This window comes from Parasteatoda tepidariorum, chromosome 2 (genome assembly GCF_982258835.1).
Source record: "Parasteatoda tepidariorum strain Cologne lab strain chromosome 2, Ptep-v5.0, whole genome shotgun sequence".
In the NCBI taxonomy this organism is placed as follows: domain Eukaryota; kingdom Metazoa; phylum Arthropoda; class Arachnida; order Araneae; family Theridiidae; genus Parasteatoda; species Parasteatoda tepidariorum.
The window spans coordinates 17,309,291-17,865,661 of record NC_141756.1 but is presented as its reverse complement, the minus strand read 5'-3'; the positions used below and the strand labels follow the sequence as shown (position 1 = coordinate 17,865,661).

At 29.9% G+C, this 556,371-nt stretch overlaps 8 protein-coding genes across 11 annotated transcripts; 4 read left to right on the top strand and 4 right to left on the bottom strand.

Annotated features, from left to right (window-relative positions):
* The first annotated feature begins 46,484 nt into the window (after positions 1–46,484).
* Positions 46,485–75,549, top strand: LOC107441570 (uncharacterized). The gene is made up of 5 exons (XM_016054882.4): positions 46,485–46,622; positions 58,090–58,222; positions 68,255–68,397; positions 69,952–70,093; positions 75,082–75,549. The coding sequence occupies exons 1-5, from the start codon at positions 46,583–46,585 to the stop codon at positions 75,332–75,334; spliced, it is 711 nt and encodes a 236-aa protein (XP_015910368.3). The 5' UTR covers positions 46,485–46,582; the 3' UTR covers positions 75,335–75,549.
* A 20,080-nt stretch (positions 75,550–95,629) lies between these two features.
* Positions 95,630–127,733, top strand: nbs (nibrin). Of its 2 annotated transcripts, none has more exons than XM_016054889.3 (16): positions 95,630–95,804; positions 96,095–96,231; positions 96,311–96,456; positions 99,745–99,904; positions 100,938–101,041; positions 103,327–103,444; positions 107,479–107,657; positions 111,790–111,881; positions 113,249–113,339; positions 114,560–114,627; positions 114,812–115,077; positions 116,263–116,412; positions 116,497–116,634; positions 121,869–121,982; positions 125,404–125,435; positions 126,082–127,733. In XM_016054889.3, the coding sequence occupies exons 2-16, from the start codon at positions 96,160–96,162 to the stop codon at positions 126,101–126,103; spliced, it is 1,752 nt and encodes a 583-aa protein (XP_015910375.2). In that variant the 5' UTR covers positions 95,630–95,804; positions 96,095–96,159; the 3' UTR covers positions 126,104–127,733. The 2 variants fall into 2 exon arrangements, with proteins under 2 accessions (XP_015910375.2, XP_015910374.2); XM_016054888.4 differs by having other exon boundaries at positions 95,774–95,965.
* Positions 127,734–136,526: 8,793 nt separating this feature from the next.
* Positions 136,527–137,507, bottom strand: LOC147814560 (uncharacterized). Its single transcript, XM_087156482.1, has one exon. The coding sequence runs from the start codon at positions 137,505–137,507 to the stop codon at positions 136,527–136,529; it is 981 nt and encodes a 326-aa protein (XP_087012608.1).
* A 1,009-nt stretch (positions 137,508–138,516) lies between these two features.
* On the bottom strand, positions 138,517–139,950 carry LOC147814559 (uncharacterized). Its single transcript, XM_087156481.1, has one exon. It carries the CDS (start codon positions 139,948–139,950, stop codon positions 138,517–138,519), a length of 1,434 nt encoding a protein of 477 aa, XP_087012607.1.
* Positions 139,951–147,649: 7,699 nt separating this feature from the next.
* On the top strand, positions 147,650–493,973 carry LOC107441572 (uncharacterized). Of its 2 annotated transcripts, none has more exons than XM_071177198.2 (16): positions 147,650–147,791; positions 254,650–254,979; positions 257,528–257,881; positions 260,433–261,515; positions 288,997–289,484; positions 466,747–466,887; positions 468,056–470,082; positions 470,790–471,664; positions 472,644–472,952; positions 475,658–475,859; positions 476,621–476,769; positions 479,806–480,002; positions 483,771–484,012; positions 484,627–484,855; positions 488,168–488,287; positions 491,758–493,973. In XM_071177198.2, the coding sequence occupies exons 2-16, from the start codon at positions 254,711–254,713 to the stop codon at positions 491,916–491,918; spliced, it is 6,846 nt and encodes a 2,281-aa protein (XP_071033299.2). In that variant the 5' UTR covers positions 147,650–147,791; positions 254,650–254,710; the 3' UTR covers positions 491,919–493,973. The 2 variants fall into 2 exon arrangements, with proteins under 2 accessions (XP_071033299.2, XP_071033298.2); XM_071177197.2 differs by having other exon boundaries at positions 483,768–484,012.
* A 19,238-nt stretch (positions 493,974–513,211) lies between these two features.
* LOC107441574 (vesicular integral-membrane protein VIP36) lies at positions 513,212–518,054 on the bottom strand. Its single transcript, XM_016054890.5, has one exon. The coding sequence runs from the start codon at positions 517,919–517,921 to the stop codon at positions 516,932–516,934; it is 990 nt and encodes a 329-aa protein (XP_015910376.1). The 5' UTR covers positions 517,922–518,054; the 3' UTR covers positions 513,212–516,931.
* An 11-nt stretch (positions 518,055–518,065) lies between these two features.
* On the top strand, positions 518,066–534,016 carry LOC107441575 (thymidylate kinase). Of its 2 annotated transcripts, none has more exons than XM_016054891.3 (6): positions 518,066–518,212; positions 520,557–520,691; positions 522,188–522,296; positions 524,048–524,138; positions 525,821–526,009; positions 531,107–534,016. In XM_016054891.3, the coding sequence occupies exons 2-6, from the start codon at positions 520,565–520,567 to the stop codon at positions 531,236–531,238; spliced, it is 648 nt and encodes a 215-aa protein (XP_015910377.1). In that variant the 5' UTR covers positions 518,066–518,212; positions 520,557–520,564; the 3' UTR covers positions 531,239–534,016. The 2 variants fall into 2 exon arrangements, with proteins under 2 accessions (XP_015910377.1, XP_042897047.1); XM_043041113.3 differs by lacking the exon at positions 518,066–518,212 and adding an exon at positions 518,436–518,552.
* Positions 534,017–539,584: 5,568 nt separating this feature from the next.
* Polr1D (RNA polymerases I and III subunit AC2 l(2)37Cg) lies at positions 539,585–556,099 on the bottom strand. The gene is made up of 5 exons (XM_071177196.2): positions 555,848–556,099; positions 555,641–555,738; positions 547,221–547,297; positions 544,197–544,276; positions 539,585–539,742 (listed from the first exon to the last, which is right to left on the bottom strand). Exons 1-5 carry the CDS (start codon positions 556,049–556,051, stop codon positions 539,680–539,682), a joined length of 522 nt encoding a protein of 173 aa, XP_071033297.1. The 5' UTR covers positions 556,052–556,099; the 3' UTR covers positions 539,585–539,679.
* Positions 556,100–556,371: the final 272 nt, after the last annotated feature.

The window sequence follows — 556,371 nt, the reverse complement described above, 5'->3', positions numbered from 1 at the left end:
TGACTGGATGATATGTGTAGGGTGCATGAAATAACTTCATGAAACTTTGCACAAACTTTGAAAATCTTTGCCAAAAATGTAATAAAGTTTTCTAAAAAATAATTGATTAAATCTCTTCATTGAATTTCGCTCATTGGATTCTTTTTGCTAATTTTCCATGATAGAAATTGTCCTTTATATCTTATTGTACAGTTTTTCATGAATTGTGTGTTGGGAGTTGAGAAATGTGTTATTTTTCATATTTTAGTCTCAGCTGGACATTAAGGAGCGATGGCCATTTGTAAGTTTAATTTCAAGCAATTTTTTTTAATGTTTTGTTCCATTTTTTTATCCAAATATGTTGAAGGTTTGTATGAGAATTTACAATATGTGTAAACACATTTCTTGTATCTCTATTCTTCTGTATTTCGATTTGAAAAAACTATGGATATATCTATTCTGCCTTGCAATTGAAAAAACAACTTAAGCAACGAAAAATTCAAAATTCAAATTTAATATATTTGGCATCTTTGTATGGCAAGCTACATAGGCAAGAAAAGAATTTTCAAAAATAATTTTTTTTTCAGTTTCTTGACATTCTGTTTTAGCATTCATATCATTAGCAATAGAAGGAAAATAGTTGTCAAACCACTTTTTTCAGAATAAATTGGGAAGCATTTACGTTGTTTTTTCGATTGTACTTCAGTATTATAGACTTACTCTATATTAAAACACGTTTTGATTTAAAATGTCTATTACTTATTTCATTATTAGAATTACTGGAGTAATTATAATTAATGTATAATTCTATTATTATCCACACATGATTTATCAAAACAGTTTATAAACATTTTACTCAATATTATCAGTTTTCAATACACTTCATCATACTTCATACTTCATCTGGGGAATTCACTAGTATTCACCATTCTAAAGTTTTTACTTTTATTTAAGTTACTTTGCCAATAATTCCTATATTTAGTTGAAAATTAATGGAGGGCTGAAAATACTCTTTTCTCGTTTATAAAATAAAAAAGCGGAGTAAAATGTTTCTATCGATTAAATGAATGACATTCCCTCAAAATATTGAAAATTTCATTGTTTCATGTTTTTTTTAATAATTTTATAAACTACTTATTTTACATTTATACTTTAGAAATTTTTTAAAAATTTTATTTTTTTACAAAAATATTTAATTTAAAAACAATTTTTTTTTAAAAATGAAAAAATGGTTTTAAAATGTTTTTAGACATATTTTTTTCAATAAATTGAAAATAAATAAATGATTTACAGTTGAAAGTCCATTTTTGATTGTTTGTTTTATCAACCTTTGTTTTTTTTTCTTTTACAAAAATAAACTCATTGCTTTAAACCTCACAGGAAAGACTCACAATCCTATTTTTTGTTCTAATCCTATCTTTTAAACGAATATCTTTATCCTTAAACTTCTGAATATTTAATCACTTCTTTTAATTGTTCTTTTTTCTTTAAATAAAAAATATCATGCAAATTTTTAAAAAAAATAATTTTTTTTTATTCCTTTTTTTCGATTTCAACGATTATTCCCATTTTTTATAAATAAGCAAAAAATTATTAGCAAAAAAGGAAAAATAGATATCTACTGTATACTTATGAAATTAGCAAACTCCTAAAAAACTCCTTGTCGGGATTGTTGAAACTAAAAAGTTCCAAAATCAATCCCATCGAAGACATCTATCCTATTTATGTTGATTCGAAGCAACTTAAGTGAAGAGGGTTCATGTAAAACGAGTAATTTTTATAACTACACGTCCCAATGAATTTGTGTATCATGTGTTGTAATAATTTTATAAACTACTTATTTTACATTTATACTTTAGAAATTTTTTAAAAATTTTATTTTTTTACAAAAATATTTAATTTAAAAACAATTTTTTTTTAAAAATGAAAAAATGGTTTTAAAATGTTTTTAGACATATTTTTTTCAATAAATTGAAAATAAATAAATGATTTACAGTTGAAAGTCCATTTTTGATTGTTTGTTTTATCAACCTTTGTTTTTTTTTTCCTTTACAAAAATAAACTCATTGCTTTAAACCTCACAGGAAAGACTCACAATCCTATTTTTTGTTCTAATCCTATCTTTTAAACGAATATCTTTATCCTTAAACTTCTGAATATTTAATCACTTCTTTTAATTGTTCTTTTTTCTTTAAATAAAAAATATCATGCAAATTTTTAAAAAAAATTATTTTTTTTATTCCTTTTTTTCGATTTTAACGATTATTCCTATTTTTTATAAATAAGCAAAAAATTATCAGCAAAAAAGGAAAAATAGATATTTACTGTATACTTATGAAATTAGCAAACTCCTAAAAAACTCCTTGTCGGGATTGTTGAAACTAAAAAGTTCCAAAATCAATCCCATCGAAGACATCTATCCTATTTATGTTGATTCGAAGCAACTTAAGTGAAGAGGGTTCATGTAAAACGAGTAATTTTTATAACTACACGTCCCAATGAATTTGTGTATCCTTTAAAATGAAATAAAAAAAGATTTCAGAAATATTTGCGTAGCCTTATTCTGGGTTGCATTCAAATTTTTTCAAACTTTTACGTTTTAAAACTGTTAAAAGGAAAAAAAAAATATTTTAATATTTTCCAAACTTTGAATTAAGCTACTTTTTGAGATTTCAACTGGGTAATCATAAGTGTAGAATGATATCATTATTTCATATTAAAAAATTAGATGTGAATATTTTAGTTCAGCCCTTAGTAGAGGAATATTTCAGGCATTCATTTGCATAAACACATCATGTTACAAAATAAATAATGGTGTTACAGGTGTCCCCAACAGCTCCGATCCTAGCCTATTGATAGAAAAATAGTACTTCTGTTCAAAATGGTGGCATGTTAACTTGCTTCAATTCATACTAGTTTGCCCTCCGAAATAAACATTTTCACCGCACTTTTAAATTTTCGTGTATCTGAGCACCAAAATTGGTGGCAACCACTTTGCCCCAAAGCGGTGTTTCACTTAGTGTTCCATCACACCAAAACCAAGGATAGTTCCTGGTGGGATGAAACACCTAGAATGTTTTTTAACACGTTGAATGCCATGGGGTCACCGGTGACCGGCACTGAGTTTGTTCGTTGCGTTACGGGGGTCACCGGTGACCGGCAAAGCCAAGATTATTAGAAACACGTAACTCGAGTAAATTTTTAATGATTTTAATTTTTTTATATTATTATTATTGCTAAAATGGTTTGAAGAAATTAAATCAATATAGAACACACAAAAATCATTTTGGCCAGACGGGCAAGCCATGTAAAATTAGCATGGCATTCAACGTGTTAATAGAGAATATTATTATGAATTCTTGCAAATTCTCCAAAGTGAATAGAAGCTAAATATTATAAAAGTATTTTATGCAGTGGACAGATTTAAGTAAAATCTTATGAGAAAATAAATATCTTTATTATGCAACGAAAAACATACACGCATTTTATAGTAGTTTATATGAGTAGTTTGTCAAATCAAACCTGCAAGCAGATTGAAAGTACTTGGCAGATAATCGACTACAATTAATATTGTTTTTCATCAATCAGTAAATAGATTTGAGACTTATTTGGTATTAAGAAGTTTATTATCAGTTTTTCAATTCATTCTGACCAGAACAGCTCACATTTCACCAGAAATCAGTATATAAATAAACAGTCATTTTGGCTGCCATATTTATCTTTAAATTTTTAATAACGAAAATTTGACGGAAATAAGAAGAGGTAAGTTTATCGTACTATTAAAATTAGCTGCTAACTAATTACATATAAAATAAAGGAAAGCTATCCAATTCAAAATATTGCTAGTGTTACTCACTTTATCCTCATTTCAGATTTTTCTTGGTAAAGTAGATATTCTTAATTAAAATAATCAAGCAATTATTTTCAAAAAAAAAAACTCACCAAAAACGATATATTTATTTTTCATGGAACATCAACAAAGTTGTTGCCACTCTCTCAAAAGTAAAGCTTAATAAGAATATTACAATCACTCCAGATTATTCCGCATCCGGCTGGCACCGACCACAGTGCTGACGTGAAATATCCTCAGTGGTAGACTGATTATGGGTTAGAGTCCCCTTGCCGTCAGGCTAACCGTGGGAGGTTCTCGTGGTCTTCCTCTACCTGTAGCGCAAATGCGGGTTAGCTCCATCAAAAAGTCCACCATGAAGGCAAATTTCTCCCAATACTCGGTCCAGGAGTTCCCTTGTCTTCTGGATTGGGTTCAAAATTACGAGGCTACGGAGTTGAACGTTAGTAGTCGTAAACCCATATAATTGGGTCTACTGTTCAATGACTGTTATAAAATAAGAAAAATCCCTCCAGATCACTTCAATTAATAAATTAAAAATGTAACAGAAGCTCTTATTCGCTCTGTTAAGCGTGGAGGTAGCGGGTTCGAATCCCGCCGTAACCCTGGATGTATTCTTTGTGATGTCTTTCTCTGAATTGTTCTATCTGTATTTTCTACTTGACAATGACTTATAAGCCTATATATTGAGCACACAAGTCAGCAAATGTATGTAATTTCAATAAAAACAATAAAGCTCTTATTACTTTTTCTACTAATTTAAAACGATTAATTCATTTAAAATTAGTATTATATTCAACATAGAAATAAATAAATAAAAATAATTTTGAATTATATCATTGTTGTTTATTTTAGGAGCTAAAACAAAATTTACATTGTTTTTATTAAAACTCGACGTTCCGCAGTGGACTGATCGATTTCCAGTAGAACGCCAAAGTGAAGCATCACTAACTGCGGTCAGTAAGCGGGTGGGTTACCACTTTGCTCAGCTTGAATAGGGACCGAGGGTGCACGGTATCGGTCCGCATTAAACTGTTCTACCGTAAAGTGCTCGACTTTGCATGCAGTTCATCGGGCTATCAAAGCAAGGGAGCTACTCTGCAGAAAATCAAAATTACGATAGCATGTCTTCGGATCTTACTCAGGGAAGTTTCCCAGACCGTCGCCAATAGCCCAATGAACAGCTCTAGAGTGACGTTAATAAAGTACCTACCCACCATTAACATTCGACAGCCCAGAAAAAAAAGACTCGAACAGTTAAAATTGAAGCTAAACAGATAATCAGACAACAGGGAATTTCATAAACTCAAATTAAAACATAAAAAGACGATTAATTCATCGTTCAACAAGTAGTTTAATTTAGAACAGCAGAGAAATGTTGTATAGTATTTCAGAACAAAATATTGTAATTTTCCGGTATTAAAAAAAATCTTAGCTTTTTCCCATGCTCTGGCATTTTAATGAAACCTCATTGATACTTCTCTGTGGTTATGACATTAAAATTATTGCTGTGATGCATTACATATATTTCCTAGCCTTTAAAATTTCTTTAATTTATTAAATTTGTTTATTTTTAATCATTTTAATTGAATTTTAATTAAACTAAACCAATTGTTTAATTTTTATTACATTTTATATAAAGCTAATATAAATATTTTATTATTTTCTTAACAATCAATGTAACGGCTATATTTTTATTTGAATACAAATGTAAAACTCATTAATTCACTGTCGCGATCAATCGAAAATCAAAATCTATTTATAACTATTTACTTCTTACCAGAAAAATGCTTCAGTTATATGGTTATACTAATTCTCACAGTCTTTTTTGGCGATTAGCTTTCGCCACATTATTTTCAAATTTAATATTGATTACAAATTTTTAAATTTGTTGGTTAAATTTTAAATTTGTAAATTACTGTTGGTTTTATTTTTGGCTATGTTATCTTTCGAAAAATCGCCGTTAAGAAGACATCACTTATTTTTAATTCTAAGCGTAAGGACTGGGTGTCCTCAATCCGATCGCTAATTAACGGTTTTTCTTGATGAGAGAACAATTATGATTCTTTTGATCCCTTTGAAGAACTTTTTTCCCTTTTTTTTTATAATTTTAAAATGTGGCCATGTTCCTTATAACAGGATTCAAATAATGAATAAATTTTTCCTAAACGATTTTTTGTTATTTTTCAGGAATAAATATCTCTTCTTCATAACAAATTCAGATGTATCTCACACGGCCAAAAATTATGCTTAAATTCTACAATCAAACTAAATCCACAGAAAAGTAAAGAATTTGGACTAAACTGCCATGAAAATTGCTAAAGCAGCATCCAAATATATATGTTTCTAGCCCTAAACTAATCCTAAGGTGCAGAAATAAACGAAGTAAGAAAAGTACAAAAAGTGTAAAATTGTTGCTTCTGATTGATCCAAAAATTGCTTTCAGATATTCAATTGATATTTTTATTCCAAAATTAACATCTCACATTTATATTAGTAATACATTTCAATCGGCCAAATATTTGTTCATCTTCAAATTCGCCCCTTATTAGACATTCACAGTTAATTGAACAGTGGTCGAGGAAGTCGGAAACTTCCCTTCACCAAATGAAAAGGAAGAAACCCCTTTACCATTCGATCACATGACCACATCCAAAAAAAAAGCATGTAACATTTTCCAGTTTTATGTACGATGATAGAATCTACTTTGTTTACATCTTGCAAAAGCATAAGAATACCGAATATTAAAATGGCATTCAAAAGTCTGAAATGTTTTAATAGAAGACGCATATGATATCAAAATTTTAATAAGACTTGGAAAAAATGTCCTAAAATACGCCTATAAATAAATCGAAATTATCTTATTAATGAATATTATATATCCTAAAAGGTAAGAAAAATATACATATTATAAAATAACATTCTATGAAGATCGGTTGGGTTAGTGTGCTTGCTAAACAAATAAGTTTTCCGGGTTCAACTCCTAGCTATGACAGAGTTTTCATTTTCCCACACTCTTTTTGAACTATTTCTTAATCGATTGTGCTAATCAATTTGCAGCAATAAGTCTAAGCCTAATGTCTTTGAAAAAATTATTATTCTAATATAAGTGACTGTAGTCATTTCCTCAGTTTGATGAAAGGGTTTGCTCATAACGTTCCTCAAGCAACAATTTCATCAAAATCAGAAAAAATTTCACGAAATTTGAGCATTTTTTTACAGTGCTTGTACGTAACGTCCTAACGGAACCACCTCATGGATTTTACAAAAATCATCCGTAAATTTATCTGTAACTCTCTTCAGCTAATTAACTTATAATTTTACACTAATCATGAATAATAAGAAACGGCATCAGGAAGTAAATCAGCTGTCTAACTTGTTATTTGTATTTTCATTCCGAAGCAAGGTGAGATTCAACGAAAAATAACACAGAAAGGGATTTATCAGTGTAATATGTAGAGAAGGAACAAAACAAAGTTGTCTGGGGGAATGTGGAATAAACAGACCCTAGAGGGATTAAATGGGCTTTTCCAGAGAGTGCCTTTGCCGCTTCTGAAGCAAATAACAGCTCCATCAATGTCCAAAAGAGGGATAAAGTCTGAGGGAGTAGCAAAAATTCAAAGGATTCAGAGAATGCATTTTGATATCGATTACGAGCCATACCCCCCCCCCTTTTCTATTTTCGTTTGCATTTCGAAGGTATTTTATTTCATTTATAACTCAAAATCTGTTTGGAATCTTCTGTAAGGTGACGTTTGATACAAAGAAGGGATTACGATGGTACTGATTGTAAATATTCTTTTTTGATGAATGGCTTTTCCGAGTTATCTAATGGGCGATTAATAATGAGTAGAAATTTTATAGCGGAAATAAATAGCTCTCTTTTATATTGAAAAAGGAAAAGATAGCATAATAATAATCAATGCATGCAAAGTAATGTTTAATATTAATGATTAAGGAGATTATCCTTTATTGTCAAGCAATAATTTATACGAAAGAATCAATGCAATTGACTGGATTAGCTGTTTGTCTTGTATTTCTCTCTGTTATAACTTTGTTTGTTCTATTATCCTAAAATTTGGACAGTGGACTGATTTATACCCTACTGTAAAATTTGTCTGAATTTTTAATTAACTCATTCGGTAGAGCCGTACTAAAAATTTTATTTTTTTATTAGCTTAGAGCTTGCCACCGATAAAAATGAAGCTGCCGATGATTTTATGTCTTCCAGATGGTTTAAAGATTTTTTCCTTAAAGTTCTCATTAACAGAAAAAAGAATTTTTTTTGCATGTTCTTTAATATTCAGTTATTTTTTATTTGTTGTGTCAGATAAACTCAATGATCCGCATGAACATGATAGCATGGGTGAATTACCTCACCAAATTAGTATTTCTAATGTCATTTGAACTAATGAGTTGTTTTTCGTTTATAATTATGCTTTTATAACGTGAATCTATCAAACTAAATAATTTAAAATCAAAAGCAATTGAAGTAAGAGGTATACTGAAAAGCAAAATTAAGGAAGCAATAGTACTCATTGGTATGGGTGAAACAAACTATGATTGGCACCATTGATGGTTGATCAAATTTATTATTAGTTAATTATTTAATTAATGAATAGGCGTGTTCTAGAAATCAAAATTAATGTATAAAATGTACTTATTGTTTTAAGGGTATCGTGAGAAATCGCCATACTATTATTGATTTAAATGTGGTTTAATTAATTTTGGTAATATTTATAAATTGAAAAGAAAAATAAATGGCGTACTAAAAAATAAAAAAAAAAAAAGGAATGAAAAGATGGTACTCATTCGCTTAAAAGCGACCTAAGAAATCAAAATATTACAGACGCCAATGATGCTTAATTAATTTTGGTAATAAATACTAATATTTATTTTTTAAATTTTATAACTGTGGATGAACAGCCAACCCAATGTTTGGCTTACGACTACCAATGTTCAACTCCGTAGGCCAGTCATTTTGAACTCAATTCAGAAGACAAGGAAACTCCTGGATCAAGTATTGGGAGAAATTTGCCGTCGTGGAGGACTTTATGATGGAACTAGCCAGCATATGCGTTACATGGAGAGGAAAACTTCCCGCGGTTAGTCTGATGTCAAGGGGACTCTAGCCCATGATCGATCTACCACTAAATATAAGTCGGCACTGTGATTGGTGCAAGACGGATGCGGAATTCAAATTCCATAGCTGGTATTCGAACCCGGTTCATTTCATTCGCTTCGGAGAAATATAAAAATCGCCTTTTATTATTGACGCTAATGGCGCTTAATTAACTTTGGTGATATGGAAACATTTTGAGACTCATTTATATTCTTAAAAGCAGACATTGAAGACGAAACAATAAAATATTGTAATTCAGGAAATAGACTTAAGATTTCTCATTAAAAAGAAGAAAACATTTTCAAAGCTATCATTTCGAGAAAAGTAATCTTGTCTGAAACAGTTCTGCTGTTATTCTATGTAATTTCATGAGATATGATTGCATATGCAACACATTTCTTTCTTTTCATTTTTACTGTCAGAGGAAATTAAATTTATCTGAGTATTTAAAGAGGAACCCAATTTATTAGCTACACACTCAGAAAGGAAATGAATTTCCAGTATTAATTAGAATTGGATTCAGGAATTAAATTTGTATTCAGTGTCACAATTATTCTCCCTGTAAATCAGCACAAAAGAAAACTGAAAATTTATGTGTAGGTCTGAAATATTGTATAAGTTTTTTAAAAATACGCTTCTTATTTATTCTTTTAAATATTAACTAATACATTTCTAACCCTAAATTTATTAGGAATACTTTTAAAGAGGACAGTATGCAGATTTTAATTATTCGTATAAATTTTCAGTTGTTATAAATTTTCATATTAAACTGAGAAAATAAAAAATAAGCTAATTTTCTTATTAAAAAAATAAATTTAAACTGTAACCAGTAATTTAACTGTATAACAAAAAATTTGAATAAATGTATTCATTACATAAACGTGTACAAAAGTGTCATATAGTGAATAGTAAAAATTATCGCAAAATATTAGAAAATAAATTATTATAAAAAATTATTATAAAAAATCATAAAATATAATAATAAAATTAAATTAGTATAAGTAACAAACTACAGTGATAAAAAATTAAGTAAGAAAAATCACTAATTATTTTAATTTTGTATAAGTATTATTTTACAAAATTTATGAATATTTAAAGGCTTGCATTTTCAAAGCTACTTTGCTTCGTGATTACATAAAACACTTAATGTAGAGTAAATAACTTCATAATTATAATTTGTAAGTTAAATCAATAAAAACATTGAAGTGTTTCTGGTATGTCACGTGATCTCAATATTAGAAATGTTTGTATTCTATTGATTCATAATCAAAGCATGAAAATTTGTCAAAAAAAGTTTGAGAACTTCAAATTAAATTTGGAGCTCCGTAAATTTGACTTTAAAAACATTTCAGTGTTATATGAAAGCGAAATAAAGAAACATCTTTAAATTTTAAAATTATTTGGAAGAAAACAAAATTAATATTTTTTAGATAAAGAATTCATATCTACCCTAACCTTATTGACTCTTACCACGAATTAATTTTTTCCGCCTTTCATAACATAAAGGCTGAACATAAAGTAATAAACTTTTTTGCTGAAACTATATGTTACTCTAAAGAATATATTTCATTATATAACTTACAAATGCAGTATAATTCATTTTATTTTAAATGTTCTCTTTATTAAAATATCCTTCTATCCTTCTTATGCTTAGAAACTATTAACACTGAGCTTCTATTTACCCTTAATTTCGAATCCAATGTTATTCCAATTGCATTGAATAATTTCTCTTTGATAGTTGGGAATACGCAAGTAACTTGACACGTAATAAATATGTAAATGAGTATAAAACTTGTAATACGTAAATCTCAGATGTACGTACAGTGCGCAAGAGAAATGTATCACCCTGAATAACTTTTGATCTAATAATCTGATTTTCACTTTCTAGGACTCAATCTTAATGGCTCAAGAGGGCGACCTCAAACATGATAATTAAGTGCAGACGATATTTCAAGTTACAAAACCAGACATAAAAATGAACCTTTTCTGAATAAACTGACCTGTTTTTTTACGGATTTCTGACCCCTAAAATATAGGGAGTAGCCGCAATCTAGGGAATATGGTCCCCATAGTTTGGTGAGGAGAGTGATCCAAAGTTTGGATCTCTTAATGTTAATTTTACTTTTTGCGTATTTTGCCATATCTCGCGAAATTTTAAAGTGAACTGAAATTTTTTTACACACAATTCTAAAAATCATTTATCCAAAGATATTTCCATGCACGAAATAAATTTCAACAAATATTTATCATTTTATAAAATAAAATCAAGAAAAAAATTGAATTGTAAGGTATAAAATTTCTTACATAATTTTAAAGGATGTGATTTTACATGGCAAAATACAAATTTTGAGTGAAATCGGGAGAGTATTTTCAAAAAAATTGAATTTTTAAAATACGGCATCTTTGAAATTCGAATTCTCAGGAACTATTTGTCCGATTTCGTTCAAATTTTGTATTTCGCCATTTAAAACTACGTTCCTTATATTGATGTAAAAAAATGCATACCTTACTATTCGAAATTTTTCAACTATTTTTAAATAAAATAGTAGAAAGTAAATAAAGATTTACTAAAAGTCATATTTCGCATGGAATTTTCTTTGGATAAACTAATTTTATAGTTGTGTGCAAAAATGTTTCAATTCATTTAAAAAGTTCTCGCGATATGGTGAAATACGCAAAAAATAAAATTAATATTAACGATCCAAACTTTGGACCGCTCTCTTGACCAAAATATGAGGGCCGTTACTCCAAAACTGCGGCTACTCTTTGTATTTTGGGGGTTAGAAATCCAAATCCAGCAGAAAAAATTTATATTTATTCAGAATAAGTACGGTTTTGTGTCTCATTTCGTCATTTCGTAACTTGAAATATCGTAATTAATTAGGTCGCCTCCTTGAATCATTAAGATTGAGTCCTAGGACGCAAAGATCCGATTATAAGATCAAAAGTTAATCAGGGTGGTCCATTTTTTATTTTGGCACACTGTATATCTCAAAACAATTTAACACGATTGCAGGTTTAGACTCTAGCACAGCCAAATTAGCATTTTTATGCGTAGTGTAGTGATCAAACATGACTACACTTTGCAATCAATTTTACTTTAATTTGAGGCTAACGATGTTTTTGTCCTGTTTAACTCTTTACGGTGGAGAAACTTTTAAGGACAAAATTTGGTCGAAAAATGCCAAGAAAGTTGTGGTCATTGAATGCATAATCACAAAGAAGCGATTTTCTATAGCTTTGAAAGTGTTTGATTAAAAACTGCTTTGTTGAAAAGAGCTAATAAAGGGATTTTTAGAGGTTTATATTATTGTCAAAAATAAAAAAAAGTGGAACAGTTTTTATTCCACCACCCCTAAAAGGGTTAATGATCAAAATGTGGTTCAAGAATAAATGGAAACAGCTTTTCAAACAACAGCTAATTGAATATTTCATCAAACTGCTGTAGCGGCCGGGATAGCCTGCTTGGTAGGGAGCTGGCCTCTTGTTCGTGATAACGGGAGTTCGAATCCAGCCGATAGAAGACCATACCGTGTAGTAAATAGTGACAGGTGCACGTTGAATCTGTCGAGTCACAAAGTCCTCCATGTTCCCTTAATAAATTATACCTCTTGGGGTATTGGATTGGAGATTGATCGTTCTCTGGTTCAGGTCAAAATTATGATTTACGGATGAATAAATGGATGTATGAATGGGACCACCCTATAAAAGGGTCGTGACGAATGGGTGCGGCAGAAGTCAAATTCTTGGCCATAGATGGCGCCGCTGGAAAACAAGAACAAACTTACCCCAGTGTCTTAATGCCTTACGACAAGAACAACTTCAAACTACTGTATGCCTTTGACTAAACAGGGATGTGTATTGAAAATACTGAGGGGTAGGACTTTTATCTGAAAATTAAAATACATATTTAATATAGATTAAATCCTAACTACTAATTAGATCAAATTTAATATCCATGAAAAATTTCCCTTGAAAATTATTAAGTTTTGTTTCATTACAGAAAATTTCCTAAATTTTAATTCATTTATAGAATACATTCAAAATATATATATTTATCAAATCCTTATAATCGTCATTCTAGATTCGTAAAATTTATCACATCATGTAATCAATTAAGAAGTTAAAACTTTTACTTGATTTATTGTAAACTATCTAAGTTAATAAGCTAAACTGCAATTGTTCATTTGTTAGCAAATGAAAGCTGTAAAAGAAGTCTCCTTATCTTTAATTAAAGAGAACACTTTATGGCGTACTTAAAAGATTTGTCTCTGCGTTTATGCTCTCACTATAAATAGTGTATAGTGGATGCTTTTCCTGCAAAAACGGATATTTATACGATTAGTACAAATGGAGTACGTTGTAGTTCGATAAATCATTCTACTTAGTAAGGCTGATTTTCTTATGACATTTCAAGACACATATTATTTAGTAAAATTCATTATTTTGAATTATTCAATTGTCCATTTTCTAACTTTTCCTTCTATTTATTTATTTATTTAGTTGTCTTCCACCATATCACATTTAAATTATACTTAAAAATAAATTATGGACAAGGGAAAAACGAGATTTTTGTTAAGAAGGCTGGTAACTTTATACTTTCGTTAAAAATATGTCTTATTTAGCTTTTAAATTTTTCAAAAATTACAAATCATGGCTGTGAAACACTTTGCAATTGCGAAATATTTTAATATGTATGCTTTGCATAAATATATCGCTAAAATGATAAAAACGAATTTTAGTTTATTGCGCAAACGATTCTATAAAAGTAGTTTTTTATTTATTTTTTTCGCAACTGTTTTCTAACTTCCTATTTAAAATTTACATTTGAAAGCAAATAATCTAAACCTTTGCTCTCTACGCATCCCTTTTAAACAATTCTTTTGTTCTTTAGTTTTATTAATTTCGCATAAACTTTAAAAAGAAAAATTTTAAAAAAAATTTATTTAAAAAGAAATAGTATAACTGTGAGTAATTTTATATCTAATGATCGGATCGTAACGTTCTAGAGTTTTATATTAATGGTTTGAGGAGGTGACCTCAAACAAGCTAATTAATAAGTGCAGACGATATTTCAAGTTACGAAACCTACTTTCTCTGAATAAACATAAATTTTTTCCATCGGATTTGAATTTCTGATTCTCAAAATATTAAGTATAGCCAATCTATTTGAAATATGGCCAATCTATTTGAAATAAGTTTGGTCCCCTTAATGTTAATTTATATTTCGCCATATCTTAAGAACTTTTTACGCAGACTGAAAAGTTTTCGAACACAATTAATAAAGTTCGTTTATCCAAGGATGATTCCCTGCAAAAAATAATTTTTAATAATTATTTAATATCTCATATTATTTATTTAAAAACAGTCAAAAGAATTTTGAATTGAAAGTATAAATTTTTTTTGCATTATTTAAAACCATATAATTTTTTATGACAAAATGCAAAATTTGATTGAAATCGGTCGAAACTGAATTTCATACGACTTTTTTAAAACTCAGGAAAAAATTATATACCTTGCAATTCAAAATCTTATTGATTATTATTAATTAAAATAATATAAAGTACTAAATAATTATTGAAAATTATTTTTTCCATGGAAATGTCCTTCGATAAACAGATTTTATAATTGTGAGTAAAAAATTTTCAATCCGTTTGAAAAGTTCCCTCCCAAAATACGCCAAAAGTATAAAATTCAAAATGTTTTCGACCATTCTTAAATAAAATAATAAAAAAATATAAATATTTACTAAAAGTTATTTTTACATGGAATTATCTTTGGATAAACGAATTTTATAATTGTGTGCAAAAATATTTTAATTTGCTTAAAAATTTCTCGAGTTATAGCGAAATACGCAAAAAGTAAAATTAACATTAAGGGGACTAAACTTTAGACCGCTCTCTTGACTAACTATTGGGAACATTTTTTCAAAATTGTTGGCGACCTCCCCCCCCCAATATTTTGGGGGTCAGAAATCTGAATCGGACAAAAAGTATGTTTATTCAAAGAAAGTGTCTTTTTGCGTCTGATTTCATAACTTAAAATATGGTAACTGCACCAATTAATTAGCATATATCCCTCGAACCATTAAGATTAAGATTAAATCCTAGAACGTGATTTTTTATTTCGATTTTTTATATTGCCCTGTATAACTTTGAGCAAATATGTATCATTCAAAGTCGCAACTTTCAATCCTAAATTTATGTTATAAATTGGTACTTAAGATTATAATTTTTAAAATTTTTCTTACTACTTACTTTTCATTGATCTAATTTTTTATTACAAAAAGTATATAACCTTTATTGCTTAAAATACAATTAATATAAGAATGAAGATATATAATCATTATGATAATGCAATTTGCATGAAAGTGCATACATAGTTTAATATATGCTTTACGTTAAATAAAGCTTGTTTAATTAACTCAATTCCTCTGTGATTCATAGCGTAATTAAAGTAATGAGATTGCAAAATACCATTTATTATAACAGTGAATATTTATTCCAGATTTTATAGGTTAAACAGCAGTGCAGAATGTTAAATATAATCTAATACATTGCCGCCATTTTATTTTTCAAAATTGTAAACAATTGTAAGAACATCATAACTATGCATTTTTTTAAAGATTTAATTTTTGAAGTTCAAATAAATATAAAATATTACTGAAAGTTATAACTTTTTTTGAAATTTGTTTGGAAGGCATAATAAATTTTAAATTTTGCATTGTTCTGGAACAAAATAAAATCAAACTGTGCTCACGATCAACTTCTATAATTGTTTTGAAATATTCATATAAATTGCATTAGATCATTTAAATTGCTTTAAAATAATTAATTGGGCTGTTTGTTTTTATATTTCGCTTTCTTGTCTGTGAGGTGAAATTTTATGATTGAAACTTTGAATACTTTCTGATTAGATAGAGCATTTTAATCACTATTGGAGCAAATGCCTGAGGACAATACGAGATGGATAGTTTTTTGACCGTTTCAAGTAGAATTTATCTTCTTTTTATAGCAAATTCGAACATATCGCCAGGCAAAAAGAATTTATATTCATATTATTGCCAAAGCAAATTTATCGTCAATCAAATTTCAACTTCTTTCTGACTATCTAGTGCGCTCAAATTTTAGCTGGTATTTTGTGCTGCATGACTTTACAAATTACAGTTGCAACCTAAGTAATGCTAATAAATTTTAGAGCTACTTTTTCGATTGAGATTTTGAGCACTTACCAATGTAAATAAACTGACTGAAAATTTAAATAAAAAAGAAGAAAATAACGAAAAAAATAAATATTTAAAAAAAATACGCTTTCCGCCAAAAAGTATGGTTTAAACAACCAGAATATGATCAAATTTACCAGGTTTCTGGCTCTATAAAAACACCAAAATGCAAAGCAATTTTTACCGATACGCGCTGATGATGACTTTTTGGTAAAATTAACAATCAAATATGGTTTTTATTATCATATTGTTTGGTTGCAAATGCGGCAAAATTAGATAATTTTAAGCACAAGCCGGTAATTTTTACAACACAGTAAACACTTGTTAACTTTGTTTTTCGTCGGTCGGCTTTTTCTTCCATTGTAAGCTGTAAGTTAACGTTTACTAGCATTAAAAATTATTTAAAAGAAATATACATTTGTAAATGTACAAATGCCTGTACGAGACTGAACTAAATCAGTAGCTTAACTGATACTAAAATACTACATCAGGGTAAATAAAAGTACTACATCATGTCTGTACCAACGTCCTGAAATGGAAGAGTAGAGGTATCGGGTTCAAATCCCACCGTAACCTAGGATGCATCTACTTATTTATATTTATTTATTCATTGTTACGCACTCATACGCAGGCTTGTGAGCTCATTACAAAGCTCGACTAATATTCCCTTCTCAAGACGATATGCACAGAGCACAAGATAGAAAAATACATAATAAATTTCTCTCCCCTTTTCATACCTTTCCCTTCTCTCATGTCACGTGATTTCGTGGGATTTTCATGTGCGGCATCCCGAGACCAATTCCAATAGGTCCCGGACTATAGGATTTTACATATGTTGCAATAGATGTATCTTCGTAATGTTTTTCTCTTTCTTGAATATGGCTTATAAAGGGTGTTTTGTAATGAACACCGATTACAACCATGTTACTTTCAAATATTTTTTTAAAAAAAGTTTTAAATTTTACCAGGGAATAGAAAGTCAGCTGTATTCTTTTAGCCAAAGGTCCCGCAGTGGACTGATCGTTAAGACACGGTTCCCATCAGATCACCGAAGTCAAGCATCACTGGTTGTGGTCAGTGTGCGGGTGGGTGACCACTTGGATCTGTCTGCGCAGAGACCGAGGGTGTGCGGTATTGGTCCTCGTTAAACTGTTCTACCGTAAAGTGCTCGACTTCACGTGCAGGTCGCTGGGCTACCGAAGCGGGGATGCCATCCCCTCTGCAGACGATCAAAATTGTGTTGGCATGTCTTCGGATCATCCTCAGGGATGTATCTCAGACCGTTGCCAATAGCCCATGGTGCAGCTCTAGTGCGACGTAAATTAACAACAACAACAACATTTTAGCCAAAGAATTTCTGTGACTACTGATGTAATAAGCTATGCGATGTTTTACTTCATTTTTTCTAACTGGTTAATATGGACCTAATGATGACTTTTTATTTAACCCAAACAATAAGTCTTAGATATTTTCATATCAGTCAGCGCTGACTGATCTCATCGAAGTAGAATAAAATGAACATGCCCAGCAGTTATTCATAGAATTTTTCTAACCGAGTGGTCTCACTGTTCTACTAAAAGCCTCGCAACGTAGAGATAGGTCGTTCAAATCTCACAACAATGGATACATCATTTTTATGTTCATCTGTAACTTGTTTTATCGATTCTTTAACATAGCAAGAGCTTATAATAAATCATTCTTTTGTAATGAGCAAGCAAGCCTGTATATGTTTGTGCAACAATAAATAAGTAAAAAAAAAAAAAATCTTGGAAAAGTAATGATTTTTTTCAAAATTATTTTTTTACCAGTCTTGTCTTTCCGTCCAACGCCATATTAATGGAGGTAAAGGGTTTGAATCAAGGAGTAATAATAGATGCGTGACAGTATATAAATACGTTTTGTTTCGATACATATATAGGGTCATGTGATTAATGCAAATAATTGCTTTTCTTTTGTAAAATTTCAGAACAGATAGCATGAAAATGAGAAAAACAGTTCAAAGATACGCCTCTACGCTTCTGAGCGTTTTACATAGGAAAAACACCCCGGGGCAATGGAGACTTCAATAATTTATGGTTGTGCAATATTGCTATTCAGCTAACTGCTCTGAAGCGTATATGTCGGGAGTTCGAATCCCGCTATAACATGCGATGTTTTTTTCCTGTTGTGTTTCTTAAAATTGTGATACCTGTTTTTGAAACTCAAAATAGTTTTTACGACGTTCTTTGTATTTACAAAGAAACCCATATATGTACGTAAGTAAATAAATAAGTCCCAATACCTCCTAAAAAACGGAAGAAACACTCACCATAGTATATATCTGAATATAGCATCTTTAAAACACTTTAATTAAACATTTGAAGCCATTATTCTTCTCCACCAATATTATGATTCAATGTTGAGCTGTTCTTTCAAATATTTTAAGTATTGTTGCATTATATTGTAACAAATTTCTTTACGTTATGCAAATTTTATTGGTATTTTATGGTGTAAAATTATTGTGAATAAAATGATTTTGTGTAAAAATGCTACAGTTGTAAAGTATATTTAAAAGTATGTAATTGTTTTTAATTATTTAAATTTTTTCAAAAAATATCTGTTTTAATAGCTTATTTTTTCTTCAGACTAACTACCAAAAGAGGTATTTTATTCGAAACATTATATCTCCTTAAGGAGAGTGTTTTAATGTAACAATTATGCAGTAAGGAATGTTTCTTTTCGAAAAGAATAGAAAAAGATGGAAAATGATTTCAGTCACATTTTGGTTGAACAGCCCTCAAATGACTGTTTTTCTAAGAGTGCGTAGCATATTTGGCTGCGCCCACCAACACCAATATTAATTGAGGTTAATGAGGTATTATTTCTTTTTGTATTTTCAACCCATAACATAATTTTTCTCATTAGTTGATAATAACTTATCGCCAAACATACTCATCTCTCGTAAATAATAATTCCAAAAAAAATATGAAGAGAAAATAATGAACTTTTAAGAACTTCAAGCCTCAGATATTAAAAATTCAACCATACAGTATTCGATAGAAATACAAATGAGTTATCATTTAGACTCCAACCCAAAAACTGAAACTTTATATTAATCAGCATTTATTAAACGGCAGTAGTTTTGTATCACTGGAACTACCATGCTTTAGAAAATTTCAATTATGTATCTATTTCGGTTATAATTGGAAAATGTAAGCGAAAAGCTCATTCTTTTAAAACAAATGGTCTGATCCGTATTTCACAGCCGAACGCTCACCCAAAATGCAATGCAAGAAAGAGTGACGAGTTTAGTTGTTTCTTTCGACGTGCATTTACAATTTCGAGATCTTTTGCGGGCAGTCGTTTGAATTTTAATGGCATCACGTAGCCTAGATTCGAGTGCTGAAGTGATTGTGGAAATTGAAAATAGACAAATTATTCGCTGTGTTGAATATAGAGAATGCGTAATGTGTTTGAAATCGCTGTTCATTTATCAAGAGGAGATTTCTTTCCGAGAGCGTTGGCAACACAAAAATGAAAATCGTTATCCCATCTAGAAGAATGCATACAGTTGAATGGATACAAAAGTAACCACGATTCACAAACGCAAAATAAATGTAATTGTTGGATACGGGGAAAATGAACGCTTAACTCTTCGCTCTTTTTGATTAAATAAACAAAATAACAGCGCTCTTAATGTTATTTGCTGTCCAATGAAAAGAAGGAAGATAAAACAAATCGCTCTAAACTGTAATGATCTGAATTTCAATCACCTGGTTATAATTTTATTTCTAAGAATGAAGCTCAGACATGCTTATTAACTGATGTAGATATTAATTCCTCAAGTGTTAGACTAATGAATTAGCCTCTTTTAGCAACGAGTTTTTTGCTATCACGAATACATCGTTTTCTAGCTCCTCATTTCATTTTATTTAATTTTATTTTATAACATAACATAACAAATGTTGAATAGCGGACCCAAGTTGATGACTATCGCTGATCAACTCCATAGCTTTGTAATTTTTAACCCATCCCAGAAGACAAAGAAAGTCCTGGATTAGGGATTGGGACAAAGTTGATTCTGTAGAGGGCTTCTTGATCGAACTAACCCGCCTTTTCATTACATGGAGAGGAAAACTTTGGAAATCTCCCAAGTTTAGCCTGACTACAATTTGAATCTAACCCATGATCCGCTTACCACAGAGGATTTTTACACCTGAACTGTGGTTAGTGAGAGCCAGGAGCATCGACCTGCCACGATGGGAATCGAACCTGGGTTACCTCATTGGGATGTAGGAGCTCTATCCTCTGAGCCACGGTGGCTCATTATTGCATTTTATTACGTTTTAGAAATTTATGCATCTCTATTTATTAAAAATAAATAATTCTCGATACTGAAATTTAACTTTAACTTGTATTATTGAGCAAGATTCCAAAACTTGTGAAAAGGTAAGGAATTAAACTCTTTTTTCGAAGCACGAATGACACAAGCTAAATACAAACAAAACTAGAAGAAAAAAGGATCTTATAGGAATGATCTAGACTCTCCCTAAACTCTATATATCTAACAGAGGAAACATCCCCTCCTCAGAGAATCAAAATTGTGATGGCATGTCTTCGGATCATCCTCCGGGATGTTTCCCAGACCGTCGCCAATAGCCATATATGGCAACGTTACTTTTTAATAGTAACGAATAAAAGTACAAGTATTTTTAAAAAAAGTAACGAGTAAAAAGTAAAAAGTTCTTATTTTAAAAAGTAACGAGTAAAAAGTACAAGTAAAAGTACAAGTACTAAACAAAAAAAGTGACGATTTATTTTTCATTTCTAGGAAATCGAAAATTCAAAGTAACCTAAAATTTTATTCTTATATTCTTTAATGTTTTTGCAAAATTGTTGCTATTCATTTAATTATTTTTAATTTTGAAAGTTATGGATATTAATTTATTTTTAAATTCAGAAGTATATTATAATATAATTTTATAATATAATCGTATAATATAATTTTAAAATCAAATATAATTTTAATATCAAACTTTTTATGGATTTGCACGAAAAAGAAATGTTATCTTTTGATTTTAATTTTCAGTTTATTATTTTTATTTATTTAAATCACCATTTAAAATTGTTTTACTCTTTAGAGACGCGTTTTAAAAGCACAAACATAAACAAAGCAAACACGGGGTTTCAGATAGCTTTGTGATCTTTGAGCTAGTAAAAAATAATTGAATGTGCAGTATAAGTTGAAACAGAAGGTATTTAAACACGAAGTTAGCTGTGAATACATATATATTGCACATTAATTTTATAAATTAAAAAAACATAAGCATTTTTCTTAATTTAATTTAATTTTTTTTTTTTTTTTTTTTTTTTTTTTTTTTTTTTGGAAAGCTTACCGAGTTTCAGAAAAAAGTAACGATTTCATTCGATATTTCCGTTACAAATACTCGTACTTTTTCCCTAAAAAAGTAACGAAAGTGCAAGTAAAAGTGCTAAATTTAAAAGGTAACGAAGTACAAGTAAAAGTACGTACTTTTTACTTGTACCGGCGGTACAAGTAACGAAAGTAAAAGTACTGCCATCTATGCCAATAGCCCATTGTGCAGCTCTAGTGCGACGTAAATTAATAACAACAACAACAACAGAGGAAACATAATTAATTATTTTTTCAGAAAAAAATCTTGACGAAAACAATTTGTAGCATATTTTAATTGAGGGTCTAACCAAATTACAGAGAAAAATAAATTTCTTATAAACTTTTAATTTGAATTAAGCCTCGAAATTTTTACACAAGTCTACTTGATGTTTCGCAACTGAAATGTATTTAATGCTTCACAAATCTATTTAAATCAGTTTTCCTGGTTGAGGTACTTTTACTGCTTTAACGATCTGGTGTTGCCGCCATACTTTTGCTTTTATCTGTGGCAAAAATTGTTTTGCATAAAAATTTTGAGCTCATTACATGCAGAGAAAATAACACTCCGAAATCATTTTTGTAATTTAATTAGTTAAGTAACAAAAAATAAATGACTAAAAAACTTTATAAACAATTTGGTCCATGATTCTGGTTTTGAGAGTAATGAAAAGATTGTCTATTTGGAGTTCTATAGATTAATGTCAGCTTTTCTTTTCTTTCTTTTTTAATCTTGAGTTTTTTCCCTAAATAAAAATATTAGTCAATATTTCAGTTTCATTTATATATCAAAGTCATTATTTCATTTATATATTTCATTACATATATATATTAAAGTCCAAACACACGTGATTTTACGGAAGCAACTAAGAATTTAAACGACAAATCAATTTTTTCCCCCAGTGAACGCTATGAAAGTAAAGTGATTCTCTTCTTTGGAATTCGAAGGAAAAAGATTAGAAGCAATAGAATAAGAACAAAACGGGACCCCTAAAATTCTTTTTCGAACATCTACCAGTTTTCAAAACTAACAGAACGGTTCACGTGGCTTTTTAATAGCCCCTGATGAATTCCAAACGATTTTATAGTCACTCTTCCGTATCGTTCTAGAAAGCCAAAAGTGCTGTTTGGTTTTGATGAATATTTAAGAGAAGTGTTTAAAAGAAACCATTTAACTGCAACCGCACGTATGCCCATTCATGTTTCAGTAATTGGGAAACGAAACTATCATGTTTTTCTACCACAGCGTCGTTTAGCTGATGACAATTCTGTGTTTTTAGAGTTTTTTTCCTTTCTTTCTTATCGAACAAGAATTTGTTTTCACTAATTTATTTTCCATTATACAGCTAATGTGTTCGTTTGGATAAAGCTTGGCACAAAGGGATAAATAATATATTTTTTTTAAGTTGAATTTCATCACGGTGGCAAATGCGTGTTTCAACGAGGCTAGTTCGAAGTGTCTTTCTTTTTCTTTCTAAAATCTTTGGAAAAAAATTTTATATAAAAGATTTGTTTATTTTTCTACTTTCTGTCTTTGATCTCACATGGATGGAAACTAATTTTGACTTATAATGTGTATGTAATAATTTGATGTAATAGTCTAAAGAAAACTTTCCCCCTTATTGTCTGAACTGGGCACGAAAGATAGCCAAACTTTTTGCTGCTTGCTAAGTGGAGGATATTAAACAGTGGGACTTCTTCCGTTATTTCTCCAATCGCAGGTCATAATCTATTTCTACACAATAGCGCATGAGAAAAAAATGATACCACTTATAAAATTTTGAATCATAAAACTGCTGGACTTATTCAAAAACATTATAAAACAGAAGCTTTCTATAGAAAAACATAGTGGATGTCTTGGTCAAGTAGATAAGTCATTCAAGTGTAGCCAAATGCTAACAAATACTTTATATTCTCTGTGTTTTGTTTAAACCAAACATAATAACAACTGCAGTTAAGAGATTTAACTTGTTTTGATGAAATCTTGGTGTAATCCTATTTCAGGATTTCTACATTTGTTAGATTTGTTAATATTTTAATTTTTTTTAATAACTCGGTTGTGGCTTTGAGTTTTCAAATTTCGCTAATCTACAGATAATTTAATTTGGTCACATTAGATAAAATAATAATGAACATCATAATAGTTATGAACTTTTAATCTGAATTTCAAATAGAATGTTTTATATTAGGAACCTTCTCTCTAACCTGAATCATGTCCCTGGGACGAAATTCACTCTATATTTATATTTGTAGTTTGACACAGCTGTTTATTGACCGGGATAGTATTCTTGGCAGGGAGCTGGACTCACGTTCGAGAGAGAACGGGAGCTAATATTCAACCGGCAGAAGACTCCGCATGTAGTAAATGGTGACTGGTGCACGTTAAAGTATGTCGGATCGCAAAGTCCTCCATGTTCCCATAACAAATTATACTTCTGGAGGGTACTCTATCGGAGATGGATCTTTCTCTGAATCAGGTCAAAATTGCGATCTGTGGATATAGGAATGGGTCCTCCCTAGAAACGGGTGTGACGCATGGATGTGGCAAAAGTCGAATTCTAGGCCATAGATGGCGCCATTGGAAAGCAAGAGCAATTGCACTCCCTGTTCCAAAATGGCCTACAACAACAACAGCTGTATTAAGATGAAAATGATGTATGTAAGAGGAAAAAGTTATTTTCTTAAAATATCTTTCTATTTCCATGAATTTTTAGTTATATATATTTCTATTCTTTCTTGTGATTAAAAAAAAAAGAAAATATTAAAAGTTTGTTCTGTTAAAATATCATTTTATTTTTAAAATTTTTTTGTTTTCATATACTTATTCTTTTTCCGAATTAAAAAAAATATTTCATTTTCTTAAAATATTATTTTAATTTTAAGTTTTATGCATAGAAACATTTGCAGCTCTTTTAATTAATTAATTTGGTACTTTGAAAGATCTTTTAAATTAAATTCCTTATTCTGCCCTGCGCTCTCTTTCAAAATGAAAATAATACTTTTACACGCAAAAATTCTCGCAATTTTCTTAATTATTAGGCCCATTTTTATTTTATTTTTAAATATTTTTTATTAATTTATTCAATAAGAGTCGAAATTTTTTTGAATTGTGTGAAACACAAATTGTAACATCATTCCTAAATATGTAATTTCAAATGAAAAAAAATTGTGAAGTTGAACAAAATCTGTCGAATAACTTATAAAAAATTTCGAAACAGTCTTATATAAAAAAGTTGATTTCTCGAGAACTATTAGACCTATTTCGTTCAAATTTTGGATTTTTGTCACATAAAATTATATAATACAAAGCAATTTAAAAATGTAATATCTCTTGAAGTTGAAAGTTTTTTTCGACTAATATCAATTACAATAAAAAAACTAATAAATAATTATTAAAAACGATTTTTTACATGAAATTATTTTTGAATAAATGAATTTATAATAGTGTGCAAAAAATCTTTGATTCGCTTTAAAGGATTCCCGAGACAAGATGAAAATAGTAAAAAAAAAATATATATATAGGCAAAAAGTAAAATTAACATTAAGGGGTAAAACTTTCGGTCGCTCTCACAGCCAAACAATTGGGACCCTACTTTCCAGGTGGTGGCAACCCCCTACATTTTGAGGGTCAAAATCTGAAGAAAAAAAAGTTATGTTTATTCTGAGAAAGTACGTGTTTGTGACTAATTTCGTTGCTTAAACAGCCTTGTTTAATTAATTAGCATATCTACAATTCATCTGCTGTAATCAATTAGCCTACTTAAGATTAGGATTAAGATTTAGATTCAAAATTATTCAGGATGCTCCCGTTTTTCTGCGCACCGTACTACTAGTAGTAAGTGAAAGTTTGACCAAACCAAAACTTTCAAATAGAAAGCCAATTGTGATTTGTTTTAGGGGTGTCTGGGAATGCCGCGCATGGAAATCCCACGAAATTACGCTTCGAATTCCGGCAGGAGGGGAAAGCTTAAATGCTGACATTTAAAAAAAATGAGGTATTGTTTTCTACGTATTTTTAAAATCGTGTATTTGCTGAATCCAATGAATTCAAACTCGAAATATAGGATGAATAATTTAGAAGTTATAAGAATTTTATTTACAAAATGTACTTGTTTCATTTATATATTTACGCATTTGACATTGATATCCAGACCAGTAAAATAGTGTTTCTAATGTATTTTTCACGCTGAATTGTATTAGGTTATACAAAAGTCAATAGTACAAATCATTCAGAAGCTACACACGTTTATATATACATAAAGTATTTCTTTGTCACTGACTTACGAATACATTTTATATTGCTACCCAGAGCCTGTAAGGTATATATTTTATGTAACTTTCTACGCTGAATTGAAGGAGATAAATCACGATACAATTGAACTAATAGTTAAGAAGTTATAAGGATTTTATGTACAAAAATTGCGATTGATCTATACAGACACCCAGAACCTGTAAGGTAGATATTTTATGTAACTTTCTACGCTGAATTGAAGGAGATAAATCACGATACAATTGAACTAATAGTTAAGAAGTTATAAGGGTTTTGTGTACGAAAATTGCGATTGATCTATACAGACACTCAGAACCTGTAAGATATATGTTTTATGTAACTTTCTACGCTGAATTGAAGGAGATAAACCACGATACAATTGAACTAATAGTTAAGAAGTTATAAGGGTTTTATGTACGAAAATTGCGATTGATCTATACAGACACCCAGAACCTGTAAGGTATATGTTTTATGTAACTTTCTACGCTGAATTGAAGTAGATAAATCACGATACAATTGAACTAATAGTTAAGAAGTTATAAGGGTTTTATGTACAAAAATTGCGATTGATCTATCCAGACAAGTGAATTAATATAATATAGGAAAAAAACTTCTCCCTGTTAGTACAGTCAAAGTTGGCAAAAGTTTGACCAACCCATACATTCAGAAACAACAAGTCAATTTGGAATTTTTTTAGGAGGTCATGTATAATGTTTTCCGTTTTTTTCAAGGCAATATCAAGAGCAGTTTTAGTGCTACATAGTTATTTAGCAATGCAAAATAATAATAATAATAATAATAATACTTTCTACGAGTACGGAGGAATCTACTATATTTATTCTGATATATTTAATGCGACATCTGCATTTTCAACATCTTGTATATAACTGTATTCTGCGGTTTGAAGATATATTTTCAATTTATTAACCAATTTTTTAGCCTTTTGGTTTTACAGAAAACCATTTAAAGAAAAGTCCTTGTTGACATTATAATATCTTACTAAGATATCTAACTAGCGCAATGATTTTGGACAAAATTTTTGAAATTGAGTTTATTGTAAATTTAAAACTCCTGTAATCTTAGCTTTCTAAAAATACTTTACTTTTGTTTGTACTCTATTTATTTAGAAAGTTACGGCAGTTTTACAGCTATTTTTGCTTAAGCTGATAACACTAAATAGACAAGTGATTTAAATGCGTTATCTCAAAATCAGATTTTTTCGCATTTTACACCACCTTAATCACGATATCTTTCATGTTGTTTTTAAAATGTGTGTCTACAATTTTTCATGAGCGTTTATGATTATAACACATGTTTTGAACTACAGGCTAAGAGAAAAAAAAGTAGAATTTCATTTTTATGCTTGTTTTTTCACAAAGACAGGCACGGAATCCTTTAAGAATTTGCTTTTTTAACTTTATTGACTCCTAATTCAGTAGTATATGCACTTGCTTTAAAGATAATAGTTAAAAACATTGTTGATAGCCTTCTAAATAAAATCCTCAAAGGATTTTTTTTTTTGAGTTAAAAAACCTTTTTTTTAGAGTATTTAGCATATATGCAAAAAAAATATCCTTATTTTTACCTGAAAATGGCCATTTAAAAAACAAAAATAAAATAATAATAATTTTTGCTAGTTTTATAAGTTTTAAAGCATAATAAAACAAATAATCTAGTTTTTAAATTTTTTTTAACTAGTCTTTTAAAAAAAGTTGTCAAAACGGATATCTTTAGACGTAAATAAAGTGCGAGCAAAAAATTGTACTTTTTGTACATGAAACGATTATAACTTTTAAACTATAAGTTCGATTGTCTTGAGATTGATCGCAATCGATTCAGCGTGAAAAGTTACATAAAACATTTAGTTTTTATGGTTAGACACCATAAGAAGTATACCTAAGTGCGAGTTAAGAAAAAGTACATAAAAACGCCTTAAATGTTGTTCTGTAATATTCTATTCCATTCAACTTAAAATATATCTAAAAGAATACGTCATTTATTCAAAATAAGTTTTCCTCCCCTTTTCACACCTTTCTCTTCTCTACTGTCACGTGATTTCGTGGGATTTTCATGCGCGGCATCCCGAGACCAATTTCCAACAGGTCCCGGACTATAGGATTTTACACCATTTAGACTATAGGATTTTAGAGTCTTCGAAATTTTAATTCATTGAAATGTCACGTAACATTTTCCTTTCACTAAGCTCTTCATTTCATTTTCTCATGGAAAACATAGAATTGCGTTAGTTTATTTAGTTACTTTTTTTTGTCTGTTTAAAATTTTATTCTAATGACAAACATATGATGAAGAAAAAGTATATGATACAGTAAAATTTCAATTAAAGCTACTTCAATTTTTTTTATTACTACTTTTTGTCTTTACTGATGACTTTACGTTATTAGATTAAAAAACAACAACATTTTTTTCGTAGTTCATCCTATCAAAATGAAGATTAACTGTATCCAGTATCATTTGGTATGGCGTAATTACTCGAAGCAAATTTATAATAGTCAAAAATTACCATATCAAGTATTGGTACTCATACCTTTCAAGGACCAGTAAAAAACTCTCTCTCCATAGTATATAAATACTGTGGTGGCGTAATTATCCTAATAATATTAATTGCCATAATTAATATTAAAAGTGCCTATTACCAACAATGGTGTATATAATATTATGGCAATTTTTTAAAAGAATTAGTCAAATTTCACCATTTATTTTTCTTTTCACTAAATAACTCATTTTTAACTTAAATTAGTAACTATTACCAAAATTAAGCATTAGTGGCGTTAGTAATAGTACGGAGATTATTTATGGATCTCTTAAACGTATAAATTCCTTTTCTCTCTTAACATTGCTTTTTAGTACAAAAGTTATTATTTTCATTTTAATTAAAACCTACGATTAGAATTAATTAAGCATGAACTAAGCATCATCATAAGCATGGCAAAAATAGCATGGTGTTTTTTCATGGTTATTTTCTCCTGAATAACTTGGTATCGTTTCCCGATTAATAACGCTTCTCAGCACACAACTTATTATCCGTTATTTCAAATACCGTTGATTTTAAATTATTTAATTTAATTTAAAGACCTTTCCAGGTAGAACTATAAGCAAAGTAAATACACGGTTTCAGAGAACTTCAGGAATACTAATTTTGTGACGCAGTCCACCTATGCTATTAATTTCACATTGATGATTGAATTTATCTCTCCTAACAAATGAAAAATAATTAAATATCTAAGAAGAAACAATTAATTTCTTTTTCAATGAGTTTTTTTGAAATATTTTTATTTTATATCCGTCGTTGAACAGCCGACCCAATTTTGGGTTTACGACTACTAATAATGTTCAAATCCGTAGCCTTGTAATTTTGAACCAATCCAGAAGACAAGGAAACTCCTGGATCAGTACCCCCAGAGGTATTGATTCGTTATATGAACATAGAGGACTTTGCGACTCGACAGATTTAGCGTGCATCAGTCACCATTTACTGCACGCGGAATCTTCGACCGACTGGGATCGAACCCACGAACTCTTGAACATGTGCCCAGTGCCCTACCAATCAGGCTATCCCGGCTTAAGGTAATTTATTTAACGATTTTTAGTATAGAGCCATTTTTACCACTGTCCAGACGCTGGCATAAACAGTTATGAAGTTATAAGAGAGATACACACACGCGCCTAAAAACTCTTCATTTAATTATTGTAGATTTATTTATAACAATTATGAGAGGAGAATATGCATTGTTTGGTTTTTAGAAATCTTCAATGAATAGGGAATATGTCAATAGCTTTTATTGGAAGTATCTAATGCAACCCTTCATTGCATATTCATAGTTCAATATAAGAATATAAAAAGTTGGGCTTAGAATTCGAGTGGAAATAATTTCGGCGAAATGGATTTTGACATGCGAATAGGAAATAAAAACGAAGAGAGATTGATAGACACGCCATTCACTACGTGCTCAAGCAAAACTATACTACTATTTGGTTTAAATGCCTCTGCAGATTTAGAAAGTGAAAAACAATCTCACATTTATGGTGGAATTTGGAAAGTTATACGTTTAGAGCTAGAACTAAAAATGTCGCTGAATAGCTGAATTTCAATATTTGCTTTTTCCTTTTCAGTTTTGTTAGAAATGCTCCTTTTTTTTATAAAATTAGATTTAGCAATTTTATGAAATATATTGATGTCGGATGTGATATATCGTAAAAAAAAACTTAAACTGTATTTTTGTAACTGTAAACCGTATTTTTGTAACAGTAAACTGTATTTTGTAACTGTCTGTATTTCGTAAACTGTATTTTAAAGTTGTATTTTTTAAGCTTTTATATTGTTACAATATTTTTAAAAGGAGTTATTTTTGGAATGTAGAGAAGTAAAAAAAATTCTAAAAAAATATTCGACAATTTCCTGTATGGTGTAAAAAGAGGGTCAAAGAAATGTCAGAAGAGAATATTTTTATTTAGGGGTAGTGAAGCAACGATTACGCAAGTACTAGAACTCATGAAACCACAACAAATCAAAAGCAGAGTTTTTTCAAAACAATATTTTACTGAAATGAAAAAAAAAACAGTTTTATTAAAAAGGCGCTTGTAAATTTCAATATCTTAACGATAACTCCAAAACTAAAAGTTTGTAACGGATGTAAACGAATTTTTTTTAAAAAAATTATCTTTTACGCTATTTTTCGAAGCTCTATCGCTGCGGAAAATAAAAAAAATGTCATAGTTTAAGTGCCTTACATTGAAGAAATTCTATGGTTTTAAATTATACATGCATATATATATATATATATATATATATATATATATATATATATATATATATATATATATATATATATATATATATATATATATATATATATATATATATATATATATATATATATATATATATATATATATATATATATATATATGTGTGTGTGTGTGTGTGTGTGTGTGTGTGCTTTTGAAAAGACAAATAACTTAAACATTTTGAAAGTTATTAACTTTTTTTAAAAATTGCCAATTTAGCGACATTTTTCCCCCTAGATAAAAATTATTAAAAATCACTGCCTTATTTTTTTTATTTTTTTAAATTTTTATGAGCTCAGGTAATGCAGCATTGGAATAAGTATTTAAATATACGCTTTTCATTTTCAAAAAACTGCGTTTCTCCATATTGACGTTTTGCGCCATTTTCAAAATAAGCTTGAACAGCCTTGGCTATAGATAGGCTAAACTTGACCTAGTAACAGTCATGAGTAACAGTTGGAAACTCACAACAATTATAAAAATAGCGTATTATTCGCGAAAAAGCATCGTTTCATATGAGAACGGAGCCTTCGAAAAACAACCTTAAAACCTGATTTCTCTGTTTTTTTCTTATTGCTGGGTTTTCACAGAGTTTTTGCAAAAAGAAATACAACTTTTATTTCTCATTAAATTTAATGTTTGCAAGCAAAATATTTTTTTTTTAATGGTGGGCACTTGGGGGTTGTTCCATTGGCCACAGGAATGCCAGAACTGCTCCACTCTTCTCGTTATCCAGTGGGCACCTGTGGCGAAGCCACGGCGGTGTTGCAGCATCGCCCACGTCACACAACCACAAATCCGTTTATAGGGCGGGTCTCATTCTCACAACCACACACAAAGGAGAAAGGATATAGAACGCAGAGAGAGAGAGAAACATCCATGCCCTGAGCAGGATTCGAACCTGTGACCAGTGGCTCCGCAGTCAGGCATGCTAACCGCTCTGCCTCCAGGTCGGCTGTAAACAAAATATGAGAAGTGGCAATAGAAGTTGCGTAATATTACGCTACATTTACATACCTCCATAGTTTTTATGCTCCTTAAAAAACTTTACATGCTCGTTTAATTTTAGACACAATCTTCACAAACATTTATATCAGCATAATACGAATTTGAACTACTAATCATGGTACTGTTTTTGTCCAGATGTTAAGATGTTCTTAGGCGCATCCGTTAATCCAAAACCTCGGCTGAATTTTCTTGAAACTTTTAAAATGGGTCAATTATTATTATTATTTTTTTTTTTTTGCGAATTGGGAATAATAGAACTACATCTGTCTCGCCTTAAATTTTTGAAAATTTTAATTTTATTGATTATATTTAATTAAGATAACAGACTGTTCAACAAAGTTGTTTCAATGCCCTCATTTTTTGTAGAGGGATGTTTAAACTGATGTCTTAGTATTTTCAAAAATTATACCAGGAAGTAAATATACGAAGGTAACTTTATTCAATAAATATATTTGCCTTTTTTATTTTGCTAAAGTTTCTAGTATAATCCAGTGGGTTATAAAATATTTATTCTATTTATTTTTCAAACAGATTAAAATCATACATTGTAGACAATGAAGGTATATACAATATTTAAATTAAAAATTTAGTTACTTTTCTGGGTTGAAATTTTTCGATTTTAGTTTAAATCCCAAGTTTAAAACTGAGAATTAATTAACTAATAAATGAAAACTTTATAAACCCTAAAGAAAGTATGATTATTTTGAATTTAAGCAAGTTATGAAATATTCGCGATTTAAAATACCTGCATTACGTTCTTCCCTAAATGACCCTAAAATATTTATCCTGGCAAAACAATTATCAAATAACAGAATAGAAGATAAATAATACGAATGATTATTTTTAAAGCAAAGCTAGATTTTATTATAGTCCTTAATAATAGTTATTCATAATAAATGAAATAGAAAAATTTTTAGTCTATTTCAATGCCAAAAAGGGCGGCAACTACTTAACACCAAAGTGTTGTTGCGAAACGCCTTGCGTAACTTTTGGATCGTAGTGTTTCACTTTACCATCAGTGGGCAGAAAAACAACATTTTCTTTGTAGTTAATTACAACTATAACTACTTTATTACTATTGTAGTTAACTAAAACTACAATTAGTAACCATTTGTAGTTAACTAAAACTTTTTAAATGCAGCAACTACAAACTACTTTAGAAATGCAGTCATTACTTCGCGATTTTTAGAAGACAAACTTATAAAAAATTGGATTGGTTAAATATGAGGAGATATTAAGAAGAATATATGAACTTAATGAGTCAAATCAAAAATCTGCGCAGCATAAAAAGAATCTTAAGACGAATTCAAACAAGGCTTAGCGAAATGGAAACGAATACATTGGAAAATCGTTTCGTGCTGTCCGAGATAGCAAAATAAGGTTTATTTTCACTCAGCAAAAACCTTTTAATGTAAACTTAAAAAAGTTTACGTGTAAATCTTCTAATCTTAAATTGAGATCTGCTCTATTCTACGCACATCACCCTAATCCAAAACCTTGGAAAACAACCTTCTATAGCAAAACCTGAAAATCGAGGTTGTCTTAGGATTTTCAAGTGTGAAAAAATACTTGAATAAAGCTAGTCTTAAGATGAAAATAATCTTGGATCTAGATAATTATAAGGTTTCTTTTCGCAACGTCTTGCATGCTCAGCTAAAATCCACCTTGTCATGAAATCAAACAAGGCTTAGCGAAATGGAAACGTATACATTAGAAAATCATTTCGTGCTGTCCGAGATAGCAAAATAAGGTTTATTTTCACTCAGCAAAAACCTTTTAATGTAAACTTAAAAAAGTTTACGTGTAAATCTTCTAATCTTAAATTGAGACCTGCTCTATTCTACGCACATCACCCTAATCCAAAACCTTGGAAAACAACCTTCTATAGCAAAACCTGAAAATCGAGGTTGTCTTAGGATTTTCAAGTGTGAAAAAATACTTGAATAAAGCTAGTCTTAAGATGAAAATAATCTTGAATCTAGATAATTATAAGGTTTCTTTTCGCAACGTCTTGCATGCTCAGCTAAAATCCACCTTGTCATGAAATCAAACAAGGCTTAGCGAAATGGAAACGTATACATTAGAAAATCATTTCGTGCTGTCCGAGATAGCAAAATAAGGTTTATTTTCACTCAGCAAAAACCTTTTAATGTAAACTTAAAAAAGTTTACGTGTAAATCTTCTAATCTTAAATTGAGACCTGCTCTATTCTACGCACATCACCCTAATCCAAAACCTTGAAAAACCCTTCTATAGCAAAACCTGAAAATCGAGGTTGTCTTAGGATTTTCAAGTGTGAAAAAATACTTGAATAAAGCTAGTCTTAAGATGAAAATAATCTTGGATCTAGATAATTATAAGGTTTCTTTTCGCAACGTCTTGCATGCTCAGCTAAAATCCACCTTGTCATGAAATCAAACAAGGCTTAGCGAAATGGAAACGTATACATTGGAAACGTATCATGAAATTATAATGGACAATGCTATTTGATCCTATCGCTAGAGTGTGATGTCTAGAACGTCATAATAGACCTAAGTGACAATAGTTTTTAAAAAAAGTTCTAAAACTAATTTTTAATCCTTTTAGAATGAAAGGTTTGAAACTGCGATATTTTTCTTTATTGAAAAAAGGTTTTTAATACAAACATTTCCGTGACAATAAAAAGAAAATTCCGACACAAGGTTGCCGTAAGGTTATATGCTTTCTGGGGTTAGTTGTCAGATATTTAAAAATTAAAATATAATTATATCTTTATCACACAACTAAATACATATCTAACAGCAAGTTTTTGTTCCTGTTGATGAATTTCAGCTTTGAAAATAGCAACATATTCTTTGCCAGATCATTCCAGATTGTAGACGAACTACTCGTGATATTCAACGGAGCATTTATTAAATATTCAAAGTGAGCCAACATTCAGGTTTTTTAAGTGAAAATAATTCTGTTATGGTGTGAAAGCGCGAGGGTTTGGTGTAAGATTATTCGATTTTAAGTATTTAGATTTAAATGACACCGTTTGAAACGGATATAAATACTCGGTTTGGCGTCAACTTCCTATGAAGTGTTCCTTCAAGCATATTTTGTGTGGATCAACATTACATTCGAAGAGATATTTAAACCCGGTTTTTATAGTGAAGTGAAGGATTAATTGGCATATAAATAGTTCAAAGTTAGAAGTCTATATAGTGAGAGCTCAAGAATCCTGTATCCAGATCACAGGCCTGGTGCATAAAGCAAAATATAACAGTTATTCAAAAATTTTCAATTAAAAAACTAATATTAGAACTGCAACGTGCGAACGGTAATAGTATGATTTTTTAAACTTAAATTCTGAAATTTAGAACCCTAATATAGTTACCGATTTTTGCAAAATCACCGAATTATATCACCGAATTTACTATTTATTATGTGTATTTTTTTACATAATAAATATTATTTAGAGTATTATGCCTATTATTTATATCATATTTAACATTTTAAATAAATTATGGCTAAAAAAGAGAACATTAAACTCCTGTCACTTTTTTTTGTGTTAAAGGTAAAATCTCTCAAACACGGCTCACTTCCAAACAATAATTTTTCAATTATTTGCAATTATTTAGATCTGAAAGGAACAGCAATTTATCATTGAAATTTTTTTAATTTAAAAAAATTACTTATTGATAAATTTTTGAATCTGAATGAAAAAAAAATTCAAACTTTTTTTTTTAATTTTATATTTCAGTACAAATTTAATTTTGACAATCGAACGGATTTTCTTTAACTATTAGACTGTTTTTTTATAATGAAAAATACCAAAAGATATTTTTGCTTGTAATTAGAGAGTCAGTAAAAAAATATCTATAAGTACACCAGTGTCCAATCTGCGTCAAAAGGTTGATACTCGATATTAGATTTTTGGGCTTCCCTAAAATAAAAAAAGTTGAATTCCTTATTCAATTATACCGCTTGTAAATAATACATAAATCTCCTTGACAAGAACATTAATTGAAGACGTGAAGAAGACGTAAACCAAAATCAAACGATACAAAATATTTTAATTTATCAATTTCTTACTAACCATTCTTTGAAACTAAGCATTCCATTTCTAATAAATGAAATCTATTGACAATTTATAGTTTTATTTTATAACCGTCGTTAAGCAGGGTTTACGACCATTTGGGTTTACGACTACTAATGTTCAACACAGTAATGTTGTATGACGGAACCCAAACTGGAAAACAAAGGAACTCCTGTATCAAGTATTGGGAGAAATTCGCCTTCGTGGAGTACTTTTTGATGAAACTAACACGCATTTGCTTTACATGAGAAGAAAACCTCGAAAAACTCCCACGCTTAACCTGACGAGAAAAGAACTCTAACCCACGATCCGTCTACCACTGGGGATATTTTCTGTGGGCACTGTGGTTGGTGCTCCCTGGGGGCGGAATCCATATCGACCAGCCATCCCTGGGATTCGAACCCACGGCACCTCATTAGGAGACGAGCTCTCCATCTTATTAATTATAGTAAACGGTATTCTGACAATTATAGAAAACGGTATACTGAAAATGGTAGAAAATGGGAAAAAAAATGGAATAGAAATAAAATTTTTGGGTTTGAAATTAAATTCATTCACCAATTTTATATTTTAAATTAATATGCATATGAGGATAATGCTTCGAAAAATAATAATTATGTTGAATGATAATATTTAAGATGGAACCATGCTAACGAAATCCCAGCCTCTCTCCTTCCTCACTTCGCCCCTACGCTCTCTAGTACTTCTAAAAAGAAAAGATACTGTATATTTGAATATTTAAACCTCCACGTTTTAACTATCTGTCTCTGTTTTATGATTATATGCCATTAACGATGATTATATTTATAACACATAGCAATAAAATACTTTTCCTTGTGTGACTGTGTGTGTACTTGGCGTTTCTTCTTACTTCATTCCAATACATTATTGTGATGCCACAATTGGCATACACATATTTATTTTCTATCTTTTAAAATATCCTTCATTACTTAACCTTATTTTTATTAATGGAAGAATTACATTTAAAAATAAATCAAAAACTTAATCTTTTTAAACGAACATAAAATATTTATTTCTTCTTTTCTAGATCAATGCAACGGATACTTTTTATTTCATTATTATGCAGACATATTAATTCACTGTCGCCTCTAATCCAAAACAAAAATCTATTTATAACTTTTTATTCTAAATTTCCAACCGCAAAAATGTTTCAGTTGCATGGTTGTAATAACTCTCATAAATTTGTTGGCGACTCATGATCGCCAAGGTATTATTTTAACTCTATATTGATAATGCTGGTTGGCTTTCTTTGGGCTATGATATATTATGATAAATCGCCAATTTTGGATCTCCTACCCATGCTTCTGTGTCCGATCGGAACAAATTACAGGTACTTTTTAATTTGGCTTTTGATTGGGCAGGTTGTGGGGGATTTATCTCCCATAGCCTGTCCTTATTAATATTATTTATACAAAATTGATTCAACTGAAATTCTTATGGATAATATATTTTTATATTTTGTAACTCGAGCTCTGCAAATATACTACTAAATAAAAGCTTTTTTTATTAATTCTAATCCGGCTCAACTATTATTTTCATCACCCTTCTGTTTTCATGTATTCTTCAACTGGCCCACTATACCATACAAACTCCACCTCACCTGATATTCCACCATCACCAACATAATTGGCACTCTAACTCAAAATTCTTCACCATAATTATAAAAACTGTGATCTCTCTCAATTGATTTTAAACAACCCAAAATTTTGTGTGAAAAAGCACGTTATTTAAAATTATCCCCAAATCGAGCGTTTATATATACTTTAAAGAGTATAGTTAAATCTTAGTACCATTAATGTTAGATGCTTACAAGAAGAAGATCACATGCACCATTATAAACTATTTTCACTTACAAACACGTCAATATTGGCGAACTTTGGATATCGTCAGTAAATTGTTTACAACCGAACATGGAATAGCGCGAGTTTGTTGTTGTTTTGCCGCTTCTTTACAATCACTTAAGCAAAAATTCCCCGTTATAAAATGCAAGAATGTATTTAATTATGTAATAGAGATATTTTACTTTTTGTGGCAGTTGCATTAAATAGTTTCCATTTCTATCCGTTTCTGATCAGTTAAACCTAATTGGAATTCGTTCTCTCTGAAGCTAATTTTGATATACAAACTAATTACATTTTAAGACTTAGTGTTTATTTCTCCTAAACTAACTATTCTTACTTTATCTGACATCATAAAAATTACTGACTCACTTGTGTAACATATCTTTCTGTTATTTTAAATGTTAGTGTTACGGAATACCAAAATGGTGGTAGCTACTTTACACAAACTAGTGTAAAAAAACATTTCTGGTGTCTGACTACATCGAAACTATCCTTGGTGTAGTGAAACACGAATAATAATTTTATAACTGCACCACTTAAATGTAAAGTAGTTTCCACCATTTTTGGTGTTGAAATGCAGTAATAATTTTTATAGTGTGCGAATTAAGAGAAAAAAAGATGGAACTTTTTTCACATTGTGTATTTATGTAAAAATATAAAATTTTCTAATTATTTCAAAATTTTTCTTTTTAGATTTTCCTCGTAATTTGAATATACGAAAAAAGTTTTTGTCATATTTTTTATTCCTTCTATCTGCTATTTACTAATAAATTCTGCATTAAACAAAGGAATAAATGACAACTTTATTGACGCTTTTCCGTATTTATTCCTCCAATAGTTTAAAAGGATTAATGAAGCTTGTTATCCAAATAAATAGGAATTTAAGAAAAAGGAATACAACGTACTCAAAGAATTAACATCTAGGCATTTTGTAAACCCAATTATAAAAATAAAAAATAAAGTGTTTAAAAACCTAACTGGTAGTTAAAATTTTTACCGAAGCGTGGCGCTGAAACAGTTTTGAACGAGAGTGAAAAAAAAATGTCGCCTAGCATTAAAATGAAAACTTTTTATACATTTATTTATGGTAATTATTTACTTACTTTCTTAATATAAGTTAAACAAAATAAATTGTCCTTAAAGCTCACGAGACACATTTTTGTCGTAAATAAAATCAAATGTATTTCTTTAGATTAAAATATTTTTTTTCTTCCTTTTTTTAAAATTAAAATAATAGAATATAAAAAATATTTATTTAATATTTTTGCTTTTTTAAAAAAATTTAATTAGTTATGAATTCTAAGCTTCAAAACATTAACTTTTCTAAATTAATATTGAGCATTTTTTACTCTAATTTTTAAATTAAAATAAAATATAAGAAATATTTAATTTAATGTTTTTACTTTTAATAAAAATAAACTAATTATAAATTGTAAGTTGTTAAAATTATATAATACATAAAATATTTTTACTAAAACTATTGCATAAATTAATTATTAAAAATGTACATTTTCTTAATTAAACGAAAAAAAATTAACCTTTAAAACACTTAATTTCCTAAATCAACATTCAGCTTTTTTACATTCTATTTTATTTTCATTCTTATTTATTTTCTTTTTCTAAATTTAAATTATGAGTTTGAAATCAAATTATGAGTTTATGATTTGATATGTAATATAAGCAATATTTTTTATTAAAACTATCACATACATTGATTATTAATTTAATGTTAATTAATTAAAGATTTTTAACTACCTAAGTTTAGTCCACGCTGACATCCGTATCTGTTAAGGGAAAGTATGGCCAAGGTCGGCCAAGAGCTACAACGAAGATCAGTGTTTGTTAATTGCAGCGAGGGATGCTACAGCCAAAGAATACACATAGGGGGAGAAGGCTGTCATCCGTACGGAAAATGTAAACTAGTCGTATAAGGTTTGGTGTTGTCCCTGTGTATAAAGGAAAAAACAACATTTAGAGGAACGCAGCAGAAATTCTTCAGAGTAGTTTCCAACCACTACTGAGGTTGGGAAAAGGAAGAACAGTTTTGTCTTTTTATTTATTTTTGCTTTTCTGCATTTTACACTATTGATAAACGGTACCGTACTGTAAATAAAGATATTCCTGTGAGGACACATCAATATCATTCATGTTGATTAATTCTGCTCAGGTGACACACACATTCTCTCTCTATTCCTAGTGAACTGGTCTAAACGCCGCTATCTGGCGGGCATGAGTAGAAATAGTTAGTTAAGCTTTTGAACTCCTTATGGATAGAGTGTGTTTACCTTCCATCTCCCTTTTGTAATTATAGTATCTGTTTGTAATTTTGGGTGTAACTTAACCTTATAACATTAAAATACTGTTACACTAAAAGTGCTGATTCACTTTAACCCACTACCACCGAACACACTCACGTATTTTGACCAAGAAAGGAAGAATAAAATTGACGATGCGAGTAGTAGCGTAACCAGCCACAATTAACCAAACAATCGGTTCATAGTTGACGTACCTCCTAAAGGTCTGGTTTCTTAGAACAAGCGCGTCAGCGTCAGCGGGGCGTCAACGTCCCGCTTACGCCAACAAAATACTGGTTTGTTAGCTCAGAGCCTGGTTTCTTAGAACTAGCGCCTTATCTGGGCGTCAGCGGAAAGTTGACGTAGAGCTGACGCCAAAAAAATACTTTTTTTTTAGCTCAGCGTGAGCAGTCGGTCCAACGCAGACATTATCTCTCATTGCGCATGCGTTAATAACGTAAACAAATATTTATTTTCAATTTGTATTGATTTTGTTTTTGTCGACTAGTGTTTTAGAGAACAAATAATGACTTTGTCCAAGAAAAAACACATTATAGCTGAGCTAAATGAAGAGTGCTATGTTTAATGAAGAAGCTATGTTTAATGTCAAAATCAAAATCTTGGCTGATTTCAATGTGCTGTTGGATGTTGTCCGCCATTGCTTCTGTGGTTAACGTCACGTTGTAATCCAACTGCAGTTGAGTTGGACGGCAATTGTAGTTCAAGATGAGCGTTCGATGACGTATACTATCAAACTCATAAATGGACCAATCAGAGGTTAGCGCTGATTTCCAGCTGACGGCGTCCTGTCCTAAAGGTCTGGTTTCTTAGGACAAGCGCCTTATCTGGGCGTCAGCGGGACGTCAACGTCCCGCTGACGCCAATTAAATACTGGTTTGTTAGCTCAAGGCCTGGTTTCTTAGAACTAGCGCCTTATCTGGGCGTCAGCGGAAAGTTGACGTAGAGTTGACGCCAAAAAAATACTTTTTTGTTAGCTCAGCGTAAGCATTTGGTCCAACGCAGACATTATCTCTCATTGCGCATGCGTTAATAAAGTAAACAAATATTTATTTTGAATTTCTATTGATTTTGTTTTTGTCGACTAGTGTTTTAGAGAACAAATAATGACTTTGTTCAGGAAAAAACACATTATAGCTGAGCTAAATGAAGAGTGCTATGTTTAATGAAGAAGCTATGTTTAATGTCAAAATCAAAATCTTGGCTGATTTCAATGTACTGTTGGATGTTGTCCGCCATTGCTTCTGTGGTTAACGTCACGTTGTAATCCAACTGTAGTTGAGTTGGACGGCAATTGTAGTTCAAGATGAGCGTTCGATGACGTATGCTATCAAACTCATAAATGGACCAATCAGAGGTTAGCGCTGATTTCCAGCTGACGGCGTCCTGTCCTAAGAAACCAGGCCTTGACAGTCACTTTACTTCTTATGCGCATGCGCTGGATCTTAGTACACGGGATGCTCTGTTATTTGAGTATGTTGCTCACCCTGTATGTTGTTTTTCTGGTATAGCAAACCATACCGAGTTGTTCCACGCGTTAGTTACGTATTCTAAGAGCTTCTCCTTTCTATATTCTCTTGTGATAGGAAGCCGAGTTTCAAGGGTTACTGATTCCAAAAGGCTTCATGAGAAAAAACTGTTTACAGGCGTCCCTTGACTTCTACCAAAAGAAGAGTCGGTTAATGCAGAGATTGGATCAGAGTGGTTCTGTTCACTGTTAAGTCCCATTTCAGTCGGACCAGTGGTCGGAAAAACATTATTTTTGTAGTTTACCAGAACTACTTTGTTACAAATGTAGTTAACTACAACTACTTTTTTCTTAAATATAGTGACTGCAAACTACTTTAGAATTTAGTAACTATTTTAAGGAGACAAACTTTGCTGGAGAAATTAATTTTCACCTGTATAATTTACACTGCAGGAGAAATTAATTTACGCATCATGTTCAAAATGGTTTTGAATAAAAAAAATTGGATTATATTAAACATGAGGAATTATTTAGAAATATTTATTCTTGTTTACATGAGCCAGTTTCTTATTCCAAAAAAAATGTTTCGAATTTGTTCATTTGGTCTTCATTTTATGCCCCTTTCGACAGCGAATATTTAATTTAAGAAATGCTGGGAAATTATCATATGCTTGTAATTTCTTTCGCAATTTTTGTTAACTCACAGTCACAGAGGCATTTGAAATTGCGTCCTTTGTCAGACCCGCGAACATTTGTACCCATCAAATTCGAAAAATTAGTTAAGTTAAAACTCCGTTCATTTACTAAACTAACGTAAAAAGTAGTGGCCAGGAAACGTTACAAACTACTGTTTTTTTTTGTATCGCACTACTCCTTACACTACTTTCTCTTTAAAAAAAAAAAGTAGCACATTACACTACAAACTGCGAAAAAAAGTATCGACTACAGTAGTTTCACTACTTGTATAGCGCTACTTCTGACCACTGATCTTGACGTTCTTTCAAACGGAGGGAACTAGGGACTCTCTACCTGCCCTCGAATGTCCGAGAAATTGACCCTTATCTCGCGAGGTTTGTTGGCTTATGCAGGCCTAATGCTGAATTCCTACACATTCATGTCTTTGAAAGAGATACTGTGATTGATATGCTGTCTTGGAACCCCACTTTCGTCTTTTCAAGGATGCAGTGGGTCCTGATTTCATTTTAATAGATGACACTGTGACGCCACACAGAGCACTCCTAGTTTACTATTTTCTGAAGAAAAGAGATATTTGCTAGATGTATTGGCCGGTCCTATTTCCAGACCTCAACCTTAAAGAGCATGTCTGGAACGCTTTGGGAAGGAATGCAACGCATGTTACTCTCTCCCTAGAACCATTCAATGTCTGAAAACAGCGTCACCTTATGTCCAGCATGAAATCAAAGTGTGAGGACTGTATGTTTGTACGATGGGCCATACTCCTTATTAAGCCATTTTTGTAATTCAATTCTGTTACCGCTGGTTGGTACCATTAGATTTTAATCGCGCACGATCTTGCGTGTGTATTCTAACTGTTGAATAATTATTATCTTTGTATTATATCAACATGACTTGATATAATACAAAGATAATTGTGTATTCCAAAGGCTTAATAAGGAGCCATACTCCTTATTAAGCCATTTTTGCAATTCAATTCTGTTACCACTGGTTGGTACCATTAGATTTTAATCGCGCACGATCTTGCGTGTGCTTTCTAACTGTTGCATAATTATTATCTTTGTATTATATCAACATGATGTTCAAACAAATATTTTCTTTTAAATCTGTCCAGTACTTCTGGAGACAATTGACCTAATACAAAATTCTCGTCATTTTGAACACAGGTACATATCTTATTCCGTGCCTGACTGCAATACAATATGCACAATAGAATGGAATACACGTAGTTTTATTTGACCTAATACAATTAACCTAGACAATTGTTCTAATACAAAATTCTCGCCATTTTGAACACCCGTATATATATTATTCCATGCTTGACTGCAATACAATATGCACAATAGAATGGAATGCACGTATTTTTATTTGAAGTGCATAAAATTGCCCTCAGGGGAAAAAATTCAACTATTGTGTTTATTTGTACTTCTATTTAAGGAGTAGCATAAATTTATAAAAAATTTTATCAATTCACAGAAAATAAGCTACATTGATAAAAGAGTGCCTTTCTTTAAAAAAAATATATATATATATTGAGTGCTTTCAAAACATGCCCGATATTCAGTTAATTCGATTTTTCTCTTCTTTGAATGATGCGAATGGAAGCATAGGATGCGTGAGTTCCTCCTATCCATAAATTCGAAATATTGCTTTGATCTTCAGACCCATTTTGTTCATCCAGGAAACGAGTGACTTTAGCGTGACGAATCACTTGAGATAGATTTGGAATTAGGATAGATTTTTCTGAATTTCCGTTTCATTAGTTTTATGTTCAAAAATTGAGAAACGCTTATTTTTCCTCAAACGAGTTGTTGAGATTTTCTGAACTTTAAAAAAATATGTTTTTTATATGTTTATTTTTTTTTATATATATAACCGTCATTGAACAGTCGACCCAAATTTATGGGTTTACGATTACTAATGTTCAACTCCCTAGCCTGTAATTTTGAACCCAATCCGGAAAACAAGGAAACTCCTGGATCGAGCATTGTTAGAAATTTGCCTTCGTGGAGGACTTTTTGATGGAGCTAATCCGCAATTGCGGGACATGGAGAGGAAGACCACGAGAACCTCCCATAGTCAGCCAGACGGCAAGAGCACTTTAACCCATGATCCGCCTACCACTGAGGATATTTCACGTCAGTACTGTGGTCGACCCGATTCACCTCATTGGAAGGCGGACGCTCTATCCCCTGAGCCATTGTTCCAATTTGTTCGAAAATTATCACAGTTTTAAGTGCTCTTTAGTAATTTTTTTTCTTTAAATAATAATTTTTTATATCTCTCGCACAGTTTTCATTTTATAAGCTCACCCTTGACTTAATGTTAAAGGTAGCAAAAAAAAAGGAATAAGTAAAAAATAAGAGAGAGTTTAGATGTTTCCCGATACTAATCTAAATATTAACATCGAATTTTTTAAAAATATCATGCGAATTATTATACGATCTAAGGTCGTCCTTATATACACTGAAGAGCCATTACAAAATGACCACCTTCCATCTATAACAATGGGCTCGCCCAGGTTTTCATGGTTTCTAGCCCAAGAACAATGCTTTCATGGGGCACAATAGAACCCATAACCCTCGTAGAACAACCCCTGACGTCTGTAAGCTACTTGAACATAGTTGCAGACCAGGTTCACCCATTTCACCCAATTTTAAACTTTACCTTCGGGACATTTTACAATGAAAGAGGATGGGACATCAGCAATTTTTGCTGGAAAATAAAAATTGCATTTAGGTTTTTACTCTTTTAAGAGTCAGAACAGTTATACTACCACTTATAAGTGTGAAAGATGTGGCAATAAAAGTTATCTTAATTCTTAAAAAGTAAATAATTACCTGTATTCTTCAATGCTTTTTATCTAACTATAAAAGATGAGTTGCGTTTGGAATACGATTGGAAGGTTTTGGGATGCGATTGGAAGGTTGTGATTCGGCTGCATTTCTTCAAATATTCGATCCGTTTACAAGAATAAATGGCTTTATGAAGCAAAACCCACATTTTTTATATTCTTGAACTTTCTCGTCTAACTTTCAAGTAATCCAAGACTATTTAGTTTTCATAAAAAACGCCTTTTTTAAAGCAAAATAACCACTTGGTTTTGGATAACTTTACAGATACTGATTGGGTGACGCCTGTCGTGTTCATTGAGTTTAATCTAACATAGTGAATAAGGAGTATGTTTCCTTTTTAGAACAAAACAGAATCATTAGTTTTTTATCAATAGCTAGTTCTAAGCCAATGAGAAAATTAAATTTTTCAAACGTCTCTTCCGAGCAATATAATTGGAATGTTTTGAACAATTTTTGGAATCGGGTAATTAATTGCCTCGTGCTAACGCTGCCCAAGTTTCAAGAACAAACATTTCCGTTGTTTTAAGAGTAAGAAGCACAAACTCTTTATTTTTTTTATTATAGATTTAGCTTATGACTATTAATATTTTCTCCATTTTTCTTTTAAATTTCAGCACTGATATTGAGCAAATAAATAGGATGTTAGTCAAACACCACCTTAAATACATAAGTTTAAACTCAGCGTTAAAAATGAAGTAAAAACCTTTAATCAGCTAGTTAATAGTTCAACGAAGAAAACTAAACATGTTATCGAAACCAGATGATTCACTATTGAGAAGGGTGGGATTAAAAACATTAAAAAAACAGTTTTGGTACTTTATATCTCACCTTGACGTTGTTTCTAACAATCAAATTCACATCCTCTCAGGTTTGTCCAGCAATGGAAGTAGCTTTGATGTTTTTAATCTCGTCTTCAGTTTGGTTTCTTCAACACCCCTCTATACACATTATTCGACTCTTTGTCAAAAATGAAGTAAAAAAATATGCGCATTAAAGATTGCAAAATAATATCAAAGCCATTTGCTTTCAAGGTGATATGAATAATCGTCTTTTATCTCTTCTCAGTTTTTCAGGCAATGAAACCTGTTTTTATTCTACTCTTTCTCGTTAATGATTCGACAAGGGATTGATAAAGTTTTTGTTTTGCTTCACCATAAATATTAATTTTCGACTCTTCACGCGCATATTTTTCTTTGACTCTATTTCTGACAAAGATTCTAAAAAATATGGATTAAAGGGGGTGATTACTGAACACCCTGCATAATGATATAAATATACGTTGTTTGATCCCAACCCTACAACTTATTATTTTCAAAACATTGATTTAAATTCCGCTTTTCACTCTTTTTCATTTTATGAAGTTAAAAGTTTGTGGGTCTTTCTTTCCAAACAGACTGCACTCAATAAGTTTGTTAATTGAAGATTAAAAAATCATTCTAAATTTTTCAGAATAGCATTTTTAATACAATTCAGACGTAAAAATATTTGAACATGTGAAACAAGTGAAAGCATAACTAATTATAAAAATTGACCACCAGGGGGCCGTTTTAAGGGTCGTAAAAAGTTCGAAAGAGAGAGAAAAGGTATTTTTGAAAGGGAAGCGAACGAATGAGGATTGCGCTCTCAACTTCGGCTCTCTTTTCTCCTCATGGCACGTGAATTATTTCGAAAGGAATCTCTATGGTGAAAAAAGAATTTCTCTATCTGACCCTACCATTGGGTAAGGGACACATTTTCCACATTATTATCTTTCTTTTTTTCATTTTAGAAAGTTAAAAGTATTAAAAACACGAGATGAAATAGCCGACAAAAAGCACTTAAGTACTACGAGATCTGTAATAATTTCGTGAGTAATGATACTTCCACATGCGAATTGAATGTTGAATTTTAAATTGAATTGCGATCATCACTCTCTGTTAGAATTTATTGTAATATTGAGTAGGATAATTTCCGACTCCGCTTCAGTAATGGAGGAAGATTCCAGATTAATACTAGTGACTTTTTTTTAAAACAAATATGATAAGTATGAATATCCAGTATTTGAAATACTTGTAAGAAATATATAATTAAGAAATTTATAAAGAATAAAAATCAAATACGACATGGATATTCTTTTTTTTTCAAAAAAAACAACATATTTTTGCGTAATTTATAGAAATGCGAAAGAAATGTTGATATCATTATATTTTACTAGTGAAATTTATTTCCAGGGTCAATTTTTTTATTGAATAAGTAATAAGCTGTGAGAAATTTTACCCTAAGAAAAACGAAAATATAATTTATTTTTTAAATAAATCCTTGACTTTATTTTGTTATTATTATATTTTGTTGAAGTACAATATCATATATATATATATATATATATATATATATATATATATATATATATATATATATATATATATATATATATATATATATATATATATATATATATATATATATATATATATTTATATATATATATATATATCGAATAAAAAAAATTTTCTTAGATTTAAAGCTTAGTTTTTGGAACTCCAAAAATTTATTTAACGATAGGGAATAGGAATTTCAGATTAAATTTTTCTAAACAAAGAGGTATAAAAAATAATAACAAATTGTACCGACATTGCTGAAAATATTTGTTAATCGAGCGCAAACATGTAAATGTATTTTAAGTTCGAAAAAGTGTTGATGCAAGTTTTTTGGTAATGAAATTTTCCTCTCACTATTTTCTTAAAAATTTCAGGAGTTGTCTAACAGGTTCCACGACCCCGATGAGGCACTCTTTTTTTCCTTTTGTATAGTTTTATTTTAATTGGGCTACCCTTAACTTATCTACACCGTTTAATTTCGTTACATTAGGAACTTAATGACACTTATGTTTACTTAAGTGCTGCTGTTACAAGTTCTTGTATTTTTAATCTATGTATTTTTCCGACCTTTTATTTCCTAGAATAATGAAAGTGATTCAAATGTTTCGAAAAGTACATAGTTTAATGGATGTAAGTTTTAGAAATTTGGGCATAAAGTAAATAATTTTAATCTTCTTTCAATTTTTTTTTAAACTTCATTGAAAAATAAAAAAAAATAAAAAATGATCGTCACATTAAATGAGTGCCGTGTTAAGAAACATTTATTGGACAGTCATAGAAATGGATTTATTGCCTACTTTAGAAAAATTTCTTAAGAAAATAATCTACCATGAATTAAATCACTCTGTATATACTCAGCACAGGAATTGCTGTTTTTTTAAAATTTAATAATTTAAATTGTCTACGAAAAACTTCATTATTGGTGTTTCATGGTAGATAATACATGCTTTTAATTACCATGAAAAGTAGAACAAAATATTGGGTTTCTTAAATGCAAAAATAGCAAGCAAATAAACAATTGATTATGTAGGAGGTTTATTAGAGCTTAATACATGTATCATATAATATTAAAACTAGAACGGGACAAAGGAATTTTTATTGTAGGGAAACTAAGTAAATTACTAGAAAATTGTTAAGCTATATCCACACTTTCTTTGTTTTACTATGCATTGGCAATCGTGAATACTTAAAGTGAGATTAATATGAAAAACGTGCTTTTTTACCTTGACGGTAACTTTTACATTTATAATGAATTTATTTTAAATAGTAAACGATGGTTTATCGTATATCACTGTATATTGCATCAATATATCGTTTATGTGCAAAATTTAAAAGTACGAATTTAAAGTATTTCTTAAGGATACAGAATTTTAAAAATAAGGGAACACATAAATTAGATTATTGCAAGTAACTGAACAATTTTATGTATTTTAACAGTTTAGCTAAATGCAAAAGCTCATGATTCAATCATGATTACACTTAAATAAATGGATACTTAAGCTAAATACGTATTATAAATAATTTGACAGTTTTTTATTAGTGGATATTTTCTTCATTTACAAATGTTTTTAATTTCTACATTTATTTTAAGTGCTGCATGATAAAAGTAGTTTCACCTTTTTCCATTTTTTCATTAAGTTGCAAAAATAATGATTTTTTAATTGAAATGTATCTCCCTAATTACCTTAAAGAAAGGGAGTGAGCGTGTGGATCAAATTGAAAAAGTTTACTTATTTTTTCCAAAAATAGCAGAAATTGTACTTTTTTTTATATTCAGCTAATGAGTCTTCATTACTTCTCAGATTCTCTGATTAAACACATTTTGAGTTTTTCTTTTTAAGAATAAGGAAGCAACAAAAATATCTGTTGGAATTAATTAATTTTTTGCAGTTTCTGAACATTTGATTTCTTGTTTTACAATAATATAACTCTTCGTTGGTCGCGCATTTAAGATCAAAAAGCAAAAACAGTTTCAGTCCATTTTAATTTTTATGAAAATGGCGATTGGATTGTCACCTGTTGTATTTTGAAATTTACTCAGTTTTGACAAAACATTAACGTGAAAATCGAATTTCCCCGAGAGTTTATCACACAGTGAAGTGCTGTTGAAAAACGATTCTTGTCCGCGAGTACTTCTCGGTATCTGCTTTCATGAACATAAACCGTTCTTTTCCATTAAATCCTCAAATGAATTCTAATCCATACCTTCTCGTTGATTATTACTGCATTTACTAACACATACTGATTATTACTATATTAACTAACTCATATACTGATTAATACTGCGTTTACTGACACACGCTAATTATTTTATCACCGATATTGAACAGCCAGTCCATATGGGATTTGCGGCTTTGTATGTTTAACTCCCCAGCCGGTACAATTTGAAACCTGACTCAGATAACGAGAAAGCAATCATTCTGAAAGATGAAATTTTGATGGAACTAACCCGCAATTGCGATATATGAAGAGGAAAACTTCGAAACTTTTCCATGATTGGACCAACAGGAAGGAAATTCTTACCCTGATCCGTCTACCAGAGGATATTTTACAACGACATTGAGATCGGTGCTACACTGGGGGAAGCTGATGGTCGAAATTCGAATCTGGATCAAATTGGGAGGCAAGCACTCCATACCGAATTTACTAACACATACTGATTAATTCCACGTTTATTGGTATTTTTATTCGTGTACAGTCGGTATATTTTATCTGGGCTGATAAAACTCGCCTTTTATTAGATTTTTTTTTAAAAATTGTTTTGAAAGAAAGGGATATAAGGTTATTAATTATACAAAGTTTATAACTAGGTAGATGTAGTAAAATCGCACATCAGTTTTCCTTGATTATTGTTTTCATTTGGATCTATAATTGGAAGTAAACTTTTTTAAATGCAACTTAAATTTACGAACAATACAAAATTAACGAAATTTTCAATTTTTTTAATTTTTTTTATTTTTTTTCTATTTATTTATAGAGAAAATCTAATGCGAATTCGCAAAAAAAATGCTTGATTTGTTGGAGATAAAGCAGCATTTTTATTAAGGAGCACATTTAAACAGAGCGACACAGAATAAATTAATTTGAAGCAATTTTGGACAAAATGTGTCTTTTTTTTTTTTTTAAATAGAGCAGATTGGAGCAATAAACTTGTAATTGCTTTTAATACCATTGGAAAACGTTATCATTTGGGTTTTACAAGAGAATTCTGTGCCAAAGGCGGTAATTTAAAACAGAATTTAGCTTATTTTCTAATCTCCACTCTGAATGTGCATTCTTAAAATCCTTGTCAAAAATGAAGTAACAAAACACTTTAGGGATTGTATTTTAATAAAGTAAAAAAAAAAAGGAATATTTAAGCAAGAAATAAAATGCTCCCAAAATCTGGGATATCACTTCAAAAAGGCTGGTGTAAAAGAATAAAAACCAATTTGATTTTCAGTTGAAATTTGAAAGTGAAAACTTAACGTTTCCTCATGCAATGGTACAAATTTTAATGCCTTTAAATATATGTTCCTAAATAGATTATTCATCAGATTACAATAGTTCTTTTGTGTTTCCTTTACTTAAACTTGAATTTTAAACCTCTAATCTGCGTATTGTTTAGCTCATTTTAATAAGGATTACGAAAATGCACTTTAAGGGCGGTGATTAATGAACACCCTGTGTGATTGTGCGTGTGAAAAAGTTTCTAAAATATCAAAAATTTGCAAGGGTTCTCCAACTTTCTAGTATTTATCTCTCTCCATCTTCTTTTTAATTCTGTAAGTCCAGTAAATTTGTGAAACTTATTATCTTTTTTTAAGGTGAAATTTTTTCTAATTAAAATAAGAAGAAAAAAACGGTGAACTGCGAATTATTTTTAATCATTAGCTCTTTTTGTAGGGTAAACACATAATTTTACAGAAATGGTCCGATCTCGGAAAAAAAGTGTTTGGGCTCCAAATTTTTCGGAAAGTTTTGACACCTTTTTAAAAGATTCTTAATATTTTTCGAGTTTTTAAGGGGGTTCGGTACCTCCTATGTTGACAATGTTAAAATGGCATATTTCGATGTACCTTTTTAAAAAAAGTATCGTAGTTAGAGCTTTGAAATTTTTTTTGTGTATGTAATAGATATTCTAGATTATACTGAAGTGAACTTTTTTATTTCGTGAATTAAAAGAAATTAAAAAAAAAAAATTACACAGCATGTCAGAAAATTTTAAAAGCTTCACATTTTCATCCGAAAATTTTGAATTAAAAAAATATATTAAGTTTCTCTTAAAAAACTGCTCACTTCAGCACAAACTACAGTACTAAAGGAACTTTTTAAATCAAATATCAAAGTGTTGTGATCAATAGTTTTCAAGAAAAGGTACATCGAAGCAAAAAAAACATAGTTTTGAGTTATTTGCATTTAAAGCGTAAATATTAGACTACCAACAATATTTAAAATTTGAATTCAAAAATCAAACTGTTTCTAAGTTATAAATCTCGTACTGCTTACATTTCAAACAAATTACTCTTAAATGTTTCTTTTATTTGATTGAAAAATAGGTTTTTATACTATACTCTCCTCACTTTTCGAGCGAATAAAAAGCCCTTAAAATGATCAAACTGAATGCGATAATTATAAAATTGTATAATTCATAAATCACCCATAAATTTTATTCATGAAAATTGAATATTCAAGTCTTTACCAAGATGTTTTGTTTAAATTTAAATGAGTTAAAAGTATTTTTGTTAAAAAAAATAACTATATTACAAAAAAAATCTAAGAAAATGCATATTTCAAGATAAACATTCTAAACACAGAAATAATTAACAAAGAACTGTAAATAAGAATTTACTTCAAAATTAGAAATATTATGTAAAGAACATTTAAACAAAAAATCAAAATGATTTAACTAGAAATTAGGGAGAAAAAAAGATCCGGTTCAGGGTAAATTCGAATAATGTAAACGAAATTCCTAATCTATGCCGGTAATGACAGCTTCAAAACAATCCTGGTCCATAAGCAATGTTTTTTTTGTATTTCAGTACTTTATTTTCTTCTCTTTTACGTAAGTAAACAAAAACGTAATGAAGAATAAAAAAAACGTAAAAATAATGACCTAATAACAGTATAATAAAAGAACAAAACAAAAATAGACTTAACAAATCAAACTAATGTAAATCTCAGTTTTATATTCAAAATTCTCGAAAATCGCATGGAAATAAAGAACAAACAAATAATCCAGTTAAAGTTACAATCAACTAAAGATATTGTAAAGTTGAAATTATAAATTTTTTTTAATGACTTGGTAATAGCACATGCAAAAAATAATGGACATTATAATGTTTACGAAATCGTCTGTCAAAAGTGGGCGTGGCATTGGTGTTTTCGGTTTGTTTACATTTTTTAAATCAAGTTTAAGTGCACTTCTACGTGGATTTTAAACAAAAGCAATATATCATTAGAAAGCTAATAGTTTCTAGTTTAATTATTGATCAAAATCTCAAATTCTATTTTTTGAAGGTTTTTAGGTACTGAACCCCCTTAAGAAAATTTATTTCGGTTAAAAGATTATAAAGGAGCCATAGTGTATTGGAGTTGCCCTGCTTCGCAATTTCTTTACAGCACTGGACAATACAGGGATTTCGATTTTCTATCAATGTATTGAAGTAGTAAAACCATGCTTAAATATATGTTATTTTAATTTTTATTAATTTTACTGATTGTGATAATTTTACCAGTTTTTAGAAAAAAACAAGAACATAATACTTCATATTAATATTATATTTTAGCTTGAAAACAAATTCTTTGAACAATTTGATTTTCCAAAAACACCAAGCAAATAACTACGATACTGTGATTAATACTTTAGCTTTTCTTCGAAAGTCTTAAAAGGAAGGGAAACAAAAACCTTCCAAAGATTGACTTTCACTATTGAATCAAGACGTTGATCAACATTCTGTTGTATCGAAATTCCTCCCCAACCCAATAGAATTTTCATTAAATGCCAAAAGAACTCATTTTGCAAATGGTTAAGATTAATATCTAGATGGAATGCTAGTTTCAGGGAAATCACGGAGCGAAAGGAAAGATTTAATCTTTTTAAATGTTTTCATGAATTTTCCTAGAAATACGTAAGCTATTCCCCGCGAGGAATTTCATTCTAGGTAAACCATTCGATTCTATTAATCATCTGAAAGGGTATAAGTGTAAATAACTAAGATATTTCTTTGATGTCGGAGAAATATTTCGATGATTTTCTTTTTGAGCTAAATTAAATGCTTCTCGCAAGCATTCAAACTATTTCTTCCCATTTCCAACAAAGGATTCTGCTTTTTTAAAAAAAGTGATTTTTTTTCTTAAAAATAGGGCTTTTTAGCTAGAACTACCTGCATTGCGTAATACGCTATATAAAATTTAAAGCATAGCTATATTAAAAAAAATAATAATAAAATGAAATAAAATTTATGAAAATACATATTTTATGTAGACAAAATAAGGATAAAATAATTTTATTTCCGTCAGAACTAATAAGAAAAACGTGCCTATCTTTCCAAATATCCGTCGAAGTAACTAATAACGAAAATACCGTCCAAAAGTTATTTCGTTTTTAAATCTGACAAAAATAAAATTACTTTCTTTTATTTATTTTGTTAGTTCTTTTATGTCGAAAAGTGGCTGAAATTTTGATTCGATGTAAAAAAACGATACATTTTGATGGCGTCATTTTGGAAACAATTATAAGCTGTATTGGAAGCATGTACAGATTTCCAATTTAAATTTGAAGACTCTTGCTAAGCAGAAAGTTCAGTTTTGATCATCACTCAAGCTAAGTTGATCAGATGTCCTCAAACCTGTCCGCCTTCGAACTTCAATTGTTGTGATTAAAAACTTTCAAATCACCTCGCATTTCAGTGGAAACATCTCATATTTTTCTATGTAGTGAAGCATAAAAGAGAAACACACAATTTTTTTTTCAACGCAGAGAATACGAACGAAAAGCAAAAACGTGGGTGCGTTTTTATTTGTCTGAAACTAATTCCAAAATTCAGACTCATTCAAAAATAATGTTGCAACACAAGCAGAATATCATATGTCAAAACTGCTTTGTAATGAAATCAAGTTTAAAGATGGTTCTGCATCTAATATTAATTATCAATTAAAAAAAAGAAATCATTGCACATACAAAATAATATTTTTTAAATACAATATATACTTTGAAATCACCAAAATGCGTGTTCTCGAATCATAAAATTTTTCAGAGACGCTCCGTTGATTTGTCCTCAAATCATGGTTCAGAAATCTGGTCACCTGACGTCAAAGCGAAAAATGATCAAAATTTGTGGAAACGATGAATTTTTCGTCTATAATTCTGAAAAAATTCACACCAAGTTTATTTCTGTTGACAGAGATAGTATTTCTTACTATTTTACAACTTTAAAATGATATACGAAAGACCACCAAAGTAAGGTCTCCCGTTGTTTTAGAGTACAAAATTCATTTACTTTCCATAATATTCCCATTATTCTAAGCTTGACGTTTGTTAATTTTTTTACATAATAAAATTTCCATTTTTCCATTTGTCAAAGAGCACATAATCAAGGTCAATTCTTCCACTTGTCAAAAAGTTGTATAAACAGGCAAGAGTCACAGGATGCCAAGTTCGGACTAAAGAGGGAGTGAATGAAAACTTTTTATTCAGAATAAACAACAGCAAAAAATATTTGATTTTAAAGCATAATAGTTTCAGTTATATCAAATATTAGAAACATCGACCTATTTTTTTAAAAAAATGCAAAAGCACTTTAAAAAGAGCACTTTTTTTAGAGATTTTTGCCCATTTATTGACACAGCAAAATTTTCAGACACTACAGTCAAGTGACTCTCTGTGAAGTTATCAGTTTTAGTTCTGTCTGCCATATTAAAGTAAAATGTATGTTCTATTGGCTAATCTATTCTATCCTCCTACTGAAAAAAAAAGCTACAACATCCAATTTCAATTCCGGGGCGGTTGTGGACTATTCCCTGAATATAAATATATTTCACGTGCCTTCTAAAACCACCATTGCATGATTTCCCAATTTTTTTTTCTGATCCATGGTAATACGCATATAAAAACAATTACATTTGCTTACATTTGATTCAATAAATTAATGATAGTTGAATCACATTGATATTATTGAGCTGCCGATCCAATTTTGAGTTTACGACTACCAATAACTAGCTTAACCCTGACCTGCCCCTGCAAAGGGTCATCCGAGCACATACCGATAACTCGAAGTACTCGCTCGTTTACGACTACTAATGTGCAATTCCATAGCCTTGTAATTCTGTCACCAATCCAGGAGACGAGAGAATTCCTGGATCAAGTATTGGGTGAAATTTGCCTTCGTGGAAGACTATTTGATGGAACTAACCCGCATTCACGTTACTTGAAGAGGGAAACCACGAAAACGGTTCACAGTTTGTCTGACGGCAAAGAGACTCTAACCCATGATTCGTCTACCACTGAAACATTTAGCGCAACAATGCAGTGGGTTCGAAATTCGTATCACACGCCATTGTTGGGGTTCGAACCCGGGTCATCTCAATGGAAGACAAGCGCTCTATTCCTTCAGCCACCACGGCTCAATCACATTTATTCTGTTTTATATTTTATAATTGCCGTTGAACAGCTGGTTCAATTTTGAATTTAAGGCTACCAATGTTCAACTCCGTAGCCTCGCAACTTTGAACCCAATCCAGAATACAAGGAAACTCCTGGATCAACTCCTGGATAATCTGTAAAACTTAAAATTTTAATCTAATCAAATGGGTTATCATATTTTTAATGAAGATTTTTTAATTTAAAAAAAAAAGTATGTTCTTCGATTAAGAAAAAGGAGAAATTTTTAGTGAGAAAGAAATAAAACTTATAATTCTAATTGTTAGATTAGGTAAAGAAAAAAAAATCTTCGGTACCTAATCGTGAAAAAAATGCACGCAAAATATCGATTCTTTTATGAAACATCTTCCGTTACAACCTTATCAAAAATGAAATCTTTTCTCTGTTTCCAACTTCAGAAAAAGCAAAAGAAAACTTATTCTTGTAAACCGGATACGAGCAACAAAAATCAAAAATGGTCGAAAGAAGAAAAAATATATCTGGCAATGATGGCACGAATCGACAAATGTGTCGTTTAGCCAAGAATTTATGGTCTTCTAATTATGGCATGCTTCCGTACAATCGAAGCCCCTTATTGACCGACGGAATAGCAATTAAATGAAGTGGCGTGCATGCATGCCGTGACACGTTTTCGAACAGATAGTTACATTGTGAGGAAAAGCCTGATTTACAGGTTAGTCGTTGAAGAAGCACTACTTTTTGGGTAATTTTTCTATATTAAGCGACAAATGCAATTAGGAATAATTGGAAAAGTATATTAAGAATATATGTTTTTCTGTGCATTTGTTGCAGACGTTAATGGCATATCTTGGTGATTCAGGCAAAAAGAATTAAGTCATTTTTTTGTCGTGTGATTTTTATGCTTTTTGCTAATAAAAAAAAATTGAAAATAAACGCATATACCTCACTTTCTATAGTTAAAATCCGAAAAAAATTAACTTACAAGGGAAACTAGGGAAGTGTGACTCGCCAATTTTGAGATAAACTAGTGGGATGTATGCCTTATGAGGAATAATTTTAGGGGGCAACATTCGTTTCGGCCCATAGAAGGTTCTGTGAGAGATAAAAAATAATTCAATGTATAGAAAAATCGGTATTTTATTACTTCAAAGCAGACTATTAGTTATTGTAATTGTCTAATAATCCAATTGATTTGTAATTAATTGGATAATTAATTAATTTGCTGATTGATGAACTAATCAGAAAATTAATTATTAATAAATTGCTACTTAATTATTAATTATTTGTTAATTAATTAATTGATTTACAATTACATACTACAATTAATTTTGAAAGTTTTTTGGAAAAAAAATTAAACAAATTTGATGTCAATTTTTTTTTTTTAAATTAGCCTAACAAGTTTTTCTGAAAAACTACAGATATATAAAATTTTTGAAATCAATTTTGACAATAAATATGCATTATATAGTACGTGAAAGTACCACAAAATTAATTTAAGTATGAGACAATTACAATAACTAATAGTCTGCATTAAAGTAATAAAATACCGATTTTTCTATATATTTAATTATTTTTTATCTCTCACAGAACCTTCTATGGGCCGAAACGAATGTTTCCCCTAAAATTATTCCTCATAAGGCATACATCCCACTAGTTTATTTCAAAATTGGTGAGTCACACTTCCCTAGTTTCCCTTGTTAGTGTCGAGCCATAATTTTGGTACACCAGAATGGTAAAGTACCAAACGCTATGGCATACCATTTTTTCTTAACACTATGGCATACCATCTTACTAATTTACTAAAATGTGAAATCTTTAAAGATTGACCTTGTTCATGTTTTTAATACTTTTCAAACCCCTAAGGGTACACTTTTAAAAATTTATATATGCTCAACTAAAGAGAAATAGAAAAAAAAATCACATGCTACTGCTTAATCTCAATGTCTGTTTGTAAAAGCAAAATCACAATAAATAAGTGAATTTAGAGTATCTTCCTTATGTTAGTGCTTAAAAATTCCTACTAGCATCTCAAAAGTTATTCAGGAAAATCCTTAAATTTCTTAAATATCCATTTCTGTTGCAGCAATAATTAATAATTTTCAGAAATGTTTAGAATTTTCTTAATATAATTACAATAAATAATTAATAATTTTCAGAAATGTTTATAATTTTCATAATATAATTACAATAAATAATTAATAATTTTCAGAAATGTTTGTCTTTTTCAGTCTTCACAACAGTTGTTTGCGAGGAGTGCACTCTTCATCAGTTGCATGGATGTCTGACATCGCTGCAGTCGGTCACTCAAGGAAACGATCTGGCATTGGTCACAACACGATTGCAACTTCAAGCTGTTTGTCGGTAAACATCTTTCTTTCTTTTTCCTTCCTGATTCTTAATTTTTCTGCATAGCTCTAGAATCGAATGTCAGTGTTAAAACCATGAATTATAATATTTTTCGTCGCTTTTTGCAATTTTCCTGTAGGAGGATGGTCATTTTAAAGCACGGTCTTAAACATGCGTTTTCATACGCAAGTTCAGTGCTAAAAACAATTTTAAATTAATAAGTGGGATGATTCCTTGAAGTTCATGTTTAGTTTCAATTTAGATTTACACCATAAGAAATTTCCGTAAAATTCAGAGAGTTGAGCCTTAAATTATACGGCCAGCTCTCTTCATTCAGAAAGAAGGTCAGAGACCGTAATTGTAGCTTCAGTTAACCATTACTTAAAAAGTCTAGTTCCAGCTTTCATTTATTTACTTATTTTTTTTTTAAAAAAAGCTATTCTTAAATACATTTGTATTAATTGTTTTTACCTTTGCCTCAACTTTTACCCACAGTTCTAATGAAAAAAATTATTAAAAAAATTATAAATTTATAAAATGAATATATTTTTTATTCAAATTCATACTAAATTATAATTATTTCACAACCAAAACTAAACTTTACATTCTGTCTAATATAGAAATAAATTACTTTTACTATTAATTGGGTTTCATGCAACTTTCCATTGCGTCAGCCACTGTGTAAGTCTTCTTACTCAATTCGGGGAGTGAATTCTGTGTTCCATCGTGGCTACAGCATTTGTGTCAGCCACTGTATAAGTCTTCTTACTCAATTCGGGGAGTGAATTATATTTTCCATGGTGGTTACAGCATCTGTGTCAGCCACTGTGTAAGTCTCCTTACTCAATTCGGGGGTGTAGTCCATTCTCCATGGTGGTCACAGCATCAGCCTACGGATACAACAGTCTCACGCTCTCCTCCAGCTGGTGCCAAAGAACGCCTCGCTTGCAAACCTCGACATTGTTGGTCACGGACAACGAACACGCAACTCTCTCACACCTCGACAGATGGCAGCGCTACACTATTTCGTCTCTTACCATAATTCACCTTGATTTGATAAATAAATAGCCTGAGTCTCAAACAACATCAACGTCCAAATTGAGGATAACTTACACAAGCATGACTTTAATTTAAGGTCAATAGCCATATGTTTTACGTGAAAAATTTACGGGTAGACCTGTATTTTTATGGTCAGGATAAAGGGTAAAAGTTAAAAAATTTCTATTTACGGATATTGACTGGAAACTATTTTGCCAGTCACTGGCCGTAATCTCGTTGCAAAATTTTTAGAGTGTGCTCAAATATTTTAAGTTCTATCAAATAGTTTAGTGAATATACTTTGCATGCAAGAATCGAACATTTATTTCTACGCATTGCTTAACTCTTCAGTGAAGCAGTTTTTAAAAGAAATAGAATGTTTTGTATGTAGTATCGAAAGGTTTCTATACAATCTAAAGCTCCCTTTTTTCACTAAAATGTCGTTTAACATGTATATCGCTAATCTCTTTAAAATGAAAATAATACGAGAATAGTTAAGAAAAAAACCTTGATCATTTTTCATTCTCAGAAAAATTAAATACAAATTGGATAGTAGGTGGAAACGATGATGAAAAATAAGTACACAATTAATGTGATTAAATTTTATAGATTCGTATGTATAGAACTTTTGATGTATAGTGCCCAAAAAAATTTCAAAAAACGGGTCCGTATATCTTTTGATCCTAATGATCGTATTTTCACGTTCTAGGACTCAATCTTAGTGGTGTTTGAGGGGGTGACCTCAAATATGCTAATTATTAAGTGCAGGCGATATTTTAAGTTATGAAATCAGACACAAAAAACATAGTTTCTCTCAAAAAGTGTACTTTTTTTCAACGGATTCGGATTTCTGACCCCCAAACTATTGGGGGTAGCCTCAATCTGGAAAATAAGGTCCCAATAGTTTGGTCGGGAGAGCCCTCCAAAGTTTGGACCCCTTAATGATAATTTTACTTTTTCCATATTTCGCTACATCTCGAGAACTTTTTAAACAAAATGAAAAAATTTTGCACACAACTATAAAATTCGTGTATAAAAAGGTAATTCCATGTAAAACATTCATAATTTTTTAACTTTTAGTAAACATTCATAATTTTTTAACTTTTAGTAAACATTCATAATTTTTTATTATTTTATTTAAGAATGATCGAAAACATTTTGAATTATAAGGTACAAAATGTTTTTGCATCATTTTAAATTTACGTGGCAAAATACAAAATTTAAGCAAAATCGGTTGAATAGTTTTTGAAAAAGCTTAAATCTTTTAGAAGCAATGACCAACTTTTAATAAAACTAAAAACGAGCTTTATTTGAATAAACAATAATTATACATGCATGGAAATAGATTCATAGCTTCCTGAGTTCTATATCTTCTTTCCAAAATGAGGTAAAGAAAGATAAATCCGTAGTTTCACATACGCTATAGTTAGGTATTTATCGATACATTAAAAATCACAAGCTTATCAGTACATAATCTAGAGAAAAAAATCTTGACCCAGTTTTATTCGTTAAGATTACAAAGTAGTGGCTTTTAATGCTTTATTTTACAAAGGTTAAACATTAGAATTGTCACTACTTTTCTGGGGTTAATCGTATTTGGGGAATTCTAGCTCAATTATTTCACTTAAGTAAATAAGGGCTTTTGCAACCTGCTGTTTACAAAAGGCGTAATTACAAGAAAAGCCAAGTTTTCGAGTATTCTAGCTTCATTTAATTCCTTTCCTACTTCTTTAAAATGACCTGCAAAATAAATAAGTAAAAGCTGGGATATAATTTGAATTCATTTTTATCTGATTATAAATTTAATTTTTTATTATTTTTTAGGCTCCTTAGAATGCCTGTTTAGGTTTGTTATTAAAATAATGTTACCTTTAAAGGCTTTCCTTCGAAGGAATTGTCGTCAAAAGAAATAAAACCTTAGGATGGAGTAAGCTATTTTTATGAATCTAACCTATGCTCCATCTACCACTGTGGTAGGTGCAAGCTGGATGCGGAATTCGTATCGACCAGTCATCGCCGGGATCGAACCCCGGTTCACAGCATTGGAAGGCGAACGCTGTATCCCCTGAGTCATCGCTGCTCACTGTACATAGTTTTTATTTTATATTTTATAACCGTCGTTGAACGGCAGACCCAATTTTTGCGTTTATGACTACTAATGTTCAACTCCGTAGCCTTGTAATTTTGAACCCAATTCAAAAGACAAGGGAGCTCCTGGATCAAGCATTAGAAAAAATTTGCTTTCGTGGAGGACTTTTTGATGGAACTAACCGGCATTTACGTTACATGGAGAGGAAGACCATGAAAACTCCCACGGTTAGCCAGACGACAAGGGAACTCTAACCCATGATCCGTCTACCACTGAGGATATTTCACATCAGCACTGTGGTCGGTGCACGCCGGATGCGGAATTCGTATCGACCAGCCATCGCCGGGATCGAACCCCGGTTGCACTCACGGAAATACTCACGATTTCGGCACCGCTTGGCGCGGTCGAGAATAAGAACTCTGAAAACCGCAAAATTGAAAATATGGTAACCCGACCGATCTATTCGTCACATCTTGCTACAGCGTGCAACCCTATTTCGTTGATTGAGTAGGAAAATGATTGTTCTATTCTATTTATAAATTTCTTTCTTATTTACTTCTATCTTCACACCGCTCTTATATTTTTTATAAGCAGTTTTCGTTTTGAATGAAAAATTCATACTTAATTTAATGTTTATGTCTCAGAATTTTATTTAAAAATAGATTCTCGTAAAAATTTTATTTTTCAACTTCTTTTTTTTTTAATTATTGTTCTTAAAGGTGTAAAATCTATTCTGTTTCTTTTTTTAAAATTTAAAAAAAAAAATTTTTTTTTTTAATCTCGTGCTAAGACAGTTTACCATTCTTTACTATGTTATGTATATAAAGTCTTGTGTGCTAATTATATACTAAGGCATATTGCATTCAGTTTGTAATTCAAATGTAAGGAACTTTTATATAAGGTACTTTTTTTATTGCAATACATTGCAAAAATTGCTTATTGCTTATTGCTTCAGCATTTCAGATGCTTAATTAGGAAAAAAGATTAATTCTTTTGTTCTAAATGCATAATAAAAATTCTTCACAATGAAATACATATTGTTATGCTAATAATGAACTCTAAAAGATTTGAGAAATGAGTTAAGGATGCACATTTAAAAAAAATTGTCTCACTTGTTTGCTTTTTCAGATATAGGAGATTTTATTAAATCGTTTTTCATCAAATTAAACATTTAATCAGAAAAAGGTGAAAATTTTCAATGTGGAAATGTATATAAGAAATTATTCACAAAGTAATCGATACTTTTACGCAAATAATAAATTAAGATAGATCTGAAAAAATAGACCTGAGAAATCAATTAATACATTTAAAGTGCTTTACTTTAATCTTATCATTTTTTTCATTTGTTTGCAGTTTCAAAAGTATTTTTTTAAAAGTTTTAAAAAAATATTTATATATTTTTCATTATCATATGCAGCATTTTACTTTAACTTTATTACTTTATTCATTTTCAATAAGATGAAGATTTTAATGAATCTACTTCATTAGTTTGCAGTTTCAAAAGTTATAAAAATTCAGAAAAAAAGTTTTATTTAATTTTAATCCAATCAAATTTACTTTAACATTATTTTATTCAAATGTAATTTCAAAAGTGATAAAATACAAGAACCAAGTTTTATTTTATAATTATACCACTAAAAAAAGAGGGCCATTAACATTACTAAATAAGATATTATATAACAGTATAAGAAAAAAAAAAAAGGCATGATAGATTCAAAATAAATAATATGAAATACTTCACAGAAAAATTGATATTTTTACACAAATAATAATTAATTGGGGAATATCTTAGGAAATGGATCTACAAGAGCAAATTATACATTTAAAATAATTTATCCTTAGAAGGCAACAGTGAACTATTTTGTTAATATGAAATATATTTCAGATGTTTTTGTATATAGTTTTAAAAACTTGTATTCTAAAATTAGTTATTGTGCCTTGACATAAGAGTTTCTCTGTTATATGATTATACCAACAGTTGATACAGTTTGATTATACCAACCTACACTTTAGTATATATAAAAGTAAAATATATTTTAGGGCTCTAAGAGAACTTTTACTTTTATTTGTTCTTTAGCATTTATGCTATTTTTAGCCTAATTGATTTGTTTTATCCATCATGATTGCTTGCATCTTAGAAAATATCTAAAGTTGTTTTATCGAGAAAATTACATTGTCAACAATGTCAACTTTTATCATAATTAACAACACTTAAACTCGAAAAAAGGTTGTTCGCAAGTATAACACTAGTTTCCATTGCACATATTTCAATTATGAGTTTGGAGTTTAATTAAAAAAAAAACTATAACTTTATACACAATAAAAAGATTTTGTTAAAATTTAAATCAAATCAGTAAAAAAATATTTCATTTATCTATTTAATTATTTATTTATTTAAATTTTTTTTTACTGAGAAATTGATAATAAAAAACACTTCTGAGAAAACTCTAAACAAGTCAATACAATCAATGCATCAGAATACGACATCAGGTCAATGCTCTTCACAGTCATAAAATTTTAAAATTAAATTCCAGCTTCGAAATTCTGATTAAAGCTTAATTTGAAAGATTTAATTAAAATTAATACTAAATATTGCAAAGAGAATTTTGTGTTTTAATATTTGCGTTACATGATCTTATGAAAACACAAAACAATGAAAGCCATTGTAACAAAATAGTGAAAACAATTCTATCCCTTGTTTACAAACGCTACGCAAAAGCAATTCGACGACAGAGCAGGTTTGACTTAAAAAGTTTTCGCCAAGAATGCCAAGCGGTGCCGAAATCGTGAGCATTTCCGTGAGTGCACCCCGCACCACTTCATTGGAATAGTTCAAAATATCGCCTCGCCTCAAGTGTAAGGAACCTTAAACTGTATTTTTTTTTATTTGAGAAAAGTGCTTTGTTATTGTAAGACACTGTCAAAGATTTTTTTTTCAAGTGGGGAAAAAACCACCAGATTTCTGCAATCTTTTTAAAGAGGTTTAATATATATTTTAATTTTTATAGTTTAAAACTAAAACTTTGCTACAAATTTAAGACACTCAAACTGCGGCTTTTTCTTCTCGTAACTGTTAGTGAGATTTCGCCAATTTAAGATCACGCGATTCATTCAATTCACATTCCATGTTCATGCGTTTAGTTCGAAGGTAAGCTTAAGCAGAAAACAACATCTAACAGTTATAAACAGCGTGCTTGTAGCTTTGTCTTTGTAGCGTAAATTAAACCAACATAACGTTAAGATACGTCGCATCTAAAATAAACGCGAGCATGCGCAGTTACTTCAGTGTTACGTACGAGAGCGTACGGAAGCTAACATAAAAGTGCGAAATATCCCTATTATTGAAATTTAAGAAGGATACTTAATTTCGAAGCGTTATTAGAAAATATATTAAACTTTTTTTAATAAGTTTAGTGCTAACCTTCTTATTTGTTTTTCTTTTTTTTAAAAAAAAGCAAGGTAAATTTTTTAACAAAAATAGAATTTTATTAATAAAAATAATAAATACATAATTTATTAATTCATCGTGTAACTGTTGAAATCAGTTTCCTAATTTTTAATTTTCTTATAAGTAAACTGCTTCATATTGTTTATTTTATTTTATTGGATTGATTTTATTGGATATTGCTTATTTTATTGGATTTCTGATAGGGCCGTAAGAAGCAAAAGGTTTTTGATGTAATATTTCAACGAAGGTTTTTGATATAATATTTCTAAAACTTTGTTTATCAAGACATGTCTGAGAATCTGACTTATTTTTGATAATGTTTAGAAGAAGTAATATAGTATAATTAATATTTTATAGTTTAAGAGGCACATCTTGGATAGACAAATCATTTGTTACTGCTTTTAATTTCAAAAAATGAAACATAAATATTTCTTTCCTGAAAAAGTATATCTTTTTTCAACGTATTCTAATGCCTTTAAAATAAGAGGTAAGCGACTGTCATTTCATTAACTAATTCTCTAAATCCTGTTTAAAACTCAATCAGTATAGTCATAATTCAATTAGATTATTTTAATTTATCGAATTAATTGAATTTGCTTTAAAATATAATTCTTTATTGAATATTTTAAATTTTGTGATGAGAAAATATTCCAGATGTAACTTATACATTTTTTAATGCCGCAATTTAATTATTTAGTTTCATGTATTTTTAATTAAATTTGTTTTTAATTGATGGGATAGAGAGGGTACATTTAAGTTATCGGCAAATTTTTGAGGAAACGCTTTTTTAAAAGAAAATGCAGCTTTTTGAATCCACCACACTTTATATGCTCCGCTATCAGCCATTTTTCTTTCTCCTTCTCAGCAGAATCATTTCAACTAAATGAAAGGTATTTATTTTATCTTGACAGTTAATCACTAAAATTCTTCTTTTTCTGATTGATTATTTGTCTCTTACACGCTGAATAAATTATGAGCTGGAAAGGCAAATAATGAAATGAGGTACAAAACAAAGAGTAAATCCTCAAAAGAATGTTCTTCGAAAGCATCTCTTGTGCAAAACTAATCAATCACTGTATTTTGCTTTCTTCGATTATGAAGTAAAGACAGGGCATCATCGAAAGTATACCTGAAAGATCTGTCAGTTTTTTCAGTTCGTTCTGAATGTCTGTTTAATTATATTGCATTCCCTCATAGTTCTGTATCCAAATAAAAATGAAAACTCAGTTGGTTCATAACGATTATAAGCAAAGAATTGTTTAGAATAACTTTTAAACATCATTAGAATAGTTTAGTATTTCGACTTCGCAAAAGTATGTTTTATCGGTGTAAATTGAGGATTTAATATGTTTATATATATATGTATAGTAAAGCACCGATTAACCGAACTGCTCGGGTTCGAACGTGGTTCAGATAATGAAAAGCTCGGATAGTTGGAAAGTTGTTTAAAATCTAGTTTAAATGATTATTATTTATGCACTAACTTCTCTTCACACTTTTTTCAGGCTTAGGACTGGCAGTACTATCTAAAATAGCTCTGGCGTGTTTGAAAGTTTTTTTTTAAATTTTTAAATATTTTTCAGTTATTTATTTTCTTACTCTTTTTTAAATCATATTTTAGCTTTTTACAATGTTTTTGTCAATTACTGATTTTACCACATTTTTCTTTATTTTCCATTGCAAAAGAAATCCAGCAAAGACTTTTGTTTCAAAGAAGATGCTCTTTTTTAAGCAGCCATATCTCTTATTCTTTTTAAATAAATCAACTGAACTAGATCAACATCATTTTGACGTTCTAGACTGTCAAAATGAAGCTCGCATTCTTGGAAGATAATTTTCAGTTGAAGAGGGATAAAGGGATATGTAGGTTTAGCTGTATAACAATACATATATGTATGGCTACAATAGGAAAACTGCTAAAAAAAGTTGTAAATTAAATATGGTCATCAAATGTAGTGGATATTGTTTATTCTTCCAAATCTAGAAAAATTGTGGATAGGTTAAAAAGTATACTGAACTTTAAAAAAAAAAAAAAAAAAAAAAAAAAAAACGAATTTGAACATAGCTTGGAGGATAATCGATGCTCTACTGTATATATATATATATATATATATATATATATATATATATATATATATATATATATATATATATATATATATATATATATATATATATATATATATATATATATATATATATATATATATATATATATATATATATATATATATATATATATATATACCGAAATCGGTGGTTTTTTACTTCCATTCCACCGGTGTATGTAAACAATCACATAGTCGCTTTGGTAAATATACGAGATATATACTAGGTCCAGTTAAGAGCCTCTGTCCGGTATACATTTTCCCGGTATACCCTATATCAATGTTTTTTAAGGTCAAGTGCCACTGCCCAGTATGCATTTAACCGGTACCCCGAACATCGATGTTTCTCCTAATCTATCCTCAGCAGACATTAAACTGTGGAAAAATATAATAATATCAACGAATAAATTAATATCAAATCGGATATAACAAATATTTCGGACATTCACCAGAGTGACTATGGGATTGTTACCATTCACCGGCGAAAGTCGACATTCTCTTGATTTCGGTCATTCACTCGCGTTACGTGAATATTATAACACTTGACATTCTAATTCAAATGCGTCTTATTGAACGTCATGCTTGTTGGAAACATAATTGTGTAAATAAATAAGTCTGAAGCATCAAAAATATTCATTATTTTTTTAAAATACTAGCTTTGGGAATAATCTACAATGCCTGCATTGCACCTAATTCTGCTAAGTTTTAAGTTATATATGGCCCTAACTCATTTTTTTTCTCGTCTGTGAATTAAATAGTTGTGGTTATTCGCAAACGGTAGAGCTGCGATGGCTCAGGGGATAGAGCGTTAGCCTTCCAATGAGACGAACCGGGTTCGAATCCCAGTCGATACGAATTCTGCATCCGGCTTGCACCGACCACAGTGCTGACGTGAAATATCCTCAGTGGGAGACGGATCATGGGTTGGAGTCCCCTTGCCGTCTGGCTAACCGTGGGAGGTTTTCGTAGTCTTCCTCTCCATGTAGCGCAAATGCTGGTAAGTTCCATCCAAAAGTCCTCCATGAAGGCAAATTTCTCCCAATACTCGATCCAGGAGTTAACTTGCCTTCTGCATTGGGTTCAAAATTATAAGGCTACGGAGTTGAACATTATTAGTCGTAAACCCATAAAATTGGGTCGACTGTTCAACGACGGTTGTAAAATTATAAAACAATATGGTAAATAGTTAATTTTTCAAAAAAAAAATTTTTTTTCTTGATAAACCTTATCAAATATTGAAATTCTAATCCCCCATCTTATTTATTTATTTTAGTAAACAACAAACGTTTAGTTTAAATAGATACGTAAGTGTGAATAAAATGTAATGTAAAGTCATAAGCATCCAAATGATGTAATTTTTTCAGAACATTGAAGGATAGTGTGAGTTGCGTGGACGATCACATGAGGCATTGTTTTACACCAACTCAGAGGCAAGTCTTTAATCACGTTGTGGCTGGAGCTCGCCAGTTTCTGTTGGAACTCTGCGTCCCAGGATCCATACAAGACGGTGAGTGCTTTGATTCCCATTTATACAAAACATTCCACATAACACTCACTGGATGTGTTGGAATACAAGTTTTACTATATAATATCGGATAAATATTATATGGGGTTCAGTATGATATCGGTTCCAGTAGGGTACTAGGATGGGTGTTTCATAAAAAAAAAGTATTCCCGTAACAGCCCATTGTGGGCCAATGGGGGTGGAGCTAAGAGTTCTGAAATTTCGTGAGAACAGCGGCATTATGGAGGCAATAGGTTCAGCATTACCCATCGGCTGCTTTTATTTTCCAAACAAGCTGATACACAACGATTTGAAGCTGATCGAATTCCAGTTCTCCACAATGACAGCTGAATGCCTTAACCTCGAAGCCATAAGTCTGTATACATTTCTGGTTCGATATTGAATAGGGTATCTTATGGGTTCCAGTAGGATACCGGAGTTTCATAAGATGATACATTTTCAATTTGGCAAAGGGTGTGAGTTCTAGTGTAAAATCAAATCTTGTTGTTGTTGTCGTCGGACATTAAGCCAGAGAGGATGCGATTATTTTCGTTTTCCAGTAGCTCCATCCATGGCCAAGAGTTTGACTTATGGCACTCTCGTCTTATAGGGCGAACCCATTCACATATCCATTCAACCACAGATCGTTTTTGGCCTGAACCAGAGAACGATCCATCTCCAATTCAGTACCCCTAGAGGTTTGATATGTTATGGGAGCATGGAGGACTTTGGGACCAGACACATTTAACATTCAACAGTCACCATTTACTACATGGGCTGGATTTGAACTGGATTCCGGCTGGATTTGAACTCCCATTCTCACGAACGTGAGTCAAGTACCCCACCAAACCAGGCTATCTTAGCCACATCAAGTCTTATGTGCTTCTTATATTGAAACATGCGTTTTAGCTTTTGTAATCAACATATTTTTCCCGTGTTGTAATATGAATTAAGCTATGCTTCATAGTCTCTTTTGGCAACATTAAAACTTCTTTTGCAAGCAACATATTCTGTTTTAATGGCGTCCTTTCTATAATTGAAATAGACTGATAAAGGAAATGATACGTTTATGATAGTATCATATTTGGGACATCCCTGACATATTTAATGTAAAGAAGCTAATGAATATAAAAGCTCTAATATCTGTAATATAGATATTAGATTTATTGATTCTTACAATAAAGGAGAAGAAGAAGATACTCTTACGATAAAGGAGAACAAATAAAGGAGAAGAAATTAAAGCTCTTAAATCGGGCAGACATTAAGCTAACCTAATTTGTTTAGCACATATTTTGCGTTTGACAAAAAAAATTTATAATTAACTAATTTTAAGAACAAACTTATTTATTTACCTTAAAAAAAATTTTAAAGCATGAAAGCTACATTCAATTACAAACAATTTACAGCAGATCTTAACAATTAATTCGCCATTTACAGCTGACGGCAACAACATGTAGGAATATTCTCTCGAGTAAAAGCAAATGCGGATTAATCGTTCACGAAGTCCAATCCTTTTTAACTCTTATTGTTAACAAAATTAATTTTCTTTACTTGTAGCTTACTTGAAACACTCCCCTTGTTACAAGAATGTGTCACTGTCTGAAGAAAAGTGTGCGCCTTTATATCGGCACTTAGTTCAACTCTCTGCTCAAGTTGACAAGAACAGAGATGTGGACGATCGTCTGCGGGAATCTTGTTGGTGAGTGACCGTACTTAGTTTTGATACAACGGTTCCAGAAAAAATTACATTGCCCAATTTATAACACTTCTATAACTTTTTTTTTTTAATTTTTAAGCAATTTTCAATATATAAATAGAAAGAAAGCGATATACAATAAATGAAATAATTGCAAATGCAATTTTTGTTACACAATGACATTATCGAAAGTCTTGTGGCTATTGTTAGTAAACCAATAGGTTTGGTCTTCAACAATTCACAAAATCATTCAGCTTTCGAAATAATTATTTAGATCAATCCTATTATGTTCATATTCCTTTAATAAAGCCTAATATATTGTAGTTCATTCTGTAATTCTCCTTTAAAGCTTAGTCAGAGAGAATTCTGAAGCCGGTGGAAAACTCTGCATTTTCAACGTTATATATATATATATATATATATATATATATATATATATATATATATATATACATATATATATATATATATATATATATATATATATATATATATATATATATATATATATATATATATATATATATATATATATATATATATATATATATATATATATATATATATATATATATATATACATATATATATATATATATATATATATATATATATATATATATATATATGCATCCATTTCGGGCCCATCCTTGGTAACTAACAAATCAAAACTCAGAATAACAAATCACTTCAACAGTGCAGTAAGAACGACACTTTAAAACCCTCTTGTTACACTCAATTTGCGCTTTTGTTTTCATATTTTGTAATCTGGCAATCTTTCTGCGAAAACATTTTTAAATCATTCTTGAAAAATGTCCGTCCATGTAAGTTGAACTGATTTTGCTGCTCGCTTTATAGTCTCCCCTTTTTAATGTTTTTTCTTTTTATTTTATTTTATTATCTGTTTTTACATGTTATTTTTACTTATTTGTACTTTTTGTAATCTATTTCATTTGTTGTTATTTTTTAAAAAAATTTTTTGAGTGCTCCTCACACTATTGTATTAATTTATTTAGCTTTGGCTTTATTGATACAATATCAGAAAGCACTCTGTTTTGCGGATATAATCGTGTGGGCTGAAGAAAAGATTATATTCTTTTTTTCCGGTTTTTTAATTAACATTTCATGATTTTTTTTTTTTTTTTTTTTAATTTTTTTAATTTTTTTTTTATTTATTATTATTTTTAATAAACTGTTGTTTGTTATTTTTTACCTATTATTTCCCCCCCTTTTTCATATGTCTATTATTTTTCTTTGTTTTATTCTTCGTTATATATATATATATATATATATATATATATATATATATATATATATATATATATATATATATATATATATATATATATATATATATATATATATATATATATATATATATATATATATATATATATATATATATAGGGAGAATTTATTTTCAATTTTAGAAATGAAATATTTCTTTTCTAGTAACAAAATGCATTTTAACGATTTTGTTGAGTTATTCTGTCATTAATTTTGATAATATTTTCTAAATAGCTGGGAATAGTTTAATTGGCCGGAATCCATAAAATGTCAGCCTAAAGAATATCGAGCTACGGTCCCATATATAGAGCAGAGAATACTGGGCTAGTGTATTCCGAGTAATGATCCTTAACGCACGAAGTTAATTAGGTTTGTCAACTTCGTCCCATTATTTTAAAAGACTGAGCTAATAAGACAGTTATGGAAATCTCCAGAATCACCACCCTAAACGGGACAAGCCAGCAGCCCCGAAATGAGACAAATTCCCATTACCACTTCAAATAAAAACACCTCAAACGAAACCGTTTAAAAAATACATATTTCATAATGAAATCTAAAGTGATTTAATCTTTGCTCAAAAAGTATTTAAAATGCAAAAAATTCATTCATTTACGAAAACATATGTTTCTAACCATTTATATTTTGGTAAAATTTCTTAAAAAGTCATAATGAAAGAAAATTATCTAACCATATATTAAGCTCTAAATTATTTGAAAACACATCTATAATTAATAACCAAAATAACTGTTTATCGTTATATTAATGAGTTTTAATAAAATACAGTATGTATATATATATATATTTTTTAATTTGGTGTAAACTGTTTTAAATGCTTGAGTTCATTCACAATGACTGTTTTCTTTTTAATGACAAATCAACGATTTCGTTATTAAAAGAAAAAGTACCTCACATAAAACTCTAATACACCAAGACGTAAAAATGAATGCAATAGTTTAATTTCAATATTAAAAGTGTATCAAGAGCAAAAAATGTTTTTTTTTTAAATTTCCAAAACTTGAATAGCAATAGAATGAAATGAAACAGTTAACGAAAAGTACTTTCGATGTAATGACTCTTTAAAAATAAAAAAACATCAGTAAAATACCTTTGATCTTTCATCCACTAGAATAATCCTCAGGAAGAAAAGAGAAAAAAACTTCATTTTAATGCACTTATTTGATTTATCAAATATATCAAAAGAATATCTAAATCCATTAATTTAAGCGTTAATTCTTTTTACAAATTTCATCAAGATCGCTCTCTTATTGCCGCTCACGAAAGAAATGTTTTTATTCAGCAAAATAATTCCCATTCAATTCATTAAATAATCACCTCCTTACGAAAAATGATTTTTTTATGGTAACAATTTATTGAGTAGAAAGGGAAACCTTAATTGAATTACGATGTTTTGGAGAAACATGTGTTTCTATTTACCGGATCAGTGGTCGTTCGAATAGAAGTCTCTTTTATTTCTTTAACGGTGCTTAAAGATTCCGATACGAATTCTGGGGAACTGCCAGATAAATAAGAATTTCTTCTTTTTTAATTAAAAAATAGGCTTTAAAGAGGATCAGAGTTGGGACACACTTGGAAAAATAAAAATCCTCATGTTTGAAAATTAAAGTTTTGATTAAATAGTGTGAGCAGCAAAAGCTTCATTATAAGAAAATTAAAGCCTGTTATTAAAACTTATTTTCTTTTTTATAAAGTTGAATTTATGTAAGAAAAATTTTAACAAAATGCATTTTTTCAATATTAGTTTTTCAAAAAGGAATTAGTTTTTAAATATTTAAATAATTGATTTAAATTCTTAAGATTCTATGCTGGAGAACCTTTCAAATGGATTTAACTTAGAAGCGAGCATGATTTGCAAAGCAAACCATATAAGATAACCTACCAATTTTCGAGGGTAAGGGAGCTGCAGCGAATAGGCGACGGGGCCCTCAAGTATATTACAAGAAATGAATACTTTTTGTGGGCCATGTGATCGAGCGGTTAGCGTGCTAAACTGCGAAGCCAATGGCAGAGGGTTCGAATCCCGCTCAGGATATGGATTCCCTCTGGGAATGGATGGCTCTGGTTTCTCTCTGTGTGTTGTCTTCTGTGGTGGGTAATGTGCGAATGTGTCCCCCCCCCTATGAACGGGTATCTGTGGCAGTGTGGTCATGTTGCTCAGCTCCGTGACTCTGGTTGCAAGGTGCTCGCCAGGCAACGCAAAATGAGCGACACTTTCGGCACCTTCCATGGCGAAGAACTATTAGTTTAGCGCCTGCAGTTTAAAAAAAAACATTGCTTCGAATGCATTTCAATAATACGGTAGGTCAGAGATAGAATAAAATATTAAAAAGCAATCTTTAACTAGAAAAAATATATATATAGCTGTACTGATATTATGTGCAACAGATGAAGTAAACCGAAGACGAGAGTCCTGCTTAAATCGAATTTTAAGATGAGTATAAAATACCAAATTTTCAATTAAAAATGCGTCTCTTCACTTTGCTCTATTTGTATATTCAAAGAACTTTTCAGCTCTGAAGTTGGGCAAATAATTTCACTTAATGTTGGAACTCAAATTAAGCATCTACATTAGGTTAAATCGTCAAGCTCCTGAAAAACAGAACACGTCACATTGCAATCAGTGTAATCTTTCAGTTATACAGCATGAACATTATTTTCATAATAACTCACAAGCCATTTAACTGGCATTTAAATAACGAACGTATTCAAATTCGACGCTTCAAATTTCAAAAAAAAAAAAAAAAAAAAAACATCTTCGTTTGATATCAAGATTTTGTGTTACCAGCTGTAAGTTTCCTATCAGCTACATTTAGTCTATCATGTAGAGTTAAAAAAATTTTAAGCCTTATCCTTTTAATCCTAACTATTACTGTGCACTATTATCTGATAGACCAACATTATTCATTTTGCTCATTTTAGAGTATAATTTTTTGCGGATCTACCGTGACGGCACTGATATAACTTAGTGAAGGACTAGGGATAAATCTCCGGTGGTGGATTGCAGCTCAACCAGCTTCAGATAAAAGGGTACCTGCTTATCTGAGACGTGAAAGTGGGAGCTGCACAATGTTGATCACATTAGTTTTAATTTTATAACCCTCATTGAGCAGCAGATCCAATTTTAACTTTACGACTACCAATATTCAACTCCGTAGCCTCGAACTTTGAACCCAATTCAGAAGACAAGGGAGCTCCTGAATCGAATATTGGAAGAAATTTGCCATTGTAGAGGGCATTTCGAGGGAACTAACCCTCATTTGAGTTTCATAGAGAGTGATAAAAAAGAAAACCTCCCATAGAAAGGAGACTCTAACCCATGATCCGTCTACCACTGAGGATACTTTACGTAAGCAGTGTAGTCGGTGCGTCGGTGCATACCGGTGTGAAATTCGTATTGACCAGCCATAGCTGGGATTCAAACCCGGATCACCTCATTGGGAGGCGAACACTCAATCCCTTGAGCCATTGATCTCGAAATTGCGGGCCTGTGACAACCATGATCTTCTTAGCTGACAACCAACTTTTGGAAGAGGGATCTAGTATAATTTTTCCACCTTTAACAGCAGGCGTTTTATGATGTTGATGTTATATAATAACTTAACTTTCAAACAATGCAAACTATTGTATGTATATTATCTTATAATGTATGTTCAATGATTCTTACATATTTGTTTTATCACTTTCAGTACTTTTAATGATTTTGTAGTCTGCAAGTACACCTATGTAAGTCAAGATTGTGGTCAAGACGCTGCTCGATTTCTGCAACAGCACCTAGACCAAATCTCCAGTCCTCTTATCCAAGAACATTGTGCACACTACACATATGGTGCAGATTCTTGCACTTCAACATCATTCGCTCAAAGTCTATTTGAACAATCTTTTGCACTACTTTCTCTTCCAATGATAATTGCGTTGAACAGACTCAAACCAACTCGGTAGTCAAGAACGACATTTTTTATTTTATTTCAAGGACAAAACTTTCAGAAATACTTTCTCACTCAAACTTTAGGTTTCTTTTCCCTTTTTAAGCACAATATATTGATTTATTATTGAATTGAAAGAAAAGGAGATGCAAGTAACAATACAGCTTTTATAAGTTGTTGTTTGAAGAAATGGAAAGCAAAAATGTCTAATAATTAATTATTCAGAGAAAATGACTATATTCATTTAAATTTCGATATTATAACTTAAGACTATTTCTTATGATGTCATTTTTATTGTTGTTCACAATCTAAATTAGAAATAATTAAAATTTAGTTTCAATTTATTCGCGCAGCAAAAAAATCTAAACTAGATTTTCAAAACTGTTTTAATCTCAACAAAGCATTCACTCAGACGTATACAATAGTCGGAACCATTTTAATAGTATATGAGATATTTCATAAACTTTTTTGACGTCTTAGAAACGTCAATTAACGACCTTTTAGAAGAATTATTTATACAGAGAATTAACTGTTCTGTTTTTTTTTATTTTTTGGAAACAACATATCAGTTAATTATACAGTGAATTAGTTGTTCAATGTATACATGAATTAGTTGTACAATGAATTAGCTGCTATATTTACAACATAACAGCTAATAATTCAACGAATTACTTGATCTGTTATGAAATTTTGTTGCAACATCAAAAATTTACACAAAAAAAGTTTTATTTTATTTTTCCGAATTATGTTAACATCATACTCATTTACTAAAGTAATTTAAGTTTTTTTATATTATTTCATAATATCACAAGTAATTAGACTATTATTCTAATAAAATGCCGCGTAAAAATAATCAATTATTTTGACATTTTTGTGAAATATAAGTTATTTTTGACGTTAGATTCGAAGTTGCACAAAATTTAAAAGTTAAATTCTATACACGAGTGTTTTTATTGTAAATAAATAATAGCTCATTTTCCAGTAGTCATTAAGAAGTAAAACAAACCGAATGATAATTTGTTTAGATAAATAGTCATAAATATATATATATTTATCTATATTTAGCTGTGATAAAATTGATTTTGTGTTACGGAGAAATGAAGCTTATTGTATTGAGCTTTTCTATTTTATTTTTTAAGTTTAATGGTACTTTTCTTTTGGGAAATATGACCAAAAGTAAAAAAGTAATTTTTTTCAGTTTCAGTAATATGTAACCCATAACTGTTTAATTTTATTTTAAACCTTGCAACCTAAAGTATATCATATTAAAGAGATAAAATTGTCGGAATGTATATGTTACCGTGAATGCCGAAATCAAGAGAATGTCGACTTTCGCTGATGAATGTCAACAATCACGTAGTCGCTTTGGTGAATGTCAGAAATATTTGTTATATCCAATTTGATATTAATTTATTCGTTGATATTAATATATTTATTCGATATTTCAATATCTGCTGAGAATAGATTAGGAGAAACATCAGTGTTCGGAGTGCCGGTTAAATGCATACTGAGCTGTGGCACTTGAACATTGATGTAGGGCATATCGAGCAAATGTAACTAATCCTAATATATATTTCGGACATTTACCGAAGCAACTATGTGATTGTCAACATTCATCAGTGGAATTCAACAACCCCCAATTTCGGTCATTTACAATAACACACACATACGAGGATTGTAAATTAAATAGTGGCAACTTAACCTTGAAACTCACAGAAGGGCGGGCATGCGCAAATAGGGTATGGGTGCGGTGAGGTGGCCCTGTTGTCGATGTGTTGAGTGCAAAAAACAGTCGTTCTGCTTAGAAGGGTGGTTAATGCGTGGCGTTAAAGTGTGGAGTTTCGTTTCCATCGCTCTAAAGCATGTTGTCAAAAGGCTTAATGACGAAAAAAGACGAGATGCTTGAACCCATCGTGCTACTGTCCTATACGGTAAAGCATTTGCGCCACAGACTTCCACTAATCCTCGACAGCATTCTGTTGCATTTTTGCCACGGGCAACCTCGATTTTAAGCCACGACCACTGATCACTTTTTGAAAACATGCCTTTGAGCGATGGAAACGAAACTCCTCACCTTAACGCCACACAACAGCTACCCTTCTAAGCAAATCGACTGTTTTTTGCACTCTACACGTCGACAACAGCGCCACTTCACCACTCCCATATCCTATTTGCGCATGCTCGCCCTTCTGTGAGTTTCAAGGTTAAGTTGCCACTATTTAATTTACAGCCCTTGTATATATATATATATATATATATATATATATATATATTACATAGCTGTCAATGCTTCAGATGTTCTGGTTAATTTTTTATGCGTAGGCAATAAATCTACTGGCAAATGTAATAAAATGTTGTTTTTGAACGCCACAACTAATAAATAATTTAAACCTATGTATAAAAGGACAAATACTCAGATGATGCTGCTTTTTCAGATGTTGACAAAATTAATAAAACAATTTGCTCATAATTGCAATCCAATTAATTTTCTACTAAACATTTAATTTTACTTCGAAAAGTGAAAATATTGCACAATAATGGAACACTTAATAAACAATATAAATAAACGTTTAATCATCGATAAAAATTGAAGTAATTTTCATAAAAACTTCTTGATTTAAAAATATTATATTTGATTGAAATATTTTTGTATACATTATATAAAAATGAAATATTCACAGAAAAGGAAAATTTCTTTAATATAGCAAATGTATATAATTAAATAAAAGTCATTAAACTGCGATTTTTATCATTTTATTTTATTTATAACGTTAAAACTTCTATATGTTAGTACTATTATTATATGTCAAGGTTTCAGATGATATAAAACGAAATACTTCTTCTTTGAATTTAAGTTCTTAACTACTTAAGTTCTTAACAACTACTTAATTGTCACGTTAACTATTTCTGATCGGATTAAAGTCTAAGAATACACCTATGGAAGCCACGTAATTTTCATCAAGGTCAGATGAAATTGTCGTAGCTTGACATTTATGGTCAAATCACGTTCAATTTTTTAGATGTTTATTTCTTTATTTACAGTCTTTAAGTACAAGTTTTTTTTCCGGCCCGTGAGGTAAGGAATATTTTTGTTTCACTATTATTCGATGGAACACATAAAATGGTTGAAGAAAAGTTTTGGAATTTTATGTAGTTTTAAAAAAAATGAAAACAGCTGTTTTGTGCGCACTTGCAAGAAAAGGAGAATTTTAAACATGATTTTTATTGTCTTTTTTTAGACATGTTAATACATTGAACCAAACCACAGCTCAAATCTGCACCAAATTGACTTATAAACTTTCAAAACGTTTTTAATGTGTTTAAAGCTAGGTAATTATAAAATTAATTCTTGTTGTTGTTTCTAATGGCACTTGCCAATACTAGCAAACCTGCTTGGTAGAACCAAGCGAATTTAAGGCAGAGGGTGCATTTCTTGTTTTTCAATTGCGCCATCTATGATCAAAAATACGACTTCAGCCACACGCACGTTGCAGCCCGGTTCAGAGGGTGGACCCATTCATTCATAAACAGATCGTATTCTTGACCTGAACCAGAAAACGATCAATCTTCAATTTAGTACCCATAATGGGAACTAGGAGGACTTTGTGACTCCACATATTTAGCATGCACCAGTCACCATTTACTACATTTCGGCAGGCCGGGACCGAAGAAACTACCTCTTAGACATTAGCCCAACTCTCTACCTACCAAGCTATCCCTGCCCAGTGATTGTTTTTCGTTTTGGGTGATGACTGAGATTTCGAATTTGGACACACTCCTCTGCATAAGTTGACATTATTTAAAGTATTCCATTTCTTTAGTTAGCGTGCTTATAATGTTTCCCCGTATAAAAACAATTTGGTAAAAAAAACTAAAAAGGTATTTACTGAACACCTTATTTGGGAGCTAAGTAGTTAAACGGTATGAAAAAATATGTTTTCTGACATTCAACCATGAAAATGCACTTTTAGGAAAATATATTTTATCGTCCATAAATATACAAAATGAAAGGAAAATAGCTTTTTCATGCAAAAATAGAGTTTAAAATAAGAAAGTAGTCTCACAAAGTGTGACAGTTTCTAAATAAAATATGGTTGATAAATTGACACTGTGACATAAAATCTTATAATTTATAAAACAAGGTTATATAACCCATCTTATAATTGATCAACCCAGAAAATAACACCGAACGTAAAATAAAATCTTGATATTAAATTAAAAGCATGTTAGCGGTTGTAATTTAATATTTTAACAGCCACATCAAGCGTGACTGCTGCATGAAACTTGAAGGTGTTTCTAATATTCACCTTCTCACACTTTATTCCGGCAATCAAACAGGTTTTGGATATTTTTAAACTTTCTCTTTTCTTGTTAAGGATCCTTCAGATTTTCCCTTGTTTATCCGAAATGCAGTTGTTTCTTAATTCAACTTTATTAGGATTTTAAGAATATATGTATACTAGGGCGAGTTTATTACTGAACAATTAGAAAAAAAAGTTGTACAAGATTTGTTTTGATATTTTAATGTTTTAATAATGATACTTACAAATAAATAAAATTAAAACTAGATAGTAAAAGAATATTAAGTTTTTGAAACTTATACAACATAAAATGTCTGTTAAGATAATTGCACAAAAAATGTATAAAAGTGGTGAAAATAATCAATCAAACATAAAGGTTGTATCACTGCCATGGGATTCGGATTTTGTTTTATCATGCAATTAATGTTTAATATTTTAATAATAATGTTTACAAATAAATAAAAGTTTTAAAGTTCATGAGGCTCTGAATGTGCATAAGCTATTTATTTTGAGACAAATTAAATGCTTTCTTAGACCTCGTGAAAGAAAAACACATTTGCTATATTTTTGTGCGTACCGTAAGGACAAAGCTATACTTGCAAAACTGTTTTACTATAACATGATAAAATGCTTTCTTTCCTTTTTTTTTTTTTTTTTTTTTTTTTTTTTTTGAAGCAGAAAAACTTGGGTACCAATGTTGTGGCCTCAAACTAAATAACATATTCTAATATTAAGCTCCTCAAAATCTATAAAAAATTATTTTATTTTAAATAAAGATTACATGTCATTTTCTCATAAGCTATTGGTGGAACATAACGCGACTAGTTTTACTAAAAAGTACTTAGTAAATAAATTCTTAATTCAAACTTAATCATTTCTTAAATTGCTAAAACTAAAAACATTTCTTAAGACTTTCTTCTATTTTAATGGTTTAGAGGGTTTTTATGGCTCTAACTTTTGCATCTAAATCTTCAATCACAAATCAGTAGTACACAGAATCATCAGTACACTAAAGCAAATACAGTTTTCTAATAAAAGGTGTGTTTGTTGGATGCAATTCTAAGTTTGATGTTCTAAAACCGCCTCAACTGTCGAATTTTAATATCTCGATAAAACAGTATATTGTCAATATGAACAATATTTTCAATTTAACATTTATTGGTTATTAGACTATTAAAATGCCTGAAATCAAGAAGAAAATTTCCAATAATTTTTAGCACTGTTACTTCTAAAAAAATTCTAAATAAAAATGAAAATTTATAAAGGCTTTTTTTTCATCCAAAACAATGTGTCAGTTATATTTCAGAGAAAGTGAAGAATGTAATATGCATATGAAATTATTATTTTACTGTGCTTAATATACAGAGTGAATGAGAATTATATGACGAACTTTAACTCACGAAAAAAAACTCTTGTAAAAGCTGCTCTTTCATGTTTTTGGCGTAATTTTTTTTCATGTTGTATAATCATTTTATTGTGCATTTTTTTAAAAAATCATTTTCATTAGTTTTTCATCTGTTATTATTTTTCTTTTTTACAGAAATGTATTTTTATATCTTGACCTAACGTGCATGCGTAATGTGATAATTATTTTTATTAATTTTTTTAGAAATTATTGCGTATCAAAAATTATTAGGTATTTTTTTTATTTCGTCCTATGATCAATATAATCCTAAAAATTTTTTGTTTGAAACTTTAAATCAAAATTTGGATAAAGATTTCATAGACTTTTCCTTAGTTTTTTATTTCTAATTAAGAAGAGAAATACAGATAAATTAAAAAATTTCTTCCGACGTAAAATTTCTTAAGAGATTTCTTACTTAGAGAAAAACCCTAGAGCCCTGCTTAAACTAAAATCAATGTTACAAATAAATAAGAGAAAGCAAATAAATGCTTTTGTGGTTGACCGTAAAAGCGAAGTAGAATTGGAGTGAATTTAAACGATGGTAGCTATTAACATAAAATACCCATTAGCTTTCAGTTTAAAGAAAATAAAGGTAATCGTTCAACTTTGTTTCCGTTAATCACATACGGGTTTTTTTTTCTCCCTCCAATCGTAGAATCTTCTTTCGAAATTAAGAAACAAAACATTTTTCGGCCTAAAAATTCTATTATAAATAACAAGGTATGACAAAACTTCATTAGTGTTTAATGCTTATAATCTTTTCATTCAACCAATCCATAAGACACGAAAAATGAATAAGCTTTTTTATTTTCCAATAAAATTACTGAACGACCATCGCAAGTTTGAAACTTTGTTACAATTTTGTGTATTCTCATCGAAACCGATAATTTTTTCATGCTTTTGCAAATAAAATAATTTATGCAAGGTTTTCTTTTCATTCATACAATTTCTCATTGAAAAACACTTAAAGGAAGATTATTCCAAATAGGGAATCGATACTCGTTATCGATTGTTAACGGAGCAATTGAAATCGTTATCGGAAAAAAAATTAGAAATGCGTGCATGCTTTTTTTTCCCTACTCACATTTTGACCATCTGTCATGATAAGTTGCTTTTAAAATTCAATTTCGATTGTGAATCCTTTGTTTTTATCAAGATAGACGTAATGATTTAAGGAAAGTGATTATTGGTAATGATAAACAGTTAAGTGATGGATACTTCAACTTTTGATGGTTTAATGAAAACACATATGTTCTATCATCCTTGAAAGAAAAGAAAATTTTAAAAAAATAATGGATATTTTTTGGGCGACATTTTGACAGGAGGACATTCAATTCATTAAATAAGTACTCTATTTTCCTAATACTCAGTATTCCTGTTGTATAACAATTTGCTCACTTTTGCCAACTACGCTTTCATGAGATTATTGTCTTTTACTAGGTCATTATTAATTTCAAGATTTATTAATTTCATAAGGTAATTATTAATTTCAAGATTTATTAATTTCATGAGGTCATTATTAATTTCAAGATTTATTAATTTCATGAGGTCATTATTAATTTCAAGATTTATAAATTTCATGAGGTCATTATTAATTTCAAGAATTATTAATTTCATGAGGTCGTTATTAATTTTAAGATTTATTAATTTCATGAGGTCATTATAAATTTCAAAATTTATTAATTTCTTAAGGTCATTATTAATTTCAAGATTTACTAATTTTATGAGGTCATTATTAATTTCAAGATTCATTAATTTCATGAGGTCATTATTAATTTCAAGATTTATTAATTTCATGAGGTCATTATTAATTTCAAGAGTGATGAAATCGGTGAAGTATTTAATCTTTGTGAAATAAAGCAGTATTATGGGACAACATTTTAAACAAATTTATTGCTTAGAAAAAAAAAGTTGCAAAGTTATTTTTTATAAAGCAATTGCATAATGCAAACAAACTTATAGAACATGGTTTCCAACTTACATGAGGCCGGGGGCCGCAATTAAAAACACCAGTCAAATGGCGGGTCGCAACTTTATCAAAATTTTATATAGGACTCTTTTATGTTTGAAAGAACATTAAATATTACTGCCAGATTTTTATCAACTTGTACAAAACAAACTTATTAAATTACAAATTAAAATTAGAAGTAGATTAGTAAGCACCATACATGGTTATTTCTGTACTTGAATAAATATTTTCCTGGATGTAAAACCTGAGAAATAATTTTTTTGCACCGTTGGTATGTTAAATTTCACAGAAACGAAAAAATTAGGGTTTTTTTAGAGAAAGAGAAGTATTTTAAGCCCATATAAATTTTTTACGAAAATTGTCCGCAAAAAAGGACAGCTAATATATTTTAGTTCGCGGGCCACAAGAAAAGGCTTCGCGGGCTGGATGAGGCCTGAGCGCCGCCAGTTTGAAACCGCTGTTATAGAATAATTAGTTTCTAAAAATTTTTGATGATAGGAAAAATCATTACATTTTTCTTTCCCTTCCTTTTAAAAAACAAAATATAGTTGTAAATCCGTGAGATCATCAAAACTGATTTTGGAGTCAACCTATAACTATTTGATAGAAAATAGAGTTAAATAGCACAAGAGCCGAAAGCGACAATTCTGCACCCAATAAAAATAGCATAATGTACTCAGCGTGACGAAACCTTTTTATTAGCTAATTTTGACATAAAAATAAAAGGTAAAATGACACTAAGGGAATGAAAGTCATAAAACTCGTGCTTATTCGGAAAATCTTTCAGGTATTCATAACTGAACTCCAAAACAAGCTATTATGCGTGGACATTCTCCTACTTGCAGAGGCAAAACTTTAATGTACGTTATGTTGAAAGATCTCTTGGATTTAAAATGAAATTTTTGTCTTTCGTTTTTTGATATTTTTTAGGCCTAACAAACTTTTGATGATAAAGTAAAATTCAATAGCACAACGTCTTTGAAAAATGGTCGCTTTATTAGAATATAGATGAAAAAGCACTTTATAAGTTTTAAAACTACAATGAAATTTTCCTCAAAAGCAATAAAAAATATAAGATTTTGAGTCAGTCATTCAAACTAAGCATTTGTCACTTTTAGTTGCTAAAAAAAATTCTTATAAAGTAAATTGCACGAAAAGAAAGTCAAAAATCTAAAAACAGACAACCGTAAACCTTTCAAAAACTGCAGGTTGTAGAGCTCAATTGGTAAAATGTTATTAAAGAAAGAAATGAAAAGATGATTGCACGCTGTATTGCATTTTAAACTGGGATTAGAAGACGGCTACGCTGCATGTAACATGTATTGAAAGATACGACCCAATTGAGTCCACCAACACTGCTTGTAAAAATTTATTAAAGAGGATTAAAAGCATATTCAGAATTTTCCTCCTCCGAAACTTGATCTTGCAAAGCTTTCAAAATTTTTCGTAAGCGTCAAATAGGGTCAAGTTATGAATCAGACATAACAACAGTAAAATGACAGATTTTGTCATATCCATATGCCATAGATTTAAATTCAAATCAAGATATTTCTCCAATGCTGATAAATATATTTGCGTACATAAAGATCTCAGGACATAGCAGAAAATGATATGAAAGATATTAGTTATCAGACCTACTACTTTACTTCAATATGTATCTTATATTTTTAGGATCACAGGAAAAAAAAATTTGAGTTTACAATAGGATATTAAATTTCCACCAATCGGATGTGCACGCTAAAAAAATATTATCAACAAGGAAAAAAAAAGGTGCGTAACAGCCATATGTGGTAATACCTTTACTTTCGTTACTTGTAACGAAAGTTAAAGTACCAAGTACGTACTTTCACTTGTACTTCGCTACTTTTTAAATTTAGTACTTTTTACTTGCTTTTTTGTTACTTTTTTGGGAAAAGTACAAGCATTTGTAACGAGAATATCGAAAGAAATCGTTACTTTTTTCTGAAATTTTTTAAAAATTTTCCTTTTTAAGAAAGATTTTTTTTTCGAAATTTCTGAAATTTATTATTTTTGATTTATAAATTTAATATATTATCTATTCTTTAACAGCCAACTTCTCTTTCCAAACATCTTTAAGGATTGCAATTTCCCGAACGTAAGAGGGCGGCTGGTGGGAGGGAACGTAAAACGCTTACTTTAATGAATTTTAAATAAATTTTTCTTACATTTTTTATGAAATTTACGATTACTTTAAATTTTCTATTTCCTCGAAAGCTACTTTAAAATTGTTACTTTTTTTGCTTTGTACTTGTACTTTTTACTGATTACTTTATAAAATCAAAGCTTTTTATTTCTTACTCGTTACTCTTGCTTAAAGTACTTGTACTTTTACTTGTTACTTTTCATAAGTTACGCTCCCATGTATGGTAGCAGCTGACCATTTACGACTACATAAACGTTCTCAAAATAGTAGCGCGTTTTCGAAGTTGAGCAACATTTTTAGTACTTTTTTTTCAGTCAATTCCTGTTCGTGTAATTTCTCGTTTTGGTAATCAGAATTCGGATCATGTAGGTTGAAATTTTTTTTAATTCTTTAGATTATGATAATTAAATCAACCGACAGCTCACATCATTAAAGGAGAAAATTAAATGCTGTGTCAACGAAATTTGACCAAAATTGTACAAAACTGTCACTGAAAATTTCTAAGCAAGTATGCGTATATGGCAGCAAAGAGGTCATTTACCTGTCATATATAATCTTATACTGTGTATTTTACCAGTTATAAATTAGTAGCACATCAGCATTCTTGGGAACGTTACTTTTAAGACGTAAGGAGTAAAAGTACAAGTACTTAAAGCAAAATGATCGAATAAAAAGTAAAACATTTTGATCTGAAAGAGTAACGAGTAAAAAGTAAAAGTATAAGTACAAAATAAAAAAGTAACGATTTTAAAATAATCTTTTTAAAATTCAAAGTAACCTTAAATTTCATTTAAAAAAATGCAAGAAAAAATAACTTTTCCTAATTTGAAATGCAATAAGTTTTATTTTAAATGCATAAAATTTAAAATGCAGAAAAATGATACAAAATTCACGTTGAAAATATCCAGAACCAAAAAAAGACATCATAGTTCAATGTCTATATATAAAAAGCGGTTTTGAATTATATTGATTTTAAAGCTACCAAATCTCTACAAATTTTGTTTTTACTTTCAGAATTTGTAGTAATAAATTAATTTGTTGAACAAATTCGATAACATTATATTTTTTGTTTAAGAAAATATGTAAAAAGTAAAGAAAATTTGTTCATATGTAGGTAACCCCTTGAAATTCATTAAATTAAAAATTATCTTCCGCTTTTATGAAAGTTCAAAAAAAAATTGTTTTGAATTTTAAATAATTACGATTTTTCAATTTGTTGTTAATTTTTCACTAATGAAAGATTGAGCATAAAAGTTTTATTTTTGAATTCATTCATTTGATGAACTAAATGTTGATATTGTAAAATTCGAAAAAGGGGAAAAATAATTTTAAAACAAAATTTCAGAAATTTTTTATTTTGGTTATCAGAAAAAAATGATTTAATAAAGCTTCTTTTCGGGCAAAAGTTTTTTAAAAAAAAAGCAGAAAAAAGTAACGATTTCTTTTGACATTTTCGTTACAAACACTTGCACTTTTTCCCGAATAAAGTAACGAAGAAACAAGTAAAAGTACTTAATTAAAAAAGTAATGCAGTACAAGTAAAAGTACGTACTTTGTACTTACTTTTCAGATTTAAATATAACATTGCGACCTGCATTAAATTATGCCCATCGAGATTGTAACGTTTCTAGAGATGTATTCTGCAAATAGCGTTATAAAAATAAAAAATTAACTTAAAATAAACATCTGAAAAAAAATTTCAATTGCATCATTTAAACGTTTGCTAAATAATTTTGAATTTCTATACAATTCAAATACTTTTTACACAGTAAAAGTTTTGTCTTACATTAAATCCTTTATTTTCAGAAATTATTGAAAAATACCCATTTTAAACCGTCATTCATTAGAAACTATTTGAAAATTTGGATGTAAGGTTATATGCATTTTAGAGATAATTTTCTAAATTGATTTAAATAGGGTGCCCCTGACTTGTAACGCGAATATAAATTGTTGCATTATAACGATAAAACGATTATTGGCATTCTGCCCTATTTTTAAGCATAGAGTCTAGTATTTTGTGTAATAAATTAGACAAAGTATTCTCTGTGCATTAACCTCTACTGTTGGTCAATTGATATAATTAGCAAAATAATACTATTTCAACTATAGATAAGTAAGCATGATGAATGATTCCGTGGAACGCAGCAGTTTTCACAATTGTGTATAACACTATCTATGCCTGCCAAAAAAGGCACACAAAAAATATTTATAAATGGAACCATTTAGAAATAAAAATTGTTAAGAAAAATTTAATATGTTTTTATAGATTTTTCTAGCTATGAAAATTGTGGTGCATGAAAACTTTAAGTGAAAAATATATTTAACTGAAAAAATGGGATATTTGAAATTCTATATCTCATTGCATTGCATAATAAAACAACATCCGAATCTCATTACGGTGATGCAACCTTTATGTTTAACCGATTATTTTTAACATTTTTATACATTTTTTTTTTTACAATTTTGTTAATAGACATTTTATGTTATTTAAGTTTCCTAAACTTCATATTCTTTTACTATCTAGTTTTAATTTTATTTTTTTGTAAACATAGTTATTAAAACATTAAAATCTCAAAACAGATCTTCTACTACTCTTTTTTATGATTGTTCAGTACTAAATTCGCCCTAGTACATATTTTTAAGATCTTAATTAAAAAATTAATTAAGGAACATCTGGAAGTTGGAGAAACACAAAAAAATCTGAAGGATCCTCAGCAAGAAAAGAGAAGGTTTAAAAATATCTAAAACCTGTTTGATTGCCAGAAGAAATTGTGAGGAGGTGATTATTAGAAACACCTTCAAGTTTCATGCAGCAGTCACGCTTGATGTGAAAATATTAACTAACAACTACTGACATGGTTTCATTTTTGACAAGAGTTCTTCTTTTACGGCGCTACAACCCCCTGTGGACCTTGCCGTGATAAGTAATATTTTTTCCAACTGTTCTTAGCCTTGGGTAACAAAGATTCTAAAGCTATACATTAAGGGCCATGGTTTGTTTTAAGTTGTTGTTGTGGCTTATCCTCCAAATGTCTGACGAGGTCAGACAAGGTCCATCAGACAGTTGACCCTAAGGAAATCGAGGACCAGAAGGGGGGAATGCGTATATGACCTCTCTGGAAAGTCCCAAACAGTCCAGGATGTTGTTGTTGTTGTTGACTTATTCCTCTTGGTCAACCGCAGGCTAGACCAATTCAATGAGCTCGAAAGTCTTCAGGAAATCAAATACAAGTAAGGGACCGGAGTAGAGGTCTTTCTTTTCAAGACCAAGACAGTGTAAAATGTGATCGGGAGAAGCCTGTGCAGAGTTACACCTCGCGCACGTTGAATAGGTCTTTCGCCCAAGCTCAAAAGAAAGACACCTGATGTGTCTACTTATGAGCCTACTTATGGTGGACTGTATGGCTCTATCAGCCCCTATGGTAAGTGCCCCACCAGGAGTCTGTCCATTATACCAAGAGTGGGCCGGAGGGATATTCCATAGTTGTTGGTTAGTGGTTCTGATCTTGGAGCAAATCTCAGGGAAGGTCAAAGGTCGACTTAAAATTGTGCTATCAGAAGTTCCCTGCTTGGCCAAAAGATCAGCATTTTCATTACCAAAGAGGCCTATGTGAGAGGGAATCCACTGAATTAAGATTTTACGCCGGTGAGAGAGTTGTTTAATTTTATTAAGTATAGAGACAGATGTCTTGTCGCCAGCCGTATTCCAGTTACTTAAGTGCTGTATGGCACTACGACTATCGGATAAGATCCAGATATTATCGGATGATGTTATAGACCCAATAGCGTTGAGTGCCTCTTCGATGGCAATTAGCTCAGATTTAAAAACAGAGTAGGAGTCTGGATTCTTAATCGTAAGTTTTCTGGAAAAGTCAGGAGCCTTAATGAAAATTCCGCTACCACAAGAGCCGCGGTCGTCTTTGCTGCCATCAGTATAGATGAGAATATCTGTGGCTGGTATTTGGTTAATTATTTCAAGAGCAAGTTGGCGTAAGTAATCAGGCAAGTCTTGCTCTTTGTTAGTATGAGCTCCAAGATCAGGTTGGAAATGTACCCCAGGAAAGTCCTCCGTGGGATTAAAGATTTTTTTACGGAGTGACTCTCAACATTCATATTTAGTAAATCCATCAGGTGAAAACGAGAAAAAGGGCTGTCTCTTTTCAATCTTTATTTGTTTGTCCAATTACGGAAATAATTTGCAGTGCGGTTAAAAACACCAAAACTGTAAAGCTTGTAAAGTCCAGGATGTGTTTGGGAGAAGCCTGCTCAGTTTGACATTTAGAGCAGACCTCGAAGATTTTCCTGCCTTCGAAAAACAAGAGACTTTTTTTGTGACCGCTTGCTAATCTGGATATTCTTGTTTTAAGTAAATAACCCAACTTTTCGAAACGCTATGTGAAGTATCTATATTATCGAAATGAACCATAAGAATCTGCCTCCCTTATTGACTTGAAGAAACTAAAATGTCCTTAAGAAATGATATTTATGATTTTAGTTCTTTTTAAAAATTTCTGAATGCCTGACGTGCTTCACCATCGGACCAGCTGGTACGTATGTCCAAAATATCAATTTAATATATGATTTGGCTAATTAAAATATGGAGTGCTCATTAAAAATTATGATTGTTTATTTATTTAATTTGACTTTGGTATCTTAATTATTTTGAAGTTCAAATAAAATGTTTTATACACACTCATAAAAAAATAAGTGTCAAGAAATTTCGGTGAATTCGGAGAATTGATCGTTGGCCAACTCTCAACGTTGTGGCCAACTCTCTTTTTCGGAAAAAGAGTTGACATTTGAACTATGAACCTTAAACTCCCTTTTTCGAAAGCAAAGTATATCGAACGTAAAAATATGTTCAATGAGAAAACAGTCCATGGTGAGCAGCTGCTTTTTGTGAAAACAACAACCGAAGTAATTGATACAAGTTACACGCTTATTTCATGATTTTCTGTATGTCATAAAAGATTATACTCATTAAAAATATCATCTTAAAATAAATATGTATTCTAGAATACTTTTGAGGAGATATTTTCATAAATTAAACTAACTGCTTTATTTCTTAAACTTGAGTGCTTTAATTGTTATTTATCTTGGTCATATATCAACATATAGGATTGGAATAATTTTTTTAATTTTCTAATCGAAATATTGTAATTTAAAATATACGACACAATTTTCGGCAGCTTTATGATTACATCTGTAAGATAATCCAAGGAACTTCTATTTTTGTATTTAAACAAATAAAATTCCTTTTCCAAAATTGATTTAAAAGCGCCTTTATCGGCATCTACCAGGTTACGAAAATGTCTTCCGCCGACACTGTATACATATTATCTTCTAAATAAAAGGTTAGAAAAATTTAACATGCTAGTCACGTTAAAAGCTAGTTTTCCATACCATATTATCTGGAAATGTATTTTATGTAAGTGTAACTAGATGGCAGCAGCAGTAAAAAGATGGTATTTTCGCGCCATTTTTGTATACTAATTGATTGCAATCGAAGATTTCGATCTGCTAATGAATTATAATTCTGCTCGCGAATATGCTTTCATTCAATGTTAATTGAGAAATTCAAAAAAAAAAAAAAAAAAAGCACTGTCTAAGAAAGCTAGATTAAAAATTGTCAGAACCTATTTGAATGTCAAAAGAAGCTTAAATTATTTATTCCATTTATAACTAGTTACAAATGTTACAACGAAGTTTTTAAATAGTTTGATTTGAAGATTTAATTACAATTGTTACTAAATCTTGAAATCAAAAATCTCTTTAAAGAGTAACATCTTTTCTCTTCATCATCAGGGATATATTTAGATATGTAAAATTTGAGAAGGAAAGAAAAAAAAATTTATATTTTGTTTTCTTCCTTTTTGCGAAAAATAAAAACTATTTTAACGACGCGTGAGTTGCATAAAAAGTAAACTTTTTACGGCACCCTTTGGACGTGCACGTGATACGAAATGCATATCATCATAGCTTAAATATTTGCATTCAGTAATCAAAACAGTTGCATTTCTATGTCCTTATCAAGATTCTTGAGATTATGTTAATTTTTATTCTCTTCTGAAGAGATCATTTTCTTTGATGGAAAAATGGTGAACAAATGGAATAATTCCAAGTTTTACAAATTCCATTGCAGAAAAATTTAAATAAAATAAAACAATTAAATAAAGAAAGAAAATTCAAATTGGCGATCGTAACGCTCGAATACGCCATCTGGGGAGAGACCGGTTTCATGCCTTTGGCCCTTCTCCCTTCCCTCTCCTCCTCTTTTCGGTTGTATAGGAATGTGCTACGATATTTTCTCTTTTTATTTAATAAGAATATTTTTTGAAATTTCCATGATACCTTTCTTTAGAACTATGTTTAATGTAGTTTTCAGTTCCATATAGTTTTCCAACTTAAAAGATTTTAATCTATTTGAAAATCAAGAGGGAAGCTAGCGTACTTCCTTCCTCTATGACTCTCCACACGCTAATGGGGAAAGCATATGAAGTGTTGCCATAGGTAGAAAGTTCTGCTCTACGCCACCTGCAGCCCATTTCGATTGTATTTTTTTGCGAGTCATCCGTCAGAGATGGTAGTGCCGCCTATAGTTTATTTGGATTGTGAATAACACTCTATGGAGGATTTTTTTAGTAATTATTATGAAATTGTTTCGGTACTGATGGTTCTTTTATATACGTCGCACTACAGCTGCACAAAGAGCTTTTGCCGGCGGTCTGGGATAAATACATACATTAATACATATATATAAATACAAATGCTAATAAATACATATGTTTCCTTAAAATGATGATACGGAAAATGTATTTCTACGAAATCCATTTTAGCTTTCATAGGAGATGCGATTTAATGATTTTGTTCAAAAAACGCTAGAAGAAAGCATTAATTTAGCAAGTATAAAATTTTCAACTTATTTTGACAACTTTTTAAAATTAAATCGTTTCAATTTTAAAATTGTTGTGCTGGAATAAATATGCGTAACACATGTTTTTCAGATAAAAAAATTTATAGTTATCAAACAATAAGAAAAAAAAATGATGTCAACCATCATTTTTAGATAGTTTATTTCCAGAAATTGAAAGAAAATAACTCGACTGATTTTTTTTAACTGTCAAAAATTATGGAATTTTTGTCATTATCAACTGCGATGCCTACTGTTGTAAATAATTTTTTGCCTTTTATTTTACATAAATTTCGAAGCTCCGTCAGTAAAAAAAAAAATAATAATAAATTAATAAAAATAAATAGATAGATACTTAAAAATAAAAATTAAATGAATATCAACAATCTACGGTGAATGTCATAATTCCCATAATCACGTTGGGGTATGTTCAGAATATTTATTATATACCATTATTTTGCATATTTCTGGAAAGTGTAACAATTGCCTGGTGTTCACCACACTGTCGTTTTTTTTGTTTTGTTTTAATGTTAAATAACATTACATAATATATACTTGTCCGATATTCCTCAGAGTGATAATATTTCTGATAGAGTCATCGACCATTATTCCCAACGCTGATGTCTTATTAAATTTAAGAGACTGTTTTCCTCGCCATCTTATGATTAAGGTTAAATTTGTGATTTCGATTTTTTCTTAAAAAAGCTCTTGATAGTAGAAAAACATTCTAAAACACTTTCGAGAAGAAAGGGAAAAATGAGGATGTTGCTTTATTAGATTCGAAGAAATAGATCTGCTTAGTAACTTATAGAAATTCCATGAATTTTTTCACATTAAAAAATAAAGAGTCATTAGAATATGTGTTAATTTATTTTGGATACGTAGGTGATTTACACCGCATCGCTGTAGAGCTGCACAATGGGCTATTGGCGGCCATATGGGAAACATCCACGGGCATGAGGATCTGGGAAAGAAAATTTTCTCCAGATCCCTGTTCCCATGGTACTGATCAGTGATTGACGGCAGGATTCCACAGAGCCATTCCATTATTTTACGAGCACGTATATCGCATGTACTCAGTGGATCTTAAGGCCTGTTTAGACGATCCAATTTCTTGGACAGAGATTGATTGATATTGATGGAAACTTCGTTTTGCTTTGAGCTTGGATCGTGTAAACAATCATCCAAGAACTTGGTCCAACTTCTTGGACGAATGCAGAGCATGTTCTACTTTACATCCAAGTTTTTTCTCCCTTAACCAATCAGCTTCTTAGGTTTCGCGACGTCAACAAGCAGGTAGTAAATTATGTCATTTAGCTGTCTGTTTTCATATATTTTAGTCCAAATAAATTAATCTGTTGGGGTTTATTTGTGTTATTATGATTTTATTTGAATTTATTTAGCAATTTTAAACTTATGTAAGTATTATTTTATAATGTTGAATAGGAACAATGCGTATGCGCAAGTTTTTCTTTAACGAATCAGTGACATTCAAGAATTTGGATAGTGTCAACGAATCATCCAATTTCTTGGATAGAGAAATCCGTCCAATTTCTTGGATTCAAGAACTTGGACCGTGTAAACAGGCCTTTAGCGGAATCAAAAAATCGAACGCGAACCCCTCCGGATCTGTAACCACTGGATGCCCATTTGTACCTATCAAATTCGAAAAATTAGTTGCGTTAGATCCGCGTTTCTTTTTTAAACTAACGTTAAAAGTAGTTGCCAGGAATCTCTACAAACTACTGTCAAACCTTAAAAAGACATACCAGCGTAATGCATACTGCAAGGTGGCACTTATCCTTTAAAAAAAAAATGAAAATCTCTCTATTCATCCCATAATTAAGAATAATGAACAACGTTTATTAATCATAGTCGTATTCCACACGCTAATATTTTCCTAAATCTTTTCTAGAAACTTCTTCAGGTAGAACAAAGCAAAACTGTTAATAAAGAAAACAAAGCATATTTATAACTAAATAAAATTAAACAATTATTATAATTATAACTAGAAAAACAAAAACGTAATAAAATTTAATAAATAAGACGCATCGAAAAATTTTAATTGCGTTTCTGTTTTAGAACAATAAGCGCTTTATTTCCCATTTTTTAAACCCAAAATAAATTTTGTCTATGTTCGTTGTATGGGTGGTGTTCTCAATATAAATGTATACAACGATTACGAGCTCTTAACCTGCTCTATTTCCGGTTAGAAAGTATACAGCTGCGTACTACAGCTTATGCTGCTCTGCTAGGCGATATTTACAAACAAATAATTTTGTTTTTAATGAAATATATAAATTACATAATTTCTGAGCTCAAATCTGCTGTATTTCATAAGATATTAATGATATCAAGTAATTCTGTTGAGTTTAAAGTGAAAATCTGTTTCTAATAGATGGTGTTTTCTACACTAGGGAACGCTGCAAGCTCGGTACCGCCTAAATTTCCGGATTACTGTTTCCGTTGTAATTTAAGGTCATTTGGCATCATTGTGTTTTGAGATTCTTGCCACATGTATTTGATTACTTATTACTTGCGTTTACAATGCTAAAAGTGTTAACACTAACGTAAGATGGTGCACAGCTTGCAACAAGAACAAACAGTAATAAACTTATGGAAAGAGGCCAAATCAAGACTGACAAAAAAGCAAGTTATTCAAAATCTAGCAACCATGTCACCTTTTTTTTAACAGTATGTCTCTAAATAACTAAAGCAAATTTTCACTTCAAACTCACCAGAATTATATACTAGCATTAATATCTATCTTACGGCAGATTTGAGCTCAGAAGTTATCTAATTTATTTCTTTTATTGAAAACAAAATTATCCGTTTGAAAATATCGCCTCGTAGAATAACATGTAGTAAGCAGCAGCAAACGTTCTAACTGGTACTAGAGCAGGCATACAGCTCGAAATTGTTATTGCTTACATTTCTACTGAAAACACCATCCATTATCGATGAATTGTTTAAAAATATGACATGGTTGCTAGATTTAGGTAGAGCTCGCTTTTTTAGCAGACTTGATTTGGCCTCTTTTTGCGTGTCTATAGACACGCAAAAAGAGGCCAAATCAGGACAGTAACAAGAACAGTATTATAATACTGTTCTTGTTGCAATCCGTGCACCATCATACGCCGAGTAGGGAGATTTTCTTTACAAATTATCATTTAGGTTTAAATTTCGAATTTTGTATATTGTTGACAAGGTAAGAAGTGTTTTATAACGGTTCTTTTTTTTTTCAAATGACGATTCTCCCATCTTGAAATGACAGGTCTTCAAATGACGATTTTAATAAAGATTCTTTTTAACACAAATTATAAATTAGGTAATGAATACATGTATACAAGAAATACATCTCAAGAGTCTCAAAACAATTGATCACGTTGTGAGCCAATTGACTTCAAAATACGCCGGAAACATTACCCCGGAAGTATAGGCATTAAAAAGCTTGCAGCGCATCCTAGTGTATTACACATCATTAGGGGCGGAGATAAAGACGCTCTTAAGGTAGCAAAGGCAGCAACTTTGTAGAATTATTTATCGCTATTGGCGAAGAAATATTCTTCAGCAATTTAGCGCGGGTAAACTAACAAAAATCATCTACGTGGGCACGTTTAGAAAAATCGTATGCAGTGTGAATGATGCCTTTAACTGGGATTCTTTCTGAGATCGGTTAACAAACAAATTGCTGAACGAAATAGCTGAACAAAAATAGACACATGGAAGCGTAGCAAGTAATCAAATTTTGTAAATAAAAAAAGTGTTTGAAATGTAATGCGCGAATGAGATATTTTGAGTTTTATTCTCTTTATTTGTGAGGAATATACGAAAATATTTAAAATACGGCGTGAAATAACATATAATATCATGTGGAAATTAGTAAATGTCAAGAAAGGTTGAATTTAGAATAAATTTGCTTGTTTTCTAGATATCTTAAACTTTGTTCTAATCATTAGTTAGAATTTGGAAAAAATAATAATCGCATTTGTTTACCTCTTCTAATACTCTTATTTCTTTCTTATAGAACATCTGGAGCAGTACATTTTAGTTAATGAGGAAGTGGTTGTCGGACGGAAAGACGCAACTTTGATGATTACAAATGATCCCTCCGTTAGCCGCAAACATGCTGTTTTAAGTGTTAAACATCCAGAAGAAAATTTGGTACCTTTAATTTTAATTTGTTTTCTGAAAATTTGTTTTTTTTTATTGTACAGAATTATTTATAAATTCATATTTACAGGGAAATCCGTTAAAACCATCTTCCTTATTTTTGAGAGATGAAGGTTCCAAGTATGGTACTTTTAAAAATGGTGTCCGAATATCAATTGAAGTTGAACTGCAGGATAATGATGTTGTTAAATTTGGTCAATTTGAAAGTGAATACAGGTAAAAGGGTGTTGTTTAAAAACATTACTTAACTTATTTTTGCTCTCTGTTTTTCTATTTATTTTCTGTAATTTGGTATAAAAAAAGTATTTTTTGTGTCACGAAGCAATGTTACTCATTATATTTCTCAATTATGAGCTCTAACTAAAGTAAGTGTTACCAAAACTTCAGATTAAAATGTAGTGAATGGAAGCTCCAAAAATTGCTCATTTGATAATTTCATAGCTAAAAAGGAAAAGATTGGGATCATTCCGTATGATGATATATTCTGCCAGCTATATATAATCGCCAGGGTACCAAATGGGTTTTAAACATGCCAATTAAAAAAAAAAAGAATATGTAGTTTTCCGGGAGATGGTTACAAGTTATACCCTCCAAATTGATCCCCTTCTGTGAGTTTCTTGCAAACTGCTGCCTGTATTTGGATTTCTGACCTCCAAAATATAAGGGTTAGTCACAGTCTGGGAAATATGGTCCCAATAGTTTGGTCGGAAGAGTGGTCCAAAGTTTGGACCCCTTAATGTTAATTTCACTTTTTGCATATTTCGCTATGACTCAAAAACTTTTTAAGCGAATTGAAAAAGTGTTGCCCATAAATTTGTTTTTCCAAATGTAATTCAATGCAAAAAATAACTTTTAGTAAATATTTATTTTTTTATTTAATGATGGTCGGAAAAAAAATTAAATTGTAAGGTATACAATTTTTTGCATCATTTTAAGGAATATAATTTTACAATGCATAATTTGAGCAAAGGCAGGTGAGTAGTTTCTGAGAAATTGAATTTCAAAAAAGTCAGATATTTAAAATTCGATTTCTCAGGAACTATGCTATTGATTTTGCTCAAATTTTGTACTTTGCCATGTAAAATTGTATTCTTTAAAATGATACTAAAAATTGTATACCTTACAATTCAAAGTATTTCGACCATTATTAAATAATTAATAAAAAATAATAAATATTTTATAAAGGTTATTTTTTGCATGGAAGTATCTTAGGACAAACAAATATTATAATTCTATGCAAACAATTTTCAATTGGCTAACAAAGTTTTCGAGATATAACCAAATACCCAAGAATTAACATTAAGTTGTCAAAACTTCAGATCGCTCTCCTGACCGAATTATTGGGACCGTTTTTCCCATATCTCATATATTTCGGGGAACAGAAATTCGAATCTGTCAAAAAAGGTATGTTTATTCAGAGAAAGTACGTTTTTGTGTCTGATTTCATAACTTAAAATATCTGCACTTATTAATTAGCATATTTGAGGTCATGTGGATAAGAAACAAGCGATACCAATACGACCTTTGAATGACACCAAGCAGATGCTTTGTGACATTTTATTTAACAAAATTATTCAAAATCAATATGATAATTCTAGCAAGTAATAATGTAACATATGGCTCTAATCTTGGGATTGAAATTTGTTTAATTATTGCTATCTTTGCAATTTGCATTTATACAATTTACTAAGTTACATTTATTACATCCTGCTAAGTTTATATTTATACAATTTATATTATTTCTTGCTATACAGTATGGCTGCATATGCCAGCTCTGTCAAATCACTAAACAAATGTAACTCAATATCATCACTATAAATATGCAACCATTTAGGTATTTTAATTTGTGTGCAAATAAATTCTTTCTGCTATTTAACCTACTTTTGGTGCTATTTAGAGGGCAATTTATCATCTTAATTAGATTTGTGCTAAGAGATAATAATCCCAATGGATCAAATAAACATGATGAGTGGAAGGAATATTTTGTTTGGTAAAGGGAGGTTCAAATTTTAAATCAACTTTAACAAAGTTATCAGAATTTGAGTTTCATTTAAGATCTGATATTTTTGAAGAATTATCTGCACAGATGTCTGTGACAGATGGTTCATTTTCATTTGGCGAAATTTCTTTTATTAATTGTTTACAATTTGAATGCCGCTTTCTTAAGTGAAAACCCCTTGATACCAATACTTCATTGAGTTTAGAACAATAAATTATTACATTTTCTAAATAATCGAAATTTTGCAATACATCGTTAATATGAATATTATCTATATCAGAAACAATAGGATTTTCATTTCTATTATCAATAGCAATTTGATGCGAACATCTAGTTGCTGAAAAAGTATTATAAGTTTGATTCTCAATTTATGCACGTTTATTTTTGAATTAGGCCGACCAGTCTGTGTAGGGGGCAGGGAACTGTCCTTGCATCAGAAAGGTTCTGGGTTCGAATCCCGGGCAAGGCATGGATGTTTCTTTCCCTCTATCTGTGTTCTATGTCCTTTCTCCTTTGTGTGTGAATGTGACCCGCCCTATAAACGGGTTGTGGTAGTGTGACGTGGGCGACGCTGTTCCACCGCCGTGGCTTCGCCACAGGTGCCCACTGGGTAACGAAAAGAGAATTAGCAGTTCTGGCACTTTTTGTGGCCAATGGACAATAGCTCCAAGTGCCCGCCATTAAAAAAATTTTTTTTTTGAATTAGAATCATTTCTCCATACAATTCATTAATATCTTTGACACTGGTAAATTTGTTAATGTTTGTGTATACATTTTCCCAATATTAGAGACGAAACCGAAATTTCTTGGATTTTGAAGAAAAGAAGAATAGAAAATAAATCTCTCTGCACAACAAAACCATTACCCAATAAAGAATTTAATAAAATTTGAGTAGATAAATGGCAAGAAACATCAAACACTACTCTAAATTTTGAAGTTGTGTTGACAGACTTCATAATCCCATACTGAGGCAAATAAAAGGTTTTACAATTGCCTGGAGCCGTGATGAGCGTTTGCCTTCGAATGAGGTGCTCCGGGCTCAAATCCCAGTGATGGCTGGTCGATAAAAATTTTTACATTTTAAATCAACAATGCTGTGATGTGAATGAGTATTCAGATCTGGAATCAAATAAGCAAGTTATTAAATGTTTATTTTCTGCGGAATCTAAAACATAGACTTGGGCTGTTGAAAGTTATGCTAATTTTAAAATTTTGCACTAACAGGAATAATAACTTTTTCAAGTTTTAACATGGTATAAAAAAAACAAAGCAATTATGTGATTCTTTAGTATTTTGATTTATATTTGTCTATATAGTAATCTGTATATGTAATAATATCTGTAATGTAATCTGTTTACAGTATAATATCTGTATAAGAAAAAAAACTCAATAAGTTAATGAGCATCAAAAAATTATTATTTTATTTGTTTATTTACTTATGTATTTAATGTATCAAAAGATATTCTGTGAGATGATATTAAAATAAACTTATTAATTTTATCTAGAGTTTGTAAGCTTCCATTAGTGGTAACTACTTCATGTTTAGATGTATCAGGAAAGAGAACTCTTAAAAAGACTATTCATAGCCTTGGAGGACATTTTGTATCAGAATGGCAGCCATCCTGTTCACATTTAGTTATGTCTGAAGTCAAAGTGACCATAAAAGTAATTACTATTTTAGCCAATAACAATGAACATTTTTACCCAGTATTAGTTTGATAATATTGGCTGTTCGTTGCGTTTTCAGAACATGTCACTAATAACATCTCCAATCTCTTTTTATTTTCATCTTTCTTTTTTTACAACATTCAATGTTTGCAGTATAGTGACTTTATATGATGTGTTGCTACATATTTCTTAAAGACTGGTTATTACAATCTTGACTGTTTTGCTGTTTTTTAAATTTACGTGTGTCATTTAAAAAATATTTTGAATTTAGTTTTACACTTAAAAGTAAAGTAATGAAGCTTTATAGCTTAATTTGCAATTTATTACCAGTCTTAATAAATCACCAAACAGACTAATTTTTCAATCTATTTTATAAGCATCAGACACAAATTTTGCACTTTTAGTTATCACCTGGAATAATAGCCAATCTAAAATTCTCATCATTTTAAAATTTTCAAGCTATTATTTTAAACTGTATAAGATAATTTGATGAGTTTCATCAGTGAGATTAAATTTTTTGATATTTTTTTGATATTTTTGAAAGACTATTATTAATTCAAAATAAGATTTTAAAATTTCTTGGTTTGATAGATTTCTTACTTTAAGATACTATTCCAAGTTGATAAAACTCTGAAATTTTAGACAATAATGAAATTGAATGAATAAATAAATTAAGAGTTTTTTTTATGGAATTTTAATGTAATTTAAATATTTGATTTTAGTTTTCTTCTTGTTTATTGTTTTCATTTTAGCAACTTATCAGTAAATTAACTATATATATAATTGATGATAGAATATTACATTCTAAAAATTAATTGTGCTTTTAAGTTCTGAAATTTTTAAATTATGAAAGATTATAACTATATTTTCAATCTTAATAAAGTAAATTATAATTTTTTTTACCTCACTGCAAAAAAGAGGAAAATTAAAATTTACGAGAAAATATTAAATACTTGATGTTCACTGATGTTCATACTTTTAAGTTTTTTTTCTCTTATTTCATTCAAGCATTTAAATAATTGTTTTTCAGGCATTATGCTGTTTATGTTCAGCTAAACCTATAGTCAAGCCTGACTATTTTGTTGACTTATTAAATAGCCTAACTACTTCTTCTAAGATTATTTGTCCAAAACAGTAAGTATTTTTTGTTCTATGGTATTTTAGTATTGACTTTATTGCATATATATTATATATTCTAAATATTTCGATTTTTAATATTTCTATCAATTATGAAATTGTGCATCACTATCATCTTTATCTAAATAGTGCACATTTTCAAGGATGAGTTAAATTTTAAAATATACTTTCTTTTGTAGGTTAATTTGATTTATCTGCCAGGGGTTTGCCTTCTTTACGTAAACACATGTCCCTTGATTTTCAGATTCTTTTTTTTATATGCATCAGTCTTAGATTATTACACCATTTGATTAACTTACGTACATTACCTAATTTGTTTATGTGTTTAAACTGCCCACTCTTGTAGCATTGTGAGTACAACATTAAATTCAAATAATTAGTTTGTTTTTAAAAACCAACTAATTTTCTATAGCTATACAAATTGGGTCAATTTACTTTTTAAATTTTGTTCATGAATAAAAATTGCAATAAGAAATCAATATATCTATAGTAGAATATTTATTATTAAAGAATAAAAAATTTTACTTGAATAAAACAATTTAATTATGGAGTTATTTAAAATGAAGTTAATTCAAATGATTTATAATAGAAATACAATTTTTATATTACGAAAAGATTCACTGCTTGCTTTACTTACTATTCTATAAAATATATACAAATCTATTAATATAATCAGTAAAAGGTATAAAACTTTAAATTACAACTTGCAACATGGCAACTACTTAATATTATGCAAAAAGTGTGGAATTGTGATATTTTCAGCTTACTGTTCAACATATTTGTTCGAAGATGTTTGGAACAATAAAGATGATATTGTCACGTTAAAGTGTTTAGATTTAGTGAAGATCACAAGATGAGGTTTTGATAATTTATTAACATCAGGAATTTACAAACACCGGGAACCAGTCTGCGCCCAGAAGAACTCCTCTTTACAATCACGGGATCGCTTTTATACTATCACAGAATGTTCTAGAAGCTTCCTAGGAACAACGAAAGAGGAAATGACATAGACTGAACATTCCAGAAGCTTCTGGAATGCTCATAAACGAAATAGAAAAATTAGTGTCCGCTTCCCGGATCGAACCGAGGACCTTCGGCTTTATAGAAGCGAATTCTACCCCTGAGCTACTGACACTCGACAATATATAAATGAAAAATAATTAAGAAATATTGAAGAAAATAGAAAAGAAAACCTCAGAAATATATGAACGAATCACAAATGCAAACACAAGTTTTTACAGCCTCAAAGATCATGTTTTTTGAAGTTAAAAACTTAAATTTCTTTTATATAAAACACTTTTAGATCTCTTTATTATATACACCTGAGATATGAGCATTAAAATCGAGAGATGGGGAGGTGTTTTGAGAGAAAAGTTCCAAGAAGTATTTGTGGTAGAATTGAGGTGGGAGGCAAAGGAATTAAAAGCTTTATGGAGACTGATGTCATGAAATACTTGAAATTCCAAGAAACTAATAAGTGAGCATAAAGATCACAACTAATGAAAACTATTTTTAGCTAAACCTATAGGAACTAGGTGTAGGGGATTTATTTAGATGGATTGACTGTCTCAAGAAATATATAGAGATTCTGAAAACCAAAATTCGTGGACAGTGGTCAAACGGAGAGACGTCTAAAAATGAATCCTTTGAAGGCTTGAGCGATCCCAGGTCTGTCGTGCCATTTTAGAGAATGCTTAATTTCTCTAAAATTGATATTGAATTATGAAGCAATTCTGTTTTCTATAATATAAAGCAATAATTTCCATTTGCCAGAAAAAGTTCATTGCTTGCATGCTGTAATAAAATTTTTGTAAAACTTTTCTCACTCAGTTAAAAGGAAATTTGAGTGAAATATCTAACATAATAATTTATAACTAAATAAGGATTTACCTTCCTTCAGAAAACTTTCAAAATTCAAGTAAAAAAACTTTTTTTTTCCCTTTAGTTGGTTCTATATTCTCCCCCCCCCCCTTGTATGTTTATATAATTTATATATTGCATCACTTATACATGGTTTTGTACATGTTAAAGTGTTTCGTACTAAAAAAAATTGTTTAAGTTATTTTTTCTAGAAAAATCTCATGTTTTTAAAAATGAACTAAGAATATCAGATAAATTTTATTCCAGAAACTTTAAAAAAAAAATTAAATAGTTAAATTTTTTGAATTGAACATTTGGATGGCAAAATATTCGTTCTTCTAGCAAAATCTCATTTCAATTTTCATTTTCAAACAAAATTTTTGTTTTTTTAAATGTTTTAATTAATTTTATTTTTGCTATAGGTATATTCCACCCATTGGAGAAGCTCTCATAGATAAGGATGTGGTGTCGTTTGATATCAATAACCAAAGAAAGTCACTTTTTGAAAATAAGAATTTTTTCTTCCTGGATGAGAAACAAGTAAACTTCTATTTTAAGCCTCTGCTCCTTCCTTTATCTTAAAACTTAATCCATCATTTAACAAAAAATTTATCTATAAGAGCTTAATTTTACTGTTAAAATTAATTTATTGATGAAATTTTTTTTAAAGAAAATTTAGAGAAAATTAATATATATATTTCTAAATCTCAATTTCTTTTTAAAAAATTAGACAAATTCTAAGCAAATCATTTGTTTCATAGTATTGGTTAAAAAAATACATTTTTAATATCAATAAAATGATTTTGTAAAACCGGATATTTGACCAAATGTTTTCATTAGTTTTCAGTTCGTCTTATATTTTTGGTAACAAAATTTATCACTTTTTTTAGTCATTTAGTGGATTTATTTATCAACTATTTCATAATATTAAGAAAAGAATGTATTGATAATTTTGAATTAGAAATTAATTGATAAAGGTAAAATTGCATTAAATAGTCCCACCTATCTCCTCTTCGACATTAATGTATGCATATTGTACACTTTTAATTAAATCCTGTTCAGTTTTGATGTAAATGTTTTCAAGGTATTTATTAAAAAGTTTTATCTTTGGGACATTTGATCTGAACTGAAGCAGGTTTTGAAAAGGTGGACCCAGCACGAAAAACCTAGTTGGATTTTTCAGATTAGGCCCACTTGAAAAAACCCATCTTTATACCCACCAAGTGGATTTTTCCCCCACATTTTATCATTTTCAATCAATTTTCTTCGAATCATTAAACCAAATTGTTCTTTGAAATTATCAACTTATTGTTTTATAAATTTAACTTTGTAACTGTTTATACAAAATTATATGATGTAAAACATATTTCAGTAATCTGTTTTTGGCAAACAAAATTTAATATAAATGAAGAACAAATGTGAACAAAATGAAGTACAGTATTAGAAATCATATTGTTAAATTTAATGCATTACTTATCAATTAAACAAGTTATGTGCAATATCTAACTGGTTATTTTCTCAGTTTGTTAAATTTTGCTTCCATTATCAATATTTCTTATTAAAATATTTATTTTCATTATTTAATGATGTGTTTTGCTTAAAATATTCTAAATGATAAAAAAAATATGCATTAGATGCATTTTGTATTGTATTATATTTTTAAAAACGAAGTATAGGTAAAATGTCATTAGTATCTCTTGTTTCTAACACACTTTTAAACTTATGTAATTCACTGTGTTATATGTTATGAAAGTGCTACAGCGATAAATGCATACATATTCTGATATAGTATGACTGTCTAATTAATATAAGCAATTTTTCTTAGAATAATTTGTATATTTTCTCTCGCACGTATGTGTCCCCAATAATGTGTTATGTTTTGTGCAATTTCTGTAACCAGTATGAAAAGTGCCATTGAAACACTGTCAATGGCTCTAGTTGAATAAAATATAACTTCCAGGTTATGAAAAACACTCTCCTTAAAGTTTAATTGCAGTGTCATTTCTTTTAGGGTCAATTCGTGTTATTTTACCTTTAAAAATCTGTGAGTGACTTTATTGTATGTAAATACTGTCTCCTGATTTTCTTCAAAAAATTTGCTAGCAAGTACAATATTTTTGATTTGTACAGAATGTAATAACTTACTTTTAAAAAATATGAATATTTTAATAAAAGAAATGAAATAGATTTGAATTTTTTTGGCAAAAATGATCATTTTGTAATTATAGTCACTACGTGAACAGTCTTTAACAGATAATAGCATAATTATAGTCCGTCAATGAAAAAGTAAAAATTCTTAACATTTCTTCAAATTCAAGATATAATTCTTTTTTCTTAATAAATATTGAATTTTCTGTTAAATCTCATTTAAAATGTTTTCCAATATTTACTTATTAATTCTTAACTCATAGAAAAGGAATTGAATATTTTATTCATGTGCTTTTAATGCTTTTGAGTGATGGGACCGTAATTACATTTCTCCAGGTAATAACCATCTAAGCCACGCTGACAAGAATTTTGTGCCAGTGTGATCTGTCATATATTGGACAAACAAACGATTTAATACTAGTCGCTTCTTGAAAATTCCCAAAGCTGCTTTCAGTGTTAGTTTATAGGGAAGTTCATTAGTTGTTTTCTCAATAACTATAAGCTCAAAACCTTAGTATTTGCTATTTTTTGAATAGGTCTTTTTAAGTTGAATTTGCACTTGCAATAATTTTTTTTAAAATTTAGTGGATAATTTTTATAACTATTTTAAAAGCTTAAAACTAGTAAATTTCTGAACCTATTTTATCAATGCTGTTACATCTTCCTATTTTTTAAATTAAAATGATAAAAGTTTTTAAAAAAAAAAGTCTTGTTTGAAAATTTTAAAAAGTATTAAAAGAAGTTTTTTTTAAAAAAAAATATTGTTTACTAGACATTTTTCCATCAAATAAGTTTTTTGATTCTATCTTTTATCAATAGAATCAAAAGGCTAAGGCGAAAATTATTCATGCATTAGGAAAGGGGATGTCCTCTGAAACCAGATTTTTCCTGCATTGTTGCTGTAAATGAAAGATTCTCTTAGAAGCCTGTTTTTTTTTCCTTCTCTTCATTTGGATGTATAATTGATGATGTCTATTATATAGCAAATTTCCAAAATCGTTCGCAAAAGGCTTTCACTCGTGTCTTTTACTTTCTTAGTATTATTCTACTAAATTAGGTAATGCAGAAATCCTTAGAAAAGCAAAACGAAAACTAATTGATCTGGAAATTATAAAATATAAACTGAAATGAATTGGTCATGTTCTACGTAAACCTGAAAAATTTAAAGTGAAACAAGTTTTTGATGCAGTAGAAAAAGAGAAAGACCTAAAAATATTTAGTGCAGGATGATATTAAACAAATTGAAAGAAAAGAAAAATAGGAAAGACATGGAGAAAGGCAAAATATCTGTCCACAAATAGAGTGAGATGAAAAGCTGTGATAGAAGCCCTATCCTGTAATTTTGAGTGAAAAATAATGTGTGTATGTGTAAATTTTTTTCTTAAATAACGGCAGGCTCGAACTATTGTTTTTCTTCTTAGAAGATGCTGGAAGTGTTGCTCATTTATCGTTACCCGTTGGGCACCTGTAAACCCAAGTCACGGAGGCGAGCAACATTACCCTTGCACACTGCCACAGATACCTGTTCATAGGGTGGGCCACATTCACACAACAGAGGGCAACATAGAAACATCCATACCCTGTAGGGGATTCGAACCTGCAGCTATTGGCTTCGCAATTAGGCATGCTAACTATTCAGCCACCAGTATGTGTAATTGAGGTAATGAACCCACCTTTTTCCAATAAATGGAAATCTAGTCTAATTTAATCTTTTGTCCCTTGAGGTTTCTGCCAAACCCCTTCACCTGTTTCTTGGTATCACCCTTTTTATTACCCTGTTCAAACTTGTTCTTCTGTCTTGACTGGTTAAACCACTTTACACAAATTTGTCTCTTTACTTTTCTAATGTCATTTGGTGTTCAGTCACTGAGGAAGGTTCTTCTTTAGAAAACCAATCTCCATTTCTATACTTGATTTGTGTTTTATATTCACATTGTTTTTTGCATTAGTCTACATAGCACAAGGTAATTTTTGGTCATTGAAATTGTCTATAATACACTATAGTACTATATAACACTATAAATTTAACATCTTTAATGATTATTAACTCAATTTAATGATTATTAACTATTATTACTCAAATTTTCTTTAATTAAGTCTTTAAAAAGTCTTTAAGACTTTAATATCAACAACAAAAATACTGTTATCAAAAAATAGAATAACTTTTTTACGAGCTTTTAACAGAAGTTCATAAGGAAGTTAATAGTATAATAGTAATATATCTCATATAATGTATAATAGTAATATAATGATAAAGCAGAAGTAATTCATGATTTGTTATTTAAAAAATACCTTCTATTCTTCTCGTATTTCAGATTTCATCTTTTATTCCTTAAGTCTAAAATGTTTAAATTTATGCTCTAATAGAGAGATTAGAGTGATTTTAATAATATAAATAATAAATCTCTGTTTTATTTCCCATTCAGTTTAAGAAATTGCATCTTGGTATTGTGCTTGGTGGTGGTAATGCATCCATACTTTCGTCTGAAAAAGTGTCTTCTGATCTTCTGTCTGAAGAAGGTAGTTGTGTCATTGAACCTGCTAAAGAATTCAGTCAAGTTATAGGCAGAGAAACCCTTTCAGATGTTTTATCTATACTGCAGTCGTAAGTCCTTTAGATACATTTAAATATAAAATAAGCAGATAAACATCTGTATCTTGACATTTATTGATTTGGGGAAAATCTATGCCAAATAAATACGTAAATTTATTTGGCAAGAACATTTTGACTCTTAAACATGGTGCGTAGCATTTTTAAAAAGTGCTTAATTTCTATTTTCGTTTTTTAAAAGCCTTTAGAGAGCCCTTTTCCAAATTGAGATTTTTCCTTTACCATGTTGATTTTCGCTACGAATTTTGCAGAAAGACACTGTTCACATTGTTCTATTCAATGTTTTCACAATTAATTCAACCCCAATCTATTTCGGCGCATCGTCAGACAGTAGCTTATGAAAATGCCATTCGATTTACATGATTAAAAAATTTTGACAATTGCCGAAAACAATGCCAAATGAATTTTTTTTTTTGACATGACTGTTAAAACCGTCAATTATCAAAAACTTTCCAACCCAGCCTGATTATGATATTCTTTTAAAGTGCTTAAAAATATTATTAGAGTGCTTAAAAAGTGCTTAAAAGGTTTTTATTTTTTGTTGAATAATTTGGCTACGCACCCTGTTAAAAAAATATTTTATAAGAATCTTGTACAAATATATGAGAACTGAAGAAAATATCTGAACTTAATTTATTTTTGTAGCGGAATATTAAATATCATAGTTTTTTTTTAAATAATTGTTTTCTAAATTAGTTGATGATACAGATTAAAGATAAGTTTAAATGATTGGTAGATTTTCTTAAGTTTGTTCATTGATTTCATGAAATTATCAAGTGATAATTTTATGAAACTCTATTTAACTTTCAAAATTGGCTAATTATTTATGACTCCAATTTGTATAACTCATTTATTACATATAATATAGTTTTTAAAATCTAAGTTGAGATTTCTTACAATGTATGATGTAAAGAAATGTTTCAGTCAGTAATTCAAAATAATGTTGTTATATACTGTTAGAGTGTTACAAACTAGAAACTTAAGTTATTATTGTTTCATCGGAATAAGTTATTTTCGCTTATTACACGTATAATAAGTAAAAAAATAGCTTATTTATGTTAATATTTAAACAATTCTTTTATGATATTATTTAAATAACAATTTGATGTTACATTATTAGTTAATTTTTTTAATAAATTATTAATTTTCTTACAAGAAATTATTAATATGTACAATTAGTTTGTTTACTAAATAAATTATTAATATTTACAAATTATTTTAAAAACATTTGAAAAACATATCAGCATTTAAAGTTCAAAATAAGTAAATGCTTTTTTCTATGACTAAAATAGTAGGCTTCAGGCATTTGTGGCATTTATGTGTATTGACACATAAGTACAAATACTACTGCTCTTCAAATTGGAAGTAAGTTTCCCATTATGAATATACTCAAATTTCTAGTCTTTTTGAACTCCTTGTTAAGAAAGTGTTATAATCTGCAATTCCTGTGAAAATCATTACTGCTATAATTGAAGCAAAAATAAATAACAAAACAAAAGAAGCAAAAATTTTGTTTATTTATTTTTTTATTATTTTTTTTTGTAAATATTTGAAACCATGAGTGGAGAAAAATGTGTACTATTGCAGATAAATTTCTAATTTTGGGTTTTACACAAATTTAAAATCTGAATTCAAATTTTATATTTATGAAATGAATGTTAAAAAAAAAAAAAAAATCAATATGTTACAGAGAGTGTTGCAAGTATATGTTTGGTATAATATTTTTTTTATAAAATTATTTACAATATTCATTATTTTCTATAGTACTTACCATATTTTTATTTATTAAGTTAAGATCTTATCCATGGGTGAAGCATTTTCACACAGTTTTTGCACTTTTCATGAAGCAAAATAATAATAAAATTTTATATGGGAGATCATAAATAACAGAACTAAATGAATGCAACATTTGTAATTAAAAATATCTATAAATTGTGGGCAAGTCAATTTATGAATTAAAAGGCAAAAATAATGCTTTTTTTTCCTTCCAGTTTCTTGTTCAGGGTTCCCACGGTCCTTGAGAGTCCTTGAAAGTCCTTGAATTTTTTTTGGCTAAATTTAGGTCCTTGAAAGTGCTTGAAAAACGTCTTAGGTCCTTGAAAAACTTGATAGGTCCTTGAATTTGTCCAATACTGCCGGAGGCCCTTTTTATAAAACACCCGCGGATCTTTCTCGTTCTTTCTGTTTTGTTCCCGAGCTCTCTCACGTGGTTTTTAACGCCACCGTTTCTAACCAGGCCTAGCGTCTTGGTGTCTGCCAATCGCGCGGAGCACAGCAAACAATCAATGCGTTCGGGGCGAGACTCCGCTTCATCTTCTGTCGCATATGCTTAGATCTTCTTTTTTCTTATCGAAACTGGAATACTCTCGAATTTCGTAACAATATGTACCTTGTAGTTTTCAATAAATTTGCCGTTTTACCATCCGCACTTTTCCTTACGTTTGCGTCATTTCAAAACTTTATTGTAAAGCGTATTCGCAAAGGCACGGCTTCGTATTTGTGTTATGTAGTTTAGACTAGTTATGCCTGGGAAGTGCTATTTTAATCCCCAATGGATGGATAATCAAGCTTATTAAGAATGGATTTTATCGATGCCCGAAAAGAAGTTCAGAGCCAAGTGCCGATTATGCATGAAGGAGATCGATATCGTGAAAATGGAAGAATCTGCTCTGAAATCACACATCAAAGAAAGGTAAAACAAAAAAGCAGTCTCATGCCCTGAGTTCTCTTTTTCCAAAGACATCAACATCTAATTCATCTGGTGTAAATACTCCTTCAACATCGTATGCCCCATGGGAAACAGAAACTTTAGTGGCCGAGGTAACATTGTCTTCTTATCTGGTCAAAAGGAATGTGCTTGATGCTGAAATTCTCTGGAGTCTGAAGTGCATCACTAGTAATTATTCATGTAACTCCTGTGAAGGGATTAGTAAATTGTTCTCCAAAATGTTTGCAGATAGCTGTATAGCGAGACAATTATTTTGTAGTGCCACAAAGTGAGCCTATTTGGGCTCCTTTGGATTGGCACTATACTTCAAAGGGATTCTTATAAATGAGCTGAAGAATGTTGATTGCTACACTGTACTCTTTGATGAGACGTTAAATCAGTCTCTACAATCTAAGCAGATGGACATTATGGTAAGGAATTGATAATAAAGTTTGCACTAAGTATCTTACCTCCCAATTTATGGGTCATGGAACTGCAGAAAATATTTTGTCCTTTTTTTACAAATGCATGGATGATGGTTAAAAGCTCTCTAAAATACTTCAATTATCCATGGATGGACCCTATGTCAATTGGAAATTCTATTAGAAGCTTCAGTGTGAATTAAAAGAGAAATATTCCCACCAGGTCATATTCATTGGCAGTTGTGGATTACACATAACGAATAATGCTTTTAAACATGGTGGGATATGTTCCTTCTAATTTTTATTTTCAGAAAGAATTGTTGCTGCATAACATTTAGAGAAGGTTGTGTAAATTATGGATGAATAATTTCAGAAACGATGTTTAATCGAGGAGAGGAGGGGGTTATGGAATACCTAAGATTTAGCTCTGTCTTTCATGCAGCCTTCACATGGAAATACACAGGATTAAAGGATTTCACCATTAACACCTCATTACCATTAGTGATAGATTGTGCTGAAAATGATTTTGTGAATTAATCTGTAAAACCAGTAGGGTTGTTTTTAAAAAAATAAAAATTTTAGTCCATAATACATATACTCTCTTCTCTCTATATAGGCAAAGCATTTAGGTATTATATTTGAAATTAATTATTGCCACAACAAGCATTGTGGCTTCTAGTAAAATAGAAGAGAATAATTTTTAAAATTGGTCTTAGATTAAGGTCCTTGAAAATTTTTGTTGAGGTCCTTGAAAAGTCCTGGAAAGTCCTTGAATTTTAATCTCATCATAGAGTGGGAACCCTGTTGTTATATCAAAAAGTTTGGCTTCTATTATTACGCTATCTTTAACTGTATACAATCTTTTTATTGTACAATCATTTTTTAAAAATTATTGTTTATTTTTTTTTACAGTTATAAGTCATTTAATATTTAAAAAAAAATTTGTTTTGAGTATTAGCAATGAGTGTGTGCATTAATTAGGTCATCTTTTATTTAGGAACAAGTTGAGATTGATTCCAGAGTCTGATGTTGGTTTAGCAGTTGCTTACTGTTCTACTGAAAAGTTCTGCAATCCTAAATTTAGTATGGGTATGTTCTGTTTTCAATGTATATTTTTTATGAAACTTCTTAATTAGTATTTTTTATGTATTGAAATGATTGTTTTTATTTTTATGAACTTAGGAATTAAAATTAATTGTTCATATAAGTAAAAAACATTACCACTGCCTGAAGTAACAAATAGAATGGATTTGCAAAAGAAAACCCTTCTGTGGCTTATAACACAGTTTAATTAATTTGCAAAAATAAATGAATAAATTTATAAAAATAATAAAATTTCTGTTAGATCTATTTAAGTCTATGGCTCTGAAACAAGGACATTGACAGAATCTAATTTGACCCATTTGTAGGTAAAAGCAAAATATTTTAAGGTCTATTCTTGGAGGTATAAAAGAAAATAATTGTTGGAGAAGACTGTACACACTGAGAATTTTTCAATACTAATAGTTATAAACTGAAGGATCATCGTTATCAAGAGAAACTACATGGTGAGTTTTTCAAAGGAAAGCTTTGGTTCACCCTGGGCTGTCCTGAATTTAAGATATATACAGGGGTCTGTCTAGGTTTTTCTGAAAGGTACCTATTTTGTGAAAATTTAGACATAATTTGTGAAAAATTAAAAATTATATTAAAAATCAACACAAAAATATGGATTTATCGTTTCTTAAGGGATACAAAAATAAAATTTTAAGAAAAAGCATTTTGTGAAACTTCCGTTTTTCCTAAAATTGAATTTGTGAAACTACCGTTTTTCCTAAAGTTGAATTTGTGAAGGTACCGCTAAACGGTAGTAAATTCGGCCTCGACAGACCCCTGATATAAGATAACAAAAACAATGGAAAAACTTCTATAATTAATTAATAGAAAAACAGTATTTTTATATTTAGTTATTAATTAAACCAGTTTTCTTTAATTTTTAAAATAATCGATATCCTATAATAATTTTTTTTAGGATTATGCATACATTATAATTAGTAAAGTTTGATGATGATGGATCATCTTTAATTTTACTATAAATTTAATTTTGGGTTTACGTGCCAGCCAAGTGGCCAAGCGGTCGGCGTGCCTGACTGTTATGCCAATGATTGAGGGTTTGAATCCCCCTTAGGTCATGGATGTTTCTCTCTGTGTGTTGTTCTCTCTTGTGAGTGATGTATGAATGTGGCCCACTCTATGAACGGGTATCTGTGGTAGTGTGGCATGTATAATGTTGCTCATCTCCTAGATTTAGGTTTACAGGTACCCAATGGGTAACGTCAAATGAGCAATACTTCTGTCACCTTCCGAGGTAAAGACTGAAAGTTCAGTGCCTGCTGTTAACAAAAAAAAAAAAAAAAAAAATTGGGTTTGTATTTCACTTTCCTTGTTAAAAGCTTAAACACTATTTTCTTTCCTAGGTGACGCCATGTTCAATGGTCAAAACTTACAATCTCAGACTTTGTCTGTTCGTGAAGTGTATGTACCTGATACACAAGAGAGAATAGTCAGGTATAAAATACATTCTCGTCACTGTTTTTTAATTCTGCCATTTATTTGAGTTTTATTTAATTTGTGACAATTATTATTGAGCTGTAAATCCAAGGGGATATTGCATTTAGCTTTGATTTTGATGAATAATTTTATTTATTAGCATTTCTCTATTATATTAAAAAAAATCTAACAATATTATTATTTATGGTAAAAAGTTTTTTGAATTTTCATTACGCTCTAGCCTTAGACAAATGTTTTCTAACTTTATAGAATTTATAAATATGTTTGTAGGTTGGAAAGTGTATGTAGTGCATAGGATTATCAGAAAAGACCAATGCCAATAGCCCATTGAGCAGCTCTAATGCAATGTAACTAAAGTACTTCTACCACTGCTTATTAACTCGATTTTAGACCCGATATTACTGTATAAAAAATGCAAACTTTGGAAAGAATGTGCCTTACTTCATCAGATATAATGGGACAGATACACAGGGAAAAGGGTAGACTGAAAACCTGAACAAAAATAAAGATTCAACAGAAATATAAGAAAAAAAGATATTTATATATGGAGAGAAAGGGAGAAATAGAGGAAAAAGAAGAGAAAAATAAGCACAAGTTAAAAATAAAACACCATAAATAAGTTTCTCCATGCAATAGATAAACACTGAGAATCAGTTTATTCATTTGCAATGTTGTTTTTAAAAATAAAAATTGCTGAGTTTTCTAAAAAATCAAGTTTAGAGTTACAATTAACGTTCAAAATAATTTTTGCTTTCTGACAATTAAAATAAGTTTAAAAAATGTTTGGCTATGGAATATATGAAGACTTTTTGATTAGATATTTATATAGCCTGTTTGTTCTATGATACTCTAAGTCTGTCTGATGTAAGAAAAGTAATAGTCATTGCAAGAAATGCAATTTTAGCTACATTTCCGGAAAATATAGAAATGGGAATTTAGTGATTAGAATGTCAAAATTATTCTGTCTGTAAAAATCATTTGGAATTCAAATCTCATTGTGAATGAGATACAATATAATTTATTCTGCACATAAATTTTATATGCACTATTAAACAACTTTGAGATTTAAAATGACAATGTTAAAATGATTTTAGCATTGTTATCGAATACTTCAAATTCATGTTAAAATGTACATATGAAGAAAAAAAAATTTGAAAATAGTTCTTAAGATTTTACTGTATACTTGTTATATAATATATGATTCAAATATTTTACAGCTCTGAACAGGCAAAAGGTGTTGTACCTGATATTGATAATAGTTTAAACCTTACAAGTTTTCGAGCCGGTAAGGACTATTAATTAATGAATTAATAATAATTTGAATTTATTTTAAAAGTAGTAAAAAATTATATGTTGCTTATAAATAACATACTATATAAGTAACATACAATGTAAATTAATTAAGAAGTTATTTATCAATTAATTAACCAACATAACATTTTAATTTTAAAATTTCTCTCTAATTTCAGATGCTGTGGAGGAGATGGAATTATCTGAAATACCGTTATCTGCTCAAGTAAAACGTGAGTTAGATGACATATTTGATGAACCGATGGAAATTCCTAATAGTCCACCTAAATTAAAAGCTGATACTTCTGTGGCAAACTCTTTGGAGAAAACTCGCAAATTAAAGCCTGAGGCATCATTAGTTGCTGAAAATGAAAAATCGCCTGTTAGAATACTCAATACAGAACCTACATCGAATTTCAGAACACGAAGACAGCTATTAGAAAAGGTGTTTCTTTTTCTTCTTTTTTTAAGATTAAAGATGTTTCTTTTAGGGTTTCTTTTTTTTTAGATTAAATATTCGCAATCATATATTCAATATGAAGATAAAGCTTAAAAATGAATATTAATTTCTTGTTTTCTATTAATTTTGATAAAATTAGATGCAAATTTTAAGTCTAGTGATATTTTTATTTGCAGACTTATTTTTTTTCCTTAATTTGGCTTAAAAGTTAAGTAAGTTCCAGAACTTACTTTGCTTTAACCTTTAAAAAAAAGTAAGAATATGTTTCATTCTTTCTAAATGAAAACGTTAGTATACTTATTTTCGTTAACTTCTCTTCTCAAATCTCTTGTAAAATCTACAAAGTTTTCCATTTTTTGAATTTCCCAGTTTGTAATAATATCTTATAAAGAAATACTCAAATTTATAAACCATGTCAAAATAAAACTTATCCTTAACAGATTTTACCATAAAAATATATTGATTAATATAATTAAAGTACAATTTACCATTTTTTTTTAAATAAAACCATTATTTGTTTACAATCTGAAAATTAGTTTATTGAAAGTAATGCTTTTAATAATAGGGATCTCTTGTAAATGTAAAACATTTGGTTAAAAGGCTTAAATTAAAGTATTCTGACAATTTTATTTCTATTAATTATTTAGAATTGAATTGTCATTTAAATATACAATAAATTTTCTATCCTGATTAGGTATTTTTATTTTTCTAGTTTGATAAATTTAATCATTTTTATAGTATTTGTATTATTATAAACAATTTTAATTTTAAGAATGTTTAATTTTTTTGTTGCTTATACTAATTAATGTAATATTGGTTCATATATTAATTAAAAAAATTTCTTTTGGGCTGATTTGTTTTTCCTTATTCTTGTGTTCTCTCAAGAACATTAATTATAAAATAGGGAATCAAGAACATAAAATTTGTAAATTATACATTTTGTTATGAATAAAATTGTTTTAAATAATTTTGTTTTGTAGAATTTTCTGACTTAAGAAACTTTTAAAATATTAGAATATCATTTTTAACTTACTATCAATTTATAATTTGTTTCATTTGTTGGCTGCTTTATTTTTATGAATAAAGTTGTTCTATGTATAATCTTCTGTCTTTATAGATTTTCTTTGTTACTTTCATGTCTCGCAACTGATGGTTTGTTTTATTTTTTAGAGATGCTCTGAATCACCAAAGAAAAATCCTCCATCCAATAAACGAATTAAAAAAGAAGAAAATAATCTAAGTGATGAAAATCAAGAAATCATGGCTTCTAATGAAAGGATTTCAGTCAAACCAGAAGAGCCTGATCTTACTAAAATGAATGTAAGTTTCAAATTCTGTAAGTAATTTAATGTTAAAAAATTAATGTTATGAGATCTTTTGATAAATTTGTTTGATCTGTTATAGGAGCTGCTTCAGCCGGAATTACCTTCAAATCTTATGAAAGTAGAAATTGTATCCCTCGTATGTAAGAGAAATAAACCTCTACCGCAAGCTCAGAAGTATAAAAATTGCAACGTAAAGAACTTCAAGAAATTTAAAAAAGTAATTTTATTTATTTTAGTTAACTTTTTACTCGTAAGCAATAGTAGGCAATTTTTTATTTGTGTGTTAAGCTGCAGGCTACTTCAGCTTTTTCCATTTTGTTGATTAAAAGCCTCACATTGTTTGGTACGTGTTCACATCTAGATTAAAAACCTTTATCTAGAAAAAATAAAACCCTTTAAAACTTTTAAACCTGTTCTACCTTCCTTCATTCTAATTGGCACATGGCAGCGAATCGTTGAGGATCTTATATTTGGAGTGATTTATGCCATCTGTCTGTATGAAAGAATGTAGAAAGGTCAATAATTAATTTATTTGCGTTCAAAAATGGGTGCTAGGCAGTACATGGCTTATTAGACTCAAGTTGGAATGAGTCCAATGCTGTGATGTGTATTAATACTAAAATGTACATATTACAGTGTGTGAACTGCGGTGGATAGAATGTTCGTCTTTGAATGAGGTGAACTGGGTTCGAATCGCAGCCCTGACAGGTTGATTCGAATTCTGCACCTGGCTTGTACCGACCACAGTGCTGACATAATATATTCTCAGTGGTGTACGGATCATTGGTTAGAATCTCCTTGCCATCAGGTTAACCAAGAGAAATTTTCGTGGTTTTCCTCTCCATGTAATGCAAAAACGGTATAGTTCCATCTAAAAGTACTTCACGAAGGCAAAGTTTCTCTCAATATTTGATCCAGGAGTTCCCTTATCTTCTGGATTAGGTTAAAAATTACTAGGCTGTGGAGTTGAACATCAGTTGTGGTAAACCCAAAATTGGGTCTGCTGTTCAGCGATCACATTTTTAAAATAAAACACTAGCATTTGCAAGCAGTATTATTTTTTTTACGAAAGTATATTTGTCTATTGGATTGAGATTTTATCTAAGAACGACAGAGCATCTTCATATTCTTGCCCTTCTCTATTGAGCAAAGTTGAAATAATATTTTGTTTGTATAAAGGGATTTCTTCATGTGTTTCTTTCAAAAAGTAAATATGTAGAATCTAATTTGATGCTTTTCAATTCTAGTAAATGTTGTATTTATCCTTCAAAATTGGATGTGACTAATTTTTATTGAAATTTTAATATTTTTTAACGAATTGTTTAAATCTTTCTTTAGAAATTCACTGACTCAACATACAATGTATGCTTAAGGAAATTATATTAGGTACAATTATACAAAATGAAATGTACATTCTTCTACTAATTTGCAGACTTCCTCAAATTTTAAGATCATTGATTCGTGAACTTCCGCTAATAAATAATTTATATTTCGATAATATTTTCTCAGACTTCCGCTAATCTAAAATTTGTTACTTACTCAAAATTTCGTTAACGAGACATATATTCCACCCTTAACAGTGCTCGCTTTTTTTCGCCTAAGTTCTCATTCACACTTAATGATAACTTTTTTATGCAGATTTGTTAGAGAAGGATAAATTGCGAGAACGCGAGATTGAAAAAAATTCCATTACTATGGCTAAAATTGATTTATTAAGGCAAACAGAAAAATATAAAATTGATAATTTGAAAAGTCACTCCAAAAAAGCAAACATTAAAAACATCGTTTGCAATAAAAAATGGTTTGCTTTCTCCTTTTTTTTAAAAAAAAACTTTTATTTTAATGAGTGGAACTTTTGATGTAAATTTCCTTTTTTGACAGAAGAATTATTTAATCAATGTGATATACTTGTCCCCTTTTTCTATTTGACTTCAATTAGACCAAATCAATTTTAAAATGATATTACGACCTGGACATTTCAAGTCATGCATCTCAGTAATCACCTTTCCACACGCTCGATACCATCGTAAATCCATGTTTAAATTTTTTTTTGCAGTTAATAAAATTTTTCATGGTTTTTAAAAATTCCAATATTTTTACGACGCTCAAAATTTGAATCACGCATTTGATTAATCACTTTCTGGATGCATTCGATGCGTGTGGATACCATGTTAAATCCATGTGGTGTTTCGGTCGTTTTATAGGCTATTATTGCTATGAATTTTCTCTATGCTTTTTAAATAATTTGTGTATATATTATTATTAGCACACGCAAAATTCAGTTTATTAGTCACTCTATGATGCAACAACACGACAGTTTTTTCTGATTGACATTTTCACAGTTATTGCTGCTGATATCCTCCTAGTTTTTTAAATCCCGATATTTTCATACAATATTATTAAGAAATTAGAATCGCGCATTTAAGTAAATACTTTTTGATGTGCTCCATTTGCGCCAAATCTATGCCGCGTTTTGATTGTTTTTTTCTTTTTTGCCAGTTATTGCTGTTGATTTTCTTTTCACATAATTTTTTAAAATCTTGATCCGATATGAGTTGTGCGTGAGAATATTCTCTATTTGACGATATAATTTTATTGTTTTTATAATAAATTTTTTGATAGTTATCACTTCGAATTTTCACATTCTTTAAAATCTTGATATTTTTAATGCAATATTATTTATTGCAACATGTGAATCTTGAAATGTATTTTTAATTAACCCCTTTTGATGCGTATGATTTATGTAATTTCCTAAATACAGGGATGAGATTTTTCCGCTTTTTAGCGGATTTCCGCTTTTTTCACTTTTATCTCTTGAATTTCAGCTTTTTTATCAAAAAGTCAGATTTTCTAAAAATTTCACTTTTTTTTATAGGTATTCCGCTTTTTTAGAAAATTCACCGATTTTCAAAGAGAAACAGAAAATCCAAACTACATAGCTACCAATTCTTTCTCATTTTTACTTATTTTAGCTATTTTCTCCCCTTTTACACGCAGCAGATAAGATTTTCCGAATTTTTTACTCGCCGTCCAGATAAATCCGATTTTCGTAGTTCAAACGACGCTGCTTCTGACAAACCTTTTAGAAGTCCCAAGCCTGGAATCTGCTAATATCTCGATTCTTATTCATACGATTTTAATATCAAACATAGCTTTTCATATTTGCGTGTTGCGATTCTTATTCACACGATTTGAATATTGTATGTTGCGATTCTTATTTACGAGATTTAAAAATCCGATATTGTGATTCGTATTTACGCCTTTTTAAAAACCTATGCAGCGATTCGTATTCACTCAAGTTTAAAATTCAATGTCTTGATTTGCTCATGCGGTTTATAATATCAACCATTGATTTTCGTATTTATGCGTGATTTCAAAATAAGGCATTGGGATTCGCATTCACGCACTCTAAAAATTATGCATCATAATTCTTATTTATGCTATCTAAAAATTATGCATCATGATTCGTATTTACGCTATCTAAAAATTATGAATCGTGATTTGTATTTACACGTTTTAAAAATTCTATATCCCAGTTTGTATTTTCTCATTTTCAAAATCGTATATCTAGTTTCATAATCATGTGATTTCAAAATCCATAATTGTTATTCATATTCACGCAATTTTAAGATCAACTATTGCAATTCTTGTAAGAAGTAATTTTTTTAAAATTAGTTACTATAAAGGTGACTGTTTTTCTAACGACGATTATTAGTATATAAGTGTTACAACATCAGAGAAACTGGAAGGGAATATATTCAAAATGTACATTCTGTGCTTGCAAAGAAGAAAAAATAGAATTTGTCACAAGATGTTTGAAGATGGACTGACGACTAAATATAGCAAACAAAAGCAATCACTTAAAAAGGGATTTAATTAATATTTTTTTTTTTGGAAAAAGAGTAATTAACTCATCATCAAAATTTTATTTATAATTGCTGTTATTTATGGTATAAAATGCAAAATTCTTATCAAATGAAAAACAATTATCTAAACAGTTGCTGATTGTCATCTAATTTTTCAAACTAAAATAGCAATTTTTGTATGTTAAGGAGTTACTATATATTTCTACTTCACTGTTATTGATATGTTTCAGAGGGCTCTACTTAGATTAGACTATGATGTGAACATAATGATTCGATCCATTGTTAAAGTTTTTGTTTTCAATATAATTTAAAAAGTAATATTACTGATATATTTACTATAAATCACATAACAGTATTTATTAAAAGAAATGAAATATTAATGTATATTCTCAGTAGTTTTAATTTCCTAAATTAGGTAGTTTCTCAAGTAATAATTGTCTCTTACGTGAACTGAGGGAAAATATAATTTCCAGCTTTATTTTTTCAATTGATAATTTTTATTTTCACTAAATGTCAAGTATCAATGTAATCATTTATATAATAATAGATTAGTACACAATTGTATGTCAACACATTATTTATTATCTTAAACTGCCTGGAATTTATTATTAAAGGGTTGCGCTTGCGCAAAATTTACTATCGTGGAAATTCAGCTTTTTTGCCTTTTGGCTAATCTCATCCCTGTAAATACACCTGATTATTTTATTAATCTTTTTTCAGTTATTGATGTAAATGTCACAGTTTTTTAAAAATATTTTTTGATGCAATAACAGCTTGCAAAGTGCTAAAAAATAGGAGAAATCAGCAGTTTTTTCAATATTCTTTTACGTGTTGATAAGAAAAAAATGTATTAAATAAAAAAAAATTTCTTTTGTCTCTTTAAATTTTATAGATGTTACTTATATGCATAAAATTGATAGACTTTTATCTATCTGCTATGTACTGAAAGATAAAAATTTTTTATGTACTTAAAAAAAAAAAAAAAAAAAAAAAAAAAAACTAAGCATTGAGAAATTTTTTAGATAATTTCTTCTTCCATGCGTGTGAATGTGAGTTTTAGTACAAACATGTTTTTTGTTCCTATTTATTTCAAATATTTTTCCGATTTATGTCAAATGTTTTTCCAATTTATATCAAATATTTTTATTGATGAAAGAGTACAACTCATGCTATATTCACATTGTTATATTCATATTATTACATTCATATAATCACAATTCATAATTTGTAGACCATGTGAATATGAAATCCACTCATAATGTGGGATTTGAAATAGCAATGTAGTGTTTAATCTCAAAACTCATGGATCTGATTTGAAACAAAATTAATGGTGTGTCATTATTTTGGTGGTGAAAATTTAAAAGTTTTAAATGATTTTTGTAGGTGTAAGACCAAGCATGAGTAATAAATAAATAATCAATAAAAATTCATTAAAAATTGGTGTATTAACTAACTGACACAAGTTTTGATGAGACATTCTGATCAATATTTTTTATCAATGTATATTCAAGGTTGATGTTTCGTTTTTTAAAAACGTTATAAAAAGTGTGCTAAAATGTTAACCTTAATTTTCAATTCTTGCCAGGTTTACCCCAAAAAATCACAAGCCCTGCCTAAAATAATAGGTGCTCATGAATTAGTACCTTATGATAAAGTTACAGCTCAAATTCCTAATGAGGAATGGGATGATCATGCAGAGGTAACATCATTTTTACAAATATGGATTTAAAAAAAAAATAATAATAGTAATTTTACTGTATGAACTATAGTCAAAATTTAGTATTATTGTAGAACTTTTTAAATTGAATATGTTTAACTATATTTATTTGGCTTGTATTTATTTCTCATTGAAACAAAATTTTCAAGTCATAAGTAATTTCTCTGATATTACTTGTAATTAAGTACTCTCTAATTTTGTCTCCTTAGGTTTTAAGTAAAAATTTTTTCTATATTTTTCTCTTACTTTTTTTGTTTTGTTTTAGACAAAAGTTTTGACAGCTGAGTATCATTCATTTCTATGTAACTTATGACATTTTTTAAAAAATAGTTTATTCAAAGGACAAAAGAACATGCTATAAGTTAAAACTTTTTTAGATTTTTCTCAAATTTTTTAATCTATAAAGGGGATAGTTTTGGCTACGTAATTTAATTATGTCAATGTATGTATATATATATATATATCGGGTTGAGTAAAAAGTTTTCCGCCAAGGGGAGATACCTCCGTGCCAGCAGCAGCCATTCCCGTGGTAGTTAACCTTTTTTGAAACGGCACCCGGGGAATCAGCAGGTTCGGTTGCAAGACTAACGCTAACTAACAAGAAGGTCCTTATCTGTATCTGGTGGGATTGTCGTGGAATTATCTACAAGGAGTACCTAAAAAGCGGGCAGGCTATCAACAGTACAATATACAGGAATATGCTATTCAAAGTTAGGGATGCCATTTGCGAAAAACGAAAAAACGAGTTCAGAAGGAAGGTGGTTCTCTTTCATCAAGATAACGCCCGACCACATGTCAGTGCAATGACCGGATGGACCCTCTACACGCTGGAGTGGGATTTGATGCAACATCCACCATACAGGCCAGACACGGCACCATGGGATTTCTATCTGTTTTCACATCTGCAGCTGCATCTTGATGGCACAATCTTCCGTTCAAATGACGAGGTCATAAATGAGGTTGATCGCTTTCTGGACTCGCCCACCCCCCAGTTCTTCGTAGAAGGGATTGAAAAGTTGCCAAAACGTTGGCAGACTATCGTTGATTTGCTATCCTCATTAGCTTTGCTGATTTTCTATGTATTTATCATTTTACAGGATTGTTTTTTTTTTGGCGGAAAACTTTTTACTCAACCCGATATATATATATATATATATATATTTTTTTTTTTTTTTTTTTTTTTTTGGGCATTCAAGTATTACCTAAGCATGTTTCTCCCAATTTTGGACTCTCCTTTTGTCCTAAAAAAAAAAGAAAAAAAGAAAGAAAATTGAAAAGGTAAATCATTAACCTATTACCATGCTTACGTTAAAAAAAGTTTCAGTGCCTCCCCCTTCCCCTTTGTCTTTTGCTTTAACATTGATTTTTATTGTAATAATCTAGGATAGGATTACATTCAAATAAAAGATTTAACTTTTTGCTCAAAGCAAAATTTATGTTTTATTTAATTTTATAAAATTTTGAAAAGAATATTTAGTAAACTTTTATGTTTTGTGATCAACTCCCTTGACCCTCTGAAGCTGTTAGAAAAGATTTTGCAATTTCAAATTTGAAACTTTTCCAGTCGTAATTTTTTGTTACATTAAAAAAAAAAAAAATGAAAATAAAGGGATTTGAACCCACTTACATAAGCAATTCTCATAACCCTCATCTCTCCCTTGTCAGCAAAAATAAGTAAATCACTAATCCCCCCCCCCTCTGTACTGTGTGTTTAGGTACCCAGTGTTTACATACTGCTTGAATGGCCCCAAATAAGCTAAATTGAATTTGAATATTTAAAATTTTTGTATATACTATTTTTAAATATTTAAAAAGGAAACAGGTGTGTAATATTAATTTACTTTTCTTTAAAACAGTGATTGCATAATTTTATTGCCATACTTTTATGACCAATATCCAAAGAATTTCATCAACTTCGCTTTCTGATTGGGTGAAAACCTTTTATTTTGTTTTAAAAATGACTCCTAGGAAGATTAAATACTGATCATTTGTTTATTTGAGAAAATAATTTCTTAAAAATTGAGATGTTTATTACGATATAACAAACATTACTCCTTTAGGGAAGTTCTGTTACTAGGAAGAGAGATTAAGAGAAAATTTAAGCACTGAGCTGAATAGCCATTTCTTTATTAATTAAATGGCAAATTAATTACGCAATTATTTTCTAGTTCTCTTAAAGTTTAGGTTCAATTAACACATTTCTTTTTAATGCAATCTAGGGCTTTAAATCTCTATATTTTTATAAAATTTATTTATCGTTATGAAAAATAAGTATTTGCTTTTAACAAACATTACTCCTTTAGGGAAGTTCTGTTACTAGGAAGAGAGATTAAGAGAAAATTTAAGCACTGAGCTGAATAGCCATTTCTTTATTAATTAAATGGCAAATTAATTACGCAATTATTTTCTAGTTCTCTTAAAGTTTAGGTTCAATTAACACATTTCTTTTTAATGCAATCTAGGGCTTTAAATCTCTATATTTTTATAAAATTTATTTATCGTTATGAAAAATAAGTATTTGCTTTTAACAAACATTACTCCTTTAGGGAAGTTCTGTTACTAGGAAGAGAGATTAAGAGAAAATTTAAGCACTGAGCTGAATAGCCATTTCTTTATTAATTAAATGGCAAATTAATTACGCAATTATTTTCTAGTTCTCTTAAAGTTTAGGTTCAATTAACACATTTCTTTTTAATGCAATCTAGGGCTTTAAATCTCTATATTTTTATAAAATTTATTTATCGTTATGAAAAATAAGTATTTGCTTTTAACAAACATTACTCCTTTAGGGAAGTTCTGTTACTAGGAAGAGAGATTAAGAGAAAATTTAAGCACTGAGCTGAATAGCCATTTCTTTATTAATTAAATGGCAAATTAATTACGCAATTATTTTCTAGTTCTCTTAAAGTTTAGGTTCAATTAACACATTTCTTTTTAATGCAATCTAGGGCTTTAAATCTCTATATTTTTATAAAATTTATTTATCGTTATGAAAAATAAGTATTTGCTTTTTTTTTTAAACCTACGTAAGTTTGTTTGTTCTTGGTTATACTTTGTAATCTTTGAGAATTTTCTTGAACTTTATTGGTGTTAAAGAGACTATTGAAGCTTCAATATAAGTGGGTGCATTACATTTTATTGCAATTTATTTAATGTATTTATATAAAGGAACTAGATGAACTGAGAATTAGAACTGGAACTAGATGAATTAGAACTGGAACTAGATGAACTGGAACTAGATGAAGAAAAAAAAATTTTTTTTTTGTTTGTCCAAAAAAAAAAAAAAAAAAAATTGTTCCTTTTATGTTTCTGCATGGTTTGGTTTATAGTTTTCAGAACTTAATGTAATAGCTAAAAAAAATGTTTTTTATTTATTGTAAAATTTTTCCTTTCATTTTTTTAGGAAGTAATTCAGCCAATTAGAGGAGCATTTGAGTAAGTAGTGATCAAATGAACATATCAATTGAATATTTTCATAATAAATTTTCATTTAATTTTTAATTGTGTTTGGTGGAAGTTAATATCTTTTAAATGATTAAATTTGGATACATTTTTATTTTCAAGTATTTGAAATGTATCGTAAAGATAATCACTGCTAGTAAAATTTATGACAGAGACAAGTTATTGGTCAAAATTATCTTCGTTTGCTTATTCTATTATATAATATTTTAACCCATGTTTTCCATTTTGAAACTGAATAGTTAAAAAATATTTATAGAGGCTGAAGAATTAAGATTGGGATATTTGATTTTAAAAAAAAAACTTTTTTTTTCTATTCTTTACAAATTGTGAAGTGAATTTTCTATTTTCATCATTATATTTTCTTAATATATATCACATGAGGGCCTAAGTTTTATTTGTTTTGATAAAAAATTTTTATTCTGTTTGGCTATACTTTTATCATGTAAGAAAACTATATTTAATTATATTTGTGTTCATAAAATTCTTTTAAATAAATGAAGTATTATTGAAGTATTATTGTACATATTATGTATCTCATTTTTTTAATATTTCTTTGAACAAGAATATTACTTTTTCTCCGTGTTGTTATATAATTCTTTTATGGTTTGTTTTCTTTTAGCTGGGATACTCCTTCTGTATGATGACACTTTTACAACTGCTCACCATGTTCATTTATTGAAAAATGAATTTTTTAATTTGTATCACTTTTATGAGTACCTTTTAGATTTTGCTATTATATTTGTTATTATATATTTTTTTCAAACTTTTATAGTTTCTATTTGTTTATTTTTTTGTCTTTATTTACATAACCATCGCCACATTTTGTGATAATTTTAGAGACCGAATTTAATTGGTACAATCCTAATTTAGCCTAAAATACCTGACCTAAATAAAGAGTAATCACTAGCATCTTACTGTGCATATATTTATTTATTCCGAGCTTAATTAGTTAGATTAAAAATGTTTTTCTTTTAGAAATATTTAATTTTACTTCATGTACTGAAAATAAATTTTTTAAATATTTTCAATCTGAATTAACTATGTTAATTACTTTTATTGTAAAAAATATCTAGGTCTATCTTTTTATGAAAAGAAATCTAATACTAATTTTTTTTTGATGTCTCTAAATTTTTTTGTTGTTTAATAGTAAATATAACTAACCATTTTAAAAATCAATAACAAAGTTGATTTTAAAATTTAATTAAGAATTTGATTAAAATATTTCAGTTTGCTCAGTCAGCTTTGGAAGTTAATAGTTTTTTCTCCAGGTATAAATTAGTTACAAAATTCATCCACAGATGGTTTTGTTTTAGTTTATGAATTGGATTGTTTAATTGTGAAAAACATAGAAAACGGTTTTAAAATAGCCATCATTTGCAATAACAGCCTCAGTCTGATGACAAATTTATTAAAAACTTATATAAATAATAATGTTGGCTTTGGTCTAACGTGCTGCAAATAGCACTGTCTTATAGTTTTTTCAGTTTGTAGTGCCTTCTGTTGACAAATTTTGTAACTAATTGATAAATTTTTTGAGAATATATATACCTGGTTTTGTTAGCAGAACATAACAAATTGTTCATTCCTATCTCCTTTTGTTTGTCTGCAATTGGGTTTTCGAATTGTCATTCATTTTGGAACATCCTGTAAGAATAGTTTTATTAAGAAAAAAAATTAAAAATTCAGAATTAAAGAAAAATCAGTTTTAATATCTTGCGGTTATACTTTGATTAAAAGCATGCTTTACCTGTTCATTTTTTTTTATGAATCTTACTTGAAAAGTTAAAAATCCAGCATTATAAGAATGTAAAGACCTGCCAATAAAGAAAGAAAGAATTTTTTATTTTTACACATTGCCTAGTCATTCTTTAAAAGGCTAAAGACAAACTGGTAAAGTATAAAATACATCAATCATTTTATAACATGCCTTTGTTTTCTGTAAAATTCCAGCATTTCATGCATTGTCAGTCATAAATAAGTGACTTCCTTCTTTAAAGTCTTTTTTTTCTTATAAATTACATATTTATTTTTAAGGAATGAATGTCTTTTAAATATTAGATCTTTTTTTAATTATCTTTTTTTTACACTTATGATCTTTTTTTTATACTTTACATACTTTACCTGAAAAACAATTGCTATTCCAGAAGTATTATATACAATGCTTAAGTAAAGTTTTTAATTAGTATTGATCAAGTGAAAATTATGAATTTTAAATTTGTCGATATAATTGTACATAATGTTTGTATAATAAAAGTACTTTTAATATATTGATTTTGTACTTGATTCATTAATTTTTCGTCTTTATTTCTTCAAGCATTTAATGCAATCGAATCAATCTTGTAGTTGAAACTTTGCGGAACAGCAACAAGCATTGTAATTTATTACAGTATCTGTAGATCATTTTTCTTCTCACTTTTTTAATGGTTAAAAAATATCTGCGAAGAGAAACAGAAATATTATTTTTAATTCCTTAACTGTCTTATTTGCTAGATATACTTGCCAATCTGCAGTAAGCTATAGAAAATTGAGGATTTAAAAAAATATTTCAAATAATTTTTTTTAATTAACAGGAATTTTAGAAAATAGAGAAATTTTCAATTGTAGATTTTTTTTAGAAAGAAAGATTAATTACCAAAAAATTATTTATTTGGTAAAAAGCTTCACAACACAAATTTTTTAACAACATAACTTTTTGTGCACAATGTTTATTCATTTTAAATACTATGCAGATTTTGTAATTAAATGTTAACTCAGTGCTCTCTAAATTTCTTAATAAAGTTCATAGTTAGTTTGAAGAGTAGATCTCTTCCAAAATGTCGATAATTATCAATAAAAGAAATTTTATTCTATTTAATTAGCAGCACGATTGTCGATTTATTGCATGATTTTGGCTGCACGATTGACACAGAAAGATTTGCCGTAAAAGCGTTTTTTCAATAAACGAAAGTATGGCAATTTCAAACCTTTCATCATAAAATGATGAAAAAATGATTTGTAAAAGTTATTTAAAAAATATTGTTACTTGAGTTAAAGAATAAGCAAATGAAACCATGTTTTTTTGTTTGTTTATTGCCATTATAAGGTTCGCAGAAATACTAGACAAAGACCTTTTTCTAAAGAAACAGAATAGGGCAAGTATCAACTTTCCTACAAAACTGTTAGTAAATTGTAAAACAGTCTTAAAAAAACAAAATCTCATTCTAAGGAAAGTAAGTAAATGAACATAAAACCTTTTTTCTAAGATTCTGAAAAAGTACACGCAAAAAAACAAGATATTTTCATTTAAAATATAAAAAGAATAGCGATTTTTTAAAATTTTATTTTTGTGCAAAATCCGATTTTTTAATTTTTTTTTATATAAAAATTCATTCTATCAACTGTCGATGGCCAGGGGAGGGGATGGGAATTAAGACTCCACGATTTCGTGACAAACTGCATGGTGATGACATGGTCAGCATTTAGCACTTACCGCTGGTATTCATCGATTTAAAGAAAGGAGGGTTTCAAGCCATAACCTATACACTTTTTTTCATCATATCTCTGGAATTCAAAAACATTTGGTACAGAATTATAAAACTCGCTTTACGTAATTTCTTGGCATTAAATGCATTTTCGAAGTGAATTTTCTGCAATTAATTGCATTTCACGCATATGGTGGAAATCGCAGAAAATACGAAATATCTAACGTAACGTAGAGCGAACCAAACATTTGGGCCACATTTTCCAAATTTCGTCTACCTACCCCTAGGGTTTGAAATCCAAACCCATTAAAAAAAGGTTATGTCTACCCAGAGAAAGTACGTTTTTGTGTCTGGTTTCGTAAATTAAAACATCGTCTTCACTAATTAATTTGTATTTTTTAGGTGAGGCCTTCTAACACGTCTTAATACATGAAAATCCGATCATTAAAACAAAATTTATTCTCTGTTCCGTTTTCTTAGCACTGTACATACATAAGTACATATACATTGTAATTAGATGGCGAATGTCTACATCCATACATATGTATACCTACTGTGTTTATGTTTACATGCGTATACATGTATCAACGTACATATTTATTGTGTACTACATACAGTATATATATGTATGTACACATAATTTATTCATTGTATGTCCGAATGAATATACAATGTACGCACGTATGCAAGTACTATGTAATTATAATCTATGCACTTACGTATGTACGCATGTATATGCAGCTTAACAACCTATGCACATGTAAAGTAACCACGCATGTAAGTACAATGTTCCTTCATATGCATATATGTATTTACATACAGCGGATGTATGCGTGTATGTACATACGTGTGAATACATGTACCATACATGTGTATGTACATACCAATTATTTGGAGATTGTTTCGCTAATTATTCATGTTGCATCATTTGCTAATGGTTATTGTACTAATTTACATTATTTCATTTTATTTATGGACGAAATTTAATTATGGTATATCTGTACAACCAAATATGCTAATATAGATACAATTCGCATATTTTGAGCCTATTAAAATCTAAATACCGTGCAATTTTAATATCGGTACTACATAAAGAATTTTTTTTTTATGAGGCATCCAAAAGTATCAGAGAAAATCGCTAGGTTGATTATTATCCTAGGTTGCCAGCAACAGCATCGTGCTAAAAACAATTTTTTTAATATGAAGTACTAAAAGTGTGTTTTACTTAATCTAATATCGTAAAACAAGCGGCAAAGGATTCATTGATTGTTTTGGCTTAGGTCTTTCCGTTTTACGCATAATTAAATTGCATTATTCAGTACTGATTTATTGATCATTTTTTTTTCATCCCGGGTATTTAGATAGTATTGAATACAGTTAATCTTTATTCTGATGGGATGCACAGTGCGAAAAATAAAAAACAGATCACCCTGAATAACTTTTGATCTAAGAATAGGGTGGGGAAATTAGTTACAGACCATGTCAACCTTCATCTATGAAAAGGTACCCCGACATAGAGTCGAGTTAACATGTCTTATATACTAGTGAATTGTAGTTGTAATTTTGTAGTGGTAGATACGCTACAGTACTCCCCCACCAGAATTATATCTGTGATAGAATTCGATGAACGAATACCACTAGTTGATTCATTGCTTTTTTGTGAAAAGCCGGGAGAGCTGTATTAAGATCACCGTACTTTTTGAGTGCTGAATGTGAGAGGTGTATTAACTTCACGGCCATAGTCGCTCCTGTGTTGCCTTTTAGCAGTCGAGTGTATGCAGGCCGACGTTGTGTGCTCGAGACTGAGTAGTAACAGTGCGAGGAGGTGGATTTTGTCGCAGTCACAAGTAGCAAGTCAACTGTTCAATGTGGATCATTCATCGAAGTAGGCGTTACTGCCAAGGTAGGTGTGTTCACATCACGTCCGGGTCACCAATGTGGGGAGAGTTATCGACTATGTCAACCGTTATCTATGAAAAGGTACCCCGACATAGAGTCGAGTTAACATGTCTTATATACTAGTGAATTGTAGTTGTAATTTTGTAGTGGTAGATACGCTACAATAGGAACTTCATGTTTTATGGCTCAATCATTGTGGTTCAAAGGTAGTGGCGTAAAAAACAGCCCTGGCGGCGCGGGAGGAGAGCTCATGAGGTTTGAGGTCGCACGATTCAGTAATAATACACTACATGTAAGGGGTTCACAACTTGTGGCCAGCGGTAGCACCTGAACCTAAAACAAAAATAACAAAAAAAACATTTTTTATTCTTTTTTTGCAAAAGGAAAAAAAAATCAGAAATTTTGAATTTGCGCATTTAAGTTTTTGAACTTTCTAAATCTAAATCAAGGTAGTCTTTTGATCGCTTTTTTCGGTGGTTATCACTATAAATTTCCAAAGGTATTTGCGTGAAGTGGTAGTGAATTTCGACATCTAGACAAACCCGAATGTCTTTTTCATAGTGTTCTTGTCTCGTATTATAATTTTTAAAATATTGTGTTAAGTCTAAGATAGGGCGCATTTATAATTCTTGCAGTGGGGCATACCTAAGTCTACGTACAAGGGGGTAACCTCAAATATGTTAATTAATTAGTGCAGGCGATATTTTAAGTTACGAAATCAGACACAAAAACGTACTTTCTCAAAATAAACATGCTTTTCTATATCGACGGTTTCGGATTCCAGACCCCCAAAATATAGAGGGTAGTCGCAACCTGTGAATTCATGCAAAATATTACTTTTAGTAAATTTTTTTTTCATTTCACTTAATAATAGTTGAAAAAATTTTGAATTGTAAAGTATACAATTTTCACATCATTTTGAAGATTGCAATTTTAAATGGCAAAATACAAAATTTGAGCGGAAACGGTCGAATAGTTACTGAGAAATCAAATTTTGAAAAAGTCGTATTCTTAAAAAAATTGTTAAATGATGAAAATTAAAGTAATCCTATATAGTATATATCTGTTTCAGGTAACATATAATAAACAACGTTCTTGATTTTTATAGTACATTGAAACTCTATATTTCTTTATGAATCACCGTTTATATTTAACATACGAAGTCCTTAGACTTGTAAGCTTCATTCAAGGTTGTAAAAAGATTGCAGGATTAGCTGTAGATTCTAAAACAGTATGTACACAAATCGGTTATGTGGCATTTAATGATAAAGTATTTTAACTTTTGATTCTACTTAGAAGACCAAGTTACTCCTGCGCAAAGAAGAGGGACAAATTCTTCTATGCAAAACCACAATATAACAAATCTGCATTTGGGTTCCTAGAGATAGAAATTATTTTAGTGCAATAGGACTGTAGCCAAAGATTTATCTGCCATTGTGTGTCAGTACTGTAGCTGGAGCAGTATGTGAACCCAGCAACTCTCGTCCTCCTACGCTTTTAAAACAATTTATACAAGGACAAAATTTATCTAGAATTTTTTTAGTAAGTTGCATGAACAATTAAATTAAACAATTAAATTACAATTAAACAATTGAACAATTAAACAAGTGAACAATTAAATTAACAAATTTCTCTTAGATTCAACCTGATATTTACTAATTCCAGAAAGAACTTTCTGTAACGTTAAGCCAGACTTGTAACTTCCCATCATTAGTTTAATTTTTCTTTTAAAGACTAGGGGGATAAGCCCCCTGTTTGCTGACCCTCACTACCCCGATGATTGCTTCGCAATAATTGCTGTTTCTTGGCATAAAACAGTTGAAATTATTCAACTAAACATATTTGTATTAAAAATAACACTTGAGCCTCCACTTCCCACTTCCAAATATTTCCCTTGTTGTTGTTGTTGACGTATGCCTGCTTAGGCAGAGGGGATGCGATTGTTCTTGTTTTCCAGTGGCGCCATCTATGGCCAAGAATTCGATTTCTGCCACACCATACGTCGCACCCGCTTATAGGGCGGACCCATTCATTCATCCACAGATCGTAATTTTGACCTGAATCAGAGAACGATCGATCTCCAATCCTGTACCCCTAAAGGTTTTGATTTGTTATGGGAACGTGGAGGACTTTTGCGACTCGACAGATTTAACGTGCATCAGTCACTAATATTTTCCTTATGATACTATTAAGATCTATAAGTGAACTTAAATCATTTTTTTAAGTAATCATTTTTTGAATTAACATTTAAATTTGAAAGTATATTGTTATAACAAACTTGGTGAGCTCACAACTTTAATTTAATATTTTGCTTACCAAACGGACGGATATATTTTAAATACAATTTTTGCATCCATCACTTTGTGTACATGAAGCTGAAAACTAAGTTCTAAATCATTTAACGAATTTCTTTACCCGCAATTCATAATAGTACATTATTGTAATTTGCACCAAAAAATAATAATTGGAAAATAGTTAATAAGATCTAACACCGATTTAAATAACTTTATCTTAAAATGTAATATTGTTCTAATTATAATAAAAGCAATCCTCCTAAGCTCTTAATTTAAAAATCAAATAAAATCAAAAACGTAATAATAACTGTACAGGTAATTTTAACCTTTAAATTAGAAAAACAAAAATATTTATGAGAAAACAATAACTTTGTGACTTATATCAATTTTATGCTGACGACAACCAAACCAATATGAAAATTAATGTGGGAAAACTGGATCTTACCACGTGATTTTCCAGCCAATAAAAATGTATTGTCAACCATGTAAAACTGCGACACCATCATTAGATTTTTATATATAGTGAGAAATTACAAAAAATATTACAGAACAACCCTTCAACCACAAGCCAACGCCTTTCATGAAGTGTAGAAGCAATAACCACTTAATATTTGCAGGTCTGAAACTAGGTTCAACCGATTATTTCAAATTTGAAAAATAAGTTTTTCAACCCAGGCTCATCACTTCGTCTGTCACGAACCATAAACCTGGCGCATCTTCAGGCGCTAATTTGATTACAAAAACGAAGGAAGGAAATCTTTTTCTAAATGAGTTTTTCTTCTTCTTTAGCACAAGAAAACGTTTTCTTCACTCCCTCAGTCAGAAAATGGAGATGGATGTGATTATTTTTCCACTCTTCATCAAAATTGGTAGTTCAACATGATACGATACAAAACAACCTCAAGCTGATATCATTTCTTCGAAAGAAAAAAAAGAAAAAATCGGTGAACTTCTTATTAACCTTTTCCACTTTATAAAATTAAAAGGAAGGAATTTGCTGTCGAAATTGCTGCTCATTAAGTAATTTTTCAATGAAAAAGTGTTGCGATAATCCGGATAACTCATGAATAATGAACTGTATGAGTCATACGCAATTCTCAGCAAAAAAAAAACTTTGATTCGATAAGTTACATTGATTAATATGTTGAGATGGGCTAGTTAGAATTCGTCATTATTATTTTGTCAACAAGCGATCAAAACAAATTGAAAATACGGGTAATGGCAGAATCAATCATCAAAGACTGTTTAGCGTCGAATTATCGGAAAAATATTTCTTGTTCATATTGATGAATCGTCTTTTTTCGAGGTAGGTAGGTATTTCATTGATGTCGCACTAGAGTTGCACAATACGCTATTGGCGACGGTCTGGGAAACATCCCTGAGGATGATCCGAAGACATAATTTTGATCCTCTGCGAAGGGGATGGCTACCCTGCTTTGGTAGTCCGCTGACCTGTGCCCGAAGTCGAGCACTTTATGGTAGAACAGTTTAACGAGGACCTGTACCTCGCATCCTCGGTCCCTACGCAGGCTGATCAAAGTGGTCATCCATCCGTCTACTGACCGCAGCCAGTGATGCTCGACTTCGGTGTTCTACTGGGAGCCGTGTCTTTTTTCGAACTCCCCATCAAAGGACAATAAAATCTTAAAGATCAAAAGTCTTTTTTTCATTTTAGCCTTTAAAAAAAAATTATAATGATAAAAAAAAATTTCAAACATAATGATTATATAATTATACGATTATTTATCTCATCTAGAAACCAGTCAATAATCTGTTTTTACCCAATAGATTAGTTCTTGGATTTAAAAAAAAAGAAACGTTTCTCAATATGACGATAAGGTGCCACTTTGAATTTACTGAGAGACGGAAGCAGAAACATTAATAATTATATGTAGAAACAAATTTACTAATCATGAATTATGAAACTATTTTAAATAAATAAGTAGTTATGTTTTTTTACTTAAGTTTGCATTCAATTTTAGGTAAAAATGTACTTGAGGGTGCAACTTGCGACTTATATTTGGCACCATTCCTGTTTGCATGGAACACCGTGGTATCTGGAATCGTGGCCAAAACATAATGTAATTTCAATAAAACATGGAAAATTTTAACAAAACATCGGCCAAAATTTTATAAAATTGCAATGAATCCAATATAAGCAAAATTAATAAACCCAACAAAATGCGTTTTGAATCGAAACAAAAATTAAAAAAAGAGGAAGAAATATATTATATTGAATATAATATATTTCTTCCTCTTCATCTATTATATTGAATAGGAAGAAAAGGAAACACAGAAAGAAAAAAAACTCACTTCTTCATTAAGCTTGAATATCCTCAGGCTCAGAATTCTCTAATAGCAGTTAGATACTGTCTAAATTTTTCATAAATAGAATCTGTGTACCTCCATCGCCACAGAAATCCGGCGAAATATGAATCGAAAATGGCGTCTGCGGTACCGGTGTTTCGTTTCACGAACGAGGCCTAAATTATCAGCAATGAAGGCGAAATTAATAATTAAATCAACGCAAAGAAACGCTTAGTTCTCAATAAAAACAAAACAACCTTTCTTTATTACTTCTTACATCAGTCATAATACCCAGATTCAGGTTATTATTTTTATAAAACAAATACATAACGATTACGATTAAAACTACTAAATCGATTCTCAACACTCCCACCTTTTGTATTGATTTTAATCAAGACAAAACTTAATAAACATATAAAGTTAACCAAAAAGGGGGAAACGTTAGTGAGAAATATAAACAAACTACTGAGAGAAACAACTGTTACTGAAGTAAAGTGCTTTAACTGAAATCTATAAATTAGTTTAAAATTTACTTTATGACATAAACTCTCTAAAGAAAAGAAAGAAAAAGAAAAAGTTTCTTTTCAGTCAAAGATCTAGTCTCTTGGGCATCTTTACTTGACGACCACTTCGTGTACTTTTTATTTCAGGAGGCTCTTCAGAGATATCAAAGATACCTTCATTACTTATTTTCGTTTCATTATTTGGGGGAACTGATAAGTACTCGAAACGTATTTCCAAGGGATAAAGTCGTTGTATTGGCCGAATAATGGTAGTATGAGCCAGTTTTAACCGAGCGACTCTGTGTTTTCCATCTTTGCCTGAGATTAACTCCTCAACTCGTGCTAAGGGCCAGTCAATTCTTTTGGAATTACTAGAACCCACTAGTACAATATCACCCTCCTTTAGTTTGTAGCGTTGTTTTTCCTCAGGATTTTCCACTAAAGCGGCTAAGTATTCTTTTTGGAATCTCTTGCGAAAACCATCGCGTACCTTTTGCAGGTAGCGCAGCCTTTTTCGCAAATGGTTGCCATCAATCAGATCTAGATCGACTGTGTCGCAATGTAATGGTGTGGTAACTTCACGCAAGAAATGGGAAGGAGTCAAAACTTTGGCTCTTCAGGGTCCTCAGATGTATAGGTTAGAGGTCTTTGGTTGATGGTACTCTCGCACTCAGCTAACATAGTAAGCATCTCTTCATAGTTAAGACTTGCTTTGCCAAGGTTTCTCTTTAGAAGATCCTTGAGAACTCTAATAAGACGTTCCCACCATCCACCGTACCACGGTGCACTTGGGGGATTGAAATTCCACTTTATTTGAGATGCTGTAGAATCTGCTTGAATAACTTCCCAGTCCAAGTTTTGAAGTGCTCTTGCCGTTCCAATAAAATTTGTTCCTTGATCCGTATATATTACACTGCATCTCCCTCTACGAGCGATGAATCTTCTTAATGCTTGAATAAAGGTATCGGTTGACAAAGATGTTACTAACTCAAGGTGCACGGCACGGTACACCGCGCAAGTAAATAAAATAATCCAAGCCTTAATACGACCTCGCAGAAAGACAGGGCCAGCTAAATCTGCCCCAACGACTTGAAACGCAGCAATTCTTTGGATACGATCGACTGGTAATGGCACACTCTCCGTAGTCGAATGTTTCGAGGAATGTCTTTTACAGGGAATACACTTTGAAATAATTTCCCTGATAATCCTCCGTCCTCTGGGGATCCAAAACCTGCTTCTTAAATATCCTAAAAGGGTCTGAACTCCAGCATGTTTTAGGATCTTATGTGTATATTCAATCAAACGCCGAGTTATTTCATGATCAGGAAGAACAATAGGGCATTGAAAGTTCTCATCGTCTTCTCCAAGTATAAGACGTGTCTTGACCCTCAATATACCTTGTTCTTCATAAAATTTCATAGAAGTTTCATACTTCTTCCTATTCACATCCGTCCACTCGTTTTGAATCATCTTTGTCAGGCATAATTCAGCAATTTGAAATTCTTCACTGGTAATTGCTCCTTTAATATTTTCTCGAACTTTACTACAGTTGACACAAAAACGGAGCATCCATGCAACCATCCGCACTATCATAGAATATTTCGAAAAATATAGAAATCTGTCACTGACCACTTCCCTTTGAACGTTTGCTGCACTCGTTACTATCTTTCGACATTCTTTCAGCGCTTCCTCCGGACAAGACAAATTTGTAACCGGCCATGACTCTTCATCTTGTCGTAGCCATCTTGTCGTAGCCTCCCACCATTTCTGGTGTAAAAGATCATACCAATTACAAGAACGTGATGGTAAATCGGCAGGGTTTAACTCTCCTGGTATGTGTCTCCATGCGTTGATATCCGTCAGCTTTCTTATTTCTTTTACTCTATTTCCGATAAATGTATTCCAAGGTTCTTGCTTCCTTATCCACGCTAACACAACCATAGAGTCACTCCAAAAAATGTCTTAAGAGGCAACTTCAGGGATTCTGTAATAGATTTATGCAACCGAGCAGCGATGACAGCTCCCAATAATTCTGCTCTTGGAATCGTTGGACGGTTCATTGGCATCACTCTAGATTTTGCAGTTACCAAATTTACAAAAACTTCTCCTTGCTCTTTAAATCTCAAGAATGCACAACAAGCATAAGCTTTCTCTGATGCATCTGAAAAAATGTGTAAAGTTGCATCATCGATATTACCTCTAAGCATTCTTCTTGGAAGAGTGCATTGTTCAATCAGACCAAGATGTTTTGCCCACCTAAGAAACCTCACTTTAAGATCATCGGGAAGCTCTTCGTCCCAATGTAATTTCATTCTCCAGGCCTCTTGTAGTATCAATTTCGGTACGAGCATTGCAGGACATGAAAATCCTATTGGGTCGTATATGCTGTTTACTACTGAAAGTAACATTCTTTTACTCGGTAAAGGACTCGGGTCAGCAATTGTTTTAGGGAAAATACATGATATTTCATCTGTTTCACAATTCCACTTAAGTCCTAATACTGACTGAATCGGATTTACGGAAGAGCCTGTAGAAAACCAACATCGTAAATCAAAGCACCCAGCCGCCATTATCTCGATTGCTTGAGTTTTTAAAATTTGAAACTGATCTTCCTCATCCACACTGGTAACCAAGTATCCACGTAAAAGCCGTCTTCTAATTTACTTCTTGTAAAATCCATGTCTTTACCTTTAAATTTTTCCTGACCAAGGTGATGTAGTATCGTTGCATTCAGTAGGAAAGGAGAAGTAGTAATTCCAAAAACGACACGGCAGTGTCTGTATTCGACGATAGCTGAACAATCAGAATCCTTATACCACAAGAATCGCAATACATCTCTGTCTACTTGATTTACACTTATCTGCAAAAATGCCTGTTTAATATCGGCAGTAACTCCCTTTGCACCCCATCTGAACCTGTTTAGTAACGGAGGAATTTGCTGTGTCAAACTTGGTCCAGTACTAAGACAATCATTTAATGAAGCACCACCTTTAATTTTGCATGAACCGTCAAAGACAGGCCGTATTTTCGTTGTTGCGCTTGATAACTTAATTACTGGTCTGTGTGGTAGGTAGTAGACTGAATTCTTTACTTCCGATAACTTAGTTTCCTCAATAATTCCTTCTTTTTTCCTATTCAAAAAAACTTCGCTATATGATTTTAATGTGTTTTCTTTTACCATATTCTTCGTAACAGAACGGAGTCTAGATACGGCTACTTCACGATTGCTGTATAAGGGAGGATGTCCTACCAACCAAGGAAGTGTAACTTCATAACGATTTTCATTATTAACCTTCAGAGTTTCTTGAAAATGGATCAGTGTGTCTTCTTCTAGCATTCTTTTCTCGTGCACTTCTGTTGGATCTGTTATTCCTAAAACTTCCAAATCCCAAATGTTATGCAACTCAAAGTTATTCAATGCCAACGATACCATATTGAAAACTTCCTTTTTCTTTCCAAGACCCATGATGGTCCAACCAACTGTAGTTTCTATGGCTGTTATCCCTGTTTTGAAAACTTCTACTCTTCCTGTTAAAATACTGCCAAGGACATCTGCTCCCAGTAGGATTCTTATAGGCAACGCATTTCTACCTACATCAGATAGAATTATCCCACGGGAAGAAAATTCGGAAATAAGTTTTTCATCTTGAATTCTAGGTAATGCCGTACAAATTTTTGACTGATCAAGGAATGTAACTGGTATAGAACATTTTCCGTCTAAACCTTCTATAGTCAATTTATATTTTTTATGCTTAGCAGCAGGTGTTGTTCCTCCACCAAACAAACCTTGCGAAAGTATTTCGGTACCTGAAGATTGAAGATGTAATTCTTTAACTAAACTAGTTTCGATGTATGAACGGTGTGATCCATCATCTAATAAAGATCGAACACAAACCTCTTTACCATCATTACGAAGTCTTAACATAACAGTCTTAAGATAAATTTCTCTTGGCGACGATTGAGAAGAAAGCAGTGCTGTGGCACTTTCTTCTTCATGTCCTTGTTCCTTGTCAGGGGAATTCATGGATCCTTTGTTAAAATTAGGGCACAATATCACATAATGTCGTTGATTACACAATAAACACCTTACTTTACTTCTACAATCTCGGAAAAAATGTCCCTTTTTTAAACATAATAAGCAACATTTTGCTTGCTTAACTGCTTTTTTCCTTTCTTCCAAACTCAAATCAGAAGCTTTCGACAATCTTTGGTATTGTGAGGTTTATGACAAAATATGCAATCAGTTTTTCCAAACGATTTATCAGGAAGTGATGATATTAAAGCAGCGGCAGTTGGATCGTCCTGTTGAAATGGTTTATTTACTTCTCGTTTGTATTTTTGTCTCCCAAAACCATTTTCCGCTAAAACCCTATGTTCTTCACCTTCTACTTCATGAGAGAGAAAGGACATTAACGCTTCCAACAAATTTTCTTTAGTTAGATTTATCATCTCTTCTTCGCCAATTTTGGCATTTAATCTGTATCTATCCCACGCCTTTAAAACTTCAACGGGTAAACATGATTCTACAACCGGGTACAACATTGTTGCGTAATTTTTTGTGGTCACCCCCAATGTTTCCAGCTATCTCAAATTCGAACCTAATTTATCATAAAGTTCAGCAAGCCGTACATTTTGGCGATTTAGCACTAAAGCTAAAAGTCTCTAATGTAAACTTCTATCAATAAATCTGTCCTTCCAAAACGAAACTTTAAGTGTTCTATTACTTTCAAATAATTTTCTTTGGATGGTGGATAGCTGTCAACGATATCTCTTGCTTTCGTATTTGACTTAATAGACGCCAATAGATATTGGAATTTATCTTCTTCTTTTAAATTATTATCATTGTGAATGCGAGAAAACTGTCCCCAAAATGCTACCCAAGTTTTCGGACCAACTTCATATTCTTTCAAAACTATTTTTGGCAGCTTTAAATTTGCGCCAACTTTTGACTGTACATCGCATGACTTGGCATCAAAATTTTTCTGAACATAAGAATCGTAAAATACTTTCACTTCAATAAATTTCTCTCTATAAGATTCAGCTAAATCAAATTCTTCGTCAGAAATATTACTTAACAAACTTATTTGAGAATCCAAATCAAACAACCTAGTTGATTTATCGACTATCTTATTATAAATAGTAAATATTTCCTTACTTTCAATATTTTCGGATTCTTCTAACTTAGCAAATTGATTGCAAGCAGTAGTAAAAGCACGGCGTAACTGTGTTCTTGCTTTTTTCAAATCTTCTACGTTACTTGCAATGTCATTTTCTTTTTCTTCGGCCATTTTCAGTTTTAAATTCCAGAGTAGGCTTAACACAAATCGTTATATTAGCAATGCAATATTTCCAATCTTAATCGCAGAAATTCTTTTTAAATCACGGACGCCATGTTTCGTTTCACGAACGAGGCCTAAATTATCAGCAATGAAGGCGAAATTAATAATTAAATCAACGCAAAGAAACGCTTAGTTCTCAATAAAAACAAAACAACCTTTCTTTATTACTTCTTACATCAGTCATAATACCCAGATTCAGGTTATTATTTTTATAAAACAAATACATAACGATTACGATTAAAACTACTAAATCGATTCTCAACAACCGGACTGGTTGTGACATTTTTTTCTGAAGTCCTTTTTTATGACTGTCCACAAACCTTCGATCATATTGATCAGAAACAAACGTAACCTTACCAGCCGGTATCCAACGTAGAATTTACGGAACTCTGAAATTGCATATACCGTTTAACATTTAAAAATAACACTAAAATCTAAAACAACCAGAATCACAATTGGGTTTCAACATCGCCCAGCTTGGCGATCAACCGCGATCACAACTTGGCGAGAATCAAGGGGCACCCTCAAATATAGTTTACCCTTTTTCTAATTTAACTTTCATCTTTATAAGTAAATCATTAATAGCATCGTCTTTAGTGCATTCTGACTGCAACATGCGGTAGTATCGTCAAAAAAAGCTCTCTAAATAAGAGCCTCACATAAATACTTTGAATAATTTTAATCTTATTATTAGTTTTGTTAATTTTCTCGTTTTGATATTTTTTCGTGTTTCTTTATTTGACCTTTTCCTCATTTGATGCGGAGGTTTGCCCGGTCGCTGGGAGAGGTTTTAATGGTCTCTCCTACAGATTTTCTTCAACACAAAAATCTAAGGAAAAAAATTCCTTTCCTCCCAAAAGTGGTTGTAAATAGAGGTGGTCACTACATAGAAGTTGTCTTTCCTGTAAGTTTCACTGTATTTAGACAAGGTATTGTTTCCTATGCATTCCTTTAAGCTAAATTTAATGACGTCAAAGCAGAACATATAGTTTAAAATAAGTCTTTCGATAGAACTTTTAGTTCAAAAGTTATAATATGTGGGGGGGGGGCGGAGTTATCGACAATGCCAACCTTCATCTATCAAAAGGTACCTCATGATTGAATCAAGCTAGCAAGTCTTATATACTAGTGAATTGATGTTTAATAATAATAGTGGTAGTTATGCCACAATACTCCCCTACCAGAATTTTATCAGGGATAGAATTCGATGAACGGATACCACTAGTTGCTGTATTTGTGAAAGACCGGGAGAGCTGGATTAAGGTCACCGGGTTTTTGAGTGCTGAAAGTGAGAGGTGTGTTAACTTCACGATCGTAGTCGCTGCTGTGCTGCCTTTAGCAGTCGAGTGTATGCAGACTAACGTTGTGTATGATCGATATGAGACTGAGTAGCAACAGCGTGAGGAGGTGGATATTGCCGCAGTCACAAGTCAACTGTTCAATGTGGACCATCCAACGAAGACGATGTTACTGTCGATGTAGACATATTCATATCGAAGTGTCAAGATAGTCATACTGTCAAGATAGTAACCAATGTGGGGGGAAGAGTATTCGACTATGCCAACCTTCATCTATCAAAAGGTGCCTCGAGATTGAATCAAGTTAGCAAGTCTTATATATACTAGTAAATTGATGTTTAATAATCGTAGTGGTAGTTACGTCACAAATACATAAAAGTACAGTTTTGTATGTATTTATACTAATTTAAATTTTGACACTGTTATGTAGACAAGCAAAGAATGAGATCCCATGAATAATTTTACGTTGAGTTGACTGAGACCAAAAAAAAGTCAGTAGGACCAATAGTTTAATATTTTCTTTGTTTTTTGGCTATTCTAAATAATCCCTCTTTTTTGGGGGGAACCTTGACTTATTAAATATAGTTTATTTAGAAACTGTAAAAAGATAAACCATTTATTGTAATTGTGGGCTCCCAAACCAATTTTTACTTTTAAAATCGTGAACGCATAAACCAAAGAGAAGGTATTTAGAAAATATTTAATGTTGTAAATAATTTTTTTTATTTTATCGTTTTATCAATAACAGTCTTAAAATTAGGTTTTATGTCAGCAAGGCAACCTAAGATTAAGGTTAATAACAGAATAATATTAAGAAAGATTAGTAAAATATTACAGGTACCTTTCAATAAAAGAAAATTAAATAATTTATTCATAAATACCAGTTTGACAGTTCTTAATTCCGTGCTGACGATAGCCAAAGATGTATATTTTTTATTTTGTATATTAAAAATCATGTGATTTTTCTGTCCAATGAGAATGCATAAAGCTGTTAGACAATAGCCTATAGGTAAAGTATTATTTAAATTTTAATATTTAATAACTATCTTGTTATAGTTGTTAAATTACTTAATTTTATCTAAATTTTTATTAAAATAATAACTATCAGTTTCAAATAGAAAGTTTTTTTTTCCAATAAATATTCTATAATGCTTATTTGTTTTCTCTGCATTTTATGATCATAGAATGAAGAATTAAAAAAATATTTCTGTTTCAGGGATTGACATTTGTGGGTGTGCAATTTAAAACTAAAGCAGGGGGAACTTCGAATTCAAATTTAAAGTAAGAAATTTGCAACATCAGCTTCCAAACGTGGAATAATGTATAATGTACTTTTGGTGATTAATTTGTGATTCAAAAAATACCTTAGTATTAATCAAACATAATTCTTTAAAGTGATGGAGTTGTAAAAAACACAATTCTGTGTTTTCCAACTTCACTTTTACAAAGCGAAGTTTTTCAGATTTGTTTTCATTTTTAAAAAATTTTGTTGTTGGTTAAAATTAAAGCCCTGGATACGTAGATTAAGTTGCGACACTCCGCCATCTTGGTGACTGCAACTCTTAGTGTAGAAATCCGTAATTTCTATTCTTAAACGCCACTTTTTGTTGATCAATATTTTCCGATTCTTGAAGATAAGTTAAATAATTACAATGTGTTTTTAAATTTTTTTCTCTCTAAAATTATATCCTTTATTTTAATTCTATTCAGTTAAAATAATATCTCATCTATAAGTTAAAACTTTCTCATTTCGTTTTTCATAACCTGCTATACTTTTTTTTTCTTAACTCTTCGAAATTTTTTGAAGTCGGTGTTTTTATGAGGTTCAAAGAGTGGTGTGATTTGGTAATTCAAATTATTATGAACATTATCATAAGTGTTCAAAGAAAAAATCTTTATTCCCCAATAGTTCAAATCTTTTTCTTCTAAATCAACACCAATTATTATTTGGTTTTTTATACTAAAAAAAAAAAAAGTACAATTAGTTGAATTTAAAATGAAAACTCAATTAAAATTTTAGATGCAAATAACAAAATCGAAAAATATTTTAAAATTGCTGTTTAATTTTCAAAATACTAAATTAAATAAAAATGTGTTTATCAATTAAGTGTAAAACAGTACTTTTCCATTTCACCGGTGCAAGTAAATTCAGATATTTTATTATTTAGTATTTTTTTTCTTTTTTTTTAAATAGCTGTCTCCTAAAATATTTTAAAAAAATCAATTGCAATGGCAAAGTTAAATTATTTGCAGTTGGTGATTTAGCAATAGCTAATTTATCTCCAGCGCCGTCGAAATGGAAAAGTAGGAGAGAGTGGGGTCAATTGTAACATTTTTTACTTAACTATTTTTAACTAACAAAAAATCCAATATATTATTAGTATTAATTGACTGACGAGTAAAGTAGACTATCCTCTGCTAGAACAAAAAAAAACAACCTTATTTTAAATGTTATTATATTAGTAATTAACAATTTTTAACAGTCGTGCACTTGTTACAATTGTCCCCTCTTACGGGGTCAATTGTAACAGTTCATAAATTCAACTAAAACATAGTTAATTATACATATTATCATAGTTGTGATATATTTTTTTATTGATCAAAATAGTAGTGATATTTTTGGAGTAAAAATAATAATGAGCAGAAACCTAAAGGGTTAAACTTTTAACTTTAAGGGGTTAAAAATTTTAATTTATGCTGTGAAAGGTGACAAATAAAATAATGCACGTGCAACATAATAAAAATGATATAGGAAACTATTGGTGGTTCTTAAAGAGTTAAGTAATGGTTTGAAAACATAAGATTATTTATTTTCAGCTGTTACAATCGTCCCTTTACTTATTGTTACAATCGTCCCCAACACGCCATTTCAGCTTCATTTGTTAAAAACAACTAACAAAACTAATCTTTTTTTTTTTGAAATGTTAATTAAGGTGTCCACTTACATATTTGGTTAATAATTTTTATTTGTTTAAACAAAATTACTTTGTTACAATATAATATTCTAATACCAAAAAAAGTACTAACGTAGCGTGAAAATATCTTTTGAGGTGTAACTCTTTCAAAAGTACATAAAAATAATTACCAGCAGGGGTGTGCATGTAGATTTATTAAATACACCTTGTGCACCACCTAGAAACTAAATCTAGAACCCGACACTCGAAATTTTTGCTCTGTTACAATCGTACCCTGTTACAATTGACCCCACTCTCCCCGTCCTACAAAACATATTATAAATATTAAACCAATAAACTCACTTTAACAGCGTTAATATTTTGAGAAAAATTTCACATTTTTTTCAAAACACAATAATCTTGTCTTTAATTGTATTATCTTATCGATATTACAAAAATAAGGGTTAAAGCTAATTAATTTATATAGATTCACTATGATTGAAATAATTTAGCATTTATAATAGTGTATGGTAAATATTTTATTTTAATAAATAATTCTTGAGATTTTTTTAAAAAAAATGTTAATTTTATCAATTGTATAAAGCAATTTTATACAAACTGCGAGGTATATAAAATGATATTTTTCTGAATTAGAATAAGATATTCAAATCTTATTCAATTTGATTCATTAATTATTTCCTATTTTATTAATGAGTAATAATGTTAATAACAAATCTTTTCAAAGAGGAAAATACTTATTGTAATTGTTAGTTTATTGAAATAGTCACATTATTCTTTTACGAAATAAAACAAAGCAATGCAAATTTTTAATATAGACATTTCTTAAAAACTAAAAAAGCAAAATTCTGCATGAGTAAACAAAATAAGGAGCAATTTAAAATATAACGGGACAATTATCATTATCTTTTTTTAGCTTTTTTTGGTATAAAATTTTATCTTACTTTGTATCGTTTGGCGTTCATTTATCTCTGCCAATTCTATGCAGCCAGTCGTTCTTTATAGCGATCTCCAACTGGTAAGCGATATAATTTGAAGCCTAATTTTGACTTATTAGAACACCAAACTCGCGACAACCTGTCATTATTAATTTAAAAGTATGAAACAACTGAAGTAAAAATAAAATAAAAGATACAGTAAGTAAGATGCAGTAATAAAAAATACAGTAAGATATTTTTCGGGTGGCAAATAGTTTTAGAGCAATAGTTTACCAATTCTGGAAAATTTAAACGCACATTTTAGCATATTTCAATAAAGATATGTATTAAGATAAGTTATATTAAGATATTTTTTAAAGTATCATGTAATTTTATAAGAACAGATTTCAAGTTAAGCAAAACTTTAAATCCCATTTCAGCATAATTTAATAAAAATTCCTTTTAAAATAAAATGTATTAAGATATATTTGAGTAAAAAATAATTTTATAACGATAGATTGCAAGTTGAGCACTCCATTAAAAGATTAAAAATTATGATTTGAAAATTAAGTTACAAGATTAAAAATTCCAAACACCATTTTAGCATATTTCAATAAAGATTCGCTCTAAAATAAAAGAATTTAATTACCTTTAGACTTAATAAAATACTTTTTTGCTTTGTTTTTAGCAATTGATTGAAACTGTACACACTTTAAAAGTCCAATTTAATTTTTTTCAACATGGATGAATTTTAAAATAAATTTCATTAAGTTATTTTTTGAGTAACAACTAATTTTATACAAATTCATTGCAAGTTAGTTGTGACAAATTTAAATGCCCATTTAAGCCTTTTCTGCGTATTGCTGTTGCTTTTTTCATATTCTTTAATATTTTATCATACAAGCTCAAAAGCTTCAAACAAATTAGCAAGTAATTTAAAAGCAAAATTTAAAAAAAAATAATAATTAAATAGTAAGCAACACAAAGAATGCTCCCTTTTTTTTCTCACAATTTACAAACAATAACAGCACCTTCAATAGTTAGGTCAAAATAACAAAAAGGACGGCTTTAAACCACTTTTATTCCATCCATAAAACTCGCCCAGCATCAACAGGTATTCCAGATAACGATGATCAGTTACTTAACTGTATCTCTCTTATCATGTATTCCAGTGCGCGGCGACTATTTATCGCCTACTCATACATTTATGGCGACGTTTTTAGAAGCCAATCATTTTCATCCCTTCAACCGCGGTTTCTCTTGAACCATGTCAGATGATTACTGTGCTTGCTGACAGGTATTCGCATCCTCGCATTCAATGGATTACCTATTTCTTATTGGATAATTTGTGCATTTTATTTTTTTTTAAACTACACTTCAAAAAATTGTGAATTTATGGGTGAGTTTTTAAATTTTTTTCTTTTTTTCACAATTAATTTGTTGATTTTTTTTTCCTCAATGGAAAAACAAACAAACAATGATTGAAAAACAACTTAAAAATGCTTAATTAATTTAAAACTTTTTTTTCATAATTTTTAAACCAAATTATTACTGAATAATTAATTTTATGCAATTAAACTATAATTTAAGTTCAAGGATCGCAGTGCTCTAATAAAATTAAAAAATAAATAATTATATAGAAATAAATATATAAAAATAATAGTTTCGTTTTAAAGTCCATGCAAGAAGCATAGTTCATAAATATTAATTAATATTATTTATTAAATTAGATACATTCTGCCAACTTAAAATTGTAATTATTAATAGATGCTTTATTCACCAGTAAAATACATTTTCTTTGCTCATTTTTTATAACACAAGTAATAAATTAATTATTCTACTTGACTTAATTTAAATGAAATAAAATGCTATAGTTAAAAAAAAGAAAACTGAAGAAGAATTTTATCGATAGTTATCTAAATTTATTATTAATATCAAAGAGTTCAAAAAGAATACAACTTTAATTTGAGTAGATACCTTACGGAAATTTAAACTTCAATCAAAATATCTTATAACACCATAGTAACACCTTAATTAAAGTTTTAAAACTAATTAACAAAATAATTAACAAAAAGTCTGGAGAAAGATATTTTAGGGAGCAAATTACACTGTTCATGGAATTAAATTTATGAATTCTTGCATAAATTGCTGTTTATATTGTTATTTACCCGTAAGCTACATTTAATTTTTAAGACTTCAGTATATTTTTATCTGCATAATTTTATTATGAGTAAATGTTTTAACTAGACCGTGTTAAGGCGATATGTGTTATTGTTTTTTCAATATAATTAAAAAGAACTGTGAAGTTTTATTTTTTTCTTACATTTTAAAACGAATATTTATAAGGAAGTATCGTTTTAAATATAAATTCAAATTTACCAAATTTTTTTTATTATTATAGATATTTCGTGATTTTTAAAAAAAATTCTTTGGCAAAAATATGTAATAAAAACTGACTTGCCGCTATAAGTTTAATAATACTTCAGCTAAAAATAAACTTTATCGATTATTAGGTATAAATATTGATACATTTTGATAAGCTTTACACATTTGCACATTTTCAGCCTTAAATTAACCTTGAATATGTAAGAAGAACACATTGTATTAGAACATTTAGTTTCATTTGAGTTTTGCAATGTTAATTGTGTGCGTCAAAAAATGGACATACTTTCAGCTGTCGCTTGCACTATTTAGGAAACAGTTGTAACTTGTATCAAGCTCCAGGCAAAAAGTTCCAATTGAAATTTGAGCTCTCTAACTTGACAGAAAGCATTCAAATTTTTGATAGACGTTGAGTTTTATTGATTTTTATTGGAGATGTGCTTCCAGCGGACCGGAAATAATTAGAACTTGTGTGAAAATCAGTACAGTGCTTCAGTAAAGTCATTCCAGGCAGTCGAAAACTGGTCAAAATTCTGCTTTGAAAACGTGATGATAAATTCTGCTTTTATTGATCAGAAAAAGATTTGGGTGGTCACTCGAGTGACAGTTAAAATTTGAGTGCAAGAATCAGTCGGAAAGTGTTTGGAATGTTGAGTGACGTTAAATTCATTTTGGGGACGATATCGTGATAAATTCTACTTGAAGCAATCGGTCTACAATTGAAATGTGCATTGCCATTCGATACAAAGTACCAGTAGATATTTGGGAGCGTTAGCTAATCGAAAATGGATCGAAATTCTGATTGCAATCCTCCATTCTTATACACATTCTGAAGTAAATTATTTAAAAAAAAAAAAAACAAAAAAAAAAGAACGAGGAAATATTCTTTTTTTTTTTTTTAAAAAATATAAAGTTAGTCTGAGATATACAGAAAGATATCCTAAGGCAGAAATTTTTTGCGGACAGAATATTTGTTTTTGAAATGTATTATTAGTTTATGTAGCTTTATTAGCATGAGCTATCATTTACCTATATTTTTCAATGATTTTATTCATTTGTTATATAAAGGCATGCTTACGCAAAACAAATATTTTTTGCATCTGACTTCGCGTACTTATATTATAGACAACACCTACTAATTAGCATGCCAGTTGGGTCTTTCAAACTATAAAGATGCATTATAGCGCCTGAAAATCTAATCAATATTCCAAAAGTTACAAATTTTTTTTCACTCTCAAATTCCTTAAATCGTGTGAAATCAAAGTAGTTTTAAACATACTACAAAAACTAACGAAGAGATTAGATTGCTCTTTCTATCATAGAAAACCATCACTACATAACATAGCTGAGAGAGATGTAAATGAATTTCCAAAGTCATTATACCGGTTTCAAAAACACGCAGAATATTGAGATCGGAACGTAGTAAACCGGACTTTGTTTCTTGTTATTCTTTACTAATATATTTTTAGAAAATTATTTTCTTTTCTTTTTTTTCTCTTTTTTTCTTGTTATGTTACTAAATTAAATTTGACTTATTTTTAAAACTAGCTCCTTCAAATGGAAAACAGTAAACAGATGTAGGAAACAAAATTATCAGGAACAAAAATATTTTTTTCTTAAAAAAAACTTTGTTAATTTACTTTAGTTAATTGAAAATACATTTAGTAAAAATATTTTGCATAAAAATTCATTAAAAAATTGAGTTCAAACATTTGTTTCAAGAAAATAAATTGTTCTCAATATTCAAAAAAATATAAACTTATAATTATTTATAATAATTTATGATAGTTTTACTTATTTTTTTGTCCAAACTATTTCTAAAACTCTTTACAATTACATGGTAATCCCATTAAAGAATGTAAATTAATTAATTTGAAAAGTACTATGAAGTAAAATAATAAGTAAATCGAATCGTTTAAAAAATAAAATTTAAAATGTGTAAATGCAGAAGTCTCTAAAACTCTAACCTATCTGATCATTTTATTGAATAATTTGTCACGTATTTCCAAATAAAAATTTTATAAAAAAACAATGGTTTTTAAATTACTTCCATTCAAGTGTCTACAAAAATTCAAAATTCTATGAGTCACGACCGAGTTTTTGGAATCAGCAATCTAAAAATATTCAGATATTCATCTTGTTTCTAAATTACTTTACTTTATTTTATTAAATTTTACAGAAACATTAGCTTTTCTGCGATAAATTTTATTTAGCGTGACTCCCAGTGTATATGTGTGAATATTTATACAGTATTTTATTTGGGAACCATTTTAATTTTGTTTTTATTAGCTATGTAATGAAAATGATTCCTAATTCTTGTAATAATTTGTTATTTGAAAATAGCAGTCTATGAAAAGATAATTATGCTATTAGCAGCTTTTAATAATACCTAACTACCTAATAAGCTGTTTACCTATTACTTACCTAACTAACCTAATACTTACCTAGCTAAACCTGTCACCATTTTCTCTAACTACTTAAATAAAATTATTAGCAATATTATTAAAGATGATTTTTCATGGATAATCACTAATAATCAACCAGTTTCAGAATTTATTAAGCATAAATTATTTCTATTGCGACTTTTGATTTCCGGGATCTCTTCAATAGCATTATCCTTTCTAAACTAAAATATGTTCTTTTGAGTTATTACGATGATTCTTAAAAATATCCTTAATTGCGATTTTGATTATTGGGAAATTCTAATTAATTTTAGTTTTTTTTAATAATTATCTTTACAATGGAAAATATATTTTTATTCAAATTGATGGAATGCTACAAGGATCTAATTTTTCATCTCTCTCAGCTAACTTATTTTTACACTATAATGAAAAAAACAGTACTCTTAATATTAAATTTGTTTTTAGATTTATTGATGATTTAATTCCCTTTAATTTTCAAGATCATACAATTTTAATTAATAATAACCACCCCGAGGAATTAATATTGCATCTTAGGATCTTAAGCTTGGAAGGTATTAAAAAAGAAGAAAATATCTGCATTGTTGATTTATGCGATAAAAGAAATGATTTTAACTTTAATATAAATAAACTAATTACTTATAATTCTAATGTTTCTAAAAACATTTATTTAAATACAATTTTTAATCAAATGAATAGAATTAGAAGAATATGTAGTCATGTTTATTTATTCAAAAATAACAAATAGACGAACTCATTCAAAATTCAGTAAAAAACAATGGATATCCAACAAATGTTATTAAATACTACATTATATCATTGAGTTAATTACATGCTATTATTATTAACAAATTTACTGAAAACTTCTTAACTAAATTTACATTTTCACCATGTGCAAATCCAATTCGGGCAAATTCGCGGCTAAAAATCTGCTCCAAGCGGATAAATCATGTCTCTCTTATTTTAAATAAATGTTAATTTTCTAAAATCACTAAAATTGTATAATTAAATATCAACCTTTTTAATTATGAACTTTAAATTATCCAAACGTATTACAAAAATTAATTTATATCATTCATGAAAATTCCACAACTTGTAAGTTCATTTGAATTCGCTACTCACTTTATATATTACATTTTATATTTTATTCCGCTTTTTTCTTACATTTTATTTTCTATTTTTTGCAGAATAAGTTTTATTTCGTATATATTTTACTTAATATGTTCTATTTTTGTTTCAATCTTTTTGGGTGCTCATCACACTATTTCATTAATATATTTTGATTAATACAATATTAGAAAGCACTACTTTTTGTCGATATAAACGTGTGAGCTCATGACGAGATTATATATATATATATATATATATATATATATATATATATATATATATATATATATATATATATATATATATATATATATATTCATTCATTCATTCAGTCACTTGCAACCAAAGATAATCCATCATTTGAATACCTCTATTCTGTAATCATAAGAATACGAGATTGACACAAGATACTTTATAAGACAACGTGATCTGCATAAGTATAAATGTTCAAATTAACCGAAAGCAGTTCTATGTACTATCTGTTTTCGTTCGTCGATCAATTATAAGCGATCCAAACAATAAAAGAAATTAATCATTATTTGAAATGTATAGAATGTATTGAGATTTAGAAGACTATTTATCCTGAGAGGGAGCAATCTTTTTTTTTTTTTTACGACACATAAATTGAACATTAGATGAATCATAAATTATCTTTGGAAATCAAAAATTGCGTGTTTGCTTGTGCCTTGTTTCATTATTTTGCTTACAGCAGTTTTCTAATATAGGTGCTTGAAGATATTTAATAGCGTATAAAGGCATCCATTATAATTGGTAAATTGAATTTGCTTTATAATAGTCTTCTAAATCCATTGGTCCCAAATTTAACGATGTGTGTTACTGAAGACAAAAAAAAAAAAAAAAAATCCATTTTGCAAAGTAAATAATGATTTATTTTAAATATCTTAATGAACCATCTTTATTGTTCTTAAATTTCTTCCATGCACCACTACACCTTTTAAATTTAAGAAAAATTCCAAAAAGTAATTTAGATTTTCATGATATATATATATATATATATATATATATCATGAAATATCACTAAATTCTAACTGTAGAGTATTCACAATTCATATTTATTGTACAAACTAAGTGTTCTTTAAATTCTGCTAGTTTATATTTAAAACAAGTTTTTTTTCTTCCTTTTTTTTTCTTTTCCCAAACGATATGATTATCCGGTCGACATGTCGTTTTTATAATATTTATTTTTATTATTAACTCTTAACAATATTTCTTAAAAGAAATAGTTAAGTTAAATTTATCAACTTTCAAACGTACGTAAATATTCATGACATTTCCGTTATTCGTAATTTTAAATCAAATGAAACTCAGCAATAAAAATCAATGAAGGACAAAGAAATTTGCTAAGAATAAAAACACAAAGAAAAAATTTCCATCTCAAAATTCACTTATTACATTATGTAATAATAAAAACAATAAAATAGATTTAGGAATTATAATCTTTTTAAACCTGCAGGCAAAGCGAAAGAAGATTTGGAAAAAGTTTCATTTGGTATTTATCCCTAATCGCTTGCTAACTCGACAAGCGATTTTTTTTGCTTCATTTTTATTGTCTGCGGCTGCAAGTGCCGAGAATTTGTCTTTCGGCAATTCAAAATTAGTTGAGAAGTTTCGTCACTTTTTCCATGAGATTATGAGAAAAAGAAGAAAAAAAAAATAATCGCATCGATGAAGAAGGACTTCAGGTGAACGACTTCTTTTTATTCTTTTTTTACGCTATAAGAACTCAGGAAGAGTCTTCTTGTGTAAAAGAAATGGCTACTGGTTGAGAAAGTTGACGGAAAAGGATGAATATATTTTAGGTCGATTATCTCTTAACAAGACAAGTTTTTATTAATGGTAAGAGAGTAAAAAAAAAAGAAGAAAAGCAATAACTGGTCCCTACACATTTTAGGAAGTGATTAGGCAACTATTTTTGACCTCAAATGTTTCTTTTTAACAGGTTAGTTTAGATTTAATTTGAGCTGTTTTCATGCGTTTATCTTTAACTACCATTTGATAGACAGTAAAAGAAGAATGAAATATGATTTATTTAAAATTAATTCTAGATCGATTTTTTTAAACTAATATGAGAATAAATTTTTTTTTTATATTGTTGAAATTTTGTTTAAAATTGTAATGCATTACCGGCAGGTTTGTGAGATCGCTGGTTACTGGGATTTGCTTACTATCATCAAATTTCTAAGAATACAACAATTTTTTTAAAATTTTATAACCGGCGTTGACAGCTGACTCATATTTGGATTAGACTATGTAGTTTCTTTTATACAGTCAAACCCCGCTATAGTGAACACGACTTATAGTGAACTCCCGGATATAGTGAACGAAATGCTCGGTCCCGTGCCTTGCTATACTCGTATAATGTTATTTTTAGTGGATATAGTGCACCAAAAAAGTGAGGAAGTTGGATATAATGAACTTTATTCTTTCTTCGACTGATTCCCCCCCCCCCCCTCATTTTCTTTGCAATAATTTTGAAATTTGTACTTCAAAATAAATACATATACCGATTTTTAAAACCATCTATATACTTTTATGTGCTCGAATGGCAGGTTAGACAGGTTTAAAAAGCGGAATAACAGAAATTCAGGAAAAATTATCTGAGAGTCGGGAAGTGTTTCCATATCTAATGCTGAGGATTGCTCATCAGCTAAAGATTACTAATTTTTATTTGTACGTAAGACGAAGAGTGATGAAAAATAACACATTTTTTGCTACTACATAATATTTTTCAGTCATTTATATGAATATAATGTAATAAAAGGGAGGAGTTTGGGAACTATTAGTGAAATTGCCTGCGTAGCGGATATAGTGAACCGAAATTTCGGTCCGTTGAAGGTTCACTATAGCGGGGTTTGACTGTATTTTTTGTTATATTTTATAATTTTTTTATTTTATAACTGTCGTTGAACAGCCGACCTAATTCGGGCTTGCGACTACCAATGTTTAACGCCGTATCCTTGTAATTCTGATTCCAATCCAGAAGACAAGGGAGTTCCTGGTTCCGTACCCCCAGAGAATGTTTCTTATGACGACTTGGAGGACTTTGTGATCCCGTCAGATTTAACGTGCACCAGTCACCATTTACTACACAGGGAGTCTTCGACCGGCGGGGATCAAACACACGACCTTTTGGACATGGTCCCAGTGCCCTACCAACCAGGTTATCCTGGCCCAAACTATGTAGTTTTATTTTATTTCTAACCGCATAATGTGTGGTTGGATATTCTTTCCAACCACAATAACGAAGTGCCTAATTAGATTAGTTATCTGGCAATAGTGACGAGAATCGATTTTAATTTGTGTATTTCTAAAATTGTTCTAGAAATTTTAACTAAAACAGTTACACTTTAGGATTTTTAATTGAGACTTAAATTTGTTTTAAGGAAACAATTTACTATTTGTATTTTTATTCATGATATTTAAAATTTAGAGCAATGAAGCTACTTATTCCGGTACTTATATCTTCGAAGGGAGTGAAAAAAAAAAGACCTATCGTAAAATGCATAGTGTTGGTGCAGCTGTAATCGGAATCAAATTTACTCACAAATAAAATACTTCGTATGCACCCATTATCATGATGCCAGTTGTGCCCGTTACCAAAATTGAGCATTATCGTCGTGAATAATAGTATAGCGATTTTTTATGGTAAATTTTTGCCATTAATTTTGCTTTTTAGTTTGTAGCTTATTTTTTACTCCAATTAGTATCTATTACCAAAATTAACTAAGCCTCTTGGATGTCAATAATAGTTTGCCGTTTTTTTTATGAATTTGTAACATTTCTCCATTAATTTTGTCTTTTAGTCCATGGCTAATTATTTTGCTTCAGTTAGTAACTATTAACAACATTAATTATCATTAGTGTCGATAATAGTATTGGCGTTTTTTTTATAGTTTATCCTCAACAAATTAGTTTCATATCTTTATTATTTTCAGTACAAAGCTTATTTGTTCTAATTTCAATTATCACTGATTTTAAATTATTTAGTTTTATAGTAACACGTTGTAAAAGGCTTGTTATAAACAAAATAAGCACGTGGTTTTAAATAAGTTAACTAATTAAGTGACGTACTCCGCTTACGCTACCACGATCACGTTAATCTTTTAGATAACTTAGCATAAATTTTACAGAATAATTAAAGTTTACAAAATAGCAAAAATAATTAAATTTTACAGAACAATCAATAAACGTTTATGATTAGAGCTATTAGCTAGCAAACATCACTGATGTTATCTTTAAAATATTTGACCAAACAGAATCGTCTATACTTTATTTCAATAAAATGTTAAATGTTTCAATAATAAGTTAATAAGAAAATACCATTTTCTTAAATGCCTCTGAATTAAAAATATAATTAAAAAAACTAAAAATTCTGACTTCCATATTAGTTTACAATTTTACTCATTCAGCTTCATATTAAAAGTCATATTTTTAGAACTTACGGTTATCCGCTCTGCAAACATATATTTCATTATATGTATTGATGATTTATTCACATAATGCAGAATTTTTTTTATTTAGATTTTTTGATAAAAGTAGGGAACTTCTAATGAACATGGTTCTTTGTTTATTTTTACAAATAGAATCAAATTCATTTTGAAATGTTTGGTATGATATCAAAATCAGGGCATAGAATAATAGGCTGTAGGTTTTGTTATTTACTTCTCACTTCCTGCTTAACTTTTTAAATATTTAAATTTTCAAATAATTTAAATATAATAGCAAGTTTTAGAAAATTTCACCTCAATTAATAACCTCTAATTAGTTCCTTACTAATAGGAAGATTTTAACTCATTTTACTCATAGGCCAAAATTCGGTAGTTCGGGGGAAAATATCGTCTTAAAATGTAATGCAAGATATATTTTTAAGTTATCGATACAAAATTAATAAAACTTACGAAAGTATTTACTCGTAAATAATATGTTTACTCCTTCTTTTAGAAGTATTTACCAATTTTAAGTTGTTTTTTTAAACTTTGTTATTTGGATTTAAGTAACCGTTCATTTACGTAAGACAAACTTTTACAAATAATGAATTGATTAATTTTTTAAAAAGATTTTAACTAAGTAAGCACTATTTATTGATGTTGCATTCAATGCAATGTTTATTTGTAAATTATTTTATTTCAAAGCATTAAAATCTTTTTTTCATTTCGCATAATTAAATAAAACATGGATAGTTTCTCTTTATATTTTAGTATAATTTATGAAATCACTCTAAGACGCAATGTATTGTCAACTTCGGGTACAATTTAATGCTTAAAAACTAATATTTTAAGACTATTTCTGCTTGCAAGCTTTTACAAAGTGATGGTATATGTAAAAATAAACGTAATTTTCCCTTGTTGATATTTTTTAATTGCAACGAAAAGTTATTAGGAAAGTAAGAAATTCAAGTTACTTTTAATACAGTTTAATAACATATTAACATTTTAATATTTGAATCTAGTGGATTTTCTTTCATGACCAAATTACGAAGCAATACACAATAAAAATATCCTTCAATTTGCAAAATAAGCTAAAATTTTCCTTTTTCTTTATGAAACTAGAAGACTCATTCGCTTCGCTCACCAACCCCCGGGCTCCCATGCGTCATAGAAGATCAGAAGAGAAGGACGGCTTACGTTCATTTTTTTTGCAAAAACACTTATTGGATTGTCACCTGCTGCATTTTGAGTATAACGAAGTTTTGGAAAATCAATAAGAAATTTTCCGCCCGAGGTGGGAAAACAGTACGCAAATTCGATTTTTTCCCTCCGTTTTCATGAACATAAACAATTCTTCCGCATTAAATCTTCTTAACAATAGACAAAGAAGATCATTTTGTTTATAAAACATATAATTTTAAATACATAATTTTGTTTATAAAATATATAATTTGAAATATATAATTTTGTTTATAAAATATGTAATTTGAAATATATCATTTTGTTTATAAAATATATAATTATAATTTCATATGTTTATAAATTATAAAATAAAATTTTTAATCTTTATTTTAAGCATATTTTATTAATATGCTAATAGTAAAGAGATGAAAGGATACCTGAATTTGAAAAACTATTAACTTTCCTTGAAAAAACAGCTTAAGAATACGATTGTGTGATAACGAAACGATTTTTATCTCTCTTTCGCTTTTACAGTTTTAAAAATGACTATATAAATGTTAAGATTTGTTCTTGACAACATCTAAACACTCTCTTATTTTTTATTTACTCATTTTTGTTTGCTTACTTCTGACATCAAGTCCAACACGAGCTTATAAAAGGAAAATCACGAGAAAAGAAGATACATTTTTCTACAACAATGGAAAAATAATTACTAGTGCTAAAATTTGAAGAAGAGAAAAACAGCAACTTAATATTGCAGAAAAAAAATCTAAAAAAAAAAAAAAAAACTCTCGTTAAGTTAATTCAAGATGGTCTCGTTAATTCAAAAGGGTTCTTCAAATGGCACGTCAAATTTCATCTTTGTTGTTGCATTTCAACAGGCAGTAGATAGAGCAACATAGTTTTCGTATTCCAAGTTTAAAAGTTAATAATTCTTGAACTAACAGTCGGATCATATTTTTTTCTTCCATTGTTTTTCCTGTACTTTGTTTTGGAAAATTTCGTAATTTTTAAGTAGATTTTGAGTAGCAAAACAAAATATGACGTTAAGTTGAACATCTAAAACAGCAACGGCGATCCACTAGATTTTTTAATCTAGAAAGATAATTAAAGATAACTAAAAAAGCCAATTTATTTTGATAAATTGAATTTTTTAAACCATTCAATTGCATTTATGAGTTTATTTTCTTCATATTTCTTAATAAAATAACATTTTTTGTTATTATTAAGGCTTTATATTTGAGGAGGAAATTGTTTATTCGAAACAAATTTCTTTTATTAAAAAAAAAAAAAAAGTAATAGCAATATTGACCTCGTTTTTAAACTTGACTCTTTCAGTTAAACTTTCTGGATTGTTATAGGAGAAAACTGTGGAAAAACTAGTTTAATGATGGTAAAATTATTGAGATATTAAAGCAATTTTTTTCTTTAGCACCCTGTTGTCGCCATATTATCAAAAAGAATTTATATGTGAAGGAAATTTATAGGTGAAAGAAATTTATAATGAGATATAAAAGATTGTGAACTAAATTTCTATGTGAATAATGGTGTTTATTGTTAAATTAATGATGTTTATTATTTATTATTAGTTATTAAAAATGACTTCTGTAAAATTCACAATGTAAAATGAAGGATAGATTTAAAAAATAAAATAAAACTGTCAGTAGTATTGAAATTTTCAGCTGATTGTTTAGAACTACCAGTTGGAATAAAAATAGTCGTAATTTTAACTAAATAAAAATGTTCTTTTCCATCATTTTAAAATAGTTGATTGAGTGGTTTTTCCTTCGGTACTCTGTTTCATGATACTAAATATGAATTTAGACATATTTTTAAATTACAGGACTTTTGGATAATTCCGGAAAACACACTTAAATCCAGAAAAGGTTTCGAATTAATTTATAATGCATTGTATCACTATGAAGTTCAGCTGACTTAAATATTGAAACTTTTTCTTGAAAGAATCATGAAAAAAATATTTGCATCAGCTTTCAAAATACATAGAATGTATCGATTTATTGAAAATTGATAATCGATATAGCTTGTCTTCAATTTCCATGCAGTTGCATATTGGAAAATTAGAAATTTAAAAGACAATAATAATGATCTTGACCGTCAAATAAAGTGAAAAGTGTTTTGGATGATTGTTAATGGTATTATTTTAAATTTAAAGTTGATGCTTGGTATGCGGAACAAGTTCGAAGGAGTTGAAAAAATGGTTTTGATCGAGGTCGAGCATGAAGCAAAGTGTGATCATTATCGATGCAAAAACATATCAAAAAGATAATATCGATATTATCAAGTGTAACGTTAATTATTGAATTCTATATTGTTTTGAGTGGTGATAATTTTATTTGGATAACGAAAATGTGTGGAAACAATATAAATTTATTAAATTAAAAAATATCGGAATGTATAGCTAAACATAGATATTTTTATATATAAATCATACTATTAAACTTTGGAAGGAACAACCAAGGACTGTTGTGGTAATAAATAAGAATAAAATTCTGCTACGTACAGTTTATTAGGGACTTGGTAAATTACCCTAAATTGATTATTAAGCTACCTTTATGATGAATATCTACTTACTATTTGTTTGCGAATTAAAAAGAATATTATTTTCAAATAAGGTCATGACTATGTGTAAAAAATATTTTTAATGTTTAAAGAAAAAAAAAGTAATCAAGATAACGCTTTTCAAAGGTCGATATTCATATTTGAAAAAAATACTATCACAAAATCCATTAAAACTAGTGGGCTGCGCCCTCTTCTCGCTAACGCTCGCTAACCCCCCAAAATTGCTACGCATTCTTATATGGATTGCTTCGCAAACCAAGCTCGCTTCGCTCGCTACTAACTTAGGTACATTGCAAATGCACAAAATTCTAAGAATTCAAAACAATCATTCAAATCCATATAACAACTTTTTTTTAAGAAAAAAATTACATCTTTTTAGTAAATACTAAGTCATTAAAGTAAATTTGAATTCAAATAAATGACATGTAATTTGTTAAACCTATTAGAAATGTGCTATAGTATAAAATCTTAAGATAAAATTTTTAAAATTGATATCTCTTTAAAAAAGTAAAAATTTTGGCTATTATTAAGTCTATTAAAATTTGAAATAAGTGAATTGCAATGGATAAACCTGCATAAACAAATAAATTCTAGTAAAAAAAATAAATTCGTGATATAAATCAAAAATCATCAAATAAATTCGTAATATATAAATTCGTGAAAAAAAAGCGCTTTCGACAAAATACTAAAATAGAGATCTATCGACAAAGACTACTCACTTCTGCTTAGCTTATGCTCTCTAGTTATTTCAGTTTCCGTTTTTAAAAGCGCTATATGTTGAGCCGTCTCAGCTAGATTTGACATGTGACATTTTTAGCGGCAATCATTGGTCGGTTTTCTGGCGTTGCCATTCGGGGAGTTGTAATGAGGCTTTTTTTTGTCGCCGTGTAAGAGAAATATACATAGATTTTATACTGTATATGTAAGCACCAGTTGTAATTTATTTTCAAGCTAATTAGCATTTCAATATTTAAAATACAAATCATTTTCATCAAAAATTTTTAAACAATGGCTGATGTTATTCCTATAAAAAGTATGCTTTAAAAAATTTCAAATTTCTAAAAATTGAAGTCATTTTGTAACTAGGTTTGCATGAGAATATTCCGAATTTTTTAATACCAAATTGTTCAAGTTGAGAAAGCGATTAGGATTTTTAGGATTAACAAAAAAGATGGTGGTTTAAAAAGGAAACTTATTAACCAATAGTAAACCATGAAGTTTAGAATACTTAATTTTTTCTTCTTCTTCAAAATGCAAACAAAGTACTTTCTTATTACATAAACCTGAAATAGTTTGTTTTCATTTTGAAAAAAAGTTTTTTCAGCAGATTCCTCTAGATTTCCTCTAGATTTATCTCTAAATTTCTTTCTTTTTCCTCTAGATTTATCTGAACTTACTTTTTCTCTAAATTTAGTCGGACTTCTATTTAACGAACTTCAATTTTGGGAATTTTTTCGAGAAACTAAGAACATTTTGTAAATTTCTTTGTAAAATAACTTCCAAAAAACGAAGTGAATTTTCTATTTAACGAACTTTTCTTTGAGATACACTTGCACCTATTTCCCAAAATATTTCAGGGCATTTTAAACTCGTTAATGCATTTTATGGAGGAAATGCCCTTGAATTGATTTTCGAAGCCACTTAAGTTTTAGAGAAAGCAGTAAAATCCTTTTCCCTTTTTGTTGGCTTTTCAAACGAAAAACTCAAACAAAATTAACGTATTTAATCAGTAACAATTAAACTTATGGACGCATGTGGTAATGTATGCTTAAAATTACTTTTATAATGAATGCAGACATAATTTTATTCACAAATTTAGCCTTTTTAATTGTATGTAGCATGACTGTGTAACACTGGATAATGTTTTGCTCTATTCTTGCTTTCCATGCAGATTTCTTTTATGGTTAAGATTTATAAAATAAATAGTAAATACTACTTTGCAAGATATAGCTGTATTAATTGCTATTTTAATTATGTCTAGTGTTTATGAATTTGAAACCTGTTTTGTGTCGTTTAATTATTTCAAAAGGTGATTTTCTATTTAACGAATTTTCCATATAAGGAACTTATTATCGGAATTTAGCGACTTCGTTAAATGGAGGTCCGACTGTAATTCGCCATGACACCTATCTCCTGTTCTACGGTATGGCGTCCACATAAATTAAAAAAAAACAAACAAACAAACTTAACAGTCATGATAACTGTTACAAACTTACAACAGTTATGAAAATGGCATATTATTTTTAAAAAAGACTGTAATTCATACAGTAACTGCCGTCGTAGTGATTCTCAATTCTAGACAATGACAATACGGAAAATATTAACAAGAAAGTGTCGTTTTGAAAGGATTATAATCCACTAGCGTTTTCAACCCTTTAACGTGATTTACTTACCGTTCCATGACCATGACAACGATCTCTAAACGGCTTTTGAGCTCCGTTTTCTTAATATACCACTACAATATCTTCTGGAGACGATGCGCACGTGAAGTTGAATTGTGCAAAAGCAGCGAAGCATAAAAACGATACCGATCGGAACTCAGCAATCAAATTCCGTTTTTTTTTCTTCTTCTCGTAATTATATATTACGTTTGAAAACTTTCAGTCAATAATTTAAGCAAGGACTCTGAAGCTTTACTTCATTAGAATATTTGGGAAAGACGTGACGAATAATCTAGAGAAAGGCAGTGAGCTGTACACAGTAAATGAGCGGTGGTAATGCTTTGAAAAAAGTACAAAGCTGATGGGAACACTTAAAATAGCGCACATTTTTTGAAGCTTAAAGTGTCATTTTCCATGAAAAAACTTAGGAAGTTAAAACTTATCTGATCTTTTGTTTTAAAAACATTTTCAATAATAAAATATTTGTGTAATTGTATATTTCATACTATAGATGAGATGCCGATAAACTGCCAACTGTGCATTGTAAAAGATTTTAAAAATGCCTCTTAGTCCTAGTACTATATTTTTATGTAAATTTCTAATTGGTTTTACAAAATATTTTTTGAAAACTAGGTCTTGAGCATTAAAGAGTTAAATCATACACAAATATTAATACATTTGTGTTGAAAAACAAATAATAGCATTTATGATCGATTCAAAACTCAACTGATTCTCTGTTGCTGGTCTTGGTCTTATTTAATGTGAAATCGAATCACTTAATCTTCTCTTAAAAAGAGTATAATATATGTATGTAATTGTTTTTTTAAAAGTTTCCCTTGTTTACGAATTATTCAACTTTTTTAAACAAAACAAAATAAGGAGTTCGAGAATCGTACTTTAATGTAAATTTTCAGTTGATTTCAAAAAATTTTATAATAAAAATGCAATATATTATTAGAAAATTAAGACATGAGCATTGATTTGAGAATTCTATGACGTTTAATGTCATTTTAAAGTTCAATTCAATCTCTCTTGCCTGTCTCGAGATTATTCAAATTAAAGAAAATCAAATCCGATCAACTTTTAAAAAAAGTGAAAGAAATATGTATAATAGTTTTGTTATGATAGTCAATGGCATTATCCATTGTGTCCGTAAATTTTACGAATGTTTTCAATTTTTTAAAAAAAAGAAGCTCTGATGAAGTATATTTTAAAATAAATTTCCAATTGATTTCACAAAATATAAAATAAAATACAATATATAACTGGAAATTTGCAACCTGAGTATGGATGGGCTGAAAACTATCACACTTCAAATAGATTTGGGTGAAAAATAAATTATAATACGCATTTTCGTTTGAAATCTCAATTCCTTCTTTTACTGGCCTTTGTCCCATTTAAAAGTAAATCAAATTAGATAAACTATTTTTAAGAAGAATGCACCGAAAAAATAAATTATGGAGCGAGCATTGGAGTAAAATAGCCTTCGTGAAGAACTTTTTGATGGTTACACGTATTCGTAATGGACAACCACAAAAAACTCCCTCGGTTAGCCCGACGGTTAGGGTACTCTAACCCATGATCTGTCTCCTACGGAGTTCTACGTCAGTACTGTGGTCGGTACAGCCCGGGAGTGGAATTCGTATTGATTAACTCACGACGGGATTCGAACCCGGGTCACCGGGAGGCGAGCGCTCTGTTCTCTGAGCCACAGCAATTCCAGTGTTTGGTTAAGAAAAAAGAATCTTAGACTGTCTTTATCTTAAAAAGATTGTTTATTGAAATCACATTTAAGAGGGAAAAACGTGTAAAACTCTGTTGGCTCACCATTATGAAAATGTCCGGCGATTTAACTTACCGAAATACTATAAATCTAATGACAGAAAATAATCATGTAAAGTATAAATTGGAAGTTGAATTGCAATTTTATTTATAAGATGTTCGGAGCCGCGATGGCTCAGGGGATAGAGCGTTTGCCTTCCAATGAGGTGAACAGGGGTTCGATCCCGGCGATGGCTGGTCGATACGAATTCCGCATCCGGCTTTCACCGACCACAGTGCTGACGTGAAATATCCTCAGTGGGAGACGGATAGTGGGAGGTTCTCGTGGTCTTCCTCGCCATGTAGCGCAAATGCGGGTTAGTTCCATCAAAAAGTCCTCCACGAAGGCAAAATTCTCCCAATACTTGATCCAGGAGTATTCTTGTCTTTTGGATTGGGTTCAAAATTACAAGGGTACGGAATTGAACATTAGTAGTCGTAAAGCCAAAAATTGGGTCGGCTGTTCAACGACGACTATAAATATAAGATGTTCAAAACTATAAAATAATTGTTGAAATGTAAAGAAAATAATCGTAAGATGATTTGAAAAAAGATCTTGTAGTTACCAAAACTGCATGGAAAATACTGGAATGTGAATTTATTGTTTTAATCCGTTTATGATTAGAGTGAAAAACAGAGAAAAACCATCAAATGTGCAAAGAAAATTTGAAAAAAAAAAAAAATTTTTTGTAGCGTGCGGGTAGCGATTAAAAAGTGAAATCTACATTTATCTTTAAATAGTTTTTTTCTGTAACAATATGTTTTTTTTCCTCTTTGGAATTTACAGCTGTTTTTTACACTGTGAATTAGCAACAATTTTAATATAACAAATATTTAATAATAATGAATAGTTTTTTAGTTGTTGTAATAGTTTTGTTTCAGAAAGCTCCATTACATCTATAAATTTTAAAAATTTTTGTGAAAAGTTTTTCAAATAAAACAAAAAAAAAAGAAGCTTGGAAGAAGTATATTTGAAAATAAATTTTGAATTGATCCACACAATTTAGTAACCAAATACAATATGTAATTGGCAACCTGAGCATTGATGAGTTAGAAACAAACACACATTTTAAATCGATTTTGGTAAGAAACAAGTTATAATACTCATATTGGTTTGAAAGCCCAGCTCATTGTCTGTTGCTGGCCTTAGTTTTATTTAAAAACAGAAGTGTGTAAAAGAAGTGTGCATGTTTCTTCTTTTTAGTCCGTAAAATTTGCATATTTTTTTCTCTTTTTTCAAATGAAATAAATAAAGTTTTCATGCATTAAAACAAAATTTCAGTTGATTTCTCAAATTTTAATATAAAAATGCAATATAATATTGGAAGGTTACTATTACCATTGAGGAGTTAAAGAAAACTAGCGGACAACTTAGATTTTGGCGAAATTATAACATTCCTATTCGTTTGAAATCTCAACTCATTCTTTGTTACTGGCCTTGGTCTTATTTAAAACAAATCAAATCAGATCAACTTCTTTGAAGAGAAGAAATGAGTGTATTTTTTTTTATTTATATTCTCAATTTAGGGATCATCGTCCGTCCGCTTCTCTTTTAAGCTGTTTCACGCCTTTTGTGTTCTGACAAAATAAGCGTTACAGTCCGGTGCTTTCGAACAAACAAGCAGGACTTCAAAAAAGGTCATCTTCTTACAAATGCAAATTTATTACTTTCATTTCAATCTATTTAAGAATTACATTCATTTTTCTCTCAATTATTTTTATGGTACATCAGAGATTATTTTGCTACTTAGAGAGGGCAGATTGAAATGTTCACAAACTGTTTTTTGTTTGAAAATTTCTGGCATTGCATTCATTTTGGAAAGATCGAACTATTTTGCTGTTCATTATCAATACGGTTTATCCGCAATAGATTAGCATAAAATAAACGGTCGTTATTTATTTAAACGCATTGCGTTAATGGCCATTGAGTTATCACATTCATATCACTTTATCAATCTATTGATGACGCGTTTTTATTTGTATGAATTCATTTCATTAAAAATTGCGACAAAGATTGCTTAAGATCGAATTTTTCTCAAAATGCTTGCACTATCGTTAAATATTTTTAATTGCTGTATAAAGAAATTATACTGCTGAAATTTATATTTTTTTCTGAATGTATTAATGAAACAAATTATCAATAATTTTTTACTATATATTGAGTGACCACATTGTTATATGTACCAGTCTTATCAAAATGAGCTTTTGTGCTGAAACTGGCGGTCTTGTTTCAGTGCCTTTGAATGCCCTTTATTTCGAATGCATTTGAAATAGACCTTAAACAACGTTGCTGATCTTGTAGTGCTGATCCTAGTTTCAAGAGATACTTTCAATAGCGGCTTACCATACTTCTTAAGGATTGGCTTCCACACTCTCTAGATCTCAATCTTATTGATCATTTAGAGCAGGAGTTTCCAACTGGCGACCCCGGGGCCGCATCCTACCCGCGAAGCCTTTTTTTTGTGGCCCGCGAACTGAAATATATTAGTTGTCATTTTTTTGCGGACAATTTTCGTAAAAAATCTATATGGATTTAAAATACTTTTCTCATTAATAAAAATCTAATTTCTTTGTTTCTGTGAAATTTAACATACCAACGGTGCAAAGAAATTTATTTCTCAGGTTTTGCACCTAAGAAAATATTTATTCAATTACAAAAATAATCGCGTATGTTGCTCTAGTTAATTTCATTTGTTCGTATTTTATAAATATAATTTAGCATGTGCGTATCAAAAATTTTCTCGAAGAAATTCTCCGATTTAACTTTTTGAAACCACTCATTTTGGACGAAAATATTTACACACACATTTATAAATTTAAAATATAAATATGTATGTATTCTCTGGTGGTTGCAGCAAACAAACCTCAATTTACTCATTGAATATTTTGTGTGCTACTATGTAAGTTTTAATACCAACCTTTTTAAAGTTTTATATCTTAACAATTAGATATCTGTTGCACATTATTTATTTAATACATAGGTGCACATTAAAGTTATTGTAGCCCGAATTTTTATTATTTATTTAATATTTTTAAAAACATTATTAATGACAATTAAATATTTTTAAAAGTCTACTTCTTATTTTAATTTGTAATTCAATACTTTTGTTTTGTACAACTTGGTAAAAATCTGACAGTAATATTGAATGTTCCTTCAAACATAAAAGAGTCCTGCGTAAAATTTTGATAAAGTTGCGGCCCGCCATTTTATTTGTATTTTTAATTGTGTCCCCCGGCCTCATGTAAATTGGAAACCCCTGATTTAGAGGGATGCAGTTGAAATAGCGTTTCGATGTCTAGACCACCTATACTGTTCAGATGCCACCTCACACAAGATTCAAGCTTGTTTAAAAGGAAAATAGAAAATGAAGGGACATCGCAAAATAGCCTTTCCTTAATAATACATGGTTTCACAGTGGATCGTGAAGGTGGTTATCCATCTTCAGATCGATGGGTTCCGGCTTGTCTGAGAAGTAAAAGTAGTCAATTTGTTGACCACATTGTCACAGTCCATTGAAACGCCCTGACCACCCTGGTTCACAACGGTCTGTTGCTGGAATGCTTTACTTTACGAATATGCGCATAGGAAGGATGTTATAAATTATACAAAAGAAATTTTTAAAATTTTGATTTTTAAAACAGCTTTATGTTTGATGAGAGGAAATACGTAGTAGGAAAGATTAAAAAAAATCTCATGTATTAGTTTTAATATTGATATTCTTTGCTTTCCTTAGAGTGTAGTTTTTTTAAAACTTTGTTTCTTTAATGAATACAATAGTTGCTTACACAATAATTGCTTATCCATAAATAAATGAATAAAAATTAACACAAAAATTGAAATTTTTTTACGACGAGGCGAACAGTTTAAAACAGTCAACAGTCAACTAAATATTTAAATATTAGTTACTAATAAATAAAAAAAACAGAGCTGAGTGGGTCCCAAGATAGTTCATACGATTTTAAAGGAGACAAACCTAATTTATTTCTGAAATTCAGCCTAAAATCAGTTTAAATGTCGAATCTGTCTGGAACATAAAATAATCAATTGTTGTGATAACAAATGATTAACTGCTTAAAAAAATATTACCCTTAAAATTTTTAGATAAAATATTTTTATATCTAAAAAGTGACCCATCATTAAATGGTTTTTGAAATCATTCAAATGATAACATTTAGGCCCTCACATACTACCACCCCCCTCTTCACAAAATAGTTCCTAAAAAGAAAAGCCCATTTTCCTCATTCAATCTATATATTCTGTTCTCCCAAATGAAGCCTCTTTTAAAAACACCATCTTCAGCATCCTGCAAGGGTAATATCTACAAGAATTTAAACCGGTTTATCTTAAAGGTCATCCCTCAACCCTTTTGGGCCGTCCTCCACATCACTCTCCATCCTCTGAGAAGCGAAGGTCGTTTGCTGATGAAAGCTCATTCACAAACCTTTAGGTCGTGGCGGCTTTTCCCGTCTTCTTGGCGACAACAATATTTTGAGTCCTTTCTACTTTTATGTAACTCGGCTCAATACATCTTTTTTTTTCTTTTTTAAATGACCATTATGTTTAAGAAAAATAATTAAGAGATAAACTCATTGTGTTTGCTAAAATTATTATTATTATTTTTGTTTTTGTAAACTTATTGCTGGGCTGGATAAAAACAAGTTTATGTTTTTTTTAAAAAAATTAATTGTAATTTAACGTAATGTAACGTAATTTAAATTAATTAGAACGTAATTTAAAACTTGTACCATAATTAATCAGTTAAACATGGTTTCTAGTAGATAACCGAAGTTAAGAATTATTGGCAGTGGTTAGTGAGTGGAAGAGTGATCATTGTGCTCCTCCTGCGAAGGGATCGAGGGTGCTCGATATGGATCTTCGTTATACTCTTCTACCGTAAAGTATTTGACGTTACACAAGGGCTTCCAAAGCGAGGAAGTTATCTCCTCAGCAGAGGATCAACATGGCACGTCTTCGGATCATTGCCAAGGATGTTTCCTGGACCGTCGCCAATAGCCCCTTGTGTAGCTCTAATACGTCATAAACAACGTACTACTACTATTTTAAAACAGATATTAAAAAGTTTTTTAAAATTTAGGCGTGTTTGGTTCTTAAATTCTTGTGACATATTGTTTTGTTATATTTCCCATACAGTCGCGATGGCACTGCTGTTTAAGCACTGAGCTGTCATTTCGAAGTTCAGTTTTTTAAAATCCCTAATGGTGGCTTGATATCCCTACAACTGCCCTTCAATAGATACCACTTTGTTTGGGAAATAAGAACGGTCGGAACTCAATTTTTACCTCGTTTCCGCAGTTGGAAAAGTCTTAGCCTTCCTGATACCCTTGGTCGACACCTGGCTGTTGTGGGAGTACTTCACTATAATCTTATTAATATTGCAGATTATGTGTTATTAACTGAAATCCTGAAATGTTTTGCACTGACTTTGAATATTTGCAAACTAGGTTTGAAGCTAGGTTTAAGTATTTTCACGACTTGCAAGTATAAACTTGCATCGGAGCATTGCATGCATATAAATATAATGCACACTTTTTTTTCGTTAATGGCCAGCACTTGGGTGCATTTCCTATTGGCCTCATAAATGCTAGAATTGCTACTCTCTTATCGTTACCCAGTAAGCACCTATGGCTAAGCCAGGGCGGTGGAGTAGCGTCGCCCACGTCATACAACCACAAACCCGTTTATAGGGCGGTTTGCATTCACACAATCACACAGAAGAAAGGACATAGAACAGAGAGAGAGAGAGAGAGAGAGAGAAAGGAACCTGAGCGGGATTCGAACCCGCAACCATCGGCTCCGCAGTCAGGCACGCTAACCACTCGGTCACCTGGTTGGCGTAATGCACACCTAAATGCACGAAAAATGACTTGTTAAGTTAAAGAAAATTCCTTATCTTTAATCTAATTTTTTATTAATATCTAAAATTGTAAAAATATGTATCTCTGTAAATATCTGTGTGAAAATATGTATTTCACAATTTACAACTGTAAACTGTGAATAACTTTTCTTTTCGATAAGTTATTTTTACTTTCATTATAAGTTTTATGTGAAATTGTGTTTAGTCCAATAATGTAATTAAAATTGTAATTACAAGATAACTATTTAAAAACCCTATAACTTTTGGCTTTGGCACTATTGCAAAATAATTTCTTTCAGGCTAAGAATGTTTAACGGATTTAAGATATAGTCGCAGATAAGTAACCAAAGATTAATTGAGAATTAAAAAAGAAATATGTTTGTGCAGAAATTTCAAACTGTAAATGATTAAGTCTAAATTTTATCCCACAACAACCGGAAGCTAAGCGTGTTGGATATAATCTTTGTTTATACAATAAAAAAATTAAAAACCTTTTTGTTTAAAAAAAATGTTAAATTTTTCTTCAAAAATTTTAAAGAAGTAATCTTCAAAATAGACATAGTGGTAGAACATATAATGGGGGTAGGTGAGTGAGGCGAACTTACGGAAGAAAGAAGGCCTCAGCACGGATCAATTTAGTAGTCCGACGTAACAAACCTAAACTGTTCAGTGGAAGAGAAATAACAAATATGTCACTACGCTCGGGCTACTAAGCTAAGCAGTGGTGGTCAATCCGAAAGATGTCATTGGACTACTAAAGGATCAAATTTCTTGTTTATCCGTGCTGAGGCCTTCTCTTTTCAAGGAGGTATTGAGCGAACAAGGGAAGAAGTCCTTCTAATTTATTTATAATATTCATCAAAACATTGGCACAAAAAAAGAACTGAAAAATAATTAAAATTTCTTCTAAAAATTTAAACCCATGTTATGAAATAGAAAAGAGGATTACGGAAGAGATATTCGTGAAGGGGGAGGTGATGCGAAATGGCTTTTGGTTCTTACCTTTTTGATGGTTTTCTACCTCATCAAAATCTCATAAAGAGAGAAAAACTCCATCAGTAAGTTCGCTGAACTTTCTCTAACATTTTTTGCTTCCTCATTCGTATTTCTATTTTACAGAAAAACGCATCAACCCTTTTTAAAATTACGTTTAAATTACGAAAAATTAAAACCTTGAGAAATAAGGATTGAATTAATTTGGGTATCTAACTATATATAAAAAACTAATGACGGTGTCGATGTTTTCCATTGTTGACGGTGCATTTTTAGTGGCCGGAAAATCACATGGTAGGATCCAGTTTTCCTACATTAATTTCTATATTGGTTTGGTTGTCATCAGCATAAAATCGATATGTTACCGGCTAAGTATGAAACGTCGGCATTCTATTAAATGCTTAGGCATTGTATAAAATGCCGGTTGGCAAGGTATGAAATATGAGAAGTATTAGATACTTTCCCTAGGCATTGTATATAATGCCTAGGCATTGTATAAAATACCTAGGCATTCTATAGAATGACAAATGCTATAAAAAGAAGTCCTGATGAGGTTATCATGTAAATGATGCGCATTTCTCAAAAGTAAAAATGTTATTCTGAAAAAATGAGAGTGGAATTAAAAAAAAAATATTCAAAATGGTTAAAGAAAAACGAACGTTGTGCAAAACATAATTTATGCTTTTCTTATTAAGGGAAACAAAATTTTCGTTAAAAAATTCACATTTAAGTCACAATTATTTTCAGTTTAGAAACAAATATTGCAAAAAATATCTATCTCAACGCCTTTACTAGCATGGCCACAGAAGGTTTTATACTTTGCCGGTTTCTCATTTGGCATTCTATAGAATGCGTAGGAAATGTGTGAAATATAAATCATTTCATGCATTGCCGGCTAGTTTAGGCATTATATACAATGCCTAGGCATTCTATAGAATGCCGGATTTCAAACTTTGCCGGTAACAGATATAAGTCATGAAGTTATTGTTATGTGTATCCCTAATTTAAAGGTGTTTACCTATACTGTTATTATTACGTTTTCGATTTTGTTTGTTTTCTGAATTAAGAGTTTAAGAAGATTGTTTTTATTGTTATTATTGTTAGGAAAACATAATTCTACTTTATTATTTAAAGATAAAGTTATTTAAATCGGTGTCCGATCTTATTAACCATTATGCAATTATTATTTTTTGATGCAAATTACATTAAGATACTGATATGAATTACGTTTAAAGAGATTCGTTTAATGATTTAGAACTTAACATGTAGCTTCATGCATAGAATGATGAGTGCAAACATTGTATTTAAAATATACATCCATTAATTTGATAAGCAAAAAATATTAAATTGCAGTTTTGAACTCACCAAATCTCATAACAATAAACTTTCAATTTTAAATGCTATTTAAAAAAATGAGTTTTGTCCACAAATAGATCTTAATAGTATCATAAAGGAAATATTTGGAGGTGGGGCACACGCGTTCTTTTTAGTATATGCATGTTTAGTTGAATAATTTCAACTGTTTGAGACAAGAAACGACAATTATTGCGAAGCAATCATCGGGGTTCGTGAGCTTCAGCAAACAGGGGGCTCAGCCCCTTAGTAGAAAGATATTTTTATTAGCCAGTCCATTCATAATATCATGGAATAATTAATATGCCATAAATGGATATAAAGAAGTGAATAGCAAAATTCTGCAACAAATACAATAAAAAAAGACTGATTATACTTTAGTTCAATGGTTCTCATATGATGTTCAGCGGAACCATAGGGTTCCGTGCAAAAGTTAAAGTGGTTCCGCGATTTAGTACTATTTATAACCAGTGACGAGTTTTGCTACCGCTGACTATATTTAGATACAACTTATAATTCATTATTTATTTTATCTTTAGGTTGCCTTTATGAAATTATTTCAAATGAAATGTCAATGAAACAGAAAGGACATTTTCTAAAATAAAATATAATGCTTCTAGCAACAGTATCTTGAATAAATTATGAAAAGAGGAAGCATTTATAAAATATTGCATTAGTATTTCCTATCGCGCAGTTCAAATCAAAATAAAATAATTAAATTTTTTAATAAAGAAATATGTTTCCGCAATAATCGCTCTCAATGCTTATAGCAGTTCTTTTAAGTTCTTATTTTGAAGTAAACCATCATTCGGCTTGTTTGCAGCTTATGTATTTTCAACAAAAACTAGATGTAGCACAAAGACTGCAAATTTAATTGACTGACATAAGACATATTTAAAAATAATCAATAATAAAACGATAAAAAAATCTTAACTTCTCAAATTAAATATTTTAAATATAATCTTTTATAGGATATAACGTTCACTATTACCATAATAAGCTTTATTTATAAAGTTGGGGTTCCGCCGATAGAAAGTTGATTATTTAATATTCCGCAGCCGAAAAAAAAAATTGGAAATCACTGTTTTAGATGATCAGCATGCTTTTATAAAAAGCGGTTTTGAGTTCAGGGATTGTTAATTAGTTATTTGCTTTAATTTTGCCTTTCCTATTGCCCCACATGTCACTAGACTTAAGATCAGGAGAACAAGGTAAATTAGCACGTCAATGTAGTTTAACGAGCTCAATAATTTCTAGCAATGTTGTGAAACCACGAATAGTATTACTCATGTTTGAGCTAAAAAAAAAAAAAAAAAAAATAGAAAAATGGCTTTCATGAAGTCGACTCGCAAGTTCTTTCAAAATATATACATTTATTTACACGTGTAGTTTTTTTTCCTATGACAAAGTGAAACATATATTTCGTTGGCTCTCAAAAACAAATTCAAAAAGGGAAAGGAATCATTTGTGTCCCGCAACAACAGCGATGGAATACAATCTATTAAAATATTATCGTGATTGGAGACATTTCGAATACCTTTCTTGTTCGTATTTATTTCAGAGACAGTTAAAGTAGAATCCTGTTTGAGTATGTACTTTTTTCAAAATTAGCAATTTCTGAAATGAATTTTCGGAATTAATACCACAAAATAACTTCTTTTTCTCAACTAATTCTCATTAATTCCTTCAGAACTTTCTGTTTTTTCGAATATCAATAAAAATAATAATAAAAAAATGGTAGATCAATTTATCCATTGTTATCAATAGCTGGAAAGAGATGTATTCTTAACTCTTTTTTTCTTCACGTTCTCAATAACGATCCTTTGTAATCTCGTGAGAAATATGAAACTACATAATTTGCGTTTTGGCGTTTGTTGTAGAATAAGAACAAAGTATTTATGTGCATTGTTCGACGGATTCGGAAGTATTCCTTTGCTGTTCTTAACAAATTCATGTAGTAATATCAATCAAGGTATACCTACACCTCATTAAATGGGACACTGCAGTCAAAAGAATAGAGGACAAAATCCTGACTTTTCTTTTTAAAGGACGCAAGCGATTAAAGATAATGTTAGATTGAGCTACAATAAAAAATTTAGTGTATTTTAACATAAAAAATAGTAGCAATTATTTTACATCGAAATGGTGTAGAATCAAAAACAGTTCCTGGCGTAATGAATCATCAAAAATATTCTTTTACGCTATTTGGTGTAAAGTAGCTGCCAACATTTTTGTTATTTAGTGATATTAATATTAACAATTTAAATTAGATAAGATAGGTATAAGAATCAGCATTAAAAATTATTAATTTACGATGCATATATACACTGATTCTTAAAATAAAATTATTTTGCAAACCAAATATACACGTTTCCAAAAGGCGAGTTGGCTACAGCAGAAGTGGATAGAAACTATGCATTATAAAATTATTTAATACAGTTTACAGAAAATTAAGATTTAAAGTATAAACATCCTTATTACACAACTAAAAACATACATACATATTTTGAATCTTTGTCAAATTTTTGTGAATCAAAGTCACGCCCATTTGTAATCGATCTACAGACGCTATAAAAATTGCGCCAATATTGGAGTTTTCGAATCATAAAGATGGTGTAAAATCACAAGAGCTTGGCGTAAACTTCTTTCATTATAAGTGCCTTAGATTAAACTACACCCTTTAAACATGAAAGCTTGATTTGATGTTAACTTGAAAAAAAGTGTTCTTTTGTTACAGTATTTTGGGTTGTTCAACATAGTACATAGTTTTTACAGTGTATGGCTCCCGCTTATTGTCTTAAAATTAAAAACGATTTAGAATGTTTGCGCCACTGTCGTTACTATATCTTTGTTATTTTGGCAGCTTACTATTAATATGAGATTAAAAGTCTCCATGGTCAAGGAATTCTGTCAAATGCAGATCGAATCCTGCGGTAACCCTGAAAGTATCTTTGTACTCTCTTCATTTGTGCTATTTGTTTTGTCATGGGTTTATAAGCGTTCCTAGGCTCTTAGGGTCAGATTTGGGTGCTTTACTTTTATTGTCACTTGTTTAAAGGTGATTCCATGGTTATGCGCCATGAAACATGATACTGATTGATATATTTGTCAAAAAAAAAAAACTGTTTTGTGAGGATGTATCTATACTAGAAATATCTAAACATCAATGCATAAAAGAAATTTTATTCACATTCATAAAAAAAAACTTGCATAAAAATATAATTTCTGATTGTCTTTCTGTCGTAAAATAAACTCGAGCAAATTTTTTTTATGTAAATAAAATTTCAACATACTCCCCTATGTTATGTTTTTGTAATATAGAATTTTCTAAAGATACATCCTTTTATCATTCAAAGTTTATTCCTATATTCCTAAAAAGTTTGAAAAATTATTTTTCTGAAATAAATAAAATCAATGAAAAGGGACACTTTGCATGCGTTAGGCTTATACTTATTTCTTTTAAAAATTAACAACGTATTACTTTATTTCTGAAAAAAATTTCTATTTGATTATGATCTGTTCTTAATTACATAGTTAATAGGAGAAAAAAAAACATTTCAAAGCTAAAAATCTACTATTTGTTAAATATATTTTCGTAAAAAATATTTTTCTTTCGTCATAAATAAAGTAGTAACGCCTGAATTTCTAACAAAACATCAGCTACAGTTGATTGTAAATTTTTTTCAGAAAAAGATTTTATCAAAATCTTAATTCGCTCTTACAAACAACATAGAAAGCAATAAAAAGGAGATCTCTCTCTCTCTCTCAAAATCAAAATACTCGACTCTGAATAATAAGCACAGTTATTCCATACAAACAGTTTACATGTAATGGGAATAATATGTCCAAATATCATAGAATACTGAAAATGGGTGAAGTTTTCTTTGAGTAGAGGCATCCATAACGTATCAACATCATCTTTTAAAAGTCAACATGCAATGTAAAGAGAACAAAAATCATCAGAGCAATATCGCCATAGAACATGCTGAACATGCCTCAAAACAGCTGAAACATATTGCTACATACGGCAAATACATACAGGGAAACATATGGCTGAAGCATAGGAAACATCTAAGACTTTATAAAGTAAATGTCTTACAAAAAAAAAAAAAAATCATAATTTTTTGGCAGTAAAAATAAGATATGATAGAATATTAGTGAAGGCGAATTTCATTTGAATGGAATAAAAAAAGAATAAAAAACAACAAAAGGCATATGGAGGTGAGAAGAAATTAACAAAAGTTTTGATCTGTCGTGTAATAGAAAAATAAACATAAGTGACAAAAATAATATGTAAAATAAAATGAATAAACAAAAATAAAAAGAATGAAAGTTGAGATTTTTTATGCATTTGGCATTTTTGTATTACAAGCCACATTTTGCAAAAAAAATTTCTTTTTAATAATAATTTTTTTTTTAAATCAGTTTTTTGAAATTCTGCATTTAGTTTAGATAGTATTAACAAGGGAAAGAAAACAGTTGTCAAGCCTCGAAATTTACCGTAAAATACTTTCGTTTTTTTTTTTTTTTTTTTTTTTTTTTTTTTTTTTAATTACACAGCAGCTCTTTTGGGTTTCGAATGGCAGGAGAAAAACTTATTAGTTATAAAACTTATTTAGTTTTAACGGATTAGAGGACGCTAGGTCCCTAACCCATAAAGAAGTAGGCTGGATGTTTTATGGGCAAAACGGCGTGAAGAGCCTAAAAAATAAGTTAATAAAATATACTGTAAAAATAAAGCCAAATTAAAATATAAATTTTTCCTTCTTTTTTTTTTTAAATTATAGAAGAACATGATTCATACATTTAATTAACAGTAGATTTAAGCACCATAGAGGGTCAAATAAGATGGATGATTTTATCGATTGAACTTTTATTTATTTATTTTTGATAGTTGCGTTTAGTGTAAGTTAAAATATCAACCTGTTGAAATTACATTTATAGAAATATTAGTTAGCTGCTTTTTTTAAACCAAATTTCAAAGTGATTAAATTTCAACAGTGAAGAATTTCAAAAAATACGATTATTTTTTTAACTTCAGTTTTATTTATTTTTTAAGAAATGAAATAGGTTGGATTTGAATAACTTAAAGATGAACACTGTTTCATTTAAGTCAATTAATTTGTAAATTAAACAGTAATTTAAGTTCCATCATTTAATGTGACCTAAATGGGTCGAAAATATTTTTACGGTAGTTTTATTTATCTTTTAAATCACTAAATTGCTTGGACTTATTGTTTAAATAACTTCAAAATGATTACTAATGAATAGCAAATTACTACCGCATTAGCGTGACTACCTTGTCTATAAAAGGAGTAATCGGCCATTTCCGCTCTTTTATTTATTATGCTAGAATAAAAAAATCAATGAATAAAAGAAGTTTCCATGTTATTACGTATTAATGAAATTGACATTCTTTTCTTTTAACGCTTGCCGTAAACTTAAAGTATTCTTTTGTTCTTGGAAATTTACGGCATTCTTTTTCTGGAAAAAAAATTATTACCAAAGTGAAACGGAAAATTTATCATAAAATCAAAATGCCTACCTTTAATAGTTCCTAAGAATACGTAAAATGCAATAATAAATTGTAAAATGACTGTTAAATGCTGAGAAACAATATTTATTTAAATTTTATTTCTGATTCAATCTTTATTTCGATTTTTAATTCAAGCGTAGTTATAAGTTTTATTTCTGCTTTTTTCGATCGCGTATATTTTATTTACTTGTACCATCATGAGGATCGTGATATTTTAGAAACAATTTTTCGATTCGTGTGTTTCTTTAATAATGAAACTGTTTTTGTAATAATTTATGTAATAATACCTTTTATATAGACTCATTTTTTACACTAGTTTAAATGAGTTCCTTTAAAACTTGAAAATTTTGATGCAATTTTTCGTATTATCAGAATTACGTAAAGCTATTAGTAATTTATGGAAAATTTTCGAGATGCATTTTCGCATTCCTTTAACACAAAGACTGCTGAATGAAAAAATGATAATTTGCACAATTTTAAATGACATTTTGCAACATTTCTGTGAATGTTTGAGGAACATTCTGTTGTAAAAATGCTAGTTTTTCAGTTATCTCAAATTCGAAATATTTTTTCGTCAAACGCCTATTTCTTAGCTTGAATGAGAATGATTTCATTTTAGTGATTTTTTTCCCTCAGCGGAATGAGTTGAAATGTGTTCTTACTTTTTAAACCCTTTTTAGCATATTTCCTATATAATCGGTTATTTTTATGATCTAAAATGAAAACGATTACCATATAAATCTCACGTAAGCGTAATTTGTTGTAAAATTTTTATTCATCCAATCCCTTTCAATATCTTGATTTTCAGCCGTTTTATTAATACAGTAGGGAACCGATTATCCGGAACGATCGATATTCCGGATAACTGATTTTTTCTGTTTTCTGAATCGCTACAAAAAGTCGTTTTTTTTTATAGTTAAGCCCAACTAAAAAAAAAAAAATTGGAAATAATCTTAAAAAGAAGAAAAAACGATGGAGTACTACACTAATGATTATTTCCAAAATGATGGTAAGGTAAACATCTTTCAAAAAAGAACGAAAAATCCTAAAATCTTATGAGGAAAAAAATTTTTTTTTTTAAATGGCGGGAAAATTAATCGAATTTCGTTCCGGTTTTCTGGTTTTTCGATTTTCTGATTTCTGGATAACGGGTTCTGTACTGTAATTTGTTTCATTGTGAGTCGGAGAACTGAAATGAGCTCACAAAGTGATCTTGAGAGAACAGCGCAACAGTTTTGAGGGACGGTGAGCGATAGCAAACAGGGGGTAGAAACCCCTTGAAAATAACAATAATTAAAAAAATATATATTTGTTGAGTGACGTTATAGTTTTCAGATTTTTTGATAAGCTGATTCCTCTATTCACTAACTCGCCTTCTTACTTTTGTCGTAAATCGTTAATAAATTAAAACTCACTATATTAATGAATAATGACTCATTATTTGATTTCTTTATATTCTTAAAACAGCTAACTGTTACAAATTTTTTTTGTGGATATTTTTACATTAAAAATTATGTATAAAATAATTGTATTTACTGTTACATATTTATGCTTAGATTCAAAATTTTTATTCTTATCATTGAAACAAGCACCAAAAAGCCTATTAACCTTCCTTTCTATAAGAAAAAATAAAAAATTTAGTGTTCTTAAAAAATTTTACTTTTCCAATTTCTTTGACAACTTTAAATCACAGCTCAACTAGAATATTGTAGACCATTATACTCAATATACCTCCATATACGAAAAAGAAATATCTTTTTATTTATTATTGAAGCAGGGCAACTAAATGATCATTAGTATTGCCTTTTTTTTGCAATGATTCAAGAGAATTACGAACTGTTTTATATCCTTAGAAAGTTAACGTTTCTATTTTCTTTTTTAACTTTCTTCTGGAATGTGATTCTTTTGGAGCAGACTCCATCTATTCTATCACGCCTTATCGTTTACACGGAAATTTCATTCTTTTGTTGCACCTCTTCTTTGTGGCAATCACGCCCGAATAACCACATTTTTTTTTATATTGCCCTTCCATAAACTTTCTCTTTAACCTTTCCCTTTCACTAACTTCTCGACACCTCCCACGAGGTGATCACGCCAAATGGCGACCAAATGAGAACCATTCCCTTCCCACGCAAATGCAAAGACGATGGGAAAAAAAAACGTGGTATATTTTAAAGAATCTTTTTTCACAAAAAAGGGTTATTATTTCTCATGAATCATTTTTCAAAAAGTTCTCTTAAAGTTAGAAATAAAAAACAGAAAGCGTGGCATTTATTTTTTACTTTTTTAATGCTGTTGTTGTTGACTTATGCCTGTTTTAGGCAGAGGGGGAACAATTGTTCTTGTTTTCCAGTGGCGTCATCTATGGCAAAAATTCGACTTCTGCCACACCATACGTCGCACCCGTTTATAGGTCGGACCCATTCATACATCCATTCATTCATCCACAGATAGTAATTTTGACCTGAATCAGAGAACGATCGATCTCCAATCCAGTACCCCCAGAGGTATTGATTTGTTATGGGAACATGGTGGATTTTTGCGACTCGACAGATTTAACGTGCATCAGTCACTTTACTACGCGGGGAGTCTTCGGCCTGCGGGATTCGAACCCACGAACTCTCGGACATGGGCCCAGCGCCCTACCGACCAGGCTATCCCGGTCTTTTTCTTTTGTATACGATCGTATCGACCAACCATTGCTGGGATTCGAACCCCTTTCGCTTCATTTGAAGGTGAATGCTCTATACCCAGAGCCACCATGCCTGTCTTCAGATGGATAGATACGAGCTTGTTTGGCAGCTGAAAATAATTGTTTGTCTATGAAAAGAACTCCTCTCGCTATTTGACGAAACCAGTGACGATGACTATGTTCACTATTTAAAGTAGGGGTCACTATTTAAGACAGATTTTGGCTCAGGTCAGCTAGAGAAAGGAAGCTCCCCTATTTGAAATGCAATTGTTTCTCAGCAGATGATCTTTGTGGCGATCTTTCTATCGAGAAACTATGTCATGCCTTAAGTAAGCTCACTCAAATATAGAGTTTTAATCTCTACGACCCCCTTGGTCAACGAGGGGTGCGGGAGTACATTTTAGTATGAGCCATTCAAAGTAATGGGCTAATATAAGCTACTCATTATAATGGGACTAAAATGTGACACTCAAAGAAATGGGGCTAAAATGAAAGACTCAAAATAATAGGAAAAGTATGAAACAAAAATAGTTAATGTTTTTGTAGAAACGCTTTATAACTTTGTAAATATGCAGGCAGGCTTACTATATTAAAGGCACACAGCACAAAATAACTAATAAAACTCTTGAATAACCAATGAGCGCAAAATAATTAGCATATTTAAGATTAACCAATTTTTATCCAAAATGAAAGCTTATTTGTTCTTGAAAATTCAATTATTAGATTAAAAGTTATCTGATTGTTTCGTTTTCTGTTTTGCTGCACCCATAAAAAGCAAAGGTGCATTTAAAAAGTAAATACTGATTATATTTTTTATTGAATCATTGCGTTTAATTTATTTTCCTTTTTGGTCTAAATTCTTTATGGGTCTCCCCAATCACGGCTACATAAATTAAAACTATGATTAATAGCATAATTTAAAATTATCTGAAGTTAGAGAAAAAATTCTCACATCATTTAATTAGAAACGTCGAAATCCGAGTGGCGGGCTTAAAAATCAAAAACAGTCTCATATTTAGTAGTTATAAAGTATTGTACATCGAAATAAAACTAAGTTTTAAAAATGCACACAAATTAAAACATATTTCTTTACTGCTAACAATCTTAACAGTGCAAGCAGACATAATATGTTATGTCTAATAATAAAATGAAAGTTTGTGTGTCTGCTTAGGCCTAATTCTAGAACCGTTTACTCTAGCGGCATAGAATTTGGATGATGAGGACAAATTTAGCTCCAGATCCTAGAATTCGTTCAAAAATTCTAATTAGATAGTTCGGAAAAAACGTTTGAAGAATAGAAATTTATTTCGTTTTTTGCCATTGTTTCTATGACAACTAGCCATTCATAAGAATTAACGATTCTATTTATATTTTAATGATTACATCAGTAATGCTTTCTTGCTTATAGCTCTAATTAAAAAAGTTTATTGCACGTTCTTTAATATTTAATTATTTTTTATTCCTTATGTCAGATAAACTCAAAGATCAACACGGCAGAGGTAAGCTTAGACCGACTACACCAGAAAATTAGTATTTCCAAAGTTATCTGAAACTACACGTTTATTTTATTTATAGTTATGCTTTAAAAAGGTGTTTATATAAAACTAGAAATAAATTAAAGTCAACGGTAATTGAAATTAAAAAAAGTTATGTTCTGAAAAGCAAATTTAATGGAGATATTGTACTAATTTGTTTTGATAAAAAGCATCCCGCACGTATTCAGATGGTTTAAAATTAATATTTGAAATCGATTTAGTCATTTGCACAAAATGTGGCGTCCGCATTTTGTTTTTCTCTTATAAAAATATCTTTTGGTTTTTATATTCTCGGCCAATAAATTCTTTTTTAAAATTGTAATCTTTCAAAACTTAGTTGTAAATACATTTCTCGTAAAAAATGATAATGTAGAGATTTTCTATTCGGTAAAACGAAATAAACAATTTTTTTTTTACTTTCTTGAATTAATTTACTATTTGAAAGGTCAGTAAGACCGTCGGAATATTTGTTTAAAACTAATTTTTAAATGTTATAAATTCAACTTAATAAAGTATTTCCAATTATTTAGTTATTCATAAAGTTCCTTTGTTTATTTCGTTACTTCGTTTTTTATTTTTAAGCCTCAACTCCTATTTATCCCCCCCCCCAGTGAAATCATGAGCAGATAGATTTCCTCCAGTAAATTATATGACAGTTTCTTTTGAATGATTTAATTATAACTAAGTTAAAATTTCTCTTACCAGTTTAGTTCTTTATTTTTAAATCTCAATGGATGTATTTTTAACTATTGTTATGCATCGGACAGATTTTATTAATTGATATCCTAAGAATCCATTTATTTTTCCGGATAAAGCTAAAATAGTTCTCGTGACAGAGATTGGTTTTCGTTACTGACCATTATTATCAATTGTGTAATTACAGTCACAGCACGAAATCAGACGTTCCATTGAATTTGGTTTAAGATTAGAAAGTCAGGACAAATGTCTTAAGATTAAAATGTCAGATCAAACAAAACAAAATTTTAATTAAATTTACGACTTAAGATAATATTTTTGCAAAACGTGCTGCTATTTTAAAATACCGGAGAAAAATTTAACTTGTGCTTTACAAAAGCCGAAAGGTTTTCAAACCGCATTCTTTGAATTTGTTATTTCATAAACTATCAGTCATTTTATAACTATCTTTTGTAAGGTTTTATTTTACGAAGATTTGTTTGAATGCTAGGTTCGCGATGCAATTCTAAGAGTTGCAATAAGATCCATTATTGAAAAATCATATTTTTCTTATAATTTTTATAAGTATTTACTGTAAAAAAATGCTTCAAATCCAAATCATTAAATCTTTGGTTCGAAACTAAGTTCGCATTAGCCACTAGCATCAGCAGTAAGGTCCTTCGACAGGAGAAAAAATTAAAATTTGCCCAAATTTGAATTTTTTGCTCAAATGCTTGTTCTCAACTGAAATATTATTAAATATGAACTGCTTTTCTTGGACAGCGGAGTTTCAAAACGTAATGATAGCTTAATAAGTTAATTTCAAAATTTAATTTTTGCAATGCATAGTTATATTTTTCTATATTTTGAAATCAATATTTCAAAGATCCGAATTAAATTTTGCTTAAAATTTTTAAGTATGAAATAAATGTTGTGAAGCATACTATAGTGCACACAATTTGAAAGTTTTCGAAAAATTATTTTATACATATATGCATAAAGCAAAAAGAGAGCATTTTTATAAATTTCATGTCAGGAAAAAAATATTTTATAGATACGTTTTAAAGATGGTTAATTTTTGGGAAATGTAACTGTTTATAAATTTAATGCAATTTAACACAGTAGCTTTGACAATTATCTTTCAGAATACAACTGTTTTAAAGAAAAACCCTGCGAGTTACGTATCAACAATGTTACTTTCTGTAGAACTATTGCATTTAAAACTTATCAAATTAATACAGCATCTTAAAAAATTAAGTTTTGAATACGTTTATTTTAAAGCTATAATAACGTTACAATATGTACTAAAAAACTGCAAGTTACATTTTTAAAACCTTGAATTTTATGTATTCGAAAATTCTTCTCAAATTAACCCAATAAACATAAAATTAATTTTGGCTTTTTTTATTTTATTTTTATTTTGTTAAGGTGACGCAACAATATTTCAAATTAAGTTTTATATTACACCTATTTTAAGGCTAAGACATTGCTTTAGAGTGTATTAGGGATGCATATTTTCAACAAAATCAGCGATCCATATTTTAAAATTGTTTAACTTTTTTGGAATTTTTTTTTAAATGTTTAAAAATTTTGGATTGAAAATCAAAATCCGGAGCGTTAAGTTTAAATTTTTTTCAGTTACGGGATGATTTAATTGAATTAACTTTAACAAAACACGAGATTTTCTGTTCTTTTACACAATTCTAATTCAAGGCCAAAATTTGCGTCCTACAAAATGTATGAATAAAAATAATTACTCTTGTAATTGACACGTTGAATGCCACGCTAATTTTACACGACTTGCCCGTCTGGCCAAACGGTAAATAACTACAAACTAGATTTGCAAATATTAGACAGATTTTGCTAGTTTTTTACAAGGTTTAGCATGACATATCTGTTCGTTCGTTGTAGTGGAACTGGGCGTTTGAGTTCTTACGGCCCTTTGCATGTCATATCTGTTCTTTCTTTCGTTATTTATAAAAAATTGGGCACCTGGGCCGCCCGCGCAGAAGGCCCATATCCCATACAGCATGACATATCTGAAAAAAAAGTGGTGAATTATATAAGCCTATGAATTGTTTAGAAATAGTGGTGGATAAAAATCTACCAAATTAAATTTATTGAACCAAGAATCACAATTAATAAACTACCACTTGAAAATATTTATTTGCTGTCCGGAGCAAGTTGGCATCTCTGTGTATATAAATAAAACTATTTTTGTGTGTTCTATATCGCATTAATTTCTTCAAACCATTTTAGTAACGATAATAATAGAACAAAATTAAAAGCATTAAAAATTTATTCGAATTATGTGTTTCTAATAATCTTGGTTTCGCCGGTCACTGGTGATTCCCGTGGCGCTACGAACAAACTCAGTGACAGTCACCAGCATATATGGCAACGTTACTTTTAAAAAGTAACGAGTAAAAGTACAAGTATTTTTAAAAAAAGGAACGAGTAAAAAGTAAAAAGTTCTTATTTTAAAAAGTAACGAGTAAAAAGTACAAGTAAAAGTACAAGTACTAAATAAAAAAAGTAACGATTTAAAAGTACATTTCTAGGAAATCGAAAATTCAAAGTAACCTAAAAATGTATTGAATAATATTCTTATGTTCTTTAATGTTTTTGCAAAATTGTTGTTATTTATTAAATTATTTTTAATTTTGAAAGTTATGAACATTAATTTATTTTTACATTCGGAAGAATGTTATAATGTAATTTTATAATATAATCATATAATATAATTTTAAAATCAAATACAATTTTAATATCAAATTTTTTATGGATTTGCACGAAAAAGAAATTTTATCTATTGATTTTAAATTTTAGTTTAATATTTTTATTTATTTAAATTACCATTCATTTAAAATTGTTCTGCTCTATAGAAACGCGTTTTAAAAGCACAAACATAAACAAAGCAAACACGGGGTTTCAGATAGCTTTGTGATCTTTGAGCTAGTAAAAAATAATTGAATGTGCAGTATAAGCCGAAACAGAACAGTCTACAGTTTTATTTGTAACAATGGCTAATGCTGAAGTCATGCGAGAAAATCATTTTCCGAACATTTCTGCCTAACGAAATAATTAAAATTTGTAAACAAATTTTAGTATCAGCTGCTAAATTAATACCTTCGAGTTTTCAAGAGTTAAAATAGTAATTATAATAGTTTTCAATAGCACAAATAGTTCTGAAGTTCTTAGAGATTTTACTGGGCATTGTTTGACAAGGTTGGGCATAAACATAATTTTAGTAAAAAATGTACTAGGTAAAAAAGTATTTAGCAAAAAATTTATTAAGACAAAAGTGTATTATTAGTGAGTTCAAAAAGAAAATTGAAAAACGTAATAACAAAATCCAACATTTTTTATTTAAAATGTATTAAATAAATGCATAAAACTCGAAAATGAACGACAATAACTTGCTAATTAATATTTTTATTCACTTTGCAAAATAATTGCATTTCGAAAGTGGTGTCACTGAGTCTGCTGCGAGAATTTTTCAGAACGTGCTTAGCCACGCTGAATAAGCGCTCCACGGGAGGTCAAGGTATTTAAACACGAATTTAGCTGTGAATGCATATATATTGCACATTAATTTTATAAATTACAAAAAAATAAGCATTTTTTTTAATTAATTTTTTTTTATTTTTAAAAAAAGCTTGCCGAGTTTCAGAAAAAAGTAACGATTTCATTCGACATTTCCGTTACAAATACTTGTACTTTTTCCCTAAAAAAGTAACGAAAGTACAAGTAAAAGTACTAAATTTAAAAAGTAACGAAGTACAAGTAAAAGTACGTACTTTTTACTTGTTCCGGCGGTACAAGTAACGAAAGTAAAAGTACTGCCATATATGGTCACCAGTGACCCGCATAGCATTCAACGTGTTAATTCGTAGAAAATATAATGTGCACTGTGATACTTGAAATGAGTTTTAAGATTATAAAAATGTAGACTTTTCCAATAGGATTTCATAAAAAGTTTAAAATCAGCAATGCATAGCATTTATTTACTATTCGCTCAATTACGGCAATTTACATCCCAATGTCTCACATTTAATTGTCGTTGTTGCAAAAGCTAAGCCTAGCAAGTTAAAAAAAATAAATAAAGTCCTGGGAATTTGCAAGAAAACTTGCAGCATCTACAATAAAATAAAATTTACTGAACATCCTGCTTAGGTTAAAACTGAAGAGAAAATTTCCACTTTAAGACTAACGCAGCGAAGTTCCTTTAATTTTTCATTCATAAATTTCTCATTTGTTTCATCGCATCTTATTCATTATTATTCGTTTCGGTTCTTACTTTTCATTGTTCCTCAGTTTTTCATTTCTGAATCCAGAAAGCGTGCCGGCTCATAAGCTTAACGATGCAAAAAATGAAACCACTTTCATCCGGTTGGCTGATCTACTTTCCGATATTACGATTTGTTAGAACGCATTGTTTACCATTCTATTACCTATCATTCAAATAGCGTTACGACGAAATATATATGATTTTCTTACTAATTTTGTAAATATAAATATTACTGAGTGTTTCATATTCATACGACATATTTATAGATATTATGATACCTTTTAACTTGGGAACAGTTGCTAGTTTTTAATGTATGTATTGTATGCTAACAGTATGCTAATTTTTAATTTATTTGTTGTGCACAGCAACGGCTTTTAATTCACCGAATTACAGTAATACAATCCAACTAAATACTAAAAACAACTTATCACAAACATTTAAAGTGCGTGTAATTAAACTATAAGTTTCCTGAAAAAATATGAAAGCGAAAAGATATTAGCTCGAGTGAAACGATTTTCATTCCCTTTTAAAGTTATTTTTTCGGAAACTTTGGTGAATTCTTTAATAGGTTGTTACTTATTCCAGGTTACACCCCAAGGGCATAAAAACTTGCTAACGTCCTCCTAAAAAGCATACACTAAGGCACGCATTTTGAATACCTGAGTTTAAAAATAAAAGTTTTAATTTCTTTATTTCCCTTCTATGTTCCTTACGAAAATTATTGCTTGGTTTCATCATTTTTGCCAAGAGTATCAAAAACAAAAATAATCCTTTTAAAAGCTTTAACTGAAATAATGCATTCAAGTAACGAAATCGAACTATATTTACAACTGCAATGTTTTTACGAAATAATTTACTTCAAAATTATAAGACTTTTAATGGCGAATTATTCCCAGTAAGTGATCCAGTAGTCCCAGTAAGTGATGGGATGCCTGCAAGTGACGTAGCGTGGGTATCTTGATCCTGATTGGTTGTTGAAGGGTGGCATTAGTTTACATTAGTGATTGTTCCTTTCGAGTAAGCAAAACCCTTCAGGTATAAATTCTCTTAAATGACTCATTCTATATTCTTTCACAAAGATTTCAATTCTTTCACTATTTATTCACTCAACACAAAGACAAGCACGAAGCCATGTAGAACACATACAAACTAATCAAAGTTGCCAGATACACAAAGCAAAAATATATCATGGTTACCATAAAATACATAAACAAATAATAAATCTAAGTTTTCAAAGGCGTAGAGGAAAAAGAATCATATTTCAACAAATTTGAAGTGCTATACGGCTCTATATTTAATTAACTTCACGTTAATTAAGATTCTAACTTATGCGGAGAAACTTTAACACGCCATTTTACTTATAAGCTATCAGCTGGCGCTGACGTTATAGGCCCTTGTGTGGGTATTGTGATCTTCTTCTTGAAGTGCAAGTACCCAATTGTAGTTGTAAAATATAATTCAAGCAAAGTATCTTTCTTTCTTACAAAATTGAACTTGGTTCATTATGATTTAAATATTTCTTTACAAGAGCCTACGTAGCAACCTTATTTACACTAGCAAAATGTGAAATCTTCGATTCATAATAGCGGTGACATTTATATTATATTAAAATAAGTTATATTGAAATTTCAATCGGTGATAAAATACCGAAAAGTTTGCTTGCACCGTTTCATAAACAATTTAAACTGGTATAGGAATGAAGCATAAAATCCCAGTTAAAATGTGTGCTTGTGAAAAATGAACAAGCAATAAATTCCTATTGACGATAAATTCTGGTTGTAGCAGGTAGTAATATTTTTAATTTCTTCAAACATAGAGTTCTAGATGAGTATTCTGTATTCTAGTAAGTCAGAAAGGGGTAAAAAAATTGATTTGATTCTATTTGGCTCTGAACTGACATTAATTACTGCTTGTAGAGGAATTCATCGTCGTCTGGCATTGAGCTCAGAGATCTGAGCTAGTCAAAAAAATGATCGAAATTTACCATCCTCTCAGAAACATGATAGAGTTAACGAAAATGTGACCATAAAAGTAAGAAAAATAAGAGTTTAAAAAATGATCTTTTTTTTTAAATTAGCGCAACGATAAAAAAGGAATAATGGCGGTTTTAGATTTCAATTAATTAAAAAGATTCCATACAATAAAGTTCTTAGTATCTTTCTAAGCATTATTTTCTTTCTTTCATTCAGAGATTTAAGAACAACCTTAAGTTAAACAGGCTGATTGGCAAGTGAGGTTTTGGGTTCATTATCCATTACTCCAGAACCAAAAAAGAGAAAAAGATTAATGCATCATAATTATATGCTTGCAATTTTCAGCGGGGCTGACTACAAGCATGGATAATGATTGTTGCTACCTTTAATGGTTTTGACTTTTTGCCGTTGGAGGGCCTCCGATAGATGTTTCATACAAAGGACAGGCTTCAAAATAGATCTAATTCGAATAATCTTGTGGGGAGGTTTTGTAACGGAATAAAAACATTCTTCTCATAGAAACGCCTTCTTGTAAGCTGGATATTACGAACATTCAAAATATTCACCAAAAATAAATGGGAGCATTAAGAGCAGCAGAAGTTTATCGTTTTCTACGAGCTTTTCGAAAAATGGATCGAACAAAAAATCGAAATAATTATGGACTTGTTTAACGCGTTATTTTATGCTACACCATTAAGAAGTTAGGTTACTCTTGCGATTTAAAAAAATAAGCATGTTTTGGAAAGTTTTTCTGCAATACAATAGGTTAAATCGTAATTCTGAAAACAAAAGAAATCTGAAAAAGGTGATTGCACAGCCTTTTTTTTTCAATGAAGAGTTTTTTTTTAAAGAATGTATGGCTGAACAAGAAACCCCTGCATTTTTTAATTTAGATTGAAAGAAGAAATTTAACTTTTATTATATTTCATAAAACGTTAATATAAATATTTTATTCTTTTCTTAACAAATCAATGTAACAGCTAATTTTCATTTTAAATACAAAAGTAGAACTTATTTATTTACTGTCGAAAATAAATCGAACTTCAAAATCTATTTTTAATTCTTTATTCTTTATTTCCTTTACCACAAAAATGTTTCAGTTACAGGGTTATACTAATTTTCACGATCATTTTTGGTGATATTAACTATAGCTAAATTATTTGAAATTTAATATTCATTACGGATGGTTGGCTTAATTTTTGGCTATTTTATCATTCCATATATCGCCAACCACAGATCTCTTCCCTTGCTCCTAACTGTCAGCTAAGAACAATTCACTTTACTTTTTATTTTAAATTCTTGGCATTAGACGTTAGAACTGTAGGCTTTGGCCCTCCGCCCAACCGTTCAAACTTTAATTTCACTTTTTTCCGAATTCTTGATGGGAAGAATGAATTTGTACATCCCTTTCACGAAGCACCTTCTTTTTATTTCATGATTTTAAAAATATGGCCATATTCTTTATAATAATATTTATAAAGATAAGGAATCAACTTTGCTTAGATGACTTTATTTATTTTTCTGGGATCCCTTCCTCACAACAAATTAAAATGTATCTGATATGGACAAAAATGGGCTTAATACTTCACTCTACACTAACTAACTCTATGCTAACTTTTTTTTTCTTCAAAAATTCCCAAACATAGCAGTTTAGAGCGAATTAACTATGTAATAAAAGATCTTGTGTATTTCTATAACGACAGTAATTTGAGTTCACAGTTTCAATTTGAGGACATTCGGGGAAAAATAATTATTTTTTTAAAACCCTTGGTTTTCTTATCCCTTTAGTGGAAAAATTATATTTCTAATATAATTTTATGTCTGACTACGCGAAATCAACTTAATGTCAATGTCTCTAAAAAGTTTATGTTTTTCTTGGGTTTAATGTCGAAAAATATTAAATTATGCGAGATTAAAAAAATATTATTACAATTGCATCTCGTTCTGTGGTCAAAAGTTTTCACCTCTGAAATGATAATGCGACTCATAATAATACTTTTCTCTAAATTTTGTTGCTTCTTTTTGAATGAATAAAAATTAAAACAAGAGGATTTTAGTGCCTCAAATACTTCCTTAAGTGCTTACATAATATTTGAACTGCCCTATAGCGAAATTTGAACCTTATGTATAAAAGAGACCACTATTTACTGATACATGAAGCCATTAATAAAACATTAAAGAAATAATGATTTCTTACAAATCTGTGTTGAAAAAAAATAGATTTTGTGATGCATATTTTCTACTCTCCCTAGAAAGGAACTGTGGGCACTAATGAGATTATTTTTAGTGAATGTTTTTAGATCCAATAGAACACCATTATGATCATGAGATCCGAACCTCAAATTATAGATTTTGGGAGAACCATAAAAATGTCAAAATTAGGAAGTCAGTTGTACAAGTAAAGAGCACCAGAAAAGACAAATCAAATGTATGAACCAGAACTTGAGTCCTTTTTACCGAATCCAGTGACATTTTAGTTCCGTAAATTTTATTTTTCGAGTTGTTGGACCCTTTCTGTGATTTTTTTTTTATTTTTATTTTTATTTTGAAGTTTTAGTTTCACACGGACAGCTGCCCGGAAATTGCCAAGACTTGGCAATTATTCTGCCACAGATCACGATACGGATATCTCCCCATTAGAAATATTTTATGAACAATTTAAATATTACTTAAATATATTTTGGGTGTAGGCTAGCATCCAGAAGAGGGGGCGGGGAGAAGCAAAATTTATTCGTAGAATGGATTTGATTTTAACATTCTTGAACATTTTGTAATGTTCCATGACGCTTAAAATAAGAAAGAGGGCGCATGTGCATTTGCAACAATATTAGAGATTAAAAACTTTCGTAGCATCCAAATTTCTAAAGTAAAACCTAAAAGGAAAATGTTGCTAATGCCTTTTATGTTGCTAATGGTAAGCTAAACGTAAGTGCCCTGCAACCTTGACTGATGTTTTACATTCATTAACCTTGCTACCAGTGGTAACAAAATCACTCCATCGTTCAGATGAACAATTTATTTGTGTAAAAAAAAAACGTATCAAAGCTAGGCTTTTTAAAGCACTAGTTTAGAAAATCTTCTTCGTGTTTTTATTTTTATAGCACTGTACTAAGGAAAAAAGAACTTGTATAATGCAACTTTGAGTATCTGGTAATTTAGGAGTGTCTAAAAAATGAATAGCGATTTCTAAAAACAATCAACTGGAAAAGGAAAGGAGACTGAAATAGATGTAAGGTTTGTTGCGCAAAGGTCGTTCGCAGATGGCGCTGCTAACGACAAGAAAAACTATAAATGTTTCCGCCTGAATGTCAGACCTATCGACGTAGCTGGAGTGTCTGAAAATTTTGTGTTCAGACCGTGCTACATTGTTGCTGCGGATTTTGATAGCTGTCTTTTTTGCTCGACATCCTTTTTTGTTGCCATTTTTTAAAAACATATTTCTCTCCTTTTGCAGCTGACGATATTAAACTAGTTTTTAAACTCGGTAAGAATGAATAACTCGATCCTCAAGCAGAACGTGAAAAATCATTCTATCTTCTTCGATTTTAATATTTCTTTCCCTCCAAATCGTAGGTCATTTTCGGGACAGTTCGTATTAGTCAGTACAACTGTTTTAGGATGTGCAATTTTAGTTAGGAAGAATAAGTTTTATGATTCTACTCCTTTTAAAATAATCTTTTAAGGATACAACAGCTTATTAAACAGTTACTAATATTAGAGTATGCTTAAAAAAATATTTTTTTTTTTTAACTTTACATTAGAATATTTTTTGCTGAATAAGTTAAGGTAGCTTAATTTTTACAAAAATTGCAATAAACTAATGTAAAATAATTTATGTCAAAAAATAAATTTGGTTATAAGAATCCGTCTTATATTTTTCTCAAAAATTATATTTTTCTTAATGTTAAATGAAGTATATTTTTACTAAAATGAGAAACTTTTTTAGGTATAAATGACTTTACATCAATTGTTCTTTAAAAAGATATGTTAAAAACTTTCAAAATTTTTAACATATCTTTTTAAAGAAAAAGTGATTTTTAAGAACAAATTTCAGCGAATTACCCGCATTTGTTTGCAAAAGTGTTCTTGGAAGTATTTTTTAAAAAATTGAATCACTTTTTTGCAATAATTACTCTTAATTAATGAATATATTTATAATTGGAGATGAATTTGTAAAATTATCGCATTTAATGTCATTCATTTGTTGAATGATTTATGTAATTAAACATTTGAACTTTATTGGTGTTATGATAATTTTATTTTAGTGTAGTTATTTATGATGACGGTAATAATGTTTAATATCATTTAACAGCATGCTTTTTGATAAATGATTTCCTAAAGGTTCAATAAAATTATCGATTTAAAAAATAAATAAACAAATAAAGAGCACGGAATGAGAAAATGTATAATTTGCTGCGTATTGCTAAGAGACCGAGGAATTACTTGTACAGAAAAAAATTACAAAATAGTAACAAATTTCGTCGACAGGTGATGCTGCAAGAGGAAAATCTATAAACCATGTTGTATGTTATATGTAGAGGAGACATGAATGAAATCATCTACATTGTAGCCCTTATCAACTTAATTATTTGCACGAATGTTTTTCAACTTTGTCCTTGACTTCACAATCTTGATGTTGCAAATGTTAGTTACTTTGCCGTTTTTCTACGAATTTCTTATCAAATTTTAAAAGTAAAGTAAAATTCTGATAACCTAAGCAAAATACATCAAACCATATATTTGGATATACTTCTGTCTTTCCTTAATTAATTTTTCAAATCGTGAGTTTTTCTTTAGGGACACTCGATTATTAATAAAATCTATAATTGTTCTGGTTAATATTTTAAATCTATTTTTTTATATAATTGATTGAGCCAATGCAATTTGCTTTATGATGTGCAATTTTAGTTCAAAAGAATAAGTTTTATGATTCTTAAAAATTTTACTTCGTTTGAAATATTGAAATTAATTATGAATAGAATTGGATTAAAATAATTGAATAGGAATGTTGTTGAAAATAATTAAACAGCGTATCTTTGATGCAGGATTTATGTTTTTGACCTCTAGGAATGATATGGTAAATTTTTTAGTAGTTATTCTGTTTCATCTTCATAATTAGAGTTGAATATTGCCGTATATCATTTAGCAGCATTTCTTCTTTTACGATTTATATAACAAATAATTCGGCCTTTGTAGGTGTTGCGATAATTTTCCGAAAAAAAATGGAAATGTCTATTATGTACTAAATTTTATTATTATCAATTTTTATTTATTTATTTATCATTCATTCTGCAGTGCTTTAACATTTAAATGACATGTGATAAAAATAAACTTCAATTATACTTGCAGAGTTTTCTCGTTTTTATGAATAACGGAGAATAATTAAAACTATTTATGGTTCATAAATACGTGCAAACTAGATCCTAATCCTAACAAGAACATCTAGATCTATCTCTTCGTACAGTTGAATACTTCAATCTGAAACATTCGCACGTTTTTTCACTTAAGGAAGAAATGTAACTCGCAGCAGGTATCTTTTCCGCTTTTTAACTATCACGATTCTTTAAAAATACCTCATTAAAATGTGAAAAGTCACCCGGAAGTATACATTCTTTTGCTGCTCCGAAGTTCTTTATTATTCTTTAAATCAAAATAATTTTCCAAAGAAAATACAAATTGTCTAATTTAGAAATTTTAACCTCACGCATTAAAATGTGCATTAGGCAAATAATTTTTACTAATTTGCTTCTAATCATGAAATAATCTTTTTTTTCTGTCGTGGTCAGAGAAAAATAACATAAAGGGTTTAAAAAAATTCGTGAGTTTTTTGCAAAATGACTTTTATAATGAAAGATAAAATGGATTTGAAAGCGGCAATAATTTTTAAAACCAATACAACTGTCTAATATTGTAATAATTTACTTCCAGCCTGTATCTTTCATTTTAATAAAATATTTTTGGTCTTGCTTATAAACAATTATTGATTCAATTCACTCTCGAAAACATCGGTTGAACAATATTTCTGGATTTTTGAACCCTGTCAATTTGCTGCAAATATAATTTGGCGTTAAATTGAATCATGTATTCGTTCATGTTGAAATACAGTATCGTGTAATAAAAACCGACTCTATCTGGCAAATAGGGCTGACAAGATTTATCATATCTAGGCCTCTTTCTAGAAAAACTAAGTTCTTAATTGACAAAATTCTTGTCAGTCAGGCCTGTCTTGATATTATGCTTATAAAGCTTTGACTATGACGAAACCTGGAGGAAATTTGCACCTCAATATTCGAGAGAAAGATTTTGCGGAATATGCTTGATAGTGTAAATGAAAACAATAACTGAAGAAGAAGATTTAAATTTGAACTGTACAAGATTTATAAACAAACTGATATTATTAAATACATAAAACTAAATAGAAGGAATTGGATGGCTAACGTGTTTCGAATGAGTGAGAACAATACAGTAAGAAGGATATTGTGTTTTAGACCCACTGCAACCAGAAAGCGGAGAAAGCCGCTGTTGAGATGTTCTGATTCGGCGGAGTCTGATTTTCTTGCAATTAATGAAAAAAATTGGAGATCTCAAAGATGAATCGATAGTTGTTATGGAGAAATCTTCACAGGAAAGCACTGCCCCACATTGGGCTGTCTAGCCAACTATGATGATGATGTAATAAATATTAGAAAAAGGTTACTATTCAGGATAATACCGTTCAATTTAGCACTATATCAAGTTTGCAACGGAATTGCGCGATTTTGTGGTTCAAAATACTCCAAAATTTGAAATAGTTATTCACGTTCACTTAATGCGAAGGAATAAATGCCTCAATATCGAAATAAAGCAAGATTTGCGTTGTTTGAATGAAGCCCTAATAACGTTGAATGAAATGAGTTCCCTGACATTTTTGGGATCGCAGGAAAGATTTACCATCTACCTCTTTTTGTCATAAACATCCTGTGTTGTATTAAAATATTTTGAAAACAACTAGTATTAAGAATTTAATTTTAAATTGAGGATCTGATTGGTGCATTTTAAGCAGAATGGTCAAAACAGATTCAGTAAGAATGTTACCTAAGCTTCTTAAAATTTGTAATTTGCTTTTATTATTCTTTTAGATTTTCTTTTCTGTTGCAGTTTTTTGTCCTCACAGAGTAATTTAAAATACTGAAAAAAAAAGAGTTATTAATTTGTAGCAGACGTCAAAAGTTCTATGCCGTGAATCAGAGATATGCTACTGTCCTGTTCCTTTTTCTGTGTCGCAATCCTGAATATTCAGGGATTCAACATTGAAGAAAGTGCTTTGTTTTATTAAGTTTTTTTGTCTGTGTTTTGTGATCTTTTCGCGGTGAATTAGTTTATTTGTGACATATGACTGATTTATAAATGAGATAATAACTTTATAAACGTAGTTATAAATTACGTTTGAATTAAAGTGTTATTTTATTGAAAGTTATACGGTATTATCAACGTTATTTACTTAATCTTTTGTTTTAAAAATAAGTCTAATAATACATAAAGTCTTTTAGCGTAAAATGAAAAAAAGGGCACCCTGAATAACTTTTAATCTAATGATCGGATATTCACATACAAGGACTTAATCTTTATTTTTCGAGAGACTCAACTTAAATATGCTATTTAAATAACGCAGATGATAGTTCAAGTTACGATATAAAAACTAAAACAGTACTTTCTCTGTATAAACATTCATTTGTTTCTCCGAATTCGACCCCCAAAATATGGGTGGTGGGGTGACCTCCAATCGGAAAATATGATCTTAGACGGTATCTCAAAGAAGTCTTATTTTAAAATTTATATTTCTTAAGAACGAATCTCGCCTTCAAATTTTGGTATTTCAAATTTTGTAGATGAAAATAGTGTAAAAATTTATATACTTTTCTTCGAAACTACTTCTTTTAATATCATTATTAAAATAATAAAAGAATCTTTCCCTCGGATATATTTTTGGATAGTTGTGTGGAAAAGCTTCATTCGTTCCATAGCTATGATGAAATACGTTGTTCTTGTTTCTAACGGCACTTGCCACACGGGTAAGCCTGCTTGGTGGAGCCGAGCAAATTTAAGATAGAGTGTGCGTTTCTTGTTTTCTCAGTGGCGCCATCTATGGCCAAGAATTCGACTTCTGCCACACGATACGCTGCACCCGTTTATAGGGCGGACCCATTCATTCATCCACAGATCGTAATTATGGGAACATGGAGGACTTTTGCGACTCGACAGATTTAACGTCAATCAGTCACTTTACTATACGGGGAGTCTTCGGCCGGCGGGGTTCGAACCCACGAACTCTCGGACATGAGCCCAGCGCCCTACCGACCAGGCTATCCCGGTCGGATGAAATTGACATTAAGGAACTCAAAATTTTGACCTGTCGTATTATATAAAGTGTTCGCTTTCTTCTCCTGCACTGTATGCCATATTCGTACTGATAATTCAAGCTTTTCTTGATGCATACTTATATAATGTTTCACATACAAAAAGAACAAACAATCGCAGTTTTGTGACATTAAACACTTTAACTTTCTTACTATGCATATAAAAAAAAATCGGATAAAAATCATGCCTTTTCATTGGACAGATAAATCTCGTGTTATTATTCAGTTTTCATGTATCGAGAGTTTTTAGTTATCACCTGTATAAAATTAATACGAGTTATATTTGGTAAAATATTTCTGTTTCCCTTAGAATTAAAGAAATTTACCTGTGCTATCTATTAATCATCCTTTCTTACTACGTTTTTGAATTTGATTATTATTCCAGAAGACTTAAAATTGACGTTTCTTTGTTATCATGTGACATTACGTTACAACACAGCATTTTTAAGTAAACGTACTTAAATTGGTATATAATCATATCAACCATTTTACAATTATTAAACGTTAAATACTTTCATTGAAAGTTTTGTGTCAAACTAACCAGTAAATAAAAAAAGATGAAAAGTTTTTTTTTTGCATTCTTACAAAATGATGTTTTGGGTGAAAAAAAGAAAATAAAAGATTTTTAGAATGAACAAAAATAAAATAGAAATTTAAAAAATAAAATTGCAGATCGAGTCGCAATGATAAACTGAGTAAAAGGATTGAGCTTAAATTTCATTTAATGTGATTATAAATGATTATTTAATGTGATAATTATTTAATGTGGAACCAAATTTGTGTTGATATAATAATTTTTTTCTTCTTTTTTTGGTTTTTCATTTGAGTACTTAGGATATAACAATCTGTTAATAGTCGCGAATAAATCCTGTTAATCATCCCGAGCGAGTATTGGGGGGTTTGTGAGCGAAGCGAGCTTAGAGCAGACTCGATTGCAAGTTTTCTCATGAAATTTAAATAAGTTAATGTAAAATCCTTTTGTTTCTTTGTCACATTGATATCTCAAAGCAATTAGAAACCCTTTGACGAATCAACATAACTCTTCAATTATTCTCAAGCATGAAACGCCTGTAATTGTTTATATCTACTAATTATTACTGCTTTGCTCACACATTCTAAGGTGGAACAAACTCGTTTAACCCAAACAATATCTAATTTTCACAATTTACATTAATATCTTTGATATTATGTAATAACTTAAAACATTATCTTATGCTCTTTTTCTCTCCTCCTTTAACCATTAGTCAGTTGAAGATATGCTATTATTCAAAAGTAACCATTAATTTTGACTTTTTCTGAAATGCTTGAATTACAAGAACTGCTGTAGGTAGGGGCACCTTTCATTAATTTCTGAAAAGAATTTTCCAGCTTTTAAGTCAGAAATGTAATCACAATGTGGGCACACCCTTGTTCACAATAAACAAGACTCTTCAACGGCGTGAAATTCATCATGGCGGATGAGATAATAACTCTTCGATGCTTCAAGAGCACGATGGATCCTCGAGCAACGTTTTCTCTTCAAACTGGGCCCTTAAATCCAAATGGTGGGACCCTCGGGCACTTGCCAAAGTGCAGTTCCTCATTCTTTGGGCCACCCGCAGAACCGGTCCTGTTCGGACCTTTAGCCACCACCCATTACCGTGATTTCAACCCTTGTTGGTATAAGGTGGGCTGAAAAGCTGACAGATTGTGAAGATCCATGAATGAAATCCCGTAAATTCAGTTTTTTTTCATTATTCGTTCTTTTAATTTTTTCGGAACTGGATTTTTTTGTCTCTTTTCTTCTGAGTTTATTCACTTTTGGTTGTCCACGTTGAAAGAAGAGAAAGCATGTGATTTGTGAGTAAGGTCGTAGTGGCATGGTCATTTGTTGAGAATTTTCAGTTTTTTTTTCTTCCCCCTTCTCTCATTTGAAGTTCAAAGGTGGTAGCGTAACATTCTAAAATTGTTTTCGGAAAATTTTTTAAGTTTATGAAAGTAATTTTAGAATGCTTCTTTGTCAGAACATTTTTTTAAAACTGTGATTAGACTTTAATTGGAGCTATTAGATTTTTTCCCCCTAAAAGATTAACATTAGCTTAAATTGGTAACGTTGAAGAATTTATCGATTGTATATTTAATACCATGTATTTCAAACCGCAGCTTTAGAACCATAAGCGAATGAATTAATTTCAATAGAATTATTGGGTAGGAATCAGGAATTATAAAAACTTTTTAAGTGGTTTAAATCGAAGTTTTTTTTTTTACATGCTTATTTAGTATGACAATTATTTCTTTTTGCTTGTTATAGTCTTCATACTAAAGATTATAGACACCTTATTTGAAAATTATAACTTGTGTCAAAATATGTTAAGTAAACACTTTCTTAATTGATATTTAAACATTGCTATAAATCTAATCAAATTTGTTGTGAGTTTGTTAAGTTGTCAAATTAAATTACAACATCATTTAAATTTTTAGAAAGCTTAGCAAGATGACAAGTCAAACCATAATATCGTTACATTTTGCGACAAAATTACTAAGATGTCAAGTTAATTTATAGTATTGCTTAAATAGACTGCAAACTTGGAGGTAAATAGTCAAGTTGAGCGATAATATTATTCAAATTGGCTAAAAATATTGTAGTGTCACTGAACTTTTTTCCTCAAAAAGTTACAAAATCTTTGGATTATTTGTGAAAACATGAATACATTTATATAAAAGATATAGTAAATAGTGAATAATTATTAAAATACATTCATTTACTTTGATTACTTAACATAGTTGTTATAACAAATGAAATCGATTGAATAATTATAACTCAAGAGAAATTACCCAATATACAGATGGCGTTGATAATCGCACTTGGTATAACTAGTTTGCTTGAATAGAAATTTAACAACATTCTTCCTCTTTTAAAAATTGAAAATATTTTAGTAATATTTTAAAAACCTTCCTAATAAGTGTTGGAGGGCAGCTAATCTATGACATAACTTTAATAATTTTAAAATGCTTAATTGAAAGATTTTAAGAATTTAAAAACAAGAAAAATTTTTTAAAAGCAAAATGAATTGAATAAGGGCAATTGACTTAAATGTCACACTTTTTTTTTCCTTTTCTTTTTAGAGAAAGGATTTTAAGAAACTGAATCTTAAAAATCCTATATAATCATAAGCTTATCTAATGAACTGAAAAATCCTAATGAGCCTTACTGATTTTTTTAAAAAGTTTATTAACATGTAACATTAAATAAAATTGAAAAGAGTTCTCGAGTGTATGGAAATCGAAATAAACGCAGTGAGAAAATAACAGCGACTATTATAACTTAGTGATCATCTAACATTTTGAAACAATAAAAAATGTACCTTCAGAGTTTCATGACACACTTATTAAAATTAATAGCTTACATCTTCTGGATTACTACAATTCGAAAGAAGGTCCGATTTGAAGATGAAATATATGCATAAAAAAAGGTTATATATAAACCAGAAAATTCTTTTTAAAAAATGCCGCATTTCTTGTGTACAAAATTTTTAAATTGAAGTCCCAAAATACTCTGCAATAATTTTAAGCTATTCCATTATTAATAATTGGTAAATATTTGCTTTAATATGTTTTTCATAAAATTACTAGAGCTGAAATGATTTTATTGGTTTGATTGAATATTCGTTTTTGCTTTTCATTTTCGGTAGAATTTTTTTTATTGAATTAATATTAAAAGTAAGAAATAATGACGAATGCTAAGAGATTCACGAATTTTGAAAGATTGTAAAATTATACTCAGAAAAAGAATTGTTAAAAAAAAACTTACCTAAGTGTTTTTAAAGGCTATATAATGTATGTTTGAAGTTGCGGAACGAATTCGCTTTTACTTTTAGATTTTATTTTTTTGCCATTTTATAGATAATTCTCTCACTGTGGACCACTACAGCGAGTCAATTGAATAATGATGTCAACAATTACAGACATAGTGTTTCGCTTACCCTTCAGGTACAAAAAATATATATAAAAATATGAAGTTCATTATGGAATTCCGATAACGATAGTATGTTCAGCCTATATTTCAGCTACAAAAATATATCTTGAAATCTGAAGGTCACAATGGACAGGTGCAATATATATGTATATACATATGAAGTTCATTACAGAATTCCGATATCGATAGTATGTTATGCCTATCTTTCAGCTGCAAAAATATATCTTGAACTATGATGGTCATAATGGAATTCTGATAATGATAGTGTTTCGCTTACACTTCAGGTACAAGAAATATATATATAAATATGAAGTTCATTGCGGAATTCCGGTAGCGATAGTATGTTCTGCCTATCTTTCAGCTGCAAAAATATATCTTGAACTATAATGGTCATAATGGAATTCTGATAATGATAGTGTTTCGCTTACACTTCAGGTACAAAAAATATATATATAAATATGAAGTTCATTACGGAATTCCGATAACGATAGTATGTTCAGCCTATATTTTAGCTACAAAAATATATCTTGAAATATGAAGGTCACAATGGACAGGTGCAATATATATGTATATAAATATGAAGTTCATTACAGAATTCCGATATCGATAGTATGTTCTGCCTATCTTTCAGCTGCAAAAATATATCTTGAACTATGATGGTCATAATGGAATTCTGATAATGATAGTGTTTCGCTTACACTTCAGGTACAAAAAATATATATAAAAATATGAAGTTCATTGCGGAATTCCGATAACGATAGTATGTTCAGCCTATATTTCAGCTACAAAAATATATCTTGAAATATGGTCATAGTGGAATTCTGATAACTATAGTGCTTTGCTTACCTTACAGGTACAAATATATATATATATATATATATATATATATATATATATATATATATATATATATATATATATATATATATATATATATATATATATATATATATATATATATATATATATATATATATATATATATATATATATATATATATATATATATATATATATATATATATATATATATATACACTACCGGTCAAAAGTTTGCGAAAATTTTGAAATCTGCAAAGAAAAGGTCTAAATTCAAATGTTCATACAACTGCGAAAAATCATTCAAATGACATGAAAATTTGATATGTTCTAAAGTGAACCCTCTATTGTTAGTTACATATGATCAAATTGCAATACTTTGTTTTTTGCGAACTGAATCCAGCTTTTCATCACGAGTTGTTTCTATGGTGAAAAAAGTTGTTAAGTTTGAACACTTGCCAAACTTGCAAAAAATATTTTTTGTACTTTCTGTTAATAGAAAATAGTTATTTGAACAGTTCTATGTAAGCCCTCAAAATTTCAAATCGATTCGATTTTTTTTTGACGAAGTTATAGAATTTTGAAAAACATGTGTACTTCTCTCGATTTTTGAGCATTCCACATATGCAGTCTTCTGGTCTATACATCTTCTATCAAAGAACTTTTTAATTTTTATGTTTTCTATATTTTCAAATAATTAATATTTATTATAAAACAAATACTCTTATTCATTATTGTAATTATTATTGTTTATATTTATTGTTTATATTTATTGTTTATATTTATTGCTTACATGTATTAGTTTTGTTGTGATATTTTTACTTTATATTAAATTAAAATAAAAAGTTATAACAATAATTACATAAATAATTCTAAAAAAATAATAACAATAGTATAAAAAATTTTCATTTTTATTAAACTATTTTATTTACAACAGGTCAAATATTTAACATATTCTTACTCGTATTTTGTAATTAAATAAATTAACATTTAAATCTTAGATTCCTCGAACCATCCACCATTTGCTTTTATTATAGCCTTACATATGCATAGCATTCGTTCTAATAAACCAGTAATCACTTCAAGTGATATAGAGTTCCATTCCTGTTGTAAAATGTCCCATAACTGACTTCGATTCAAATATCAGAGCATCGTTTGCAAGAACAACAAATTTTCGATGAAATGTGACATCTATGAGATATTGTTTTAATTTTATTCATAATAAATTCTATGTAGTAACAATAATTACTATAATAAATAAGAATATTTGTTTTATAATCAATATTAATTATTTGAAAATATAGAAAACATTAAAATTAAAAAGTTCTTTGGTCGAAGATGTATAGACCAAAGGACCGCAAATGTGGAATGCTTAAAAATCGAGAAAAGTACACATGTTTTTCAAAATTCTATAACTTCGTCTAAAAATTTAAATCAATTTGAAATTTTGAGGGCTTACATAGAACTGTTCAAATAACTATTTTCTATTAACAGAAAGTACAAAAATTTTTTTTTGCAAGTTTGGCAAGTGTTCAAACTTAACAATTTTTTTCACCATAGAAACAACTCGTGATGAAAAGCTGGATTCAGTTCGCAAAAAACAAAGTATTGCAATTTGATCATATGTAGCTAACTGTAGAGGGTTCACCTTAGAACATATCAAATTTTCATGCAATTTGAATGATTTTTCGCAGTTCTATGAACATTTGAATTTAGAACTTTTTTTTTGTAGACTTCAAAATTTTCGCAAACTTTTGACCGGTAGTGTATATATACATAAATGAAATTCATTGTGGAATTCCAATAACGATAGTGTGTTTTGCTACAAAAATGTATCTGTTGTTTGTGTGTTTTGCTACTTTCAGCTACAAAAATGTATCTAGAAATATGAAGGTCATAACGGAATTCTGATAACGATAGTGTGAAAGCCACTAATAATAATAATAATAATATAAACTGAAAAGTCAAAAAAGAAGAGATCAATGAACTACGATCTTTTTATTTTTTCAGAAACTAAACAAGTATTATCGGATCACAGTGCGTAGAAAAGACTATTCCGTCGCTGCAGCTAATGATTCGCTTATTTCCGCAAACGGCCTGTATAAATGCAAAACTATATCCCAGAGGTATTGTGACAGTTAGAAAAATATGCCCGTATTTGTAGAGGTCATCGCATTAATTCCTTTCTATTTCCTCATACGTTTTTGGTGTCACATTGTAATTAGTAATTTTTCCGAAATATGAATTGTGAAAATAAAGTACTTATAAACATAAATGAGTTGACTAGAAAATAATTCATTATATTCTGCAGTTTATTATGCCAATTTTTTTCTTTCAAAAACGCAATATATTACAAATAATTTGTATTTAATATGCAAGACATAAGATTTAATTAAGATTTGCATAAAATTAGATATAAATAACAAGATTTAATGAAACAATAACATTTACCGTAACATTTTAAAGGTATAAGTAATAAAACTTAAATAATAAGATACAATTAACATTTCACTCTCGAATAAAAGATAAAAGTTTCCGAAAAACTTTGAAATACAGAATCGTAAGATTTTCCAATTGTGGAAAAAATATGATTTAAATAATGTATTTTGAAGTAAAAATCTTAAATTTTTGGTAAAATATTAGGTAACTGAATAATTTGATTTTTTTTAAATTTACAGTGAAGGAAAAAAAAAGACTTAAACGAATGTATTTTGGAGTGAAATAGGGGCAGCAAGAGTAGTAAACAAAAAGAAAATCATTATTGAATAATGAATAAATAATGAAATGAAAGCAATATCATTATCAAAAGTATTAAACAATTTCTTTTTGGGGAGGAAATAAAGCATTAATTAATATATTCTAGGATAAAATGAGAGAAAGTTTGGCGATAAAAGTATAAATTATGGTAAAAATATAATACTTATGATTTTCGATAAAGGTATAAACTTGGGGAGATAAGGCTTTTATGAATTTGTTCTAAACTAAAGTGAGTCATTTTTTTTGGCGGGGGAATAAATTAGCATATTTTTTCTCTTATTGCGAATAAAAGAAGTTTCTAATTAATATGTTCTAGTGTAACTTTAGTAGAAAATTACTCCCTTTAGTTTTGCTTTAATTTTAATTATTTTTCAGCTATTTCCGTTCATAGTTCCATATTAAAATAAAAGGATGGTTTTCCTAGTTAAGATGCTACAAAATTTCTTACAGTATTTAACAATGGATATTATAAATTTTAAAGCTTTCTCAGTATGTTAACGAAGATCTCTTGAGTTGTAAATTTGACTCATAAGCTAATAATGTATAAAAACAGATCAATCGAACAATTTATACGCTTTACTTGAGCTTCAATTCAGTGATAAGATGGAGATAGTGATTCCTTTGTTTTCATATCAGTGTATTATTGGTACGTAAGCGGAAATGAATTGGTTTGGTTTCCAATTACCCACTGAACGCATTGAACGTTTTGGTCATTCATAAAAAAAGACTCATTCAGATATAGAACACATTCATAAGTTGATAACGAAGCCGATGTAAAAGCTCACGACTGATGATGAACGAAACATTACTTTTAAACCGTGAGATGTGTCTAACCGGATGTAAAGATGAAACGAAATGATCAATTAACCGATTGATAAGACGTTGCTTATCCCGATTCGGGATTTCGAGGTTTATTAGTTATTATTGATTGGAGAGTAGGTTGATGACTTTATTAGAAGTAATTTATTATTTTTTGTTATAATTAGGACGCAAAAATCTGTCATGCTGTGAAGTATTTTTTTCTTATGATAGATATTTTTTTATTTCATAACCGTCGTTGAACAACTGACCCAAATTTTGGGTTTGCGACTACTAATGTTCAACTCCGAAGCCTTGTCATTTTGAACCCAATCCGGAAGACAAGAAAACTGCTGGTTCAGTACCCCCAGAGGTATTGATTTGTTATGGGAACATGGAGGACTTTGCGACTCGACAGTTTAACGTGCATCAGTCACCATTTATAAAAATCAGTCTTCGGCCGGCGGGTCTCGAACCCACGAACTCTTGGACATGGGCCCAGCGTCCTACCGACCAGGCTATCCCGGCATGCATAAAACAGTTGAAATTATTCAACTAAAAATGTATGTAATAAAAAGAACACTTTCTCTGCCACTTCCCACGTCCAATATATTATTTTTGGACGGTGGCCAAACAACACATTCAGCCCTTAATTTGTAACTTTTGAATAAGTAAATCACTGCAACCCCCACATGCAATATCAAAAAAATTCTGTGATAGGTAAAATACTTCAATCGGACCAACTTATTATATAGGATGAATGTGCTATGGTGGACAAAAAAGCATTAGAAGCGCTATATCGTACATTAAAAGATTTGAGAGAAAATGAACAACTTTTTGGCTCCGTACTAATTTTATTTTTTGGTGTTTTTATGCAAACTCTACCGAAATCTTATCTCTTTTGGTGTCTTTAGGCAATGCCAAGTTCAACTCTTGCTGATGAACTTCACGGGTGCTCCAAATTGTCAGCATTATGGAAACGCGTATAGAAATTGAATTTTGCGACTAACGTACAGGTATAGGACAAAATAATAGGAACACCTATGCATAGTGGTACTATGTACAGGTGTTCCTATTATTTTGTCCTATACCTATACGTGTTTTACTACAACATGATGCATCATTTGAACGTTTTGTTAAGTAATTGTTGAATACTGGTAATGAATCCACTGAATGATAAATTCTATCTTATCATAAAATGGAGTAATAAATTCTGATTGTAACGTACAAGGAAATCCAGCACAGAGCTCTAATTTAGTATAGAATGCTTCAACTAATCAGAATGTGGTCAAAAATTCGATATCTCTGTGGCAATAAATTCTGCGTCTATCGGTCAGATAGCGATTGAAACTTGCATTGTTATTAGATAAAATGCTCAGTGGACATTTAAATACTTTATCTAATCAGAACATATATGGCAACGTTACTTTTTAAAAGTAACGAGTAAAAGTACAAGTATTTTTAAAAAAAGTAACGAGTAAAAAGTAAAAAGTTCTTATTTTAAAAAGTAACGAGTAAAAAGTACAAGTAAAAGTACAAGTACTAAACAAAAAAAGTAACGATTTAAAAGTACATTTCTAGGAAATCGAAAATTCAAAGTAACCTAAAATTTTATTGAATAATATTCTTATGTTCTTTAATGTTTTTGCAAAATTGTTGCTATTCATTTAATTATTTTTAATTTTGAAAGTTACGGATATTAATTTATTTTTAAATTCAGAAGTATATTATAATATAATTTTATAATATAATCGTATAATATAATTTTAAAATCAAATATAATTTTAATATCAAACTTTTTATGGATTTGCACAAAAAAGAAATGTTATCTTTTGATTTTAATTTTTAGTTTATTATTTTTATTTATTTAAATCACCATTTAAAATTGTTTTACTCTTTAGAGACGCGTTTTAAAAGCACAAACATAAACAAAGCAAACACGGGGTTTCAGATAGCTTTGTGATCTTTGAGCTAATAAAAAATAATTGAATGTGCAGTATAAGTTGAAACAGAAGGTATTTAAACACGAAGTTAGCTGTGAATACATATATATTGCACATTAATTTTATAAATTAAAGAAACATAAGCATTTTTCTTAATTTAATTTAATTATTTTTTTTTTTTTTTTTTTTTTTTTTTTTTTTTTTAGAAAGCTTACCGAGTTTCAGAAAAAAGTAACGATTTCATTCGATATTTCCGTTACAAATACTTGTACTTTTTTCCTAAAAAAGTAACGAAAGTGCAAGTAAAAGTGCTAAATTTAAAAAGTAACGAAGTACAAGTAAAAGTACGTACTTTTTACTTGTACCGGCGGTACAAGTAACGAAAGTAAAAGTACTGCCATCTATGAATCAGAATGTGGTAGAAATTTTTGATTTCAAGATTCTCTTGCAAGAAGGCCAGTTTATATAACCGTTGCAAAATCCTTTCAATGCGTTCTGAAGACTAATAAAATCGTTGTAATAATTCGATTTTTTTGGACATAAATATTGGACATATAACACAGTGTAAAATACATCTAACTTGAATCAGTTAGGAAATATCTTCTGAAAACAAAGGTGAGGCATATAAGATTTTACGATTTCCCTTCCAAATGATTTTTTGTTTAAAGACCAATATATCATCTGTCACAGAAAAGGATGCTAAAAGATATATAAAGATACACTTTAGCTTGAAAGGTCAAGATTTAAATAGATGTTTTAACCCTTAACCCAGACCATATCTTTTGGTATTCTTACGTTTTTTTTATTCAAAGCCGTTGTTTACCTCATATTGAGCACACAAATTGGGTGTTTCTCACTGACATTGCACTTGAAGATTATGAATATACCTGCAGCTTAAGGTTAAATAAGGTATGTTTTGTGCAAGAAATGAGCTTTTCGTTGATCTTTTTAACAATTCAAGCACTAAATAAAATCTTTGTTTTTCAGGGTTGGGTTCGAATAGTGAGTAACGGGATAAATTTGATTAGTTTGAATGTGATATCTTTGAAATGTAGCTTTTTATTCATTTATTATTTTTTTTTTAAACTTTTGACCAATATTTTAATTTTTTCTTAAGCAAAAACAAATTTCCCTTATCACTAAGCGTAATTGCCACTTTAAATACTAAATAAAAATAAAATCTTTGTTTGTACTAAGTAAAATCTTTTGTTTCTCAGGGTTGGGTTCGAATAGTGAGCCACATGATAAATTTGATTAGTTGCCTGTGAAATATAGCTTTTTATTTATTTATTTTTTTGAACTTTTGACCAATATTCAAATTTTTTCTTAAAGAAAAATAAATTTCCCTTATCACTAAGCATAATTGTCACCTTAAGTGCTTTTGATACGAGCAATTGTTAGGATATCATATTTCTGATATCTCCTTGAAGGATAAAAAAACTTTAAATGAGATTTATTTGTGTTTTTATCGGCTTTTATTAAATATACAGAATGTTCCGTTATGACCTCCCGTAACTCATATTTTTAGAATCCCAGTAAAAAATGACGTACAAGAATCTACCCAATAATCTTCGTATTCTGTCAAATAAAAATAATTATGTTTTGATTCATGCGATTCGAGTATTTTCCGTCTATAAACGGAAAAACGTTTTGCCGTAATACATCTATATTCTGTAATAAAAATATTTTTAAAGAATTTGCATGAGTGTTATCAATTTATATAGTTTTAATTAGGCTGTTTAAAAATTGTAATGAATGTTATTAGCTTATTATATATGAGAGTTCGATTATCCGATGACTTTTGAAGAATATGTTCACAAATATCTGGTATATGTTTGCTGCTAATCATATTATAAAAAAGTAACTAGTTTTTACCACGTTTATATCAACTTGCCTTCGTGTATGTCTGTTCGGGTGGAATTTTGTAAGCGATTTTAAACTAACTTCCCGACTAGCTACAGACTTCAAATTTGGCACATAGTTCAGAATTGGATGACAATGCATGAAAATAAAGAGAAAAAAGACATACAAAGTAAAATAAAATTAAAATTAAAGAAAAATTAATATTTTGTCGACTGTCTTTTGTTGTCGATTCGATTATTTCAGATTAGTGTCACATGTCAGTTGAAAAGTTTTGAGTACAGTGAGTGAAAAAATTGAGATTTTGGATGCGAGTACAAAAAAAAAATAAAAATAAAAATAATATTTTTAAAAACCACGTTTTTGTAGTTGAGAATAATAATTAAAAAACAAAAATTTGAAAAACGAAAACCGTGGGGCGCATGAAATACATAACAGTACATATACACATACATATGCACATTTTCTTACTCATACACATGCATAACCACATACACACTCATACACATGCATAACCACATACACATACACATATACATCCACATACACATGCGTATACACAAACATATTCCACATACACATCCACATTCAGATGCAATTGCAGATAAACATACACATATTCTCATGAGCACACATACTGTTACTGTTACGTATATCATGCTCCCCACGTTTTTCGTTTTTCAAATTCTTGTTTCTTAATTATTATTCTCTACTACAAAAACGTGGTTCTTAAAAATATTATTCTTATTTTTTATCTACAAAGCATTTTCAGATGAGACATTATAGTAGTGAATGTATGTCAAAATGGTCAGACCAAAGATCTCAGTCTCGTGCAACTGATATTATCTTTAAGTTTAATTGTAAAATTTCTCTGAATAAGTTATATATATATCGCCGCCATTTTTTTTATCACTGCCATAGAAACAGTTAATTAGTATTCCTTTTTGCATAGATATCAAAAGTTTAAAATTTCTAAATAAATAGTAAAATGAATGACAGTTCTGAAGAACTAATTTTATCGGCATGGCATAGAAAATGCTCATTCGCTTTAAATTTACTTTTCTGTTTTGTATTTTTATTAAATGCGTGATAATACAAAAGGATTTATTCATTAATTAGATAAAAATAATAAGCTTATGCAGGTTTTCTTTTGAAATTATACTTATTCAATTCATATAATGCATTGACTACAGTAGGACTGCTGAAGCTATGTTAAGTCTGTTGCTTCTCCGACAATATTTCTTATTTGTTGGGATAAATAGAAAGATTAAGTCTAAACATGAAATGTATTCCAATGTCTAAACATTTGTTTTTACACACATTTTCTCTCTGAAGTTCCATCAAACATTTTTTTAACCAATGTCAATAATTTTTATGAGTAGATTATTATTTACGACTGCTAAACTAAGAAACCCGGTTATTTTTTAAAACTATCTTTAGTAGCAAAATCTGAAAAAGAAATGTGAAAAATCATGTTCCCATTCAAGCTAAGATGCAATAGTGCGTAATCTGGTTAAGATGATTTAATTTACATAAGATTCAACTTGTACAAAGGTTTCACGGTGCAACAATGCGTTTCAAAATTTCCGACAGTGAATTTTATTACTTAGGGCGAGTTTACCAGGTTTTATACAAGATGAAGTATCTATTGGAGTCTATAGGGCCTCATTAATTACTTAGACTAACATCGGTAGACATTCTTAAAGTCCAAATTTTGAATTTTTTCCAATTTTATTCGATCTAGGCATTTTTTTGTTGTTGAGAATTTAGGATTCTTATTTTCGTTTTTGGGGCTTTTTTGAAATATTTAGGAGCGCTGCATTTTTATCATTTCCACGCATTTTCCATTACCACAAAATACTGATGCCTACACATTGAAAACTAAGTTGGAATCACTTGCAAACTTACGCATTTTGTTTAAAGTTATATTTAATCAAAGTAGTGTTTTTAAATCTGTTTTTCTCAATTCATAAATTCACTTCGCAACTGCAACGGCGAAAAAATTTGGTTAATATATTGTTTAAAACTAATTAAGATGTTAGGTTTGGAAGAGGGGGGAAAGAATTAGAATATTAAATAGAGTTGAGTTGTGCATTTGGCTTGGTTACTATTAAGTTTAAATGTTGTACAAGATAATTTTGAAAGGTGACTAAGCTTGTCGTCTAGGGTGGCTGGTATATATTAAACTATTAATCAAATTTGTTAAACTATTATCATTTATTATTAATTTATTATTATTTATAATTAATTTATTATTACTTATAATTAATTTATTATTATTTATAATTAATGTATTATTATTTATAATTAATTATTATTGTTATTTATAACTAATTATTGCTATTATTATTTAATATTGTTATTAATTGTTTTTATTAATTATTATTTAACTATAATACGAATTTATAAAAATGCAAATTCAAATTGTTATAATATTTCAAGCTGTGATTTATTGTAAGGATTGAATTTTTATAAAATAAGTCTTTATGTGTGACATTGATTCATGAGAGAGGAAATGGTTCTATTTGCAATGGAATTCTTAACAAATGGAGAAAAAAAAAAGAAAAAAGAGAGAAATATCTTTACGGAAGATCTGTCTTCATTAGGTCCCGAGAGGAAAATTTCCCACGTGACCCTGTCTCTCTCTTTTTCGGTCAAGTACCTGTTGAGAATAACAAATTTGGTTCAAAAAGAATTCTGATCACATAAATTTTTTTAAAAATTTTTTTACACACGTCAAGAATCCACATTACAATCTTTGATTCTAATGCTATAAATGCAAATTAAAAAATATCGACGACAAATTTTCATTATTTTGCCAATATTTTTTCAAGAAAACATTTAATGAAATAAATTTTTTAATTAAAGTGTTCAGAATTCATAAAAATATGGAATAAAAATAAACAACCTGCTACTGTGACCGATAGTGCAAGCAGATCAATTTGCGGCTTTTATCTTCCAGCCAAAAGTAGAGTAAAAAATTTTCTTTTTATAAAAAATAATTTCAATAAACTTTGAAAAACCACATTAAAATTTTAAATTATTGAGATTGCAAAAGATTTTAAGTCCTCTAATATTTTGAATTGTTTTAAATAATATTTACTTCAACCAAAACAAATAAAGTTCAATGATTTGTTAAAAATTTTAAGATATATACAATTTACGTAAAGTGAAAAAATAAATTTATTTATCTATGGGGAAAAAATTAAAATCTGCCCATAATTTAATTTCATTAAATGAAAAACAATTTAGTTTAATTTGTGTTATAATTTTCAGAACGAATTAATGTTGTTTTCTTTATACTAATGAATGATTTAGTTATTATCAATTAACATATAGTTTGCATTCATGGCAGCTTTTAAATTAATTTTTCTTGAGACTCCTCTCGGAAAAAAGATTTGTACACCTCATACAGATTTTCGAAACTTTTCAGAAGTATTTATATAAATTATTCAAAATTTTATTTTAGAATAAATGATTTCTCAATAAATAATTTTTTTATGTCTTTCTTTTTGAAATTTTATCTTAGGTACAAATCAGCTAGAAAATCAATAAAAAAATAATTAGATACATTGAATGCAAAAATGACTAAAAGCTGCTTTGTTTAGTTGCCTATATTACGGTCATGTTATGGCAGTGTTTCCCAAAGTGTGGTACGCGTACCCCCAGGGCTACGGGAACAGTTTATCAGGGGTACGCTTTCTTCTGCAAAATATCTTGCAACAAACGAAAATTTCAAATTTTTTTTATTTAAAGACAAAATAAGCCATGAAAATTTACGATTACGCATTTTTTTTTTTGCTATTTTTTGCAGAGTTAAAGTTAATAATAAGTGGTGTCAACAGTCAGTTGTGATATTTAACTTTTGTGCAATTTTTTTATAGTAAAGGTTTGTAATAAATTATACTTATTTTGATTATTTTAATAAAATGTAATTTTTGTCCTTAACAAGGAATTTTTTTTACCAAAATTTAAGAATTTTTTACCGAAAACTTTGTACCAAAAAAGGAAAAGTGAACATATTTTTAAAAAAATACATACATTTTTTTATTAGTGGTACACAGCGTTACGAAAAATTTAGAAAGGGTACACAAAAGTCATAAGTTTGGGAAACACTGTGTTAAGGTGTGTAAAATATTCTAATTGTAATTTTTAAGCTATCTCAAGATTAATTTTTTAAAATTGTTTTTCAGAATTTCCTAATTTCTTTTTTGTTTTACGTAGAATATAATTTTAATCATTAAAAATAAATTTCAAAATTTACTCAAAAAATAAATTTTAAAACTCTACCAACAATTGGGGTACCAAAATTACGCGTACATGCTGTGCATATTTTCACAACCTGTCTTTCCATTTTATTCTTAAGTTTTAATAAAATTAAAAATAATTGTATTGTTGTCAAATTAAATGAATATATTAGAAACTGGAACTGTTTGTTTTATTAACTTGTGATAAGTTTTCCTATTTATATCAACGTATACAAATATATTTTACGCTCTTGCAACAGATTCACTTTAAAAAATGTTTCTTTTTTTTAAAAAAAAAATTACTGATAATGATATTCAGGCATATTTTTTTAAACTTAATTTTCAGTTTTATTCGATCTGGATTAGACATTTAAGCGTGACAGTTTGAGCGTGACAAAGTAAAGTTGAAAAAGAATTGGCGATTTCATTGGAATTTCACGAAATTTCAATCGTGTAACTATATCTTCATGTTTTGAAATCAAATTTCATGAACAACGCTAAAATTTCTCAAGCACGATGGGCATTTTAAATGTGTTCGACGCCGATAGTGTTCCTGTTCGAGAAGGTTAAGAGAAAAATCGTGCACTGGCAGTAAAAAAAAATATAAATATTTGAAAACTTTACAGCTTTCTTTTTGTTTCGCTAAACTAATACATTTTTTGTTCGTTGTTGACATTGCTCATATGTTATGGATGATATTAAAAGACGAAAAAAAAAAACTTTCATTATTTTTGTTTTAATACAATGAAAAATATGTTTGAAGTTCATGAACTGAGCTTCTTGCGTCTTTAATGAACATTACACTTCTTTTTTTACCATTTATATTACAACATTCTGTAAAATCTTAAATTCTTAACAAAATGTAAAATCGTTTTTATGTTTTGACATTTACTTGGCCCCAGTATTATGTATGAGCTTTTATTTTAAATTTTTAACACTTATAAGATTCAAATTAAATCATAAAAAGTGTGATCGAAACTGAGATTAAGGCCAATACTAATATATTTCTACAGTATTTATACTATAGAAATACTCATTACATTTCCTTAATATACATCCAATACCATATTCACAACATAAATACGATTCAATATTCTTTCATTAATACACATTAGAGTATTTTATTTTAGATTTCGTGTTTATAACCGTGTAAGAATACAATCATCTGCCTTGATAAAATTTTATAATAATTACTTGCACTAAACTTTCACACAAAGACAGTATTTTTTCCCCAACTATTAAATGTAACTATAAGAAGATGGAAAATTTTCTGCTATTTAGTACTCAGTTAAGTGGATAAAGACTGTTGCATGGATAATTCTCTTTCTCCAGGCGAACTTATATATTTCAAATCTAATGACTAAAAGGTTATCTTATTTTCTTCTTCAATGACTCGACATCTGGGGTGAACTTTCTTGATTCAATTTTGTTTGCCAATCTTTTGTCTAGCTTTTGATTTTTAAGACTGTCTTTCTTTGGACCCTCCATCCATCTTATCAACTGTTGCTGCACATTGTTGAAGTCTTTGGCATTCATTTTACTTTCCGTCTTGACGTCGACGTCGTTAGGTAATTCCTTATATTATAAGTAAAGTTCTAAATAAGATCTTCTTAGACACACATCGTTTGTTTTGGATTCCTTCCAACCATCTTAACACATAAAAACAAAACGTTTTCGTACAGCCCATCCCACAGCTTTTGTTCACGAAATTTTTATACAGAAGAGACAGCAGCAAATATTTAAGAAAGAATAATAAAAAGAGAAAACAAAATGGTTGATAAGAAATGAATAATAGACGGCGTCTCTAAGCTGCAGAAGAAGTCAATCATGCGCGAAGGATGAGAACGTGTTAAATACTCGACTGAGTTGAAACGAAACGTCAAATGGGAACACCCATCCAAGAATTTGTCCGAAGAAAAAAAAGAAAGAAACTGAAGGACCCACCATGAGGAATCGATCAGAAAGAAAACAGCGAAAAACAAAAGCGCCGTTAATAGTCCGTAGATAGTTGCTCAATCTCAAGAAGATCTGTAAGTGTGTACACGCAATATCACAACGACCTGTCTTTTCTTTTTTCTTCTAGTTTTCTTCCACCGGGGGTCTAATGGAATAAAATGAAGTTGTGGAATGCAGACTGAAATCCAATCAAGAAGGGTGTTGGGTTGGACAGAATAATTTGTTTTTACTGCTCATAAAATGCTCCTCATAAGTTGGAGCACCCTATTTGGTTATAAAATACTAATGTTTTTACTACCTTGATGGCTCTTAAAGCAATGCTGTGCATACCTCAAGTAGCGTGTTACAAGGTTAACGCATATTATTTAGCTGTAAACGGTAACAAATAGCAAAGAAAATAAATAGTTTTGAATACTGAACAGATTCAATTATTACTTTTTTTTAGATCGATTGCATTTATTTTAAAAGTAAACGTAAGCCCGGGTATACCCAAAATTATGTCTATTTCAATGTAAAAAGTTATTAATACTTAAGCATATTATTAAAATTAAGTGCTATTAACAATGCCATCACTATTGGTTGTTGCTATTAGCGGGCATCGTTTATAAATTCCCCTTTATGAAAACAAATTTTTTAATCATTGTGTTCTTGTCAGTATTACTATGGGATTTGTAATATAAAATGTTGAAACGGTACCATCGAAAGCCCTCAAAAACACAAGACCATTTAATTGTTATAATTAGTATATAAGTTACCGCGAATGACCGAAATCAAGAGAATGTCGACTTTCACCGGTGAATGTCAACAATCACATAGTCGTTTTGGTGAATGTCTGAAATATTTGTTGTATCCCATTTGGTATTAATTTATTCGTTGATATTATTATATTTATTCGATATTTTAATACTTGCTGAGGAAAGATTAGGAGATTAGGATTTAGGAGATTAGGAAAGATTAGGATTTAATATCTCCGATACTTCTTAATTTTTATAGTCAAACTGTTTCCTGGGAAACTGTAACAGTTTCCCAGGAAGCTGTTTGACTTGGTTATCAATTTGTACAAAGCGTTGCCTTTCGTGACAGCAAAAATTATGTAAAATTTTAATGTTTATTCAACTAGCTGGATATGTATAGTGTGGCTATGAGGAGAACTCCTCCAGACTAAATGCCTGGGGCTGTCTGCTGCTATGGTAACAAGCGAGAGCACATTTCTAATGAGGGTGCAAAGGAGGAATGAAGGTGACGATTGGTTTACTCATGCTGACCTATGACAAGATCAAGACAAAACTATTCACCTCACACCCCTATTCGAAGTGTCTTTTTCTTGTAACCATGGTACCCGCCACGACGCGAGACTGATGTCTGGAGGAGTTCTCCTGAAAGCCGTACTATATTCCAATCTTTATTCCTGAGTAAAAAATAACGGATGGAGTTTCGCTACAAATTCGGTTCAAATTTTGGAGAGGAAGCCACATAAAATAGAGGCGAGCCATCACTTTTCATTAATACGTATTGTAGGGCCTTTCTAATTCTTCCTTCACCTTTTTGCTTGCTCTAGTATTGAAACTCTTTATATACTTTCCTGGGGTTCTAACAAATGCTAACCTAAATTAAAATATTCTTAACATCTGAAAAAGACAAAAATTCGAAATGTAAGTAAACGTTAATCAGTGTAAAACGTGATGAAACATCTTAAAACCAGATAAAAATATTAATGAATACATATACAATCAAAATGCATGAATAGTTTTGCAATTTACGTAATAGAGCAGTGAAATTATGCCAATGTTAATTAAAAATAATTGTATAATAGTCTTTTATTTTTTATGATTATTGATTTATGATTATGAGTGTTATTTTATGTGAGTGTTATTATATGTGATTATTTTATGATTACGAATGTTATGATTGATTAGTTTTTTTACTTACAAAATGCATTAAAATTTTTATTTACAAAATAATTTCTCAAAATATTCATTATAATAACATTAAATAAAAAAAAGGGAATGAGGTTTAGAAATTATTGGCAATTTAATAATTATAAAATATTTGAATTTCTAATAATATTAGATTTTAGTTCCTCAAAATACGTAGACTTTTCCAAAACGATACATCATGTTCAGTTTAAATACATTCCTGCCTTCGAATTATGTTCGTAAATGATGTCTTAGAAGACATTATAAGATGAAGATGTATTTAATAAATGTGCTTTTTATGACTTTTTCACTTCAAATTTATAATCGATTGAACAATTCTATCCTTTTAATTTGACCCAGCTGCATTCCTTTAAAAGATCAATCACCTGTCAGAAGCAGACGATATTTGATAAATCAATCATCACGTAGAGCACAATTAATTGCATTGTCAACTGAAAATGAATGAAAGCAAACAATTTCCCAACATTGTTGAGTCATTCTTTACAAAAATCCTGATGTCTTCTTTGTCTATATCTGACTATTTTAACCGATTTAAATATTATTAAAAATGTGACTTTTCATTTTAATTATATTTTTCCTTTTTTTTTATAGGTAAGTTTACTTTGCTGCTTCAAGTATTCATTTGGTATGATTTTTAATTTGAGATTTGCAATTTTGTAAACAGAACTGTATTCTTTACTACAATTTTTTTTTAATTTATTCATTTTTATCTTTTATTAGTAATTCATATAAAATATACGTTACATTTATTATTTAAGGGCACGATTTGCAGGTTTGTAACTGTAGTCCAGTAAAATTAGAATATTCTGCAACGTTTGAACTATTCGTTCCATAGACTACACTAGAGTATAGTCCCATTCGATTAAGCTTATCAATGTCAATTGCGTAAATAGGTACAAATACAAATTTGTACTTGAAACCCTTATACTTAGAGCCACGATGGTTCAAAGAATAGATCACTCGCCTCTCTATGATGTAACCCTGGTTCAAATTCTAGCGATGGCTGGTCGATACGAATTCCGCACCCGGCTCGCACCGACGACAGTGCTGACGTAAAGTGTCCTCCGTGGTAGACGGATGATGGGTTAGAGTCCCTTAGCCGTCAAGGTAACCCTGGAAGGTTTTCGCGGTTTTTCTCTGGTTATAACGCAAATGCGGATTGGTTTCTTAAAAAAAGTCCTCCACGAAGGCAAATTTCTCCCGATACTTTATACAGGAGTATCCTTGACTTCTGGATTAGATTCAAAATTACAAGGCTACGGAGTTGAACATTGAACTGAACTGAAATTAGGTCGGTTATTCAACGGTGGTTAGAAAATGAAATAAAACCCTTATAACTTCTAAACTATTAGTTCAATCTTCTCGGGATTATTCTTATGAATTCAGAAAAAAATGCATAGGAAAGAATGCCTCACTTGTCTGTTTTAAAAAAATTCAACTAATCCCCCTCAAATCATCCTCATTCCCCCCCAAAAGGTTGAAACATGCAGAGGAGAATAAGGGAGTTTTCAGCTATAATAACATGGCAAGGCTTTTTTTTTTCAAAAAAATATCGAGGGTACTCATTTTTCCTAAGTAACACCTTCTTTATTTGCTAAATTTATTGGACTACTCATGAAGACTTTTCAAAATAATTAATACGACAAAAAGTTATAATGTTTTAATGTAGAGTTAAAATTGTGGAAATAAATTTGCAAAATATGTAATGTTTCTATTAGTTATTTGTATTAAAACTGCTATGAAATTAATTTTTTTTGTTTATGTTTTCCACTGCGATAACTGATAAATTTATATGTTTTTTGTATATTTTAGTGCAGAATGATTTTTTTTTAAATTCCACATTGGACTACTACTTACATTGACTATTTATTATAAACAATACTATATATACTTGCATATATATGGATCATATTTTCCATAAGAGATTTTTCTTAAATATTTAAGAAGTGGTAGAAACTTTTATACTTCTCAGTTTTATTTCAATTTTATTCATAATGATTTTCATCGCATCTAAATGTAAGCAATTAGAAAATAATTGAAAATCGTGTTGAAAATATTTTTTAGCATAATCTTAATTGTGTTGTGGGTTGCCATAACAATCGGCTCATAACAATCTATAGACTAAGAACAACGCTAGCGCATGACCCCGCACCCATGCCCCACAAAAGACATTTGGGAATATTGTCATGGCAAGAGAGACACTCACCTTTAGCTAGACATTGCTCTAAATAAACCTTGGGTGCACCTTGTACGAAAAACTATCTTATATATAAAAAAAACTATTACTTTAAACCTTATAAAAAGGCGAATACTTGGAACCCTCTAGGGAAAAATCAAAAAATATTGTTACTTAAAACCTTATACGAAATGCTAATACTTGGAATCTTATAATTGTCATTAAAATAATAGATGTCAGGTAATCACATAATTTTCTATAGACTAATATTGTCTCGTTTTTAAAAGTGTAATAAAATTGCATTAATACCACCAACAGACAACGGAAACGTAAATACTAATTAATCACCCCCCCTAAAAAAAACATACATAATAAAACTTTTTGCTATGGTCATTACAAATTTATCTGCTTTGCAAATCTATTGAAAAAAAAATGTTCTAGTTAATTCTCAGTGAGAGTATCACGAAGAAATTAAAATTAAATATGCATTAAAGAACAGGTGATATGCAACAAATACTTTGAAGATAGAGAAGCAAAACCCTGGTGATAAAAAATTCATTAGTATCAATCATTTTTATCTCGGATTAAATTATGATTGTCTGATAAAGTTCAGTCATTTTAGATGACATTTTACTCGTTGATTCATAAATGATTTCGAAATTATGATACATTTTTCTGCAATTTTCCTTTTTATATCTGCCATCTTCTTTTTTTTCTGACATGATATCACCTTTCAAACTTAAGTAATAACGTATGATATGCCGAGAAACCGGTTAAAGTTGTAGATAAAATCTGAAAATGGATAAAAGAAACGAAAAAAAAAGAGGGATATGAAATGGATCAAGACATGACTTTCTACATGTTCGCAATGACCCAGATCACGAGCGACATTTTTGGACGAAAAGCGAAGAAATTTCTCATTCTTGACCTCACCCAATCCCAAATTTTGGATATTTCTCTCACCAAGGACGACTCAAGGCAAAATGAGTCTGAGTCGTTAATGAATGGTGGAAGTCTGTTATTAGATCATATTATTAATAAGAAAATTGCTTCTTCGAAAGGATCCCTAACATCTATTGGACGTTTTCATTCCAGATTTTTTCTTTTACTATCAAAGCTTTTCGAGTTATTTATTTTACTTGATTAAATGATTGAAATTTTTACTACTGTTTAAGCCAGTGGTTCCTGAAATTTTCTGTTTCGTAGATCCCTTGCCATGCTTTTCGGTTTTGAGTAGACCTCCTGCTCACCTGATATCGGTTTTTTTGTAAATTCATCAACTTCAATTGTATTTTTGACTGCTGGTATACTGCTACTCACTGTGGAAGATTTAAATTTCTAACTGTAGTGAAGTGTAGTGTGAAAAAATTAAGAAAAAATACATGTTAATTTTATGCATTTATTAATTAAATTCAAGCTAATTTAATTAATATTTGAATGGAATAAAATAGTGCTCTATAAAACCCATACTCAGCTACTAATATTATAATTGCGGAAATAAGTTTGTACACAAAACCGTAGTAGTGTATTGCCGGTCTGTTTATTACGTTTTCACTTAAAAACTAAGCAACAAATCTCCGTGATCTTGCGAGTAGATAAAATTGGAGGTCTAGCTAGCTAAAGAGTTGACACAGACTAGGCTACAATTTAAAGCGGAAAAATACTTTTTTGTTACAAAATCAAACCATATTCGCAGAGAAAATAAAAACGTACGTGGGAGGAGCTGCCGACAACTGCTAGTTTATAATAATTCAGTTTCATATATCAAAAAATAATCCTAATAATTTAAATTTTTATAAAATTTCTACTTCATAGCTATGCAGAATGTAGATAGATATATGCGTTTATATTATAAGGTAGTATAAGGTAAGTAAATAGATACTATCAGTGTATGTTGATTAATTCATTCATGAAATGCCAAAATTAAAAGTCACGACCTGCTTATATGAGATCCACTATCATTGATCCCCATATTTATTTCATGGACCCCCAAATTTTTTTCACTTGACATGGATCCCTTGCAGGTTGTTGTGAACCCCTGGGGGTTGATATAGACCACTTTGAGACACTGGCTTCAATTTTTCTCATTTTAGTTCCAAGCACCTGTTCAAAATATATTAATAAATGAAAACTATGCACTTGTTAAAAATATTGCAGCAACCTTAAAGTGAACCTCATTCCTGTGTAAAATAGTTAACTTGATTGCATCGTAATATGGTTAAATTTGAAATGATTAAAGCAGCAACGATTGGTGAAAGTATATAAATTACTTTCAAAAGCAATTATAACCGGTTCCAAGACTATGGCTTTGCTGAGTGAGGTTGACAATGGGAATTAACGTAATTAATTAACATAATTAAATTGCAATTAACGTAGTGTGGGTATCACGATCCTGATGCGTTGTTGAAACGTGGTATTTGATTACATTAGCAACTGCTCTTTCGATCTATTTCGAGCAAATTAATCCCGTCACGTATCGATTCTCTTAAGTGACACATTCTATATTCTTTCAGGAATATTTCAATTCTTCAACTATTCGTTTCTTACTTAACACAAGGACAGGCAGGATGCCATGTAGAACTCAATCAAGCTAATTATGCATAGAAGTTGCCAACTACCCAAAGCAAAGATGTATTTCGGTTACAATAAAATATATAAACAAATAATAAATATAAGTCAAGTGAAAAACATAGAAGAGAAAAGATTATAATTCAGCAATTTGGATGCGCGATACGGTGATGTTTCTAAATAATTTTACATTAATTAACATTCTAACTTATGTGGAGAAATTTAGTTCAACTTCAACAAGCCATTTTGCTTATAAACGATCAGCTGGCGCTGACGTTTTAAGTCACATGTGTGGGTATTCCTGATTTTCTTCTTCTTAAATTGCAAGTACCCAGTTGCTAAATATAAAAGCAACATCTGCTGTGAATTGGTAAAGCAAATAAAAAATATTTTTGACTAAATTGGCAATGCCCTTTGGTATATCAGGAGGAACCTCAAACAATATTCAATAGACCCATTCAATTTCTACTGATAGGAACGCTATAAATTTAGAGATAATGCCCGAGGCAGTTTCCATGCCTTTTACACTATCGGGAAAGAAATCACGAAGTATTGCACAATTTTTAGAAAATTTAGGGTGTGTTTATTATGACTAATTACTAAATTAACTGGGATAATAATTTCGTAAAAATATATAGACACTTGCCCGGTATTCCCTACACTGCTGTATTTTTAAGGTAAAGGGCATTCCCTAAATTGGTATTTTTTTTAAATATTAGAACCAAGAACCTTTTTTTTAAATATTCGCAGTCACCAAGAGCTTTTATAAATTTATCTAGAACATTGAAAAAATGAATGAATATAATAATGTAAAAAAAATACCGAAAGTAAACTAATTCTTCTGGTGAGATATACGAAGCCAAAGTTCACAGACAGAAGATTAATACACAACTTAAATCATACAACTGGGCTAAGATGAATACCAAGAATACCAAAATATTATTGCTCCAACCTACTTGAAAATACTTATTTTAATTTCCTCTATTTGAGAGCTTAAACTTGTTCATTTTAATTAGTTCATTTTAATAACAAAATACCAACACAACGCTATACTACTAATACTATAATAATATAAAATCAATATTTTTTTTAAATCAAAATAAGTAAAAGTTCTTTTGGTTCTTCTTGGTTCATAAGTAATTTTGCAGCAATGTTTGCTAGCTAATTATACTTCTTACAGAAGACATAAATGAGATTATTTCAATTATGGGGGGGGGGGAAAGTCTGACTGAATAAAGAATATGCAATGATTTAATTGGTAATGTGGAAGAATCTTTTATTTCATATGCTGATTGAGAGTCTATATGCTCGATCTCAAGTGTGCGATGACATAATTTGAGTGCTAGTATTTCACAGCAAGTAACACTCTCTGCTCTGGAGTGATTTTAGTTATCATTCCATGAGGAGCAGTTTGGCATTTACCGTGCTTCTGTTTCGTGTTTACGAGCTTCTAATGGTTAAAATCTATCAGTTCATAGCACTCGTTAGCACCATTGGGGATCAAACAAAGATGGAAGCCGTGATGGCTCAAGGGATAGAGCGTTTGCCTTCCAATGAGGTGAACCGGGTTCGAATCCCTGCAATGGCAGGTCGATACGAATTTCGTTGACGTAAAATATCCTCAGTGGTAGACGGATCAAGGGTTAGAGTCCCCTTGCCGTCAGGCAAACCGTGAGAGGTTCTCTCCATGTAACGCAAATGCTGGTTAGTCCCCTCAAAAAGTCCTCCACGAAGGCGAATTTCTCCCAATAAATGGTGACTGATGCACGTTAAATCTGTCGAGTCTCAAAGTCCTCCTTGTTCCTATAACAAATCATAATTCTGGGGGTACTGATCCAGGAGTTTCCATGTCTTCTGGAATGGTTCAAAATTACGAGGCTACGGAGTTGCACATTAGTAGTCGTAAACCCAAAATTGGGTCGGCTTTTCAACGACTCTTATGATATAATTGTAATATTATAATTATAATACTTGATCCAGGAGTTCCCTTGTCTTCTGGATTGGGTTCAAAATGACAAGGCTACGGAGTTGAACATTAATAGTCTTAAAACTGAAAAATTGGGTCTGCTGATCCACGACGGTTATAAAATAAAAATGGATTGTCATGACATTGATCCTGAAATTGTGAAACCTTAAGTTTCGTGACCTTCCCGGTTCACAACAGACTGTGGATTTACTCTTAAATAAACTCTCTCTCTCTCTGAAAAGAAATGTTTTTTCAAAATTTTTTCCCACAACTCTTCAATCCCAAGCAAATAAAAATATTTCTTTTAATGTTTTTCTTCCGTTTCGGTCTCCTTAATATGTGATTTTTATTTTAATCAATTTTCAATCACTTTCCATTCGACGGAGAAAAATATATCTTTTACAATTTGATATTCTTTCTTTTTCTACTAAGGTAAAGGCTAAAAATGCTACTGGAACCATCGAAACATGAACCTTTTTACCATTACTTACATTACAAACAGCCTTTTTTTTTCTGAAAAATAAATAAATAAATAAAGTAATTAATAACTAAGCATTCACCTCTAGCGATCTTTTTATCGCCTATTTCCAGTATGAGTTTGTAAACTGAACCCATCTGTTAAATGAGACGAAAAATTGTTCTTCTCTCGGAGGAGAATTTCTGGGATGCGAGGAGGATGCTTGAGGAAAGGTTCATTGAACCGCTATCTTCTCTTTCATTTGGGCCCTCCAGGGCCCTTTTTTTGCTCATCCCAATTGAAGGATGGGCTAGAGCAACGACTATTGAGAAACGCACAATGTTAGATCCTCACAGATTGTTCCGTTCATCGGTTTGATCTCGTGATGACATCCAAATAAATTATTTTGCATACAACTAATTATTTAGGTTATTCGACTGAAATTAACGAAAGATATCGGTGGTAAAAGGGGGACTGCGAAATTTTTTTTTTTATAAAAAGTAAAATTAAAGAAATAATTAAATTAAATAAAAATTTTAAAAATTTCGTTTCTTAGGCATATTAAGTATATAAGATGCAAAAATAGTTTTATTTTTGTCAAACCTAAACACTAACACGTGGGAGGATATTTGTTTTACCAGAATATTATAACGATAGTGATATTATAGTGATAGGTCCTACGTTTTTCTTTTTAACTTGGAAAAAAAACAAAATTATTATTTTTTTTAGTCTAATTAAAAAACATAGTTTTTTTAAAAAATTTATTTTATTCATTTTTTTTCTAATTAATTTCGTGTCTAGTAGTGGTTCGTTTAATGGAAGGTGGCCAAAATTTTGATTAACGATAAAATTTATTTGCTAGCGCCACTAAATAAGACATTTATTATTTTCACTGAGTACCATTTGGAATGTGAGCACTATAGATAGTCGAACAATAATCAGAAATTTGATTGATGATTATTGTTGCTCATTATCAAACAACAACGAAAAGTCCATTAAAAATAGATTGATTAAACTCGAAATAACTTGGTTGTAGTTGTAGTTAATTTACGTCGCACTAGAGCTGCACGATGGGCTATTGGCGACGGTCTGGGAAACACCCCTGAGGATGATCCGAAGACATGCCATCACAATTTTGATCCTCTGCAGAGGGGATGGCACCCCCGCTTCGGTAGCCTGACTACCTGCACGCGAAGTCGATCACTTTACGGTAGAACAGTTTAACGAGGATCAATGCCGCACACCCTCGGTCCCTACGCAGACTGATCCAAGTGGTAACCCACCCGCACACTGACCGTAGCCAGTGATGCTTGACTTCGGTGATCTGCTGGGAACCGTGTCTTAACGATCAGTCCATTGCGGGACCGAAATAACTTGGAGGCACAAGTGTTTTATTCCACTGAAATTACATTTAGTACATAATTATTATATTTAGTAAATTTGGTAAAAAAAATTATGAATGATGGAAAACATTGATAAGCTATTGAAATACTATTTGTTAAACTATTGAAATTTTGGAGAAATACTGTTTTGGTCAATTTGAGAAAAGTCAGTCCACTATCTGGTGGGGACGGTATCTGTCTCCTGAAATCATATACCGTAAACCGGGGCGAGTCTACCCATTTTTTCAGTTTGTCAACTTTCAAGTGGTCAAACTTTTGTAAATATTAAAGAAAAAAGGCTTTTAATAGGTGTTTCGGAATCGATATTTATCCCTCTTTAAAGCTGTGAAATCGATTTTAGAAAATATTAACAGTTACGCTGTTACTGTATATTTTTATAGAACTGCTGACAAATCTCTCGCATGGGGCGAGTCTACCCATTCTACTAAAATGAATGTTAACATTGTAAATAATCAAATTTTACTATTAAATTGTTATTTTAGTTACTATATAGGATATTTATGAAGTAAAATTCATAACTTTATTATATATTCCATTTTTGTATTCATAAAATAACACAAATTGAGTATTTGATCGATTATCACATTTTGATCACAGTTTTGTTTTTATAATCATTGACATTATAAAATAACATTTTTTTCTGATTATTGTTGATGACAATAAATTAAAATTAATTTAAATTTACAATTAAATAATTAATAAATAATAATAATTAAAGATTATTAACAAAATCGAAATTCAAACATTGGGAATCTTGAAAAATCCTTTTCCCATTCTTTTGGGAGGTGTGATTTTTCATGCAATGTTTTCTCGTTGAATGAGCTCTCGTAATGTAAAAATTGAAATATAAAAATCTTGTAATATAAAAATTGAAAAAATAGGTAAAATAAACATATTTTATATTTACATTTATATTTAACCTATAAATTTTCTTATTAATGATAAATTTATCAATGCAGAATTAAAATAATATACTCAAATTCATTTAAAATGACTTAATTTTAATATAAACAAAGTTCTAAATTATATTATTATGCTTTATTAAAACTAAATACGAATGGGTAGACTCGCCCCGCGAATTCTGGCTTTTTGTTTACAACAGCAAAACTTACATTCTTTTTTTTTTTTTCATATAAAATTAATGTAATCTTAGTCTTAGATAAGTTTATCACTTAACCAAAGTAAAAATAGTAATAATAATAATAATAATAATATACTTACGGAGCACCAACTAAAAGTTTGCTGATTTTCAATACAAATCTCTCAAAAAACGTTTGAACAGGTCGGTTAAAAAGACACCAAATAAATAAAAACGGATCAAACTACTACAGCGCTATCTTCCTTAGAGTCTGAACTAAGTCCTCCGTCGGTAAAAATTTTTTTATTTGCAATTTAAAATAGTGAAAATTAAATAAAACTAAAATGGGTAGACTCGCCCCTGGATGGATAGACTCGCCCCGGTTTACGGTACTTATAAAATTTTTAGTTTAAATTTTGATGCTTTTCTTCTCAGTTTTTGTTAAATAATGAAAGGGAATTGAAAAAATACTTATTTTAGAAACTACAATAAGAAGTGAAGTATCTTCCGTCTTATTGCAACATATTTCTCAAATTTTAGTCTCTTAAATAGTAAATACGTGTTTCATTTGCTAGCCCAATTCGTTGAGGCTAGCGATTTTAATTCCTTTACATCATTGTTTTTAGAATTTTTTTTTCCTTCCATAAACAGATTAACTAAAATAGTTTGGATGTTCATCGTAGTTCGTAGTTAGGCTAAGATTTAACAGCTCCTATTAGCCCTAATTTACCTCACTTTAACTTTTATTTTCCAAAACTACATCGAAATTGCTATAGACGGAATGTAAATCTGATTTGACCTATGCGCGTAGTGCAATGCGAATATTAGGTGGTCTTGATTTTTTTAAAAGTAACGCTTGTGTGATCATTCATATTATCCTTTAAAAGCATGCACAGTTATACGTATTACAATTTTTTTTCAATGTAAATTTCCTGTATCGAAATGAGTGCATCTGTCATTAAATGTAAAAAAAAGTAGTAACATTCAATCTTTCACACTAGACTAGCTACATATACATAGGATATTTTGGAAACACAGGTGTTCTGTTTTATGAAAATTTGTGCGTATTTCGAGTGATACTTAACAGTGTTTTTATTTTATTTTATAACCGGTGGTGAACAGCCGATCCAAATCTGAGTTTACGACTATCAATGTTCAGCTCCGTAACCTGGTAATTTTGAACCCAATCTAAAAGAAGCTCTTGGATCATGCATTTAGGACAAATCAGCCTACGTGGAGGACTTTATGATGGAACTAACCCGCGTTTGAATTACATGGAGAGGAAAACTATGAAAACCCTTCCCCGGTTAGCCCGATGGCAAGAAGATTCTAATCCATGACCCCGTCTACAACTGAGAATATTTTATGGCAGCGCTGTGGGCGGTGCGAGTCGGAAGCAGAATTCGATTTCAGCCAACGCTGGGATCGAACCAAGGTCACCTAATTAGGAGAAAAGAGCTTTATCCCCTGAGCCACCACGGCTATTCTTAGCAGGGTTTGATTTTGTTCTGAAGAACTAAGTCAAATAATAGGTAGAGGCTTTTTTCCGTAAAGAAACTTTTATAAACCCCAAAAAACTAACGTAAGAGCTTAAATTAGCGATCGCCATGCTCGAACACTGGTTCCATGACTTGACCCTTCCCCTTTCTCTCTCCTCCTCTTCTCAGTTTTATAAGAATGTACTACGATATTTTCCCCTTTCTTAATATTTTTCGTACTTAATTGTGAAAAAGATCTCTTAAAATTTCCACGAACGATGCTTTCTTTAGAACTATCTTCAATATAGTTTTCAGTTCCAAATAGTTTCCCAACTTAAAATTTTTTTTTTATCTATTTGAAAATCAAGAAAGAAACTAACGTACTTCTTTCTCCTACGACTCTCCACACGCTAATGGTGAAAGCATGCGAAATATTACCATAGGTAGAGAGTTCTTCTCTACGCCACCTATAGCCTCTTTAGATAGCCAATAATTCTTGAGAAATCAACAATTTCATTACTAGAGTTATGAGGATAAAATACGGATGTCACGCTTCTTGAAGGTCAAACAAAGTGCATTGTCACGTGACATTGAAATGAATCCCGTTCTTGTTTACACTGTTTGGTAATGGAACACTTATCACAAATCTATCTTTTTTTTAAAAAAAAAAAAAAAAGAACATTAAAAATAAAATATGATAATGAATTTTTTTTTACGCTATGAAAAATATTCCATTGAACTAAGGTAGAAATCTTGAAAACCGATCCCATTTCTGTCCTGTTTTGATCAAATAATAAATAAAAAAAAGATGACAGAAGGGTCAGATTAATATGCATTAAGTAGCAAAGGGCGAAACCTTCATGGGCGACCGGTTTGCACTTCTCTGGATTGCCAACAAAAGAATGGGGTTTGTGGCACATAAACATTCTTTTGCCTGCATTATATGATATTAACGGAAATATCCTGCGTCAAATTTGATTCTCGGATTTCTTTTTTAGTATCCCTTTCGTTTGTTGTGTATATTTCGTACTTGCAATTTAATAACTATTTTTTTTAAGTTGAGTGAATTATTTTTTGTTTTTGTTTCCGATTGTTGATATCTAAAAGAGTTTCACCTCAATAGTTTCGCAAATACAAATTACATCCTACAAAAATAAGCATGTAAATGCATCATTTAAGAAGAAAAAAAAATTAATGTACTCGATGCATTCTTAATGCTTTATTTATAAATAGCTGAATACCCGTTTTTCGTACGGGGCGAGAAAAAAAAAGGCATTAATTAATCAGTACTGAACAGCACTACAAAATCATGCATAAAATTTTCAGACAAAACCAAAACAAATAATAAAGTTGATTCCAATGTTTCATTTATTTATTTATTATTTTCTACCCTTCTCAGTTGCTTTACATTATTAGATTAAGCAAAAGGAGTTTTCATCTCATCAAAATAAAGGCTAACTGTATTCAGCATCATCTAGCATAATGATGTTGCTCAAGGCGACTCATGATACACACAGTCAAGCTACTCTCTCCTGTACATATCTATCTATAATAATCTTCTCTCCTGTACATATCTATCTATAATAATCTTCTCTCCTGTACATATCTATCTATAATAATCTTCTCTCTTGTACATATCTATCTATAATAATCTTCTCTCCTGTACATATCCATCTATAATAAGCTTCTCTCCTGTACATATCTATCTATAATAATCTTCTCTCCTGTACATATCTATCTATAATAATCTTCTCTCTTGTACATATCTATCTATAATAATCTTCTCTCCTGTACATATCTATCTATAATAATCTTCTCTCCTGTACATATCTATCTATAATAATCTTCTCTCTTGTACATATCTATCTATAATAATCTTCTCTCCTGTACATATCCATCTATAATAAGCTTCTCTCCTGTACATATCCATCTATAATCTTCTCTCCTGTGCATATCTATCTATAATAATCTTCACTCCTGTACATATCTTTCTTTAATAATCTATCATAAATAAATGTATCATAAAATGTACAGTTTCGTTGCAGCTGTAATCGGCTTCAAATTTACTCTAAAATACGTACCTTTGTCAGAGTATATTTGGTATCTATCAAAACTTCACCTATTCCTATAACGTTAATAATGCCCATTACCAAAATTAAGCATCATTGGTGTCAACAATAGTTTGTTGTCGGTACCCCGGCTTTTTACGGTATCCCGTAACGACTAAGTACATTTTCTTCATTTATTTTTCTTTTTAGCTCATAGCATGTTTTCATGTCATTTAGTATTTATTATCAAAATTAATTAAGTATTATTGACAACAATAACAGTTGGCTGACTTTTTACGCTCTCTTAAACGAACTGAGTGACATTTCCCCATATTAATTTTGCCTTTTACTACATAGCTCATTATTGTACATTAATTAATAATTTGACAAAATTAATTGTCCTCAGAGTGAATAATAATATTGGTGTTTTTTCTTGCTTATTCCTCAGCGAATCAGTGCCATTTTTTCAATAATTTTGTCTTTCAGTACAAAACTTTTGTTTATCTTTCAACTATCGTCAATTTTAAATTGTTTAGTTTTGCAAAATCACGATTTAAAAATATAACTATAAACAAAATAACACTATTAAAAAACACGTGGTTTCTAATAAACGTAAGAATAATAATTTGGTGATGTAGTTTGCTTATGCTACCACGATAACGTTGATCATTCAAATAATCTGGCAAAACAACTAAATTATAAGTAAGTATAACAGGAAGCGCAATAAACAGCTGAATCGCCCGTAACTTATTTTAAAACACAGGGCTCCAACTAAGTCAATGACAAAATTTCATTTTATAAATGTCTCCGAATTTAAAATATAATTTTTAAAAAAAATCAAAAATCGGGCTTCGTTATTCGTTTATAATTTCACTCTTTTAGATTGATTTTTAATCTCGTATTTCTAGAGCCTACGGTGTATAGAAACACACACATTCGGTATATAGACAAAATTATGCACACACAGATTTCAAAATTTTAATTTATCTATAAGCTATCCTTCTTGGTTGCTTTAACATATTAGATTAAATAAAACAAATTTTTAGTGGCCCATCACTCCAAAATAATAACTAACTGCTTTCAGAGGAATAATGCTGCTGCTCAAGACAACTCATGACATTTCTTTTTATAACAGTCGTTGAACAGCCGACCCAATTTTATGGGTTTACGGCTACTAATGTTCAATTCCGTAGCCTTAGAATTTTGAACCCTATCCAGAAGACAGGGGAACGCCTGGATCAAGTATTTTTTTCGAGGACTTTTTGAAGGAACTTACCCGCATTTGCGTTACATAGAGAGGAAGACCACGAGGACCTACGTGCGCGTTTCTGCGCTTAAAACAAAAGAAGCTCAAATGGGTATCAAGTGAAAAATTAATTTGATTGTAATATGCTTAAGAGGCCTCTACCCCTGCCATCTTGGATTTTAGGTTGAATTTTTAATTTGGCATTTCTTGATATTTCTTTGTAATTAACAAACGTTTGATGATATAGTATTACTAGACAGCACAATACCTTTTCGAAAAAACAAAAACAAAAGTAGAAAATCAAGGGGTCACTTGATTATATTTAGAGAAATAGCGTGTGATAATTTTTAGAATTTCTACGAATTTTCCCTTAAAAATTCAAAGCAATAAAATGATTGATTTTAAACTACACGTTTCTCAATTTTCAGATTTCTTAAAATCTAATTTTATGACAGTTTAAACTGATGAAGACCGATTGGGTGATACTAAAAAATTCTTTCAGCATTGATTGTATAAAAAAAAGTCTTTTATCAAAAATTTAATAACAAGAAACCAATTTAACACTAGATTGCCTAAGGAAGTCATTGTGACTGCTTTTAATTTCAATTAGAAAAACAATGATGTCTATAATGACACAATTTATTAGAATTTTGTACAACATATAGTTTTTTTTATTCTTAATATTTCCTAATAATTTGTTATATAACTCTAAATGATATAAAAAATAATAAAAATTAATTTTAAACTAATTTCTTTACACATTATTTATTCTTTTACAATCCAGTCATTTTGACTGCTTTAGGGCAATATAGGTATGTATATACTTGGTTTCAGTCTTTCATGTGTTAAATAACCTTCAAAAGCTGTTATTGAAAAATTGTATTGGTGTAATTTTGTCACAAAAAATGAATAGAGGATTTAAAATATCTAATTATTTCTTAAATCGTTATTGTGTGGTGGCCTTGTATTTTACTTTCAAATAGAGATATTTTCAAATAGAGTAAATATACGATATTAGTTTATTTGTGAAAATTAAATAAAAAGAATTAAAAGCATATTTAGAATTTTCCCTCCATGTCGCCACCCCTTCGACAGTTCAGTTCAGTTCAGTCGGGCGAGGTAAAAAGTAAAATTAACATTAAGGGGTTCAAACTTTGGAGCACTCTCGTCCAATAGTTATTGGAGCCCTATTTCTCAGATTGCGGCTACCCTCTATATTTTGGGGGTCAGAAATCGGAATTCGTCGAAAATAAGGTATGTTTATTCAGAGAAAGTACGTTTTTGTGTCTCTGATTTCGTAACCTAAAATATCGCACTCATTAATTAACATATTTGTAGTCACCCTCTCGAACCATTAAGATTGAGTCCTAGAACTTGATGATTCAACCTTTAGATCAAAAGTTATTCAGGGTAGTCTGTTTTGTTTTTTTGCTCACTGTACAAATCTAAAAACTAAATTTATCCTCAATTTTCAATTGAGTATTTCTTAACACGTTGAATGCCAAGCTAATTTTACACGGCTTGCCCGTCTGGCCAAACAGTAAATAACTACGAACTAAATTTGCAAATAGTAGACAGATTTTGCTAGTTTTTGAAAATGTTTAGCCTGACATATCTGAAAAAAGTGGTGAATTATATAAGCCTACGAATTGTTAAGAAATAGTGGTGGATAAAAATCTATTAAATTGAATTTATTAAACCAGGAATCACAATTAATAAACTACCACTTGAAAATATTTATTCGCTGTCCGGAGCAAGTTGGCATCTCTGTGTATATAAATAAAACTATTTTTGTGCATACTTAATTGCATTAATTTCTTCAAACCATTTATGCAACAATAATAATATGAAGAAATTAAAAGCATTAAAAATTTACTCGAATTATGTGTTTCTAATAATCTTCACTTCGCCGGTCACCGGTGACCCCCGTGGAGCTACGAACAAACTCAGTGCCAGTCACTGGTGATCCCATGGTATTCATCGTGTTAACAATATCTTCTTAAAGTATTAAGTAGTTTTAAGAAGCTATTGTTCGAACTAAAAACAGAAAACTTTCCCTCGGATACCCATTTTGGCGAGCACAGATCAAAACGCATTTCTGATACACATTCCGATTCGCGAACAGAATTTGAAAGTGATCGCACGCAATGAAGAAGACTACAGAATTCCACGCGGTCTTCCATGCAAATCGGCCTTGCTCCTGAATTGCCATCTCTTTTGGCCTACAGCGCGCATCTCCCAATAACAAGAGTAAAATTATTTCACGAAGATGATGGTTAATTTCCGATTCTCAAGTAAGTCCTATTTTCCACACGGCCTTATCTATTTTATAAAGAGGATTACTTAATTGTTTTAAGTATGAGAAGAGACAAACTTTTCTCGGAATCTTGTCGTCATTTTCAGAATTAGTTGCGTAATCCGATTATGATTAGTACTTTTAATTATAGGAAGAAAATTTTTTTTTAGAGATAGTATCAACAACAACAAAAAAATCATACGGATAAATGATCTTACCTATACTATGGCAGTGCTGATATTTAAAAAAATTTGAAATAACGTTAATAGATTATTAACAGTTCTGGAACAACATTAACAATTTAGTAAATTAAAATCAACGTAACATAGAATTTATATAATTTCAGATAATTATCTTACCGGCTGTAAATGTTTTGTGAATTTGTGTAAATTGAAAAATTAATACAATTTGATGTAATACATTTATTGCCTATTTTATTTTATTTTATAACCGACGTTGAACAGCCGACCCAATTTTATGGGTTTACGACTACTAATGTTCAACTCCGTAGCCTTGTAATTTTGAACCCAATCCAGAAGACAAGGAAACTCCTGGATCGAGTATTGGAAGAAATTTGCCTAAGTGGAGGACTTCTTGATGGAGCTAACCCGCATTTGCGTTACACGAAAAGGAAGACCACGAGAGCCTCCTACGGTTAGCCTGACGGTAAAGGGACTCTAACCCATGATCCGTCTGTCACTGAGGATATTTAACGTCAGCACTGTGGTCGGTGCAAGCCGGATGCGGAATTTGTATCGACTGGGATTCGAACCTGTTTCGCCTCATTGGAAGGAGAACGCTCTATCCCCTGAGCCATCGCGACTCATTTATTGCCTATTAACATAGTTTTGGTGCGACGTTCATTTTTTTTAAAACTTGAATCAAGTCAAATCAAAATGACTTAAGATTTATACAATTTTATATTAAGCGCTTCTTTTTTTTAAAAATTATTTCTAAATTTTTCTTAAAAGTTCCAAATTCTTTCCTTTTTCTTACAAATTAGTTTCATTCAGATTAGTCTTAATAGAAAAAAACAAATAATTCAGATTATTAGTTGGTATCAGATTATACGTCATAATAAGTTCAGAATAAGAATAAGTTGTGTCAAATTAAGTATACATTGTTATTCAGATTTACCAAATGAAAAAAAAAAAAAATAAATAAATAAATAAAACTCATGCTTACAGTTGTTCTTAATTTTTTCCCTAGAAAAATGCATAAATGAGAGTCATCGCACGAATATCATCCCTTTAAAATTAATTGGAATTATAATTTGAATTTCGATAATAAAACAGACTTTAATAGATCATTATTATATAGTACCCATTATTGTTAGCGATTATATTTCTTTTATGGAATTGTAAACCACCTAATAATATTTTATCTTGCCTAAAGCAGAAATAAAACATAAGAAATATTGGTGGGTACAAACATTTGTGTGTTCTTTTCTATCAAAAATCTTTTAAGATAGGAGTTGCTTAAAAAGTTTCCATATGTTGCATCAAGAGATGGCAGTATGAACAACAATCCTTTTTAATATAGTTAATCAAATTTTGGAGTCATGCATAATTAAGTACGTTACGGGAAACTATATATTATTATTTTAAGAAAGCTTTTCTCCGATTCATTTGAAAATTGTGGACAGGTCACCTCCCTTGACTTAACAGACGCGTGGTACTTAGAATCCGGTGGTAGATGTAGCCATATTAACCGTGTTTAGATTCGAATTTCGATGCTATTTTTGAAACTATTTTTATATTTTGGAAATAGATTGCCATGTTGATTTATGAGCAATTATTATAATTTAAGAAAAACAACATACGAGTATAAATGAGGAGTTTTAATAATTGCTTTTGCCAAAGTTCATTAATTTTTTGTCTCCACAAAAAATATATTTTTTGTTACGATTTCTGAGTGAAAAGTAATAGTTATCAGCCATTAGTTAATTATCGAATTCAAAACCCGTAATGATTTGGGATCAGGCCTGTCCGTTTACGGAAATCCAATCCTGCAGGTGGGACAGAGGACATAACGATAGATGCGTCATCCATCAAACCATGTATTGTTGTGAATAGAATTTTGAAATGCAGACTCCTGAATTTTAACTTATGTCCAACATTCGGCGAATGAAATAGGTTTTAAATTACAGCTCTTTTTAGCAACCCTTAAATATTATACCACCACGCGTAGTTAATATTCTAATAAAATGGAGGAGATAACTTTCCATAATTCGGAGTTTACTAAAAAATTCTAGAACATAATAAACATCTCCTACAGTCTCCTTTCAAACTTAAGAAAAAAAATAAGACAGCTTGAATTTGCATCCGTAAAGAAAACGGTTGTGGAGCAAGAATTTACACCATGAATGAACCACCATCAAAGTAATGGCATCACAAGTTTATTAATAACTCTTTATAAAATATAAAATATATTCGTAAATTTAAATACATTTGTAGTATATTTTCCCCCCAAGTTCCTGCCAACGTTTTAATTGAAAAAAAAATTATACGTATCATATTATGTATTCTATATTGCAAGGTTTGTAGTTATCCTGATATGCCAGATTTTCTGCTACATTAGATAATTAGATAATTACTTTATAGATTTTTCTTGACTTGAGGCTTTTTGCTCTGATATTCCAGAATTTTGTGCACGTTCTGAAGATCACTATTTTCTAACCAAGTAAACAAGGATTTTAAAAGAATCGATTCGAATCGAACAGGGAAATATAGGATTTTCAATCCAACATCTTTTTATTTTAATTAATAATGAAAATTTGATAGCTCAATTAATAATTTTACACAATCTAATTTTTAGGGTAATAAATTGAAATTCTTGTACTTATTTATTATTTTCAGACAATCCAGCAACAAATCATGAAGGTTGAGTTTCACAACTATCGTTTCTTTCAATCTGATTTTAAAAAGGATTGATGGTTACTGTCAACATAGTAATCATATTATGGAATTTTTAAATGGTGAATTGGGGTATTATTTAGCGACTTACAATTATTATATTTTTTCTTTAAGATTATTGAAGCTCTACTTTAATATTATGCGACTAAGAAAGTCTTGAACTAGATTAAAAATCTTATTCAAATAGGATTGCTATTATGAAAGAATATTGATTTACTGTTTATTCTTTTTATGCGACACTACCATTCTATATAGTTGATATTAAGTTATTAGGAATTGTTCAGTGTTCTATTCATTAAATTGTGCTAAAAACTTTTTAGATTTTATGTTCTAAATAAGATAATTTTGAAATAAAAAATAAGTATGTTTTATTATTCTCAGAGACAAATGTTTTCTCTAATTTCCCTTAAGTAGAGCAGATTATATTTTTTTAAGCTGCCCTTCTTAAAAGTAGTATAGTGTAAGCATACTGTTTAAAAAAAATGTCCTGCTTTTTTTTTCTTTCACCGACTACGAGGCCTGATGTTGTTCCACTTGGAATAAACTCAGTTATTTTTTAAAAACAAAAGAAATTTCTATGAGCCAAATGAAACAAAAAAATAATTAAAAATAGTTTTGTATACAAAATATAAAAATTTTTATAAACAATAAGAATATTAGCAAATTTATTTTATCACCGTCGTTGAACAGCCAACTACCAATGTTCAACTCCGTAGCCTAGCAATTTTGATCCTAATCCAGAAAACAAGGGAACTCCTGGATTCAGTATTGAAAGAAATTTGCCTTCGTAAGGACTTTTTGATGGAACTAACTCGCATTTGCGTTATATGGTGAGGAAAATCACGAAAACACCCCATGGTTAGCCTGATGGAAAGGGAACTCTATCCCATGATCCATCTACCATTGAGGATATTTTTCGCCAGGAGTGGTCGGTGCGAGCCGGGTGCGGGACTCATAACTCGCATTGACCAGCCATCGCTGAAATTCTAACCAGGGTCACTTCATTCGGAGTTCCCTATCCCCTAAGACACAACAGCGTTAATAAATATAATATAATTTTTCGGGAAAAAGAACACAATCAATGTAAGAACTTTTACCTCTCTATATTAAAAAATTGCAAGCGCCGCTGTTCTGAGCGTTGGACTTCATGTTACATTTTGTTTTGAGGCGGAAAAACATTAAGATTGAAAGCTTGAAATTGCGATGGTCGTGTAAAAAGTGCAAAAAGGGAGCACAAACTTAAATAAAATTTTTTAAATGAGTTTTATTATTATTATTAATATTTTATTATATAATATTTATATAATATTTTACTATTATAATGAGCTTTATTATTATTATTAAATTAACATTTTTTAATGAGTTCGAAAATCAACATTGGTTAGTAAAAAAATGGCATACGGCCCTTTCTACAGGTCCCAGAAATCCGACTACAAAGCTGTAATTTCACTTGCTGTTTTCAAAATGTGTTCAAAAGTTATAACCATTATGCGCTTTTTTCGACATTTTCTGAACATAGTCTATTTATAAATTGTTTCTCGCTCTCGAGATCTTCGTTTTATAAGCTCGTAGTTGACTTGATGTCAAAAGTTACGAAAAATATATATGAACAAATTTGATAAGATGTGAGATTAGATGCTGCTAGATATAAATATTAACATTTTTATAGACAATTTTTTAAGATATAAAAGGTCTAACGAGATTAAAACTGTTTATAATTATATGATTGAAGGTTATCTATATTCATTTTCAACAGGTGAAATTTCTTCTTATCGTGTAACATGTTCTGCATTGCTAAGTTTAAATATTTTAATTTTAAATATTTGTATTAATTTGTTTATTTGAATTTCATTAAAAACTGTATTAGTTATGTTAATTTTTTTAAAATATACGACAAATTGAATCTAATTTATATATTTTAAAAATTTAACGAAGAAAACTAACTTATTTTTTTTCCTAAAAAAAAGTTATATCAAATGTGAGTATGGAAAAGTGCATTGTATCGAAAACTTTTTTTTTAGGGGGCGTTAAAAAAATTTTGTCTTGCAAAGTGAGCGGTGAGACAAAAAAGGCTTAGAAACTATGTCGCATCTTCTGATATAATTTTCAGATTAACGTCATTACAAATTTATTAATAACTCTTAATTTATTAATAACTCTTAATTTAATATGCACTTCTTACAGAATGGTCCTTTCAGCACTTCTTACAGAAGTGCTGAATGGACCATTCTTCTTAAATTTATTTTTAGTGCACTTTTTCCAAAAAAAAAAAAAAAAAAAAAAAATAAGATTTGAAAGATTTTAAAAAAGATTTGTCTATTTATGAACTTAACAATAATTTATTTTTTTCGCGAAATTCCAATTTGTTTGAAAGTTATTGCAATTTAAAGTGCTTTTTTTCGACAATTTTTCCACACTTTTTCAAGTTGCATTTTGTTTTGTTCGCAAAAACAAATTGACTTTGTAACGCTAAATTTCGAAAGTACGTAGAAAAATGTAAGGCATGCGATGGAATAAAAAAAATTAACTTCTACTAATTAGTTTGAGAATCATTAACTGTTAAACTCATATAAAAAAATCTTTCATGAACCATTCAGCATTTCGCGTAACTGAAATTACAGAAGTGCTGAAAGGGCCATTCACATTTAATAACTTATAAATAAAAAAAGTTCCTTTCCATTTTATGCTAAATATTCTTTTAAATATTTTTAATTCATTGCTGCACATGATGTCTAGAATAATAAATTAAAATAATTACGATAGTTTTCAAGTTCAGTATAAATATTTGGAATTAAAATGACACACAAAATGACACAACGACAAAATTCAAAATGACATTTAATTCACAACGGTTTTTTCATAATTTATTTCGATTTTCATATTCTCAGTTCTTTTTCATATTTATTATATAAAGTCAGGAGCAATTAAGATATTCATAAAAACGTTCAATTTACAATCTCACAGAAGTATAACTTCGACAACATTATTTATTATAATAAATTTTGTAAAACTGTAATTTTTAGGTGAAACTGATTGATGAAAATGATGTTTCATGATATTTTGGTCCCGTTTACCGATTTGTTTATTTTGATGTGCATATTTCATTCCATACCTATTTTTTTTTTCTTTTTCATTATAATGGTTATACTTAAATGACCCTAAATTTTTAATTATATTATAAATTATATTTTTAATTTATTAAAAAGTAATTATAATAAAAAATAAATCATAAAAATAATTATAATATTAATAAAATAATGTTATAATGAACGCGGACAATTTTACATGTTTCCCTGTCATCGAAAATCGGGAATTTTTAATCTTTCTTTGAAGATGACTTGTTTTGAAATGGTTTGAATATTATTAATACATTAAAAAAGAAAGCGCTTTTTATGGTGCTGCCATCTACTGTATCACAACATTAATCCAATCACATTTAAGTGAAATATTTCTACATTACAATATTAAGACTGTCTTTCAGCACCATTTATATATTTATTTTAAAATTTCTGCCTGAAGAATTTTATAACAAATTCTGCATTTTAATTACATAATTAACATCGTTAGGTTAATATAATTAACATCATTAGGTTGAATTTCGAATCTTTTTCATTATGATACAATACAGCAACAAGGAGACAAATTTATTTTGGATTTAATGTTTCATTATGAATTAGTTTATATTACTTTAAAGATACCTGAATAAGTACATACTAGTAAGTATATACTAGTAAATATATACTAGTAAATATATATACTAGAGTAAGCTATATTAAAAAATGGAAACTATTTTATTCTACACATGCGTATAAGAAATGAGCATTTTCATTATTATTTTTTTAATTATTGGAATTATTATTTCTTAAGTTTCTCATAAATGTACAGTTTATTTGGAAATAAGAAGTATATTTAATATTTAGCAGATTGATATTACTTTAAATTCGTGTAAATTTTTGTGCCATAGTTAATGACGTTCCATAACCTAAATTCATTTTTTTTTCCCTACTCAAATCACCAGTTTAAAGATTATTAATAATTATTTGTTTAGAAATGTACATAAAAATATTCAGTAATAATTCATAGTTTTACTAGAGGTAAAATAATTGCTTTTTGAAATTATTAAGGAGTAAAATTTATTTATTTATATGAAAAGTTTTTAAAAATCTTATTTATTTTTAGAATAAATCGTAAAACATTTTTTTATTACTCAGAATTCAAAACTTGTAAACTGAAAGTATATAAAACTTAAAATACAAGATTAATGAGAGTGTGGCTGTCCAGTATTTTTGTTAAAATGACCTAAAGTAAGAATTAAAAAAAAATCAGAGCAAAGTAAATTTATCGCTACATACCATCAACGGTCTTAGTTATAAAAATGGACTATTTAATAATATGCTTTATTAGTTTTTTGTACCAAATAATTTTACTAATATTTGAAACAGTGCAAAATATATTATAATGTTCCAAGTTTAAAAATGCGTAATATTTCTTTTATAATGGTATTTTCTATAATAATTATAATATAATTACTTCAACTAATGAAATTAAATAGTCAAAAATTAGAAAAATAATTTCCAATTTTCAAATAAATTTTGTGCTATCACTTTTATATAAAACTAATTATTATTAAATATTGAATTTTGGAATACCCATCTGTGTTTTTACACGATTGTATATTTTAATTAAAAAAAGAGAAAAGAACGAGTACTTATATAATATTAAAAAAATAGTAGTAGATGGCAGCACTGAAACGCGAACTGAAAGGAACTGTGCCAAAAAATTAATTCTACAATAGCTCATTCTAGAATCCAGCTATTGAGGTTTTACTCCATTTCTCACCAAATAAAATGAAAAGATAGACATCGATGAAAAAAATAAATAATATTGCACCTACATTATTGCAAAGAAAACTCGTTATTCAATTTTAAATTTAATTTTCTTAAGTATTAAATTTATTTAAAATATGTACAAATAAAAGATTAAAAATGAAGCAATGAATGAACAAAAGGAGAAAATAAAATATAGAAGTAATAAATAATGATTAAACTAAAACAAATTCAATTTAAGCGGCAAACTCCTCAATTTCAATTCTTTCCTTCAATTCAGAGGCCTGTGCTATGAAATGTTAACAACAAAAAAATCGAAATGACAGAGCTGATAGTTTAAAATTAGTAAAAATAGAGTACTACACGAAAATACAACGCTTTTTAATTGTTGAGTAGTATTTTGAGCTTTGATGTGCGTCATTTCCTAGTTGTGTCATTTATCGTTATTTTCTATGATATTTTTTTATTTATTTTTTATTATTTTTTTAATAGTCAAAGGCAGTGGTCGGAAGCAGCGCTACACGTAGCAAAACTACAGTAGTCGCTACTTTTTTTTCGCAGTTTTTAGTGTACTGTACTACTTTTTAAGAAAAGTAGTGTGAATAGTGTGATATAAAAAACAGTAGTTTTTAGCGATTCCTGATTACTACTTTTACCCTTGTTCAGTAAAGATCACTTAGGCCTCACCTGCGAATGTACTGTCATGAAACATTAATTCAATGGAAGAAAACTTATTCTATTTGTACTTTTTTTTCTTTGAGAAAATAAAATAAAATGAAGCATTTAACAAAATTTAATAATTCCTAGCATTTTGTAAATTGAATATTTGCTGTCGAGAATGGCATAAAAAGTTAATGGCATTAAAAGAACAATTTTGTAAAAAATGGTTTTACGAATTGGCTGATGTAAGCATGAATAAATATTTCTTGATGATTCATCACGTTTGAATGAACCAATTTTTTTTCTCCAAATTATTTTGAACATGGGTGTAAATTAAGTTCTCTAACCAAGAGTTCGTCTTCTAAAAGTAGTGACTACATCTTCAAAGTAGTTTGTAGTCCCTACATTAAAAAAAAGTAACTGTAGTTTACTACATTTGTAATAAAGTAATTGTAGTAAACTACAAAAGTAATGCGGTTTTTCCAACCACTGGTCTAAGGCTTATAGTTACATCACCAACACTTTAAAGGTTTAATTAACAAAAATCAGCCACATTTATTCAAAGTTGTGTAAAATCTATTCATTTTCGACAAAATTGTGTGTGCGTGATAGATATATATTATTACCTGATATGCCATTCCATCTATAACTCTTTATTATTAAGGAAAAAATAAAAAAATTCAGAAATTTTTATTTAAAAAGCAAATGTTTTCTGTCAAAAGTACTTCTTTCGTGAACTTTCAGATACATTTATAAACAGTAAAATTTTCTTTGTCAGTAATAAACATATTTACATACTTTGAACTCTATGTACACGTATATTTGTGCTAATATATCTTAATCAATTATTATGATAGATACAAAACTTGAATCTTCCTTATTCTTTATTTGTTTATTTTTTAATAAAAACTAACTCTGAACATATAGTTAGCTTACTAGTTAATTTTTTTTCTTTTTCTTTTTGTTAGCTTACAGTGACAGTTCATTAAAGAAGTCTTAAATCAATCATTTATGTTTGCTTGCAAATAGTAAATGACTGTAAAAAAATGTCAACTGTACGTCTTAAAATCTCGTTTCTTTTCTCAGAGACGTGATTAATGATGCTCAACTTACCTTGAAGCACCAAATATGTAAAATACTTTTTTTTTTAAATATGAAAACATTTAACAAGACGTTGAAAAATTAATTTGAATATTTTTATAAGTCTTAAATAATTTACTCCAGATTAGCCCGATTTATTTAAAGTGACAACACTATCTAGTGACTCGTTAACTACTCAGAAGACATGAAGTTTAATCATTCATCAAAATGCAAGATTGGTTATACTTTCAGTATTGTTTCTAGTTTAGAAGAGTATTTTGATGATATTTTTATGATTAATGAATTTTATTATTACTAAGGATGAATTTTATTATTACTTATTATTACTACTCCCTTTTCGCTGGGCTCGCCAACTGCTTACGCATTACATTACTCACTCATTGGATATTTATGTAAATTAACTTTGTGTATACTGGCCTTCTTTTAAAATGAAATTCGAAAAATGAGCCTTCGATTTGTAAACACTTCATTAAATTTATATTCATTATGATTTGATTTATATAACTGTCAGAGCTATGGCGGGGATAGCCTGGTTGGTAGGGCACTGGACCCATGTCCAAGAGTTCGTGGCTTCGATCCCCGCCGGCCGAAGACTCCTCGTGTAGTAAATGGTGACTGATGCACGCTAAATATGTCTAGTCGCATAACAAATCAATACCTCTGGGGGTACTGATCCAGGAGTTTCCTTGTCTTCTGGATTGGTTCAAAATTACAAGGCTACTGAGTTGAATATTAGTAGTCGTTAACCCGAAAATTGGGTCGGTTGTTCAACGACGGATATATATAAACTGTTAGAGCTACTTTGATATTACATTCGGAACACATTATTCATTAGAATTTCCCTCAATACACAATTAAAAATTTCACTGTTGAAAAAAGTTTTAAATTCTCTTTTTTAACTTAAATTCGCAAAATGTATAAAAACAAAAGAAAAGGGGTTGAAAATGGAAAAAATGCATAGTAAAGTTTTGATCCTTGAAAGCTTTTAATAATTAATACAATTAAAATGCAGTCATGAATTATGTTACCAGCTTAAATTAATAAGCCTAGTTAAAACAAAACAAAAAAAAAGAATTTGTTATTTATCATGAATTGCTCTCTTTTAACTTTTCAATTTGTCCAACTTTTATCTCAGTTTGTTTCAGATTTTCGTTACCATCGCGAGAAATATCTAAATGAAAATATTTAACGATTAAATATTTAAGTTATTTTAGATATCCTCTTTTTTTTCACGCTTATGACGGCACACTCACTTGAAAAATATTTAATCAGTTTGGTTTCAATGCTCGTATTAGTGACTTCGCTTCTAGTTAAGAAATTGCAATGCAATGAATAGAACAGTTGCAATAGTGATAATTTTTCAGCGTCTTTTTATTACATTTTTGACCATTCTTAACTATTACTATTGAGTAAATTTTGTATCTCGTGTTAACTGTCTGTAGAATTCATTTAATGGTACTTCACATTTTTAGGAAAGTCTAATCCTGACAATTAAATTGCTTCAAAATAAAAGTAATTTCAAATAGAAAATGTGTGAAAATAGGATCCTGAGTTTGTGAAAAATCCCATTAACTAAGATCCCATTCAGACTTTTAGTGAAAAAAATTTGTTAACTTTTTTGTAAATACATAAAAGTAAGATCCGGTTTTCGTGAGGGAAAAAAAACGTTTCTTTGAAGGAGTTTTAAAATTATGAATTAAAGCCTTTTTTAAACAACAAGCTTTGGAATTATTCGTTTTTACGATTAAATATTTTCTGAAGAGTCAAGATCTCATCGTTTGGTTAACCTAATAATCGAATCACTAAATCAGGGCCTTATTATCGAACGAGCCTATTACTTGTCCCCGTGTCTGAAGGAGCAATAAATTTCTGTTGTAATTATTTATCTCTAATTTGGATTTTTTTAATTCTTACTCTAATTATTAGTCAATATTTCAAATGCAAAAGAGCACAATTTATGAAACATTATTGATTTATTAATAGGTGCATAAATGAACAGAAATTTTTCAGTTTGCATGCTTATTATGCTATATTTGCATGAATAGTTTAATTGGAATTCAAAGTTTTTATTTATTTTCAGTAAATACCATTAACATTTTCTATTTTATTCATAATTAAGAAACTCGTCATTGCAAAAGGAGGTAATTTTAAACTTATTCTTTTAAAATTTCGGAAAAAAACTTAAAAAACAAGTGCATTTTTAATAAACTTTATTAAAAGTTTTTTTTTTTTTTTTTTTTTAAATTTAAAAGCTAAAAACTGCATATTTTTATTAAGAGTACTATTTCGAACTTTTCGCAGCAAATAATTTTTTCTATTCCCTCATTTTTTTTAAAAAATAACACTTTTCTAAAATTTCGAAGAGTTTCCACGTTTTATTTATTTATTTTTTTAGAACAAAAATCATTAAAAATTTGTAAAAATTGTATTAACTAGTCCCCTTATCCACTCTTGTGTCAAACGGGAATAAACTTTCTTCTCACGAGCTCGATTCAAAGTTTAAATTTATTTATTTTTTTCTATTATTTTACGAGTGTTTCTTACACGTGGTCCATAATTAAAAGAGTATGGATACAATTTAGTCAAAATGAGACACTTATTAAAAGCGGCCTATACAATAATGAGGACCCCTGAAGGGGTTATCTAAGTCGATGAATGTGGTCCGGTCAGTCGCCATTCATCTTTAATGACCTTTTAGAGGTCGAATGCAGGTCATCTTGCAGCTTTCAATCAATCTCATCCTCCACCTTGCATCTCTTTCCAACAAGGTTTATGCAGTAAAGCTAACCTGTGGGACATTCTTTTTTTCGTAAGGGCAAAGGGGAGCACATTAAACTTAAATTTAAAACATGTTAGAACAAATTTATAACTCTGTATTTTTTGGAATGAAAAGGGTCTATTTTGGATATTTATGATGTTAATTGAGGCAATGTAACCAAATAATAATAATAATAATGGTTAGATGCTTGCAAATGAAAATAAGAGTATAAAGTTTAAACTGGACAGCAACTTAATAATTTTCTTCGAAAAAGGCAGCAACAGATTAGTTATATTTTAATGTGGGAAAGATTTTTTTGAAAAAGCAATTGTCTCGATGTCTGTAACTAAACCCTGTGACTGAAACAATTTTGTGATAAGAAATGAAGAGTTATAAATAGATTTTGTTTTCGATTGAGTCTCGACAGTGAGTTTTACATTTGTATTCAAATAGCCGTTACATTGATTGTTAATAAAAGAATAAAATATTAATTTTATAAAGAATAATGAAAATTAAATATATTAATTTAATTGAAATTCGATTAAGAATGATTAAAAAAATTAATTAAAAATAAATAAATTTAAAAAATTGAACAAATTAAAAAAATTAAAGGAATTAAAAAAAATGAAAGAAATTTAAAAAATGAAAAATAATTTAAAAGCTAGTAATTATATAATGCCTATTGTGGCATCACAGTTATCATCCATCAACAATGCTTTCGATAAAATTCTAACTAAAAGAACTTTTTAAAAATCTCAAGGTTTCAGTATTTTTGCATCCAAATAGTACATTCTTTAAGTCTTCAAATGTTTAGGAACTTTATTTAACGAAAATTCACTACTCGTTCCAAAAGCGCGTTAGTTGCATATCATTAAATAACCACAAGTTACGAATGCGTGCAGCAGTGCATTTTAATAGAAATACATCTGTCCTCTCATTCATCATCCACCATCACTTGACATTCATTGAGTTTTGACCTTTTATTCCTTATTTCGTCATTAACTGATCAAAATTTCTCGGAAACACTAAAATGAATTATTAAGATGTGGGATTCGCAGTAGAGGAATCCATGTATTTAAAGTGGTTGCTAAATTCCTTTTTTTCTATGACATTCATCACCTGCTTGTCTAATTGACAAAACCTTTCTTTTTCAACAAAAACTTATCTTTAATTTTAAATTAACTAGAATCAAAGGTAAAAATGTATTGAGATATTTTTTGAAATAATGTCCTATTGTAAAAAATGGTTGTTCAAAAATCAAGAAATTTTCTTCGTTTTGACAAAACACTTTCTTGGGAAATTTTTTAGAGTGAACATTTTGTCAAATCAGGGAATTACTGTTTTTTTTCTTATTTGAGGATACGAATTCTGTTAAAAACTTTAGGGTTAAAGCTACATAATACAGTTGGATTAAGGTTAAAGCTACATAATACATAACGAATAATACAGTTGACTTAGAAATATATCATAAAGTACGATTCAAATAGGAATATTTTTTTGCAAAGTATGCCTTTATAAAAATTGCTACTCGAAAATAATTCGTGTATGACGAAACCTCGGGAATGCTCCCAGTGAACGTTTCGTAAAATTGAGGAAATGACTTTTAACGGCAGGCAGTGAACTTTCTTTCGTCACCTGGGAAGATGCTGGAAGTGTTGCTCATTTAACGCTACCCAGTGGGCACCTGTGAACCTAAGTCACGGAGGCCGGGAGAGCTATATTAAGACCACCAGGACTTTTTGCTGATCGTGAGATCTATATTAAGTTCACGGTCGTGGTCGCGCTTGTGTTGCATTTAGCAGTCGAGTGCATGCAGGCAGACGTTGTGTGTGATCGAGACTGAGTAGCAACAGCGCGAGGAGGTGGATAATGTCACAGTCACAAGCAGCAAGTCAGCTGTTCAATGCGGACCATCCATCGAAGTAGGCATCTTCAGATCGAAGTAAGCGTGTTCAGATCGAAGTGGGAGTTTTTGTCAAGGTAGGCATATTCACATCACGTCTAAAGGTCAATGTGGGGATGGTAGCTATAAACCATATCAGCCGTCATCTATGACAAGTTTCCCCATCATATACTCTAAAAACAAATTACAGTGTAGCAATGTTTTGAATATGATTTTAAAATAATAATTACTCTCTTTACAACGTTTTGATAAAAAATACTAAAATATATAAACGCTGTAATAGCGCAAAAAGTAATAATGCGTGTGACAAAAATTATACATACATTGGATGATGTTTAAAATAATTTAAGAATCGTTTCATTTGGAAGTCAGTCTATGTTTCTGAATTTATACTGGATAAACTTATCAAACGAAGAAGCTGGACGTAAAGAAATCAATTTTAATCTCAGAATATATTTTAATTAAGAGAAGAACCATTCACTTCAAAATAATAGTATACCATATAGTATATATATAGCCAAGATAATATATATCATCATTTTGATCTTCCCTTTTAATGTTTCCATCCATCATAAATCTGGAGAAATTTTTTTTCTTCGCATTTTGAGAATCAGGTAGTTCTAAACATCAGTCATTAAGTGATTCTGAATATAAACTAAATAAACTTCTTCTCTGATAAACTCGTCGAATGTTAAGAAAGGAATTTAATTCTCGGTATCTTTAACACTAGATTGCCTGAGGAAGTCATTTTGATTGCTTCTAATTTCAATTAGAGAAACGATGATGTATATAATGACGCAATTTCTTAGAATTTTGTACAACACATAATATTTTTATTGTTAATATTTACTAATAACTTGTTATATGACTGTAAATAATATAAAAAATACTAAAAATAAATTAAAAATTTTTTTTTTACACATTGTTCATTCTTTTACAATCCAGTAATTTTGACTGCTTTTGGTCGATATAGGTATATACTAAGTTTCAGTCTTTCTAGTGTTAATTAAAGTACCATTAATTTTAGAATATTTTAATAGCACTGAGAGAAAAATCGTGTCTTCAAATCAAAACTTACTAATACTTAATATTTTTGTATAGTTTGATTTCTTAAATAATAACAATGTCTATTGACTTTTTAGCAATACCGTATGATTTGATAAAAAAATTTAGTTTAATAAACCCGCTTGATGTTTCTATTATCAGTTGTTTGGAGAAAAAAAATGATCAAAGTATTTCAGAAGCAGTCAATTCTAAATATCATCTATTCAATGACTCTAAATTGATGCGAAATATTCGGAAAGCAAATGTGAAGGTAAAAAAAAAAAAAATGATTCAATTTAATTCCCAATAATTGAAAATTCGTGCGCCGAATGGAATACGAACATACAAATCATTTGTTTTGGTTTTCTAAACTGCTACAATATTTTAAAGTTGGGAGTAACCCTATTAAAATGTAATGTGCTCTACTTGAAAATAAATGAAGTTACCATAAAGACCCGGAATTAGATAATCAAAGAGCGTTTTTATTTTTCTACTTCTCGAACAGTAACGCCCGAAAAATGATACCCACCCGTTCGTATAACACCAAGTTCGATGATCTTGGACCAAACAAAAGAAACTAAATGAAATGAACCAAGTTACTTTGTCCGTGATGAGAATTTCATTGAATATATTTACTTTCAGAACCAAAACAGTTTCTTTAAAAAAAGTCTTGATGTATGATATAACAGTGAGACAGGAATATGAAATCGGATGGGTAGGTAGAAGAAATGAATGAAGGCTTAAATGAAATATGTGACTTGTAAAGAAATGTACCTTAATTTTTGGAAATATGGATGACATATTTTTGGTGTATTTTTTCCACAAGTGAATGAATGTCATATAAATTCGTTTAAGAACTGGCTTTACATTAAGTTTGTCATGTTTTCTTAATCATGGAAATGGTGCTTAAGATTGTAAAATTGATCGTAATTAAGAAATTCATTTCCCGGCGCAGTTGATGGACATGATTTTCTTTCTCTTCAGAATATTTTATCATCTTTATGTCTATAAATTATACTAATCTTCTATCATTTCTCTCTCTTAATATATATAGGAGAGAGTTTTGCACTTGGGGCCCATTTTGCTTTTTTATCTTTTTATGCAGATTGGACTCATTCAAATAACTGATAGTTTGGGAGGAATACGTAATATAGTGTATTAATATAATTATTTTTTGAACGAATACTAGCATACATTTTAGCAAGAAATTAATTTAAAGTGTTTAAAATTGGATAAAGGTACAACATGGTGTTATACTTCTGACCATTGTATCACAAATACGGAACTCTATTTAGACCAATGCCAAACAATATTTTATTTGATTATTCCTATAGATTTACTAATAACTTGTGAGTTGCTAAAATTCTCTTTGAAAAAGACTTTAAAAAAGTCAATATTTGCTTTTTGCCACGGGTGCTTTAAATTTATAATCATGGTAGCAAATTTACTTTGTATGGATTTAGAGTTTTAAAATTCACTTTATCGTTTCGAGTTCTGAATACGAAGACATCGCCTGAAAAGTTACATCTGAAATATAACTAGTCACCCCAATACGAAGTGCGGGAACTGCTGAAGATTGACATAGTAGCAGACGATTATTTTCAAAGAACAGAATTTAAATTGCTGTTGAAGAAAAAAACAAAAAAAACAACAAAAAAAAAAAAAGAGAAAACGTGAACCACCAATACATCATGTCCTTTTTCAATTTCATGCTTTTTGCCAACCTGGTTAAATATGACTCGTCAATTTTCAACTGCAATTTAAATTCTGTTCTTTGAAAATAATCGTCTGCTACTATGTCTTTGAAAATAATCGTCTGCTGCTATTTCTATCTTCAACAGGAACCATTATGTTTATGTGTTTAAGTGCTTAAATTAGTAAGGAAGAGTAAGCACATAATTCTTCGTTTAGTTATTAAATTTGGGTCTAAAATTGAAAAGACCTATTTTTGAGATCCATTTTCGTAATTGTGTATTTTGAGCTGTTTCCAGATTATATTGTTTCATTTAAAAAAATATGTCCCATACAGGTATAAAAAAAACTGTTAAAATTTGCACCCAGAAAACTAACTAACATTTTTTTTTTTAATTTTTCCTACTTCAGGCAAAATATCTCTTGGGAACATACTTTTTTTTGTCATAAGATTTATTTAAAATAAAGTCAAATAAGCAAAAAAAAAAAAAAAAAAATGGCAACACTAGATTGTGCAAACATTAAAAACACCAAAACGAAATATTAAAAGAGATTTGTGATGAATTTTACCTGCGAAGTATGAAAGAGGCAGAAATAGTTATTTTGTTATCCGATTCAAATTTCTAACAAAATAGCAAGGAGTAATAACAAAGCACTGTATTTTATTAATAAACTATATTTCCTTATCTACGTCAGATTTTGTGATTATCCAGCATTCTATAAAAAGGTTCAAACTTTTGTTTGACTATCAAAGAGTGGTCAAAAATGTTTTTTATTGTTAGGTATACAAGTTTTCATATTATTTTAACCGCTTCCCTGATTATCCCGAGTTAACTCGGGTACCTATATATTGCAAATATTTATCATACCGAGAAAACTCGGGCTTAGCAGAATTTGTCAGTACTTTTTGTTCTATCACGATTTTACTCGGTCGGAAGCAGAAAACATAATCTGTAGTGATTGGAAGTTTGTCAAGTTTCATTTGGGAGTTCTGATGTGGAACTACACGCGTGTTTTGTGAGATTGCACATACGATGGTTTGCTGAATTTACATAGCAATAAGAGCAACAAAAAAAAATGGCATAATCCTTCACTGACGTTTGAAAAGTATCACTTTGCATTGTCCCTTGTTTTAAGATGTATCATACAAAGACTAATATTTGACTTTTTTCATTTGCCCGAAATGACTCGGGATAGTGAGTTGATTTTAAATTAAAGGTTTCTTACGCATAAAAAAATTCAAATTTCGACTTAAAACTTGTGCATTATGTTTTGTTTTAATTCATTGTATTTATTAATAAAATTAATTTTTTGTTGTTGATTTTTTGCATTTTTCTTCTTCAAAATAATTAGTAAGGAAAGTGGTTAAACTAAGTGTCATTTCAAATGGCAAAATTTTGAACGCTATCAATGAAATAGTTTCTATGTTAACTAACTAGACTAAAGTTAACCAACTGAATTAAAATAAAGGGAGTTTAGACGATGGGGGGATATGTTTGTATTCCTTGCAGTCCTACGTTTTTTTATTATTAATAAAAAATAATAATAATTACTTAAATTTGCATTTTTACGTAGAATTCTGATTGGATGAATGAATTGCATGATGAAGTGCAAAATTTTCTTCACTTAAGATTATTAAGCCGAGCTATGGCGGCATATGCAAGAAGTAAAAATATCATTAATTGACTCAAAACTTTCGATTGCTCTCCGGACTAAATTATTGTGACCACATTTTTCAGGTTGCGACTACTCCGCCTTATTTTGATAATGAAAATCCGAATCCGTCAAAAAATAGATATAATTATTCAGTCTACGTACGTTCTTTCTTTTCTTTTTGTTAAATTCCGTAACTTAATAGTTAGCGCTCACTTATCAGCGTATTTGAGGTCAAGCTATTGAACCATTAAGATTGATTTTTTCTCTCTCTCTAACATAAAATCATAATGGTCTAACACGGTTTTCCATTGTCGTCGGTGCATTTTTATTGGTCGGAAAATCACTAGGTAGGATCCAGCTTTCCCTCATTCATTTCTAATTGTTTTGGTTGTCATCAGCATAAAATTAACAAAAGTCGTAAAGGTTTTTCTCAAAATATTTTTGTATCCCTAATTTAACGTTACTTTCCAGTACTAGAACTCATTAAATTTGTTTGAACAATATAATGCTATAACAATATAAATGTTATTTTATACTTCGAAGATTCACTTCAGTTCACCAAGAGATCAAAATGTTTATAATACCAATTGATAGTAATATTTGAACGTGGGAAGTAAAGGCGCTAGCGTAAGCAAAGAGAATCCCTTTTATTACGTATATGTTAAGTGAATAATCTTAACTTTAGTAGAAAAACTGGTTTCTGCCAAGAAAAAACAATTATTGCGAAGCAATCATCGGAGTTGGTGAGCGGTAGTGAACAGGGGGCTTAGCTCACTAGTATTACGTGGAAATCCGCAAAGCTGTTAATGGTGATATCCTTTTATGTCTCACTGCGCCTTTGACATAGCACTTTTGTGTCGCACTGTGCCTTTGACATAGCACTTTATGCCTCACTGTGCCATTGACATAGCACTTTTATGTTTCACTGTGCCATTGACATAGCACTTTTATGTCTCAGTGTGCCTTTGACATAGCACTTTTATGTCTCACCGTGCCATTGACATAGCACTTTTATGTCTGACTGTGCCATTGACATAGCCATTCGATAAATATCTTTTTTTCTTCTTCAGATGGGGTTTCCAAGATGCGTCCGACAGAAGGGTGTCCACAACTCCTTGATATTATCCATTCATGAGAGGTATGGAAAGAAAACGTAAAGGATACCTTCTACGAAAAAACAACTCCTTCGATAACATCAGATTTAAGAAACAGATCCCATCGAACGGCGAGCTCGTGTGCCTCTGCAACAAGAATGGTACATCCAGGACCTATGACCTGCAGACACAGACAGTGACCTTCGGGGAAGAAGAGACCTCATCCAAACCTAAGAAAAAGGTCTTCTCTCGCTCCTCACTTCTCAAGAAGTTTACGTCCGACGATATCCAGAAGACATCCAAGAAGTAAGTTCGTGAACACCAATGATGGATGATAGAAACTCTCAGTGGAAATTCGTGATAACCGTATCAAATCTTTTCTTTTTCTTCTTTTCCAGAATTGAAATATTTTATTTTTTGCGTTGCAGATAACCTTTAAGCATGCAACTGTGGATGGAATTTAGACTTTGGCCCATTTCTAATTCATCTTTTTTATTAAGTCCCTTCCTTTCAATTTGTTTTAAATAATGAAATTAATTTTATCCGTATTGTATTATTTTCGTGCCAAAGAAGGCCTTTGATTTCATTATTTTAGTTATCCATCTTGACGAAATCAGAAAACGGCTTATTTAAAAAAAAACTGTAACCTACTTTTCATAAATCACTGTTTTTCCCTGAAAATTAATTTAGAAATGGTGCTATTTTTTGAGTTCATCACCTGATAAGAAAATTAAGAAATTTATTTTTATGCAAGTTTATGAGAAAAGTAAATCTAGGCTTTCTTTTCTGGTGTGATTGATATGACGCATTTGGCAGTTATTTAAATTGTAATCAGTTTAATCCAAAATCAGCTGAGCATATTTTTCGCACAGAAGGAGTAAAAAAAAATTGAAATGCTATTATTTGAGTTTATCTCACAAATGACGAAATGTATTTTTATGTAAGGTTTTGGAAAATGAAATTAGGCGTTCATTTTGACGTGATGGATGTGGCTAATTTAATAGTTATTTTACTTATAGCATGTAAACCTCGCCTCCTTTTGACAATTTTTCTTGGCCTAATTTTAATTTCTTATTCAGTAAACGCACTTTTAATTTTTTTCTTTCCTATGTGCTTTATATATCCTAAAAAATAATTGTCTTTTAGCCGCTTCGCGCAAATCACATGCTATAATTATTAATATTATTCTGCTTTTATTGCATTTTTTTTAATTATCAGTCAAAATGAAAGGTTCAAACCAAAAAAGTGGCGTTCCTTTTAAAGATAAGAATATTGAGTTACCATTTTACTATTATTAAATAGTAAATAAGTTTTTTGAGATATATTTTATGTAAAACTGTGTCTAGTCAACATATGCAACAAAATAACTATTTGAAATTGAAAAGCAATATGGAGAATAAACACTTGCAATTTTGCTAAATACTCTGTTTGGCGAAAATTACTATAACTTCAAGTCAACTGTACAAAAGCGATAAACACAAGAAATAACACTTTTCATAAATACTCTGCAGGGCGAAATTTTTTAACGAGTTTTTATAGTAACATTAAATTAAATTTAAAATTAAATTTAAAGAACAAAATAAGTTGATCGATGAAATTACAATGTTTATTAGGTTTAAATTTTCGCTAAAGGGAAATTAAATCTTTAGTATTTGATTAGTACGATTAAAAGGTTTGAGATCTTTTTATTAAATATTTTTTGTAACAATTGTATTTTATAACAACTGATTTCTGAGGGGAGCGAATAAAGACCCTTTAATAGAGGCAATAAAAATACTCATAAGTTTTGTTTCAAAATAAAATAAATAATCTTAGTTGTGCATTTATTCTGAACCCGTTCTTAAATATGCTTCAATGGATTATTTACAATTCAGTTGAGAGTGTTACATTAAGTTGGTCTCCAAGTTATTATAAAGTTCTACTTAATGGTCTAACAAATGTTTCGATGCTACCAACGAGCATCATCGTCAGTGCCACAAGTTTTGCGTTTTGACACCGATGATAATACTTGCTTGTTGAAGCCATTGTGGCTTAGGGAATAGAGCGTACTCCTTCCGATGAGATGAATCGAGTTCGAATCCCAGCTGCGTCTGGTCACGCCGATCACAGTGTTGACGCAAAATATCCTTAGTAGTCGACAGTTAGATGGGTTAGAGGCCCCTCCCTGGCAGGCTAACCGTGGGAGGTTTTCGTGGTTTTTTCTCTCCGTGTAAGGCAATTGCGGGTTAGCTCCATCAAAAAGTTCTCCACGAAGGCAAATTTCTCCCAATACTCGATCCAGGAGTTCCCTTGTCTTCTGGATTGGGTTCAAAATTACAGGGTTACGCAGTTGAACATTAGTGGTCGTAAACCCGAAGCTTGGGTCAGTTGTTCAACGACAGTTATAAAAGACATGGTCTTCTTTTTCGTCTTGTTCCCATTGGTTTTGATAAAAATATTTTCTTGCAGTTTCGGTCTTCCTGCATTCAGATTAAATGTCCAGTTCATTTTAGTCTTTGTACTTTTATGTACTTGACAACATCAGTCTATTTTAAGATTTTATACAGTTCTGAGTTAGTTCTTCTCTATAAGCCGTTTACCTCCTTTCGTGGTACCTTTATTCCAAATATTGCTATCGCCTCCTCGTCTTTCGAAGTCAATGTCCAGGCCTCAGAAGCATAACTCAAGACGGGTCTTATAAGAGTTTTATATCAGAGTAATTTAGTTCTTAATTTTCTTATATTAATTTCCATCCTTATATAAATTCTGCATACAGTATAATTGAACAGTTTATTATTAATGACTGAAATAATAATTACATTAATTATTCTTTAAATTTTCTAATTAATGCTTCGAATTTTTATTTACCTTACAGAAATAAATCAGAGATGGATCAGGACTTGGAGTTTTATCCTGTTGATGATCACCCATCGCCTTCCACATTTACTGCATGGGATGCTTTTCTTGCCGGAAATCAGGCGTTTTTCAGGGAACCCGCGTGCTTAGTGCCCGATCCGGCCTTCTCATACATGGACGTCATCCCCGAGGAAGACGATGACGTCGAAGCTCTTCTTGAGTCGGACACTGACGACACTGGCAGTTCTGTGTCCACAGTCATAGACAGATTTTCTAGAACGAGCACAGCCAATTCCAGCTTTTCTGAAAGGTGCAAAGGATCGTCTGGAGATGTTACATTTGATTTAGAGAAAGTTCTCTCTCCCTTTGAGAGGTAAATAACATTACTGTCTCCTTTAGTGAGTTAAGCACTATTAAGGAAACATTTCAGGAAAAGTTAATTTTCTTTCTTAGGCTAAGTAATGTTAATGAAACAATACTGTCTCCTATGAGAAAATACTGTCTTCTTTTGATAGGTTAGGAAAAATAAAGAAACGATGCCGCCTTAAAATACGTTTTCTTTTGAATGGTTCATATCACTGCGTAGGGCCGGGATAGCCTGGTCGGTAAGGAGCTGGGACCATGTCCGAGAGTTCGTGGGTTCGAACCCCGCGGTTGAAGACTCCCCGAGTAGTAAAATGGTGACTGACGCACGTTAAATCTGCCAAGTTGCAATGTCCTCCATGTTCTCACAACAAATCAATACATAAGAATAAACAAGAATGGACTGAAATTCTTTTTATAGATAAGTGTGATAATAAAGAAATAATACTTATTTGTAGAAAGTACTGGCCTTTTTTATAGGCATATACTACTAAAAAAAGTAGTTGGTTTAAAAGAAGTACTTAAATTCTTTTCAGGTGTAAACAATATTAACGAAATAATATTTATTAAAAGGAAGCATTGTCTTCTTTTGAGAAGTAAATACTATTGGGGAAACAATGTCGCTAAACATTAAGCAATAATATAAGAGGTACATCAAACTACTATTAAAAAGCTTTTTCGATTTGTAGAATATACTATAGCTTTTTATAGACGCAATACAATTCTTTTCATTAAGAAAAGTATTAAAAAACAGTGCACGATGCAGCATTTTTTTAATACTGCATGGAATAAACTTGAATATTGTAGAGCAGAGGTGTCAAACTCAATTTTGCAGAGGGCCATATATTAAATTTAGAACATGTAGGCGGGCCAGATTAAAATTAAAAAAAATGTGCTGAACTATTATAACATTTTATTTATCTAATATTATGGTATATAATATACGGTTGTTAAAAATCATATCAAAGTTATAAAAGATGGTACTAATTATTTTGAGCTCGAGAATCCAGATACCTGACTTCTCTTGTTTTCAGAATGTGTGCTGCATGCTCTTTTAATTCCGGGTAGTTATCTAAACTCTTGAAATATTGTGTATAAAATGTAAGAACGTTAACCTCTTTAAAGTTTTCTTTCAAAATACTGTCCGATTGAAGATTTATCAACTCCATTTGCAAATGAACTGGTGCCAGTGAAGCTTCAAAATTGAATGGATTGTTGAAAATTGGGAATTCCGTTTCATTTATTTTGTGGAAGTCTTCAAAACGATTGTTGAATTCCGTGATCAGATTTTGCAGAAGTTGAGAATACTGATCCAATTTTTTTTTGGTTCACTGTGCCAAATGATTTTAAATGAGGGAAATGATCCAAAGTTTGATTTTTTACATGATTTTCCCACAGCCTCAACTTTGTTTCAAAGGCTTGAATACATTTGAGTGACAATCAGATTTTTACCCTGTAACTTTACATTCTGATCAGTCAAGTGTTAATTCATATCTACCAAAAAGACACAATCAATCCACCAGTCATTGTCATAATCAATTGGGTTGCCTTTTTCTTACATGAAAGCTTGAATAGGGTCACGTAACGTAAAAAATCTTTCTATAACTACTCCTCGATTGAGCCAACGAACTTCAGGGGAATAAGGGACATCAAAAAAATTTTCGTCCAAATCTTGTAAAAACTGCCTGAACTGTCGGTGATTTATTCCTCGTCTCCTTATAAAATTTACTATTTTAATTATACGTAGCATGACATGGTCCATTTTTAAATGCTTGGATGCCAATGATTCCTGATGAATTATACAGGGAAATCCCACAAAATTCCCTGATGTTTTCTATTTTAATTTAGTTGCAACGCCCGAATGATTGCCAGCCATGGCAGGAGCGCCATCCGTAGTTTTGCTGCTAAGTATATTCCAGTCGAAGATTTCCCCTGTTGCTAAGAAATGTCGTTACTGTCTATCTCCCTCGCTTGTCTAGGCACGCGCTGCCCTTGAAATTACTTATAAATGTATTATGCACATTTTAAAACTTCCGTAGAGGAATCGAGGGAAGTCTAAAAGCTCTAAAAAAACACGATTCTTCTTTCTGTGACATATCACGATCGTGGGCCGTATTGATACGAACCGGGGGCCGGATGCGGCCCGCGGGCCGTATCTTTACATGACTGTTGTAGAGAGATGTAGTATAGTGTTTGCACCCATTACTAACATGCATCTAAAAAGAGAAACGTGATTTAGCTTTCTCACCTATACTTTTGCATTGTTAGTCTTATTGATTGTTTTAAATAATGATAAAAATATGTAAATTGCATCATCATAATTTTTTATTTACTTATAATTAATTAACATATTTACATCTATAAACTAAAAAGAGATTAAAGCAGGCTCATTGTTATTTTTAAACATTTCAGAGTAACTCTCAAAGCGTTTACCTAACTAACAATTACCTCGATTATGAAAGACTCTTAAAAACATTTTTAATAACGATTTCGGCACGTTTATAAAAATAGGATATTTATCAAAAACAACTATATTTATCAAATTGTTATTTTTATTACAGGCTGGAAAAAGAATTAGATGCTCATCATATTAAGGATTTTGACCAGTCTTCATTGCCTAAGGATATTCAGAGAGGACCTATAGTGGTCATAACAAATAGCAGCAGTTGTGAAGATGTTCACAGCGCTGGCGAAGATGAGACTCCTTTGGAGACGATTCAGAATTCTTCAGAAAGTGTCAAATCTTCCAATCTCAACGGGAGTGCCGAAGCAGCAGACGATGAACAGAGCGAACCTCAAAATGAAGAAGCAACGATTCCGCAAGAAATAAAACCTACAACTCCGATGCGACAAAAAATGGTCAATGGTGTTAAAAATTCAGAAAAAATAACAACAAAACAAAAAATGCCATGCCTGTCCGCGCCAAGCTTAAAGGCAAAAAAGTCATATCCCACCCCTAGTGTCCCTCCAAGAATGAGCAAGCACCTGCCAGCGCGAAGAACACGTAGTGATCCTGGATCTACTGATCAGCCTTCTCGAATTCCAAGGCCTATATCATCCTCAAATCGGTCGTCATCGAACATTCCAAGTCCAAAAACAAACAATAGAAACAGTAGAAGTCAAAAATTGGGTTTTATGAAGAGACAAGTATCGCAGGAGAATCTAAAATCAACTAAAACCGAGCCATTAAGCAACACCTTCGAGATAACATCGGTTGATACGTCATTCTCAGAAACTTCAAAAGAATCAGAAAAGTCGCTACCCACTTCTCCAGATAATGTAGAAACAGCATCTGACAATAAAGTGGACGATGTTAAAGAAACGAATACTTCACCCATTTTAGAACTAGAACAAAAATGTTCAAGTGATGGTGACCCCGTGGATGAATGTTCGATAAGTTATGCTGCTTCGGAAAGTACATCTAATGATTTCAGTCAATCTATTGCGAAAAATGATTTGGAAGTAACGCCAAATCATTTAAAACAAAATGAAACCAATCCTTTCCGGAATACTGAAGAAACCAAAAATCCATTTGTACGGAAAAATAATCCTTTCGAAGATAATGAAGTAGATGAAAACTTGCCAGCTCTTCCATCAAAAGGGCAAATTTCTGCCGCTCTTTTTGCACCCCCAGTACCAGAACGGTAAGCTCAATGCATTTGTTTTTCGATATTTATATGAATTCAGCAAAAACCAAATTATTTCATTTTTAAACTTTGTTTCAAACAAATAATTTTTAATCATTTCTCAATGTTTCGTTCGACTGTTATTCTTCGAGGCATCAATTCAGATATTGATAGGTCCTATGAACACTTTACAAACGACCAAACTGACCCATAGTGTGTTGTTGCTCGTTTAGATCAACTTCATCTTGCAAATGCATAGTAGGCTTGAGATCTAGGGGAATCAGTAAAGTATAGTCCTCATCTATCTCTTTACAATACCTGAAGCATGACGGGAAGCATTGAAAGGTTTTTTTTATTATTGAGCTAAATTATTCACATTGAAGGATGTACAGTGTTTCCAAAAAAATGGTCCATACTGAATTACTTTTAATTTAATGAGCGGATCTTCAAGTTCTAGGACTCAATCTCAATGTTTTAAGGGGGTGACTTCAAATATGCAAATTAATAAGTGCAGATGATATTTTAAGTTACGAGTTAAGTTAAGTTACAATTTTAAGTTAAGTTATTATTTTTTTTTTGGGGGGGGGAGGGATTTTAGATACAAGTTGTAAAAAGGAATCATATACGTCGACAAAACTTTTCTTTGTTATAGGTTTTGTACAACTTTTGGTTTTTGTTATAGGTTTAATAGTTAAGGAAAAATGGTAAAACGTAGGTTAAGTCAAGGGAACGGAACGTTTTAATTTGTTTTAAACTGCTGGTGTACACTTAAAAATTATTTCAAAAACTGGATAACAACTTTTTTTTATATAAAACTGATAGAAATGATTAGCATAAACCTAATTTTAAGACATCACTTTGAAAAATCTTACATTCATTTTTTAAAAAACGTTTCCTTAAAAACCCCAAGTATCATTGTTACATGGGTGGTTGTTGACTTCCACCGGTGAATAGTCGCTTTGGTAAATGTCCGAAATATATACTAGATCTAGTTAAGCGCCTTTGCCCGGTATACCCTACACTGATGTTTTTTCTAAGCTCGAGTGCCACTGCCTAGTATGCCTTTAACCGGTACTACGAACACTGATGTTTCTCTCAATCTATCCTAAGCAGATATTAAAATATCGAATAACTATAATAATATCAAAATCGGATATACCAACTATTTCGGACATTCGCCAAAGTGACTATGTGATTGTTGACATTCACCGGTGAATGTCGACATTCTCTTTATTTCGGTCATTCACGGTAATATCAACACTGTAGTTCTCTACTGGTTTTTGAAGGTAAAAAAGTTTTGTAGGTGTTTTTTAAAAGAAATTATTTTATTACAAATTAAGATGAAGTAATTATTTTCATTTATAAATATAAAATTATTATTTCACGTATATTTTAGAACATTAAATATATGTAACAATAAATACAAGCATGTAAGAGACGATATTATTGTAAAAGTATACCATGCTCTTTCTTTACTTACGTTCAGTCCTTAGTTCGAATAAAGTATAAGCTGATTTAGTCAGGTTTTTATATAGTTTCTGCTCGTTTCAAGAGATGGCAGCACCATAAAAATAAAATCTTCTAAAATATTTTTCTTTTAACTCCAGACGTAGGAAAAGTTTTTATGTCTTTTCCTCTGGTCATAATATGATGTTAATGACTGGATAGGCGCTTCAAGATTGACATCGGAATTTGAAAATAGTCATTTAAACTACCAGTTACATTGTGTTGGAAGGGAAGATAGAGTTGCACCTGCTTTCGCTTTCGGTCACGAGATTAGACTTTAACCAATTGTTTAAAAGGAATTTTTCCTACCTTTAGCTCCACTTTAATTGTTCCCTTGATGGAATAAATAATTATGGAAATGAAATTGCCGGCAATATACATGCATTTATTTTCCCTCCAATTAATGAGACCGTGTTTGCTGCACTTTAGACAGATGAAGAAAGAAAAAAAAATTAATGTTTTGTTTGAAGAAGTATATTTATTACACATTTACTTATGAGATGAAGTGAACAAGAAATAAATTTATTCGCGAGTTCTATTCTTTTTGTTTGAATATTTCAGCGGTTCTGTTTGTGTAGGCAAGATTTTATTTCCCCCCTCTTCATTTGGTTAGCTTTGTTGCATTAGTTTTTAAATAAAATAATATACAGGGATTTTTTTTTTTGCTGTAAGCTTTTAGTAAAATAACCACTAGCTAATATTTTACGTAAGTTTCTCCAATAATTGCAGAATTTTGCTATTGGGCAAGCATGTAGCTTTTTAACAAAAAAAAAAAAAAAAAAAAAAAAAAAAACACATGTTTCACACTGTTAAATAAAAATGATGGATTCTTAAGGGAAGATGAATGATAGTGTTTTCTTTTATAATTTAATTTATGCTATTAAATTTGTAGTTATAGTTTTATTAATTAAATATTCACTTGTTTCCATTTTTTTTTCTTCTTTCAGTTAAAATTTTAACGCTGAGATTAAGTTCTAATAGGTGCCAAAAACTAAATGAGAATTTAAAGTTTGTGAATGAATTTGCAATTCTGAAGTGGGCAAACTGATTAGGTTTCAATTTTATCTCTTTAGAATTGGAAGCTAAATATGTGGAACCAAATCTGTGATATGAAATTAAAAAAAAATCTTGAGATTTTTTCAATACTTATTCATTTTCGATGTAACAATTTTCGAGAAACAAATCCTTAGTTGCATTCATTTATTAAAACACCCCATGAATTTTTTCTGTAAAAATTTTAAAATAAGACATGAATTTGAACTGCATTGAAGAGATGCTGCACCGAATTACAAAGAATAGAGGAATTTAACCCTCTTACTTAAAGTATTCTCTCCGTCGAGGAATGTCTGATGCAGTGGTCGGAAGTGGAGCACTACTAGTAGTTTAACTATTGTAGTCGCTACTCTTTTTCGTAATTTGTAGTGTGGTGAGCTACTTTTTTTTTAAAAGTAGTGTAGTGAGCAACTTTTTTTTTCGAAGTAGTGAAGTGAGCTACTTTTTTTTAAAGTAGTGTAGTGAGCTATTTTTTTAAAGTAGTGTAGTGAGCTACTTTTTTAAAATTAGTGTAGTGAGCTACTTTTTTTAAAATAGTGTAGTGAGCAACTTTTTTTTTTCGAAGTAGTGAAGTGAGCTACTTTTTTTTAAAGTAGTGTAGTGAGCTATTTTCTTAAAGTAGTGTAGTGAGCTACTTTTTTCTTAAAGTAGTGTAGTGAACTACATTTTTTTTAAATAGTGTAGTGAGCTACATTTTTTAAAAATAGTGTAGTGAGCTACTTTTTTCTTAAAGTAGTGCAGTGAACTACTTTTTTCTTAAAGTAGTGTAGTGAACTACTTTTTTTTAAAGTAGTGTAGTGAGCTACATTTTTTTAAAATAGTGTAGTGAGCTACTTTTTTCTTAAAGTAGTGTAGTGAGCTACTTTTCTCTTAAAGTAGTGTAGTGAGCTACTTTTTTCTTGAAGTAGTGTAGTGAGCTACTTTTTCTTAAAGTAGTGTAGTGAACTACTTTTTTCTTGAAGTAGTGTAGTGAGCTACTTTTCTTTAAAGTAGTGTAGTGCGCTACTTTTTTCTTAAAGTAGTGTAGTGAGCTACTTTTTTCTTAAAGTAGTGCAGTGAGCTACTTTTTTTTAAAGTAGTGTAGTGAGCTACTTTTTTTTAAAGTAGTGTAGTGAGCTACTTTTTTTTAAAGTAGTGTAGTGAGCTACATTTTTTTAAAAGTAGTGTAGTGAGCTACTTTTTTTCAAAAAAAAAATGTAGCGTAGTGAGCTACTTTTTTTTAAAGTAATGTTATGAGTAGTGCGAAACAAAAAAACAGTAGTAGCAATTTCTGAAAACCGCTTCAATGATAGTTTAGAATAGAAATGCAGTTCTAATACAGCTAATTTTTCGAATTGGATGGGTACAAATCTTTGCGGGTCCGTCAATGGATGCACTAAAAATGATCCTGTGGCTGCAACCTAGCTTTAACAGAGATTACGTATTTAGAATCACGTGTAACTATTATTTAAACTAGCCATTACGAAAAATAGATAATGTAACACTTTGGTCACACTTTCGCAAAAGACTCGTGAAACAGTGATGTTATTAGGAAAGGAACATATTTTCGATGTACTTCATTTTTTTAGAGTAAATAAAAGAGCATTAAAAAATTTCAAAGAAATTTGATAATTTCGCATTTCTTAAATTAAATATTCGCTGACAGAAAGGCGGAAAAAGTGGAAGATCAAATAAGCAAATAAATTCGAAAAAATGATTTGGAATAACAAACTGGGGTCATGTAAACATGAATAAATATTTCTACATGATTCGTTTACATTTAGTATGAGTTCGTCTCCTTAAAGTGGGGAAGTAGTTACTAAATTTCTAAGTAGTTTGTAGTCACTACATTTAAAAATAAAGCAATTGTAGTTAACTATATTTGTAACAAAGTAGTTGTAGTTTTTCCTTGTATTATGCTTTTAACGAAGAAATATTAAATGTTTGAAGAATGTCAGCACGTAATGGGCAATAGTCTAAATAGTGTTAAGCTGTTGGAAAAAATACTTCAAGTGAGATTGAAGAATGGCAAAATGATAGCAATCGGTTCGAGAAGAGTCGGATCTTTCACGTTAAATTTACATCTTAATTGCAAGAAGCTAATATTTTAAATAAAAATACATATTTCTGAAATGACGGTCCATTATAAACCTTTTGTTAAAAACTAATATTTTAATATTAGCTTTTCACAATATTAAAGCTATTATTTTAATATTTTTTGTAAAAGCTTAATTGTAAAAAGTTAATATTTTAAATAAAAATACATATTTCTAAAATGATGGTCCATTATAAACCTTTCATTATATAGTACAGTTATTTTGACACATCCTTTAAAAGAGTTTTGTTTCTAAGCTAAGCGTCCATTTTCATACGCCTGTTTAACTCTTATTTATTTAACATTTGATTTAATAACAACGAAAATATTTATCTCTGAAATGCTCTTAGTTTCTTAACTGTTTTTCTAAAACTGTAATTTGGAAACCACCATAAAATAACATCCAACACTATTTAAGAGAAAGTTTATCTTTCATAACCTGAGCTATTTCTTTAACCCTGTCCACTCGCCCAGCATATTTAACACATTGTCAAAGATTTAATTTAATTTTCCACTCTCTCAAGTTTCCGTACTCGACCTCGCAGGACAAAGGAAAAAAATAATAAATAAAAACGTTGTCTGTTGGTTTTTCCATTCTGCGCTTTTCAGAAACGGTTTAAAAGAGAATTCGTGAAATTGGAAAACATGCAAAAAAGAATATAAGAAAACGATAAAATGGTGATTATTTAGAGAAAAAAAAATAAAGAAAGAAAAATGAAGAGCAAGGAAATAAATGAATAGAGCTGGGAATCGTTTTGCCCCGTTGCCTGCTCAGGATCGGAAATAAAATAGCATAAAATAAATGTTGCCATCTTTTTATTCCGAATTCTTTGAAGTAGAGAAAAATAACTAAAAAGAACTTTCCACGCGTCGTAGTTGCCACGCAAAGAATACAAAAAAAAAGTAAATAAATTTCGAATTCTTGTGGAATGAGGCGATCATTGGGAGGTCAGAGAACTGTCCTTTTGTGGTCAAGAGCAAAATGTTAGTTGCAAAAAGTCGCAAAACAATGAAAGCGTGTTATCACATGATTTCATCGTAAAGGCATTGTTGTTTTATTATGGTTTAGGTAAAAGAAATGTCCACAAAATTTAAAGTCGTTAGAATTTCATTGTTAGAACATAAAATGAATCGTAAAAATCTTGTTTAAAATAGATTATATTATTTGGAAGTAGTTAGTCTTTCAAAGGACTTTACTTCTTTACAAAACTCGAGAAAAGTTTTTTCTTCGAATTGAATCGATTAAAAAAGCAGTACAAAGTGTTACATAATTAAAAATATTTTTAAAGAAACCTTTGCTTCATGAACATATTTATTTGTAGTTCGTCTCATAAAAAGAAAAGTAATAAGATTGAAACATATATACTTTATTTTCTTGAAATCTTTAGAAAAGAGTGTAACATTTTTAGTTTAAATAACTAACTTAAAAGTAATGTGATTAAACTAAATCTATTCACATGCAATAAAAAGCTATTTAATTTTTATTCTGGAAGAAAAAAAATCAATGATATTTGTAATGACGTAAATATAATAAGTTTGAAATGGTTTACTTTTCAAGGGTAAAGGGATTAAAATAAATAAATATATATATATTTGATTATTTTTTTGAACTGATATTTCTAAAATGAATCTTGTTTGCGTAACATTAGTTTCAATTAAACAAGTTTAATTTAGGCAGCGTGTTAAAACCAAATCAATTCAAGAACAAAAAGTCATTATAAGTTAAAGAAAATAAAATCAATAATATTTTTAAAGCCATCTTGCTTGTGGAACATGTTTAGTTACAATTAACATAAAAAAGACCTCTTTATCTTAATCAGACTGAATTGAAACTATATCAATGAAATGGAAACATATTTAAGGTTCTTTTTGGGGTATTCTTTTGAGTATTTAGTTGGTGTAGTATTTTTAATTTCCCTTTTAACTAGCTTAATGAAGTAATATGTTAGAGCCGAATAATTTGAAAAATAATAAAATATTTAGTTAAATTTGTAAAAAAATTATCGTAAAAAATTGTGGAAAAATAAATTTAAAAAAGTTTAAAAAAAAGAGAAAACATGAAAGAGATACAAGAGGACGAAAGAATTTACTCAAAAAGAGGAACAAAAAAAAAAAAATTTTTTTTTAAATTAATTGTAGTTTCTTAATGAATCTATGCCACAAAAATTGCAGTAAGAACTTAAGTTAATAAAAACTAGTTAATAATAACTAGTGAAAATTAAAAATAAGTTTTTGAGGAAAAGAAAGGACATAAAAGAATCAGACAAAAATTTTACATAAAGCGAAACACGAAGCGAAGAAAAGTTTTAAAATCAATATAGAGCAGTTATTCAATAGAACTGCATTCAAAAATGCTAAAAAAATGGAACTGAAATATAAATAAAAATCACCGACTGAAACTTATACGAAAAAAAATTGCGAAATGGACGGGACAAAAGAAGAAATCACATCCCGACGAAAGTAAAAAAAATTGAGAATCGATTTATCAGTAAAACTTCATTAAAAAGTGCTATAAAACAACATTAAAATTTAATTGAAAATCATCAACTGAAAATTAAAACAAGTTTTAAAATATGCGAAGATATAAAAAAGAACCAAAAAAAAAGAAAAAATCGGAAGGAACGAAATAAAATTTTTGAAAATCGATTTCGTAGTTTTCCCATGTATTTAGATTGAAATATGTCGTGCAAATAGCAATAAAATGTTAACAAAAATCAAGAACTAAAATATTCTTTTTTCTTTTTAAAAAAAAGACTATTTTAAGTGTAAATGAACACAAACTCTTGGTTAATTTTGGCCCATTAAAAAAAAATAATTTCTCAGAACATCATAATTTTTTTATTTGAATAAATACTTCATTTATAAGACTAGAAATAGCTCTTAATATAAGATATATTCACGCATATAATATACACACACCCGGTATCAGGAATCCTCCGACTCAAGCAGCGGGCTTTGCAGATAATCATCACATCTGCAAATTCGTTTTACAGACAGATTTAAGAAAAAAATCTCAGCATCTGCAGATAATTCTCATCAAAATTTTATCAAAAATTAATCGAAAATTACTAAGAGGAGAAAAAGCTCTTTGGGCAGTAATTATACTAATTTTGTATTTCAATTATTTCATAATAGATCCTATTCATAAATATCCAGTTCAGTGAGAGAGTTATAAAGAATATTAGCGAATTAAAAAAAAATGCTTAAATGGCAATAATTTTACAAATTTTATTTTCCATAATTCTGCAATAGCTCATATACAAAACTTTATTTGAAAAAAAAAAAAAAAGGAGATGGCGATTTAAAAGCAAACTTAAAAGTTAATGAAGTTAGTAACTGTTCTTAAAAGTAAATTTCCCAAATTTAATATTTTTTGGTTCTACAATAGTTCAGGTTGAGTCGCGATGGCTCAGGGGATAGAGCGTTCGCATTCCAATGGGGCGAACCGGGTTCGAATCCCAGTCGATGCGAATTGCGTATCCGGCTTGCACCGACCACAGCGCTGACGTGAAATATCCTCAGTGGTAGACGGATCATGGGTTAGAGTCCTCTTGCCGCCAGGCTAACCGTGGGAGGTTCTCGTGGTTTTCCTCTCCATGTAACTCAAATGAGGGTTAGCTCCATCAAAAAGTCCTCCACGAAGGCAAATTTCTCCCAATACTCGATTAAGGAGTTCTCTGGTCTATTGGATTGGGTTCAAAATTACAAGGCTACGGAGTTGAACATTAGTAGTCGTAAACCCATAAAATTGGGTCGGCTGTTCAACGACGGTTATAAAAAAAAGAAATTGTTCATGTTCATAAGTTTTCATTTAAAAAAGGATCATAAATGAATTTAAAAAAAAAAATTTTTTTCAGAGTGCAAAAAGGTTTAAAACTTAGTAATTATACTTTATGTTTCTGCAATCATTCTTGTTCATAAATTTTTGCCAAAAAATAGCGTGATTAAAAATATAAGTCAATTTAAAAACATGCCTCCTATTTTTGACTATTAAGTAATTGGTAATTTGTTTGTTTTTCCCTTGGACACGTTTTAAAAAAAAATAATAGTAATAAACAGCTTCAATAAAGTCCTTATTTATTTCTTCCTCCGCTTCAACTGAAGTTTTCCCATTTGCAGAGCCCAACATTTAAGATTTATGCTTGTCAAAAACACACTCATAAATAACATTTTCCCTGTTCATATCCTTAAATAGTAGAATATCCAAGTAAAAAAAAAAAAAAAAGACTTTATTGCTCTATAGATATCGAAAAAAATTTGCCACACATACCCCGTCTTCTACGTTCTCTTTTTTTTATTACCGAAAGAACTTAGCTGACAAACAATGAGAACAGAATAAAAAAAAAGGAAAAAAAAGACAATGAGTTTACTATCCGTCGCGTTACTTAAGAAAGCGAATATACGGACTTAAAAAAATAAGGGGAAGGGGGGGATCGAAATTCATGACGATAACAACGGATAGGCATGCTTGAAAATTTGAAAATCGCGTTCCTAAGTTCAAAGGTCTGAGTACGGAGTTGGTGCAACATGTCACTCTGAGCATGTCTTCTGGAAGAAAAAAAAAGGCATTGGTTGAAATGGCGACCTAGGGTCGACGGCTTTTAAGACGAAGTAAGGATATAGAAAATGACACTAGTCCTTTTAAAAAATAAAAATGGCTAAAAAGAGCTACGGATTTATAAGATCATTGAAGTGTAGGCGTGGTGAGATCTTCTTTTTTCACGAATCTTTTGGTATTTCGAATCGAACACTTTTTTTTCTTCTTCTTTTAGTTTGTACTGTCGTTACCTGTCTTTTTAGGGATGTCACTGAATATCTAGAAGGTCAGTCCACTTGTTCGAAAGTGATCGCTTTGCCTAGAGTGACAGTAAAGCTGCAGTGCTGACCTCCATGATTAAGTGAATGCCACAAACAAACACAAAAGACGATGTTTTATCAGACATTTTTGATCTCGGAACAATTCTGTATTTAAGATCCCCCCTTAAGGCAAGTTACAGAAAGGATTAGGAGATGCGAGGTGTGGAGTTTTTTTTTTTCTCGTAATTCTTTGAGCTGGTAAAGTCAGAACGTAAATCTTCACTTCGAATAGTTTAGTTATGAAGGTTGCAGATGGAATATGCAATAAATAAAAAAAGAGCAAAATGAGATCATAAAAAAAAGAAAGAAAAGTAAAACACGAGTTTAAAATGAAGGATATGCATAGTTACAGAGACAGCTGCAACGTGATCGCATTATTAAAAGAAACATAAAAAGTCACACGAATCGAAAGAGAAAGTGATTCAAATCTCCCGAATGAGTTCATTTGAATTAAGAACCATATCCATTTTTCGATGGCCATTCGATTGAAGGATACCACTTAGTATAAACCAAACATTTTGAATTAAAAATTAAATCAATAATTTAATAACGATTTGAGGATTTGAGTAATAATTACACTGAAATGAATAGGCAATTTTAATCAAACTGTTATGTATTAAATGAACGATGAGGTACAGATTTGAATTATTTTTAGTTAGGATAATTAGAATTGGAATTTTGGATCCTGGTTCGATCCTTTATTGCCTTATCCGATCGCAATTTGAAGATGCATTGAATCAAGATTTAAATCCTTAGCGTATTCGGATCAGTGTAAAAATTGCGTTTAGATCAGTTTATTTGAATCAGCGCTCATTCAAAATCATCATATTGCTAAGATGATTCTATTTTGCTTAAAGATACAGCAAATTTTCTCAATTTGAGGTTTGACACGACATCCCAACTTTTTTTTATAGCGTATGAAGAATTTTCATTATGGAAATGACTACTGCACTAAACTTTGTCAAATATACCTCGATTATTTGGAATTATCAAAATAAGACATGCTTTTGATAATCGAAAGATTCGGATTATAGAGGTAATGTAATTTCTTTCAACGTTTCGATGAATGATAAATTCCATTTGGCTATAAAAACAACGATAAGTTATGCCAACAACTTGAGAAAATTGTTAAAACTCGATTTGCCACATTGGCACAGAGCTCCAGTTGAGAATCGAGTACTTTTAAATCTAGCTAGTTAGAATACCGTTGGAAATTTTATTGACAATAAATTCAACCTGAAAACAACATGAAAATAATTTCCGTGGTCAGTAAACGATAGAAATTCACATTGTCATTTAGACTCAATTGCCCCAGTGGAGATCCTAGTGCTACTAGGCTTTTTTTCTGTCAAAATCTATTGACCAAGTGTATGTAGTTTTTTTCAGTTTAATTAAAAAAAAATTGTATTTGCATAAGTTTTAAATAACATTGAAATGGAATTATTAAAATAAATAGTGTTGGGTTAAACTGTTATTTAAAAGCTTAATGAGTGCTAAAAATTTCGAGTATCAGTCTATCAAATAAATATCTTTATTATCATATATAAATTATTATATATAAATATATGAAATAATCAGTCTATTGCAAGATTCCACTTTCACAGACACTAGTCCCGCAGTGGACTGATCGCAAAGACACGGTTCCCAGTAGAACACCGAAGTCAAGGATCAATGGCTGCTGTCAGTAAGCTGGTGGGTGACCACTTTGATCAACCTGCATAGGGACCGAGGCTGCGCTGTTTCGGTCCTCGTTAAACTGTTCTACCGTAAAGTGCTCGACTTCACGTGCAGGTCGTCTGGCTACCAGAGGAGGGGAGCCCTCTCCTCTGCAGATAATCAAAATTGCGATGTCAGATCTTCGGATCATCCTCAGGGATGTTCCCCAGACCGTCGCCAATAGCCCATTGTGCAGTTCTAGTGCTGCATAAATATTGTATAGTTTGTCTAAAATGAGAACTCCTCCAGACATTCGCTTGGACCTGTGGCGGTGACTATGGTAACGAGGTATGACTATTTCAAGTAGGAATGCAGGGTCACTGTTACGGAGTGGTTTCTGCTCGGGTCGACAAAAGAAAGGGAATCTCTTTCTTCGGTCTATTGTGTTAGTCCTAGAGTGAAGCTACCCTCCTTAAAATGCGCCATTCTTGTTTCCATAGCACCAGACTGACTCAGACTTTGTGGCGGGAGGAGTTCTTAGCTTAGACAGACTATATCTACCTACCAAACTTCACAGACACTAAAGGGAGGTAATAAAAGTCCAGTATAGCTAAAATACAAAACATTTACATACTAGTAAAATTAAAAGAATCCGACGTTAAGACCTGACAAAACATTTGTCATGATTATTTAGTTACGTCTGTTTTAAGTCAACATTTAAATTCTTCTAGCAAAATAAATTGCTTTTATGCACGAACCCACGCATATAAGCCAAGTATTTTTATTTTGTGATCACAAATGACTGATACGGAAAGGTTTAAAAGTTGAAATGCATTTTGCTAAAATAAATGGTTTCATTCATTCGTGTTGGAGTGTGTCACATTCATTTGAGAAGAAAGGAAGAAAAAAAAATAGACACTCAGGAAAACTATTTCTTAATCTTGTCAACTCTCAACCTGTGGGTGTTCATTCTCTTTACCTCCCCTTCAATTACAAAGCACTTCCTATAAGATTCACCTTATCAGCACGAAAAATAGAGCTTCATGTTGTTAATGTTGCAATAGTTCTTTTCATTTAATTTCTACTATCTTTGTCAGGTAGATCTATCCAAAAAGCTTCAGTTTTGAACAGCTATTATTATCCATTAGAATGTCATAACATTGCGCACTGAATTCTTAATTACCGTAAAATTACCGGCAAACTATTTGTCCTTCTATTTAGCCGTAAAATTTATGATTAAGAACATATCTTTACCTTTACGGGTTTGAAAATGTTTACAACTGGCGTGTATAAAAATAAAAAGAGCCGTGGATACAAAACTATATTGTTTTGTAACTATACACAACTATCCTAATTTCAAAACTGTTAAAAAGAAATTTAACTGGACATTGGAATTATGCTAGGCTTTTCGTTATGTAAGGGGCATTGGAACCAGGTTGTGGTTGAATAGTGATTTGTCAAGTTAGCTATAGAATGTGGCTTAATTACTTTATCTGGTGGTGCCTTCTAATGTGAGAGATGGCAAATACTAGACTTTTTGTGTAAAGTAGCTCTTTGGTTTGGCCATCTATACGCGAATGAAAGTTTCGTATTTCCGTAGTTCAGGGTCACCAATTTAGGAGGTGAAGGAATGAAGAGATATTATGGTGAAATTCAAACTCCATTAAGCTGTGATTGACAGATTAGTCCTCTCCGATGAAGTTTGTAGCAAGCTGCACCAAGCATTTATTACTATTAGATTATTGTATTAAGTGTCCGATGATGCAAAATGAAAGTATGAATTCTTAATACTTATGACAAGGCTTAACCTTCAGCTTTCGAACATTGTGCGCTCGATTCTCATTTGTTGTGAGCCTAGATGGCTCGAATAAAATTCTGATTTTTAAACTGTATTAATTGAAAACAGTCAATAAACGGTATTTCTCTTACTTGACAGTTAAAATACCATCCTTTTTAGGGTTATTCGACTGCTTCGTTTGAATACGGTAAAATAGCAATTAAATAAATTATTTTTTTAAATTAATTTTTTACAAGAAATTTCTAATAGTTTGTTAAAAAAGAAAAACAATTTGGCACGCTCAAAAAGATTGTTTTTCACCCCTTCCTGTGCTTCTACAGGGTTTTCCGCCATGACTGCCCTTATCATAGATTTTTAGAATCCTTGTTAAAAATGAAGACGGCAGCAACAGTATGGCTCTTTGAGAATCGAAAATTGATATTTAAGCGAGTGTAAAAACAAAAGTGTTATAAAAATCTTACGAATCGATACTGAAGACATCTTTTGTTTAATTGCTGGAAAAATGGTGTTGTAAAATGATTGCTAAAAACATCACCAAATTTCATTAAGCATTTAAACTAGTTTTGATGTTTGTTTTTTTCTTTGATAGCATTGTGCTCAGTTTCACTAATGTTTATATTTTTACTTCATTTAAACATTAATTTGCAAACCTCAATGTACAGTGATCCAAATAAATAAATAAATAAATAACACCCAGAATAACTTTTGATCTAATTCTCCGATCTTCACATTCTAGGACTCAATGTTAGTGGTTCAAGGGGGGGGATTTAAATTATTTAAGTCAAAAAATTAAGTTATTATGAAAAGTTCTTATTTCCTACAGTGAAACAATGATGTTTTCCAACCAAAAACTTTTCTCAAAAAATTAAAAATGTCGCTTATCATTATAATGCTCTTAAATTAGTGTGAAATAAACCCTTTAGGATTGATGATATATTATTCATTAGTTATTAGAAATTTGTTCTATCTCAATTTTAAATCGCGAAGGAATCTATACATCTATACATCTATACATAATAATAAAAGCGGCTGTGTGTGTGTGTGTGTGTGTCTGTAATCACAATATATCGCCCCAGAAGCCTCGCCCAGGCACGAAACTCGGCACATAATTGTGTTTTGACATAATGAAGAAGTATTTTTTTTCTTTTTCAAAAATTTGGATTAGTTTTTTAGTTATAAGTCATTTTGTAAGAAAATCTATGCTTTTTCGTTGCTTTCAAAAAATTGGCTGTTGCCAGCCAATTTTTTGAAAGTTAACTTAGAAATAACAAACCAAACGATGTTAAACAACAAACCAAACGATGTTGACAAAATGCGTAGAAAGCGCAACTAGATCGAAATTATACAAGCGCAACTAGATCAAAATTATAATACCTGAGCGCTTGACGTAACAATCGTCTTCAAAGAGCCATATTCAAAAAACTAGAACCCCTGAATTAGACAGGCCGACTCATCATCTATTTTTGCTTCAAAGAGCTAATGTATGCTAATGCGAACCTTACAATTGAAATATTAATTTTCGACAACTTAAACCAATAATATACGAAGGAATTAATAATTTAATTGTAAGGTTCGCATTAGTTTACATTTATCAAAGTGGAGAAAAGTTTAACTTTTGTATTAAAGATGTGGCAACATATTCGATACGTAAATAGAACGCTTCGCTTTGATATATTTGTCGCTGTTCATAATTGTTATAATAAGTTTTTCTTCTTCTTTACACGCTCTATTTTTTTTTTCTTAAGCGAAGACGATAATTTTTGTAGCGATATAGATATCGAAATTGATACAATAAAAAATTATATAGAAATAGAAATTGATACCATAAAAAATTAATTCGTTTTCGTGTTCTTTTCATGTATTTAGCATTTTAGTTTTTTTTTCTTAAGCATTGTAGCTATATAATATATAAAATAGGAATTTAAGACAAAATTGCAGGACAGGAACACTTTAATTGTCCACTAATCTTCAGATTTCCTGCTATGTTTTAAAAAACTTTATTTGTGAAAATCTTTAGCGTGGCGGACAGCTGGCCGCCTCAGGCGGCTAGTTTTAAATAAATTGAGCAATAAAAATCTGATAGTTAAAAAGAAAGTAATTGAAATTATAAACGTAATTAAGATATTTAAATTCAGTAGCAGAGTTTTATCCTTCAATGAATGAGCATAGGAATTAGGGTGACAGGATGAAAGCATGATTCTTTTTCTTTCTTTTTTATTTGCATTTTTAAATGATAAAAGGCGGGGAAGAATTTTTTAAAGGGAAAAAAAAAATTTCTACCGATCTATCATGATTGACGTCAAACTAAAACGCTTTTCTTATGGTATTGTTTAAAGATTTTTGATGTTGCCAACAACGAGTGGGTAATAAGAACGGTACGATATAATTATCTATTCCTTAGTTAAATAAACAAAGCTGTTTGAGGGTTCGTCTGCTCTTCTCTTCCATCAGTGATTGTTCTTTTTAACAAAAGAAAGTTGAAAGCTCTGCTATGTATTTTCGTAATTAAAAGACCCATACAAAGGCTCTTTCTTTCTTCGATATGATTAAAATATGGGGGAAAAAAACATGTTATTAACATGTCTTATTTCGTATAAAATTCTTAAATTTTTTTTTTAATTTTTTTTTTTTATTTTTTTTATTGTTATTGATTTGAAATGAAATAAAACAATTATTTGATCAAAATTATAGCATGTTTAACATTCGATTTTGAAATCGTTTGATGAAAATTGTTCAGCTTCTTTGTTTTAAAATAGGAAAATAGTAAAGGCGGATCTTTCTTTTCGTTTATTATAGTACTGGCTGAATACCCATTCTTTGTATGGGGTGAAAAGACCGAGTAAATTATCTTTAAATCAGTACTTAATAACAATACAAAATCAAGCACTAAACTAAAAGTCATATATTTCATAATTAATTTCAACTTTCTTATTTATTATTTTTTGTTCATTCCGTTGGCTTTACGTTACTTGATTAAACAAAACATGCGTTTAGTAATTCATTCTATCAAAATAAAGATAAACTGTAATCAATATCATTTGGCTCGATGCTTTCGCTCAGACCAACTTATTTAAATAAAAAATTACCGAAGTCAAGCGATTTTTTTTCTGATCCCTTTTCCGAAATGGGTGGTTGCTACTTCAACCAATGAATGCTGACATAGTCGCTTTGGTAAATGTCCGAAATCTATACTAGATTTAGTTAAGTGCCACATTTACATTTGCCCGGTATGCCTTACATCAAAGTTTTCTCAAGGTTCTGTACCACTGCCAGGTACGCATTTAACCGGTACTTCGAACACTGATGTTTCTCCTATTATATCCTCAGCAGACATTAAACTGTGGAAAAATATAATAATATCAATGAATAAATTAATATCAAATCGGATATAACAAATATTTCCGACATTCACCAGCAAGGTGAATATGTGATTGTTGACATTCACCGGTGAAAGTCGACATTCTCTTGATTTCGGTCATTCATGGTATCTTCTATGTTAAAACTGCGCAGTAAATAGGTACTAATTATAATAGTTGTAACTTCATTGGTATATTTGGCACTTATTAAAGTGTACTAATTAGCACAATACCAGTAGTATTTATTACCAAAATTAATGAGGCAAATGGTGATTTTTTACGTTACTATTAAACGGATTAGTACTATTTCTCTATTACTTTTGCTTCTCAGTATATAACTTCTTTTTTTAAATTTCAAATACAGTTGATTTTCAAGTATTTAGTTTTGTAGAAATACGTTTCAAAAGCATAATTATATAGACATATAAAAAAAAAACACGTAGCTTAAGATTACTTAAGAAATAATTTAGATACGTAGTCCGTCTATGCAACCACGCTTCAGTGCAGTGTTTCCCAAAGTGTGGTACGCGTACCCCCTGTGGTACGGGAACAGTTTAGCGGGGGTACGCGTTCTTATGTGAAATAACTTGCTACAAACGAAAATTTCAAAAAAATTTATTTAAAAACAAAGCTAGCCATGAAAATTTACGATTACCTATTTTTCTATTGGCTATTTTTTGCAGAGTTAACAGTTAATAATTAGTGGTGTCAACAGCCAGTTGTGATTTTTAACTTTCGTGCAATTTTTTATAGTAAAAAATACATTCATTTTTTATTAGTGGCACAGCGTTACGAAAAATTTAGGAAGGGTACGCAAGAGTCATAAGTTTGGGAAACACTAGAGGATTAATGAATAGCTAACATAGCGAATAAAAAATATTTAAATATCTAAAAACGCACCAGAATTTCATTTTTTGATTCATGAGAGCTATAAGCAAGAAAACATCGCTGACGTTATCTTTAAAATCGCTTGTAGTTTTATTTCAATTTATCAAGGGCTCAAAGCCATTGAAAATATTCCATTTCCTCTTTCGCTCATCAGTAACGTATTAATACACCTCATAAAAGCACATTTTTTGCCTATTTTATTGCCATTATTGATAAAACAAATGTTTATTTTAGTGTGCCCTTCTTCCCACACAGTAAACAAACACATTTTATAGTATGAACATAAAAATTATGTCCCAAAATAGCTGAGACCACACATGGCGACTCTTGCTTAAAATGTCGCCGAATCATTTTCAATTCTAGTGAATTGCTTACGAGATCATCGTCCTGGGCACAGTTTGACGTCGCCCATCCTCGCACTTAACGCCTCAGTTGTCATTAGGCTTGACCCCTTTCTCTACTCTTTATCTTGATATGATATAAATTTAACACTTTTTTTCTTGCAAACACAGTAACGTTTGTCTAATAAATTCAATAAACGATTAAAAAAAGAACGCGTCTAAATTTATTGGGACATTCTCTGCTGGTGGTCCTCTACTCCCCCCCACAGCAAGACACGCGCTGTTGTTGGACCACACGCAATGAGTTTCGTTTTATGCAAAGAGTTTTTTTTTTATATTCCCAGCATGGAGGAATTTTCACTCATTGGAAGTTGAATTTTTAATACTTGAATCACACTTTGAAAGGCAAATGAAAATATTTTTTTTAGGAATTACTATTTCACTCTTAAACTTTAAAAAAAAATAGATATGGTAGAATTCCAAGCGTAACAGAGGGGAAATCACACGGGTATTTCATCCTAAAAAATGTATTAAATATATGCGAAAACAAAAAATTGTGCAATAGTATGCTACTTTAAGGTGCAATCTTTAATTTATTTGCATAAAATAATAAAAGAGCTACATAATTTAATTGCCAGGTAATTAAAAGCGTCCGTAACAGAGGGGACAAAGAAAATCCCACATTTTTTCCATGCACTGTTATTCCCGCTATATTCATCCTAAACATTATTTGTAATTTTTTTGTAATGATCACATTTCAAGGTAAAATAAATTATTATAAGACTTCTTAAATTGCTTACACATTTTTATTAACTTCAAAAAATGCAAAGTAACAGAGGGGAGATTTTGCAAATTTGACAAATAGTTACAGGGAAATATCATGCCATTTAATTTAACATTGCACCTTAAAGTGGCATATTATTGCATAATTTTTTGCTTTCACATATATTTAAAGGTCAGGGTCACAGTACCCAAAAAAATGACAAAAATACCAAAATTTTTTTATTGCTTATAATAAAACTTCAAACTATTTCAAATGTACAGAAAAAAATTCATCTCTCTATCTACATTTTTAAAAAAGTTATGAATGATTTTAAATTGTTCTAATACAGAAACTTGCTCAGCAGTCTGACTTTAAAGTGCTTTTTCGCATAGATGATAATTTTGTGTCTTAATCTTAATTAAATCCTTAAGGAATTTTTTCTATTTAAGATAAAGCTTTGAAGTAAACTTTTTTATCTTGAGTATAATATACTTATTTAAACTGTGCATGGAATAAGCATTTTATGAGGTATTACAACTTTTACGGCATGTTATATATACCTAATAGGAATTTTTACCCTTTTTTTTCTACTTTTTTACAAAATAATCTATAAAAAATATTCTAATTGATATATCAACAAATGAATGCACAAAATTGTTAAGATAAATATTGCAAGTACTATGAAAAAAACTTTTTTTGAAAATATGTTAAAATAAAAAAGCCTTAGGGATTTAAAAATTTAGAACTTTTTCAACTTTTTTTAAAATTTAAAAAAAATTAAGCAGTTTAATCATTTTTTGAAGATAAATTATTGATTATAACTTAAATGACCATGTAAAGCATCCTCAAAATGAATGATTATAACTTTATTTTAAAAATTTTTTGCAAAGGTACTGTGACCCCTTAATACATTTTTTATGATAAAATACCTGTGTGATTTCCCCTCTGTTACGTTTGGAATTCTACTACTGGTTTCAGTTGGCATGGAATTCAACTATGTCATGTGTTTTAATGTACGAAAACAAATTATTAATAAAAATTAAATCTCAGTGTGATTCCCGCTCTGTAGGTATGGAATTAATGAATACATTTGTAGTATTTATTTAGGCATGAAATATCTTATTACCAAATGAGAATACATGAAAATAATTTTAATATTTTAAAAAAAAATTAAATTGCCTCTGAATCAACCTTAAAAACAACGTTGCATGCCATTAAATCAGAGGAAACAAATTGCACTGATAGTCTTAGCGTTTTATAAAGTACGGAGCAAAAATGTGAGACTGTTAAAAATGCAATGCTTCATTTAGGTGAATTAAAATAAAAATTCTAAATTAAAATGCCTCTTATCTTGTCTTAAAACGTTATATCCCTTAGACAATATTTCATTATCATCAAGCGATTTTGTGATTTGTTTTAAAGTGTGAGTATTACTTTGTTAGCATTACTTTGCTGTAACAAAAAGCCGTTTTTACAGTGAATTCTTGCTAGTTATTCAGAACTCTAATAACAGTTTTTTTTCCATGCTAAGCATGATATTCTGCACTTATCATTTGCTGAGAAGCGGAGAGGTTTTCCAGATCCTGGTCTTCTTGGAGTTCCTTCGTTTTTTTTTCATGCTAGAAATCCCTGTTCTTTTCAGTTGTGGGGAGAGTTATACTAACACTATCACCATCCATCTATGAAAAGATACTGGAACATAGAATCGGGTTAACATGTTTTAAATACTAGTGAATTGGAATTGTATTGGTAGACGCACTACAGAACTCCCCCACCGGAATTTTATCTGTGAAAGAATTCGATGAACGGATACCACTAGTTCTTTCATTGCTGTTTCGTGAGAAGTCGGGATGGTTGTTTTAAGATCACCGTACATTTGAGTGCTGATAGTTGAGAGAAGTTCACGTCCGTGGTCACTCATGTGTTGCCATTAGCAGTCGAGTGTTTAGAGGCCGACGTTGTCTGTGATCGAGACTGAGTAGCAACAGCGCGAGGAGGTGGATAATGCCGCAGTCACAAGTAGCAAGTCAACTGTTCAATGTGGACCATCCATGGTAAGAGGCGTGTTCAAATCGAAGTTTCTGTCAAGGAAGGCGTGTTCGCATCGCGTCTGGGTCACCAATGTGGGGGAAAGTCATATCGGCAATGTCAAAATCTATCTGAGAAAAGGTACCCCAACATAGAATCGAGTTTACATATCTTATATACTAGTGAATAGGAATTGCATTTTTATAGAGGTAGACACAATCATTTCCATCAGTTTTTGGTCACCATGAATACCCACGTTTATCAAAGTCTATCTCCTTTCTCGCCTGGGCATAATGCTTCACTCAAATCGAAATTTTAAACTAAAATATATTTTTAAGTTTAAAATTTTGATTTTTAAAGAAGAAATAAGCTTTGTAGATTAGTTTCCCCATAATATATTTTATTATTAAAAATAAGACAAGACAAGAATCACCAAAAATGCAAAATTTTATAAGTCTTTTTTTTGCTACGTACTGTAATAATAATGATAACAAGGCGTATAATATTAAGCCACGTATTTAATTCATCCAATTTCATTCTCAAGTTTATTTAAATTATCAAAATATTTTTCGAAGAATTTGTGCTTCTTGGTATGTAGAATATTTTACGCTAGAACCATATCTTGGTGAAAGAAAGTAATTTTCTTTTAAGAGTTATTATTTTACTCCTAAACTTGAAAAAAAAATTTTTGCCTCGATTTAAAAAGAAAAAACTAAATTAAAATCTCAAAAGTTAGCTTGTTTTTAAGTCAGAGGTAACCTTTGAGATTAGCACGATTCAATTAATGTTCGAGAAAGTTTCTGTTCTTAGAAATGAAATTTTTTACTCTTGAACTCTAATTTGAAAGGAAGAAGAAGAAGAAAAAAAAACATTTTTTGTTAAATTATCATTTTACTCTCAAACGTGAAAAAAAAACATATGTCATATGTTTTTTTACATGTGTCATTCCCTATTTTAAATAAATTCCGAAAACTTTATTAGCCATTTACTAAAAAGGAAAAATGCTGAACACTTTTATTGAAAGTTTTCGTGTAATGATGTGCCACATTTTTAAATTGTTGAACAGAACGTCTCTTAAGAGCTATTTTGGTAAAAAAAAAAGCATTATGATTTTGGTGAAGTCGATAAATTACTTATGTGTACTGCACTGTAATCTAATAAAAATTTCGTAAACCTATCTAGAAGCAATGCTAATCGACAGCATGGAAACTCGGCTGGAAGCAATACTAAGGGAAAGCAAATCTTATCATTATAATAACCAAAACCTTTCAGTTACGTGCACGTGCGAGATACAAGTTGTGTATCATTTTAATTTAAAAAATATTTTGTTGTTAGATTTATTGTAAAAACATGTTGTTAGATTTTAAATGTTTGAACAACACACTACTACATATTGAATGCATGAAATAATAAAACAGTCATTTTTATCTAATTAAATTTGCTTCCTTTAAGGAATTAAAGTCAAAACTCTTAATTTAAAGTTAGAAATTTAGTATCAATAATGTTTAAGGAAGTTTTCTTTCAGTTAGATATTTTATTTTATTTAATCATCAGGTTTTTCCTTCCTTTGATTACATTTACATTTCTATTTTTCATAACAATTCCGACTTAACTAAATACAAATAATGTTACAAGTCATCGCTTTTGCACGTGATAAACTGGATAATTTAGTTTTATTTCTTTTACTAACAAAGGAAATATTAAATATAAATTTACTTTCTTCATCAACATGAGTTTTATGATAGAAAAAATGGAAAAAATTTAGTTTCTCCGTCGAAACTAGTTCAACAAGTATAGTTGGATAAAAATTTCATACGTACCCCAAATTTTTTTTTTGCAGACCTGTGTTATTAAGCCTTTTTAAAATCATAACATCTAGTTTAAAATCTATAATTTCAAACCAAATTATATGCTGCAAATCTATGAACTTATAGATTCAGAGAAAAATGTAAGATACGAGATACAATTCAATCACACATGAATATTTAGATTGAATGAAATTTATTATGAGCATGCTTTCAGTATTACATTGTTCTCACTATGTTCCCAAATAAATCACAATTAATTAAAAAGTCAAGAATTTAGGATGTAAGACGGTATAATGTTTATCTAAAAGCTATTCAGGTTCCCTTAAACAAAAATAAAAGTAGTCAATGAAATCAGTATTATTTTGTAGACAAAAAATTATGTCATGAAATCTTTCAAAATCCCAAAAAATGTTGCTTTTAAGACAGAGTTTTATTTATATTTTGCCACCGAAAAAATTATTATACAATTGAGTGTTTTATTACATTCCTCGTGCAGAAAAATTGATTGCTTTCATCCTTTCGATGTGACATCTCTCAACTGCTCCATTAAAATGCACCCATGCATTCCTTCCGCATTTCACGGAAGATTCGACACATGTGACCATACAGTTGACCAATAAAATAAACACCTAGATAGTAAATATCACAAAAACAGCCCACATGTATCAAAACAGATTCAGAAGCACTCCAAAAAATTACTTAACAAAAAAGGTTGCTTTCAGAAATGTTATCTTGAGAACATTGCAATTTCGTTGCAAATGAAACTTTTACAATCGATTTTGGAAAGGTAATTGAAAGACCACATTAAAAAAAAGGAAGCACTTCGATAAATACAGAGAAAGAACGAAAATAAACGACCAGATATCGCAGGAACAAGCGCAAGAAATTGAATGTTACACAGAATCTTCCAAATCAGAGTGGACCTAAACATTACACAGCCTTAAACGAAACCTAGCAGGACTTAGCATGGGATGCGCTATAAAAATATTACATAAACATAAATGAAAGGTTCTGATAGATGCTGGAAAACATCGAACTATATTTGGATTCATAAGACCAGGAAAATAAACACCCAACAAATAGCAAACAAAACTGTGTCACACAAACTAAGCTATCCATTTAATATTGAATCAGAAGCATTTTAAATCTATCCCCAACAGAAATTAACTGAAACATCATTTCAAAAACATTTCTGCGACGTTATCTCGGAATTGTATCACTGAACTAGTAAATGAAGTGTTTTTAGGCTTACTGGATTTCGATGGTCTCAGCGTATATGAGTTAATAAAAACGCCTCGTTGACTTTTTTTGAAACGTTTCAAAGCGTAACAAAATATTATTTGCTATTATTGGTGTTATTTTTTTTAAACTGAAAAGTAAATTTTAAATTTTGAAATGATTCGTGAATTTTAGAAAGGTATATAGTGATCTACAATGTTATGATTACTAACTGTGATTATTCAAAATGAAAGTTAATTAAAAAATAGTTTTCTTAGGCTTTCAAAATTTCCGCTTTAAAATAATCCAGATTAAATTTGTAAAATGCGTTAAAACTTAAAGGCTAACAACATTTTCATAAGAATGATTTTATAAAACAGGTTCAAATGTTATTACCTTAGAGTACATCATCCCCCCCCCCCCAATAACTCGATACTTTTCCCAGAAATTCGCGCTCTAATCCCCTAAAAATTTATCTATTTTACTAATACGAATTTGAAGTCCATATTTGAGTTATAAGAAATAAAATTTAATTATATATATATACACTACCGGTCAAAAGTTTGCGAAAATTTTGAAATCTACAAAAAAAAGTTCTAAATTCAAATGTTCATAGAACTGCGAAAAATCATTCAAATGGCATGAAAATTTGATATGTTCTAAGGTAAACTCTTTACAGTTAGTTACATATGATCAAATTGCAATACTTTGCTTTTTGCGAACTGAATCCAGCTTTTCATCATGAGTTGTTTCTATGGTGAAAAAAGTTGTTAAGTTTGAACACTTGCCAAACTTGCAAAAAAAATTTTTTGTACTTTCTGTTAATAGAAAATAGTTATTTGAACAGTTCTATGTAAGTCCTCAAAATTTCAAATCGATTTGATTTTTTTTAACGAAGTTATAGAATTTTGAAAAACATGTGTACTTTTCTCGATTTTTAAGCATTCCACATTTGGTCTATACATCTTCGACCAAAGAACTTTTTAATTTTAATGTTTTCTATATTTTCAAATAATTAATATTGATTATAAAACAAATATTCTTATTTATTATTGTAATTATTGTTACTACAAGGAACTTATTATGAATATAATTAAAACAATATCTCATAGATGTCACATTTCATCTAAAATTTGTTTGTTCTTGCAAACGATGCTCTGATATTTGAATTGAAGTCAGTTATGGGACATTTTACAACAGGAATGGAACTCTATATCACTTGAAGTGATTAATGGTTTATTAGAACGAATGCTATGCATATGTAAGGCTATAATAAAAGCAAAAGGTGGATGGTTCGAGGAATCTAAGATTTAAATGTTAATTTATTTAATTACAAAATACGAATAAGAATATGTTAAATATTTGACCTGTTGTAAATAAAATAGTTTAATAAAAATGCAAATTTTTTATACTATTGTTATTATTTTTTTAGAATTATTTATGTAATTATTGTTATAACTTTTTAATTTAATGTAATATAAAGTAAAAATATCACAACAAAACTAATACAGGTAAGCAATAAATCTAAACAATAAATATAAACAATAATAATTACAATAATGAATAAGAGTATTAGTTTTATGATAAATATTAATTATTTGAAAATATAAAAACATAAAAATTAAAAAGTTCTTTGATAGAAGATGTATAGACCAGAAGACTGCATATGTGGAATGCTCAAAAATCGAGAGAAGTACACATGTTTTTCAAAATTCTATAACTTCGTCAAAAAAAATCGGATCGATTTGAAATTTTGAGGGCTTACATAGAACTGTTCAAATAACTATTTTCTATCAACAGAAAGTACAAAAAATATTTTTTGCAAGTTTGGCAAGTGTTCAAACTTAACAACTTTTTTCACCATAAAAACAATCCGTGATGAAAAGCTGGATTCAGTTCGCAAAAAACAAAGTATTGCAATTTGATCATATGTAACTAACAGTAGAGGGTTCACTTCAGAACATATCAAATTTTCATGCCATTTGAATGATTTTTCGCAGTTCTATGAACATTTGAATTTAGGCCTTTTCTTTGCAGATTTAAAAATTTTCGCAAACTTTTGACCGGTAGTGTATATATATTTTTTTTTACGTAGCTAGTTTGAAGCAAAAACTTTTTTGAGTTAAAATAGCTGAAAAATGTCAAAAAGATTAATGAAAAATGTTGGTAACCAATAACTAATATTTTAATCGCTTATAGCGATGTATATATAGTTAATATAGCAGATAACGTTTTTAAGAAAGAATATCAACGCATACGTAATATATAATAATACTTCAAAGTTTTAAACAAAACTTTTGAAAATTCATAGAACTTAGCACATCGTTTCCGATAACGATTGAAAGTTATTCGAATTAAAGTTATTTACGTTTTCGCTCAAGTTGTGATGATTCGAAAAACGTTAGGCGTAAATATTACGGTTTGCTGTCAAGATACTTTAGATTAATATTCAATTTTAATGAATGTAAGTTTTCTTCTGAGGTCAATACTCTTACAAATGAAATATATACATTCCATATCATTTATTTTTGTTTAAGTTGCATTAGATATGCTTGGAACATTTGATATACAACCATGCTGGAGATAAAAATTTTGCCTTTCACGTCGTTTTTTGAAGTTCTATAGTGAAAGAAAATAAAAAGCCACAGTTTAAAAGCCTTACACTCGAAGCAATGCGATGATTTTAAACTATATATATCACCTTGCCGTGAAGAATTGTCTGTGCTTTAGAACGGACAAATAACTTAAATATTTTAAAAGTTATTGAACTTTTTTAAAAGTCGCCAATTTGGCGATATTTTTCAACCTAATTGAAAAATTTTCAAAATCCCTGTCTTATTCTCAGTTTTTACAATTTTTTATGAGCCCAAATAATTCAGTATCGGGGTAAGTTTTTAAATATTGAAAAATTAAACCACAAACGCTTTTCATTTCACAAAACTTCGGCTTTTCTCCAATTGACGTTTTGCACCATTTTCAAAATAAGCGTTGACAGCGATCGATGGTTTTAGATAGGCTAAACTTAACCTATAGTTTGTCTAAGCTAAGAACTCCTCCTGCCACAAAGTCTAAAGCCGTCTGGTGCTATGGAAACAAAGAATGGAGCATTTTAGGGAGGGTAGCTTCACTCTAGGACTAACACAATAGACCGAAGAGATTCCATTTCTCTCACCGACTCGAGCCGAAACGATTAAAAAAAAGTGACCCTTCACCCCTACTTGAAATGGTCATACCTCGTTACCATGGTTACAGCCACAGTTCCAGACACGTTTAAAATTAAAATTAATTACAATTGAATTAACCTTGAAATAATTTTAGTCACAAAAAGCAATAACGATTTCTCAGCGTTATGACTCCCCTGCATAGAAGTGAACTCTTCTGAAGATCTTCTGACGATGGATAAAGTTATCTTTGATTTGCCTATGTAATCTTCGAATACTCCGCTTTACTTCAAAAAATTTGATCCGCAATTCTGTTTTCATGTTTTAGACTCCCCGTGTGAAGTTCCGTTTTCATAATTTATATTCTCACGAGTTAATGCTGAATGAACAAAGATAACTGCCAAGGGTAATCTTATGTCTGTCATAAAAAAGAAAAAATTACGTAGCACTAAGGGCTATTGGTAATGGTCAGAAAACATCTGTGAGGATATTCCAAAAACATGCCACCTCCTATTTTGGTAGCTCGAACACCAGCGTGTGAAATCCTGGTGGAACAATTTAACGAGGACTGATACTGCGCACCCTCGGTCCTTTATAGGCTGATGATCAAAGCCCGCTCACTGACCGCAGTCAGTGAAGCCTGACTTCTGCAGTTTACTGGGAAAAGATTGAAGAAAAAAAAACGCAAAAATTAGATTTTCTAAATGGACAAAGAGAGAGAATATAATTTCTATGAATAACAAGAATAATGACCTGACACTAATCTACCATTCCCTTTGTTTTGAGATATTATTTAGTGAGTGATTGATCCGTTCATCGAATTTTTGATCGGTAGGCATCACCCAGAAATTATATCTCTTCATCAACACACTAATAACCACTTATAATATTTTCTTATGACGCAAATGCGTGTTCTTTACATTCAGAGATGATAAATTAATTTTCTATTATTAAATTTCATTCTCATCTAATCAGACATTTTTTTCTTCCAGAACTATTCCTGTGAGTACAGAGAATGGAGAAAATAGCACTCAACGATGTCCAACTGTCATCCAACTGTCAACATCTATTGAAACAATAAAGGACGGAGAAATCGTATTGTCAGCTCAAAATGCCTGCGAAAGTATGTTGATTGAAATACCAGCTGAGCACAGTTCGCCGAGAGAATGTCCCCCCACACATAATTCCGGGGTTCAGGAAGAAGGTGAGGGGGGTGAAGACCTCCCCCACCAACGACCGATTGAGGACATTTTGCAAGCGCTTGATCAGCTCGTGTTGCCAGCGCCACCTCGAGAAGTAGAGATTAACATTGAGTGGGAGGCTCGAGGTCCGGTGAATATCAGGGAAAAAAGGGTCGATCCCTCGACTGCTTCTGGCGACGGAAGTACAGATTCTGAGACGGAAGGCCTCTCTCCAGACAGGAAACTTTCGATTGAAAATCTTCTGAAGGAAGTGGATGAATGTCTGAGAGAAGAAAATGGTAAATATTATTTAGCTCATATGTTTTTGAAAACATACTGTGGAGTGTCTTACCACTACAAATATTGAATACCAATTTCTTAGTATATAAGACATGTTAACTAAATTCTACATTGAGATGCCTTTTGATAGATGACGCTCTCAGATCCATGTGGATCATCCAACATCGATGGGTGATCCACATTGAACAGTTGATTTGTTCACAAAATAGCGCTCCAAAGATCCGGTAAAGAAAATTTAATTCTCACGACCCATAAAAAAAATCAGTAAAAGAAAGAAAGAAAACAGAATAGAATGAGAGAAAATAAATAAATAAACAACATTAATCAACGAGTGGCATTCGTTCTTTGAATTCTATCACAGACAAAATTCTGGGAGTAATGTGGCGTAACAACCTCTACAACTGTTAAACACCAATTCTCTCGTATATCAGACATGTTAACTTGATTCTCTCTAGAGGTACCTTTTGATAGCTTGGCAGGATCGATAATACGCTCCCCACAAAACAATTTTTAAATTTAATGATCTTAAACAATAATCTCACAATGCAGAAGTAATTTCGTGCTATCAATACCCTCATGAGTAAGGAAGGATTTGACTCCTCTTCCTATCCTTTTTACATTAAAATATTTTTTTAGATCATCAAACGGCGACATAATATCAATCAAATCTTGTGCGATGCCAAATACTCACAGGAAGTGTTCAAATCAAGTGTTGTTTATGTCTATCAGGCATTTTTAAGTAAAATCAACCAATCATTTTCACTCAGAAACAAATATATATATATATATATATATATATATATATATATATATATATATATATATATATATATATATATATATATATATATATATATATATATATATAAATAAATAAATACAAGAATATATATATATATAAATAAATAAATACAAGAATATATATATATATAAATATTTTCGTGGTGATTCAGATTTGTTTACCGAAATCTGCCTTATTTCAATAATAACTTTTTAAAAAAAAATTATTATAGCTTTCGAAGTTATGTATCTAGAGCAACTTACTGAAGATGAATTACGAACCCTTATGGAATCATTCCGACATTTTTTTTCCACAGTAGGGTATAATTTATAATTTTTTAGTGCGATATGTAACTAAATGCTAATGCATCAGTGAGCAAACTTAATTAAATGTCAGCATGCAATCAAATTTCAGTAAAACGAATCCAGTCTAAATATTTTTACCGAAGCAATCAAACTAAGTTGAATTTCGATCCGTATATTAGAGGCACTTCAACAATTAGCTGTATTTCTTTGGATAAATTTGACACTGAAAGTTCAACTGAAATATATCTCAACAAAAACTCTATTCAATGAGTTTATCATCATTAATTGTATCTGAAAATTAAAATCTCTTGGACACAGTCAGTGGTCGGAAAAACTACATTATTTTTGTAGTTTACTACAACTGAAACTACTTTATTACAAATGTAGTTAATAAAACTACCTTTTTTTTAAATGTAGAAACTACAAACTACTTTCAAATTGTAGTAACTACTTCACTACTTTAAGGAGATGAACTTACGTTAAATGTTAGGGAATAATAAAGAATTATTTATTCATGTTTACAAGAGCCAGTTTGTTGTTCCCAAACATTTTTTTGTCTCGAATTTATTCATTTAACCCTCATATTTTAATACCTTTCTCGACAGCGAATAATTAACTTGAGAAATGCGAAATTATAAAATACTTGAAATTTTTTAATTGTTTAACGCTCTTTTATTTCCTCTAAGATTTTTTTTTGTATCGTACTATTGTCTACACTACTTTTTTTTAAAAAAAAGACGCACGTGACACTACTAACTACGGAAAAAAGTAGCGACTATAGTAGTTTCACTATTTGTCCACAGTCATTAGTCGACCACTGGACAAAGTCATTAATTCAGTTCTTATAAGACATATGAGCAATTAACAATGCACTAAACAATGTCATAGGAAAAGATGAATAGCTTGCGTTGATACAGAAAAAAAAATAAAACTATACAATCGAAGTCTCAAGTAATCTAGCAGTGTTGAAATACGATTCCAATATTATCTTCAAAAATTGTCTGTAATTTACTATTTAAACTGGTGAACAGAGATAAGACTGTCAAAAGTTGACCCTCCATAAAACTCAATCCAATATCGATGAGGTCACTTATTGAGTTTTCCATTGTATCTTTACCGTTAAAACCCATTAACTAGAATCTGTTGGGCACACTCCCAGACACGCTCGACCTTTCAAGAAAGATACCGTCACCGATCACTTTATGGTCACCCCCCATCCACCAACGGCCGTGAAAATCGTGACTTTTTCAAAAGATTCTTCTTCTTTTAAAGCCTTTTCTCTAAACTTATTTCTTTTTTTAGAGATAAAAGGAAAATGGTAAAAAAATGACGATAGAATGGAGGGAAGAAAAAAAATAAAGAAAATCGAGAGGAATGTACTCTTTGTTTGGTCAACAAAAGAAGATGGAAGTGGTCTTCTTCTTTTGCAACAGGCGGAGATTCTTGATGAAATTTTAGAGTATTTGATGGTTGAGGTGTTATGACCGGCAGAGTGGGTAGAGAACGGAATGTGTAACTCCCATCCTTCGATTTTACCTTGGAAAGGTCGTCCGCTTGATAGGACGCCCACTGAAGCTTAAGGGATCATTCACATATTATGCTTTGGCATCCATTCTCAAAGCTTGTCTTCAGTGCTCTACAAGTAGTGAAACTACTGTAGTCGCTACTTTTTTTAGTAGTTTGTAGCGTAGTGCGCTACTTTTTTTTTTTTAAAAAAAAAGTAGTGCAGTGAGTAGTGCGATACAAGAAAGATACAGAAAACAGTAGTTTGTAGCGATTCCTGGCAGCTACTTTTTACGCTAGTTTAGTATATGAACAGGGTTCTAACACAACTAATTTTTGGAATGAGATGGGTACAAATCCTCTATATGAACAGGGTTCTAAAACAACTAATTCTTGGAATGAGATGGGTACAAATCCTCTATATGAACAGGGTTCTAACACAACTAATTCTTGGGATGAGATGGGTACAAATCCTCTATATGAACAGGGTTCTAGCACAACTAATTTTTGGAATGAGATGGGTACAAATCCTCTGTCAAAAAACGCAATTTTCACTGTGAGTTAACAAGAATTGTGTATTTAGAGTTACGTATAACTGATATGCAAGCTAGGCTGTATAACTGATTGTAGCCTAGGCCCAATAGGCATGGGCCTATGGCCCACAATTTCTGAGGGGCCTCAAAAATTAGTAAAAAGTCTAGTGAAAGGTGGGCTAGCTATGTGTTGGTTTAAGTACTGAATAAAAAATAATTACAGCTTACAGTAAAAAATAATTCAGCTAATCAGTGAATTTTAGCAAGAATCACTGATTTCAATTGTTTGTGGTCACCAAACTATTTTTATTTGGACATAACATTGTTTTATTGTTTTATATTTTGCTTTAGTTTACAGATACGTAAACTTTATCTTAGAAAAATAATCTTCAATCGTCTGCTTTCAAAATTTCTTAGAATGTTTCTCTTAAATCATGTAGTTCAGTAGATTCTTTTTCATTATTAGGACTACTTTTCTGTAATTTAATTTCAAAATATTTTGTAAGGGGCCCAGAAAATTTGATGGGTCTTGGGCCTGAATATGTCTTGATCGGTCCCTGAAGCTAGCCATTAAGAATAACAGGTAATTTATCTCTTTGGTCGCACTTTCACGTGCGAATCTAGGCTCGTAAAACATTGATGATATTTCAAAGGGAGGAAAAATAGTTTAGATGCATTTAATTTCTTGAGGAAATGAAAGAGCATTAAACACTTAAAGATATTGCAAGTATTTGATAATTTCCTAGCATCCCTTAAATTAAATATTCGCTGTCGAGAAGGGCAGGAAAAGTTGAAGGCTAAATGAACAAATTCGAAAGAAATGTTTTAGAATAACAAACTGGCTCCTGTTAATATGAATAAATATTTCTAAATAATTCTTCATGTTTAATGTAAGCCCCCCTTTTTTTCGAAACCATTTTGAGCATAGTGTGTAAATTAATTTCTCCAGCAGTGTAAATTATGCTGGCGTAAATTAATTTCTCTAGCTAAGTTCGTCTCCTTAAAGTGGTCAAGTAGTTACTAAATTCCAAAGTAGTTTGTAGTCAATTCATTCAACAAAAAAAAAGTAGTATTAGTTAACTACATTTGTAACAAAGTTGTTGCAGTTGTTGTAAAATACAAAAATAATGTAGTTTGCTCGTCTTCTAATTCTTGGCATTCATACGGGTTAATTAAGCGACTGACATCAATACTAAACGATAAGATGAACCGTGGAATAATATCTGTAGGCTGGCAATCTTCTAAACTCGTGACCCGCATGTAAAATTTCAGGGTTTATTATTTTTTTTAAATCTAGAATTATTGTTTTTAAATGCATTTTTTTGATTAAAAAAAAAAAACACAGCGAAAATGGTATTTTCGTTGTTACTTTTTCTTGCCGAGATCTTCACGATGGGATGTTCTAATTTTTCGTTCTAACAGCCGGTTGCTTTCTTTTTTTCGAAATGCATTTGTAAATTATATTACAAAATTAATTACCCTAATATTGTAATTTTAATGCTATCAAAGATGTTAAATATATTTCATATCTTGCAAGTTGTAAGTAATTTTAACTAGTTCTAAGAAATACGAATAAAACGTGAATTGAGTTTCAATATTAAGAAAATTGAAATAACGAGTAGTAAAATGCATAAAAATATATCAGCTTCCAGGTTTTTCATTTTTGACATGAATTATTTTTAAGAATTCTTTTCGTTTCAGCGTTATTAATGACAATAGTATTAATTATCTTTATTAAAAATATCATTGTGGAATTTTGTCTTCAGGTTGGTATAACCAGTATCCCGCCAATAAAATTCCATAGATTATTAATTTTTAAAAAACCTGACTTACTGTTCGAATGTAAATTTTACCTGACGAAAGTTAAACTAATTAAAAAGGTCTGCAGAATATGATCCTTCTAACTTTTCGCTTTAACGATAGGTTTTCTTTGAATTTTTGGAACGATTTAATAAAATTTTGTTACAAAATTAAAAACTAGAAAGATAATATTTTACTTTTAATATTCAATATATCAAATATGTTAAAAGCTTTATATTGAAGAAAATAAATACATCTGGCGAGTTATATGCAATTTCAAAAAGTTCTATGAAATACGAAAGAAAGCAACAGAAATTGAGTTTCAATATTTAGAATACTAAAATAACGTGCTTTAAACTGCAATATATGAGCTTTCAGGAACTTTTAAATATATCTCTCCTTTTCAATTTTATCAATGATAGCATATAACAATCTTTTGCTCCGAAATGTAACCATTTTTATTTTCAAGTTAACCATTCAAGTTGACCATTTAAGTTAACCATTTTCAAGTTAGTCATTTTTATTTTCAAGTTAACTTAAACGCTTTTTTTTGCAACGTTTAGAAAAAAAGTTTTAAGTTTATAAAATTATTAATAACTGATTGAACTGTATTCAGTAAATATTTGAACAGATTAAACTAGCATTATATATTTTTTCCTGCATTTCACATATTTTGAAATTTTCTTTTTGAATTTTTAATACGTATCAAATTTTTACGGAGTTTTTAAATGGCGCAGAAAGTATAATGGCGGCTAGAATCTTTCTTAGTCATTTTCTAGTAAATTTCAAGACATTTATTAGTATTTTTAAACAAAATGTTATTGATAAATTGTTTCAGTGGCATAAATGAAAAGGAGACTAAAAAATCGATATTATTCTGGAATGGTTTATTTGGTTTAAACTTTAGGGTGCTGGGTTTTCAAGTTTGAACATTACTCTAAAGTCTAAATAAAAGGTAATTAAAAAAAACTTTTTAAGATAATAAAGCTTTAAAATTTCTCGCTATATCACCTTCACGTGCAAGGTGTATTGGAACTATAAACACAAATGTAGTTTTATCTAGAACAAAAATTCTTTACCCTTTCAGATAACTTTAATTTTAAATTTTTTCTAGATTATATTAGAACAAAAACTATTTTTGCCTTCTAATGACTTTAATTTGTTGTCTTTTTCAAGATTATATTAGAATAAAAAACTGAATAAAATTTCTCTCGTCGTTTAGCAATATATACAAATAACATATTTGTATTGTCATTGTTATGTCTTTAACTTATCTGAGGTTAACTAGGTGGATTAATTTTAAAAAAAAGTATTATATACTATAGGCATAATTTTTTTTTAATTGCATAATATACAAAATTGAAGATGACTAAAAATAGCTTTACCGTAAAATAGTAACAGAAACGCAAAATGCTCAAAAAAAAAGAAAAAGAAAAAAAAAGAATAAATGAAAATAAACGGAGCACATTAATTACTTTTAATCAGAATGTCACCTACTTATAAAATTCGATCTCAATGGTTCGATGGGTTAACCTTAAACATGCTTTTTTTTCTGTTAAGACAGTATTTTAAGATATAAAATCTGACACAAAAACGTACTTTCTCTGAATAAACATACCTTCGTTTTTTTTCTTTCTTTGGATTACGATATTTCACCCAAAAAAGGGGGAAGAGATTAACCACAATCGGTAATATATGGTCTCAATAATTTGTGCAAGAGAATAGTCGGAAGTTAGTGCCCTTTAAAGTTTATAAATTTTTGTTTTACAACTGTACTTTTTAAAATATATAAAACTGGCAAATAATATAACCCATTTTTTTTGAAAAATTTCTTGGACCATGATTTATTACGGGATAAAGCCTTCGGCATACGGTTCAAATCCTATCCCAAACAACCAAATGCAGAGTTGACAAAATGACTGCAGTGGCAGACGAATTGCTAGAAAGAATCAAAAGAATTTTTCAGGCAACTTTAATACTCGTTTAAGGAAAAATAACTTTTTTGCAAAATACAATTTTTAAATATTATTCATTATTTTTTATCATTATACTTAATAATGATCAGAAAACATTCGAATTGATCAGTTTGAAAATTTTTTGCTTCCTTTTAAATTTCAAAATTTTAAATGACAAAATGCAAACTTTGAGCAAAATTGGAAGAGCAGTTTGTAAATAACGAAATTTTTTTTTTAAAAAAAAGAGTCATATTTTCAAACTCACATATCTCAAGAACTATACAACTTATTTTGCTAACATGTTTTTGGCAAAATTGTGACTGAAATAGTTTGTAACTTCCGTATGTAATTTTGGACTGCTCTCATGCTGAACTATTGGGATCATGTTTTCTGATTCTGTCTATTTTTTTCAAAAAGGTTTATTCGTTATAAGTTTAAAACTACTGCGAGAAACATTAGTAATCCGTTTTTTTCTTACATTTTATTTTACGCAACACAGCTATCGAAGTATTTAGACATTTAGCAATGAAATGAATACACCTTTATGGAGAGCTTAGTTTTCATACTGAGTTTTGAGTTAGTTCTCATAATATGTAGCCTGGTAACAATAGGGTTCTAACCAATTGTTGGTCTGTCATTATGGATAGATGGAGGCCCTAGGTGCAGATGGTAGTACAGGTGGCCCTCGGGGTTGAAATTTGTCGTAAGACTTGTGGGCTACTACTTTCGATTTATTTTTAAGCCTAAACTGGAAAAAACGTTTGCAGTGAGTTCTTTTAATTTGACTTTCAGCGGAACGAGCAACAAATGAAATCGGAAGATAATCGGAACCGGAATCAAGCATGCTTTGATGCTACCCAATAAATAACAAACGGTAATAGTTTACTCAAAAATATAGCCAAATAAGGAATAACACTCAAAAAATGCAAACCTTATTCTTTATTTATATTGTGATATTAAATTTCTACAATTTACTTACGTCTCAAGACCTTTCAGAATTCATAAATAGCAGAAAACTCTTGTAAATGGTTAAATTATGCGAAAATTGAAACAAAAATCACAATAATAAAACTTTCTAAAATATCAAGCTTCTTCACAACCCTCTTCGAAAATATAAGTGGAATGACACGCCGAAATTGTTCTATATTTTTTTCCGTTTTGAGAAAGTTTGTTATTGTTTGCATTCGATCAACCATCCATTGTCCTTTTGACAACAATGTGGTTGGCGATTGGATTTGAACCCGAATCACGCATACTAGAAGAAAAGCACTCTATCATCCATCCTAATCCTCAGCAAATTTTTCAGAAAATTTAAAATGAAAAAAATACGTTACATTCTTTGCTAGTTTTATAAGGCAATACTAGTGACTATTTACTTTTAAAAAAAGCAAAATTTTAAAGCATATCTCCATATAAACATCATGTTGCCTATGTTGATAGCTTTTTCTTGTTTCTGTCTCATTTGATCACCAAACAAAATGCTGTTTGTTCTTTAAATGTGTGTTGTAAATTGTTTGCGGTTAAAAGTTTTTTGATTTCATTAAAAAGCATTTAACAGCAAACAATTAATTTTAATGTGTTAGCAAAATGAAAAAAAAAAATACTGAAAGAGAAAAATTTTAGTAAAGTGAATTAAAAGCAATAACAATTGAGAAAGAAGACTTAATGACATGAGGAGAGGTGATCTAAAATTATCAAAAAGGGATGATGATATTAGGCATGGATAGTCCCTTAATGGTAATAATAATTAACATGTTGTCCAATTTCTCAGAATGTGTTTATTCTACTTAGTTTGGAAGCCAGAATTTCAATTAAGAACACCCATTAGATTGCTTAACAAAGAGTCATAAATTTACTCGGAAGCTACCGATAAACTGCCTGCAATATCATGTTACCCTATTAAAGCATCAAAACAATTATACATAAAGCAAGCAATATGCGTAAGCGCCCTGCGCGAGGGATTAAAGTTTCAAATGGACTATGAAGACCTTGAAAACCATCTTAATGGGGCCGAAGGGTTATCGACGCCAAATAGTTCTTTATGAAGCCAATTCAGAGTGGACTACGCCTCATGACGTCAGGAATGGGATTTTGTGGCGACGTTGGATGGTGTTTTGAAAAATCTTTGTTTATTTCCTTTAATGGAGGTCATAAACCGTAAAAACATGAAATTAAAGGATCTGAGGAACATTTGGGGATTCCTGGAAAGCATCTTTGAGTGGGAGAAGTGATGTTTTCTATTTTCAGCTATTAAAGTGGACTTTATCAACGTCTTTTATGTTGCATAATAATAGAGATTTCTTTACTTGCGTCAAGGGAGTCGATTGGCAGGGGTGAAAACGCCAAACCAATCATTTGGCGCCTTATGATACGATAAGGGTTATTCAGAAGATCATTGGATGAATTGAAAAAAATAATATTAATGAACGCGTGCATTGGAATGGAATGCCAACGAATTACGATACGCCACTTGTAAGTAGGTAATTAAATCTTGATGCTTTGAAGAGAGGAAATGTCAAGTTTAAAGTTGTTTTAGTGTCACTTTATGAAATGCGAGTTGAATAGAAATGTCCAGTAAAGATATTTTGTCCACTTAAAGAGTCACAGTAGGAAAAGGGATTCCTCCATGATTTCCTCCAATACAAAATAAGAGCGGGATTTCATTATTTAAGCAATTAACTAATATTTTTGAATAATTTTTGTTTCGTTTCATTTGTTGTATTGAACCCAGTTTTCAAATTTTAATTGAACAAGGTTGTGAGTAGTTTTAAAAATTTTTCAAAGTTGAATTTTAAAAAATTATTTTTATCTTTAAAATTTTGTATCTTGGTTCAATAGCCCACATTTCAATAAATAAAATGGAACAAAAATGATTCAAATGCCATTAATAAGCTAATGAATAAAGAAAAATGAGTTCGCTTCATTTTCTGTAGGTTTACTTAGAAGAAGTAGAATTCCATTTCTTGTCTGAAAACTACCCTTAACGCAATCACAAAATGAGTTAAATAAATTACACAATTAAGTGATGCCTATTTGTCACAATCTCAATATTACTCAGTTCCAATATTTATATATAACCTCTATGGTGTCCAATATTTGTTATATTTTACTAGGTTGATGTTAACCAAATGAAGAAAAGTATACTTTGTGTTAAGTGTGAATAATGCCATTTTTTCACGTTCTTATTTACGTATGTCTATTATTGCTTTTTGATACTCGTAAAGCAGGTATAAAGCCGAAATAATTGTTTATCTTCATTATTCTCCATGAACCTTATCATTTTATGAATGTTGGAATGTTATTGGACACGAAAATCTACATTGCATTGACATCCTTTCAAATGTGTCCATGTAATTGCGAAGCCCAAAAGAATGCTTTTATTTTATTACGTGTTAGAAAATTTGCTGAATTTCTATTCCTCTTAATAATAATCAATATTCAAGTTTATTTATACCACATTGTTGTTCTAAACTTTGTGCCATTATATTTCATTTAAACTCAAGAGAATTTTTTTTTCCTTCTCTTTTTCCCGAAATCATGCCATTTTTATTTTACAAGAATATTAAATAACATCCAAAACGGAACTCGAGAAGAAAAATCATCGATCGCTGCTTCATTCTTTCTGATTATTATTATTATAGGCTGATTATAACTGATCTGACCTACATTTTGAACCGCTATTGAATAAGTACACAATTAGATTAAATGAAAAATATTTTTCACCGATCCAAACTGAAAGACTGCAGTGCATTTTTACAAAGAGATCATTTGTTAGAACTCTGTTACTGTTACTGATCATTATGATACGACTTTTCTGTGACATGGAATGCAACAGGTTTGAAGAAAAGCTAGCAATTTATGCTGAGGTTGAGGTATCGTTTGCAAAAGTGGAAATGATACCCTCTTAGTTCAATAATATGTATAATCCAACCTTAGAGAAAGAAGTCGCGTTAAATTTACAGATTAATACTAACGCAACTGAAGTTTCTATTTGTTGAAAGATTGCGCAATGTACTATAGAAAAGAAACTGACTTGTATCAGTATAAGAACTGAAATTTGTTTTCTAAAGTCAGTGTGCTACAGTCAATCACTTATAGCAAACAGTATTTCAATAGTTATAGAAAACTCATTTAAAAATTTGATGTGGGTTGATTTCACTTGAATCGATTTGAAATCACAGTAAACGGATTCTTTTTTTACGCTGAAAAAGAGGATTTTTTATAACAGAAACATTTACGAGAAAAATGAAGACGATTCCATGTGTTGCATATTACGAAACAAATTAAGCCGGGTCTGTCCGAACTTTGCGTTGGGCAAATAATTTGGAATTATTATTTGACTGTCTCTTTTGTCTTTTAAAAACGTTAGTTCTTTCCATGCTTATATAGGATATTTTTTTTTCATAATTGTTCGTTACCGTTAACATAAGTCAATAAACCGAAATAAGTTTGAATGATTGATTTGTCGGATAAAAAAAATCTTCGAATTATACTCAAGTGAAATTACTTTTTAATGTTATCATAGTAATTTAACCTAAAATCTACGCGAAGTCTTACTCATTTAGTAAATAAACGCTAATGCTCTAGTACAGGGATGGGCAAACTACGGCCCGCTGGCCAACTGTGCCCCCCCGGAAGATTTTATCCGGCCCGCGGATTGAATTTTTATTTGCCGATCAGTGGCAAATATAAACAATATGCATCCACTTTCTTGTCGACTATGTTTAAAATTATTTTTGTTTTTCCTTTTTTAACAAAGTACTGATGACATTTTTACTTTCTCTATTTTTGTTCTACAAAGCATAAATTAAAGGAAATAGTTAGCACTGACAGCTTCAATTGGTAAAATGTTGAAGGCAGAAGTTCTTTATAGAATAGCCGTAGATTGGTTCCAACTAGCATTTGTCTTTCTCGAGAAGCTGACTTATAGAATCTAATAAAGGTAAAATGTACTTCTCATTTGGCAGACTGAGCAGTATACGCTCCAAAGAGCGGACAATCTAACAATCATCTGAAACAGTTGTTTCTAAATATGCCAAAGCTTTACAAATCATTACAAAAGCTAGCTTCCAAAATTTAATATTTCATGCCCAGAAAATCAGTACTATGTTTGCTTAATCTTATATATGTGAACAAGAGTTTTCAACTATGAACCTTAGAAAAAATCATTTCAGAAGTAGACTAACAGAAAAGCCTTGTTCCTTAAAATAAGCGCATCTCACTTCGAACCTTAATATAAGGAACTTTAAAAAATGCAATCGCAATTTCCGTCATCTCACTAAATATTTAAATTAAAACTTGTATATCGCTCTTTTTTTAAAATTTTGAAGTTTTTACTTGGCCAACCAAGCATTTTCCCTCTTGATTTTTGGCCCTCGACAAAAAAAGTTTGCCCATCCCTGCTCTAGTAAGAAAGTATTATTATTATTATTATTTTTTTGAAAAGAAGAATATTTTAAGAATTTTAATTTTCTTCCGGATGATTTTTTGGACAATGCTTATACACAGCTCCTCAACGTACCCTTGTCAGATCAAAAAAATTTCAAATCTATCCCACACTATAAGCTCTACTCATCCCAGCGTCTATGCAAATTCGTGGATCTCTTAAACCTCATTTTCAAAGGCAATAATATTACAATAGTTGTATAAATAGAATAAAACTGAAATATAAATACAATCCACGTAAAATATTTTTGACAAAATTAAACTCTTAGAAAAAATGTACGTTATAATATTTGCATTTAAGAGTAAGTGTATGGTTACCATTTGGGCAAAATAAATTTCCCCCGTATTTTTGGGTCAGTGTGCCCTCCAGTATGTTCATCGATGCGTCCCATTTTTGATACTCTTGATTCTTTTCGTATTCTCTCACCTTTCAAGAGAGAATGCTGAAGAAAGAATCTAGCGAAGCGAGCATGATGACCAGAGATTATTATACTTTGGTTGCGCACAATACCATGACTTGACTGGCAGCTTCTCCAACCTTTCGGATCCACTAAATGAATTTCGGCTCTTTTACTTAGAAAATAATAAATAAATAAACAAATAAATAAACAAATAATAAATAAACGAGAAAAGAAAGCAGAGGGGCAGCTTGAAAAAGGAAATCCTCTATTGAAAACTTCAAAGAAAAAAAAATATCTGCATTAGAGTTTTCTTTTTTTGCTGTCATGGCATGAAATAATACTTTACTTTACGAACAGGTCCGGCTAGTGGGCCCCGAAACGAAGAGAAAAAAATTATAATTTTGTGACGAAAAAACTTTTGAAAATCTTTCAATTTCCTTATAACTACTTGAAGGGGTTTGGATTGCCTAGTTGGTAGGGCAGGGGACTCCCGTTCTAACGAACGGGAGTTCGAATTCACCCGGCCGGTGACTCCCTATACAGCAAATAGTGACCGGTGCACGTTAAATCTATCAGGTCACAAAGTCCTCAATGTTCCAATAATACCTCTTGGGGTACGGGATTGGAGATGGATCGTTCAGCGGTTCAGGTCAAAATTACGATTTGTGAATGAATGGGTTGGCCCTATAAACGGATGTGACATTTGGGTGTGGCAGAAGTCGAATTCTTGGCAATAGATGGCGTCACTTGAAAACAAGAACAATCGCAACCCCCGTGCCTTAATGGTCTACTACAACAACAACATAACTATTTTAATCTCCTTCGTGTTACTTGGCGTTAAATGGAGAATACGGTGCTTTGAAGTGACGTTTCCCTGCTGACATAACTCAAACATTATTAAATGCTGAAATTTTGCATATTTCTAGAAGAAAGTTTTCTGATATCCAAATTTATGCGGTTATAAACTTTTTAGCTATTTTGTGTCAAAGTAGGCGATTTAACTTTGCACCATTTAATTCAGGAGAAAATTATGATATTTTTGCTACTGTTTGAAATAGAGTAAGATGTTTCAATTAGTAAAAAATTCGAATTATTTTTTAAACAATTTTTGCGATATTTCGATGCAAAGGAAAAACTAATCGCAATAAAAGTAAATTTTTTTTGCAGGAACTTTACGTTTATGACTGAATAAATAACGTTTGAGCTTATTTTTAAATGTATAATTAGTTTTTGAGATATTAAATTTTAAAATTTTGATGTTTTTTGTGTAATTCCGAAAGAGTAACAAAATATTTGTATCTTTTCTGATTTTTTTGACACATTCAAAATCAAATCTTCTGCATTCATTTTTTTACACAAAAAAATAGCTATTTTAATTGGCGTGGCGGATGTTATAATGTACAATGTATAATGTAATATCAGAATTTCTTCCCATGGGTTCTTCAATGATTCGTCTGCTATCTTCTTTCTACATATACCCCTCCAATCTCGCCTAAAACGGACGTCAGACGATTTTTTTTCTATATTTTTACGATACTACGATACTTTTACTCATTTCGAAGGAATTATTTTTCAATTTAAATTCAAGCGATTTGAATTTTTCACCTATGTATAAGTTAAAATTTTCTTTCTTGTTGAGTTCGATAATTTAAACGAATTTATTACCAGGCGAAAAGTAAATTTAACTTCCAAACTGTTTCAATTCGATTTGTTAATTTTTATTCTGAACATTTTAATTTTATTTTCAAACTTTTGCCGATGAACTCAAAATGAGAAATACACCTCCCTTATCTTAAATTGTGATATATTACTTTAGAACAAATTCTATGGTGACTTTTACTTATGATAATAAATATCTTAAAATATCTTGATGTTTAATGATTATTTAACATTCCGCTTTGATTGCGAATCAATCTGAAATGAACTGAGTGAACAGTTCCGAGGACTGACAAGCGATAGCGAACAGGGGCGTAATCTGAAATGTATGTAATATAAGCAACAAAGCCCGTGTAATCATAAAAGCTAGGGTACTAACAAAGTCTAAGGCGGCAAAAGAAAGCGAAACTATCTCAGATCGCAAGGCGATCGGGCTTTTTTTTTTTTTTTTTTTTTTTTTTAATTTTCTTCAACATCAATATGACGCTAAGTTGAACCACATTATCGAACTTCTTAAACTAGATTACACGATACTATGGTTCAAATTGGCTCCACTTAACATTAAGGTTTCAGCATAGGTTCAATTCAATTCAGGTTTCAGGTTCAATTTTGCCTCGATTTCTTTGAGAGTGAAGTATGCAGTAATAATTCAAAAAAAAATAAATAAATAAAAGAATGAATAAATAAAGAGAGAGGAAAACAAAATTTTTAAGTGGTTTAATGGGCCACACGAAATAGAAAGGAGAAAACCGTAAGGAGCTATAAAAACATAAAACCAGAAATTAAGTAAATGATATAAGTTATCGATATTAGAAGCACTAAACTTAAAAAGCTAAAGGTGCACTAACACCGTTACCATTGAGACTACCGTTTAAAAAAACGTCTTTTATAGAGTAAAATGGGTAAAGGATGTAAGTAAGTTATAGTTAATCTTGAATAATTTGCCCTTTTGGAGCAATTATTGAATAACTTCCTGTTGCATTTTTAGCCACTCATTATCTATGTTTTTAGTATTTATTCCAGTTATTTATTTTTAAATTCTACAGTTAGCCACTGTTAAATCACTTTTAGTATTTGGAATTCAATCTGCCGAAAACACTGCACATAAAAAAAAAATTTCAAAACCCAAACAATAAACTTTATAATGAATTTAATTGCAGCCTATTTTCCTTTATATTTAGAGAGTTCATTAATTTTTTTATTTAAAATTGCGAAGGCATCATTTTCTTAACAACATTATTGCTAGTTATTTCAAGAGATTTCTGATTAAAACATTAAAAACCAGAAAACTATTTTATAATTGGCGAGCAACTACGCTGGGGGCAAATTATTTATTTTGTGTAATAACAGATTGTCTTAAAATGACTCATAAAAGATAATTCGTGACTTAAGTGCGTCTGTGGCAACACTTTGTTTCCACAAAAAGCCTTAAAATGCATAATTAACTTAAAAAAAAGCAACAGTTTTACAAATTGAAGTGAAAGTGTTTTATACTCTAAATAAACACTATATTGTCTTTAATGTGTCATTGCAAAGAAGATAATTTTTGTTGATTCTTTTCATTAACCTATAAAATAATTTTGAGGTGTATGAAAAACTGTTAAAATAATGTAACTCTTGTTTAGATTTAAGCCACTCTAAAATAATTATTTCGACATTGTTTTGAGTTGCATCACGCAACGCTTGTGAAATGAAATAAAAATGTGTTCTAATATGTTAAGGGCGCAGCCATGTTCCTGAAATGCTTAAAGGCGTCATTTTTATGGAATATTTCTAAAAAATGACACGCTCTTAATATTTTTTCTTGCAATAAGAATTTTTTGATTTCATTTAATGAGAGTGTTTTAAAAAAGATTTTGATTGAAATGCTTTGAAAAAATATTTTTTGCGTGATTAAAAACAATATACAAGTCATCATCAACGTATGAAATTTCCCAAAAGGCCAATTTAATGTATTAAAAATGACCAAAAGGTGTGAAATGATCAATACTTCATACACTGCTTAATATGGCTTTTCGGTAATATTTTTTTAAGGTTGTGTGTTCATTTCTTTTTGTCTATCAATTTAATTATAAAATATTTTATTACATATCTCTTAGTTTGCGTATTGGCTTTTGGCTTTTTGATGGTGTCAAAAGGAAGATCTGCTATTTTGGAGTTATTTAAGCCAGGAAAGTATGAAATCGTTTATTACACAGAAGTTTGGATTGTTTAAAGCAATAGCTTCGGCCAGAATGGGATAGATTAAAGGCTCCCCCATTGTTCAAAATTTGAATTAACATGTGTGCATCTGCATCACTGCAAACAGGGGCCACTTTGAAACCTATTAAATTTATTTATTTTGTTGTATAACTGTCGTTGAGCAACCGACTCAATTCTGAGTTTACGTCTGTCAATGATCAACTTCGTAGCCTTTTAGTCTTGAATCAAATTCAGAAGACAAGGAAACTCTTCGATGAAGTATTGTGAGAAATTTGCCTTCGTGGAGGACTTTTTGATGGAACTAACCCTATTTGCGTTACACGCAGAGGAACGAAAACCTCCCACGGTTAGCTTAACGGCAAGGGGACTCTAACCCATGATCCATCTATCACTGAGGATATTTTAAGTCAGCACTGTAATTGATGCGAGCCAGGTGTGGAATTTGTATCGACTAGCCATCTGTGGGAATCGAACCCCGGTCACATGATTGGGAGACGAGTGCTCTATCTTTTGAGTCACCACGGCTCAAAAATTCCTTTATTAGTAACAATTAATATTTGTTACATTTTGTTAATTTATTTTTATTAAGTTATATTATAAATTGTTATTTAGTTTTTTTGCCGCACCCTGCATATGAAAGTTGTGCAATTTTTTTTTTACTAGTTCTTTTTACTAGTTATTATTTGGCTCATTTTGGCATATTTATTATCAATATTAAATAATATCAAAGTCTACATTTAAAACAACTGTTTAGTTTAAACGTAAAAAAAGTGAAGCTTTATTGTCAAAGATAGCTCTAATATCAGAAACAACAAACCACCTTAAAAACTTTTGCGAATCGCTACACGCAGTTGACGTGATTTTATAGGTTCGGATTTGAGTATCCTTCATATATTGATCAAAAAAAGAATTTCTTCCGGCACATTTTATTGAGGAGTCGTCACTGTGTTGGGTTCGCTGTTTTGAGGTGGTACACATGTTTTGCTTAAATCTACAGGTCACTGGACTTTTAAGTCCAACGATCATCATCCCCTTATGATGAAATCTGTTTCTTTCTTTTTTTTCTTGAACCCTTGTGTCTCAGGAAGCGTGGTCCGCGGAGCACGACCTTTATGTTCGGTGTCCGGCCACACGAAACTAGAGTGTCAGGATATTTGGAGCCACACTCACTGATTTTCGATTTTTTCTTTTTTTACCCTCCAGTTTGGTCTCAGTCAGGTTTTTTTCAGTTTCCCAAAATTTTTTCTGAAAATCAAGAGAGAGATTTGTTTTCAATTTCATAAAAAAAAAAAGAAAAACACCATGCAGTATTTAGGTAAAAAGCGAGTATAGGAAATTACATCTACCATATTTTTCTGTGTACAATTCTCAGAATAAAGTGAATTCCCTGAATAACCTTTGGCCTAATATTGAATTTTCCCGTACTGGAATTATAACGGTTCGATAATTTAACTTGAAATCTGCGAATTACGATATGTATTAAAATCGACGATATATAAAGTTACGCAATTAAACACAAAAACGTACTTTTTCTGAATAGCCTTACTTTTTTTCCAAAATATGGGCACTCAAAATATGGGGTGTAGTAGTAATATGGAAAGTAATACGCAAAATGTTTAGGACAGCTGATGGCATACTTTGTATAAGATGAATAAACATTTTCCACATTAAGGTACCCACATTTCCACTTTCTTTTCTCCCTAAACTACAGATATAATGTAGTTTGAATTCCTATATCGAAGAGTTTCTTCTCAAAACCTTGCTATATCGAATATTTTATTTTCGAAAAAGAAATTGGATGATCATGGATCAAATGGAATCGGAAAAATCACAATGTAAAATTATTTTTAACCAATTCTTTTTAATTTAATGCATAGATAATTTTTATATCTTACTTTTAAAATTAAAATTATCACTGCTGTATTTAGACTTATAGTCAACTATCATTACACATACATTATTTAATAGTAGTTATTCTTTTATCTCTACTTTTCAGAGTACTATTTTAGAATATATTTTTTTTCTACTTTATAGAACATATTTAGTTCCGAACTTCTTATCTTGAAAGCTCGTTATCTCGAAATTTTTTTAGTGTCCCATCAAGTTTGAGATATCGAGATACTGTGTCAGGATGAAATTGTCTAGATTGCAGCCACCTCCGTCCCGCGCAATTTTGAGGTTCCTAAATGCAAGTCCGTCAGCAACAAAAATGTATGTCTTATTTAGACAAGGTGGATTTTTGCATCTGATTCCGTAACTTGAAATATTGTTTGCACTAAGTTATTATTTCACATAACGCCCACGAACCATTAAGTTTGAGTCTTAGTAGGTAAATTATCGATCATTACAGCAAAAGTTAATTTGGATGTTTCATTTTTACTGTTTAAGTCAACCCAATATATCAGTCTTCCCCCATTTTTAACTTCAAAATGGAGGCCTGCATGCATTCGACGTGTAAGTCGACCCCTGATTATTAGTTAAAGAGCACATTTCTAACTAAATGCAACTGCCAATCCATAACCGTAATTCAAAGAAAAGTAAAAAATAATTTTTAATAATTTAAAAGAGTCATCAAATATTTTTCTACTACAAAAAACTAAATAATTTATTGACAAAAAAAAGCAAACTTTTCAGAATGTGTATCCATTTCTTGCTCTCAAATAACCGTTGCCCTCTTTTCTGATTCAAGTGAATTGTTCATATTCGGTTAGTTTAAAGAATTTAACTCAAATTTCAAAGGATAGAAGTTCCAAATCATTCACGCAAAAATGTTGCTGATTTGGATGTTGGATGTACGTCGTTTTTTTTAATAATCTCAACGCTCGAATTGACTTCTGAAACATTAAAGTTCTGAAAAATTCGCATACAAAGTAAAAATCTATCAGAACATCTGGCAGGCGATTAAGAATTTTGTTCTGTTCAATGTAGACAGAAAAAAAGTCATCGAAATACACCTCTATGTTTTCATTTCTCCTCTTTGTTGCTCCTTTTTTTCCCTTGGAAAATATTTCTTAATGATGGAAAATCCCATTTTGGAATTTGAGGCGTCTTCATTATTCTCGAAGATTCCACTGAGCCTCCCACTCTCATCATAAAAACTCATCGATTCATCATAAAATGCACACTATAAAAACAATTACAGCCAAACGACAGTCATTAACACCTGTGGACCATAGACTATAAAACTAACATGAATTACATACATCAAGGTCATCTCCCCATAAATCCTTCAGCCTGATGGAGGTGATTTTCCAGTCGTAGAACTCTGAGAGGGCCCTACCCCTTTTTATTCGAACCATCTTCCGAATACATCAAATCGAAAAGAAAGGATCATGCACGGCATCAAATCAGCATAAGGAGTGACTTGCCAAAAGCTACTGGAATTTCATCCTTTTGCAACCGCTCCTCTACCCCTATCGTCTGCTGTTCTCGAAATCTGTTTGCAAAAATTCCTCACGAACAGAAGAGAGGAACGTGAACGAAATAGTTAAACGATTTAAATATTCATTATTGTCTGTAGAAGCGAGAGCCCGTGGGGTGACTTGAATAGTCTCTGGGCGACCCGACCAAGTGACATCCCTTCTTGAGGTGGCGTTTGTCGTTATTTTATTCCATTTTTTTGTTGTTTATTTTAAATAGCTTTTGACACACATCAGTTTTACTTGCAAACCCTCTACTTGGTCTGTAAGTGATATTTGAAGAGGATCGTTTAAAGTGTTTTCCTATGGCTTCGTGTCGGGGAATTAATTACACGGGGGAACACATTTTTTTTCTTCTGTTGCAGGAATTTTTTTAAAAATATATCTTGGATACTTTCCATCTTTCTTTCTCCAATCAACAATATTTTTTTAAAATGTCATTTTTAGTCTATTTGTGGTTGAAATGTTTAAGTTTAGAAACGTTATATATAACAGAGGTCGCATAGATGTTGCGACCACTGGTCGGGGAAAACTACATTATTTTTATAGTTTACTACAACTACTTTGTTACAAATGTAGTTAACTACAACTATTTTTTTAAATACATCTTGGATACTTTCTCATCTTTCTCTCTCCAAGCAACAGTTTTTTTTTTAAATGGAATTTTCAGTCTATTTGTGGTTGAAATGTTTAAGTTTAGAAACGTTATTTATAACAGAGGTCGCATAGATGTTGCGACCACTGGTCGGGGAAAACTACATTATTTTTATAGTTTACTACAACTGCTTTGTTACAAATGTAGTTAACTACAACTATTTTTTTAAATACATCTTGGATACTTTCTCATCTTTCTCTCTCCAAGCAACAGTTCTTTTTTTAAATGGAATTTTCAGTCTATTTGTGGTTGAAATGTTTAAGTTTAGAAACGTTATATATAACAGAGGTCGCATAGATGCTGCGACCACTGATCAGGGAAAACTACATTATTTTTATAGTTTACTACAACTGCTTTGTTACAAATGTAGTTAACTACAACTATTTTTTTAAATACATCTTGGATACTTTCTCATCTTTCTCTCTCCAAGCAACAGTTCTTTTTTTAAATGGAATTTTCAGTCTATTTGTGGTTGAAATGTTTAAGTTTAGAAACGTTATTTATAACAGAGGTCGCATAGATGTTGCGACCACTGGTCGGGGAAAACTACATTATTTTTATAGTTTACTACAACTGCTTTGTTACAAATGTAGTTAACTACAACTATTTTTTTAAATACATCTTGGATACTTTCTCATCTTTCTCTCTCCAAGCAACAGTTCTTTTTTTAAATGGAATTTTCAGTCTATTTGTGGTTGAAATGTTTAAGTTTAGAAACGTTATATATAACAGAGGTCGCATAGATGCTGCGACCACTGATCAGGGAAAACTACATTATTTTTATAGTTTACTACAACTGCTTTGTTACAAATGTAGTTAACTACAACTATTTTTTTAAATATATCTTGGATACTTTCTCATCTTTCTCTCTCCAAGCAACAGTTCTTTTTTTAAATGGAATTTTCAGTCTATTTGTGGTTGAAATGTTTAAGTTTAGAAACGTTATATATAACAGAGGTCGCATAGATGCTGCGACCACTGATCAGGGAAAACTACATTATTTTTATAGTTTACTACAACTGCTTTGTTACAAATGTAGTTAACTACAACTATTTTTTTAAATACATCTTGGATACTTTCTCATCTTTCTCTCTCCAAGCAACAGTTCTTTTTTTAAATGGAATTTTCAGTCTATTTGTGGTTGAAATGTTTAAGTTTAGAAACGTTATTTATAACAGAGGTCGCATAGATGTTGCGACCACTGGTCGGGGAAAACTACATTATTTTTATAGTTTACTACAACTGCTTTGTTACAAATGTAGTTAACTACAACTATTTTTTTAAATACATCTTGGATACTTTCTCATCTTTCTCTCTCCAAGCAACAGTTCTTTTTTTAAATGGAATTTTCAGTCTATTTGTGGTTGAAATGTTTAAGTTTAGAAACGTTATATATAACAGAGGTCGCATAGATGCTGCGACCACTGATCAGGGAAAACTACATTATTTTTATAGTTTACTACAACTGCTTTGTTACAAATGTAGTTAACTACAACTATTTTTTTAAATACATCTTGGATACTTTCTCATCTTTCTCTCTCCAAGCAACAGTTCTTTTTTTAAATGGAATTTTCAGTCTATTTGTGGTTGAAATGTTTAAGTTTAGAAACGTTATTTATAACAGAGGTCGCATAGATGTTGCGACCACTGGTCGGGGAAAACTACATTATTTTTATAGTTTACTACAACTGCTTTGTTACAAATGTAGTTAACTACAACTATTTTTTTAAATACATCTTGGATACTTTCTCATCTTTCTCTCTCCAAGCAACAGTTCTTTTTTTAAATGGAATTTTCAGTCTATTTGTGGTTGAAATGTTTAAGTTTAGAAACGTTATATATAACAGAGGTCGCATAGATGCTGCGACCACTGATCAGGGAAAACTACATTATTTTTATAGTTTACTACAACTGCTTTGTTACAAATGTAGTTAACTACAACTATTTTTTTAAATACATCTTGGATACTTTCTCATCTTTCTCTCTCCAAGCAACAGTTCTTTTTTTAAATGGAATTTTCAGTCTATTTGTGGTTGAAATGTTTAAGTTTAGAAACGTTATTTATAACAGAGGTCGCATAGATGTTGCGACCACTGGTCGGGGAAAACTACATTATTTTTATAGTTTACTACAACTGCTTTGTTACAAATGTAGTTAACTACAACTATTTTTTTAAATACATCTTGGATACTTTCTCATCTTTCTCTCTCCAAGCAACAGTTCTTTTTTTAAATGGAATTTTCAGTCTATTTGTGGTTGAAATGTTTAAGTTTAGAAACGTTATATATAACAGAGGTCGCATAGATGCTGCGACCACTGATCAGGGAAAACTACATTATTTTTATAGTTTACTACAACTGCTTTGTTACAAATGTAGTTAACTACAACTATTTTTTTAAATACATCTTGGATACTTTCTCATCTTTCTCTCTCCAAGCAACAGTTCTTTTTTTAAATGGAATTTTCAGTCTATTTGTGGTTGAAATGTTTAAGTTTAGAAACGTTATTTATAACAGAGGTCGCATAGATGTTGCGACCACTGGTCGGGGAAAACTACATTATTTTTATAGTTTACTACAACTGCTTTGTTACAAATGTAGTTAACTACAACTATTTTTTTAAATACATCTTGGATACTTTCTCATCTTTCTCTCTCCAAGCAACAGTTCTTTTTTTAAATGGAATTTTCAGTCTATTTGTGGTTGAAATGTTTAAGTTTAGAAACGTTATATATAACAGAGGTCGCATAGATGCTGCGACCACTGATCAGGGAAAACTACATTATTTTTATAGTTTACTACAACTGCTTTGTTACAAATGTAGTTAACTACAACTATTTTTTTAAATATATCTTGGATACTTTCTCATCTTTCTCTCTCCAAGCAACAGTTCTTTTTTTAAATGGAATTTTCAGTCTATTTGTGGTTGAAATGTTTAAGTTTAGAAACGTTATATATAACAGAGGTCGCATAGATGCTGCGACCACTGATCAGGGAAAACTACATTATTTTTATAGTTTACTACAACTGCTTTGTTACAAATGTAGTTAACTACAACTATTTTTTTAAATATATCTTGGATACTTTCTCATCTTTCTCTCTCCAAGCAACAGTTCTTTTTTTAAATGGAATTTTCAGTCTATTTGTGGTTGAAATGTTTAAGTTTAGAAACGTTATATATAACAGAGGTCGCATAGATGCTGCGACCACTGATCAGGGAAAACTACATTATTTTTATAGTTTACTACAACTGCTTTGTTACAAATGTAGTTAACTACAACTATTTTTTTAAATATATCTTGGATACTTTCTCATCTTTCTCTCTCCAAGCAACAGTTCTTTTTTTAAATGGAATTTTCAGTCTATTTGTGGTTGAAATGTTTAAGTTTAGAAACGTTATATATAACAGAGGTCACATAGATGCTGCGACCACTGATCAGGGAAAACTACATTATTTTTATAGTTTACTACAACTACTTTGTTACAAATGTAGTTAACTACAACTATTTTTTTAAATATATCTTGGATACTTTCTCATCTTTCTCTCTCCAAGCAACAGTTCTTTTTTTAAATGGAATTTTCAGTCTATTTGTGGTTGAAATGTTTAAGTTTAGAAACGTTATTTATAACAGAGGTCGCATAGATGTTGCGACCACTGGTCGGGGAAAACTACATTATTTTTATAGTTTACTACAACTGCTTTGTTACAAATGTAGTTAACTACAACTATTTTTTTAAATACATCTTGGATACTTTCTCATCTTTCTCTCTCCAAGCAACAGTTCTTTTTTTAAATGGAATTTTCAGTCTATTTGTGGTTGAAATGTTTAAGTTTAGAAACGTTATATATAACAGAGGTCGCATAGATGCTGCGACCACTGATCAGGGAAAACTACATTATTTTTATAGTTTACTACAACTGCTTTGTTACAAATGTAGTTAACTACAACTATTTTTTTAAATACATCTTGGATACTTTCTCATCTTTCTCTCTCCAAGCAACAGTTCTTTTTTTAAATGGAATTTTCAGTCTATTTGTGGTTGAAATGTTTAAGTTTAGAAACGTTATATATAACAGAGGTCGCATAGATGCTGCGACCACTGATCAGGGAAAACTACATTATTTTTATAGTTTACTACAACTGCTTTGTTACAAATGTAGTTAACTACAACTATTTTTTTAAATATATCTTGGATACTTTCCCATCTTTCCCTCTCCAAGCAACAGTTCTTTTTTTAAATGGAATTTTCAGTCTATTTGTGGTTGAAATGTTTAAGTTTAGAAACGTTGTATATAACAGAGGGTCGCATAGATGTTGCTACCACTGGTTGGGGAAAACTACATTATTTTTATAGTTTGCTACAGCTACAACTACTTTGTTACAAATTTTAGTTAAATACAGCTATTTTTTTAAATGTAGTGACTACAAACTACTTTGAAATTGTAATAACTACTTCACTACTTTAATAAGACAAATTTTGCTGAAGAACTTAATTTGCACCCATGTTCAAAATGGTTTTGAATAATATAAGGGAATAATTAAGGAATATTTATTCATGTTTACAAGAGCGAGTTTGTTTTTCCAAGATATTTTTTTCGAATTTCTTCATTTAACCGTCAACTTTTATACATTTTTCGATAGCGAATATTTCATTTAAGAAATGCAAAATTACCAAGTAATAGCATCGCTTTAATTGCTTAATGCTCCTTCATTTCCTCTTAGGAATTAAGTGTATCGAAAATACGTTCCGTTTCTTTGAAATAAGAATGTTTCACGACAGTGTATTCGCATATGAAAGTGTGTCCAAAGTGACAAATTATCTATTTTAAGTAATGGCTAGTTTATATGTTAGTTATACGTGATAATTTCTGTTAACGCTCAGCTACAGCTACAGGGTCATTTTCATTGCATCCGTTGACGAACCTGCGAAGATTTGCAGCCATCCAACTCGAAAAATTAAATGCGTTAGAACAGTACTTCTTTTCTCAACTAACGTTTAAAGTAGTTGACAGGAATCGTTACAAACTATTGTTTTTTTTTTTTCTTCTTGTATCTCACTTCACTACTTCCTTTTTTAAAAAAAAGTAGCCTATTACACTACAAACTACGAAAAAAAAGTAGCGACTACAGTAGTTTCACTACTTGTAGTGCGTTACTTCTGGCCAGTGGTTGAAAGGGGATTTTTAAAAAAAATTGTAGGTTTTGGAGTAAAACTTATTTAAGGCGTGGAATCCCTACGCTCGAATTAGGTAAGATCAAGTATTTGTATAAATGCAACAAAAATTTGTTTCTCAGTGTTATCTTTCATGGGAGTACAAAACTCAGGCGAGGTATTAATAGAAAGAAGCCACTGTTGATGGAGAAATACTTTATATTGACGAGTTATGAGAGTAAATGGAATAAGAGGATATGCTTTATTTTGATTAATTGACAATAATGAATTGATTTTTTTAATTATAAAATTTTGAAAAATGAAAAATGAAAAGAGAGTAAAATGCTATATTTTTTAGATTATTTTTAAACACTATTAAATCAAAATATTAATTGTCTTTGTGCAGTTTTCTAAAGCAAAGCAAAAAAAAAAAAAAAAAGCAACAACAAAGGTTATTTGAAAAATAAGCTCTTAAAGGTCTTAAAAAGTTTAGACTCCTTGATCTATACAAGCCTTTTTTTTAATTGAAAAAAATACTTCCCGAAGTACCAGCATTCTAATATTTTTGTTTTAATTAAAAAAAAAATCTGAAATTTTTAAACATGTGATTAAAATTTTACCTCATTTTCCTTATCAAATTATTTTTCTTCCATTGCAAAATTTTAAACATTTAAAATAAAAATAAAAAATTTTTTTAAAGAAAATGATCACTTGCATTCTATTTCCCTTTCGAACCAAAAACAGGAAATCACGTCATGACAATAGATAACCTAAGAACTAAAAACAAATTATTAAATGAATCGCATGCGGCTTGAACCTGGACACCAAGTAATTGCCATCAGATTTCGAACAATCCGATGCCACCCTACAGGTGTTCAAAAATGCATCAACCTGCCACTGAATGAAATCGAAGCATGAAAAATGAATGGAAGGGTCTAAAAGGTTTACACCCGATACTTTTTTGATGATCTTCAATCACTTGCTTTTTACATATCTAATCGAAGAGGGAAAACGCCCTTCTCACTATAAAGGGATATATCTTACTTGGTGGAACACAAACACCAAAAAAAAAAAAAATTCTTGCATGGTGGTCTCTGTTCACTTTTGTCTTAAAAAACTACCAAAGAATAAGAAAGAGATTTTGTGAGAAAAAACCGTCCAGCAAGACAACGTTTAACATGTAATGTTGCACCAGTAGATGTTATTAAAAAATCGTTTGATTGGGTGTGGGGTTTCATCCACCCCTTTCCTAATCGTGGGAAATTGACCATCCTATGGAGAATGATTTTTTTTCTTCTTCTTTCGGGTGAAGTATTACGTCGGTTTGGATTAAAATCAAATGAATGTTTAAATTATGATGAGATAACATTCAATGTCCATTTTGCCTCATAAAAAAAACAATCGTTTATTTATGATTTCAGTCCTGTAATAATTATGATACGGAAATATTAAAAATCAATTTTGCCTTAATGTAATAGTTTGTTTATTTATGATTTTAATTCAGTAATATTTATTTCGTATGATCAATAACGTTTATTACAATTGTAGTTAATTGCCACTAAATTTTTTTTTCAAATGTAACGTCTTTTTGTTAGCCAAATTTAACTTTTTAAGCTAAAATTGTTTTAAGGTTGGTATATAAAATAATTATAAAGATTGATTAATAAAGTTTATTTTTTTAACAAGTTACTATGCATATTTGGCCTTTTACTTTTTGTTACCAGGTAATTACTTTGTTCAGGTCGTAAACAAACATAAAAATGCGAAATAGAAGTTATTATTAGAGGAATTAAAGCCTACGTTGGTGATTTGCAATATAAGGACAGTTAAAACTCGATTTACGAGTACAACATAATACAAAATGTCGCTATTACGACACGTTACCCTCAAATTGCTAATGTTAAGGATACAAAAAATGGTATGTTTATAGCGAGTTAATAAATTGCTTATCTTACGTGATTGCAAAAATTTATTTTTCCTTTTTTAAAGAAAAATGCATTTTTATGTTGTTCAAGTAAACAACAAAAAAAAGGCGAAAGAAATTTTTTCATTTATATTGGTTAATAATACACTGAAGTGAAAAACCAGCATCAATTCACCTTATTTTCTTCTTTCTTTTCTCAAACTTTCATAAAGCAAACGTATGGAAAAATCACCGATTCCACGTGACAAAAGAAAAAAAAATCGTTTGCTATTTCTAAGAATCTCGGGTGCCACACGCATAAAATATCTCCACCTGTATTTTTTCTCTTCTTGATTGAAATCACCATTGAAATCAAAAATTGAGTTTTACCAATGACGTCTAAATCAATTATACACTCAAGTTTTTGCTACTTATAAGCAAACTAACATTAATTATGTATGCCTGCTTACAATAACAGCCTCGTTAAATCGACAATTACAGCGCGAATATTGACGTTGTAACGGCCTTTAAGTTACATAAAGTTAAATTATTAACACTTATTTGATTTTAGTAAAAGAGGAAAAGAAAATTAGATAGCTATGATTCCAGGTCACAATTTTTAGGTTATAAATGTATTTGAGTCGATAGCATTATTGCCTAGATTTGCATATCTAAAGAAATTTCTTTTTGATGAAAATCTTGACGTTACCTCAAATATTAGTCAGGTTGTTCTATTTTTTTTTTTTTTTTTTGAATCACGATTTCATTGGATGTGGTCACCTTAGTCACGATTTTGGTCTCAAGTGTCAAAAAAAGAGCTTTATTTATTATTATTATTTTTTTTTTTTTACAATTATTATTTTTTTTACTTTTATTATTTTTTACTCAATAAAGAAAGATTATTTTTACCTGTTAAATATTTTCCAATTTCACAAGCAAGTGTTTGTTTAGAACTTAAATTTTAAACAGCACTATTTGCTAAAATGGTCAATACTAATTTAAACTAATGTGAAAAAATACTTTTAAGGTTTCAAAATATAGGGTGGTTAGTAAATTGTTATAGAATTTTATATTCGTTTAAAAGTAAAAACAAAAAAACAAAAAAAAAATACAAAATGCTTGTTTGTTAAATAAATACAATGTTAATAAGAAACTATCTTGATCTAATTCTGTCTTTTATAGAATAAAGCGCTTTTGAAATTATTGCACCAGTACTTTAGATTAAATTTTTATTTAAATATTTTGAAACATATAAAGCAATTTGGATATAAAAGAAGTATTTTCTAATTCTTCCTTTAAAATACTTATTTGGATTTTGTCTTATATGAAAACAATACTGGTTGCACATATACTCATTTAGTGGGCAAATTTTTGCATAAAAGAATAAATAACCACTTTTAATGATTAAACGGAGATAAAATAATTAATGTGAAACTACCGTATTCTATTGTAATGACATTTCTGGTATGAAAAAAACCCCATAATTCTGGTTAATAAAACCAATATATATGGTTTTAAAACCATTCATGTGGTAATTCTTCCTTTCTTATGGTAGCGCTTTACCGAAAATTCTGGTTTTGAAATTACCACAAATTACGTATTACCACATATTTAATAAATACAAAACTGAAAAGTATATTTAACCGAATGAATGCTATTTGTGCCGTTCTCTAATATATCATGATAAAATCACCATATTTTACCACATTTACCAAATTTTATCACATATTATAAAATTATATTTTATTGTTAATTTTTGCAAAATCATTACCACAGTGCTTCGATAAAAATTAATGAGATAATTTAGTGTTCCCATAGGGCCAGAAACACGGTAAAGGTATCACATTCTGATCATCTTGAGTATATTTTTTTATGCAATGATAAGCGAAATCGAAAATTTAAAAATAACAAAACATATAATAATACTTTATAAAAATGCATATTTAAAAGGTTATTGTAAAGTTCTAACTAAGGTCCTAGTTTTGATGATTTTCTTAAATGCATTTTTGAATTTTTTTTTTTTGCTCTTTTAAAACATTTTTCAAAATAAAAAAAAAATTGGGGGAATTTTTTGAGACTGGGATTTATTTTTTCATTTTAGAGTTTTCTAAAATTTTAGATATTTTTTTATATTAAAGCATTTTTTTTAATCGTTACAAGTATTAGTGGAAAATAAAATTTTTACGTTAGAATATAAATGTTGTTATATTTTCTAATTGAATCTATAAGTTAGCCCCTATGTATGTTATAAAAATAAGTGTGCGAGTTCTTGTAACAAAAAAAATAAAAATAAATAAATATATAAATAAATTCACTTCTTCTCTTTTCTTTTGCTATTTTTGTATTTAACATTCGCTTCAAACTTTAATGAAAACTGAATCTGATTTATTTTAATATGCATGATACATACGAAGTAATATAAATGGGTAAGAGATGAAATTTCACATTAATTGCGTAGAAATTTTTTTTAAAATTATATTGACAACTTTTTACGTTTTTATTGTTCTTTTTTGCTATTTTAAGGACATTTTAAGGTCATTAAAGTCCAAGATAACTTTATTAATAACTTTACTTTCCTGCTAATAGCAGTTTAACGAGTATGCAGCTGTTTTAATTATTTAAAATCATATCATGTAATTAAAAGAATGCTAGAAATTGTTTTATTAAAGACTCATGGGTGGCCCGTAATTTAATAGATGGTGGTCTGTTTAATAGTGCTTTGACTCACGAGAAATAAAAAAAAATGATGAAAACTCTACGGAAATAATTAAATATCCAAAAAAATTTATAATAATTATTTGCTTCTAAAGAAATATCAACTATTCATTTAATAATGAGAGATAACAATCTTGAAATTGTTTAACATTATGAATCAGTAAATTGAGACATCTGTAAAATAAAAATTCAGTTGAAAATTCAGAAAAATTCAGTCAGAAGTTCTCTTGAAAAAAAATTCAGTTGTTTTTACGCTATTGCTTGATTCTGTTTGACAGGAGTATTTGTCAAAATCATTGATTTAGTAAGAGGAGTCAAACTTGTAATTTTGTAAAAAAGTATGTAAAGAAAAACAGGTTAAAATAGGGAGTTTTAAAGTAAATAATTAGTTCACTGTCTGAGATTTAAATTATGCAGAAAATGTGATTTTTATTTAAAAAAACTGTAGCTTAAAAAAAACTAAACTTCTAAATGCGGTAAAATATTTTTATTAAAAATTTAAATTCCTTTAATATAGTTACATTGTTTAGTTATTTTTAATTTTTACATAAAAGTTATAAATTTAAAATTTTAACGTGTTTGGTCCCACTGAAGGATATTTTTATAGTGTATTTCTTTATATTTTGATCATGAAACAAAAACCACTGGACTCATAATTACTATGATATTTATACGCCATAAAATTGTCCATAACGTTACTTGAATGTAATTTATTACCTTTCTTTCTTATAATTTTTTATAGTAATTGAAAATACCAATCGTTTTTATTTAAATCGAAAATCGCTTTGTAAAGACAGAAGAAAATGTATTTTCCTTGAAGTGTATCAAATCTTTTCCGATAATAGTGTGTATGTATCTCAAGAAGTTAATATATTGATTTAAGTAAACAAAGCAAATGGCAGGGGAAGAACAAATAAAATTTCATTATCTGGCTACATCAAATGCGAGTTTTGAACTTACTGTTGTAATCACGGATAAAAAAATGATATTCAAAACCATCAGACTATTGTAAAATTGAACGTGTTTCCGGCCCTATGGGAACACCAAGAAACGAGGTATTTTTTTTTTTTTTATCGAAGCTTGGATTTTGGTAAAAGGACTTTTGGTAAAACTAACTTTGTAAAACTAACAAAAGAATATGATTTTAAATTTACTTTTCCACATTTGTAGAACTATATAAATTTGAAAAAAGAACTAAAATTTGAAAACCAGAATTTTCGGTAAACCGTTACCATAAGAACGGAAAAATAACCAAATGAATGGTTTAAGTACCTTATATTTTGGTTTTATTAACCAGAATAATATTTTTTTTTTTGCCACACAGTGCGGTCATTTTACCAGATGATGCGTTTCTCGCTAGATATCAATCTCATCCTCATCAGCTAAATAAACATTGAGGTTTAAAAATAATAGAGTTGGTTAAACCTCTCCCTATAAGGAAACACCGTATTTTATAAAATAATGTACAAAATATTTTTAAAATTTTTTTCTAATGAAAGAAACAGAATTTATTGTTTCATTTGGCAGCATTTTTTGTTAGCTACTATTTATAGAGTCTATTAATAAGAGAAGAGACTTATGACAAAAACGTTTTTGATCCTCAAAATAGCGTATTAACGTATGGTATTCTTTAAAGTAGCTCTTCAATAGCATAAGTACGTGAGAACGCTATAAAAAAAAAGTGACGAGAAAATAAAATGACTCTCTAGGGTGCTGACTAATCAATTAAAGTAACAAAACAAGACCCGCAAATAGAATTTAAAAAAATGGGAATAAAAACGTTGAAATTGTGATTCTTCATAAGTATATAATGCGGATTTGAAAAAAGAAAGAAAAATGCTTTTTGATCAGCATCAGGAGTGACAGCAGCCGGTTCAAGGAGATCCGGAATCTTGAGACACGGATTATTCTAAAGTACTTCGAAAACACTCAGAATAGTCGTGACAGATGCTGGACTTTAACTAACAAAAGTACTTGTCACTTACAATATTAAACTGAATCGGAGAAGGTTTTCGGTTAAAGTTCATCCATAAAATACGCTCACAAGAAGAAGAAGAAAAAAAGGCAACATTCGTTACAATCGTTTGAATCGAACAAAAATACCTCCTTTTTTTAAAGAATAATTAAGATGAATAAAATTAAATTTTTTAACGTTCATTTTTGTTAAGGACCCCAAATTTTCAAAGAATTCTGCCCTCGACTTTTCGAAATCCATTTCTTTATTTGTGTGTGCCTTTCTTTAAAGCTGGTTACGCATAAAATAATGTGTTAAATTTTTTTTATTCTGTCAATAGAACTTTTAGAGAAGTACAAAAGATTATTTTTTTTCACCCCTTTTTGAGTCACATAAAGTTGAAGCTTATGTAAATTAGAAGCTCATATGCTATTTACCAAAAGATCCCGGCTTTTCAAACAATTTCACCCTGAACTTTTCTAAAATTCGAATTTTTATTTAAATTATTCATTTGTTTATTTTTGAATTTGCAAGAGCTTGTTTTTTGTAAAATTATGCGTTAAATTCTTTTCTTTTGGCAATAGAACTTTTAGAGGAATTCAAAACATATGTTTTTTTCCCTCCTTCGATTATAATGAAGTTAGAAATATGCATATTAAAAATTCACTTCAAAACTTTAATTTCAAAGCACTTAACAATAACAGTTTTGAAATTGAAACTCAATAATGTATACAAAGAGAATCTCTTAAAAAATTAAAAGCAATTTTTCGAAATGAAGCGAAAATAAATATATAAATATACTAGGTTTTCAATTTATAATATACGAAACTGCTGCGTCAATGATTCGCCCACAATTCATCATAGCGACAATTCATCATGAGCAAAACTCGTATTAAGACAATTCGTCGTAGACTCGCGCAAAATTGAAGAGTAATTGTACACTGAGAATTTGAAAGAACTTTGGTTGAAACTTTTAATAAAATTAGCAGCGACACCCAAACACCTAGCCCCATTTTTAGGGCTCTATCTTTCAACGTCCATAATAGGAATGCCACATAACTTTGATCCTGATCAGACGACGTGGACGGCACCTGAAATGGCACCCCTCTCTTTGAAATTCCACAACCAACGAAGGAACTTTCAGCCACGACAGATTTAACGTGCACCTTGTTGCGTATATGCGTTGTTCTTGAGCCACCAGGATCGAACTTACAAACACCAGCTCTCTAACCATCGGCGTGAGTGACACCTTAACCTACTGTGTTACCGGAGGGCTTATGGTTTTTTTAATATACTGTTTGGCAAAATTTGACAGTGCTGCAAAATGTGGTAATTTTACCAAGATGCATTAGAGCATGGCATATAATCCTTTTATTCGGTTAAATTTGCTTTTCAGCTTTGCATTTCTACTGAATGTGTGGTAATAAGAACTATAATTTTTAATACCGGAATTTCTCGTTAACTGTTATTTTGCGAATGACCGAATGAATGGTCTGAATACTGTATATTACGGGTTCATAACCAGAATTATGTTTATTTCATTTATTTTTAACCAGAAATGTTATTACAATTACAAATACGGTAATTTTATTAGAATTTTTTCTCCGTTTAATTTGCGCGTAATTGTAAATTGAGCAGAGTTGTATGTTGCATAAACTTTTTAAATTTAGCGAAACTGTAAATTGTGCGAAGTTATAAATAATATATAATGTAGTATAAATTAAATATGATGTAATGTCAATTACTACTGTTAAATATGGAAAACTAGTTTTCCTATTCATGAACATAACGTGGCATTTTTAATATTTTCCGTGCAAAAAAAAAAATTAATAATAATAATAATAATAATAATTTTCAAGAAAAACTTTAATCTGTTCCTTAAAAGTATTTCGCTTTTTATCAATAAAAAATAATGAATCAATGAGCAGAAAGTTAAACATTAAAAAAGGAGTTATTCAAATAGTGAAGCGAAGGACGTTTAAAGTAAGAGAAACGTGTTGTTTACAAAGTAAACAACATCCATGTTTTGTCTACCAAACCATCTTTTCGAATACGAGTTTTTATTTATTTCTGGGGGGGGAGGGGTACTTCGAACTGCTCTTCTGCCCTATCAGAACGTTCTTTTTGCATTACCAGTTTTTAGCGACCTGAAACTGATTTAAATTGTAGCATGCCACGAGTTCAGTCGTGTTCATCTACCACAGGAGTTTTTGTTAATTCAATACCTCAAAATAGTATCAGTAGCATTTTTTCTTTTTCGTTAACTTCAAAAAAATTAATTAAATTTTGTCCCATTGTAACTCTTTTTTTAACCTACCTTATTTGAAAAGAACAAACTTTGCATGCTTGGTCAAATTCTGGAATTCCTTGTGTGTTCCGTTTAAATTAAATCGTGCATAAAATAAAGAAACGTTATTTTCTACTTTTAGTATTTTTGTACCAAAACAATAAATAATCTTTGACAATTTTGCACAAAAATAGAAACAAATGAAAATGGCACAGCAAATTGTGTTTTTTTATGTAATTTTTCATTATGGAGAGATATAGAAGGAAGAAAAAATAATGAATTTTTTTTCTTATTAAAAATAATGATTTATATTTTTAAATTTGAAGAAGCTATGATATCAACCTTGTTTATAAGTTGCTTTAAAATCCGTTTTATTTTTATATTTTACTACATTTTAAAATGAAATAATGAGGTATTTTAATCATATAGTGGATTTAAACCTTGCGTTTGAGGAAAAAAAAAGTTCAAACCCAACTTTTTAGCGATCTTGGAATGATTTAAACTGTAATTGTAATATGATAGGAGTATATACAGTTGGAAAATTTATTATTAACTGTTCATTTTTTTAAAAAAAGTTAAATGATATCCGTATTACCTTTATTTTTGTTCTACTTCAGTATAAAAGAACTAAGTACGCGTGCTTAGACAAATAGTGAACTTATAGTGAATAGTCACCTTGACTTTTTTTGGGGGGGATAATTTTTTTTTAAGAATTCGGTAATATCAAGCTGCGTTATTTTCCATTTAAATTTTATTATAGACAGTTTTTGAATAAAAATAATTAATAAATGGTATTTTTTACATTAGAAAAAATAATTTAAATTTGAAAATGTAAAAAAGATTGAATATTGCCTATTTTACAAACTGTTTAAATTTAATTTCATTTTTAAATTTTATCGCATTTTAAGAAGAAATAGAGTTTGATAGAAAATCAGTTTTGCTTAAAAGTAAAATGCAATTATTTTCATTGCCCTGCTATATTTCATTTTAGTTTAGAAACTTATTTTATTTTATTTATATATTTATGCTTTACTGGAGGTATATTTAACGGAAATTGTTGACACATTTTATAACAACGTGTTTAAAGTGGATGGTTAAAATTTACTAAAAAGCATAACTAGCAATGAAACTATTTGTAAAATCTAACCATGCATTCATATTTTTTCGTATTTTTACAACTCTCTCTTGTGTCTTTGGTACTGAGTACACTAAATATAATCTTATGTAACATTTTTGTCACGAAAAATTGATAAAATAAATAACTATTCCTTTATTCTAATTTATAATTAAAATAATTATTTTTTGAATTTTTTTCTTATTATTTTAAATTTTATCATAAAAACTTTTGATATGAAGCAACAAAACTAAACTTTACTCATTTCAATTTCAATTCATGCTTCTTACATTATTGTTTCTGAGAAAGCAAGTTTAAAGTCTAACAAAATGGGATCGCCATTTTCGCTCTCTCATTTTACTATTCCAACCATCAGTGGGATGGTTTATGAATAAAGCGGAAAAAATAAAGATATAAGAATGAATTGATATTCCTGCCTTGGACGCAAATTTTAAGTCTGTAAGTTAAAAATATTTAGTAGGACTTATTATTCGTGCATGTGGTATGAATTTTTAATTTTCAGATTGCTAAATTTATCTTTTCCTCTCGAGGGAAATGGGCGATTCGCGAATCACAGAAGAAGAGAGAGAAAAAAAAAACCATCGAAACAAAAGTTTAAAAATTTCTCAATATTACTTTAAATAATTAAAAAGAAATCCATTCCTCCTTCTAACTTCATATTTAATATTAAAAAAACTAAGGTAATTGTTTTTGTTTTTAGGAAGAAGATTGTTTGGCTTTGTTTGCTTAAATACGAATTTTTCATAAATCTTTTATTATTATATTAATGAATTTCATAGAAAATAATGGAAAAGAGCTTTGAACTTTAATATCTCCCAAATAATTTCCTAACTTTCTCATACAAAGATCAAGATCTTTCTAACTTTAAACTTAAGCATATATGGCTAGAGAAATTATAATTTTACTGATTACATCAACAACAGAAAATATCAGAAACTATAAAGAAAAACCATTTTATTTCTACTAAACTATTTCAAAGTTAAAGCAAACTTAAGCATGTAACTTATTTTTAGACCTAAAATTGCGAGGGTAAAATTATATTCTTAAATGTCATTTTCTTTGATGCAATAATCTTTGCATTAAGTGAATGAGAAACATGCACAGTTTCTGAAACAGCGGCGCTGACGGCAAGACATTTTTTTGGTGTAGAGAGAGAGATTCATTTAAAAAATAACTTTAAACATATTCATTCAAATTCATATTTTTACCTCTAAAAATAATTAATGGAATGAACTAATAATTTAAACTTAATTGTATTAAATTTAATAAACCATGAGACAAGTATTACAAACTCATTATAAGTAATCTGCTTTGAAGAAAAAAATTTACGAAATGTGCAATAATAATTATTCCTTAATAATTCTCATTTAAAAAAGAATTTAATGAAATAAACTAATACATAAAGCCTTCCCTCTATTAAATGTAATAAATAATAAAATTATTATTCGAAATTCATTTTGAAACATCGTCTTCCAACCGATTGTCTGCAATCACCATTCACTTGAGGTCCGCGTATTTAAATAGGTTCATGATTAAAAATTTTTTCATTGTAAGGTACTTTTTTTACGCCGCATCAAAGCTGCACAATGAGCTATTGGCGACGGTCTGGGAATCATCCCTGAGGACGATCCGAAGACTTGCCATCGCAATTTTGATCCTTTGAAGAAGGGATGGCGCCCCTGCTTTGGTAACCCGACTACCTGCGAGCGCAGTCGAGCTTTTTACCGTAGAACTGTTTAACGAGGACCGATCCCGCGCAACCTCGGTTCCAACGTAGGCTGATCGAAGTGGTGACCCACCCTCTTACTGGCGGCAGCCAATGATGCTTGACTTCGGTGATCTACTGGGAACCGTGTCCTTAGGATCAGTTCACTGCTAGGCATTTTCATTGTAAAAAAAAGCTTACGTGAATGATCAGAAGCAAACTGGTCAAAAAATTGCACCACAATTTTGTACATTTAGGCCAATAGACCTATTTACTAACCTAAACGGTCTACGATGAAGGACTGAAATAATTTACAGGTTCTTATAGCAATGGGGTTGAGAATCACAGTTCTAAATAATCTACGTTGTTAAAGCAATTTAACGAATTATGCAATTATAGTAATAATCATCAAAAACAGAAGTCTATATTTGTTTGGTAAAAGTTTTGTAAGTATTAAATATACATTATTTCAACGAAATTGATTTTAAAATTGTCCCATCTCTAGATCTGAAATTAGCGAAATATCTAAGACTAAAAATTCCTATGGACCGTCGTTGAAGAAGTCACAGGTGTTGCCACAGACTTTGCTCATAGGCATCCCGCATGCAAATGAGAAACCCATTCAAATATGCCTCTTCACCCTCCTCTGAAGATCAATGCCCCCTCATCATCAGATGCGGAAGAATATTTTGCCCTTTGCCTCCAGTGCTCGGGATACTGGTTCTCTGGGATCAAGTAGCTCTTCATTCTTTTCCCTCACGAGGTCATCTCGCGCCTCAGCCATGGACGCCCAACCCTCTTAATGTAGTCTTCCTTTTCTTTTTTTTTTTTCTTCGATCGCGTAACATTCGATTGATTGGATACTAAACGGTGTTCTTCAACATTTTCATTATCTCGAGTAGTTATCTTAATGCGTTGCGAAGCATGTGTTTCTCTTGAATGAGATATCAATTCTTCTTCTTCTTTTAACTTTAGCTAAGATATATTGCACGCTATTCTCGAATAAGTATATCGACATTACTTTGGTTAGGATTGGTTTGGTGAGATTAAATAACTGATTGTAATATATATATATATATATACAGTACCCTTCCAAATTATTAGGGACACTTAAAATTACTAAAAAATTGTCATTTTTCAAAGTGTCATAACTTTTTCAAAAATGAATCAATTTTCATAAAAATTTCAGGATATCATGTTCATGTCTTCTACTTTCACCTAAAAATTACTAATTTAATTTATCTCAATTTTTTGCAAATATTTGCACATTTGAACAAAGCAATTGCTTTTTTCTAAAAAAAATGTCAAGTCTGACAAGTTGCTACTTTGTAACAAAATTTTTTGCACAAAAATTATTATTTACACATTAAAGTACAAGTCATTAACTTTAAAACGCGCTAAAGTAAATGACTTTACGATTTTTTTTGCCCGAGATATGAGATTTTGAAAATTTTTTGTCATTTATAGTGAAAACGAAATTATTGTGAATTCGAAAATTATTTAGTATATATTTAGTATAGATATTATTGCAAAAGCTTGTATTGAAAGTATGCTGTGACGAACAAATGCAGTTATACAAGCAAAAGGACATGTTACAAAATGTTCAGATTTTTTTTATTATACTTGTTTTTGTAAAAAAGTTTTTGAATTTTATAATAAAGTTAAATTTCTTAAAAATTTCTTGAGTCATTTTTTAAAATTGTTATTGCAAATTTACAAATAATGTTCTTGTTTGTAATAACGTTTTAAATAAAAAACTTAATTAATCCGAATAGGAAAATTTCAAAAAAATAATACTAAATAATTTTCGAATTCACAATAATTTCGTTTTCACTATAAATAACAAAAATTTTTCAAAATCTCATATTTCGGTCACAAAAAAATTCACAAATTCATTTACTTTAGCGCGTTTTAAAGTTAATGACTTATACTTTAATCTGTAAATAATAATTTTTATGCAAAAAATTTGGTTACAAAGTAGCAACTTGTCAGACATGACATTTTTTTTTTTTTAAAAAATTGCTTTGTTCAAATGTGCAAATTTTTGCAAAAAATTTAGATAAATTAAACTAGTAATTTTTAAGTGAAAGTAGAAGACATGAACATGATATCCTGAAATTTTTATAAAAATTGATTCTTTTTTGAAAAAGTTCGGACACTTTGAAAAATGACAATTTTTTAGAAATTTTTAGTGTCCCTAATAATTTGGAAGGGTACTGTATATATATACATATATATATATATATATATATATATATATATATATATATATATATATATATATATATATATATATATATATATATATATATATATATATATATATATATATATATATATATATATATATACACCCTTGTGCAAATTAATTGAAACAAACTTTTTTTTTCGCGTTTTTTAAAGAAGATGTTTTGGGGTTGTTTCGGTTACAATGGGGTTGGACCTTTGCAGCCTATTGACGGTATGATGCGTTCTGAGCAGTACATTACTATTCTGGGTAAAAAAAGTTGTTCCAGAGTTGAAGAAACGATACCCTGATGGAACAGGGATTTTTCAACAGGATTTAGCTCCTTGCCATACGTCCAAAATTGTCAAGAAATTCATGTCTAAGAATCAAATTGAGGCATTGGAATGGCCAGGGAACTCTCCGGATATCAACCCAATTGAGAATCTCTGGGCCATATGCAAGAATCGCCTATAAAATATGGACTGTACAACTTTGGAGAAGCTAATCACGTTAATTCATGCGTTAATTCATGTGTGGTACAAGGACACAAATATTATAAATGACTGTAAAAAATTAGTGGAATCCATGCAGAATCGTGTCCAAATGTTAATAAAGTGTCGTGGAGATCATGTTAAGTTCTAAAAATTTTTGAGTTTGTATAAATTTAAGTAAAATAGCATTTTCTCTTAGTTTTCTGAAGAATTTATTGATTTTGTTTCAATTAATTTGCACAAGGGTGTATATATATATATATATATATATATATATATATATATATATATATATATATATATATATATATAGCACAAAAAAACAAAGAGAAAAACGAAAATAATTAATAAGTTTTATTAACTGCGCATAAGCTGCAAGTATATAGAACTCATAAAATAAGCTAAAAAGTTGAGAAAATATGGAAAAAGACAAGAGAAGAAAATTATTAACAATAATTTTTTAAAAGTATTTAAAAAACATAATTTTTAATACCTTAAAAAAAAATTAAAATTTGGAAAACAAAACTAAGAAAAGATATAATCTCTTCATCAGCTCACACGATTATATCCGCAAAAGGAGTGCTTTCTAATATTGTATTAATATAGCCAAAGCAAAATATTAATACAAGCTCTTTGGTATATAAATATTAATATAGGCTCTTTGAGCCTAATTTTTGGATTTCAGCAGCAATAATAATTTGGCTCCTGCTAAAAATTAATTCAAAACGAGTAAATCCTGTTTTTTTTCCTTAAATAATTGTTTTAATTATCAAACTTTTTGATTACAAACTTTAAATTTTCCTGTATTATATTATTACCTTGCGCGCATCCATTTTCGGGCCCACCCAAGGTAACTAACAAATTAGACGCGCTTCAGTTTTGCAGTAAGAACGTGCCATAAGATATCACTTTATTTATGCTTCTGTTTTCATATATTGTAATCTGGCAATCTTATTACGAAAATGTTATAAATCATTCTTGAAAGATTCCGGTACGCGTAAGTTCATTTAATTCGCTCCTCACTATGTAGATTTCCTTTCGTGTACTGTTCTCTAATCTCTTTACATTTTATTTTCAGTTTTTTGCTTGATATATTTGTTTGTTTTTCCGTACATATTTTTTTCTTAATGTGTTCCAATTTCGTTTAAATTTTTTTGAGTGCTCTTCACACTGTTGTATTGATATATTTTGCTTTGGCTATATTAATACAATATTAGAAAGCACTCCTTTTGCGGATATAATCGTGTGAGCTGATGAAGAGATTATATCTTTTCTTAGTTTTGTTTTCCAAATTTTAATTAATTTTTTTTTTAAAGATATTAAAAATTATGTTTTTTAAATACTTTTAAAAAATTATTGTTAATAATTTTCTTCTCTTGTCTTTTTCCATATTTTCTCAACTTTTTAGCTTATTTTATGAGTTCTATATACTTGCAGCTTATGCGCAGTTAATAAAACTTATTAATTATTTTCGTTTTTCTCTTTTGTTTTTTTGTGCTATGTTATAGTGATCATATTTAAAGCAGCTTTAGCGCTTGATATTATCTACTAATACCTTACTTCCGTTTTCTTTTTGTTTCCGTTTTTAGTTCGGTTTTGTTTTTATTGTGCTATATATATATATATATATATATATATATATATGCCCTTTGCCCTAGATTGGTTACAATGATGTCAAGATCCTGCAACGTCCCTATGGAAGATGCCGGAAGTGTTGCTTATTTTGCGTTGCATGATGAGCACCTTGAGACAAAAGTCACCCACGCCACACTACCCCAGATACCCGTTCATAGGGTGGGCCACGTTCACACACCACACACAATAGAGGACAACACACAGAGAGAAACAACCATGCCCTGAGCGGGACTCGAACCCGCAGCTAGGCACGCTGACCGCTCGGCCACTCAAAAGTATTCGAAACTAAGCATTTCTTGTATTATACCTATATTTGTGGGTCCCGTCACCTGTTAGCTGTCGCTCCCCTACCCCCAAAGAGTATTATGCAATCTTTTAGGGTTTGCTTTGCAAATCATGCTCGCTACTAAGTTAAAGCCATTTGAAATGTGCTCTAGCGTAGAATTTTAAGAATTTAAATCAATTATTAAAATATTTAAAACTGGCTCCTCTTTGAAGAACTAAAGCTTTTGGTTAAATAAATGGCATGCCATAGAAGAACTTAAAAAAACAAAACAATAATTATGTTTAAAAAGGAAAAAAAACATGCATGACGCATTCTTCCAATGTTACGTTCCTCATCAACGCTTTCTTTTGCTCTTTTTTTACTACTCTTAAAAAGTCACGACTAATACCCATTTTTCAATGAATAACAATAGCAATGACTAAAATTATTACTGTTGAACCTGCATAAGTAAAATTAAAATGTAATATCGAACACTTTCTTTGTTGATTCACTTTTAGCAATTTGATTCTTTCCAACTTCAGTTTCTTTTAGTTTTTCATTGTCCACGCTTGAAAAGAATTTTCATTCAGAAATTCTACATTTACGCTTTCATTCTCATGACATCTCACACTCTTGATGTTTCAATTTTTTGTTGCCAGTGTGAATAATAAATAAAGATTTCATGCATCGTGGTGTAAGAGAAATGTATAAAAAATAATTTCATTAATTTGGTTAGGATTTGTTTTGGGAGATAACAGATTACAAAGTGACAGCAGTCGAGTATTCCATTTTTGAATATTGCCTAATGTATAGTACACAATATTTGGGAACGAATACTATTTTATGCCTGCATTATTTTGATTAGATGGTTCAGCAAGTTTGTGTAGCAAGTTGTGAAATATTTTGTTTTTTGAATGTTTTGTGTTTGAATGCTGATATTACACGCTAAACATGAGCAAATATTTTTTCTATTATTTTGGTTAGTATTGTGATTGTTGAGTTTTTATAACAGATTATAAAGTTACGTATTTTTTGATGGTGGCTAAGATGCACGATGCAGCAAATATTTCTTATATACCTATAAGTACCTAATCTTGCATGGCAAAAAACGAAATTTGAGCGAAATTGGCTTAATAGTTCCTGAGAAATCAAATTTTATAAAAGTTGTATAATTTTATCTAGAAAGAAATTTTTTTTATTGCATTTGTGACCGACAGAGTTTTAAAGATTTGTTGTCAAGAGGAAAATGTAGAAACATGAATCACCAAAAATTATATCTCTGTTTGCATAAGAATTAAAACCCATATACACAATAATACCCATATACACAACAATGAAAACAACTTAGTTAAAGCATTTGTTGAAAGGAAAACAAGGTATGACCATGAGCAGCGGCACTAACGTATAACAATAAAAATAGACAATTTAAACATTGTTGGTAGGAGAGGAACATTGAACCCAAAAACAATGAATCAACAATTGTGTTCATATAGTATAACAATGAAAACAATTTGGTTTTAAACATTTTTTTGTCTGGAAAGGAAAACGTGACCTAAGAGCAACTAAACACCAACTACTATATCACTATTGCGTAATTTTAAAAACAGTCGAAGACACTGTTGCCAGATCAGGAATACGTGGCCCATGAGCAGCAACACAATAGTTATACGCATGTGACACTCTAATTGAAATAATTTGGATTCAGAATTTTATTGTCAGGAAATAAATTGTGACCAAAACACGAATTATATTGCCTAAGAGTGACAGACTTGGTTTTTAAGAATTGTTTCCAGTAGAGGACCCCTGAGCAAGGACACAACAATTATGCCCGTATTGCATCACTGTGACAAGCTTGATTTTTAATATTTATAACCAGTAGATGAATTTAGGGCTAACAATTATTTACTTATTGTATGAAAAAGAAAATAACGGAGGACTGGGTTTTAAACATTTGCTGCAAAAAGAGGAATATATGGATTCACTCATTCCCATACAAAAGCCTGAAGTCAAGGACCACTTGTCATCAGACTAAGTGGCAACTGGGCCAGTCCAGCACTGACAAAATAAAGATTATTGAAGTGATAATCCAGCACCGACGAGAAGACATGAAATGCGTTTTTTTTTTTCGAAGAAGTTTAACCAGTTGAAAACCTTCAAAATTTATTTTACCTGATATAAAGCGATATCACGTGATTTATAAACGCGTGCCTTCACGACAGCAAAAGTTAAATCGTTAAAGTGAATGTCTGTCACTTGTGTCTGAAATCAAACCTTTGTATACCATTACATGTCAGGACCGGCTGAGGAAGGATTGAGAACAGTAACCAATGGGATGCAAATTTCTTATTTTTTTTTCTTCTTTTTTTTGTACTCTTGGACATCAAACAAACGCTACAACGATGTTTTATTGCTCTATGTTTGACTCCTCATTATTTATATCCAACTCCCCTTTCTGTTCTCTCTCTTAATAGAAGATTCACTGTTACGCAAAATGTCTTATGAATCAAACGATAAATTTCAGCATTTTTCTTGTGTCGATGTGGCATCAGCTTCATTGAAGTTAACTAAGCAGACGATCACGTAAATCCAGGTGGAGAATGAGAGTGTACTGTGACCCCTTGTCGCCCGAGGGCGCTGTTGGCATTCAAAACAGATTACCCAATGGGCATGTCTGATTGAAGGATATAGCTTTCGATGAATTATGATGCGCGGCTCTGACACTTCTGCGTACTCGAAGAAATTTCGATTTATTCAAAGGAGTGTTTTAACCCTTTTTTTTCTTCTTCTTTTCATTATTCATAGCAAGTCTGTGAACTTGTTGGTTTATCACTTAGCCCCTACTTTCAAATATAAAATCTAATTTTTATACCATCATGTGTCTGTAGCTTCTTTTTATCTAGTTTTGTTTAGAACATTAGGTGCAACTTCTTTTCAGAGAAAATCACAGTTACAATTCAAAGAGGATTGAGAATAACCTTTTCTTCAGTACTTTGAACCAATTTTGAGTTCGTGTCTTCTTTCTTTTTATGCAGAAAGTAATAATTGAAAATTTTTGACATTTAATAGGCCATGCATTATACATTTGCTTATTATTATAATTATTTGAACCATAAATACTATTATACACTTCAGAAGAAAAAATTAAAGTAAGAAAAATTGGTCCGAACTACAGCATACCTCGGGCCAGTTATTAATTTAGGTAAGTATAAATTATGTAACTAAATGTAAACCTGTGTTTTTTCCAAAATGAACTCGAATAATTTCGTAAAATCCTATGAACTTATCTTTTTAAATAAGTTTGCAAGATTTCTTTCGTAATCATTTTTAATTGTAAATTCCAGAAATTTTTTAGGCTTATTTAGTCTCCGATAAATATTAAAAATAAATTTTTTTTTGTTGTGTATCTATGCTTAAAAGCTTTACAACTTATACTGTATATATTTTAGACTTATAAAAGCTAACTACTAAACAAATAATATTCTTTTTACAAATATATATTCTATTTTCTGCATTTTGCTATCAAAGGACATATTGTAAACGAAACTGTGCAAAAAGGTGGCCTGTATCAAATTCTACTTTCGTGTCCCTTCATTCTAATTTCCGGAAATGTATGCAATTACCAATTCTTTATTAAGTCACTAATTAATATTTTAGAGCATTTTTGTCTCATTTTTAAGCCTTTAAATATATTTTATGAAACGTAGTTACCAAATTTTAGTTTTAAAGTATTTTTTTAAACATTGTCAAAAATCTTCCCAAAAATGCTGTATTATTTTTTAAAAATATTTGAAGCTATAAAAATTAACATTTAAAACTAAAATCCCTTTGTCATATTTGAATGAATAAAACGAAAAATAAAATATTCCAAAATATTGATTGGTGACTTAAAAAATAGAACAATGGGAGGCGGTATGGGTACACTCCGAGACACCTTCAAAATTACTGGAAAACTTTCGAAACTAAATATAGAACAAAAATTATAAAATCATATAAGTTATTAATAGAAATGACTCAATACTTATTTAAAATTGACTTTTTTTTTTTTATCTGCGGTTAAAAATCAAAATGGAATGAAATTAAAAAAATTCTCCCCATTCTCTCTCCCCCCATCAGATGGCTCTGCCTTCAGACAAGTAAAAATTGAGTGAGAAAGATGCCGTGAGTTTCAAACACCTGCTTTTATAAATGTTTTTTCCTAGTTCGTGTAACATCGCAGTGACAAGTCAAAAATGAGTAACTAATGTTTTTAGATTTGGAATGTCATGTCCAAATCAAAATTTCACGACTACCTTCGCAGTCTCCTCGGTAAGATTTTACCACACTTTACCTATATTTACCACATTTAGATATTACTTCCTTTAAAATATTATGCTTCCTTAAAAAATCATTAACGTTCTCATTGAAATCTTTATTTGATGTTAAAAACAAGTAGTTTCCCCATTATGATATAAAACAAAATAGATAAAAATAATACTAATATGTCGTTATAGTGCTTTACTTTCAAGATGCTATAAAATTTTATGGAAAATTAAGTAATGTGTAGGCACGCTATTTGATCAATTTCTAAGAAAAGTTAGTTCCTCCATCCTTATATTAAATAATTATAAAAATATTGATGTGAGTTTATAATATTTTAAGATTCTATAAAATGTATCGACACATTATGTAATCTGGTATACGTTATTTGATATATTCTATGAAAAGGTAGTTCCTTCATCATTGTAAAAAATAACTATAATAATAATTCCATAACATCGTAATTATAAGATGCTATTAACATTTAGGAAAAGTTTATGTTAATGTGCTGTAAGTTATTTGATTTATAATCTAAGAAAAGTTAGTTCCTTTATCATTATATTAAATAATTATAAAAATATTGATGTGAGTTTATAATATTTTAAGATTCTATAAAATCTATCGACACATTATGTAATCTGCTATACGTTATTTGATATATTCTATGAAAAGGTAGTTCCTTCATCATTGTAAAGAATAACTATAATAATAATTCCATAACAACATAATTATAAGATGCTTTTAACATTTAGGAAAAGTTTATGTTAATGTGCTCTAAGTTATTTGATTTATAATCTAAGAAAGGTTAGTTCCCTCATCATTATATTAAATAATTATAAAAATATTGATATGAGTTTATAATATTTTAAGATTCTATAAAATTTATCGACACATTATGTAATCTGCTATACGTTATTTGATATATTCTATAAAAAGGTATTTCCTTCATCATTGTAAAGAATAACTATAATAATAATTCCACAACACCGTAATTATAAGATGCTATTAACATTTAGGAAAAGTTTATGTTAATATGCTCCAAGTTATTTGATTTATATTCGATGAAAAGTTAGCCCCTCTATCAGAATGTATAATGATTACAATAATAATAATGAATACAATAATAATAATGAATTAATTTCCCGATGTTTTACTGCAAAGAAGTTGTAAAATTTTATGAAATAACCTATTCATGGATAAGTTATATAACATGTCATTTGATATATTCTAAAAAAAAGGTATTTTCTCTGCCGTTATGTAAATAATAATTAGAATATAACGTCATAATGTTTTACTTTAAGGAAGCTAAAAAATATTTAACAGAAAAATTTGCTTAGTTAAATTATAATTTTTTCATTACTGCATATCCCGTCGTTGGGGAGAAACTAATTAAATTTTTTAATAATTGTTAAATGAAAAAACCATTTTGATACGTATAATGAAAATATCTTTCTCCTCATAATACATATTAGAGTCTGAAAACTCAACAGTTTTGCTAAAAAAAGATTTTTTTGTGCATATTTTCTGAACGAGATAAAAAAATTTTTTTGTATCATTGTTTAATAAAATTATAATCATTATCAATGTAATAATGTGTGTTTTCAAATGCATAAAAATATTAAAATAAAATAAAATAAAATAAATATAAAAATATTAAAATAAAAGCAGTTTTGCGGGAAAAAGGGAAATTAAAAAATTAAAAAGGAGAAATTATAATATTTTTTTTAAAAAAATTTAAATTGAAGCATTTAAAGGTATATTAATATTTTAAAAAAATGTTTGGAACCTACTTATCCTTGAAAAAGGAATTTGTCACTAATTATATAATTAATTATAAATAAGCAACAAAAAAATAACAAAAAATTTAAGAAAATTCGTGATTTATGAATTAAATTATTTTAAAAAGTTTGGACCATATTATCTTAAAGAAATTGTTTCGGAATTTTTAAAAAATTAAAGTACAGAACCATTTCGAAAAAAGAACAAAAATAGCAAGAATAAACCTTCGATGATTTTCGAATGAACAAAATCATAAATATATTTGAATTCATTCATGTCTTAATTGAAATGTAAAAGGTTTCGTTTCTTCATTAAACATTTCCGAATTTATTTAAAATATCAAAAAAGTGTAAAACTATTTTAAATCGATGACTTCACTGTTTTTGGCGTCGGTTTTAAATATATATTTAAAGTTCACGTAAATTATTTTCAAGTATCACTTATTTTATGATTATAAATGGCAACAATTATGGGTTGTTTGATAATTTAGTTTTTTAGTTTTCTTTTCTCTTGCTTAAAACTAACTTGAAAGTTCATTATATTGTTCAGAATTAAAGTGATAATTTTTTTTCTTTTACTCTTCTATGATATCAGTTGTAAATAGTTTGTACTCTGCAAATATTTTTTCAGTACCGTAACAAGAATATAGTTTTCATGGAATCCAATTCAATCTTAAATTTTTATAATTTTTGAGGATTTACAATTAATTCCAAAAGTTTAGGATTTTTTTCAACTTTTGCAGAAAGTAGTATTATTAAAATGTGAAGTTTTCTATTATTTTTATTGATAGAAAATTAAAAAATTGAGACTTAGGCATATTAAGGTAAAATTATTTTTAGTTTGTATTAATAAAAACTTTTTTAAAAAAGTACTTTTCTTCTTTTTTTTAAAATTTGATTGTTTACAATAACATTTTTACGCTATTTTTTCACGTCTCTACGTTTTTAAACTGTTAAAATTCATTGTATTTGTTTTTATAGTTTAGCGCTAACAAGTGCTTCCAGCACCTTTTGCTGTTTTTGTTAATTACATAGCATTTTATTTCATAATAATAAACGTGAGTAAGAAGTATTAGTTATTTATTAGCCTAGAAATGAATGAAAAATAACGTCATTTTATAAGAGATCATATATGTATTTTATTATTCATATAGTATAAAATATATTTGAAAACGGAAAATTAAAACATTAAGTAATGCTCTAATTTTCCCTTTTCCAATATTATTTTCCGATTTTTTTTTTTTCAAAGTTAATAAAATCTATTTCTGAAAATGAAAAGCCACTATTAGGTGTTTCAGGATAGAAGTGAAAGAAATGTCGGAACAGAGCAAAAAAATATTTTTCCTTCCCAACTCAAAATTCTTGAATTGTTCGTGGTTTTTGATATGCCAACAAACTTTCAGCATTCCCTGATGGAAAATTCTATTCTAATACAATGATGGTTAAAAATCAAGAGAAGTATGTTTCTCACTGGCCAATAATCCATGATGATCCGTGATGGTCCATGATGGTTCCAACTATACATTTCCATGATGGTATAATGAAATTCTTGTTGGTTTTCAGGAATATACCATCAAAATATTTTTTTTTTTTTTTATGTTGGCCCATCAAAAATCAATAAAAATTTCAACATTGGGGTGATGGTGGTTCATGATTGTTCCTATATTTGATTTCTAAGAAACTGTGGTGGAAATTTCTGACATCAACATCAACAAACCATCAAAGCAAGTGGCTAATCTAATGTTGGACCATCATAAATCATTCCGAATTCTGACATTGGGGTGATGGTTATTTATGTCGGTTACCATCAAAAATATAATGGTTCATGATGGAATTATGGATGGTTACAATCAATATTATGTTGATCCATCAATGGAAAACCATCAATAATTTTGACTTTAGTTAAATTGTTTCTTGAATAGGAAGTAGTAATTGAAGTGAATAGATAAATTTTTATTGACATACTTTTTTATTGAATAATTGAAAACATTTTTTAAATACCGAAGTTAAAAACATCGGATTTCGTTAGCTTAGTTAAAAAAAATTTCAAAAATAACTTAGGAAAGTCTATTTTGAATTATATTTCAAATGCTAAAACTTTCTTACTACTTATGATTTTAAGTACATTATTAATATTATTTAGTTTAAAACACTATATTTTCGGAATTATGTGCTGCATTATGAATGAAAATAAGAAAAAATCACTAACATAATTAACTCTAATATATTATTCCTTTGTTGGGTTAAAAAAAATAAAAAAAAAAGGACTGAAAACTCCTAAGTAGCTAGTAAGAGGCTATAAGGATTTTATATTTTGATTTGATCGTTCTTACCTTCACCTGAAAACAATTTAAAGTCATAAGATGAGACATTCCCTTGTAACAATTCATAAAATAAAAATATTACAACAAATAAAAAAGTTAATGTAATTTCTTACTATCTCTATATTATATCCTTATGTAATATTGGATACAGTTAGAATAATTTTTTTTTCATTATTAAATGATAGGGAACAACGCTATTTTTCTTTTTTTTTTGTATACCGTTGTTACGAGTGAAAAAAAATCCTATTGTCTAACATTTAAGAAAAACATTCAATCGAAAGAAATGTAAGTTATTAATAAGATTGTATAAAATACATTTTAATTTGAAGACACATTGACATATATAATCATCTATGCTAGAGGAAAGTTGTATAGCATTAAAATAAAAATTATTTAATTCAAACATAGTTAAAAATAGCTCGTTGTGATACATGCTCTTGAAACAGAAGAATACTTAGTAATACTTCGAAAGAAATGTAAGTTATTAATAAGATTGTGTAAAATATATTTTAATTTGAAGACACATTGACATATATAATCATCTATGCTAGAGTAAAGTTGTATAGCATTAAAATAAAAATTATTTAATTCAAACATAGTTAAAAATAGCTCGTTGTGATACATGCTCTTGAAACAGAAGAATACTTAGTAATACTTCGAAAGAAATGTAAGTTATTAATAAGATTGTGTAAAATATATTTTAATTTGAAGACACATTGACATATATAATCATCTATGCTAGAGTAAAGTTGTATAGCATTAAAATAAAAATTATTTAATTCAAACATAGTTAAAAATAGCTCGTTGTGATACATGCTCTTGAAACAGAAGAATACTTAGTATACAGTAGGGAGAATACTTAGTTACAATAGAATACCAGTAGTAGTAGAACAGTAGAACATCTAGTTTCATTTAATATTCATAGACATATTTATAGAAAAAAAATGGTTTAATTGGAAATCTAAAAATAAACTAAGTGATATCAAGTAACTGAAGCTTATCCAAGAATTTATTCACATAATATATTTATAATTATCACTTTAAATTTTGATTGGGAAAATTGTGATTTACAAAATTATTTCACTGAATATTAGTTTCATGGGAGAGTCAGTATTATTTTATTTCAACATTTTTAAAGATGTTTCTTTAATGCGCTGTTATCGATTCCTCTATAGTAATGAATTATACCGTTTAAACTAAATAAAATATTTACGTTTTAATTTGTCTGTTTATAAGTAAGCGTACGAAGCAATCAGTGAAAGAAGCAGTTAATATCACTCTGTATATATTTATAGAAATCTTGTTTCTTCTTTTAAAAAAAAGTAAAATCGGAAGCATATTGAAATTAGAATTAGACATTGCAACAAAAAAATGTAAAATAATAAATGTGAATATGTAAAAAATTAAAATACCTGAAGATTTACGAACATTTATAGATATTGAAAAAAATTTTTTTTAGATATTTATAAATACTTAGAGATTGCAAAAGGAAGAAAAAAACAATTCATAATGACCCATTGTCGATTTTATAGAACAAAGCAGGATATGAATACCTTTCCTGCAATTTTTTTTTTTATCTAAAATTAATATTTACAACTGATAGTTAAACTGCTAAACCTTTATTATATTTTTATGCGTTTATTGGCCGTAAAAGAAATATTCGACATCATTCGAGAGATGAATGAAACATTTGCTTTTATTGCATAACTTTTTTCCAGTGAAAAACAACAAACATATCGAAGTCGAGAATTTAAAGAAAGAGAGAAATGTGTATAGATGTGAGCAGGAATTTTGAGGGGAAAGTGATGGCTTTTATTTCCGATAATAACCATGTTCACATTTCAAAATCCATAAATTTTCTATCCAACATGCAATTGGGAGAACATTCAAAACAATACCACTGACTGCAATAACTTTCCTAATGGTAGTAAAAACGGTTCATTTGTCGTTAGACTTCGGCGAAACTACGAATTTGGCCGCTTTGAACATTAAAAATGTACTGGAAAGCAGTGACATTTTTTATTTATTACATTAATTTTAAAAAATATATATATTACAGGTATAATGAATAGATTTTTGCGAAATAAGTGTAATTTAAATTAGTAAGCAGTAATAAAAAATATGCAAACAGTAGAAAAGTAAATGTTTTTAGTAAGTTAAATGTCCAAGGATAGAAAACCAAGATTTTTTTTTTTTTTACTTTTAGAATTTGTTTTATGTAAAACTTTATTAATTTACAGGTTTCTAATGATTTCTTTTTTTCATTTAATGAAAGAAATTTATTTTCTCATTACTTGAATCGGTAAAAAATCATGGTATAATCTAAATGGTACTAAATATGTCACTACAAGGAAAAAATTCAGGTGAAATTACTGTAATGTATAGTAATGAAATATTTGGACAAAATAAACAACAAAAAAAAGACTCTGGTCATAATGACGATAAATAATTTTAACTCATAAAATTAAAATGTACGGTACATAAACCACTCACTTGTAATTTTTCTGTTCATATGGTAACGGTTTACCGGATATTCTGGAATACCCTACATTTAATAAAAAATACAAAACTGAAAAGTAAATTTAACCCAATAAATGGTTTTTATTCCACGAGCTAAGGCATAAGTTCCGCATCTTTTTTAACTTACCGTCCACTTTGCAAGTCAAATTTTTTTTAACTTGCTTTTTAGCTCATGTAAAGCCTTTTTGTTCTAATTTTTGGGAGCATTTTTTGAAACGTTGATATTTTTTTTTCTTCATTTCAGAGAAGTTTTGAAAATTTTCGATAATTTTTAATATTTTAAGCTTTTTTTAAATCGTTATAAGCATTAGTAGAAAATAAAATCTATGCATTAGAACAGGGATGGGCAAACTTTTTTGGTCGAGGGCCAAAAATCGAGAAAAAAATTGTTTGGTGGGACAAATAAAACTTTCAAAATTTAAAAAAAAAAGCGATATACAAGTTTTAATTTAAATATTTAGTGAGATGAATGAAATTGCGATTTCGTTTTTAAAAGTTCCTTATATTAAGGTTCGAAGCGAGATGTGCCTATTTTACGGAACAAGGCTAAATGCTTTTCTGTTAGGCTACTTCTGAAATGATTCTTTCTAAGGTTCAAAGTTGAAAACTCTTGTTCACATATATAAGATTAAGCAAACATAGAGCTGATTTTCTGGGCATGAAATATTAAATTTTGGAAACTAGCTTTTGGTAATGATTTGTAAAACTTTGGCATATTTAGAAACAACTGCTTCAGATGATTGTTAGATTGTCCGCTCGTTGGATCTTAAAATGCGTAGTCTGCCAAATGTGAAGTACAATTTACCTATATTAGATTCTTCGAGAAGGACAAACGCTAGTTAGAGCCAATCTAAGACTATTCTATGAAGAACTTCTGCTTTCAACATTTTACCAATTGAAGCTGTCTGTGCTAACTATTTCCATCAATTTATGTTTTGTACAACAAAAATAGAGAAAGTAAAAAGGTCATCAGTACTTTGTTAAAAAAGGAAAAACAGAAATAATTTTAAATAGTTGACAAGAAAATGGATGTATATTGTTTATGTTTATTGTATTGTTTATGTATATTGCCACTGATCGGCAAATTAAAATTATATCCGCGGGCCGGATAAAACCTTCCGGCGGGCCGTAGTTTGCCCATCCCTGCATTAGAATATAAATGTTGCTATTATTAAGAAAATATATTTAAATGACTCTACAAGTTAGCCCCTATGTAAATTACAAAAATAAGTGTGCGCGTTCATGTATCAAAAGAAAATTCAATTCTTCTTTATTTTTGCATTTAACATTCGTTTCAAACTTTAATAAAATTTGAATGTGATTTTTTTTTACTGTGCATGATACATACGAAGTAATATGAACGGGTAAGAGATGATGATTCGCATTAATTACTGAGAAACTAATTTTTGGTTAATGGCAACTTTTTACGTTTTATTATCATTTTTTTACTGTTTTTAATGCTATTTTTAGATCATAAAAGTCCAAAATAACTTAAAATTTTACCGTATTCTGGTAGTATTGACCATACTTTTTTTTCTTAATGCCGTATGTGTTTATACATTCGTTAAGGAAAACTATTAGTCTTTAAGCTTGTTTGAGTAAGTAAGTGACATTCTGTAAGCATGTCGTTATCTTCTAAACCTACTTCTACTGAACGCGCGTGTTTTTAAATTGACTGCCATAGTTTCTCGACTTCATCTTAATCAATCAACTTCGTACTTCTTGAAATTTTTTTTATCTTTTTGAAGTATCCAATTTACAAAACTAATTTGATATCTGAATCAATATCTTAGACAGAACCAAAGTTATTCACTTTGCGACACATTTCGGATCTGCCAACTTCAATATCATAAACTCCCTTAGAGTTACCCTTAGTACTCCCTTATAACTCCCTTAGTGTTAGATATCAAACAATATCAATAGGAAACAATCATTTTAGATTTTTTATTCAGTTTAAAACAAGTAATCAACAAAACTAATTGAATCTATGTCTGGATCAAATGAGTCATTTCTGGACTCTTTCATGTTTGATTTAGGATATCATGTTTAGACTCTCCCAGCTTATAAAAACTTGACGCTAATTGAAGAAGAATTTATAGATAGGCACTCATAAGATGAAAAAAAAATTTCTTGAAGGAATAAAGGAGTGGTGGGTTGTGATGAGACGATCGTTTATCAGCATTTTGCAGGACAGTTAACGAGGTAACTGCAACTCGACACGTAGATCGTTTTACATATTGAATGTAAAGAATGTGAGTTGCCATTATTGAATAAAATTTTAAAAAAATACTCACTTAAAATTAGAACTATCTTAAATAACAGAGTAATATTTTTAAATTTAATATTCAGAAAGGTTTTGCTTTTCTAAATATTACATACATTTTAAACATTCAGGGAAGAAAATAACTTACGTGGAGATGCATTGATATTAACTGAAGATCTATAGAAGATGCGGAAGATTGAGGTCATATTTATCACTGTTAAACTATTTTGGAACTGTCTTTCGCTCAATTTACAGACTCTGCAGATCTCATTCATTTTTCCATCTCCGAAGTCTTACACAAAAAAGAAAAATTTATCAACAATAAGTCAAAATATTTTATGACAGAACGGGTTTAAAAGAAAAATTTGTACCATTTAACAAAATAACATCATGCAAATAGTGCATCAGCACGAACAATCATCTCTCTATTATTATGTCTAACTTAAATTCAATTTCCATACATTCAATACAATGAATTAGGCATTTATTTTCATGACCTAAAAGGCAATGATTAAGTAAAATAATATTACTTTGCATTTCAAAATTCCTTTTCATTGCGTTTACTACGATGAATTTCTTTTCATTATCTACAATTCTATGTTTTACACTGAATATTTCTTTTCTTTACATTCAATACAATTTTAACATCCAATAATTTTAATTACCTACAATTCCATGTATTATTTTAATCTTCAAGACCAGACATTTTAAATTGTCACTAATTTGGAAATTATTATTTTTCTTATATTTATGTTACTTTAATAGTAAATGCTGCATAGTGAGATTTTTAACTATTCTTAATTGATTTAAATTTGGATTATTATTTTTGACTCTTAAAAATAAATAGACTCTTGAATCAGAGAGGTTGTCAGTTCTTATAAGATTGAAAACTTCAACGAAGCAGAAAAACAAATTTACGAAAAATAAATCCGTTTCAATTTATATTTAAGGTAAAATCTGTAAAACGCATCATTCTCAAAGAAAAGTAGAAAATTATTTTCGTAGTTTTTATTTTCTTAATTTTTCATTTCTTTTTCTCCATGAAGTTTAGTTTTGAACTTTATTAAAGGAAGAACTTTCTCAGAAGACACGGGGATACTAAATAAAATTTTTAGATTAAGCTTCCTTCACTAAATAGTTATGAAAAAATATTTTTCATAAATTTAAATAATAATAATAATAGATGAAAAACCAAATAAAGAAAGATAAATTTGCCGAAAAATCTAATACTTTTACAATTTAACTATACTTTGCAAGCAAATATGATTTTTCTTCACATTCCTAACAAATAAAAAAGCAGGCAATAACAAATTTAAAAAAAATGTGCCGAAAGAGCTTATAGATTATTAGACTGATCAATATATATATATATAAGTGATTTGAGTTTTTTTTATATACCTTTAACGAGAGTTTAATAAGTTTTGAGATGACGAATTGTGCAATTACACTGAGAAAAAGAAGTATGGTACAACGGCGATTATTAACAAATGATACGTTCGATATATTTTAGTTGTCTCACATCCTGTAGTTATGTTACATTTTTGGTAATGCTACACAATAATACTAATGTGAATCTTGCACTAAAGAGATAGTCTCGGCTATCTTCTTTCCCTGTCCTAGGGTCACTTTAAAGTTTTATAACTTTTAAAATATTTAAAATTTGATTCAAATTCTCGTTGTTACAGGAATAAAAAGCAAAATAATAGAGACATTTCTTTTACTGACTTACTATATATAATGCCCTATTATAACGTTTAATAAACATTCTGAAAATATAACGTACGAATTATTTCAAAAATGCGAATAAAAAGTGCACAAGCAAAGCATTAAACTGAAACAAATTTTACTTCATTCTTAAAATACATCGCACACATTCCTGTCTGTCATTAAATCTATGAAAATATTCTTCGTGATTCTAAACTTCATAAATAGAACCTGAAAAAAATTCTCTTATTATCCTTTTCAAAGCCACGAGTAATGAATGAATTACTTTGACCGAATAATTTTATTCAGTCGTAGAATATTCATACATCATCGAAACAAAATAAAGAAAGACGATTCTATAATTTTGCCTTTGTAACAAGTATTCCGAAATATTTATCGCTTAAAAGAAGACAATAGAAAATGAAAGGAATCTTCCCTGAATGTCAACCAACTGGGTCATGAGCCATTCGTTCAAGCATAAAAAAAAACAACCTCTGATAGTGATCTTTATAACTTAAAAAACCAATTCAGTTTTTGAATGCTTTTACGATTTTCGGGTACCTTCGTCTTTATGAACAGATTCTTTTTTTTTTTTACTCATTTATTTTACGCAGCTTGCTATGAGTCGGAATGAAAACTATAAAGTATAGCTTTAGGAGAAATATGTACTTTTACTGTATTGAAGATTTAGTCTTCTTTTTTTATTTTGATTTCACCGTACGATGTGCTAATGTTGTTACATGATATTCAGATTTTATACTGAAACTCTTACTGGGACAAGCTTTTCTAAATGTAGCATTTTCCAAAAAATAAGTTTTAGTCAAAAATGCTTCGTTTTGTAGTCAGCACTGACGTCAAATCATTTGTTAGTGATTAAGCTTTTTCTGAAATCTTTAAGCTTATCAAACTTTGAGGATAACACAATAATACAACATGATTGTGCTTAGGACATACAGAAATATCCATTGAATCTATATGAATAAGTGAAATATTATATATATATATATATATATATATATATATATATATATATATATATATATATATATATATATATATATATATATATATATATATATATATATATATATATACAGTGTGTTCCCCAACCTTTTTATCACCGCGGACCTGTCAACGCTTGATAATTTTACAGCGGTCCACTGGGGGGGGGGGGACGTTGATTGTTTATGTTTTAGGTTATTTTGATTTATTAATTTAATTGTATTTAAACATGCTTTCAAAGTAAAATACAGTTACATCAAAAAATAAATATAAAGTGATTTAACATTTTAACTTACTAATATTTTAACTACATTTTAACTTACTGAAATCAATTAGTCACGATTGAGAGAGAAGACGAAGTTCTTCATTAGTTCCAATGTAAATTTCTCGCCGCGCTTTCGTGTTTTATTTATGATATTTACAGTTATGATGATTGCTTTTTTTTTTATTAAAACTAATTGCAAGAGAAAATAGTTGCAGTGGTTTTTTTTTTTCCTTTTTTATTTTTTACTTTTTAAAACATTAAAAAATTTATGTCACTGCCTGTAGTCTCTTTTTTTTAAATAAATAAAATTTTAATGGGACTATTTTTAGTTTGGAGTATAAACCTAGGAATTTAAATTCAATTTCAATGAAATGAGCATGAAATAATGCAGCTATATATATATATATATATATATATATATATATATATAGCTGCAAGTATATAGAGTTCATAAAATATAAGTTAAAATATTGAGAAAATATGGAAAATAATAAAAAATAATGACAAAAGAAGAAAAATTATTAAAATATTTTTTAAAAGTATTTAAAAAATATTTTTTATTTACCTAAAAAAGAAAATTATTAAATATCGGGGAAACAAAATAAAGAATTATTTATAAAATATATTACTTACAAATTTATATTTCGTATATATTTTTTACTTAATGCGGTCTATTTTCGTTTAAATTTCTTTGAGTGCTCCTCAGACTATTGTAATGCTATATTTTGCTTTGGCTTTATTGATACAATATTAGAAAGCACTCCTTTTTGCGGATATAATCGTGTGAGCTGATGACAAGATTATATCTTTTCTTTATTTTGTTTTCCGGATTTTTAATATTTTTTTTTGGATAAAAAAAAATATTTCTTTAAAAATACTTTTAAAAAATAATTTTAATAATTTTCTTCTCTTGTCATTATTTTATATATCATTATTTTTAATGTAGAGATTTTTCTAAAATGTATTCTCCTGGTAAGTGCTATAAACGATGAAACTTAGGCTCTGTTCAATTACTTATAGATATTTTAATTTTTATTTATTGTAAATAAGGATTTTTTTTAAAACAAGTAACCTATTCGATAAATTATTCTTCACAATTAGGATTTTTTTTTAAATTTTTATTCATTGTACAAAATTTTGATTATTTATTGACGAAAATCAACGAAAATTCAGAATTTCTAGAAGCGAGGGCCGATTTTCGATTTTTCGAACTCGTTATGAATCTTTTTTTTTTCTTTTTCTTTCTTTTTTTTGGAGCAGTTTAAACAATAATAAATAATATTAGGGAAAAATGATGTCAAAAAAATAACAAGTTTAACTACTGTTTGGGGGACATTTCTGGAAATAAGAACAGCATTCCATTACTGTTTTTTTCTCTTTTCTTCCAAAAAAAAAAAAAATGTACTGAAGAACCTTCAATCCAACAAATCCATTAATAGCTTTTCTGTAAAATAATCGAAGTCGATTATTTAAAAAAAGAAGAAAAAATTGTTGGTTGAATGGTGCATCGCATTCTTTGGGATAAGTGGCCGATGCCATTAGGGATAAGACTCAGGACATTAGCAGCCATTTCCACAGCATATGTATTGAGCCCGATGTTCTGAGCCACCGATATGAAAGAACATGGAAACGTCGCATGTGGGGCATTAAACTTGATTGATAACGACAATAAAAGCAGATAGAAGTAAAGGAGAGAAAAGTGTTATTTCCCTTCTCTTATTTCTTCTTCTTTTCTTAATGTATGCGGTCTCTTATTCACAAAAAAGATAATTGATTAATAGTGTTTCATAGTTATAATTTAGTTTAACGTATGGGAGATGTTTAAGAAATAGATAGGAAAATATAATTTTAAATGATTGATGCAGTTGTCTGATTCGATTGGGGTTGTAAATAAGACATACATACTTTTGAGGAGCACTTCATACTCTTAAAGTCAGTAAGAGTTATTTCTTGGTTATACATACTATTTGCTGGTCCAATTTGATTAAGAGGATGTCTTCGGTAAAAGTTAGAATATGATAAGACTAGTGCAAAATCTTTTGATGACTTCGGTTTAAGTTAGAATCTGATAAGACAAGTACAAAATCTCTTACAGATTTAGATTTAGATTTGAATGCAGATCAAAATAAGTGCTTTTTTTCATATTCAACACATCAGAAATGAAATGTTCTCCATTTTTCGTCTGAAAACAATAAAAATATTGTTTAACAGCTTTTTTACAGTTCTTAGTTTGATTCTTATTCGAATGTCTTTAAATGATGAATATTCATTCTCTTGAAGCATAGATGGAATATTAAATCAATCAAAGATCAACTATGAAGCACGCGTATCACGAATAGTACTTAAAGGCGTTTTATAGTATGGATTTCTCAACGCATTTTTTCGCATTTTCTTTTCGTTCTAGCAGATTCCAATATAGGTTAATGTTCCAGATTTGAAAAGTAAACATACTCAATGATTTTGTGCTCCTCTTATACTCGATATTTCTATTTACTTTTTTGTTTTTGTTCAACTCTGTTATGTGGTATTATAAACAGAGAAAAGAAAACATATTCATAATTTATCGAAAGGCAATTATGTAAGAACTATGAGAAAACAATTTATCCGTTTACCCTCCAGTTAGTTTTAACCAATGAATCAAACTAATAGATAAGTGTTACATTTAGATAAATGGAGAAATGTTTAAATTTTTTCTTTCTTTACGAAGCAAAATGTATTTTAGTCTTTTTTGAAGCTCAAAATTCTGGAAGAAAAAACATTTTATTGAATTATAACTATCAACTGTTAAGCAAATGGTTACAAAATATCCTGAATTTAATTAAAAATAATAAAAAAAGCGAAAAAATCATCATCATACTATTGCTTATTTGTGCAGCATAGAATAAGTTGCAGCCATTTTTTCTCGTTTTAAAACAAAAGCGTCACTTTTTCACATTTTCTTACATCAAACATTTGAGTTAAGATTCTTCAAAAACTTCACTCTCATTTTAATAATTCTTATTTAGTGATTTTCTATTATTTTGTGAATAACTTTGCTTTTCTTATATATTTCTAGGTAAGTGGTATTTTTTCCTCCTGATGGTTTCTGTGCAGAAAATAAGTTAAGTAATATTAATATAATCTGTCTTTTATAATTGTCACCCCTATTTATCCTCTTGTAATTTAGTACGTTTAGTATGTAGTGAATTTTATATCATACTTTTTAGTTTGTCTTTTTTAATATGAAGTATGTATACTGTTCCAAAAATATCCTGATTTTTCTGAAAAATATTTTCATGATTTATTATTTTCTTGTCTCACTACAAAACTTGCTTATGTTGAAAAAAATCTAAATTTTTACCATTTTTTTTAATTGTTAAATAAAGCCATGAATATTTAAAGCAATTCCTTTACAATAAAAACAACAATTTTAGTAATAATATAAACAATGATAAAACTAAAAACTGAATCACTTTTAAAACTGAACTTCTTAAGAGTTAAATGCCGTTTAAAATTTTTGCGTCTATTGAAAAACCGTTTATTAAAATTCTCAGAATTAAATGTTTCATGCTGATTATTAAAATAACGTCTACTAAATGTTGCAGATTTTAATGCTGTTGTCTTTTTTCTTAAATATCTTTCTTTTCTTAAAAATATGAAGAGTGACTTCATTGAAATCAAACAATATGTGTGTGTTTATTTTTTTCCCTCGAATATTTCAAATGTTCAATACGATGTTCTCCATATTATAAAATATATGTCAGAAAATAACTTTTCAAAAAATTCACATATTTTATTGCGTACAGCCTTTACGTTTTTTTAAAGCAAAAATCAATTGTTAAAATTCACTGACTTCGATGTAGTTTAATAAAAATAAAATTAACGATGCTAACGCTACTTCATATTTTTCTTTTTTTTTTTTTTATAAAAAATGGATTTGTAAAAATATTTATGTTTTCATTGAAGTCAAACTGTACGTGTCGATTTCCTTTTCCATTCTGAAAATTGAAAGTGTACGTTGAACTATATTTCCCTTTTTTTTTTGAGGGGGGGGGGCTGGTCATTGTGAGGTTGACCATTTCACTTCTCATTAAGTGTTTTGTTCTGATATGGTCAAGATATGCATCTGCCTTTCCAATGGCATGTGTGTCGTTGGAGGAAGTGGGTTACTGAAACAGCTGAAAGGACAACAGCTGTCAGTTTCACTCAGTCACAAGTCTCTAAGGAATGTCCATGTATACACCTACTCCTCGGCACGATGCAGCTGACCTCGCGTCGATATGACATTCATATGCTAAGTAGACTGATTACCTTATGACTTTGATACGCGTTTTTTTGTCTCTGTCTCCTAACAACACACAAAGCAAAAAAAAAAACTTTTCTTTGGAATTTCCGTTGAAAAACGACTTATTTCTTGAATAAAAAACAATTTTTTTAATAAATCGTCTGCGGTTTATTGTAATATGCATTACTTGATGTATTTCGAAAAAAGTATTTGTTATGTTGTAAGTTTTGTTATATGTTTCGTTATGAGGAAATAACGAAGCCAGAAGATTATCTCAACTCAAAATGTTTAAAATACACGAGGTAAAATTTAAACAAATATCTAACCATATAATATAAAGAAAATTGAACAGTTATACTATAACAGTTCGACAGAATTACAGTCATTTTTCAGCTAATAAGAAGAATTTGTGAAAAACATTTTCAGTAATTGAATTCGAAAGCATTTTTAGTTAATATCGACAAAATTACTTAGTTTACTAGAAGTCACTTTGAAGTCATAAATTTAAAAAAGAATGAAACTTTGAATCTGAGGTAAATTACAGTATATTTGAAGTAGTTATACAGTCATTGGTTGAGAAGTATATTTTCTGATGTATCTAAAGAAAACTACAGCTGCTTTGCATTGCTGTAAGAGGGAGAGTGAAAGTCTTCCGGCAATCAAACAGGTTTTGATGTCTTCAAACTCGCTTTCCTCTTCAATAATTCTTCGACTTTTTATAAAGTTTTTTTTTTTCCTCGATAATATATAAATTTTTTAGATATATATTTTTAGCTCTATGTATAAGCTCTATAGCTATTAACTCTATATATATTTATTGAGCATTAGATATATATTTATAAGAATTCTAAATACACTTAGAAAAGAGGGAGAAAACGTAAGCACTCTATATTTACAAAAAATACATATTTGATACAATTGTAATTATTTTATAATTTTGAAGCATCAAAAATTTTTACGTAAGATTTTTCACAATTTAATTATTTTAAAATCAGCTTTAAATTAGGTATTTAAACACTACGGTATTCTAGTAATTTTATATTTATATTTATTAATTTCTTGTTTATTAATTTATTATTTATGCATTTACTTTTGCTTTAAAAAATTTACTTTTGAGCTAATTTAAGATGAAAGCAGTGTTGTAATAAAACGTAAATTGATAAAGTAAATAAGGTATATTTATTCGAATTCATGCAATTGTGGAGACAAATCTAGGACTATCTCACAACTAAAATTGGATTTATCATTTTGTCTTACAAAAATAAACTAACTTTGTTAGTTTGAAATTCAAACAACTGCGTATCAAATGCTTTCACATAATTGAATTTGAAAATTGCTACTTAATCCCAGATTATGATTTTTTAAAACTGAGATATAAATTTTTCTTCATTTACAGAAACAGTAACGTTAAAAAGTATGAATATTTTGAAATGTTCAGTTTTCTATTTAAACTCAATAAATTTGCTGAAAATATTTAAAAAGAAAAACGATGTTTCAAAAATAAACTTACTTAAATTATAAACGTTTGATTAAATTGATTTAATATAGAATAACTGTATAACTTGTTAGTGTAGTATTTTGATTCGAAAAATGATAGGTATATCAGAAAGGATTAGGGAACTATTCCATACAGGAATTCAAACTAACATTAGGTGTTATATGTAATATTAAGGGAAAATATTTGGTTTTTTATCAAGATTTTCGAGATATCGAAAGTATACGGCCTTTTCCCAACTATGATTTGTTAGGCCCTTGAAACTTCAGCAAGAATTGCTTTGTTTACGTAAGAGTAACAGTAAAGGTTAGATTGGGTTCAAGAATAAAAGAGGCTAAAAATTAAAAAAAAAATTGCTTTTGTCATCATTAATAAACCGTGCCTGAGATGTTTATGGATTGTTAATTCCTTCTTTATTTATTTAGTTCAATTAAAGTATTCTATCTCGAATTGTTTATTTTCCCAAATGAAATGGAAAATGTATTGTTTATTTTCCCAAAAATAAACAATATTTAGTTTATCCAAAAAATTAAAAAAATAAATAATAGTTGCATTTATTATCAGTAATAAAGCGTGCCCAAGATGTTTATGTATCGTTAATTCCTTCATTATTTGTTTAGTTCTCTTAAAGTATTCTATCTCGAAATCACTCTAAACAATCTTGAATAAGAAACTGTTTTTAAATAAACTCGTTTCACCGCAGATAGTATTTGCATAATTCAACAAAATAGACAATGCCTCCAAGACACATTCCACTAGTAGTAAGAGAACTTCGTTTTGTTCTGTCAGCTGAGAATTTCGAAATTATGTTCTCACATTGAAGGATGTTTAGAGCATGATCGGACGATGTAAGAAATATAAACTTTCAAAGAATAGAAAGCAATGTCGGTCCTGGTTCTTTGTTATGTTATTTGATTAGATATTGAGAAAAGTATGTTATGCCAACGCACGTCCGTGAACTGCTACTTCTCGCGATAATCTTTTTTTCACCTGTCTGTTAAAAAACAAAAAAAAAAAAAAGGCCTGACTTTTGTCTTAAACTAAAATCAAGATATAAATTCCTTCTGGAAAATACCAAAGTTAATACATTGTTCCAGAATGATATTAGCTTCAGTTTTAGTTAAAGCTTTTAAATATTTATAAGTCTTAATAATATTTTCATGGAGGGGGGGAGATACTTAGAACATAACTTAAAAATTAATATCTTAACATGCATATATATATATCTTAATAAAAAAGATTTTTTATGACTTATTAGGTATTGTGTTTTTATATTACTCCTTTTGTAAAAGTAATTCTCTTAACACTGCTTAAATTATTACTTTCAAGAACCTAACAAAATGAATAATAGCTATGCTGCTGCCAATATATATGTATATATATATATATATATATATATATATATATATATGTACACATCTTAAGCATTCCTTTTTTGAAAACAAATAATGACTTGATTCTTAAGTGTTCGCCCCCAGCATAAAAAAAGAAGTTTCTCCGTCAACTCCCTTTAATTGAACAAATATTGTAACATAAATATTTATCGATACCTTACTTTCTGTCTTGAAAAAGGTAAACTTCGTATATTACCTGGAGTGTTCAATCCTGCTTTCTTTATTTTATTATTTAATTCTCCTCTGTTTCACCTGCTTTTTTAGACACGCAGCAGTTTATTGCATCGCAAGGTCGTCTGCGTTTATTTATTTTTTTATTTTATTTAATTTTTTTTCCGCCTTTTCTTTTTTCTTGCCATTTTACATTTCGTTTCTTTTATGTCTGTAATTTTGCTCAAAACAGTTTAGATATTCTTATTTTTTTATTTTTTTGTGAACATTTGCATTTTATGGAATATTTTCTTAGTCGATTATTTAAAATCGTAACCTTTTTTTATTAACCAAGTTTTTCTCGACCAGTCAAGTAAAACTGCGAACAGAAAAAAAAAGTTTTCATGAGATGAAGTCAAATAAGATTCTCTTTCTAAAACAACTCAGAACATGGAACTTTCTAAAACAACAAGATTCTCTTTCTAAAACAACCCCGCTTGAATATGAAGAAAAAAAAACGCAACAGTAAGAATTATTCAGTAAAAAAAGTAATCGAAAAGCAGCGTTATATCAATCTAAAAGTTGAGTATTTAATTGTACTATATTGGTTAACCGACTTTTAAAAAATCTAACTGATTGCAATCAGTTTTAAATCACAAATGTAATAAATGAACACCATCTTTTATTACCAATACATAGAACTAAGAGGGTATGCAATCAACGAATTATTTTACAATTAAAAATTCTTTCATTGGATTCATGAAACAATTAATGATTCGTAGTTGAGTATTACCAAAACTATGCAAAAAAGATTTATTAATATAATGCGGTACTATGTAATTTGTTAATAATTCGCTCATTGCGTATTACTTTAAAGTAATATATGAATGTTAAATAAGCAGTGAATACCATTTCTTAAATCATTTGCAAAATTTCATTGCTTTCGAATTTCCGTTATAATCTATTAATATCATTAGAGATTTCACCATCTCTCCAGACCAGTGCGCGGAAAAACTACATATATTTTTTTTAGATTACTACAACTACAACTACTTTGTTCCAATGTTAAAGTGTTGTTGTTGTTGTTGACGTATACCTGTTTAGGCAGAGGGGCACGATTGCTCTTGTTTTCCAGTGGCGCCATCTATGGCCAAGAATTCGACTTCTGCCACACCATACGTCGCATCCATTTATAGGGTGGACCCATTCATTCATCCACAGATCGTAATTTTGACATGAATCAGAGAACGATCGATCTCCAATCCAGTACCCCCAGAGGTTTTGATTTCTTGTGGGAAAATGGAGGACTTTTGAGACTCGACAGATTTAACGTGCATCAGTCACTTTACTTCACGGGGAGTCTTCGGCAAGCGGGGTTCGAACCCACGAACTCTTGGACATGGGTCCAGCGCCCTACCGACCAGGCTATCCCGGCCCATTTGAAAGTGTGACCGAAGTGATTAATTATCTATTTTTATAATGTCCAGTTTAAATATTAGTTATACTTGATTTAAAATACGTAATTTCTGTTAACACTCAACTACAGCTACTGGATCATTTTCATTGCATCCATTGACGATCCACCAGCGAAGATTTGTACCCATCAAATTCGAAAAATTAGTTGCGTTAGAACTGTGTTACTATTCCAAACTAACGTTAAAAGTAGTCACCAGGAATAGCTATAAACTACTGTTTTTTTTTGTATCGCACTAATCACTATGCTACCTCTTTTAAAAAAAAGTAGCACACTGCACTACAAACTTTGAAAAAAAGTAGCGACTACAGTAGTTTCACTACATGTAGAGCTCTACTTATGACCACCGTTCCAGACTATACACAGTGAAGACTAACTCTGCTCATGTTTTTTATCATGACATAAATATTTCAATTCATTCCCATTATTTAACTTCATAAATTCGATGAATAGATTAATTGCCACTTCCGAGCTGTAAGCTGAGATTTCCAACGTATTAATCACCCAATCTTTGGTATGTGAAATCTTGCAGGATCGAGGAAATGTAAAACATTTTTTATGAGTCTTATTTTTGATTAATTCCGAGCAACAATTATTTTAGTGCAGAATATAAATAGTACAGATTATATTTCATAAAACCCAGTTTAAAAAAAAAAATCGATATTTAACTTCATAAATTCGATGACTAGATTAATTGCCACTTCCGAGCTATAAGCTGAGATTTCCAACGTATTAATCACCCAATCATTGGTATGTGAAATCTTGCAGGATCGAGGAAATTAAAAACATTCTTTACGAGTTTTATTTTGATTAATTCCGAGCAACAATTATTTTAGTGCAGAATATGAATAGTACAGAATATTTTTTATAAAACTCAGTTTAAAAAAAAGCGTTCTGTCATAAAGTCGATATGAACTTTATAAATAAGAATATTTGCGTTATTTTTACCACTTCTTATCAGAAACGATTTTTTAAATTATCAATCAAAACTTCAAATTATCAATGAGAATATATGCAATCTGTAACCAAAAAAAAAAAAAAATACTTATTTATGGTCAATTTATTTTCTATTAAGTGCTGCAATAAACAATAGGTGATAAACAATGTAATAGATTTTTTTTTTCGTAAATAACTTTCTGAATGTAACTGTATAATTTTCTTTGCCTTTGTCATTTTCCGAAATTCTCTTCATCTCAGACTACCATTAGTTATCAAAAAAATAATAAAAATAATAATAATAAAATGGTATTTTGGTAGCCTTGATCGATAGATTTAATCGTAAAGCAATGAATAAACATATTGTAATGCAATGAAAAACAAAAGCTATAACAATCATTATAATGTAAATGCATGAAAATTGCACATTTCTAAACAATTCCTTTTATTTAAATTTCCCTCATACCGTAAACTTATCAGATTTGCTCATTTACGGCTAACCGCGATTAGATTTAAATAAAACAATATTTGTCCTTCATATGCCATTCCTAACTAGTCGAAATCGTTTGCGCGACTGCGCATTCTTCACGCCAGGCCCAATTTCGATTTTCTAAGACCTTAACTTTTCTTATTTTCTAGAAATTCTTATCTGGCATAGGTAGCTAAAGATGTGGTCAGATGGACAAAGCCACTCCTATAATCTGTTAAAAAAAGAGGGACAAAAATTTGACCAAGGATTTCTGAAACTTACTATTGTTTCCATTTGAGACAATTCTTAATTTTTATTCTTTAGTAACATATCTGACCAGAGCGGGTGGTGGCAGGGCGTAACTCTTTTTCTCTTCCGACCCACAACTGTCCATCAAGACATGGCAAACGATTATAATCTGTAAACAACATGTTTCGGATGGAATTTATCTCTGAGGCACAGAAAGTGTTTTTTCATCAAATTGATCTCCGACCTCTGCATTGGATTCGGATTATTTGAAGCATTAGCATCCATCGATAGTAAATCTTCTTGTAAAGTGTTCCGCCTTCTTTCCATTATGTGTTATTTACGCGATTTTGAAATTGGGTTTTTAGTTGTTTGCCCTCTGGGTAAGCGCTGCTTATTGATTCTCGCCTCGTGAGCGATGAAGCTTGATATTAATTAAAAATGAGATATTCCAACTAAGGATGGAATTTGTGCTTAATTTGTGGACAAAGAGCGAAAGCGTTCAAGTGAATCTGATCGAATTTAAACTGATGTTCAGAACAATTTTCTGTCGGGTCTTGTCTAGGTATTTGAAACTATTTTTAAAATGCGTTATCTAAAGTTAACTACTGAAACAAAAGAGGTAAATTAAACTTGGGCTTGGGATTTATTTATTACTACAAACCGATGCAACGTTTCTGCGACGTGAACGTTTTAACAATGATGATTGAGTATACAGTAAAAAGAAATAATAAGATATAGAATTCGCTATTAGACAGGCATAAAATCGAAAAAGAACAATCAAGTTGAAATGAAGAAGACAATCTTTCATATTAGCAAACCAGTTAAACGTTGCTGTAATTCAAACGTCTTAACAATGTTGCTTGTATATAGTAAAAAGAAGGGATAAAATATAAAATCCTCTAATATACATGATTAAAAATGGGGAAAGGGGGAAACGAAGCGATTAGCTAAAATGAAAAATAATTTTTTTCATGCCAGCAAAACAGTATTACCAGTGGTCGGAAAAACTACATTATTTATGTAGTTCACTACAACTACTTTGTTATAAATGTAGTTACCTACAACTACTACTTTTTTTAAATGTAGTAACTATAAACTACATTGGAATTGTAGGTAACTACTTCACTGCTTTAAGGAGACGAGCATTGTTGAAAGAACTTAATTTACACACATATTCAAAATGGTTTTGAACAAGAAGTTAATTTACATCAAGATTAAACATAAGGGAATAATTAAGAAATGTTTATTCATTTTTACATGAGCCAGTTTGTTGTTCCCAAACATTTTTTTTCGAATTTGTTCCTTTAACGTTCCACTTAAGCCTTTTCCGACAGAGAATATTCAATTTAAGAAATTTTTTGATTGTGTATTGCTCTTTTGTTTCCTCTAAGAAAGTGAGTACATCAAAAATACGTTTCCCTCCTTTTACATAACATTAATGTTTCACGAGTGTAATTCGCATGTGTGACTAAAGTGATAATTATCTATTTTTCGCAATGGCTTGTTTATATATTAGTAATACTTGATGATCTCTGTTAAAGCTCAGCTACAGCCGCAGGGTCATTTTCATTGCATCCGTTGATGGACGTGCGAAGACTTGTACCCATCCAATTCGAAAAATGGGCCGGGATAGACTGGTCGGTATCGCGCTGAGCCCATGTCCGAGAGTTCGAGCCCCGCCGGCCGAAGACTTCCCGTGTAGTAAAGTGACTGGTGCACGTTAAATATGTCGAGTCGCAAAAGTCCTCCATATTCCCATAACAAATCAATACCTCTGGGGGTACTCGATTAGAGACCGATCGTTCTCTGATTCAGGCCAAAATTACGATATATGGATGAATGAATGGATGTATGAATGGATCCGCCCTATAAACGGGTGTGACGTACGGTGTGGCAGAAGTCGAATTCTAGGCCATAGATGGCTCTACTGGAAAACAAGAACAATCGCAACAGGCATACGTCAGCAACAAAACAATTTGAAAAATTAGCTGTATTAGAACCGTGTTTCTTTTCTAAACATACGTTAAAAGTAGTTGCCAGGAATTGCTACAAACTACTGTTCTTATATCGCTCTACTCACTACACTACTTTTAAAAAAAAGTATCACACTGCATTATAAACTACGAAAAAAGTAGCAATTACAGTAGTTTATCTATTTACAGTGAGCTACTTCCGACCACTGAGTATAACATTTTTCCTATATCCACATTCTGGTAATGATGTTTGGTATTTAGTTGTTGTTGCTGTTGTTGAAGTATGCCTGTATGGGCAGAGGGTGTGTGATTGTTCCTGTTTCCCAGTGGCGCCATGTATGGCCAAGAATTCGACTTCTGCCACACCATGCGTTACATCCGTTTATAGGGCGGACCCATTCATACATCCATCCATTCATCCACACATCGTAATTTTGACCTGAATCAGAGAACGATCGATCTCCAATCCAGTACCCCCAGAGGTATTGATTTGTTATGGGAACATGGAGGACTTTTGCGGCTTGACAGATTTAACGTGCAGCAGTCACTTTACTACACAGGGAGTCTTCGGCGGGCGGGGTTCGAACCCACGAACTCTCGGACATGGGCCCAGCGCCCTACCGACCAGGCTATCCCGGCCCTTTGGTATGTAGTAAAAGTAGTAAATACAAAATGTTTTGATTTCCATGGAGTTAGAATGTGAGAGCAAAGAATATATGGTAAGAGAACTATTAAGCTGAAATGAAGAATACTTTTTTTCTAAGGTGGAAATACTAAACTAAAATGAAACGAAACTAAACTAAACATGTTAAACTAAAATAAAAAATTATTGTAAAATTAAGCGAAAATGATAACATTAATTTTCCTTCCTTCCAAATTTTGGAACACTAGTGTAGTCGTCCACAACAGTACCGAAATTAAGTACAGTATACTCTTGATATCTCAAAGTTGAAGGAAAAAAGTTTCGTGATAGCGATTTTGTGAGATCAGAACTATATATCTTCTAAAAAGCATTAAAATATATTCTAAAATATTACTCTACAAAGTAAAGTCGTGAAACATGAGAATAACTACTAATAAATATGTGTATAATGATAGTTGACTATAAATCTAAATACAATAGTTATAATTTTATTTTTAAAAGAAAGACAAATATAATTATGCATTAAATTATAAAGAATTGGTTTACAATGAATTGTAACCAATTGTGATTTTTTCAAAAAAATTCCTTTTCTATTTCGAAAGAAATTTTTCATAACAAGGTTTTGAGAGAGAATCCTTCGACACTGGAATTCAACTTAACGTTATGTTGATGTAGAATGCGAAGTGGAAAAATATGTTTTCGACATAAGAAGGTTTTCGAGTTATCGAAGTTCGAAATATCGAGAATATAGTGTAATTTTAAGAACGTTATTTCTAAAATATAAATTTAACAAAAGATTTCCAAAAAAAAAATTGGACAAACTAAACAAAAGATTTCTAAAAAAAATTGGATTTCTTCTTGAGACAAATGTTTTTTGTCAGATCTTCTTTTTTGCCCTCCAATCATTCTTAGTTTTTTTTTCCACTTTTTTTATTTTTAATGACATTATTACAGTTTTATTTTATCCTAAACAAAGAGCTTCGTCTTCCAATGTCTAAATCTGGAACAAAGAGTCTTTTATTCCATACAAATAAGCAAAATTTCCACCCACCTTTTTGACCGGAAAAAAAAAGAACACTTCTTGCTCTGCCCTTAGATTTATAGTGTTTGAGATTCGGGGGAGGCCACCAGGGGTCAGCACTGTCATCTGAGAAGTGGCACCGCTGGAAGACTATCTCCTCGCTTCCTGGGTCATGCCACTAGAATATATATCTCAACAAAGACAAAATCTTTTTACTTTCATAGTCTTCTTACGCGATGCTTTTTACAAGTGTGAGAAGATTTTCAACGAAGTGAATTATGTTTTTACACGAGTAGGAAAATGAAGTAATAAAAACATACATATTAAAAGATTTGACTTTGGAGTTCATTCCTTAACAGATCTAATTTTGAGTATTTCTGTGCAGCCAATCTTTAGTACTTAATTTATCGAGTTCACGGAACATGATCTTTTTGCTCGTAAACAATCGTCAGGTGAAGAGTAATTGATCCAGACTATAGAATGTAATAAATTGTTCAATTTATTGGATTATGTTAGAATCTAACTTACTCTTCGGTGTCTTTTGAAAAGTATCAAATCGATACGTTTCATTTATTTATTGTAATTTCGATCGAAATTTTTCTGCTCTTTTGCGATGAACAATTTATACGTGTTATGACAGCTTACTCATGCCTGATCCAGCTATGATTTTATGTGTTCCAGAATTTGCTAATCTTTAATACTTAATGCATCGAGTTCAAGAAGCGAACACGAACATCCTTCTATTTCTGAGTAATCGTCAGGTGAAGAGTAATTGATCCAGACTATAGAATGTAGTAAATTGTTTAATTTATTGGATTATGTAAGAATCTAACTTACTCTTCGGTGTCTTTTGAGAAGTATCAAATCGATACGTTTAATTTATTCATTGTAATTTCGATCGAGATTTTTCTGCTCTTTTGCGATGAACAATTTATTCGTGTTATGACAGCTTACTCATGCCTGATCCAGCTATGATTTTATGTGTTCCAGAATTTGCTAATCTTTAATACTCAATGCATCGAGTTCAAGAAGCGAACACAAACATCTTTCTGTTTCTATGCAATCGTCAGGTCAGGAGTAATTCATCAAGTGGAGTTTTTGCTCTATAAAATTTAAAAAACTGTCATTCTTGGATTATGAAAGAATCTAAACCTACAGTTCGGTGTTTTGAAAAGTAACGATCGGATTTAGGTTTAAGCACGTCTTGTTATTCAGTACTTGTTTGTTTATTTTTTTTTCTGGCTCACATTGCTTTTTCAGCAATGAATTTGGCTTGCTTTCAAACATTTTATTCGTTTTACCTGATCCAGCTGTAATTTGGGATATTCTAGAGTTTGTCGATTTTAAGTACTTAATTTCTCATGTTCAGAATCATGTTCATTTGGGACTTTTTGCTCATAAACAGGCGACCTGGACTAATAAGCTATTTTGCTTTTTGCAGGAGCCTATCTCAATGCTAGATGTCTTTAGAAAAATAACAAATCAATTTGTGTTTAAGATACATCTCATTATTTATAATTGGAAGTTTTCAGCTGTTTTTGAAAATGTCGTTTATTAGCGCCTCGCATAGTTTAAGTACTTTGTTTAAGATGTGACAAAAACGGATTATTGTTTCCTTTTGAAAATCTTAATTTTATTTTATTTATTGTTTTTTTTTTCTTTCTAATCTTGTGTTTGTTAGTTTGAAAGCGGTCGAAATTCAGAATGGGATTGATTTGATGATAATATCATGATACGTTTTAACAATAACATGCAGTTTAATAACTACTTTTAGCAGTTGGTTATTAAAATGATCGGTATTTCGACTGACGATAAATGCTATTTAGCGAAGGTAAAAATTCTACTTGTATAGCGGTCAGGAAACAGTATAATGTCATTCATCACAGAGTTTCAGTTAAAATTTTATTGCTCCATCTCCTCCGAAATATATCGAAATTTTGATTGCTCAAGGTACTAAGTTTTAATTGACTATAAATTCCTTTTGGCGATAAAATTGCAGTAAATTCTTGGTCAAGAACAATGTTCGAAGTAGAGCAGTGAAACTACTGTAGTCGCTATATTTTTTCGTAGTTTGTAGCGTAGTGTGCTACTTTTTTTTAAAAAATTATGCAGTGAGTAGTACGATAAAAAGAAACAGTAGTTTATAGTTATTCCTGGAAGCTACTTTTAACGTTAGTTTAGTTACGAAACACGGCTATAGCGAAACTAATTTTTCGAATTTGATATATACAAATCCTCGCTGGTCTGCCAATGAACGCGTCTTGTGGCTGTAGCTGAGCGTTCACAATAATGGTATATTTAGAATCATATTTAACTAATATCTGAACTTACCATTATGAAAAATAGATAATGGGTCGCACCTTCGCATTCGAATGCACACTCGTGAAACATTGATGTTATTTTAAAGGAAAGAAACATATTTTCGATGTACTTAATTTCTTCGAGGAAATATAAAAGCATTAAAGAAAAAACTGCAAGTATTTGATAATTTCACATATTTTAAATTAAATATTTGCTAACTTGAAAGGCATAAAAAGTATGAAATGAACAAATATGAGAAAAAAAATTTTTCGGAATAGCAAACTGGCTCACGTAAATCTAAACAAATATTTCTTAATTATTCCCTTATATTTAATGCAAGCCGATTTCTTGTACAAGGCAATTTTAAGCATAGGTGTAAATTAAGTTCTCCAGCAGAGTTTGTCTCCTTAAAGTAGCGAGGTAGTTACTACATTTCGAAAGTAGCTTGCTGTCACTGCATTAAAAAAAAGTAGTTGCAGTTAGCTACATTTGTAACAAAGTAGTGGTAGTTGTAGCAAACTACAAAAATCATGGTAGTCTTTCAGATCACTGGTCAAGAAACTATCGGTACCTGTTTTGACATTCAGCACCAGCTAAAATTTGGGTTTTCTAAAAATGATTCGATTCCAAGATTCCATCGTCACAAACACAGGAGCGATTTAATAATAATAAAAAAGAAGCAATACTAAAATAACCATATGTTTAGAAATCACATATTTAATAGTCCTTAACCATTTTAAGCATAGGTGTAAATTAAGTTCTCCAGCAGAGTTTGTCTCCTTAAAGTAGCTAAAGTAGTTACTACACTTCGAAAGTAGTTTGTTGTCACTCCATTTTAAAAAAAAATAGTTGCAGTTAACTACATTTGTAACAAAGTACCTGTAGTTGTAGCAAACTACAAAAATCATGGTAGTTTTTCAGATCACTGGTCAAGAAACTATTGGTACCTGCTTTGACATTCAGCACAGAGCTCCAGCTAAAATTTGGCTTTTCTAAAAATGTTTCCCAAGATTCCACAAACACAGGAGCGATTTAATTAAAAAAAAAGCAGTACTAAAATAACCATATCCTTAGAAGTCACATATTTCATAGTCCTTAAAGATAGAAATTTTCGGTACGGAACCGATCCCTGAGGGGGTCCCATTATTCTCTCCAAAACTCCATTTTTGGTGATGGAAGATGTGGCGAAAAAAAGACAGGTGGACATGATGTTTCTATTTTAACACCCTCTTGATAAACTCGGAGAATGCGGATCTATAAGACGTGGTGAATGGATTCTTTTTTTTTTGCGAGGAACATTGTAAGGAAGAGTGGTGGGGACAACCCCTGGGTTATCGGGGTAAGTAGGTTAAATTGTTACACGCGACAGAGAGATCTTCGCACTCGCAATGTGATCCGCAAGTCCGGTGTAAGTGGGGAAAGTGAGTTTGACAGTTATTCACGTCCCACCCCATTCATTAGGTAGCAGAATACGGATGTCAGATGCGGAATATCCTACCACCCCCTTACGTCAAAAAGTTATCTCCTAATTCGGAATACCAAGCCGTATTAAATTGAAAAGCGAAAGATTTTTTTTTTTTTTTTTTTTTTTTTAATATCAGGGAGATTATGAGATTACTCTTGTAAAAAGGGAATTACAGACTTCTCAAAGGATAGATATGATCTAGATTTGGCGTTTCGAAAAGGAAAAACTAAATTTAAAAATAGTTTTCCTTAAGATATAACTTTTATTGTTTCGTAAATACATAATTGCTAAATAAATATTTCATTCGTACTTTAATGCTACTTACATTTGTTTATAATAAATATATTTTTAATTTAGAATAATAAAAACTATCTGGTATTACTACTTCCTACAATGTTTATTTCGTATGAATCTGAAAACATGGTAAAACCAAAAGTCACTCACGCAACAAACTGTTTTATTACCTTTATTAAAATTAAGAAAGGACATGATTTCAGTTCAGACGTATGTCAGTTCTACTTTAGGCTTGTTTTATCAAACAATCAAATAATTGCATTAACCTATCTGGAATTGAAGAAACACCTGCAAGCTTTAATAATTTCAACGGCAGCAAAAGAAAATATATAATATAATATAATATAATATAATATAATATAATATAATATAATATAATATAATATAATATAATATAATATAATATAATATAATATAATATAATATAATATAATATAATATAATATAATATTATATTTGTGAAGGGTAATTTCTTCTAAGCAGATCCCTGTATATATATTACATTGTCCCACAGTAGACTGATCATCAGACACAGTTCCCAGAAAATCTCAGAAGTCAAGCATCATTGGCTACGATCAGGCAGCGGGAGAGTGATTAACCTGTGAAGTGACCGGGGATGCGACGTATCGACCCTCGTAAAACTATTATACCGTAAATTGCTCGACTTCGACGCGCGCAAGTCTTCGGATTACTAAAGCGGAGGAGCCATTCCTTCTGCAGAAGATCGAAATTGTGATTTTCAGATCATCCTCAGGGAATTTTCCAATAGCCCATCGTACGGCTCAAGTGTGGCATAAATAAAATACTACTTTTTAGAGACAATTATCTTTTCTTTTAGCGATTTGATTCATGGACTTGAGTTACTGAATAGGTTGATTTATGGGATTGATTCGATACCAAAATGATAAACTAAGACAAATCAACACCTTGACACGAAATAGAATTTACTGATAATCTCCGTTAGTTCGAATAAGTTGCTATAATACCGTTTATTTTAATGAATTGATTCTAATTGAATGCGGATAATTCAAATGCGTTAAATCGAATGTGTATATACTCGAGCACCCCCATGTTTCGATTCCGTTGGTGTCATTTCAACATAATTCGAATTCCTGATTTCAGTAACCATTTCTAAAATATTTGTTTGAAACTATTTTAATGGTTCACTTTGTCGAAATTCCCTTTTACATTATTTATTATATTCCGTAAAAGATAATAAAAATGGATGATAAAAATAATATTTATTTTTATAAAATGTTTTGCAATAAAAAGTGATTGAGTTAGGGGAGTATCGAGTAACAAATAGCAGGTTAGAAGAACTTATCGAATTCCAGAATTCCTCTCACTCTCTAAAGAAGTGTTTCTGAAGAAAAAAAGAACTTTTTGGAGTCCGTCTGTCGCTTCAAAATCCTTCTTTCATTTCGCTGACCCCAATCGAATCTGATGACGCAAATCATTTTCTTTCTTTCCGACCAACACTTCCTATTTTTAGGAAACAACACTCATTCCTATAAGAGAAGTCTTTTTTTTTCTTTTAAATACACAGATAAATTACTTCACTTCTCTTCCTCTTATGAGAGTAATCGAAGGTGAAAGGGGGGAGTCCCATGGTAGTGAGTGTTCCAATTATACTTCGTAAGTTTGGTGACCCCCTTGGCTGAAAACCCCCCATATTCCCACTTAGTTCCGTATTAATATGTGATATCAAGTAATTCTTGGTTTAAGTGCTTTTAAGATTATTTCTTTAATAACATAAGATTATAAAATGAATCTGTCTGACGCCAAAAACGACGCGTGGAATTGTCATGATTCAGCAGAGTTCTATTTCCTGAATGACGATGTAGTCGGTATCTTCGTGTCTTGTTTAGCGCATTTACGGAACACGCTGTTGTTCTTCCTGTTGTGTAATTGTTACAAGTAATACGTTAAGTTTATTTGACACCGATTTTTTTTCGCTAATTTATTAATTCGTTACGCTTTTTATAAACACTCCGTCATTCCCAGTTATGAACACTTTTATGATTACAGTGCTTATTAGAGAGCGTAACTTTAACATCATGACGAAAATGTATTTTATTTTCAAAACGTCACTTAAGGCAATTTTTGAAAGACCATATAATGTTTAAATTGAATAGAATATAAGCATAGAATATAAGAATATATATATATATATATATATATATATATATATATATATATATATATATATATATATATATATATATATATATATATATATATATATATATATATAACGGTGTAACCACACCGTTAGAACAATGGTTAATCTTACTTCATGAAACGATTCTACATTTTTTGTTGAAAGGGGGACTTTCACAAAAAGATTTCTCTTTTTTTTTTTGAAAATGTTCTTTTACGCGGCTGTCTTAAACGGGCAATTGCATCACGCCGAACTGTTTAGTTCCGCCCGTTCGCCCTAATGCATTCCCACTTACTGCATGTTTTAAATTATTCTTTATGCAACTGTATTTTGAATCTACTTTAAATATCGTAGTTTTTGTTTAGTTAATGTGTTTGCATTACGCAGAACATTGCCACAGCAAAGAAGAGTAAAAGAGAAAAATTATTTTATTGCATTTCATTTTATTTCACAGTGTTCGTTCAGTAAAATGAAACTAAAATAAATTATTTCAATACTCTACTTAAAAAGCGTAGTTTGAAAAATTTTATAGTCAGCATTTTTAGTTTCATTTAGTTGTTTTTTTTTTCTCTTTTTTTTATTACCTCGCTGAAACAGTTCTTAAATTGACTTCATAGTGTTAACTGAATAAAGTAACTTTAAAATGAATTATTTCAATGATCCCATAAGATTCTACCTTCATAAGATTCTGCAAAAAATAATAATTGCAGTAATAATAATATTACTTTATTAAAAACTTCATTCGCTTCTAAAATTTTCAAATCGGGAATAACAATCGGCATGCTTCAAGCGCCCAAAAATAAGCGCCTATTTTTTTTAACTTCCCAGATGTAAAGGAGTGGAAACAAAAGTGAAAAGTTTGAAATATAAAACTTAAAGTTGCCAACCAAAGAATGGAAAAATAAAGCTATGCACTAAAAAAAAGGAATTAATTTGGAAAATGTACTTATTCGTTATGAGGAATGATAAAAAGTTTCCATACTATTCTTGATACGAATGATGTTTCATTTTAGTAATAGGCACTACTGGTATTGAGGTAATGGATGCAGTTTTAATAGTACCAAATATTCTCTTATATAGGTACTAAATATTTAATGTGTCACTTCGGTACTTATTACAGATACACCAATACTGTTCATTTCTATGATGCATATTAAAAAAATAATTTTTTTTACGGTTTCTACGAGATATAAGTACAGGAAAAAATAGCTTGATTGATGTAAATTTTAAATATCATGAGTTGCCTTGAGCAACAGCATTATGCCAGATGATACTGAATGCAGTTCATTTTTATTTTCAGAGAATGAGCAACTAAAAACGTGTTTTGATTAATCTAATAACGTAAAGACATCGGAAAAGACAGCAAATGATAAAAAAAAACTGGAATTGTTTTAAGTTTATTATTTGTGTCGGTATCTGTCTTACAGCTCTGTGCATGTAGTGTTGTTCAGTTATTGATTCTTTTTTTCACCCCGAAGAAAGAATGGGTATTCTGCTCGAAACAAAATACATTTTTTTCTATGTAAATTAAAACACGGGATAGTGTAATATTGCGAAGAAGTAATTATCACCATTTTGATTCTATAAATTTCATATTTTCATCCCCTTGAGTATGTAACGTTGAAACTATTCGCCCCGAAATTATAACTGAACTAAAATCATATCTTAATACGAAGTCTATAGCAATTTACAGTGTTTTATAAAAAGACATTTATGTTGTCATTAAACGCAAAAAATAGTTTTAACGAGCTCAATATCTGCACACATTAGTTTTTCTTCCTGGATAAATAATGTTTAGAGGCAGCAAACGGAAAGCCCTATTTAACATTTGTTCTTTACCGAACAGAACCATAAGCGATCTCTTTAAAAATGACAATAGTGTCCTTGCCATCGTTTAGAAATGAAAAAGAAAAAAAAAGGTATTGTGAAAAACCATTTTTTTCTTCTTCTTCCATTTACTTCATTTTAATCGTTTAGACACTCCTTAACTTGAATAAGGAAGGAGTTGAGAATGTTTATTCGCGTTGAAAACCTTCTTAAGCTCTGACAAGCTACCAGTTCTTTTTTTTCTTCTTTGAAAAACAATTCCTTGGAGAGTACGAAGAGAAAGAGTTGACCCTGTCTGAAACTGACCCCCAGCCCACGCTTTGGCACGAGCTCTTAAAAAGGTTCTGGGGGCCGTTTTCGCCCACAAATGCAGTGACCAAGGTACCTAATCTGAGTTTTATTTGTTTCTTTAAATAATCATACCATCTATATTACCGTATGCATTTATCTGGCGCTGTTTTTATTACAAATGTTCTATATATTTTTTTTTTCTTCGCAGTAATAAATGGTTGAAGGAAGGAAGAATTCCTTTTATTAAATGCGCAACTGATTGTTCATTCTGTTGAGAATTTCGAGGAAGTGTTGTTGGGTGTAATAGATGAATATCTCGATGTCCGATTCACCTGTAACCTTTCCGGGGACTAAAATAGAATGCTGAGAATTCACTCAAATTTACTGGAATTTTCTAACAATCCAATGTCGAAGAATTTTGAGCATTTGTCTTTTGCTTCGAATTCAAAGTTAGTGATTTTGGAATTTAAGTTAGGAAGCAGTTCTTACAGCATAACCATCCACTTATATGTTATCCATCCATCTGAGCACCCATGTTAACCCTCTACTAATGTGTTATTTTCATAACTGCTGCAAGTTAGTAATAGTTATTCGTGACTGTTACGTTAAGTTGAGTCCAGCGCCCTCTATGCTCTCTCTGAAAATGGTGCAAAATGTCAATATAAACAAAAACATATTTTTTGTGTGAAAATTGAGAGCGTTTGTGATCTAATGTTTTTAATGTTAGGAGAAGTTGCTTTAACGTTTCATTATCTGGGCTCATAAACTTTTTTACAAAAACTGAGAACTATGAATTGATTTTGATAATTTTCATCCTTGTGGAAAAATCGCTTCAAATTGAGGAGTTTCACTAAGCGTTTAATAACTTTCAAAATAAATTAGTTCTCCGTTCGAAATCCCTAATATGGCATGGCATGGATGGGTAAAAGTTATGACGTCGCTTGAAGTGTAAAAAAATTAAACCATGGCTTTTTTGTAATTTTGTTTTATTTATTTATTTTTTATTTCCTTTTCCTTGACGAAAAAGCTTTGAAAAACATTGTTAAAAATCTCACAATACGGAGGATTTTTCTTAAATCAACCAAATATTTATTTCATGAATAGTAGCGTCTTTTTTCCAACAAATTCGTAATATTGTATTGGGTACTGTTAGGTTAGCCGGGTGCAAGGAAACACAACCATTTTTTGAACTTTTTTTCATACTTATTTAATTTGTTTCCGAACGTCCATTTTCTTCGGTGTTTAAAAAAATAAATACAATTTAAAAAAATGCTGGTGGAGGTTTAAATTTTTTGGCGACTTTGCACTTGTGCCTAGCTTACCGAAAAGTATCGCGTGTTGTTGCTCTGCTTACCAGTTTTATTTTCCTTTATTTATTTACTGTATTTCTCTGTTTCGTGCCTGAAATCTTGAAACCGATTTGATTATATGTCTCTTTTATTTTAAAGATACAAAACGTTTTCTACAATCAGCTACACTTTCAACTTTGAATCCTGATGTCGGTGCCTTGAGCCATAATAAATTGCTAACTTAAAGAAAATATTACAAATTAAACAATATTTCTGACCATGTTAAGCTTCTGTGTCGCGTATAAGAAGTACGATAGCGTGGTTCAATTTTTGCGTCATATTAAAGTTCCAGCATATTTAGCAATATTTTGGTCTCCCCCCCCCCCCAGTCATTCCTCAAAATTTTTAACAGCGTATAATTTTGAAATTTCACCTTACCTAAATAGGAAAGTATGCAAATTTCAACGAAAGAAAATTGCTAATGCCCTTTTTTAAATCGATTTCCATGAAATAGGAATAATTGTTTCGAATATTTTTTAATCATTTTAATTTTAGAACAGCTAGGCTGAATCTACTACGATGATCTGAACGATCTCCTGAATTTCGAAGATCTATGAAGAATCTTTTAAAATAGAGCTCAAGAAGAATCTTTGTTTTCGTATTTAAAATCAAGTGCATCAAAATAGTGCCGAAACCGACTTGAGAATTCTAAATTGCAAAACTATCGTTAGTCGAAATCATTTTATAAATCATAAGAACTGAATTACTTGATTTTTAAAAGTGAATAGTTGCAATCAAATGAAAAGATCTTTTTCTCCTTTCAACCATATGGAAAAATTGCTTAATTTTAGACGAGCATTTTTCTTCTTTTTTTGTTACTTTTAGAAGCACGTAAAATAAAAAAATATTGACAATTTACTGAGAAATGAAAAAAATAATGTAAAAACTTAACATTTTCTTTCTGCATGACCTTGTTAATGAATGTAAACGACCTTGATAGAAAAAAAGTATATAGATTGGCCCGGAGCATTTTTGTTTAAGATTGCGGTTTTTCTTGGAAAAAAAGATTGCATTTTTCTTCTGAAAATTACGTAAATTTTTTTTTGTTATTCAGTTTTAATGTAGAACCATTTATAGTCATCAATATTTAGGTATGGATCGTTTACTAACTTAAGCTATTTTAAAAAATAGCAATAATACAATGTTTTAAACAATATAAATAATTTTATATAATTAAAAAAAGGAATAATAAGGGTTTAGATGCTTTAATAATTTCAGTAATGTGCAGCCGGTGCTTGCAGCACAAAAATTCTTTCTGAAAAACTGAAACTTATTGAGGTAAATGTGATTCGTTCAATAAGAAAATGTTGTGACTCTAACATAGTGAATTTGTGTCATGAGACTTTTGTGTCGAAGAGAATCCATGGTCAAGCAATATAAAATTGGTCGAATTTCTAAAAAAAATGGGTCAATGTTTTGGGTCCATTTACCTTATCTGTTTCAAACTTTAATAATAAAAACAAGTGCTTTACTAAGTAAAATTTATTTTTTTTAAAATTATTTGTTTTAAGATCTAATGATGAGTTGAGATAAAATTTCCTGGATTACTTTTTTCTTTCTTTTAATATTCAAAACTGGCAAATGTTTTAGATAAATATTCTTCGGTTAGTCATTAATGCACGTTATTTTCACGAACGAAACATTTTGTTGTCTGATGAAACGCATAATATTTCTCAAAAATAAATTAGTACTAAATATTATAAATTTAATTCACTTCTTAAAAAAATCGATATCGCTAGATACTTTAAGAAGGAATGAAAGAAAAAGTAAGAAATTATTGTATATATATGATTCTTCTAAAGTTTACAGTAACTGAACAAAATAAGTAATAAATATAAAAAAATAAAAGTCAATAGGTGAACAACGAAAAATTTTTAATTAAATAATTACAATTAATTTAATCTCTCATATAAAACTAAAATTAATTAATTAAATTTAATAATTTAATTAATAAATCAATGCAGTCGGACCTCTATTTAACAAAGTCGCTAAATCCCCATAATAAATTCGTTATATGGAAAATTCGTTAAATAGGAAAATCACCTTTTGAAATACTGAAACGACGCAAAACAGGTTTAAAATTTATAAACACTAGACATAATTAAAATAGCAATTGATACACCTCTATCTTTCAAAGAAGTATTTGCTTTTTATTCGATAAATCTTAACCATAAAAGAAATCTGCATGGAAAGCAAGAATAGAGCAAAACATTATTCAGTGTTACACTGTCATGTTACATACATTTTCAACTAAAAAAAAATTTAATTTATGCATAAAATTATATCTGCATTTACTATAAAAGTCACCCATTCTGGTGGTCCTGAAAGAGTGGATACCACCTATGGAGAACGCACTAGGTCTGCTTATCGGCAAGACCGATTGTGCAGCTCATTGGAAATAAAAATAACAAAACTATAAAAGTAATTTTAAACATGCATTACAACATGAGTTCTTAAATGTAATTGTTACTGATAAAATCCGTTAATTTTGTTTGCGTTTTTCGTTTGAAATGCAAACAAAAAGGGAAAGGGATTTTACTGCTTTCTCTAATAGTTACGTGGCTTCGAAAATCAATTCAAGGGCATTTCCCATATGAAATGCGTTAACAAGTTTGAAATGCTCTGAAATATTTTGGGAAATAGAGAAATTGGATCTCTAGGAAAAGTTCGTTAAATAGAAAATTCATTTCGCTATTAGGAAGTTATTTTATGAAGAAATTTCCAAAATGTTTTTGATCCCTCGAAAAAATTCGCAAAATAGAGAAATTAGCAAAGAGGAAGTTCGTGAAATAGAAGTACGACTGTATTTGAAAAGGCTGAGAACTAACAGTCATTTCATTGAGGAAAGCAAAAGCTGATAGTTCTCAGCCTAAGCAACTTTGATTCCAGCAAATGAAATTCAACCCCTCTGCAAAATTTCAAAGCTACAAATCGTTGTGGTTGCCCCCTTTTGCATGGTGGACGCTACAGGATGGGGGCTAGGACGTGTTGAGGACCATTCGTAGGATCAGCAGAATTGATAGATTCACGAAGAACGAGAATGCAGAGAGCCTTATCTTTCAATTTGTTCTTGTGGAATATAATATTTCTTTCTATTCGTTTTTGTGCGGAATCTATTTCATTGAGGAATGAAAAACTTGCGTTGCAGCCTTAGTATAGAATATCAGCTCTGGAGAGAGAACTTTACATTGTTTAGGATATGAGATGATATTCGATATTGGAAAGGTTTTTTCCTTTATGTATTTCTGAACAATATTAACAGTCCTTCGTATAAAGTGGTAGTGATCGATTTCTGAAACTATTAAAGCCGTGTCACTACAATGTTTTTCCACCGTTGGTTGAAAAGTTTTTAAATAATGCTGCGATCACTATTCATAAATTAGTAGTATTAATAAGTGACATAATTGAGTGCCTCAACTGGCCACGCTATTAGGTAATTGATGATTTATGCGATGAGTATGAAAAAAAAAATTCATGCGATGCTTACAAGTGACGTTTTTCAAAGTTCGGAAAGATAAATGCTTGTAAAGTTATGATAATACACTTAATCATGAAGTGTAACCCTATTTTTATCTGTTCACAGAATGTTTCTTCTTGTTCGAAACTGTTTCGAACACAATATGGCTCGAAGTTATGTACTATCCATCAACTTCTGGAAGGCTCTCATTACAATGCGATTTATAATGAATTAGAAGGTTATCTAATAATACACATTCTTAATTTGTTTTTTGGAATAACAAGAACACGGATGCACTTGTTTCTGAATTTATTACCCAGAACACTGTCATCATCGAACCTGGCAAGTGCGCCAGATTCACAAAACGAGTCTTCCGGATAAATTAGTATTTATTGTAAGTATTTTAGATCAAAATTTAGATACTGAATAGAATGAAAAAAAAAGCAGTAAGAAAATATCTTTGATTTAAAGACAATGGTAGATAAAAGGGAAGTCAGGCGAAACCGTGTAATAAACTCATCTCGAAACTTTCGTCTAAAACCGCTGGAGGGATGAAAGAAAACAGTCGTTTAACCCCGTTTTTAGCATTAAAAGAAAACGAAAGAAAAGATTTGAAGAAACGAGAGAAGAAACTAGCCTGCCTTATAACTTTCCACAAAAATACGAAGGAAAAAAAAAATTATGCAGTTATTAAATGTAGGTTTGTGAAACTTTTTTTATTTTTCTAGTTTTCTCTTCTTCTGTTGGAAGTTTTGGAGCGGAAAATATTAACATAGTTATTTCACAAAAACTGAGCGACCGCATTGTCTTATTTAAGCACTCTTTGCCCTTAAGGGTTCGAATCATGTCGCCATTAAGGTGTATTGATTTTTCACGTGAACTCCGACTCACCTTATAGATCAATTATGTTCTCACTCGAAAGGGAAATCTAATGCATTGATTTTTTTTTTACTTAAACATTTTTAAAAAAAATATTTTATATTTGTGATGTGTAGCGCCATAAATGCGCTTTGTTTTTGTTATTGTAGTGTTATCATTAACTTGTTGACTTTCAATTCCCTTCCACTAAAACCTTAGCTTCTATTTTTACCCATTTCCGTATATAATCGTTCGCTTTATCATCACTTTAAATGCGTTCTCATTCCCTTTATGATTAAAATCCGCAAATGCATTCTCATTCACTTTCTCATTAATTTCATACATTTTGCACCCATTTTTTTGCATTCTCATTCACTTTCGCATTCCATTTTCAAATTTGCATTCATCAATTTTCGTAATCTCGTTTACTTAATCATTCTCATTCAGTTTTGTATTCTCATTCACTTTCGCTTCTACTCCCGTATTTTCATTCACCTTTCTAAATACTTTCGAGTTCTCATTCATTCATCTCATTCGTTTTACAGTACCGCTTGAATGTCTAGTGCAATAACTAAATTGTCTTTAAAAATAAAGCAATTCTATTTTCAAAATTTTACTTACATTCCTAAAAATCAAACAACTTATTAGAAGCAAAAAGTGTGTATGTGTATATATATATATATATATATATATATATATATATATATATATATATATATATATATATATATATATATATATATATATATATATATATATATATATATATGTCGATTGTGAGTGAGTATGTATTGTATTCAGCCTTGCATATACATGACTGAATTCGCACATTTTCAGTACCGTATATGCTAAAATGAATACATCCATATTCGTATATAAATATTCATTTATGAATACAAGATATGAATATTCATATTCCATATATGAGTAATATATGAATATTCACGCTCCTAATTATCATCATCTTCTTAAAATCTTCTTTAAAACTTTTTGTTTAAAAGTGACGACAATAAAATACCATATATCGAAGAAACAGAACTCTAACAGATTAGAAACCCTAAACAAATTGTTGGAACTTAAAAATTCTGCAGACTGAATTTTTCAAGAGAATTAAAATGTTTTTTTTTTTTTTAGAGAAGAATTTTTTCTTTCTTTTTTTATTAACTTCCCTTCTTTATTAGCGCAAAAGTTTAAAATTTATTACGATCAAGAAACTACTGATTCAATACTAGTTAAACGTTCTCCTACGTACCTTTGAATTTTACTTCTCGCTAAGAAATTTAAAAAATTCTTGGGTCAAGCTTTCAGGTAAACAGGGTCATTCCATTGAGTAAAACTGCCTTACTTTCACTATGAATCCAAAAAGAACTCTTAATAACAATACAAAAGTTAAATTTCAAGAAAAATATCATTAAGAAAAAAAAACTGTTAGGAAATAAGTACAACATAATGTTTTTATTCCTTTATTTTATGCGTACGTTAATTAATATTCCCGTATAATACGCTTTATAATTAATATCACTCCTTGACTTATCATGATTTATCTTGACGTATCGTGTCAAAGAAAATTGGAAAATACAGAGGAAACAATCATTACATTTAAATTTATTGTTAACTTTATCGATCTATGAGCTGTGTTGTTGAATGATTATTTTAATATACTCGCTTCACCTTAATTTTTTTTTCACTTGGGAACCGGAAAAGTATTGTCAAAAAATTATTAGTTCAATCAATAGACGTAAAAGATCCTTAGTTCTATCGATAGTCCATCCATCAATTTTTTTCTATAATGATTGTTGCTCCGGCAATTCTTTAATTAACAGTTCTGTTCATCAGGTGTTTTCATAAAACGATTATTGCTCAATGCATGTTGATGCAGTCCATTGAGAAAAATATTTATAAACCGTTTCCAGCCAGAACTTCCTATTAACGAAAGTGACCTTTCGCACCAAACTGATGGAGAAGCGTGATCTTCTAAAGAATGCCTGAATCTGCATTCTAATTGGACCAAGGGCGTCGTCGTGACCAATTGAAAACCATTGTCTTATAAGATAAGTTTGCCATCGATCACCAACGCCTTGGTTTTTTTTTTCTTCTTCATGTGATTGGTTGGCAAAAAAAAAGATATCTAAACTGGTCAATGGAGATGGTTTCCTGGATGAATCTTTTGCTAATGACTTTCCGATGGCCACAAACACAAGTCATTTTGCTGCTTTACGCAACATAGAATAATTTTGAATATCAATTTTGAATGAAAAATGAATTATTTTTTGAAAAGTTGGCGAGTTTTCCTTGTTCCAGTAATCGAATTTTAAGATTTATTTTTTGTTGTTATATAGACTTAATGTAATAAAAGGACAATTTTCTTCCGTAGAATAGATGAGTATTGTCTTAAAAACAATCACTTTTGGAAAGTAATACATCTAACTTTTGCTTACAATTCTTCTTTTTTTTTTTAATAAAAAATATTAAACAGGTCAAAGGAAAGATTTATTTCTTAAAAACAAGTGTTTTTCTGTTTTTAAATTATCAGCTGCCAACTAATAGCTGATACTCTTCAGTTTGAAAACAATAAGGAAGTTGGGAAATTCTACTATTTATTTTAGCTAATGAGTTTTTGTAAGAGAACTAATTGATTTCGATAAAATATTATGCCCTAGAATCAATTTTGTTGCAAAACCACGCGTCTTATTGTTAGTAAAGTTCAGTTTCATAATTAAATTACATTTGCATACGGATTTCAAGTTAAGTTCGTGGTTATGTGTGCTTAGACCTACAAGAAAAAAACAAAGGAGAGATAAAAGGTACAGCTGAAAATTTCTCTAAATTCTTCTAATTTCTCTGATAATTTATTTAACTCATACTAATTTAATACTTAACTAATACTAATATTAATACGCTACTCAAAATTAAAATCTTATGTAATTTTGCGTCTAAAAATCTTATTAATGGCTGTACAAATTTTTTTTCTCCAGTTTCATCGACTATCTATAGGCCTGTGCTTTTTTCCATAGTTTTAGCGCACTGTTTTATCACCAACTATAAAAATTTTAGCTCCTAATTTTGGAGCAAGATTAATCCTTGTACTCTTGTGCTTTGTTATATTAAAATTGAGTTGTACAAATTCAAAGATACGAATTCAAATATTAAAAATTTGAAATTCAATGATTGATAATAAAGAGGAATTATAAATTAAGGAAGATAGATAGATTATGCTCGTAAAATAAAACATTCGAGTTTAAAAGTTAAATTCAAATCTTAAATTTGTAAGAAATACAGGGATAATAAGTTATAAATATTTTGTGCAACATTTTTAAAAATTTTTTGAAACTATGCTTTTTCATAGTTTCAAAAACTCATAAAAAAGTTAACTCATAAAATATTTCACTGAATACTTAGATTTCAAAATATTGTTTTAAAAATTAGTATTTTGTTTTTCAGCTTTCCTTAAATATGACCGTCTTTGCACTTGAAAATATTTTTATATTATTATCGGAACAAAATTTTCCACATAAGTGGAGAATTACGCTTTTGTAATCTTTTCAGTAATTAGTTCAGTTAAAAAATGTAAAGATAATATAAAAACAAATTTAAAATTAACTGTGAAATTTGCACCTGATTACGTTATATAATGTTAAAATCCAACACGTTAATACAATTATATGTTATTAAATAAAATAATAAGAATAGGTAAAGAAACAAAACATATGTTTATTAATTCCCCCGTTTATAATTATAAAATTTGTGGTTTGTTTTCATAATTACTTGTCAAAACTTTATTGTTACCTCGTTTTGCTGAATTCTTTTTCGTGTCTGTTTGTGAAGAGCAATTACTTCAATCAAAATTTTGAGTACTTTATGACTAATTGAATACTTAAGTGAACTAGAACTATGTACTGGATGGCATTACAAGAAACAGTATTCAATTATTTCATGGCAGCAATAACCAGAATGTATAGTGGTTTTATCATCACTCAAATTTTGGATCATTTTCAAACAAACAAACCCAAAACTAAAATGAAGATAAATTTAGTTCGATTTAAACAAAAATACACTCAGGGTACGTTCCAAGCTTGAAGTCATTCACTTTTTGGTACGCAAAAAAAAAAAAAAAAAAAAAAAAAAAAAAAAATGGAAGTGTCGATAGCTGGATGTTTAATGGCAGCGATCGGCGTGCTGAAGGGGTGAACAAAGGGTGGGAGTCCATTGTTCGATTTCATTAACGATCGAATCACGATGGGTGCCCATTCGAACTTCATGGACATCGCATGGTAGGAAAAAGAACGTGAGAATAGACGCGTGAAAAGTGTTCCAATCACGCATTATCAGTTTGTTTATGCTAGTCATCCGTAATTTGCTAATTAGGGGGCTACAGCACGGGTGGGCTGATCTCTAGAACGAATCATTCGATGAAGGCTGATTCCAGACTGATTGATTGAACGATCCAGTAGCTGTTTTGATTATAAGATTCAGGCACGTGATTCCTTGGTTAGAAGTGCAACGCGTGCGTGATGTAGCCACGAACTCTCCGAGATTTGTTTTAAAAAGAATTTTTGGAACATTTATCTTTTTTAATTGTTCCTGTTTATTTTTTTTTTTTTGTTTAATCAGTCTAGATTTGCTTAAAAATGAACCATTATTTTTAATTGCTTTTAAAATTGGATAAAACCTGATATGGGATCTTGGTGCTTTAAAAAACCAAGAAGAATAAATTAATAAAAATGAAATTTAGTGAAAATGTATTGTTTTATCTGTTATTTATTTTCATCGCTTATCTGTTACTGGAACAAATGCTATGTTTCTAACTGCTTATGCTTTAAGAAATGCGTTATTTATTACAAATACTCTCTTAAAAATAAAGCGGAAAGCTAAAAACTAAGAATAGCGCTTCTAGCATTAATAGAAATTTAGCTATTTATAATCGTTTCGAACACTTCACATATAAATGAAATTTATTCTTGTTATAGCCTATAAAACTATTTTTTTAAATAAAAAACTACAAAACTAAGGTCAATAAAATTTTTTCAAAACGTTTAAACTTAGTTTCATTCTAAATTTTATGTTAAGAAATTCCGCAATATTCTATATATTTATTAGACTACTAAGGGGTTAAGCCTTCTGTACGCGGACCCTTACCAACCCCGATGATTGCTTTGCAATAATTGTTGTTTTTTGGCATGAAACATTTGAAATTATTCAACTAAAAACATATGTACTAAAAAGAACACTTGTCCTTCCCAAGTCCAAATATTTCCCTCGTGATATTCTTAAGATCTATTAGTGAACATAAATCATTTTTCTAAGTAATCGTTTTTTGAAATAACATTTAAAATTAAAAGTATATTGTTATAAAAAAAATTGTTGGTGGGAAAACTGGATCCTACCATGTGATTTTCCAGTCAATAAGAATGTATTAACAAGAATGGAAAACTGCGACGCCATTATTTTATATATAGTTCGATAAATAGGTCTTAAAAAATAAATAAAAATTTGCGTGCGTGTAATAGTCACAAAAAACAATTATGTTATATTCAAGAATAGCCATAATATATTGTGGATCTCAAAAATACGACACTATCAGACGGCTTTAAACTTTAATATCATGCAAATTTGATAAAAGTTTCTATATTTCACGTGAAGTTTAATCATAAGGAAAAACATAAACGCAGTTCAACTCAAGTTAGCTGTAAATATCACAGTTAACATGCTTCAAAATTTTTAACAACGAACTACTGTTTTAAGTCCGTGATTATATGGTCCTTTTTTATTTTATTTTTAACAAAAATTGTTTTCTGCAATAAGGTCGCAATTTCATTGCTTGGTCTATTCTATAAAATCCATAGTATTACTTTAGGTCAAAGTAATGTTATTGCCGCGTGCGAGTATTATTTCCAACAGTAAATTATAATATTGTTAAATTCTCCTTAAAGAAGCAATTGAGTCCCAACCAAGTCTATCGAACAAACCCCCTGGACCGCTTCTTGCATTGCAAGCGTTTATGAATTATAATGACCACTTTTACGATGGCCTTTCATGGCATCTACTGAAGATTAGACACCCTCCTTACCACCAAGAGGAGGTCCACCCTACCGAATTCTTTCCTCAATTGACTCTGAATATTTTTTTTTTTATCCATAGATTAAAGGGGAAAAAATAGTGCTGTAAGAACTCTTTAAAGTTTTCCCAAAAGATCCTACTTCTGGGGCCTCTCTCATTCTTGAAGGTGATATGTTTATGGGACTAGTAATGCGTTTTTAGTACCTCCACTCAGAATTCGAATGAAAATTGGGATAGAACGGATCTCTGTTACCTGACTTTTGAATCCGTGTTGTACCTCATTAAGGATGAGAAACTTGAGAATAAAAAAAAAATTGTGATTTTTACGCTGCCAGGTTCAACAACCCTGAAGGAAAAATAATTTACGATTTTCAGAATTTCATTTTTTTACTAGTAGTTATCAAATGCAGATTGCGAAATTGCTTCATCTTATGAAATCCTTAACATATTGCAGAATGTCTTGAAAACACATTGATTTATAGTAATTTGGGGGGGGGGCTTATAAATTTAGATGCATAGGATGGTTCTTACATTTTGTACAAATGACTGAAATGGATTTAAAGAACTATTGATTAAAATTATTTTGCAAAAAATAATCTTATTGGGTAACCGCAGAAAAACATATTTTTATGAAATAAAGTTTTTACAATTTTAGAATTATTTTTTAAGTAATAAAATAAGTTTATGTTTTGACACATCATAACTGAAAACTACTAAGTTCAATATAGTATAATAAACTTATCATACCATTAAAAATGCACAGTGAATCAGGATTTGATAGGCATATGGGAAAAACGCAATTACAATTTTTTTTGACAATTTAGGTAGCAACATAATTGGAAGATATAAGTCCTACACCCTTGTGCAAATTAATTGAAACAAACTCAATAAATTCAGAAAACTAAGAGAAAATGCTATTTTATTTAAATTTATACAAACTCAAAAATTTTTAGTACATAATATGATCTTCACGACACTTTATTAACATTTGGACACGATTCTGCATGGATTCCACTAATTTTTTACAGTTATTTATAATATTTGTGTCCTTGTACCACACATGAATTAACGCCGTGATTAGCTTCTCCATAGTTGTACAGTCCATATTTAATAGGCGATTCTTGCATATGGCCTAGAGATTCTCAATTGGGTTGATATCCGGAGAATTCCCTGGCCATTCCAATGTCTCAATTTGATTCTCAGACATGAATTTCTTGACAATTTTGGACGTATGGCAAGGAGCTAAATCCTGTTGAAAAATCCCTGTTCCATCAGGGTATCGTTTCTTCAACTCTGGAACAACTTTTTTACCCGGAATAGTAATGTACTGCTCAGAACGCATCATACCGTCATTAGGCTGCAAAGGTCCATCCCCATTGTAACCGAAACAACCCCAAAACATCTTCTTTAAAAAAACACGAAAAAAAAAGTTTGTTTCAATTAATTTGCACAAGGGTGTATGTAAGCAATAAATGGCTCCATGCAGCTCAAAATTTGAATAAAAAAAACTTGAAACATCATTCATTTTTTATTATAATATTAGAAAAGACATTCGATATTTATTGGTTGTTTTAATTTTAATTTTGCTATATTTCAAGAAAACTGTTAAATTTGCAGTTCTAATCCAATAACATTAATTTAAATTTTAAAAAAAAATGAGCCAAGGTGTCTCAGGGGATAGAGCTTTCGCCTCCCAATGAGGTGAACTGGGTTCGAATCCTAGGGATGGCAGGTCGATATGAATTCCACACCCGGCTTGCACCGACCACAGTGCTGACGTAAAATACCCTTAGTGGTAGACGGATTATGGGTTAGAGTCTCCTTTCCGCCAGGCTAACCGTTGGAGGTTTTCGCGGTTTTTCTCTCCATGTAACGTAAATGTGGGTTACTTCCACCAAAAAGTTCTCCACGAATTCAAATTTTCCCCCAATACTTGATCCAGGAGTTCCCTTGTCTTCTGGATTGGATTCAAAACGACAAGGCTACAGAGTTGAACATTAGTAGTCGTAAACCCAAAAAATTGAGCGAGCTGTTCTACGTCGGTTATAAAACATGAAATGAAATCGAAACAAAATTGAATTGATTATTAAATACTTTTTGTTGTAGAATCCTCTTTCCCGTACAATGTAACTAAAGTACAATGTAACTAAAACTATTAGAATTTGTGTAGACACCATAATAAACGTTTCGGAATAATAGTTGTTGTCACGAAATACAAATAAATGTAAATGTACATTCCAGGAAAACATTATTTTTGTCTACTATTTGAAGTATTTCCGTCAAAATAGAATGTTAAGTTACGACATAAGAGACAATGCAAATATTTTTGCTATCCTGAAATCTCTGTTAAAATATTTAACTTTTGAAGACATTTCATAAGACGAGAATTCCTTATAAAATACAAATATATTCTAAATCTATTCAAATATTTGCATACACTGAACGTTTAAGCATTGGAATTTTTTAAATATATTTTGACTCCAAAAGCTGAAGGTTAGTTTTTAAGTAGTTTATTTTGACATTACACTTTTATCTCTACTTACTAATTTTATCTGGGAATGAAAAATAACTGAAATATATCTTACTATATATAAAAATCTAACGATGGTGACTCAGTATTCCATTGTTGTCAATATAATTTTATACCATGTGATAAAATCACATGGTAGGATCCAGTTTTCCTACTTTAAATTTCATATTGGTTTGGTTGTCATCAGCATAAAATTAATATAAGTCATAAAGTTATTGTTTTCCTATAAATGTTTTTGTTCCCTTAATTTAAAGGTTGAAATTACCTGTACTGTAATTATTACTTTTTTTTATTATTTTGTTTGATTTCTAAATTAGGAGTTCAGAAGGATTGTTTTTATTATTATATTATTATTAGAATAATGTAATTCTACGTTGCATTTTAAGATAAAGATTATTTAAATCGATGTCTGATCTTATTTACCGTTTTGAAATAATTATTTTTTACATTAATATACTGTTACGAATTACAGTAAAAGAAACTCGAACTTAGCTTTCAGCTGCATGGCACAAAGTGATGAATGCAAAAGTTGTATTTAAAATACATCCGTCCGTTTGGTAAGCAAAAATATTAAATTACATGTTGTGAACTCACCAAGTTTTTTATAATATTATACTTTTCGTTTTAAATGTTATTTCAAAAAATGATTACTTAAAAAATGATTTATGCTAACTAATAGATATTAATAGTATCATAAGGGAAATATTTTTAAGTGGGAAGTGTTCTTTTAGTACATATATTCTCAGTTGAATAATATGAACTGTTTTATGCCAAGAAATAGCAATTATTGCGAAGCAATCATCGTGAGCGTCGGCAAACAGGGGGCCTAGCCCCCTCGTTTTTAATAAACTCCGTGTGATTATTTTTTAATATTTTTAACCAATTTGTATTTAAACCAAACTCTCTGATTTTAATTCAATATAACAAATTTTATTGATTCTTTACTCGAAATGAGAGATAAAAAGTCTTAAGCTAATAATTCATTTAGTGAAAGATGTATAATATTAGTATAATGTATTCCCAATTATGATTGTAAAACATAAGTTATAATTATTTAAAAATATTAACGCAAACGTAAGTTACAACTATTTAAGGTAACTTACAATATTACGTAAGCAAACTTAAATGTAAGTTACGTAACGTAACGCTACGTATTGCAGTTGCAATTATTTAAAAAATATTTACTAATCAATTTTCAAAATTGTTTTACAAGATATTTTAGTATACTTGATTTCAATTCTAAAGTAGGAACAAATCATTACAATAATTTGATTTTTCTCAATAATTTAATGATGAGAGGGGAAACGAGCAAATTATATTTTTAACTTTCCTAAACACAGTAATGGTCAACAAATCCTTTTAATTCCGAGATAACTGAATATGTTGCACACAAAAAAAATTTAGAATATTATGACCAGTGGTCGGGAACGATACATTGTTTTTGTAGTTTACAACTGCTTTGTTACAAATGTAGTTGACTACAACTACTTTTTTCTAAAAGTAGTGACTACAAACTACTTTGGAATTTTAGTGACTACTTCGCTAATTTAAAGAACCGAACTTAGCTGGAGAAATTAATTTACACATCGCGTTCAAAATGGTTTTTGAATAAAAAATTGGCTCACATTAAACAATGAAGAATTATTGAGAAATATTTATACATGTTTACACGAACCAGTTCTATTTGAATTTGTTCATTTAATCTTCAACTTTTTGCACCCTTCTTGAGAGCGAACATTTAATTTAACAGATGCTAGAAAATTATGAAATACTTACAATTTCGTTAGGTGTTTAATGCTCTCTTATCTCTTCTAAGAAATTAAGTACATCCAAAATAAGTTTCCTTCCTTTAAAATAATACCACTGTTTAACGAGTGTACATTCGCCTGTGAAAGTGTGACCAAAGTGATAAATTATTCATAATAACTGAAATCAGGGTTGGGTTTTTGACGTCAAAAAGTGGTTTTTGACATGACAAGGCTTTAATACTGGTTTAAACCGTCAAAAACTGAAGTTTGCCAAGAAAATATATAAACTTCAAAACTACCAACAGTTGCCATGCATTATATTGAAATTTAATTATACTATGGGTAATCAGCAGGTATTAAAATATTTTTAAATTAAAATTAAGGTAAAATTACAGATTTAAAATCTCAGAAATTTATATTCAAATGCATGTGCGCAAAATATTGCACAAAAATTGTTTAAATATTAATATTTAAAAAAAAAATTTTTTTTTTTTGATACTTAAGAAGATTAAAAGTTTATTACTATGCATTTTTGACATATAAGGAACAATTAACTAATATTTATAAGGAACTTACAAGTTATGTTGTATAAATACAAACTTGATACAAGTGCATAAATTTTTTTTATAATGTTTCACCGAATATCTTTATTATCCAGTATGTTAATTTGAATTTAAAAGTAGTTATATTTATGAATAATGATAAATATAATTCATATTGTTTATTATATTTATTTATAATTATTACACTTATCATTTTAAAAAAATTTTTATCTCTTACTTTTTTTTTCTCCACTTGTATTAAGAATACAAATAATGCATATCTTGAAAGCAAAAAGTAATTATTCAACAGCTGAATATTTAGATATTCAGCAAAACTATATCGTATTCAGCAAAATGAAATTCACAAGTATTTGGATAAACTAAATTTTCAGCATAGTAAATGAATAGGCTGAATATACTGTAAATCGACACTAACTACACTGTGTATTTAACAGAAAGCACTTAAATTTGTATTGTCTTATGTTAAAAAGATTATTAAGAAGATTTAAAAGAATATTAAAAAGATTTTTTTTTAAAAGAAGATGTCTAATGTACAAAACTGCTAATGTTTATCTTTAAAAATGTCTAATTTTTAGTATAATCTATACTATACACTAAATTTGGTTATAAATAAATTTCTTAATAATATCACTGCAAATTTTCAATACCACATGAAAATGAATACATAATATTACAAAAGATGTAAGTTTTCAAAAGTACAAGATTTTGGTTACTATTCAAAATATAAGTGTTTCTTCAAAATTTTAAATTTATTTTTTCTAGAACATTTAGAAACACTATCCTTTATAAAAAATATAAAAATTTTATGTATTAATTAAATTTCACATATGAATATAGGTTTTTGACATTTCCGACATTTTTGACAGTGAGGTTTTTGACGTGACTGTTTAAACTATGGTTTAAACTGTCAAAAACTGGCACATGTCAAAAACCTGCCAACCCTGACTGAAATATTAATTATACGTGAATCTAAATAAGCAATTTTTCTTAACTCATAGTCATAGGGGCATTTGAAATTGTGTCATTAGACAAACCCGTGAAGATTTGTACCCATTAAATTTCAAAAATTAGTTATGTTAGAACTCTGTTCATGTACTAAACTAACGAAAAAAGTAGTTGCCAGAAATCGCTACAAACTACTTTATTTTGTTTGTATCGCACTAGTTATTACACTACTATTTTAAAAAAGTAGCACACTACACTACAAACTACGAAAAAGTAGCAAGTCGAGTAGTTTCACTACTTGTAGTGCGTTACTTCTGACTACTGATTGAGACATATATTTTTTTCTATATATTACAGAAAATAAGTGCATGATAAAATTTTCTACTATTATTTGTGTTTTTTTTTTCTCCAATACTGAATTACGCTCAGAAAACTCTCATATATCTTAAAACTCTTGTCAGGTCTGGTTTCGTTATAAATATTAAGATATTCAATATGTAGAGCATAAACTGCTTAACAGTATTTTCTAACAAATGAAATTGTAAACTTTGCTTTAGAATAAAATAGTTATCATAATTTGGGCAGTTCTGTTTTTTGAACCTACCTCACCTTTATTGCGATGCCCCCTTCGTATTTATCTTACCTTGAACTATAGCTTTATTTTTCTTTACTTTTTATTTATATCAAAAATTTTAATATTCAAAGACTATATTTTATATTTCACTCATTTTTAGATTTAGGGTAAATTTAAATTCTTAAGACCATTAATTAAATTCTCATTCAGTGAAAAAAAATTCAAAAGCTACATTTGGTGCGCTTTAAAGATTTTCATTATTTTTAATTTATAATCTGAATTTTTTTAAGCGTTAACATTATCAGAGTAAGTGCTCTCATGTAAACATATTTATGGACAAGAATGAAATTTTTAACGAAAATAGGAATGTGTAGCTGATTTTTGGTTAGAATCATTTAAAAATTACATTTATTTCTTAAAGCACTACTTCGTCTACATAATGGGATGAGAACTGCTGTGGCTAATGATTTTCGTTTTATTTTTTCAACTTTAATTCTATTTGTAAGCACTTTTCATCATGACTAGTACCAAAATAAGTCAGTTTAATTTCCTTAATTTTACTTTTAATAATCGTGTTTCTGCAAGAATTACATTCATAAAAGACAATTATTTCACAGATTTAAATGATTGAAGTTAAAAAAAATTACAATTGTCTTTTAATTAAGAAATATTTCCATTCTTATATTTTTCGCATTTTTTTCATTTCACATTACAAGACTTTTCACATCCCCACATTCATTCACTTTAAATAAAAAAACATTAATTGTATATCCATTAAACACTATTTAAATTCCAAGACTCCACATTTGCATTCGTTTCATTTCATATTCCAAGACTTTTCACATCCCCACATTCATTCACTTTAATTAAAAAACATTAATTAAATACTATTTAAATTCCAAGACTCCACATTTGCATTCGTTTCATTTCATATTCCAAGACTTTTCACATATCCACATTCATTCACTTTAATTAAAAAAACATTAATTATATATCCATTAAATACTATTTAAATTCCAAGACTCAACATTTGCATTCGTTTCATTTCATATTCCAGGACTTTTCACATCCCACATTCATTCACTTTAATTAAAAAAACATTAATTATATATCTATTAAACACTATTTAAATTCCAAGACTCCACATTTGCTTTCGTTTCATTTCATATTCCAAGACTTTTCACATCCCCACATTCATTCACTTTAATTAAAAAAGATTAATTATATATCCATTAAATACTATTTAAATTCCAAGACTCCACATTTGCATTCGTTTCATTTCATATTCCAAAACTTTTCACATCCCACATTCATTCACTTTAATTAAAAAAACATTAATTGTATATCTATTAAACACTATTTAAATTCCAAGACTCCACATCTGTATTCGTTTCATTTCATATTCCAAGACTTTTCACATCCCCACATTCATTCACTTTAATTAAAAAAACATTAATTATATATCTATTAAACACTATTTAAATTCCAAGACTCCGCATTTGCATTCGTTTCATTTCATATTTCAAGACTTTTCACATCCCCACATTCATTCATTTTAAATAAAAATTACTAATAATGTATGCATTAAACACTATTTAAATTCCAAGACTCCATATTTGCTTTCGTTTCATTTCATATTCCAAGACTTTTCACATCCCTCATTCATTCATTTTAATTAAAAAATATTAATTATGTATCCATTAAACACTATTTAAATTCCAAGACTCCATATTTGCATTCTTTTCATTTCATAATCCCAAACTTTTCACAACTCCACATTCATTTATTTTAATTAAAAAGTTTTCTTCACAAATCAATTAAAAATATTTCAATTCTTTTTAAAATTTCTTTATGTAGGACAGGCAATTTTTTTTTACAGCTCTGCAGAATTTGTAGAGAAATACGATGCCCTTCGGTATCTTCCTTTAAGTGCTTATTCTGGTATTAAATGATACCTTTAGTGATGCCTTAGGCAGTCGAATGTACTCGGAATATGCATTTCTTTGAACACTATAAAATAATAAACATTAACTCTTCACATCATTTTGATAACTTTCGAAGATGTTAACGTATCAAATCGAACACAACTGATTTATGTTTTGCGGCGGTGCACCACCCGTATCACAACTTCATTTTTCCTACTCCAACATAAACCCGGAAGAGAAATTCCTAGAAAGCTTTCGCGTGTTCCCATATATAACTATGTGGTCTTCACAAAGTGACGGATTTACCTAACAGAACCCATCTATTAACATTACATTAAAACACGCGTAAGCTATCAAAAAAAAGAAAAGAGTTAAGAAATGTTCGAAAAGCATGTCGAAAGGGGGCAAAAGAACCGGGCACTGAATGGACAATGGCTTCCAGAACAAGAAACACTTAAATGTTCAAATTTATCATCCTTTCAGAGACGATTGGCCGCGGCTTTATGGTCTATCATCTTCATATGGGTTTGTAATCACGGGCGTGAAATATGGATGCTTTTCGTCTCGGAGGTTTATCCGTAAATGACGGTACTAGTGGTCATCGGGCCATTTTTCTCTGAAAATGGCGGATATTAGATGATTATGGAGCAAAACGAATTGGTTTAACAAGTGAGGCACGGAGTGATGTTTATGCTAATGTAAAATAAATTGCGTTTCCTTATCTCACTTCTTTGATACTCATTTCAAAAATAGGATGTTTATGAACGCTTAATATCTTTGTGGGTTGTTGTAACATAATTATTTCCGAAACGTTTGAGCCGAAAATAACTTATGTTCGCCAAGGAGATTTCGGGAGAACTCTGTGAGCTGCCTCAAATACCAAATTATTAATTAATTACAAATATAATAATTTTATTTTATTTTATAACCGTCGTTGAACAGCCGACCCTATTTTGGGTTTACGACTACTAATGTTCAACTCCGTAGCATTGTCATTTTGAACCGAATCCAGAAGACAAGAGAACTCCTAGATCAAATATTGGGAGAAATTTGCCTTCGTGGAGGACTTTCTGACAGAACTATTCAGCATTTGCGTCACATGCAGAGGAAAACGACGCAAACCACCCACGGTTAACCTGGCGGAAAGGAGACTCTAACCCATAATCCGTCTACCAATGAGGATATTTCTCGTCAGCACTGTAGTTAGTGGTATCCGGGTGCTGAATTCATATCGACCAGCCGTCCCTCGGATTCGAACCCGGTTCACCTAATTGAAAGGCGAACGGTCTATCCTCTGAGACACCATGGCTCTAATATTAGTTAATTAATTAATTACTTTTAATTTATAATCTCATAACTTAAAGTACGTAACAGAATTTTGATCAACAAATTTAAAATTATTATAGTATAAGCCAACTTTTTTCAAGTGCTAAAAAATACCTTAACATTTTAAATTTCTGTCAATAAATTTTTAGTCTATTTTTTTTTTTTATTTAATATTACTTTTTGGAAAATTTTTTAGAATAAACATTTCGACTTCATACTACATTATTAATAAAATTTCCACGATTTTAAGGGTTCCCAAATGGCATCGGTAATTCAAATTTTAGTCGATATTTTTGAATAAGGTTTTTAAATCAATTTGAAAACTCTTTTAAATCTAGTTTTTTAGCTCTTTCAATTAACGTAAGAACCTACAAATTCCAATAGTATTGTAAATTTCAGTTAACATTTTTGATTAGATTATTTTCAGTCAGCTTGAATAATTTACAACAAGTTTCATTTCTAGTTTTATACGTTCATAGTCATTAAAAAATATTTAAAATAAAAATATTGTAATTTAAACTGTTTCATGTTAACGAATTTAAAGAGTTTCAAAACATTCTTTTGTATCATAATAGGCCCATTTTGTTTTTATATTTTATAAGGCCTTTATTCCTGTAATGTAATATTAAAATAGTTTTAGATTCAGACTGATTTATAGAAAGAAGTTCGTTAAGGGCTTATTGCCTAAAATTAATATCAGTTTTAAAAACATTTTTAAGTGCTAAATTAGATGGAATTTTCAAGATTTTACCTGCCATGTGGAATTGGATATAAATTTGAATTTTTGTTCCTATAAATAGGTTTACTATGGTAGTCTTACCATTCGCTATGGTAATGGTTTACCGGAAGCTATGGTTTTCAGAATCATAATTCTTGTTACCATCCGTTTTGTAGCAAATACAAAAGTGAAAGGTCCCGCAGTGAACTGATCGTTAAGACACGGTTCCCAGCAGAACACCGAAGTTTAGCATCACTGGCTGCTGTCAATGTGCGGGTGGATGACCACTTGGATCAGTCTGAGTGGGGACCGAGGGTGTGCGGTATTGGTCCTCGTTAAGCGGTTCTACCGTTAAGCATTCGACTTCGCGTGCTCGAGTTCGTCGGGCTACCGAAGCAGGGGTGCCACCCCCTCAGCTGAGGATCAAAATTGTGATGGCATATCTTCGGATCATCCTCAGGGTTGTTTCCCAGACCGTCGCCAATAGCCCATTGTGCCGCTCTAGTGCGATGTAAATGAACAACAACAACAAATTTATTGGAGCCTCCCTGGCCGAGCTTTATCGCCAGCTAAACGCACTGTAGCGTGGAGGTAACGGGTTCGAATCCCACCGTGACCCTGGATGCATCTTCGTGCTGTCCTTCTCTGAACTGTACTATTTGTCTTTCTACTTGACATGAGCATAGAAGCCGAGGTTTGTAATAAGCACACTAATGATAATGTAATGTAATAAGTTTAAATGTGCGTGCGTAACAATAAATAAATCGATGCCACAAGGAACACACTTCATGCAGGGTTGCACTTATACGAACACTTTACTGTAGAGCAGTTTTAAGAGGGCCAATACCATGCACACTTGGTTTCTTTGATTGTTGTTGTTCATTTACGTCGCACTAGAGCTGCACAATGGGCTATTGGCGACGGTCTGGGAAACATCCCTGAGGATGATCCGAAGACATGCCATCGCAATTTTGATCCTCTGCAGAGGGGATGGCACCCCCGCTTCGGTAGCCCGATGACCTGCACGCGAAGTCGAGCACTTTACGGTAGAGCAGTTTAACGAGGACCCATACCGCACACCCTCTGTCCCTTCGCAGGCTGATCCAAGTGGTCACCCACCCGCACACTGACCGTAGCCAGTGATGCTTGACTTCGGTGATCTGCTGGGAACCGTGTCTTAACGATCAGTCCACTGCGGGACTTGGTTTCTTTGAAGACTGATAAAAGTGGTCACCCACCTGTTTAATATTTACACAAGCCTGCATCTGTATTTATAACGATAAATACATAAATAAATATAAATAAAAAAATATAAATCGATAAATTCAAATAAATAAATGTAAATAAATAAACATAAATAAATGTAAATAAATATAAATAAATATAAATAAATATAAATAAATATAAATTTCCAAAGCTCTTACATCATACCATAGATCATACTTTTTTTCTCATAGATCATACTTTTTAAGAATGGAATTTTTAAAATTAAGACGTCATTTTATCAATTTATTTTTAATCTTCAAAATAAATTTCAAACTGAATTGAATAATTTGTATGATAGTAAGCTTAAATGAGTCATGTCTAATATATAGGCATGGAATTAAATGTTTTTTTCTTCTTCAGAAATATATTTAATTATCGGGTATTTAAATGAAGAGTTTCATTTCTCTTACAGTTTTATCGTTATATTTTGGCGTTCATTTGGTGCCTTCAAGATGGAATCTACTTTTTAATTTTTTTTTCCCTTTTCAATTTGTCTCTTTCGACAACTTTATTGCATAGAGCGGCCATTTTTCTTTTCAAAAGATTGTTCCGCGCATCTCTTTTGTTTGAAGTTTGTTCTAAGAAATAAAAAATGAAAATAACATAACGTTTGAGGTAGTCTATATTATTGGCGTTTAAAAAGGTTAAACACCTGCAAAGATTTTAATAGAAGGGCGGGAAATCATATTTAACCACTACTTACTTAAGATAATAAATGTCAAAGAATGTATGCACTTTTTTTTCTACTTCTTTTCTTAGTACATCGTTAATGGATGGTCATTAAGCGATACTCATTCATTTGAAGGGTTGTCTATTCCTGAATGAAAGTAAAATGTCGAGAGATGTATCTATCTTTTTTTTTTATATATATATATTTAATTTAATTAGTTTTTGTTCGAAATTAGAAACTAACCTTTTTTGTAGGCTAGTAAAATTTGCAGCCAAATAGAAAATTAGGTAAAAAATATTAATAAGTAGAATATGGATCTCGAATAAATCTGAAATTTTCGAACTTTTGATCTCATTTAACACTAGAAAGACTGAAACTTAGTATGTATTGCCAAAGAGCAGTCAAAATGACTGCATTGTGACAGAATAACTAATGTGTAAAGAAATTTGTTTAATTAATTTTTAATATTTTTAATATTATTTATTATTTTTTATTTATTTATTATCATTATTTATATAACAAGTTACTAGTAAGTACTAACAGTAAAAAAATGTACTTCACTTGGAAAGAAAATATTAATTTATGCTATTATTTGTACATTTTTTGCAAATGAAAAAGCAGTTAAAATGACTTCCTTTAGACAACCTAGTGTTAAGAGTAATTTCTGTGAATTAGATAAAGTAAACATTAAATTTTATGCCTGTTAGCATTTTTAATATTTCCAGATAGCTGTTATAAGAAAGCTTTATTTTCCAACTATTTAAAGTTCTCCAGTGGACTGATCGTTAAGACACGGTTTCCAGAAGATCATAGAAGTCAAGCATCATTGGCTGCGGTCAGTGTGCGGGTGGGAGACCACTTGGATCAGCCTGCGAAGGGACCGAGGGTGTGCGGTATGGGTCCTCGTTAAACTGTTCTACCGTAAAGTGCTCGACTTCACGTGCAGGTCGTTGGGCTACCGCAGAGGGGTGCCATCTCCTTTGCAGAGGATCAAAATTGTGATGGCTTGTCTTCGGATCATCCTCGGGGATGTTTCTTAGACCGTCGCCAATAACCCATTGTGCAGCTCTAGTGTGACGTAAATTAACTACAACAACCAACTATTTAAGCAAATTCTTTTTACATCATCTACTTTTAATTCCCAAGTATATCTACTCTTTAGCTAAGTCTAAAAAGATAAATGAATAAATAAAACTCCTTAGCTATCTTTTTTAAATTCTTAGCGAATTCTACTTTTACTTCTTAAGTACTAGCAAATTCTATTTTCTGTTCTAGCACCTAAAGTAAGTTTCTAAACGTAAGCTAACTATACTTTTTATTTTCTTAAGGTAATTTTTATTTTAAAATCTACTTTCACATGAAATAATTTTAACTAAGTATAAACAAATTCTACCTTAAAAGTCTACATAATAACTAACTCTCAGCAAACTGTGCTTTTAAAATACTTAGTAACCAAATTCTACTTTTAAAATATGACTTTTTTTAAACTTTTGAAGCAAGTTCTACTTTTAGAATCTGATTTTCAGCTCTAATGTAAAAGCAAATTCTATTTTCTGACTCCTAAAATAAATTCTGTTTTATAATCTACTTTCCATCACGTAAATATAAGTAAATTCTATTTTTATATAATCTACTTTTTAGCTAAGTAAATTCTTACTTTCCAACTCCTAAGTATTATTGAATTCCATTTTTACTAAAAATATATTTTTTAGAAAATTTTACGTTTTGTAGAACTTTCGAACGTGTGTAAAACAAAAGTATATAACTAAAAAATAATAATTATAACTAGATATAATGTACTTTATCAAAAAGAAAAGTTTAAAATGAAAACCATTTCACCAACGAAAAAGCAGCCAAAACCTTAACTTTAAAATATATTATTTTTTCACTTAAAAAAACTAAGTTGAAATGTTTTACATTAATTTAGCTTTTAAACTTAGGAATGGGATCGAAATAATTTAAATATATTTCTTATGAGAAATTAGCAACAGTCGGTTACCAATTCCTCTATTAAATAGATAAAACTCCAAATACTATCAGAAAATTTTAAAAAAATATTGTATTAGAAGCATCCCAAATGATTTTTAAATATGTTTTTTAAACCTAAGGTAAAATGAACGAGAAAAGAAACTATCAATAAATATGAAATTAAAGTAATTTTTAACTGAAATCCCGAAATTTATGTCTATTTGTGTATTTAAAAACATCATAACGCATATTTTTTTGTCTGTGTTTATAAATTGTTTACGTTTATTTTGAAGAAGAAAATTAAACAAAGAAATAATTCTTCTGTAATCGTAATTACATACATTTTGTTTTTTTTAATTCGAATAAAATTTATTTTTTAATTACATTTCATTTAAATTTAAAACTAAGCACTCTACTAATTTAGGAAAATAACTATTATTCATTAATTTAGAGTATTATAATGGCGTCATAAAATCTTAGAGATTTACTTATACTTTTATTCTGACATATCTAATTTTCTAGTATTGTTACTTGAATAAATTGAATTAAGCTTTATAATTTTTCTTTTCAGCGAGGAAAAACAACTTATTTGCAAAATAAAAACAAATTTCTGAGAATTTCTTTGAATCTTTTACAATTGAGGTACAAAAAAAGAAAAGAAAAAAAATTTATTCCATTTTCTCTAAATGCCGATATTTCATGTAATACCGGATATGTTTAATGCTTGATGCAATAAAACAAATTCAACAATATCGTATTGTGAGGACGTATGAGAATCTATTCTTTAAAAACAGTAAATAAAAAATAATCATTTATAACTCATGCATTTTTACGGCAACAATGCATATAGTTATTTCGAGTTTCTTTGAATGAGAATAATTTTCGTTAAAATCCCACATTATAATTCAAACAAATGTCTTATTTTATCGGCTATTCAATAATTTAATTAAAAGGAATTATTATTGTCTGTGGCATTACAAAGAAAATTATCGTACGTATTAAAATAAAATTAGAAATAAATACATCGTTTGAGACGAAAAGAAAAGAAACTCGTTCGCGAATGATGTCTTTTTTACATTTTATTAAGAGAAAAATGTAAATTGATTATTATTTTTTATTTTTTTTTTTCCATTTTCTAGAAATTTGTTTGCTCTTAAGATCTATATTAAGATCTATGTATGTAAATATTTTTAGATGGTATATTACTTTTAGATTGTTATTCGCAAATAATTCCTATTGTTCTAAAAGTGTCTATTTTTACGGAATTGAGGAAATGCTTCATAATTAAGAAATAAAAAGAAATGTTCCATAAAAGGCCAAAAATGACATCTTATTTAAAAAGAATCTAATTTTTCGTTTTTGTTTTATAGCAAAGGAAAATTTAATTACTTTTCAAAAAAAAAATTTTTTAAATTTATTTATTACATAAATGTTTTTATTTACTTTCATTTTAAATTTTATTGTCGAAATAATGATTGCTAGAATGACTGTGTCAAATTTGCATTAAAAGGATTCAGCAAAAGAAACGCCCTTATAAAATTATATTAAATTATGCGTAACCAATTTTGTATTTATTTGTCAAAATCTTTTACTGTAATGATGGAAAGGTTATTTTAATCAATAATAACAATTGCGCTTTAATTTTTTTAGGGAAACAATAAATCGTATTCAAATAAAAGTGGAGGAAGTTTGAATAAAATTTAAACTGGAATATTACATATTCCAGTTTAAATTTTATTCAAATATATTGTAGTCTATTTGAGATAATTTATGTATAGTTTATGTAATTTTTCGAAAAGTACTTTTTTACATAGCGAGCGCTAATGATAGTTTTATACTATTATTTATCTCAACTTATATTTTTCATAGTACAGTATTAAGAAAATGCACTTTTTGTTAATAAAAACTGCTGCAAGTTTTGAAATATTTGTTTCATTGACTTGTGTATAGTCTCATTCGATTAAGAGTTAAAGAATACTTTGGAAATGATATCTCACTTCTTTAAATATCAGATACCTTGAAAAAAGTGCTTCAAACTTTCTTTTAACAAGTTCTTTAACCACACTCAAATTATGTCTTGTCCCTCCCCTCTCCAAAAAAAGTTGAGAATTAGGAAACGATTTAGAAAACTTTCCATTTATGGAATCGTTTGCTAAAAAAATAATCTTCGCTCAGTTTTAAAATAGTTTTTTTTTTTTTTTTTTTGAATAAGAAAACGAAATAAATGATTTCTTGGGTACTGGAATCATCATAAAGCAATTCTACAAAAAATTTTTATGTATGATATTTACTTTTTTCTTATATATGAAATGAATAAAGTATTTGAAATGTTGTCATTTTGGGCAGTAGTCCTTAAATCATAGTGTTTCGACGAATTTTATTCCCTTATCATTTTATTAATTGCATTTTTGTTTCTTTTTAGGTAAGTGATATCTCCTGATTTATTACTATTCCTGGTTAAAAGGCTGCACAGAAAATAAGTTAAGTAACGTTTTACTTCAATAATATGCTTTTTTTTTCGCAACCAGTAAAGTTGCATAATGCAACAATTGCTGCATACTTAAATCATTTTAATAATTTTTTACATCCAATGATTGCATCGCAATTTTTTAGTTTACTGTGTTTAAAAGGACTCTCACAATTCAGTTAGTTTGCGTAAATTTATGAAATCGTCTCTTTTTACTTTGTGAGCCACGCCTTTATGTAGCGATCTTAAAAACATTTTATACTGTTTCAGACGTTTTTTTATTTAATCACTACAAATGGACACTTTTAAAAATGATAATATTGTGTGTAAATGTTATAAAAATGTAATGCAAAAATGCGGTAAATATTATATAACGTAGTATCAAAAAATGTAGCTGAATTTAATCATGTTAAAATCGGTCATAAAAGACCGGGAAATACCCGCTACCCATCCTGATATCCATTTTCGTTCTTCTTTTGCGGAGTTGCGGCGCGTGCCAGCGATCAGAATCCCGCACCCTCCCCCGTATTTAATACTCGGTTGATTTGCGACCCGCATCTGACCTTGCTCCGACCTCATCCTTGCTCTCTCTCAAAAATGGAACGCCTAAAAAGGCTCCCAGACACGATTTGGAACATCCGCGTTCTTTTCCTGACACCTCCCCCTCAAGAATCTCCGAAGGGTTTAAAAGATGATTTCTTACCCATCATTCAACTTTCTCTCTCGGATATTCCATTTGTGACAAAAGTGAAAGAATAAAGCGAGAGGAAAAGTCATGTAATTACCATTTTAGGTCAAAGTGGGTCTCACTAATGCATGGGTCTCTTTTTCGAACAAAAGTTGTCATTTTAGAATTCTGTGTTACTTTATCTCCCTGACCTTTTGCGCGAAACGTCCGTAGAATGTCCAATGGATTTTTCTAAACATTATGGAAGACAACAACCAAATAGATTCTCAAAGGTCTCCTTTATGATGTATTAAAAGCTTTTGATTACATCTCATGTAGCATTACTGTTTAGAAATTGTACTTAATTTGTGCAGTGAAACTTTATTGTTACATAAATTTGGGCACATCAGAAAAATATAAGACACATATCCACATTGTTACCTAATTCATTTATATCATTCCACTAATTAGCACTTAAAATAACAACAACAAAAAACAATAAAATATAAAATAGAATATGATCCCTGCATATATTTATGATTCCAAACTGATTTTTTTCCAAATTCGGTGTACAGTGGGCCAAAAAAGACGAACCACCCTGAATAAATTGATGGAATGATCGGATTTTCACGTTCTAGAACCCTATCTTAATTGTTCAAGGGGGTTATCTGAAATTTGCTAATTAAATAGTACAGACGATATTTTAAGTTACGAAATCAGACACAAAAACGTACTTTATCTGTATAAACATAAATTTTTTTTAACGGATTCGAAATACTGACCCCCAAAATGTGGGGAAGGGTAGCCTCTATCTGGGAATTAGGGTCCTTAAATTTTCGATTCAGAAAGCGATCCCAAGTTTGGATCTCATAAAGTTAATTTTAACTTTTGCGTTTTTAGGCATATCTCGAAAGTTTTTTTTTTTTTATAAGCAAATTGAAAATTTTTTTCACACAATTATAAAATTCGTTTATCCAAAGATAATTCACAGCAAAAAATAAATTTTAGTTAATATTTACTATTTTATTTATTTATAGGCGAAGAAGCTTGAATTGTGAGGTATAAAATTTTTTACTTCATTTTAAAGCATGTAATTTTACGTGGCAAAATACAAAATCTGAGCGGCATCGGTTAAATCAGTGTTTCCCAACGTGGGGCCCACGCCCCACCGGGGGGCAATTTGATTGTAAAGGGGGGCAATTCACAAATGAACTCGACATGAGTTTAAACCTTTTGCTCTGGGCCATTTAAATGCAATGCGAGATTTCGGTGACAAAATCGAAAGAAAGAAAAAAATTCTTTAATAATAGCGGTCAATAAATATTATGTGACTTAGGGATTTTTTAAGCGACAAAACTGAAATGAAGTATCTGTTTACAGTCGATGGTAAAGCATTTGTGAGTTATTTAGCCAATATCTTTGAAAAACTGAATATATTAAATAAGAAACTTCAAGGAACAGATAAAACTCTTGTTGATGCAAAAGCGAAGATATTTGGCTTAATTACGCTTATTGAGTTTTGTCAGAAATATATTAACAACAAAAACTTTTAACAGTTTCATTGGCTCCAAAAGTGTGAAGTAAATGATACCGCTTTATTTGTTATTGTCTATCATCTGAAAATTCTATCAGCTGATTTAAAAGAAAGATATTCTGATTTAAAACAAATTTATTTTCCAACATGGATGTTGCAGTCCATGTTAGTGGATTTGTCTGATATATCAAATATATCAAGAAGAACTTGCAGAAATGCAAAATGATGAGTCAGTTAAAACTTTATTTAATATGAAAGGAGTGATGGCATGGCTTCGTGAGGAAACAGAAAACAAATACCCAAATTCAATCAAATGTGCAAGAAAACTATTGTTACCGATTCCATCTTCATATTTAGCTGAATGTAGATTTAGTGCTGTAAATGATTTTATTGGTAAAAAAAAGAAATCGTCTGGATATAACACAACGGGGAGACTTGAGACTAACAAGGGAAACTAGGGAAGTGTGACTCGCCAATTTTGAAATAAACTAGTGGGATGTATGCCTTATGAGGAACAATTTTAGGGGGCAACATTCGTTTCGGCCCATAGAAGGTCTTGTGAGAGATAAAAAATAATTCAATATATGGAAAAATCAGTATTTTATTAGTTCAATGCAGACTATTAGTTATTGTAATTGTCTCATAATCCAATTAATTTGTAATTAATTGGATAATTAATTAATTTTTTAATTAATAAATTAATTAGAAATTATTAATTAATTAATTGATTTGCAATTACATACTCCAATTAATTTGGAAAGTTTTTTGAAAAAAAAAATTTAAAAAATTGATGTCAATTTTTTTTTTCAAATTAACCTAACAGGTTTTTCTGAAAAACTGCAGATACATAAAATTTTCAAAATCAATTTTATTAATAAATATGCATTACGTGAAAGTAATTAATTATCCAATTACAAATTAATTGGAGTATGAGACAATTACAATAACTAATAGTCTGCATTGAAGTAATAAAATACTGATTTTTCCATATGTTGAATTATTTTTTATCTCTCACAAGACCTTCTATGGGCCGAAACGAATGCTGCCCCCTAAAATTATTCCTCATAAGGCATACATCCCACTAGTTTATTTCAAAATTGGCGAGTCACACTTCCCTAGTTTCCCTTGTAAGCTAACCAAATTGGAACCTAAGATAAAATCTACGTGCAGCAAGCATCAAGGGCAAGAATCTCACAAAATTAAAATATTAAATTATTATAGAAAAATCTTTATTAAAATTATTTCGAATTTGAATTTTAGTTTTTTATTATATGTTCTGAAAATTTACTTACTTTGTTTCGCTAACAATTTCCTAAGTGGACAATTCGATTTTTTGAGATTAAAAATTATGTATATGCTTCATAGGGGGGCATAAGAATTTTAGAAAGGCTTAGGTGGGGCATGGTACAAAAAAGGTTGGGAAACACTGGGTTAAATAGTACCTGAGAAATCGAATTTTAAATATACGACTTCCTTAGAATTTGATTTTTCAGGAACTATTCAACCGATTTTCCCAAGATTTCATATTTTGTTATGTAAAATTGCGTACTTCAAAATGATGTAAAAAATTGTACACCTAATAATCCAAAAAGTTTTGAACTATTATTAAATTAAATAATAAAAAAAATATTAACTAAAATTCACTTTTTGCATGAAATTATCTTTGAATAAGCGAACTTTTTAATTGCATGCAAAAATCATTTAATAAATAATATCTTAAGTCTTAGAAATTATTTTGTTAATCAAAATAGTACTTTAAATAAGTTAAAAATCATTAAGAAATTATTTAATTAATAATAAACGCGATGAATTTTTTAAAAAAATATAATGAAAACTACACATTTTTAAAATTTTACGTAAATTTGAGGCTAATTAAATAAGTTAACTAAACCTAAAAGTATGCAAAAAACAATGTTGTTCTAAAAAATGTCAATGTCAAAAAATGTTGAAAAAACCTCTTCCTTTCAAATGTTCGCCTATTCAATATTCTCTGTATCTTTTTTATGCATTTCAGCTAATATTTTTAGGAAAATACTCTCAAATAAAGAAACTTAAAAAAAAAAAAAAAAAAAAAAAATTTAAAGGCATTTCCCTCTATCACGCAAGAATTTTTCGTCCATTTTTTTTTAGCCCCAAACAAAATGAACAACGCAGTAAACAAGAATGAGTTTAAATTTATAACTTAATACCATTTGAGAGTATAGAATAAAACATGTTTTAAAAAAACATTTCTTTACTATTATGTAGACCATATTAATTACGCCGGAATAAATACTCTATAACACCAAGATTAAATATTCAATTATGACAATATGAGAATTTCAAAATGTCGATTTCATTCGACATCGAATTTGCCTCTAATACTTTAGTAGTATTTACGTACGGTGATCCACGGAGTTTAAATTTTTCTAATTTCTATTTCATTGGAAAATAAATTTTAAAAGAAATACTAATTCACTTTTGAATTAAGGAAACACAATTTATATTTCAATTTTTACGGGAATTAACGCAGTAATAGTTATGAAAGAATTGCTTAGTAAACTTATTTTTCGGTGAAATTACAAGTTTTGAAAGTTTTTTATTTCCCAAAGAACTGAAAGTTTAATTTTCCATTTCGCGGTTATTCGGTAAAACAGCAACATTCTTTTAACTGTAATTTACGCGATCCGATGAAACCGATGGTGACCGATCAAAGAATTCACTTGTCACGGTGATATTTTCCCTTCATGCCGATTCCACTTAATCTTACAAATTCCAACAAGTCTTTTAACTTTTTATTTTATTTTATAACCGTCGTTAAACAGCCGACCCACTTTCATGGGTTTACGATTACTAATGTTCAACTCCGTAGTCTTGTAATTTTGAATCCTATCCAGAAGACAAGGGAACTCCTGGATCGAGTATTGGGAGAAATTTGCCTTCGTGGAGGACTTTTTTTTAAGGAGCTAACCCGCATTTCCGTTACAGGGAGAGGAAGACCACGAGAACCAAGTCTTTTAACTTAGCATTTAATACGAAAATACGCCATAAAACTCTAAGATCAATTTTAAATTAAAAAATCTCAAATTATATTTTAGCCGTATTTACGCCATTAGTTATCAAATAATACAGTACTTATCAAATCAACTTTTTTTTCGGATAAATTAGAGTACAAGTTTTGCAAATTTGTATTTATTATGAGAATAAAACATCAAATTTCAATTCTCCAAGCACAAGATTTTATTTAAGATTTTAGTGGTACTTACGCTTTTAACTATCAAAGAATATAAAAACAAGTTTAGACAACATCACAATGATAATTTCTCTTGAGGCAATTTGCTGACAACATTGTAATAAATATCAATTCATTTTTTTCTTCCTAAAAACAAGATTTTCGACAGAGTTTGTTTTGATACGTACGCGGAAATATCATGGAATGGGAATTGTTGATGCAACAATGTGATTTGGAGCAACAAACGACGAAAAGAAAAAAAAACTGAACAACCGCAACGTCGATTTGTTTCGGGAAAACAGTGATAAATCCTCTCAGTTTTTATCCAATTCTTCTGGAAACTAAGATTTATCTCGAGTTCTCGTTCCAAATTTTGCCAGAGCTTGATAAGATTAGATTAATAAATGATTCCACGCAATTTTCCTCCCCCCTCTTTCATTTAAAGCTTTTTTGTTTACCCCTTTCCCCTCATTTTTAGACTGGACATAAAGTGCCACCCTTGTCGTGAAAGGCGTGCTAAATGGGAAAAATACGCTCATTTTTAAAGCGTGGTTATTTTTTTATAAGCACGCCTACAGTATAGGAAAGTGTCGACCTTATTCTTTTATAACAAAGAAAATGAGAACTGGGGAAGTTTGTGAAAATCGAGAGGAAAGAAAAATACTGACACTTGGTAATCGTAATTTGTCATCGGGACTTCTAGTGATATGATTCTAGAAAAATCTTTGCTATTATTACTTTATATAAGGGGTCAAAAAAAATGTCGTCATTTTTACATGCCCGCATGAAACATGCCCCAAAATCTTTTTAATCCATTTAACGAACTTCCTTTTTACGAATTTCTCTATTTTGCGAGTTTTTTCGTGAAGCCAAGAACTTTTTGGAAATTTCTTCGTAAAATAATTTCTAAATAACGACGTGAATTTTCTATTTAACGAACTTTTCTTTGAGATTCACTTTCCCTATTTCCGTAAAATTTCAGAGCATTTTAAATTTGTTAACCGATTTTCTGGGGGAAATGCCTTTGAATTGATTTTCGAAGCCACTTAACTTTTAGAGAAAGCAGTAAAATCCCCTTCCCTTTTCTTTTTTCTTTCATTTCAAACGAAAAACTCAAAATTAACCGATTTTATCAGTAGCAATTAAACTTAAGAATGCATGTGGTAATGCATGTTTAATATTACTTTTATAATAAATGCAGATATAATTTTATGCATCAATTAAGCTTCTTTTAGATTATGTAGCATGGTAGTGTAACACTGGATAATATTTTGCTCCATTCTTGCTTTCCATGCAGATTTCTTTTATTGTTAAAATTTTTAAAATAAATAGTAGACACTACTTTGCAAGATAAAGGTGTATTAATTGCTATTTTAATTATCTCTACTGCATCTGAATTTAAAATCTGTTTTGTGTTTAAGTGACTCTCAAAAAGTAACTTTCAAAAAGTGACTTTCTATTTAGCGAATTTTCTATGTAACGAACTTTATCATCGGGATTTAGTGACTTCGTTAAATAGAGGTCTGACTGTATATACGAATGTACTTATGGTGAGTGGGTCGGAAAAAAATGGACATTAACTATTTTTATTTCAGTATAAATTCAATAGTATTTAGTATTATGATAATTATTATGTAACAGAGGGCTTCGCCACCTCATCGCTAAAGCTCGTCCACCCCTAAAGATGACTATGGTTTGCCAAATATACGAGGGTCAACGATAGCAACCATCTCTTATAGTAAATATTTATCGTAAGAGATTGTATTCGAAATACATATCACGATAAAAGACTTTTTTAAAACATTATTATCGCGATGTTAAAAAAAAACCCACCGATATGGCCTTCTTGAAAAGAGCAACACATTTGCTGAGCCGTATTAACGCGTTCGCAACCGATTTTGCTTCAGATAGCCAGCCACTAGAATATAGTACCTCGTGCTGGCATGATATCGGCAAAGAACGTATTAAAAATGTTACAATAAACGCTTTAAAGGGTGCAGACTGAAATAATAACAATGATAATTATTATATAAGCATTTTTTTTTTCGATATGCAAGCCTGCGTCAATCAGATTATACATCTGAAAATAATCGCAACTTTAATCGTATTTTTCTTTGTGAAAAAGAATTTTTAAAAAATTCTTCACCGTCATGTTACCGATTAAGAGAGGAAAAAAAAGCGTTGAAAAGCAACACCTTTAATTAACGAGATTTTCCCACCGTTTCTGATCATGAAATCAAGTGGGAAAAGTGATGCCAAATAACATTCCTTGCACGCACCCAATTGTGGAAGAAAACTTTTGTTATCTCAGCGGCGATGGTCCATTGACTGTGTGTGTTTCTTACTGTCAAAATAACCGTGAACTGAAGTAGACTTCATTTGCATCACGTTGGTATGTGGGCCCTGTTTTTTTTTAGAACAAATTTCTTTGGAAAATAAAATAATCGGTGGAATTTTTATCCGGAGTTTGAGAAAGAAATGGAAAAGGGTCGAAGAAGCAACGTTCCTTCGTGTAATGCATTATTGAGCGTGTTAAAAATCCGACACGCGAAGCTTTGTATTTGGACAACTGGGATAATTCCGCTAATTAGATTATTTCCTGTTTTAATTCAATCGATTAGAGATAAGAATAGCAAATGGTCAATTATGCACATAGCAAAATTGTTGTATCTTTTAATAAAAACCAATTTCAAACGCATTCAACATACAATTAAAAAATTTTACTTTAACATTCGAATATTCAAGTACTATATTTTTTGTAAATAGATTAGGCGCCTCAAGAGTTATGTGATTTTCTCCCTTTCCATACTTTTCCCCTCTCCGTCATCATAGTTTTGGCAAATTTTGCTTTTCAATTGCGTCAATATATTTCAACTATGTCTCAATGACGATTGAGATATAGTGTCAATATATTTCAAGCGCACCAGCGTTGGGGGAAAAGCGTAAGATTTAATTATATAACCGTCCTTGAACAGCCTTGCAATTTTGAACCCCATCCAGAAGACAAAGGAACTCCTGGATCAAGTATTGGAAGAAATTTGCCTTCGTGGAGGACCATATGTTGAAATTAACCCGCATTTGAGTTACACGGAGAGGAAAATCACGAAAGCGTCCTACGGTTAACCTGACGGCAAGAGGACTCTAGCTGATGATCCGTCAACCACTGAGGATATTTTACGTCAGCATTGTGGTCAGTGCAAGCCAGGTGCGGAATTCGAATCTACTAGTCAACGCTGGGGTTCGAACCCGGTTAACCTCATTGAAAGGCGAGTGCTCTATCCCCTGAGCAAACTAAACATTCGATAGGTATGTGAATTTTTAACCTGATGCCTCAAATATGTTAACTATTAAGAACTACGGTCACCCCTTTTTGGATTGTTACCGACCACCCAACAGAAAATCTCGTAGACCATCACCTCCTTTTTTTCTGGAGAAGAAATTTCCTCAACTGGTTTTTCAATATCTTCGTCCCAAAACCCAAAAATTACGTGATTCAGTGATTTTCAAAAATTGTAAAAAGAACAAGTTATTCAAGGTGGCAGGTTTTCAAATGAAAATGCTATATGTTCATAAACACGATGACCAAGGGTGTGAAAGAAAGGTGAAAAGATGATACTGATTTGCCACAAAAACGAAAAAAAAGAAATATTGTACGTGCCGTACCTAAGCCGTATCGTAAAGGAGAGTTAGAAACGTACCAAACGAAACCAATCCAACAAACGAAAGAAGATATCTAGTGAAAGAAAATTGTTTAAGAACTTCATCTGCCTCATGTTGGTGTAATCCTTTTCAAACAAATTAATTTGCAACCACGACATATAATAACCAATGGAATTTAAAATATTCACGAAGGAAACTCTAAAAATAATGTTCACCTATGGAATTCGGAAAAGGAAAGCCATTCTTTAGACACGCAAAGCTTTGTATTTGCATACCGAGTTATATTATTCCCGTTTCTTTAAATATTTTACTCATTCATTTATTTATTTATCCTACTGATGGGGGGGGTGTAACTTTATGAGCATCGCAAAATTGTAGTTCATTTGAATAAGTGTAGCTAATTTGAAACAATAACATTTTGAATGCTTGTAGTTAATTTGAATGGATGAAATTAATTTGAAACAACGGCAGTCGAATGCTTGTGGTTAATTTAGATGGATATAGTTAATTTGAAACAACAACAGTTGAATTCTTTCAGTTAATGTGAATGGATGTAGTTAATGTGAAACAACAGTTGAATGTAGTGCATTTGAATGGATGTAGTTAATTTGAGACAAACACATTTGAATGCTTGTAGTTAATTGGAATGGATGTAGTTAATTTGAGACAAAAACATTTGAATGCTTGTAGTTAATTGGAATGGATGTAGTTAATTTGAGACAAAAACATTTGAATGCTTGTAGTTAATTGGAATGGATGTAGTTAATTTGAGACAAAAACATTTGAATGTTTGCAGTTAATTGGAATGGATGTAGTTAATTTGAAACAAAAACATTTGAATGCTTGTAGTTAATTGGAATGAATGTAGTTAATTTGAGACAAAAACATTTGAATAATTGTAGTTAATTGGAATGGATGAAGTTAATTTGAGACAAAAACATTTGAATAATTGTAGTTAATTGGAATGGATGATGTTATTTTGAAACAAAAAAATGTTTTTGATATAATAATTGGATTTCGCTCGCTAATATATATTGTTAATGGTTCTAAGGACAAAAAAATGGATGGAATAGAAATACTTATTCTTATTTCTATTAGCCGTAACAGCGAGTCAAAGATAATTCTAAATCTCTCAATGTATAAATATTGAAATTAAAGCTCATAGCTCTATTTTATACGCTACATATTTTCCAAAAGATGACGTTTTTACATCAAACAGCACCTTGTTATTGTTTCCTGATATTTTATTTTATAACAGCCGTCCCAATTTTGAGTTTACTACTATCAACGCTCAATTCCGTAGCCTTGTCCTTTTGAACTCAATCCAGAAGACAAGGAATCCCCAGAATCAAGGCAATGGGGCAAACTAGCCTTCGTAGAGGACTTTTTGATCGAAAAAACTGGCATTGCCGTTAGATAGAGGGGAAAACCAAGAAAATTTTCAATGGTTAGCCAGGAGGCAAGGGGTTTTTAATGCATGATCCGTCTACCTATGAGGATATTTTATGTCAGAACTGTGGTCCGCTGGAGCTGGGAGTAGAATTCATATCAGCAAGCCAAAGCTGGGATTCGAACCTAGATCACCTCGTTGAGAGCCGTGCACTCTATCTCCTTAGCCACCGAGGATCTTGTTCCCTGATAGGTATTTTACAATTTTTTCAAATTTTTATGAGAGTAAACAGAAATATCATTTTGACTGTATTTTTCACCAAAAAGCTCTCATTAAAATGTTAACAGTTAATGAAAACGTCAATTTTTTTTCCCTTCATATTTTTTCATTTTAAATTGCGTAAATATGTTGAATCTCTATTCCATACATTAATAGTGCACATAAATATGATATTAAAAGCAGCATATCAGCTCTTCGTTGCTTGGTACAATGAATTCTTCGAGTTTATTTATTTCGTTAACTTTTATACTCACTACATTCTTGTAATTTAATTGATAAGTATGCGTACTTGTTACACTTAGTCACAGAGTTATTAAATAGAAGGACGCTCTAAATTTAATTGCTCTCGATTTAATTAAATTCATAACAACCTTTGTTTTTGTCTACGGTTTTTGTACTTGACATCGTTTTTGGATTTAAAATTAAACGTCACGAAAAGACAATTTCGCATCATAGATTGCAAGCGTTTTTGAAGATAAACGTGCGGGACACGAATTAAAGAACACGATCTTCCTTCCATACACATTAATCAAACATTCGTGACTACCTCGATTTCATTCTAAATCGGTAGAACATTTTAGACAAGTCAGGTGACGGCACAAGTTACGGTTATGACTAAATTTATTTCAGAAACCATAAACTACCGTTACTCGACCGGACAGCGAGGACAAAAAAATATTTTCGGGATAAAAAATAACTCACATTCTTGAGGTTGTAAAAATACAATTTTTTTTTTCTCTCTTCTAAAAGTGCTCTTGAAATCGTTGGCATTCCAGAGAATTTAGTAAATATTTAACAACGGCCGTCAGTGACGTCACTGGCAGCTGTGTCGCGAACATTTGATGACGTTATGTCACGATTGAACATGCGCCAAAATTTAAGTAAGTTCGCCAACTGGTCATGAAAATGGCATGTGGATGCTGTTAGATAAGACAGAACGAAAACATACCATTGCCGATTAATTTTCTAGAATAAAGCACCTGATCAAAGTCTTAAATTGTTGAACTGTTTATTGGTATTTTAATGTAGTTTTTATTTCCTTTAAAAAAAAAGTTCTATAACGTATTAAAAATTTAAATTCTGCATTGATGTATTTTACTTTAGTTTCCAGTATGAAAATAATTATTTACTGACAATTACTTAATTGATTAAAAGAGATTTCATACAAATACAAGTATTTAAAACTGTAAATTGATTGGTTTTGTTTTATTCTTAATATGTAACCAGTTATTGAATTATTAAACCAGTTATTAAATTTCTTAATAAAATGATAAGTTTTAAATTATAAATTCCTTTATTTTATCGTATTTCAATAGATAAAAAATTATTTCCTAAAAGGTATTTTTTTCAATAAATAATTCGTAAAAATGTTATACTAAAAACAGCAATGGTTTTAATTTTAACAGAAGATTTGCTTAGGAATTTATTAATTTTGCTTTATTTCCTCATATGCAAGAAGTTAAAGTTATTCTTAATTGTACTTTCAATATTTGAATATACAATTATTTTGAAAACAAATTGTATAGGTTTTTTTTTTTATTTTTGATCAATTTTGTAATAAGTATTTTGAGGAAGAATTTCGAAATCCCCAGAATTCCGTCACATTATTTAACACAGATTATTATTTTATATTTTCTTCAATTGTAATTTGCCACAATTAAGAATTGCAACAAAAGCTTTTAACAAAATAATACTTTTCAAAAGTACGTTCGAACTATAGTTTAAAAATTCTTAATACATACTGTAAGTTAATGTTAATTTTTTCCATTCCATAATAGTTTTTGTTCATTTTTGGGACACGCGTTTTTATGAACAATGCTGAACAGCCGATCACTTTTAAGATTATCGGTCAGCACCGAAGCCTTAAACCTAACCCAAAAGACAAGGGTATTCTTGGATCAAACTCATTTCGTTGAGAACTTTGTGGTGGTGTGAAAGGGAAACCTACAATAATCTCTCAATGTTAGTCCGACGGCATTTCTAACACATGATTCCCTATACTACTAGGGATATTTTACATCAGTATTGTGGTTGTTGGGAGCCCGGACTATAATCTACCTGCCTATCAATGGGATTCGAACCTGGGTCACCTCATAAGGTAAGTGCTCTATCGTCCGAACCACAACAGTTCATTTAAAACATTTTGTACATAATAAAATGCAATGCAAGCATAAGAACGTAACTTAGACTGATGGACATTTTGGTACGATGAAAAATAACTATTATTAATGCCGAATACAGAAAAAAAAAGTACAAATAGATTTCTGCTCTTCTCACTTATAAGGGTACTTGTTTGTTCTTGTGAGGTTTGTAACACTGAGATTATCTGTTTCTATCAAACCTCAAATACTTTAATTTAGCACATGGAACGGTGGTGGCTCAGGGGATAAAGCGTTCGCCTTCTAATGAGCTGAACCGGGTACGAATCACAACGTGCCGCATCCGGCTGGCACCGACCACAGTGCTGACGTAAAATATCCCCGGTGATTGACGGATCATGGGTTAGAGTCCCCTTGCCGTCAGGCTAATCGTAAGAGATTTTCGTGATTTTCTTTTCCATGTAACCCAAATGAGGGTTAGTTCCATCAAAAGTCCTCCACGAAGGCAAGTTTCTCCCAATACTTGATCCAGGAGTTCCCTTATCTTCTGTGTTGGGTTCAAAGTGTCAAGGCTACTGAAGTAAATATGAGTAGTCGTAAACTCAAAATTGGGTCGGCTGTTCAACGACGGTTGTAAAATTTAGCACATAAAAAAATACGTTCAATTTAATTTATATGTTTTGATGTAATGTTGACAAACAAATCGAGGGAACTTTCAGAAATCGTTATCTGAAATTTTATGACCACTATTTGTCGCCTATAATTTACACCTGTACACATAAGATTTTTCTTTTGCTTCAAAAAGTTATCGAGCGAAGATACGTGAATCGAAAATTAATTTCAGATCCTTGTGAAGATCAAAAAATGGAAAAACTTATATGAAGAGAATTTGGTTCAGTCTGGCTTTTGTGAACCATTGATTTAATATTTTTATCACTTTCTGTTCTGTCGTTAAACATAATATTTACCTTAGTGACAGCAGAGGAATTCCTACATTCTTTTCTGGAAAAAAGAAAAATCCAAAGCGTTTTAAACATACGTCTATCGGTCATAAAAATTCATCCCAGTCATCATTTACTTACAGCGGAATGAAACACGAAAGTGAAACATTCTTTCAGAAAAAAAAGTGGCATAATGGGTTCGACGAAGCGGATCGTTCCTCTAGGGCACCCACCAAATTTTCAACTAAACACAGAAAAACACTTTTCTCCGTCTTCAGGTTCTGCTTTCAATTTGCTTGTCTCACAAATAAATTCTTTTCTGAAAGCGATGGTCAATGGGAGATTTATAACTACGACTCTCTTAAAATACAGAGTGAAATGAACGCCAGAAGCAATAAGATGCGCTGGAATATCAATGAAACTTTCTCAGTTGCTCTGAACTTCAAATGACTATACACAGCATTTCTAAACTGTTCTTTTCATCTACAGGTTCTGTTTTGTAAGGATATGTTTCAAATTAAATATACGTTTGTCATACGTGACCAATGCGCTCTATGACTGGCAGAGAAATTTTGGGAAATTGGCAAAGTCAATATGTTTGTATACGTAAATGTTACTAAATATTGAAGGAATTATATTACCATGGAGATATTTAGTTTAAAAAAAAGCTTTGGTACATTTTACGCCATATTAACGGAATGGATTTTACTAACTAACCTGTAAGATTGCTATCGTATATTTTACGAAAGATTGACAAAAGAATATTTACTATTTAGATTTAGTAGAAATGATTCTATGTACTTTACGTATTATTGATGGAGCAATGCGTCATTTAAATTTCGGTGAATTTCGGTTCGAATTTATTTACGGAAATTTTTTTTTGGATAACCAATTTTTTTTAATAATTTGACTTTCAAGTTACGTTCATTTTGACGTACTTTTGACGTAAATAATATGTAAAAGTAACGTACTCATTCTTACCTAGTAAAAAAAAAAAGGTTGGTAAAGTATTTGTAAAAGAAACGAATTTGTTTGCGTAAAATTTTACGTAAAGTTTGCGTTTTTTGGACAACCATTTTTTTGCCATTTTTTGGACAATCATCTTCACGTTTCAGTTTTGAGCAAGTTTTACGAATGCTTAATAAAATTTAAAGATGAAATATCCGTGCAATAGAATTAAAATGGATGGTTTTCTGCTACCTGAGTAAAAAGAGAAAATAAAAATGAACTAAAATAACGCAGTGAAAAAGACTTCAATAAAAATCCATTTTTAAACTCATTTCTTATGTCAATTGAAGTGGGAAGTATCCTATGATAATAAAGAATACACTTTGTATTTTAATGCCTTTCATTTTTAAAATTTGTTTGAAAATCATCGTTATAATCATCGTTAATTATTTTACTTAAGCCAAGTAATATCTTAAGTGGATAAATTTTATATGAAAAATAACAGTAATGGATCAAACTTTAGAGAATAAATGATAAGCAGTGAAATTAAATTATACCTTTGAAGGCATCATTTCTTTTACAGTTATAGTAGGACTAAAATGACTTTAAGAATCGGCCAATAGCTAAAAAAAAAATTTTTAATTTACATTGAATCCTAAGTAAAAGTTTCTCCATTTCTTTGAAAAAAAATTTTCCTTCCTCCATTTTGTTTAGGTTTACCTTATTTTGAATTTTGAGAAAATGATTCCTCCAAACTAACATTCTTGTGATAGGATGATCCTAATAATTAAATGAATGAATGTTTTGCTAAAATGAATGAATGAAGTAGTTAACGATAAATAAATGACTGAGAAAATAAATTATTGCGTGAGTTTGAATGATGATTTACTGGATAAAATGTTTGAATAAATGAAAGAGTTTTTGTATGAGAAATAAATATATCTCACATATAAATACGTGAGAAAACAAATACGAATAATTGCATGAATTAATAAATCTATGAAAGATGCGTTTAAGCCCTCATATTATTACGATTATATATATAATATATGAACTGCATTATTAATATAAGTTATAATTATTATCTTAAATCCATTTTTATCATAAATTCACCCGATGAAATCATTAGTAGTGATAAAAATATCGATTTTTACATTTATTGTATTTGATTGTTATTTGACTTCATACCAGAAAAAGAAAGAAAAAAAATTTTTTTTCAATGTAAACGAGTGTACTCATCCATTTTCCTCTCTGCATAGCTAAAGTCATTCATTTAAAAAAAAAAAAAAAAAAAACATTTCAATTAATTTGAACTCAGTGAAGTAATTTCCAACCATTTTCAATGATGAAATGCAAATCCATTTTCTGACTGAACTGAAGGCGTGGATCGACCTCTGACCTACCACCCTTGACCAAGGTGCACACAGGCTTGGTCTTCTTCCCAGGCCACACAGATTCCGGCCTCTTTTCAATTAGCTCGACCGAAGAACAACAGCGAGACACTCCTGCTGATGTGCCACGGGCATCCTTTCACTCCAAGGAAACACACACACAAAAAGAAAAATTCCACGGCTTCCCGATTCAACCTCGTTTTCTCACTGGCCCAAGGATGCTGAGGTTGGTTTCTTCAGGTATTTCCATATTTGAGTTGCTCCTGTGCTTGTCTCGTCTGCAAAATTCAACCTGCTGTAATACCTCCTCTCTTACCTTGTCATTCACGACTCTAATTGCCGTTGACCTCGATAGAACTCTTAGTGGAAAGTTCAAAATTTTGTAAAACGGAAATGGCAATGCTAAGCCCAAAAGAAGTCTAATATGTCACTGCTGATTTAAAACGCTATCCAGCTCTTCTTTTACTAGAAGATAACATCTTCTTGCAAAGACGCTTCGTTAATCATCCCTAGTTCCATGACTTTTTTTCATTCTTTCAAGAATGTTACTTTTTAGAATTTTTTTTTCCCCTTCTTCTTCTTTAGTTTGACATCACAAAAAAGAAGCTAATGAAAGATTTTTTGTATTATTGTGAAATGTATTAGATAGGGTTCCGTCATATTAAAAAAAACTGTAAATTAATATATTGAATGCCTTGTTGCTTTATTTTGAAGAAAATAATACATTTGTTCTTAGAACTGCCTCTAATTTTATGCTAGGGAATTGTTGTTGGTGACAATTGCTACAATAAATTCAGAATAAAAATAGATTTTAATCGTAGCAGTCAATTAGAACTGCAGAATAGTCCTAACTGTACGAAACAATTTTTTCCAATTATCAGTAATTGTATTTATGATAATTAAATTGCTCTTTTTTATGGGGGGGGAGAGAAAAAGAGGAAGAACATTAGTATAATTTTGAATTTAATCAATAGACTTTTAAAAAATAATTAAAATATCTAATATATAAAGGTAATACGCGAAAACCAAGTTCTTTTAGCATGAACTGAATCATATGCAATTATGAACTTCAATATAAATAATATATAATAGTTATTAATGGATTATATGCAAGTGTGGGTATCTTGATCCTGATTGGTTTTTAAAACGTGGAATTTGTTGGCGCGACAGCCCACAGAGGGCCAAGGCCTACTGTGCCCATCTCAGTCTTCTTGACTTTTGGCTCTGGGGTACGGGAGCAAATGTTTCGGTTGTGTGGTCAGATGAACGGGGAACCCCCAGTGTTTAGTCCCCAAGTACTCATTTTATCGATCCACCGAGGATCGAACCCGGGGCCTGTGGCAAGAGAAGCTTTACCACTCAATCACCGGGTGTCATCTTCTAAAACTAACAAAACATAGTTTTAATGAATGATTTTTCTCTCTCAATAAAATACTGTCAGTATATGGATTATATTCTTCCACATCTTTATTTTAAACCTGAGTCGAATAATAAATTTTTATTTCGTTTCGTGCATCAAAACATAATTCCTTCTTAGACATTCTAATTTTAATAATTGGACAAAAACACATCGAAGTCAACGACTTGATACATTTTAATTGACTCTATATATAACGAAGCATACATGAATACAAAGTAATGTCTGTATCAAAACAATTTAAAATATAGACCGAATTTAAAAACGTTCATAAACGCCAATTACAAGAATGCAGCATAATTAACAAGCACACACGCCACGTGTTTAAATATTCTGTCACATTCCTCGAGCGATATCCTGTTGAGCTCTCATGACATTTTAAGCCCCCCTGCCAAGAAAAGGATTCCTGTTCGATACCGATACAGATAACATCCTAATAAAACCCTTCCAAATGAACTCACATCGTACCCCTTTGGGTTCCTTAACAATCTGGATTCCAAGATGTGGGCGGGGTTCAAACCCCTTCCCCCCATCGAAAAAGGTCAGGTCGTGACTTGGCCTGAATGTATGGAAATATGCAAATGCATTGAAAAAAATTTTTTTCTTTTTTACATATTTATACATTCTATTTTATGTTTTCAGTTTTTATTAATGGGGATGATGATAGTTGGTAGGGATAATTTCAGCTGGGTAATTTTCTGTCTAAGAAAGATGGTTGATGAGGGTGGATTAATGTTTTGAAGACGTGACCAGTCCCTGATGTTTATCGATAGGATGTCTAATATGAAAGTGAGGCATCGATATCGAGGAATCCTTTTTTTATTCTTTATTCGTAAGAGGGGGTTCATCGTTGAAGACTTGAGATCTATATCGTAATCGTGAATGATGATGAGGTAAAAAATATGAACGGAATTTAATTATGCTCATAAATTAAACAAGGGAAGGTCGTTGTTGCAGAACTCTGCATGGAAGTTATTCTTGATTGCCATGACAGTGATGGGAAAATTGTGAAATTGTTTTTATCTAGTACAAAAAATTTATAATTTTATTTTCAAAAATTAATTAAGCTATTCAATTTTATTTTTTTTTTATCCCGGACTATATTTTTTAAATGGAAAAAAAATGTTCGAAATTGAAGTATTGGCAACTCTGGGTCAATTCTGAGAACGCTTTTGCCGATTTAGAATTTTCAAAAAATAACGTAAATTTCTGAAAATGAATTAGTTTAAAACAAGTAAATTTCAAAATCTTTTTATTATCTTTTAGAATAACTCTTGTTTTGCAATAAAACAAATATCTTTTAACACTTCATATGCTTCTGTTTTTTTTCTTCTTTTTTTTGGTTCAAATTTTCAAACTTTTATGATGACTTTTGTGATGACTATCAAATTTTACTTTCAAATTTACTCATTTGGATTATTTTGTGGTGACTATCAAATTTTACTCAGTTTTACAAGATGAGTTTTAGAATTTTGTCAGTTTTGTCGGACAATATTCTACCAATAACGTTCTAAATTTCCTCCAATCATTTTTTAACCACGCTGCTGTTAAAATGACATGTTTTATTTTTACGCCAAGCGGGTAAATTTAAAACGTTGACCAAGTTATTAAAGTAATTTTTTGTTAACAATTCTGTATAAATTGGCAAACACAAGAATTAATTATTTTTTAAACCAGTCTTCTTATCATTTCTCTGTTATGCAATCACCCAGAAATTATGAATTGAATCTGAATTAAGGTTTCGATTTAAAACAAAGTTATTAATGTGATTTCTACAGTGCTTATTTTATGTATATAAAGAAAATTATTACAAGAGAAAATTCTCAATCATTATTCGCTTTTATTTTTCAAATTAAAATTTTGTCCAACAAACCCTCATTCAGTAACATAACAGAAAATTTTGTCTGAGGCTTATATTGTACAACCATAATCATATAATTTTGATTCCTTTATAAAATAGAGGCTTGTTTTTAAACGTGTGCAGGACGCAAAAGAAAGAAAAATATATATCAAACTGAATAAATTTTGATCAAATGATTGAATTTTCTCGTTTTAAAACCCATCTTAATGGCACAAGGGCTTCGCCTCAAATATGCTCGCTGCTTGGTGTTACGACGTTATTAAGTAATGTAATCGGACACAAAAACATATTTTCTATAAATAAACTAACCTTTTTATAGAGGAATTTTAATTTTTTGGAAGCATCGAAAAATGGAGGGCGGCAGCAATCTCCAAATGGTAGGCTAAATGTAATTTTTAAATTTGAACTCTTTTGAAGTTGACATAGGGGGTCAAAAACATAGACTCAAAATCTTTTTTGGTTCACTGCCCACTTTGCAAGACAAATTTTTTTTAACGCCCTCTTAAAAAAAATTTATTTTTTACTAAGCAAATTATTATTTTTAATAGTAATATTATATATAGTTATTGATAATAGTATATATATATAGTTATTTATAATAGTCACTTGTAACCAAACCGTTAATTTATTAAAAACTCATGCTGATCAAAATTGATTCATATTTGTACCTTTTTTCTAGCAGTAATTTTATGTTTCTAGCAGTTTTAATTATTAAAGATAAACAACTGGAAGAAAGTCGCCATGGACAGGGGGCGTTGGAGGCTACGTGTGGTTGAGGCAGCCAAGGCCTGTAAGGGGCTGTCGTGCTGAAGAGGAAGAATTTTATGAAACTAACCATTTCGTAAATTAGAGTTATTCGCTGCGGATTTCTTCTAAGTAGAGCGTAAAATAACTTTTAAACAATTTTTTTAGAATTTTCCCAAACTATTGTTTGATTATGTCCATAGTAAATAGAAAAAAAATATCAAAATGGATTTTTAAAAAGTCAAAAATGATAGTTTGAATTTTGAAAAGAAGAAAAAACAACCTGAAACTTCCAAGTGTAAAAAAGTTTAGTGTAGATCAACAAGCAAAGTTGTTGTTTCCTTGAAATTTACTCGTTGTCTTTTTCTCTACATTTATAACATGTAGTTTATGCAGAGTTAAATATGTATTGGTTTCTCAAGACGTAATAAAACTATGAATCTAAAGTGTACTCAATATTTGAAAAAAAATTATCTGCATGTTATTCTTCCTATGGAAAAATGCCCAAGCCCTTCCCTAGAAGTCCTTAACGCCCACTGATAGTGCCCTAAGTCTAAAACGTTCGAACACTCTCTTGCCTAAACTATTGGGATCATTATTGGGATCATCAAATTAGAGAAAGAAATTCAAATTATTTAACTTGGCCAGTATTTAAATTGGATATCGTTTGTTTTGAAAAAAGTAAACTCAGTCTAAATAGATTTTCTCCAAAATAAAGTTACAATCGGAAATCCGATGAAAAAGTAAGGTTTCAACAAAGAAAAAAAAAATGCCAATGATAGTAATAATGTATCTAGTTAAAGCTAGACGAGGTCAAGCGTGTGTCCGATTTCACACAGAACATGAAATTCGAGCAAAATATTTTGATTTGTTAAAATAGAAGAAGGGGATTTATTATGATTCACTTCCGAATCAACAAACGGGAAATGCTTTTCAACACTCTTAATACGGTCTCTGAGAATGCGATGATTGTGATGCATTATGACTCAGGGTTTAAAAAGAAACAAGTTTGATTTTTAGTGATTTTTCTTAGTTTTGTCTCTATATCCTTCAAACACGGAATTTTTGTCAAAAATATCCCCAAATTTAGACAAAACAAATATAATACAAAACTGTGCCGTTATTTATAGTAGCATAAATAGTAGTTGTGACAAAATAGCTCATAATTGAAAATAGTTTCGATATTTTAAATAGTTTTCATATTTAACCTCGCTCATTTTGCGCTTGCAATAAAAAATATGAGATTGTTAAAATAAAACACTCGAGTCCCCACAGAGTTTAAGCGGCGTACCTCTTGATTTTCAATTTAAAAATAAAATGGAATGAATGCATGTTAAAGTTATTATTGCTATTTAAAATACAAACTTTTCGAATGTTTTGATACTTTAACCTAGCAAGCAATAATTTTTCTTTTAACATTATAATAAAGGAATTAATTTTTCATGTTGAAGAAGTTCAATTAGCATTTAAATGAATTTGAATATTTTGAAGAAATAATACTAATTTATTACCAACTACAACCCCTTACAAACAACAAAATCTGTTTTTGACCTACTTAAAAACCTTATTAAAATGAGATAAACAATTCATTGTGGTTTAAATTTAAAATGAATTTAAATTTAAAATTCAGTCATGAATTTTCAATTTAAAAAAGAATGTTTAATATTACATTTTTCAAATTTACATGATGAAATAGTAGTTTGATGTACGTCGAATATATTTCGCTTAATATTTGAATTATATATGAATAGTTTAATAAAACAATCTAATATCAATTACAAGTGCATATAAATACTTTATTTTGGCTGCTTTATAAAACTAATTAAAACAAACTCAATTACTTATTATTTCTGAAAACGAAAAATTAAATAAGTTTTCAAATTCAAAATAAACATTTCAAAATTTAATTTTTAAATCATCAGAAAAAGTAAATCTCTTTATTAAAACCGAATGATTTATTTTCCAATTTCATACTTGAAAACATTATTACTGTCATCATCAAAAAAATAATCTCATTATTCACATAAAATCGAACAAGCCTCTTATAACCTTGCAGTTTATAAAAGTCATTTTCAGATTTGGGTTCCTTTGAACAAAGATTTTCATTCTCATTTAATTGCTATCAAATGAATTAGTATAGCGGAAAGGCAATTTCGAAGTTTAATTTCAGTAGCGTTTTATTTCTTGCACCAACTGGTAAATAGACATGACAACAATACCATATAAGTCTTGATTACCGTTCGTTTGCAATTAAATATCTATCGTTTGCATTTTTTAACACCCATGAATTAACCAAAGGGGTGGGTCTCGCCTAGCTTTTTAAATTTCAATTACAAAATCGTAAATGTATCCGCGTCAATGATTATCGTCTGTTTTTAAGAAGAAAATAATGTACTTCATTCGTTTAGTCGAGAAGATATTTTGTTCGGTCGAGGTCTTTTGTATGAAAAGAAATGTATGGGCGACAATTTGGGATTGGGCGTTTCTGATTGGCCTTCGAGTACGGGCTATATTACTATTTGAAAATGCTAAAATGAATTCTAAAATAAAATGTGTACAAATCTATAATTTAAATTCTTTTGTATCTTTGAAAAAGCTGCAAAGGGAGATATCGTTTGATGAGTGCAAAATAGTTTTTTCGACATTTTATAAAGCTGAACTTTGTTCTTATCACTGTGCAATTTATCTAGATTAACTATTGAATTAGAGTCTGATCGCAAAATATTTTTTACTTCAACTCATTTCTTTCTTTTTTCTTTGTGTTTGCTTTTATTTAATAGAAACCTAGTTTAAATATATTGCTTTCTAATAAAACATAAATATTTATTTTTAATTAAAAAAAAATAAGATAACAGGATGTCTGTAATATGAAGTTCCAAGTCACCGGGATTGCGTGTTTTCCAAATCAATCCAGCGTTTCAATACATGTTCTTTATTGGTGTTAAAATAAAGCAGACAGCATGAAATAAAAGTGTTTCAAATATAAACATTTATTTTGAGTTAATTTTTTGCTTTTATTTCAATTTGAAGAAAAAAAATTATTTTTCTTTGAACACTTAAAAATTGTTCTAATATTTTTATAGTTTTAAAATTACCTAAAGCTAGTAAATTTCACTTAATTTTCAAGGCATGTGAAACTTTTTTTTTCTCATAAAAAAACAGCTAGATAAAATATTCATTTAAATAGTTTTGATGAATTAAAAAGTAATGTTTAAAAAGAAGCAAATAAATAAATATAAAAAATAAATTAATATAAAAAATAAATTAATATATAAAATCGATATAAAAATAAAGAAATAAATAAATTAATCATTGTAAATATATAGAATTCACGGTATGAGTCTATCATAAAAGACAACATAAGCGAAATAAATCAGCAGTAAAAAAATAATAATAGTTTTTATTAGAATAATTAAAGATCATTCGAAAAATTAAGAATTCTATTGGTTATTGAATAAAAAGCTTTATTTTTAAAATTTAAAACAAATCTAATTGTAATTGTATATGCCAAATTAGCCATAGGGTTTTAAATGCTAATTGTCGTCCTTCAAGGTGCAATAGCCAGTAGTTGTAAATTAAAATTTCCCAGATTTAATTTGCAAAGTTCAAATTGAAAACGATCCCAAAAATCTGATATTTATTAAATCACTTTATCAAAAAACAGTGTTTGTTTGCTTCTTAATCGTAGCGATAAGCTTTACGAACTATTATATACAGCAAGATGAGTTAAAATTGGAAGACTATTCTACATATTAGGTATGCATCCATTATTATTTTAACGTTATTATCTCATTAAAAAAAAATTAACCCATTTACATTCCTTATCGTCTTTAACGTTTTGGATAACAAACTATCACTCGATCAATCTAACGATGTAACGATAACGTATATCAATCAATCTAACGATTAATTTTAAGAGAGCATATCACTGGTCATTACATAATCTTGCGAATGCTCTATCTTTTTTATCATAAATATTTGGAACGTTCGAAGAATTTTATTTCAACGGACGACCTTATCGTTTTCTCGTGGAATCACAGATTGGAAAAAGAATAATAATGATAAAAAGAAAAACGAGACTGTTTTCAAACAAGCACCACCTTGAATATGAGACTGTTTTGTTTGGGAAAGAGGAGTGGGGGTGGAGAAAAGTATATCTGTGTTAAAAAATCGTTTGGAGTGACAGGTATGCGGGGAGGGGGTCAGGTAGAAAGTGCTCCATTTGCATAACAAACCGGTCCGTAGAAAAGCAGCGGAGAAATGCGCCATATTTGGCAATTAATCGCAGTTGAATTGAAAAATCAGAGAAATGAAATCTCTCAGGTTAAGTACTTTGCAGTTAAACCCAAACGCAGGCGAAAAATGATATTTTATTTTCTGAGTTTCACAATTAAATGGCTAATTTGTATTTCATTATTGTATTTACGGTTTGGTATTTAGGAGTGAACAATCTGTATCATTTTTACATTTCTTTTTCTTCAATCTTAGAAAGCTTTTATTCATCATTTACAATATCCGTTCATCAAATTTCCAGTTATTTTGCTTGAATATGTAAATTTCAATAGTTGATACTTCGGTACCTACTGAGCTGGCATTTAAATAATATATTTTAAGAAATTAAGGATTTTTTTTCCTCGATCAAAGTGCGATGAAAGCAAAAGTCTATTGTTAAATGATTTATTTATAATTATGAAACATTTTATGTCCAGTTGTCAGGTTCCAAGTTAATTTTCGCGAACATTTTTCTTTCTTTATTTTTCAACGGTTGACACTTCTAATCACTACGGCATCACTGGCTGCGGTCAGTGTGCGGGTGGGTGACTACTTAGATCAGTCTGTGTAGGGACCAAGGGTATGCGGTATTGGTCCTCGTTAAACTGTTCTACCGTAAAGTGCTCGACTTCGCGTGCAGGTCGTTGGGCTACCGAAGCAGGAGTACCATCCCCTCTGCAGAGGATCAAAATTGTGATGACTTGTCTTCGGATCATCCTCAGGGATGTTTCCCAGACCGTCGCCGATAGCCCATTGTGCAGCTCTAGTGCGACGTAAATTAACTACTACTACTACTCTAATCACTACGAAACAGAATTATTTCTGAGGAATTTATTTTGATAAAATTAAGATGTTTTACTTCAAATTAATTTATATTTATATTTATGAAATATCATACGTCTAAGTTAAATGTTCCAGGGGTCTATTATTATTTTTAATTGAGGAAATTTACATAACTGAAAAAGTCAAAATTGTTTTTAAGAAAATTTATTTTGATAAAATGAAGTTGTGTTAACATACGAAAGTCGTCAAAGCAAAAGTCTAAATAGTTTTATTTATTTATTTTTATGATATGTTTTTCGTTTATTATACTCTCATTTCCGTGGAAGTTTATTATAATTTCACATTTTTAGAACTTCATAAGAATTTTTATTATGGAATTTTTTTGAGGAAATTAAATAAGTTTTATCTTAATGAAGTTAATAATTTTATTTACCTTCATTTTCACTTTACATAATAAATTTAATTATTTTTTTTAAATAGTAAAATAACAAATAAATTTATTTATCTTTATTTTTATTCCACATAATGACTGTAATTATTAAAAACGAAAGGTTTTATTTTTCTAAGTAAAATATTATTATCAAATATTATTCCTCACGTTTTCAACTGTAAATAAAACTATTAATAAAACAAACTCTTTTAAGCAAGGAAAACACAAAAGAACATATGTTTGACAACGTTAAACTTCTTATTGAAATTCTTCGCTAACAGCAAGCTAAGACTCAATCACTTATTCAACTTTCTACCGATTTACATAAATTTAAACAGTTATTGCATTATTTAAGCGATTTCGCGGCAGAAAGAACTTCTTTCATTTTCTTTAAAAGATGACACAGTAAACGAAAAATAGCTCATAGCAAGTTTTTTATTTAATTGAATCAATGAGTCCGAAAATTAGTCATCTCCACTTTTTCTTTTCAAAATTGAGTTTCTACCATTTTTAAATTTAGAAGACATAGATACTGTTGTTGTTGTTGTCGTGGGATATTAAGGCAAGGGGTGCGATTATTCTCGTTTTCCAGTTGCGCCACCTATGGCAAAGAATTTGACTTCTGCACACCCATACGTCACACCCGTTTATAGGGTGGACCCATTCATTCGTCCACAGATCCTAATTTTGACCTGAACTAGCGAATGATCCATCTCCAATTCAGTACCCCTATAGGTATAATTTGTTATGGGAACATGAAGGACTTTGTGACCCGACATATTTATTGTGCACCAGTCACCATTTACTACACGGGGAATGTTCGGCCGGCTGGATTTGAACTTCCGTTCTTACGAACGAGAGCTAACATAGATACACAGCTAGAATAAAATAATTCATGTCCAACCTACTTGGTATAGTATATTTTGTGCCTTAAAGTAAGCTTTTTATAGATCAACTTAATCCTTAGTTTTTTGTATCTCTTGTAAAATAAGATTTGTTGGGGATGACAGGTTTTCAAACTCATTGATTCAATTCGTCAAAATCTGCACACACAAAAATTTTACGTCTAAACTACATAGACGGTGATAAATATTAAGTAAATTGAAGTACTGAAAATTGAAGTTTTTATTAATCAATATTCTGATAAAAAAAAAAATTAAAATTCTTCAAAACGTTTACTGCTTTTATTCAGATAGAAATATTGGTAATTTATTTTATAACCGTTATATATTTAAATGCATTTATACACATTATAAATTTAACGCATGCATATTAATAAGATTGTTCATGTTCATAAATTTAAAATTCGCAAATTAAGTTTAAAAAAAGAAAGCGTAATGTGTTGAAACTCTCAGATCTGGATAATCCGTTTCTTATTTCGTAAACATGTGGTTTAAGTTAACAGGAATGTAATTAGTTCGGATTAATCTGGTATTGGAAGTTCTTGTTAAAACTTGCTATATTAGTAATATTCCCAGTATTCACCAGTCGTTACTCTCTCTACACGAGAGTAGAATGTTCCATTAAAAATCTGTGAGCTTATGACGTTCATAGAATTTAATGGTATTGCAGCAAAATAATTATTTTTGTTTTCCAGTTATTTAAGACATCCGTTCATCTGAGACTTTTCATAAAATTATGCTCACTGTAATCGAAGTGTTCTATGCCTCCCGTACGGATTTTATGCAATACCAAACTGTTTATTATTTAACAAACTGTTTGTTCTGTAATAACAAACATTTATTAAGTCGTATCATTAAGTATTTTTGTTTGAAATTTTATTATTTTGAAATTGAAAACATTTTTTTATGTGTTATGATATCTACAATTTATTAATATTTTAACATTCTCTATTAATATTTCTCTTTCACCGCGACGAAAAAATTATCATTTCTTTTCTGCGATGGTTACACAACGAAGTGAAATATCATGCGTGTGAGCTATCATAAGCATGAAAGCGTAAGCGGAGTTTATAAATTTCCGGATGAAAATTCTCTTTTCATATGGACAACAAAAAGCTGAAACCAAGTGAGCCATACGCTTAGAAGAATTGGAAGGTTAAAAGAGCGAATAGTTCATATCAGTGTTCAATATTAAGTTTTAATTATACTTCTGCATGTTCAATAATGATAATTTTATTCAATGTTATTGTTATTCATTGAAAAATGAGTACTCGTCATGCTGTTACACTTCTTAAGTATAATAAAAAATGAGCTTGCTCGAAAACATGGATTACATTCATGAAAGACGCAATATTTAGAGAATGCGTAGGAGACGAGTCGTCATACGTGTTGTTTTATAAAAGCGTGATTATAGGTTTTTTTTCTGCAAGTTTTTCTATTGCGTGTTAGTTATTTCAATTTAAAACTTTTTATTGATTAAAAATTTAGTTTTTGAGAGAGGAATTAGTTTTAAAATCTTAATAGTTGATTTAGATTTTAAAGATTTTATGCTAGAACACAATTCAAATGTGCGAGCGTGGTTTACAACGCAAACGTTATAAGATTGCAAAGAAAAACTTTAGGGATTGAGGAGTGTTAGCGAACAGGGGGCAAACCCGCTGGTGTAATATAATAATCTAATACAATTTTTACTGATTTCTACTTTTGTTGATATTTATCATCCTTTAAAATGTTCTACACAAGTAACTGTATCATGCACTCATTATTAGGAACAGCAACTGTCAGTTTAGGGCACCTGAAAATGAGTAACGAGACAAATTGATTGATTTCTTAGAAAATGCGATCTTATTAGGGGAGAAAAATAAGAAATAACCATTCTCTTGTCAAGTCAGTGCACACCTGCCTGACGAAAAGATGAAATGTTGTATGGATTCAATTCATATGAAAGATTCTTGCTTAGAACTAATAAAGTACTTGATATTTCATGAATAGAAATCATGAAATAATTGAATAAAAGGGCTCTGATAAAAGGCAAACTAGCTAACAAATTCTTAGAAATTGGAAAATATCTATGGGGATAGCAACCAGGACCTACAGCAATAGATAGCTGATAAAAGAAAGCAAATTCTTAGAAGCTGAGGGGAATACTTGACCGCATTACAATTCATTCATGAAAAAGATCTCTTTATGCAATATTTGGCGATAAAAATAATTTTGTCAAAATTTATGGAACCTTATAATCCATCGTTTTTATTAATTTCGCTTTCAAAATCCATTATGAAAAATATTAAAATAGGAAAAAGTAAATTTTTTATCTGTTTGAAATATGAAAAATTTATGTTTTAAAATTGTCACTGCATTACGACATTTATTAGAGTAACATATTTCAAGTATTAATATTTTTTTTAATATTATGATGAATGATTTTATTTTATTTTATAACCTTAAAAACAGAATTTAAATCAACATATTCGGTTGTATTAAATTTTAAAAGAAGTAAATGAAAATAAATAAAACATTTTCCGACCAAACTCACTTGTTACCTAATTTAACATAATCTGCTCCAAAAGTTTCGAACACATTTTTTTCTATTAAAAGATTTAAAAAAAGATGGAAAAAATAAATAAGAAGCGTATAAAATAATAACTCTTTGTATTTAGAAAAAGAAAATATCATCTTTGTAGTGGATTCATCTTTGAAAGAAAATATCATCTTTGTAGTGTAGTTCTAAATAAATACAAGAATTTATTTTATATTTTATTCTTTAGCACAATAGTTACTACGAATTCATAATATTATTATCTACAATCATAAATTTGAATTTTTATCCAATGTGATGAATAATTAGACCAAAAAATTTTAAGGCTTTATCGTGAGGTCAAAATAATAATTTTTTTAGGAGTTGATGTTTTAGCTAATATTTTTAAAATCTCAAATAAGGAAAATTGTGACATTTACACATTTTTCATTATTATTACATATTATTACCATCATGAGAATTTTATTAGGAATACAGTTAAATCACGTGGTTTTTAGTTTTTTCCAGAAGATAATAAATAATACCTGTGTAATAAAAATAATAATATTTGTCAGTGCGCTCTCCCATAGTTAAATTTATCTCCATAGCCCTGGCATCTGAGAAGAACGGATTATTTTCATCCACTATAACCATTAGAAAAAAGGCACTGTAAAAGCATAATTAGACAGTGCTAAATAACCAAAGTTGAATAACAATAGATAATCGAATACTGTGTCATGATAAAATTAGGGAAATTGTCATCACTTAAAATGGCCATAATTTAGAATACAAAGATTAGAACAATGAGACTTCAGGCTAAAAAAATTATTCTTTATACTTTTTTTAAGATTTTTTTTTATCGCGAATTGGCTATTTAAGTCAAGAGAATAAGATTTCTATTCAAAACTACTTAACATTCGCAGTTCGTAGACCATAATGTGAAGTTGAAACGATTTAAAAATTTTGCTCGAAAGAATAAAAAATTAAAAACGGTTCGTCTTTTACAAGCTCGAAGTGGGGGAAGGAGAAATTCGAAATTCCACTCTTTACTACAACAAGAACATTCAAAAAGTTTTACTGCAAAAAAAGCAAAACAGAAACTATCTGACGGATCTTTGGCGAAGTAAATACATCGCCAAGTTTGGGTTGTTAGAGCTAGCGGCGATGGAGGTAAATCATTTTGCTCCAAGCATCCAGAAGACGAAGGAGTCAGTGCATTAGTTTCTCTGGCGTGGTTGGCGTGTGTCTCTCTTGTCGGGAAGATGCACTCTTTCTTTTCGTAAAAAAAAAGACGAAGATTTCTTTTTTTCTCTTCCCTCATTGGATACCCCGTTTCGGATTAAAACTTATCTGCATTGCATGGGTGAGTGGTCACGTTTAAATTCATTGTATAAATATTTTCGGAAGTACATTTTTTTTATTTGATCGAAATTTCCAATACATATTAAGATTTATCGATGTCTAAATATTATGTTTTCGTTAACTGTTAGGATATTTTCAGAAACACTTATTTTATTTTTTTATAAAAGGTTTGAAATTTTCATTATATTTTAAAGAATAACGATTTATAAATGTTTAAATATTATGTTTTCGTTAACTGTTAGAATAATTTCGGAAACACAGGTTTTATGTATCGGTTCGAAATTTCAATTATATTTCAAAAATAAACGTTTATTTAAATATGTTTATACTACTTGAATTTAGTTGATTTCCAGAGGTGATAGCTATGAATAAAAAAAAAATTTGAATTTTTTAAAGTTACAAAAAAAAAACTTTCATTTTATGGATTGATAATTATTTTTGTGTAGCGAAATTTTAAATCTGAAAGATTTAGGAGACAAATTTAGTGTTTTTAGTTTAATTTTCAGCTATTGTTCCCGTTCATGCAAACTAGTAAGGAGTTCAGATTCTGTATACGCTTATTTTTTTATTGCTAATTTTCTTTCTTCCTTTTTTGCAATTAATTTGAAATATATTGACAATTATGTTAGATTATATATTTCAACTACAGTAAATTTTTTTTAAATCTAACAATGCAAAGGCGGAATTTGAATTGTATTTGTAGGTCTCCTGTAAATTCATTTGACAGAAAAAGTACAATATGCATGTGGAAGAAAATTATAGTTCAAGTGATAATAATGTAAGCACAAAAAGTGCAAGATAGTTCGAAAAAAATATTTCGTTTAAATTCTTACTGAATTTTATATCTATTTATTATAAAATTGGCAGTTACTTCAAATTTTAGCTGCTCCACGAACAATGTAATTGAAATTGTTAGATGCTGCAAGTTTAGAGTTCTTAGTTATAAGTGAAATTATATTTTCATCATTAGGAAATTTTTACCTATGCTTTTTTCCAATTAGTAACTTGTTTGTAGAATTTTAATTTTTACACGAAAAATCGTTTTATAAAAATTCTAACCGAAGAATTCTTGCGTAGTTAATTCTTTTTATTTTCCAGAAATCAGAAGTTAATTTAATATAATTTATTCGTTTTATCTTGTAAATTTTACGATTAATTTCTGAGATAAAAAAATTTTAATTACTATCCGCCTAAATTATCATAATTCTTTATTATTTTCATTCCTATTGGTTGTTTACTTGCTACACGAATCGTTTAAAGGCTTGCTGGCATTGAATAAAAGTTACGTGTTTAATACTTGCATTTATTATAAATTGTATAATATAATTACAAATCATCGTTGCTCTGATTAAAAAGTTGTTTTGTTTTAAAATATTTTTTTTTTTATCTTCAACTAGTTATTAATTCTGAAAATACCAACAAATAATTGTTTAAACAATCAAATTTATTCTTCCATTGTCTAGTTTTAACCGATTTAATTCCCTATTTGAAAAATTGTTTTGAGTTGAAAACAAACATAATTTTAAGATTTGTTTACGAATTTCTTTTAAGTTTCCGCTTTCATTACGAACGTGCTTCATTAGTAGGCAACGGATAATACAATAAAACGAATAAACGAACCGAATTTAATTAAATAAACGAATTTAATGATATTGACGGACGGCATGCGGTACATAATGATAGTGTGTATTTTGAATTTTTAAGTATAAATATAAATCTAATTTTAAAGTTGTTGTTTTTTATTGTGATTATTACCGAATTCTTAAGTTCTTAGTTTGTTTATACGTGTAATGGTTTACATATAATTTCGGTGTTTAATGTATAGTACCTCGTTAAAATTCATTCTTATTAACAATTAAGAAGAAAAACACGAAGAGGTACTGGCTTTATAAAATGCCAGTTTTTTACGGGACGAAGCAGTTTCACTCAAATATTTTTCTTATTCTTTTCAGATTGTTTAAGACAGTAAACTCTCGATATCTCAAAGTTGATAGGACGCTAAAAAAATTCGAGATAACAAGTTCAGAGCTAAATATGTTCTAAAAAGTAGAAAAATTTATTCTAAAATAGTTTTGAACCATAAGAATACTTAATAATTATTATACATAATAATTATGTATGTATTGATAGTTGACTATAAGTCTAAATACAGCAATGATGATTTTTAAAAGTAAGTAAAAAATGATCATTAAATAGAAAAGAATTGGTTTGTAATAAACGTACATTGTAATTTTTTCGAAAAAATTCATTTTCTATTCCGAAAAATATTCGACGTAACGAGGTTTCGAGAAGAAACTCTTCGATATAGGAATTCAAATTAACATTAGGTGGATATATAAAGCTAAGAGGAAAAATAATTTTTTTTTTTTTGACATAAAAAGGTTTTCGAGATATTGAGAGTGTACTGTAATTGCATTTTAATTGAGATGATATAAGATTTTTTCCAATCCTCGCGTGCTGTCTTTGATTCGCAACACTTCATTTGTCGAATAGAGAATTAATGTTAATTTTTTTTTTTTAGAAAATTAAATTTCCTGTGTTTTTTTGGCATTATAAATTTCATTTATTATTAAAAACAAAGCATGACAAACTCACTATCGTTTGATTATACAGTCAAACATTTTGTTGTTGAAATTTTCCTTTCTAAAGGTAATTTTAATGCTTGTGAAAAGTGAGTTGTTATATTTAACCGTGTAGTCACTATTTAGATTAGATTAACTGATAAATATCCTTAACCTTTAAAATCTAGTGACTCAGTTACAATTGTGTTACTCATTTTGGTAATCATTTACGCAGATACCGCATCTCATGATTTGTCTTTTTAATTAATCACTTACGCGAACATGTGATTTAAAATTTACGTGTATATCGACGGGATTTGTCTTTGCTTTGCATATTCATATGAAACATCGACTTCATGCATTTATCTGCTGTGTAAATTTCGTTATAATGAATACTATTTTTTTATGAGTTCCGTGAATTATAGCTGAAACATAATAAGTTTTAAATTTTTAGTTGCAAGTAGCATATGCGGTTTTTTTCTTTTTTTAAGGGTAACGAGTATGAAAAGTTTTAACAGCGTCCTAAATGTTTATAAATAAAACTTTAAATTATCTAAAAGAGAACTTATATTTTGTTCTAGTCTTAGTAATTTAGTAAAAGGTCCCCGAACTGTTTTATGACAATAACTTTTTTTTTAACCATTAGTACCTTTTATTTTTTCGCCTGAATATAACTACTGTTTTTGTAAATTAATAAAAGTATTTTTTACTTAAAATATTTATAATGTTTCATAATTTTATCACGTCCCGCAGTGGACTGATCGTTAAGACTCGGTTCCCAGCAGATCACCGAAGTCAAGCATCACTGGCTGCGGTCAGTGTGCGGGTGGGTGACCATTTGGATCAGTCTGCGTAGGGACCAAGGGTGTGCGGTATTGGTCCTCGTTAAACTGTGCTACCGTAAAGTGCTCGACTTCGCGAGCAGGTCGTCGGGCTACCGAAGCGGGGTTGCCATCCCCTCCGCAGAGCATCAAAATTGTGATGGCTTTTCTTCGGATCATCCTCCGGGATGTTTCCCAGACCGTCGCCAATAGCCCATTGTGCAGCTGTAGTGCGACGCAAATTAACAACAACAACATAATTTTATCACATTATTATGATTATCGTGAATGTATTGATAAAAACTTAATTTTAATCACTTAATGATCTTTTCGCTTGTGCAAGGTAATATCTTCATTTCAATCATTTTTTGTAAACAAATCTATGAGTGATTGTACTTTATGAAATATCTTTTAAGCGACCTTTGGGCCACTTTAGAAATAACTAGGTTTGTTTACGAATCTTTATAAATGTTTTATTTTTTTCAATCATAAAAACGGATGTTTTTCAAAATAATTTACGGTAAATTAAGACCCCTTTGCGAGTTATTTTATTCTGAGAAGAAGGACACTTCACAAGATAGTTTATCGTAAAAGCGGACGCTTAATCATAAAATTGAATCATACAGAAAAAAAAATTATATATATATTGTTAAAAGCATGCGCTTTTGTTGCAATGTTTCGTTGCAGACAAATCTTCTTAAATTTTGTTGGGCAACTTTCGTGAAAAAACTTCATGATAGATTTTGTCTAGTTAAACTTTGTTTTGTCAAAGTGCTGTAAAGCTTTATTTCACGACTTTTTTAATTTTTTCATATCTGCCTTAAATGCTGTATGATAACAACGCACTTACCGAAATCGCGACATTCTGATTAAGAAACATCTCATCGAAATAGGAAAAAAAAAATTTTTTTTTTAAACTTGAAAATGATTTTGATTCAATAAATGTCTCCTGTTTGAATAAATTTATAATCTTTGCATTTAATTTTGTTTCGAAACTGTGGAGAAATAGAAAACTTAGGGCATAAAAACTCATTCAATTTGCTTTGAAAAATGTACAGTGCACAAAATGTAAAATGGACCTCCCTTAATAACCTTTGATCTAATGATAGGATCTTCACATTCTCGAACTCTCTTAATGGTTCGAGGTGGTAATCTCAAATATGCTAACTAATTAGTGCAGACCATATTTTAAGTTACGAAATCAGGCACAAAAACGTACTTTCTCTGAAGAAAAATACCTTTTTTTTCCACGAATTCGGATTTATAACCCTCAAAATATGGGTAGCCGCGATTTGAGAAATAGCGTTACACTATTTTAGTATGAGTCGAAACAATTTTGAATTATAAGGTATACATTTTTTACCACATTTTAAAGTATATATTTTACATGACAAAATACAAAATTTGAGTGAAATCGGTCAAATAGTACCTGAGAAAACGAATTTTTAAAATACTTTATTGAAGATTCGTCATTAGAACAAAAGTTTTTTGATGGCTGTCCGTTTTTTATTTTGCTCATTGTACATCGTTTTGTCTCTTAAAGCAAATAAAATTATTCCTCTGATTCTGCGACTGATGTGATCTTAGCGTAGATTTAACTATTGAAAGAATCATTAATTTTTACTGATGGTAAAAAAATCAAATTTGTTCGCGTCATTAGAATGTCAGCTATTCGCAATTTAAACAATGGCCTCAAAAGATAACTTCATTGAAACAATTGTAGTCAAACTATTTCAGTTTAAACTACAAACTAAAGTTTGCCTTGTGGTTGTATAACGATTTCTTACAATTTAAATTATACAAATTACAGAATAATGAAACACTTTCTATCGAAAAGTTCCTTGCGGGTGGAAAGCATCCATTTTCTCATTACTATAAGACTGGTAGCCAACCATGCGTGAATCTCTTATTTTTCCCGCTATTGAAAAAAAAAAAATGTATCTATTATTTTTGATCGGGAAATGTAATTGGTATTTTATACAATACTGCAAATGCCAGTAGCTGCTGGAGGCCTACGAAAGGGTTTCGGTCTTAAAGTTTTCCTTGTTTTAGCTTTAATATCAAAACGGTGAATCCGCTATACTTCGCGTGGGAGATGATATAAAAAAACGAATCTCGCTTTTTTTTTCTTTTATGTGATGCTCGTTTTGTTGTAGGAGTTCTATTTCCGGATGATATAATAGTTTCTTTGTATTTCTTTCCTCGCAAATTGATAATTATGGGAACAATGTGATTCTATTGTTCGTGAAATGAAAATGTTTACAGATTTATATCACGAAATTGAAATTGCTTGGAGTTAAATCGTTGAAAAGTATTTAATGCTGTAATTGAAAATTTTTTTAACGATCTATCATCTTGGCGGGTTAAGCGTAATCTAAAAAAAAAGTTATTGTATCACAATGTAAAAAGTTTTATGGATATTGTATTTTGATTGAAATGCACCTTTCCTTAAAATAATTCTTAAGTTATTTTAATTGAAATTTATTAACTTTCATCGATTATTTAACGTTTTTTTTAAGCATATTTTATAGCATTTTTTAAATCTTTTAATTGAATACTCTTAGATTACTTCTGTGAAGCAATCTAATATTGCACAAAAAATTTGAAAGTAATAAATTTGTATTTTTTCATCAAATAATCAGCTTTGAATAATTTTTTTTATGAAATTTTAAACATTAATGTGTTAAAGAGTTATGTGTGCGATAATTATTTAGCATTTCTATTTATGTTTTGCATATTTGACTCGACATGTTTACAAAAGTTTCAATTTTCAGTCGTTTTCATCGCAAAAGGAAGAAGAAAAAAAATTCACAAAACTGAATTGTCAAAATTCGGTTGTCACTATCTGGTGAACTTCATAGTAGACTGTTCAGAATAGTCTTGAAAAATATTTCGTCCACTCTGAAGGTTCTTGTGAAAATATGAATATAACTTTACCTAAAAATAAAAAGAATCGAAAAATTTCTGAAATAGCAAGTTTGAAAATGTTCACTCTATGTAGTGCTCCATAAGCTTTGTTTTTACAACACGTTATTATTGCAGGGTGCGTAGCGTTTTTAAAAAATGCTTAAAGGTGCTTATTTTAGTTTTTCGTTTTTTAAAAATCCTTAAAGGTGCTTTTTTCTTTGGGTGTTTTTTAAAAGTGCTTAATTTTTCCTTTGCCCTGTTGATTTTCGCCACGTATTTATGCAAAAAGGCACTGTTCATATTGTTCTATTCGACGTTTTCGCTAATAATATAATCCGAATCTATTTCGGCGTACCGTCGGTGCTTAGCGCATGAAAACGCCATTCGTTTTGTGATTCGAAATTGCATGATTTTTGACAATTGTCAAAAACTTTGCCCAAATTTTTTTTTTTTTTTTTTTTTTTTTTTTTTTTTTTTTTTGACATGACGGTTAAATCTGGATAAAACTGTCAATCGTCTAAAACTTGCCAACCCTGCCTAATTATATTTTTTATAAGTGCTTAAAAAATATTTTTGAGTCCTTAAAAGGCCCTTATTTTTGTTGAAAATTTGGCTACGCACTCTGTATTGGTGCACTAGAATAAACTTTTTCTTATGCTCCTGGGTCGAAACTAAAGTCATAAAAACGTAATCCATAATCGCCATTTTCACCGAGAATTATTTATAGTGGTTGTAAGAATGATTAAAGCAGTTCCATCTTGTTACTATGTGCTTCTAAGATAAGGTTTAGTAAACATCATTCATGTGACGCTCCCGAACAATAGAATCATTTGCAAAATGAAGGTTCCTTCGAAAAAGGTACCGGACCATGTCCAAATGACTGTTGAGGGCGAGAAAAATAAGTCTCAAGAAAGTTCATCTCGGTATTAAGAATTGTACCGAGAGTGAATCGACCTTGTGGGATGATTCGTTTACATAAGTTTCTCGTGAGATGATGCTTTTTCTACCTTTGCATCATAAAAAATAGGGGGGTGGGTGGAATGAAATGACCTTCCTTCCATGAGGGGGATTAAAAACCTCGGTCGGTCTGTCGGTCATCCGTGTCCCGATCTTCGGAACAGGAAGATCTCGAAGGGAAGGACAGAGGAGAATTTTAGCGTATCAAACATTGAATTATTGTTTCCTTTTTTCTTGACGCTTCTTTTTTTTTCTATAATCAACCAAAATCTTGACTTCCTGCGCAACAGTTTTATTTTTGTTTCGTAATTAAATTATAAAAGAGAAGTTTCTGAATCATTATGTAACCCTGTATGACACCCTGATACTCGTTATATAAGAGTTGTGGGAGTAGTAACGATTTTTATTATTTTTTTCTTTCCTAGGAGGGAAATTCAGAACAACATAATTATCTTTTTATAAAAACGGACCCTTCACAAAATAATTTATCTTTTAATCGGACCCTTCACAAATTTGTTTATCTTCATTATTGTATTGTTAAACGAATAAACCCTTCCCGGGAGGGGGGGGGGAGAAGGACTGTTCGAGACAAACTAAGTGTCCCTAAATTTAAATTCCAAATGTAGTATTCTAACAAAATGTTTCTACTTTTACAAACATCGTGTGTGCATTCTTATTGACGTTAAATAAAAAAAAAATTTGTAAATAAGTAATTGATAAATTTATATTTATTCATAAATTAATTAATAGAATATTATGTAAATAAAAATTAATTTCCGGCAATTATTTTAAATGAAATTTTATAAATTTAAGAATTGTTTAAGTTTACTTAACGCGTAACACAATGAAAGTTATATAGCAAAGGTGTGTTACTTAAAATATGTCAATTGAAATTATTAAAAATGTGAGTGATTTGTTTCCATTATTTGTCCGAAATGAATATTCTGTGTTTAGCAATGTAGGATAAATGCCAAATATTCGTATGTTGCATCTCTGAGTTAGTAGCAGCAATTGTTGAAAGAATTTTTTTGCAATAAGAAAGTAGAAATTTGCAAAGAATTGTAGAAATTTTTGCAATAACAGAACCATACTTGCAAAATATTCACAAAAACAGGACCCTGATTGACAGAATATGACTTAACGCTTATTTTATATTCGCAAATTATGAATAGTTTTTTTCACAATTTTACAAAAACAGGACCTTTCACAAAATGTCTGGACAGACCCCTGACTTCAAATTGGAGGCATTAATGGAAGTAAAAGACAGGGTTAATTTTTGCAGGGGACAAAATAAAAAATGAAAACAGGTGACAAATACAGATGACAATCTTTCAACAAACACAATCGGTGACAAACACTAATAGCAAACTTATGTATCTTTCAATTCCATTTACCTATAAAATGCTTATGAAATATATTTTTCGCATAATGAAATTATTAAATAGTTAAAAAAAGAAGAAGAAAAAAGCCTCCATCTCTTAAATACTTACTCATAAACTTTAGTGTTTTTTTTTTAAAAAAAAAACTGGAGAGGAAATTAATATTAAGGTTTTTTCTTAAACGTTGTTTTAGACATTTATAGAATTAAAAATGTCACAAACCATCATGGTTTATGAATTATTGTGTTGAATTTACTATCTCTCAAAAGATTCTTCCTTAAAAGAAACTGATCTGACAAGCAGAGTTGTGTCCAATGATCTTAGTTCGTGTAAGAAAAAAAATCGAGCAGAGGGGGGTGGGGGCTTATATCTGCCTTTTTGCAAAAGATCAATTTTAAAGAAAAATTTTTTGTGTAGAGTCCACGGCTCAGAAATCTCCTTAAAATGTTAACAAAAATCCATAAAATGATATACATTTTCTTCGTGCCATTAAATTGTAAGCAGTATATTGCAAAATAGAAAAACATATAGTTGCTCTAGAATTTTTAAACTAATTGCTTTTTTTTTTTAAAAAAAAAAGTCATATTGAGGTAAACAATTCTTTTGTGTTGCAACATCATTAATAAATAAAAATCATTAAAATAAATGTAAGGATTTGTTTCGTTCTTTTGGCATTATTTATCTTAACATTATAGTTTTGAATTGTTGTTTCCGTATTATGCAGATTTTTCATCATTATTACGATATTCAAAAGTTAAAATTGGTGTGGCAAACCATGTTTGATACATCATTGTGTTGAAATTCTTTCCTTAATAAATCTGTCTATTATCCGTATTCAATGCAATTAGCATATATGTATTGTAACAAAGGAACGAAACTAATAAAAAATGTATCAGTGATCTAAATGTTTCCCATAATGCGCCATCGGTATTAAATTGCAAATTGAGTATTGTAAAATGGACGAACTAAGTTGCTCTTAATCTACATTTTTTTAAAACAAATATATAAATTACTTTCGAAAACCTCGGACATGTTCGTCTATTCATCATTCAAAAGATGATAAAGTAAACAAGTTCAAACAATGCTTTCATCTAAGATCGGTGATGCATTTTGGACAGCTCCATTACGGATTTTCGCAACTTCTCCTCATGCAAAATAAAGAGTGTTTCGCCTTTTGCAATCACAAGACAAAAGATGTTCTGAATAGCCATTTAGGGGTGTGTTTCCCACGCCTCCTCCATATGTCCACCCATCTTGACCATTAAGAAAGCGATTTTTTTTTCCTTACAGGAGTTTTTTTTTTTTTTTTTTTCAAATCGCTTGAAGAAACTGATACAAATATTCAGGAAATTGGAAATGACACATGGGAGGAAATTTCGCGTTTAAAAAAGAATGTTATTTTTCAATTGTGACTTCAGCTGACGCCCATGAAATGATAATCAAAGAAAAGTTTTATCTTTTCTGTTAGAAAATGAAGTATCTATTGTCATCAGTTAATGGTGGTGGAAATGAATTTGCGTGAGTGAAAATATCTTGAACGATATCTTTATATCTATTCTTGATATCTATTGTTTACTAACTGAGTAATTTTGATAGAACAAAAATAAAATTTTGAATTTTGAATTTTTTTTTAGATTTGCAGTAAGATTAGTTTAAAAAATTATTTTTGCTTTAAGAAACTGAGTTTATTTTCAGTCTAGACTTAGCGCCGCTATCTAATAAATCAGAAATTTTCATGTGAGATTTTTTCCCCCATTTCTTCTTTCTGATGACTCTTAAGAATAAAAAAAAAAAATTAAGAAATTGAAGAAAAAAATCAAATTAGATAAAGTTCATATTGGTGCAAGTTTTTTTTTTTTTTTATATAACCGTCGTTGAACAGCAGATTGAACTTTCAGTTTACAGCTAACAATGTTCAACTCCATAGCTTTTGCAATTTTGAATCCAATCCAGAAAACAAAGGAACTCCTGGATCAATTATTGGGAGAAATTTGCCTTCGTGGAGGACTTTTTGATCGAACTAACCAGCATTTGCGTTACACGGAGAGGAAAACCTCCCATGGTTAGCTTGATGGCAAGGGGACTCAAACCAATGATTCGTCTACCACTGAGGATATTTTACATCATCACTGTGGTCGGTACGTGGCGGGTTTCAGAATTCGTATCGACCAGGCAACACTGAGATTCGAACCCTGTTCACCTCATTGGGAGGTGAACGCTCTATCCCCTGAGCCACCACGACTCCTGGTGCTAGAGTTGCACCATTGGAAGGACAAAGGGTCTTAAAACATTATTTGTCAGGGGTACTTTGTGGGTCTGTTAAGTCAAGAGGCCACTAAACTTTGCCATATACGTTAAATTTTAGATTTGAGTTTTCCTGATACTTAAACTTTTCGATAGCACAATACTTTTTAAAAAAGGGGTCCATTTATTACATTAGTGTTTGATAATTTTTAAAACGTTTGTGAATTTTCCCTCAATTTTTAAAAGAATAAAGTTAGCTGATTTATGTTTTTATGTTTTATGTAATTTAAAACTACGCATCCGTCAGTTGTTTAGATTTTTTTTTAAAATTTAATTTTATTACTGTTTAAACTGATGAAAACAGATTTGGTTGTAGCTAAAACTTTCTCTTAACGTTAATTACACACACACACGAAAAAGATATTTATCAAAAATCTAAATCCAAATTGTATAAAAATCATTAGACAATCTAAAATATTTATGTCTCAAATTCTGATGGAATGACGGCCTTGTATTTTGCAGGCATCGAAAGATACTACCAAATAGCCATCAGTTAATTTCTGAAAATTAAGCGAATTCAAGGCATATTCAGAATGTTACTTCGTCACCACCCCCTCGATATATGTCAATAAAATTATGAGTAGATCTGACGTTTCGCAAGAAGTTTTGGAATAACCCTCGTATATTTATTTTTCCTACATAACAGCTCTTGTAATGTAATAACGTTCTAGTGATGGTCAGCTCGCGCCTTAAAGTTCCGGAGATTAATATTAGGACAAAAACTGGACTTACGACGACGAGGAGAGTGTTGTTTAGTTCATAGGATTAACAATCGTTATCAAGTACAGCTGAAATTGAGATTTGAGAATTTCAATCAGTCGAAAAACGGTGATAAATTTTGATGAATGATGACCGTAAAAATTGATATTTATAATTGTTATCAAAGCTTCTGTAAAGATCTGAGAGTACTAATGGTTGGGGCAACACTTGGCAAGAATCCTCCTTCATAAGTTATTAAAAATGAACCTCATATTTGCATAATCTTTTTTCCAGCTCCTTTTTAATGTATATTTCTTTTTGACGATTTCTACCCACTTTATTACCCGCAATAATGGGCATAACAACTAAATATTTGTTCATGATTCAGATATGCACCCAAAATAAGTCATTCATAAGACAAACCATTAATTCTGAACAAAACAAGAGTTTAATTATTTTATCCAAAGAATTTTAATTATTATTCTTCGGTCCATTCCCACGCACCGCCTTAGGTGTACACCTCTTCCGAACTTTCGGTTCAATAGGCTGATGCCATTTTTTATTATTAATTTATTGTCGTCTCAGCCTTTTATGAATGAATTCAACTTCTCATAAAGAAAAAAAATTATGGGCGACTCTAACGAATCTCATTCGCGATGGTGATTAAAAAAACGTTTCGATTCAAATTCAAATGTTCAACTGAGGGCAAGATTTTGTTCTCAAGGCTGTTGAAAGTAGACAATAGAACTCGAGCGAAATTGAGTTATAACAATTTCTTTTCACTTTATAACACAGGTGATATTTTTTATGGTTGGCCTTTCCAATCTTTCGAAGTAAAAAGCTAAACAAACAAGTTGATTGTGAAGTATGGAGACTTTAAGGGAAAAACTAGTTCGTAATTTCCTGTGGCGTTGCTAAGTGTTCTTTTTCAGTGATGAAAGCAAAGAATAAAGAGCAAATATCTAAGCAAAATATAAGAAAATTGTTTCTAACCTGCTGTTTTGAATTTACTTTTACTGCCAAATACTTATGCTACATTTTCCTTATAAAATTAATTTTATTTTTTAAAGTTGTTGTAAAAGAATGAACTATGATGAAAGGTATAAAATTCTTTTACTCTTTATTCCATTGTTTGAATTATTACTTTTACATTTAAATTTAATAATTAAAAAAAAAAGAAAAGCTCACATGCTTACATTTGTTAGAACAAACATTAATTTTCTTAAATTGAGAGCCGATTTATAATAGGCCTGCAATCTCAGAAATAACTCTCACTTTTAACGATTCAGCAATCCTCGAGCGGTATTTCGTTAATTTTGGGAATTATTTCGTCACGAAATCACGTGATTTGTGACGAAACGCGACCTCTCAAATGTATAACGAAAATGTTTCCTCGATTCGAAACCACTTTGTTGTGCTTTGTAGGAGATTGCTAACTAGAATGACGAAGCTGGAATAAAGACTAGACAATCGAAAATGAACTGACGAATTGCGTTGACCGTCAGTGTAGTGGTCAAAAAGTTGGCCTAGTACCAGAAAGAACCGGAGTTCGAATCCCTCTTCGGGCATGGATGTATTTTATCTATCTGTCCGTGTGTCGTGCCGTCTATAAGGCGATATATAGTTGTCAAAGAAGTTAGATACATTAGGTACTATTTTTTATTTATTTATTTATTTACTTTATGAAAAAAAATTCATGAAATATTTCTTTAAATTCGTTTCCATGAAGAAGTGACGATAGTTATTTCGTCACTTTGACGAAATTTTTACTCGGAACAAATACCAGGAAACGGTTTCGTGATAATCGAGTATCAATTTTTTACAGTGTGAGTGTAATAACTCACCATTACATAAATTTTATTTTAAACTAGTATATGGCTCGAAACAGTTTGTTTTAAATTCGCTAAATAGAAACAAAATGTTAAAAAGACGTTTCCTAGTTATTTCTGAAATGTTTTATTCAGTTTTGTGCCAGATTTTCCTTCTTAAATTAATTTTGCTCTTAAAAGTGGATGAAATTATATTTTATAACCACTATTTTTTTTTCAATTTCTGTTTGTGAAAAATTTACTTCAGCTTTTACTTTTACATTAAAAAGCAAATAAATGTCTGTAAGTTTCGTAAAATAGATACCTTATAAAATTATTATAGGATTAATTTTTAAAAGTTGGATTGTTTTATCTTCTCTGTTAGAATTACATCGTTTGTTGTATTTAAATAATGAATGCTTAGGTGTAAGGCCACTAGTTCACAAATTTGGTAATTTTTTTTCTTTAAAAAATCTTTTAAATCTTTCAATTGAGTTTAATTGATTTCATTTAAAATCGAATAGGACATGTGATAAAGTAAACTGCTGTCGGTATTTCAAAGACCTCAAATAATAAAATAAAATTTTAAAAATTTAAAACTTCGTTTTTCAAGTCTATTAAAAAGAAAATTCGGATTTTGTCAGACCAAAAACGTAAGGGGATTTTCGGAACACTTGGTGTTTTCAATTATTTTTCCCATTTTAGCCCACTTGCAAAACGCCGTTAATATTTTTATAATTTCTTCCTTTTTAATTCCATTTTTGTTTCAACTTATTTTTTTTTGGGGGGGGGAAGTTGCCAAAATTTCTATTTGCTATAAATCTGCAAAAAAATTTGTTTTCATCTTTTATGAAATAATTGTAATTTTCCGTTAAGCACAGTTTATTCTCTTCTGCAATTTGAATAGAATTTCCAAAATTTTATTGATAAAAATTTTCATTCAGGTATGATAGATTTTGTCAAAAAACAATCGAAACTTATTCATTGTCTTCAAGTACAGAAATATAGTTACAGTTACTTTTAGCTGGTTAGAAATTCGATTGCCGATAAATTCGAACAGGTGATGAATATAATAGGTAATGCCGATAAATTCTGTTTATTTTAGCGATCAGGAAAAGATAAAAGCTTTCGATGCCATCCAATACAAAGCTCAAGTTAAAATTTTAGTTTTCTAGTTAAAAATTCTGCTTACATTGGTCAAGGAACTATTATTTATACTTCCTAACTAGCATTGTTGTAGGGCAGAAAACTTCCATTAAAATCGAACTATTTAAAAAGATGTTAAAATTTCGCTACCAAAGCGCCTTAGTTAGAGGCAAAAATTAACAAAAATGTAATTTAATCTTTATCATAATTAGGTGATAATTGAATTAATTCCTCCTGTTTAACCATCTTAAAAAATTATAAACATGCATTTAGACGATTTTTACCATGGGTGTCACGGGTCTCTAAGTATTAAAAGGGTCAATATTAAACTACGCAGTCACAATTACTCTCTAAATTTCACTCATAAGAAGAAAAAAATCTTATTTCTGCGAAATAATTACAGAAAGATTGATTATTTTTATCTCTTTCTCGTTTTTAAATTTTAATGAATGTTTTTTCTTTGATGATTCATAAAAATATTGAAATATTGAGAGGGGCTTTTAGAGAATTTTAATTATTGAATTGGGAATGTGCCCACCGTCCCGCTTCCCTCAAACAACGACCATGGTTTTCGCTACTTTCTACAGCAATTCTGCAGTTAATTATTTTTAAAAAAATTTCTTTTTCTTTAATTTGAAAAACAATTGTTTCAACATTTAACGCCGCTAAAAGATGAATATTCAGTCGTATTATTGATGTTCAGTTTCTAGTGTACTTATAAGTTTGTTAATGATGACAACCTTCTAAAAACTAGTACTAAAGTGCTAAAAAAATTTATATTTGGAGTAATGTTTAGAATATTAAGAATAATTTTTAGAACCTTCTAAAAATTAGTACTAAAGTGCTAAAAAATTTATATTTGGTGTAATGTTTAGAATAATTTTTAGAACCTTCTAAAAATTAGTACTAAAGTGCTAAAAAAATTTATATTTGGAGTAATGTTTAGAATACACCCTTTTTGAAAAATAAGTTTTATTAAAAAAAAACATTCTTTTTAAAAGTAAATAAAAGATGATTCCATTTGCCATGCAGACTGCATTATTACTATGGATATTTTGTAAGAAGTTTGATTTATTTTCGTTCTCTATGTAAATAACTGTGAACACTAATCAATATTCACAATTTCAATTCAATTTTTTTAGTTATTTTGAAATCATTATCAAAATTATATTCCTTTAATTAATTTTCCGACGAAGCAATTCTTTGAGAAAATACTCGTGGAATTCTTTGAAATAATTATTGGCGGTATGAATGAAACAATTTTAATTTATTTATTGCTATTTCGACCTTTATTATTATAGAACTAATTTTCGGCCGTAATTAAGGTTACGGTAACGTCCGGTTGTATAAAAAGCAAAGAAACCAGTATTAGGTCTGCAAAAAACAAATGAATGTCTACTGAAAATCATCCTTTTGCTTTATTCAATTTTAATTAGAGTTGGTTTAAGGAAAATTTTGGTTCCGTTCTTTCTCAAAATAGTTTAAGTTTTTTGAAACTTTTTTTTCCTCAAGGATAATAAAATTTATACGAATTTATCCACATTCTTAAGCCTAAAAACAACTATCTCTTTTTGTACGCAAAGTATAACAAAAAATATCGAATAAATTTTATTTCCTAAATAGTAAATCTTTTGTTAATTTTTTGGTAAAGCAAATCAAATTTTAAGGTTCTCAAGTTCATAATCGAATTTATCCACGTTCTTAAGCCTAAAAACATTTATCGTTTTTTGTACGCAAAGTATAACAAAAAATATCGAATAAAATCTTAAGCACAGAATTATTTGTTTTCTAAGAAAATATAATACTTTAACAACAACCCTTCTTGTCCGTTAGAAAGACGATAGCAGAGAGCAAAGAGGCCCCATAGAGGAAGACTCTAAGAATTCATTCTATTTTTAAATGCGTGAGAAATATTTTTCCTCTTTGGTCAAATTCTACTCAAAAACGTAAAAGCAAAGAAAAAAAAAGGGAAAAAGAAGAGGCATAAAAGAGAGCGTTTATCTGAGTTATGTGGAAAATCGGAAGCAAGACATGAGGCCTACCGATGAGTCAGATTTATTTGTTCTTTATGATGATTATAGGAGTGTGATATACTAACACGCGATGCATTTCAGAGAAATGTAAACCAAAAAATCGATACCGGATTTAAGCTATATTTAGTATAAATGAAAGGTATTGCGAGTCGGATCTCATTTGGTTTAGATGAAAAAAGTTTAGTTGTTTATTTCTGTTTATTCATTTATAATTTTAATTAAAAAATTTTATTTTGGTAAGCAGATATTAAACTGATATTGGCTTGCTCCTTTTAAACGAATCGCCCCTTTCGAATCGTAAATATTGAATCAATTTCAGAGAAATGATTTTAACTGAAACACGCTTTTTGGTGTTGACTATAGATGTAAAACGATAGGATGTGAAATCTGCCGTAACGGTACTTTTTTCAAAATATTGCGTATTCAAATATCTTGAATGGGTTTCTGTTTTTTGAAGGCTCTTTGTATGAAATAATATTCTATTTTTGATGACTGTTGCGGATTTTAAACAACTTGTGTGAGTTATTCGTGACTGTTATTTCAAGTACTGACCACCACCCTCTTGGTTGATTCTGAAAATGGCGCAAAAGTTAATACGAAAAGAAAAACGTTTGTGATTCAAATTTTTGTTATTTAAAATGTATCATTTTAAATAACAAAAATTTGAATCACAAACCCACGCTCCTAAACATTTGCAGAAAATTGAGAATAATTCGTTAATGGGTAGAAAAATCGTGCTAAATTAAAAATTTATCTTTTAAAAAAATGATAAGTTTAAAATTAAATTTTTTTTCTAAAATGTAACGGTATTTAAACTGTTATATTTGAACCCTATGGAAGTTTCATATGATGATGTTGGTTTCCATGAGATTCGCCGTCGAAAAAATATACCTCCAATCTAATTAAACTCATTTTGGGGAAATAAAATATCAATTAGAAGTAGATTAGTTATGCTTAATTAAATCTTGCTTCAAATACTACACATAGATTTTTCAATTTGTTTTATAGTCCATTATTTTCTAGCGCTCCAGTTTCCTCCTATTTTCACACGTCTTTTTTTATTTCACGTAAATCAACATTGGTTTTTAAATCGCATGATGCATGACGTTAAACAAGTCATAAGAAATTAAAAATAAGGTTACTTTTTTTTCGTATTTTTACTTATTCTTTCCTAATAAATAAAGTTCCTTTTTATCTGATATGTGCGAGTAAAATGTTATCTGGCCCAGTTACGTGTCATAAAATATCGCCGTCATTAAAGTGATGAATTAGAGAACATTTAAAAATGGTTGATTTTTTTATGAAATTTTTTCTGTTTCTGTTTTTGAGTAAGTATGGGCGAGAGTTAAGCAAAGTTTAGTGCAATACAATAATATAGCAATATTGATTAATGCCGAATTTTTATAATGAAAGACACAAGATTGAATTTTATGAACTTTCCACGCACAATTCTTCGTTAATTGCATTTTCACATTTTCCTGAGAGAATGTCTTGACGTATTTTAAGAATGTATACTTCAATTAAAAAAAATTGCAGTAAATACCAATAATTTAAATGAAATATCTGAACTTAAATTTCAAATCCTGTTATTGTTATATAAAATATCGATTTAAAATTGTAACGTTTTCATGTCGTAATAATTGGGGTAATACTTTACTGTTATTCAATACACGTACGCAGTTAAATTTTAATTGAAAATCAATTGAAATTGAACTCTTTTTGTACTTCTTCATAAAGCATATAAACGTGTCTTAGTGTTAACACCTTGACAAACTATCAACTATAAAACTTGTTACATACCTAGCGATATTTCTGTAAATTTTTCAAATATATTCTTTCCCCGAAAATTTAACTCACACTTGCAATTTTAGCAATAATACATTAATTGAAGTATTACTATATTATTTTTTTTGTCAATGAAGAAATGGTTATTTCGTAACTTTTCTACTTTTTGCTTAAAATGTATAAATATATTTTAATATTAAAATAGCAATACAATCTCTTGACGAACTATACTATATATAGTCTATACGGACTATACTATACTTGCATAGTATTTTCATACTATATATAGGTGTTATTTTAGGCGAAGTTTCGGTGCAATAGCGTACCCTTAACAAAAAAAGTCTCATTAAAACGGATAAAACCCTTCACATAATAGTTTATCGTCAAAATAGACCCTTTACAAATCTTTTCTTTTAAAAATGAGAGCCAAGACATGGCTCAAGATGGTGTCATGTTTTTTTTATTTCTTTTTATTCACAAAAACAAGATTTCCTTTTCTTGTATTCAAAAAGTTATGAGTAAGTTTTTCGCAAAGTCAGGATTCACTCTTAATATAGTTTACAATAAAATCTCCACGTTCACTTTTTTGTGCATCTCATTTCCAGATCAAAAGAAGTTTGCTCAACTCAAAAACAGTAGAAAACAAACTCTTGAAAGTTATGAGTAAGTTTTTCGCAAAGTCAGGATTCACTCTTAATATAGTTTACAATAAAATCTCCACGTTCACTTTTTTTGCTCATCTCATTTCCAAATCGAAAGAAGTTTGCTCAACTCAAAAACAGTGGAAAACAAACTCTTGAGGATAGTAAACACTTTCTTATTAATCCAGAATTATGGAAAACGGTTATTTGTTTCCGCCAAATGTCACATTTGAAAAGTTTGTGCCATTTCCCACAACGATTTAAGCTGTTTCTAAAATGCCTGCGGCAACTCCTCCAACCGATAGTGAAAGTTTTTTTTGACATAAACGAGACTAAATCTTGGAGAGAGGATTGATCTTGAAGAATGGGGACATGGATCTGTCACGAAGACGGCGGCACTATAGGTACCAAGCACGTTCTTTATTTGTATTGGAAACTCCATTGTAGAAATAATTTGTTTGTGTACTGTCAGAGCAGGCATCCATTCGTTTTTGTGGAAAGTCTACTTTCTAAATGTGGGAAAACAAGTTCCTGTGAATAAAGCAAATACAAGAACCATGTTTTTCTAAGATATTTTAGTTTAAAAATTATGAATTAAATACGTCTTTTACTCCGATTCTCGAAAGAAAAGTTTTGTGAAGTGTCCATTTTAAAGAATTATCTATTTTGTGAAATATTTGTTTTACTACCATTAAAAGCACGCTGTTTAAACGATTTTGTGAAAGGTGGGTTTTAACGATAAAAAATAAATTGCGTAAAGGTCCGTTTACGAATCCCAGTGGCTCCTAAAATGATCCCGAGTAATTAATTTTTAAAAAAAAGTTTTAACAGAATGCCGATACTATACACATACAGTATTCATAAAAAAAAAATACGACTTTTTCAAAATTCAATTTCTCAAGGAGTATTTATCCAATTTCGCTCAAAATTTGTTTTTTGCCTTTTAAAATTGCAATCTTTAAAATGATATAAAAAATTGTCCGTATTATAATTCAAAATTTTTTTGACTGTTACTAAATAAATAATTAATAATAATAAATATTTACTAAAATTTACATTTTGCAGGGAAGTATCCTTGGATAAACGAGTTGTATGTGTGTGTAAATTTTTTTAATTCGCTTGAAAAGTTCTCGAAATACGCAATGAGTAAAATTTACATAGGGGACCACAATTTGAACTGCTAAACTATCGGGACTCTATTTCCCAGATTGCGACTACCCCCTATATCTTGGGGGTTCAGAAATCCAAACCGTCGAAATAAAAAGGTATGTTTATTCAGAGAAAGTACATTTTTGCGTCTAATTTCGTAACTTAAAATATCGTTTACTCTAATTAATATGTTTGAGGTCACCCCCTTGAACCTTTGAGATTGTGCCCTAAATTGTAAAGATCCAATCATTAGATCAAAAGTTATTCAGGTTGGTATTTTATTTTGCGCACGGTACATTAAAAATATTTCATTTAAAAGCACTGTTATTCATTTTAAGATGGTTTTAATCCCAAAATTTTAGGTAATATTTGAAAATAAATTGGTTTATTAACTAATTGGTTTAGAAAAAAAACTTAATTCGAATAAACTAGAATTCTATTAAGAGTTTGTGAATAAATGTCATAATCTCTAACACTTATAAATTTTATTTATATTTTAAAATAGTTTCTGTTTATTATTCTTTTTAAATGAGAAACGAGGTAAGACATGGCAGTCAAGAGTATCCCTAACATAAACGTTCGAAATCTATTCTATTCATTAAACGGTATAAAATAACAGTTACTTATTAGATGGAATAACGACTTTTAACCTCTTTCACTGATAGAGAACGACACATGATATCGCTAAAAATAAACTTTTTTTTACGACGCTGTTTAATTAGCGAGATTTTATAGATTCCCAATTTATTGCGGAATCACGGCAAAGAAAAATAGATTTCCGTTTTGCTTCCTTTTTTTTACACACTATGTTGCGAAAGAAAGAAATGTTCTCGAGAAATTTCGATTTTATGTTAATTTTTTCTTTCTGCTTGTCATTTGTTCTTATCAGATGTTTTGAATTTTTTTTTTTTTTTTTTTATCGAATGTGACGAATTTTCTGTTGAGTAATGTTGCTTTAAACTTACTTATTTTTGTATAACTTACATTTTGTTTGAGTGAGATTAAAAAAAGATGAATTTCAATGGTCCTTAATATTTACATGTAATAATTGGGGTCATTTCAGAAGAAAATTGGTTCTGTTTACGAGCAATTTCAAAATTTTTATTCTAAAATTATTCATAGCAAAAATACAGCTATTTATTTCGAAATATTTTATTGCAGAATTTTTTTAACAAAAACTGTGTCAATAATGTTTTTAATTCAATAATTTAAAAAAATAAATTAATTGAAAAGCATGTTTTTTTTCTTCATGTTTTAACAAAACAAGTCATTATTTAATAAGAAGTCAGAAAATTTTGAATAAATATTTCACAATATAGTTTAAACGTATCTTTGACACAAAGCCTGAACAGACCACTAGTTTTTCTGGTTTTCACAAATTTACGTAATTTAAGCGACGAATTTTTACAAAAAAGATCTTTCCCAAAAAGTTTAGAATAATCATAACATCAGAATCACTCTCACTTTTTAAGTGAGTAGGTAATTTGTTGTTGGCCTTGTTCTTTCATCTTCCTTCAGTTTTTCATTCGTATTTACCCATTCGCTGTTGATTTGCTTTTACATGATCTTACTTTTGTATACTTAAAAGTGCTGCCCTGTCTTTTTTTTTCACCACTAAGAACCCATGATTCTCATTCAAATAAAATTATAAATCTAGGCATTATTTCATATTGTAATAGTTTGTCTTATAGACTGACGCAAAGGACAATGTCTCAAATCCAGTTTGCATTTAGCTCTTTTATGTTACGAAGCTCTATTTTTGAGGAAGAAAAATGCATTGCTTAAACGAAAATTCGAAATCAAGATATATTACATTGTAATCAGTGGTCGTAAGCGAAGCTTTACAAGTTGTGAAACTACTGTAGTCGCTGCTTTTTTCCGTAGTTTGTGGTGTAGCGTGCTTCGTTTTTAGACAGTAGTTTGTAGCGATTCCTGGCAATAACTTTTAACGAATTCGAAGGGAATAAATCTTCACGGGTCCGTCAATGGATACCATGAAAATGAAACTGTGGCTGTAGCTGAGCGGTAATAGAAATTACGTATAACTAATAAAATGACGTGTAACTAATATTTAAATCAGCCATTGCGAAAAATAGACAATCACTTTGGTTACGCTTTCGCATGCAAATCGCACACTCGCGAAACATTGATGTTATTTCAAAGGAAAGGAACATATTTTCGATATATTTTAATTTTTTAGAGGAAATAAAGAGCATTAACGACTTACAAAATTGCAAATATTTGAATATTTCTTAGATTAAATATTCGTTTTCGAGAAAGGCATAAAAAGTTGAAGGTTAGAAGAACTAATTCAGAAAAAAAATGGTTTAGACTAACAAACTGGCTCATATAAACATGAATAAATACTTATTCATAATTCCTCGTCTTTTTATAAGCCAATTTTTATTTATTAAACAACAAGGGTGCAAATTAAGTTCACAAGTTATCTCCTGAACGTAGTTAAATCGTTACTACATTTCAAAAGTAGTTTGTAGTCACTACATAAAAAAAAACGCAGTTATAGTTGTAGTCAACTACATTTGTAACAAATTAGTTGTAGTAAACTGCAAAAATAATGTAGTTTTTCCGACCACTGATTGTAATAGACAGATGCTACGCCGGAAATAAAACTTGCATTTAGTGTGAGTTTTGTTTTCCAGTTGTATCGTATAAAGAATGTAGCTAATTTTCCCGACATTATTTCAACGCGATCAAACGTTTTAAACAGTGCATAAATACACCAAGACAAAATTAACATTGAATTTCGATAATTCGAAATCATGATTCACCGAATAAAAAAACTGCTTCATATAAGATTTTGAATCTAGTTTACTATCAAGTGTTACCCCTTTGAAGTGTTTACCCCGTTATGAGATGATGTTGTTGAATGCCCAGAAGGTAGAGTGAAAAATATTTAATGGATGGGAGAGAGGAGCAAGGCCATTTGTAAAAGGAAACTTGTCTAACCGGACAACAGGTCAGCGATCTCCTTCACCATCAACTCTTTTCTCTGAATTTCAACCTCTTCTCTCATTTGGAAACGCCATTTATTTTCTAATAGCATTTCATTCGGGCAACACTTTTAATGCTCCGAATGAGTTGGTTCTAAGTGACATCTTTGGGAATTCGAATAAATTAACCAAGAATATACTTTCAAAAAATTGAGATTATGTTCTTGTAGTACAAAGTAGGAGAAGCATTTATATTTTACATCATAAATTCACTGACTTGTATGGGGTCACCATCGGTCACAGGTCGACTAAATATAACAAATGGCGATAAAAAAAGAACATTTCATTCCAATCACTACTTTTTTTGTCACCAGTGCCATCTCTGTGTGTTATATTATTTTTTTCTAAATAAATATAGAGAATAGTGGTGACTCAGGGGATAGAGAGTTCGCCTTCAAATGAGGTGAACTGAGTTCGAATCCCATCGATACGAATTCCGCACCCGGCTGGCACCAACCAAAGTGCTGACGTAAAATATCCTCAGTGGTAGACGGATCATAGGTTAGAGTCCTCTTGCCGTCAAGCTAAGCGTAGGAGGTTTTCCTCTCCATGTAACGCAAATGCCGCTTAGTTCCACGAAAAAGTCCTCCGTGAAGACAAAATTTCTTCCAGTACTTGATCCAGAAGTTCCCTTATCTTCTGGATTGGATTCAAAATTAAATGGCTACGGAGTTGAACATTAGTAACCATAAATCCAAAAATCAGGTAGTCATAAATCCAACGGTTGTACTTGGCAATTCGATATTATTCCTTCATTTTCCGACATCTTGATTCAATTCTCCAGAAAAAAGTAAATGGATATCGCAAATGTTTGAATAACAGGTGGTTTAGGCATTTATGGATATTCCGGACCTAACCCTTGTAGGCGGTGACTCTTTCTTAAATTGCTGGCAAGCTCTGCTCCGTTGCCCGGCAGTTGCACCAAATAATGTCGCATAAAAAGAATCAGAGTCAGTCCAGAAAGTCAAACACCTCTATTTTGATACTTCAAGTACACGAGAAACATCTGCTTGACACAAACAGGAAATGATGTAATGGAATATTGTGGAAACTTCTAGAACACATATAAATAATAAAGAACTTATAAAAGTTTAAATTTCCTTCAAGCTGAGAGGATAGAACTCGCTACCTTTGCTTCGCCAGGAAATGATTATAACCACTCGGCTATCCTGACACACCATAATATTCGTAAAGCTACTTTTTTTCACTCTTGTTTCATGAATTGTTTTCTTCATTTCAGAAATTGTAATGATCACTGTATTTTTTTAAAAAATGCCTTTCTTCGTTAATATCAACAGTTCTTTTAATCGTTTAAAAATTTCAATTTTAAAGAAGGGTCCCTTTTAAAAAATGCTACAACTGGCCAATAGCAAAATTTCCTGATTCTGCCCTATGTAGCCTCCCTCTTTTGGCGTTTTAAGTTTCTGTCTAAATCGTGGCTTTCTAACCTTACTAATATCTTGAAAATTCAAAAATTTGGCAAATTAAGTGAAAAAAATTTAGTTCAGATTAAAATAATATTTTCTCACCGATATATTATTTTACATACCAGTGATTTTAATTTCTACAAAAGTAAACGTAACATAATTTGTTTTTTTTTTTCTTTCCTACTTGTAGCCTGTTTTTTTTTCAAACCTAACCTCTTTATACACTCCTACCAAACACCAAAAAAAAGAAAAAGATTTTGAACTATGGAAAAAAGTTTTCGGTTAAAAAAAATGAAAATAAAAGTAATGTTTTGAGTTTTGACGTTTAAAAATTTTGTTAATGTTTTAAAATAGCTAAAACTACTTCAGGAGTTTTCTACACCTTAATAAAAGTTTATTTTCGCATTTATGTGAAATATATTTGTTATTCGTTTGTCGAGACGAATTCCGCATCCGACTTGTACCGACCACAGTGCTGATCTTGAAATATCCTCAGTGGTAGACGGATAGCACTAGCCGAGAGTGAAATAAAAATAAAGATGAAAAAATGAATTATAAAAACAACTTGCGACCGAGAAGAGAGAGAGAGAGAGTCAGAGCAAAATGCATTTCCAAGCGCTATGGAGAGGTCGTGAGGAACTGAAGAACATTCATATTAATAAAACTAAATTCCAGGGTATTCCAAACTGAATTCTAGATAAGCTGATGTGACTCGGTGAAAATAATTTTAGCATTTTCGAAATTCAATTTATGCCCAAGATTTCAACAGTGTGCAACAATGAATGATTTCTTGTATTCTTCTTAACGAACAAATCTCTCTTGTTCCTTAAGTCTAAAACTTTATATCACGTTTGGTTTGTACGATGTAGCCAAGGTCTGTAATCTTTGGTCTGCAGTAAATGCCCGAGCGATCTTTGAGAGACTTGCATATAATTTTGCTAACAGGCCAAAGAATTACTTTAAAGCGAAAACGTGTTTTTGTCAGAGAAACGGCGATTTAATAAAACAGTCTTTTCCGTTTGACGTTTTTTTAAATCCTGATCCAGGAAGAAAACCTTAACAATATTATATATTTGTTATTAAAGTTGTAATTAATTTTTAAAAAAAATTAACTCGTCGCACTCGTGCATTTATAATTATTTTTATACATCCCTATTGTAATTTTAAAAAAAAGAGAGAGAAATGTAATTTATTTTATTTCCTAAGGAGAATATTTTTTCTTTAAAATGAGTCATTTAATGAATTTCACGTTCGGAAAGAGATGCAATTGAATAGGTCAATTCTCCTGGAATACAATCGGTTTTAACTTTTTGAAAAATGTTTGATTTGGAATTCTGAATATCGAACTGAACATCCGGTTCGTGGAATGGTTTTTAAATCACTATGTATAGAATTAACTTTACTTTTTATTCTGTCTGTCTACTCTAATTTCAATTTTTGCTATTTTAAAGCTTGACTCAGATCGATTTACCTCTATTGTGTAAGCAAGCAAATGATTTTTGTTTTATTATTATTTTTTTAATACTCGTTTAACCGATTTGTTATAACTAGTTCTTTCAAATGGAATGTCATTTCTTATTGAGGTTTCCGTTGAAATATTTACATAATGTCCGTGTTTGTGAAAATGTATGAGTTTTTCTTTTTTCTGTTTAATATGATAATGGAGTTTGAAACTACTTCTATTCAAAAAGTTGTGTTTGAAAAGAAAACGAAGCAAGCATTTAGTTAAAACTTGAAAGATACCATTGGTTTTTTGTAGATTTCAATTTTAAAATGACAGTAGAAAATATAACTAATAAAACTTGACCTACATGGAGTACCGGATATATTTGTTTATAAGTTGTTATTAATTTCAAAAATAAAAAAATTAACTCATAAATCATCACGATCATTAAAGAACGCTTATCAATTGTTGAAATTTATTACAAAAATAACTAAACGTTTCGGGATACGTTTCGTACTCAATTTTTGTTAAAGAAAATTCTTAAATGAGCCAAATTCTTTCATTAGGTGTGAAAAAAATTTGGTACAGCAAATTGACAATTTGATTGGGTTTATGGTCTGGAGGAATAAGAGAACCGTCTATTTTGAAATAATAGCAATGCTATTAAGGGGACCGGAAAGTAATGTCGTTTCGATGCATTTGATATTTATTATAAAGATTTTATTTTTAATCAGTAACGTATTCGCCCTCGTTAGCAACAACCTTTCAATGCCGGATCGAAAATGAATCCAAATGGATCGAAAAAGAGGAAATGCTTTTTTAGACCAGTGTTCCCCAAAGCGTACCCCCAGAGGTACGCGTTCTTATGCGAAATATCATGCAACAAACGAAAATTTCAAAAAATTTTATTTAAAAACAAAGCTAGCCATGAAAATTTACGATTACGTATTTTTCTATTGGCTATTTTTTGCAGACTTAACAGTTAGTGGTGGCAACAGACAGTTGTGATTTCAAACTTTCGTGCAATTTTTTTATAGTAAAGGTTTGTAATATATTCTACTTATTTTGGTTATTTTTTATAAAATATAATTTTTATCTCTAACATAAAATGTGGATCGCTGGTTAGTATCTACAAAACTTTGTACCAAAAAAGAAAAACATATTTTTAAAAAAATACACTCGTTTATTTTTTTTATTAGTGGTACACAGCGTTATGAAAAATATAGAAAGGGGTACACAAAAGTCATAAGTTTGGGAAACACTGTCTTAGACTAACGAATATTTAATGCCCCGAAACGATATTACTTTCCGGACCCCTAATATTTGTGAACTGGTCACCAAGACCATGCGATAAAACTTCATTGAACTTTTTTCTCTAGGATTATGTTGATGATAGGCTTACTCCAATGAACCTTTAAAATTGTTCTTTTTTCGCTCTGATATTCGTCTGAATCCTCCATCTTCCTCTGCTGAGAGCTCATCCACCTGTCGTATCTTCCCTCATCTCTTGGAGAGAGAGAGAGGATCGTGAAACGATGAGGAGAAAGCTTCCTCGGTTAGAGTGGGAGAAAAGCGTGGGTTGCACCTCCCCCCTTTAAACATATCTTTTGGTATTGTTGAGTTTCAACCTTTGGACAACCCCGATCTAACGTTGTGTTCGGGAAAGGTCGTCTGCGATGGACTGAGTTGATATAAGCAATTACATACTCGTAAACCTCATCGATGGGAATAAAAGGGTGGCTGCAGAATTTGGAAAACGATAAGGAACAGAACGAGGAAGTGAATTCGAAGAGGATCGTTTTATGACGCTGTACGGTATCTTTGCCGAGTTTAACGACATAGAAATCGTGGATGTAATATTCCAGCTTTTATGCGGGCAACATTTAAACGGTGGGAAAGTTTAATCGAAAAAAAAATATGTGTGGTCCCTTTATTTAGAATTCCGAACGGATTATACGAAATTGCTCCAAATTAATATTTCCTGTAAGTGTTTTCTTTGACGTGTTTTCTTTCTTCGTGCTTTAAAATAATTCTCTCTTTAAGAGTGTTCCACAAAGTTTTTTTTTTGCCAAAGAAAATGAATATCCTAAGTTTTGAGTTGAAAAACATGAAATAAAGTTTTTAAACTTTGTTTTTAATCTCGCTGAATATATATGTCTTAAATTAGATTTTTAGCTAAAATAAATAGCTATAAAAGGTAACTGCTTAAATATTTAAAAATTATGCTTTTGAAAAGATGGTTAAGTTTGTGTTTTTTCACGAAAATAGGGCCTCATTTTCATATTTACGAAAACAGTCAGGAGTAATTCCATTCTATAGTAATTATAGATTCAGAAAATTTTCAGCAGATTTTTCAAAATTTTAGGAAAGCAGTATCTTTTACTAAAAGTCTGGAATAACTAACTCCATGGAATATGGGATGACAATATGTTATGGCGAGGAAATAGATTTCCAAAAAAAAAAATGATGAATGTTATTTAAAATAGTTCTTAAATTGTAAAGAAAAGAAAATCATACTGCCCAATTAATTCTTCGGCAGAATTTATTAACACACACAATTTTTGAATTTATCGCAGCTAGGAAATAAAACAGACTATATAATTCAAGTAATTAGTGAAAAAAATGTTTATCGTTTGAGCTCTACTCGCGATTCTACAAACTTGAAAAAAAATAAAACGCAATATATTAAATTATTTTGCCATTAAGCTTTATTAATATTTATTCTCTTACTCTCAATTAGTTTCGGACTTTGTCCATAAGATAACGTCAAACTTTTTTCTGCCTTCTTATGTGACGCAAATAAGAATGACCCTTTCATATTAATTCCAATTTGTTTAAATTCGTATTTGTGGTCTGCATAAATGACCCTAAAAAAATGTCTACTTTATTCCAATTTATCACTAGACTGCAGACGATAATTCATTATGACCTAAATGTTATTGCTTATTCCAAACACTGGCAACGATAGTTAGTAATTTTCCGCTTTTTTTTTCCTTTTCAAAAAGAATGGAATGGCAGGAAGGAGGGGGGGGGACTTAAGATTCCGCAGTGATTGTTAGTTTGTGACGATTTCTGTTGTTAATGAGATTGCTACACGAAAACATACTGATGTGTTTACTAATGACATGAAAGGCGATTGTGATGAACACGTGTAAACTTATTCATCGTTGTAGCTTGTGAAAAAGAAGTGCTTAATAGTGCTTTAACATTAATGATACGCGTTTTGTTTTCATGGTTAAATTTGAGGTAACTTTTTTTTCCTACCGGTTTTGCGGCTTTGTGTCATCTATCAGTTTTTTTTCTTCCCTCGAATGAATCCCAAAGTTGTCAGAAGCGTAAGCTGTGTAAGTTTAGAGCAAGTATGAAAATAGTATTATGCAACGGCACGCTATGACTTAAAAAATGCTACGATAATGCATCAGTTAATAATTTATTCAATCATATTATATTCATTATATTAGTTAAGCATAAAAAACAATGAGTCAATTTTTAGGCACCTTTTTACTTCGCTGGTTGATCATTAAATGTTGATTATTAGTGAAGCACTAAACTGTTATTTGGAAAAAATTGATATAAATGTCTTTTTGGATATCATCTTTGCAAATGCATTTTTTTTTATCGATTTAAAGATGAAATTACTCTCTATGTTAAATTAAGTAATAATAAAGTAGTAAATCCTTTTTTCAACTTTTTATTTAGAAAAATACCTATTTTTCCGCTATATTATTCTCCTTTTTTTTAAAATTCGAAATTATAATTATTCTTTTAGATCCTAGAAAAAGACTAAATGTGTGGTGTTGTTATAAGATATTAATAACTACTAATAATAATATAAGAGATGAATAACTTGATAAATGGTAAAATAAAAAAGAAATCGTTCTGAAATAAATGTGTATGCATAATAGTTTTTTTTTAATAATTATAACATAAACTGCGTCACAGCATTTTAAATTTTTAAAAAATTAACTGCCAATATATTTTATGTTAACTTTTTCTAGCATTTGATTTTAAAAAAAATATTATTCTAATATTTTTTTTCTCTAAATTCAAGATTAAATTGTTGCAGAATTTAGCTTAGATTCAATAGACTGCTCCCAACTTATTCATAATTAGATGATCCAGTGGCAAGTCTTAGGATGAGCCGATTTTTAGAATCGAGATAGAATTAGCCTTAGATTTTGCAGATTAATGAGCCATTTTCACCAACCGTTATGTGATAAACGGTTATCAGCCGTAATTCATATTTCAAAAGCTTGGACCATTAACCATGCGACGTTATAAGAAATAAACGGGTATTTTTTTTTTTACAAATTTTTCATCGCTCAAATGGTCTTAATGTTTTGCCGCAAAAAAGAAAGAAGCCACCACAATATTTTACATTTTGAAAAAGAGACCCTTCACAGAAAAAAAACCGAGTCGATCATGTCTTTAATTAATAATTTTAAAACTACAACATTTTTGCAAAAAAAAAATTCTTTTCTAAAAAATAGGATTTTATTAGAAATAACTGATCTTATGGAAAGTTTAGATTCAAAAAATGATGTACTGTAGATTTTTCACAGATTCACAGAAACTCGACCTTTTTACTAAAAAATCTGAAGAGACCACGGGTTTCTGCGATTTTTCGTAATTTCAAAACAAAGTGTGGAGCCATTTTCTGAACGCATTTGATTGGATTTAAATGCCTGTTTTTGACTTTGTTTTCGGGCTTTTTGCGTTTAAATCTATTTTTGGGATTTGTAGAAAAAGCATCGTTAAATCAAACATAAATACTTTATTTGTCAGAACATATACCTTTTTTGAAAATGAATCCGTGTGTTTGTTGGGATATTCTAGAGGTACGCCCAGTATTTATGTGAATATTTTAACGAAATATATAATCTCTGTGACAGAGTCGACCATTAGTGACGTCATATCATGTCCCACTGATCTCTGTTATCTCCGGCGATCCAGGATTAAGGTCACCCATTGTTGGCCATTTTCTTTTGTTTCTCTGGCCAGTGGACGCCCACCAAAGCCTCCAAAAATATATCTATTTTTTACCGTTTTTCATTCTTTCCTTTCTTCAGCAACCGGACTTTAATTCCTCTGGTAAACAAGAGAGTCCAGATAAGTGGTTGTTTGGAAAGCGAGTGTCTTGCTCAAATGAAGCAACACAAAAGAATAGAAGCTGAATTCCAATGCAAATCGTCGATTGTTTATCATAACGTTATTTTTGGATTCTGTTCTCTTTTGGCTCAAAGGAGGATTTGGCAATTATCGAAGAATTTGTAATTTTGTTTTCTGCAACTGCAGCGTTAATGTATTTCTTTAATGGATAAGAAAGCCATATCTCGAATTTAGTACCCATCTATAATTAAACCTGAATGTTTAATTACCCCCATACTTAAAGATTTCCTCGACATTGCTTGTAAAAGGTATATTTTTAGCTCATTTAGCTAATTTTTTCTTCCTGTCTGATTATAGTCTTTACCTTATTGCACTTAGGCGCGAAATCGGTGGCGGACCTTTTTCATTAAGATAGTTTAATTTTTTACTTAAGAGGAGAATTTTGTTTTTTACATTTTTTAAACCGTCATTCATATCTGTTTCGCAAATTCTCGTAGTTGTTTTAACAACTTAAAAAAAATAAGAATTCGTTAATGCTTAATACTGATGTAAATCTTTAAATGTATCAATTTTTCTTTACATTAAAAAAGAAGCTGATAATTTTTTAACATGATTTTTTTTCACCACACTATTTATAGTAAACTCTGGTAATACAGATAGTGCCTCTAAAAACTACGAGTTATTTTATTAGCGTAATTGAACAGCTGACCCAATTTCGAGTTTACGGCCATATTCAACTTCGTAGCTTTATAATATTGAACCCAATCCAGAAGACAAAAGAGCTCCTGTATCAAGTATTGGGAGAAATTTGCTTTCGTGGAAGACTTTTTGATGGAACTAACCCGCATTTGCGCTACATGGAAATGAAATCCACGAAAACCTCCTACGGTTAGCCTGACAGCAAGGGGACTCCGACCCATGATCTAACATCCACTGAGGATATTTTTCGTGATCTCTGTGGTCGGTGCGAGCCGGATGTAGAATTCGTATCAGCCAGTCATCGCTGGAATTCATACCCTTGCACTTCACTGGGAAGCGAGCTCTCTATCCCCTGAGCCACCACGTCTCTATCTCGATACGTTAAGAATTTTGTCCCGCTTCATTAAGTGTACTCAGGAACCGATCAAATATTACGTAAGCATGCTTAGCACTTTTGGATTACTTCGCCCTCCCCTTTTCAGCAAAAATAATCTACTTACAAACCCCTTCCTATGCTCGCCTTAGACAAACCCCCTAACTTTCTCCTTTCAATTTAACTTTTGTAACCAAATATTAAGAATTTTAAAGAAAAATTCAAATGAAAGATTTAAACTTGAGAGAAGCAAAATCTATGTTTTATTTTTTTAAAGTTCGAAGCTCTTTAAAGAAATTTTTTAGTGTTTTTCTTATGCCCCAAATTTAATTTATTTGTTTCAAATGTTAAAATTTTCAAAGTGTTGATCTTTTTTTCAAACCTTTTAGTACTTTTTTTTTTTTTTTTTTTTTTTTGCATTTTAAAAGAATTGAGAAAAATGAGGGCATAAGCATTGCTCATAGCCAGTGGTCGGGAGTAGTGAAAGAGTCGCTACTTTATTTTTCGTAGTTTGAAATGTAGGGAGCTACTCTTTTAAAGAAAGTAAGTATTGCGATACAAAAAACAGTAGTTTGTAACGATTCCTGGTAACTACTTTTAACGATAGTTCAGTGAAGAAACACTGCTTCTAATACAACTCATTTCTCGAATCAGATGGGTACATATGTTCTCGTCAATGGATGCAATGAAAATGACCCTGTGGCTGCATTAACAAGAATGACGTATTTAAAATCACGTTTAACTAACATTTAAACTAGTCATTACGAAAAATAGATAACGAATCACTTTAATCACACTTTCGCATGTGAATGACACTCGTAAAACATTGTTATGTTAAAGGAGGGGAACGCATTTTCGATGTTCTTAATTTTTTAGAGGAAATAAAAGAACATTAAACAATTGAAAGATTTCAATTATTTAATAATTTCACGTTTCTTATATTAAATATTCACTGTCTAGAAAGGCAGAAAAATTTGAAGATCAAATTAAAAATTTGAAATAAAAATTGTTTTGGAATAACAAACTGGCTCATGTAAACATGAATAAATATTTCTTAATTATTCCCTTTAATTCAATGTTAGCCAATGTCTTATTCAAAACCATTTCGAACATAGGTGTCAATTAAGTTCTCCAGCAACGTTCGTCTCCTTTAAGTAATGAAGTAGTTACTACAATTCGAAAGTAGTTTTTAGACACTACATTTAGAAAGAAGTAGTTGTAATTAACTACATTTGTAATAAAGTAGTTGTAGTATACTACAAAAATAATGTAGTTTTTGAGAGCAACAGAAATAATAAGCTAATCCCTTTCAGGTGCTTACGTATGTTACCTTAAAATGAGCATTTAAATAATTTTACTTAAAAAATAAAGTTTTTTTTTATCTGTAATATGTAATAAATTATATATTAAAATTTCAAATTTTTAAGTCTCATAGTGTGAAGATCACTTAAAACTCAAAATTTAAATGATCGCAATACGCCAAAAAATAAAATGATGCTACAATTTTCTTAAATACTTTTGTAAACAAAGAAAGTTTGTTCTTTCCAAAAGGAAATCAGTTGTTAAGGTTCCACCAAACTTGAAATTAACATTCATTTTTTGTACATAATCAACATATTAATGGGAGTGGAACAACATAAGTTGAAAATCGAACTAGTAAACGTAAGGAGGTCAAGCATTCAATTTGTTCGTAAAAAAACTTAAGGAAGAGAAGATATGTTTCGATAATAGCGTTGGAAGAATTAAAAGAAAAATCTCTATTTTAATGTAAATGTGGTTAACAAAGTATCTATTTTTGGCCCTACCTTTGATAATATCTAATGGGAAAGGGTTCAGTGTCAACCTCATCGAATAAAGGTCTTTTCGTGCGTGAAAAATATTTCTTTCTTTCTTTTTCTTGGTAGATTTCAGCTTTAAAACTATTTATTTAATGAAATGTTTATAATTTAATTATATTTCATCGTTCATAAAGCAAAGGCGTACAACCCACAACTTGTTTGTGAACAAAATCGCGTAACAATGTTAAAAAAAGTTCTCTTCTATAACTTTCCATACATTTTGCTTTCATAAAGAAAGACTCTGCCAGTGTTTTAGATTCTATTTTATGTATTTATTAGACTTTTTTATTATAAAACGTTGTAAAATGAAAGGTCTAATAATTCTTTTTCAAATAAACTCTTTGTGTATTCTTTTATGTCTTCATTTTTTTCTAAAAAGTTTAACCACAAGAGTTTAGTTAGTCATTATGTATAAAGTGTTTATAAATTTTAAAAAGTGCATAACTATCAAATAAAAGTACTATTAACACATTAACTTACTATTCGTGCGAAATGGCGCGATTTTTCAAGCAAAAATTTATTTCGGGCTTTTGAATAGTGTAGAATTTTTGTGAAAAATCTACTCGTAATTTTGTGAACATGTGAGGATAAGTTTCTAAATTTAAAAAAAATCGTAGAAATCAGTGGTCTATTTAGACTTTTTGTGTATATATATATATATTGCGATATTGTGAAAAATATACTCGTAATGTTGCTAATATATGAAAATTAGGCCCCTCCTTCATGATAAAAAAAGCATTCTTTTCAAGTAGTTCTAGTTTTATGTTTCTCAAGAGAAAAAATATATCTTGTTTATTTTTGCTATAAAGTATTTTGTTAATGAAGGATCCAATTTTACGATAAAATATTTTGTGAAAGATCCGTTTTAAGAAAAAACTATTAAAAAGACCAAAACTTTCTCCTAAGATAACTCTTGATATTCTATATTTTTTTTTTATTTGGATGCGTTTTTTTTTCCTTTCCTGATGAATTCTATAATTTTTCTTTAAAATACAAAAAGAATCTGGAGAATTATTTTCATTCAAAAGTGTCACACTTTTCTTAAATATCGACTTGTGTTCTAATAGGTTCATACTTAGGGTTATGAAGACAAAATATAATTAGAATCCTAAGACTTGTGAAATGACAAACAAAAAATTACATTCTCTTTTTTTTTTTAAACTGCCATCTATGTTATTACGACAGATCAATGAAATAAAAATTTTAAAAACTACTTTTTTCAAGTATGCTAAAAATAATTAAACATATCTATAACCAAAGGATAGGTTCTTTGTTTTCATCGTGACAAAAATAAAATCATTTTTCCTTTTCACTTTGCTTGAAAAAGATTTTTCTTTTCAGTTTTATGTTTCTAAGTGCTCGATATATCAATTGATTCAAAATTCTGTCTGTAGTATCCAATAAGTGATTGAAAACTAGTTTGAAAATGAAAGAAAAAAGTAAAATTATTAAAATTTTTTTTTATTTAATATATATATATATATATATATATATATATATATATATATATATATATATATATATATATATATATATATATATATATATATATATATATATATATATATATATATATATATATATATATATATATATATATATATATATATATATATATATAAAGTTAACAAAACATAGTATAATTTATTAAATTCTACCCTTTTCCTTATCATTGCTCTTATCTTTCTTATTAAAATGGCATTCATTCAATTGACAGTTAAAATATTTATTCACCCTGATAAAAGGGATTATTTATCGCGGCCCTAAAAAACTTTCTTTAAAAAGAAAAAGAAAATCCAGTTCCGGTCCGTCACAAAGTTAGGTAAACAAGACTTTAATAAAAGACAAAATAGAAAAAAAAATAAATAAGATGGAATTCGAATGACTTCCGTCCACTGCACAGGTGAACGGACCTCTGGATTGCGGCGATTGTCCTTCCATTGTTTCTGCAGACGACCTTGAGACCCATCTCATCTGCGTCGCTAACTGATGTGGAATTTTATTTCCGATGAAGCCTTGCTCCAATGGGATGGACCTGTCGTTGTGATAGAAGACTTCAAAAGAAACAGCACACAAAAAGAGAGTCGTAATAAGGAAGCGGACGTACCATCGCAGAAAAAGGTTTTGTGAGAGTTGTTCTAAAAGACATTCCATCGATTCAATGATGCGCGATCAAGAGTGGAAGAAGAGAAATTCAACTTCATTAGCAGCGAAAACTTGTCCAATTACATATCAATCGTTTTTTTTTTTCTTCCCTTTTTAATTGTTTGTGCACAAACGCCATTTTTCTCAATGACTCTCGTTCTACAAAAGGCTTATTCTTGTGGGTGAGATGGATGGGATGAAATCCTCCTTCTTATTTAATTGCGTCAGTAACTATAAGTGTTCAGAAGGCCAAAGTATTCCAAGCATTCAATAGTTGTTTCTTTATCAGTGATTTCAGTTATCGATAAAAAGGATTAATCATGCATTTGTACGATTGATGTTATCTTTTCTGCTGAACTTCAATCAGAGATTAATTCCTTTAATGGTCAACTAAAGCTGCTCCACAATTAATTTCCACTGATTTCTGATGAATGTAATTAGCTGTTTCAATAATAAAATCTTTCGTACAGCAATTCTAAAATGTCTTTGTTGTTATAAGTTAGTATCTATCATCCAGGTTTTAAAGTCGGCTTAGTTTGACAGCGAGAATGAGTTCAGAAATGAGGGTTGCAATTTACATTGAAAAGATTTAAAAAAAAAAAACCTTTTACCATTTTTCAAGAAAAGTGGCTTATATGTTACCGTGAATAACCGAAATCAAGAGAATGTTGACTTTCACCGGTGAATGTCAACAATCACATAGTCGCTTTGGTGAATGTCCGAAATAGTTTTCATATCTGATTTGATATTAATTTATTCGTTGATATTATTATATTTATTCGATATTATAATATCTGCTGAAGATAGATTAGGCGAAACATCAGTGTTCGGAGTACTGGTTAAACGCATACTGGGCACTTGACTTTAGAAAAAACATTGATGTAGGGCATACGGGGAAGTTGCACTTGACTAGACATAGTATATATTTCGGACATTTAGCAAACGTGATTCTCAACATTCACTGGTGGAAGTCTACAACCACCTATTTCTGTCATTCACAGTAACATATACATGACTACGAATACGAATTTTAATTTTTAGTATTTTATTTTTTACATTTATATTTAAATGAAGAATATCGTACACACACGATTTTTCAAAAGAAAAAGAGAGAGAGAGAGAAAGCTGACATAAAAAAAAATATTTTTCTTAACTAAAAACTATCTACCCTTATTCATTTTATTCCTTGTTAAAAATCGAACAACCTTTTTAGGAAATTTTAGTACGTTCGCTATATTTGTAAATGTTTAATAAAGAAAAAGTAATCTAGAACTTTTATAGAAGTATTTTATTGTTATCGTTATTGTCATGCATGCTAAGCATCTTGTGTTAGTTTTCTCACAAATAAATACTCATTTAATAAAAATACTTGATTTCGTTATATTGCAAACCGAAACAAACTCTAACCGAATCAGAAAGCTCTCTTTAATACTATAAATACACCAAACATCATGTTTATAAGAAGATCTGAATTTTCTTTTTCTTAATATTGAATTTTGTTGTCTTTTCAGTGGGTGAAGAGACTCATGTGGACATCAATGAATCCCCCACTTCGGAGAGAATCCAGCTGAGCCCCGGGTCACTCGATGCCCCGACAGCCGGCTCAACAAAATTATCTCTCTCACACCAACATGCTCTCTTTACTGATGATAGTAAGTCTTCTTTTTAGCCACTTTGTTTCTTCTTTTTGGTCAGATAAAACTGTTAAAGACTTCGTTATAATTGATTTTTATTTGATGTTTTTGACTTTGTCTAGTTTTACATGTGAAGGGCTTGAGACAATATAGTGATCAGCCACACTTCTTTCCCTTCATTTTTACAGCAAACTGATCCTTAGCATTGTTTCCAAGCACTTAGTTTACAAGTTTCTGAAATTTCTCTTTATTAACGCCTCTAAAAATCATATTGTCTAAGTGAATAATTATTTTTTTCCAAATCTTTCTTGGACAGTTTGAAGATGTGGCTTAATTATGACATCAACCATTCTTATTTTGATATAAAATAAATTTAGAAAAATATCAGTTGTAAAAAATTAACCACTGATAATACAATTTATTTTTTGAATGTAAGTTATTATTATGATTTTTCCTTGAAAAATTGAAAAGTTATAATCAATTATGTTGTTTCTGATGCCACTTGCCAATATCAGCAAGTTTGCTTGATGAAACCAAACGCTATTTAAATCAGAGGGTGCGTTTCTTGTCTTTCATTGGCGCCATCTATGACTAAGAAAACGACTTCATCCACACACACCTCACAACCCGTTTATAGGGGGGATCATCCATATATTCATTCATTCATCCACAGATCGTGATTTTTTTACGTGAATCAGAGAACGATCACTCTCCAATTCAGTACCACCAGAGGTATAATTTGTTATGGGAACATGGAGGACTTTGCAACCCGACAGATTTAACGTGCACCAATCACCATTTGCTACACGGGGGCGCCTTCGGTCGGCGGGGATCGAACCCACGACCTCTCGGAAATGGGTCTGACGCCCTACCAATCAGGCGGCCATATAAGATAACTGGTATATCAAATTCTTATTAATAATCAATTATTTTAATCAGTGTTTGATATATCAGTTATTTTATCAGGTTTATATCGTTTGGATTGTAAAATAACGCTTGGTTAATATAGTGAATAGGAAAATTTCAAACATTTATAACTTACTCAACTAATTTAGAATATATTTTTTCCATTATTTGAGAATGGCACATATGAAATGAACAGATTAAAACAAAATTTCAATCACGTTTTATATAGTTTGATTTTACTTTTCAGCTTTAGTTTATAGTTTGTTGTTTACTTTTTCAGCTGTACAACCAGATCATACCCCTCAAGAAATGTTGAGACACCGAGAGCAACGCTTTCTCGCCGATGAACAGCGAGTCATACTTACATCTGCTTATCAAGAGGCATTCAGGAATTCTACGGAGGACCTAGACTTTAAGCATCATTCGCCAGGCTGTGATGACTCCGGCGTGTTTTTAGAAGACTCAGTCGCTTCATCTCCCGAAACTCATTCTAAATCATCCTCTGCACGCTTACAAAACAACCTCCAGAAGTTTTCGGATCTGCCCGCTACTATGAAGCAGTACTCAGTACCCGAAGGAATTGACTCGGATGCAGAAAGGAGTGATGATTTAGGTCTTGCATCTTCTTCCATCGATTCAGCAGATGATTTGGATGGAGATCCCTTGCCATCCATGCTAAATATAGGTCCACCAGCTGTGCCTACCCGGCAAAAACCACCCCCTATTCCCGCGAGAAAATCACTTTCAAAAGTCAGCGATAGTCAAAAGAATAATAGATTTTATCGAAATGAAGTCATAACTCTTGAAGTTCCTAATCCAAATAAAACTCCTTTGTGTAAGAGTTCGAGTTCCGGAGAGGATTCGAACTTCGGCGAAGGGGATGTTTTTCCAAACGAGGACTACTTACCTAGTGTCACTATGAGAGAAAATGCCAAAAACTTTCTGAATAATCAAAAGAATCAGCAGTCTCGGAATAACTTTGCCATGACAAGATCCTTCCATGAAGATGCACTGATGAATCTCCAACGTGATACTAACCATGATTCAAAATCAGATTTCTTGGCTCGCACTCTTAGTTCTCCAAAGAAACTGGATACCAGAAACGGTGACAGTGGATTCAAATGGAAAAGTGAAGAGTGCCTTAGAACCGCTGCTGAAAGCAAATGGTGCTTGCCTGGAAGAAGGTATGAGAAATCAGTTAGCGTGAAAGATAGAATTGCCATGTTTTCCGAAATGGAAGCTAACCAAAGTACGGATAAGAAAGACTTGCACCGGTACGGGAGTGAAACGAATATCAAAACTGTGGAAAGTAAAAGAATGAATTTGCCCGTTGATATTCCGAAGCACGATTCTTTATCTAGGGACTCTAAATGGCACAGTATGCAAAGCATTACAAAACAAACTTCCGAAAAAGAGACTTCCTGTAAACATTCGCCAATGAAACCAGCCGTGAGCATACCCTCATTAACACCAGATCCTGTAATTGATAATCTTTCCTATAATAGCTATGCTACTCTTCCCGTGAAGTTAGACGTTGAGATCCCTAAACCAATAATATCCACTTATCCCGAAACGCAACTAACAAATAACAAGAGGTATAATTACGGACTATATAGTTTAAAAAATCTAAAAAACACTGAAGACCTTTTAAGTAAAAAATCATCTGGTTCCAATTTATTATCCCTTATTGATAGTCGCAAGCAACCGTTGGGAAAATTGAAAGGATTAGTTATTCCCGAAAAACCTTTCCAACCAAACACTGGAAAAGATTTACCAACTATCGTTAGTAGTGATTCTGAAGTTCGAAAGGATACTAGACGAGCTTCGCTTCCAATCACAGTGGTCACAGGTAGTAATTCTTCCATGTCTTTACCCAGAAATCAAAAATTAGAACGGCCTCCTACTCAGAAACAAACTTCACTTGTAGAACCTCCTTGGAAGAATGAGTCCAAAATAACTACCAATACTCTTCCAAAGTATTCACCGGCTTTTAAGAAAAGGACTTTAGAATTACCAGGTTCTTCGTTGTCACCCACGCCGCCATCTTCTATAACCAGTCCTTTGTCTCCCCCTCCATCTTCCCCGTCTAGTATTTGTAGTTCCAATGCCAGTTCTACTTTGCAACAAAATGTCTTCCAATTTTCTCTGTCGCACAGTAAGCCTGTTCAGCCTTTGCAACCCGAAAAAGCCCTCATGTCACCTCCATCCTTGCCTTCAGATGTGGAATATGAGGGTGATAATTCCGAAGATTCTTCGCACTCAGCTTCTCCTATGAGGAATGGCACCCATAACTCTAAAGACGCAAAGGTATTAAAAGTAATAACTTTTTTTCTGATTCAATTATAGATCTAGGACAGAGATGATTTTTTATTCGTGTGTCAGTTAAATTAAAATTTAATATCTAATGTGCTACTTGCTAATTTTATTTTTTTTAAATATAATCTTTAAAACATTATACGTTGGTATCAAACTATAAAATCACATTGTGTGATCATAATTGCTGTTCAGTAATCAAATGGAAATTGAATAGACAGTATTTTAATTGCAATTTAATATTGAGCTAAGATAAAGTATCCTAAAACGAGTAGGTAATGAAATGGAATTGGGGAAGTCAGTGCTAGATATTTATTTTTTATACACCTTCAGCAACATTGGACTTTCAAAGTGGAGCGTGTACTATATTCAGTCTTCAAATATCATGCCACTCAAAATTGTTCTCTTTTTTAAATCAGTCTAGGATGGCTGCTGGTATGGTTATCTTTTTTTCATGTTTTCAAATTAAGTTAATGAATTCAATTTGTAATTTTCGCGTGCCACCGAAATACCAGTCCAGTGCCACCTAGTGACATAAGTTCGTCATCTCTGATCAAGGATCTAATGTTATATTCTTAATTTAAAAATTAAGACCCAAGAATTTTCGGTGTTCGGATTTTTTTTCCCTTTAAAATATCGATACTTGGGAAAATGAAAACCTAATCTTGAATACTGATTAATTTACTGTATTTATATTCCAGAGTTCCAATCATTCCTTTGGAAATAATTCGTGCCAATATGGAGAATCAAACGCATTTACAAGTACTACCAGAACCGTGTCTCACCAACCTTTAATGGTTGAAACTCTCACCAAGTCATCAAGAACGACAGAACATCCCAGGGCAGCTGTTTGCATTTCTAAGACTGAAATACATTTAAAAAGTCAAAAATCTGTCGATGCTACTATCCAACCAGAATCCATCTCTAAAACTGTAGTTTCAACTTTCAACCACGATTCTCAAAGTTTCACTGCAACTAAGAAAATGGAAGCTACAAGCATCAACAATAAAAATGGCACTACGACGAGCTACTTCACGAGTCATTCAGTTGATAGTTATAATAACTTACAAAATCGAAATGGCAGTCCTGAACAACTTTCGAAATATTCCGAAGAAGTCCCTGTTGGCAAATTCCGCGCTTTACCCCTCAACTTCCAGGAATCTCAAGTGAAGGATTCATTCATCACTAAAAGTTCTAAACATAAGTTAGAAAATGTCCGACCTCCGCCTTCTGAGTGTGACGACAGTGAGGATGATGATTCACACTCAACTCTGAGTCATCGAACCGAAGATTCTCGCCACACCACAACCGATGATTGTTTATCCGATGCTACTACCGATTCTTTTGAAAAACCGCGTCTTATGCATCCCGATGATAACAGAAATGTCGTTGATGATAATGCGTCTACAGAAGGATATCTGTCTGATGCTTCCACCACAGACGTCTCATTGCGACGGTTTGCTCATCGGCCCATCGACTATTCTGCAGAAGAATATTTTTCCGATGCCACTGCCGAATCTCCAGATCCTGAATGGATGTCCAGTAGAGGTCATCACAATGGAGATTTACGTTTCAGGTATTCTATTTTAGTGTATGTATGTTACTGTGAATGACTGAAATTTGTGGTAGTTGACTTCCACCGGTGAATGTTGACAATCACATAGTCGCTTTGGTAAATGTCCGAAATATAAACTAGGTCTAGTTAAGTGTCACTGTCCGGTATACATTTAACCAGTATTCCGAACACTTTCTCCTAATCTATATTCAGCAGATATTGTGATTGCTGACTATCACCGGTGAAAGTCGACATTCTCTTGATTTTGGTCATTCACGGTAGCATGTTCATTCTATTATTTAAATCTTTTGTATCACTAATTAAGATATTATTCCATGTCTAGTCTTAGAAATGCTGAATAATGCATAGCGTTCTCATCTAGCGATGGTCACAAAAATTTTGGCACCATGTCACGTCTTTAGGTTATTTTAGAGACGTTAGATTTATATTTTGAGTATTTCTAGGCATTTTTTTTTAAGATCTACTTTAGAATTTTATTTTATAACCTTCGTTGAACAGTCGGCCCATTTTTTTTCGGTTTACGACTACTAATGTTCAACTCCGTAGTCTTGTAATTTTGAACCGGATCCAAAAGACAAGGAAACTCCTGAATCAAGTATAAGGACAAATTTGCCTTCGTGGAGAACTTTTTGATGGAACTAACCCTCATTTGCGTTACATGAAGAGAAAAACCACTGTAACTTTCCCACGGTTAGACTGAAGGCAAGGGGACTCTAACCCATGATCCATTTACCACTGAGGATGTTTTACTTCAGCAGGTGCAAACCGGATGCGGAATTCGTATCGACCAGCCATCGTTGAGATTCGAACCCGGTTCATCTCATTGGCTCACCTCAGTTTTTATTTGTTTTTGTTAAATGCAGCTCTCTGTCTCTTTTTTTGTTTAATGTAGCTATCACGGCTCCTATTGTAATAAAATCACTGTATTGTAATGAAATTAAATCGTTAAAATAGGAACTAAAAGTTAATTTTATTTCAGAAGTCATATGATGCGAAATGACACGAATAGGCAACCCAAAGATAATGACGATTCTGAAATTGCGGATCCAGATTTACGACCCAAGAGGTTAAGCCAACAGAGAACAGTTTTGAAAGCATCGATGGAGCCTACGGACAGTGTCCAAAAGTTTAAAGCTCTTGCTGAAAAGTGGGAGCAGCGAACAGATGTCACATCTCCGCCACCACCGCCACCTCCAGTAATCTCTACGAATGGAATGAAAAAGGATTCTAGATCCAATTCCATTGCAGCAGTCATTTTATCTAACAACTCCAGTACAGTTATAAAAGGGTGAGAATGAAAATATTTTCTTTTATCCACAGTAATTTTTAAAATTCGAGTTTTAAACTATTGAAACAGACACAGATGTCGAAGGGAGATTTTAAAACATTCAACCATTCAGATACGGCTAAGCTGCTCAAATTTCAGAACGAAAAAACATTTTTTTAGCCAAAATCAGAAATATTTGGGTCTTCTTATAATTAGGTCAATTCATTTTTTTTAAAAAAAGAAAACAGACTTTACGTTTTTAAATTTGAAATCCATAATTAGTTTAGTATTTATGTCTTCAAAATATTTTTTAAAATTTTCGTTTTTACCCTAAAAATAAATTTTTAGTTTCATTTTAAAAACTCTATAGCTTATTTAATTTGACTAAAAAGACTTTTAAGCGTTTACTCATTTGACAACTTTTTACCGACTTGAATTTTTAAATTTAAAAAAATAGTCTTTCATGATATATATATAGCAGTGTTTCCCAAACTTATGACTTTTGTGTACCCTTTCTAAGCTTTCGTAACTCTGTGTACCACTAATAAAGAAATTCATGTATTTTGTTCTGTAAAAAAATTGCACAGAAGTTAAAATCACAACTAGCTGTTGATTCCACTAATTATTAACTGTTAACTCTGCAAAAAATAGACAATAGAAAGATACGTAATCGTAAATTTTCAGGGCTAGCTTTGTTTTTTGAAATTTTTTTGAAATTTTCGTTTGTTGCAAGATATTTCACATTAAAACGAAACCCCCGCTAAACTGTTCCCGTACCCCTGGGAGTACGCGTACCACACTTTGGAAAACACTGCCCTATAGTAAAATAAGTAAGACAACTTCGTGCATAATATCAAAAGGAAAGGAGAAAATAAAGAAAAAAATAAAATTCCAAACTTAACCACATGCAACTAACTTGAATGGGTAAAAAAACTATCATCTGTTCCATCTAGAATATTTTTTTTTATCAACTGTATTAAAGATAGAGGTTGATGGAACTGTTGTTAGCGGTAAGCCAAGCGCATTGCTAACTTATCGTGTGAGGTAATATTTGAGAACACCATCTCGACTTCACCATCTCCATCAGACCAAATCCGCGATGACTGTAATGACCAAGTTTAATGTAGCCCACTTCCTTCATTACAACAGCCCCCCCCCCTTGCATGCCTAACTCTATTACCAAGAAACTTCGCAGAACTATCGTTTCTGTTGAGAAATTAGGGCTAGCATAGGAACTTTGTGATGACATATCGTCTTGACCAACGAAGCATGTGTTTCTTTGTTTGACTCTTAATGTATGTTTAGCTTAATAGAGAGATTAGTAATTCACTTTATCAAGTCGTGCTTGGCGTTATCAGGTAATAAGAACCAACCTTTGTTTTGAATCGTTAGTTCAATTCAATACATCGAAACCAGGATTTCTTCGAACATAATAGAATTATTAAGTTAATTCGACAAGAGGTAGTAATGAAATTTATCAAAAAAAATAGAGTGCTCTGTCCCCCCAGCCTATGTTAAAATGGCCATTTCTGGCGTAGAAAATACTGACTTGTTCTTTAAGTACTTTCTTTTACTTTTTCCCCTTTTGTTAATTGTGCATTTTAAAGCAAATTGGAAATGATAAACTAAAAATCTCTCGTTGAAATTTACACCATTACAATCTTAATAAAAAAAAAGCTATTTTTGAGAACTTATTGACTTTTTTTGAAAAAAGGTACATTAAACTTGTTTATTTTAACAAGGGCTGAGATAGAGTATCTGAATTCCTTTAATTTAAGTCCAAGGAGGGTTATAAGCATTTTATCAGTATTTGTGAGTGTTGTAATTATGTCTTTTGTATGTAAGTAAACTCTTCCCTGCTAGCAAGAAGTGAAAGTACATGTTATGTGAAATTTAGAAAACACATAAAAGTTCAATAAAGATTAAGCAATATATAGAAACATACAATGGCTATTACAAAACATTTTTTAGTAAATTGAAATTTCTTGTTTAAGTATTAGATAGAAAAATTTTGCGTTAAATGACCATAGCATACTTTTTAAAAATCTGAAGTAGGTTTCCAGACTGTTAGTTAACAAGCTCTTGCACTATGCTAAATGAACTTTTTGTTTAATATGAAGTAGAAGGAAAAATAATTTTATGAGCAAAAGAACAAGAAAAAAAATTAAAAATCATGGCCTATGGATAGGTAAATCCACTATCTGAAATTAAGTGTAGCTTCAACGCTTAATTAAATGATTTATTTTTTGAATTCTAAATAAATATTGCATTATGTTTCTGCAAAATTTTGTTTTGAAGTTTGGAGCACAACCTTGATTTCGGACAAACTAATTAGTGCATTACAATATATAGACAGCACAAAGAATAAAATCATTTTAAAATGAAGCACTACAGAAGAAAGTGAAGGTTTTCAGTATTATAAATTTTCAAACTTTTTGGGTTATTAAAGTTTATTATAATACTGAGATTAATTTTATACTACATTGTTTTGTATTAAAATATCAACATCTGAAGGAAACCGAGTTTATTTAGTCGGAAAACGTGCTAAATAGCGAAATGTTTCTGTGCGTCCATTGACTGAATTAATGATCAATATTTATATATCCATTGTCAGAATTGATTACGTTTTGACGCATTTGTTTATAATTCTTATGCAATTCCACAAGTGCTGCATAAATTCTCTAAAGTTCTTTTCAAAGAGAACTTATTCTGAAAGTTTTATTTAGAAAAAGCAATCTTCCACCCTCTTTGATGCCAAGGAATTCCTCGGACAAGATGATGTCGAGAACTACTTCCAGAGATTCCTCCCACTCAATCAACCGTCCCAAAGAAAATGACGATGTTCTTCTGGGAAAAAAGTCTTTGTTGCATTCCACTAGTATTTCTCCAGAATCCTCGACAAATAGTTGGAATCATCACTATAATGAGGTAAGAACTGTAATCATTGCTCGTCAAGTCCGATTTTTGTGCCCAAAGAGCTACTCTCTCCATTGTCAACATATTGACCATATTGTCAACATATTAATCTGTGCCTTTAAAATTATCTAAACATTCGAATGTCTTAGAAGCCAGTATAGCGATCAGCCAATTTTTTCCAAAGGTGATATTTTTATGCCTAACATTTTCTTATGATTGTTTGCTTGATTGCTTTACAAGTTTAAAGATTTTCTACTAGCGTAAAAAATGTATTGTTTTTCTCGCAACATTGCTCTCTTCACTCCGGTTGTGGATTGAGTTATCTCCATCGACGATCATAAAAATAAGTGAAAAAATCATATTCTTGGTATAGTAGCAATGAATATAACTGCTGGTTAAAAGTTGTTTTAATTTCTGAACTTAATATTTTGCCATTTTTGACAAAAAAATTATCTAAATGCTTAAATTTTTTATTGCACTTCGAGCAACCATATTTACATATACAGCAAACTTCCAGAAAGGACCACCTTTGTGTAGTGACCACCACGATTATTTATATTTCTCGGCTCATTATTTTCTAAACAATAACGAGAACTTGATGTTGTAAGTTCGTCAATTACAGCAAGTTTCACTGTATATATTTTTTTAATTATTTTTATTTCTCGGCTCATTATTTTCTAAATTTTAACGAGAACTTGATGTTGTAAGTTCGTCAATTATCTTAACATATATTAGAGTTTTTTTAATAACAACTTCTTTTTTACTTTTCATAGGCTCAACATCTTGAAACTTCACTGGGAGGAGAGAGTCTGAGTAGTAATTCCAGCAAAATTACTTTGAAAGAGTCTCGTGAAATCGTGGATTCAAAAACAATAGATCCACCAGTCCTCCTCACCAATGGAACCAGCATCAAAACTAATAGGTATTGCATTTTTATTGAACTTTCTCAGTTTTGTCTCCTGTGGAAACTTTAAATATAAATGAAACATTCAGTGTGTTCCGTAATGACCACCCTTAATGTAAATTTTTGAAATATGATCAAAAAAGTATACAGAGACGAGTTCGTAAAAATCGAAACCTCTGCCAAAATCTAACGAACAATGAGGTGTACACTTGTTTGTCTGAGAGTGCAGGGAGGTGTTAAAAGGTGCCTATTAAAAATATTTTTAAATTAAACCAGGCTCTTAAACTAGGTTTGATAATTTTTCTTGCCACCTTTCCTAGTAGGAATTTCTTGGATTTTCGATAGTATTCATGCTTTTTCCTGGTTTGAATATTAATTTACGATTTCCAAATTTTATATGTGTTTTTTATTAGGATTCTAAAAATGTATACTAAAAGCAATCATAAAGGAACATTCTGTATTTTTGAAATGCATATAAATATAATGTTCACCCATCTTTGATGTCGAAAAAATATTTTGATAATAGTCTTACCGCTATTATTGGCATCAAAACGAAATAATTTCTCGGTGTCTGGCTTTGTATTAAAGACACTATCTTCTGCTTGAGTCTTTTTCGAATATTTTCCAAAAACTTGTTTTCTCCAAAATCGTTTAGTGAATTTTAAACGATCATCCTTATGTAGAACATAGGGAGTACCTTCACGTTAATAAAGTTTCCACAACGCCTAACAGTCACCTTTTATGTGTGTGTGTTTTATTTCATCAGTGTGAATATCATCTACATTCAAACAATTAAATTATCTATTTAAAAAATAAATTAGATAGAATATTAGCATCATTTTAAGGAATTGAACAATTCTGTCTTCAGACGTGTCCTGTTCATACTTAAATAAATTATTTTTTTTAAAATAATTACAAACTTCTTTACGTTTAACTTTTGAAATGCCTTACATTTCAAAAATTGAGTCACAAAATGGCGCCATAATTATATAGATTCTAAGTTTAACTTTCATCCAAACATTCTTTCTATGGCTTCTAGTCTGCTCGCATTATCAGTTCAAAGGACTTCTCTTTTATTTAAAAAGAAAAAAGAAGCTTCAGTTTTATGGCTTTCTTGTTCCACAATGATGAGCTGTCTGGTTTTTATAAATATCTGCCGGACCATGGATTATCAAGCATTTCTTTAACACCATAAATTGTTTGTTTAGCATGAAAATATGCCTGGAGTAGGAATTTTATTTATTCCTATAAAAGTACTTTTATGATATATTTTTGTTTACAAAAACAAGTGAAATGTTCGTATTTTTAAGTTGCTTTGGATATAGATTTGTTGTTCAAATTTTCTTTTCATTTAAAGGTAATTTTATGATTTTTTTAACAGTTTATTTCTGTTTACTTAGTTGAATGTATCATTTTAATTTAATTCTTTTTTTTTTAACTTCATCTCTATATTAGTTCTAAAACGATATTTTACTAATTACAAACAAATAAGATAACGTAGAAGTATATTATAAGCTACCAAATCGTGAAATATATTTCACAAAACTGATATAAACGACAAATTTTTGAACATATCACTTATGTAAATTGTTCCATAGTTTTTTTTAAAGGTGAAGAATCAGATATTTTTTTCCATAATATATTTTTTCATAATTTTCTGCCACTTCTATTTTTTATTGAATTTTCGGTTAATGAGGAATGCACGAGTTAATGAAAGACTTTTATAATGAGCCTCATTTTTAAAATTATTTAAATCTTATTGAATATCGTAAGTTTTCAATTGGAAAACTTATGCTTTGTGATAAACATTGTTAGTTGCCATGCAAGTGGTTGAGTAGTAAGTTTGGGCAAGTTCAAGTTTTTTTTTTTTTTTAACCACAACTACAGATTTTAATCTACTTACGCATATATTATACTTATGCATATATTATACGTATGCAGATTTTAATCTACTTATGCACATATTATACTTATGCAGATTTTAATCTACTTATGCATTATTACCGTCAAATGCAGTTTCTGGAAATGTTTGATTTCATTTCTTCGAGTACTTCGTATCATAATATTACTTTGAGTTTATTATTTTGAGTGCTAACTAATTTCGCCATTCGATTCAATCAAAGACTACAAATACAATCAGGAAAATTTTCTAGACAAAAAGTTTTTTCAACTAACGTTGTTTATTTCTAGGCAAATTAGGATAAACATATATTTTTTTTAATGAGTGTTTTATACATTAAAAATAAATACATGTTTAACCTATTTAATGAAGGCCAGCTCTAAGTTTTGTGACATCTACCAAGTTTCTTACAAGTGTATACAATCTTCACATAAATTCGGAAAATAAGAAGAAAAAAAATATTTTTTACATGTAAATTATTTACTATTGAAAATCCTATTTTGTTAACTGATTCTTTCTTTAAAACGTATGAAAGTTTCCTAAAAAGGGAATTAAGTCTTATAAACCGTGTAAAGAGAGAAAATATTTTCAACAAAAAAAAAAAAAAAAAAAATGGCACAGATTAGAAATGTTAGAATTATGAAATCATTTACGTATGTCACTTACGTATGCTGCTTATGTATAAAAAGAAATTCAAACATATATTCAGGATGAAAATTTTGGCCAAGTTCTGGAGGAATCTAACGTAACAATGTTTTTTGCTATTATGTGAAATTTCACTAAAATATTGAACCCAAGCTATAATTTTTATGCCCCATGAAGACTGATGAGCTTACAAGATTGGTAGATCTTAAAAAGTAAACTACTTCATTAAAAAAAAAAATTTCTTGTTCAGAGTGCTTTTTTTTTTAATTTCCCATTTTGTTGCTTGTTTCCAACACAAAAATCTCCCAAAACTTTATTTTGATGTGTCGACTATTATATATGTTGTATGTTCAAAGTAGGTTTATATTCCAGAGTGCATTGCGAAGTGATTCTACTCATGTTAGCTTAATGAATATATCATGATTTTTAATTGAAAAATTATTATTGCGATATAATTTCTTTAAAAAAAAGAGGGAATGTGTGGTTGCTTATAGCATACTTTGTTACAGCTTCGTGGAAAGAAAATCCGATGATTTATGGAATAATGAACCCAGAAACCGAAGAGGTGCCGACTTTACCCGAGCGGACTGGACATCAAGGCCTTCAGTGACAGCGAAGACCAGTGTCAGCGACATTCGGCGAAGTTTCGAGAATGGAACGAAGGAACCTGAGAAAGTACCCTCTTCCAAAAAGCCGCCACTTCCTGGTGAGTACCTTATCGATATTCAGCGAGTGTCTGTCTGTTCTCGTTAATATTCATCGTATCTAATGAGATCTGTTCTTTTCATTAATATCACTCTGTTTGAACTAAGCATCAAACTTAAATCAGTGCTACTTTGGGTTACCATCTGTAAATTTAGATTTAAAAACTTATTTTAAATGTTCCCTTTATTTGTGTCAGATTAACGTGAAATGTTCTCAGATTTTTATTAAAATATATATCAGGGATCTGTCCAGACATTTTGTGAAAGGTCCTGTTTTTGTAAAGTTGTGAAAAATAACTCGTAATTTGTGAATATAAAATAAACCTTAAGTCACATTCTTTCAACCAGGGTCCTGCTTCCATGAATTTGTGTAAATAGGGTCCGGTTATCGAAAAAAACTTTTTCAAGGAGTTTTTAAATTGTAAATAGATACAAGATTATGCTAAACACTGTAATAATTATGATTAAAAAAAATTAAATTTTCAAAAATAAACAGCAATTGCTGCCTTCTAAATTAGAGTTGCAACAGACAAATACATATTTGGTATTTAGCCTATACTGCTGAACGCAGATTATTCATTTCGGACGAATTATAGAACAAGCGTCTGCCAAAGACAAAACTTAATTCGTTTACATCCATCCTTCTTTTTTTTCCCCCTGGGAAGGGTTTATTCGATTAACAAAACAATAATGAAGATAAATAAATTTGTGAAGGGTTCGTTTTTAGGAAAAGAAATTTTGTGAAGGGTCCGTTAACGGACCCAAATTTCTTCTAAACAGACCCCTGTATACAAATGATAACGTTTAACCTTTTCAATCAATGAAGATGTTAAAGGCTTTACGTAATATTTAAACTTAGTTAAACTGGCAGAAATTAGAATTCTATTGGACGGATGTTTAGTTATTAAGCGTTAAGTCTAATTTGAACCCGAGAATTATAATAAACATAACAAATTTATTCATTAGAAACGATAATAAAAAATAATTTTTTACGATTGATATTAGCAATGTTCTGATCTGAACAAATTATGACGAATAATTGAATTTTTATATACAGTATTTTAAGCTTTGATGTTTAAGATGGTTGACTGGCTAATTGTATTATCCAGTTTACCGTTCCGCTTTTTGGGCAATTTTTCGTAAGGTCGAGACGGAAATATAAAAGAATAACAAACTTTTTATCAAATACGAATATAAAATTCTTAATATTGTAATAGAATGTATTACAAGTTTTCATTTAATTAGATTTAATACGAGTTCAACTGATGGCTGAAATAATATTCTTTTAAAACTACCGAGCTTGTTTTTCGAGCCTTGTTTAGAAGTCGAACATTTTCCTGTTCGCTTAAATTAACTCAACATAAATCTTATTGATTTTCCGTTACGTATGCTTTCCGAAATTATGCAAATTTTTTTCATGATCTGTTTTCACTATTTCAATCATCTCTTTTCATTTAACATAAGCAATTCCAACCTTGGCAAAAAAATTTTGCTAAAAAATTCCACGCCCACATCGATGTATTTCAAAGAAGCGATGTAACACAACACACATTATCATTTAAAAAAAAAAACATTTAATATACAAATTGATATCCTTTATCAATCTACAGACATCGAGGCGCCGATTCCCAATTGCTCAAGATAATCAAAAGCAAGTCGGTAACGATCAGCTCATCCATCAATATCTGATGTGTAGACATCTCAACTCATCAGTTTTGTTCATATATACGACCTCACAAAACAGAGGCGGCCTTTCTTTGTGATAAACTTTCTTTTTTTAAAAAAAGTAAATAGGCATGATATTGATGTGCTGATTATTCCGCAGCGTCAAAACATAGTTGGAATATTCTTTGATGAACGAGTGTTTAATGATATGAAAAGTGTTGCCAGAATAAAAGCTTTTTATCTGTTGAATTTTCTTTTCATCTTAAGGGGAATTTCGTCTCCTTCTCACCTCCCGTTGTTTATGACATTCTCTGAAAGAATGGAATGAATTCCTTCCTTATCAAAAGGGTTCTTTCATTCTTGAATGAGTCACCCAAACGTATCAGTTATATTTTTCTACTATTTAAAGGCGTCTTTCTGTGTGAAAGAGTTTTGAGAAATAAGTGATTAGGATTATCCAATCAGTAAATAAAGATTAAATTTCGCAAAGATGGAGAAATTTAATTTTGCAACGGATTGATGATAATTAGGAAATAATTTTTTGAGCTGTCCTTATCCATTCATTGAAAGAGTTCCATCAATTAACGTAACAATTAGTCAGTGAAATTTTTGTTTTTGACTAAAATAATGATTGAATATAGGAGAATCGGCTAATAGATTAATATTAATATTAATTAGCCACAAACTTCTAAGCTATTTATTATTTGATTTAGCTAACAGGGGTCTGTTTAGAAGAAATTTGGGTCCGTTAACGGACCTTTCACAAAATATATTTACATAAAAACGGACCCTTCACGAAATATTTCAACTTAAAAACGAACCCTTCACAAAATGATTTTTCTTTTAATCGGACGATTCACAAATTTGTTTATCTTCATTATTTCTTTGTTAATTGAATAAGCCCTTCCCAGGGCAGAAAGCAAGATAGATGGATGTAAACGAATTAAGTGTTGTCTTCGGCAGACTATTCTTCCATTATTCGTCCGAAATGAATATTCTGCGTTCAGCAGTATAGGCTAAATACCAAATATTTTTATGTTGCATCTCTAATTTAGAAGCAGTAATTGCTGTTTATTTTTGAAAATTTAAATTTTTTTTATTATAATTTTACAGTTCTGAGCATAATCTTGTATCTGATTACAATTTAAAAACTCCTTGAAAAAGTTTTTTGCAATAACCGGACCCTATTTGCACAAGTTCATAAAATCAGGACCCTGGTTGAAAGAATGTGAGTAATTTTTTAACAATTTCAAAAAACCGGACCTTTCACAAAATGTCTGGACAGACCCCTGGCTAAATTAAGTGGTTCTAATAAATGTACTAAAATGTTTGCTAAGACAAAGGCGGAGGAATGTCTCTAATCATATTTTCGAAAAATTGTAATGTCATATAAAATTCTTATTCATATACCGTGGAAGTTTAATTTAATCGATGCTTTTCAGATGACCAAATGAATGGGTCAGTTCCGCGACACCGAACTTCTGGAGCTCACTCCAAGATGGTCTAACGATCCCATTTTCCTTCTCTTCTTGTTATAAATGAACGTTTTTGTGTCGAAAGCTTAGAAAACTAACTTTTCATTTGAATACAAAATATTTTCCTACCCTGCACCTATACTATTTTATTTATCACTTTTTCGTCAAACTAAAACTTCATACGAGATATACATTTAGAAACTGCGAATTCTAATGGGTGCACTTTTTAGTAAAACGATCAAATCACATTTAGTAGGAATACTCGTGAATTGTATTTATTATTTTTTTAAGATGTTACCTTTTTTATGGTGGGTCAATTTTCTGATGGAAATATTTAAAAAGAAATTGTTATTAAATAAGTGATGTAAAAATCACGTAGAAATTACGAATTGAATCTATCAAAAGAAATCAAGTATTAAATGTTTAACAGCCGTTAAACGATAAACTTCTCAAAAGTGGAAGAAATTTGGAGCTGCTTCAAAATCTAAGTGTCGCGAAACTGACCCAATGTTTATAAATTAGAAAGAAAAAAAAAACTTGGCTCAATGATTGATTTTCCTTTAGAAACTGTTCTCTCACTTGTCATAGCTTTTTTTTCTTCCAAAGTTCTCATCACGTTTCTCTTAGCAGCTCGAGCTCCAACGTCTCCACCACCTGTTCCCTTGCCACGTCAGCAATCCCCAAGAGAAAGTGAAGAAGATGATGAAGAAATCAAGAAATTATTGGATGAGGCTCGTATGCAATTGCAGCAAGAGGGTCTGTCTGGTCACCTGTCTGTTCATCACGTTCTGTTGAGAAGAGAAGGTCTGGATGGAGGCAGTGTTGGCATCACATTGGCTGGGGGAGCTGATTACGAAGTGAAGGAAATTACTGTAAGTAGTTCGCTTCTATACATTGCATTATGCTTGCAATTAAAATTTTCGAGTAAGAATACCGATTAAAATACTGTTTATAATTTGATTTTTGCAACCTGACCAATTCATGAATCATGGAAATATGGTAATCTCAAAATTAAAAAATCTCAGAGAAAAGAAAAACGAGAAATCTGTGAGTTTGATACTGACAGCCAAACTTGCATCAAGGTGGCTGGAATGTCTTCTCGTGACAATGGTGTGGAAGTTTGATCAGGCACTGCTCTCGTCATTTGATCGAGGTTAAAATTACGCATTCCTATCACAGCTTTTAAAAAATATATTCATGGTGCTTAGCCTTTGTAAAATTGTGTGTGTTGAATAAAAATATAGGCTAAATAATGAGCGAAAAGATCAATGGTAAAGTGTGTAATTCTTACAAATCTAACTTGAGGATCCGTACGTTAAAAAAAAATTCGATTTCTGATCAATTCAGCAAAATACCAAAAATTCAGCAATTTACCAAAAAGCAGTTACTGAATGGATTAAACGCCGCTACCATATTTATTTATGTTTTTCAAACACCATTAAAACATGTCTCTGCAAATATAGATAACAGTTCTTTTAATTTATAGGTACACAAAGTAATTTCTGGTAGCTTAGCTGACCGAAATGGGCTTGTACTCAAAGGTGACCGAGTTATGTCCATAAATGGAAGAAATTTACGTGGTGTTAGCCACGGTGAAGCACTGCACATTCTCAAGGCTCCGAACCCCAAGGTCCTTCTCGTGCTTGCGAGGAATTCGGATTGTTTGTCAAACGGAACGGATCATGCGAAACAAGATGCCATAGTCACAAATAAAGGTATTTTATCCTAAATTTTTACCATTTTTCCTTTCCACAAAGTTTATTTAACGATTCTTATTTAAATCTAAGTTATGAGAAGTTTGAATACAGAATGGTAAAATCCAAATTCTGGAACATTTTGCCAGGGTTGGGGTTTTGGACGTCCTAAACTGGTTTTGGACAGGACACGTGGGTTTTACTGTCTTAAACTGGGTAAAACTGTCCTAAACTGTCTTAAAGTGTCCAAAACCTTGAACTTTGGTAAAAGGTAAAAATTCTATAGGTGTAACCATTGTACACATAAGAATTACATGTATCAATAACTATTTGATATTTTTTATACAATTTACTATAACTTATTAAAAAAAATTAATATAATAGGAAAAGGTTTATAATTTTTGAAGCTCCACAATTCATTGAACAACAAAAGTGAATAACTAATTTTAAATATAAATATGCTTTTAATACTGATAAATAATATTTTTGCATAAGGATAAATATGGCAATATTAAAAAATAATAATTTTTCTTAAAAAAAAATACTAAATTTGTTCAAAAATTAACCTTTTATTTTTCACAATATTTTTTTGAAAAAATGTTATAATTTCTGCATCACAGGATGATAAAAAAGACATCTATTTTTAAAAAAAATGTTTTTAAATATAAATATATTAGTTTAAATTGAAAATACAAAATAACTGAAAAATGTATTAACAGTTTTGAGGGGCATAACATCAGTTTCAGTTACTGATACTGGTGATGTATCACCACTATGCTAAAAGAATTGAACATGAATGAAATAAAAGTATTCTTGAATAGTACTATAGATAAATAAACCTGTTTATGACGAACCAAGCACTTAGTCCCTAATATTTTAACCTGTATAGCAAGGCCAAACTTCAGTTATGTACTATTGAATGAGAGGACCAATTGAACTTGATTACTGATTAATCTTCTTTTGTTTAAATTGAAGAGTCAAACAATATTAATAAAACATTATACTTTTAAAAACAAATATTCTCTAGTATATTTAATTATCAATATGTTATTAGTTCTATGTTTATTTTACCTCTTAAATATTGTTCAGATAAAATTGTGACATAATTTGAGTAAAAGGGTTTTGGAAAGTTTAAACCAGTTTTAGACAAAGGGGTTTTGGACAGGACGGTTTAAACCGTGGATTAATCCATTCTGTCCTAAACCTTGCCAACCCTGCATTTTGCACTATTGATATTAATTACTGCGAAAACTCGTTTCTTATGTTTTATTTTTCTATTTTACGGGATCTGATTGGAATAAAAACTGAAAAGTTAACTTCTGATTTATTGGTTTAGTTTTATTGATTTTCAAACTTTTCTAGTTAATAAATATATTTAAAGAATTGATTTAATTTACTATGCAGCGTCAAAAATAAAATTAAGCATGCAAAACAATATTTTCTTACAGTTTCATTTTATTTTGATAATAAACCAATTTTAGTATTAAATTTAGCATACTACAGTAGCTTGTTATATCATATTTTATCGTATGTAACACGTCACTGTTTAAAACTGTAGTGTCGTAGAATTAAGTTTTTCGAGAAACGAAGTAAATGAATGACCGATATATCGAAGTGTAACTGTTGAAATATGTTTCTTACCTCCTTCCAAAACTGATAAGCACCCTAACATGGCACCTTTATATTTTTTATATTTGGTGCATATGCACCAAATATAAAAAAATCCGTAGCCAAATTTATTACATTATTAATTTACCCGTATTTAGCACAATTTTCCCATGGATTTATAAATATCTTTAATTTTACATTATTAATATAAGAAACATGTGGTTTCATATACCTTTTAAAATACGAATTCGGCTACGTCATCATCATGCTTGACGAAATTATGAATGTTAATTTTACTCGTAAAAACCACATATAAATGATTCGTAAAAAAGTGTGATAAAACTAATTAGAGCTACAAGCTAACGAATCACTCGTATTACAACATATGTCCCGTGGAATACTTCTTTGTGGGATGCTGGTCGGAGAGAGTTTTACAGTAGACTATCCTTGAAGGTATGTGTAGTGTACCAAATTCAGTTCAGAATTGCGGATGGGGTACATGCACACACATATAAACGTTCTGCTTTATTTAAATAGATGTTTTAAATTCAGGATTTGCATTGGCAATATAATGACTGATTTTTAGGCTAAAATTGCCCTATCCAAACTCCAGGGACAAACAGTTTTGAAGTTATAGGCGGGAGATACACACACAAAATATTTATTTAATTCTTCTGATACCACTTTCTTCCATATCGAAAAGAGATGTTGCAATCGGCATTACAAATCAGAATACCAAGAGAAAATTTATTATAGATTTCATTTTTGTAATCAAAGCTTTACCTTCAAGAGACTGGTAATTTATCCGTACGCGGTATTGAAGATAATCCTTGAATAATTATTAAAGAATCATTGTTAATCTTTATAAAGGACGAAAGATTTAATTAGAAATTTATTTGTAACTCATTTTGTATGTCCTCATTTCATAATATATATGTCACACACACAGTCACCTCCACTTAATTAAATAATCGAATAACTTGCTTTACGAATAAAACTTTAATAGAAGTAAATTATTTTACATGAAACCAATGTTAAATTTCCTCGTTTAAACGGTTATTTATGACTGCCACGCCTCGCAAAATCGCATTCAAAGAAATATTTAAAAAAAAAAATTTTTTTAAAGAATGTAATTTCCGTTTTCCACTTAAAGAATGCAATCGCTTCAATAGGACTTTCTATTCGATTCCTGAACCAAACTGGTCAGGGAGTAGTTAAAAAGTTAATCAAATCTTGTTGACAGTTCTTTACTCCCTCATTATTTAAAAAATTTTCAGTTAAATGTCAGAACTGTCCCTAATTACAGATTTCTTCGGTAGGAAATAAATAGTATGTATATGTAATACTTTTTATTAGCATTAGTTTTATTTTTATGTGAAATTAACTGATACAGTACAGAACCCGTTATCCGGAAATCAGAAAACCGGAAAACCAGAACAAAATTCGGTAAATTTTCCCGCCATTTTAAAAAAAAAAAATTTTTTCCTCGTGAGATTTTTGGATTTTTCTTTCTTTTTTGAAAGATGTTTACCATACCATCATTTTAGAAATAATCATTACTGTATGCATTACTGTAATAATCATTACTCCATGCAATTGTGTAATTTATGAATTGTGTAATTTCATGAAGTTTTGCCCCTTTTTTACTAACCCTTTGCGTAATTTTTGATTTTATTATCTTTCGAAGCTTTTATAAGCATTAATTTAAAATTTGTGTTATTGCAGATCCTGGAACTTTCTCAGTTGCTTTGCAGAAAGATGCAACTGGTGTAGGCTTCAGCATTGAAGGAGGGAAAGATTCACCTCAAGGAGACAGACCTTTGCTGATTAAAAGAGTATTTAAAGGTAATTTACACTAAAGAATTAAAAAAAAAATTATGTTGTACTTTCGACAAAATATAAGCAATTTAATTTTTCTGTCAAAACAATTATTACAATTACTTTTATTAATCTCTGAAATACGTGAAAAGTTATACTGATTTTGAATTAACAAGTGTTTCACTTTAGCCTAAAATAAAAGCAACGAGTGCAAATTCTTATCAGACATGGTATTAAAATAAGAGGCCCAACATTCTAAACTGTGTTAACGTAGTCGAAAGTTTGGAAACGTGCTTTCTAAACGATGTATATTTTTAAAGTGTCTGCATTCTCTTTTGTGTGCATTTTTTTATTAAAAAGAGAAGACTAAAGTATACTATTTCTAACAATTACAACTCAGAATTCTATGATAAATGCAAACTGATCATTTTATGTTATTTCGAAAAGGGAATAAAATATTTAGTTTTCTGATTCTTTTTATTTTCGCATGAAAAAAAAATTAGCTCCTCTTTTACAATTGAAACAAACTTTCGACAATTTTCACTTCTGGCGTAAAATTTTTGTTAAAAAAATTCCAGGACTTCTAAAAGTTCGTGAATTAAGTATATAAAGTATCGAATCATATTTACATATTCAGGGCCAGCGCTAAGGATTTCAAATTATAAGCCAAATATCAAAAGTATTCGCTAAATGAAAATCTAAAGAATTTGTTGTGATTAATTTTTTTTTCTTCATAGAAAACTATTTTACGGTAGCTTATTTCAGGTTTATATTATTATGACCCAATTCTAATTGGTCATGCGGCATATCTAATCGAATAAAAAATACTCATAGTTTGGAAAAATTCATTTTGACCTAATTTTTGACATCTGGATTCATAACTTTAAAATATAATGCTCATAAATCTTCTACTCTGTTTCGTCAAATGTAGTTTTTGATAAGCTGAGGTTTGAAATTCTGATTAAAAAGCATTTTCTAAAAAATATACACGGTTTCCCGTTCTCTGTATGATTTTTTTTGTCCCGCAGTGTATTGATCGTTAAGACACGGTTCCCAGCAGACCACCGAAGTCAAGCATCACTGGCTGCGGTCAGTGTGCGGGTGGGTGACCACTTGGATCAGTCTGCGTAGGGACCGAGGGTGTCCGGTATTGGTCCTCGTTAAACTGTTCTACCGTAAAGTGCTCGACTTCGCGTGCAGGTCGTCGGACTACCGAAGCGGGGGTGCAATCCCCTCTGCGGAGGATCAAAATTGTGATGGCATGTCTTCGGATCATCCTAAGGGATGTTTCCCAGACCGTCGCCAATAGCCCATTGTGCAGCTCTAGTGTTACGTAAATGAACGAATCAAATCAAATCTGTATGATTTTTTTTAAATATCTGTAATAGAATGAAGAAAAAAAACACAATTAAAATCAGTATATATGTGTTAGAAATCTTTGTACAATCATTCGATCACTTTTTTTTCCACCCTAGATATCTAAACTTAAATTAGTGTTAATCTGTAACCAGTCATTCGACTCATAGACTATGAATTAAAAACAAGTATATTTCCTTTATTTATATCAGACAAATTAGCTCAACCTAAAAAAAAAGTATAATATTTCAATTAAAAAACCGAAAAATGGTAAAAATTATCAATCGTCATTGGCGCTCTCATTGACATGTTAAATGTGCTCCTCACATAGCCATATTTTGTAAGTACAAATTTTTAATATTTATTTTGATGGAACCAAACATTCGATTGTTAGACGACGATTAATCTCGAAATGTAACAATTGTACAGCCGTGCTTAATACTTTTGGATAACTCATTTTACTAGTACTGTGAGCTCAATGGAGTTGTGTCACGAATTCACAAAACTGACACGGGTCGCTAGTCTGTTAGACGAATATTTAGTTATCTGGGGTTTAAAAAAATGCGTTGTATTGTTTACCTACAAAGCTACATTTCTTTCTCCTCTAAGAATATCCCACAGATAAATTACTTTAATTTTGAACAGTGTGATAATGTATTTTATATTCAAAAATTTAGCTCTTTGGTTTGATTTAATACGATATATTTTATTCACATGCTTATGATTTGTGTAATAAAAAGGGGTAAATTCTAATAAAAGTACTCTCGAATAAAATATCGAGGACAGAGAGTTTTCTTTCTTAATTTGATTTTTCACCAAATATTTAGTCTGATACACGGAAAATGACATAAGATAAAAAGTTCAAATTAATATTCTTAGGTTTATGAGGCGTAGTGTGAGAAAAAACGAACCCTAAATAACTTTTGATTTAATTATCGAATTTTCACATTCGAGGATTCATTCTTAATGATTCGAGGAAGTGACCTCAAATATACTAGTTTGTTAGTGCAGACGATATTTTAAGCTATGAAATAAGACACGAGAACGGATTTTTTCTGAATAAACATACCTTTTCTTTGGCGGATTTGTATTCCTGATCCTCAAAATATAGGGAGAAGTTCCAATCTGGTAAATACGGCCCGTGGTCCCGATAGTTTTGTCAGGAGAGCTGGCCAAAGTTTGGATTCTTTAATGCTAATTTAACTTCTTCTGCTAATTGAAAATTCATTTTTCCACAGTTAATTCCATTAAAAAAATAATTTTTAACTATTTTTTTTATTTTATTTAACAATAGTTGAAAAGTTTTGAATCGTAAGGTATACAAGTTATTACATCATTTTAAAGAATGTAATTTTATATGGTAAATGAAGAAAAATTGAACGAAATCTGTCGAATTGAGCCTGTGAAATCAAATTTTAAAATTGGAATTCTCAGGATCTATTAAACAGATTTTGTTCGAAATTTGAATTTTGCCGCATCAGATTACATTCCATAAAATGGTGTAAAGATTTGTGTTACCTTGCAATTCAAAAATTTTTCCACTATTTTTAAATTAAATAATAAAAATAATCATTAAAAATTATTTTTTAAATCAAATTATCTTTATATAAGAGGATTATATAATTGTGTTCAAAAACTTTTCAATTTACTTAAAAAGTTCCTAAAGTATGGGCGAAATACTCAAAAAGTAAAATTAACATTAAGGGATCCTAATATCCGAAGGCTCTAACGACCAAACTATTGGAACCAATGTTTTCCAGATTGCAGCAACCCCTCTAGTTTGAGAGTAAGGTATAAAAATCAGTCGAGAAAATAAAATGATGTTTATTCAAAGAATGTACGTTTTTTTTTTTTTTTTTTTTTGTCTGATTTCGTAGCTTAAATATGTTAATTAGTTAGTGCTGACGATATTTTGAGGTCACTCCCTCGAATGAACAGGAGTCGAATGATGAAAATCGGATCATTAGATCTGATCATACAGTTTCATTCTTTTTTTCTTCCAAACGCCTGGTAAAACCATTCGTCAATTTCAAACAGTTCGAATTTAAATTTTAAGTAAGTTTTGCGGTGGGTTCATGTTTTTACTATAATTATTAAATGTTTGTTTTCACTCTGATTTTTTTTTTCCTTCTAATCTTCAGGTAGTGTTGCCGATAAAGAAGGTCGATTAGAAGAAGGAGACGAAATTTTAGCAATAAATGAACATCCTGTTAATAACATGACTAGAACGGAGGCATGGAACTTCTTGAAGAAATTACCAGAAGGATATATACACCTCAAGCTGAAGAAAAGTTCATCTTAGAGTTATGTTCTCAAGTTTTCGTGTGAAAAGTAACTTGCTAAAAACAAAAGTTTTTAAATGTTAAAACTTTCGATAGAAAACCGAGAGGGTTTTGAGGCACTACTTCGCAATATATATTTGCAACCTCTGCAATGTTTTATCCGCTTAAGCAGATTCGAATTTAGAAAAAATTCAACTCTTAATTTCGAAATTCAGTTTTATTTCAAAATGGTATTCAGGTTCCGATCATGAAATGCCTGCCTTATAAAATCTTTACAGCGAAGATGGAACGAGTTATCTTGCATAAGGTCATTGGATCCAGCATTTTTAATTTACATGACGAAAAACAATGGAAAGAAGCGACATCTAGTAGAAAATTCTGCGATCAATATAATTAATGGTCTTACATAATTATAGTAGTATCGTCTGCGGTAATGACTTCAATTTTTTTTTGCAGACGATTGACCTGTAGCAAGGAAGTAACGAACTTGTCATTCACTTGGCATTGCTTTGATCAGCCTAAAGCAAGAAATTCTCCAGACAGTTCTTTTCCATAATGCTTAAAGAAAAACTGTTTAATACGACATATTTTGTGCCAATTGTGTTGTTTAAAATATTGTACAGTCACTTTTATAAAGAACATTTTCGCGAAACACAGCAGACTGATTTTGCAGTGTTTTTCTTTTTCTTTTTTTCGTGGCGTCTAATGATCTAAATATTTTCTTCTACGTCATGCTGTAATATTTTCTGGTCGGTGATCTATCTTTATATATCCTTCTTGAATACAGTTTTTATCACAAGCAATTTGGTTGAAAATGAACTTATTGTTACCCTTTTTTTCTTCTTTTAAACTAGAATTGTTTGAACTAAAGTGTAAATATGACAGCTAACATCTGTTTTCAGAATATCTAATCAGTTTTAAGATTTATCAATTTAGAGTAACTTATTTATTGAATAATTTTTTATCGAAATTGATCCAAAATGTAAGAATTAAATTTATAACTTATTAGTGACTATAATTTCAACCATTTGTTTGTGATATTTCTTTTAAACATTCATTCTATTTTCAAAATTTTATGAGCAAATAATAGTTAGAATGCACACATATATCCCATCAAAGCCAACAAGAAAAATTGGAAATAAAAATCCTTTCAATCAATGCTTGTAAATATTAAGCACTCATCGGCCTTTTAATCTATAATCGTTAGAGCTGGCTTTTTTTTTGTATATTATAATCTTCTGCTTTGAAATTTGTGTAAGGCATATTCTGCGTTTCAAATACATTTTGCATATAGATATTCTAGTTTTGTGAAAATAAGTCACTAAACTATGAAGTCAAACAATAGCAAAAAAGGATGCTTTATAAAATAAAATAACTTTGCTTCAACTCAAATTTATCTTTCATACCGGTGTTATCAATGGGTTTTGTGCAATGCTTTTGCAATTACAATGTGTGATAGTGATACGGTTTCACCTGTTATTTAGTTATTTTAATTATTACATAGCTCGATTTAAAAGTGATAAATAGCAAAAGATTCAGTGACAACAATACATTTAGTGATGTGAAACCTATTTATAACAGTTTTACATATTATATTTAATGATATCCAACTGTTTCAATCACATTTAAAATAATTTTGTAGTTCAACTATATGAAAATTTCAAAGTTAAACCTAGTATTTAAAAAAAAGTTTAATTTTTCTCAATAAAATCATTAAAATATTGATATTTAAGTCTGTTTAAGAAAAAATACATTTTTTATGAATTTTACAACACAAAAAAACTCTAGCTTTCAAAGGTTTATATTTGTATTTCTAGGCTAAAATGGATTATCTTTCCGACAATTTTCAAAATATCTCTTTGTTAAAAAATAAATAAAAAATCATCATATGTATACACCAGAATATAAAAAGATTAGTGGTTTTAAAATGATAATCTTTCTAGAATGAAGTAAATAATATTTCACTTTGTGAGAATTTTATAAAACGAAATGATTAAATCTTTGTTCTCCAAATTAAAAGTACATAAATCATTGATCGATACAATATGAATTCAAAAATCAGTCTTAAAAATAAATTCGTGTACAATACGTATTGATATTATACTTCTTTCGGTTTCGTGTTTAAAGATATCAAATAATTTTAGGTAGAAGCTAAAAGAAGTTACATTCACTTTTAATTAACATACGAACATACTACTGTCTTGTTACGCAAAACTATTTAAAAGTACCTTAGTTTCAATTCATTATTAATGTCATTGCTGTTTGTAGCTGTTTTAATGAATGATAAAAGATGGTTTGAAATTTTTTGCCCATTTTTATCTCCGAATAAGGATAAAAATAAACACTGGTTCTCTTTGGTGTTATTATTGTAAGGAAGTTCATTGTCGCTATTAATAATGAAGAGAGATTTGCTCATAGAATTCTGTGAATATATTGAGTGTCTAATTAGGGCAAGAAAGGTTTCTGTGATATTTCGGTTATAGAAAATATTTGCTGTATTTTTTAATGTGTGCCTTTGATAGATGCATTTAGTTGCAATTTATTTTAATAAAACTATTTCAGCCCTTCTCACATTTGACTGCAGCTTTTATTATCTTATTACCTTGTCTTGTGATTTTGAAGAAAAAAAATATTCAAAACCACACGCGTATATATATAAATATTATATATAGATTATGAAATTATTTTGTATTCTTACTTACAAAAATAAAATATTTTTAATATTTTGCAATTATTGTTGTTTGTCATACTAGTTATTTACACTTGTCACGGTTGTGGAAAGAAAAAGAAAACTAAAAAGTTGACTATGTTTTTCGAAATTCTAAGACTATAAACGAATTTTTTCCTATAATTCTTGATTATAAAATTATTTTTTTAGCTTACTTTTAAATACACTATTTTGCTTAAGAAAATAATTTTGCACGTAAATTAGGTATAGCAAGCATAAAAACTTTCGAGAATTCGAAGGCATTTTTGTATCTTGCTAAAGGTGAACTTTCATAAGAGAATATAACAAATTTTCAAAAATTAAAAGTGCTTCAAAATAAAACGTTCGCAGTTCTGTTAAAAATGTTTGACTCTTTGTTATAATATTTTCCGATTTCTGTTTGTGCTCAGCACATTTCATTTACAACGAATACAATTCCGGATTTGAAAATAATGATTTTTTTATCCGATTTTGAATTCCTAAAAATTATGAGTTTGGATGAAGATTAGGAATTTTTTAAGTTATTCAGGGGAGGGAGCATACCCATCAAGGGGCGGAAATTTCTTTTCATGCATCACTATGCCTAATTAAAGTATTTTAAACCTTTATTAATAATTTACCCCCATTTATATATGTATATTTTTAATTTATGTATTTTTTATTTTATCTATATATGTATATTATACATAATTAATTATGTATATTTTTTAAAATTATGAAATGATTACCCAGAAATCAAAGTCAAGGAGTAGTATTGCGCTATTTAATTAGAAAATTCAAATATATGATTCTTCGACTATTAACCCCTTGCATCCGAAGCGTCATGAAAAGACATTTACAAGCAAACTACGGCAAGTGTCGTTTCGTGACGGTCTTGTTTTTTTGGGGTAGGGAGAGTAGAAAAAGAGATTCTTGGTGGGGAAAGAAATGGGGGTCAGTTAAGGGGAGGACGAACAAAGAGAAGGGTTGGCAGTTTACCTCAATTACTCAAACTATTATCCTTCCCCTAAGTTTCTTCTGAATGGGTTGCTTTTTGCTTTGAAATTTGGCCTTCAAGAAAAACGCCAATACTATCATTTTACTTACATTGAAAACTATTTTGAAAAGCACAACTAAGAAGCTTTTTCTTAAGCAATGTTTTTTTTTTTCTTAAATAACATTATTAAAAATATGTAATCTAAGATTATGATTATTCGATAATAATCTACTTCAAATAATGTTTTATTTTTTTTATCCGCATTTTGTTATCCTTAAAAATAAATAAATAAATAAAGTAAAAAAAATTGATAATAATATTAAAAAAAAAAAAAAATTCAGTGCTTTTATATTGTTTTAGTTACCTAAATTTTTACAGATTTCAATTGTTATAAAACTTTTTATAGTTTTTCGGCAAAGAATATAATAAAGATTCTTTGAATAATACATTTTTTCTTCATTTTTCTTCCATTTTATCAGATAAGTGATTCTTTAAATTTTTATTAATCGAGGATTTATTCATCAAAATATTAAACAAAAAATCTGATTATAAGAACTTTACACAATTTTATAATTTTCAAGATTTTTTCGTTTAATAGAAATACAAAAATAATGATTAATAGATATGGCGCGAAATATTAAGAAAAGTTTCATTTTATTTTACTTCATATTTATATTATATTTATTTTCTTTCAATGCATGTAATAAATTTATTAGTATTATATTTACGGATTTACTAAAAGCAAAAAATTTAAACGGAACAAGGGATGTTATTTTTTAAATTATTTTACCTGCCTTTTTTCAAACGAACCTTCAGCGAAGAATTAATAAGAGTTATTTAAAATCAGAATCAAATAAAAGTTGTTTAAAACCAGAATAGTTAAAATCCAAGAATATTTGATACGAAAAAGCTTCTCGACTAATCTTTCTAATCACTATAGAAGGGAGAAAAAAAACTTGTTCTTTAACTATAAGTTAGATGTTTTTGACATAAAATTTTAAAATTCGAGACTTGCTAAATCACGGTAAGCATCTCAGGGTACCAGAAAAAGTATAAATAACTTGATATAATCATATAATTACAGACTTAGTCATACAATTTAATATGATTTATTATTTATTATATAATATATTCATATTATTACACAATTAAAAGTTAGCCTTTCGTAAATTTGGTCTTTTTATAGATAATTTAATGTGATTTAAAAATTAATCTGGTCTGGATCAGCTTGAATTCCTGATTAGTCCAATTTTAAAAGCTCAGTGGAAATTATTTAGTTCTTGAAAAATATGCTTCAATAGTAACAATACCGAATGAACAGGAAGCATAATTGAATTCAGATTGACCATCATACTATCGCGATTACAAATAATTTGAAGTACTGAGTGTATACTAAGAACATGGTTGAGATCTAGAAATATTTTGTTACGAGAACAATAACAGTACTATTATTCATGCTACAACAGTACTATTTTTGCACTAAAAGAGAAAACGAAGTAATTTCCATGCTATTCTTTGATTATTATTACTATTTTTGGTAAAAAATTAAATCAAATGCGGATTCATTTGCATCAGTACTATTTAAAAAAATATGTTTAAAATTTATTATAAGTGTAACATAAATTGAGCAGATTGATTTTATTGATTGATTTTATAATCCTTAAATTTAGTTTTTAAAAGAAATCAGGACATGGATTGCACAAATTTGTAGTAAATTATTATTTTTTAGTTATTTACTTAATTATTATTTTTCATTATTTGGGAAAAAAACATCCTAATGTAAAAACAGCTTAATTTAATTGTGAAAACAACAGTTAAAACTCCAATACATATATTAAAAAGGATTTTTTTAAGGGAAAAAGAACTTTTAACAACAAATTACATTAACCACCGAAACTGACTTTAAAGTTAGCAATCAGTGATGTTACAAATGGGTAAATATAGAGCATTTTTGTCGTTATCAAATCATAATATTTATAACGATTACGGATTAAATCAAAATGAAAACATAAAACTATGAAAAAAATTGCTTCTGCTTAATTATTTATTCACACAATTCATATTATTAGGTGTAAGTACAATATTTAAAAAGAAAAAACCTGTTTTTTTGTGTGTGTGTTTTTTTTTTTTTTTTTGCTTTTGTTTTTTAGAATGAATGGACTTTTATATCGTAGGATCAAGATATAAGGAATAAAAATCAACATGAAAATAAATTCATTAATTTTAGAATTTTCCTAAATATTTTGAAAACAAAACTCGTTAGTTATTTGTTGCATCTTACTTCCCCTGTTTCCGTAAATATTAAATATTTTTTGCAATTACATTGAATGTGAAAATACATTGATAAATAGAATTAAAAATAAACCATCTATTGTTCTTGAGTTTTTGTAGTAAGCACTTCAAGAGAATATTACTAGAAAGAAAAAGCATGGCGAATGGAAGAAAGTAACTAATTCCTTGCAATACGAAAGCATTTCCTGTATCATATTATAGAATTCACCGGAATCATTATTTTTAAACAGGCTGTCAACAAGTAAATAAGTATTGTAAAAACTACACAATACACGTTCTTGAAAGGATAACAATATACAACAAAATATAGCTCTTGACACTTATAACCGAGTTATACCATCCACCACTCCCCTTTGTGTGCTATCGGCATCACAGAAAGGGAAATACTTCTGCATTTACAGTGAAATCGTGTGCTAACTCATTAAGTATTAGCGAGCATATTACTTTGATTATTACATATTTCATAGGGAAAAAAAACGGAATTTTGTTATGTTGAAAGAAAGATTGAAGTTTTTCCCAATTGAAATTTCGGGTAAAACTTACACGACCTTATTATAACATATGGTCTGGTTTGAAATAATTAAGTAAATTAATGTTTTAGTAACTTACTTTTTATAATTATCAAAATAAAATAATTATCAACAGTGAAATCTTAAACATTTGGAATGTATCCACATATAAAAAATAACCACACAAAAAAAGTATTACACCATATTCATCTTAATCATAAAATGATTCTTAAAATATAAGTTGTAAGTTCAGGTAATTTTCATTCGCTTTAAGAAAACTCTTAGGACAAAAGGATTTCTATTTTACCCGGACTGTAGAATCTGTAATTAATGAAAAAAATAATTAATCAATATAGACAGGGACGAATCAAGACAAATACGAAAGCACTAAATTTTCTCCGCATCTCAGTAAGTATTTTAAATTTTCTGTAGCAATAAATGACATTTCTAATACCGGGGAACTTCATGTAATAAATTTAACCAGCTTTATGTAATAAACTTTTGGTATAATAAAAACGAAATGCGCTATTATCTGAAAATTGACAATTTTCAGCAAATAAAGCATTTTAATTTTTTTAGATTTGAAATGAAAAATAAAATGCAATATTTTTAATGATAGTAATATTATTGATCCGAGCTGGTGACTGGAAACCCACCCAGTTTTGGAGGGATGAGTACCAAGTAGCAGCTTGTCTAGGAAGTAAAGGTGGTTTGTGCGCAATAGTGACCATATTGCCGCGATCATGCCATCGCTGACAAAACACAGCTCGTGAGCTTCATTAACTATGTATTTGATTCTAAAATACGTACATTTTTTAAAACTTTATCTGCCTCGATGCCCCATTTTAAACATAATATTTATAAACATAATGCCAAATTTATGAACATAATATTTTATTTTTAATATTAACATCGCAAATCTCGGAAAAAATGTTTCCCTGTGACTTGGACTTTTAGGTTATTTTACTTTCAAAATTTGTTTTCAGTTTTTTTTTTAAATTTAAAGTCTAATTATTTTTAAACTATTTTTATTTTCTATGATCATATATATAAAGAGAAGTTACGCCTTATACATGTTTCAATTGTCAAATTTCCACCAGATGTTCAAAACATTTTATATTTTTGGAAAGATGTTAGAAGCTTTCCTTTTCAAAAAATATATAAGTGTGAATAATAAATAAAATAAAATTAAATGAACATGTCTTTTTATGTTTTATATAGAGTAGCCTGTGCCCCCCTTTTGGTCAGACCCTCCACTCCAAACAAATGTTTTCCTAATGGCACTTCTTTTTCTCCTGATGGCATTATAATATAGGGAATTGAATATTAGATTTAATAAACTTATTTCGTATTGTAACAATTCTCAATAAAGCGTCAAAATTTATTGAAGATATTTAGCACCTAAACGATTTTTTTTAAAATTCGTTTCCATCTTTCCTGTTCGAGAAAAATTGCTAAAATTCCGATTCTTCTTTTATTCTCCCAATCATCTTTCTATTTTTATTTATTTATATTTAGATTATTTTAATTTTTTTATCTATCATATTATCTCTGTTTCGGTAAGAAACTGATAATTCTAAAACTGAGTTGCTCTTAGACTATATGACAGGAGAGAGAGAGACAGATGGAAGGAAGAGCCCATTCAACTTTTCTGAGAACAGAAGCAGGGAATATTTAGCGGTTCTCTTTTACCTAAGCTAAACGGTGAATTCCAGCCGTGTTCCTGAAAAGGCAGCACTATAACATAACACCTTTTGTCACACTCTATTGTAGAAAAACACGTTGCACATTTCCTTCTTTTCTACATACTTGGAGATTTATTAGAAAATCAACCAGTAACTAAAGACAGCTTTTTTTGTTAATCAAAATTGAATCTTAGATTATAAATCAACCGCTAATGTAACTTAGCTTTAAATGTAACGACTAAGGCTAAATATTCTGTTTAAGTATTACGTAAGCGAAGTAATTACGAAAGTATTAAGTATTACGAAAGGAAGAAGAAGGAAGTTTGAGATCTCATTTTTCTAACAAAAGGGGTGAGGTCAATGAGCAATGTTTACAAAAAATATTATAGTCACATTATTTTCAATTTTTTTAAAATAAAAAATACATTTTAACGAAAAATTAGGAAAAATTAAATGTCCTGAAAGAAAATACTAGAATTTCCTGAAACAATATTCAAATTTTTTTTGTTCCTAAAAAGTTTCTTAAAAACCCAAAAATATGATCTATTATAACATTTCTATATAAGTTAAGTTAATTATTATTATTATGTTAATATATATATATATTCTGTTGTTCGATGCCAACTTATAATGATAGTTAAAATAAAATTTAACACAATCAACAAAGCATACTTACTTATTCCTTTCAAGAGACGAAAAAACTATTTCAACTATATCTAGATTAGCGGTGTATCAATTGCATAATATTAGTTGGGCATATTACTAAATAAAATTAATCGTAATTGGTTCATACTAAAATTAAGTCACCAAAATTATTTAAGCGTCATACGGTTCCCCAAAATAGAAGAACCTTTTCTCCATCCATTGTACTTTTTAATACATAGTTTATTCTTTTTTATTTCAATAAGTATCTATTAATAAAGTTGACTAATTATAACTGGTATCAATAATATTAAGGCGATTTTTTACGTTTCTCCTAAACATACTACGTAGTTCTCTTCATTTATTGTGACTTTCAGAACATAATCTTTTTTTTTGTTCCACTTATATTGATTTTAAATTATTTTGTATTATAGAAAAATATTTTAAAAGTATAACTTTGAACAAAATAAACATGCGATTTCGGAAAACTTACTAATTTCGAGACGCAGTCAACCATAGTTTTGTTCATCATTGGGTTTATCTGACATTAAAAGATAACACTTGAAAATATCGTGCAATAAACTCTTTTTATAATTAAATAGAGCTATGAGCTAGCAAACATTACTGATGATTTATCTTTAAAATATATATATTATAAAAATACTTATATTTAAAATTGCTGAATTATTGTTTAATTTATAGCAAAGGTATCTGTAAAACCAATGAGTAAATTCTATTTTTCAAACTCTTGAACGATGTAATTAAATTTTTTAGAGAATTTTTAAGATGAGTGGTAGATTAGTTTCTTTCATCTTCTGTCCAAATTTTAAAATGCACTAACAGTCCTAATTAATACGAAACACAAACTCATAAATTGATAGTTATAGGTGTATATAAATATAGATCCATATAAATATAGATCCATATAAATATAGATGCAGAGAAAAATAAAATAAAAAACGCACAAAATAAATATGCTTAAAATGTTTTATATTTCAGTATAAATTACTGTCGAAATTATAAAAAAAACTTTTTTAACTTCAGTAAGTAGATTTTACTCCTTATAATTATGACAATCTATAAAAATAGTTTATTCTAAAGAAATACTTTTAATTATATCAATCCCGCTACATATGAATGACTGATTTACGAACATACAAGAATAATAATTACTTATAATTTTTATATTTTTATTCAACTGTATTCTTCAGTAACGTTATTACAAAGTAATTATGATTGCAAATCCTGTCAATTTGAACACTGTTGATTTGAATTAAGAAGCAAGTCGTAAACAATTATATTGCATGCATCTTAATTTTTTTTTCGGTCAGGACACTTAATAAAATGAAAGATATGTTTCAGAAGCCGTTTCTTATTATTGATTTATTTTAAAAGCTAATACTCTTAAATTTACTAAAATATAACTCGGAACCGTTTAGTATTAATTTCTTTATTTAAGAAATAAATTTAAAGATAACACAATCATAATATTAGATTTCATAAACCATGTTGCATTAAATAAAATTAATAAATCGCTGTACTTATACAAAAATTAAACGGATGAGATAATTTGAATATTCGGCACTTATCAAAAGAGTCTTCCTCTCTTATTTAAAATGTCGAAAGAATAGAAAAAAAGGAAGAAAGAACGAAATAAATAAAAGAAAGAAAAAAATTAAAGTATAATTTATTACTCCTCTACTTGAAAATCGCCAATAAGGTGCTAAACTTTTATTTTCGGAAAACTTATATTTCATGTAAATGTTCTAATTTGTCAACAATTCCCCTCCTTTGCCGCATGAGTGATTTTGAATACTCAACTGCGAGAAAACGATGACCCCTCCTCAACCCCTCACAGGAAGATAGTTTTGGACGAGTTCAATCATAGAAACTGCTTTCAGAAAACTCCCGTAATGAAGGGACACAAATTCTAGGACTCGATCGGAATCAGAGGGTTAAATAACTATTTAGTCAAAGCATCCAAGGTTTCGTGGCCAAAATTAGTATTTCGATAAAATTTGTTTCAAAATTTGGGGGTTTTTGTTTAGGGATTTTTATGTGCAGGTAAATTGAATCCATAGTTGAAATTTTGAAATACACTAAAAATACCCCCCCCCCCAAAATGGTTGAAATATGGCGAGCAATAATTTTAAAAAATAAAATAGTACGTTTAAATAATTAAATATAGCAATGGAAATATAATAATTTTCGTAGTTTCATATTAAAAATGAAAAGCAAATTATATTTCCGAAGTAATATTACAAAATAATGCGAAAACATGAAAAAAAAACATAATTTTTGTTCAGTATATTTAGTAGTCCACCTTTGCAATACGGGCAAAATGGGGCAGGTTTTTTTTTTTTTTTTTTTTTTTTTTTTTTTTTTTTTTTTTTTTTTGAAAGAAGAAACATCAAAGAAGATGACAAAAAAAAAATTAGCTAATTACCTCGTGGAACTTTTTGGAACTAAGTTACGAAAGTCATTCAAACATTGTAAAATGCTAAATGATAAGATATTAACTATAAGTTTGTTAAGAGTATTAACTAATCCAACAAATTGAAAAATTGTACTATAATTTCAGATTAATTACTCTGATAAAAATGTAACAGTAAGGTGAAATTGCTACATATATTTCTGAAATAAAAATTTAAAAGTTACATTTAAAAAAAATTTTAACATATTTTTCATTACATTGTACTCTCGTCGGTCCAAAAAGTAAATTATAATGTTTTTGGAATGATTATGAATAATTAATTTGAGCTATATTAAAACTGCCTACACATATTTTAGTTGAAAATTTAATTTTTGACTTTTGGCCAAAGATCACGGTCATCTGGCCCATAGTGCAAAGTAAAAATAAGAATTAGTCAAAGGAAGGTTTAGATTAAGAGAATGAACATAGTTCGAAATGCGAGTTATTGCAAAAGGATACTGTTCAAAATGCACATTTAAGAAAATGGTCATAACTGTTATAGACAGGGCCGTCTTAATAGCAAGCAGGGCCCCCGGGCAGAGAAATGTTTTGGGCCCCTATTACATTTCATATTGTTTAAAATAAAACTAAAAACTTCACATGCATAAAATAAAGCATTTTTAAGATATGTAATAATTTTAGCAAAGTTAAACACATTTTTATAGCCCCAAAAACTCAATGCACATAAAATAAAGCATTTTTACACTAGGCATAATTTTTCTTAAGAAAATGAGATGCTAACAAATTGCAATCCTCAAATAGTAAGTAATTTTAAAAACGAAGAAGCTCTAATTAAAATAAGTAAATTAAAAAACATAGGGTATAAAAAAAATTTCTATTTTATTTTGTAACCGTCGCTGAACAGCCGATCCAATTTTTGGGTTTACGACTGCCAATGTTCAATTCCGCAACCTTGTAATTTTGAACCAATCCAGAAGACAAGGAAACTCCTGGATCAGTACCCCCAGAGGTATGACCTGTTATGGAAACATGGAGGACTTTGTGACACGACAGACTTAACGTGCATCAGTCACCATTTACTACACGGGGAGTTTTCGGCCGGCGGAGATCGAACCCACGAACTCTTATGCATGGGCCCAGTGCCCTGCCGACCAGTCTATCCCGGCCAAGGGTTAAAAAAAAATTTCATTTTTTTATTATAACCGTCATTGAACAGCCGACCCAATTTTTGGGTTTACGACTTCTAATGTTCAACTCTGTAGCCTTTTACTTTTGAACTCAATATAGAAAACTAAGGAGCTCTTGTATCAAGTATAGGGAGAAATTTTGCATTTGTGGGGTACTTTTTCAGTGGAACTAACCCGCATTTACATTACATGGAGATGAAGACCACGAGAGCCTCCCACGGTTAGTCTGACGGCAAAGGAACTCTAACCCATGATCTGTCTGCCACTGAGGATATTTCACGTCAGCGCTGTGGTCTGTGCAAGCCGGATGCAGATTCGTATCGACCACCCATCATTGAATTCGAACCCGGTTCACCTCATTGGAAGGCGAACGCTCTATCGTCTGAGCCATCGCGGCTAGGGTATAGCAATTAAAAAAATTCAAAAGGTATGAATTGTTTCGTCAAACTATTAAAAGTCAGTTATAATATTAATATTTAAACATCTTTCAATGCACATCAGATATAACCAGTTTAAAAGTTGCTGTCGTATGATTCGAAACGCTTTCAATTATTACTTTAATTAACTATAAATACTAAACAAAGTTGGTTGTCAAGCAAATTTTGTTGCTGTTGTAGTTCATTTACGTCACACTGGAGCTGACAACTGGCTATTGGCGACGGTCTGGGAAACATCCCTAAGGATGATCCGAAGACATGCCATCCCAATTTTGATCCTCCGATGAGGGGATGGCACCCCCTGTTTGGTAGCCCAATGACCTGCACGAGAAGTCGAGCACTTTACGGTAGAACAGTTTAACGAGTTCCCATACAGCACATCTTCGGTCCCTACGCAGACTGATCCAAGTGGTTACCCACCCTCACACTGACCGTAGCCAGTCATGCTTGACTTCGGTGATCTCAAGCATATTCAGAGACATTATCACTTAGGGAGTTGAGCACCTAAAAACTTCATTTTAACGAAGAAAAATAGATTTCGGCTGACTTTTTATTTTACCTAGTGATAAACTATTCAAACTATTTGTGTTTGCATGGTAATCAATCACTATTCTTAGAAAAAAAATTCGCACTTTTTACACTAGTATATATCCCAGAAAGCATACAACCTTAACGGCTACCATCTGTCAGAATTTTCCTCTTATTGTCGAACGAAAGTGTTTGTACTAAAAACCTTTTTTCAATAAGGCAAAAATATTGCAGTTTTTAAACCTTTCATCCTAAAAGGATTACAAATTATTTTTTAAGACTTTTTTTTAAATAAGCACTTAAGTAAAATGGTCACTTAGGTCTATAATGACGGTTTAGCTGACGTCAAACTAACGATAGGATCAAACTGCATTGCTCATTAAAATTTCATGATAAGGTGGATTTTAGCTGAGCATGCAAAACCTTGTGAAAAGAAACCTTATAATTACCTATGTTTAAGAGTATTTTCACCTTGAGACTAGCTTTATTAAAGGATTTTTTTTCACGCTTGAAAACCCTGAGTCAACCACGATTTAAGGTTTTTATATAGAAGGTTGTTTTCCAAGGTTTTGGACTAGAGTAATGTGCGTAGAATAGAGCAGATTGGCACAGATCTCGTTTTAAGGTTAGAAGATTTACACGTAAGCTGCATAACCAACCTTTCTAGGCTTACATTAAAAGGTTTTTGCTGAGTGAAAATAAACCATATTTTGCTATTAGGGATTTATTTTAAAAATTATATAATGCAAAATTGTTTTGTTTTTTTTTAAATACAATTTATAAAAAGTAAGATTCTCAAGGGCCCCCTGAGTGCCTTGGGCACTGCCCGGGTGTGCCCATGCGTAAAGACGGTATTGGTTATAGAAAATGATTTTGGTTCCGTTTTTCAATATATTTGATTCCCTTTTGAATAAATTTGTTTCCATTATTTAAAATGACTCATCTGAAATGTTTTCTTTTTTTAAAGAAAAAACTAATTGATCTAAAGAAATTCGTAAGGTGATATCGTTCGCAAGCCTAAATCACTTCGAAATAGTCTTTTTTAAAAAAGATAGTCAACAGCTATTTTTACACAGTTGTCGCCTGGGTCCTATGTATTCATAATTAAATTTATGTTGTTCGAATTTAGATTTTTAAAAACCGCTTTATTGTCGTCGCTATGTTGTCTGAACACGAACAAATAGCCTGGAAAGTTATATCTATAATATACCCGTGGTATAGCCCACCGTAATGATTATGTTGGAATGTACGAAATTCTTCGTTTAGTTGTTACATTTGGGTTGAACATAGAAAAGATGCGGGTTTTTTTTTTGTAGTGTCTATTTCCTTAAATATGTCTTCTGAGATGTGTCTATTTTCTAAAACAGTGTTTCCCAAACTTATAACTTTTGCGTACCCTTTCTAAATTTTTCGTAACTCTGCCTACCACTAAATAAAAAATGAATGTATTTTTTACTATAAAAAAAAATTGCACAAAAGTTAAAAATCAGAACTGGCTGTTGACACCACTAATTATTAACTGTTAACTCTGCAAAAAATAGCCAATAGAAAAATAAGTAATCGTAAATTTTCATGGCTAGCCTTGTTTTTAAATAAAATTTCTTGAAGCTTTCGCTCGTTGCGAGAAGAACGCGTACCCCCTCTAAACTGTTCCCGTACCCCTGGGGGTACGCGTACCACACTTTGGGAAACACTGTTCTAAAATATGCACTTTTGGCTATCTCCATATACATGACTTAGGAAGTGAAGCCTGGACAAAATTACTCGTTTGTTGCTTATTCTGCTACTTTCCTTTGAAATTTAGTTTCATTTTGGAATTGTTGGTTGAAATTTTCACTTGAGCGGAAGAAATTGGATTTTGCTGCGGATTATAATTTGGAATGAGTCATTAATAAATGGCCGCCTTGGTATCCAGTTTTGATTTTGTTGTCGATACCCACTCAATTTTAGAGCTTTTTGTTTATTTTCATTCTGAGTTAAGACACTGGAGAATCATGAATAATTATAGAAACAATTCAATAGGGACTCTCGGTTTTTTTTCAGAAGCGAAGGCGCTTTAATCTGTGGTGTAATCCCATAAATAAACCATCCATTATAAGCTCATCACGTAAATTTATTTTTCGACCTAGATTTACCTTTTCGGTGAAGTATGAGAAATTCTTTAGCTGAACCAGAAAATTTTAAATTTTGAAACTCATTAAAGACAGTAGGAGGAGAAAAATAATGTTCTTGAAAATTTCGACTATTTTCTCGAAAAAAATGTCAATTTAATCAATTCTTAATAAATAAATCATTTCAAACCTGAAACACAAATAAATTTTAGAAAATTTTAACTTTCCAATAATTTAATTTTAAAATCTCAAGTTTGTTTCTTATAATGTCCAAGCCAGGCTGTAGACTGAACACCCATGTCAGGCTCAAACCTTAGTATGTCCCCTTTTTCTTCCGCTTTATCTTGATTTACATTTTGAAAATTAGTGTTTAATTCAATTCCCAAATTACTTAATCAATTATTACACTACTTGACGTTTCCATATTAGTTGATAATTTCTCATCAGGAGTTATCTCTCCTGTGTCATCCGTTGTTTAATTTATATTTTTTCTACTCCTTAAGGACATCTAAACATTAAAAATAGATTTCATTATTAAATACAAAATTTAGAAGAAAAAATTACTACTTTTTAAATATATTTTAATTTCTAACTTTTTTAACCCAGGGCGCAATATTTAAACAAAAATTTAACAATTACAAATATAGATCATACATACTGTAACAATAAAATCGATAATAAATCCGCTTAAATATTTTCTATATTGATTATAATATACTCTTATTACTGAATGAAGAGATATATAAATTATTTCAAAAATAATTTGAAATAAATAAAATATTCGAAGTTAAGTATTATCGATATTTGATACTAAATAAAACTGTCCTTTTTGTGAATAAGTTCAGTATTAAAAAAATATTATAAATAAAATGATCAAAGATGAAAAAAAAAATCCTTTTAATCAATACATATTAGGGTAGTGTCGGTTACCCCCCGCCCACTGTCAATTTCATATGTATAGAATATTTTTTCAAGTCAATGGGCCATCGGACATTAATTGTTATATTAAAAAAAAGATTATTCTCAAAGTTTCAAGTATTTAGGCAGCTGGTAACATGGTAAACAATAGTTTTGAAAATATGTTGAATATATATTCGATTATGTGAATATATTGTGATAAAAATGATAAATAAGGTTTATCTATTGTCAATACATTGGTCATTTTCATTTACAGCTGAAAAAACAGTAAAAAAACATAATTTTTTTAACTGGGTGTGGGCTACCCGACACATTTTGAAAAGAGCTGAAAAACATGTTCTTTTTTAACTTCTATTTTTTTAAGTTAAACTATTATCTTTTTGGCTTATTCTTTTTGCATTATTTAAATAGATGATAAAACAATAGAAACATACAAAAATATTGATTATTACTCAATATTATACAGAAATATAAGCAATACTCCTTAAGTGGGCGGGGCTACCCGACTCTCCCCTAAGCTATTTAAACACCAATTACTTTCCCATAATTATTTCGAAAATTATTATTAGAGCAAAAGTACAGATCAAAACAAATAAAATCGCCAATGGTCATCATTAATACAACCAAAAAAAAAAAAAAATCGTCAGACAGACACAAATCATTACTAGTGATGAATATTTTTAAAAAATCTTCATAACAACTGGTAACCCAATCCGTGTCAGGGGTGTTTCACCGAATGTCTCTGCTTCCCCCTTTTCATGGGCATGGGGATGATCAATCACAATACTCTCAACTAAGTCTAGGTTTTATTACCTACTAGATTGGCACTCTTTTTCGCCGCATTATATGCCAAATGATGATCGCCAAAGAGGTAAGTTTATAGGAAGGAACGGCTCTTTCGTAAAACACAACCGGTATATTTGCTTGTAGTCGTCTGCTGTCCGAAGTACCAGGAATGTGTATATGATTCTCGAGAACTCTCATATTCTGAGGAAAAAAAGATCACAAGCTACGTCCCTGAGACGTTTGCTTTATTAATGCATTTGCTGATAATTTCAATGGTTAAAACAAAAACTACTCAAAACTTTCTTTTAAAGTTTGTATCGTGAGCCCTCTTTACTTTTTTTATTAATTTATTTTATAATTAATTTATTTTATTATATTTGGTTTTGTTTGTTTATTACTTTAAAAAACAAGATTTTATTTCTAAAATGACATTAAAAAAGGTTATATCCTAAAAACAAGATATTACGCTGGTCAAGGATCCTCTCCATCCGATTTGATTGATTTTTGTTTCTTGACACGAAAGTTTATTTTTTTATTTTAAGTTAAAACCATTCACTTTATAACTTCTTTGCAGACATCTTTGTTTCTGAAGAACTATAATTATTCTCCTGTTTCATTTTGTGCCGTTAATGAGCTTCCTAACCCGAATTAGCACACTTTATGAAATAAAGTATTATATATTTTTTATTCGACTTATTTTTATACGATTCTAAATAGAAATATTATTTAATGTGCGTAAACATCTTGGCCTAGCCATTAAAAAAAAGCATCAAAAATAGACTTGTTTGAAATTATAACAATTTTAAGCAATATTAATTAAAAGCAATATTATTTGAATAATATTGCTTTTAAGCGTATTCAATGTCGCAGTTGATTATTGTTAGAAATATAAAATAATTACAAAAATTTTTTATCAGACTCTAATACTTTCACTTCAGATAACTCAAAAAGGAAATTGATTTAACTATGCTAAAATGGTGAAGTAGGAATTATGGAAAACTGATTTAATTTTTCATAGTTGCAATTTAGAGTTTTCCACACATGAAAATCTTACTCTAAGTGTAATAGAAAGAACAATTTGTCTATTGAAGTCTCACGTTAAATGAATTTAACATAAGAATCACACACCAATAAAAGAGACGTCCTGGGAGAATATATCATTGCGCGAAAAGGGTCTTTCTCCACAATAAACAAAAGAGTGATTTTATAGTTCCATTTTTCGTCAGAAAGATTTATTATATGAATAAGGTTTTTCTCCAGTATGAATAAGATCGTGTTGTTTAGTTCAGAATGCAGTGCAAAAAAAAAAAAAAAAAAAAAAAAAACGGACCACCCTTAATAATTTTTGATCTAAGATCTTCAAGTTCCAAGACTTAAATAAAAAAAAAGCACCTTTAAGCACATTTTAAAAACGCTACGCACCCAGTATTCGTCGAATATGTGTTGCACCCTGAAAACACTCAATTAAGTGCTTTCATCTACTAAAATCTGCCGGCCAGATGGTCGAGTGGTTAGCGTGTCTGACTGCGAAGCCAGTGGCTACGGGTTCGAATCCCACTCAGGGCATGAATGTGTGTTGTTCTCTATAGTGTGAATGTGGCCCACCCTATAAAACGGGTATCTGTGGCAGTGTGGGTAATGTTGCTCCCCTCCGTGACTTAGGTTCACCGGTGCCCACTGAATAACGTTGAATGGGTAACACTTCCGGCATCTTCCTAGGCTAAGAACGTGAAAAATTAAGTGCCTGCCGTTAGGAGAATCTACTGAAATCTCCGAAATTTCATATCTTGGTGGTTAAATAAGATCTCTTCATGTGCATTAATATTTTGAATAACTAACCATCGATGCGAAAATTTTGAATGAAGTCGGACCCTTTAATGTTAATTTTACTTTCGGCGTATTTCGCCTGCATCGAGAATTTTTTAATAACAAAATTTCAACCACTCGCCTGAACAAATTATTGGGACCATGTTCCCCAGATTGTGTCTAGTTTGAGGAATGAAAATCCGCTAGAAAAAAAAGGCAAATTTATTCAAAGGAAATACGTTTTAGTTTGTTTCGTAACTTAAAATATCGTCTGCCCTAATTAATTAGCATATTCGAGATCACCCCGTGAAACAATAAGATTGAATCTTAGTAAGTGAAAAACTCGTCAACAGAATCCAAAGTTATTCAAAACGTTCCATTTTTTTGTATGCGAGCCAATAATTTTTATAGAGCAGCTTCTTTATATCCCCGAAAGTCTTTCTTAACTTCATCCTTACGTTATATCTTCAAGTTTCTAAGGAGGTCAATGAAACCATTTTTGAAAAATATTTAAGAAAATAAAGTTTAAAAATTCAAAATAATTACTTTTATGAGTTAATTGATTTTTCTAACAGCCTCCACACCTAAAAAACATCCATACATTTGGTTTTGCGAGATAAAAAAATAAAAAGGAAACAAAGAAAATATTTTAAGAGCACCAAATTTGGCCAAAACTTAATAGTGAAAATATAGGTATGTGTGGCTCAATGTAAGGACAACCAATGTCAATATTTTATAAGATTTTTATAATCATCCAAAAAGGACCCCAGTATCTTAAGGGGTTGCATCATTTTCTCTAATATATTGCACATTGTTGGAGTAATATATACATTGTGGAAGTAATAAATATCAACTTCAACAATGAGTGAACACTATTTCTAAAAATGATTTTTCAAAAACTAATGCACTTATTTTGTCAAGTTTCGCACACTTCATCCAGATGAAATTGAATAATTATTGAACGAATGTTAGATTTATAAATATATTTGTATTAAGTGCAAATTACTGTATAAGGTCTAAATTTAATCAAAAAATTTAATTCCTCCTCATACAATTCCAGCCAAAAATTTAATTATTTCTTTCTTCCTTATTGAGGAAAAAAAAAAAAAGCTTAATTGAATATATACAGGGTATCTGCTACATTTTAGATTTTCAAATTCATGACTAATTCCAAGAATTTTTCATGACTTAACGAAGTTACTATTTTCTCCGACAAGAGCACAATAAATTTAAAAAAGCTTTATAACATTAATTGAAATGATAGGTATAGCCAAAACTGTTATACTCTGCATCTTCATATCATAGATTTTAATTTTAAAAAAACAGAGTAAAGAAAGAGTTTAAGCAATAAAAAAAAAGGAAAAAATACAAAAGCAAAAAAATTTTCTTCTTCTTTTCTTTCTGCAGAATTATATTCTAAAGATACTTTTCTTGTTCTTAGGAAAGGAAAGAAATACTCCTGATTTTTCTGTTCTCATTTCGAAATAAAAAAATTCGCCAATGACAGGCTTGCTTCAGCTAGAATTTTAAATTGATAAAATAAAAAAAATAATAATAAAATTCTGAAATCACAGAAGTTTAAAAGATAATTTGTTTCAGAAATCTCTTTTCTTTCATTTTTTGAAAGAACACCATAATTTTTTTAAAGAACATGATAAAAACATTTTATATTTTAATAAAACAAGATTGTGAGTGGGGATTTTGTTACAAATTCAGATATTCGGTACACCATGAAATTGGAGGGGGGATTCCACTTTAAAAATTAGATTTTTTGGCAACCTAAATCCACGACTTTTCATGATTTTTTTACAAAAATTTTGTTCAATACTGAAATTCATGACTTTCCAGGTGCGCAGATACCCTGTATATATAATGAATTAGAAGAATTCAAATGTGATTGGTGAATGTTTTTTTTTTTTTTTTTTAATGTTTATTTGTTCTACTGTAAGGACACTTTTTTAAGGGGTCCCTAAAAACAAGTTCTTTACAGTAAAATTTTCAAAATTTTTAGATGAAGGAAAAAGTGTTCAAAAGTCACTTTTTCATATGATATAAGCTTGAAAGCAGAAAAAAAAACATTTTTTTGTAATAAAGTGCTTCTTTTTCCTACTTCAAAACCCATGTAATAACTGAAAGGAATAAGCTCAATATCAGTGTTACCAAGCATATGTCAAGTCATTAATGCAAAAAAACTTGATCATTAATATTACAAAAATTTGACACTGGCTGTTCTTGCATAGATGAGAACATAAAAATCATCATACAGAAATAGAAAGAAATAATATAAAACATAAATGGAAAAACTGTTCAATTTAATTAGGAAAGGAATGTTTAAATTGAGAATAAGACTGACTAGTAAACAAAAATATTCTTTGGACATTTTTTTAAAACAATAGTTACAACTTATTTGTAAAATCATAAAATAAAACACATTTTTTACAACTTTATTCTTAATTTTATGAGCAAAATTTTGCAAAACAAGCAAATTTAAATAAAATATAAATTTTAAATTTTAAAAAAATTTCAATTATTTACGGCAAGTATAAGAAAGACAGTCATGTTAACAACAATTAAGTCACAGAAACAATATAATAGTTAATTTTAGAAAAATATAACTATAGAGATCTTTTAAATAAGGCAGCATAAGTGCTTGAGGATATCAAATTTCTAAACTATAGCCTTATTAAAACTTAATAAGTGAATTTTTTTAAAAATAAATACATAAATGAAGAAAATTTTATGTTACGGTCAGTGTAATTAATAAAATTAATATTGATAATTACTGGTTATCATAAATCATAACTAAGTAAGTCAGTAAAAGTTAAAAATCAAACAGAATTTATCACATTTACTGCTTATTATTAATAATTACCAATTAAATTTGGTCAATGTAAAAATTTTGAATGCATTCTTCATAGTTATTATTAATAATCCTTAGTTATTATAAATAAAAGTCAGATTTATTACTTTCTTTAACCGTAACATATATACATAAAACTTACCTAAAAATAACATTAAAACTGAATTATAAGATTTCCACATTTAAATATAATAACAGATATTCCAGCTTTTATTATTCAAAACAAGATAACATTGAAAAATGAACATGAACTATCATTAAATTTTTTAAGATATGCATTAGAAAAATTAGGTAGAAAAAAGTTTATGGTCGGTGAAACACTCCTTCGAAAATATACAATGTAGGCTTACAATTATTTTTAAAATATTAACAACATTATCCTTCCACTCTGATTCGACAGAACAATAAATTTAAATAACAAAATCATAGTAAAATCAGCTCGCATTACATTTGATATTAAAAAGGAAAACAAATTCTAATGAAACACATATAAAATAAATTAATCATTCCTTTTGTTGTGCAATAGATAGCAAAGAGTGGAAAGGCAGTTTTTAGGAATTAAATTTTTTATGAAAGGGTTGTTTCTATAAATTTGAATTTTGTGAATAGGCCTGGATTGATCTCGAACATAAATGTTTGATTGACAGAAGTAATTGGATGGAGAAAAAAAATTGAGCATTTACTGTACCTATATTTGAGAATGGGTCTGAATTAAAATATTATGAATACATTAAAATACTTATGTCATGTTAACTTATGCTTTAAAATGTTTATTGTGAGAAAAAAAACGTGTCAGTATCATAAAATGAAATTTGCTTTAGCAATATCTTGAAGTTGAAAACAGTTGATTTCTTATCACAAGAAGCTAAAAACAATATTACCAAAAGAAAATAAACCTATAGGGACAAAAAATGGCAAACCTATGGCACAGGTGCCACTTTGGGGGCACACATGAAGTTCATATTATTTTTTAAAATTTAATTACATTTATAAAAGCAGGGGTGATTGTGAACCCAACTAAAAAATCCTGAAAATTTCTTGAGTAAAATCATTAATGACCATTTCAAAAAGTTAATGACTTTATAAATTTAAGTCATTGATATTTTCAAAACATGAAATTCTAAATAAATTATAAGCAGCATAATTTAAATGAATAATTATGTATAAGTTTACTTTTTATCTCTAATCACAATTATTATTCTAACAGAAAAAATATTTACAAATGAAAAATATGCCAAGTATAAATTCTAGTTCTAATATTTCTAAATAAAATATATAAGAATTTTTATACATAAATGTTATTGATGATTTCTTGAAACTTCTGGACCTTGGGTTTCCCAATCGGGATTAACAAATAAATTGGGAAATCCGGATTTTTCTCAGAGCACAATCATCTCTGTTAAAGTCAACATTTAAAAAAAAAGAAAAAGATTTGAATACCATGAAAGGCAGAAAAAAGAAAGCAAAGTTGCCTCCACTTCACCTCTATCGAAGTTCATGCCATTGAGTAGTTACAAACACTTTAAGCTTTATAAGTTTTGAAATTTTAATATCTAAATTTAAAAATAAATTATAGACACATTTACAAAGTCAAATATAAAGTAAATTAGCAAAAAGCCTACTAATATTATACAATAAAAAGAGGGGGGGGAAAGGCTTATAAAATATTGAATGTGATAACAAGTCAAAGACGTCATGCGTTAATCTAAAGTTTGATAAAACTGTTTATATAAGCAAAGTTATAAAAGCATTGTCAAAATTTTTCACAATATGTAAAATGTCTCTTTTTACAACATGAAAGTAGATTTAAATTTGAGCAAGTATCTCATTATCAGAAGAAAAAAAAATAGAATTGTGAGTTAGTTTAAAGATGACAATAAAAAATAAAATGAATCATATAGCTTAATTTCAGTTTTACATGCTTTCAACCAAATATTCTGTATATAACCTATATTTTATGATTTTTCTAAAATCATAAAAAGAAAAGAGGAAAAAAAACTAGTAGCTATTTTGTCTCCTCCTTATCAGAAGGAAGACTACTCTTCCCATTAAATATATAATTCCAAAAAAAAAAAAAAAAATTATCGAAGACTGCAAAAATATGAAGATTGAATACCAGCAAATTATGTCTTGGATGTGGCAGCAAAAGTTTATAGCAAACAGTTTAAGCCTACTGTTGCTCATAAAAATAATCAATTCAAAAGTTCCTGATTCAACAAACACTTATAGCACTGTATATGAATAAAAGAAAAAAAAATCAATTAAAACATGCATATACAGGTAAAAAAAAATTAAGTAAGATATACATAAATCTAAAAACTACATTTCTATTAATAAACTATAGCTGCAATGCATACTATCTTCCATGCAGTAGGTTAGTGCAATTTAAGTATTTGAAATACGTAAAATACATTTAATGATTTTCTAATTAATCATAAGACAATCTAAAAAAAATGATTCATTTATTTTAAATAATTTATCATGAAAAGCATTAAACACAAATAGTATTATTTTACATTAAAAAAGAGGTATATTTTAGTTCATTATCGTCTACATCTCTCAGTTAAAATATATGTCCAAGTTGTCTGACATTTTATTTATAATCAATTTTGTTAAAGATTATAAATAAGTTTATAATGAGAAATTAATTATAATGAAAATGGTTACCTATATTATAAATGAGATTTTTATAAGATAAAACATATATTATAAAACAAAATATATTATAAAATAAAATAGCTTAAGAGTAATTGTCATTACTGAAAAGATTTTTAGTTTCACTCAGAAATAGTTTTTATTAAACTTAGCTTTTTCTACTTTTTATCAGAGAACTGCATTTGCACATCAGGTTTTAATTTCATCTTTAAACATATTTTTTTATAATTAAGTAAGAAAAACAACATAAAAATTACACTATTTAAAAAGGAAGATTTGATATGTTGATAGCACATATATAAAACATTTCCTTTGTCACAACCTGCTTTTACACAAATCAAAAGATGATACAAATTACAGATGATATATTTTACTTCAAATCGCTATTTTATAGAAGAATAAAATACTTTATGTGTATAAAATTGGCAACGATAGGGACATCCTATGATAAATGTACAAATAATACATAACGTAATACACAGTCTTGCTTTAAACAAATTTTAATACAGTCTTTTAGATCTGTCTTGACTTCTCTGAAAAACAATCACACCACCTATAATGCAAACACATATTCCTAAAAGAACACATACAATAATAAGGAAGAGTTTGAATCCGGACATTGCTGGAGGCTGATCATCAATGTGATCTCTTGGAGGGGCAAAAAACGAAGCTTTAGGAGAAATTTTTGACCGATCTTCTTCGTCTTTATAGTCAGGAATTTCTAATTCATATAAACGAATAGATATAATGTCGTGATTGTCAGACAAGTCACCAGTCGTTGCAGTACCTCCAAAAAAATAACCGGTCGGTAGTTTGACACCTTCGACAGAAAAACATTCCTTCCACGCATTTTTACCTTCTACATCTGTCGAAACAGTCAAAACATCTCTCTCGTATCGAATGGACAAATGAGAATCGTGTTCGGAATTCCGAAACTTAGATTCACATCCGGCTAATTCAGTATGTGTACCATCTCTATCATGATCATAGTGCAGTGTACCGTTATTCACCATAGCAGATATATATGGATGCCCGTGACTATGGGCTCCTTGATTAGCATAGGTATCAAGAAATATTCCAAGACCATCGAAATAGTCTTGATTTCCAAATACTGGTCCTGCTACTAATGATTGTTTCGTATACCAAATTGCCATTCCATCACCATATAAATCTTTACCTTTCCCATGTACTTTAAAATGAATTTGAAGCTCCCAATTCCTGACTGTACAGGGAATATTGTTCCATACAGCACCGGATTTACTTTGCAAATCGGGAGTGAGTCGAATATAATTATTTGTGATCATCGTACTTCCACTGAAATCCCAGTATGGAATAGAAACACCAGAAGCTTGATAAGGCCTCACAACTGAATGTTCACGCTTGATATAATCATTTGTATTCCACACCGCCAAAGAATTCATCGCATTAAAAAGAACGAGAATAACTTGAAAGCACAGCATTTTCATAGTGCCAGAAAAATTTGACTTCATAGTATGTAAGAAAAAAATCTATAAAAATTGCTTTGTTAAAACACGCAATTAGCAAATTTAAAATATCATCAACAGTTATATTCACCTTAGTCACGGTAAGTCACGATTTTACAGCTCGTGAAATCTTACAGATGTTTTTAAGATAATATTTTTGTAGCTTATAGCTCAGTAATATCTTTTTTGTTCCGATATGGAATTTGTTACCGGCTTTTGGCAGTTTGTAGTCATTTGTGATGTGAATGGATTGAGTGTTTATAAAACCGCGAAAGCTGAGAAAATCTAATATAAAAGGTATTTCTGTGTTTATTTTATCTTTCTGTTAAAATTTTACGTTTTGCTATTTTTTCTAAATTCATCTTTTTTTTTGTACAATAATTATAAAATCTGATTCAACTGAAAAAAATTTTGTTTGACAGTCTCTGTAGAAATGTGCATACAAATTGGAATTGTTACTGATTTGTAATCAAGCCTTCGTGTATCCTAATTAAACTCATAACATATTTTATTTTAATGAATTCTGACTTACAATGATTTTATATCATAATTGGTAAAGTATTTAATGAAATGCGTTTAGCTTTCTATAGAGAGCGATAAAATTAATAGGGAACTCCGTTAATGTGTAGATAACCAAGTTAGTGTTAAATTTAGATATTTTCTTGTATTATAAATGTAATCCAAGAAAACTTTTCGGTGATAAATATCGATAAGCTAATATGTAAATTCATGTTTGTGAAAGAATCGGAATCTTTTTATATTTGTTTCTTCGCTCGCCTTTTTAAATTTAACAAGGAATTTAAATTAATTTAACAACAATTTACAGAAGGAATAAATTTTTATCATGATGGCAATAATTATTGGTGTATACTTTTATTTCTTATTATTTTCTAATTAAATAAAATTTTGAAGCTATTTTTTTCATCTGTATAAATTTATAATTTAAGTTAAACTGGATAATAAGTGGAAATTTGGGGATATACTAGTGTTATTTATTTTTAGACTTAGATTATAATTTATATCTTTTATTATATTTTAAAGGGTTTTAAATGCAGTAAGACTTTTAGCAATAGGTAAGGATTCAAATCAGGGGTCTATCCAAGCCAAATTTACAAGGTACCGTTAAGCGGTCCTTTCACAAATTCAACTTTTGGAAAAACGGTAGTTTAACAAAATGCTTTTTCTTAAAATTTTATTTTTATGTCTCGTAAGAAGCGATAAATCCGTATTTTTGTGTTGATTTTTTAATATAATTTTTAATTTTCTCAAATTTTGTCTAAATTTTCACAAAATAGATACCTTTCCAGTGGTCTGTCCAGGCTGAATTTACTACCGTTTAGCGGTACCTTCACAAATTCAACTTTAGGAAAAACGGTAGTTTCACAAATTCCATTTTAGGAAAAATGGTAGTTTCACAAAATACTTTTTCTAAAAATTTTATTTTTGTATCCCTTAAGAAACGATAAATCCATATTTCTGTGTTGATTTCTTAATATAATTTTTAATTTTTCACAAATTATGTCTAAATTTTCACAAAATAGGTACCTCTCAAAAAAACCTAGACAGACCCCTGGAAATAAATGTACAAAAAAATAGTGTAGTTCCGTTTGTTAAAGATGGAAAGTCATTTCATTTGTTCTAATGTGTTGACAATAGCAAAATGTATAATTTAGAATAAAGTAAAACTAATAATTATGCTATGCTGTATAATTCATAGTTATGAATTTTTTTAACTAATGTACATTAACGTCTTCTTTTTAAAATGAAAATAAGACATGTATATCTTTAAGCAGAGTTCTCCTTTGGAATAAAAAAAGTAAAGGGCGCTTCCTCTCTGAAAAGGGCTCTTGGATTTTTGAAAGAAGCTTAAAACAGTAAAACACTTAGCACAGTAAAAATTTATCCAAATTTCTAGTATTCTGTAATGACTAAAGTTTATTCTCAAAAATTTTTAAATAATTCTCTTATACTATATTATAAGTATATTTCAAAAAGTAATTTTCTCTCATAATTAAAACAGAAGAAAAATTTGTAGTTTATAAAAATAATTAATGGCGTGATAAAAAGCAATCCGTGTGCATATTTATTTTTTCTTTACAAAAAGGGTAAACTAACAAAAAATGGTTAATTGATAATGATTTTGAAAGATTTTTTTTTTTTTTTATAATTAAACTGAAAATTATGAGAAAATGAACATCTAAATATGCATTGTTTTTACAAAAAAGGTATTTGTTTAAAAAATTTAAAATCGTTAAGAAAGTTTATTAATGTCTCCTGAAAAAAGTTTAATCAGTAACCACTTTAATTTAACCACTTGAGAATAATAATGACCAAGTAAATATTTGTAATATTAATCTAAATTAAACCTATAAACACAGATAATTTTACCAGTGTGTAATTATTTCAAAGGCAAATTAATTATTTTCAAAGTGGAATATGAATAAAAAGACAGTGTTTTTAAGGGATTGTAGCTTATTTTTATAATAAGGGCAAAGAAGATGAATTTATTGGGATCAAAGGGCATGCAGGGCAGCTGCCCTTAAAAAAAATGCTTAAAACTGCTTTAAATCTTTCCAAGTTTTTGCTCATTTCTATTTTTAAAAATTCGTATTGAACAAAAGCTGTATTTTGATTTAATCAGCCCTAGGTATGCTTCGCAGAGGTGCTCTGATTGTCTTTGAAGGCTGTGATCGTGTTGGAAAATCGACACACACTAAATTGCTCTCTGATGCTCTAAAAGAAGATGATATTAAAGTAGAAACACTACAGTTTCCAGGTATCTCACTTGTTTTAATAGATTTTATTTCAATTAAAATCTATCATTGCAAATCTAGATGTTTTTTCTCAATTGAGCTTTGCTCGATATTTCATAGTTTTATATTTTAAACTAATGAGTAATACTTAATAAAGATTGTTTATATTAAGAATAATCAAGAACTTTTCTTTCTAAGATAAAAAAATAAGAAAATTTTAACTTCTTGAATTTGCATTTTGTAAGTTAAAAATTATTATTTCAGCTTTTTTCTTTTTTTTTCTTCAAAAATTACTTGATTGTAGTTTGAAAGACAGATATAATTTTTTTTTTATTCTTGTTATTTAGTGCTTAGCTATTTTTGTTTGGAAGATAAGGGGTTGTATAGTTTGTCCACAGTGAGAACTCCCCCTGCCACAAAGTCTGAGGCCGTCAGTTGCTATGGAAACAAGAACAGTGCACTTAAGGGAGGGTAGCGTCTCTTCATTCTAGGGCTATCACAATAGACTGAAGAAAAATATCCCCTTTCTCTTGCTGGCCTCAGCCCAAAACCTATCCTGAACTGTGACCCCACACCCCTATTTGAAATAGTTATACCTCAATAACATAGTCACCACCACGGATCCAGACGTATGGCTGAAGGAGTTTTTACTTTAGACAAACTATATATTAACCATTAAATGAATGCATTTCTTCCTGCAGCTGCATATTGTGCACTCCCTAATAAAAAAATTTACAGTTATATGTTGTAATCTTTGAATCAACAATCTTGATAAATTTGTATAGTAAGCATTGATGGGCAATTTAAATATGGTTTTTGAAGTGAATTGATGTTCACAGTTAATTAAGGATGTTATATTCACTTATGGAACCTTGTAAATTCAAGCCCAACTCAATAATATTAGGGATTTAATTTAAAGTAGTAGAATGATTTCATTTTCATGAGTATTACTAATGAAACTGACAAACTCTTGTATTACATAGCGATAGACTACAAAAAATGCACCATGTTTTGTTGAACAACAGTGAAAGTTTATATGTAGTACATTATTTTACACAAGAAATATTTTATGCCTATTCAAGCGAGGAACAGTACACATTCAATATCCATATCTAAATCATGAATATTTGTTAATATCTGTATGAAAAGCAAGTGCTCAAAACAACTGAGGTTTGTTATAATCAAAGATTGAGTTAAGAGGATCGCAAAATATGCCCTTATAGATAGCAGTGTTGGGCTATAAATATCAAAGAAGTCTATTTCTATAACATGTAATCATTCTCATATTTTTTTGTGACAATGCACTATGACTTAATAAAACTTTTCTGTAATTTTTAAAGTTTTTTCAATTACCTAACCTTGAGTCAATTACCTAATTTGACTGTTCTTTCATTCCTATAGCTCTTTGATCTTCTCAATGTATTATTTTGAGTTCAAATCTTGCTTATAATAAACTAAGCCTTATGAGCATGTTTGTTCAACTATTTATTCGCCGTTACTCATCCTTATTATTCTATAGATCGATCTACTGTTATTGGAGGTATTATCAACAAATATCTCACTGGATCTGAAGAAATAGAAGACCATGCAGTTCATCTCCTTTTCTCTGCCAATAGATGGGAAGCAGTGTATGCTATATTTTTATTCATATTTTGAAATCAAATTTAACAAATGTTTTTTAAATACTTAGTTAAAGTAATTAACATTATTTTTCTTCTCCAATTGAAATAAGTGTTGCATCTTGGGCAAAAACCAGTTTTCAGAGTTAAGACTTAAATATTGTTATTTTTAATTCAATTTACAATTATTTTTAATTCAATCATATGATTTAATTAATTAATGATTTAATTATGATAAACTGATTATTATGATTGATTATAAAATGATTTATTTATGATGGACATTAATTTAACTAGCAAAATCAATATAAAAATTTAAAAATATTTGATATTTAATATTTTAAAATTCTTTTCAAGGAATAAAAATATTTAATATTTTAATTCCTTGAAAAGATAATGTAATAAGTTTTTTTTTTTTTTGTCTATTTCCATGAATTTTTGGAAGCATTTTATTTCATGACATTTTCATATACATATGAATGAATCCCAGATCTTTCATTTAATAAGTTTGAATCTATCTATTCCAATTTTTACCTATTTCAAAAAATTTCAATAAGAGAAACTTTAACTTGAATCAAAGACTTTGTAAATTATTTGCATCTGCACAATTGAAGTTTCTTGTCATAAAAATGTTTTTAGCCCTATTCGTCTTCCAAGGGCTGTAAATATAGTTGCTAAACTATTTTTATTCTAGTGGCAGGATGTGTAGCATTTTTAAAAAGTGTTTAAAGGTGCTTATTTTTGTTTTTTAAAAACCTTTAAAGGTGCTTTTTTTATTGGGTGTTTTTAAAAGGTGCTTAATTTTCCCCTTTTCAAATTGAGATTTTTTCCTTTACCATGTTGATTTTCTCTATGAATTATGCAAAAAAAAAAAGTTCACATTGTTCTATTCAACCCCAGTCTATTTTGGCATATTGTATTGTCAGTCCCCAGCATATGAAAACACTATTCATTTTACATGATTCAAAATTTCGTGATTTTTTACAATTGTCAAAAACAATGCCAAAAGGTTTGGTTTTTTTCCCGTCATGATGGTTAAAACAAGATGAAACCGTCAATTGTCACAAACTTTCCAATCCTGCCTAATTATGGTATTTTTTTAAAGTGCTTAAAAATATTTTTTGAGTGCTTAAAAGGTGCTTATTTTTTGTTGAATAATTTGGCTTGGCACCCTGAGTGGTGCTTAACTAATTAATGGAGTAGTACCTATTACCACTGTCAATTTAGCCTAACTGTATAAATATAGTCTTCTAACTGCCTTAATATAAAGTCATCTAAAAAGTTTGCAGATGAAACCGTCAATTGTCACAAACTTTCCAATCCTGCCTAATTATGGTATTTTTTTAAAGTGCTTAAAAATATTTTTTGAGTGCTTAAAAGGTGCTTATTTTTTGTTGAATAATTTGGCTTGGCACCCTGAGTGGTGCTTAACTAATTAATGGAGTAGTACCTATTACCACTGTCAATTTAGCCTAACTGTATAAATATAGTCTTCTAACTGCCTTAATATAAAGTCATCTAAAAAGTTTGCATCGATTATTGCTGGGTGTGTGGCATGAGGAGGGGCATGAACTTTCCATGCAACTTAATAGTTTGGTGATCTTTTTTATAATACCAAAATTATATGATAAGGCTTGAGATATTACCAATTTGATTTGTTTTGGAACAAACAGTGAAACGAAATTAAAACCATAAGTATTTGAATACGTATATGCTTATTTGTGGTATGTATATTATTAATATTTATTTACAATTTTTAGACCCAAAATGTTGCAACTGCTTAACTCTGGAGTGAATTTGATTGTAGATCGCTATGCTTATTCAGGAGTGGCTTTTTCTTATGCCAAAAAAGTATGATATTACTGTTATTTTGTTTAGTGTTTTTCTTCATCATAAATTTCTAGTTATTAATATAAACTTATTAATAAAATATATTTTAGTTGTAGAAAAAAATGGGTAAAATGATTTAAGAATTATAGTTATTGCATTATAAAAATCTGTGTATACAAAAGACATATCATTTATGAGTATGAATTCTTTGTCACATCTTTTTATTACAAAATATGCAGTTTAATGCAATACAGTGTTAATAGTTTCAAATACATTAAAAGTTGTATCAATTTTAAGCTAGACAGAGATAGTAAAACGCCTAACTTTACCTTGGTTCATTTCTAACTTTACCTAGGTTTCGTTTTCCAGAAATTTTGTTTTGCATACAGTAAATTAAGCTCCGATGTGATTGAGGAAATGTCAAAATATATTTATTTTTTTTACTCACTCTATTGATAAGTTTTCTGATCTTAATTTCATGTTCTTGCATTATCAAGATACTCGGAAAATAGGACTAATGATCTTATTTTTTGATATTTAGGGTGTTTTTCGCTGCTCTTTTTCTAAGAAAAATTAGTTACTGTATTTGTTGATTGCTTTGACTATGAGGCATTTTTGAAAAGTAAAGATACAATGCTGCATACTCACTTGAAAAAAATTTGATTTAATGTACATTACAAATTACTTACTGGTGCATTTTCTATTTTTCGAGTCACTGCTGTTGTCAAAACATTTGTTATTTCTGGGTACAAGCTTTTGTAAGTCATAGAACTTTACTACCCATTGTTGGAACCACATTTCAGTTAACAACTTAAGTTTTGATCTCAACATCGTGAAAGTTCTGCCCTGCATTGTGAAAGTATGTGAAAGTCATTGGGTGCAGGATGGATGATCTAAAATTTTCCATTTGAAACCTTTGAGCAATGTTGTGGCTAGAAGCATTACGTGAGGACTAGCACAGTCATGCAAGGAGCAAACTTTGTTTCTCTGCCTCTGTGTTTGCTTTGAATTGTATGTCTTTTTCATGAAAAAAGCTAATTACAGAAAGCACTTTTTATCTAGCAGGAATTGACTCAGGCATTATAAAGATGTGTTTCTCGAACAGGACTCGTCATACAAATAATGAATGACCTTGAGGGAAATGCGAAGCGTCATAGCTTATAATCTGTTACCAGTAGGCTCACAGAAGCTTTCCATTTGTTGCTATCGGTGAAGTATCTTTAGTTTCCAAAAGTACTTCGTAAACTAAAAGAATTATCTAGACTTTAAAATGGATAAATAGCTTAATTATTTAAGAAAAAATTTACATAAGATCGCCTAGAGACTAAAATTATTTATATAAAAAAATTAATTTTAAAATTTTTTTACGAATTAAAATAGCATTTTAATAGCTTATTAAGAATTAAACATTTAATTCTCACTAAACTAATATTGCCATTTCATAATTCATATAGAGGGAGGAAGCTTGCCAAAGAAGGTTGAAGAAGCTACATTTCTGATTCTTATCTGGGATTTACCAGGTTTTAGCAATGTTAAAAACAAAAACATATAATGTTGCTTTCTCAAGTAATTTGTTGGTCAAAGACATTTTCTGTAAGAATATATGAACACAGCCCTAATTCTAGTGTTTCAATTGTCAGACACTTTTTGAACTATTTGTCTGTACTTATTTTGTGCTAATAAGATTTTTAATACTCTCTTAGGGTTTAAGTTTCTCTTGGTGTAAACAATCAGATGTAGGATTGCCAAAGCCAGATTTAGTACTGTACCTTGATTTGCCTTCAGAAGCAATGGCCAAGAGGAGTGGCTTTGGTGAAGAAAGGTATGAGAAGGGAGATTTTCAGAATGAAGTGAAGAAAGTATACGGACTTTTACGAGAAGACAACTGGAAGGTATGAATAAAAAGAACAAACAAAAATTCTTTATTTGGTATTAATACTATTTATTTTATTATGGTTATGTAATTAAAAAGTGGCATATCTCTGCAGTTTTTAGCTTGAATGTATGTTCCAATCATCCTATTAAAAAATTAAGTATAATTTGTATCCCTAAGTTCCGTACTGGATTGATGGTAAAGATGGTCCAAGTAGAACACCAAAGTCAAGCATCACTGGCTGCAATTAGTAAACGGGTGGGTGACCACTTTGATCAGCCTACGTAGGGACCGAGGGCATGCGGTATCGGTCCTTTTTAAACTGTTCTACCGTAAAGTGCTCGACTTCACACGCAGGTCATTGGGCTACCAAGGCACAGAGGCGACCCCTTCTGCAGAGGATCAAAATTGTGATGGCATGTCTTGGGATCATCCTCGAGATGGTTCCTGGACCATTGCCAATACCTCATTGCAAGATGCTCATTAGCTTTTAATTGGTCAATGATGCCGAATCTTCATTTTTAAAAGGCCGAGGCTTATGATGTCTCACCCTTTGGTTTATACAAAAAAAAGTTACTAACAAGGATTCTTACAGAAGTTGAGTCATTGCTCTGGCACAACACTCTGTTGAGTGTAATTATGATTATGAAATTCTTTTCTTTCATGAAATCATTTGTACTTTACTCATGTGTCACAATCGTCAAATAAATATATATTTATGAAAGCTTCGTTTTGAGTTCTGTCACTACACAGGTTCACTCTGCTATTTATCCATTTATTTAATGATGTTGTCCATACCCATCCATCATGAGTTACGGACCCAGAAGATTTGAAAACAAAGAGCAGCATTGTGAAACCAAAGCTGAAATAGCCGGCGGTAGAGATATTGAACAGGAAACTAAGTTTCGATTTCCTGTAACCGTGCTGACTCCCTTGATGGGGGTCGGCTGTCTGAGCCATCATGGAATGATGGTTTTTCTGGAAGCTGAGAAGTGATTATTTAAACAATCAATTTGTAAAGAACAGAAACTGAGTGCTTAAGTTTTATTGAACTTCAATTCATTGGGGGAAAAGCATGGCTGAAAAGATAGACGAAACGTGAATGTCAATGAAGTCCTTGTCGCAGTACTCACCAGTATGTGGATGTTCGAGGCGGCATTTGTAGATGGGTTTCTTTGTCAAAGGATCATGTCTTCTACACAGTGTGAGATAGAAACTGGAGATGTGCTCTTCTGTAGTGAATTTCGTTTCAAATCCTTAAAGATTTATAGTTAAACTTACAGTTGTGTAATTCAACTTTCTTGAAGGATTGCATTATTTTTTTGAACTTTGCCGTTTTTATAAAAGACTTGAAATATGTATAGTTCTGGAAACTTGAACTTTTTATTCTACATTTTTAAGACATAATATACTTTTTTAAGACATACAAGTGAACTTTGAATATTGTAATAACAGTGAGAGATAATAAGGCAGGTAAATAGTAAATGTTTTAAGTTTTAGATCTTGAATAGCAAAAGTATTTTGAATTTTTAATAATGTGCTATTTTTGAAGTTTAAGGTGTAAGTAAAACTTTTTGTATTTTGAACATTTACTAGAACGTAATTTTAATAATGCTGTTTTAATTATAAACTTGCATAAATTTAATGTTTAATAAAGTATTACTAGATTAAATTTGAAAGTTTAATGTTTTGAAGATACTAGGGAAATTTAAACTTGAAAATTGAGAGTTGGGAAGTAATTTAGATTGAACTTTTAAATTTAAAGTTTGATATTTATTTCTGGTTAAACTTGAATATGCATTAGTATGTTATAATGAGTACATCAATTTAACAAATGATATTGATGCCAATATTAAATTTTAGAAATAAAAGTTTTGTGATAAAGTAGAGTTTAAATGATTTTCGAAAAAAATATTTAGTTATATTTTTCTTCTATTAAATCATTTGTGCTTTATTTACGCGTCACAATTGTCAAATAAATATCTATTTCTGAAAGAGCTTCGTTTTCCTGAGAGCTGCCACTATATTTAGATAATGATGTTGTGAAGTAAACAAGGCCTATGCCCCTCCTTCAAGATTAACATGTTCAATGCCCGATCACGCATTAACGCAGGACAATATTCTTTCCTACAGTTTGTGTCTATAAAACAGATTTAGTGTTAGCATCAAATTATTTTTGCAGAAAATACGCATTTTTCATGATAACGTCATATTGTTTATTAAAATAAGATTGTAAAATTTAAAAACTAAAATAGTTGCTAAAATATGAAAATTCAACTTTCATTTTATTCTTGTATGTTACCATTTTTCAATGATATAGTATTACCACCTGCAATCAGTTAACGTTAAACCTCCTTCCAACTTTCATTTATTCTAATTCAACTATCATTTTATTGTATATTACCATTTTTCAATGATATGGTATTATCTCCTGCACTCAGTTAACATTAAATGTCCTACCAAGTTTTGATAGAAAAAAATTATGTGAATAGTATAAAACTAATAAACCAGAATTAAGTCAAATTTTCATAACTTAAGAACTTTAATAACTTACCTTTAGGCATGTGATTCTTTCCCTAATTCGTGGAATTTCGCAAATCAATAATTTATATTCTGACAAAATTTTGATCTAAAATTTAAATTTCATAACTTAGGCAAAATCTAGCGACCGAGACATTTATTTTCATTTAGCCAGCACTCTCTGTTTTCTTCCTCATTCATGCACCATGAATTTTTAACGCAGAATTGTTAAAGACGAACACAACTTCATATAAACTTTAAGAACATGAGACTGAAATATCTTTGTCCAGATTGAATGAACTACTGAGGTTAACACAAAAGTATAAAATTGATTATCTAACAAGTAATCCCGAAATAGCAAATATTTAATAAACTACAATTGGATCTAATGAATTTTTAATATATTACGACATGAAAATTTATCCTGATACACTAAAATTGTATTCTCATAATATAATAAAAATTTCAAATCACGCATTTAAGTAATCACTTTACAACACTCTATATACCTTCTTAAATCCGTGTTTCAATCTTATTTTTTCTTTAGTAATTAATGATATTGTTTCTCTCGTGATTTTTAAAATTCTGATTTATGTGCCCTATATTTTTCTGATAGATCCATTTTCTCCTTTCTTAAAAATGTATCATTTTCTTTGTTTACATTGCAAAGTGGTCAAAATTTTGATGGCAGATAAATTTTGTTTCTTACGATTAGGAAGCAATAGTAACTTGTATTATCAAAAAGGTGATAAATCATTAAGCTTACGTTTGATTACTTCTAGCTTGTGAACAGTGGTTGAAATTTTCATTGACTGTACCGTTACCCTTCAAACTTTGGCAAGGCTGTGAACTTTTAATTGAATTTTGGTAACGGTTACCCAGGTTCAAAAATAGACAAATAACTAATGAATTACATGAAACATTTAACCATTAAAATTAAATTTTATTATAACTATAAATTTTCAACAAACACAACTTCAATCATTTCCAGATGTCTTCATGCGCACTAAAATTTCCAATTTATACACTTTTAAATTTCCAAATTGTTATACTCAAGATAAAACTTTTCGATAAAAAGCACTTTTAAATTTCATATGCACAACATTCAATTAATTCACACTAAAAGAGACATTTACGAAATAAAAATACTAGCTCATTCTAAATTTACAAAAACATTTAAACTTTAGGTCATTATATTCCTACAACAGATAATTAAAATTAAATATCCAAGGCTCATCTTAAAATAGGTATCTTAACACCTGATGGAAATAATTTAAAATACAGAATAAAATGCTCTTCTAAAAAGTTACTAAAAAGGTAAGAAATTAGAGTTTATAAATACAAAAGGAACTTGCAGATCACCTTCTGGAACGCCGACCGGGATTGCAGCTAGACTTATGGACTAGGAGAACTTCGACTTTCCGACCGCCATTCAGTTCTTTAGAAACATTCGATTTTCTGCCGAGGAACGCTCAATTCTTGCCAACCGTCTTGAACTTAGCGACTTTCAGTCTATCACTTCCCGTCAACTATTCTGAGGCTTCAGATCAACTTTCTTCCAGACAACAGCTCATCCGACCAATGTTGCGTACTTAGTCGCGGCATCCAGAGACTCTTTCCAAACATCAACCTTTCAGCATTTCAGCCTAGATCAACTCACTCCGAGACTCCAGCTATATCTAAACTCATTCTCGATGATACCGGCTCAGAACACACTTCTAGCAGCCATGATAGATCCTGTCAGCGGTGATGTTTCAACCCAACATTCCATCGGGCACGATCCGCACTCCCGTTGTCCTGCTTTTTCAGCCACTCTTCACGCCTCTTATACTTTTTTCATCAAGGCGAAATAATCCATACTGACCTGTTTACTCGCTCAAAAGTCATCACGCATCCAGTGGACGTCAGAACAAAAAAAAAGATCCTTATGAAAAACCAGCTACAAACCACTAATACGCCATAAAAGTGATAATCCAATCCTCTTTAAATGTTAATACAATTTATATCCACAATCTACCCCAAAAATCCCATTTTAAAAGGATCAATAAAAATTTCTAATGAAATATCATAATTTTGATTGCATTTAAATTTTATCATAGTGGTGCCATCTATTGAAAAATAACCCTTCTTTGAAAAGTATTGATACAAAAAAAAAAACTCCAATAAATTCCTATTTATTCCATGACCATCAGAGGGCAAAAAATTATCCAGCATAAATTCTTGATTGTAGTAGAAAACAATTGTCTTCATCCAATACAGAGCTCCACTTAAAGTTAAAATTTAAGTGCTCTAATTAATATGAACATGGTCAAAATTTAAATCAAGTGTGAATTCCCTTTAGCAATAAGCATAATTCCACTCTCTTACATATGAAAATGTAATTATTTTTTAAAAACTTTGGTTAATTATATTTGCTAAATTCATTTTTTTCTTCATATTATAATATTACAAGTTTTTAAGTGATTTCATAAATGAAATAATATTTAATAAAATATTTATAGTATGTATTTATTATGAATCTTTTAGGAAACATTATCAATACTATTTCATAAAAGTAATTTCTAATAAACTAACGTATTGCATTTTTATTTTTTAGGTTATCAGTACAGACAGAGAATTAAGTGAAGTTCAAGAAGAAATAAAAACTTTAGTTAAGCAAACTATAAATAATTCTGCTCGTTCCACATACGATACTCTTTGGACTGATAATTTTGAGACATATGTCTGATCTCACATATTTTTGAGCCTGGATTTTATATTCAAACTACCATTGATCTTTAGACTGAACAATAAGACTGCTTTTTATACTGTGACATTTCCACTATTTATAACATTTCATATCATTAGTTTTTATCTTGTCCTTATTTTGTAGGGTTTTTTAAATCTATTGAACTTAAGTTTCTTCCTTTTAAGCAAGTATTCATACTATTAATTTCATTTAAACATATGTTTTTATTTTATTTGTCTATTATACTCTTATAATTTTTTTAGACGTAGTTATGTGAATCACATTCAACCTGTGTTATGTGCTACATATTTTTATTTTACGAAAAATGCTTCTAGAAGTTAGTTCTGCAAATCATCTGTAAATAGTGTTAGTTTTCTTTTGTGTTTATTTATTAGCATTTATTCACATTTTTTATTTTATTTGCATAAACTGACATTTATATTAGAAATTGTTCTAGACTGCCAAGATTAGTTTTTATTAAAGAAATTGAATTTATTTTTATTTTTCAAATTTAAAAACTATTTGACTCCTTAAATCTAATTTGCAGAAAGTTTTTTCTTTTCTTTAATGGATGCTATAGTAATTCATTAACAGAATTCTTAGTTTTTATTAATGAGCTTGGGCAGTTTAGTTTCATACATAGTTTGACTACTTAACATAGTTTATTAACTTAATTCAAAACATTCTATACATATATTTTTTTAAAGAAGCATATTGTGAAATCTTAATTGAATGTTTTATGCTATTGATAAAAAAACAAAATATTATTTTGATCTGTTTTCTACATAAATAAATTTCAAATCAAATAATACCTACCTTATCCTTAATGTTGCAGAATGCTTTAAAGGTACTGAATATTAATTTACTTAGCTCATAACACTTCTCTCTCTCTTTTTCAAATCATGTTTAATTTATTCACTTTTTATTATAAAAATGTCTGCTAAACTCTAAAAAAATTAAACTTCTCAATACACTTTAAAAATATTAGGGGTTAAATCATAAAACTTAAATTCAGTAAAATAATAACATTGCATAACTGTTTCCTTCTTTAGAACGCTGATGTCACGATTAAAGATGAGTTACAATTATTTGCGAAGAAAACAACCAATTATATTCAGAATTACAAATATTAAGAACTTGCATTAAATTCAGAATTTAACTTTTAAATATTGGTGTAATTTTTGCAACACAAACAAGATCATAGATTACTAATCATTTGTATTTTTAATTTAATGTTACAACCTTTTTGTATATAAATATGCAAACTAGTTGTAATATTTTAATCATTTTTGTTTTGTATATGCTCGTTTGTCATGCAAAGGTGCAGGCATTGTGTATATATATATTATTATATACACTTATATTTTTTAAATATACCACCACTTTTTGGTGCATATAGGATCAAGTCAGTGCCGTCTTTACGCGGGGGCCCCAGGCACTCATTTATTATTTGAGGATTGCAATTGATTAGAATTTCAATTTTTTTCAAAAATTATGCATAGTTTAAAAATGCTTTTTTTTTTAAATGTTCATTGAGTTTTTGGGGCAATCAAAATGTGTTTAAATTTTTTGAAATTATCTTAAAAGTTGCTTTATTTCATGCATGTGAAGCTTGATTTCAAACAATATGACATGTTATAGAGGCACAAAACAATTATGTGCCCGGGGGCGGGGGGACTACATGCTATTAAGACAGCTCTGGATCAAGTGCATTGTGTGCAGACCTATCATTTACTTTCCTAAGCACCCTATTTCCACTTTTTCAGTTATATGCTTCTTTACGATTGTTAGGGGCTTTTTTACATTAACCTTCATATTTATTGTATATTTAAAATTTTATTTATTTATATACTATTATTGCTCATCAGCGATTATTTAGCAGTGTGTATATTAATTGCAGCTGCCATATTTGCTTCATATGTAAGATGCTCCCCAATTGGAAGCAAAAGTCATGCGTTTACCCTTAGACTGTCACACCATTCGAAAGTTACATTCTGGTTTCATCTCCTAGAAAAAGGGCTACTCTATATTATAAGAGAGAGAAACTGTGTGATGTGGATAAAAATTTACACATTTACTAAAGTAAGAGGTTTATTAGAGGTAGATATTGATTTGATATTTGATTTGACCACCAAGATGAATTCTAATAGACTAATGTCATTTCTAACTGATGATAATTTTAACTTCTATGATATTGTGATGTGTGTGCTAATGATATGTGACTTTTTATAATGATAAAAGGCTTATAATTGTGAATTGCATATTCCTGCTTTTTTAATGCTGAGGAAAACTTTTTGTAATAAAAGTTAAGGCAATTATGACCTATGCATCGGTTTTATTTCTAAAGCGGCTTTTTTGTTACACACAGAAAGAGAAAAAAACTTGCTCCTGATTTAAGAAAAAAAAAATTATATACAAGTTGAAGTTTGATGGTATGATTTTGTAATGATGGTAAAGCTGGCTACAGAATTTTATTTATGTGCAATGTTAAAAATACATTTTTGGAATAAAGTTGAAATGTGTTTTTATTTAAAAAATCTTTGTAAATTTCATTTGGTCGTGGTTATTTACATTATATAATGTAATTACACATATTGCTCTTAATGCTACATAAACCTATTTTGTGATAATTGTGTTAAATTTAAATTACGTATTAGTACAAATCTAGTACTTATTGTCATTATTCATTCAAAATTGCTCATAGTAAATAATAGTTTTCTACTTAAGTTTGTAATTTTTATGCATATTTTGCTTATATAAATCATTTTTACTTATGCATTTTGTGTGTGTTATTTTTATTTATGCTTTTAGTATGTGTTATCTTTTGAAAAAGTAAAATCTAACTTGTTTCTAATTTCATTACCTCTTAATGTTAACTAAGAAAGTTTTTGTTATTTTGTCTAAAAGTATCACCCAGCGGATTTCAAGTCTCATAATTTTTAATAATGTTTATTTTTTACTCCCCTGCATGTTCAATCAGTACAATTGGCCAGAATATGATTACTTTGGACAAGTGTCCTGATACTTACTGTGGTCGAGTGGAGAAATATTAGAGGGCCTGTGGTCTAATGACCTAGTAGCCAAACAATTGACATTTCATTAATAAATAAAATTTAAAAAAATAGGAATAAACATCTAAACATTTGTTTAAAAAAAAAAAAGACTCTTTGTGACTTTTAATTGAATTAATTCAAAAAATACAAATTATCACCAGTGAAAACAATTTATACAGCAATATTAATATTATATGAGATAATTTATTTAGGATATGATGATATTTTAATGAAATCATATAAATTACTAAATTTTGAATACTTACTATTGTCACCCTTTCTTAAGAATGACTAACTGCAATACATATTATTTTGACCATCAGAAAGACACTTATTTACTATGCATGATAAAAAGTAAAAATGCATAAATTGTTACTAATTAAAAAAAAAAAAGAATAAGTTGTACGCAATGCAGAGAAATTGAGATAGAATTCAACTTCCAATTAATAAAAATTAGAAATTTCATTTGTTTTTAACATAATATCCCCAGCAGCAAAATAACTTGGGAACTCATTAGGCCAATATTCACCAATCTCAGCTCAACTAGGTTTTAAAGGGCCATTATTTTGCCAATACTAGACCGATATAGAAATGTCCGATTCACCCGATATTTTATAGCCATTATTCAGTCAATGTTTACCCTACATAAAATTACCAAATTCACCCAATATTTTATTTTCCTAATATCGGCCCTATATTTTAAAGCAGTTATTCAGCCTATATCGGTTCGATATAGAAGTGTCAGACTCGACCAATGTTTCTCAGCCAATATAGACCATAGATAAAATTGTACGATTCACCCGATATTTGAAAGCCGTTATATAGTAAATGTGGGCCCTTTTATAGAATACTTCGATTCATCCAATAAAGACCCTATTTGAAATTATCAAACTGACCCGATATTTTATAGCTGTCACTCAACCAATATAGGCCATATATAGAATTGTTCGATTCACTCGATATTTTAGAGCCACTATTTAGCCAAAGTTTTTCATTGCTGTGCTCTTTCGCCAATATCGGCTCTATACAGATTTGTTAAGTTCACCCGATATTTTATAGCCGTTAAATAAAACCTAAAAGGTAACGCTTTTCTCTAAAATCATACTTAGTTGATTTCAAATCTCATGGGCTGATAGCCATAAATATAACTCTAGTGCTACTTTTACAATAAAATCAAAACATGCAGTACTCTTGGTAACTCGATTTTTTACCACCAGAATTTATAATTTTGACCAAGGTAAATGTTTTATTTTATAACCGCCGACCCAATTCTTGGTTTACGACTACCAATGTTCAACTCCGTAGACTTGTAATTTTGAACCTAATCCAGAAGATAGGGAACTCATGGATCAAGTATTGGGAGAAATTTGCCTTTGTGGAGGACTATTTGATGGAACTAACCTGCATTTACGTTGCATGGAGAAGAAAACCTCCCACGGTAGGGTACTTTATTCCACGATACATCTACCACTGAGGATATTTTATGCCAGCTCGCACTCGATACGATGCGGAATTCGTATCGACCAGCCATTACTGGGATTCGAACCCGGTTTACCTCATTGGAAGGTGAACGCTTGTTTCCTGAGCCACCACGGCTCTGGGTGAAAATGTTTGTAATTATCATTTCTAGTAATTCGGTAAAAACTGAGTGTTTAATTGGATTGCACATCACGTCTTCTTAACTCCACTCTAAAATATTGCAAATAGTTGCAGCTTTATCAATCTAATGTTTAATTCTTGCAACGTTAAACATAAATTTTGGCAAGAAACTTCTGTTTTGTTCAAGGTGAAAATCATTTCCAGTGATGCTGTAAACAGAATGCTTAGTCGGATTGTATCTTCTAAGCCCACTCTAAAATGTAGCTGATACCTCAAGTGCATCTTTAGCAATCTATTTTTTAACATCCTGCAATATCAAGAATAAGAATAAATCTTTAAGGCCCCTTACGAGGTAGATCGTTTGGATAATCAACCTATTTTCTCGTTTTCTGAATTAGTTAAAAGTTTCATCAAATACAATTTGTTATGCATAAAAAGCATTAAGCTAAGTTAGGGATGCACAACCTTTTTCAGTGAAGGGCCACTTGCACAACAGGTTAACTAACGAAGGACCTCAAGCGTATTCGTTTTTCCTAGGCGGTACTACTTGGTGCTGTCTCTCCTATTGTGCTATCTGTCCTCTTCTACTTGACGAAGATTTATAAGCCTATTTTGAGCACACAAGCCTGAAAATTTATGTAATTGCAATAACCAATCAAGCGTATTCAACAATTTTTAGGCAAATATAGTAATATTTAATTCAACATTTGTGTTCTAAGCACTAACTTTTTTTATCAGTAAACTTAGTAATATATTTGTAAAATGTGCAAATATAATGTGTTTGAATGAAAGATCACGTGCTTACAAATTTATCTTCAGGAAAACAAATGGAAAAACGAAATTCAAAGAATTAAAACATTTCTTTTTGCTGAACCACAAGTTTTCATACCTCTTTTCTTTTTAAAAAATTATATTTGGGAAAGTCAATTTCGCCACTTTTAGTTCTAAGAATTGAGAACAATTGTTTGTTTGTTTTTCTGGTTTGCATCATTTTTGATGTTTTTATTATAGAGCGCAGTATTTTAACGGAACATTTCAGATAGCCTATTCGTTTATTGCCACTTTTTTCATGCACTACATAGATAGCCGGTAACATAGATAAGTGTGATTTTCAGAGTGAAGGTTTTGTTTTAGGAACCAAAAACATTTTTTTTATTACCTTTACTTTTATTAGCGTTTTATCAAGACACAGCATTTTTTAAGGACCGTTTATAATAAACTTTATTTTATAGAAATTGTTTTTTAAAATTACGGCAATGCAAACGTTAAATTGAGATTAAAAATATTAGAGTTTAATTTTAAAAGTCAAGAAAGTTTTTGTTTCTCTCTAGCTTGTTCTTTAAAAATAAAACTCTTGATTTTATTGATGTTTTTATAATATCTTGGCAATTTTTAAGAGCGTTTCTATTGGACTTTATTCTTCACTTTTTCTTGAAAATACGGTAATTGGAAAACACATATCCAGTGTTAAAATTTTCTTCCCAGTATTAAGATTTTTTTTTTCTGTTTCGCTTTTGTACATAATCTTTAGTTTTCTATGAGAGCGCTTCATTTTCAAAAGTTTTTCTGATAGACCATATCTTTAACGTTGTTTTATGAATAAGTTTTTCCAGAAAATACTCTTTTAGCATTGAAATTTCGGTTTAAATTTAGCTATGCTGCTAAAAATATGTTGCTTTCTGCTGAATATATGGAATTCGGCCGATTTTTATTGTCACGCGATTAGAAAATCGCGTGACTTAACAACATTAGTACGTAAAACTAATAACGTATAACTAACGTAGTTAAAATAACGGGATCCTCAAAATCAAGTAGAATACGATGAAATCAGCACGAATAAAATGCGTTGATAATGCGCGATTTAAAACGCGTGAAAAAGTGATTATTTAATGGTGAGATCCAACTTCGAGATTCATAATATCGTATTAAAATATTAAGGTTTTCAAAACTATCTGAAAATACTATATTTTAACAGCCGAAAAATAACTTGAGATTCACAATGAAGTTAGCACAAATAAACTGTGTCAAAAAGCGATTACTTTAATGTGTGATTTGAAATTAAAGTATTGTAATTATATCAAAGTAAAACTACGGGATTTCCAAATTACCTGGTAAAGCGTAGAAATAGTTAGAAAAAAATTCTACAGATTTACCATGAAACAGCTACAAAGAAAGCGTATTGAAAAGTGATTATTTAAATGTGTGATTTAACTTCAAGATTCAGAATATTGTCCTATTAAAAATTTCAAGATTTTTAAATTTTTGAGAAAATATGGTGTTATAACTGCCGAATAATAATTGAGGATTTTTTGATGACATCGACAGAAATAAATCGCATCAAAAAGTGATAAATCCAATACGAGATTGATAACTCATGAGTTAGAATATCGCATTAAATGTACCAGGATTTTAAAAACCGTATGTCGATCGGTAGTTAGTTTTAACTGCGAAAGAGCGATCGAAACGTCACTTGGATTTATGATGAAATCGATTAAAATAAAGAGTGAAAAAATGATTACTGAAATTTGCGTATCGTAATATCATATTTAAAATATTAGGTTTCTTTAAACCAAGCGGAATTTGATACAATGACTGGGAAAAAAGCAATCGAGAAACAACATAGATTTACTATAGTATCTATGAAAATTAAACACTTCCAAAAAGTGATTAAAAAAAAGTGTGACTTAAAATGCTGTTTTTCTTTTAAAATTTTTGGAAGAAAAATTAATTTTGTTAAAAAGCTACTGCGGGCCGCACATCAGCCGGAAATAATAGCATAGAAAAGTAAGGAAAAAGAATGTTTACAATCCAAAACAGAGGCCGAAAATTCAAAACTAGTTAAATATCATTTTAAAAGTTAATTTAATATAGATAATTAAATAATATTTTGGGAAGGAAATTTTAAGCAAAGGAGTTCTAAAAAAGTTCTTAATTCCAATAATTTCACCGGTCGTATTGTCACATAATAATCATGTAGAAAACGAAATCCGTTGGATAGTTTATGAGAAATCTAATTTTAAAAGCAAGATTTTTCAGGAACTATTCAACGAATTTGCTCTTATTTGCATTTTGTTATTTAAAAAGTTCTCGAGATATGACGAAGTACGCAAAAAAATAAAATATTAAGGGGTCCAAACTTTGGACCGCTCTCTTGACCAAACTATTGGGGTCATATATCTCAGATTGCGACTACTCCCAATATTTTGGAGGTCGGTTATCCGAATTCATCAAAAAAAAAGTATGCTTATTTAGAAACAGCACACTTTCGTGTATGATTTCGGAACCTAAAATATCGTCTGCACTAACTAATTATAAAATTATTGCATTGTATATTTAATAAATCGATTTACATACCAAATACAAACTTAATCTGAAATTTTAAAGTTGAAAAAAAAAAGGATTGACTTAAGTAGTTGCAATGGCTATAAGTCATAAATAAATATTAAATAAATTTTTTTTTAGGTATAATCTTATCATTACTACAAAATGTAATGGAAACTGGTTGTTAGAATAACATCAGGGCAAATCTTCTAAAATAAATTTTATGAAATATGTAAAAGCTCTGCATTCTAACAAATAAAAAAGAATGTGAATGTCATTTCAAACGAGTTTTGAAGTTTTAAAAATCGGTGTTTGTATGACTGAAGTTTTAACAGGATAACTTTTGGTGTAATGCAGGATAGTTCTAGAGCAATTTCAGTTTATCTGTTTTATTTTAACAAACATACAAATATTTGAAATTGATATAATATATATACAAACAAAAACATATGAGATTTACTGTGATGATTATGTATCCATCCCTTCAAGTTCTTTTTCATGTTTGTCGGAACTAAAAACATCCAAAGCTTCCTGAAATATTTAAATATGGGTTATTTTATTATTCAGGCTTTAATTTTTCACAAAAATAGATTTTTTTCTTAACGTTTAAATCAAAGATATATGCACTTAATACCACATACAGAGTTTATACTTAAATAGAAGAAATTTCTTGACCTAATTTTGCTAGGCCTTTTTAGGTAAATTGATGCAAAATTCCAGTATTTAAAAAAAAAAAATTCATCAAAATTTACATTAATACAAAAGTGAATTAAAATTATAAATAAAATATCAACTCTAAGAAAGCATTAATAATTTCTTTCACTAAAAAATATTTGGTGATTTAAATGATGTCAACTCATAACAAATTGTTAGAACAATAAATGAAACTGAAAGGATAAAAAAGACTAAGGAAATTTATAAGATAATATTGAACAAAAAAAGAAAAAAAAATCTATTCTTAAGTACGGAATTGTTTAAAAAAGTTAATAAATAAAAATACATGAATAATCTTTTTATAATTGAAGTTTAGAAGAACATTTTTGAAAACAAAAGCACAATAAATAATTAAAACCAAATATATTAGCCGATATTTAAAAATTAATTATGGAAAAATAATCACCAAAAAGATTGCAAAACGTAATTGAATGATACTAATTTAAAAAAAAAAAAACACTGTGTTTAACACCCATTATCATACTTATCTTAAGAAGAAACAAGTAAACAATCCATATCTAATTGAAATCAATCCACTTTAATTAAAATAAGTGAAATAGTGCTTGAAAATAGTGCAATTCAATAAGTCAAATAGTGCATTAAAATAATGCTTTTTATCAATAGACAATAAAAAAAAAATTTAAAAAACATATTTTTAATCCTTAGCTATAAAATAAATAAGTTATCCTAAAATATGAAACAACGCTGCAAGCAAAAAATAAAAGTATAACTTATTAATCAAAATAAAAAAACAAATTTTCAATATCTAATTCCTCTTAAAAAAAATTATAAAAAAAATATACAAAATTAATACAAATATTCAGTATCTTATTGAAATTAAATCATATTTAATCAACTGACAAACACTTTTAAAAACAGAAAAGAAAAAAAATGCAACAGGTAAAGATTTTCTATTAAAAAAAAAAGGAATCGTAAATAAGATGGATAAATAGATAAAAAATACAAATTTCGATATTAAAACTGCTAAATTAATTTTTAAAAAAATTTAAAAACTTATTTTAATCATAAATACTAAACCAACACAAAAAGAAAGAAACAAACATAAGTTCATTGATGTCATTAATTTAATGGAAGAGTTAAGCCAATTTATAATAAAGAAAAGGTTTATAAAAAATCACCAAATTAACTCATATTATTGAAAGAAAAAAAACAACATATTTCATATCTAATACAGAAAAAAAGAAAATAATAAAGTACAAAGAAAACTTATTAATCATATTAGAGAAAAACAACACTTAAAAATTACCAAATGGAAATTATTGTTAAAAGAAGCACTAACATAAATATTAAAATGCAGGACTAGGCAGGATATAATGAGATCAGCTAAATTTAAAAACAATTCCTGTCTCAAATCACATTAAAAAGAATTAATTTACAGAGCATAAAATTTATTGCATACTGAAAAAAAAAATCAAAACGTAGCAGAATCAGAAATGTATCACTTGTAAAAAGAGAAAGCTGCTATTTGTTTCATAAAAAAATAGATCAGGCAAAACTTGCAAATGATAACCTACCTCTTAGGAATCAAAATTCATTCAATTAAAAAATATTATTTCTTTAATAAATATCAAATAAGTAAACATAGCAATGATAAAAAAAGGTTTTGTTCCTAATAATTAATTCAAAACTCTTAAGAATAATAGAATCTTGAGGATACACTCAATAACGATTGGTCGGCCCAGAAAAAAAAAATCTCACTATTCTTTTTAATCCTCTATTGTGCAAGTGCAAATTTATGGTTGATATGAAAATCGAAATATGCAATAAATGAAAATCGTAATATGCAATTTTCAAATTGTGTAAATACGAATTTTAAACCGTGAGAATATGAATCGTTATGTTTGGTTCTAAAATTACATGAATGTGAGCCAATTTCTAAATCGAGTAAATATGAATCAAGATGTGCGATTTCAAAATCAAGTAAATAAGCAATGTGCTATATGTTTATGAAATGAAGTTGATGTGGGGTCTATGAGATAGCATGACTTGCAAGTTGAGATTAAATTGCGATGCATAATTTGTCAATCAAGTCAATATGAAAATATGCGAAGTAAAGAGGCATATATCATGTGAATCATAATCTTGACTCGTAAATTATTTTAATGCAGATTGCGATGTGTACTCCATAAATGCCATTAATACGAATAGTATACAAGATTGATAATTTAAAGGAAATAAAAGCGAACCTGAAGAACAAAATTTTGCCTTCTTGTGATAGAGTTGCAAGTGTAAAGTTAAATAGTAAAATAATAAGGATAATAAGTTAATACAAGGAAGGATTTTTAGTGAATGTTTTTAAAATTATCAGTTAAGCATAAAACGAAACGATAAGTAAATGATTTAAAATTCAGTAAAAATCTTTACAAATATAAAAAGCGGGGTAAACGTTGCAAAAATCTAGTTGGTAAAAGATCTAGCATAACAGCAGGACTAATCTTGCCAAAAGCAGGAGAGTTGGCAAGCATAAATAAGAGTTTGTACCTTTGCATTGAGTCAAAAGACAGCCACTTTGAAACCAATTAAATGTATTTATTAGCAAGTGCTTCATGTCATTATTATTTGTTAATTCATTTACACTGGTTATCATAAATTAAGGAAAAATCACAAAAATAGCGATAACTCTTTCAAAAGTAAGCCAAACCGTGCAAAATTTGCATATGTTGTCCACTAAGAGTAGCTGAGTAAAATTGCAATATGCAAATTAGTGGCGCTGCACTCGGCTTACGTCATCTGCCTGGAGCATAAAAGTCCAAGTTTGAGAGAAAGCACACAAATTTTACTGTGATTGCGACATTGAAAATCTGAGATAGCCAATTCGTAATAATGACCTCTAGGCATCATTTGCCTGAAGAACTACGATGGAGAGCCATCGGGAGACTAGAGGCAGGGCAGAGTCAATCAGAAGTGGCCAGATGGCTAAATGTGAGTCCATCTGTGGTTCATAGACTTTGGAGGCAATTTCAAACCACAGATTCGGCATCTAGGAGGTTCAGTCAAGGACGGCCAACTGTTACGACCAGTGCCGATGACCGATATTTGACATTAAGTGCACGCAGGAATAGAACCGCTACTCCGACACATCTTAGATCCTCTCTTGCTGCAGCCACCGGAAGGTTGGTGTCAACGTCAACTGTGCGCAGAAGGCTCCACGAAGGTGGTCTGTATGCGAGACGACCAGCCATTTGCGTGCCGCTCACATCACGCCATAGGAGAGACCGTTTGCAGTGGGCCCGACAACATGTCCACTGGACGTCAGATCAATGGAGGCCTGTTCTCTTTACGGATGAGTCCAGGTTTAGTCTAGAAAGTGACAGTAGACGTTATTTGATATGGAGAGAACCTGGGACCCGTTATCATCCATCAAACATCCGTGAAAGAGATGCATACGGAAGAGGCAGTGTCTGTGTTTGGGGAGGCATATCCTTAGGAGGGCGCACATACCTCCATGTCTTTCCAAGGGGAACCGTGAATGCTCAGGTTTATCGAGACAACATCCTTGATGCTTATGTGCGCCCATATGCCGGGGCAATTGGTGATTGCTTCCTGTTACAGGACGATAATGCAAGACCACACAGAGCTCGCATTGTTGATGATTATCTTCAACAGGAAACAATTACTCGCATGGAGTGGCCAGCTCGATCCCCGGACTTGAATCCTATCGAGCACGTTTGGGATGCTCTAGGGAGGCGTGTATCTGCCATCAATCCGCCCCCTCAGACCCTTGCCACGCTTGCAACTGCTTTACAAGAGCAATGGCTCTCACTTCCTATTGAACTGATAGACCGCATAATTGAAAGCATCACACATCGCTGTTTGTGCTGTATTGCTTCTAGAGGCAATCATATTCCATATTAAAGGTACTTTTTCTATTGCAAACCGATACTTCCAATTTGTTTATTTTATACATGTGCTAATTTCTATACTACTATTAATGTCTGATAATTTCTTTTTATGTTGTTTAATACCTTACTATGTGTTGTATATTGTGGGTAAGTTTCATAAAATTCCATGTGTAATTTCTTGAGTTATCGCGATTTTTGTGAATTTTCCTTAATTTATGATAACCAGTGTATTTTTATTATAGTTTTATAGAAACTATTTGTCTGAGAATTTCTGATGCACCTTATAAACGAAAACTGTCAACCTCTTAATTTTAAATATACAAGAATATAATAATATAGACAGAGTACAAGAATATAATAATATTGCCAGATAATTACAATGAAATGAAAATTTAATATTAATTTTACCTGAAATCTGGTATTCATATGCTCACACAAAGTCTGTAAATCTTCTAAACCTTTTTTAAATACTTCAGCTGCAGGAACACCTTAAAAAAACGAATTTTATTAATATTTGTAGTATCTAGCTAACATTTTGAATATATCAAAATGTATACTGCACAACCGGGATGAGCTTTTAGTGGGTGAAAGGGTATGACCGATTTGATCACACCATTCTAAAATCTTACTGACGCTTGATAACACGCATGTCAGAGCCTGTACGCGACACATTTAGATAAACATAAAACGAAAAACATACATCAGATAGTAGTACCAAATACATATGTGCAAAATCAACAAAATAGGACTGATGAAAAGTATGATGCATAGAACACTGCCTTAAGGAACACCTTCAGTCTGAATGAAGAAAATTTAGTTTTTCACAAAAATGCCGCTTTGAGAGAAAGTTCTTGAGGAAAATAAGTAAATTACCACGAAGTCCCATGTAGTAGAAAATCTTAAGACTTCCTTATCGCAATGTCTGATTGTAAGTCTTCTTAATATCAAAATAGATAGAGACAAAAGCGTTGCGAATTTGTGACTTTATAGCAACTACGATACCAATTGTGTATCTTCCTGAATGAAAACCACTTTGGTATGAGATGCTTTTTTTTTCCTAGGTAGAAGAGAGAGTCAACCATGCTTTTCGAGCAATTTATTAACACATGGGACGGTAGCTAATGGGGTTCTTAGTGTCCTTGCCTGGTTTTAAACTGGGAATCACAATAGCCTTGAGTAAATTAATAACAAAGAAAACAGAAATTTCTAATTTCTTTTTGATTTATAGTTAAAACTGCAGTGTAAAGATAAATACCCTAGTTGAATGTTATTCCCTACATAATAACAAGAGAAAAAAAATTTTATACCATAAAATTTATTTATTAAAAATACTATTTAAATAAAATTTCGCGAACAACTATCTAAATGATATTTAAAGGCTTTTACCCTCGTCACTGCACTCAACCACCAAAGAAATAGAAGTTAAACATATGTATAAATCTCTCCTATTTAACTTCCACATTATAAAATGATAAGCGTTACTTGCTTTGCTAAACAATACCTATAAAAACACTTAAAATACAAAGAAATTTCTTAATAAGAATAAAAGATATTTAGCATGCGGTGTTCTTGAATTTCAACAAAATTTCATTTTTATTAGTTTAAACAAAAAAGTAAATTTAAAAGTTTAAAGTAAATTTCAGAAAAGGACCGAAAACACACACAGCGGAACCCCGATTTTACCTTTTCTGTCGGACTAGCATTAAAAAATGCACAAAATGGGAAAACATAAAATCAGGAAAAAATATTAAGTATATTTTTTTAAAACTGACGCTTACAAGATGACTACATGGGTGCAAGTTGGAGAAAAGGACAACTGAAAATTTATTCTGACAAAAATTCCCAACACACATAATACTCAATCGACATATGTAAAATATCTAAGAAAGCTCCACCATAATATATCAAATTTAAATACCGTACAAAAAAATATCTGTTTATCTCTTCCCTTAATAAAATAACGGGACAGGAGCAAAAGAAAGTACACCCATATAAATAATGAATGCATTTCTACTTACTAAATTATATCATTAATTGCAATTTTAAGATTCCCACCATAAATATTTACATTTCTAATGAAAACATATGGCAAATGTCATTTACTTTTAACTGACTAAATTTCTTATCAAACATTCATTTTAAACTACAATTCATATATCATGTAGGCAAAGATACAGCTGGGAGTTTTTTCAAGGAGTGATTTTATTTGTACAATGAAATTAATTTTAGAGGAGTGAAATAAATACAAGAAATTGAGAACTACAAGAAGAAGGGCAATAAAGACAGAAGTATTTAATATAATTTAAACATTCGAATAATGTTTACCAGACACAACGCTTCGATTTTCCCCTATCCACACTCTCAGTGACTATGTCCAAACAAGTAGGTAAAAAAATAAAGCAATCTTGAACATTAGAAAGAGCAATTTATTCTGCACCCTCATACTGAATGTGTGCTGCAGTCGATATACACATCAGAAGATAATCAGTCATGTAATTTCATTCTGAAAGATCGACATTCCAATCGGATACCAAGAAGCCTGTGCATTTTAGTCAACACTGTAGAAATAAAAACCAGAGCTTAAAAAAAATTTATTTTTGCTTTTGAAACATCTTGGAAGCCAAAGAAATGAAGAAAAAAAGCATTACCTAACCAGTTGTCTAGTGAAGCATTCTTTAAATAACTGGATTATTTCTAAGATTCAAAGGTTAAAAAAAATTCCACTTGAAAATTTTACACCTTAAGTTCCCATACTTCCTTTAACCACTCTTCTTATGCTTCTCCTACCCAATAACCTTTCTGATTTTGACTCGAGGGGTAAATTATCTTTCACAGACAAAAGGACTGTAAGATAGAATGTCAGAACAGTTAATAAACAAGTATCTTTTTTTTAAGGAAAGAAAAAAGAATTTGGAAAAAGTTCGTATGTGCTTTGTAAATAAAATATTATTATGATCTGTTAGGAAATCGTATAAAGAGATATTTTTTAAAAAGGTCTACGTCGATGGTCCACTAAGATTTTGCTGAAGACCTCGTTGCCCGGATATCCGTAGCAGCCGACACCACAAAAGAGATGCATGACGCTTTCACCAATGTATAGCAGTAACTCCTTCGATGGTGCTAAGCTTGTGTATATGTTAGCAATTTCCAGTTGCTCACGTGATAGGGGATTTATTGTTTAATTTCATTATTCATTTTATTTCTTTCTTTTATTCTATCTCTGTCTTGTCTTTATAACTCATAATTTTGTAACAGCATGTTTTGTGACCTAGCACTTTACGACTTGCACTTCGACCATGGATTGTATGGTGATCTGCGATTGTCTAATTGTGTTTTAGCAACCTGTATATGCACACACACATATATATATATAATTCAGTAACTATACTAATCTTTATTTCATAAATAAGTAATCGTTATATTATAACTTACGTTTTGTTTGAATTCTGAAATTAATGTCATGGACAGAAGGATGAGGTACAGAATATCCACAATATTCAACTTCTGGGCTAAAACAGTAATAAAATATATATTTGAGTATTATTCTAATCTTTGAGTAAAGAATTGAAAAATAACAGACAGGGAGAGCCTAATTAATAGAAATACATTAAAAGAGAAAATATTGTCAGAATTTAAATTAGAAAATGCTTTAATAATAAGTTTTTAAGTTGCAAAAGAATAAACCCTTGATGTTTATAAATAAATTTCGTTAAAACCCTATATATTTATTCCTTTGTATCTTCAAGAACAAACTGTTTACACAGACTACACAATAGAACAGACTATAATAAATCAGAAATATATAAAATAACTATAACAATCTATAAATAATAATAACTGTAGCAATTCAACAAATTTTCCTAAAATTAATCTTGCTACTGAACAACTTTGAAACTTTTGTAGTAAACCACAAAAAATTAAATTATGCAAATGATTAAGTTATGCATTCAAATTAATAAATGAATAAATTTACTTAAAAAATCTTTTAGTTATCTAGAGTATTTTGCTATGGGCAAATCTGTGGATAAAAGTTTTATAAAAATTTATTAAAAATAACTGCAATATTGTCAATTGAATTAAAAATTTATTTTAACATCTCAAATAATCTAAACACATATATATGGAAGGAAATTTAATTCAATTAAAAGTTATAAAGTCCTAAAATGCTTAAAAATAATTAAGAAATTCCAGACAACGGAAAAGTGAAAGTCAAAATTTCAGAAAAATATGGTTTTTCAACATAGTCAACTGATGTTAAAAAATATCCAGCATGTGACGGGAAAAAGACACATCGGGTAACCTTCACTTGGCTGCAGTTAATTAAAAAACAATCGATATAAAAAAATCAACGGAAGGTTAAAAGGCCAACAAGGTTAAAATAAATAAAACTGAGAAAACTAAGTAGACCTGAACAATAAAGTTTACATTTCAATAAAAAACTATGAAACTAAATTGATAAAGTTAAAAGTGGAGAAATTTGATGCAGCGATATTTACACTATCCTCCCTAGAAAAGGGGGGGGGGAGATCTTGCTTACATTTGAATTTTGAAAACTTAACAAAAATTTAACCACAAAACGACTGAAGGAATAGAACACAGCTAGAAAAGACTGCCAGAAAAATCAGCAGCATCTCCCAAACCAAAAAAGGGACAACAAAAGACTAACATTTTTAGTATTATTCATTATAGACAAAACATTGTAAGAATTTTACTCAGCAGTCCATATTTTTAAACATCATTTCAATTATCTGAATGCAAAAATTTAATGATTTAAAAAAAATTTAAATGCAAATAAGTTGAGTTTTTATTTAAAAAAATGAATCCTAAATAAGATGGATAAATAGATGGTAAAATGTGAAATTAATTTTAAATAAATATTTAAAAAAAATTATGGAAGTTAAGCCAAATTATAATTAACTAAAGATTTATTAAAATCACCAAATTAACTAATGTAAAACAAAATTAATGATAAAAAAATATATTTTATACCTAGTAATTATAAGTAAGAAAGAAAATGATAAAATACAATAACTTATTAATCAAATTAAATAAAATCAACACTTTCACCAGACAGAAACGAAAAACAAAAGAAGCGTTAATTTTAAAACCCAGGACAAAGCAGGATATAATGTGATTAACTGTTTTTTTTTTTCTTCTTTTTAAATCTTTATCATAAAATGCATGAATAGAAAGAACTAATTTATGAAGTACAAAATTTGTTGCACACAGGGGAAAAAAACTCAAAATCAAGTGGAATCACTTGGTAAAATGAGAACGCTGTAATCCGCTTTATAAATTATGGTCTGCTTTTAGCAATAAATACTCCTATGCTTATGAATAAACAATATTCTGCTTTAATTTTTTTTACCAAACAAAAATAATTGAAAAAGCAGACTATTTATTTTACAGAGATCAGAAGAAGAAATCCAAGGAGTATCCAAGGAGTCCAAAATTTGAAGGACTTATCAAAAATTTAAAAACTTTGTGTGAAAGTTAGTTTTTTTAAAAAATTAAAAAGCAGCTATTATAAGGAACTTGCAAAAATGTATATTTTGAATTTAATTTCTATCTCTTTTGAAATAAATTTTGACTTTGTCAAACTTCGTCAAGAAAAATAAATTAAGTTATCACTTTGACACACAAATACATTTTCCAATTTCAAATATTTTAATAAATCTTGTTAAAGTACAGATGTTAAGGATTGACATAAAAACCTACCAATCTTATATTTTTAAATTTGAATACATGAGAAAATCTAAGGCATTTTATAGCAAGAAAAAAAAATCACAGCAAATTATTAATTAAGTTTGCTTGTAACATGTAAAATTATTTGCTGTTATTTTTCTTCTTCTAACTCTTGCCATTCAATTTTTATTATTTTAAAAGTTTTCTTGAACTGCTAGACTTTGACAGCTAAGTCATATCCAGTGGTGCAAGTGGCTAAACATGGCTTTGGAGCAACAAAAAAGCAATTTTGAAGCAGTGAAACGAAAATTTGGAGCATATGTAATAAAAAGAATTAAAACAAGAATTTAATAACAAGAATTTTCAATTTTGTTCATTAATAATGTGTCTTATTTTTTTTTCATTTTTATGAAGGTCCCTGCATTAAAAAATTAAGTTTCTATTTGGTATCTTCCAATGCTGTTAAATATTCTGCTATCCTCGATTTTTCCTCAGATAAGAGGATCTGTTTGCTTTCTGTAATCGACATGTCTTTATTACTTAACCCATCTTTAATATTTTTTTCAGCTGTGGCTAAGAGATCCTGAGAAGCCTTCAATTTTTTTTTTTTTTTGCAAATCAATTTCAGCAGCTTTCAATCTGCTTTCCTCAGTTTCAGTGTTTTTACATTCTTTTTTCTCAACCTCTAATCGGGCAGAATAATTTTTAAATGCTGCACGAGCCACTTTAATCATATCTTTGTCAAAGTTATTTAAACTCCCTATTTTGTTGATTGACTTGTCTCAAACCATTAATACTATGTGAATTTAAACTTGCTCTATGGTCAAGTAGCTTTTTGTTCACACTAAAACTTCTTTCAACATCGGTATTCCCATGTGGTATGCACAAAAGAGATTTAAAAAGCTTTGCTAAAAGAGGATATTTGATATTTCTCAAATTTTCTTTCTTCACAAAATAGTTCTTCCAAAACATATCAATTGGTGCATATTCATTTCAGTCAGAAGAATAACCTTCTGGTTTTCTATGTAACCCCGTCCATTCATCTAGTAACAAAGATGCCTTAATAGAAGTGCCTTCCATTCTCATTACAGGATGCAACACTTTAATATGGAACACTAACCTATTTTCAAGAGGCAATGCCTTTAATAACTTTTTTGCACATGCCATAGACCTGGCACCTAAATACATAGAATTTTTTCCTGAAGAAGATAAGGATGTCATCCCATTTGTGGTATCTAGTCCAACACCAATTAAATTTGAATTTTGCCAAATATCTGCGTTTTCTACATCCAATGATTTTAAGTCCTTTCCTGACAAACTAAGAAAAGCAGAACTCTTTAAAAAACGCCCTAACAATGCCTTAACTAGAGACACCATTTCATCATACAGCAAGTGAATCAATGGTGTCTCAGTTTGGAAAAGACCTAAAAATTAATTTAATATAGCCAAACTATTTCTTTAAGAAAAAAAAAAGAGTTTTTGGCAAAAGCAATTTAAATAAATTCAATATTGCGTGGCTCATACTATTTTCTAAATTAATAATTACTTTATTTAATTCTGTAAAAGATAATTCAAGTTTCTTAATTAATTTAACTATTATTTAAGGTTATCGAGTGCATTTTTCTTTAAAATTTTAACAAATGTTATTGGTAATAGCATATTCAACAAAACATTAACAAGATTTATATTGATCATACTGAATTCATAAAAATATGTAAAGAATTAAGCAAATTAAGAAAAGTTTAATAAATTTTTATTACAAATGTAAATTAGTGAATGACCCCTAATAAATTTTCATTAAAATTGGTTACCTAGTACAGTATTTCATTAATGAAATGATTAAAAAAAATTAATAATTTTTAAATGCAAATTCAATGAGTATTGAAGCTAAAAAATTTGCCAGAAGTAAATTATTATATTGTCCCTACACTCATAATATTTCACAAATCTGGGATAATTAAATTTTTTATGTCAATTGCTTTAAATCAAAGATCATTTTTAAATCATTAAGAGATGAATTAAAGTATTTTTGAATGACAAATCTGAAAAACATAAGAGTTTTTGCTGCATTTAAAATATTGAAAGCCCCTCTCTTCATGCTTGCCTCTAAATATTATTAAGTTTTTTCCTTGAACAAATTAAGAGCAAATTAAGAACAAATTACAATAATAAAATGCAATAAGTAAAAAACAGAAAAATATTATTAAAAAAAAATCAATTAAGTAAAATCAATGTTTAAATACAATATGCAATTAATGGATGGTCCCCCAGATAAAAAATTACGTTTAAGAAACTCAATTAATTTTTATCTTTATTAAATTAAGTGAATAAAGGGGAGATGGAAATTTTGAGGTTATGAAGCTTTGTGATTCTTGACTGCTCTGAGGATCAACATGAAAATATGTACTTAGTGAATGGTCCCTCAAATTAATTCAAAGATCATGGTACTAATCTATAAATAGAATAGCACAAGGCCATTAGCTTGCCATTGACGAAGTTGATAGCACTTATGACTATGAAATTAACAAGAGAAATAAAATTTTCTCTTGCTATTAAAATTTGGCTATGTTTAGTCGATCCCCGAAAATTTGAGAGAAGTTTCAGAGAGTGGAAAATGAAGCCTGAAATTGAGAATATCTTGCAAAATAATGCAGAGTTGCACATGAAGGTGCAAGAATCCTTCCCACTGAATCCAGAGCAACCCACATGGCAGTAGCTTGATTGCCACAAAATTGTGATTTCACAATACCCAGGGGAAAATATCCTTTTTGGAGCAATTTAAGCCAACTACTTCAATTTGGAGCATGTAGGAGCAGGTTTCCACAATTGGCTCGGATCAGCGCAGCACTAGCACCACTGCATATCATTTAGTTTCCCAGCTTGGACAGCAAATTCCTCAGCAGATTTTAGTAAGTTCATCTATGCAAAGCAATAATCTAAGGAGTTTCTAAGGACTAATTTGGAAATCTAAGTAATCCCAAGTACTCCTTGGAGACTTTTTTATTTCCAAGGAGTATAAGGAGTCTGTATGCACCCTGTTATAAAAACAGACTATTTTTAACGAAGGTAGAAGTGATTCCACATCATCAAAACTTGCTAACGATACTGCACCTCTCAGGAATCAGAAATCATTTAATTTAAAAAAATATTGCTTCTTTATACGATATCAAATAAATAAACTTAGTAGACAACAAAAAACGTTTTGTTCATAATAATTAATGTGTCATCCAAAATTATAAAACAATAATTTGTCATTATAAATGAAGGTTGACAAAATTGCTAAACAAAAGCGGATTAAAAAAAAAACTAACATGTCAATACTCTCAAGGCAGAAATTTCAAGTTATTACAGGCTGACATTCAATTGAGATCACTCCAGAAATGCTTGAGAATAATAGAATCTTGAGGATACACTTAATGACGGTTGATCCGGAAAAATTAAATCTGATTTTTTTAAAATCGTCTATTGCACAAGAGCAAATTATGGTTGAAATCACAAGAATGAAATCTCGCAATTTGACAGGGTATTATCGGACAAATCCCGGTTTTGGGGGAAAATTACGTTTTCCCTAATTCTTTTTTCGAATATAGTTTTCCCTGATATCCTCAGTGTGTACAAACCCTGTGTTCTAGCATAAACTTTTTAAAAATGATGTCATAATAAAAACACTGATAAAAAGTTAATAAAAAATAGCAAAAGAGAAAAAAAAAATTCAGTTCTGAAATGCAACTTTTAAGTTGAAAACCACACTTTTTTAGGTTATCTATTATCTGCCTTGAAAAAAGTGACAATAAATAAAAAAAGTCTATAAGAAATGCTTCGCCGTAATGCTGCACTACAATTAAAAACCAAAAATAAAACAAACTAAAAAAAATTCTCCCTGTTTGAAGAAGAAAGTTTTGAAAAATGACAAAATGGACTCGCTTAAATTTTTTTAAAAAAAATCAGCAGTATATAACTTATGGTTCAGTATATAGTAATCTACTTCAATTTTTCTGAATTTAACTTTTCCATACGTCTTTCAGAACATAAATTAACAAGTTTTAGAACTTAGCATAAATGTCTAAAAAGTATTTCTAATAATATGCTGCTAAAAATACGATTTTAATCTATTCTTTATTAAATGTATTCAAAGTCCCTCAAAAAAACTTTTCCAAATGTCAAAAAATACTTTTCCAAAAAAAAAAAGCCAAATATTTGGCCTAACAAATATTCAGCAACAGAACCAAATACCGAATATTCGTTACATCAATAACTGTAACATAATATTTTCCCAATCTGTAGCCTTTAAAATGATATGAACTAATAACTTTGTAGAGCCGTGATGGCTCAGGGGATAGAACCTTCACCTTCCACTGAGGTGAACCAGATTCAAATAAAAGTGATGGCTGATAGATACGAATTACGCATCCGGCCCACTCTGACGTGAAATATTCTCAGTGGTAGATGGATAATGGGTTAGAGTTCCCTTGGCATCAGACTAACCATAGGAAATTTTCATCTCTATGTAATGCAAATGCAGGTTAGTTCCATTAAAAAATCCTCAACAAAGGTAAATTTCTCCGAATACTTGATCCAGGAGTTTCCTTGTCTTCTGGATTGGGTCCAAAATTACAAGGCTACAGAGTGGAACATCAGTAGTCGTAAGTCTGAAATCAGGCTGGCTATTTAACGACAGTTATAAAATAAAGTAACAACTTTGTAGAAGTACTAACGAAATATTATACATTTGATATTGAGAATTTGCAACAGCTTTTGTTACTTTGAAACACATTTTAAAATATACAAGTCAGAATTTATAGATACCGTATATTCCGGCGTGTAGTGCACACTTTTAATACAAAAAAATAACATTGGAATTTAGGGGTGCGCGGCATACGCCGAATATAAAAAATTATAGATTAAAAAAATTTTAATTTTGAAAAATACTTTTATTTTAAAGAAATAACATACCTTTACCTATATACTTTAATGATTTTCGTTATTACATAAATAGTTCATTATATTCGTCTTCCGTTAATTCTTCAGGCACGTCATCACAATCTGTTTCATCTTCATCATCTATGTTACCCTCATCCATAAATAGTCATCTTCTGATCCGTCCAGATTATTTGAAATGCTGCATTTTTTTAATGATTTTCTAACCATCTCAGGCTTAATTACATCCCATACTTTTAATATCCATTCGCGAACTGTTTCCAAACTTGCACGACGCATATGTCCTCCTTTCGTAATGGTTTTCTCGCCCTCCAGCATCCAATTGTTCCACTGTTTCTTTGAATTGGCTTTAAATGGTTTGTTAAAGCAGCCAATGGCTGATCTAATGGTGTCAATCCGCCCGGAATAACTGCCATATCGGTGCTACATTCTTTCAACAATTTTTTCGTATTATCTGTAAAAAAATTGTCCCAGACTAAAAGGCTTTCTGGTTTTCTATTGATACTAGACGAGATATTGCACATGTACAATCCAAATTTTCGTGTGCGTTATACGAAGAGTATATCTTAAAATGGAAAAAAGTCATTAGAAATTACGGATGTGCGTTATACGCCGGGGCGCGTTATGCGCCGGTATATACGGTACATGGTTTTATAAAATAAGTAAAACACAATTTTGCATATTTTTAAACAGACACAATTTTAAAAATATGCATGTAATAAGGAGAGAAGATTCCTGTTGTGGTACCTGACACAGATTTTGGTGACAAACGAACAATAGCACCAGAGTAACACTACAGAAAATCCTAAAATGATATTAACTTATAGCCACACCCAAGTAAAGATACAACATATTTTTTTTACGAAATTTTTGCAAGCAAAAGAGAAAAAAACAGTCATAAGTACTGGTTCAGAAACATTTACAAAAGTTCGATATCCACATTGAATCATCAGGCTCAGTGTTTTAGTAAGAATAAATTTAAAAACATATCAAAGAGATCAAAAAATTTTGAACATCAGGTTCTCACAGAGCTTAAAAACTAGTTGCTAACAATTTAAATTTTATCTTTTTAAACCAAAAAAAAAAAAAAAATCCAGAATACTCCAGAATATTGAAAATTTTGAAGACCTTTGTATATATTATTTATAAACATAGATGCCATTATATTTAATTATAGTGGTGGTTGTAGCCAAAACATAACAATTACTTTGGCATGGGTACAAACTTACTTTTTACTTATAATATAGCGAAGAGCATTTCCCAATGTATGATCTTCATCTTTTAAAATAAACGTTCGGCATGTATCATCATCCTCAGTACACGGTAGCTGAATAAAAAAAATCAACATTTTACTAATGCAATAAACAAATGTTGAATACATTACAACAGAAAAATATAGTTGAATACACAGATAATATCCGGTATCCTTTACTTACGACTTCTAGACGCCTGTTGCTTTGCTCCATGACAAGAGTTTCTACTTGTATAAAGATATTCGTGGATAAAAAATTGTGCTTTATTAACAAATAACTGACATAAAAATTTCCTAATAATTCAAGATGAAGAAGAAAAATAATTTTACGGCTTTTAGCTTGATGAAACAGGTTGCGTAAAATTTGCACTTTGGATGGTTTACTCATGGAGTCTAGAGTATGTTACCGCTTTAGGATCCATGGGTTTACTTCAGCAAGGCTTTTTCCTATTGCAGAATAGTATGATGAACTCTTTGCATAAGCTTATAGCTTTCTATTGCTATTAACAATGAACTGAGACCACTGAAAGGCAACTCGTCATTACTACATCCCAGTTGTGGCGCTAGTAGTAGGATTAGCCTGAGTACTCGCATGATTTTCCTATTCTAACGTGCAAATCAAAGACTCGCAATTCTTCATTAGAAAGTAAATAAAGTTCGAGCTAAATATTCTAAGATATATACTACCAGTAGTATATCTTTTTTAAA

What these genes read in the sequence shown, in the direction of transcription:
- LOC147814559 (XM_087156481.1), bottom strand. Translation starts at nt 139,950, where the DNA reads ATGAATTCCCCTGACAAGGAACAAGGACATGAAGAAGAAAGTGCCACA.
- nbs (XM_016054888.4), top strand. Translation starts at nt 95,938, where the DNA reads ATGTGGAAATTAGTAAATGTCAAGAAAG. An exon ending in AAGATTATTTGTCCAAAACA is followed by an intron (nt 101,042 to 103,326) that starts GTAAGTATTTTT and finishes TTTTTGCTATAG; the next exon opens with GTATATTCCACCCATTGGAG. An exon ending in ACTTCAAGAAATTTAAAAAA is followed by an intron (nt 116,635 to 121,868) that starts GTAATTTTATTT and finishes AATTCTTGCCAG; the next exon opens with GTTTACCCCAAAAAATCACA.
- LOC107441575 (XM_016054891.3), top strand. Translation starts at nt 520,565, where the DNA reads ATGCTTCGCAGAGGTGCTCTGATTGTCTTTGAAGGCTGTGATCGTGTT. An exon ending in AGAAACACTACAGTTTCCAG is followed by an intron (nt 520,692 to 522,187) that starts GTATCTCACTTG and finishes ATTATTCTATAG; the next exon opens with ATCGATCTACTGTTATTGGA. An exon ending in CTTTTTCTTATGCCAAAAAA is followed by an intron (nt 524,139 to 525,820) that starts GTATGATATTAC and finishes ATACTCTCTTAG; the next exon opens with GGTTTAAGTTTCTCTTGGTG.
- Polr1D (XM_071177196.2), bottom strand. Translation starts at nt 556,051, where the DNA reads ATGAGTAAACCATCCAAAGTGCAAATTTTACGCAACCTGTTTCATCAA. An exon ending in CGCTATATTATAAGTAAAAA is followed by an intron (nt 547,298 to 555,640) that starts GTAAGTTTGTAC and finishes TTACTGTTTTAG; the next exon opens with CCCAGAAGTTGAATATTGTG. An exon ending in TTTCAGAATTCAAACAAAAC is followed by an intron (nt 544,277 to 547,220) that starts GTAAGTTATAAT and finishes CGTTTTTTTAAG; the next exon opens with GTGTTCCTGCAGCTGAAGTA.
- LOC147814560 (XM_087156482.1), bottom strand. Translation starts at nt 137,507, where the DNA reads ATGGTTGCATGGATGCTCCGTTTTTGTGTCAACTGTAGTAAAGTTCGA.
- LOC107441572 (XM_071177197.2), top strand. Translation starts at nt 254,711, where the DNA reads ATGAGAGGTATGGAAAGAAAACGTAAAGGATACCTTCTACGAAAAAAC. An exon ending in ATCCAGAAGACATCCAAGAA is followed by an intron (nt 254,980 to 257,527) that starts GTAAGTTCGTGA and finishes TTTACCTTACAG; the next exon opens with AAATAAATCAGAGATGGATC. An exon ending in ACCAGCATCAAAACTAATAG is followed by an intron (nt 476,770 to 479,805) that starts GTATTGCATTTT and finishes ACTTTGTTACAG; the next exon opens with CTTCGTGGAAAGAAAATCCG.
- LOC107441570 (XM_016054882.4), top strand. Translation starts at nt 46,583, where the DNA reads ATGGTGAAAAAAGAATTTCTCTATCTGACCCTACCATTGG. An exon ending in CTATCTGACCCTACCATTGG is followed by an intron (nt 46,623 to 58,089) that starts GTAAGGGACACA and finishes TGTCTTTTTCAG; the next exon opens with TCTTCACAACAGTTGTTTGC. An exon ending in CGTCTGCGGGAATCTTGTTG is followed by an intron (nt 70,094 to 75,081) that starts GTGAGTGACCGT and finishes TATCACTTTCAG; the next exon opens with TACTTTTAATGATTTTGTAG.
- LOC107441574 (XM_016054890.5), bottom strand. Translation starts at nt 517,921, where the DNA reads ATGAAGTCAAATTTTTCTGGCACTATGAAAATGCTGTGCTTTCAAGTT.